General features: G+C 37.0%; 4 protein-coding genes, 1 non-coding gene and 5 pseudogenes across 16 annotated transcripts; 4 read left to right on the top strand and 6 right to left on the bottom strand.

Annotated features, from left to right (window-relative positions):
- Positions 1–3,996: 3,996 nt before the first annotated feature.
- Positions 3,997–45,413, top strand: CCNT2 (cyclin T2). Of its 5 annotated transcripts, none has more exons than XR_002137326.3 (10): positions 3,997–4,190; positions 4,974–5,055; positions 27,445–27,573; positions 29,638–29,698; positions 31,858–31,920; positions 35,093–35,455; positions 36,794–36,957; positions 41,042–41,112; positions 41,617–42,775; positions 42,877–45,413. XR_002137326.3 is itself a non-coding variant. In XM_019731146.3 (10 exons), the coding sequence occupies exons 1-10, from the start codon at positions 4,033–4,035 to the stop codon at positions 42,942–42,944; spliced, it is 2,001 nt and encodes a 666-aa protein (XP_019586705.1). In that variant the 5' UTR covers positions 3,999–4,032; the 3' UTR covers positions 42,945–45,413. The 5 variants fall into 5 exon arrangements, 4 of the variants coding, with proteins under 4 accessions (XP_019586705.1, XP_019586704.1, XP_074191658.1 ...); XM_019731146.3 differs by having other exon boundaries at positions 3,999–4,190; positions 35,093–35,138; XM_019731145.3 differs by having other exon boundaries at positions 3,999–4,190; positions 35,093–35,138; positions 41,617–45,413.
- A 6,875-nt stretch (positions 45,414–52,288) lies between these two features.
- Positions 52,289–120,139, bottom strand: MAP3K19 (mitogen-activated protein kinase kinase kinase 19). Of its 2 annotated transcripts, XM_019731164.3 has the most exons (14): positions 119,856–120,139; positions 114,600–114,795; positions 98,721–98,909; positions 96,603–96,757; positions 94,649–94,764; positions 91,980–92,092; positions 80,334–80,430; positions 75,173–75,251; positions 73,994–74,253; positions 65,143–65,186; positions 60,997–63,429; positions 58,419–58,562; positions 56,789–57,486; positions 52,289–52,707 (listed from the first exon to the last, which is right to left on the bottom strand). In XM_019731164.3, the coding sequence occupies exons 2-14, from the start codon at positions 114,771–114,773 to the stop codon at positions 52,641–52,643; spliced, it is 4,569 nt and encodes a 1,522-aa protein (XP_019586723.3). In that variant the 5' UTR covers positions 114,774–114,795; positions 119,856–120,139; the 3' UTR covers positions 52,289–52,640. The 2 variants fall into 2 exon arrangements, with proteins under 2 accessions (XP_019586723.3, XP_074191643.2); XM_074335542.2 differs by lacking the exons at positions 91,980–92,092; positions 94,649–94,764; positions 96,603–96,757; positions 98,721–98,909 and having other exon boundaries at positions 52,505–52,707; positions 119,856–119,991.
- Positions 120,140–137,370: 17,231 nt separating this feature from the next.
- RAB3GAP1 (RAB3 GTPase activating protein catalytic subunit 1) lies at positions 137,371–226,393 on the top strand. Of its 3 annotated transcripts, XM_019731150.3 has the most exons (25): positions 137,371–137,443; positions 137,546–137,601; positions 141,749–141,824; positions 163,399–163,531; positions 165,937–166,015; positions 177,363–177,482; positions 178,351–178,516; positions 184,016–184,115; positions 186,735–186,816; positions 190,783–190,851; positions 192,279–192,352; positions 194,719–194,811; positions 195,243–195,412; positions 197,256–197,342; positions 198,230–198,402; positions 199,910–199,964; positions 200,211–200,543; positions 208,847–208,984; positions 212,265–212,492; positions 219,400–219,496; positions 219,594–219,697; positions 219,835–219,950; positions 221,352–221,454; positions 223,885–223,905; positions 224,725–225,619. In XM_019731150.3, exons 1-25 carry the CDS (start codon positions 137,426–137,428, stop codon positions 224,959–224,961), a joined length of 2,928 nt encoding a protein of 975 aa, XP_019586709.3. In that variant the 5' UTR covers positions 137,371–137,425; the 3' UTR covers positions 224,962–225,619. The 3 variants fall into 3 exon arrangements, with proteins under 3 accessions (XP_019586709.3, XP_019586710.3, XP_074191683.2); XM_019731151.3 differs by lacking the exon at positions 223,885–223,905 and having other exon boundaries at positions 224,725–226,393; XM_074335582.2 differs by lacking the exons at positions 223,885–223,905; positions 224,725–225,619 and adding an exon at positions 221,671–221,809 and having other exon boundaries at positions 221,352–221,544.
- A 2,662-nt stretch (positions 226,394–229,055) lies between these two features.
- LOC109447102 (small ribosomal subunit protein eS4, X isoform-like) lies at positions 229,056–230,603 on the bottom strand (annotated as a pseudogene).
- Positions 230,604–231,140: 537 nt separating this feature from the next.
- Positions 231,141–234,852, top strand: LOC148754850 (cytochrome c oxidase subunit 6C pseudogene; annotated as a pseudogene).
- Positions 234,853–254,425: 19,573 nt separating this feature from the next.
- ZRANB3 (zinc finger RANBP2-type containing 3) lies at positions 254,426–440,637 on the bottom strand. Of its 4 annotated transcripts, none has more exons than XM_088793743.1 (21): positions 440,497–440,637; positions 423,652–423,819; positions 363,153–363,171; positions 339,789–339,967; positions 338,695–338,926; positions 337,097–337,182; positions 321,930–322,101; positions 320,677–320,793; positions 301,929–302,048; positions 299,608–299,727; positions 296,420–296,599; positions 295,434–295,586; positions 276,169–276,556; positions 273,330–273,530; positions 269,666–269,757; positions 266,958–267,098; positions 265,669–265,811; positions 261,607–261,717; positions 260,216–260,618; positions 257,349–257,480; positions 254,426–255,285 (listed from the first exon to the last, which is right to left on the bottom strand). In XM_088793743.1, exons 2-21 carry the CDS (start codon positions 423,810–423,812, stop codon positions 255,187–255,189), a joined length of 3,249 nt encoding a protein of 1,082 aa, XP_088649869.1. In that variant the 5' UTR covers positions 423,813–423,819; positions 440,497–440,637; the 3' UTR covers positions 254,426–255,186. The 4 variants fall into 4 exon arrangements, with proteins under 4 accessions (XP_088649869.1, XP_088649870.1, XP_088649868.1 ...); XM_088793744.1 differs by having other exon boundaries at positions 266,958–267,059; positions 440,368–440,504; XM_088793742.1 differs by having other exon boundaries at positions 440,368–440,504.
- Positions 276,427–294,002, bottom strand: LOC141572204 (transcription factor BTF3 pseudogene; annotated as a pseudogene). Its single transcript, XR_016019557.1, has 2 exons — positions 292,142–294,002; positions 276,427–276,556 (listed from the first exon to the last, which is right to left on the bottom strand). The product of XR_016019557.1 is annotated as a transcription factor BTF3 pseudogene (transcript).
- Positions 427,581–427,867, bottom strand: LOC109447122 (small ribosomal subunit protein uS14 pseudogene; annotated as a pseudogene).
- On the bottom strand, positions 428,034–428,176 carry LOC141568113 (small nucleolar RNA SNORA79). Its single transcript, XR_012491130.1, has one exon. It is a non-coding gene; the product is annotated as a small nucleolar RNA SNORA79 (small nucleolar RNA).
- On the top strand, positions 432,430–432,525 carry LOC141568026 (U6 spliceosomal RNA; annotated as a pseudogene).
- Positions 440,638–499,321: the final 58,684 nt, after the last annotated feature.

A 499,321-nucleotide genomic window follows, 5' to 3' on the forward strand; every position in this document is an offset into this window, starting at 1 on the left:
TTGATCAGTAGCTCCCATCCTTAAAAATTGTACTGGTACGTCTGTAAGAGCACACTTCTCATTTTGAATTACAATTGCTATTTTCCCACTAGACTGGGACTTCCTGGAGAGCAGGAACTATGCTTTCATTCACTCATTTGCATGCATTCAAAATATTTATTGAGTGCCTGCTACATATCGAGAACCATCCTGGGCCGGCCCAGTGGCTCAGGCAGTTAGAGCTCCACGCCCCTAACTCCGAAGGCTGCCGGTTCGATTCCCACATGGGCCAGTGAGCTTTCAACCACAAGGTTGCCAGTTTGATTCCTCGACTTCCACAAGGGATGGTGGCCAGCGCCCCCTGCAACTAAAATTGAACACGGCACCTTGAGCTGAGCTGCCACTGAGCTCCCGGAGGGCTCAGTTGGTTGGACCCCGTCCTCTCAACCACAAGGTTGCCGGTTTCGACTCCCGCAAGGGATGGTGGGCTACGCCCCCTGCAACTAGAAACAGCAACTGGACCTGGAGCCGAGCTGCGGCCTCCACAACTAAGACTGAAACGACAACAACTTGAAGCTGAACGGCACCCTCCACAACTAAGATTGAAGGGACAACTTGACTTGGAAAAAAGCCCTGGAATTATACACTGTTCCCCAATAAAGTCCGGTTTCCCTTCCCCAATAAAATCTTTAAAAAAAAAAAAAGAACCATCCTAACTGCTGGAGTAATGTAAGTAAAAATGAACATGATTCCTTCCCTCAGTGGTGCTTATAATCTAGTTAGGGAGACAGGTATCAAATAAGCAACCAATCAATATAAAACTACTACAATGACAAGAGCTATGAAGGAGCACACAGTGTGTAGAGAGTTTATAATAAAGGATTTGGCCTAGTCAGAGTTGGAGAGAGACTTTTTTGAAAGAAGTGTTGGTTAAGCTGGTGTTGGAAAGAGCAGACAAAAGCTAAAAGTTAAAGAGACAAAGAGGAGAGGGAAGAGTATTCAACACAGAGAAAACAGCATAAATAAAAGCCTTATGGCAGGAGAGAACACAGCAAGAAATAAGGCCACTGAAGTAAGAAAGCAAGACATTCTTGGTATAAATTGGCAAGATCACATGGGGTCATAGGTAAGCTGAGGAATTTTGTCTATCAAAAAGCAATGAGGTTTTTAAGTAGGGGATGACATAACTAGAGTTGAATTTTGAAAAGAAACTGCTAGGTAGAGTATTCTTGGTTAGCAGTTTTTTTCTTTCAGCACTTTGATGCCTTCTTTTTGATAGCTGACTAGTATTTCACTGCATAGATGTATCGTTATCATCAAATCCTCAATTCACGAACAATCATGCAATTATGAACAGCTACTGAGAATATCCTTATGACATGATGTTGAACATGTTTTCATGTGCCTATTTGCCATCTGTGTATTTATATTTTGAGTGTTCACTTCTTTAGCCCATTTTCAAAATGAGTTCTTTGTTTTCTTTGTTGAGTTTTATGAGTTCCTTGTGTATTTTGGACACAAGTCCTTTATCAGATATGTAGTTTGCAAAAATTTTCTCCTTGTATTTTCACTCTCAACAGCGTCTTTTGCAGAACAGAAGTCTATTTTTAATGAAGTCCAACTTAATTTTTTCTTTCATGGGTCATGCTTTTGCTGTTGTACCTAAAAACTCATTGCCAAACACAAGGTCGACTAGATTTTCTCCTGTGTTATCTTCTAGAAGTTTTATAGTTTTTCATTTTACATTTAGGGCTATAATCAATGTAGAGTTAATTTTTGTGAAAGGTGTTAAGGTCTGTGTCTAGATTTTTTTTTTTTTGCATATGAATGTCCACTTGTTCTAGCACCATTTTTTGAAAAGGTTATCCTTTCTCAATTGAACTGTCTTTGCTCCTTTGTCAAAGATCAGTTGACTGTATTTATGGGGGTCTATTTCTGGGCTCTCTACTCTGGTCCATTGATTGCTAGGTCTTTTCTTTTGCCAACATATGCTATTTTTATTACGGTAGCTTTGAGGTTGGGTAGTTTCAGTCCAACTTTTTCTTTGATATTGGGTTAGATATTTTGGGTCTTTTGCTTTCCCACCTAAACTTTAGAATCATTTTTTTTTTATATTTACAAAATAACTTGCTAAATTTTTTATTGGGATTGCATTGAGTCTATAACTCAAGTTCGGAAGAATTGACATCTCATGATATTGTCTTCTAATCCATGAACTCAGAATAGCGTTCCATTTCCTTAATGAGTATTTTGTAGTTTTCTACATATATATATCCTGCACATATTTTAGATTCATGCCCAAGTATTACTTTTTGTAAATGGTACTGTGTTCTTAATTTCAAATTTCAATTATGCATTGCTGGTATATAGGAAAGCAATTGACTCTTACATACTAAACTTGTATCTTATAATCTTGCTATAATCACTTATTTCAACATTTTTTACACTTTGAAGATTTTCTACATAAACAATTGTCATCTGTGAACAAAGTCAGTTTTATTTCTGCCTTCCCAATCTGTTCACCTTTTATTTCCTTTTCTTTTCTTATTGTATTAGCTAGGACTTCCAGTACAATGTTGAAAGGAGTGGAGAGGGGATATCCTTGCCTTAGCACAAAAGCTTCTAATTTCTCACCACCAAGTATGATGCAAGCTGCAGGATTTTGTAAGTGTTCTTTATGAAGTCGAGGAAGTTCTCTTCTATTCCTAATTCATTTAGAGCTTTTATCATTAATGAGTGTTGGAGGTAGACACTTTATAAACTTTCCTTTACATCAATCTATCCTGGAACTTTTAAACACCGTAAGATTTGAGACAAGCAATGTAGGTAAGAAATTAAGTTATATAGACAACTGTTCATAACTACCTACTGCAACCAAATCAATAGCTCAACACTGTAGTGTAAGGGGGACAGACTGAACCACGATACAGCAGTATAATGAATATAGGACCCCCAAAACAATGACAAAAGCCTAGAGTTTTAATCAGGAACTCATTTAAAAATATCAATTGCCTTTCAAAAAAAGTATGTCTGCCTATACTCTAGTCTTTGGCAAATAGTTAACACCTAGAAACTTTTTTCATACACAATGGGTATTAGCTCAGAGTGGAGCTCTACAGTATTTTCTTACAGGGACACAGAGGTTAGTAAACAGTTATGTGCGGTGTTACTGTATTAAATACCAAAATATAATAAAACTTTTTACTGTCCCTTCTGTATTACGTTTCTCCTAACCTTCTCTTTTAAATCGTAGCGGGGTTTAATAACACATTATTGCTACGGCCTCAAACCCTAGTCTACAAACTCAGCTCTTCCAGTTACTAACCGGATAACCTTTGGCAAGCAATTAAAAAAGAAAATAAACCCACGGCCTGCGTGGTTGTGGGATTCAAACAAGATAACGTAGGGAAAAAACACTCCAATGCGACACAAACGTGGAGCGTTGTTCCTGATGCACTTTCCCAGGTAGGTCCTTCTCACAGCCTCCGGTGGAGCGGAGAGCATTTGTCATAGACACGGGAGTCGAAAGCCTAGGACACTAAGCAGACCAACGTTACAGAGAAGTGGTGGCGGCGGCGTGGCGTCGACAGAACGAGGTGTTAACGCTCCTGGCCCAAGAACCGCCCGAATTTCGGAATCCACGCCCAAGCCCACAGCGCAGCCGCCCGCCCGCCACTCACACCGGCCGACCCCAAGCCAGCCTCTTCTCTCCTCCCCGCCCCTTGGCCCCACCACCTCTACACCCGGCATGCACCGCGCCGACCTTTTCCTTCCGCCAACCCCCACCGTCGGGCGCCTCCAAGTGACACGCGACGCGGAGCATTGTGGTCCTGTGCGTGAGAGCAAAGCCCGGGACAGGAAAAAGAAAGCAAAACACCAACGCAAACCGGTAGAGCGGTCCCCGCGCACGCGCACGGGCGGCGGCGAGGGTGAAAAGGGGCGGGTCGTGGTCTACGGCGAGCGGAGTGGGGCGGGGTCGCGCGGCCTTGGCGGGGAGTCCGCGAGCCGGGAGGGGCGGGGGTGGGTGAGGGAGCGGGCGGAGGAGGAAGTGTCATGGCGTCGGGCCGTGGAGGTTCTTCTCGCTGGTTCTTTACTCGGGAACAGCTGGAGAACACGCCGAGCCGCCGCTGCGGAGTGGAGGCGGATAAAGAGCTCTCGTACAGACAGCAGGCGGCCAACCTCATCCAGGACATGGGACAGCGTCTCAATGTGTATCCTTTCCAATTCTTGGCCCTCCGCCGCTCACGCCCTGTCCCCCTCACTATTCGCCCGGTCGCCGGGCCTGGTGTCCCGCGAACATGGCGCTCGGCCTTCGGTGGGCCTCGGCGGCGCTGTAAGGGAAGGCAGGCTCAGGCTCGTAAGGCTGCGAACGTCCCCCGGAGGAGGAGAGGAGTCCGGGATCGCGGGGTGGGAGGCTGCGTTGTGTAATCTGTGTGGGGCCGCGCGTGGTCGCGGCGGGGGATGGAAGTGCCGCCGCGGCGAGAGGGGACTCCTAGGGATTATCGCAGAGAAGAGGCGGCTGCCTGGACTTCTCGTCCGAACAGGGATTGAAAGGTAGGCGGGTTAGCTGTGCTGAAAGGCGTTAAGTGTTCGCAGCCTTTCCCCGCGTTCCTCGCCTGTTTGATGGCGGTTCTCTTGTACCTTGGGAGCGCACTGGAGGTCTTTATGTTCTTGGCGTGGTTTTGTAGGCGTGTGCGCGCGCGTTTTAACTGATTTTGAGTTTAGTCCGTTGTAGCCATTGATAAATCCTTCCTCGGCTCGCATAATAGCAATATTAGAGGGAAACAGCAGTTGTTACTATTCCTATTTGGTGTGGAGCCTTCTCCCCTCCCCCGCACGGGGTTTTATTTATTTATTTTCTTACAGGTTTGGGTTTGTTTTGTGTGAACGGGAGGCATTGGAAGAGAACTGTAGGTCGGGAATTTTCCATCAAAATTGTTTTGGAAATGGGACCATGTTTTTCTCAGATCTATTTCCTAAATGTTACGATTCAGCTCTCAGCTTACAATAAACACTGCGATTGTTTATATGCACAGGTTTTATATGTACCATTCTTTCACCAAGTTCAATAGAAATGTAAGTACTATTTTATTTTCTGTTTTTACTACAACCAAATTTGCAGTAAACCGTTATGCAGGGAAAAGTTGGTTATGGATTTTACTGTTGGATTTAGTGTTCCAAGATAACAGTGAAGATAAAGCTAGTGATGAACGTTTTGCTTCAAATGCTGGACTTCTGGTTTGTTTTTTAAATTTTTGGTGACAAGCTGCCAGGCACTGGGTTAGGCTCTGCTAGGTCTTTTGAGCTAAAAGATAAATAAGAAACATTTCTTTACTCAAAGGATTATTAGGTTGGTATTCATTTAAATCTTATACTTTTGAATAATTTCAAAAGGTAATGTATAATGTAATTTGAGCAAGCGTAGTCATCCTATTGTACATCTTAATTGTGTTAGACTGCTGTCATTTCAAATACTATGAAGTGAGCTTAATGTAATTGGAACTAAGTGTAATTAGTTTGAAATTATCTTTTGAAAGAGTTAAATGTTTAGCAGAAATTTTTCATTTGCTAACACAATTTCTGAAGGTGTCAAAAGTAGCTGTTTATCACACAGTAGCATTTGTTGTCTACTTGAACTTCTGGTGATTGAAATGTCAAATCTTGCTCAAACATACTATGTCAGAGGTGTGTGTGTGTCTGTGTGTGTGTGTATATGTGTGTTAGTTTTGAAGTAAAACTTATTCTCCAATACTAAGGCAATCATTTTGAACATAATCTGTAAATCTTGGCAAATTGAGTAATGGCGTTTCGTTGAAGTTTTTATTTTAAGTTATGAAAGATGTGAATTTGATGTCAGTTCTTTTCAGAGTAGCATCCATACTGTGTTGCATCTGTTAAAAAAGAAAATTTTGTATTGTTTAGAAATGTTTATTCCTACATTTTCACTGTATTTTTTGTCTTTTTATCACAGCTAATTTAAGAATGCTATTCTGCAAGGTGTGTGTGTAGAAAAATGGACCATCGAAGACTTTATACTATTTGTGGACTGTTATTAGGACCTTTTTGCTAAGAAAACAATGTTTGAAAAGGTCCTTAAAATATTTTTTTTGAATTGGAAGGAAAAGATAATTTAGACTAATTCCTATTTTAATCTCTTGATCATAAGTCTGACTTGGTTTACTAGAGTGGCATATAGGTTTGTCTTGAGCATTATTTTTTGTATACATTTTGGTCTCTTGCAGTCTTAGTTGCTTCTACTCTTCCTCTTTTAAATCTGCATGATTCTTGATCCATTTTCATAGTTAATGTCTTATGCAGACTTAGGTCAATGATGGTGTTATGGAAGAGAGAGGAAGCCTTTTTGGTAATGACATTTAGATTGAGAGAATTACATTTTTATTTAAATTGGCTCCAATGGCAGTAGTGAACTAATGAATACTAATATAAATGTGGCTTCTCATAAGTAGCCCTGGAAAATGCTGGTAGAAATCACAAGTCAAAATACTTCTGTAAATTCTTTATGTGGCTACAGATGTACCATTTGCTGAATCAGGCTCCTTTTCTACTTCCAGTAAGTGATCTCACCACAGGATTACACTTCTCTTTGAACCCTCCCTCTTTCATAATTTGTCTCTATGGACTGGTTGGTGTGCTTTAAAACGAATATTTTGCCTACAGCCAAAATTCACAGCTTTAACTTCAAGTTAACTGGTGAAGTCCAGGTCACTTGATTTAAACTTTCACTATTTTATTTAAATGCCGTCGTTCAATAAAAAAGCTAGAGTATTTTTATTACCTTATTTAGTGTCTTATATGTGTATGAAGGTAAACTTCAGCATTTTACATTGAGTCGTTATTAGCAGAATGAAATCTGGTTGTAATTTCTATTTTGAAAAGTAACATTGCACTCTTCATATCTAACTGTTGTCTTTTTGTTTTGTTTTTTGTCTTTGCTATTGTATCCAAAGTGGGTTTTAAGTTTCTGTGTGAGCACTTGCATCACTTGCATAGCCTCACTCCTATCTTTTCCCCCCTATTCTTTTAGGGTAAAGGGAGTGGTCTTATTGAATGTGAGTCACTTTTAAATTCAGACTCCCTGACATCATTGGGAAAAATATTTTATAGGATTATAATGGAATAACATAGTAAACTTACAAAAAGCGTGAGCCTTCACCACAAAGTAAACTGAACACCATTCCCTAAATTAAACTCTAAGAAGCTAAGATGTTAGTGACAAACTCTCATCCAGCTTTATAAGTATCATGCATTGATTATATTAAAACTTTTTTTGATGTTTATGTGGCTTCATTTTCCTACATTGACAAATTTAAAAAATAAAAAATCCTTTAAAACTCAAGTGCTATTTGTATTTAAGAATAAAATTAGTGTTATGTTGGGTGATTTGGAAACTGTTCTTTATCGAGTTCTATTGTTACTTACTCTTAGAGCGTTTGATCACTATCAACAGTAAATGACTTTTATATGTAACCAGTCAGATAAATCTACCCTTTGCTCACTGGATGTTGTGAGGTTTATGTAATTGGGATTAGTAATTAAAGAATGGCTTTGCTGGATCCAGCTCAAGATAAATCTAGTAAAATATAAAAAGCCTTAGAGTCAACAGTGCCTCCAAGGTATATACTGTGGGAGAGCATCCTCTCTCCTAGGTCAGTCTTAGAATAGATACTGACCCAGCTTCTGTTAGAAACTGTTCATTTGGTTAGACAAGTTTATGATGCATTTGGTTCTTATATTAATTCCAAATCTAATGAGTTCTCTTAAGATCAGGTTGTAAAGAGCACACACTTTTCTGAGTATTTTGTTGGTCATGGTCTATTCTTATGGCACCTCTCCAATTCACATGGTCATTTTAATATTCTCTTTACTTTCCTTAGTTCCTTTGCTACTTTTTTGACCTGCAGCAATCAGAACTGTATATAATATGCCAAATTTAAATGTGTTGTAATTCCTTTTAAGGTCTCGAGTACATGGTTAGTTAAGGACAGTATGCAGGACTTGTGATTTTAAGGAATGACTACAGTGACTTCTAAGAATGTATCATCTATCTCATATCTTGAGTTTGATTTTATGTATATAAGTTAGATTGCTACACATAAGCAGACTTGTATTTGCTTGTGCTGAATTTTATTACGTGCCACTTTTTGCTTACAGTCTATAATCTTTCTCAGTTGACTTGGCTCTTGACTAGTAGATCATTTGAAAATTTGAGGATGTTCTTTTTGCATTCCTTTCTTTCTCTGTAAAGACTTAAATCATAAAGGAAAGCCATTCTTTTATCTATCTAGAGAAGTGCCCACTCTCCCTGATCTTTGTCTGATAATATAGCATTCTGCCATTATAATTTTTAATAATAGTCCTTGGCAATATAAGTTTATCCAAGACTTTTTAAAAAGTAGATTTTATCCATTTTACACTGTGCTTGTTTATACTCAAGTTCCCTTAAAATTATCATACACGATTGCGTTTTGTGAAAGAAAACCAACATTTCCGGGGAATTGGTTAGCTAACGGGTCTTGTTTAAATGTTTACTATGAAAGCCCGAAATTTCTCTCAAAGGTAGGACTACAGATAAAGATAAATGTAAAAACATCCCACCCCCAACACACACACATATTCAAACTAGAAGGTAATGACTATCAGGGCAGGGAGCTTTTTGTTTGTTTTCTTTCTTTTTGGCTTTACTTACTGTTGTATTACCAGTACCTTTCATAGAGCAGATATTCAGCAACTATTTGTCAATAGAATGGATCAAATCTTACTGCTCACAGTTCTATTGAATGAATCCTTAAACATTTTTCTATATGTATGTCCTCCCCACATAGACACACTTGGGATGTTTTCTTTCATTATTGAAAGCTTATGTAGACATATGGTAAATGAAAACGGTAGGAAAAGGTATATGATAAATGTCCCTCCAATCCAAGGGTCTAAGCCCCCTACTCTACAGCATTTGCTATTACAGTGTTTGTGTACCCTTTCAGAAACACATTTTGCTTGTGAAGCCATATGTGTAAAGATCTTCTTCAGCACAGAAAAGCCCCGTCCCCCCCAGTTCTTGGCATACAGCAGCATATGAGAACATAAAAAAATTGGATTGGTTCTACTTAGGTTTAGTTGTGGCTACTTCAGGGGAAGTAATTTTTAAGACGGCAGCAGAAGGGATAGTATATGAGGTGTGATTTTTAAAAATATATAGTGAATGTTTAAATTAAAAAAAAAGTTGTCACAGTAAAAGACATTGCCATTAACCCCCCCCCCCCCCCAAAAATATCCCCTCTTGCTTCAAACACACTTATCCCATTGTTCTTGCCACTTTCTGAAGCAGTTCTGGAAGTCCTCTTTTCGTGTCTTTAGTTGCACTGTCATGGCTGCCTCGATGTCCTGAATTGATCAAAATGTTTACCTTTCATGGTCATTTTGACTTTGGGGAAGAGCCAAAAGTTGCACAGTGCCAGATCTGGTGAGTAAAGTGGATGAGGACACACTGTAATATTTTTGTTTGACAAATTGCCGTACCAGGCCAGCCCAGTGGCTCAGGTGGTTGGAGCGCCATGCTCCTAACACCAAGGTAGCGGGTTCAATTCCCACTTGGACCAGTGAGCTGCACCCTCTACAGCTAAGATTGTGAACAACAGCTCTCCCTGGAGCTGTGCTGCTGCAAGCAGCCGGAGGTTGGCGTGAGCTGCTGGGGGCTGCTGAGTGTTGCCGTGGGCTATCGTGTGCTGCCATGAGCAGTGGGTGGCCGGCAGCCAGCGTGAGTGGCTGGCAACTAGTGTGAGCTGCCGTGAGTGGCCGACCGACGACTGGTGACCGACTGCCTCAGCTTGGGGGAGCGTAAGGCTCATAATACCAGCATAGGAGAAATTGCTGTACCAGCAGCGATGTGTGATAGGGAGTGTTGTCATGATAGAGGATGAAACCATTTGCCCATTTCATGTTAGTGTGTTCATGATCCATGATTTACAGCACACTTTAAAACATACCTTCTCAACCGTGGCTCACACCCACTGACTTCACCGAACAAGTTGAAACTGGTCACACGCTGTTACTAAGGTTGACATGCCACTTCCCATGCCGCTTCCCCTATTGAAGATCCCTGCCTTTCCATTGGGTGGCACTTGGCAGCAGCATTCACCACATTTGTTGATGACGCCTAATCCAGTAGATCTCAACTGGGGACAGCTTTGCACACAAAGGGACGTTTGACAATACCTAGAGACATTTTTGGTTTTCATGAGTGGGGGAAAGGGTGCTGCTGGCATCTTGTGGATAGAAGCCAGGGATACTGCTAAACATCTCACATTACATAGGACAGCACAACGTAACAAAAAGTTACCTGGTCCAAAATGTCAGTAGTGGTGAGGTTGGGAAAACCCTGCGTTAATCTTGAGTTAATTGAGTGAAGGAGACTGACTAAAGCTGTTTTTCCACTAGATTACTTTGAGTGTATTTCATTTGTTCTAGTAAGAAATCACCTATTCATCTATAATCCCTCAAGGACCTTAAGAACAAAGATCACATTTATAAATGTTTTTTCTTGAAAAATTTTTTTTAGTTTCATTTGTAATCTTTTAAATTGAAGGCTTTAGGGAAACTGGTTTTGATATTCCTAAAATTTAACTTTTAAATTTAGTTTGTTAATGTTGCCTTTTGGTGAAATAATAATTGTTTCTTAGCTAAAGTCACACAGCCATAGAATGACAGAAGCAAAAATCACACCCAGTTCTAGAAGACCCCATAGTTTATGCAGTTGGCACTATGTCTACCTCAATTATCTGTTACTAGGCATCTCCTCATAGCCCTGAAATTTCTCACTGAAAGCAATGTGTATAAAGCTTTTGCAATGTGCCACTTGTGATTCACCAACTACTTGCATCAAAATTATCAGGATATTCATTATAAATATGCTTTATTGGGCTGTACTTTAGACCTGTGTAATCAGAATATCTGTGGTGGGACCGGGGATTCTTTACCTTAACAAGCTTCCCAGGTGCTACTAATGACTACTAAACTTGAAGACCATTTGTTTAAATTTTGCTTTTTCCTATGTGTGTGTCATAATAATCCATTGTTATACTCTGGTCATGTTTTATAGAAGTCAGATCAGCATGTATTTCATTCCTTTACTTCCTAAAGTGTCTTGTGAAATCTGAGTGGTTGTTTATATTATAGCTCACTTCTTATGCCTTTTAATTTAATAAAACAATTAGTCCAAGAATAATCTTATGTTCAAAATCCATTAATACTAGGAAATACTGCAGTGCTCTCCAGTAGAACTTTCTGCAATAATGGAAGTATCCTGTATCTTTGCTGTTTAAAACGATGAATACTAACCAAACATATTTCCTGAATTATAAATTTGAGATTATTAGACTAGGTGATTTCTAAATTCTTTTTCAGCTGTAAATTGCATGAATGAAAGTTATTGAAATCCCACTGTGTAACAAGGCACTTAGTCATCTCAGCTACAGTATTATCCTCCTGAGGAAACATGCAGTTACTAAGTAACTTGTCCAATATTCAAGCAGCCATTATGTGATTGGTATTGTATGCATTGTGCATCCCTACTTTTTCTCTGTATGGTGCTTTCTCGTTACTTTTCATGTGACGGTGATCTGTCAGTTTTTAAGTAAGACTCAGCTGAAATTCTAACTCTTCATAAAGCATTCCCCAGATAACTGTACTCTTCTAAATTTTTATCTCTGATCTTATCTTTGGGTCCTATTCATATCCTATTGTATTCCATCTATTTGGTGTCCTTTTGTATTGTAGCACAACTGTGCATGTGTGAGGTGAAATTTTTATTATTATAAAACAAAAACATAAAACCACCAAACAAATGTATAGCTTAATGAATTATAAGGCATACAGCCTTGTAACCCCTACTCAAGTCAAGAAACAGAACTTGGCTAACTAACCCAGAAGTACCTCCATATGCGCCATCAACCCCTTCTCTCCCTCCCAAAAGTCATCAGGATTTTTATGTTATAGTAATCACTTTTTTCAGTTCCTTTATAGTTTTACCACCCAACTCTGAATTCCTAAACACTACAATGTAGTCTCATCTATTACTAAAAATTTAATAGGCCTTTTAAATTTCAGTATACAGGTTTCCCCTCCATCACTTTCTTTTACCTAAATTTTATCTGTTGAAGAACCTAAGGCATTAGACCTAAAGAGTTTCCAACTTCTCTGGAATTTGCTGTTTGTGTACGCATGATGCAGTTTATCACGTTCCTTTGTTCTTGTGTTCCCTGCAAATTGCCAGTTGGATCCAGAAATTTGATCAGACTCATGTTAGATCCCTTTGGCAGAAGTACAGGTGGTGTTATGTTCTTTCATCAGGAGGCACGTAATGTCTGGTTTTTGTGGTGTTAGCAGCTGTTGCTATTCAATGCCTAGATCCTTTCATTGTGATACTCTTAATTCTGTCATTTCTTCTTCATTTATTAATTGGAATATTTTTATAATGGAATGCTATGATTCATATACTATTTAGACACCCAGTGGTACAGTTCATATAGGAAAAGACAGGCTAAATGCTTACTTCTTGCCCTATATTTACCACCTTTGTTGAGACAATTTATATACCATGCATTTCACCCCCTGGAAGTGTACAATTTAATAGTTTTTTTAGTGTACTCAGAGTGTGCATCAATATAAAAAATTTTCATTATCCAACGAAGAAACCCCACACCGTTTGGCCCTCTCTCCCCATTCTTCCCCCCAGCTTATTCTGAGCATTTTCTATAAGTGGAATTACACACTATGTGGTCCTTTGTGACTGGCCGCTTTCACTTAGCACATGTTTTCAAGGTTCATCTTTGTTGTACCATATATATCAGTACTTCATTTATTTTGCTTGATGAACTACCATAATACCATTTCATATATATTCATCAGTTAATGAACACTTGGGTTGTTTGCACTTTTTGGCTATTATATTGCTGCTATGAGTATTTATGTCTAAGTTTCTATGGGGACATATGTTTTGGTTTCTCTTGGGTGTATACCCAGTAGAATTGGACTATAGTAACTTTGTACCTTAATTATCTTGGATAGCTTCCTCAACTCGACTCTTACAGCACACTGTTCCAGGTTCATCTTGTATATTTTCTGCTCCACAGCTGGAATAACCATTCTTTAAGAAACTTTTCTTTTTTTTGAGTACCAAGTAATATTGTTTCTAGGCATCTTGAATGCACAGAAAGAGTAAATACATAGTATAGTAAATATATATTCACTATGCACATCAGTATATTGTTATTCTTCATTTACACATTAAATATGTAAAATAGATGTTGGCTGGCCTTTTTTTTTTTTTTTTTTTTTTTTAATTTTATTGGGGAACAGTGTGTTTCTCCAGGGCCCATCAGCTGCAAGTCATTGTCCTTCAGTCTAGTTGTGGAAGGCACAGCTCACTGGCCCATGTGGGAATCGAACCAGCAACCCTGTTGCTCAGAGTTTGCGCTCTAACCAACTGAACCATCCTTCCACCCCTGGCTGCCCTTTTTTATATGTGTTCATTTTAAATATATATTTAAAATATCTCAAAAGTTCATTATATTATATCTCTGACCTTTCACACCCAAATCTTATTTCTCAAGAGTGTGAGGATTGAGGGATGATAGAATTTAAATATCCCATAGTCACATATTAACTTAATCCCATATTACACAAATAAATTTCAGAATAACAATACTATCACCACCAATATGTTTACTGAGACCAGTTAAATGTTTGCTCTGCTCTTGCATCTTACCCCTGGTTTTTAAAAGTCATAGCACCATTATCTTAAATAACCATTACAAAACTCTCCCTTTTAATCTTTATTTAATCTTAGTTCTTCATGTAACTGTATTGTTCACTACCAGTGCTTATGTTGAAGTCTTTGCAGTCATTTTGAAGACCACGGAAACAGTATTCTCTGAATCGCATGTTTATAAGTTTGTGCCCTTAATAGTCGGTTAGTTTTGCTGGATAAAAAATTCTTGATTTACGCTTTCTTTTCTTAGGTATTTAAATATGTAACAACTTTTTTCTGGCATACAGCACAGTTTGGGTGGTGATCTAACTTTCTTAAATGTATTGTTGCCTAAATGGCCAAAGGATTTCTTTTTTCCTTAAAATTCAGTAATTTTACTACAATATATCTTAATGTTGGTTCTGAGTTGATACATTCAGGTGTGTGATGAGCTCTTTCAATATGTAATTTCATATCTTTTCTATTTATGCTTCATGTTTTGAATTATTTTCTTAATGTCTCATTAGTTTGGAGGTATGCTACTGTTTTAATTTTTTTGTTTGTTTTTCATTATGGTAAATACGTGTATATGTAACAAAATTTACAATTTTAACCATTTTTTTTAAGTGTATGGTTTAGTGGCATTAAGTACATTCACATTGTTGTGCTGTTATCACAACCATCCATATCCAGAACTTTTTTATCTTCTCAAGCTGAAGCTCTGTGTTTCATTAATCAAACTCCACATTTCCCCCGCTCCTACTCCCTCGCAACCACCATTTTACTTTCTTTGTCTATGAATTTCTTGGTACCTCATATAAGTGGAATCATACAATATTTGTCCTTTTGTGTCTGGTTTCTTTCACTTAACATAATGTCTTCGAGATTGATCCACGTTGTAGCATGTGTTAGAATTTTCTTCCTTTTGTATATATGTGTCACATTTTGCTGATCCATTTATCCGTCGGTGGACAGTTGGATTGCTTTTACTTTTTGGCTATTGTGAATAATGCTGTTATGAACATTAGTATACAAATAATTGCTCAAGTCCTTGCTTTCAGTTCTTACTGGGTTTATACCCAGAAGTGAAATTACTAGATCACTTTGTAATTCTGTTTAATTTCTTGAGGAACTGCCATATTGTTTTTCACAGCCACAGCACTATCTTAACATTCCCACTAGCAATGCACAAGAGTTCCTAATTTCTTCACATCACCAATGCTTGCTCTTTTCTGATTTTCTGATAATACCCATCCTGTGATAGGCAGTCAGTTAGCTCAGTTGGTTAGAGCATGATGCTCATAACACCAAGGTTGCCGGTTCAATACCCACATGGGCCACTGTGAGCGGCGCCCTCCACAACCAGATTGAAACAACTATTTGACTTGGAGCTGATGGGTCCTGGAAAAACTCACTTAAAATAAATAAAAGTTAAAAAAAAATAATAATAACCATCCTGGGAAGTGGTATCTTGTAGTTTTGACTTGCATTTCTCTGATGGCTAGTGATGTTGAGCATCTTCCCCCCCCCCCCGCTTCCTCCCCACACTCTGGTTCAAGCTGTTGTTTCTCAGTCTGATTGTGTAGAACTCAGCTCCTTGGCCCATGCTGGTATTATGAGCCTTCTGCTCCTCCCAGCTGAGGCAGTCGGTCGCCAGTTGTTGGTCGGCCACTTAGCAGCAGCTCACAGCAGCCGGCTGCTCACAATGACCACTGGCCACTCACGCTGGCCACCAGCCTCTCACAGTGGCCCACAGCAGCCCACAGTAGCCCATCTTCAGGGAGAGCTGTTCTTCACAATCGTAGCTGTAGAGGGCGCAGCTCACTGGCCCATGTGGAATTCGAACCAGCCACCGCGGGATTAGGAGCATGGCGCTCTAACCACCTGAGCCACCTGGCCAGCCCAAGCATCTTTTCACGTGCTTATTGGGACATTTATGTATCTTCTTTGGGAAAATGTCTGCTTAAGTCCTCTTTCCATTTTTAAATTGTTTTTGTTGTTAAAATGTAGTTCTTTATGTAATCTGGATATTCCTTATCAGATACATGATTTGCAAATATTTTCTCCCATTCTGTGGACTGTCTTTTTACTTTCTGATGCACAAAAGTTTTTAATTTTTATACAGTCCAGTTTACCTATTTTTTCTTTTGTTGCCTGTGCTTTTGGTGTCACATCCAAGAAATCATTGCCAAATCTAAAGTCATGAAGCTTTTTCCATTTTCTTCTAAGAGTTGTATAGTTTTAGTTCTTGCATTTAGGTTTGATCCATTATGAGTTAATTTTTGTATCTGGTTTAAGGTAGGGATTAGATTTCATTCTTTAGCATGTGGATATCCAGTTTTTCCATTACTGTTTGTTGGGAAAAAAAAGCAGTTCTTTCTAATGTAATTTTGTTGCTTGGGGATAACTCTTGTAATTTTTTCTTAGAGGTATCTGTGTGGCCTAAATACTCTACGTTACTCACTTTTGTCGGAGAGATTACTTTTCCTGAGCTTTAAGTAGATGTGCTTCAGAGTAGCTTTTCACTTGTGCTACCTTTTCTGTTATTTTGAGTAATGTTCAGAAATGTAGCAGCTTGTTTTCTGAGGTTTACTGCCTATGATCCCCTCCCTCATCTTTACCTTCTCTTTGCCTTGTCTCTATCCTGCCAATTTTGCTTTTGGTCCCAAACGTTTCTCTTCATGTAGTCCTGGAAGAGAGCTTTGGAAATTGAATTTCAAAATTTCGTAGAAATTAACTTCAGCCCTTTACTCCTTACTCTACGCCTCTTGCATCCACTCACTTATTGGACTTGATAAAATTCCTCCTAGGTTAAGCTGTTCTCAGATTGGCCCACCGTGATTTCCAATGAATGCTTCTTGGCTACTTTGAAGTTGTTCTGTTATCAGTCTAGCACATGCTCCATTACTTTCCTTTGCTTCTTGTTAGGTAGATGCTGATACTGTGTAGATATTGTGGTTATACAGTATTCTGTTTTGTATTGGGATTTCCTAGGAATGCCTTATCAAGTGGTTTGGTTATACATATCTATGGGGTTTTGGTTTTGCTATCTTGTTACTCTGGTTTTCTGTGGGGATTTGGGTATCAACTGCCACTGTCTTATAATTCCTCACATAAGACATTAAAATGGTCATCCTTAATCATTTTAGGAGGTGATACACTAATTTCTAATCACACTACAATAGATTGTCATTTAAATGTTCTTAATAGGTGTAAGTTCTAGGAAGATAAGGATGATTTTTTAATAATAATTAGGTAACTTGAACTTCCTTCTGTTAAACAAGGAGGAGGATCTATCTGGGAGAGTTTATTGATAGATGTTAAAAAATATATATGTGGGCCGGCCCAGTGGCTCAGGCGGTTGGAGCTCCGTGCTCCTAAAGCCGAAGGCTGCCGGTTCGATTCCCACATGGGCCAGTGGGCTCTCAACCACAAGGTTGCCTGTTCCACTCCTCAACTCCGGCAAGGCATGGTGGGCTACACGCCCCCTGCAACTAACGACAGCTGGACCTGGAGCTGAACTGCACCCTCCACAACTAACATTGAAAGGACAACAACTTGACTTGGAAAAAATCCTGGAAGTACACACTGTTCTCCGATAAAGTCCTGTTCCCCTTCCCCAGTAAAATCTTTTTAAAAAAACATAAGTATATGATGTTTTTGATTGATTTTTTTCAAGTTGATTCTGAAAAGAACTCTAGAAAGTTTTCCAAAAAGCTTTAATATTATTTTAAAACATTGTGCTCTATCTGCCTAATTTACAGCGATATTGATTATGGCGTGTATTACGTATTACACAAGTCTTTATAAGATCTTCATGAAGCAGCTTTATTTTTCAAAATTAGATGATTATAAGATATTCAAATAATTCAAAGCTTTTCTGTATGCACACACACACGCATGTGCCTGTTAGTCTTGGTAGTTCACATGCTTCTGTGGTGGCTTTAGCCCGTGTGCCCTAGAACAGACACATTTTGTACAATATGGTAATATGATTCTAAACTAAGTCTCATCTTTGAGTGTTTGCATTGGCCAAGGCACACAAAGGTCTCTGTATAACGGCTGACTTTTTTTACAGAACAAAGTGCCTAAATCATTACACACTTTAAATATGTATACACATTCTAGAGAATGGGGGAAATGATGGAAACTTTACTACCCTACAATATTTTGGGGCGTTAACTTAATGTCCTATATTTTAAAAAGTTATGGTTTGGGCCGGCTGGTTAGCTCAGTTGGTTAGAGCGCCGTGCGCATAGCACCAAGGTTGCCAGTTTGATCCCCATATGGGCCATGTGAGCTGCACCCTCCGCAACTAGATTGAAACAGCTACTTGGAGCTGATGAGTCCTGGAAAAACACACTTAAAAAAGAAAAAAGTTATAATTTAAGTTGTAAAGCTGGCATATAGAGTATTCCTGATGTGATCATGTTTAAAGAAATAAATGTAATGTGAAGTTTTCTCTAAATCACTTGAGTCTGATACAGAAAAAGAAATAAATGATGAGGACTACAATACACCTACGTGTTCATTGTTAAAATATTTTGAAGTTATGGCATTAATGGCTCATACTTAGTGACAGTGTGCTGTCTGTTTGCATGACAACAATTATTCCACAAACATTGAGTGCATATTATGTGACAAAGCAGTATGCAAAGTTGGTGTTTATTTTCTTACAAATAAGAGTGCTTTTCCCTAAGGGACTTACTTACACGTTCTAGTAGGAGAGGAAAAAGAAACTTGTCTATCTAATGTGGGAATAACTAGGAATGGAAATCAATTTGAGCTCATTTGTGATGCCTATGAATATTTAATACATTTAAATCTTTTATATAATCTTAATGAATTTTCTATTTAGAATGTCAGCAGTGGGTTGCAACTTGTGCTTATAGATACAGAGGCTGTCCAAAATATGTTTACACATTTTAACAAGGGAAAAAAATTGCAATACTCACTATATACCGATAACAAAAGATGAATACAAGTCACGTTTGACTCCTGCAATTACAAGAGATGCTCAAAGTGGTTACCATCAGCATCCAGACACTTCTGATTACAGCGAACTACTGCTTGAGCAACGTTGACCAAAGTGTCCACTTGTACATATTTCTGGCACCCCTGGTATATTTGTCTATATAAAACCACTAGCTAGATGCGGTTAATTTCCCATTTCTTTACTATGTTAACGTTGTTACTAGAAAAATCTTAATTACATATGTGGCTCACATTGCATTTGTAATTGATAATGCTGTTTTGGGTTATAAACTTTTAAAAGAAATACTAGTTAATGGAAAGTGTAGACATTTGTATCTATCAACAAATAAATTACAGTGGAATTCACACTGTAGTAATTTGTTCTATAGAGAAGTGTGCACATTCAAATTAATTTTAAATTGAGGACTCATTTAGAAGTTTAAAAAATAGGAATGCAGAATATTTTCTGCTCAAGAATCTTCGGATTATGAAAACTGACAGTTTCCATGCTGGAAAAATAAAATAGCCAAGAGAGCAGGGAAAGGAAGTTCTGAGGATTTGGAGGTAGTCTTTAAGTGATGCATTCATTGAGAGATGATACCAGATTTTTACAAGCTCCCCATATCCTTAGATGATTTAGATAGTTTGTATTGCTCTAGTTCAGTGATTGGTGTTTTGAGCACCTAATAAGAGTAGGTATTTGAATTAATGATATATGGTTCACTTTATGTAGACTTAAACATCTGTTCAGATTATTTTTGTTAACCAAGCAAACTAATGGTTTTCTGAAATAATTGCATAACTTAAATGTCAACGTGAATCATTATTTAAGAGATGGATATATACCTTCTGAAGGTGAAACCTAGTTAAATGTGCAGTAAGGTTATACATGGTTAATGTGAATTTTGTTTACCAGTATTTGTTGCGCTATGATAGAACTTTTGGTTTCCTTGATATTTCCTTTGATGGTGTGTGTACACTAAATATTTACGAGATAGCTTTATTTAAGAGATGTCTTTAACATTAGCTCCTTTTTTAAAACATCTATTAAGTTATAATTCACATACCATAAAATTCACCCACTTAGAATGTACAATTCAATGGGTGGGTGTATTTACAGAGTTGTACAACTATTAGGTTGGTGCAAAAGTAATTGCGGTTTAAAAGGCTAAAAATTGCAAAAACCTCGGTTACTTTTGCACCAACCTAATACCATCACAGTCTTAAGTTTATAATATTTTCATCAACCCAAAGAGAAACCCTGTATCTATAAGCAGTTCACAATATCTCTCCCCCTCTCAGCCATGGACAGCTGTTCTGTTTCAATAGCTTTGGGTATTCTGGACATTGCATATAAATGAGATTGTGTGGCCTTAGCATATTTCCAAGATCCATCCATGGTATATAGCATGTATCAGTACTTAGTTCCTTTTTTCTGCTGAACAACATTCCATCCATCATATGGATATACCTCTTTTATTCATTATCACTTGATGGACATTTGGATTGTTTCCACCTTTGGGCTACTGTGAACATTCTTGTACAAGTTGTGTGGACATACGTTTTCATTTTCCTTGGGTATGTGGAGTTACTGGGTTGTATGGTAACTCTAGACCTTAATAATCTTGGGTTGCTCTTTAAAAACATTTTGAGAAACTGCCAAACTGTTTTGCAAAGTAGCCCCACTATTTTACCTTCCCTCAAGCACTATATAGGGTTCTAGTTTCTCTACTTCTTTGTCAACACTTGGTATTGTCTTTTCTTATTTACAGCCATCTTACACTCCTGCTGATGTTAAGTAGTATCTCATTGTGATTTTGATTTGCATTTCCATAATGACCAATGGTATTGAGCATCTTCTCGTGTTTATTGGCAATTTGTTTATGTTTGGAGAAATGTCTACTTAGGTCCTTTTACCAGATTTTAAAGTGTGTTGTGTTTTTATTATTAAGTTGTAAGAGTTCTTTATATATTCTGGACACCAGGCCTTTATTAGATATATGATTTTCAAGTATTTCCTTCCGTTCTATGGGTTGTCTTTTTCACTTTCTTGATGGTATCATTTGTAGCACATGCATCTGATTTGCTCAGTGTTGTGTCCTGCGCAACAAAGGCTGTAGGGAGGCGAGAAGGGGCGGCTTTGGGTTAAGCTATAATAAAGAGAGAGAGACTCAATACAGTTAAATTACAGAGGAACAGAGGACCCACAGTATCAGAGACTGGGGCATCTGTCAACCAGTCCCTCAGACGGATGTTTGTGAACCCGGCAATGTCCCAAAATTACCAGTCAGTACCTCCTCCACAAAGTTATTAGTAGAACAATTAACTCCTGCCACTGAAGAAAATGCCCCAGTCTCTCATACTGCGGGTCCCCTGGTCCTCTGTAATTTAACTGTATTGAGTCTCTGTCTCTTTTTTATAGCTTAACCCAAAGCCGCCCCTTTACACCTCCCTACAGCCTTTGTTGCGCAGGACGCGACAGCTCATATTTTTCTTTTGTTACTTGTGCTTTGATGTCATATCTAAGAAAGCATTGCTTGGTCCAAGGTGATGAAGATTTATTCCTGTTTTCTTCTAATAAGTTTTATAGTTTTAGCTTTCGCATTTAGGTCTATTACCTATTTTGAGTTAGTTTTTGTGTGTGGTGTAAAGAAGGGGGACAACTTCATTTCTGTGCATGTGGACATATGGTTGTCCTAGACCAGGGGTGTCCAAACGTTTTTCAACGTTTTTCACCAAGGGCCATATGCGGTAAAATACACAAACAGCCGGGCCACTCACTGGAGGTGAAGTACGTATTGCCTCACCTGGTTTATTTAAGTAAACTAAATATATTTTTGGAATTTGCTGCGGGCCAATTAACAATGGATTGCGGGTCGCAGTTGGCTCCGGGCCGCAGTTTGGACACCCCTGTCCTAGACTATTTCTTGAAAAGCCTATTTGTTGAAAAGTCTATTATTCTTCTTCCATGAATTACCTTGACACTCTTGTTGAAAAATAAATTGACCATAAATATAAGTGCTTATTTTGGACTCTATTCTGTTCTGTGATCTATGTGTCTTTCCTTACGCCAGTTCACATAGTCTTGATTACTGTAGTTTTGTAGTAAGTTTTGAAGTCAGGCAGTATGAGTCTTCAACTTTGTTCTTTTTCAAGATTGTTTTGGCTAATCTAGGTCCCTTGCAGTTCCAAATGAACTTTAGAAATTGACTCATCATGTTCCATAAAACAGAAGCTAGGACGTTGAATCTGTTGATCAATTTGGGGAATACTGCCATCTTCACAATTTTAATTTAGGTTTTCTATAATATTAGTTCTTATTTGTTCAGCCATCTGAAGGAAAGGGAACGTTTTAAGATTTATGTGGAATATTTGAATATCTGTGCAATGTTAATGTTCTTGTTTCACAGTACTTATGACTATTTGGAGGATGGTAGTATAAGGAGGAACTGAGTATAAGGCAAAGTAGAGACTTAATGAAATGCTAAGAATACTTTGAAGTATAAGTTGTTGTTTTTTCACTTTGTAACAAATTCATAATGGTGAGGTACTCTTCAGTAAATGTTAAAATGCCAGACATTAGTAAGCATATTAAATATATTTAAATATGTAATTATGGCAACCAAACTTTATTCTCTTAGTACTGCTTTTTAGCAATACTGAATACTAGTACTCTTCAGTCTTTATTAAGCCAGCTCTCTTTTAAATATAACTAGATGTCCCAAATAAAATCCAACCTGAAGATTTTTAAATTCTCAATATAAATTATCTTGTGTTGACAGTATTATACTCACACATAATTATATGGGTAGCAAAGTAACTAAAATACCAGATTGGGTTAATGATATTTTCCGTAACAATGTAATGCCAGTCTTTTCAGTGCAACCAAATTAAGGGTTTAAATCACTTTTAACATTGTATTGGAATTTTGGTTTAATTTGTTTGAGCTCGGTGATCTTTCGCATAAACAAATGGACATTTTGACCTATTTCATTTTCTTTATTGGGGACTGTATCTCCCTTGCTTTTCCTTTTATCTAAATTTCTACTTTCCTCTTTCTATTCTAGGAGCTTCTTTCTACTACGAGTCTCTGCTAAAGTTACATTACCACTTTTCCTTAACTATAGCCTTAGGCAAGTGATTTCCAAATCTTAAGCTATGATATCTAGAACTAGCTGTTTATTTATTAATGAAGTCCCTTTCAAGGCACAGAAAATACTTGTCTTAGTCTTAGGGGAGGGGGAAGTGTTGGGACAGGTAAGGGACAGGGAGAAATGGCTTCACCAGTCTGTAGGACCTAAAGATAAAACATAAGAACGGTTTAGGAGCCTGTTAATACTATATTAGCAAGTAGAAAACAGACTTGAAAGTTTTTTTTGTTGGTTTTTTTTCAGGGCTTTTTTGGATTAGGAGATTTAAAGTTGAAGAATAATAGAACAGCTATGGGTAGTTCTTAAATACAAATGTACGTACAAAGTGTGTGCACAAAATTAATTACTGAAAGAATAAAGACCAGAATGAGTCACTTAAAACTGGTCATCTTTGGTGACTTAGAAATTACCCAGTCTTTTTGTGACTGCAAACTGACCTTGCCTCCCGTTATCAAGGTTGAAGCAAGCAGTGGAGGGTGAAAATTGTCAGCTGTGAGGGTATCATGCACAGAAAGGGAGACGACGGCCAGAAATGGGCAGGAGGAGAATAGGTGGAGAAGGAAGGGAGTCAGTCAAGAGGCAGGGATAGAAACATACAAACGAATAGAAAAAAAGAAGGGGGTGAAAACAACTGGAAGGAGAAGAGAAGAAAGGAATCTGAGTATAGCCATTGACATAATGTCAGGTGTCATTATTTTAGTGTTTGCATCGGCTTAGTTAGAACTGAGAACCTTTAAAAAATTGAGTTAACTGGAAGGAAGAAGGCTAGCAAGAACAAAGGAATTTTACAAAGCATGTTAAATCACTTAAAATTTAACATCAACACTGACAATACACAATTTTCATAATATGTGAGGCACTATTCTAAGTGCTTTACATATATTGATTCATTTAATCTCCATCACAACTTTATAAGAAGGTACTGTTTCTCCCATTTTACAGATGCAAAAACTGAGCCACAAACAGAATGAGCAATTTGCCTAGGCTAGTGAGGTAACAGCTAGGATCCACTGAGGCAGTCTTTGATCACCTCTGCCTGCCCCTCCATGATTTGTATAGTATATTTATGTAGACATTTGTCTCATTTGGAGGATGTAGTATCCTCTTGAAGTAGCTGTACATCTACTAGGTGACAAACTGTGGACTACTTCAAAATCAATTTATCTTCCCTTTAGTTACAATAACTGGAGAAAGTTTATTATTAAACTAGAGACCCAAACGCAAAGAAGGATAGTGCATGATCCCTGTCCCCAGTGAACGGAATCTGTTTGTAGTTGTTTCATCACTTGAATCAACCAAGTATGGACTCCAGTGTTGGTGTGAACTCTGTGACTTTGAACGAAGTTTACGTGTGTTTGGTAAAAGGCACCAGACCAACTAATAAATAATATTGCCATTACTTATAACTTCTGGAATTCTTTTCCTTTTAATAAGCCACACAACAGAATCAGTTTTCCGTACAAAAAGCAGTACCTAGTTTGATTACTTTCCTTAGTCATCCTTAAAATTAAAGCCTCACGTGGATGGCCACAAAATATTTATCTAAACAGGTGTTTTGTTTTGTTTGGTTTGGTTTGGTTTTGCCACCTGATAGAGTAAACTGTTTGCAGGTTGTAGAGGAGGCAGTGTGAATGGAGTTAGTGGATTTCACCAGGAACTTTGGAAGTGTTGGGTGTTAGTTGCACTGGAGGAGGATGAGGACTATTTAGAGAGAACAGAAAGGCCTCTGTGATGAGTGTGGTAAATACACCAGGAATCTACCCTGAAGGTCACTGATTGTTTAGTTCCCTGAATACTTAATTTTTAAAATAATTTGTAGAATTTTAGAATCATTCACTAGCACACATACTTTGTTTCCATCGAGACTATCTTCTAAGGAGAAAAGCTGTGTGGTTTGAAAGTACCTCTGGATATTGAGGCTTTCAAAAAGTCTGAAGAGGATGGAGCTGAGACTGGGGATACTAAAAGATTTTACCAAGCAAAACTCATTGGAAACTTTAAGAAGTGCCCTTTAGGCAAGTAAGAGAAATTTTGGATCACCTGGCAGTTAGGAAGGAAGTTTAAATATTAAGTTTAGTCTAATCTGACTTTTGAATTGATGCTCTTTTGCTTCCCTCTTTGATTAATAGTGACATTTGAAGGCTGGCTTAGCCATTCCCCTCTTAGACATTAGCAAGAAAATGAATGAGAGGTTGTAGGAAACTGAGTGTATCTTCATTTTATTGGGTGTTTCTTGCATTTCTTACATTGGTATTGGCTCCTAGATTTTTGTTGTGGTATTTGGAATACTTTGAATATAACGTTGGTGCCTTATACAGAGGGTGCCAAAAAGAAGGTGCCAAAAAATGTATACACATTTTAAGAAAGGAAAAAAACTGTATTAAAATTGTAGTACAATGAATGATGCTAGCATTCGTTTGATTAACGCCATCTTTTGAGCAAACGTCATACTACACACACATTGCTACATAATTCAATTCAACTTCGAAAAGTAATACTCGTACATAGATAACATCTCTTAAAATGTGTACATTTTTTTAGCACCCCCTGTATATAGACCATCCACATGTCATTCAGATACATTGAATAGTAGCTACACAGTGCTAGATAATGAGAACATGAATGAATAATTCAGTCTCTGTTCAAGCTGCTTCTAGACTGTCAGGACAGATGAAATTAATAACCCAAAAGTTAGAATACAGCACAAATACAATGGTGGAGGTATGCACAATTTCCTATTGAATAAAAAAGGGTACTTCATTCTGACTCAGGGCTTTTACCTTAGGAAGAGGTGCTCTTTTGAGTTCATCCTTTAAATAGAAAAGGAATTAAATAGACAAAGTAGGTAGCAGTGGTAGGAAATTTTAAGTGTGTGGAAAAAAATAACTGATGTAGGAATTATTGTTTGATCTCAGTTATCTTATACTTTCTGCACCTCAGAAAACTCCCCGCCCTGATGGCTGCTATTTAACTGGTATGTCAAGAATGTTAACTAATTTTGATGTTGCTTAATTAAATCTGTTGTAAAGAAGAGTAACAGTAGTTTATTCTAAATCCATGAAAACTCAGAATAAGTTTTTTTGAGCATTCTCAATTTTTAAAATATTTTCCTTGTAATTTTAATTTTAAAAGATGGAAAAAAGTTGAAAGTCCAAGTTGAAATTATTCAGTCCTTTTAAGGTAACATTGTTTGGAGTCAAACTCACTTAATTTTTAGGTCGGTTATAAAGATTTGTACATCAGGAAGGAACTTCCTGAAGTCATTTTTACTCCATTTATTAATCTGCAAATGGAATTGGACTAGAGAAGGTCCCTTTCAGATCCAAAATCCAGTGATTAAATTTCGTGTCTCAGCGATGATATTTGTAAATTGTTTTAAAAGCTCTCAGAGGAAAGGGTCCACCTTCCCCGTATGATAAATTTTCTCCTTATGTTACCTTCCCAAATCACATATCATGATTTATGTCCCCTCCCCTTCCTCTTTTGGCCTTGTTTCTGATTAGTGATTGATCCCCAAGATACAGTGAGACTCAAATGTTCATCTCTTGAAAAATAATGTACCTAATCTTTACATTTAGAAATTATCTTTCCACGGGATATTCCTTTTTTAAATTAAATTTATTGGGGTAACATTGGTTGATAGTTTTATAAGAAGTTTCAGGTATGCACCTTTCCAATACAACATGTATACTCCATTGTGTGCTCACTACCTAAAATCCCTGTCACCATGAGGTATTTCTTGTATGTGATCTTCTTGTATGTGATCTTGAAACTCTTGTAATTGAGTTTAAAGTATGCCTGTTTTCTGAATCAGCAGTTATTTGGTTTATTTGTAACTTTGGGGGTAAATATTTGCTCAGAAGTGATGCTTCCCTCTCTTACTCAATGTGTTTGTTAGAGCTCTGTTCTTACACTTCTATCAGAAGAACATAATTCACTAAAACTAAAAAATATTGCTAATTTTTTTATCTCCAGTTAGCACTGTTTCTACTCTGTTGGTTTATCTGACATATTTATTCCGTTTTCTACGCTGCTTTTTATATTGCAGTAGTAAAGTAATAGAGAAATTAAGAGCAGTTTTATATGCAGACTCCTCTTCTCATTTTTCCTTGTTATAGATCCTTTTTCTGTCTCTTAAGCAAGATTGTGTAGCTCTTAGCCGCACAGTGAATTATTAATTTAAAAGAACTCTAGAAAGTCGTGACTGCCCCGAAAGGGAAAATCTGAATATACTTTATAATCCGCTTTTCATCTTTTTGTTGAAGCTATTGCTTCTTCATTAGTTGTCTTGAGGGTTTTTTCCTTTACCTTCTCAATGTGCATTAACATTTAAACTTTTTCTCAGTTAGCTAAAGTGTAAGTCTTTTTCCTTTTTCCCTTTAGAATTCTACTTGCAACACAAGTAAAACAGATTGTATAGACTTGGGTAACTAGTTCTATTTAATGAATAACTTATGATGCATCAGTCTTGTCATAGCCCAACTAGTGATTCCTTCCTTGCACCCCCCTCCCCTTTAGAAAGTAGCTTTTTCCAAAATTGTTTTTGAAATAACCAAATTTTTATCTTCTCTGCAGATAATATCACCTACTGCATTATTTTTGGCTGCAAAAGTGGAAGAACAGGCTCGAAAACTTGAACATGTTATCAAAGTAGCACATACGTGTCTGCACCCCCTAGAGCCACTGCTGGATACTAAATGTGATGTATGTAAAGGCGGGGGTTTTTGCTTTTTCTCGCTAAGTTTGAAACCTTTTCATTATTTGGTACCAGTAAAAACATAATTCATTTAGCGTTGCCTTCCAAATGTTGCTTCTTTCTTTTACCACTTAGGAATCAATCCGGTAGAAACATATTAAATATGATTATGAATTATAATATCGTTCTGAATCATGTAAGGCTTTGATTCAAAGGTACTTTCAGTTTCACATTTTTGTTGTTTTTCTTCACAGTAAACCTGTGATATATATGGAGGGTAAATCCTATCACCTCATTGTTTGGGTGTATTCAAGACCAGAGATAGTCAGCAAATGAAGGAATAAGAAAGCCTTTGTATTTACCTCCAGACCAGTAATTAGTCTTTTCACAGAATTGTTTCTTTATGAATGCTTACTGCTACTTATCTCTCTGATACATAAAAACACATTTTACTATGCATTCATGAGTGGCATTTTTAAAAAGTATTTTAATTTTCCTAAAGATTAATACTAGTTTGCAAACAACTTGCTCATCATCAACATTTTAATAGTTCTTGTTTGAAAACACCATTTAAAATTTTCTGACATCTTAAAACAAGCTAGAATTCTGTACCTTTAAAATCATTTTTTTTATCACTCTTACTATAGGTGAATTACTTTATCAGGAACTTTTAACTACTTACAGTTATCAGATTATATTTATTCATTTTTTGAGTTGAGTTTAAGGTCCATATTAAGTATATCTGATTTTATAAATGACAAGTTTTATCCTAGATGTGGCTTCAAGGGAGTATAATATTAATGTAGCCATTCAATAATAAAGAATTGTAGTGTCTACTAACTTTACAAATTCAAAAATTATTTATTTCTTATGAATACTTAGGCCATTGTTCAAATAATAGAAATCTGTGTTTTAAAATCAGCTCAATGACCTTTTCAAAATGGGGCATAAATAAAATTAAAGGTGCTTTCACTTTGGGTTTAGCAATATGTCCTTACATAAATGAATATTTATATATAATACATTTTCTTATCACTGTAGTCAATTTTCATGATCTAAGAATGAGATGGCAGAAAATTTTTCATACCTTTTATTTCCAGAGTAATTACAGTAGGGGAATAATTTATTCAACTTGAAGGAAAAGGTCCTCTATTTTTGTCCCCATCTGTATATGATACATTATTTTGATATTTTATACTGTTTCCCCGAAAATAAGACCTAGCCGGATAATCAGCTCTAACGCATCTTTTGGAGCAAAAATTAATATAAGACCCAGTCTTATATTGTAATAAAATAAGACCCGGTCTTATATTAATTTTTCTCCAAAAGACACGTTAGAGCTAATGGTCTGGCAAGATCTTATTTTCAGGGAAACACGATATCTAAAATTTTCTCTTTTAATCTAGAAATTATAGAGTTTGTTTTTATTTTGTCTTTTCTGAAGAGAGGAAGTTAATTATAAAAATAGCTCACTGTGACTGTCAAGGAATTACATATGAAGTACTTTGATTAAGTTGATAAGCCTTATCTTTAAAGGCAGGTTTGAATTTGATATTCTTACCTGGGTTGATGCTTCCTGTTCTTAATGTGTCTTGAAGTCCCAATAATACCTCAATAAAGTTTTACATTACAGACTGACGATCTCTTTTGTTTAATTAACTAACCCCCTTTCATATCATCATTATATTAAGGGATTTTTTTTGTTGGGGGTGATGGTGGGGTGTTGGGTTTTTTTGTTTGTTTTTTTAGTTTTTGCTTTGTTTACATTTCCTATATTAGAAGTAATTCAATTTAGACTTGTCACAGAATACAGATTTTTTTCTAGCACCCTCAATTTATTTCCTAAGAGAGTAAATATTAATGTAGCCATTCAGTAATAGAGAATTAATAGTGTCTACAAATTCTTTACAAATTCAACTATTTCTTGTGACTGCTTAGGGTATTGTTCAAATAATAGAAGTTTATGTTTTAAAATTAGCTCAGTGACCTTTTCAAAATAAGGCACAAATAAAATAGTCTAGTGGTATGATTTTTGTCTTAAGCATTTTAACATTATTACTTTTACCTGGCAGGCTTACCTTCAACAAACTCAAGAACTGGTTTTACTTGAAACCATAATGCTACAAACCCTAGGTATGTACTTATATCATTTATTATTTTGTGTGTGTGTTCTTCGGTGCAGTACAGTAAGTACTCAATGTCATCAATAGGTTCTGCAACTTTAAGTGAAACAACAAATAGCAAAACTAGTTTTGCTATAGGCTAATTGATATAAACAAGAATTAAGTTCCTATGTTACAACAAAATGATGTTGAGCAAAATGACATTATGTGAAGACCTCTCTCTGTATTCTAAATAAAGGAAAAAGTTTCTGGAGTAATTTTATCATCGAAGAAAATTTCATTTAAAGCAAAGCTTGAGGCTAGAATATTATTGCCTGCTTATAAAGAAACCATTTTTTAAAATTTAATTTCATAATTTAATTGAATGGTAAACATAGTGTTCAATGTGATTTTTATGTTTTCAGGTAATTGAGGCACTATGCCTCATTCTGGATTTGCATTGGAGAATAAAATATTTCTTTAGGGCTATTGCATGTGATTGTAATGTGTACAAACATACATGGCAGTTCTTGTTCTCCTACAGCTTATAGTCAGTATTTAATGAATTTATCACATTTTTAATGAGACATAATAGTTACTTAAATGTTGATCATCCTTTCCTAAAACATATTGTCTGCAAAGTTTGCAATTTAAGTGATCGCTAAAGGTCATTTATTCTTTCACTTCTGATGAGGAAATTGAAACCTAACGTTTTGACTTGTATAGTCATGTTATTTCTTCTGGAAGAACATGGGCTTTATTGGGATCTGGATTTAAATCTGTAGGCCTCTGACTTGCTTTGTAAACTTGAGCAAAGTTCCTTTACCTTTCGTACCTCTATTTTGTGTAATGAGGTGAAATAATAATGCCTGCCTTAACATTGTGAATTTGAAGATGAAAGATAATGTAAGAAATTTGCCACATTGTGTGTTTATAAATAATCATTGTTTATTATGGTAGTTAATTTTATTTATTACTCCATTCCCAAATGTTTAATTGTAATTATAGCTTCCCATCATGACAGATTCTTTGTATTACAAAAGTAGGTTGTTTGAAATATTTATCACTTGTTTGAAGTTTTTGTAGTACAAAAGATAAAAAATAGAACTGAGAGTCTTCTCATTCCTTCCAAATCCAATGATTTTGCATGTTATTTATTGTCTTACAATGTAAAATTACATTAATATGAAAATTACAAATTTATATCATGAAGGTAGAAAAGGAAAATTATGTTATGTGGAAATAATATAGTTATTTAAAATCATTATATCATATTTGTATTGTTTATGACAGATTCTTAAGCACAGAGAATGAATAGCATTGTTTTGTACATTAGAATTTACAAATTACTCGTCTTTGGCTTTCATTAAAGTATGATTGTGCAGGTTTAATTACAGTAGAAATATATATAGACCATACAATAACTTTATAACTCTAGATTACCTGTTTATTGGGATGTTAATTCATTTACTGCTTCTGAAGGCACTAAATGTGACCTCCACTTTTTTTGTAAAGGTGAAACCACAGCTCTTCCTCGGGGTTGACTGAACATTGAAAGCTTTTCAACCTTGTATCTTTGGTTTTAGAAACAGTGATTCAATGAATCTTGAGGCCTATAAGATTTACTTACCTTAATTTTATTTTATTATTAATGAAATGTAGTTATAAGCTAACTGGCTGGAACATTTTAAGGCATACTAAGAAAATAAAGAACTATATCATTTAAAAGGTCATTTCTCACACAGTGACTCAAAGGTTATATTTATGAAAAATGTTATTTTCACAAAATCTTCTGAAAGAGTTGAAATACGTTTAAGAAACATATTACATAGTTGAATCCCTTGCTTCAACTACTGTGAGGAAGGCTTAATAATTTCATTTGTTATGATTTTAGTTTGTTTTTAACTTGAGGACAATCTCAAACTAATTATAATTCAAAATTCTGAGTGACTATTACTACCTGACCTATAAAAAACTTTGATATCAATTTTCATAATTGGAACATTGTTTTTGAGAGGAAATGTTTTCTCGTTGGAGGTATAAGGAGCATGTCAGTGATGAGAAAGTAACTTTCTTTGTCTTTGGATGTTTTAATGAAAAATATACATTTATGGTTGTGTGATGAATGGCATTTCTCAGGCAAGTATTGTAGTGGTAAGTGATTGGGAAAAAAAGTCCTTTTCATTTCAGGTTTTGAGATCACCATTGAGCACCCACACACAGATGTGGTGAAATGTACCCAGTTAGTAAGAGGTAAGTGATCTGTGAAACTTTTAAATTAAGTACGGTGTTAATGCTTTTTATTGTCTTTATCATTGATTTGAATGCTATTTTGTTCTTCTAGCCTTTTTGAATTTTATTAAAATAGGGGAAATGTCATTTTGAAGCATTACCTTTTCGTGTTATACATCTACCTATTCATCTACTAGTCAATTAGCTTCCTTAAACTTAGGCTAGAGTCTCAGTTCACAGAAAAATTGGAGGGCTTCCAAATATTTGTTCTCTCTCTACCTCTCCATTGTGCTATGCCAGTCCTATTTCAGTTACTGTTTAAGATGTAGGCCATTAACACATAAGTGCAGAAAATAGTATTAATTTTTTTGTTTATGTCAAACTTTTATTGACTTCTTGAAAAGATTATACAGTATAAGAATTTGGCGCTAAGCCTCAAATTTTTCATATAAAAATTGCCTGCCTTAGCAGATTTGTCACTTTTGGAAATGTTTTGCCCATGTTCATTTGAACAAAATTGATTTGATATATTTTTCACAGTTCTTTAGCATTACCAAAAATTGTTTCCTTTTTGTGTATAATGGGGAAATAATTACATAGCATGGTAGCATACAGTGTGTGATATGCCTATTAAACCTTTTATAAACAGGAGTGGGAAGTTCTTGTATTTTTTGCTTTACTGCTTTATTACGTTTTTCTGCTTTTGTTAATGAATCCTATGTATCTGTTGTCCTATCCCTAGAAATATTTTTTACACAGTTGCGTGTTGTTATACTATTTGTTACTTCAACTTCCTTGTTTCCCGCTGAAGTATTATGTACTAATAGCAACCACTTGGAACCTTTTGTGTGCTTTTTTCTGTTATTTCCTTTTTGAGAATGAAATTTTTGCAGTTCCATTCTTTTACCCCCAGACTTTTTTTAGGTTTAACAAAATGGGTAAGACTTTTGAAGGCCTTGTTTTATTTTTTAGTGTTTATCTAAATATTCTCACATTTTATTCATTCTAAATTGTATTCATTTTATAGCTAGGTAAGATTTTTATTGTTATGGCTACATTGAAAAAAAAACCAACCTCTTTAAAACCACAATGATTTTGTTAAGAACTGGACTTCTAAAAATGCCATTTATATTTTTTAGATCCTAATAGCACATGTTATCATTTGTAAACTAGAGCATACGTATAGTTCCTGTTCTTCGTGGTATGTGAATATATCTCATAGCACATTCTCATCCCCAGGATTACAGTGTAGCATAGAATTGTATGAATAACTAGTGTAAATGTTGAATTAAGAAAAAAGAAGCAGAGTAGTAGTTCTGTTTTCCTGAAAACATGAAAGGGTAAACTGTTCTGTCAGAATAACGAGAGCCATGTAATTTGTTTTAAGTTGAGCCTAATGAAGAAAGATATTGAAGGAAGATATTAATACAGGTTAAAATATGTACTTTATTTTAATAACAATGAACCTGGATTCATCTTGGTATTATTGAGAGATTTTAGCTTCTTTTAAATCTTTCGTCACAATTTAATATTTTTGTACATGTTCTAGATCTAAAGAAGTTAGAGGCATAAAGACCATTCATTTGCAAAATTGAATAGTAAATTTTAAAACAATGACAAAAACTACAAATTTGAATATCATTTAAAGCAAAGTATTTAAATACGATTTTTATTGTTGTTAATGTTTAAAGTGTGACTGATAGTTAAATTTTAGTACAAATCTTATATATATGTTTAGCCTCATTTTGTCTGACTAACATTTCAAGTAACTATAGTATCTCACTCCATTTAAAAAATATTCTTTTGTGTTTGGTGTTTTTCTCTGCTCTGTTACAACTTTAAGCTAGCAAAAGAATATTTTCCCTACATTCTTCCTCTGTTGCACGATGAATGTTAAAGTTACTGACTTTAGATGTATTCTGTGGTTAAAACTGCTATGGCAATTTAAAATTATTTTTACTTTTTCTGCATATTTTGAGTCTTTTGTGGGGGAAGGGTAAATGGTTTGGTTTTTTTAAAGTCCTCCTCCACCCCAAGAGAAAATTGATATTATGCTACTTTGCTGCTGAATTGGCTAATGTAATTTTACAGGGACCTTTCACTTCTGTGATTTCTCCTTCCCTCCCCACCAGGAAAGAATGTCATACTTAAGTCACACTGCCTCCAAGACATCTGATGCTTTGACACTCTTCCTTAGCACAGCTCTGCTAAACCCAAGTCCCTTTTTGTAAATCTTTATGTTATGATTCACATGGGGCAGCAGGGATTACAGGTGCTACGAATAAAACTAGGAGGGGGCAAGGAATTTGAGTCCACTTAGAGAGGGGTGAGTTGAGGGGAACTGATCCTAGAGCAGGAGGGAAAGGTATGTCAAGTGATTATAAATGTAATTGGAAAGGGTGGGGGGAAACTAGCAAAGGCATCCCTGTTGGGAAGGATAAGAAGCAAAAGAAGGGAGCGGGGACTGTTTTCAATGTCTTAATTTCTATTTCAATTTTTGCTTTTCTATTGCGGACCAGTGTTGAAGCACCCTGATTCCCTCTAGAGTACTTGCATCATTTCTAAAGTTGTCATTGATTAGATTCTCTAATTAAAGACAAATACAGTGGAGTTTCCTATATCTATGTCCTTATGATGTTTCTAGGTTGTTTATTCTCTGTTGATGCTTAGCATGATTAAAAAAAAAAAAAACCAAGGGAGCAATTGTGCTCTCTAGAGTTTGGGGTGGGGGTGGGGGTTTGTTTTGTTTCCTTTTGATGGAAATACTTAAACCAATTTAAATATGATGATTGAGGATTAAGTCTGGCAGGCAACTTTTTGTATTTTGTATTAGACTTCAAAATCTTTTCTTCTTCTTCTTCTTTTTTTTTAAATCCAGGAGAATACTTTATTGCAACTTTTAGCTGACTAGATGCTTAACTTAGTAACAAGTTTAGCCCTTGTAACTGGCTAGCTAAAAGCAAATCGGCTTGTTTCTCAGATCTTTGGGGGATAGCAAGAAACATTTGAGTGAATGTTGTTGAAGATTTTCAGTAGTATAGAAAATGATGGCGCTCTTGTGATATTTGTAAGTAGTAAGTAAAATTTACTTTTTGTGTACACATCTTTGAAGTTTTTGTTGTGTTGAGAACTTTTTGATGGAAGCATGTTAAAGCTGATAGTATTGTCTTCGTGTTTTTTTTTTTTCTTACAGCAAGCAAGGATTTGGCACAGACATCCTATTTCATGGCTACCAACAGGTTGTTATCCTGACCCTCTTTGTTGCACTGTTGTAGCACACTATAGCTTCCTTTAATGCAGGGCCCCCTCAATGTGTCTCTTACCCTTGTTGCAACAGGAGACTGGACCATCTACTGTGGTGGTACCTTCCTGTCTGCTTTGCGGTGTATTGTACAAGGGACTTTGGGCACAGAGGGGTTAAATGCACAATGTGAAGTGTAGTGGTGCTTTCTGATGACATATTCTCGATTTGTGAGTGCATAAGTCTAAAATTGGTAGCCTGAATAGCAGCTAAAGATTACAGAGCTAAACTTAACGTAGAAATTCGAGCAACTTGGTAAGTATAAAGCTATTTCTAGTTTACAATTATAGTTAAATGACAATTTTTAAAATTTCACATTGATCCAATCTTAACTTTAATCATAAAAGTATTTTTTAATAAATAATAAAGTTTATGTAACTTGGGGTTTTTTTTCCAGATAATACCCACTAGTAGTAAATTAGAAGTAGTCAAGTCCTGTCAGTGCCTGGATTTGCATAAGTACAATTTTTACTTTAAGGAAACTTACTTCCTTTTCATTTTATATAAATAAAAAATAGTGTGGGTTGTGGTTGATCAATAAACATTTTCATCAGTTCGGAAACTGAAGTGGAACAATAGTTTTTAAAAGCCTTTAGTATCTAATATGAAATTTTGTTCTGTATTGATTATATTAATGATTTAAGTTTGGTTTTTGAATGGGTCATTGAGAAGGGGCCCAAACCAATTTTGATCCAATTTCTTGTGACACTGTTAAGTTTTATTTAAAACTTTGGACTTGCCAATATCAATAGTGTTTCTTAGAATATGTTGGGATTTAACCTCTATCCTTAGGAATTCTGAACAACAAGAAAAAAATACACTTAAGTTTAAAACTTTGTGTAGAAAAGCCTAGTTGTGACATGTTATATGCCCAGTATAGTAGAAGGAGAAGGGTAGTATTTCTGTAGTATTTAGCAATATTGGGACTTGAAGCCATTGAGCAAAAGGTAAGTTTTCTCTATGGCTTTGCTGAAAAAGAAGAAAAATGTAAAAAAGAGTTTACATAGATAAGTGTTAAATTCCCTTTGACTTACTTGAGAATTATGTTTAAGCCACATCACGTCGTAGAATCCCTGATTATAATACAATGTTGAAATTAGTTTGTCAATTTTATAGTCTTCTGCTTTTTCTTTATTTTTTTGCCATGAGTATGACCACAAAAAAAAGGCCACAAAAAAATTAAAGGTGTTAAACATTTGTATATAGTGATTATTGGAAATATAAGTATATTAAGTATATCTTCAGTTATAAAGAAATAAAAATACTTTGAATTTAGATATAAAAGCAAAATTTAGAAATCTTAATATTAGTATTAATATATTATTAAATATATTAATATTAATAGAATACTCTGGGAAGTAAAAGTATGGGGAATGTTTATAATCTATAGCATTTTTAGTACTATAATTTTATAACTGTAGTGTTAGCTTTTAATTTAATTAAATAAGATTTTGTACTCTAGACTTACAGAAGAAAACCTTCATAATTCTGTTTTCGCTTTAATCTTACTGGTGAATGTTTGGTTTTTTTGTTTGTTTGTTTTACATATTTGAATTTATATGGCTCTTCATTTTCAAACCTGCTCCACAACAGTCTACATCTTACAACCTTCTGTCTTCAGTACAAACCAACAGTGATAGCATGTGTATGCATTCATTTGGCTTGCAAATGGTCCAATTGGGAGATTCCTGTGTCAACTGATGGAAAACATTGGTGGGAATATGTGGATCCTACAGTTACTTTAGAATTACTAGATGGTAAGTAAAGAAAATAAGTTTGTTTTTTTTACATTAAAAATACTTCTTTTTATTTTGGGAATATAGGTTTGAAAAATAATGAATCCCATATATTCATGGGATCCACTATGAACAATGATCAATTCTGGCCAATCCAACATCCTCCCTCCCCCTATAGTTATTTTGATGCTAATCCCAGATATCATTTCATTTATTACTATTTCAGTTTGTATTTCAAAAGATAAAGACTCTTCAAAAAACATAACTATAATTCCATTTTAACAATTTGGTAATAGAATTTAAAAGTAAATTACATAATCAAATGAACAGGATGAAAATAAGGATTCATTAACCTAAAGAAAAAAAGTGAACATATATTAACCACCACTGAGTATCTGAAGCCCTTTCGGGGTTTTTCGGACTTTTTAAAGTGTGCTAATTTTGTTGATTTTAAAATATGTAGACTCAAAGTCAGGTATTAAGTTATTACAGAAGATGTGAAGCAATGAGCTAAAGGTATTTTCTGGCTAACATTCCTTACTCTGTATAGTTCCACTGATAAAGTGTGTCATTGTTGCCTTACATTGTTAAATGTGAATCAACATGGTTAATTGGGGGTGCAAGTACTATCGATTATGAACCTAGAATTTGGGGGTCTCCTGGTAAGAAATTTCTCTGGCTGAAAAATAAGAGAAGCTGGCTAGAGGTAGGAGATTCTTGGAAATTGAGACATTTTAACCTGATACCCTAGGTTTCAGAAAGGAAATAGATAACACTCTTACTTAACAGATACACCTAAATTGGTATGTTAGGTTTTCAGCTAGTTCTTTTTGTGTGCTTTCCCCAAATCCCATCACAAAATTAAAGCTAATGGGAAAATAGGATTTACATCTGTTGCTACTAAGGACATGTATCACATACAGTGAGAGATCTCTGTGGCTTTGGAATGTGGTCTTCCAATAAAATCTTAGATGTTTCTTTAAAGGTCTGCACCCTTTTCTGTGAAGGTCTAAATAGTAACTATTTTAGTTTATGGGCTGTGCTGTCTACAACTACACACCTCTGCCACTGTAGCTAGAAAGCAGTCAGGCAATTTGTAAATGAATGGATGTGGCTATGTTCCACTAAAACTTTGTTTAGGAAAACGGGACGCAGGTCATATTTGGTCCACTGGCAATTTTGTCTACCTTTTTGGTAAAATATGCTTCTTTGTTAGATCTTGATTTTCTGATTTTTTTTTTCCTCTGGAAACTTTCTCCCAGACTATATATATTGTGCTATATTACTGCCACATGATTATGCTCTTTTCCTTACATTGCCAGGGGTTTTTCAAAGTTTGTGCAGAGGGGAAGGACATCTTTAGTGACCAGAAATAATACCTAAAAGCCAGTGTGTTGGCTGGGGCGGGGCGAGCAGGGGGGAGTTCCCTGTTGTGCCCATCCTTGGAACGTCTTTTGAGTATTTAAGGTTTGTAGTTGAAAAGTTTACTGTAAAAGAAATCAAAAACAAAAGTGTTGTTTTTACAGAATAAGTTTATTGGCATGTGTACTGGGAGTAAGTTTTAAAGTTATAAACAACTTAAATGTTTACATAATGTGAGGTATTAATGTAATTCATACATTAAAGCAAAATTTAACAGCAAAAAAAGATAAACCTGTAGGGGGCTTTTTTTCTTCTGTGACTTGAAGATTAGGTTATCTATGCCACCATCTAGCAGTCAGTAGATAAAGTAGGCATAATCTTAATAAAAATAGTTTATATACATGGTACTAAAGTAAAGCTCACCGAAAAAATTTGCCTTTTCTCCTGCTCTTAAGTTGTAGGTAAAGTTGGGTTGATTTTTTTTTTTTTTTTTTTTTTTGACAGAACAGGGGTTACCTAAATACCCTCTGATTCCACTCTGAGAGGGCTCAAGTACATTATTCATTTGGAAAGCCACTGAATAGGAATCTTGGACATTTAACATATTAAAAATAATCTACATATTACACTTGCAACTAATTTTTAAAATCTAAATAATATATAGCAGCATTCTCTGCTTTGATTACAAAAGAAATACAGTAACAAAATTGAAAATAGGTCTGAATTTTAACATGGTTTTTGAAGTATCGCTATATACTGAAATAAGTCATTTAATGACTGTTTCAAAACAACATTTGCTTGTACTTGTCCTACCTATAAATTTTGTTTGTTTGTGGGGTTTTTATGATTAATAACAAACCCTCATGTATGTTTTTCATATTGTGAATTTCTTCTGTATATTAGCTTTGAGGGAGAGAGGCCTCTATTTTAAGTATCATGCGTGCATGTGGTTTTTGTGCATGTAGTTACTTACATTAGTACTGATAATTTGACAGATTCTTTTTTTCCTCCACTATAAAATTTAAGAGTAGGATACTTGAGAAAGGAAAACCAAAGGTTATATTTTATTCCAGCTGAGTACCAGGTTTTGGACCAGAAACTTTATATGCATTTAATCTTTGACAACCAAGCAGTTAAAGAAATTGAGTCAAACAATTTCTTGTTGTGCCCCAAAGTATTATTTATCTGCTAGATTTATTAGTGTCCAAGTAGAAAAGGAGTCTTTTTTTCAAATTAGCAGGTGGTAGTCCGGGCATTTGGTTTTTTCCATCCTAACTGGGTCAAAAGCTTATGAAACTTTAGCAGGAGTTAGTTGTCACAGCGTGTGAACACACACGTATAGCGATGCCAAAACTAATACCAATGTTTGTCTTAAGAGTTGCCAATAACTATATTAAGAACACTATTTTGGGGTAGAAAACTGTAATTCATAATTATGCCACTTTGGAAAAGTGGGTCATCTCATTTTAATCCTAAATTTAAGGGAGAAAAATGATGTAAAAGTATAACCAGGGTGGTTCATTAATAACCGTGTTTCCTGAAAATCAGACCTAGCCGGACCCATCACCTCTAATGCGTCTTTTGGAGCAAAAATTAATATAAGATCTGGTATTATATTATATCATTATATCATATTACTATATAAGACCCAGTCTTATAGTAAAATATATTAATTTTTGCTCCAAAAGATGCATGAGAGCTGTTGGTCCGGCTAGGCCTTATTTTCAGCAAAACACGGTATGTTAATAGTGCTGATTGCTAGTAAGTTATGACATAGGTGGAGGAATGTTTTTCATTTAACATCAAAATAATTCTGAAATTAAAGAAATTGCAAAATAATACAGATATTCTGTATATGATTCACCCAGTTTCTCTAATGTCAACATTTTATATATAATATGTGATTATCAAAACCAGGAAGTTAATATTGGTATAATACTATTAACCAAACTACAGATTTTACTCAGATTTCTCCAGTTTTTCTGTTCTAGGATCACACATTCCATTTGGTTGACGTGCCCCTTAATCTCTTCCGATCTATGACAGTTTTTCAATCTTTTCTTTCATGTCCTTGACACTTTGAACAATAATACCTGTTTTATGTTAATAGAATGTTTCTCAATTGGAGTTTGATGTTTTCTCATCATTAGATTGAAGTTACACAGTTTTGGCAGGAATACCACAGAAACGGGTTGTTCCCTACTCAGTACACCCTGTTGGGGCACATCATTTTGATACGTCTTATGGCTAGTAATGATAACCATGATACTTGGTTAAGGTGGTATCTGCTGGGTTTCTCCATTGTAAAGTTACTGTTTTCTCTTTGCAATTATTAATATTTTGAAGGTATGCAGGGATTATATGGATATCCTTTTTTTCCTCAAATTTTTGCCCACTAATTTAAAAAAAATCTATTGATGGATCTTGCCTGCAACAATTATTACTATGGTGTTTGCCTAAAAGAGATTTTCTGTTTTGTGGCAATTTTGTTTAATGCTACTAAATTTCTGAGGAAGCGTGTAAAATCAGGTGTGGATGTGGGGGGTGATTTTCTTTTTTCAAAGGCTTCCTCTTTAAAAATACTTGTTCAGAGCTGTGTCTACTTCTGTATATGCGAAAGTTGAATAAGAGGGTGATAGTGAAGTAGATGAACTCTTGAGGTCCCTTTTTAAAATTGCCCACTTAAAAGACATTTAAATCCTAAAGGCACGTTCTAAGTTATACATTTACATTTTATTTTTAGAGCTAACACATGAGTTTCTACAAATATTGGAGAAAACGCCTAGTAGGTTGAAGAAGATTCGAAACTGGAGGGTAAGAGAATTGGTAGGGTTTAATAGAATATCAATTTGTCATTTATCTGATAATTATATAGCTAACCAGTTCAAATTTTTGTGGTTAAATATTCCTATTTCCAGTATTCCTAAATAATTACAGTGTATCATAAGCTACATACACTCATAGTTTATTCAACTACTATATCCAATGGATTTTGCTAAGTATTTCATAAATTTCTTGTTTAATTTTCACAATGATGGAAATAGTCTCCTCGTTTTGCAAATGGGGAAGTTAAAGCCTAGACAAGTTAAATTTCTCAAATGACTGGGCTAGAGTTTAACCTGTATCTAATTCTAAAATTAGTGCTTTCAGCTCTTTATAGCTGTCTTTTATGCCTATAAATAAAACATTTACTGGCAGTATAGTCTTGAACCCCAGTTGATTTCATTTCCATAAATTTAATACAGAATTTTTGTAAGCAAAGAAATGTGTATTAAAGTCCTGTACTATCATTGCTTCTTTTGTGTTTTGTTTCCTTAGGCTACTCAGGCAGCAGCTAGGAAACCAAAAGTAGATGGACAAGTATCAGAAACACCACTTCTTGGTTCATCTCTGGTCCAGAATTCCATTTTAGTAGATAGTGTTACTGGTGTGCCTACAAACCCAAGTTTTCAGAAACCATCCTCATCAGCATTCCCTACACCAGTATCCCTAAATTCGGGAAATATTTCTGTTCAAGACAGCCATACATCTGACAATCTGTCAATGCTAGCACCAGGAATGTCAAGTTCCTCATACAGTTTGTCATCACACCCAGAATGGCCTCAGCATCAGGACTCGGCAAGGACAGAACAGATGTATTCACAGAAACAGGAGGCGTCTTTGTCTGGTAGCCAGTACATCAACTTCCAGCAGGGTCCTTCTGTGTCGCTGCATTCAGGATTACATCACAGGCCTGACAAAATTGCTGACCATGCTTCTGTTAAGCAAGACTATGCTCATAAAGCAGGGAGCAGTAAACACCATGGACCCATTTCTGCTACTCCTGGAGTGATTCCTCAGAAAATGTCTCTAGATAAATACAGAGAAAAACGTAAGCTGGAAACCCTGGATCTGGATGTCAGGGACCATTCCATAGCCGCCCAGGGAGAACAGCAGCACAAGCACCTGCAGCCCCAGGCAGCCAGCAGCAGTTCTGTGACTTCTCCCATCAAAATGAAAATTCCCATCACAAATGCAGAAAAGCCTGAAAAATACTTGGCAGAGAAGAAGGAAAAGAGCGGATCTCTGAAATTACGGATTCCAATACCACCCACTGATAAAAGTGCCAGTAAAGAAGAACTGAAAATGAAGATCAGAGTTTCTTCCTCAGAAAGACACAGCTCTTCGGACGAAGGCAGTGGGAAGAGCAAGCACCCCAGCCCCCACGTTAGCAGAGAGCACAAGGAGAGGCACAAGGAGCACCCCTCCAACCGCCACCACCCCAGCAGCCACAAGCATCCGCACCCGCACAGTGGCAGCAGCGGGGCTGGCGGTAAGCACAGTGCTGACGGGCTGCCGCCCCCTGTGCTGAGGAGTCCTGCTGGCCTGAGCAGTGATGGCATTGCCTCTAGTTCCAGCTCCTCCAGGAAGAAGCTGCATGTCAATGATGCATCCCACAACCATCACTCCAAAATGAGCAAAAGTTCCAAAAGTTCAGGTAGTTCATCTAGTTCTTCCTCCTCTGTTAAGCAGTATCTATCCTCTCACAACTCTGTTTTTAACCATCCCTTACCCCCTCCTCCCCCTGTCACATACCAGGTGGGCTACGGACATCTCAGCACCCTCGTGAAACTGGACAAGAAGCCAGTGGAGAGCAACGGTCCTGATGTCAGTCACGAGTACAGCACAAACAGCCAGCATATGGACTACAAAGACACATTCGACATGCTGGACTCGCTGCTAAGTGCCCAAGGGATGAACATGTAACCCTGTGTTTAGGTCACGTTTTCCTTTCCTTTTTTAATTTAAACGTTGTTAGAATGGAATCCTCCTGATCTAGCAGTGGTAACACCTGCTGTTGCTGCCACTGTTTCAATATTTGTAAGTGCTGCTTTATTCTTCATTCTGAAAAGAAGAGATTATAGTAAACACGTCTTTATCTCCACATATGATAGTGTTATAAATACTGTAAAAGCATGGAAGGTGCAAAACTCAGTATTTCTACAATTGCAGCTAAGAACATTAGGATGAATGGCTGGCTGCTTCTAGGAATATAAGATGCCTCAAGCATTCGTTATTTATAATTTGAATACTGTAGCTGTTTTTTGTTGTTGCTTGGCTTTTGAATGAGTGTAATTGTTTTCTTTTGTGTATTTATACTTGTATGTATGATTTGCATGTTTCAGTGATAAAGGGATAAAACAGTATACTGAAAACTGTTTACAAGAAAGTGGAGAAAAATGTACATACATTTTTGTATGTTTAGATATTACCATAAATACTCAGGATTGGAGCTGCTTGTAAGTATAACAATATACAGAATAACTTTATTTGATCTTGTCAGAGTCCATCACTAATCTAAAGCAAAGGTGGCACTTTCTCATGTTAACCTTAAACTCTAGGCCTTACTGGACGCCTCTGAAGAGGACACTTCACTACCAGGTTGGGTATGCAGTGCCACAGAAGGTCACTTAGACGGCGAGGCACTGAACTTCTGCCTTCAGAGGTTCTCACCAGATTGGCTGCTGAAATAGCCCCTAATTTTCTGAAGGCTTGAAGAGGGAAAAACAAAGTTTACATACTCTTGATGTGAAGTGCAGTGAAATGTTGGCTTGTCGCAGTACTATAACAGAGCTGTTAATAATGGTTATGTAGATGACTGTGATTTGAAAGCTGAATTCACAAAACTTACATAGTGAAGAATTAGTAAGCTTTTTTAAGTTAACTTTAACACTACATAGTTTAACAGTAAACAGGGATCACTTTGTCCTCTAGCATTCAGAATAATACCACGTTCCTAAACATACTCCTCCCTTGAAGCGTGTTTGTGTGTGATGCCATATTTCTTTTTCAAGTAAATGCAGTCTTCCTTATAAAAATAAAATTAAACCTATTGCTCTCTCAGTTATTTTATATTCCAAGAATAAATTTAAAAAGAAAACATTACTGTGCATTGTACCTGTATTTATAGCTTCTCAGGAAGCTCTAAGCAAAAAAGGTCATCCTCCTCATGTAAACAGCAGTTGGAGGTTTTACATTGGTTCGCACATCTCAGTATATTCCTGTTGAGGTCACATTTGCACTGTCATCTGATTTAGGAATAAACGATAGACTTTGACTTGTTTAAAATTTGTCCTAACCACCAATAATATGGTTCTGGTTTATGAGCGAGTCTTGAATTTATTCTGTGGTAAATCTTTGAGCTGTTGAGTATCTTTGAAATGGGTTGAATTCAACATCTGTTGAACTGAAAGCTGTCTTAATTTTTCCTCTGTGTATATGAATTATTTTTGTTAAAAAGCCACTGATATGTGCACAATTGTAATTTTACTCAAATATGTTGCAGTTGTAAATATTAGAGAGTTTAATCTCCTGCTCTACTTTTATTTAGCAATTACCTAATTTGTCAGTAGCTTTATAATTTTTTAATTGTTTATTATTTTGTCAATGTTATTTGAATTTAGGATACTAGGAGCCTCTTTCTAGGGACATTGCTTAGTTAGCATGTCCTAACATTTGTTCTTGTCTTGCATAACTTTAGTAATCTTTGTCATTACGTGTAACTTTGTTCTGTATGGCATATTATTGTATCCACAAACATGATAATTTTGATACAGTTATACTTTGACAGTGGTACATAATCCAAGGACTAGTGTAGAATTACGCTGAGTGCAAAAATTAGGGAGGGAAGGGTTTTGTTCTTGGTAATATAGATGTGAAACCTCTAAGGAGCAATCATGTGAAACTACATAGGGTGGTTGTGCTACTGTATAATTGGGGATGATAATACCAGGAATTTTAATAAGATTTTGTAAAGAATATCCAGAAGAGTAGTGAACTTATTTTCAGTATGACATAGAAAACAATGTGAATATTTAAGGTCTGTGACTATACTTAAACTTCACAAAGAATTTTCAGAATTGTTTTGAGATGTGGGAATAAAGGTAATTTTGTTGAATCTTCATTGGTGCTAATGATGGACAGTTAAAAAGGTAGCTAGTGTATATTGTTATGAGTCAGTACTTATTAGTACTTCCAAAATTGAATTTGAAATGCTATGTATTCACTTTTCATTCTGTAAATGTAAATCTTTACAATAACTTTATTTATTAAAGGGCAGCCAGTTGTAATTTTTACAGGATTGTGTGAGCTATTCGAACTCTTTAACCTCTGAGCAGGATATAAGCTTCCAAAACCACAATGGGGATAAATATGGAAGTCCTTTTTAAGTTTCATTCCCATTAAATGAAACCCTTATAATTTATATTACCATGAATTTGCTTCAGCCATCTCATTTGCATAAAATAGTTCATCAGTCTGGTCCCAATAGGCTCAACCAAAGAAAAAGACTCCAGTGAATGGACATTATTACTGAGTCTTCTTGTAAGTAGCCATAAGTAAACCAAAATAGTATCATCAGATTTAGGTATGAAATTCCACATGTGCAAAGTACTGTTAAGGTGATACATTTTTGATGAGATTTTTAAAAATATTTGAAATATTAAAAAGCATTATCTTTTAAACAGCCTATAAAAGAGTGATTCATTTTTTTAGTTGTGCTTTCGCTAGATCACAGATCGGTTACCTTTATGCAGAAGCACATTGCATAGATAGACTTCTACCTCTTTCAATTAATTTTCCAATATTGAGCTGTGCCCCCTAAATATTTGCCTTAGCTACCTTAAAATATATTTTCAGAACCAAAGCAAAGGAGTACCTTTTCACAGAAATATTCTTGGAGGCCTACTTTACAAAAGACTGGCGGGTAGTATCCTTTATTGGGTAAAACTTTGCAAAATGTCCTAGATCTTTTTTCTTGTTTAACCTGAGGTTCATTTGTTGTTGCAGGTATTTAAATACTGAAAAGTCATTTAGTCACCCCTGGGTTTATCTTTGAATGTGTTTAGGATGCATCTTCCTCTTCCTCTGAGTATGCAGTTCATTCTGGTCAGAGATCTTAGGAGTCAAAGCTTCTACCATGATACATGGTTTCATGCAGAATTTCATGAGGCCTGCTTGCATTACTTCTACCAACAGATTACAATGATGTTAAAAAAAACCTTCAAAGCCAAAAGTTTTTCTGAAAGAAAGAGTTTACTGAGCAACATGCTAGCCCGAGTAAGAACCAGATATGGGGCATGCGGTCTACACCACCAGCAGCAGGGCTGGGTGGTGAAGACAGGCGTGGCTGCCGCCCTGGGATTGGCGGGGCTGTTTTATACAATGAGTTTGGAGAAGAAAGATGTAAGCTGTTTTGAAAGAATTTACATTGGCTGTGGTTAAATAGGGGTGGGGAAGGTGAAGCGGGGACAGTTCTGGGATAGGTACATAGGCTGAAAAAGTATTTGCGCTTTTGGATTGGTTATGGGCCACAGTCTGGAATGTTCATGTGTAAGCTGGATAAGGTGTCAACTGGTGATTGGCTGTTTCCTTAAATAATCACAGAAACAGCCGCCTGGAAGTTAATTCAGAGTTTCAACATACATTCAGGCATGTGAGCAGTCTTGTTGGGTTCGGACCAGAGCTCTGTTAACTGATTAATTTCTCCTGTCTCCCACCCACCTTCTGGCCTGCTGTTAATTTAATTTAGGACATCTCAGACTTTTTCTCCTGTCAGTAGGCTACCTTAATTTTGTCCTGTCTTACCCCTTTGAAACTACGAAAATGACTACTTGAGATCTATTTCGGTCACCAAATTCATTTTTTTTTCTGCATGCTTTTCTTTTAAAGCATTTTAAACACATTTTTTGTTATATTAAATTGCTGGGTTTTATCCTTAGCAAATCTTAAAAATAAACCACTGCTTATATATGCACGACTATTGTGTACTCTTTAGGTACACTTGGTTGGTTAGGTATTTTACGGTTTTGCATAACATAATATCTGTAACGGAAGATGGTTTTATTCCCAAGATACCTCACTATTTCCAAATGTTACCTAACAAAAAGTAATTGTTTCTCACCTACTACCTTGCTGAAATTGCTAGGCAATTTTTAAGATGTCTTTGCTGAGAAAAATTTGAGAGCTCCTGAGTTACAAAGTATTTTTGATTCAGCAGTTTCTCACTCGAGAGGCTTTCTTGGGAGGCAGTAGGAATCATGAAACTGCCTTTCCCCAGTTGAAGCATCCACAGACCCCATACTCAGGGAAACTTGTACTAACTTAGCTCACAGGATGATCTATGCTAATTTCGTGCCAATCTGTTTATGGTAGGTTGATTGAGACAGATTTTCACATTGGGAGAGCAGCACACTGTGTTCCTGGCTGCCCACGGTGCCAAGTTACTATACCAGTGTGTTAGAAAATTCATAGCTACGTTAATACCTGCAATTTGATTAAGCTGACATACGTAAGCCCAGTAATCAGGAGGTTGCTTATTTTTTAAGAGAAGTTTGCCTCTGAAACATCTTTACAGTGGGTCTGGAATGCTTGAAGTGTTTTTGGTCTGACACCAAACGTCCACTTTTTATTCCGCATTGTAGAGTTGGGCACAGCCAGCTTTCGTTCCTGGGACTCCTCTTTTTATGTTTATAATTTACCGGTATTTGTTCTGCCCGACAGGCTCTTTAGGTAGGCTGGTAAGCAAGACACGTTGAAGGTTGTGTGGCTAAGAGTAATTTTGTTCTTATACATGTAACTTAACCTGTTCACTGTGATCCCTTAATCTCAAACGTAAATTCTGAGGGCTATCTAATTTCCTTTATTTCCAAGTTCTGGGAGGAACCCTCACTTAAAACCTGTTTAGTGGTTGCTTTAATTTGATTTGCCTGTTTGTTAATGAGTACACTTTTATTTTTTAGGTGAGTTTTTCAAGCAGTTTCACTTGGTTTGAAAAACTTACCATGTACTCATTTGTTGTCAGCAATTACTGAAATTTCATTTTCTGAATGTACTCAAAACCCCCAAAAACTATTGAGTAGGATGTTTGCTGATAGAAAATCCAAAATAGGAATATGTGTAATGGCATGAATTCCATTAGTCATTGAATTTCAATTCAGTATCTAATACAAGGAATGAATAAAATTTGTATATTGACAACGTAAATCCAAGGCTCTAACATGTCTTGTTAATGTGAAGCAGAAAAAACTTTCAGTTCCTGGGAAATGTGGGAAATAAGGTCTCTAATATAAAATACTATGTCTGAGTGAGTTCATATATCATTAAGGAGTGTGGCCTCTGAGATCAGATTGTTCACATCCAAATCTTGGCCTCACCACTTAGTAGCTAGTGACCTTGGGTGAATTACTTTGTGTGTTGATTTCCTTCCCTACAAAATGTTGGTGATATTAAATTAATAGTACCTGTCCATAGGGTTGTGAGGTTTAAGGCTTGGGTGATCAAGGAAGGCTGAAAATAGACAACATGGAAGAGCAGCCTAATCGAGGTATATATTTTGGGTATTAGAGGGAATGATGAAGGCTCGTCCAGGTGCATTAAACTGGAATGAATGTATATTAAACACTACTGTTTCCAGAATTTAAATGTTCACTCTTAATTCATACTTTGGGAATTTCTTGCTTAACCTCTTGTATCACCTCCATGAAGAGTAGAGAGTAATTGCAATTATCTGGAAGGGAAATTGTCGATGAAAAAAATACTTAATCATAAACTGTTTCAATATTGCTGCTCTTCTCCAGCCCCCTTTACCCCTCCCCCACCAATTTCCCTGCACCTTCCACTTGAAAGGAAATGGAAGCCTTGCAATGACTTTGATAAAATAGAACTAGGATAGAAAAGTTACTTCCACGAAAATGCAGTTTAAGAATAAATGTAAAATATTTTGAAATCATATCAAAAGATTTGTCTTCATCATATGTTGATAATACCAATAAGGGCTTATTTTATTAGCACATAGTAACATGAGTTTTATTTAGGAGAGTTACAGAGTTGATAATTCCACATAACCAAATTTAGTAATTCCACTTAGTGATTCACCCTACTTCATTGTTTTTTCCATTTTCCCCCAGTGGTTTTCAGTATAATGAAACAAAGTGCTCCACTACATGACCTGTCTGTTCCCTCCCTGCAACACCAGCTCTCAAAGCAATGTAGGATCTCACTGATGAGGGTTTTTATCATCTTACCATGAAATTAAGAGGCTTATTTAGACCTTACAAATGCCCAGGCATATATCTGAGATCAGTTTTTAGTTTTTCAAGTTGTAATCTGTAGGAGCAACTGCTTTAGGGATGAATTCAGCCATGGTTTTTCACACAAAAAATGAAAGTTTGAGTAGGGCAGTAAGAAAGTACCGTGGCGTCTCCTCAGGAGTGTGTTCTATTTCAGCTTTTCGCAGTATCATGCCATACAGTTAACTCTTCCGTGTTAACTTTGTTGATTACCAATGAAGATGCAGACTGCCTACACCCCATCCTTTAAAGGTGACAGATCACCTGGAAAGCCCTTCTAAATGCAAGTTTTGACATTATGTAGCTGCTGAGAGCTGAATACTTGTAGGTGCAGTGAGTAAGAGGAATAAAGCCCAGAAGGTGAGGGAGGTTCTTGGTTGCTCATGGAGCAGACTGAGTTTTTATCTTGGAGCTACTCACTACGTTATGGACTGTTGTAGTTATCAGGCAGGAGGGACTGGATAAAGCAAGGAACTGGAGTACTGTACACCCCCCAACCCCACACTCAGGAGCTCACTTCTGCTGTGGCAACTCTCCTAATTCAGCCACTGGGAATGGCTCCCCGTGTGAGGGCTAAAGTAGGTTCAAGTTAAGATGCGGTGGCACTGGAACTACTTTTAGAGGTGGACTCTGGAGTTAAATTTCCTTTGGTTGAGCTTGGGTCCCAGAGCATACAGAAAGATTGAGTATGTGATGAAAGTGACTTCTGAAGGTGAAAACCTGGCATTATGTTTGGTGAAAAGGGAGGTGATTACAAAGGGGAAGGCAATACTGCTAAGTGGAAAAGGAAAAGCTGTTCCCACCATTAAAGTAACCAAAATCACTAACTCGAGTGGTGAATGTATCAGCATTTCAGTGGAGTTTTGCTTGAGTAAACATAACAATGTAACTGATCTTTTTTAAAATAAATTTTATTGGGGGCAGTGTGTTTCTCCAGAGCCCATCAGCTCCAAGTAGTTGTCCTTCAGTCTAGTTATGGAGGGCGCAGCTCACCATCCCATGGTGGGAATCGAACCGGCAACCCTGTTGCTCAGCACTCACGCTCTAACCAACTGATCCATCTGGCTGCCCACGATGTAACTGATTTTATTTATAACGCTACAAATCTGGGAGGCAGCAGGGAAAGGGCACTAAAGTCAGACAAATCTGGTTGGCAGTCCCAACTCCCACCTACCAGTTGGACAGCCTTGAGAAAGTTATTTAGCTCTGAGCCCAATTGTTCATTAATAAAAAGAAAATACTACCAACCCAAACAGCACCCAGAATTAAATGATGTGCCTTTTTTCTATTAAGAACTCCATGAAGCTAGCCCTCCTAGCCCCACTTATCTGTACTCTCTCCTTCCAGACCCTCGTCCTCCTAAAGGAAGCTATAAAGGGGGCAGACATCTGGGTGACAATAACAGCATAATTCCAGTCTGCCATCTGTAAACATAATGACCAGCAAAGCAACAGAAAGCTCTTAGGACCAAGGCTTACCTACTGAGACTAAAGTTTTGAAGGTTCTGTTTAATATTCCAAACTATTCAGAATCCTATTTATTCACACCAAAGTCGTGTGTCCATTACTGTGATTTGCATACATTACTATAAACATACCTTATTGCCCATAAGGTTTAATTGGCTTGAATGTAAATAGTTAATTGCTCCAAAGTCATACATAACCATTTAGATTTTAAAGAACACTGAAGATCCCAACTAAAATTTAAAAAATATGTAATAAGCCCTACTTTAACAAAATGGTTCAGGTTATTTATGTTGATATCCAAGTACAGGCATACCTCAGAGATACTCCAGGTTCAGTTTACAGCACCCAAATAAACCCAGTCACAATCTTTTTGTTGATGGCGGGTCTTGCCTTCAATTTATTAAAAATGCAACATCTGTGGGGCACAATAGAGCAAAGCGCAATAAAATGAGGTATGCTTATAAGTAAAATAAGAGACATACCCCTTAAATTTCTATCAAATATGAGAAAAGAACTGTACAAATTGAAGAGAAAGGCGGAAGATACCCACAAAGACCCATCTAAACATATTGGCCAAAGTAAAATGTGTTCTATCTCAGATGGACTGTTTTTCACGTTTATTTCTCAAAAGTTTGAAGCAGCAGTTCGATTTTAACAAAGCCTGCCAACTGGTGTTAGAATATACCTAAAGTTAGTTTGGAGTTGTACCATCTTGAAGTTTTTTTTTAAAAAAAATCTATATGTAGACATAGCTTAAAACAATAGGAGTCAATGAAATTTAGATGCATGGAGGTGACAGCAATGGAAATCTTACCAAAATGCTTCATCCACCCACTAAAACAAGGGCTTGTAATAATTTTGACAACTTGTCTGTGTTCATTTTTGTGAAGTTTACCAATGTGCTAGAAATGAAAGAGACATCTGGGGATGTCCTTCCTTCGGGTAAAGTGAGCAAAGTGCCCTGAAAACGTTTATATGCTGACCCACGCTCTCCTTACCTGATCTAACTTTTATCCTTCCAAAGTTATCCTAAACCAGGTAGCTTTTATCCTACCTGGCGTAGGTTTTGCTAATTCTAGATGTGGTAATGACCTAATTCACTCCGCAAATAAGTGAAGACCTCAATTCATAACTTTAAATTACAGGGAAAACAGCCTGAGGTTTGTGAAGACACCTTAAGTAACCCAGCTTTTTGTAGGTGGAGACTTCTGAGGAGTTTGGGGACCCTCTGATAACGAAATACCAGGCCCTTAGCTTTTCCTTTTAACCTTCGAGCTCCTGTAATCTGCAAGTTTAAGACTGCTGCCAAAGTAAGCAGAATCTAGCACCTCTCTACTCCTTTTAACTTCTCACCTTTCTCAAGTCCCCTTTGTAAAACCTAGATAAGCATTGTTACATACCAAGCAAGAAAACTTCTTTTGTTTTCACAATTTATTTTAAACTAATGACATTAAAATTGACGGGCCAAAAATAAAAAGAAATATTGTAAAAGCAATAGAGATTATAGTTCCTGGATAGTCAAGACTGTAAACACCGGAATAGGTTTTTTTGTTATTGTTTAAGAAAATTCTTTCACATATATAAGTAATTGTGCCTGAAGCTTGAGGAGACTAGTATGCAACAAACGTTTCAGTTAGTGACACTACAGGATCTGGTTAAATTGGGTTAGATTGGCTTTCCAGTAGGAAAACAAGGGTCCCTTCACCATCATCCCCACAATGAAGCAATATCAGTATCTATAATGCAAGTGGAAAGTCTTGATGTATGTTTAGTGACTTCTCTTCAAGAAGGAGTGTTTCAGGAGCTGAACAGCAGAAGGTCGCTCATGCTGGTCCCTAAGAAGGGAAAAACACATTAGAAGCAACGCCCAATAACGTGCCTACCGACTAGACCTACTTGACTCAAAATGCCAACTTTAAGACGAAAGTACAGCCTCTGCCAGTCAGACGGGTTGAGTCCAGTCTCCAGTTTTCAACTGTGATCATAGGCAAGTGACTCATACTCTTTCCTCATCAGTAAAATAGGGATAAAAATAACTCTGGAGAATTGAATAATGTATATACCACTTTTAAACAGTGTCTGGCACATAATAAGTGTTCAAAAAATAGTAGACATTATGATTAAAAAGTAGGCCCTCTTTTCACTGCGGTTTTGTTTAACGTGTTTGGGGACTATTTTATATACACAAGTAAAATTCACACTTAGATGTGCTGACTAACGCACTTTTAATTAACATTCAATTTACTTTTAAAATTTCAAGGCATTGCAATCCAGAATTGAAAAGCCGTTAAAAAGGAGACATTTTAATGTGCTTTGGTGATTAATTGAAATAATCCCATTTGGGGACTCTTGGAAGAACATAAAGGGAGACAGTTGCTCAATTAGTACAATTATGGTTTTGTTGCCAATGAACCAATCAATGAACTACTGAACCAGTCAATAGTTATCCGCAATGACCTACAATGTTTCCCCGAAAATAAGCCCTCACATGATTTTTCAGGATGACATCCCCTGAACATAAGCCCTAATGTGTCTTTTGGAACAAAAATTAGTATAAGACCCAGTCTTATTTTGGGGGAAACACAGTATTGCAAAAGCATTCTTTTGGTTAAATTGGCTATCTTGGGATAATTTTGGAAGCAAATGACCATCAAGAATAACCCAGGTGAAAATGGAAATAAAAATAAAATACTTTAAAAATAAAGTGATGATAAATCATTGTGAAATAAAGACCTCTCTCCTCCTTGAGGCTCTTTCTCAAAAATACGCAGTAATGTCTCCAAAAATCCTTTCCTTAGTCTAGCTACCATGTCCAGCTGCCATCCTATTTCTCCTATTCCTGCCAAATTTCCCTAACATAACCAAATACAATGACTTTTTTTCAACATTCATTATCTTAAATCCTTAGCCATTTGGCCTACTCTTCTTCATATAGAAATTGTCCTCTTGAAATTAACCATGACCTTCTCATTACGAAATTTAATGAGCTCATCCTCCTTGTATCTCTGTAGCATTTGAAGTATTCACCATCCCCTCCATCCTGAAAGGATCTCTGCCCAGACAGGAGAAACTGTTCTTTTGATTCTTCTTCTACCTTGGAGGCAACCCCCTTCCCTCCTCCTTTCTCTCCTGTCCTCCCTCCCTCCCTTGTTTTCCATTTATGTGCTAGACTTGATACTATGTATTGTTATCTTCTCCCATGAGCATTTTTAAAAACATTATCCTCAGCCCTCTAGTTTTTTCATGACTATAGCTACCAGCCTTATCATTTTCAAATACATACCTCCCATCTTAATTGCTTTCCTGAACTCCAATTTCCTGGCTTTAAATGCTTCCTTAGTGTAGGGAGCGGGCTGTAAGCTGACAAGGGCCTTGCAGCCTGCAAGGACATTCCCATGGGAAGCCTCACCTCAACATCTTCCCGGAAAGTACAAGACAACACTAATGTAGCCACAGACATACAAACTTGCCAATACACAAAACAAAATGTTCTACTGATAGCTGCTTGTTCTGCTAATACTTGTTCGTATAGCCAACTGTTGTAAGACTATATAAACCGTGTGTGAAATAAAGACTGCGCCACTGCTCCGCCATCCGTGGACAGTGGACCTCCCGATCCCAGCTTTCCTGTTTCTGCGTCTTTTCTCAATCTCCTCGCCCTTCCCCCTCAGGCCAACCCCTCCTGGGTGCAGGGGCCGAGGCACTTAGATGAAAGGGACACTCTTCACCTTCCTCTCTTGTTCCTGTTTCATGACTTTCTATTATAATTTCTTTTATTTCCAGATTCAAAACCATGAAATCCTATCATCCTCTATCACCAAGTCCTGATTCAACTTCCCCTAAAATGTTCTGGAATCCTCTTTACAGCCCCACCACCATCAAAAGTCCAAGCTCTGGATTCCTGCATGACCTAGTCTCAAGCATCCTCTATTTGAGGGCTTTCAATACACTGCCATTAGACCTGCCTTCCAAAAGACTTTGTTATTCACGGCATTCTCTACCCCAGATGTTTTCCAGGCCCCTGCTGCTCACTGCCTGTGTAACAAAGCTAAACTCCTTGGCCTGTCTTTTCAGAACTTTCAGCCTGCCCTTGGGAATACCCCTACCCTTGCTTCTTACTGCTCCTGAAATTCATTTCTGTTCTGTTCAATCCTTGTTCCTAGTCTATACCTCATTATCTCTGCTTCTGAATCTTTAAAAGTGCCTTACCCCTTCATTTCTGACTATCCACACTCCAAGGAGTATTGTCATGGACATCAGGTGAGATTCTAGAGTCCTTAGGGTCTTCGCCATAGATTTTCAGGAGGTAATTATATGCTTGTATGTGACAGAAATTAGGTATGGTGTATGTACCCCATACACCACTAAGCAATTTGCATACACCATTTCACTTAACCTTCACAACAACCCTATAAATTCATTATCTGTGGTGTGAGTTGTGTGTTGCTTAGTTTATGAAGCAATAGTTCAAAAGGAGAGCCATAAGAAAGATTCTACCCTTTCTCTTTAAATTTCATGAGTAATAACAACTTGAAAAAAAATGACAATAGCAAGTAGTTTCTATGAATCAATAATAGACAATTTTTCAATTCAGAGCAAAGCAACTACAGTAGTTTTAAGAGCTAAGACCAGTCTCCCAAACTAGTACTAGTCCACATGATATTCCTAACACCTTCACGTCCTATTTGTGGTTTTTTGGGAGAGGAAGGGGCAGCTCTGGGGCTCTGCCCACAAAATCAATACTGGAACGCCTATGGTGTCTCTGCATCGAGTGATGCTCCAAACTGCATCCCTGGAGTTTGTGGTCCTGCCCTGGCCTCTGTGATCCCCTGAAATCAATCAGGACAGGCTGATACACGTGTGCTGGGAGAGAGAGAGACAGGGGACCTGTGGGTTCTGAGATTCATTAAGAAAGAATGAACCCCCTGGACACCATGTATGCTTGCTGAAAGCTGGGGCACTGGAATTTTTCATTTAGGGATAAGAAAGCATGCTTCCTCAGAAGGCGAAAACTTGTGTTTGGGCCTCAGGCCTTCCTCATCCCGTAACGTATCTAAATGTTGAACCATTTCTCCACTTTTACGTTTTATTATTTTAATTTATTTTTTTAATTTTTTGAATTTTAAACAGAACCATCCCTCCACTTTTACATTTTATTTTTTGAATTAAGATTTCGTATGAGCAGAGAGTACCTGGCTAAGAAAAGTTTGAAAACCACACAAGTGGGTAATAGCTAAGGTCCCTTACAGTCCTAACATTTTACCCAGAGTTTTATTCCATGGATACCAACGGGGCATCAGAACAGGAGAAAATAGGCAACTTTCTGGGGCTTTTCTTCTACCTCACTTGATGCTTGATATTCTCCAGGTGGAGATTTGTTCCATTGGCTTAAAATGTTCACCCTCACTTTAAATGTAAGTACTTCTGGGGGAACCAAAGCATTAAATGTCACTCATCAATCAATCCCTCAATATGAATGAATTTCTCACATATACTTTCCTGAGAGCTGTTTTTAGAAAGAAAATGAGAACACTGGTTTCCTGAGAAGGAGGGCAGCCTAGGAAAGGGAAACCTAAGCACAATTGATGTCATTTCACCTTGGCCAATCCCTGGGATGATGTCCCATGGGTAAATAAGTAGATCTTCAGCAATTTTTGCATATCCTTGACTTGGGGCAGAATTGTTGGGACCTGATAAGACCTCTAACTGAGGCATTTTGTTTCTACTTGAAGCATTAACCCCCTTATACCCTGAACACTATGGCTAGTGGATGACTCCTGGCACAAAATCACTCCCTACTTGACTTCATAGGACAGGTGGAGAGCTTTGACTAGGTCACAAATTGCAGGGGAAATGTCAGCTACTTGGAATCTCTGGGACTTTATCCTCCTCCTCCTCCTGCTTTAAATTTCTTACCTTGTTAGACACACACGCACAAAGTCTGCTGCGTTTTCTGAGAAGTGTTCCGGAAGAGGAGGCATCAGCCCTCGGTGCGCTCCAATGTAAAACATGGCCGCCATTCTGTCCATGGACGCGAGTGGAGGCTTCCCTGTGGCCATCTCAAACACAGTGCAGCCAATGCTCCAGATGTCCGACTTCCTTCCGTAGCCAGACTCGTTGATGACTTCGGGGGCCATCCAATATGGCGTCCCATGCATGGACTTGAGCATGTCGCTGTGTGTGCCATTTAAGCCAGCCCAGGCCAAACGTTTGGCACAGCCAAAGTCGATCAGCTTTATTATTCCTGTGGGCATGAGCATAACATTGTTTCCTTTGATATCTCGATGCACCACACAGTTCTCATGGAGATAAGCAATGCCTTGCAAAATTTGTTTTGTATATTTACAGAACACCATCTCAGGCAACGGCCCAAAACGATTGATAATACTGGAGATGGAGCCACCGGGAACAAACTCCATGAAAATGCTTACAATGTTCTCTTCCAAGCATGTCCCCAGATAGGCCACAATGTTGACATGTTTCAATGCTTTGAGCAAATCCACTTCTTCTTGCAGTTTCTGATATTCTTTTTCAGTAGCTAATTTATCAGAGGTATCCAAAGCTACCTGTTTTACAGCTATTAGCTGTCCTTGGCTAGTTAGACCACAATATACCTAAAAGAAAACCAACACCTTATGATTAAATATAATCCAGTGTTTCAATGGAGCCAAAGTGGGAACGAGCAGCATGATGAATGGTTATCATAATGGCTTGGAGTCAGGTGGCCTGGATGGGTTAGAATCCTGGCTTCACCATTGGGTACGTTGTATACTCTTTTTGACTTCAGTTTTTCTCATCTCTAAAACTGAACTAACAATACTTACCTCACAGATATCTATGATGACTACATGAGATGGTGGTTTGGGAAAGCTCCTCACCTAATAAATGAGATAGGGCTATTTCAGCGCTAAAGCACTAAGGAGAGAGAGGAAGGCAGGTCTTGAGACAATTCAGCAGTCACCCTTGTCATGTGATTTCAGTGGTTTCATGTCTTCCCACCTTCTCACTCATTCCTCAAATATCCGCAACTAGCAATGAGTCTTTTCTTTACCAATCTATGTAAACAGGACTTTAGGTGATCTTTTATGTGATTCACAAAATGTAAGGAGCATCTTTGTTTTTGCCACTCAGCAATGGTTCTCCCAACTTCTGGTAACATATCCTGAGCTACTGAACAGAGAGACTTCTTTCCCAGTGGATTTGGACCTAGGAGTGTGAGAGGCTAGAAATGCAATGGCCATTGTACCACCACATGGGGCCTGAGAATGAGAGTTGGAAGGAGAAACGATGACATTGTTTGGCCCCTGAAACCAGCTGTCTGGGAGCCAGACCTACTCCAGACCCTTCAGTTACATAAAGTAGTGAGCGTCCTTTTCCTTAAGCTGGTTTGGGTTGGGTTTCCTGTCACTTGCAACTGAAAGAGTTCTAAGTAAAAGAGTATGATGGGAAGTGGGGGAGGGAGGACTCACAGGGAGGATTAAGGAAGAGGGAGGGGTCAAGGAGGAGTCGGAATTTTTGGTGTCATCTTGTTTCCTATTTAACTTACTGTGCCATAGGCTCCCTTCCCAAGGATCTCACCCTTGGTCCACAGGATAGGTTCTTCATACTTTAAACTATTTTCAGAAAATACCTTCTTTTCATTGAGAAAATTCTCCTCCTTGTCATATATCCTGAACCCATTATTATGTCTCTGGAAGAATGAGACAAAAGAAAAGTCACCATTAAACTCTGAGTCATTGGGATGGAGAGAAGAGGTGAAGAGTAGAGTCGAATCTCACTGTCTTCTAACTTTGAATCACCTACCGTGTTTCCCCGAAGATAAGAAAGACCTAGCCAATCAGCTTTAACATGTCTTTTGGAGCAAAAAATAATATAATTAATTATATAAATTATAATTAATATAATATAATACCAGGTCTTATATTAATTTTTGCTCCAAAAGATGCGCTAGAGCTGATTGTCGGGCTAGCTCTCATTTTCGGGGAAACACGGTAACTAAAGAAAGCCACATATGTACTCCTAACCAATCACATAGGATGCTCCTTCTAGTTAGCCTGTCTACAGCTTCCCCATGCCAACAGCCTCCAATCAGGTCATACCTGAAAACTTCCCTTTTTACCACTATAAGGCTTTCCCACTTCTCTGTCTGCCTTTGAGTGGCTGCCAAATGCAAGTGATGGCGGCTGACTCCTTTGCTATAGTGAGCTCTGAATAAATAGCCTGTGTCTGTTCTTCCTTTATTTCCACAACACACACACACACATATACGTAAGCCTATATGCACACACTTATATACACATATACACATTTACACATGAACATACATACACATAGGTACTCTCTCTGTCTATCATGACACCCACACTCAGCCATAAAAAGCAAGCCTAGTGGTCAAGACCAGGTGCAATGGATTTAAGATCCATGGCCCTCTAGCTCCTTGATACTCAAAGGACAATCTACAGACAGCTGTATCAACATCACCTTGGAGCCTGTTAGACATTTGACATACTGCATCAGTGTCTACATCTTAACGTGATCCCCAAGAGGTTTGCATTCGCAGTAAACTTTGAGAGGCCTTGCCCTAGGAGTCAGGAAACAAGTATCTCTTTGTAAAACTTAGATCATGTTTTCCAACTGGTTGATCAAGACAAAAAAGTTTTGTTTTGATCCCCTCTATTAGTTCTTAAAAATAAATAAATAAATGATGATGGTGATGATGCAAAGACATGGTAAAGGCCCTTTATGAACAAGACATCCTACAGGGTCACCTTCCTTGCGAATGAGCGTGCTTGCCTCCAAAGGGCCGTCTGGGTTGCTCTTCTCAATCCTTTTACATTTCTATCCAAACTGAAATTTAAGGACTGCTTGGAAAAGAAAAGGTCACCAAAGGTCAGTTTTTGAGTCCATGATTGCAGGGTGGGGACTTATGGGCCAATTATATTTACTAGCTTGTTTAAATTTTCCTTCAGTTTGAATGGCAGAGCAGTAAACCCATCTTAGACACACAGACACACACATACCCCCATTTCCCACCAGGGCCTGAAGGCCTCTCTGAATCACAATTTACCTCCCAGGAGAGACCAAGAGCACCATGAACGTAGAGCTGGCTTCTTAGGACAAGGAATATCTTCACTGTGATGAAGTGATTAAGGGTGTGAGACTGCAATCAGAATGCCTGGCCCCACCACTCTAACTGTGTGACTTTCTAAACCTCAATTTCCTCATCTGCAAAATGGGGACTTATTAGTACCTTTACTAATTTATCTCATAGAGCTGTTATGAAGCATATAAAGGAGACAATAAAGCATCTTGCTCATATGTGGTAAGTTCTTAATAAACCGAGCTTGAGTATAATTATTTACCTAGTGTATTCTTCTGATCTTCTAATTATTCCTGATCCTGATATACTGTGACATAAACTGAGTTAGCACTTAATAAGTAATATTTCAGGTAAACCTACTCTTTCTGTCTTTAAAATTTGAGTAGAACAGGAGGCTCACATGCTTCATTGAGAACTAAGACAAACAAAACCCACTTAGTGATATCCTCTGCAGCCCCCACTCCCATGACAAACAAATTTTTAAACAATTTTTTTTCAGGATTGTCGCCTATGCTTCCTTGAGAGCAATGGCTAAGTCTTGTAGCCCGTCTCTAATTTGTAGCCCGGTGCCAGAAACACAGTAGGCGTCAATATTTTTGTGTTAAAATAGTGAACTAGACAGTGAGCCACTTCAGGGCTGTGTTCATTTCTTTCTATCTCACGAAACACCTTGAACAATGTTTTATCCATAATTATCTCTCTGCTGACATTTGTTAATTGAAAACTTCATCACTGTATAAACTATTAACCTATTTTAATAAACAGTTTTACTATATTAATGTACTCAAAAGGATTCCATTGCAGTGTCCGGGTAAATTCCAGAAGTAAGGCGGCATAATGAAAACATCTTAGCCTGAGAGTCAGGGGACCTGGATTCCAAACTTGCAAGCAAACAATGAGACTTGGATGAAATTATTTAATTGTTTAGCGTTTCTGATTCCTGCTTTGAAATAAGGGGTTTGAACCACATTGTCTCTAAGGTCCTTTCCCACCCCAGGGAATCGCTGACTCTAATTATACCAACCTGTATTTTGACATTCGTTGCCTCTCTGCCCAATTCTTGCATGGTATTTCCTCTCCTACTGAAGACAAGATTTAGGTTTTCAGGATCTGTTTCATTTGCCATTATCTGGCAAGGGTTGTTATCTTTCTCATCAAGAGCTAATAGTTCTGCAGCTAGACACCCTAATAGTTCATCTGTCAACTCTTCATTCTTTATAGAGTCTAGTGTTTCTTGGGAAATTGAATTTGCATCATTTATACTTTTTCCAAACATTTGGTGTGTAATTGTCTTATTACCTAACCAATCATGATCCAAAGAATCTGCCCAAAGTTGATATGCTTGGGAAGATGCACTTTCTTGTCCCTCTTGGAAAATAAGTTTTTTAGACTTCCCTGAAACACTATCAAACTCTACATCATTAGTAAAAATTTGGTTGGCATTTATTTTACCAAGAGACGCTGTATTCTGCTTTTCTTGCACTACATGCTTGTTGGAACTCTTCTCGCTGGGCACTGCCCAGCTGTTTTCCAAAAGGTACATCTGGTGACGTACCTCTTCAAGTTCATGCAGGTCTCTGAGGCTCGTGGCAAGTATCTGATTGTTAGAAATGTCTCCTTCATCTGCAGACTCTTCCATAGAGACTTCTTCAGCAATGGACAAACCTGAGACAGGAAGGAATTCGTTCTGTTCAATTGACTGCTCATGGGTCTGAGCAAAGTTCACAGGCTGAACTTCATCTTTGGAAGATAGAAAGTCATTTCCTGAAGACTTTACCTGACACTCTAGTTCTGAAATACCACCACCATTTTCAATGTCTTGTAGGTTGCTACCTACGGCCTTACAACCCTTTTCTTTAAAAATCAAACTTGTGTGCTTTTGTTTAATTCCAAGCAAAGCCTTTGGGGGTTTAGCATGTAGTCTTTTCTGAGAAAGTCTTGCTCTGCTATTGCCGCTCCTCTCATTGTGTGAAGATCGGCATTTATTGGTGAGGCATCTGCCTGATGGAGCTGAGCATATCTCTCGGTAATATTTGTTTTCATGCCGTTCAGCCTCTCGCATGTGACAATAAACAGGGGTCCCAAACATTTCATAGATTCCAGGTCCATTAGCAGTTGAATTGATTTCTTTGAACATGTCACTATACTTAAGATCTAGGTAATTTAGTCTTGGCTCTGTTGGTTGAATAGGGAGAGGAACTGAAGACTTTTTTGTTCCTGGATTTTTACAGATGCAAGGAAATGACTGCTTTTTAGGTTTCAGAGCCCGGTAAGTTGATTGCTTCTTTTCTAGCTGTGGCATTCTCCTTTGAAACTTTGGTGATTGCCGAGGTCTGGGGTCAACAATCCCCAAAGCAGGGAAAATTTGAGTTTTAATACTTGCTTTATGCATGGTAGGCTTAATGGAACTGTCAATGGAAATCATGAAATTCTGAGGTGTCCTGTGACTGTTCTTGGTTTTTGAATCCAACTTATTTCTATGGGTTTTCATCTTATGCATGTCATTTTCTTGGAGTGCAAGTATGTTGAAGCTATTGTTGTTACGAAGGGTGCCCTTTCTTTTTTGAAGGCTCGGTTTGGCTGTTGCCGGTTCCTTGGGAGTCCCATCTCCAGGGAAAGTCATGTGGATAAGAGGCACCGTCCCATTCATTTCTGGTTTGGTTGCCTCTGGTATTGATATTTTTGTGTGTGTCTCCACAACATTATGATCTTCTGGGAGATTTTCAATGGGGCCATCAGGGACTACATTGGATAAACTTTTAAGTACAGTAAACTCTTCTAAAATATGATTTGGCTCAATTACTTCACCTTTACATACTGAAGCACTTTTTGAATCAGCTTTATCATTTCTAGTCTCTTTATCCTGTAGAGTTGTAGCTGACTGCTGGACTTCTTGGAACTTGATTTGTATGGTGCCTCCAGCTTCTGAATTTTGTTTATAGTTTCTGGCTACTGAACCCTCCTTGTTTCCTAATGAAAGATATTGAGAGTTTTCTTCTGTTTTCCTCATTTCACTACCATGGCAGTCAATATCCACTTCCCTATCTGTAGGAAAACTTCTTTCCTTAACATTCTCGAAGGACAATGAAGACTGCCCTTTTTCACAGTGAGAGATTTGAATTTTGTCACATTCTTCTGTTGCCTTAGATTTCCTATTCTCCTCCATCTCCAGGTGTTGTCTGTGATGGTTAGCCTTCCAAAAAGAGCACATGTTTCTAGACCAAATAAAGTTATCAGAAGACCTGAGGGTCTGATCCACAAACACCTTCAATGGGGCTTCCTGTTGCTTGTTTGATGGTCTAAACTCATCAGATTGACTAACAGGCTCTGAGAGTGTAGGCATGAAGGATACGATATTTGGGATGTTTCTTTCTCTCTCTTTTTGATCCTTGTGATCTGGGGGGATAGTAAGGAGACCAGGTCTCATGGGCAAAAATGACAATGGTGGCAGAGGGAGCTAAAAGGAAAGAGAGAAAAAGCTAATGACCACAGAGACATATATGCATATCATGTTAACTCATTTAAAGTAATCTGAAGAGATTCTACACTTCTCTTAGGAAGGCCTTATACTTAGGAGGTACAAAGCTACCCTGGAGATAACAATTTTAAAAGCTAAAAACTCATTCCCAAACTAAGATGACCATACCTACAAAGGTTCATGGTTATATATTTAAAAGAAAGGCCCTATAATGTAAACATTAAAAATTTATGATGAGGGGGCAGCCGGTTAGCTCAGTTGGTTAGAGCACGGTGCTCTTAACAATAAGGTTGCCAGTTCGATCCCTACGTGGGCCACTGTAGCTTCACCCTGCACAATAGATTGAAACAACTACTTGACTTGGAGCTGATGGGTCCTGGAAAAGCACACTTAAATAAATAATTAAAAAGAAAATTATGATAAGACATTTTATTTTTCTTCTCTTTTCTTTTTGTGTTCCACAGAGTTAAGATATTTAAAATTCCCACTTAGACCAGATTAAAATTGCTGTTCACATTTACTTCAACAATGATCATTAGATTACAGACTAACTCAGAATTTGTATCCAGAACACGACTACTCCTCATTGTTTTGCTGAACTGTTTTGTTGAGTGTGGCTTTTAAATGTGCCACACTATACACTTGAAAGTTAGCAACGCTGATGGTTTTAAATTCTCCTTTGCCCTCCCAAAGGAGGGCAATGTTGCCTTCCAGATGCGTAATCCATTGCTGCTAGATCTCCCAATTGCCTTCTCCCAAGAGAAGGCAGAAACCTGGAGACTTTAGTGAAATCTCCCAACTGTTTTCAAACTAAGTTAGTTTTTGTTATTATCAACCTCTAGAGGTCAGTGTAACACAATATATAATATTCAGCTTCCTGGTCATTAAGTTATAAACTTTTTCTGCTTCTTTTCAGTAAAGACTTTTCTTGGGTATACAGATGTAATACCTAATTATATCAGAATATTTATGGGGTGGATCGTAAGAAGTAATTGAGAGCTATGTGTTTCATTCTCATTCTATTGCCACCTGTGTGTAAGAAGAAAGGAAAAGGATAGGAACCTGACACTAGAAATGTATGCATTAGAATCAGGTGAGATGCAAGGTAACCCCCCCAGTTTTATTGCCTAAATGATTTTCTTCAATTTCTAAAAAATAACAGGAAATAAACTTCTCCCTAATAGCAGCCTTTTTTTTTTCTTCTTTTCTTTTTTCTTTTTTCTTTTTTTTTTTTTTTTTTTTGCCAATGAACTAATTCTTACAATACTAAGCAGTACCCATGCATTTCCTCAAAGGCGCCTGGGTACAAAAGAGCTAGATAGTTGATAGAATTGCAAGGATCTTTCTAAATGCTTTACTTATAAATTAGACAACTAGGAAATCTTTCCACCACTGGAAAAGAGAATAGCCTAATTTCTAGATATGTTATAAGAAGACAGGCTAAAATATGTTTAATAGAGCTACTCATCTCATTATGTAGAGAACAGGAAACACCCCAGTAAAGAAATGTACATGACAACGTATAATTTCCCCAGAAATTATTGGCTACGCTATAAACTATGTGTGAGTTATTGTTTTTTCAAGCTATAATTACTGAAGATTATGGTTCTGAGTTCTTTGATGGAGTTAGTCTCTACAACAAAAGTTCTTTGGTATTAATCCTTAAGTCAATAATGCTAAAACTAATCTTACCTCAGTTCTTCGGCTATTGTACTTCATATCAGAGGTAGAAAAATCTATAACAAGAAAAAATAATAAAAATTAGATATTCTTAATAGAAGAGTGAACACAGTCAGCCTTACCCCTGAGTTTGGGGATGGAATGATCTTGGTGCTGAGGCTTAAAAAAATAAAAATTAAGAGTTAATCCAGGTGTAATCCATATGGAAGTGGTTATGGTATAATTAGACAAAAGTAAAGGCTACTTCCACATAAAGGGGGTTCTTTCTTGTCATATATAATGTTGTGTCACACATACAGGTATGTTACACATATACAACATTTGTATATATGTTGATATATAGTTATATATTTACATTTATATTTATATTCATATTTATGTTTATATTCTAGCAGGAAATATGAGATCTCTGGATCAGAGAACAGAGCATTTATTATTCACAGGGCATCATAGCACCAGTTCCCCACACCTAGTTCCCACAGGACTCTCCATTGAGAGCCAGATGTTTACCTGCACATTTTGTGGGGTTGCACCACAGGAATGAACCTTGAAATTATGAGACTCAGAGCTTATATACAGAGGGTGCCAAAAAAAATGTATACACATTTTAAGAAAGGAAAAAAAAATGTATTAAAATTGTAATACTCAATATATACCAATGACAAAAGATGAATACAAGTCATGGGTATACATATTTTTGGCACCCCTGGTAGAGTGTTTGGCACTTCAACCCATCTTTCCCTCCCTAGAAAGAGAGAACATTACTATGAAATGTAAACAAATGTCTCCAGGAGAAAGGGGAAATGTGTCTCTGGGTTTTGTTACCCTAGAATGTAGGTAAACAGCTCCTGGGGAAATAAGTCTCTGAATCTCTCTGGAGCAATACACTGTCTCTAATTTCTAAGACGTGTATCCTTCAATCATCTTTTAACCTAGTTTCCTAGTGCCTTTTGCTCAGAAACACTGGAATGTGCAGAAATGTGAAAATATTCATGTATAGTTGTCTCCTAACAGCCGTTTGAACTCAAACATGGATAGATCACAAATTCTGAAGGGGAGGTGTGCGGAGGGGAAAGATAGGATTTACTAGGTAGTGTTTGTAAGCCTCGTTATTGTCTTTTTACCAGTAAGTCAGAATGATCCCTAAAACCCCACCCATTGCCACAGCTTGAAACTGAAGCCAAAAGTGCCAATGTGTCCAGAGTCAAAGAAGGTCACATAAATGGATGGAATGGGACAGGTGAGGATAGTGGTCAATTGAAATCATGTACCCCAACTAAAGGGATATCCATTGTCAAGTTCTAATTGATATTGTCCATTCCAGATGGGTAATCCATCACTGCTAGATCTCCCAATTGCCTTCTCCCAAGAGAAGGCAGAAATCTGGAGACTTTAGTGAAATCTCCCTCCCACCCCGCTTTATAAATGCTTTGAAGGCTGAACAAAATGTATCTGTGGGTTCATTTTAGCCACTGACTGCTGTTTTGAAATTTCAATTAGAAACAGACTTCTCTAAGATGTAACAGGTACAGAGGCCATTCTCATGTGAAAAATAGTCACCTAAGATGAGGCTCCTAATTTGGAGGGGTACAGACATTCCCTTAGCCACACTGGGCCAAGGCACCTCCCCCCGATTCTTTATATATTTATTCAACAAATATTGATTGAGTGCCTACTGAGTGGCCAACACTGTCCCAGATGATGGCAATATAGTTATGAACAACAAAGACAACATTCTTGCCCTCCTAGAGATCATCTTCTAGAGGTTGAGATTTCCTGTTGCAAAGATACTACAAGTTAATACCAGAAATACAACTGAATATAATTTATAATTGGGTGCATATGTATATCCTCCTGAGTTTAAAGAAAAACCTTTCAGGTATTATTATAAATATTTGGATAAATATTATCCAGTGTTCTGCCTGGCTGCCCTATTTTTATTTTACAATATTGCTTGCCAGGACTTTCTGTCGCATCAAACTGATAGGTATTTTCTGTGAACTCTATTAAAAATAAAATTAACTGCATGAAAAAAAATATATATTATCCAGTGTTAGTAAGGAATGATGTGTTCTAGAAAGGCACTCAACATTTCTGGTGAGAGTGCAGATGTAAGATCTTTCTGGTAGAAGATTTTCTGGTCAAGATGGCAGAGCAGATAAATGCTGTGCTTGCATCCTCTCATGACCACATTGAAATTACAGTTAAACTACAGAACAACCATCCCTGAGAATCGCTTGAAGTTTAGCTGAGCAGGAGTTCTAAAACTAGGGACATACAGAAGTAGCCACATCAAGACTGGAAATGGGGCTGATACATGGAATGGATTGGTCCCACACCTGTGTGTGGCAGTTAAAAATTGGGAGGGATACCTCTTCTGTGGAGGTCTCTCTTGAGGAGAGAGGGATTCCAGCTCCATACCAGGCTCCTTTGCCCAGGGTTCCAATGCCAGGAAAAGAAGTCCCCACAATTTCTGGCTGTGAAAACCAGCAGAGATTTTGGCTGAGTGAGCGGAGGGCTGCTGGAGTCCCAGGTGCTCCTCTTAAAGGGCCTTGGCACAGACCTACTCACTGATAGACTCACTCCTTCTGAGCTCCCGTGCTGGGGCAGCCACTGGAAAGGTGTCAGGGAAATACAGGGAGGAACTGAACTGTCTGGCTACAGGACAAGGGCTGAAGGGACAACCTTTTTTCCAGACAGAAGTGATAGCAAAAGCCATTATTTCTCTGTTGAGCCCTCCCAGCTCCTAGCATGAAGACTTAGGCAAGCAGCATATCTGAGTCTCCATCAACCTAGCTGACACAATTTGCCTCGCCTTAGTGATTCCCTGACACCATATCCCACCCAACTTGTGGGACCACGCAAGCCACTTCTAGTGGCTTTTCCATACAAAGGACCTGTCTTGGCTCATGCTTTGGACTTTCCTAAAATCTCTCAAAGATTCAAAAACCCCAAACAGATCTGGCCTCAGCATGTCCCGTACCTCTTGCTAAGCAGCCCAAGCCTGGCACTAGCAGCAGCTGGTCTTGGTTCACAACCTAGTCTTTCCCAGGCACTTCTAAATCTAGCACAGCTGGTGGATTGCTTCATGGCTCAATTCAGATGGCTCTGGAAAGAGCACAGACTGAGGCTAAACTTGGCCTGAAGTGGTGCTGGCACACCCAGTCGTGGGCTTCAGACACAGCTGGAGTACCACTGGCTGCCTCCATGGACAAAACACCCAAAGGACAGACTGGGTGACCACCAAAGCCCTGCTAAAGTGAATTCTGCTCTGTAGGATCAGCCCGTGCGCAACAGCTCCTCCACTGTAGTCACCGCCAGTCCTCACAAACAATCAGCCTGAGAATCAATCCTTCCCTTTGACATGCAAACAGCAACCGAGGCTCAACTATAACAGGAGGACACACACAACCCACACAAAGGACACACCTGGAACACCAGGCTCAGGTGACCAGGGAGACTGCACCACTATGTTTCACAGGACACCTACTACATAAGGCCACTCTACTAAGACCAGGAGTCATAGAAGCCCTACCTAATCCATAGAAACAAACACAGGGAGGCAGCCAAAATGGGGAGACAAAGAAACATGTCCCAAATAAAAGAACAGAACAAAGCTCCCGAAAAAGAACTAAACAAAATGGAGACAAGCAGTCTACCAAATGCAAAGTTCAAAACACTGGTCATAAGGATGCTCAATGATCTCAGGAAGAATTTCAACAAAGAGACAGAAAACATAAAAATGGAGATAGAAAACAAAAAAGAACTAGTCAGAAATGAAGAATATAATAACTAAATAAAGAACACATTAGAAGCAATCAACAGTAGATTAGATGAAGCAGAAGATCAAATCAGCTATTTAGAAGACAAGGTAGCAGAAAACACCCAATCAGAACAGAAAAAGGAAAAAAAATCCAAACAAATGAGGCTAATTTAAAGGACCTTTGGGACAACATCAAGCATACCGACATTGGCATCTAGGGTTATCAGAAGGAGAAGAGAGAGAGCAAGGAATAGAAAACCCATTTGAAGAAACAATGATGGAAAACTTCTTCAGATGATGGTGAAGGAATCCCACACAGAACCTTGTGAAGGAAATAGACACACAAGCCCAAGAACCTTGTGAAGGAAATAGACACACAAGCCCAAGAAGTGCAGAGAGTCCCAAACAAGATGAACCCAAACAAGCCCACACCAACACACATCATAATTAAAATGGCAAAGATTAAAGACAAAGGGAGAACCTTAAAAGCAGCAAGAGAAAAGCAGTTAGTTACCTACAAGGGAGATCCTATAAGACTGTCAGTTGATTTCTCAACAGAAACTTTGTTGGCCAGAAGGGATTGACACAAAATATTCAACATGATGAAAAGCAAGAGCCTACAACCAAGATTACTTTACCCAGCAAAGCTATCATTTAGAATCAAAGGACAGATAAAGAGCTTCCCAGACAAAAAAAAGCTAAACGAGTTCATTGCCACCAAACCAGTATTACAAGGAATGTTAGAGGGACTTATTTAAGAAGGAAAAAAAAGATAAAAAATACGAATAATAAAATGGCAATAACTACATGTCTGTCAACAACTACTTTTAATGTAAATGGATTAAATGCTCCAATCAAAAGATAGAGTGGCTGAATGGATAAGAAAACAAGACCCTTACATATGCTGCCTACAAGAGACTTGCTTCAGATCAAAAGACACACATAGACTGAAGAAAGTAAAGGGATGGAAAAATAATATATCATGGAAAAAATAAAACTGAGGTAGCAATACTTATACCAGACAAAATAGGCCTTAAAAGGATATAAGAAGAGACAAAGAAGGACACAGCAATCTCACTTCTAGGTATTTATCTGAAGAAACCCAAAACTACTTTGAAGGGACATGTGCGTCCATATTCTTTACAATGGCCAAAATATGGAAGCAACCTGGGTGTCCATCAACAGATGAAGGATAAAGAAAAGGTGGTACATATATACAATGGAATATTATTCATCCATAAAAAAGAATGAAATCTTGCCATTTGTGACAACACAGATGAACATAGAGGGTATTGTGCTGAGTGGAGTAAGTTAGACAGAAAGACAAATGCCATATGATTTCATTTATATGTGGAATCTAAAGAACGAGATAAATGAACAACCAAAACAGACACAAACTCATAGGTACAGAAAACATTTTGAGCGTTTCCTGATGGGAGGGGTTTGGGGACAGGGAGAAAGAGGGGAAGGGATGAAGAAGTACAAATTGGTAGTTACACAACAGTCATGGGGAAGTAAAGTATAGCATAAGGAACATAGTCAATAATATAATAACTATGTGTGGTGTCCTATGGGTACTAGATTTATAAGGGTGATCACTTTGTAAGTTATATAAATGTCTAATCACTATGTTGTGTACCTGAAACTAATATAATATTGTATGTCAACTATAATTGAAAATTTTTTAAAAATTATTTTTAAAGAAAGATCTTTCAGGTAGGTAATTTGGCAATATGTGTTGAAAGCCTTTTAAACCGTGTATAAAATTCCAGTTGAAAAATTGAATGTATTAATTTTCTCCACTCTTTTCACAAACCTCACTAAAGGAATTTACTAATAGTAACGGAATTTAAAAAGGTGTAAATAAGAACAACACCCCCCCCCCCAAAAAAAAAAAAGAACAAAACTTCAGAGGATGAAACAGCAGATGAGTAACACCAATAAAATTTTTGACAGTGAAAACTGTATGAGTGTGAGCTTTCTCTGTTCTGCTCCCTGCCTGTAGCAGGCAGAACTCAACAAGAAATAAGAACTGCAGAAAGGAGCAAGAATTGAAGACACCAGGTACCTCTGAAAGTGGGGTTGCAGGTGAGGCTGAATCAAGGGATTGCTTGTAAGTCTGTACAAGGAGTCGGTTCCAGATTCTCTGCCCTGTCTAACTAGTCAGGAGTTGCTCTTCCCTGAGAGGAGTTCCTGGCAGATTGCTGGCAGTTTACTCTCTGAAGAGCTTGAAACAAAGATACTAATGAGGTAGGTATAGCTGAGAACAGAAATGGGGTGCTGGAGTGAAAATAAGAGGATTAAGTGAAAGACTGCACACCGACTTGTGAAGCCTCAGCCTTATAATCTACAGGCAGCAGACTGGATTCTCAGTTTTCCCTCTCTCGGGAAAACTCACCAGGAGAAAAGCCTGGCTATATACACTGACACCAGGGGACTCCCTCTCCCAACCACCCGGTCTCTGTCCATTCAACAGGCCCCTTGGAGCATGTGGCACTTTTTAGTGCCACCCTCTTAAATACAAATAGATAGTAAGGATCAAGTAATATGTGAGAAAAACATCTAATGTGAAAATACAGAAAACAAAACAAACTTAAAAAAAGAAAAGCGCTCAGAGAAAACAGAGACAATAAAAACCTGTCATTAATGCACCTTTCTCAGGAAGCTACTAGAGCATGTACCCAAGAGGGAGTAAGTAAACCAAGGAAGAGGAAGCCGAGTATCCAGTACACATGGGTCCAACACAACAAGGAGGCTAAGGGAACATTCCAGATGATGGTGAAGGAATCCCACGCAGATGGCTGGTCATTGGGTCCAAAGACCAAAGCACACAGAGTGAAGCAGGAGGGCAGAGGGTTCCAGGAGCAGTCTCAAAACAACAAAAGCCACCAGTGCATCACCTGAGGTGCAGTGCCTGCATTGAGGTGCATTTTACAGGCCCGTCAGAGAGGATGAGAATGACTTAGGGACAGATATACAGACAGTAAGCAAATAATGAAATGAGGCATTTAGTAACGCTGTAATAAATGCAACATCTCAGAAGAAGGACAATGTGTTCATAGCACACTAATGAGCTCAGCTGTGAATAAAATTTTACCCATCATAAGAATGGAGCTATTGAATATTGATTTATTTTAAACACAACGATTGAGAAGATTGGGGATTGCCTGTCTGTGAGGAAAGTAATAGGAAGTGTTACATCCTAATAGATAAGGTCTAAATTGAACAATCAAGCAATATCATTATTAATATGTTATTTAGAAATGTAGAAATACGTTCTAGAAGAAATTGTCTTGGAATACTCTTTGTGCTTATTGTTTTTTATATTTGCTCATCTGTCTTTTCTGAATTCTTCTTAATTGACAGATTGTCTAATTTTAAAAAATTGTATAATATTAAAACACATTTAAAAAGAGGGACACAAATACCGGCCTGGGGAATACCAGTGGATATTTTCAGACAAGATCGTAGCCTCTGTGGAGCGGCTCCCATGATAGACTACAGACTGAACCATTCTTGTCTAGGTGTATGTACTTACTTTTGTTACATCTTCAAGATTCTCTGTGGTTTTGCTGAAGAAGACGAGGTTCCCAAGATGTCCAATTCAGTCTCTCCTTCCACACTCCCTCCAGTTTGTACTTGCACCAACTGCCCCTTCTTTTCTCTAAACCATCTCCACTCCAAGACTAAATATGTTTATCCTTTTTTTCCTTCATAACTAAAGTGGGACTCAGATGAAAGGTGTGAGCTCCGAACACAGATGGCATGATGCTTAAACACACTGGCTTCAGAGACAGGTGGTCCAAGGTTTGAAGCCAGTCTCTGTAATTCCACTAGCTATGTGACCTGGGCACACACACTTAATCTTCTTAAGCCTCAGTTTCTTCATTTCTAAAACAAATTTGCTAATATGACCTATAGCAGTGCATATGTGTGCCTTGCAATAGTGAGACACTCAATAAACGGTTATTGTTGTTATTGTTAATTCAATATACACTTTTTAACAATTATGTGCCAGACCTGCTAGGTGCTTGGAGGTGGGATGGTTTTTGCCTTTGTGATCTGGCTGCAGATAGACACATAAATAAAAAGTGACAATTAAACCTGATGAATGTTATGATGCAGATAACGTCAGGATTCTATGGGCGTCCAAAGGAATGGTGACTCATCCAGCCTTTGGGAAGTTCAGGCACTTTCCAGAGGAAGTGGCATTCAAGGACCACAATTCTGGATCAACTTCACCTTCCAGACCTGATGTTAACACCCTTACATACAGCCTATCAAAACACTGCTTCAACATTATGGGAACTGAAACAAGCCAGTCACAAAAGGACAAATATTGTATGATTGCACTTATATGAGGTATCTCGAATAGCCAAATTCATAGAGACAGAAAGCAGAATAGTGGCTTCCAGGGGTTACAGGGGAGAAGGAGAATGGGAGTTATACTTTAATGGGTATAGTGCTTCAGATTTTGCCAGATGAAAATGTTCCAGGGATGGATAGTGGTGACGGTTGGTTGCACAACAATGTAAATGTATTTAATGCCACTAAACTGTACACTTAAAAATAGTTAAAGTAGTAAATTTTAAGTTATGTACATTTTACCACAATAAGAAAACTTTTAATTAAAAAACAAGCACTGCTTCATTTAAATTTCACTTAAGCACTACCCATCCCCCAAATCCTATAATAATAATTTTATTTTCTTCCTTCGTTTGGTGAAATGCCTCCCAGTTCCCCAGCTGTGCAATCTCCCTCATTGCAATAAGTAAGCCAGTGCATGCAAGGTTTTGGACATGTTTGTACCTGGTGGTTTAGGCTGATTGGTTCAGGACAGTGGCAAGCAAATATCAAAGACAGCATTGCCATAAGCAGAAACGCTGGCCTCAGTGCTGCTACCTGGTAAGTCAGTCTTGGCGGGATAGAGAGGAAACTCAAATCCTGGAGGACAGTGTCCTCAGTGTGGGCCCCGAAATTTCCCACAGATAAACACCAACCAAATATGAGTTCACGGTAAGATTTTCAAACACTCAAGAAAAAGATATGTATTTGTTGAATGAAGAATAAAGACATGACTATGTAATTAAATGAACTCACCTTCAGATTTTCTTTGCTGGCCCTTCAGAAAGGGAGAAACATCTTCTCTGATGACAGATTTGGAAATGTTTGGTTCCAAGCAAGGTCTTGGCACCAAAAAGCTCAAGTTTTCGTCACAGAGCTCCTTGGATCTTGCCTCTTTCTTCAGAAGTGAAGGCTGCATGCCTGGCATCTTTGTCCTGACGTCCATCGTCTTCATTTCATTTGGAAGAGAAGCAGAATGTGCTCGTGCCTGTTCCTGATGCACTGAGGTTGTCTGACTAGAAGGTGGAGGAAATGGTTTGATTTAAAACTCGTTCCCATGTCTCCTGGATCTCCAGCCTGACATCCCTAGAAAGTTTGGAGAACGATTTCCAAATGGTGCTGCTGAGTAGGGTGGCTGTATTGCTGAAAGGACAAGACCGCTCCAAGCCCTCTGACTCACACCCCACCTTGTCTGCCCTCTGTACCCCACACTTTAGTGTTCCCAGTCCCTCTTTCCTTGAGCAGAGCAGAGCAGAGCAGAGCAGAGCAGAGCAGAGCAGAGAAATCAGAGATTTAAAGGGCAGGCATAGGGGATGCACCCTTTTATTTCTACAAAGGCTTTAACCAGCCCAGTGCTTCTCAAACTTCCTTTCGTGAAGAGCCAATTTTTAAATTTTCCAGACCATTGTGGACTGACACTTTTGGAAAATGTAATAAAACTGAATTACATTAAAAATGCAATGAAAAGCCAAAACGTAAAACTAAGCGTCAATTTTTCATTATCAGATCCATGAACGTAAAATTACTTTGTCAAATTACTATACAACTTTGTAACTGTTTAAATTTTTAAGTTAATACTGACTTCAGCATGGATTGGTAATGGAAGAACCACAGAGCCACATTTTAGGTAGCACTGATGCAGGGAAAACAAGTTATGGTCTCCAGTCTGTTTTTGTAGATTTACTGGATCACAGCCATACCCATTTGTTTTCAAATAGTTTATGGCTGTGTTCAAGATACAGCTGCAGAGTTTAATCATTGCAATAGAAACTACATGGCCCACAAAGCCTAAAATATTTATCTGGCAACGACACAATATTTATTATGACGCATGTTTTCAGGTAGGTTTTTTTTTTTTCCAGTTGATTTACTAAAAATGTAGGTTGCCACACAAGTATCACTTCATACTTAAATTCCAATCTAACACTTCCTTACTTGTTTTCTTTCAAATCTTCTTGGCTCGTTTCTTGGGGGTGACGGACATCTTTTGGAAAAGTAACAACAATCTCGACACCTACAGAAATGCATGACAATAGTAGGAAGAAAAAAAATGAATTCCAGTAGTGACCGAGAGAAGTATTTTATTTTTGGTTATTTGGCTAATCTATTCTTAATGATTACAGAATGGAATTATCCAGGAACTAAGGTTTAGCCATCTTTGTATCTTTCCTGTCTAGCATATGATAGGCCTCAAATAAATGCTTGCTTAAACAGCAAAATATTGTATGTCAAAACTTTCCAGATGTAAAATAAAGTTTTATGGTGAGCAGTGTTATTTCTCTGACGGGAAAAACAAGGCCACTGTCATGTGGGAGACCCTGCTCGCTGCGCCATTTGTCGTGCAGGGAGGCCTGCAGGGTCTCTGCTCCCGCTCCCCATACAAGAACGCAGGACATGGTGAGGCCAAAAAGGAACACCCACGGAGCCATAGGTAGGGGAGTCATACCACTATATTCTCTCTGGCGGCACTATACTCTCACTGGAGGCTGGATCCACAATGTCCGCAAACCGCCATCCACACTTGCCAGCCCAGCCGCCATCTTCTTGCTAGCCCCCATTCTTCTCTCTCTCTCCTTCTAGCGTAGCCACAGCAGTTATATCAGTGGCCAATGGCTCACTGGTTACAGCTGATGGCCAACTAGCCACAGCTTACGGCCATGCAATCACAGTTGGCCATTTACTACCTGAGCCAGCACCTGTCCATGTGAGGCCGAGAGCCTGGAAACTGCTTTTTGGGGTTCTGTCCCCACACCACCTTCTGTAAAGTGTAACGCATGACACCTACTTCACAGGACAACCACGAGAATTAAGTGAGATCATTTATGTATTCCCATGGGAGCTTGCTCATTGTGGGAACAGAGCCCCAGAAAGCAGTTTCCAGGCTCTCGGCCTCACATAGAAAGGTGCTGGCTCAGGTAGTAAATGGCCATCAACTGTGATTGGATGGCTGTCAGCTGTAACCAGTGAGCCATTGGCCACTAACATAACTGCTGTGGCTACGCTAGCAAGAAAATGGGGGCTAGCAAGAAGATGGTGGCTGAGCTAACAAGAGCGGATTGCAGAGAGGCAGATGCCGCCAGAGAGAATATAGTGGTATGACTCCCCTACTTATGGCTCTGTGGGTGTTCCTTTTTGGCCTCACTATATCCTGCGTTCTTATGTGGGGAGCGGGAGCTGAAACCCCGCCGGACGCCCCACACGACACTCATATTTATAAGTTTGTCCATCTCCTGTCTGATTCCATGGAATGATTCCCAGTATAACCCTTAAGACAGAACGTTCCAACTTTTGGAATTGATGCTTGCTTACGATATGCCACGTTAAACAAAAATACCTAAAAAATGACTGTGAATGCTGCCAAAATTGCCTGTGCTTTAAGGTTTGTTCATTTATTCACTTTTTCCATTCAACAAACTTTTATTAAGTGTCTATGCCAAGCCCAATGCTTTGTACTGAAGATACAGAAATAAACAAGGTGCAGCTGTGGCCCTCGCAGAGCTATAGCAAGAGTATAGTGAGATTGGCGTTGTGATAGTATAGAAGTGTGCGATGGTTATGTGGGAACACAGAGGAGTGTCCTTCCAGGAGGGCACAGTGCTTGTCCCAGTAGTCTCTCTTATCCATGAATTTGTCAGGGTCATTTATTCAGTCTACACATCCCTCTCCCACCACTTCCTGGGTGACCTCAGGAAAGTTACTTAATAGCGGTCAGTATCAGCATTGTCTCAATTAAGGTTTTTATTATTTTTAAAGGACTTTGGATATTTTGTCAAATATATAGGAACCACCACAGTGAAAACATTTTTATTGTTCAAGTTGTATGCCTGTGTTATTTATGAGACTTGTGCTTTAAGAAAAGTAAATATCCTAAAAGGAAAAGTTTTGTTTACAATCAGGCAAATGATAATAGTATTTCCGATATCCCTCATCCAATATTATGTTTTGTGGTACCATGAAAAAGGATCTAGCTTTCGTGATGTTTCTTAAGTAAGATAACTTGATTGCATGTTTTCTAATATTATATGATAGCAAAAAAATGTGCCAATAAAAATGAAGTTTCTTTGGAATGATTGATTTTTTTTTAATCTTCTCAAAGATCCTCTCACCACACTGTTTATGTAGCACAAAATGAGAGGCTCAGAATTACTGTACAGAGCTGAAAGAACTTTAGAGGTCATCTGACCAAAGCCCTTCATTTTAGGGACGAAGAAACAGATACCCATGAGGTTACTTGATGTGCTCAGGGCCACTCTTACACTTCAAAGGAAGATGGATGCCTTTCATAACGTTTTTGTAATCATCCTTGAGTGCTAAAACCTAGCCGACATATTAGAGTGAGAAAAACACACAACATACATTCCTAATAATTAAACTGTCAGTGAAAAAGATCTTCTAGTGCAAAGGCAAGATGCAGTTACTCCTTTGCTGTGAAAATTAGAAAATTATGCAGTATATTCATGTGAACATGGTCTTTTTTTTTTAATTTTATTGGGGAATATTGGGGAACAATGTGTTTCTCTCCAGGGCCCATCAGTTCCAAGTCATTGTCCTTCAATCTAGTTCTGGAGGGCGCAGCTCCCTGGCCCATGTGGGAATCAAACCCGCAGCCCTGTTGTTTGGAGCTTGTGCTCTAATCAGCTGAGCCATCCGCCACCACTGAACATATTCTTAGGGATGACTGCACTTTTACAATTATCGAATGCTAGTAAAACCAGAATATTTTAAAGCAAATTTAATGTGTTCAAAAGTCTGTTCATTGTTAATTCTTTTTCAAACCAAAGATAGAATAAGCAAGTATAAGCAATACCAGCTTTTTTAGAACTTGTTAAAAGCTAACTGGCTTATCCTAATTGTTGGCCTTAAGTGGGGGAATATATATATATATATAAAGTGTGCTACCTCTGAAATAAGCTGGGAACATACAAATGTGTTTCTGTCTTGTCTCTTGAATACTGTGAGTAGTCATAACCTACGCAGTGAGCCAGGAAAGATGTTGCATTGTTACATGTAAAAATAAAACACTTGCTTCGGTCTAAATGCATCTTTCCACATAAGAAGGTATAGATTGACCCTACCAGAAAATGTTATAGTTAAAAGAAACTAAAAAGCAACACTTAAACATAGGCAAAACATAATTTCTTCACAGAAGAGGTGAAAATGAAATTCATAAAGTCTGAAAATGTTTGCTAATTTGTAATGTTAAAGCTATTATTAAAATGAAAACTTAAAATTGACCCAGCCTAATTCGTTCAATAAAGAAAACTTATTTTTTCCAGGAAAGCCTTATGGTCCTGTGTTTCCTGCCTTGTTATTTTTAAATTGATAAGGATCAAGTTTCAAAATACGTATTTTGAAAACTTCTCCACGTTTGATAATTTCCTAAATCATAAATCTCAGCACAGAATTATCAAAAACTACATTTCCAGCCTCTTGTGCCACTAGAGTTCAGAAAGCTAACTTGAGAGGCGCATTCACGAGTTACATGAAAAAAGATCGGGTGTAGGCATCCTTTTTGCTGATGTATCAGCAGAGGGAGGAGATTTTAAAGTTGATGTGGGAGCATCCCTGGTTGTGGCAGAAGCAGCATGATTTGGGGGTCAGTAGCAACCAGTTTGAGATGTTATTACATTAACTAATATATATATTAGTTAGTGATGGTCCCTTCTTAACAGAATAATACAATGGACAAACAGACATAAACCAAATGATTAAATGTGTAGATGTATAACAGAATAAATAATCACATAGTATACGCCTAAGATCTTCATGAAGTGTGCAAGCACTTGTAACATTAACTACTGTGTGACTGAAAAGAGTAACTAGCTCAATTGAAGACTTTTGATACTATGAGAAGAAAATTTAGAAACACAATTGTTTCTTACACATTTGTAACCCGAGTTATTAAAGCTTAAAACTGCAAGAGCTTAATGGAGAGGCTGTGTGTTATGGCTTCTATATGAAAACCTAAAAGGTTACAAATGGATTTAAAAAGAATGACTAGCACCTCAAATGGCAAGTCATCTCCAAATTGAGTGGAGTAAATGAATGGTTTAACCTCTTGGAAGGTGCTTGGGACACAACTGGGTATCTGAGAACTTGGCTTTGAAGTCCTTGAATGTCAAAGGCAGACCCCAAGGACTGCTTGGAAGGGGACCGGGATTTGTTTATTTTACTTAGGTCTTTCAGGTTTCGTGGTGTTAATAATTTCAAATGTTACTAAATTATCCCCCCCCCCCCCCCCTCAGCCTGGGGAAAGATTCCGAGAGAGACTGAGAAAGGCAGGGGGCTTCCCAGGAGAGGGCAGCATCACATAAGGGGTCGGAGACAGTAGCTCGACTAGCTCTGCAGTGCTCGGGGGCTTCACAGGGATGAGAGAAAAAAAAGACATGTAAGAGGGCGGCTTCCCTGGAGTGTTAGAAATGGAAGTCAGAAAATTGCCAGAGAGAAATTGCAGCAGTTTCAATAAACATTTGATTTGAGAAGTTTATAGGCGAATAGGGGTAGACAAATGTGATCTCTGTGGTGACTATTTTTCTGAAGTGAGAATCCGCAAATTCCTTGTGGTCTGTTAAATGCAAGGACAGAACGGGTATGACAGGGTAATATGTTTGGAATGGGTGTTGTTTTGAAAAACTCCAGACTTATGCCTCATAGAATAGACGCTTTAGTGCCTTGTTCATTCAGTGCCCCGTTTCCTCTCAAGGCAGGAGCTCCAGGACAACACCGATGGACAAATGCTTGGTTCTGAAAGGGAACAGATCCCTGTTGCTGATGGAAGATTCTGAGAGGAAAGAAATGGGGGGGGGGGGGGGAGGATATTATCAGACAAAAAGGAAAATGGCAGAAAAGGGCTGGCTGAGCCAGAGTAGGGTGGAATAACGGCAAGAGACAGTACAGACATGCCCATTTTGTCAGGGCAAGTTGACAGGACTCACTGATTCAGATATGGACCAAAGGATAGGATTATGAGTGTTTTCTCATTTCCTTTGTGCTTTTCTGTTTTTTCAAAGTTCTGCACAGAGCACCTCTGAAATGAGGGGGGAAATCCAAATAACCGTTATCTTTGTAAACACTTCAGGGACAGAAGCCGAGATACCTTCGTCCCCGGGCTGCCAATCTTGTCCATCACCACGTGGATCTCCTTCTTCACAAATCAATATGGAATGACTGCAGTCATCGTCTTGGTCAAACTCCTGAAATATCATAAAATAGAAACTCAGTTATGCAATGGGCTACTTTGTTGGCAGACTGACTGTTCATTTTTCTAAGCTAAAGTTTCACACTGTGGATTCCTTTTAAATTGGATAGTCTTTAGGACTAAAATAATGGGAAAGCATTTGCCCCCAGAGCATCAGGCTCAGACAGACATGGACGTGACTAATTGCATAATCAAAAATGAAGATCAAAGCTGAAATCACATAGACACATAGGAATTCAATATTTTATACTTTATCACGTCAGCTTCTAGGCTGCTAAGCTGCCACAAATTCCATCTGGATGGGGAGCTGGAAAGAATCCTTTGGCCACAGCCACAGTGTACAACCCCAAAGGAACATGATCTCTTTCATAAGCTTCCCTGAAGCATCCTTTACAAATGGCGAGGGTAGAAATCCATGCTCCATATGGAAGTTACAGATAGAACCCTAGGCTGAAAGGAGGCATGAAAGCTGATTCAAGTCTCATTCCGCTAGCTTCCTGATCTCATCATGGTGTGCAACCTCTCAACCTTCCTTTATACCCTCTAAAAAAATAATCATTATGCTGAAAAACATGGTTGAAAACCAACTTGATTTATAAAAAGTACTTCAAACTCTCAAAAGAAGAAACGTTTTCTTATTAGAATTCGTTGTTGTTGCTAGGTTCCTTCATTAGAAGTTGTTGCTGGTGATTTGGCCCTTTTTAATGTCTGGAACAGTGATAGATGCAAGTAGTAGTTAAAATATCCCATCGTAATCCAGACACTGCAATGAGCTCTCTTGGCTTCTCCGAGATGGGTGAACACCTAGTATTTAGGAGACTGTTGGATAAAAAATCTTTGCCCTAAATGCAGACATCTGTTGTCTGGAGATTTGAACAAGCAGGCAGTCTTTATTACAGAACCTCTGACAGTTCATTCATCATTTGCCAGAGAGAGTGGGAATCTTTTCTTTTTAGCTTTGTTCATTTTAATTATTACAAAAAATAATAAAAATAAAACCCTTATTGATACTGCCACTAAAAATATTTCTGGTATTCAATCGTAATAACTTCGTTGGCATACCTTCCTTTCTTGAAGCAGCAGTTTATGGTTTTAAAAGTATTTTCTACGTCCTGGCAAAGGTTAGGTGTCCTGCTCAGACTGCCTTGGTTGTCAGTGGCAGACGAAAGACCAGACTGGTTCACCCTGATCTTAGACTGCTGTCACTTTCACTGCTCACCCTTCTCTGCATTTCAAAACTTCTACCACTACCGGGCACATTTCTTCTCCCTCCCCTCCAGTTACAAAGTAGGGGAGGGTGAGTCTTTTTAGAATACATAGAAATACAAAGTAGTCTGTCTTTTTTGTAAAAAGCAGAAGAAAAATCACCTATAATCCTACAAATAAAAAGCAAAGACTGTTAACATAGAAATCATATGTCCTTTATCTTTTTCCTAAGAATTTAAAAATATAGTTGCATTACATAATTTTATATCTTTTTTCTTATATATTTTATCTATTTATTTTTAATTTTTTAATTAAAAAATATACCTAACATATTATATTAGCTTCAGGTGTACACCATAGTCGACATTTATATACCTAAAGAAGTGATCACCATAAGCCCAGCAACCATCTGACACTGTACCACGTTATCACAATATTATTGACTGTATCCCCCATGCTGTCCATTACATCTCCATGACTTATTTGTTTTATACATGGAAATTTGAACCTCTTTTTCCCCTTCACCTTTTTCTCCCTCTTTTTAAAATTTTCACTTACTGTTAACATTCAATATTATTTTGTATTAATTTCAGGTGTACAGCATAGTGGTGAGACATTTGTATAACTTAAAAAGTGATCCCACCTGGCACGATACATAGCCGTTACCATATTATTCACTATATTCTTTATGCTTTACTTCACATCCCCATGAGTATTTTGTAACTACCAATTTGTACTTCTTAATTCCTTCACCTTTTTTACCGTGTCCCCCACATCCTCTCCTATATATCACCCTGATAAATCTGGTACCCATCTGACACCATACATAATTTATTATAATATTATTGACTGTAGTCCTTATGCTATACCCTACATCCTCATGACTACTTTGTAACGATCAATTTGTACTTCTTAATCCCATCCTGTTTTTCACCCTCCCTCAACCCCCTCCTGTCTGGCACCCATCAAAATGTTTTTTGTATGTATGAGATTTTCCTGTTTTGTTTGTTTGTTAATTTTGTTCTTAGATTCAACATATAAGTGAAATCAAATTGCATCTGTCTTTTTTTGTCTGACATACTGCACTCAGCACAGCACCCTCCAGGTCCATTCATGCTGCCACAGATGGCAAGAACCCATTCCTATCAACAGCCGAGCAATATTCCATGACATATATGTGCCACCTCTTCTTTATCCATTCTTCCATCAATGGACACGCAGGTTGATTCCACATCTTGTCCATTGTAAACAATGCTGCAATGAACATGTGGATGCACATGTCCTTTGAAGTAACATTTTGGGTTTCTTCAGATAAATACCCAGAAGTGGGATTACTGGGTCCTTCTTTGTCTCTTGTTATAGCCTTTGTTTTAAAATCTATTTTGTCTGGTATAAGTATTGCTACCACAGCTTTTTTTTGTTTTTTTCCATTTCTGTTATTATGGAATATATTTTGCCATCCCTTTACTTTCATTCTGTGTGTGTTCTTCAATCTGAAGTGAGTCTCGTGTAGGCAGCATATATAAAGGTTCTTGCTTTCTTATCCATTCTGCCACTCTGTTTTTGATTAAAACATTTAATCTATTTACATTCAAAGTAATTGCTGATAGATATGTAACTACGCCATTTTATTATTCATATTTAATCTTTTTTTTTTCCATCTTAAAGAATTCCCTCTAACGTTCCTTGTAACACTGGTTCAGTGGTGATGAACTCCTTTGGCTTTTTCTTCTCTGGGACGCTCTTTAACTGTCCTTCAATTTTAAATGCTAGCCTTGCTCGTAGAGTAATCTTGGTTGTAGGTCCCTACTTTTCATCACATTGAATATTTCCTTCAAATCACTTCTGGCTTGCAATGTTTCTGTTGAGAAATCAGCTGATAATCTTATGGGAGCTGCGTTATAAGTTACTAGGTGCCTTTCTCTTGCTGCTTTTAGGATTCTCTGTTTGTCTTTAAATTTTGGGATTTTAATTATAATGTTTCTTGGTGCGGGCCTGTTTAAGTTCATCTTGTTTAAGACTCTCTGCATTTCCTGGCCTTGTATGTCTATTTCCTTTGCCAGGTTAGGAAAGTTTTCAGTCATTATTTCTTTAAATATGTTCTCAATCCCATGCTTTCTCCCTTCTCCTTCTTGTACCCCAATGATGTGAATGTTAGTATACTTGATGTACGCTTGTCCCACAAGTCTCTTAAACTATCCTCATTATTTAAAATTCTTTTTTCCTTTTGCTGTTCCGATTCAGTGTTTTCTGCTACTTTGTCTTCCAAACCGTTGATTCGATCCTCTGCTTCATGTAGTCTGTCAGTGATTCCTTCTAGTGCACTCTTCATTTCAGTTATTGTATTTTTCACTTCTCACTGGGTCTTTTCTATGCTTTCTGTGCCCTTTTTTATGCTTGCAATCTCTTTGTTGAAGTTCTCACTAAGTTCTTTGGGCATGCTTATAACCGGTGTTTTGTCTCTGTCTCCAGTAGATTGCTTGCCTCCATTTTGTTTAGTTATTTTTCTGGAGTTTTCATTTGGGACGCATTTCTTTGTTTCCTCATTTTGGCTGCCTCTGTTTGTATGTATGTATTAGGTAGATCTGCTACATCTCTTGCCACGTTGCCTTATGTAGTAGGTGCCCTGTGGGGCCCAGTGGCACAGTCTCCCTGTCACCTGCTCCAGATGATCCAGGAGTGTTCCTTTGTGGATTGTATGTGCCCTCTGTGGATTATATTTGAGCCTTGATTGCTATTGGCACATCAGTGGGTGGGATTGATCCTCAGGCTGACTGGTTGTGGGGTTTTGTTACATCCATAGCTTATGGGCGGCTGTGCTCTGAGACTTACTACATGGAGCGAGATTTACCCCCGTGGGTTCCAGTGTCTTGGAGACTGTTTTTTGGGTGTGCCACTTTTGGGGCTAATTGGGTGGTGCTCTGCTGTGGTTTGAAGCCAAACTCCAAGAGTGTTGGTTCTGGGGCCTCTTGGGAGGGGCTCTGGTGCAGGCCCAGGTCAGCCACTGCCTGAATCTGGCCAGGGAGTACTTGGTAGAAGCTACAAGATGATCCATGGTTGTTTGCTGTCTGTGCTGGACCTGGAGGCATGTGGGAAAGGCCACGCTGTGAACTGATGACAGCTGCTACCTCTACCAGGCCTGGGTGTATTCCACAAAAAGCCAGGACATGCTGAAGCCTGCTGCTACTTGCTGCCGATTCCTGGCTTCAGTAAGTTTCAGCCACCAATAAAGCCTCCTGCAGCAGGGAGTTGGGTGTGGTGGGGTCTCAGCATGTCCGCAGGGCAGAGCTTTGGGGTTTACCAGGCCAGTAAAATTCAGGTTTGGCTGTAAGCACAGGGAGTGGGCTCAACATAGGAAAGATGGCATCCACCTGCAGGCTGCACGGTAGGATGACCCCACACAGTGAAACTGCCGACTGTCCTCCCGGCCTCCCCCCTGAGGCCACACATGTCAGTTCACCCCCGTATGTCTCTGACACCCCCTGAGTCACCATCCCTCGGCCAGAGCCCCAGATGAGTGCCTGTGAGTGAGTGTGTAAGGCAGTTTAAGAGGGCATCTGGGTTTCCTACAGCTTTCCGTCCCATCCGGACATTCGAAATCCTCACTGTTTTTCACAGCCAGATGTGGGGCTCCTCTTCCTGGCACCAGTACTCCTGGCTAGGGAGCCTGGTGTGGGGGCCTGGGGTCCCTTGCTCCTCCACGGGGAGCCTATGTGGCCAAGATATCCTTCCCGATTTTCAACTGCCATGTGAGTGTGGGACCAACCCGTTTCATGTCTCCACCCCTCCTGCCAATCTCAACTCGGGTTCTTCCTTATATTCTTAGTTATAAAACGTCTGTTCAGTTAGACTTCAGGCGGTTCTCCAGGTTGACTGCTCTATAATTTAGTTGTAATTTTGATGTGTTCTTGGGATGAGGCAAGCACTGTGTGTATCTGCTCTGCCATCTTGGATTGGTCCCCCTACAATTTTATATCTTAAGGTAAGCATAAATTACATAGCAATTTACTATGTAAATGTCATTTTGATGGAATTCAAAATTTCTTTCCCTCAAAAAATATCCATCAGAGCATTATAAGAGTGCTTAATAACCCCCACGAATTTTACAATATAAGCCCCATAATGCATACTAGGCAGTTTTTAATTCTTCATTATTTTTTTTTCCACATACACTGCTTTAAAAGTAATTTTTTTTTCCCACATACACTGCTTTAAAAGTAATGTTTACACTTATTACTAACTCTCCACCAGCGGTGCATGAGTGTATTTCTCTACATCTTTTCCCTTTTCAATTCTCATCACTTTTCATTTTTAGTAATGTAATATATGGAATTGGTCATCTTATTGCTGTCTGAATGTGTGTACTTTGATTAGTAGAAATGTTGGAGATAGTTTCAGATGCTTATTGACCGTTGAATTTTTATTTAGTATACGAGTATATATAGTTTTTGTTCAGATCCTTAGTCTAGAATTCTCTATGAGACCTCAAAATATTTCTAACATTTCATAAAATAACAGTGATTCAGTGATATTTTTATGTTAAACTTTGGAAAATAGCAGCCCTAATTTGGAAGTGTTATATACACAACTAGTTCTCACATTAGGTTTTTATGTTGATTAATGGGCTGTGGTCAGCCTCAACTGCTTAGTTCATTTATTAGTTGATTGTTTAAGAAAAGTCGGAATATGCAGAGTGTGGGCACACCTACCTCTGAAATCCATAACGGTGACTAGCATTTACACAGACACTGTTCTATGCACACTACATATATTAACTAATTTAATCCTCACAACAATTCTAAAAGGAGGAACTATTTTCTTCTTTTTATAATGAGGCCCAGAGAAGTCATGTTACTTACCCAAGTTTACTTAGCAAGCCAGTGAAAGAGCCTGGATTCACACCCAGACTCTAAAGTCTGGTTCCAGAGCTCTTAAACCACTTGCTTTCTTGCTATCATGAAAAGGTTGGAACAACTGAAACCTACGTAACTTTACTAACAATTGTCAACCCAATAAACTTTAATTACAAAAGAAAATAAAAGGTTGAAACAAAGAATCTCAACAAAAACCAGAAAGAAAAGAAAAATAACAATGAGCAAAATTAAGAGAAAGGATACTCAAACCCAATTTGTAAGTTTGCACAGGAAAAAAACTAAAATATGTGTGTTACCACGCATGCCTGACTAAATGTTCCTATATAGAACAACCTGAAAAACCGTAAGCATCACAAACAAAAAGGATGTTGGGAATGACAGCTACTTTGTAAGTTCTCATGGAAATGAAGACTCTAGAACAGAAACAGCTCAGAATTTTGTAATTTCTTTTAGAATGCAAAATATGAAAGACTTTAAGATGTGCTTGGGACCCACAAGAAAGAGAATTGACATAATGACACTCAGTTGTGATAAAGGAGAGAAGACATTAGAATAGCATGTCCCAAACATAAATGGATTTTATAAACCATTGACAACAGTGCAGGAGGTGACAATAGACTAGAAATAGAACATAGCATTCTCATCTGCAAACAACAGAGTTCTTCTAAACATACAGAAGAGAAAAAAGGCATGGAAATCACATGTAATTAAACTTGGAAAGATTTTTTTCTTAGATGAAAAGAGATTGGGAGAGTCTATAAAGAGCCTCTAGGAACAATCCCACAAGCAAGGCAGCTGCTTATATTTGTGAACTATAAAAACCTATTGGAGACAACCAAAGAGAAAAGCGAGATTTCATTCAAAGAAAAGAAGTGAAGGATGACCTTGGGTTTTGCAATTTCAACCCTAGAGAAAGCACTAGGAAAGAAAAGCAAGTTCAACAGTGAAAGAGTGTATTTCTCTCTCAAAAATGAGTTCAAAGTTATTTCAACCATAATAAGAAAAATGTAGAGTGAAAGTTCAACAAACATTTTAAAGTTGCACGAAAAAAATGTAGTAATGTGAAGGGAATTTTTTGGCCTTTTCAAAAGAAACATTGCTTAAATATACCATAAAAAATTAAAAGTATATGTGTTTTGTTTATCAATTTTTAATTCATGACGCTTACTTTAAAGATTGGTCTCTAGGTATTTTATTTTGATAACCATGTTATATTAGTAACCAAAAACAATACACCCTTCAGTGTCGTGACAAAATCTACTACACTGCAGGGATTCTCAGCCTCAGCACCTTTGACATTTGTGGATGGATAGTACTTTGCTGTGGGGGCCTGTCCTTTGTATTGTAGAATGTTTAGCAATATTCTTGGCCTCTATCCACTAGATGCCAATAGCACCTCTCCCTCAGTTGTGACGTGAAAAATGTCTCCAAATGTTGCCAAATGCCCCCGGGGGGCAAATCACTTCCTACTGAGAACTACTGTAGTAAAACAATGTTGACAAGGAGACTGACCTGTTTAGAAAAGTTATAAATGCACAGAGGTAAATTATTCAAATAGTATTAAAAAAGAAAAGTTTCCTATCCCACACCCTAGAGGAGTCCTGATTTAAACATTTGTAATTTTTGTTATCAGTGCAAACAAATCCATCTCATTCTTTTAATTTTTATCCAATTTTGTTTACGTTCTATTCTAGGAAAACTGTTGCTCTTAAAACCCTCTAAACCATCACCCCAATCTGGTCCACCACCCTCTCCTCCCCTTCCAGCTCAGCCAGAGCGAGCAGTTCATTTGGTGAGTCCTTTCATATCAATTCTTTTGCATTTACTTACATGACAAACATCTTCATTCACAACATATGGCATTGTTGTGGAGTTTTCTTTTTGATGTAAATGGTATCGCGTGCTACACACAAATTAAACCATGTCAGAGTTTTCTATAGTATGGCTATATCATGGTGGGTCTTTCCTTAATTTTAACTTTTATCAAAGTTAACATTTTTAAAAAGTCAAATAATGGTAAGAGACTTATAACAAAAAGGTCATCAGTTTTCTTCCCTACCCTTTCCTTAAAGGCAACCACTTCCAGCTTTTTAATGGTTTCTTTTGGTATTTTCTTCTATAACTCCAGAAAATATATTTATTCTGCTATCTTTTAAGGAATCAAAATGACGCTTGATCTCCTGACTTATTATTGTAGTTGACAATTCAGTATTTTATTCCTCACCCTGATCCTCCCAATAAATTCACTCTCTTTTTCTGTTAAGTCAATAGTCAAAGTTCAAATTATGATTATGTGGAAATAGTACAGTGGTTGTGTAATATAATCACACTTTCTTGTACAACTTTTTTTATCTTCACAAAACTTGTTTTTTATTTCTAATTGTTTTGTTTCACTCATTTTCTTATGTGTTTTTTGTTCATGCCTAAATCTCCCAACCTCCAAGGGTCTCTTCATTTATTAACTATATCAGATAATATGTCAGTTCCATTTTCTTCCTGGAAATTTCCATTATCCTGCCCTTCCTCCTAATTATCTGACCTGATACATGGCTGAAGCTTTGGGACTTGCCTTCTCCATTACACCAATGATTCCCTCCTCTCCCGTGTTTTGGATCCCAGATTCCTTGAATCACGGATCCAATTTCCCCCTCTATTTTTATCCATTCCCTTAATTTACTAGAGCACATAATACAATAGCCTCCTTAAAAAGTGTATGAGAAGTACATGAGAGCTAGTGTGTCTGAAAAATGTCTTTTTCAACTCTAATACTTGATTTATATATGTCTGGACATAGAAACCTAGGTTGAAAACCATATTTTTTTCTCAGATATTTGAAGGCCTACTCCTCCCCTTTCCATTATTTTAAGTGCAACATACATTCAGAAAAGTGCACATATCATAAGTTTATAGATTCATGAATTTTTATAAACTGAACACACTCGTGTCACTAGGACCCAAGTCAAGTAAAAGTGTTTTTAGGCATAACATAAAAATTAAGACCCAAAGAAGAAACAAAAAGATAAATTAGTTTTCATTAAAATAGAAAATCCTGTTCCCTAAAAGACTTGTTTAAAGAGTGAAAAAGAAAAAACAAGCCAAGTTTTTCTCATTGATTAGCAAAAAATATTTGTGAATCACATATTCAGAATATATAAAGAATTCTCTAAACTCAATAGCAAGAAAACGAACAATCCGATTAGAAAATGGACAAAAAACTTGAGTAGATGATTAAAACTGATGGCAAATAAACAGATAAAAAATGTTCAGCATTGATCATTAGGGAAATGCAAATTGAAACCACAATGAGATATCACCATACACCCATCAGACTGGTTAATATAAAAAAATATTGACAGTACCATATGCTGGCAAGGGTACAGACAAACAGGATCTCTCACTTATTGCCGGTGGAACTATAAAATGCTACAGCCACTCTGGAAAATTGTTTAGCTTTTTTTTTTTAAGTTAAGCATACATTTACCATATCACCTAGTAATTGGACTCCTGGGCATGTATCCTAGAGAAATGAAAACATTATCTTCGCACAAAATCTGTACACGAACGTTCATAGTAACTTTATTTGTAATAGCCTCAAACTGGAAACAACCCAAATGTCTTTCAGCAGGTGAATGGCTAAATAAACTGTGGAACATCCATATCACAGAATACTACTTAGTATTACAAAGAAACTATTGCCACACACGACTTGGATCTATCTCAAGAGCATTATGCTGAGTAGAAAAAGCAAATCTCAAAAGTTTGTATTATGATAATTCCATTTATATGACATTCTCGAAATGAAAAAATTACAGAGATGGAGAACAGATGCCAGGGGTTAAGGAAGGGGGGAGGGTGTGGCTATAAAGAGGGTAATATGAGGGGATTCCTTTGTGGAGACAAAACAGTTCTGTATCATGATTGTGATGATTAAGGGGATAAAATGTCATAGAACTGTACACACTGACACACACACAAACAGAAAAAAAAGAAAAAGGCATGCATGCAAAAATTAGTGAAATCCAGGTATGATCTGTAGTCTAGTTCATTGTACTGCATCAATGTCAATGTCCTACTTTTGACAATGTACTACAGTTATGACAATAGTTCCCATTGGAGGAAGCTGGTGAAGGGCGCAAAGGGTCTCTATGTACAAGTTCTTGTGAATCTGTAATTATTTCCAAATAAAACGTTAAAAAAATAAATTTACTGTTTTTTGTTTTCTTTGTTGTCTTGGGATGATTTTTGAAAGGAAAAATGGACTGAAATGTAGTTACCATATCCAAAACTCCTCATTATTGTTTATAAATATTATAGTCCATAGCTTATTAACTTTTTTTGAAGAGTATAGGCCAATTATTTTATTTTTTAAATTTAATTTAATTTTTTCATTACAGTTGACATTCAGTATTATTTTATATTAGTTTTAGATGTATAGCATAGTGTTTAGACATTTATGTAGTTTATGAAGTGATTCCCCCCAATTAGTCTAATACTCACCCAGCACTATACAAAGTTATTACAATATTATTGACTTTACATCTCCATGACTATTTTGTAACTACTGATTTGTACTACTTAATCCCTTCACCTTTTTTCACCCCACCCTCCAACCCCCCTTCCCATCTGTATCTATGAGTCTCTTTCTGGTTTTCTGTTTGTTTATTTTGTTCTTTAGTTTCCACATATAGGAGAGATCATACAGTATTTGTCTTTCTCTGTCTGACTTATTTCACTTAGCATGATACCCTCAAGGTCCATTCCATCAAAACTTTTAAAAGTAAACAATTTTGTGGCCACATTTTTCTTACCTAATAAAATATTGAGTAGTAATATTTTTAACTGTTTGTGTTATGTTCATTTACATAAAAGTTCAAAAGGTACAAATAAGCATACACTGCAAATTCATCTCTAATTTTCTCCCCCATAGACAACCACTGTTACCAATTTGTTGTATGTCTTGGGTATCATTCCACAGTTTTCTATGGATCACAGTGTTTTTTACTAATGCTGTTACTATACTACAAGGGACTTTTTGTGGAGTTACTCATCACAGGACGAGGCGAAGATCAGGGACAAGAGGAGGCATCTCGTTTGTAGTACCCTGTGATGGATGTGACACGATCAGATTACTGATCTCCTTTTCCATGTTAGCATTCATAAAGACAAGCCACATTTTATTGTTTAGTATGGATTCACCACAATATTTGGTTGTATTAGATACACACACACACACACACATACACACACACACAATGCATGAGACTGAGAGTGAACTAGCTACTGCTCTGAGATTACACTTGAAGTACACTGTCTTATTAATTGTGCTTTAAATTTCTTTATGATTGCATTAAAATATAATTGTAGTATATAATTGTTATAAAATATTCAAGCAACATAAATGAAGCAGTTGATGGAGTAAGTTATCCATTTTTATTGATTTGTTTCTTTAAAGAGAGCGTCTTACCTCACTGCTGCTGATGCTTTGCAAGAGTATATTTTGGTTTTTAGTAACTGTCATATCAGTTGGAGAAGAGTTTATATCATGACAAACGTCAAGCAATGATTCAGCATGTCTCCCTGCCAAAAGAAACATAATAATGTGTTTTGATAATACTCATCTCCAGCAATTTCACTGGAAGATTTAGCTCTAGGTTCTGAAATCAGTTCCGTTTTGTCAAAGATTTTCCTGAAATAGTGGTGTGGGATTCTGATGAAGTTTCAGGTGATAATTTTTACAGGAAGAGATGTAAGGACAAGAAGCCACAGAATGGATGGGGTTTGGTTTGTTTCTTTAAAAAGTTAGGCAAAGTTGTCATGTGAAACACCTAACAATGGGCTGGAAATTACATTTACTGCATAGTTTCCAAAGACAAAAACACTCAGCTGCTCTGAGCACACTTCCTGTTCAGCACTGAAATCACATTACATTGACAAAGTTTGTACATCAAACAGTGAACTCCCAGTTCTTTCCTGAGGGACATTGTTCTTCTATTCATCCTCTTCTTGCTAGCCTGACTTTTCCATAGAGGTATGGCCTCTTCGATGAAAATTTCTCCCTTTTCCAATGGTTCTTCCATTTACCTTATAACTGAAACAAAATTGAACATGTGATCTATACTCAGACCCTCTATTTCTTCACCACATGTTTCTTCTTTATTCTTTGCAATCTATCTTCTGCCTCTATCCTGCCATTGAAACTTCTCACTTCCTTACTACATTTGCTTTGTAACCTCTCTTCTAATTTGATGTTGTTTCCATTTATTTCTTCTTGCAACTCTCTCTTGATTCTCCTCCTTCCTCTCTCACTCCCGAGACCCCATGTGCACACCACTCTCTAACTACGGGAGCACCTCCTCGGCTCAGCCCCCCCCCCCCCCGCAATTTTCTCACCATCATCAATCCTTCAATGATCTTGCCTACTCTCAGATCCTCACAATCTCCGTTGTGCAGAGAACTCCCAGACTAACATAGGAACCCATCCTTTCCAACAAGCACTGTCCTACAGAAAACTGCTACTTGAAAGTGCTAAGGTTCCATCAATACAATGTTTTAGAAGTCATTACGTTCACTATCTTCACCAAACCAAAACGTTCTTCAATCTTGTTGATTGTATTTCCACCTCCCCACTTCCCAGGGCCAAAACTTTGGAATCATGTCTGACTCTTTCTCAACTTTTGTCTCGGTGTCTCTTCTATCATCTTTACATCACCAAGTTCTGTGAATTCTTCTTTCACAATATCCCTTAAACACACCATATCCAGCACCTCTCAGACCCCCTACCACACCAAGGATCTTTTCCTGGCCCTTATCACCACACATGGACACTTCTATACTTTTTTTTTTTTTTTTTTTTTTTTAAAAAACAACTCTATCCTGACTTTTTTTTATATATACATAAAATTTATTGGGGAATATTGGGGGACAGTGTACTTCTCCAGGGCCCATTAGCTCCAACTCGTTATCCTTCAATCTAGTTGTGGAGGACGCAGCTCAGCTCCAAGTCCAGTCGCTGTTTTCAGTCTTTAGTTGCAAGGGGCGCAGCCCACCATCCAATGGAGGGAATTGAACCAGCAACCTTGTTGTTGAGAGCTCAAGCTCTAACCAACTAATCCATCCGGCCGTCCCTCCAGAAGCTCAGTGGCAGGTTGTTGTCTTCAATCTAGTTGTGGAGGGCGCAGCTCACTGGCCCATGTGGGAATCGACCCCTGTTGCTCAGAGCTCACGCTCAAATCAACTGAGCCATCCGGCCACCCATATACTTTCTTAATAGAATTCCCTGCCATGAGTTTCTTCCTCCGAATCCATCCTACACAGTAAGAACAAGTTCATTTTCTGAAAACATGCTTTCATTATTCTCTGGCCTAAAATTCTTTAGTGATTCTATTTTATTGAAAAAAGAATTATATCCTTCAGCTTTACATTCAACGGGTCCTCAATGGACTCAATTTCTTTATATATCTGACCTTATGTGTTCCTTTCTTCTGATATGAAATTTTGGTTTTAGTCTCCCATTTGGCCCTGGGATGCCCATACTCCCTTAAAACATAGTGCCTCTGCTTCACAGAATCAAATCCCATCATTTTCAAGGACCAGACTGAGTCTCACCTCTTCCATGAAACCTTCTTAGGTACAACCTTGTTCCCAGAAGCTTCAAACAAAAAGCTAATTAAACCACAAAGTCAAGGAAGCAGCTTTCACACAGTCACATGTTGCTCAGTGGCACTTTTTTCATTACCCCTTTCTCTGTGGCTGTTTCTGAGTCTTTGCTCAGACTCTTTCTTCCTACCTGGATCAAACCTTCTCTCTTTTTTCTTTCCTACTATATCTTATCCAGCATTCAAGAACCACTATAAGTTCCACTCCCTTTACCAAGTTCACAATAAACTCTTTCTCCTCTGACTTATGGGATGTGTCCCTGACCACACTGAACACTTTCAAATGTTTGGACCATGTCTTAAGCTTTTTTGCATCTCTCAGAGCACCTGCTCGTGAGCCTTGTAAAGTCACTGCTCAATAAATAGATGTTGGCTTGATTTCGTTAAATGGATTCGTTAAATATATGTAGAAAAAGGAAGATTTCTAATCAGGGCCCTTATTGTTGGGAAAATTTAAAAGTGGATTACAACTATTTACCTTGTTTTGGCATAGAATTCATTAGAATGTTCAATAACTGCTGTTTCTTAAAACTCTCTAATTGTGACACATAATGTATTGCTGATTTTCCACCAAAATCACAGAGTTTAGGATCTCTAGGAAGAATAGAATCAACATCAAAGATTATTTAGTTAAGTCTGTTGAAAAAGAAAACCAATATGAGAGGAGAAACATTGACATGAAATAAATACAAGTAATCTTATGTAGTTTGGGGATAACAATAATGACTTCAAAACGTAAGAGACAGAGAGTGACAATTTTTCAAGATTTTTAAACAAAAGCAATATGCTGTGTATCTTATTTCCACTCCCATTCTAAAAACAGTCTAATATTTGCAGAAAATTTCCAACTTTGGACAAAAATTTTCATAATTCTTTAATGATGCATAAAATCAAGTAAAAGTAAAAACATCTTGATAAACTGTTTTCTTATCCTTCCAAATAGCTGACTTGGCTCTTTTTTCTTTCCAGTGTTCTAGTTAACTGCTTATTTTCTTGACGTTTCTTTTTTCTAATGCTACCACCAAGTTCTTTTACCATTCAAAATAGTAGAATGGCATGCATCTCTCTTTAAAATGAAGCCAGTGTGCTTATTTCACAGGCTCTTGGTAGAGCCAAGTGATCTTGTCATAAAATCCCTCTCTGCATGATCTTTCCATTCCTCTTCGCCTTGCCCCGTGGTTGGTAAACCAAACAGGCCAATCTTAGGGCTCTTTGCAACAGTGCTAATAATACCCTCTCTGTGCTGTACTGAATGCTAGGATTAGACATCAGCTCAGAGATATCCAGAGGGTAAACGATGAGAACCCTATTAGTAGATTATGGTGAGGGAAACAATGGTTAACACTTCACTAGTCCCATTCTGTGACAAGGAGTGAGTTGATCATGTCTCCAACCTCACACCTTTGGATTTGAATATCTTTATTACTATGGGCCAGGGTAATGTTTTAGGATCTGCAACAATATTCTAGTAGTATGGCCTTTTCTCCATCAAGGGTCACGATTCAAAAGAAATAGCATCAGACCAGGAATTGGGGGACTGCCACTACCTTCATATGTGGCCTTAAGTAGGTCAGTTAACTCACTGGGACCTTACTTAGTTTGCTCCTTTGCCTTGGTTAGTGTTTCTCCACATGGCGTCCTTTGATCTCCTGTGTCCTGGACCCCACGCCAGGCCTGCTGAACACCATCTCTGGGGTGGTGGCCAGTAATCTCCATTCATAGACGATCTCCTCAGCTGTTTCTTAGCTGCATTCTGAGGTAGCCTCAGACTTCCACGTTCATCCTCTTATTCTAACTGATCCTTTTACAATAGCTCATGTTCTTGACGGTACTGTTGTTTTGGAAGCTCCCTCTTCCTATTTTTATTTCCAAACCAAAATTCATACAAAATACGGAGCAAGAGCTTGGGCCATCTGTTCTTATTTTTATGACAAGCTATCTAGGTAACAGCCAGCATTAGGAAACTGCAGTTTAACATGAGAGACTGCTTATGAACCCTCTGATTTTTTCTAAAGTTAATTGTTTATTTCCCCCCTCCTAAAAGAGCATGTCAGCGTATAGTAATTTTTAGATAACTGGAAATCTCTACCATACATTGCTTTTGATATTTGACAATGCTTTCCAATATAATCAACAACAGCCTGGGGGGAGGGAGCTACATATTCAAGAATTATTTGATATCCTCAGTAACTATCAAAACAGTAGGTAGTTAACTAAATAAAACAAAAGGCCAATGTCATAAGAATAATAGTAACAGCTAACATTTGTACAACATTTTGCAACTGCAAAGCCCCTTTTATGGACATGTGTGTGCATGTAGTATATATAATTTTAAAACCCTTAATCCGTATGTCTAGATTTACAAATGACTTCTGTAAATAGTAATGGCATAGACACACTTCCCCTGGTGCTGTCTGACCGCTCCTACTCACGCGCGGTGCCTGAGGAGCTCAGACAGAACCTCCACAGGTCTGTAGACTGTTAACATATCGAGACTCTCAAACAGGTCCACGTCTCTCACAGCCAGCATCAGAGGGGTCAAGCCATGTTGGTTTGGGAAATTTATATCCAGGAACTCTTCAGATGCCTTTAAAAACATGAAACTTTATTTCCATTATGTTTCTTATTGCATGATTTATACTAATCTTTGCATTTTCATTGCTTGGCCAAATTCTCATTTTAACTTGAATACCTTCTTTCTCAATGTCTATATTGAGAGGGAGCAGATGAATTGAAAAAACACAGTCCTGAGAGACAGACAGACTTACATCTGAATTTTAGCTCCTTAAGCTGGTTATCGAAGTTCCCTGATAAGGTTATATCAAGGACACTCTGATAAAAGGTGATCAAATCACCCTGATAAAGTAAGGGACACCCAGTTAAACAATGAATAATTTTCATTTGTGACATAATTATACCAAAAAATTATTTGGTATTTATCTAAAATTCAACTTGAGCTGAGTGTCCTGTATTTTTATTTGCAAAATCTAGCAACCCTACTCTGAAGGTCAGAATCTTCATCTATAAAGTAGGAATAAGAGCGTTCTCCCTGCAGGATTGTTTTGATGGGTGGAGAGCAGAATGTCTGGCACATGTTCAATAAACATTTGTGGAACGAAGGACTCATTTACAATAATAAAGCAGCTCGGTTAACTGTATTTATATAGTCAAATGGAGGTGGATATATAGATGTTATTTGTTGTTTCAATGTTCTAAATTCATTAAATTTTAAATTTGGATAATTCAAAAACTGAAAAGCTACTGAAAGGCCACATTTTCCAAGTTATTTATCTCATAGACCAAAGTAACTCTCTCTAATTTCCATTTCTATTTCACTTTCTGTCACGTCTGTATAGTCAAGGTCTCTACCTCAGTTTCTCCAGGGACAAACGAGAGATAATGATATTACCTCAGAGAGGTGCTGTGGGAATTAATTAGTTAACATATTTTTTCTGTTTCTGAAAAGAAACCACCTCTTATATCAATGCTTATTATTAGTTAGAACCAACATGAAAGTTTTGAGCTGAGAATACCCTTACAATAGCACATTAATTCAGCATCTATTGATTAAGCTCCAGATCCAGTTATAGACACCAGTTTCTTAAAACTTTGCTGCCAATTTTTAGGGGTGAAAAATGTGGTCATGAAACAGGCATTGGATTGCATTAAAATGGATTACCATTAAAATAAAATGTATTGTCCTTCCAAAAAATTTTCTAAGACTCAATTCATGCCGTATGGCAATTTTAGACTATCATTCAGTACAACAAAAGAATTCAGAGTCCTTTGGATTTTGTTGTACATTTCTTTGAACTCTAGGTGACCAGAATATCATTCACTTTTTCTTTATCGGTTTGCATCTCTACCATAAAGGAATGGAAGAAACTGTTTCCTAGCAGCAATTGATTTTCTTTCAGTTGGAAGGTCATGTGATCTGACAGTATCTCTGAAGGTAAATGTCAAGAGTAGGCAGTTGTCCACCACCAATAATTAGCGTCCTGGGTTATACATATTATTTTGCAAATTATATTGGGAAAGAGTATCTATGGTAGAAAATGTAAACAAGAAAGAAGATCCATATCTTAAGAAGATAGCATTTTAAAAATGTATCCTATTAACTCCTTTAGTCACAACTAAATATTATGCAAAGCACAGCCTCTCTGATTCCCTTTTCAGGATGAAGATAATAACTTCAACTGGTCCAAAGGGATCTAAACAGCAATTGTACAAATGGCAATGATGTCAAGGGAATTCCTTTGAGCTAGTTGACAGTGGTTCTCTGGGGACATCCTGGGAGCACATCATTTCCCAGGTGTGTTGCCTGACTTCTAAAATCCAGCTGGGTGAAGTGGAAATAGGCTGTGTGACCTTGCTTTTCACCTCAGTGTCCGGTTTGATCCTGCCACTTTCTCGTATTTCCTGCCTGAAACTTTCTGGGACTGTGTTCGAAAAGAACTTCTTTTTCTTCAAGAGGAGTCACACTCTGTGCCTTTCTTACCACCCAACCACCCATCTACCCGAAGGCAGAAGCAAACATCAGTTGAACTGACCAACAAGTGCTGCAGTTGTTCAAGATCGCCTTGCCACGAACTTTGTAGAAGCTGCATTTGGGGATCCTGGATTCCACTGATGGCCAAGAGCTGTCTTTGGACTTTGCAGTTAGCCACATGGACTGCGGTTTGGTTGTTGTAATTGCAAAGGGTGATATCTGCTCCCTTTTCCAGAAGAAATCCAACAACCTGCAACACCACAGCATTCTTTTTTTAGCATTTTTGAGTATCAATAGTGTCTTCAGGGCTGGATAGAAAACTTACATGTGTCTCTGACTAGTGTTATAGGAAAGGAGAATAAGAGGGGCACAAAATAAATGATTGATTTGGATGCAGGTGACTGCTATTTGTCTTTTTTAAATTTGGAAAACAAAAATGTCCATGATACGGATGGTTTGGGGGGATGTTGTTTTTTTGAAAAAAAAACACACTAGAGATCTCTGAACATTTTATGTTAAACCCACATAAAACATTGAAGTCCTATTAGTATCATCTATAATTTAGAATATAAAACCCCACAATTCAGGCTTATATATTCTTGAATATTGCAAGTATTTCCACAAGTATTTCTAGGGAGAAAATAAACTCTTCAAAATGGTGAAGGCATAATTTACTCAACAAATACGGACTGAGTGACTAGTACATGTCAAGAACTGTCCTTGGTGCTGAGATTCCAATAATGAACAAGACAGATGACCAGGCTTTAAGGCATTTGCAATCTAGTGAGGAACAGTGACAGATTTAAAAAAAAAAAAAAAAAAAAGGCAATTGCGACACAGTGTGATAAATGCAATGATAGAGTAAATACAGGAAGCTGAGGGGACACAGAAGAAACTTATTAACCTGTCTTAGAGGAACTGGGAAGACTTTTTAGAGAAAGTGATGTCTAAGTTGAGAACTGCAGGATCAGACTCAGTTAAATAGGCAAAGACTGGGAAAAAGATTGTTTCAAGCAAAGGATATAGTATGAGTGTGAACAAAGTACTGTGAATGCTATGGACAGAATTATGTGCCCTAAAAATTCATATGTTGAAGCTTTAACCTGCAATGTGATTGTGTTTGAAGAGAAGGTCTCTAGAAAGTACTTAAGGTTAAATAAGGTTATAAGGATGGGGCCCTAATCTGATAGGATTAGTGTCCTTGTGAGAAGAGACTCCCTCTCTCTCTTATCAAGGATAACTCCCAGGTAGACTTCAGTCTATTTTTGTCTATATTCCCTACCCACTGCAGACCAGGCCACCATGATCTCTTGCCTGAAACAATGCAACAGCCTTCTAAGAGGTCTCTCCATTTCCAAATACCTTGCATGAAACCCATTATAATAGCTAGAATCAAAATTCAGATAACACTGTGTTGGCAAGATGTGGAGAAATTGGAATCCTTATACACTGTTGTAAATGGTGCAGCCACTTTGGGTAAACTGTCTGGCAGTTCCTCAAATGATTAAACATAGAATTCCCATAAAAGCCAGCAATTCCACTCTCAGGAATGTTAGGAATGGCGTGAAAGAGAAATGAAAACATATGACCACACCAAAACTTGTACACAAATGTTTATACCAGCATTATTCATAGTGACCAAAACATGGAAACTACCCAATTTCCATCAATGGACAAATGGATAAATAAAATTTGGTATATCCATATAATGGAATATTCTTCAGACATAAAAAGGAATGAGGTACTGATATATGCTACAACATGGATGAACCTTGAAAAACAACATGCTAAGTGAAAGAAGCCAATCACAAAGACCACATACTATGTGATTCCATTCATATGAAAGTCCAGAATAGGAAAAACTATAGAGACAGAAAGTAGATAGTGGATGTTTAGGGCTAGGGTGGGGAGAGGGAGGAGACTAGGGAGGGAGAGCTGAAGGGTATGAGGTTTCTTTTTGGGGGAGTGGGGAGCTCTTTTTGAGATGATGAAATGTTTGAAAAATGACTGTGGTGATGCTTGCACACTCATGTAATATACTAAAAAAATCATTGAATTGCATACTTTAAATGGATGAATTGTACAGTATGTGAATTATATCTGAATAAAGATGTTTTTGAACATTTCTTTGCATGCCTTTGTGGCCCTGAGTGATCTGATCTCTGCCCTTATTTCCAGCCTCAGCTTGTGCCACTCTTCCCCCTCCCTTTGCAAGCTCTAATCACTTTTCTGCACTTCAAATATGCAAATTTTTACTAACCGAGGTCCTTTCTCTCTGTTATTCCCTCTGCTCTAACTGCTTTTCAGATGTCACCCCTTATCATTATTTCAGTCTTCGCATAAATGTAACCACATCAATGAGGACTTTCCTGACCACCTTCTCCGAGGAAGTTTCACTCTGTTAGTTACTTCAAAGCACTAATAACCATTTGTAATTTAATGAAATGCTTTTTGTTTTCTTATTTATCGTGTTTTGCCTTCATTAGACTACAAGTTCACAAGGGCAAGAGACCTTATTACATGAATAAATATTTCATGAATAAGTGAATGATTTAAAGTAAATAAATGGTGATACTATTTAATAAAATGGGAAACACTGATGCTGGTGTTCCCCAGGAGGATTAATATTTGGGGGGAATGATAAATACACTTTGAACATGATGTGTTTGAGATGTCTGTGACATAAAAGTGGAAATATGGAAGCTCAGCAAACTACATATACAGCACTTCAGGAGAGAGGTGGGGGATGAGTTACAGAATTAGCAGCCATCCCCACATTATTGAGGCATACCACCATTTAATGGATGAGAAGAAAGAATCCATAAATGAGATGGGGGAGATGTTACCAGAAAAGGAGGAGGAAACCCCAGAAGGAAGCCAATGGAAGAAAGCATTTCATGAAAAATTGGTGTGCGATGCTGCTAAGAGCTGAAAGTGCCCAGTGATGTTGTAGGTCACGTTGGAAGAGCAGTCTCAGTGGAGTGGTAGGAAAAGACGACACACTGCAATCGTTTGAAGAGGTGAGGAAGTGGAGACAGGGAGGGTTGACCAGCACGACATTCTTTAGAGAGACTGTTGAAAGACAGTTCTCCAGAAACTCCAGAAATTTGGTTTCTGTAGGTCTTATGAGCAGAGGCGCTGATGAACAACCTTGGAAGACAGAGATGGTGTCTCCCTCGGGAGCATCAGGAAGATATGTTTCCTGGCCATTATTAAAGATCCAGGCTTTCTAAGCTCAAGGCTCCTTTCTTATAATTCAACTCACTGTATGTGCAGATACCACCTCTTCATGTTGCCCTATGGGAATTAGGGCTCAGGGAACTGAAGCAAATGCTGACTATTGCTATGGAGAATAATGAACTGCCATTTTTCTCTGACCCAGGAGTCTTGTGTCTTCTGCCAGACTCTGAAACGATGGCTGGCTGACTTACTAGCTTGCAAATAAGGAAAAATATCAGGTGCTTCACAGATGATAATTTTTGCAAAAGGTGAAATTATGAGAGAGACAGGAATGACAGAGGAAGAATGAGGGCTTCCTGGACTAATGAGTGGGATTTCAGGAAAGTTCATAGGAAGTGGTAGCAAATTGTATATGAAGTGTTGACCAAATTGTATGGTAAATTGGATCCTCCACTTTATTGATTATAAATAACTGTTTAAAGAGCTGGGAGGTAGTTAGGCTGAGTATCAGGAAATAATTTCAAAACAGCTATTCCCTCGTTTTTGATAATTCTTCTGTGGGTGGTATCTTCCTCACCAATTGTAACAAATACAGCTAAAATTTGTCCTGGGTGTGTGGAAGATTCTACTCCCTTTCAGACAACAGTTACAGAGATGCATACTTTCACTGAGCATGAAAGGAGGAAAATTCATGACTGAAATGGGCAGAAACCAGACAAACATTGAACTTTGGCTGGTTCATTTGGGATATGGGTGGTTAAGATGCATAATGCTTGTGAAGGAGGAGTGATAATAGTGATACCTTACAGCTCAGCCCTTCCTGCTGACAACCTTAGATCAATGTAATGATGACAGTAAAGTCTCAGAATTTTCTGTAGTGGGCTTCAGCTGCTTTAAGGAAACATTGGCTTTCTTGGGGAGATTCCCTTGCGGCAGACAAATTCCTGTGGTAAACCACAGATGAGGCATTAACTAGTGTTCAGGTTCTTACTGGCCTGGATTGGGTTACAATGCTGATGAAGCTGACTCACTGGAGAAACAGACACAAAGAAATCTAGACAAATTCTTGGGATTAGCCCTGCTGCCCTGGAAAATTCCCCTCGCCCATATATTAAAACCAGGTGAAAATTTAAGAGATGTTATCATGACAATGAGTCAGCAAGTGATTCAAATTAATGTAAAATCTATTTTTTAGAAAGTCCTGCTGTGAAAGGTAAGCATGAGTCAACCAAAGGCTTCAGCTCCAATCAGAAAGCAATGGGTCTGTCACCAATGAGTCAAGGGATCCCTGAAGTTGAAATATATGATGAAAGTAATATATCAAAAGCCCCCTCATATAGGGCTTTGGATGGATTGAAAACATTGGGAGTTCATTTGGTTGAGCAACGGGAAGCCTCCATGCTTCTGGAAACCAAAAGTAAATGTGCCTTGCTCATTTGCCTATAGCCCCTCTCTTTCTCCATGATCCTAGCCCCTTCTTCCTCCTGTACGACAACCTCAGCTGCTTTAGGGTAAAACATCATTAGAAGTGGGACCTGTCTACAAAGGGGACTGAAGGTCATGGCAACACATGAGAGTATTTTGCTGAACTTTGGGGAGGGGAGAGACTAAAACGTTTATGGCTCTCTTGAAGTCACCATCCTGCCCAGACCCTTGGGAAAAGTGGGTGTTTGGATTCAGCTAATGGGGTTTGGGCAAGGTTTGCAGTGGGGAAGGAAAGCTAATGTGTTTCTATGGGTGAGGCCCTTTGGGTCAGTTCAGTATATTATGGCCATGGGTTCTTATACCTGAATGTGTAATAGGAATCAATGTATTATAAGTGTATACTTCCCAATCCTATTAGTGTCAGGAAGGATTCTTCTGATCATGATGAACTAGTAGGTAGAAAAGTGCTAGTATCCTTTTAGAGGAGTCCCTGACCCTCTTGAGTCTCTATGACTGATCGTTTTGCAAATTGGGGAGCCTCTGAAAAGGGAGGCAGTCTCCACCCAGAGGTGTCCCTTGGGACTTAGACTTTTTGCCTCCCTGACATATCTAATAGGCACATCACTTGTTGTTTTTTTTTACGTGACTTTTGAAAAGTGGATATTAGCTTGTTGGTGACTCTTGTCAAGACTGAACACCTTATCCATGGAGACCTTAGAGACGTCATCAAAATGGCGATGTGAGGTGAGCCTCTGTAAATCTCCCCTGGAATTTACAACTAATCGAAGAACTATAACTCCACAAAGGACTCCCTGCATAGCAGACAGGCAAGACGAAGAGGCCCACTACTGAATTCACCTAAAGGTGGGCGATTCGCGTGAGCAGGGGTCAGGGGTGGGGGGGAGGAGGGAAGGGAGAAGCGCAGAGACGGAGCCACGCGGGCGCAGGACGCAGACCTACCTCAGTGCACCGAGCTCACTGCATCCCGGAACTACCGCAGCTGTGGGAGAGGGAAGAACTCGGACTGCTAGGGCTCCGCTTATGGCCCACAGGGCTGAGGGGACAGCATATAACACGGCTGAACCCAACACTCACGGCAGAGACCTTGGAGAAAAGACTGAGGGAAGAAGGCTGAAAACGGTGGTTTAAGCCTTCACTGCCGAGCAGAGAATGGAACCCTTAGGCACTGAGACTAGCCACCCCCTCCCTACCCTCCTAGAGCTCGCCCCACCCCCACCTGCCTGGTGCTAGAAGTAGAACAGTAGCAGTGTCAGATCAACAGAACAGAATATTTGCTGTTCTGGGAACTGTGGACCACAGACACAGATTCTCAGCCCAACTATTTCTGGCAAAGGGGAGGGAGCTGTGGAAGCAGGACCTGCTGTGGTGGTGGTCGCCGCCATTGCTCTGGGCCACCTCTCACAACTCACCCCACCCCTGGCCCGACCTATCTGGGCGGATCCCTGCAGGAGTAAACAGAACTGCTGAAACATACGGGCCCTGAATCTGGTGCAGGAAGAGCTTTGGAGCTTCAAAAGCTCTCCACAAACCCATACAACACCATGCCCTGTGACACAGGTGAACTATTAACAGAGGAGAGGCCCGTCAACAAGGGAATTCCCCCCCCCATTGTGTGAGAAGCTGGAATAGTGCAAAGAAAACATAGCACTACCGTGTGTGAGAGAAAAAAAGGCTGCAGTCGGAGAGAAAATAAAACATTCTACCAACAAGTACTGGAAAACAAAAGAAAGACCTCTTCCTATCAACCTGTTGCAGAAGCCACTCCTGTAGATGTCTAGGAAGAGAAATAATAAATCAGTAATTGCCATGAATAACCAAGGCAACAAGACAGCTCAGAAAGAAAGTGAAAAGTCTCCAGAAAAGGAACTTAAAGATATGGAAATATGTGACTTAAATGACAGAGAATTCAAGATTGCAGTTCTGGAAAAACTCAACGAGATGCAAGAAAACACAGAAAGGCAGTTTAATGAACTCAGAAACACAATCAAAGAACAACATGAGCATTTTACGAAAGAGTTTGAAATTTTAAAAAAAGAAACAAATAGAATTTCTGGAGATTAAGAACTCAATAGAAGAAATTAAGAATGAAATAGGCAGTTTAGGTAGTAGAGTTGACCAGATGGAGGAAAGAATCAGTGACATCGAAGATGGAAACCTGGAAATGACACGGATGGAAGAAGAAAGAGACTTGAGACTTAAAAGAAATGAAAGAACTCTACAAGAACTTTCTTATTCCATCAGAAAGAGCAATACAAGAATAATGGGCATACCAGAAGGAGAAGAAAGAGAGAAGGGAACAGAGAATATATTCAAACAAATTGTCGATGAGAACTTCCCAAACTTGTGGACAGAACTGGATCCTCGAATCCAAGAAGCAAATAGAACACCTAATTACCTCAATCCCAACAGGCCTTCTCCAAGGCATATTGTATTGAAGCTGTCTAAAATCAACGACAAAGAAAGAATTCTCAAGGCAGCCAGGGAAAAGAAGACGGTAACCTACAAAGGAAAGCCCATTAGATTATCATCAGATTTTTCAGCAGAAACTCTACAAGCCAGGAGGGAGTGGAACCAAATATTCAAGCTATTGAAAGAGAGAAATTATGAGCCAAGAATAACATATCCAGCAAAGATAACCTTTAGATATGAAGGAGGAAAAAAGACCTTTCCAGACATACAGAAGCTGAGGGAATTTTCTAATACATGACCTGCACTACAAAAAATACTAAAGGAGGCTATTCAACCACCAAAACAGGGACATTTGTGGCAACCAAAACATAAAAAGGGGGAGAGTAAAGGCCTGAACCAGAATATGGGAATGAAGAAAGTAAGCGTGCTGAAGAAAATGGAACACTCTAAATATCAAACGTTCTTTTACATAAACTTAAGAGTAACGACTCAAATAAAAATCCAGAACTGAAATATATCCTGTAATAAAAGAAGAAACAGAGGGAAACATCATAGAATACCACCACACAGAAATAATAGACAACAACAAAAAGGCAAAGAAACAATGGAGACACAGCCTTACCAGAAAACTAAAGATAGAATGACAGGAAATCCTCACATATCAATAATCACCCTACATGTAAATGGACTGAACTCACCAATAAAAAGGCACAGAGTAGCAGATTGGATCAAAAAACTAAACCCAACCATATGCTGTCTCCAAGAGACACATCTCAGCTACAAGGACAAGCAGAGACTCAAAGTGAAAGGGTGGAAATTGACACTCCAAGCAAACAGTACCCAGAGAAAATCAGGTGTAGCCATAATGATATCAGATGAAACAGACTTCAGGGTGAAAAAGATAACAAGAGACAAAGATGGACATTTCATAATGGTAAAGGGGACTATACAACAGGAAGACATAACAGTCATCATTATTTATGCCCCCAATCAGGGAGTACCAAAATATACCAAGCAACTGCTAACAGAACTAAAGGGAGAAATTGACCAAAGCGCAGTTATACTAGGGGACTTAAATATATCATTGATCATCCAAACAGAAAATAAATAATGAAATAGCAGCCCTAAATGACACATTACATGAAATGGACATAATTGACATATATAAAGCCCTTCATCCTAAAACATCAGACTATACATTTTTTTCTAGTGTATATGGAACATTCTCAAGGATAGACCATATATTGGGATATAAAATCAGCCTCAGCAAATTTAAGAAAATTGAGATCATACCAAGCATATTCTCTGATCACAAGGCTTTGAAATTGGTATCAACTGCAAAAAGAAAGCAGGAAAAAACACAAATACATGGCGATTAAACAATATACTTTTAAAGAACGACTGGGTCAAAGAAGAAATTAGAGGAGAGATTAAAAGATACATAGAAACAAATGACAATGAAAATACATCCTACCAAAATTTTTGGGATGCAGCGAAAGTAGTTTTAAGAGGGAAATTTATATCATTACAGGCCTATCTCAAGAAACAAGAAAAATCCCAAATAAGTAACCCCATGTTACACCTTAAAGAACTAGAAAAAGAAGAACAAATGAAAGCCAAGGTCAGCAGAAGAAAGGAAATAACAAAAATCAGAGCAGAACTAAATGAACTAGAGAACAAAAAGACAATAGAAAAAATTAACGTGACAAAGAGCTGGCTCTTTGTAAAGATTAACAAAATTGACAAACCCTTGGCTAGACTCACTAAGATAAAAAGAGAGAAGGCATTAATAAACAAAATCAGAAATGAAAACGGGGAAGTTATCATGGACACCACAGAAATACAAAGGATCATCCAAGAATACTAGGAAGGACTATATGCCACCAAATTCAATAACCTAGAAGAAATGGACAAGTTCTTAGAAACATATAGGCTTCCTAGGCTGAAACATGAAGAACTGGAAAATCTAAACAGACCGATCACCAGTAATGAAATTGAATCAGTCATCCAAAACCTTCTCAAAAGCAAAAGTCCTGGACCAGATGGCTTCACTAGTGAATTCTACCAAACCTTCTAAGAGGATCTAATACCAATCCTGCTCAAACTCTTCCAAAAAATTGAAGAAGAGACAGTACTCCCTAACTCATTTTATGAGGCCATTATCCTGATACCAAAACCTGGTAAGGACAACACAAAAAAAGAAAACTATAGACCAATATCTCTGATGAATACAGATGCAAAAATCCTAAACAAAATTCTAGCAAATCGAATACAACAATGCATTAAAAAGATTATTCATCACGACCAAGTGGGGTTCATCCCAGGGGCACAAGGATGGTTCAACATATGCAAATCCATCAATGTGATACATCACATAAACAAAATAAAGGACAAAAATCATATGATTATATCAATTGATGCAGAAAAAGCATTTGACAAGATACAACATCCATTTATGATTAAAACACTTAATAAAATAGGTATAGAAGGAAAATACCTTAACATAATAAAGGCTATATATGACAAACCCTCAGCTAATCTCATAATTAATGTTGAAAAACTGAAGCCCTTTGCTCTACGTTCAGGAACATGACAGGGCTGTCCCCTATCACCTCTGCTTTTCAACATAGTGTTGGAAGTCCTTGCCAGAGCAGTCAGGCAAGAGAAAGAAATAAAAAGCATCCAAATTGGGAATGAAGAAATTAAATTATCCCTCTTTGCAGATGACATGATGCTATATATAGAAAACCCTAAAGACTCCACCAAAAAGCTATTAGAAACAATCAAAGAATACAGTAAAGTTGCCGGCTACAAAATCAACGTACAAAAGTCCATTGCCTTCCTATATACTAACAATGAAATCTCAGAAAAAGAAATACAAAAAACAATTCCTTTTGCAATTGCAGCAAAAAGAATAAAATACCTAGGAATAAACTTAACCAAGGATGTGAAAGACCTATATGCTGAAAACTATAAGAAATTTTTGAAAGAAATTGAAGAAGACACAAAGAAATGGAAAGACATTCCATGCCCATGGATTGGAAGAATCAACATAGTTAAAATGGCCATATTACCCAAAGCAATATACAGATTCAGTGCAATCCCCATCAAAATCCCAATGGCATTTTTTAAAGAAATAGAACAAAAAAATCATCAGATTTGTTTGGAACCACAAAAGACCCTGAATAGCCAAAACAATCTTAGGAAAAAAGAACAATACTGGAAGTATCACACTCCCTGACTTTAACTTGTACTACAGGGCTACAATAATCAAAACAGCATGGTATTGGCAGAAAAACAGACACGTAGACCAATGGAATAGATTTGAGAACCCAGAAATAAAACCACATAAATATGGACAGATAATTTTTGACAAAGAAGCAAAAAACATGCAATGGAGAAAAGACAGCCTCTTCAATAAATGGTGCTGGGAGAATTGGATAGCCACATGCAAAAGAATGAAATTGGACTGCTATCTGTCACCATGTACCAAAATTAATTCAAAATGGATCAAAGACTTAAGCGTAAGACCTGACACAATAAACTGCATAGAAGAAAACATAGGTACTAAAGTTATTGACCTTGGGTTCAAAGAGCATTTTATGAATTTGACTCCAAAGGCAAGGGAAGTAAAAGCTAAAATAAACGAATGGGACTATATGAAACTTAAAAGCTTCTGCACAGCAAAAGAAACCATCGGCAAAATAAAGAGGCAACCAACTGAATGAGAGAAGATTTTTGCAAACAGTGCCTCCGATAACGGGCTAGTATCCAGAATATACAAGGAACTCATGCAACTCAACAACAAAAAAGCAAACAACCCAATTGAAAAATGGGCAGAGGACTTGAAGAGACATTTCTCCAAAGAGGACATACAAATGGCAAATAGACATATGAAAAAATGCTCAACATTACTAATCATCAGAGAAATGCAAATAAAAACCACATGTCACCGCACCCCAGTCAGAATGGCTATCATCAGCAAGACAAATAGTAACAAGTGTTGGAGAGGCTGTGGAGAAAAAGGAACCCTCATACACTGTTGGTGGGAATGCAGACTGGTGCAGCCACTATGGAAGGCAGTTTGGAGGTTCCTCAAAATTTTACGAATAGAATTACCATATGACCCAGCAATCCCTTTCCTGGGTATCTACCCAAAAAATCTGAAAACATTTATACATAAAGACACGTGTGCTCCAATGTTCATTGCAGCTTTATTTACGGTAGCCAAGACATGGAAACAACCAAAATGTCCTTCGATAGATGAATGGATAAAGAAGTTGTGGTATATATACATAATGGAATACTATTCGGCGGTAAGAAAAGATGATATAGGAACATTTGTGACAACATGGATGGATCTTGAGAGTATGACACTAAGTGAAATAAGTCAGACAGAAAAAGCAGAGAACCATATGATTTCACTGATATGTGGTATATAAACCAAAAACAACAAAAGAACAAGAGAAACAAATGACAAACAAAAACTCATAGACACAGACAATAGTTCAGTGGTTACCAGAGGGTAAGGGGGTGGGGCGTGGGAGATGAGGGTAAGGGGGATCAAATATATGGTGATGGAAGGAGAACTGACTCTGGGTGGTGAACACACAATGGGATTTATAGATGATGTAATACAGAATTGTACACCTGAAATCTATGTAATTTTACTGACAATTGTCACCCCAATAAATTAAAACAAACAAACAAACAAACAAAAAAGAAAAAAGAGAGAGACCTTGTGGCCCTCAGACCCAGTATCCCCACTTTGGGGTACTCAAAGTCAATGACAAACATAATGGGAAAGGCCCCACCAGCCTTGCTCATCACATGGAAATGTCATAGTTAAGGAAGCAGCTGGCCTGGCTACATTGGCATCCTTGCTTTACATGAAAAAGCGGTATCTTTCCTTTTGTGGGAAGTTTCATCCCCCACTACACCACCTGAAGCAAAGCCACTGGTTCAGGAGGATTTCACATTATAGGGGTTCCCCTAAGTGCCTGGGCCTGGAGCACTGATGGGTAAGCCAAGCTTAATCGTGATGGCATGTGCTAAGCTGTTGTAGCTGGTCAGCCTCTGTATCAGCAATGCGAAACTAACAACAGATGTGATTGTTCCATGCAATGGGTAGGATTCAAGGCTGTTCCCATAGCTCTAGCCACCACTTCCCTTGATGAACCCTGCTACATTTGTACTGATTCTTGGTCTTCTGCCAATGGCCTAGCTTTTGGCTCTGCCACTTGGAAAATTATAGACTGGCAGATTCAAAACACCTTGTTAAGGCCATGAACTGTGGAAACGAACTGTCTGGGTCAACTCCTGTAGAAACCCATGGCGAGGGTCTGTTCTCTCATGGGATAGACTGGGATGAAACTATTGATTGATCCTGCACAACCCAGATTGCCTCCACTGCTGCCTGGACCCACCGTTATCAGACATGGCAACACAGCCACCAAGATAGACTGGGCACAAAGTGAAAAATTCTGTGTCTGATACAGGGGTGAAGTTGTCACTACTGAAGTAGGAAAAATAGACTTTGTGGTGGTGGAAGAAGAGAAACAACCCCAGCACCTAAAGAGAGAACATCCTAGAGCCTGTGAGGTACAGGGGAGGGAGAGTCATTAATAATCTTTGTCCTTCAGAACCACCCTGGGAGGTTTCCTCATGAAAGAAAATGTCCTGGTGTGGCTCTCCAAAACTGTGGCAAACACCTTAAATTTAACTGACTGTTGGGTTGGCTAGATATCCCAATCATGATTTGATTGCCAATTCCCTTAGCCTTACCAAGAAGTCTATTAACAACAGTGCTCGACAGCCCCCGCTCTTGTACCATCCATGTAAGATTCTTGTCAACACCTCCCGATTTCTTCTCACTCCCATTCCTGTAGCCATCACTCACTCATTCTGTGGGCGAATGAATGCTACGAGGCTATTGGCATAGACAAACAGGACTGATAATCCTCCCAAATCAGGGCCAGACTCAATTATTCAGACTGAATGGGGAATCCTCAGGCCTGCCAGTCAGCTGAGAGGCCAGGTGAAGGCTCTGTCAACCTGTGCCCCCTTACTAATGTAGGTCCCACTTGGGGGGGGGACAGGGGGACAACAACTGTAAACACCATTCTCTGCCCCACCCACACTCCCATCCCCAAGGGAAACACTTATGTGGGAACCTGGCATTAACTTGCATCCCTCCTGAAAACACGGTCTTATGCCTTAGGGGTGGTCATAAGAGACCTTCTAATCTTTAAGGAAATGCTGTCAGTAAATGATGTAGCCTCAGTTGACTTCTGAGCTCTCACCAAAATGAAGCTACCATTGGTTATTTGGGGGACCTTCCAGAGGGATAGCTGACTTATCATTTATGTGCCCTCTGTGGATAATTATGCTTAAGACAGGAGTCGTCCAACTAAAAAAAAAAAAGAACAAAATTTGTCCCTGACTTTAGTTGAAGTTATCAATGACACCACTTCATCCCTGAAAGACATTAGGATTAGCAGTCCAATCATTGGCCAGGGTTGTTGTGGATGATAGAATTGCCCTAGACTTCTTCCTCGCAGGCCAAGGGGCATTCTGGGCAATGGCTAATACATGCTACTGTACCTGGATTGATACTCCAGACCCAATGGGAAGACCAAGAGAGAAGCTTCAGGAGAAACCACCTGATTTTCGAGGGCAGACCCTGATGGTTTATGGGATTTGTTCACCTGAGGGGTCCAGGACCCTGGGTGGCGTGGTTAATGCTGGCCTACGGTATGGCTTCATTCTGTTGGTCAGAGTCCTGTTCATAGAAGCTTTAATCAAATGTTGTATGAGACATATTAACGGATTTGGCCCCAGCCTTTGTTGGTCAGATTAATCAGAGTGACCAACAGAGGGCTGCACTCCTGGGGAAATTCAGCAGAAACCAAGACAATGTAGAAATGAAGGGTAGATATTTTTAGGAGACAAGTCTCCCTGGGTCTCATATTTCTACAAGTCTCATGAACAGAAGCACTAACTGCCTTTGCCCTAGACACTATTTTCAAGTTTGTTTGTATAATGAATAGCCTTGGATAGCGATAGTCTCCTCTTCTGGAGCAAAGGGTAAGTTTGCTTACTGACCATTTTAAAAACTTCAGTTCCCTAAGTTTAGCGTTCCTGTCCTGCACTCCAGTCCGCTGTATGAGCAGGTCATGCGGCCCCCTTCCTATCATCCTATGGGAACGAGAGCTTAGGGAACTGACACAAAACTGTTCATACTCTGGCTAATGCTATTGTTATGAGTAAGAAAGTGCCCTTTGTTTCTGACCCATTTGTGTTTCTCATGCCAAGAATCCAAGAAATTGTGGCAGGCTAACTTGTTAGTTTGCAATTAGGATAAAATCTCAGATCTTTCATAGTTCAGCAGTCTGCAGGTGAAGAGGCCTGAAAGAGGAACAAAAGTGGTTGGAGGAGGATGTGGGGTCAGTGAAGGTGTTTGTTTGTTGATGTGTCATCAAAAGGGAGGTACCTAAGTATATTAAAAGCATCATTGTTTGCAATAACATAAATATGAAACCACCCACCTGTCCATCAAAGTAGGATAGACAGATAAGATGTGGCGTAAATGGAATACCAGATAGCAGTAAAAATGAAAAACCACAGCTACATGTGTCGAAATGGATGCATCTCCAAAACATAGTAATGAACAGAAGAAGCAAGTTACAGAGAAACACATGCAGTGTGAGTTTGTTTTTATAAACTTCAAAAACAGGAAAAGTTAACAATGTATTATTTAGGAATACATGCAGAAGTTGGAAATGATTAACCCAAAATTCAAGGCAATGATTATGACGTGGGAGGATGCGATTCAAGAGGAGCTTATAGATGGTATTTGAGGCACTGTGGTGTTCTAATTTTTGGCTTAGATGGTTGATATATGGGTGCTAGTCTCATTTTTCTTTTAGTTGTACATACATGTTTCTTTTTAAAAGCACATATGCTAATATTTTACAGTTTGTTTAAAAAGGTGTTAATAGAAAAGAATCAAAAGAGAAAAAGAGCTAAGAATGAGCTGAGAGAGGCTAATTGAGGTTGCCAGGAAGGGTTAAGGGTCCATTTGCCTTTAGACTCCCAAGAACTTGTAGTAGAGGCACCGACCTGTGCAGCTGAGTGAAATGCATCTTTTTCAGCATCGTTTCCTCATTCCAAGCCCTTTTCTATAACCATTGTAGCCACTTCCTTGCTGCCCCTCCTCAATTCCAAGTGCTTATGTTGTTACCACTTTCACCTACGTTCTTAAAAAGGGTCTTGTAAGTTTCACACGCTGTGGTATAAATGATCAATAAGGTTGAAATGGATTATTCACTCATTGGTTTATTCATTTAATAAATATTTATGAAGCACCTAGGTATGTCAGGCACTCTAGCTGTGTATATAGCAAGAACAAAGAGGACAATCTTCTGCCCTTTTATATCTAACTGTTATTTATGTACTCCTCTTTCCCTACTATCAGGATTACATGCATTTGTTAGAACAGGGAACACATTTCCAGGACTGATGGGCCTGAGGGTGGGAAGTTAAAATGAGGAAAAACTCAGGCTCCATTATGTGGTCTCACTGGACCATTAGCTCCTCAAGGGTGACATCTGATTCAACTTTGTATCTAACATGAAGTCTAGTATATTGCCTTGGGTATAGCAGGAATACTTGTTGACTGAGTGAGGGAATAGCTAAAGATGGCAACTGTCTAGATTATTTAGGGTCCCCCAGTTCTCCCTCCAGTAGCCCCTCACACCTTACCTCCACTGCCAACCCCCCGCCCCCGCTTCATGCCTTCAGATATTCTTTCATGGAGGTGGGTGATAATGCTATCCCCAAACATCCCATCTTGGAATCCTTATCTTAGAAGACTATCCATGGACCCCTGGACACCACACGTTACCTCTGTTAGATTCTCTTCTGCTGCAGTAATGAGTGGTGTATTCCCAGTCTTTGGATGCTGAAAGTCAAGGTTTCCAAGGATGGAATGGACTTTAGAAATATGGTCACAGATGAGTTCCACATCACCTCTTGAAATTACTTCCAGGAAATCATGAATCAGTTTATTTTTATTCATCTTTCTTGTTCCATAAAATGGCCTTTAAGAGAAAATAAATGATTTAATTAAATGACAGCTCACAAAAGAGTGGGTGATTCAAATGTAACATATTCTATTTTTAGTGTCACCTGTTTCATTCTCTTATATGTAAAATATTGTAAGAGTTTTAAAGACAATTTTGAATAAGGGGGAAACCCATAATCCCACCAATTTTGGTTCTTTGCACACGTGCAAATTAGGAACAATAATAATTTTACTATCACTTTGCAAGATATGCTATGGTGAGGAAAGGATGGATCAACACCAGAATAGAAAGTGTACAAGCTTTGGAGACTTGTAGAATCCGAGGTCAAATCCCTCATCCACAGATTATCAACTGTGTATTCTTGAGCACGTCACTCAACTTCTCTGAACTTCATATACTCATCTCTAACATGGAAATGATAATGCCCTCTTCAAATGGTTAGTGAGGATTGGAAATACTATATACAAAGTGTTGGCTCATTCTGTTGGAGAAAATTCTTGTAGGATTTTATTTTCTTTAGTGTTCTGTTATTAAAACTCCTATAAGTATTTTCTTTGTGGAAGTGTGATCTTCCCAACAATACTGTAAACTCTTCAATAGCAGGGACCTTCCATGTCTTCTGTTTTTGTATCCTCCATAATTCTAGCACAGTGTGAGTCATTGAAGAACCTGGTGGCCACCATTAGAGATTTTCCAGGGAAGTCTTAATTTTAAATATCCCCTCAGTTTTCCAAATCATTGAGGTAGCTCTTAAACTGCAGTTTTTGAAGTCACCAAACTGTTTCCCCCCCGTGGAGCCTCTTGCTGTTGGAAACAACACAAAATCCTCCGTTAGACTCTGTATTTCATTTTCAGCTTCGGACACCATAGTCATATGCTAATTCATTGAGTAAGCAATTTACTTACAATGAACTGGCATTTGTTTGGAAGCAAAAGAACAAAAGGCCCGTTTCATAGTACAACTTTGTGGAGAAAAGCTAAGAAAAATACACCAGGAAAAAGTCTAGAATTGGTCTTCACCGTTCTAAACACACAGATGCCTTCAGAATACATGGGGCAAACTACATGGAGTGGTTTTTCTCAAAGAGAACATGTACTTCACCCCAGAAATAGTACTGTTTGATAAATTCATCCATTCATTTAAGAGAATACTATTGTCTTCAGGATCTTTCGTTGACTTGTCACTATAGAATGTACTATAAAATAGTTAAGACAAAATACAAGGAAGAAAATACATAATGAAGCGTCAAAGCAAATGATAGATATTGAATCTTATAGATGCCAGAGAAATGAGATGGTCATGTGGGCTGGAGCATTCATGGAAAGAAAGGCATCAATAATATTTGGAGACCCTGAGTGAAGGAGGAAGGGCAGGTTTGAGTGGGGGAAGGGCACGAACAAAGGCCTATACCCAGGGTCAGTGAGGAGAGAGTGGACCCAGTGGGAATTTACACTCTACTGCTGAACAGGCCTGGAAGGCCAAGGACAGTTCTGAATAGTGCCTTTTAGAAACGCTGGCACTTTAGGAAGATTATTAGGATAGTGAATAGAAAGGCACAAAGAAAAAAAAAAAAAAGAAAGTAAAGCTTACCAGGACTTGTGATAGATTGGCCACAGAAAATGAAAGATGGGTCCAAGAGGGTGGGGTTGGGCAGCTGGGAAAGGCCTGATGCGGAGGAAGCACGCGTTTACATTTATGGAATGATAATAGATGCGGTCAGCAGCAGAGCCAGCGTGGAAGGAAGGCGTTTTGTATCTTCGGCTTTTGAAGAAGCGTGGCCTTTGCTTAGTGCAGTTTCCTACACTTCCTTAAGCATAAGTGTTATGTGATACCTTTGTTATAAATATTGATTTCCAGATTCCTTTTGATTTAGTAGCTCTGGCATGAGACTGGGAACTCTCCTCCCTTTTTGTTTTAATTTTAAAAAATTAATAGACTGTATTTTTTAGAGCAGTTTTAGGTTCACAACAAAATTGAGTGGAAAGCACAGAGAATTCCCATATACTCCCTGATGCCCCCCTCTCCGCCCAAACACACTATCAGCATCCAACCCCAGAGGTATATATTTGTTACAAGTGATGAACATACATTTTGACACATCATTATCATCCAAAGTCTAGAATTCACTTTAGGGTTCACTCTCAAGGTTGCATATTCTAAGGGTTTGGATAAATGTCTAATGACATGTATCCACCATTACTGTATCAGTAGTTTCACTGCCCTGAAAATCTTTCATGCTCTACCTGTTCCATTCCCCCTCCTCTCTAATCCCTGGCAACTGCTGATTGTCTCCAGGATGTACTTTTTTCTTTTTTTTTTTTCTCAAGCATTCAGATGATTGTTATCATTAGACAACTTCTGGAAACACCGACCTAGTGATTAGAATCCAAACCACAACCTTTCTTGTAATTCACTTTATTTTCTAATCGACATTTATCATTTCCACTATTCCTCTTGATTTAAGTTTCCTAGGATAAATAATAGTGTTTCCCAAAATTTCTAGTAGAGAATAAATTGAAATAAAGAATCAATTCCTAAAGTCTTTTTCTACCTTTCCTCAAAATGACATTACATAAGAAAACCAATACTATAATACATGTATTAAATGCTTACTACATGCCACACACATTCTAAATGCTTTACATATATTTTGTCTGTTTAATACCAAACAACACTGTCAGAACAGTAGTATTACTATCCATATTTTACAGGTGAGGAAGGCAAAGCGCAAGCATTGACAAAATGGGATCTCACACTGGAGAGATGTGTCAGTGCCCCGAAAGACTTAATGGAACTAGTATTTAAAGGAACATTTGTAAAATAAGCCTATCTTCATTTCCTCATTTGCAACTTAGGTAGAAGGGGTTGGGTTAATCATGCTCCTCCATGGCAGTATTGGGCCTTGTCCGGTTTTCCTCTTGTTCATTTGTCCCCCCTTCAGCTCGGATCCCCTGTCGCCCTTCCCTCTGCCTCACAGGAACCCAACCTAAAGTGCCTGGAGGTATCCTCGTATGTGTATGTCTTTATAAGGCATATGGCACTGTTATGTGTGTGTGCCTGTTTTAAATTTGCATAAATGATGTTGTATCATAGATCTTGCTACTTATTTTTTTAACTTAACACTTTGTTTTCAAGCTTTAGCCTTATACTTCTGCGTACCTCTGGTTGTTTGCTTCCAATGGCTGTATCGTATGCATCCACCAGATTTTATTATCCCTTCCCTTGATGACTGACATCTAAGTTGCTCCAACTTCCCACTTCATAAACAACACTGTGATAAATATCCTTGTTCAGGCCTTGTTACACACTATGCAAAAGTCTCTCTGGGGTGAATGGGCCGAGTGTATTTAATTTCACCAAATACTTCCGGATTGTTCTCTAGAATGGCTGTATAAACTTACACCCCACCAGTAGTGCCTGTTTACTTTAAGCTTTCTAAAGGAAGCCGACATTTGGTTGATTGCTGTCACTTAATCATCATTATCCTAATCATTAGCATTAGATAAGCGGTGTACTTTGAACTTTACTAAGGGCTGGCTGAGGGAACACATGATACACTCGGCCACAGAAATCAGAAATCAGGCCACAGAAAATTTGAAAACCAGTATACATATCTGCCATAGCAAATTGCTTTACAACTTGTATTTATATAGTTATTTTTGAAAATGCAACACTATTTGCAATATCAAGTAAAAGAAATGCTTTTGAAAACAAAGGATAATTAAAACCTGTCCTTCAATAAAGCTGAAAATCAGATATTCAAATAACGAGGAGGCAAGAAATATATATTTGTATCACCAGCTTATTCATAAAGTGGAAGTAAGACCCCCAAAGGTATTTTTTCCCATAGTTATTACTCCTGGTAATGAAATGACAATGTATGTTATGGAGTTGTGGTTTAAATTAACTGAGAACATTTCACAAATACTATCTACTCTCTAAATAAAAAATAAAAATTAAGATTTAAACCAAACTGCAACCTGAAAATTATCAAATCGAATCACTAATATACTGGGCAATGTTGTCATTACATGGTCATCCATTGTCTCACATGCTCACTAGTGACTAGAGGAAGACAGTGATGATTGACAGTAGCAGTATTCCTATATACAGAGGGTGCCAAAAAAATGTATACACATTTTAAGAAAGGAAAACTGTATTAAAATCTTAATACTCAACATATACCGATAAAAAAAGATGAATACAAGTCATGTTTGACTTCTGCAATTACAAGAGGTGCTCAAAGTGGTTACCATCAGCGTCCAGACACTTCTGGTTATGGTGAACTACTGCTTGAGCAACGTTGGCCAAAGTGTCCACTTTATACATTGTGTCGGCACCCCTGGTACAGTTCTCTCTTTCAATTAACATGGACAGACCCACATTGCTTTTGACTAGTAAGCTCCCTACATTTCAGGCTGTACATTTCCATTTTAAGTTTTTTTCATAAGAAAATTTTTCTCAGTTTTCCCTCTAGGATTAGTTTGATCAATGATTTATAAGCAATAATATTTCATTCCACAGGGATTTCTGATGTAGTATCTATTGAAGCCCAGTTTCTTTTATCTTCAATTGTGTGCATGGTTAATTCTAAAACAAAATCTTTTTATTACACTGTACATTTGATGTGGAATCTTATGTAATTAAAACAAAACAATCAGAATCCTCTTTCATGTTGAGAAAATATGACCAAGGATACATATATACAATAATAGGTGATTACAAGAAAGTTTATACCATGTAAAGTCAACACATGTTGAGGTGATTAAAATAAAAGATTGTCCCTGGGCATAATTCAATGGAAGCAAGTATTTTATATGCTGTTCTTGTTTTTACCAGTTTAGCCTATAGTCTAAAGGCATTTGCATAAAATATTAGAAGAGATTGTCTCAATATTGGAAAAGTCAAAAATAGCTTATGACAACAACTCTAACGATATAATTATTTGAGGTTAGGACGCACTTTTCTCTATCAGTTTATCCAATGTTCCTCCTCTGGGATACCCTTTGGGGTGAAAAAAGTCATAACATATGCTATTATCTTAAATGTGATGAAAAGTGGAGATTTGGCTTACCTATGGTGTGTTTTGCCGAGAGTTGGTACACAGTTGAAGAAACACCAAGCCAAACAGCAGTCCACGTCATCCTAATTCATTGTGGCATTGATTTCAGGGACAGCTTGTCAACTCGCACTTCAACAAGGGGTACATTTAAAAGCAGCATAGATTTAGATTTTTTTCGTTGATTATTTTCCACTGTTACACAGCTCAAAATACTTTTGAAAAAATAATTAAAGCTGGTTCTGCGTGCACAAACCCTTCAGTTAGCTGCAAAACGACTGCTTAGTTTACGGGCTGTCACCCAGGCAACCATCCACTGTGCACTTAGCTTGGAGAATTGAAAGCAGGACAATCTCATCCAGGAAGGAAAACAAGTATTGTACACTCCTCAAAGTTGCTGTTTAAGTGCTTAAAAGAGTTGTATCCTTGTGTATTTCCCTAGTTGGCACAATTGCTATTATCACCGACCCACTGAGATTTTCTCCAGGAAAGCCATACCTTTGTAATCACTGTAATATGCCAGAAGGGCTCCTTTCCAAATATGACTGAATCTTACAGAGTGAGAACCCAATAAATTAGGCCCAAAGTGGTTGTATTATAGAGTCATGCTTGAGAAACCACTGGTGAATGGAAATTCTTACATTAGAACATATTTCTTGTCTCTACTTGTGATATTTCCAAGCAAATGCTTCAGTAAATGGACTACATATTTTTCATCACCCAACTCAAACTGAAGCAATCTGACATTAATCCAAGCACATACAGGCTGTTACTCTGTTTTACTTCCTACAACCTACCTTGTTTTCTCCTCCCAGTAAGAATAGTACACTCTCTGAGCTTTTATGTCAAGAGAAAGTGAGAAGTACTGTGGATTTCTGATGTTTAAGATCTCTGCAGGACTACCCTTGGGTTCAGGCTGGTCTGCAACCCATCAGTATTTCAATCAGTTCCCCCAAGAGTAATCCTCTTCTTGTCTCTCATTTTGATAAATAGTCATTCATTCATTCAAATCATGTTTTTCCAGAAATTCAGATTTTCAGAAACAGTGGTGAGTCAGGCTTGCAACACAAAAACAATATTAAACGATAAGGCCACCAAGGAGCGGTGTAAAAGGCTCTAAGGAAGCATGGAAGGGGAGTGTCTAACTTTCTGGGTTGGAAGGAGTAGGGTATATTAGTTTTCCAGGGCTTCCATAGCAAAATACCACAGACAGGGTGGCTTACACAACAGAAATTTATTTTGCTACCGTTCTGAGGCTGGAAGTCCAAGATCAAGGTTGGCAGGTTTGGTACCTCCTGAGGCCTTTCTTGTCGGCTTTCAGATAGCTGCTTCTCACAACGTCCTCACGTGCTCTCTTCTCTGTGTACTTGCATACCTGGTGTCTCTCCATGTGTCCTAATCTCCTTTTCTAATAAAGATTCCAGTCAGATTGGACTAGGGCCTTCTCTAATCTCCTTTTTAAAGGCCTCATCTCCAAATACAGTCACACTCTAGGTACTAGGGCTTAGGGCTTCAACATATGAATTTTGGGGGAACACAGTTCAGCCCATCACAGAATTACATAGGGAGCCTTCAGCAAAGCGATAATGATCTGAGCTAAAATTTAAAGGACAAATAGTTCACCACGTAAACCACAGACAGAAAGACCTTGCAAGTAGACTAAACAACAGCATGTCTATAGAAAAGATAAAAGCACAAAATATTGAAAACATTTGGGGAGAGACATGATCAAATCTGTGTTTTAGAAAGTTCCTCCTGACCGCAGGATTGAAAATTAATTGAAGGAGAGGGACAGATAGAAAAGTTAGAAGATTATTGTAATGTGTGTGTCAGGAAAAAAATAATGCTGACCTAAATCAATAACAGTAAAGATAAATGGAAGGAGCTGAGTCAAGAAATTTTAAAAAAGGAAAAAAGCATGTTTCAGGTTTTTCAGGAATATAGTATAGTAGGCTGTGTTATTTAGACCAATCCTTCTACTGGTAACAAATAAAATGCTGAGTAAAATATTTTAGAATTTGCTTAACAGAGAAGAAAAGCTAACAAGGTAATAAAAAATTACCAGGCTAAAATGTAGGTGAAAATAAGAACCCATATTGTTTAAGGATGACTGCTATCACCACTTTTTTTCAACATTGAAGGGGAGAATTTAGTCAGCATATTAAGGCCAAAGAAAAACAGAAGGGAAAAAGAAAACAATAAAAGTTAAAGATTGGAAAGGAAGAAACAAAATTGACATTATTCATGGTTACTATGAATGTGTATGTGGAAATACAAAAGAATTACAAGAATTAATAAAAATTGCTGATTCGATCCTCTGCTTCATCTAATCTGCTGTTGATTCTTTCTAGAGTACTCTTCCTTTCAATTATTGTATTCTTTATTTCTGATGGCTTCTTTTAAATGGTTTCTATGTCCTTCTTTATGCTCATTATCTCTTTGTTGAACTTCTCACTAACTTCCTTAAGCATCCTTATAATCAGTGTTTTAAACTCTGTCTCTGGTAGGTTGGTTGCCTCCATGCCATTTAGTTCTATTTCTGGTGGTTTCTCCTGTTCTTTTATTTGGGACGTGTTTCTTTGTTTCCTCATTTGGCTGCCTCTCTGTGTTTGCTTCTATGTATTAGGTAGATCTTCTATGTCTCTAAGTCTTTGCCAGGTGGCCTTATGTAGTATGTGTCCCATGTGGTCCAGGGCACAGTCTCCCTGATCACCTGTGTGTGTTCCAGGAGCATCCCTTGTGTGTGTGTTCTCCTGTTGTAGTTGAGCCTTGATTGCTTTTCATTTATCAGTGGGTGGGATTGACTCCCAGGCTGACTGACTGTGAGGACTGATTACACCCATAGTGCATGAGCTGCTGTGTGGGGGCTGACCGTCAGAGGGAGATTCACCCCCATGGGCTCTTGTGCCTGTTAAGACCACCCCTTGGGTGTGCCGCCTGTGGGGCTAACCAAGTAGTGCCCTGGTGTGGTCTGAAGCTGGCCTCTGTGGTGTGTTATTTCTGGTGTCTCTTGGGAGGGTCTTTTGTGCAGGCCAATTTCAGCCTTGCCTGTGACTGGCCCAGAGCTACCTGGTAGGAGCCACAAAGCTGTATGTGGTTGTTTGCTGCTGTGCTAGAGCTGGAGATGTGTGTGAATGGCCTTGCTGTGAACCAAGGCCAGTGGCAGTATTGGGTCTGGGGCAGCTTAGCAAAAGGCTCAGGGACTCCTAGGCTCTATAGGCCCCACTTCATTAATAGCCTCCTGACTCTATTTTAAGTGGCTGTCTTAGTAAATCTTAGTAAAAGGTGACGTGGGGTTCAGAGATACCTTTTTAGATACAGCATTAAAAGCATAATCCATGAAAAGAAAAATTAATATGTTGGAGTTAATTACAATTAAAAATTTCTGCTCTGCAAAAGACACTGTTAAGAGAATAAGATAAATCACAGACTGGAAGAAAATTTTAGCAAAACATATCTGATTGAGAATCAGTATCCAAAATATATAAAGAACCCTTAAAACCCAACAATAAGAAATGAACAACCCAATTTAAAAATGGGGAAAAACTCTGAACACAAACCTTACTGAACAAGATATACAGATGCTCCACATCATATGTCATTAGAGAATTGAAAATTAAAACAACAATGAGATACCACTATACACTTTTTAGAATGGCTAAAATCCAAAACATTGACAACACAAATGCTGACAAGGATGTGGAGCAACAGGAACTCTCATTCATTGTTGCTGGGAATCCAACATGCTGCTGCCACTTTGGAGAGAGTGTGACAGTTTATGTTTAGTTCTTTCAAAACTGAACATACTCCTTAAATACAAAGAGAGAATCTTAAAAGCATCAAGAGAAAAGCAGTTAGTTACCTACAAGGGAGCCCCCATAAGACCATCAGCTGATTTCTCAACAGAAACTTTGCAGTCAAGAAGGGAGTGGCAGGAAATATTCCAAGTGATGAAAAGCAATGACATACAACCAAGAGTTCTCTACCCAGCAAGGCTGTCATTTAGAATTGAAGGACAAATAAGGAACTTCCCAGACAAGAAAAAGCTAAAGGCGTTCATCACCACCAAACCCTTATTACAAGAAATATTAGAGGGACTTCTTTAAGATGGGAGGGAGTTTAAGGATGGATGAAAGGGGAAGGGATTAAGTACAAATTGGTTGTTATACAGTAGTCATGGGGATGTAGGTTATAGCATAAGCAATATAGTCAATAATATTGTAATAATTAGGTGTGGTGCCAGATAGGTACTAGATTTATAGGGGTGATAGATGGGAATGGGGTTGGGGGCAAGGTGAAAAAAGTGAAGGTATTAAGAAATATGAATTGGTAGTTAATACAGTATGGGGAACATAATCAACAATGTTGTAAAGATCATGTAAGGTGCCAGATGGCACTGGAATTATCTGGGGGATCACGTCATAGACTGTGTAGATGCCTGACCAATGTGCCATACACCTGAAGAGCTGAAGTAGAATAATACTGAATGTCAACTATAACTAAATGTATAGGTATATATAGTCACGGGATGTGGAGTACAACATAGGGAAGATAGTCGATGGTATTGTAACAGCTATAGAAGATGTCAGAGGGGTAGTAGCTTGGGGGGTGGGTTATCACTTTATGAAGGGTTTAAATGTCTAACTATTACATTGCTTTGTACACCTGAAACTAATTTAAAACAAACACACCCACTAAACATACCCTTAAAGTATGATTTAGCAATTGTGCTCCTTGGTATTTACCCAAATGAATTGAAAACTTATGTCCATACCAAAACCTACACACCAATGTTTATAGCAGCCTTTTTATAATTGCCAATACTTGGAAGCAACCAAGATGTCTTTCAATAGTTGAATAGATAAATAAACTGTGGTATACCCAGATGATAAAATATTGTTCAGGAATAAAAAGAAATCAGTTCTCAGACTACAAAAACACATGGAAAAATCTTAATTGCATATTGTTATATGAAAGAAGTCAATCTGAACAGATGTCATTCAGTATGATCCCAAGTCTATGACGTTCTGGAAAAGGTAAAAATATGGAGACAGTAAAAAGATCAGCAGTGTTCAGTGATTCAGGGGGTAGGAAGGAGGAATGAATAGATGGAGCACAGTGGATTTTTAGGGCAATGGAACTATTTTGTATGATACAATAATGGTGGATACATGTCATTATACATTTGTCAAAACTCATGGAATATACATCACAAAGAGTGAATCCTGATATAAATTATGAACTTTAGTTAATAATAACATATCAATATTGGTTCACCAATTGTAACAAATGCACTGCACCAATACAAGTATGAACAATAGGGGAAGCTGTGTGTATTAAGGGGTGGGGTATGTGATTGTACTTTCCAATCAATTTTTCCTTAAACTTAAAACTGCTAAAAATAAAATGAAAGTTCATTAAGAATTTTTTAAACTGAAGGACATTGACTGGAAGATATTTTTACATAAATAAAACACAAAGGATTTGTCACCAACAGACTGGCCCTACAAAATGTGCTAAAGGAAGATCTGTAGTGTGAAGTGAAATGATACCAGATAGAAACTTGGAGCTGTAGGAAGGCGTGAAGAGCACTAGAAACACTAAATATGTGGGTAAATATGAAAAGGAAAGTGACAATATATCAATGACACCTCAATTAAAAACAAAAAAGAAAACTGGGGAAGTAAATGAACTTACATGGTTGAAAGGCTCTTATATTTTATGAGAAGTTATACTATATATTAACCATAAATAAATTGTGAAAAGTTAAGGATGAATATTTTCATTCCTAGAGTCACCACTAAAAAAGTTCTAATCAGTAAACCTCTAATAATGCAGAGATATAGCTAAAAAGCCAAGAGATTATTTTAATTTATTAATTCAAAAGACAAAGAGGTAAAAAGGAACAAAGACTGGATGGAGCAAATAGAAAACAAATAACAAGAAGGTAGACATAAATTCAATCATGTAAGTGATTCCATTAACCATAGCTAAAAGGTAGATGTTATTAAAATGGATTAAAAAAGAAGACCCAACCAACCGCTGTATGTAAGAGACATGTTTTAAATATAAAGACACAGATAGGTCGAACATTAACAGATGGCAAAAGATACACCATACAGAAACCAATAAAAACAGCCAAAGTGGCTATTAATATCAAATAGACTTTAAGACAAAGAGTATTACCAGAGATAAAGAGAAATGTTTTATAATGATAAAAGAGTCAATCATCACAAAGTCATAACAATTATGAATTTGAGGCAAAAATTGACAAAAATGAAGGAGGAGAAAGAAAATTCTCCTGGAGATACAATAGTCACTGGGTGATTTAGTCAAGGATTTGTAAGCTCGCTGGGTTGCTGGAACAGTCAGTGGCGCCATCTTTAGAACATGTGAATCAGTGTAATATTACCATGACTGTACACTTGTTTTGGAACACACATTTCTAAATTAAGCTTAGACTGTTTTGCACATCATGGTTTGGTACAGTTTATCTGTTTTATGAGTCAGGGAACACTTCGCGTTTGCAAGTACTTGTGTCTGTTCCAATTCTAAACTGGACAATTTGAAACGTATTTTAGAAATAGAATTAAGAGGATACACTGAGAAGATTGAAATTAGGAGGTGAGGGATAGGAAAGGGTCAAGAAGACTTAAATTTGGGACTTAAGCAAATGTAAAAATGAACGTGTCATTTATTAAGATGCAGATAGTGGGAAGGGAACATTTGGGGCAAAAAAGTCAGGAGTTATGTTTTGGATCTACTTAAGTTTGAGACTCTTGTTAGTCTTAAAAATTGATATCACGTAAGGCAGCTGGATAGAGAAGTTTGCAACACAGGGGGTGCTATTCGGATGGGAGATTAAAACTTGAGGGTCATCTACATATGGATAACATAAGATCACCTTTGAACATCAATGATTTTAGCATTTTATTCTTTTCTAATATACGGCTATGCATTTCCCTCCAGGCACTGTTTTGCTGTATTAACACAAATATTGATATGTTGCATTTTTATTATAATTTACTTAAAAATATTTTCAAATTTCTCTGATGATTTCTTCTTTGATCCCTGGGTTTCTAATAAGTGTGTTGTATGATTTTCAAATATATGAGAGTCATCTACATACAGATGTAAGGTTAGATTACCAGAAAGTGTACCTGAAGGAAAAAATGGGGGCGCACCCATTCACTCATTTAACATCATATCTTAAATGTCTTTTTTGTGCAAAGTATTATTCTAAGCACTGGAAAAATATCAGACAAACAAGATAGATACGATAAATATATAATCAAGGTAATATCAAATGGATATAAATGCTATGGAGAAAATAAAAGTGATGGAGACTGACAGTTGTGGGTAAGAGGGAACTGTATTGATTGCACATTCATGTAAGATATTCCTTGCAGGTAACATTTGATCTGTTGCTAGAATGAAAAGAAGCAGCCAGCCTGTTAAAGAATTGGAGGCAGAGAGTTCTAGGCAGTGGGGATAGCTGGTGCAAAGGTCCTCAGGTATATATGAACGTAACATGTTCAAGTTACAGAAAGAAGGAACTGGGAAGGTGTTAGAATTGAGGCTGGAATAGTATGCAGGGGTCAGATCTTGAAGGTCCTCATAGACAGTGTAAGAAGTTTGATTTTATATGAAACCATCAGAGCATTTTACTCAAGGGAGTAACAGGGTCGGTTTATTTTTTTTAAGACATATCAATAATTCTGTAGAGAAACGATCGTAGGGTGCAACAGTGGAACTCAGAGGTGAATGTAAAAGCAATTGGTATGTGGTTTGCCATAAGTGGACGCTTTGAAGGCATAAAAATACATAAATGACTGTAAGAGTGCTTTTAATTGAAGGACATTTCTATGAGTATGTTTGTTTTGTTTTGTGTGTGTGTGTGTGTGTGTGTGTGTGTGTGTGTGTAAACCAAGTGAGAGTGAAATAAAAGGCCTTGGGAAATGACTGCTTGTCTGAGGTCTCTATTACTTGTTTGGCCCAAAGAAATTCATTTGTGATAACATTTTTATAGGTTATGATTAAAGATACTTTAGAACCAAAATTCTAACATATCCGTCTCCCTCTCACTATGATCATAGTTACATATGAAAAACAACAGGCTTGTTTTTTCCCCCGTTTCCTATGATGTAGTATCTGGTAGTGTTATAGAAGATGTAAACATATGGGGTCTATTTACATTTTATTGAATACACAAATAATGGTGAAGGAATTAAGGCAGCCCACCTGTGATCCATTTCTTTCTCATTACTGAGGGTGAAGAGGTCAAGATATTCTCAGGCAAAGAAAGCAGGTAGGTGACCCAGTATTGTAAATATGTTGATAACTGGACCTCTTGGAAAATATACTACATTCTTTGCTAGGAGGAGTGTCTTTATCTATGGAATGCTCTTTGCAGGACATCCCTCCTTTAAGATTGTTTGTGGTGATTCTATGGATTTAAAGAGAATGGCTTCCTGAAAAATGTCACATAAACTACTCAGCTTATGACTCTAAAATGAAAATGTTTCATTATAGAGAACATACATCTTATAAGGGAAGGAAGGAGCTGGGAGCTGCCCTCGGTGTCTCAGACCACTTCCTGCTTTGCTTGCTCCTGTTGATTAATTATATTCCTGAAATTATTTGTAAAGTTTGATGCTGGATAAGATATTCGATTTGTGTGAATCTGATTTGACAATATAGTCCTGTGTTACCAACATAAACGTACATGTTCAGCTACTGAATGCAATTATCTTTGAAACATGCCTTTGAGAACCTTGATATCAGACTGATATTTCAAGAGACAGAGAGCAAAGAAGTTAAAAAAAATAAACAAAGCAATTGTTTTTTGAGGGAAGGAACCCTAGAATAGGAGTTAAGATTATTGAGTTCTCATCCTCACTGTTAGCTAGCTAGATGACTAGGGCTTAGTTTTCCCATTAATAATGGAAGGGTTATATAATATGATTTCACAAATGCCCTCTGGTTCTAAAAACCTCAGCTCTCAAAACAGTAAGAAAAACAATTTTGTTACACAAGAAAAACTAAGGAATGTGAACTAACATAGTGGTGAAGTCATCCCTCTGGTTGTCACCATATTCAAAAGCTGGCCCTCATTCTGCCATACCCCTGAGGGCTTCAGTACCTCCAAAGCTCTACTAGCCTCTCTGAGCGGATACACTCCTCTCCAATCCGCTCTAGTCCCATATCATTTCATACTTCTGTTATGACACTGAACAGAGTCAGCCTCATTGTAGAGTTCTTTTATTTCTCCATTAGAATCTAGTTTCTAGAGCACAAGGAATGTGTTTTAATTATCTTTGTTTTCCATATTGTGTTTATGTATTTTACACATAGAAGGTTCTCAGTGAATGTTTCTAGGACTGGATATGTGCTCAGGAAAGCTCAAAGACAGTGGAGAATTTTACTCAGTGGCATTTTACTTACTATGGGAAAAGCTCAAGTTCTCAGTAGAGCTGTTTTCATTACATGCTGGCTTAGGTAGAGAGGAGAAGAAATAATTTCAGGAAATAATAGTAGCAAGTGAGATCCTGCACAGGAGCTTGAGAGGGACGACAATTAAAGTTTTGAATCCAATGTTAGCTGTCAGAAGCCACTGTGAATAATTTTGGAATGCCTGGGCAACGCCAATGTATTGAATAGGATAGGATCAAAAGAGTTAAAAGTTCTAAAAAGAGCTTTTCTGCTGAGGCAGCGGTGGTTTGAACGTGAGCTATATCTCCTGCATGTTAAGTTCAACCTGTTTGTCCCTGCAGCACAATTGTGGGAAAAGGTGGAAGCATTTTCCAGGAAGATCATGAAAGGCTCGGTTGTTTTTAAGGAACACAATCTTCCTAGGTACGCTTTGCCCCAAACCTGTTTTATTTTCCACTTAGAAGGTGGTGGAGGGAGTGGGGGAATAGAGGAAAGGACGGAAGATAAATTGGGCCTCTTAGTAAACTGAGAAGAGAGACAAAGGAGATCACTGAGCTCCGAAGGCCATGGCAGCCTAGAGAAATTTGGTAGAGACGGATTTTCTGTGACTCTGAATGAGGTGGGGGCTACTGGTTTCATTAACGAAGGTGTTTTGCAACTCAGAAAGAGAGGGTGAGCAGGGAAATCTACAATCTACAATGTATGAGATGGAGCCAAAAATGACATTCGTTAAAGCTTTGGCAACCAAATAGGGTTGACGTCAGCTTCATCTGAGAGATTTGGTAAAAACACAGATTCTTGCAATCCCACAGTGAAAGATTTGAAATCACTCTTCATAGGAGAGAAATAAGAATTATAAACAAACACATGTAAAATTGTTTAGCCTTACCAAGGATCAGGGAAATGCAAATCAAACCATTTTTGTTCAGCCCACTGGCAAAAATTTAAAAGATTGATAATATTAAATGTGTAGGAAAATGGCTACTCTTGTACAATATTAGTTGTACTATTAGTTGGTATGTAAATTAGTAATGCTCATTTTGGGCTCTGCAGTCTGTTGCTAACTGTCACAGTACCTTTTAAAATGCACAAACTATACAACCCAGCATTTCCATTTCTCAGTATCCACCCTAGAGTAATTCTCACACATGATCACAAAAATGCTGGTTTAATAAATTTTTACCCTAGAATTTTTTTGTTTTTTAGAAAACTTTCATCATGGAAAATTTCAAACATACAAAGTAAACAGTAAAATATAAGGAACCGCTATATACCTGTCACCCATCTAAAAATATTATTAATAGCTTACATAGTAAAGCATCTACATGTCAAGCCATGGGAGACAATTAAATATAATGTAGTACACTATACTTTGAATTCTGGAATGTGTGCAGCAGTATAAAAAAAGCAGGAAAGACCTTTATATCATGTCCTAAATGGGCTCCAAGTGATACAGTTCAGTAAAAAAAGCAAGTTGCTGAATAGGCACATGTAGTAGTATGATACTGGTATGAGGAGGAGGTTCAGAGCATGAACTCAGGAGCCTGCCCTCCCACTTTCTACCGTGTTTCCCCGAAAATGAGACCTAGCCAGACCATCAGCTCTAATGTGTCTTTTGGAGCAAAAAGTAATATAAGACCCAGGGCTTATATTAAAATAAGCCCCCGGGTATTATATCATATTATAATTATATTATATTAAAAATCCAGTCATATTAAAATAAGACAGGCTCTTATATTAATTTTTGCTCCAAAAGACACACTAGAGCTGATGGTCTGGCTAGGTCTTATTTTCGGGGAAACACAGTAGGTGTACGACTTGGGCAAGTTACCTATGCTCTTTCTGCCTTAGTTTTCTCATATGCAATGTAAGAATGTATGATAATAATAGAATCTACCTCATAGGGTAATTGTAAGAATTAAATGAGTTAATATGAATAAAGCACTTGGAATGCTTGGTACATATTATGTGTTAGACATTCTTATTTGTGAAAAATTGATTTAAAAAAGGGTAAAACTATATATTTTATATGTACAAACATATATGTAAAAACATAGGAAAGGGTCTGAAAGGGTTCACACTTTAACTGGTATTAGCAACTTTATCTAGGGTGTAGGGGAATTGAAGACAGTCAAGGAGGCCATTTATTTTATGCATGTGATTTGAACCTTTTATGATGAGAAGAAATTCCTATTACTTATATAGTACTTGAACAGTTTAAAATACGATTACCTTTGGTAATAAATAGCGATTTACGTATTTCCTACCAGGCAGTATATTGCAGCATATAAACGGACAAATGCAAAAAAGAGAGATTAACGGAAAATAGAAGATTAACTGCAGCAAAATAGCAGAGCAGTGGACATGGAAATCAGTTAATCTAGTCTAGTTAGAAATTAGACTGAAGTTAATGTTAGAAGGGATCTGAGAAGTACATGTTTGTGCAAAAGTTATTGTGGTTTTTGCAATTATTTTTAACCTTTTAAACCGCAATTACTTTTGCACCAACCTAGTCAAGCACTTAGAAATATTATTAATATAAAAGTAGGTGGTGGAGCTTACATAGTACAATATACAAGAAGTCAGGATTAGGTTTAAGATTTTGCATTTATTAATCATCTGTGGCTGAAATAGTTCATTTTCCTTAACAAGGAAATATTGGTGATTAATAAGAATATGCTTGTGTAAAATATAGTAATTAGTTGTACATACACACATATGCTTAGAACATGCTTATTCTGTAAACTTGTACACAATTCTAATGACTCTTCTATTAATTCTTTTGTTTCCTACATTCTGAGTTCAAGACCCATTAAAATATTTAAAAAAATAGAACCTGTAAACATGGACAAAATAAATCAAGCTGCCAGCAACTACTGTCCTTTCTGAATCTCTCAGACAAGTTAAGTTACAAACATAAGAATTGGAACTAGTTGCTCTTGACTTATTATTATCATCTGGAATATCTTCAATTACTTTATACTTGAAACTTTGTTTTTATATTTTTATTTCCTAGTTTCTAGAACAGGCACATACCAGCTGCTTTTAACAAATGTTTATTGAATGAAAAAAATGACTGGGTATATGAAGACTGTATCACTTTTCTTGAAATTTTCTGGAGATTCCTTGCTTTGTTGACTATACCTTTTTCTAGTTTAAAAAATAGTGGACAAATTAATTAGAATATAAGATATTGTGTGTGTGTGTGTGTGTGTGTGTGTGTGTGTGTGTGTGTTCTGAAAGGTCACTTGAATATTTTCCTACCAACTGATTTTACAAAGAGTTTTAAGAAGTTGGATAACCATCATGAATCCCTTTCTAAACCATATCATAGTTCTTTATGTCTTAGCTCAGACTGTGAGCATTTTGAGGGCAAGGATTATTTTTTGAATCCCTCCATAGGATTGACCACAGTGCCATGACAGTAAATACTTAATAAGTATTACTGAATGAATGAATAAATGCCGTTCGATAATTTTTCTTTAGAGAATGCCTCTCTAAAGAGTTTCTTGTTCTCACAGCATGTCTTCCTCTTCCAGCTCTACCTTCTATTGCAATTGTTCTCAGGGCAGCGACATAGAAAACTCCTGATTCTCTCTGCACAGAGACCATCGAGGTAGATGAGGATGGTGTAGTCCCACTGTTGTTGCTCCTCTCACAAACAATGTTTGCTCTCTTACGAAGACCTAATTAAACTGTTAGGTTCCCACATTCCTCTGAGGACTAAGCCACGGGTGATTTTTCCAGGCTTCTGATTTCTTAAATTGCCTATGCGTCAAAATTCTCCCCATCGCCATTATTGGTAACACCTTGACATAACTGAAAATTATGCCAAAGAGAAAATGCCCTTGCATGGAAAAACCCTTGCCATTGCATGTGTAGCAAAATAGCTCTTAATGCAGAAGAAACAAAATCTTTTCTGCTTTGTGAACTAGTGAAAATCTAATAAAAGTGTGTCTCCCCTGGGTACTTTACATCATTAGCATGCTGGCTTCATGCTTCACTTTAACAAATAACTTACTTTAAAAGTTTCTCCCAGGAGAAGACAAGGAGCCAAAAATATCTTGGAAGAAAACTTTACCTAGCAACCTGATAAGGCTGTTCCATACAGTTTCTAAAATTTAACTTCATGCAGCAAAGGCTTTGTGATTTTTTCATTTCTGATTTTGGTATGTCCAGAAACTTCATGGCTAAGCAAAGAGGAAAAAAAAAGTAATGCCTTACATGTGAGTAGCATTTATGGTTGTTGTTTTTTTTAATTAAATTTATTGGCATGACATTGGTTAACAAGATAATATAAATTTCAAGTGTATACTACTATAATACATCATCTGTATATTGCATTGTGTGCTCACCACTCAAAGTTTAGTCTCCTTCCATCACCATATATTTGACCCTCTTTACTCTCTTCAATCTTCCCCCAGACCCCTTCTCCTTTGGTAATATGGTTTTCATAGCACATTTATTATAAATGCTACTACCATAATTGATTACCTACTACATTCCAGGATATGTGCTAACCATTTTACATACGTACATATGTCACTTGATCTTTGCCACAAGCCCATGGAGTAAGAAGTATCACAGGTCCCATTTTATTAATGAAGAAACTGAGGTTTAGAGCAGTTAAGTAATTTGCTCAGTCATATAATTAGTAAATGGCTAAACCTGGATTTGCCTGACCTTAAAACCTACAGACTTATTTCATTTGGTGAGACTTAAAAAGTTAAGTGAACAAGCAACTCTTTTCCTTTTATATGCACAAATCTTCCGATGTTTATGTTTGTATCCATCTTTTTCATCCCTTGTTTCCCTTCTCAAAGAAAGCCAACTTCCCACATATCACTTCATTTCCTCCGGCTACATCTGCTCTGAATTCCTGGTACCACCTTGCTGCACAGCTCCAGGTGATCTCTGTGGGTGGCACCTCGTGAAGCAAGACTTCAGAATGCAGTGTAAATGGTGGCACCTCTGGATTTCCCCCTCTCACGTTATCAAGAACTCCAGCTCTTCCCTCTCCCCTTCATCATCAGTCTCTCTCGCCTAGATTATTATTATGAGCATACAAATACACTGACCCTTGAACACTCAGTGGGGGTGGGGTGGGGTGGGTGGGGAAGGGGGGTACCCCAATCCCAGCACAGTTGAAAATCCGAAAATCTGAGTATAACTTTTGACTCTACAGTCAGCTTTTTTACATCCTCAGATTCTACCAACCAGGGATGGAAAACAGTATTTTCGATCCACAGTTGGGAATCTGTGGTTGGGAAAGCGAAAATGCTCTTTTCCATCCATAGTTAGTTTAATGCAAATGTGAAATCCGCGGATACAAAGGCCTGACAGTGTTGAAAAAATCTGCGTGTAAGTGGATCCGGGCAGTTCAAACCCATGTTATTTGAGGGTTAACTGTACTATCTTCTGCCTTAAAGACAAACAAAAAACCCAAGTGTGGGGGCAGAGCCCCAGAAAGTAGTTTCCAGGCTCTCGGCCTCATGTGGAGGGGCGCTGGCTCAGGTAGTAGATGGCCATCAGCTGGGGCTGGTTGGCCGTCAGCTGTAGCCATTGAGCCATTAGCCACTAACATAACTGCTGCGGCTACGAAGGAGAGCCGAGGAGAGTGGAGGAGAGTGAAAGAGAGTCGTCGGTGGGTTGCAGACAAAACGGACAGCAGGTCGCACGTCCAGTGAACCCAGCCTCCAGTGAGACCGTAGTGGTGTGACTCCCCTACCTATGGCTCCGTGGGTGTTCCTTTTTGGCCTCACCATATCCTGCGTTCTTGTATGGGGAGCGGGAGCAGAGACCCCGCAGGCCTCCCTGCACGACACCAAGAAACAAAAACAATCAATCACCCTCCACCCTTTATTCCTCTCTCACTTGATTTTTCAGCAGCAATCAATATTTACCATCTTGAAACATTCTCCTTTCATGGTTTTTGTGCCATCACTTTCCTTATTTTCCTAATTCTCTAGCCACTCCTTTCCTGCCTCTTTCACCAGATACTTTTTCTTTATCCATCTCTAAGTACGAAATTTCTTCAGGCCTTTATATGAGGCTTCTTTAATTCTCTTTCTATAGTCTCTTTTTAAATCATACCATCTATTCTTGTTATTTAAAATACTCCCAAATTCATATCTTCACAGAGTTCTATTCTTATACCCAACCTTCTCCTTGACAACTTTCCTGGAACATCTTACAAGCCTGTCAGACTTAACACTTGTCAAAACAAACATGAGTTTCCCTGCTCCTTCCCATCTTTCTCATCTCAGGACACAGCACCATCCTCATACAGTTGCTTAGGCTAGAAACCAGAAATTTATGTTTGATTCCTTCCTTTCTCTTATCCCTGCATGTGATTCATCATCGAGTCCGGTCTATCTATTGTTATCTCCAAAATACATATCACATAAGTTCATCTGGTCTGCTGACCACCCTAATCAAAGTCTCTACACCATCTTCACTGGATGCTTTAATAGTCACCAGCTGTTCCTACTTCTTTTGTCCTACCCACTCCCCAAGCTATTCATATAGCATCCAGGCTATTACAAGATATAAACGGGATCACATCACTCTCTTAAAATATTTTAGTGGTTTCCATTGTGCTTCAAATAAAGTCCAACCCTGGCCTGGAAGGTTGTATATGATCTGGTCACACCTACCTCTCTAACTTCATCCCCAACACTACGCCCTAGGTGCTCTTCTTTGGTTCTTTAGACAGATCAGACTTTCCTGCCTTGGCGCCTCTGGACATGCTATTCCCTCTGCTTAGAAGCCTTCCCTACCCTCAACCTGGCTGCCAGCTTCTTATCCTCCAAGATTCTTCTTGTCAAGATTACCATTAATTAACCTCCACATTGCTAATAGTGACGCTGACACATGTAGCACCTCTTCTTTCTCTTTGTGCAGCAAATTTCTGTTTCCCTACTAGAAACTGAGTTCCCATATTCAAGCAAATCCTCGGCATGGTATCATTTTATTTGTAAGTACTTCAGTATGTATGAGATATAATTATTAAATGGTAGCTAAAACCCCTTCTGTTCCTCAATGGCTTAAAAAAGTTTAAGTGTTTATTGAACAGCATGTTGCTCTTCTCAGAAACCAGGTAACTAGCATGGTGATTTTTATTTCCTGGATTAACCAAACTGTGTAAATTCTTAAAGGGGATGCGGATGGGGGAGGGTGGTTGTTACAGCACCTAGCTTAGTGCCCTGCAATCAATAAAAAGAGGATGAATGAAAACAAACTCACTGTGCTTTAGTTCTTTTTTATTTATTTATTTATTTATTCTAAATATAGTTGGTATACAATCTTATATTGGTTATATTAGTTTCAGGTATACAATATAGTGATTTGACATTTTTATACCTTACATGTGATCATCTCAAAAACTCTAGTAATCATCTGTCATTGTGTAAACTTAACACAATACTGTCGACTATATTCCTCTCCCCTTTTCACCCATTCCCCTCCACCTCCCGTCTGGTAACCAACCATCCCCTTGGTCTCTGTTTCTATGAGTCTGTTTGTTTTTGTTTTTATTTTTATTGGGGAATATTAGGGAACAAGTGTGTTTCCCCAGGGCCCATCAGCTCCAAGTAGTTGTCCTTCAATCTAGTTATGGAGGGTGCAGCACTCTGTCCCATGTGGGATTAAACCCTCACGCCTGCTGTTCAGTGCTTGTGCTCTAACCAACTGGGCCATCCGGCCACACTTCCATGATTCTGTTTTTGTTTGTTCGGTTTGCTTTTAGATTCCACATATAAGTGGAATCATGATTATCTTCCTCTGCCTGACTTACTTCACTCAGCATAATACCCTCTAGATCCATCCGTGTAGTCACAAATGGCAAGATTTCATTCTTTTGCCTTAGGCTTTTTAGTACAATCTCATCCATGGATAGCTATAGCCTTGTTTTATCTTTCTTCTGTTCCCTTCCTGAATTCATTCCTTTACAGGAAAATTTCAAGTTCAAAGCATTTTACAAAAATCTAATTATTTCAGCCTGAGAAGACTTTTCTAAAGACTCACTAACAGGGCCACGCTTCAGAGGGCGGGGCTGCAGAAAGCCCCGCCTTCTCTCCGCCCTTCTTTTCCTCCTCCCCCTGCCCTCTCGCTCTTCTTCCCAACATCCCTAGCGCTCGCCGGCGTTCTTCAAGATGGCGGCTGACAGTGAGGTGAGGTGTTTACTTTCTATCTATCCCTATTTCTAAGTTCGCTCCTCTGCGTCAGCGCCCCGGCCCTCAATCTCTTTTTTTCTTTCCTTCCCCCTCCCGTAGCCCGAGTCCGAGGTATTTGAGATCACGGACTTTACCACTGCCTCCGAATGGGAAAGGTGAGTCGTATCATTAGTTAGCAGCACTGTGGGGCCTGGCGTCCCTCCGCGGCTTCTCCACCTCAGACAAACCACAGGTGACGCCACGTCTTTGGCAATAGTAAGACTTCAGGGCCCTCGGGTCTCCGTCTTCTTTCTCGGGTCCGCGGAGAGGCGCTTCCGCGTCTCGCGTCTGGCCAATCCCGCCCCGCCCCCGTCAGCTGAGCCCTTAAGATCCGACTGTCAGAAAAAGTTTTGTTTTCTCTCAGGCCGCTTTCCTTAGACATTGGTTGTTGCCCACACGCAGAAACAATTTCTGTGGGTAACACTGACGTCCTGTTTTCATTTGTTATCGTTTACTCATTTTATGTTACCGTAAGCAATGAATTTCGCAGCTGCTCTGTTTCCCTCTTATGTAACATTGATGTACCCTTTTTAGGAGGAGGCCTTCAGCGAACTTCTGGTGGTCGTCCGTCTGCCACACTCCCACTGTCTCCATTCTGTCTTTCAGGATAACCTTTTAAAATAGTCTGCCTATGGCTTTGGAACGCCTTAATTCAAGTGGTTACGTTTCAGTGGGTAATGTGCCCAGGCTTCCGTGTGCCTGTCATGGTCCATTGAACAACTGAGTGAAATGTATCTCTGAAATTAATTGAAAGTCAAGTTTATGGAGGAGTGATAACTTAGAAGTGTCCTGTTTGGTGTCACAGAGACCCTTCGGTTTTCTGGGTTTTGAGATCCGTGGTTAGCTTGTTGCAGCATTTTATAATCTTTCTGTTTGCGAGAGGAAATTTGTGGATGTCATGTCGTTAGATGACTCAGGAAAATGTAAAAGATCCCTGCTGGAATAATAGTTTGACCTGTGGTACCATCCAAAAAAGAAAAGTCAGTAAGGAGGCGTAACCACCCTGACAGGGCTTTGTTGAACAGGTACTGTGTCCAGAATTACAGTAAAGGACAAGAACAGAAAATCCTTGATCCAGTGTTTTTAAAACACAAAACAAAACAGCAAGTAGTTACATGGTAACCCAGCTGGTACTAACTATAAAAATAGTAGTTTCAATAAGCATGATATTATTGTGAATTACAGTTGTTGGAAATATTTTCATAGAAAAGATAGAAAGTGAACTGGGCCTTGGAAGTGGGTAGACAGAGCAGGTACTGACATGAGTAGAGACAGGTGAAAATGAACCTTTGGGACTTGATGAAGAAATGCTTTATTGGAGTGAAGGTTTTTATCTACTCAAGGGAAGTAAAATTAATGAAGATAGGACCAGGCTATAGACAACCTCCAACGCTAACTGAGTAAAGGAATCTCTAGATTCGGTGCTTTAAGACCAGTGATTCTCAGTCTTTAGTGTGCATCAGAATCGTTGTTTCTGATTATGTCTGAGAGCCCAGATTTTGCATTTTTAACAAGTTCTCACCAAGGGGATGCTGATGTTGCTTTCAGGAGACCACAGTTTAGAAAGAACCATTAAGAACAATAGTGAGTGAGACACCCAGGATTTTAGTGGCAAAGTGATATGATGAGACTTGTTTCAGGGGATAAAATTCAGAGGTACAATTAAGGCAAGTGACTTATTTGATCCATAGTTAGGGTGGTGATTTGGAGACTGGAGAGAAAGAATAGAAAGGAGGGAGGATTGTGAGACATTTCAAAGAATTTAGACAGTTACACTTGATGAAATGTAAAAGGAGAAGGAATCAAACATGGAACTGCAGTTTCTTTCCTGAAAGAATGAAAATGAAGTGGCAAAGTGAGAAGAATGCAATTTTAGACGTGTTGAATGTGAAATAATAACTTGATGTCTTTAAGGTAGAAAAATGTAACCTGAATCTTGGAGGTTGGGAGTGGGGTGAGGAACATCAGAGTACTGAATGGAAAAATGATCACTTCCCCCAGTTAAAAATTTAAAATATCCTAAAGTGGAATATTAAATCCTTTAGCTCCTTATACAGAAATACTTGTGAACACAGTTATGAATACTACCACAAAGTAGGAAATTTGGTTTTTGACTTTTATGCTCTTTGTTTCTAGAATGAAACTAGTGTTTTTACAGTTCATGGGATGGTGTTAAAACTTTGGAGTCTCTTAAACTTTGAGTTTAATGTTTGAATGAAAGTTCTTGTCAGTATGTTATGAGCCATACAATTTATGTAGAGGACTGAATAGAAGCCCTTAACTGTTTATCATTTGTCCATTGAAAAATATTGAGTGCCCATGTTGCAAGCACAATTCAGGGTGTTAGGATGTGGTGATCAGTAAAAACAGATGATTCCTGGCTTTTACTGAATATACGTCTAGTGGAAGAGACAGCTATGAATTAAATGGTAATGGAAATGAATCTATAATTGCAATTGAAATAAGAGCTGAGAAGGGGAATAAGCCTGGTCTTACAAGAGCATATAACCAAGGAACTTACTATAGAATGAGGAGTCAAAGGAAATGACCCTTCAGCTGAAATCTGGAGCTTTCAGGGATAAAGTTATAAAATTTTTCTATACTTTCTCAATACTTTCGGGATACAGTCCAATTTTTCTGTTTTAGCTAGTACTGATAGAATTCTTACAATAAATATTTTAAGGTATTCCTTCTTTTGCTGTGAAAGTTATATTATTTTAAATTATTTTTATTGTAATACCTCATAGTAGAATTAGAAAAATCACCTGGAAGCCTACCACCAAGAGATAGCTACTGTTAATATTTTTTAGAAAATTCCTTCTAATCTATGCGTGTTACAAACTTGTTGTATCAAACCATATTAATACTTATTTCTATAGCTTTCATTTTTTCATTTAATATGAGCATTTTCTTATTTCCTCAGATGGCCTTTAAAACATGATTTCTAAAAAAAAAAAACAATTAAAAAAAAAACATGATTTCTAATGAGTGCCTATTATTGCATTGAATGGATATACTATTTACAACTGTTTGCTGCAGTTGGACATTGATAGCTCCCGTTTTGTTTTGTTTTTTTAGCCTTTATAAATGCAATGTGCACTTCACATACAAATTTTCCCTCACATATGGATGCACTTTAAATTTTTCTTCCATTTTTTGTAAATGTGTTAATTTCTAGAGCACTCTTTTGCAAAACTGGTAATTGCTTTTTGACTGAAACCCCCAAAAGTGAATTAGTATATTAATTAATTAATAACACTTAATTTTAAAGAGGAATCAATTAGGTGTTTCAGTTGAATCATAAAAAGTGATTTATTGTGCTCGCTTTGGCAGCACATATACTAAAAAGTGATTTATCATTACTATCTAACAACAGAAATGTAAATATTAATGTATAATGTCATTGAAGAAAAAACCTGATGGCTTTTAATATATTTTGATTAGAATTAACTCTTAATACTCTAGCAATACTATATAGGTGTTTTAGGAGAGCAATGATGCTATTAGATTGCATCATACTTATATAAGAAGTCTGCTTCTTAGAGTAATAACAAGTCTTCTGAAAGTGTCTTTTAATATGTATTTAACACTGCCACTGAGATTTGACAGTTTTCATTTGCTGATATTGAGCATGTTGCTAGTCAGAATTCATTCTTGTTTTAGTAGATCTGCTTGATCATTAGCTTTAAAGATTAGATAGTGAATAGTTTTAAAATCTGTCAGTTATTCCTTAAAGCTGACAAATATAGTTGCAATTTCTTGCCAGCTAGCTGTCTGTTAAAACTTGTTTTATTTTAATGAGCAAAGTTCCCAAATGTTTTCCTTTGGGGGGAAAATCAGGGAATTCCTAAATATCTTTAAAGGAGAAGTTAAATAGATCAATTATGTTGAGGGTAGGGAAAATATTATGGGTTTCATAGTTATCTTTAATATTATATTAGTCTGTCAGTTTTTATTTATCTCCCAAATTTATTACATTCATTTTACTATAGAAAGATTTATTCTTTAATTTATACTTTATAGAAGGCAGAATGCCTTTATTGGGGAAGCAGTAGACTTAAACATCAAAAACTAAGACTTCTTGGGCAAAAGAAAATTATTTCGACTTTTATTCCACATAGATAAATTAACCTAACAATACTAACTTATGGAGACTTCTCTGATAAAAATGTTAAAATGTAAAAAATACTTGAAGAATTGTACAACAATAGTAAAAACTGTGCAGCTACATTTTTAGAATGTTTTTTTTTTGCTCCTTCCTAGGTTTATTTCCAAAGTTGAGGAAGTGTTGAATGATTGGAAACTGATTGGAAACACTTTGGGAAAGCCACTTGAAAAGGTCAGATCTATTTGCTGGTGTCTCTAAATGAGTATTTACTTTGAAACTTCTATTTTTAAGCCCTTTGCTGCATTTGGTACATTTGAATTAAATGTTTTCCTTAAGTTATGTATAATCTGTGAATATAAAATGACATCTGGAAGAACTTGAATTTGAATTTGTGGCAAATGATATATGTAAGGTAATTGTGAACTGTTTTTTAAATAAAATTTTGTATGTACAATGTCATTCTTTGTGAGTGATTTTATTTCTCTTTCTCCTGATGTTTACTTCTCTCTTGCCTTCTCTCTTAGAATGTTAGAAAATCTTTTTTCAGAGTATTTTAGTAGGTCAGAGAAACATTGCAATTACCAACTTCTTGAGTATTTTCCTTAACTAATGAGGAAAAATCTTGGTCTGACAACTGACTTGTCATTAGCAGCTGTTTTACTCAATTTTTTAGTTTTTAATTTTATAATGCCACTAATGATATTTATTCTCCCTTACCACCACCACCCCCTTTTTTTTTTTAACCTCATAGATGTTTTGAGGATATTTAAGAATGAAAATTTTATTCAAAACCTAAGGTACTGGGGGTTTCACTCATAAACCACACCCAAATGTTTACTGAAGAATATACTCTGAGAATAAACTTAGATTTTCTGTATTTTGCTGAAGGGAACTAACAATTTGATTTTAGGCTTATGTAGATGCTTTGTTAGATAAATTCTTTTGAAGTAAAATTGATCATTTGATTATAAATCTATTATTAACTGCAATTTACCCCTCTGTAAAGAACTCTTAATATTTGCTAGGGTTTTTCAGCAATGGTGATGTTCACACCATTAATGGTGTTAACAGAATTTGAGACTTCAAAGCATTAGGATTTCCTTCTTTAGCTATATGAATAAGAGCAGAAAAAGTAACACTGCATATCGAAATCACACATCATTTAAAGTATGCTGAAATATATAAATTAGCTTATTAAAACTTTATGATTACATTTTTGAATAAAGAAAAAATGTGAAATTCTCAAACACAGAGCATTCTGTTCCATTTGAAACAAATACATTGCAATTGATATAAATATCAGTAAGATTAAAGGCAAAACAAGCTGGGTATAACTGGAATGGGAAATGATTTGCACTGCCCAAAAGAGCTAAACTGGGTATTTGTGAGTTCTTATATTAATTTCTTAATTTTATGATTTACACATTTACTGAATATCTCCTGTGTGCCAGATCTGAAGAAATAATGAACAAGATGCATGTTGCCATTGAACAGAAGTTTTCATGAGAGAGAAGTAATAAGTAAACAAACAAGATTAAATTTTTAGATGGTAAATTCAATTTGGGGACATAAATTGGGTAATGGATTCAAAGTAGGTAGCTTACTGATAGGCATGGGGAGCTAAACGAGTGTTAGCTCTTCGACTCTTACCTCCCCTAAAGGTGGTAGTAAATAAATGAGATACTGAAAACATGAAGAGATTTCAAGGTGAGCTGTAACTCTGATGAATAATATTAAAGAAAGTATAAAGGACAGGGATTATTAGCATAGAAAAGAAACTTTAAAGAATGCCTCAAGAGATTTTATTTTATGTTAAATACAGTGATTACCAATTCTCTTCCTCTATTGAGGGGGAATTAAGAAAAAAAAATTTAAAAACCTTTATGAAAAAATTTCAGACAAAATAGTATAATGAGCCCCCATGTGCCCATCATCCAGTTGCAGCAATTAATGTTCTGCCATTTCTTGTTTCAGCAGGACTTCTACCACCTCCCCACCCCTACTAGATTTTTTTTCTTTCTGAAAAGGTTTTATTACATACACGGGCTGGGGCTCAGTCTTGCTTGGCTGCTGCCTTTCTGTGGCTGCAAGGCCACTGTTCAGCTCCTCTCGGCACAGAGGTGTGTCCCCACCGTTTTCTTGTTGGACTTCAGGGCCAGCTTGTCCGTAGAGACCCTGAGCAGCTGCCCATAGGGGGCAGAGCCGCGCAGGAGCCCCTCGGGTCACGTCTTGCATGTACTTGGTGCTCGGTGAGGCTGTGCCCCGGCTCGGTCGTGTTCTTGGTCACCTGCGGCCCTTGCGGAGGCCACGGCCGTGGGTAGCACAGAGCCAAGGCCACTGCTTCTCAGTGGCTGCTGCCGCTGAAGGGGAGGGTTTTTTCAATAGTTGTTTTTTGGGGATAAAATTTACATACTTTGTAATGCACAGAATTGCTTAATTTTGACAAATGTTTACATCACTGTAACACCGAAGATACAGGATACTTCTGTCACCCCAAAAAGGTGTAAGTGACCCTTTCTAGTTAATCCCCATGTTCCTCACCCATACCTCCCAAGCATCAGCTGTTCTTTTTTTCTTTTAAACTAGATTACTTTTGCCTGCTCTAGAATTTCATATATATGGTATCATACATCATATACTCTTTGTGTCTGTTTTTTTTTAACAATATTTTTGATACTGTTCTAGGTTGTTGCATGTAACTATTTTTATTACTGAGTAGTACTTTGTTGTATGAATAAGTGTTTCACTTGTTGACAGACATGGGCTATTAATGAATAAAGCTGAACATTCTTGTATGAGGCCTTTTATAGACATTATATATTTATTTTTCTTGGGTAAATACCTAGCAATGGACTTACAGGGTTGTAAGATAGTGCATATTAACTCGATAAGAAACTGCTGAAACTTGTACCATTTTACTCAACCACCAGCAATGTGTGAGAGTTTGGGTGGCTCCACATTTTCTGTTGTTTTTAGTCTTACAATTTGAGTCATCCTGGTGGGTATGTAGTTTGAGGAATTAATTTGTGCTTTTCATTCTGGTTTTAATTTCTATTTCTGTGATGACTACTGGTATTGACCACTTTTTTTTCACGTGCATGTTAGCCGTTTGTATCCAAGTCTTTGTGAAATGTCTGTTCAAGTTTTTGTCCATCTTTTAAATTAGGTTGAATTTTTATTTAGAGTTGTAGGAGTCTTTTGGTTCTTTTATAGATTCTGCTTTTAAGTCTTTTCTCAGATGGTAGTTTTGCTAAGTTGTGAAGATATTTTTATGCTTTCTTCTAGAAGGTTTATTATTTTACTTTTTAATTAGGTCTGTGATCCATCTTGAACTAATACTTGTATATGATGTGAGATGTGGGAATCAAGGTTCAATTTTTTTTACTTATGGATGTCCTGTGTATTCTAGAAGCTGTAGGAAACACTTCTTTCTCCATTGAATTGCTTTGTTGCCTTTTAATGACAGTGGACCTCGGGCGTTACTTTCTGAATCTGTATTCTGTTCCATTATCTATTATCTATTTGACTATTATCTATTTGACTATCCTGATGTTACCACATTGTCTTGACTACTGTACTTGAGGGTTTCCCAACATTGGCACTATTGAAATTTGGGGCCAGATGGTTGTGGGGGCTGTGTCATGTAGTATACAATATTTAGTAGTATCCCTGGTCTCCACCTATTAGATTACAGTAGCACCCTCCCAGTGGTGACAACCAAATGTCTCCTGAGGGACAAAATTGCCCTCAGTTGAGAACCACTGAAAAGCTTTAGAGTAAATCTTGAAGTTGTTAATGTAAATTCTTTAGCTTCTGTTGTTTTTCCCAAGATTGTTTTGTCTATTCTGAGTTCTTTATGTTTCCGTTATGAATTTTAGAATATGCTTGTCAGTTAAAAAGGATGATTATGCTGGAACTATGATTGGGATTGTATTGAATTTATAGATTACTTTGGGGAGAAGTGACATTTTAACAATCTTGAAGCTACCAATCAGGAACATGACACACCTCTCCATTCATTTAAATCATCTTTAATTTTTCTCAGCAATGTTTTATAATTTTTGGTGGAAGTCTTGCGTATCTTTTGTTAAATTGATTGCTAGAAAGTCTTTTATGTTGTATGATGCACTTGTAACTGGCATTGTTAATTTCATTTTCTAGTTTGTTGCTAGTGCATACACATACAATAAAATTTTATATATTGACTTTGTGTCTTGAGACCTGGCTAAATGTAAAGATTCATAATCTTTTTGTTTATTCTTTTGCATTTTCTACATTGAAACAATGTACTCATTAAATGACACGTTTCTCTCCCTTTCTCCAAGCCCCTGGAATAGGTAACCATTATTCTATTCTGTTTCTATGAATTTGACTACTTTAGGAGCCTCTTATTAAGTGGGATCGTACAGTATTTGTCCATTTGTGTCTGGCTTGTTTCATTTAACTTGTCTTTAGGATTCATCCATGTTATAGAATGTATGAGATTTTCATTTCAAGACTGAATAGTAATATTCCATTGTATGTATATGTGGCATTTTGTTTATCTGTTGACGGACATTTGGGTTGTTTCCACTTTTTGTCTATTATGAGTAATGCTACTCTGAACATGGTTGTACAAATATCTTTTAGAGTCGCTTTCAGTTATTTTGTATGGATACCCAGAAGTGGAATTGCTGGGTCATATCATAATTTTGTTTTTAATTTTTTGAAAACTTGCCATACTTTTTGGCTGGCTACACATTCTGTTTTTATCTGAATCTTTTTTTTTTTTTTAACTTTGTTTTTGAAAGACAGTTTTGCTGAAGAGAAAGGGCTTGACATTTATTGCAAGATGTAGTGCCATTTTCTTCTGCTCTCCATAGTTTCTGATGAGAAATTAGGTATCAGTCATACTTTTTGTTCTATTTTGGTGTCTATTTTTCTGTTTGGCTTCTTTCAAGATTTTTTTTCTTTATTTTTCTATTTAATCTAACTATGATGTGTGTAGTTGTGTTTTCTTGTATTTTTCTTGCTTAGGTCTATTAATACTGAGTATGTAAATTTTTTGTTTTTCACCAAATTAGGGAATTTTGACCATTATTTTTCAAATATTTGTCTGCTCCATCCTCTGTGATTTAAATTATATTTATATTTGACTCCTTAATACTGTCCCATTGGTCTCTAAGGCTCTGCTGTCTGCAGTTCTTTTTTTATTTTTCTCCTCAGATAATTTCCCTTGATTTATCTTTGAGTTCGTTTACTCCTGCTTCTGCTGTCTCTAATTTGCTGTTAGCTCACCTGGTGTATTTTCCAGTTCAGTTATGGTACTTTTTTAGGTCTAGAATTTCTGTTTGGTTCATTTCATAATTTCCAATTCTCTGAGGTTTCTCATCTCTAAATTGGTTTTGAAATATTTTCCTTTCGTCCTTGAGCATGTTTATTGTAGCTAGTATTAAGCCAGTTGCAGCACCTAGGCCGTATTGGGATTGGTTTCTGTTGACTGTATTCTCTTGAGTATAGGTCACATTTTCCTGGTTGTTTATTTATTTATTTTTTTTTGGGGGGGGGTGTTGTGTGAGTGTGTCGTTAATTAATTTTATGGTTGTATTTTGAGTGAAATGTAGAGATGGGATTTTTGTAGTGGTCTTCTGAACTTTTTTTTTCTTTTAGTAAGCAGTTCACTTGACTGGATTAAAACTCCATTCGCTTCTTAGAGGTGACAGTAGCTGAAATCTTTTCTTGCATCTGCTTTGTCACTGTTTCCTAGAGTCTATGCTGCATATACATGGTTTAGCAGATAGCCAAGATTTGAGGCAGAGTTTATATGCAAATTTTTTGGGCTTATCCGCCTGTTGGCTTCTTCCTTTCCAGAATTTACATCTCAACTTTAGAACTTCCCTGCTATGTTTGAACCTTGCCCTCCGTTGCCTCCATCCCAGTAAAGCTCCATCATTCTACAGCCCTGAGTTGTGCTTGAGTCGACTGTCCTGAGATCAGCAATTGTCAGTGTTCTGAGAGTCCCCTACTGCTGCCTGAGAGCCTTTCAGGGGTTGACAAGGCCCTGCCTTTTCCAACTGTACAGTCTGTCTGAGGCCTGTTTTCTTATACTGCAGTCAGAACAATGGATTGCGAAGACCGAGTGAAGATGCAGAAAGGAGAACCCAATTGTATAAAACTACATTATGGAGGTGTATAAAATGTAAAACAATGCCACCCTCATTAATATTTTTGTTCTGCAAAGTATTGTTAGAACTTTATTTAACATGTAAGTTCATTATTTTAAGTGAATTAAATATATATATATATATATATATATATATATATATATATATTTTCCTTTTTAATTTCTAATGTGGGATCCTCAGTAATTTTTAAGAGTGTAAAGGAGTCCTGAGGCAAACAAGTTTGAGAACTGCTGTCTTAGGAAGGTACAGACATGCAAATCTCATCAGATGTAATTCCATTTTTCTATGGATAAAGTCTCCAGTTTCTGCGTCCGTTTGGTCACTTTTCAGAGCCTTGAAAAGCTGTGTTGTTTTTGTCCAGATTTTAGAATTTTTATCTGAAGGATGGTTAATCTGACCAAACTTCTTTACCACACAAGACCTGGCTGGGAAATGCCTAAGGGAGGAGGAAATGGCAGTCATTGAGCATCAGCTTTGGTAGCGTGCAGTATAATTGGGACTGGCCTGTTCGTTTACTTAATCCTTAGACAAATTGCAATGATGAGGTATTACCCCATTTTTTGCATGAGAATGAGGCTTTGGGTGCTTGTAGTAATTTGCCCAAGGTCATTCTGTCAGTAGTTGGTTTAAGCAGCATTATACCTAGGACATGCTTGCCTTTAAAACCCATGTTGTTTCTATTTTACTCTGCCCTTTTTGGTTTCAGAGATATAAGTAAATGTAAAATTACGTAGTGGAAGTATTAGAATACGTTTCTAAGGCAGATTTTGGAACTTTAGTGGGCTTAATAAAATAGGTAAATTTTGGTGGTATGATCCTGCTTGAAGGCAGAGAAATTAAATAATTGACACTTTAAATTCTTGTTTAGCATTGTAATTTTATGGTTCTATGTAGCCAGCAAAAAATTATAAGTACTTTTTATGAGCTGTTAAGTTTAGGTATGGCATGATCTGGTAATAGACCTGTTTAGTGACTGACTCTTATCTCACTGAAAAATTTATGAAAGAAGAATCATTAACTTTAGAATAATAATAGAAGAATAAACACTATAATAGTATGAAATGAGTTCAGATTTTTAATACCCACTAAGTGGATTGGAATGACATTTACAGTTGACCCTTGAACAACATGTACGTTGAAAATTTGCATATAACTTTGACTTCCCCAAAACTTCTAATAGCCTTACAGATAAACAGTCTATTAACACATATTTTGTATATGTATTATATACTGTGTCCTTACAATAAAGTAAGTTAAAATGTTATTAAGAAAATCATAAGAGAAAATACATTTACAGTATTTATTGGGAAAAAAAAATCCTTGTATTAGTGGACCCATTGAAGTTCAAATGTGTGTTGTTCAAGGGTCAAATATACTTCAGTAGTTAAAGTTCATATGGCAAATATACAATACACTTGAATTACAGATTTTCTTGTATGAGAAACTTCCCAAACTAAATTATAACAATAGGTCAAACTTGGGATTGATATAAACATTATAATCAATTTATATTCCTTTATTTGTATTCTCTCAGAAAATTTAAGTGTTTTATGGAGAATTAGAATGGGAGGAGGTGGACATTTATTTTAAAGCTAAAGTTTTTAGAAACTAGACAGTTGAGAATTAGTGATGAGCGTACAGTGTTTCTGAAATGAAGTAAATCTAAAAAGAGCAACATTGAGCTGCCTATTGTGTTTTTAGGAATAGAATTATTTAAGATAAGGTTTACAGTCTGTTTTTCCCCTCATTTTTATTTTTCCTTTAAATAGTAACCATAGTGTCTGTAACTTTTCCGGATGTTGTACGGAAGGGAAAAAAATCAGTAGTTTATCATAGCTTCTGTTCTTTCAAATTGGAAGTTTTTGGAGTTCTTTGTTGTTGCTGTGTTAAGGTTTTTATTGTGATAGAAAATTGCAGGAGATATCTTTAAGGGATAGCATAGCATAGTGATAAGGAGTATGGGCCCTAAAATTACATCGCTTGTGTTGGAATTCTAGTTCTATGGCTTACTCCTTTTGTGGCATTGTGCTGTCTCAGGTAGCGTTAGCTGCTGCCGCCTTTCTCGTAAAAGTGTTCGCCAGAGGCTTTAAAATATTTGCTTAAGTAGACTGGAATATAAACGAATAGCATTACTTAATACTTTTTGCTATAAAAAAGATTCATTGTTTCCTTTGAGCTCCTGGAAATTAAAAACTTAGCATCTACCTGGGGAAAAATAAAGTTTTATGTAATGTATTTTGGTGAAAAAGTCAGGATTAATCTGAGATATCCAGATGAGAGGTCTCTTTAGACATTTTTAGTTCTCTTATTTTCTGAGTTCTTATATTTTTTTACATCTATTTAGAGATATTTTGATTGCCGTTTAGTTGTAGCACAGTAGTCTTTCACAGTATCATAAATAAAATTTTCAATATACATCATGAATTTTACTTTGAACATTAACTTGTACAGGACATATGCCACTAAAACAAATGTAACTACACAAAAATATTTCTAAACAAGTAAATAAAAAGGACCTAGCCAAAACCATTTACTCAATTATGTTAGACTATTTATTGTAATACAAACTCTCTACAACATAACTCTAAAGACATAAAACTGCTATGTGAGCTATCCATAAATCCATACTCAATTTCATTAAATGATGCCGTTGCTTAAATTTTACTAGTTGGTTTGGTTTAGATCACATTTTGTTACATCAAATGTGACAAAAAATATTTTTAGCAAAAAATGAACTTATGAAGCCATAATCGTTTATGGGAGAATTCCCAATTACATCTCTATTGCTGTAACTTTTTTTTTTTTAATATTTTTTTATTGGGGAAGGGGAACAGGACTTTATTGGGGAACAGTGTGTACTTCCAGGACTTTTTCTTCCAAGTCAAGTTGTTGTCCTTCAACCTTAGTTGTGGAGGGTGCCGTACAGCTTCAAGTTGTTATCCTTTCAGTCTTAGTTGTGGAGGGCGCAGCTTAGCTCCAGGTCCAGTTGCCGTTGCTAGTTGCAGGGGGCACAGCCCACCATCCCTTGCGGGAGTCGAACTGGCAACCTTGTGGTTGAGAACCCACTGGCCCATGTGGGAATCCAACTGGCAGTCTTCGGAGTTAGGAGCATGGAGCTCTAACCACCTGATCCACCAGGCTGGCCCCTGCTGTAACTCTTAACTTTTTTTTTCTTCTGCAGCATACAGGCAAGAGGGTGTAACCCAATACCATTAGTAATGATAGTTAATTTGCTAATTAATTTATATATACATAGCACATTGCCTGTTAAGTGCTCAATAAATGTTTGCTGATTGAATCCCAAAATACCTGATTAAAACCCCCTGAACTTGTGTTCCCCTTGCATAAGATATACAGTGTACACAAGTCACATTTAGTTACTGGGGGGGGGTTTCTTAAAATATAATGATGGTGGCATTTAAAAAAGTATTTTACTAAAGGTATCAAGTCTTTTTTCTGGATGGTCAGGTACATTTTAAATAAATACTTTAATTTCTCTGCGTTTAGTTTTGTAAGTAACCCTTTTCTTTACTGTTTTTATTTTTTGTGTTTTCTCCCTTGACTTACTCATTTGTTTTTTCTCCTTTGATTTTGATTTAATAATTTGATTTTTTCCACTTAATGAATTTTTTATATATTGCAACTGCAGTCTAATGGATGAGTCATTTTCTAAAAATTTGTTTGTAAAGTGGCTGGTGAGAATTTTGATTGGATTTTTCCGTAGGGAGTAATACGTAAAATACATTTTCAGGGTAGCACGCAAATATTAATTTTTTTATCCCGATTTCTGGTGCTATGTTATAAAAGTCTCTACTTCCTTTTGTTCATTTATTTATCTTTTATTCATACATTTATAGAGTTCCTACTGTGGATCAGGAATTGTTCCCTTACTTTCTGTTTATCAGAACAACCTTTCCTTGTCCTTCCTTCACCTCCGTATTGTTAAATCCTTTGCCTCTTTACTCCATAGTCATTTTATCTATTTCTCAGTATTCTTTGTACTCCTTTGTCCATAAAATGTGCACCCAACGACTTGGAACTGTTCAGGCAGTTAATCCCACATTAGATCTCTGAACTCAGTTGTTTAAGAAAATTACAATGAAAGTTAGGTTTTATCATGTTGGTAGAATTAAACCATTTTAAAGGATAAATAACTCTTTGTGAACAGAGGGACCTCACCACCATATTTAATGGGCGTTTTTAACCCAGAGTCTTAGGTCTCTTTAAATTGTATACATGCTTAATTTTTAATGTGAATATGCATAATTTTCTTGGGTGATGATCCAGAGCTTTCATCAGATCCTTTAAAGAGCCTGTGACTCGAAAAATGTTAAATAAAAGCTACTATTAAAATTTTTATTTTGTATGCATTTATTTATTATTTTAAAAAGTAATGCTTTTTTTTTTTGGTAGAATTCATATCCGAAGGTTTACTTGAACACAAATTTTTGCGACAATTTGTATGATGGAGACAATCAATAGATCTGTGTGGAAAGCATAGCTTACACTCACATATAGCACTAATAATTTTTAAGTCAGTGAAATTTGTCCTTAATATCCTTCTACCTCTTTAGCCTTTTACCAGTTCCTGGTATCCTGGCCCTTGAGATTCAGAGCCTTAAGTTTTGCCAGCCACCCTACCCTTCAATGTTGAGTGCTCCAAAGTACCTACTTCTTTCCTCTGTTTTCCTCTTTCTACCCCCATCTCCAAAATAAAAGGCCATTCTGACATGGTTTAGTAGAAAGCAGTTTTATTAATTTATTTTAAAAGGTTTGAATGGATCATAATCACTTGCCTTAGTATTTTGGTTTCATATTCTAGTAAAATGTTAAAGGAGAAATAAAACTGAAATCCAAATTGTTCCCCTTCCCAGCAGGGTTCCTTATCCTAACAGTGAATAAAGTTAGTCACAGAAACTGCTTTTGGGCTCCTGGCCTGAACTCCTTTCCACTACTTAGCCTCAATTTTTAAATGTTTTTAAGAGAATGTGGAATTTCAGAAAAATGTAAGGAAATTAAGTAAACATTTAAAAATTATATGGAGAAGTATTTTGGGCAAGATACTTGTCATATGGCCTAGAAGGTTGTCCTGTGGAGTCAGGTCCCCAAAATTAATTGTTCCCTGTTCTTTCCACGGTCTACTTTTGAGCCCCAGATTCTTTATTTTAAAAAAAAAAAAAACACCCTTTAAAAAAATAATGTAACCAAATCAAATGTATGTATTAAAAAGTAATAGTTCTTTTCTCATCACTTTTGATATTCTATTCCATTTATATACACTGCACCATTAAAAAAAAAGATACGTCTTTATAGTACTGGTGTAGTAAGCATTGTTGTACATACGTTTGCATTCTTGTATGATTATTTCTCAAACAGATTTCTAAAAGTAGAATTATTAGGCTAAAGGAGATACGATTTTTTATTTTTGATAAATAGAGCCTTATTTTCCACCAAGATGATTGAATGTATTTTTCTCTCCCCACATGTGGTGTATGAAAGCACCCATTGCCTCACTCCAACACTATTTTCATCGATATAAAGGACTAAAACTATCTAATGTTTATTTATAGTTTCTTGAGCACTGGTAAGATTGAGTCCTCATTTATTACACACTACAATTACCCTTTTGATCACTTGTTTTACACTCACCAATTTTCTGCTGAATTTTAGAGGGCTTTTATGTTTTTATGAGTGTTAACTCTGTTTTGCAAATAATTTCCCCAGTGTGTGTCATTTTTCTTTTGATTTGAATGGGCCTTTTGCCTTACAAAAGTTTATATATTTTTTCATTTTACTAAAATACATAATAAAAGTTGTGTATAAAAATTTAGCATTTTAACCATTGTTAAGTGTACTGAACTGTACACTTAAGTACGTGACATTAAGTACATTCGTGTTGTGCGGATGACCACAATCCATATCCAGAACTTCATCATCCCACACTGAAACTCGGTACCCATTAGACAATAACAACCTCATATAAGAAATCATACGTTTGTCATTTTGTGTCTGGCTTCTTTCACTTAGCATAATGCCTTGAAGGTTCATCCATGTTGTAGCATGTATCAAAATTTCATTCCTTTTTACAGCTGAAAAATACTTTATTGTATGTATATACTATATGTTATTAATCCATTTATTCACTGATCGATGGACACTTGGGTTGCTCCTGCCTTTTGGCAATTGCAATTAATGCTGCTGTGAACATGGGTGTGCAGATACCTGTGTGAGTCCCTGCTGTCGGAAGTGGAATTGCTAGATCATACGGTCATTTTTAAGTTTTTGAGGAATCTCCATATTGTTTTCCACAGCAGCTGCACTATACGTTTTCACCAGCAGTGTACAAGGGTTCCAGCTTCTCCACAACCACACTGACATTTCTTGTTTTCTGGGTTTTTATTTTTTTTTATAAAAGCTATCCTATTGGGTGTGAAATGGTATCTCATTGTAGTTTTGATTTGCATTTCTTAATGATTAATGTTGAACATCTTTTCTTGTTCTTATTGGCAATTTGTATATCTGCTTTGGAGATCTTTTTGCTCATTTTTTAAATCAGATTATTATTAGTTGTATGAGTTATTTATGTATTCTGGATGTTAATCTCTTAACAGAGATGATTTGCAAATATTTTCTCCCATCCTGTGGATTGCCTTTTCACTCTGTAGATAGTATCCTTTGATGCACAAAAGTTTTTTATTTTCGTGAAGTCCAGTTTATCTATTTTTTTTGTTGTTGCCTGTGCTTTTGGTGTCATGTCCAAGAAATCATTACCAAGTCCAATGTCATGAAGCTCTTACCCTGTATTTTCTTCTGAGAGATTTATACATTTAGGTTTTTGATACATTTTGAATTCATTTTGGTATATGGAGAAAGGTAAGAAAGGTTTATATTTTTAAGTAGTCTCTTTCTTTATGACTTCTAGATTTAATGTACAAAGGGCCTCATGACCCTAAGATTATAAATTTATGCTTCTAAACGAACAAACAAAACAGAAACAGATTCATAGGTACAGAGAACAAACTGATGGTTGCTAGATGGGAGGGAGTTTGGGAGGCTAGGCTGGGTGAAAGAGGTGGCAGGATTAAGAAATACAAAGTAGCAGTTACGAAATAGTCATGAGCATAGGGAATATCGTCAGTAATATTGTAATAATTATGTACAGTGCCGGGTGGGTACTAGACTTATTGAGGGGATCACTTCCTAAATTACATAAATCTAACCACTGTGCTGTACACCTGAAACTAATGTTGACTGTCAACTGTAACTGAAAAAAAATAAATTTATGCTTTTCAATATTTTTTAATGCTTATTCGTTCTTCTAAAGCTTTTTTCTTTTAACATTTAGATACATAGAGTTAATGTTTGTGAATGAAATGAGGTGTTAATCTTTTTTTTTTTCCTATCGGATAGCCGTTTTTTTCTGAACTATCTATCGAATATGCTGCCTTTACCATATACCAAGTTCCATATATACTGGTCTCTTTCTGGACTCTGAATAGTGTGTCTTCCTGTAAATATATCATTTTTAAAAACTACTGTAAATTTATTGTGCATTCTGGTAAGGCAAACATCCTTTCATTTTTCTTTTCCAAATTTTTCTCAGCTATTCTTACATTTTTAAACCTGCATATTAATTTCTTTCTTAGCATGAAGATGACTTTATGATCTATACTCAAAAAGAAGCCTACATTTATATATATATTCATTCAACAAAGTATTTCAAGCACTCTGAGATATAAATATAGTGAATTAATAAATGTTTCTAGTTCTAGTAAGTAATGTTGTATTTTGTATATTAAATGGCCTTAAATAATGACCATGATTAGACCTTTTTTAAAAAATTGATGTATAATTGATATACAGTTGACCTTTGAACAACACTGGGGTTAAGGGTGCTGACCCCCCATGTAGTCAGAAATTTGTGTACAACTTTTGACTCCCCCAAAACTTGACTCACATCCTATTGTTAACTGAAAGACTTACCATTGACATAAACAGTCCATTAACACATATTTTGTGTATTATATGTGTTATGTAGTGTATTGTTACAATAAAGTCAGCTAGAGAAAAAATTAATAAAATAATAAGGAGAAAATAAATTTACTGTATTGAAAAAAATCTCTATATAAAAAAAGTGGACCCACACAGTTGAAACCTCTGTTGTTCAAGGGTCAAATGTATTGCATTAGTTTCAGGTGTGCAACGTAATGATTTTAGGTTTGTATATATTGCTGAATGATCACCATAACCATAATAAGTCTAGTTAACATCCGTCACCATACGGTTTACTAGTTTTTTCCTTGTGGTGAGAACTTTTAAAATCTCTCTTAGCAACTTTCAAATATATAATACAGTATTATAAACTGCAGTCAACAAGCTGTACAGTACATCCCCATGATTTACTTATTTTGTAACTAGGAGTTTGTACCTTTTGACTTTCTTCAACCATTTTGCCCACCCCCCTAACCCTTCCTCCCACCTCTGGCAACCACCAGTCTGTTGTTTTTTTTGTTGGATTCCTCATTTGAGATCATGTGGTAGTTGTCTTTCTCTGTCTTATTCCACTTAGCATAATGCCCTTAAAGTTCATCCATATTATAGAAAATGGCAAGATTTCACTCTTGTATGGCTGAATAATAAATATTGCACTAGATATATGTGTGTGTAGATATATATATATATATATATATCACTATATATACATATATGTCACTATATATGTTGCACTATATATGTATATATAAATAAAGGAAATGTGATATATATATATATAGATCTCCTTTGTAACAAAATGGTTAGAGAGAGCAATGTCAACCTCCTAGATTAAATATGTTCTTTCATATTTTTGCTGTCTTTTGGAGTTACTGTTTGCAGTTGTCGGGAGACCAAATAAATACGTGTTGGAATTGAATTCTACTAGGTTTTTATTTACATACTACTTCGCTAGCATACATGGATATTTTTTTATTTTAGGAAAACTACCTGAAAACAATTCAGTTTTAGAATCACTTGTGCCTGGAGAAACATTTGGTTTGTTTTATTCCCAAAATAGATGAAATGTCCAGTGAGTATTTCATCTTCTTGATTTTCAAAAAGGATTCCTGTGCATTCAGATTTGAAACTGCTTGGGATATCTTTTCAGACAGAGTAGATACATGCAAAATATTGTGATTAAAATGGAATCTTCTTGGTCTAAATTTTTTGTTGAGATATAATTGATATACCATACAATTCACCAATTTAAGGTGTATAATTCAGTAGTACAGTATGTTGACAGAGTTGTACAACCATTACCACAGTCAATTTTAGAACATTTTTATCGCCCCCAAAAGAACCCTTATACCTGTTAGCAGTCACTTCTTACTTCCCATCCCTAGTCAACAACTAACGTACCTGCCTTCTACCTTTATAGATTTGTCTATTCTGGACATTTTGTGTAAATGGAATCATATAATGTATAGCCTTTTATAATTGGCTTTTTTAACTTAATGTTTTCAAGGGTGGTCCATGTTGTAACATTTGTTAGCACCTCATTTATTTTCATTGCTGTATAACATTGCATTGTAGGGACATACCATATTTTCTCTATACGTTCATTGGTTGCTTGACATTTGCATTGTTACTACTTTTTGGCTATTATGAATAATGCAGCTCTGAACATTCATGTACAAGTATTTGTGTAGATGTATGTTTTCATTTCTTTTGGGTGTATACTTAGGAGTGTAATTGCTGGGTCGTGTGATAACTAATCTTTTGAGGACTGCTGGACTGCTTCCCAAAGTGACTGTACCATTTTACATTTCTTTCAGTAATGGATAAGTGTCTTCATCTCTCCACATCCTCACCAACATTTGTTAATTATCTTTTTGATTATGGTCATCTCGGTGGATATAAAGTGATACCTCATTGTAGTTTTGATTTGTATTTTCCTGATGGCTGTTGATATTGAACATCCTTTCATGTTCTCATTGGCCATTTGTATATCTTCTTTAGAGAAATGTCTATTCAGATCATTAGCCCATTTTTAAATTGGATTATTATTCTTTTTTTGTTCTTCATATGTAAGAGTTCTTTATATATTCTGTATATAAGTCCCTTATGAGATACATAATTTGTATATATTTTCTCCCATTCCCATGTTGTAGCATGTATCATTGTGGGTTGTCTTTTCACTTTCTTGATGGTATTTATAAGTTTTGTTCTTACATATAGGTCCACAATCCATTTTGAGTTAATTTTCATGTCTAGTGTAAGGAAAGGGTCCAACTTCATTCTTTTGCATATGAATAGCCAGTTGTCCTGTCATAGATAGCTTTTTAATATTTGTACTTCAGTACTGCAAATGGGCAAATGAAGTTCTTCCACCAGTGGATGAAAACTTTAATTTTTAATTCTATACTAACTGGTTGTGTACCTTGTCTGTACATTAGAATCAGTGGGGAGCTTTTGAAAACTAATGTTTAGGCCAACTTCAGAGATTCATATTTAATCGACCTATTGTGGAGCCCAGTTCTCAGTACATTTTTTAAGCCTCTTAGGTGATTACAAAGTCTAATTAGGTTGAAAATCACAGCTCTATGTTCCTCAAAAAAAGAAATGGAAAAAAAAATCGTTTTTTATACTTTCCTTATTTTTCTCCTTATCATGTGTTGCTTTTTTCAATAGAAGCAAAAAAAAATGTTAATTTGTTAAACAATAATTTAAATTGTTATTTATATGTAGGCTGTTTAAGATGTGAAATTAGTTTCTGGAAACCAGTAAATCCTAAAGATGACTTGTGTTTAGGCATTATAGAAAATCTCTTTATCCAGGAAGGTGGTAAGTTTACCCATCTATGTTTAACCTGTTCAGTAAGGAAATAAATTTCACCAAGGACTCAACATGAGGACTGATATTCATATGTCAGTTCAGGTAGAGAGAATACCTTTTGGACTGGGTCGTGTGCTATTTCTGGATTGTTAGACTAGACCACGGTGTGTGTAGTATCCAAGTATACGCAGTGGTATTTGGATAATATACCGGCATTTCTCAGCTCCTTTGAGACACATAGGGGTTACTGTAAATATTGAAAAAACGTAATTCCTGGGATACTTAGTAAGCATATAAGCACTGTTAAGTTCTAGGCTGCACAAAAAGAGTAGAACAGTCTTTGCTCTTCATAATCTAGAGGAAAAATAGACATATAAATAAGTGATTAGAATAGGTGTCATTGTAGTGATTTGAACAAGATACAGAGAAAGAATCACTAACTTGCCTGGAGATAATCAAAGCAAATTTTCTACCGGAATTAACATTTAAGTTCAGTTTTGAAGAATAAATAAAAATATGCTAAGAAAAATAAAGTAGTGAAGAGCAGCATGACTGGCCTATGCATAGGTGTGAAAGAGAAAGCACACCTCTGGGGAAGTACAAGTCGATAGGCATACTTTTAGCACAGGGCAGATGGAAGGTAGCTGTGGGAGATAAAACTGGAAGGGGTGGGGCCAGACCTGTGGGCTTTGCCTTTCTATTGGTGTAGGTTCCTGCCACTGTTAGAGATGCTTGTCATCAGCCTTTTGTGTGTCACGACTTCTAATTATGTTACATTTTTATATCCACTTCAATGTCAATTTTTGTTTTTTGTGTAATATATCGATACAGTAATGCTTAATTTGTAAATAAAAATCGACATACATGTAGATGAATGCTCAAATTTTTTTTACTGATAGAATACATGATTAAAAATCTCTGAAGATCACATATAGGTTATGGAAAGCCACTAAAGTATTTTATAAAGGGAGAAGAAATAATGTCAGATCTGTATTTTAGGAACATAACCATGTGGAAGAAGGATTATAGGATAGAGATAAGGAGACCAGTGGAAAGCTATTAAAATAGTCTGGTCCAGGTATTGTCAAGGGCTCAACTAAGAAAGTGATTTCATCCTGCTGAGGTCTTGGGCCCTCCAGCGTTCTGGCTCAGAATATATTTTAGTTCCCTAAAGCTTATTGAGGAAGTTGAAAGATAGGTGGGAAGGATTGTTGGGTTCAATTTTGGAAGATATTTAGTACATGGTGTTCTTGTATAATTGCCATTATCTTTTCTTTTGGAAAAAGAGCATCTTCCTCTTCCTTATCATTTTCCTCAGAAGTTAGAATTTCCCCCCATTTCCTTTCTTTTTGAGATCCTATTGAGTTTTTTTCTTTGTTGGGTTATATTTTACACACTGTAAAATGTACAGAATTCAGTATAGTTTCAAGAAATGTAGCTACCCATGTTACCACCATGTAAATAAAAATACAGAACGTCTTCATCATCCCAGAAAGAGTCCTTGTTTTTCAATCCAGTCAACTCCATAGGTAACCACAGTTCTTATTTCTTTCACTATATATTAGTTTTACCTGTTCCTGAGCTTCATATAAGTGGAGTCATACACTATGCATACACTCTTTGTATCTGACTTTTTTGCTCAACATAGTGTTTTTTAAATTCACGTTGCACATATTCTTTGTATTGTATGACTACACACCACAGTATGTTTATCCTTTCTCCTGTTGATATTTAAATTGTCTCCATTTTTTTTTTTTACTTTTATTAATAAAGCTGCTGTGAACAATTTTGTGAACATATGCTTTGATTTTTCATGAGTATATCCCTAGGAGTGGAATTACTAGGTCTTATGTTCAATTCTTTTTAGAAACTGCTGCACTAATTTCTAAAGTGGTTGTGCCATTTTTATACCCTTAGCAATGTATGAGATTTCAGGTTGCTCTATATTCTCTGACACTTGGCATTGTCAGATTTTTATTTTTAGTCATCCTGTTGGGTGAGATGTTCTGTCATACTGGCTTTAATTTGCATTTCACCAATGACTACTGATACCGGGTAGTATCTACAGTTAACTGTTATTCATCACAGTTAACTGTTTATTGATCATTCATAGCTTCTTCTGCTAAGTGTCTGTTCAAGTCTTTTGCTCATTTAAAAACAATTAGTTTGTTTAGTTTTTAAAATTATCCTCATGTGTTCTGGTTGTGAGTCCTTTGTTAAATATGTGTATTTTGAGTGTTTACTCCAGTGGCTTCCCTAATCATTTTCTTAACCATTGTCTTTTGATAAGCATAAGTTTATTTTAATGAAATTCATTTTCTCAATTAAAATTTTTTATTGTTAGTGCCTTTTGTGTCCTATCAAATGGATCTTGGCCTATCTCAAGGTTGTGAAGATAGTCTCCTATGCTTTATTCCAGGTGATTATCTTACTATTCTAGGACCATTTGTTGAAAAGACCATCCTTTCCCTACGGAATTGCAGTGGCTCCTCTATTGTAAAATGAAGTCTATGTGTGAATGTATTTCTGGACTATTAGGTTTCATTGATCTATTTGTCTTTATCCCAATACTAGACTGCCTTAATTACTGTAGCAAAGTAAATCTTAAAATCAGGTAGTGTATTTTTTTGGTCAAAATTATTTTAGCTATTCTTGGTCCTTTGGATTTTCATATTAGACTTAGAATCAGCTTGTCAGTTTTTACAAAATGTCTGCTGGGACTTTGATTAGGATTGTGTTTAATTTATGGATCAATTTGGGGAGAATTGACTTCTTCATGGTATTGTTGTCTTCCAGTGCATGTACGTGATATATCTCTTAGGTCTTTAATACCTTTCGGCAACGTTTTGAAGTATTTTTAGGTAAAGTTCTTGTTCTCCTGAAGTTTATTCATAGATATTTATTTTTGATGTTGCAAGTGGTATTTTTTTTAAATTTTATTTTCCAAGTGTTTGTTGCTAGTATATAAAAGCACAGATGGTTTTGTATATTGACCTTGAATTTCACAACTTCATAAACTCAACAGTTTTAGTAGTTTGTATATTTCTTTGGATATTCTACGTATATAATTAGGTCATCTGTGAGTGCAGATAGTTTTCTTTCTTTCCAATCTATATGCTTATTTTTTTTATTTTGTCTGAGTGGGGCCCTCAGTGGTTATTTTTGATGAATTACTGGATTAATTTTGAACTGGAATTGTTATTAGGTTAGTGCAAAAGTAATTGCGGTTTGCGATTATTTTTAACCTTTTAAACTTCAGTTACTTTTGCATCAACTTAATATTTCTGGTTCTAATCGTAAATTGACTTGAAGGAAGGAGGTTAGAATATTGTTTTTCAGTTGAACTAAATTATCTTAAAAATTCTATTTTGGAGAAAGAACCTGGATACCTTTTCTTTATTGGATACAACCAAATACTCCTGAGATAGCTGTTGGTAAGGTTGACAGCAGTACCCAGAATCCAGGATTAGGGTCAGATAGTGTGTTTTTTAATATCATTTAAAAAGACTATTTCAGCTTTTCTGCAAGTTTGAAAAAGGGACTTACCTCTCGTTTTCTGGACTTCTTCTCTTTCTTAGTTTTACCCTTAACTTCTTTGTAATAGGCATTTCTCCTAGTAAACCAACCTCTTACCTACCTTAATTATTTCAGTTTGAGGCTTGTGGAATGGGCCATATAAGTCTTAATTTAACACAGGTTGACCTCACTTTAAAGAAACCCAACATGTAAAAATCATAGTTTTTTTTGGATGCATGTCATAATGATGATTATTCTTCTAATGAAAAGATTGCTATTTGATGTGTTTACTTAATGAGATAACTCTAGGACATTTAAAATATGATTTAATTCCATTGAGAATTGTAAACACCTTGCCAGCAACACATAAACCATTTGGTGTTATACATTAGTTTTAGTCATGAAAACACTTTTTAGAAGCTCAGTAACACACAGAATCATTGTTTACATATTTTCTATCTAGTTTGGGACTATCTGTGCATGGCAAGTTGCTGGGTTTAATTTCCTGCCTCGTAGTGGTGCTATGCTACAATGAGTATATAAACTCCACTGGAAAGAATAGGTATGGGAGATTAGAGGCCCCTCGGGAAAAATTCTTTTTTATGATTATGTTGTATAAGTTAGGGTGCTCTTTGGAACTGTTAATTAAAATGTTTTCCAGTCAAGTTACCTTTTAAAGGAAAATACTTGAATGCCAAAGCTTGATAAAGAAATTTGCAAAATCCTGTTAAGCACATAAGTACTATAGATGTTATGTCACTTAAATTGATTCTACAGACTGCTTTTTTATGAAGCAATTTCTGAGTTTCAGTAATGCTGTGCGCTACATACTGATGTTATTTGATTTGAGATTTTATAAAAGTGTATTTTATTGCCATGCATTTTTCTAATTTTTAAACTTTATAAAATGTCATCATTTTCAGTTAAAAGTAACTCAGAGATTTTGCTATTGGTAGAGAGGGGTTTTCTTTTTGCATATGAAAAGGCATGGGGGTTTACTGTATATTCATGATTTTATATAGAGACTCATCTTACAAAAATTATTTGAAAATTATAATTTTGTATGTCACTTGATAATTAATAGTCTAGGGGAATTTTCTTTTTAAAGGAATACTGATAAATCATTTATAAAAATTACTTCCTCTTTGTTTTATTCACTTAATATAGTATTTTTCCTTTTTCTTTAATTATATGGAGGATAGTTATAGGATGAAACTTTTAGATTAGTGGGGAGCAAAAGGAAAAAATTCCTGTGGTTAATAAACATAATGGTAGCTATTAAATAGTTTTTCCCCCCATTTTATTGTTAAATACAGGGTGTATTCACATCTGGCACATGGGAAGAGAAATCAGATGAAATTTCCTTTGCTGATTTCAAGTTCTCAGTAACTCATCATTATCTTGTACAAGAACCCACTGATAAAGAAGGAAAGGAGGAAGTATTAGAAGGTAGGTGTTTATATGTATTTTAAACTGTTGACTTTTAAGAATGATTATAATTTTGAATTATGAATTTAGTTCTCTTAATTATGTGATATCTTCTGGAGATGTTTTATGTGTATGTATGTAAAGTTGTTGTACCACATGTGAAGTAGAGTATGATCTTTTCAGAGGAAAAATCACAGTATCATTCATTTTAATTAAATCAGCAAATATTTATTGAGTGCTAGGTACTCTGCTAAGCCCAACTGAACCCAAATTTAAATTTACATTCCAGTAGGGGAGATAAGGTCTATAAGTAAGTAACCGTAATGGGAGGTAGAAAGTGATAAGTTCTCTCCCAAAGCACAGATAAAGTTCTGAAGTTCAGAGAAGAAAAGATCCCTTTTAATTGGGACCAATTAGAGAAAGTGTCATGGAGAATGAAGCAACTAAGCTGGGCTTTGAAGGACTAAAGAAAAGGTTATTGATTAGCCAGTATAGTGTTTTGGATATATCCCAGAATTTAGAGTCAGATCAAGGAGATTAAATTCTGATTTTTCTGCTTAGTAGTTACTTGACCTTTCTAAACTTGAATTATCTTAAGATGAAGTAATACTATGTGGAGGGTTAGTGGGAAGATTTAATGAGATACTGTACGTAAGTACCTATCTTAGTACCTGCCCCATGCTAGATACTTAGTAAATCTGCTTATAGTTGTTATTTGTCCACATTATCACAAATCTCTGTAAATGGTGCCTGTAGTTGTTTATAGGTCAAATCATCCAAAATCTCTGTTCTTAGATAGTATATAACAGTAAGTGAGCAAGTTATTGAAAAAACATGAATTTTAGAGCTGTCAGTCAAATACCCTTCTTTATTCATTTAGAAAATAAGTATGCAGAATGTGTGTTAAAGTTTTTCTGATCAGTTGAGGACATTTTGCTAAGTGAAGTAAGTCAAACAGAGAAAGACAAATGCTATATGGTCTCTTTTATATGTGGAATCCAAAACAAAAACAACCACAACCAAGCTTATAGATAGAGAGAACAGATTGGTTGTTGCCAGAGGCAGGTCATGGAGGGTGGGTGAAATGGGTGAAGAGGGTCAAGGAACAGTCTCAGTTATAAAATAAATAAGTCATGGAGATGTGAGGTATAGCTTGGTGACCATAGTTGATAATATTTGAGAGGTAAATGGATTAGTTAAGGCATTGTTGCATGTGTGTAGGTATGGTGCAGTTTTAATGGGGTTGTGATTGAAGCTGTAAGTAATGGCAGAAGTTAGAAGGTACAAGTAAAACATCAGCTTAGTTAATTTGGAAGTACACATTTAATACTATTAGGTTGGTGCAAAAGTAATTGTGGTTTTAAAGGTTAATAATTGTAAAAACTGCAATTACTTTTGCACCAACCTAATACATCATCAGAGGTTAGAAGATTTGATCACTGATCTTTTATTTTGTTGGAGTTGCCTATTGCTATAGTTAAGTAGAGTATTAAGTCATTAGTGTTCTCCATTTTATTCTTTTTTCAAATTAAATATACGTTTGCTAAGCAATTACAGCTGTACAACAAAAGGAAATATTTTTATGAACAAGTATTAATTCTTTATGCTTTGAATGTATTATGCATTTATGAATAAATAATGACCATTGATGTTAGTATCTTATGGATAGCAATGCAATTGTTTAAAGATATGTGGTTATAATTGGGAAGCTGGTTAGTGGTTTTACAAGAACATTTAAGATGTCCAGGGTCCAGCAAAGCTTGCCGTAGGAGGTGATATACCGGGGTGCCAAAAGTATGTCTACAAGTGGACACTTTGGTCATTACTCAAGCAGTAGTTCGCTGTAATCAGAAGAGTTTGGATGCTGATGGTAACCACTTTGAGCATCTCTTGTAATTGCAGAAGTCAAACGTAACTTGTAGTCATCTTTTGTTATTGGTATATATTGAGTATTACAATTTTAATACAGTTTTCCTTTGTTGAAATGTGTATACATTTTTTTGGCACCCTCTGTAGAATTGACAGATCTCTAAGTAGAATTTTGAAGAAAAGTAGAGACAAAGGCAGACCAAGAAGAACAAATAAAATAGGCTTTCTAGTAGGGAAATTGTTTGAGTCATGATTTAGAAGAAAGTAAAATAATATAAACATATGAATATATATGTAAACATATAATGAATATATAGTGTGTGTGTGTGTGTGTGTATTTTTATTTTTAATAGTCTGGCTCTTTTGAAGAGAAAGAAAGATATCCATCGCTCTTCCCCAAAATCTTAGTGCTATCCCTAGATACAAATTTTTAAGCCATTGTAAAACCACATAGACTAGCAAGACATGTTACATAATATTATTTGTTTAAATCATGTTATAAAATTTTGCCTTAGAATAAACATATTAATTTTATAATTGTCTAATGTTTTTTGTAGATGTTATCCCACAATCTATGCAAGATTTGCTGTGTATGAATAATGACTTTCCTCCAAGAGCACATTGCCTGGTAAGATGGTAGGTATACATTTTACTCAGATAACTTTTGGAGTGTGTGTTGGAGGGGGCTGCACGACCTCCCTCAGGTTTGGTGGTATGCTAGGAGGACCCACAGGCCTTAGCGTCTAATCACACACTTACTGCTATGATTTATTACAGTGACAGCATGCAAAGCAAAATCAGCAAAGGGAAAGGTGCCTGAGGCAGAGTTTGGAGGAAGTGCGTGTTTAAGAGTCCTTTCCTCATGGAGTCACACAGGACATACTTAATTCCCTTAGCAACAAGGTGTAACGACATATGAAATGTTATCTGCCAGGGAAGCTTATTAGAGGCTCTGCTCTAAGGGATTTTAATTGGGGGCTGGCACCCTCTGACTAGTACAAAATTTCACAGTTCTCGAAGGAAAGCAGATGATCAGCATAAACCACATTGTACAAACAGTTTAGGGTCAGTAACTCTTACCATTTCGGGCAGTAGTAAGAACCCTCCCCTAATCTAAGTTCCCAGGTGCCAGCAAAAGGTCAGCCTTGCAGGCAGATTATTCTAAGGATAGCAGTCACAGGTCTACTGTTAACTCTTTTTCTGCACAGTATGTGTCATAACCTAGGGTAGTGTCTAACCTAATTCTGGTGATTAGCATAGAACACTTAAGTATCATAGAAAACTTAGTATGTGTGGTTGGAAATTGAATTGAAATTAATGTTGATCTCAGTTACATGATCACATAAAAGCTGTAAATTATAAATGTGATACGATAGTATAAGAGATACATCACTTTTAAAAGGTCTTTATATTTTTCAATTATTCAAAGTATGTCTCAACTTTATTTATTTTGGAGGGGGTGGCTTTAAACACACCATAACTCAAATGGCCCGAGTAGTATATGGTCAAGAAAGGAGACCTAGTTAAAGAGTATTTCTATACTGGTTTCAATTATTGTGTTAGTGTGAGTTAGTCTTTCGATTTTTTTATTAAAGAATTTCTAAGAAAGGGGAGAAAATAACATATATGTTTCTTTTCCACTGTGATTACTACAGCAAGAAGACTAAGCACACTAAAAAAAGAGAAAAATTATTTGCAAGTGCAAATAAGATGGATATTGCTTGATATATTCCTGTAAAAACTGAACTTAAACAATTTAAACAACTATAAATAAAAGGAATTTAATAAATTATCCATTTAATTTAATCCAGATTTCTGATCTTTCAAAATGTGAATGTATACATTTGACATTAGAAAATATATCAAAAAGCAGCGTGTTATCAAAGAGCATGACTTGCATGCATGCATTCATTCATTTAACATTAATTGAACATCATTTGTTCAATTTGTTCAAATTGACAGTTTGCCCACACACAGAATGAGACATGCTTGTGTTTAATTTTTGTTCAAGTACATTATCTCAGCAACTTTGGGCAAGTTACTTAATTTCTCTGAATTGGTGTCTTCATTGGTAAAGTCACTATAATAAGTAGCATGCATCTTTAAGTGTAATTGTGAAGATTTACTAAAATAATGACATATAGTATGTTTATCGAAATCAGAATGCTGTTATATAATTTCTATTCAACTTTTTAATGTATGTTTCCAAAAACTGTATTTGGCACATAGTCCATAGTTTAAAATTATTCTTTGAATAAATAAATGAAACCTTTCTATGTATTAATGAATCTCTCGTTAGTGATTTATTTTTCAGTGTATTAATGAAAAGCACTTGTTAGTAGCTTTTGTTAACCTTTCCATTTATTTAAAAAAATTAATGTACAATATAATTGACCTTTTTTTGGATGAACAGTTCACTGAACTTTAATACATATATAGGTTTTTGGGTTTTTTTAAACTACCACAGTCAGGATATAAAACAGTTTTATAACCTGCCAGAAAACTCCTCGTTTGTTACTATGTTCTTAGTCACTATTGTTTTGTCATTTCAAGAATGTTGTAGAGATGGAATCATATATTTGAGACTGGCTTCTTTCACTCACCTTAATGTTTTTAAGATCCTTCGAAGTAATTCTGTATGAATAGTTTGTTCCTTTTTATTGCTGAGTAGTTTTGTATTATTGTAAGGCTATACTACAGTTTGTTTTCTCAATCAAATGTTAAAGGATAGGATTGTTTCTAGATCTGGGCATTTATAAATAGAGCTGTTATAAATATGTGTACAGATTTTTGTGTGCAAATGCATTTTCAGTTCATTTGTGTGAATATCTGGGGTGGGACTGCTAAGTCATATGGTAAGTGTATATTTTATAAGAAATGGCCAAACTAATTTCCAGACTAATTTTGCATTCCCACCAATAGTGTATGACTGTTCCAGTTGCTCTATATCCATACCAGCAGTTGGTGTCAGTATTTTTTGTTTTAGCTATTCTAATTGGTATGTTGTAGTAGCTCACCCTAGTTTTAATTTGAATTTTGAACATCTTTCACGTGTTTGTTTGCTGTCATATATACTCTGTGGTGAAATGTCTGTTCAAATCTTTTGCCCACTTTTTAATTGGGTTGTTTTCTTACTATTGAGTTTTGAGAGTTCTTTATATATTCTGAATACATATATTTTCTTCCAGACAGTAGCTTATCATGTTATTCTTTCAGCATTACCTTTTCCAGAATAAGTTTTTAAATTTGATGAAGTTCTGTTTATCAGTGTTTTACTTTATGGATCCTGATTTTGGTGCCATGTCTAAGAACTTGCACCAAGTCACAGAGCTTTCTCCTATTTAAAAGAAAATAGACTTAAAAAATTTTTGGTTTATTTTAGATTTACAGAAAAGTTACAGAGATAATACAGACTACAGACTTTTGGTGTACCCTTCACCCAGTTTTCCCTACTGTTAACAGCTTATATTACCTTGGTACATGTGTCAAAACTGGGAAACCAACATTGGCACATTATTATTAGCTAAATTTTATTTAACTAGTTTTCCTACTTAACGTCCGTTTTCTGTTCCAGGATGCAAGTCAGAATACAACATTGCATTTAGTCATCAGGTCACCTTAAAAATTTTAGTCTCTGTTTTGTAAGAGTTTCTCAATCTTTCCTTATTTTTTATCACCTTGACAGTTTTGAGGAGTACTTGCCATGTATTTTGTAGACTCTCCTTCAGTTTGGGTTTGTCTCTTTTTCTTATGATATACTTGGGTTATACTTGGGTTATGGGCTTTTTCTTATGATATACTTGGGTTATACTTGGGTTATGGGCTTTTGGAAAGAATACCATAAAGGTGAAGTGCCTTTTTCATCATGTGTCAGAAGGTCATGTTATCAACATGACTTAATCACTAGAGATGTTGACTTTGTTCACATGATCAAGTCTCTGTTTTATTCCAGAAGTTTTACATTTCATATATAGATCTAGTATCTATTTCAAGTTATTTTTTGCATAAGGTATGAGTTTTAGGTTAAGGATTTTTTTGTTTTTTTTGCATGTCGATGTTCAGTTGTTCCCACACCGTTTGTGGAAAACAGTTTTCTTCCTCCATTATCTTACTTGTGCATCTTTGTTGAAAATCATTTGGCTATATTTGTGTAGGTTTATGTCTGGATGCTTTTGGTTTCTGTAGTTTTATAATAAGTCTTTAAAGTAGGTACTGTGATTCCTCCAATTTTATTTTTCCTTTTCAACATTGTTTTGGCTATTCTAGCTCCTTTTCTTTTCCATTTACATTTTAGAATTGGTTTGTCTATATCTACAAAAAGTCCTGCTGGAATTTTGGTTGGAATTGCTTTAAATTTATTGATCAATTTGGGAAGAATTGATATCTTGACTATGCGGAGTCTTCCTTTTTTGAACATGGTTGGTTTCTAAAGTTTTAGGTTTTCTTTGGTTTCTTGCATCAGTGTCTTATAGTTTTCAACATACATTGCTTTCTTTTTTTAAGGAGCTATTATAATGGTATTATTTTTTAAAATTTCATTTCCAGCTGTTTGTTGCTAGTATATAGGAATGTGACTGATTTTTATGCATTGGCCTTATATCCTATGACATTACTTGATTCAGTTATTAGTTCTAGGAAGAGTTTTGTATTGTCTTGAGGGTTTTCCATGTAAACAGTCATGTCTGTGAATAGAGTTAGTTTTATTTCTTCCTTAACAGTCTGTATGTCTTCTTTTTCCTTGCCTTTTAAAACTGGCTAGGGCTTCCAGTAAAATATTGAATAGGCGTGGTGAGAATGGATATTTTTGCCTTGTTCTAATGTCAGAGAGAAGCATGTAGTCTTTTACGATTAAGTATGATGTTAGCTGTAGGTTTTTCATGGATGCTCTTTATCGGGTTGAGAAAATTCCCTTCTATACTTAGTTTACTGAGAGTTTTCATCATGAGTGGATGTTGAATTTTGTCAAATGCTTTTTCTGCTTAAATTGATATGCTAATTTGTTTCTTCTTTAGATTTTTAATATGGTGATTACATTGATTGATTTTTGGATATCTAACTAGCTTTGCATTCCCAAGATAAACTGAACCATTTGTGGTGTAATTTGTAATTGCATATAATATATATATATATATATATATATATATATATATATATATATATACACACACACACACACACACACACACACACACACACACACACACACATATTTTGCTGGATTTGCTATGCTAATATTTTTGTTGAGGACTGTGTCTGTGCTTATGCGGAATATTGGTGTCTGGTTTTCTTATACTTTGGTTTTGTTCTCAGAGAATTGCTGGCCTCATAACGTGAGTTGGGCAATATTTTGTTCTAATTTCTGGAAGAGATTGTGGAAAATTGATGTTACCTTTAAATGTTTGGTTGAATTTGCCATTGAAACCATCTGGCCCTGGAGTTCTCCTTTTATTGAGGTGGCAGTCCCTTCTAGGGTCCACGCTTTGAGCAAAAGACTCAAAATTCCTTGTCTCATGTGCACCCATATCCCTGAGAGGCCATTCAGAATGTTAACCTTTGTACTGATTTGGCTTTATGGGAAGCCCATGCACAGACACTGCTTTAACAAATCTAAAGGATACAGAAGGAAGCTGGCATGTTTAGGTTACTTTGTAGAGAGATTGGTGACATCGTTGAAAATATATTCAGCTCACTACTCAGTGCTCATAAGCAACTGCATAGTTGTGGATGATAATATCTGAATGATATTATGCTTCTGGAAGCATAGTTTCCAGACCTCGCCTTACTTATATTTATTATGAGGCTGGAGTATTCTTGGCTATACCGTAGTCTGGATACATGCCACAGACCACGTCCCTGGGCTGGGTATACCTTCTCAATCTCAGAGTTATATAATTCACATTAGCCCATTCACTGCTGGGCTAAAATACATGGTATTCCCAGACATAAGCAGCCTTTCCTTCTATCATTTTCTGGCTCTCTAGTCTACCAAAGCATGATCAGTTTTGCAGAAATCTCTGTGAGTCAGACTGATAGGATTTTAGCAGCTAAAAGGCTTATCCTGTAACATCCCAATCCCCAGTTCTTAGCTGTTAGGGCCTATATCCAGAGGTGATAATCCCCTGGGTTTCTTCACAGTCACCTTGCATGCTTGCTTCCGTCTTTCAGTTCCGTCGTTGTTTCTGTCCCCCATTACTCTCCTTTTTATTCCTTCAACTTTAGCTATGTATTTTTAAAACATTGTCATATTTTATCAGGTATTTTGGTGTGTTTCAGTCTGTGTCATATCAGTCTGCCATATTGCTTCCCTTTTTTCATTTGATCGTTCTTCAAAGATTAGATGGCCAACACCCAAACTTTTGAGAATTATTTGAAAATTAGGCATACTAAAAGTATATGTTGGAAGGAGAACTGACTCTGGGTGGTGAACACGTAATGAATATAGATGGTGTATTACAGAATTGTACACCTGAAATTTATGTGACTTTACTTACAGTTGTCACCCCAGTAAACGTTAATTAAAAAAAAAAGTGCAATATCACACACACACAAGTTTATATGTGTTTTCTTTTGTTAGGCAAACATTGTTTTGAAACATCTACTGTTAGCCAGATACTGGGACGCCATGGATAACATGTGATCCCCGTCTCAGTAAGCTTTGGGATTAGTAGGGTAGAGGTAAGGAAACCAGTGGCAGCACTCTTGATAGATGCTCTCGTAGAGGGCAGCACAAGGCTTGATGCAAACTCACAGGAGGTGCCCATTTTCAGACAGATTAAGTCAGAAAAGTGTTGCCAGAAGAGGCAATACCTCATCTGAATCCTGAAAGACAAGTGAGAACAAGTTGGGTAGAGTTAGTTAAAAAGATATTCAAGGAAGAAGAAGAGCGTTAGTGGAGCTGATGATGCTTAAATTAAGAATTTGAAACCTGCAAGTAGTTGGGTAAAGCCTGGAGCACAGCAGCAGAGGGTTGAGAATGGCAACAGATGAGAAAGGATCTATCTGTGTATTTTGGGCCTAATGTGAACCTGGCTTCTTAAGATTTCATAACGTTCTCATACATACTTCCACTTTTTATAGAATTTTAAAATTATAGTTGTTAAAAATTAAAATTCTTAAAATTTGCAAGATTATAAATTACCATGCTTCATAGCAACTGAAGAATAACATTCACAGAAATTTTTACCTATAAATATGTCCTTTTAAAAAATTGAACTAAACTTAATTCTAAAGCAGTGACATTGAAGATTTGAAAACTTATGTAAAATATTTATTTATACCATTCATATTCAATTAGTATAGGTTGACCCTGTCAGAAAGAGATAAAATTCCTACATGATTATCTTATATTTTCAAATTCAACTTTAGAAAATAGTATTTTGACATTTATGTCAAATGCTTAATTTTGATAGTTCAGTCTACATCTATTTTGATATCTTGTAGTTTCAGTTTCTGTAGCAAGCCCCTGTCAAGTTAGCTCCCAAGCCTGTTTAACTATTTTAAGTGTATTTTATAAAACTGGTCTTTAAAAGATATGTGGACATGATCAATTTTTATGGTGTAGGCAAAGTAATTGATCTTAATCATGTGATTTGTTGCATGCTTCACTCTATTTAAAGGATATACCTATCCTTGAAATACCTTCTAATGACCAATTTCTGAAACCATCATTAGGGATTTAGTCCCTTGATTGTTATTCCTTATAGTGTAATAAAATAAATACCCTGCAAAAGAGACAGAATAGCTTTAGCAGACATTTATGCCCAAATATAAATTCATGAGCTCTTTACTGAGCAGTAGTTTTAATAAGAAGGCAGGATAATGAACCCTCTTTACCTCCTAAGGTTGTCCACACTCAAAAACTGAATATAAGTTACATGGCAAGAAGGAATCAAGGGAGCAGATAGAATTAGGGTTGCTAATCAGCAGACTTTAAGATTTATCCCGGATTATTTATCCTGGATTACAGGGGTGGGCCCGCTGTAATCACAAGAAAAAATTCTTAAAAGTGGAAGAAAGAGGCAGAACGAGTCAGTGTGAGAGATGCGATGTGGGAAGAACTTGGCCTGCTCTTGCTGCATTTGAAGATGAAAGAAGAAGGCCACGAGCCAAGGAATGAAGATAGCCTTTAGAAACTGGAAAAGGGAAGGAATGGATTATCCCTTTGCAGCCTTGCTGACAATTTGATTTTAGCCCAGTGAGACTTGTGTCAGACTTCTAACCTATAGAACTATAAGATAATAAATTTGGGTTGTTTTAAGCCACCAAGTTTGTGATATTTTGTTACAGCAGCAATATGAAAATAATACGAAAAGTGGTAGTATAAATATATATCTGGAGAGGCTCCCCTGAGATTGGAAAAATACACTGAAAGTACAGCTAGGTTTAACTGAGGACAGATTTTGTCTCTGTGGTTTTGCCTTTCTCTGTGGTTCAATCCAAGGAACAGAAAGAAGATTAAAGAAAAATGAACAGAACTTCAGAGATCTTTGGGTCATTGTCAGGTATTCCAAAGCATATAAATGGGAGTCCCAGCTGAAGAGAAGGAAAGGGACTGGAAAATAATATTTAAAGAAATAATGACTGAAAGTGTCCCATATTTGATGAAAAAATGTTTACTTATGGACTCAGAAATCTCAACGAAGCCCAAGTATGATAAACACAAAGAGAGCCACACCTAGACACATTATAGTCAGCTTGCTAAAACCCAAAGACAAAGAGAATCTTAAAAGCAGCAAGAGAAAACTGACACATCGTGTACAAGAGGACAGTACTACTTGCTGATTTTTCAGAAACAGTGGAGGCTAGAGGGCAGTACAATGGCATTCAGAGTGCTGAAAGGTAAAACTGTCAACAGGAATTCTATATCTAGCAAAACTATCTTTTAAAAAAAAGTGAGGGCCGGCCCGGTGGCTCAGGCGGTTAGAGCTCCATGATCCTAACTCCGAAGGTTGCCAGTTCAACTCCTCGAGTCCTGCAAGGGATGGTGGGCTCCGCCCCCTGCAACTGAAATTGAACACGGCACCTTGAGCTGAGCTGCCGCTGAGCTCCCGGATGGCTCAGTTGGTTGGAATGCGTCCTCTTAACCACAAGGTTGCTGGTTTGACTCCCGCAAGGGATGGTGGGCTTTGCCCCCTGCAACTAGAAAATGGCAACTGGACCTGGAGCTGAGCTGCGCCCTCCACAACTAAGATTGAAAGGACAACAACTTGACTTGGAAAAAAGGCCTGGAAGTACACACTGTCCCCAATAAAGTCCTGTTCCCCTTCCCCAATAAAAATCCTTAAAAATAAGTAAATATTTTTTTAAAAAGTGAAATAACATTGTCATATAAACAAAGACAGAATTCATTGCAGTCATACCTGCCTTATAGGCACTATTAAAAGAAACAGATGGTACCTTGGATACACAGAAAGGTATGAAAATCATTGGAAATACTCTAGTAAATATAAAGGATATATCCTCTTAATTAAAAAAAATAATAAGATTGCTTAAACAATAACTATAGTACTGTATTGTTTGGTTTATAACATGTAACATGTAATATATATGACAGTATTGCACACAAAAGAGGAGGGGGAAATAGAACTATACTGTATAAAATTTGCTAGATTTTACCAGAATTAATCTGAGTAGATTACAAGTGAAGATATAGATTGCAATATTCAAAGATAGCTGGAGGATAAAAATCGAGTAAAGCAATTGTTATTAAACGTCTCCATTTTATTAGGTACTTTTTAGATGTGAGGTATTTAAATATGTCCAAGAAAGGTTTTTTTCATTGTTTTCATTTTTTCACTATTTTTGGTGATGCTGTATTTTATGCATCTATTCTTTATATTATTTGAAGAGACTCTGAATATATTTTTTTCTAAAGTAATACATGCAGGAGTTGTAAAATGGTAGCATTCAGAGTGTATGGTATGGTTTTATGATTTTCCTGTGCAAGATTAATGACAGATATATCAAATATTGGTGAATTATTTGTTGCTGCTTTTAGTCTTTATTGGAGCAAGAAAGAAAAATGGATCTTAAAGTAGACAAAAATGAATGATTGTCCTGTTGGAGGATGTGATGCTAAGGCACATTTATATTTAAATTTAGTATTTAGTATACACATGTAATGATAAAACAGTTCTATTATTAAAAATTACCATAGTGGGATTTTTATTTGTGTTCATACATTTAAGCTCTTAATAAATGACCAGAGTAGAAATTGTAGGAAATACAAAGACTTATTAATGAAACACATTATCTTACATTACATTCCCCCTTCACTTTTCCCATTCTCTCTTCCCCATCCTGTGCATTTCCACACACATGGGAAATATGGGATGTATCCATCGAGATACTTTTTTATGAGAATGTGAGTTATATGTAGGTGTATTTTTGTGGTTTTGACTTGGAATTTTTTTTCCTAAATGGGATTTCACTGTACATATTATTCTGATATTCTTTTTTTCTCAGCATTTCATGATAGCCTTTATGTTAGTAAATTCCGATTGTTTTTAATGACTATTAAGTATGTCACAGTATGGGGGTATATCGTTATTATTTATCTATTTCTCTGTTAAAGGATATTTATGTTATGTCTAGTTTTTCAGAATATTATAATGAACATCATTGTAAATATATCTGTGCATATGTATGAATGTTTTTGTAGCATAGATATAAAGAGATAATTAGTTCAAAGTTTGTGAATTTTAAATATTGATATATCCTGCCTTTCTGTCCTCCAAAAATGTTTTGAAGGTTTATACCACCACTTGTGGCATATCCCAAACTCTTGCCAACACTGGATCTTATCAGTATTTTATATATATTTTTTGCCAAACTAATAGGTTAATAGTGATATCTTATTTTAATTTTTATTTTGCTAATCTCTAGTAAGGTTGAACTTATTTTAATAGAATTATTATCCGTTTGTATTTCTTATTCTTTAAAATATATAGTAGTTTTGCTCCTTTATTCAATTGTTTTGTACTGTGGTGAAACATACATAACAAAATGTACTGTTTTAACCATTTTAAGTGTACAATTCAGTGGAATTAAGTACATACACATTTTTATGCAACCACCACTGCTCTTCATTTCCAGAACATTTTAATTATTCCATATTGAAACTCTGTACCCATTAAACAATAATTCCTAATTCCCTCCTCCCCCAAGCCCTATCACCACATTCTGATTTCTTTCTCTATGAATTTGACTTCTGTGTATTTCATATAAGTGGAATTATACAATATTTATCCTTTTGTGACCGGCTTACTTAGCGTAATATCTTCAAGGTTCATCTACGTTGTATCATGTATCAGAATTTTTTTCTTTTTTAAGGCTGAATAATATTTCCTTATATGTATATGTTACACCACATTTTGTTCATTCATCTATTAATACAGACAGTTGGGTTTCCACCTTTTGGCTCTTGTGGATAATGCATAAACATGGGTGTATAGATATCTCTTTGAGTCCCTGCTTTTAATTGTTTGGGGTATATACCCAGATGTGGAAATGTTGGTCATTCTATGTTTAAAAATTTTAAGAACCATTGTACTGTTTCCCATAGCAGCTATTTTCTGATAATTTTGTGATTTCTACCTAATGTGTGCTGCTAAATAAAAGAATACAAGAATTCCTTAATTATGATGCTTAAGCAAGATTTCAGTGCTGGCTTTCATCGTTTATCTCTGAAACTAAACTTTTAAAGCTAAACTGTTATTTGATGTTCTTTACTTTGTGATTTCAGCAAATTGTTTCTAATTTGTAAAGAATAGAGGGAAAATAGTAGTTGAATGATGAAAGTGTTTCACTAAATAAGGAAATTCAGGTTATTGTAGGTTCAGTTGCCATGAAAGAAAAGAAACACCTGCACTTCAAACCTTTTGTTAAATTTCCTTCAAGGAAATTTTTTTCATGTTTTTCAAATAATTTTTTTTTGTATTCTGAAGTTTTCCCTTGTTTAATGGCAGTGATTCTTTCTTTAAAGGTATGGATTGCGGGAGTTCGTGGTGATTGCCCCAGCAGCCAACAGCGATGCTGTTCTCAGTGAATCGAAGTGCAATCTTCTTCTGAGTTCTGTGTCTATCGCTTTGGGAAACACTGGCTGGTAGGTGGACATTTCGGAAAACTTAGACAATGAGTTAAAAACTATTTTTAATTATATTTTATGAAGGAAAATGGTTACCAAATGATAGGTTGTTTAATTGTAATTAGGATTAGTACATGTACATTATTGTATTGGAGTGTATTATACAAGGACAAACTCAGCAAAACCTTTAGGGAGAACATTTGTGAAGGGAAAGTTAATGAAATACTCAATAAATATTTGAAATGAAGAATAAATTGTACTATTTTCGTGCTTCCAATTATTTAAATCTTGTTACAAAATCTAATTTTAAAACTTGAAGACATCATTACCTTATTCACCTCTGCTGGGAACATAACTTGTCAGGTGACTCAAATTTTTTGATGCTCTGCACATGTCTGCAAATGATTGTGAAAGTGCTGCAAGTACTGATTTTGGAGTTACAAATACATTTTGGCGAGTATGCTAATTGGCATATACGGACATCTGTGAATAATGAGGATCGACTGTATCTTCAAATGATAAAGTAAAAAATATTTCACGATGAATGTTGGTTTAATTTGTAGTATATACCTGTGAATCAGATTTTATTATGACTTTGGGAAGGCTGATATCGCTTTTATTGAAAACTGCTTTTTTTCTGACTTTCAGCCATTTTAAAACAATCTTCTGATTACAAAGTGCCACTAAATGATAGTTTCTACAGTTTACTGGTGTTGGGAGAAAAGGAATTAAGAGTGTCTTTATTATAAGTCTGTGGAGTGTTCCTTGTTTAGTGCTTTTAAATATTTGCGATTAGTAAAATGTGACTGTGGAAAATTTTGAGATTTAGGAGATTTTCATTGTCCAGTAAACTTACATTCTCTTCCTATTTAATTATGTCCTACAGCCAGGTGCCACTCTTCGTGCAAATTCATCATAAATGGCGGAGAACGTATGTGGGAGAATGTCAGGGTCCCGGTGTCCGAACTGATTTTGAAATGGTTCATCTTCGAAAAGTGCCAAATCAGTACACTCATTTGTCAGGTCTACTGGATATCTTCAAATCAAAGATTGTGAGTTGGCATTGATATTGTCAGTCTTATCTGGGATACAGATAAAAGTAGCAGTTAGGTAATTTGATACATAGAAGTATTTGTCTGTAATATTGATAATGTAATTACTTAGAAGAAAGATGTAATTGACTACATACATTACTATCTGTTTAAATAAACAGTATCCAATTAGATTTTTAGTGTACCGATCCCAAAGGATAATTAAACTGATTTTGTTTGTTCAGTTTGTTGATATTTCTCTACTGTTATCTCTTTCTACTCCTGCAATAGTAATACAGCAGGTCCTCAAATAATGTCATTTTGTTCAACATTGTTTCGTTGTTTCCTTATAATGTTGATGAGGAAAAAAAATCAGTTCTCGGCTGGGGCCATGTCTGTGTGGGTTTTCTCTGGGGACTCCAGTTTCTTCCCACATCCCACATGTGTGCACTGTGAGGTGACTTGGTGTGTCTGTGTTGTCCTAGTCTGAATGCGTGCGCATGTGTGTACCACTGATGGAAGGGCATCCTGTCCAATGTTCGAAAATAATTCCCTTGTTTGTATTAGTCTTTCTTAAATATGCGTGTAGCTCACAGTTATTTCAGTGTTGAATAATAGAAGTATTTTGGTTCTTCGTTTAGAAGTTTGGTGATGTTTTTGTGACCAGAAATATGCCTTAGGAACTTAACTCTTGTTGGTGTCAGTTAGCCTATGGTAGAATTGGTTTCCTTCCATGTTGTTTCATTTAAAGTTGCGGGTTCTGAGAACCTATCGATGACATTAAGTTTAAATCCTCTGTATTGCCCACCTCCCCATGTAAGTGGGCTTTAGATAGCTACCTGCTTGGGGCTTTGACTGTGAGCTTCTTGAGGTCTGTACTCTTTGGGTGCTGAATTGCCTTTCTTTTTTTTCAAATCTTCATTTGATTTGCTTTTTAAGATAAATCTGTCCTGTATTCTGTGACTGAGAGCAGTAAGGCTAAATGGGATGTGCTCGGTATGTCCTTGGTGTTCTGTAAAACCGCTGTCACAGAGGCTGGCCTGTGCTACTCTGGGGGAAAATTAGGGTTTAAGTTGAGGAGGTACTGGAAAAGAGCAGAGCCACATGAGCAAGTGGTGGAGCAGACCAATTACTTAAAGAAATAGTCCCCTTAAAGTGACACCCATCTCACTGCAATGACCAAATTTGATTAATGAACTGATATCAGGTATCTCCTGGTATGAGACATTGAATAGGATATACGATCACCTGTGTTGCATTCCTGCCAGAAATGTTTAGCGTAAATCAAAACATAAGGAAACAACTGCGTATTTCCAAAACAAGCCATATGTTGCAAAGTAACTGGCCTAGACTCTTCAAAAATGTCAGTATCCTGATAAGCAAAACAAAGATTGGGAGCTGTTTAGATTAAAGGAGACTAAAAGTGACATAACAGCTAAATGGAATATATTATCCTTGATCAAAACAAAATAGCCATAAAGGACACGATCGGGAGAATTGGGATCGGGACAATTGGGGCAATTTTAATATGGACTGTATATTAGAAAATAGTATCAATGTTAAACTTCTTAAGTATGACAGTTTTATGGCTGCATAGGTTAATGTCTTTGTAGGAATTACATGCTGAAGTATTTAGGGTTGAATTGTCATGATGCCTACCTACAACTTACATTTAAATGGTTCAGCCCAAAATTTATTCATATATATATGTATATGTATGTATATGTACTGGGAGTGCCAAAAAATGTACACAATTGGTCACTTTGGTCAACGTTGCCCGAGAAGTAGTTCACCGTAATCAGAAGTGTCTGGAGCTGATGGTAACCACTATAATTGCAGAAGTCAAACGTGACTTGTAATCATCTTTTGTTATCGGTATATATTGCATATTACAATTTTAATACAGTTTTCCTTTCTTGAAATGTGTATACATTTTTTGGCACCCTCTGGTGGTAATAACATTTTAATACACACACATGCACACATACATAATATATATGTGTGACATAAACAGCTGAACGGAATATATGTGTGTGTGTATGTGTGTGTATCAAAATGTTAATAATTGGTGAACTTGGTGAAAGTCATGGGTGTTCATTATACTCATTTTGTAATCTTTCTGAAGGTTTTCAAATTTTTAAAAGGAAAAAATTATGAGAAAAAAATTCTGAAATTTTTTAACATATATGGTTTGTGAGAAATATATTTAGGATTAGAACTTAGTTTTACCCTAAATAAGATAGTGGTAGGATTTTCACCACCCAAATGAATCCCTCTGAAATTTGAAAAAAGTAATGTATGTACCAGGTTAAGAAATTTAAGTAAAGGAGAGGCGCCGGATGGCTCAGTTGATTGGAGCGCGATCTCTGAACAACAGGGTTGTCAGTTCGATTCCCACGTGGGCCAGTGAGCTGCACCCTCCACAACTAGTTGAAGACACTGAGCTGCCACTGAGTTTCTGGAGGGGCGGTTGGATGGCTCAGTTGGTTAGAGCATGAGCTCTTGGCAGTGGCAGCAAGGTTGCCAGTTCAATTCCCTCCATGGGATGGTGGGCTGTGCCCCCTGCAACTTGACTTGGAGCTGAGCTGCGCCCTCCACAACTAGATTGAAGGACAATGACTTGGAGCTGGTGGACCCTGGAGAAACACACTGTCCCTCAATATTCCCCAATAAAAATTAAAAAAACAAAACGAAAACATTTAAGTAAAGGAAAAGCTTCTTTTTACTCTTCAGTCCCTCTCCTCAAAATAACTTACCAGTTTCTTGTGATCATCTCCATTAAAAAAAAAACACCACAGAAGCATATATTTTAGAGTTCCGTGTATATATGTAATTGTTTTTCAAAAACTTGCTGGGCTTTGAAATGCCTTGAGTACTGTTTAATTCTACATGCGGTGTTTTTGAGAAATTTTTGAAAAATGCAAGTATGTGTTAATTTCTACCCCGTTAGTTTTCCTTTGCTTTCAGCAGAAGTCTTCAATTATATTTAATTTTTTTTAGGTTGAATTTCTGGTCAGATGGAAATACAGAGGGTGCCAAAAAATGTATACATATTTTAAGAAAGGAAAAAACTGTATTAAAATTGTAATACATATACCGATAACAAAAGATGAATACAAGTCATGTGTATTCATTTTTTTGGCATCCCTAGTATTACCTCAATTCCTTGTTTCTAAAAATAATTAGTGTACATTACTTCATGGATCTTTTGTGTCACTCCTCTGTGGAGCTCAGCTTCTCTTTACTGAACAGGGACTACCTGATTTGATTGGCATCTGACTTAGATTATGATTATATGCTAGTTGTACTTTAAAAAGTGTCTAATCAGTTGATCACATCACCTGTCAGAACTTTCACAAAACTCACTCATCTAGATACGAAATACCTCTCCACATTGATAAGAGTTGAACTTAAAATAATTAAGACTTGGTTTGGGTACTTCAGAAGTTTTACATAGTTAAAGCTACCCACTAACGTGACTCTCCTGTAATATCTTTATAAAGCTATATTTATAAAAATTACTCTTTAACATTTACTTGAAGTGTTCCAGGGTGCTCACCCTTCTCTGACAGTTTATTTCATTTTCACATAGATCTAATTATTAGCAAAGACTTCCTTTGGGGAGGGGGAGCAGTTTTGCCCTTTAGAGTCACATAAAATTTAAGTTTAAATCCTCTATAAATATTCGAAAACTCTCACACACAATAGTCTTTTTCTGTTAAGACATTCTTCGTTTTTTCAGATGTTCTTTGTATTTTATGGTTTTATATTCTGGTTGTTGATTTGGATATTTGTCTCTTTTAGAACTACATTTCTTCATGTTTTGGAGAATTTTTGTTTGCAGGCTCATTTGGAATATTTGACATTTAAAATTTTCTCTCCCATCCTTTATGGTGATTTTGTAGTTTTGTGGTTACTCCCTACCTGCAGAATATTTTAGAACCACGTCTTAAAGTGGGGTTGGGAGCCTCTTGTTCTGTGGTGGTATTTGGGATATTGTATATCTAGTCTTGGAACTATTGGATTGCTTGCTCAGGTGATGAGACTGGGTTCCTCCCCTGCCCCTCCCCCAGACACACAAACACACACACACACACACACACACAGTAACTCTTCCCAGTCCCATAACTTTCAACAAAACCACCGTACCAAGCAGGAGTGCCCTGCCCCACTACCCGCCTTAAGCAGAGTCTTGCAATGTCCTCGCTCTGGGCAGAGTACTTTTGGTTCAATTTAGTGCAGTTTGCGGTCCTAGGCTGGCAGCTGCCTTCTTTACCTGAAACTCAGCCTTGAACCAGATTTACCACTTTGGGTTTTCTGTACCTTTTCGTAGGGCCCATGACAATACTTATTTTGTGTTTGTTCCTAGCTATTTCTTTTGGTTTTGTCTGTCTGTATTTATCTGCTTTGCTCTCGTGTTTCCCCGAAAATAAGACCTAGCCAGACCATCAGCTCTAATGCATCTTTTGGAGCAAAAATTAATATAAGACCGGGTTTATATCATAGAAAAATATGACCAGGTCTTATATTAATTTTTGCTCCAAAAGACGCATTAGAGCTGATGGTTCGGCTAGGTCTTATTTTCGGGGAAACACGGTATGTGACTGGGGTTGAAGTTATGTGTGAGAGCAACCTTGTTATGGTTTCCGGACCGTTTGTACCTTAGTAATGGGTGAACGCTCATTTGATATCTGGACCTGACTGTCGATTATTCCTGACCAGACAGGATCTTACCTTGCTTGTAAGGTAATACAAGCAAGCCCAAAACGGAATGATCTTTTTTTTTTTTTGGCAACCACCTTATATTGTAACTTTAGATTGAGATTGTATTGAGTTAAAGCTTCTAGTGACATTTATAGGTGCAGCTGCTGCGCTAAATGTCTCTTATTCTTCCTGACCTGCAGTATCTGCAACACCTGGACACTGGTTAGATATGCAGAACACTATTGAACCTACATTTTCACAAGCTCCCTAGGTGATTCCTATGCACATTTAAGTCCTATTCCACATTAATGTAGGTTAGCCATTATTAAGGTAAGCTGAGATCATAGGATATTTGGATGATATTAATTTTTAAGATTTTTAATGAATATAAAGATAAATCTAAATTTTTCTGTTTACTGATTCATTAATATAAACTGTTTTGCATGAGTGTCCATTTGTCATAGTCTAAATTTTTGTTCAGTATTCAAGACCGGCTTTAATTTGATTTGATTTTAATTTAAAAGAAAGAAAAAGACATCATCTCCTAGTCTTTCACTTTATAATAGTTTTACCTTATTTAAAAAAATGAATCACATTTTTTTCAGATTCAGTATGGCTAAAGAGACTAGTAAGACATATTTGTATAATTAAAATTATATTAGATATTTTGAAAGAATGTTTTGCATAATAGAATTTAATATCTTATCTCCAGGTAGTAGTTTAAACAGCTTTATTCTAATGTAATTTGCTCTCTGTCATTGTTTTTAAAAACACTGTTTTTAAAGCTACACAATATTGTCTGCATTTATTTCCTAGGGATGTCCCTTAACTCCGTTGCCTCCAGTTAGTATTACTATTCGATTTACCTATGTACTTCAGGATTGGCAGCAGTATTTTTGGCCCCAGCAACCTCCAGGTGAGATAGTTTAAAACTGTATTTAACTTACTGAACATAAATAGAAAATAAAATATATTCAGATTATTTAACAGTGTGTTTCAATTTTGAAATATTTGTAATTCATTCTAAATGTAATATTGCTAATTTCATTGCCTTTGTCGTTTTTTTCCTCTTAAAAAAGCTCTGTGGGTTGTTCTAGAGACAGTATCGCTCTATATTTGACAATCTGTCTTTGAAAGCTAATATTATTTATAAAGCCTCCCCCTGCTGTGGAGTGCTGTGTGCTTCAAATTAGTATGTAGTGAATAATTAAAGTGGTTGTTTTTAGAATAGAATAAGGGAAGCCACCCTCATAAGCTGAGGATAGACATGCAGAGCACCTTGAAGAGTCTGCAGAAGAGTGCTAAATAAGGAAAGCTGAAAGAAAAAAGTTTCTATACACATACATTTATGACGGGAAGAGCTATGGAATATTTTACTTTAACTTACATTTGATAAAAGTGTAAATAAAATCAATTTACCTGCTTAGCTATGATACACTGATTCATTCAACAGTCATTAATTATTAGCCTATAATAGGCCAGACTGCCAGGGACACAAAATTGAAGAAGGTACTACATAAGTTCTAGAAAAGCTCAGTTTGATTGACATACTCGTATAGCCTAATTAAGTGGAATCGCTTGATTAAGTGAGGTATTTAGTTCTTGGGTGTTTCTCTCACATATGTGTAATTCAAGTACATCTAGTAAGAAATTTAATACAAACTTATAAATAATTATAAGTATTTTACTAGCTTGGAAATATTTTTCAGCCTACCTCCCTCAAAGAGAAATAAATAAGAATAAAATAATATTATTCACTGTTTATTTTTATTCCAATCAGTTGGTTATTATAGGATTGAAAATATTAAATTGATGGTCTTGTGATTATATTAAAATTAATGTAGTACATTCTTAGCTTTTGGTGGTTATGTATACTACTACTATTTTATGTACCACTGAATAATTTGAAACTCTAATGTACACTAAAAGAACTGCATCTAAACTACAGCAAAGGGAAATAAAAGCTAAGCTGCCATTTATATTAGAGGAAAGACTCAAATATTTGTTTTGGTAATTTTAGTTCCCGGACAACAATACCCACTAGACGATTTGTAGTTGGTTTCTGTAATAGAAGTTTAAATTCCTACTCTCCTTTTTTCCTTTTTTCAAAGGCTGCTCTATTACTAGTTTTAAAGATTTCCCAAGATGGTATGGTCTGTTGATGATTAAGAAGAAGCCCAAGAGCCAGAATCTTAGCATTTATAATTCTGATCGCCAGTAAGGCCTCTGTTAATGTTCTGTTGCCAAATTTTTTTTTATTGGGGATTAAAATATTAACCTTCCTCAGTGGATTGAAGACCATATACATTTTTAATATTTTTCTCTTATAGAAGGAAGGAAGGCATTGAACATGTAATACGGGCCAGACACTGTGCTTGGCATTTTATATATTATCTCATGTAATTCTCATTTAGCTATGAGACAGGTATTATTGTCTTTCTTAGAGAACATAGGTAATTGGCCTGAGGTCACATGCTCACCAAGTGATAAAGTTCATATTCAGACACTGGTCAAACTCTAAATCCCATGATCCTTTCATTTCACAATGTTGCTTCTCTTCTCCACTTTTAATTTAATTAAAACTTTTATCAGTTATAGTCTAGTAATAATTTTTAATTTACAAAATGCACTTATGATAAATTTTGAAGCTCTTAAAAATTGACATCTTGTAATAAAGCTAGTCAGTGTGATCTTTATTATTGTAAGCATTCTCTAGTTGGAAAAAAGGCATGAATCGGCTTGAGAAAATTTACTGACTCAAGTAATTGAGCCATAGATAATGACTAATTTTAATAATTTAGTTAGGATGTAGATAGTTGTCAAACATGATTTTAGCAAACTGTGGAGTGTTCATAACTCAACAATAGACTTTAATTATAGGAATTCCCAGTGTAGTATGAATAAGTAAAAACAACCATCTGTATTATTTCAAAAGCAATGAATCTTTTTGATATCTTTTAGTAGGGTTTATTATTTCTTCAAGAGGAATGGAACTAAGGGGAGTGATTTACCTGCTAAATTATCTTCTAATCTCAGATACCATTCATAATGGGAAGGAAATTCTTTGGTGAACTTTAAATATTTCCATGTACTGTCAACTGAAATATAATTTTATTAATGATGACTAATTTGCTATTCAGAAATTATTGACAGCAAAACTGATGAATATAGGTTGGTGATTCAATTTTTAATACTTGGATAATCTTTCTTTTAGATGATATTAATCACATTCTTAGAAAAATGCAAAAAAATTTTATAGGAATAACGTTCTCTCAAGTAATATTTAAGGAATATTTAAGATGTTAAAGTTAGAATGCATGGCTTGAATAAAATATTGAATAAATAGGAATTAAGCGTGTCCTTTCACTCTAACTTTCTGAGGGGATGTCTTTAACACCTTATTGTTTGCTCTCTAACTTGCTATAGGTGCTCTTGATGTAGGTAGGCACTTTTAAATCTATAATCTCCCAAAGGACTAATCTAATTCTTATTTCTGTTTTTTGCTAAATAATAAAAAAATATTTCTTTCATTTAGATATAGATGCCCTGGTGGGAGGAGAAGTTGGAGGCCTAGAGTTTGGCAAGTTACCATTTGGTGCCTGTGAAGATCCTATTAGGTGAGAATTTTAATCTATCATTTGAATTATGGGACTTTTAAAATTATATCGATACTGATTTTACTGTGCTTTATAATACTGTAGATTCCTGGAATGAATATAGTACCAGAAACAGACCAGTAACTAACAATCTGTCTGTTTTTTTTCTCTCTAACTTAAGAAATAAAAGAGGATTTAAAATAATACGTACGATGTATATAATTCTATTGATTATTCCATATGGAAGTGATTCTTGATCAACTTCTTGGGAAACATTTTAAATATTGAAAACAGAGAATGTTATATATGACAAACTTTCATGTATCCATACTCAGAAGTAACAATTGTTTACATTTTTCCTGCCCACTTTTTCAAAATGTACAAATTAAGACTTAAGTAAGAGACACAAGTGACCTCTTATGTTACTTACTTGCTTTTCTAAAAGCACTACTGAACTTTAAGAAAAAGTTGTTTCACAAGAAAATGTAGGACTTGGAAAATGTAATCACTAATAGCAAAAATTTGGAAAATATAAATAGTACTGACTTAGAAACTATCTTATTTGTTGCGTTAAACTATTTGGTTAAAAAAATATATACACATGCATGCATATATTCTTAATACTCATAAAAGTAGAAACAATAATACTTTTAACTTAACATTTCTCAGGTGAGTATCTTTTGTAATTGATATTTATTTATTTTATGTGATAGGCACTGTGCTAAATGAGAAAGATACAGAAGTAAATAAAACCGTTTCTGCCGTCTTGACATTTACAATCTAATTGAAGGAAATAGACTTTAGAAATAATCACCTAAATAAATATACAAGTTGTGGGATAATTTGCGGAAAAGTATAGCGTGTCATGACAGTACAATGAGGAACTAGTTTAGATTGGAGCACCATCAGGAAAGTGTTCTCAAAGGAAGTGATACTTATCTCAATTAGGGGAGGACTTATCCAGGCAGAGTTAGAGAATGACCATTCCAGGTGGAAGGAAGAGCCTGTGCAATGGGTCTTGATGCAGGAAAGAGTTTGGCTAGTTTATTGGAGGAAGTAGAAGGCAGCCAGCATGGCGAGAACGTAGTGAGCAAGGGGAAAATGGCATAGGGTGACTTACAGATAGATTTGTGGCCTTCCAGCTCGTTCATTCATTTAAATTTTGCCTAGAGAAAATTTTAGGGGAGAGAATAAAATTGACCTGGTAGTAGAAATTTGAAGGAATTAGTTATTAAATATTTCTTCTTAATTTTAAATATGGTGAGGAGTAAGCAGAGAAACAAATGATTGAAGAAGAATGAAAAACGGGGGGTAAGATGGTGCATATGGTCAACCATTTAAATCAAATGGTGATGAGCAAGTGTTGTGGGCATGATGCTTTTGGAAGGAATCTGGCCGTGGAAGAGTAAATGAAGAGGCTTTTGTTTAGTGTCCGTTCTACTTGTCAAAGAAATTGTTCTGTAGTTAGAGGAAGAGGAGAGGACAGTTATAAAAGCTTAGAAACTGAATCTGAGGTGAATACCTCAAAAACTTACATAGTTTTAAACTTCTAATCATCAATATCTTCTAATATCACATACTAATTATGGCCATTTTTTTTACTTTAAAAATTAGTTTTGTTTTGTTTTGTTTTTTAAGATTTTATTGGGGGAAGGGGAACATTGTGTGTTTATTTCCAGGACTTTATTGGGGAACAATGTGTTTTTCCCAGAACCCATCAGCTCTAAGTCAAGTTGTCCTCTTCAATCTTAGTTGCGGAGGGCGCAGCTCAGCTCCAAGTCCAGTCGCCATCTTCAGTCTAGTTGCGGGGGGCGCCCGGCAACCTTGTTGTTAAGAACTCTCGTGCTCCAACCAACTGAGCCATCTGGCCCCCCTCTGGCAGCTCAGCGGCAGTTCATTGTCTTCAATCTAGTTGTGGAGGGCACAGCTCACTGGCCCATGTGGGAATCGAACCAGCAACCTTGTAGCTCAGAGCTCATGCTCAAACCAACTGAACCATCTGGCCACCCCAAAAAGTAGTTTTATTATGAAAGTAATAATTCATGGTCAGCAGAGAAAATTTAGAGTACATTTAAAAAGAAGCAAAATTCATGTTTACTAGTCAGGTTTTTTTGGTTACAAACTGTGGTAGTCAACTAATTCACACATAAGTTAATTTATTGGAAAGGTATTTAGTGACTCAAATGTTTAATCAGGACCGTTATAGGACCTGGCTTGGAAAATAGACTTGAGCCACTGGCGGCTGGTTGTCTAGTTCATAACCAAGGTTACCTGCATTGTTGTGGAGTCCTGGCCCTGCCATCACAGTGAATTCTATGCTGTACTTGTGGATTCAGTCTCAGACTAGAGTTGCCAATTAGTGGAGCACCATCAAAGATCAGAGAAGTAAAGTACTTGGCACTTTTGGCTGATGTACACTCCAAACGTAAATGGATTTAGAATCTAAACAAGAAAAAATTCACTAAATTCATAATCCCACTACTCACAGGTGGTTACTGATTACAGCTTGATATATGTGTTTCCAGACATGTTTGTCCTATGCATGAACTTGGTGTACGTGCACCTGTCTATTGTATGTATGTAGAACAAGGGTCTAGAAGACCACCCTCAGGTTCTGTGATTTGCTGCGACTCACAGAACTCAGCAGTTGTACTTGTGGCTGTGATTTATCACTTAATTCTCCCAGCAATGAATTGTGACGTGTGAAAGGCAGTCTACCAGGGAAACTCATTAGAGGCTCAGTGCTTGGGGTTTTTGTCAGGGTCTGGTCACGTAGGCACGCTCTGCCTAGCGCATATCAAGCAGAAAACAGGTATTCAGCATAAACCATATCATTTGCACAAGTAGGTTAGGCACAGTGAGCCATTCGTATCAGGGATGGTATGAGCCCTTCTGAAACCCACGTTCCCAGATGCCAAACCAAGGGCCAGCCTTGAAGGTACTCCTTTCTGAATACCAGGCCTGCAATGTTAACTCTTTGCACAATATGTGTGTATATTTTATAAATGTATACTGTCATCCTCTACATTTTTGGGGGCTTGCTTTCTTTATAATTTTACGTGAAAACTTGTTGAAACTTAGTATTTATTTTCTGTAGCCAATGAACTAAGAATGATTTTTACACTGTTAAGGGTTTTAAAAGAATATTACAGAGACTACATGGCCCACAAAACCTAAAATATTTACTCTTTGGTCCTTTGTAGAAAAAGTTTGCCAACCCTCGCTTATAACATTTTTACAAAATTGACATGTAATTCAAGTACTGTAAAAATTGATTTAATTGAAACAACTACTTGGAGCTGATGGGTCCTGAAAAACTTAAAATAAATAAAAAGTTTTTAAAAACCCAATTAATTTAAAAGTATCCAATTCAGTGGTTTTTAGTATTTACAGAGTTGTGCAACCATCATCACTATCTAATTCCAGAAAACTTTCATCACCCCAAAAAGAAATGCCTCACCTCTTAGATATCATTACCCTGAGTCTTTCCAGGTTCTCCAGCTCTAGGCAAATACTACTCTACTTTCTGTCTCTATGGACTTGCCTATTTTGGGACATTTCATATAAACTGCATTATACAATATGTCGCCTTTTGTGTCTGGCTTCTTTCACTTAGCATAATGTTTTGGAGATTTATCCACATTGTGGCATGAATCAGTACTTCATTCCTTTTTATGGCTGTATAATATACCATTGTATGAATACCACATTTTGTTTATCCATTTATCAGCTGATAGACATTTGGGTTATTTTCACTTTTTGGCTATTATATATAGCATGGTTTTTTAATGTCTGCAAGACATTTAATTTGTATGAATGTGCTCTCATTTGCTAAACCAGTTGTTCATTTTTATTGTAACGCCGCTTTTAACAGACTTGTATGTATATTTCTGGTTATTGGATACATTTCTAGAAGTAGAATGGCTGAGTCAGAGGATGCATATACAGAGTATTAAAGCTTTTGGATAATTTTATTTTTTATTTTAGTGAACTCCATTTAGCAACTACATGGCCTCACCTGACTGAAGGTATCATTGTGGATAATGATGTTTATTCGTAAGTATGTTAAGAGTAGTACATTGATATTCAAATATTTCAGTAGAATAAATTAACTGCTGAGTGGTTGGTGATTTTCCCTTTTCTTTATATCATTTGCTGATCAGGTTGCTTGATATTTTTCTATTTTTGAAGATCACTTTTTAGACTGATAAATATTTATTAGAGATGTGTTTTAAGCTGCTATCTTTGGGGATGTGATCCTTAGTTCAGGGATAGTGAACAATCTGACTCTTACTTGGTTTCAGCAAAGATGCCTCAACGCAGTTTGGGACTCAGTGCATAGTTCTTTGACCTTTTCTTAGCTGGCGAGAAGCATTTCATATAGTACTTTGAAGAGATGATCGTCATCAGAATGTGTGGGAATAATATTTGATCATTAAATGTCATAACTAACAGAACAGCCATGTCATGTACTCCTGTGCAATGGAAACAACTTGAAAATTCCAGCATTATCTAGGAAAAATGTGGAGAAAGAGGAATGCAGTTTTAGTACCTTCTCATGCTTAATGCAGAATAGTGAGAAATAGGACACTTGTTTCTAAAATAAATGTGTAGTACTTGATGATGGTAAAAGTAAAATGAACTTTTAAAATCATAATTTAGATGGGTATAACGAAGAAAGTAAAGACTACCTACAATCCCATTACTTAAAAAATAGCTAGTTAGCGTTTTGCAGTATATCTTTCTTTTTTTAATTGAGTTACAATTGACATATAACATTGTAGTAGTTTCAGGTGTATAATAGAATGATTCGATGTTTATATGGAAGTATATCTTTTTAAAATTTAAATTTATATATTAATTTGCTTTATTCATTTAATCCATTAATTTACATCTTGTTTGTCAGTAAATGCTAGATCTATGTTATCATTTTTTAAAATGCTGCATAGTATTCCATTAAGTGGATGCATGATAATCTATTTAATTGAGAAAATAGGCACTTTTGATGTTGTACAAATTTTTGTAGGTTTTTTTTAATCAGCAGTGCTATAAAAAGATTATTTAAGATGATTATGCATACTTGCTTATTTCTTATTTTTTATTCTGAAATTCATTTCTCTCATTAGATATCAGTGTACATTGTCTGTTTGTAATCATTTTTACATTTGATTGTTTGTTTATTTCCCTTTTGTGCTTTTTTTGTCCAAGAACTTTGATTTCTTAAGATTTTGTTTATTTTTAAACTTATCCAAACTTTTCCCTTTTGTGCTTTTTTTGTCCAAGAACTTTGATTTCTTAAGATTTTGTTTGTTTTTAAACTTATCCAAATGGCCGTATGCATCTTAATAACAGTAAGTTTAAGGGAGGTAAAATGCATTGCTTGTCCTTCTATATAATGTTTTCAGTCGACTGTGTTTTGATAAATTCATGAGTCTTGCAGATTATCATAGTTAGGATCTTATGTTTATTGTTTTGCATTTTAGTGATTTGGATCCTATGCAGGCTCCCCATTGGTCTGTTAGAGTTCGAAAAGCTGATAATCCTCAGTGTTTGCTAGGTAAGCTATATTTTCCTTTCCCTGAATCCACCAGTCTGCCTGCCTTCCACATCAGGAACACTGAATGCATTCTTCATACTTTATTTTACCTAATAAGAAAGCACTTTTTATTTTAATGGTTTTGCATTCGTAACCTACGTACTTAACAGCATTAGAAAACCATCTTTGCCAACAGCAGTGAATACTTCTAGTTACTTTTGAATAGCACTAGCAGGACTTCTTTCCTGTTTTCAGTTTTAACCAGTCTACACCTCAGAATTCTCTGATATTTTCTCATGATCTAAGTTTTATTCTTGAAATGCTTTTATGTCACTCCCTTTTTTTCCTCCTGTGTCATAATCTGTAACTTTCATTCTAGTTATTGGAGCCATTTTGCCTTCCGCTATCTATCCCTCTGGGCCTGTGGTATATCATGGGAAGAATACTGGTTTTTACAATCTGTTAGAGCCCTTCTGTAGAGTTGTACCACACACGTAAACCTATTTTCTGTTAGAGGAAAAGAGGTGTAAATAATCTTGTACACCTCGTAGGGTTATTTGAAGAATCAAGTGAAATAACATAAACAGAAATACTTTGAAAAATATCAGTTGCTATTCGGATAGTATTATTGTATCACATGTCTGGAATTATCTTTCCATTCTCATTTTTGTAGGTATATCTCTTTCATGAAGTCTTCTGAACCTATCTCTTCAATGTGCCTTTCCATTTTTTCCCTCTCATATTTAGTATACATGAAAATATTTTCTCTATTTTTGTGTTCATCCATGCCACCTTCATTCCATGTAAACTGATATATTACCATTCATCTAATGGGGTTATTAAATATTTATTGATGACAGTAATGATGCATTTCTCTAAAGCATTATTTTTCGTGGGCTCTGTCATTCATCATTTGCTATTCATCAAATGGTAATTGGCACTTGCTATTTGTGCTAACTATAATACCGTGTTTCCCCGAAAATAAGACCTAGCTGGACCATCAGCTCTAATGCGTCTTTTGGAGCAAAAGTTAATATAAGACCCGGTCTTATTTTAAAATAATACAAGACTGGGTCTTATATAATATAATATAAAATAAGACCGGGTCTTATATTTGCTCCAAAAGATGCTGATGGTCTGGCTAGGTTTTATTTTCAGGGAAACATGTAGTGAATACAAAGATGTATAACGTAAAATTCCTGCCATTGGTGAATGTCTCGGGGTGTTGAGAGATAGTAGACTATTGATATCAAGAATTTTGGAGTTAGATAGACCTTGTTTCAAATCCTAGATCTACCAGTTTGAGCAAGCTTTGTAATTTCTTTCAAGTCTTCGTAAAATAGAGATAGAAAGAGTACATACTCCATAGGGTTATTGGGAGGATCAAATAAGATTATGTGTGTGTGTATCACATTTAACACAGTGCCTGTCTTATAGTAAATGCTCCAATAGTTTCTCTAGTTTAATCACTGAGTTACTAAATTTACTTACTAAATTGTTTTCTAGTTCCTTATTAGTCCTCTTTCACTGACTTCTATAATTGCAGAGGACCTTAGAATTAAAAGTATTCTCATAATTGTTCCATGATCTCACCTATCCTCTTTGACTTTATATGTTTATATAACTAGATTATAGGATTACTTAGTCATGTATAATAAACTATAGTCATATAGTTTATGTGACTGTATAAGGAGGATTTTCCTACTTTTCTGAAGAAGCCCAGAAAATGTTCTAGGTTTATTGAGAACTAGTTAATGAATTCTAAAACTTGGATGTACTCAGTATGTTGTCTAATAATTTTGGATTGATGGTTCTTGTTAAGCTTTAATTTCCTTATGCAAACATCTCATTGCAGCCCTTTAGAAGGTGAAGGTATCAAAATCTTTCCCCTTGTCTTATAATGACACAAAGTGTACCTTTAAAATGCAGCTGAAGCTGAAATAGCTTTATCCTATGTGATTTCTTAATCCTCCAGAAGCATATTTTGGGATTTCTTTTTAATTTTTATTTTTTAATGGATTCTGATTTCTATTGGGGTGGCAGTTAGGGAAAAAAGACCACTATATACATAGAGTAGTATTCTTGTTACTTACACCACTTAATGAGAATAGATACTATTTGTCTTATTGAGGCACATAGTAAGTGCTTAATATTATTAGATATAGTTATTTTTTCATTTAGTTCTAGAAGGAAGTCTAAGAATTTTTTTTTTTTTTTAATATACTGGGACATGGAGAGAAAGCAAAAGAAAGGCTACTTTGAAATAGGATTAATTTTTTTCTTGGGTAGAAAAACTGAATGTTTTTTTTCCCAACATGTACTTTAATTTATAGGATTGATTTCTTTCAGTTAAGTGTTAAAAATGAGTACCATTTTTTTCTCTGTAGGTGATTTTATTACGGAATTTTTTAAAATTTGCCGTCGTAAGGAGTCAACTGATGAGATTCTTGGACGATCCGCATTTGAGGAAGAAGGGAGAGGTGACCTATTTTTTTTTTAGGTTATTTTCTGATGTGTTACCCTTTCTCTTTGGCACGTTTTCCAGCAACTATTCATCTTACGTTTTAATTTCAATTAAGTTGAAGAAACAAGTGTTGATGGACTAGAGAGCTCCCATTTCTCTCCAGGCTATATACCTTCCCCCCAAAATGTAAGATATTTTGAAAAGCAGGGTTTTAGAGGTTTATTTTTGAAGTCCCCTGGGGAGAAATAATTTGTGTTACATCTTTGTCAATCATGCATGCATATAAAACTGACCATGTGTATTAAAATTTTATAAATCTGAAACCATGTAACACTAGTGAAAGGAAGCGACTAAAATATTCTAATACAGTCATTAGTTTACTCATCACTTTATTTAACCTGCTATGGTTGGTGGTATAATTTGTATTCATTTTTATTCTTTTTATAGAAATTGCTGATATAAGTCATGCTTTGTCAAAATTAACAGAGCCAGCACCAGTTCCAATTCATAAGTTATCAGTTTCAAACATGGTACATACTGCAAAGAAGAAAATACAGAAACACAGAGGTGCAGAAGAGTCGCCACTGAATAATGATGTCCTCAATACTATTCTATTGGTAACTAAATATAGTGTCTTTGTATGTCTATATGCATACTCATTGATTCATTATATAGTCAACCCCTTCTGTGTGGCAGGCACTGGGTTGGGAATATAAAATGAGCAAAACAAAGTATCCACATTCAGAGAATTCTCACTAGTGTATGGGAAGAGTGAAAGTAAACTATAGTTACCATACAATACCATATTGCATACGAGAAGTCTGGCAGAGGGGCTGTGAGAATACAGCAGAGGGTGCATCTGTCTCTGTCTGGGCAGTGGGAATTAGGGAAGGCTTCATAAAGAGGGAAGCTTGAACTACATCTTGAAGAGAAGAAGGCTTTGAAAGCATCGGAATAGCAGAGGCCTGCGAGAGCATGTTGAAGAGTTTGCTGTCTTGTACGATGCTGCCTAGGGAGTGGTCAGGGATGAGGCTGGCAAGGCAGGTCACCCGCCGTGCGGAAACACTGCACTTTGTCATGCAGTTTAATACCATTTTACACAGAAGGTCATCATGGTCAGAACTGTATTTTTGAAAACTTCTTTCATGACAGCCCAGAGAAAGCTTTATGTATTATATTATAGTGAGTACTAAAAGGGGCTAGGGTGTCTTCTAGAGAGAGTGTGGTGGAACGGCCCCGCCTGGGAGCCATACATACCAGGGCTTAATCCTGACTTACTATGTTACTTCAAACAAGCCATTAACTTCAGTTTTCCTCATTTATAAATGAGGCTGTTAAAAACCTAATGAGATTGTTGTGAGGATTAAAGAACCTTCTAGTACACTGCCTGGCATATACTAGGCCTTGGATAAATGATAGACAGCTATTCTTACTATAATTGTAGTTATAATTATACTTCTGGCAATTTGTGTGTTAAGACAGTCTTGGGAAGAACCTTCAAGAGCAGTGCACTGAAAAGAAGACTGAACTTGGAATCTTGATGTTAATCTTATCCCTGCCATTACTCTGAATAACTCCGGTTAATTTTCAGCTCATGTATCTGTAAGACATGGGCAGTGATCCTTAGTTCACACAGTGTTATGAGAATAGGATAAGTTTGTAAATGGGCCTAGTAATGGGGGTTGGCACATGGTAGTTCCTCTGTTTCTACACATCTGTTGAGCATGTTCTATAACGTGGCAACGTATGCACTTGGGAGAAACAGTGATAGAAGAACTGAAAATAAATTTCTATATAGAAGGCTCCTATTTAATGTATCCCGAGAGCTTTTATTCGAGTTATATAGCTCCGCTGTCATATACACTGAATTTCTTTTACCACTCTTGCATACACACACACACACACACACACACACACCCCAAGTGGAAAAGAAGCACTTGTCATTATAGGTTAAGACCTCTTCCCACTTTCTTGGGGTATCTCTTAAAATAAAGTTATGTGTCTTAAATATCATACTTTTAGTTTTTCACATATGAAAACCTGTGAATAATATAACTCTGCTGAGCCCCGTGAATATATGGGTCTTTTAAAATTTCCTTTTATATAAGCTTTGCCTTTTTAATAATATTAAGACTTTTTAAAAACTTCAGTGATTTTGGATGAGCCTGAAATCATAGTGAAGAAATTTTGGTTGTATTCTGTTTAGTTCACAGAACCAGGTGGTTACAATTAAGAAATGCCTCTGGTTTCTGAAACTGGCTAGTCACTAAAACTGTATTTTCAAAGAAAAACAGAAAATGTTTAAGATAACGTAGGACCACCTAGCCAGTACAATAAGAAAATTTCTATTGTTTTAAAAGCAAAACCATTAAAAAGTCAAATAGCAACTATGTGAGTTTTAAAAAAATCAACAAAATAGAAAATTTTGTCGAAAATGTTATTTCCTTTCTTCTCCCTAAGTTCTTATTCCCTGATGCTGCTTCTGAGAAACCATTAGATGGAACTTCTTCAACAGACAACAATCCTCCATCAGAGAGTGAAGAATATGTAAGTTGATTTAGTTGACTTGGAGTTCAGTATTCAAAATGTGTTGAATTTCTAGGTGTTTGCTGTATTTCTAGTTTACTAGTAGCATAAGGATCTTTTACTTTAAAATCACCTTAGGAAAACTCAAGTGGAGATCATGGCCGCCATTCAAGTAATGACCTGCATAGAACATTAGCATGGATACATTATTTTGGGTAGCAAGAACTTTTCTGGTAACAGTGAAAAAAGAAAAAAAGAAAAAAACAAATACACTGTGCATGGCTGTAGTCTTCGTGAAATCATAAAATTTATGTTTTGCAACAGATTTTCCCTGTATTTCAAACTCGAGAGTGAGTGGAAAACTTTAATGAAGTAAAATATATAAAATGAAGTAAAAATTTCATGTTTTTCTTATCCAGGTCTTTGATAAATGAGAAATGAGAGTTTAAATGACAGGTATAGAAACATGTCAAATGATTATAGTCGTTATTGTTAGGAAGTAGATTTCATGAAGTGAGGAGGAAAAGCAAAGGCTTTACATTTTCAGTTTTTATAGTTCTGAGTTTATTTTATGTGTTTGGTTTTGATAACAGATATGTACTATTCATAGTTAAAAGATTTTTAAAACAACACATGAAATTGGGAATGCGTCTTAAAGATTCCATAGAAGAAGTTGAAAGCTGTAACTTTAGCCTCACCAATCTATAGCCTCACTTTTTTGATCCTTATAGAAATCTTGAAAACATGGAACTGCCTAAGAACAATTTAGGTGGTAATGTATTAGACATTTGATAAAAACTAGTTTGGGTAGGATAGATTAATTTTAATATTAAAATCTCCCACAATTTTTGATTATACATGTAAATATGGTAACAAGTTTTGCTCTGTTTCTATTTGGTTAAATTTAGAATCTCTACAATCAGTTCAAATCTGCACCATCTGACAGTTTAACGTACAAACTGGCCTTGTGTCTTTGTATGATCAATTTCTACCATGGAGGATTGAAAGGAGTGGCACACCTCTGGCAGGAGTTTGTTCTTGAAATGCGTTTCAGATGGGAAAACAACATTCTGATTCCGGGGTAATAATTTCAATTTCCGGTTGTATAGATAGGATTTTTGTTGACAGAATTTGACTTTTGACTCATTAATTCTCCTCTTCTAGGAAACCTGCTCTAAGAAAATGGTAAGAAACTTTGGACATGATTTATGTTCATAAGTGTTCACTGCAGAAAATTTATAATAGGAATAAAAAAGGTGAAACTAAGTATAAAACAAAAGAATGGTTAAATAAATCATGACGTATCTCTATATTGGAAAGTTATGGATCCTTTACGAGCTTTTCCCCCCAAAAAATCTCTAATAACATTGAAAATGATCATAATATTTGTAGTAAAGTAGAATATAGTATTGCATATAGTGAGTGCTTTCAATTATGCTGATGTATGAGTATATGTATAGAAAAATAATTGGAAAGAAATACAGCCAAATGTTAGTAGTTTTCCCAGGTGTGAAATTATATTTTTATTTTGTTCTTTATATGTTTGTGTATTTTCTAAATTTTCTGTAGTGAATATATATTTTTATAGTTGGAAGGAAAACATCTTTAGAGTTCCTAAGTTCAGTTAGTAAGCATTACCGGTAATTTTTTTATATAGTTTATATTGGCATTTTACTTAATCTAATAGGAGAGTTTAGTTAGCGAAAATGTCGATATTAAAAAAAAAAAAAAAAAAAAAAAATGTCGACATTGCATAGGTTACTGTTCATCTACCCTTGTTAAGGGAGGAGACTCATGAGTAATATAAAATGGTGACTGACCCAAAGATGTTTACTCTTAGGTTATTTGCCAGTCTCTGCTTAGCTTGAATCTCTCTTTGATAATTACTGGGAACTTAGTGATTTAGAATCAGAGGCAGTCTAGTCTCCCTCTTGGCAAAAGAGGTGGAGAGTGATGGTTTTTATATTACGAGTCCCTGTAATAATTGAGAACTGAATACATAGTCTAATCTATGTTTTATGGTGTGTAAGATACTGTATTCTGGCTATTTACTGGGGTAGACTTAGAGACTTTTTTTCATTTTAAATTTCTGTTAGCTTGAGACCTATCACTAGTTTACTGTTATGCTTTGAAATGTCTATTATACAGAGGGTGCCAAAAAAATGTATACACATTTTAAGAAAGGAAACCAGTTTTAAAATTGTAATACTCAATATATACCGATAACAAAAGATGAATACAAGTCACGTTTGACTTCTGCAATTACAAGAGGTGCTCAAAGTGGTTGCCATCAGCATCCAGACACTTCTGATTATGGCGAACTACTGCTTGAGCAACGTTGACCAAAGTGTCCACTTGTATACATTTTTTTGGCACCCCTGGTATTTGCTGTTGGTGATTTTTTGAAGTAGGATAAAATTAATTTTGATCTTTTAATCTTATTTGTTCTATCTAGTTACCTTGCATATATAAATCTAGTTTTGATTTCTTATCAATATGGCAAAAATGTATAGTAGTATAAAGAATATGCATATCTGAAGCAATTTAACCAAAACTTACCGTTCTTTTCCAACTACTTCATTTGATAGATTAGCAAGTGGACCCCCAGATCTAAGATGTTGTTTACTACATCAGAAACTACAGGTAAAGATTTCCCAATGATGGTATGTAAATGGGGGCTTGATTCAGTTGGAGCTTATTCTGATACTAAATTTAAGTATGGATTATAGTCTATTCTCATTGTGCAGCTGTAGGTTACTTATAATCACTGTCATTCACAATAAGGTCTAGGGAAGGGTTGGAGAATGAACATGAAATGCTCAAGCAGTGGATAGATTTTTATTTTACAGTAACTAGTTCAAATATAAATGTTATTTCTGTTTTCTTAAGATGTTAAACTGTTGTATTGAAAGAAAAAAGGCACGTGATGAGGGCAGAAAGACAAGTACTTCAGATAATGTGACTAATACATATCCTGGGGATGCTGGAAAAGCTGGAGAGCAGCCAGATGTGGGAAAATCTTGGGATTCTTGGAGTGATAGCGAAGAAGAATTTTTTGAATGCCTAAGTGATACTGAAGAACTTAAGACAAATGGACAAGAGAGTGGCAAGAAAGGAGGACTTAAGGAGATGGCAAATTTAAAGCCAGAAGGAAGACTCTATCAGCATGGGAAACTTACACTGCTACAAAATGGAGAACCTCTCTACATTCCAGTAACACAGGTAGGACATGGACTGGCACTTTAAGTTGTGATGTGAAAAAATGTTATTTATATAACTTCATCCTAGTAGGAGATGATTGCTTTGGGTAGGGACAATTCTTTAAACAGTCTATGTTCAAAGATTTAAGATTAGAAATCTAAATACATGATTGGGGCTTCTACGTCTACCATTTCTAAAATTGAGAAATGTGTTGAAATTTGTGTAGATACTAGCTCATTATGTGTAAGGTGATCTATTATTTTGTAAACTGAGTGGTGAGTACTCAGGTGTTTAAAAAACAAAACCCAAAAATATGGAAGGGAAAGAACAAAAGTAAAAATGCTTTAATTATATGATTAGATTTTATCAGTTCAAAAATGTAGTTTGAGGCCATTTTATGCCGTTAGTAACAAGAATAGCAACAACTCAACACCTAAGGAAGAGCAATAGTTTTTATTGGTTTGTTTATGTAATAATATGTTAATACATTTTATTGTGAAAAATTCAACGTAGAAAAAGTGAAAGCCACCACCAATTCAACTCTCATTTCTAGAAGTAACCATTATTGTTGGTTTGGGTTGTAATTGCTTATACCTATTTCTATCATTGATGTACAAACATGTTTCTGTCATATGATACATAGTTTTGTGGGAGTATTTGTTTTTTAATGTGTGCATTGGTATGCAACGTTTTGTTTAACCTAATATGTATTGAAGAGGTTTCCATGTCATTACATGTAGATCTACATCATTAATTGCTGTATAATATTCCATGGCATGGAAGAGCCATAGTTTATTTAACCATTCCCCTCTTAATGCACAATATATGATATTTGCAAGTTTTGCTATTACAATGCTACATTTCAGATTCTCATTTTTTGTATGTTGTGTGTTCACATATAAGTGTTTCCCTAAGGTAATGGAATTGCTAGATAAACAGATGTACAAGTTATAAAATTCTTCTTCAAAATGGCTCCATCTATTTTATACTTCTGTCAGTGGTGAATATAGGAATAAGGGAATGCCATTTCCTTCCCAACTTTCCTTTCTCACTTCCTTCCTTCCACAGAATTGTACTGAGTGCCTAATGTATGCCAACCACTGTTCTAGACCTTAGGAATTTAGTAGCAAACTAGACAGTAAGGTTTTTGTACTTATACTTACATTCATATTTTATTTAATTTTTTATAAATAAGTGACATTTCCAGTCATATGAAGTTTTGCCAATATGATGGACAAAAGTAGTATCTCAGTGTTTTAGATCGTCTTTTCCTGATCTTTGGACCTAAACATTTTTTAATGTGTTAATTGGACATCCTTTCCTGTGACTTGCCTACCATTTTTCTTTTAAGTTGCTGTCCAGTTCTTATTAATTTATGAGTCCTTCATAGTTTAGATGTAACTCCTCTGATTTTATATATATATATATATGTATATATACATATATATATGTGTGTGTGTGTGCGTATATATATATATATATATATATATAGTATATGTTTTCTCCTAGTCATTTTAAAAAATGTGTATTTATTATTTATTTAGTTATAAGTTAATATATAGAGTGTATAGATCTTAAGCGTACAGCTTGGTAACTTTTTTCATATTTAAAAACCGTTGTAACTACCACCCAGATCAAGATAAGAACATTTCCGTCATGCTAGAGCAGTACTACAGATGAATAGAACTTTCTGTGAAGATGAAATTGTACATTTTCTACCCCTGCTGTCCAGTGCCGTAGCCGTTATCCATATGTGGCTATTAAGTGCTTGTAACGTGGCCAATGCACCTAACACTCTGAATTTTTTACTTATTTAAATTTTAGTAGCCAAATGTTCCCCTCCAGGGAACTCTTTTCCTAACTTTTATCACTATAGGTTAATTTTCTTAGTTTTTGAACCTCATAAATGGAATCATGCTTTGCTTAGCACACTTTTGCATATAAAAGGAATCATACATTGTGTACTCCTGTGTTGAGCTTTTTTATTTAGCTACCATCTGTGAGATTCATCCATTTTGTTGCATATGTCAGTATGTGTATGTGTTTTATTACTTTGTAGTATTATATAAATATGCCATAATTTGCTTATCCATTCATCTGTTGGTGGAATTTGAGTGGTTTATAGTTTGAGCTATTATAAATAAGTGAGCATTCTTATAAGTGGTATTTTGGTAAACATAAGCACTTATTTTCTTTTGAATATATTCCTAAGAGTAGAATTGTTGGGTTATAGAGTAGAAATATGTTTTAGCTTTAGTAGACACTGTTAAATAGTCTCTCAAAGTGTTTGAACTAATTTACATTCCCTCCAACAATGTAAAATAATTTTAGTTTATTCCACATAATCCCTGACATTTGGTGTGTCAGGGATCCCCAGTACTACTGCTGGGTTTGATGATTTGCTGGGAATACTCACAGGACCCAGCATGTAGTCATGCTTACAGCCATACCTGATTACAGCAAAAGGAAAGGGCACATCGGACAAAGTTTGGGGGATATTAAGCACAAGCTTCCAAGAGTCCCCTCCCAGTGTTGTCACACAGGAAGCACTTAATTCCTCCAACAACAAATTGTGACAACGTGTAAAATGTTGTCTACGAGGGAAACTTGTTAGCGGCTCAGTGCTCAGGGTTTTTACTGGGGGCTGGTCAAATAGACACCCTCTGCCTAGCATGTACCAAAATTCCAGACTCCCAGAAGCAAAGCAGGTTTTCAGCATAAACCATGTCGTTTGCACAAGTAGTTTAGGCACAGTGAGCCATTTCAGTCAGTTCTGAGTATGGTGAGGACCCTGTCAAAATCCGAGTTCCCAGATGCCAGCCATGGGCCAACTTTGCAAACAGGCCTTTCTAAGGACAGCAGTCTGAGACCTGCTGTGTTAACTCTTCTCTGCACTCTTGATTAAGTTCAGTCATTTAAATTTTTGCCTTTCTATTGGTCTCATGTCTTTATATTTCCCTGATGAATAATGATACTGAACAGCTTTATTGCCCATTTGGATATCTTCTTGGTGAAGTGCCTATTCACGGCCTTTGCTTTTTAAAAAAAATTGTCTTTTTTTCTTATTGCTTGGTAGGAATTCTTCATATATTCTGGATATAAGTGCTTAGTCATATATATGTATTGCAAATAATTTCTCCTAGTTTGCAGTTTGCTTGTTCATGTTCTTAATGATGCTTTAGTTAAATAGGAATTCTTATTTTTATAAAGTCCTATTTAACAATGTTTTTCTCCTGTGGTTAGCGCTTTTTCTCCCATTTAAGGAATCTTTAACTACCCCAATGTTCTAGTGATATTCTTTTAAGTATTTTTCTGGAAGCTTTATTGTTTTACTTGTCTCATTTATATTTATGATGCACCTCACATAGGCTTGTTTCATATGAGAATGAGGTTAAGATTCTCATTTTCTGTCAGGATACACAGTTGTGGTCTAGCACCATTATTCAAAAGACCTGCCTTTTCTCAGAAGAGAGTGACAGTGATGTCTTTGTTGTAAGTCTGGTGACTGTATGTGTGTTTATTCTGTTCTGTTAGTCTCTCTGTCCTTGTGCCAATAATGCACTGTCTTTATTATAAGTATAGCTTTGTAATAAGTCTCTACTAAGTGTAAATCTTTTAACATTGTTCTTCAGAATTATCTTGGCTGTCCTTTGCATTTTTATGCAAATTTGAGAATCAGCTTGTCAGTTTCCACATACAAAGTAATCCTGCTGGGATTTTAATTCATATTGCATTGAATTTATAAATCAGTTTAGAGAGAATCTAAATCTTAACAATACTGAGTTCCATGACAATGAAATATCTTTCATTTTATTTAAGGTTTTCTTTTACTTTCCCTTATTGTTTTATAGTTTATAGTGTAGAGGTTTTGCATATCTTTCATTAGGTATTTTAAAGTCTTTGTAATTAAATATTACAAATAGTATTTTTAAATTTTCCCCCTGATATGTTGAAATAGTTGATTTTTGTATATTGACCTTTGATCTTGCAATCTTACTATATTCACTTATTATTTCTAGTAGTTTGTAGATTATTTGGGTTTTTCTGTGTGCACATCATGTTATCTATTAACATAGACAATTTGAATTTTGATATTCAAACCTTTATACTTTTTAATTCTTTTTCATGCCTTATTGCACTGGCTGGGACCTCCAGTAGTGGACATCCTTCTTCTCATGTTCTGAATGTCAGAAGGAAGGCATATGATAATCATTGAGGGTATCTGATGTAGATATCAGTTATCATGTTAAGAAGTTCTATTTCTAGTTTCTGAGAGTTGATATCATGAACATGTGTTGTATTTTATCAAATGCTTTTCCTGTATATTGAGGTAATCATAATTGTGAGTTTTAAATGAAATCATACATTACAAATGAATAATACAATGTCTAGTCCAAAATAAACACTCAATTTTTATTATCTGTTATTCTTCTGAGGACTTTTTCTTATATAAGACGTAAGTGTCTGGTATTGCTTCTCAAGATGCAAGGATTTACTTAAAAGTTTTTGTAACTAGTTTTCATATTCTGAAATGGGTTGACGAATTATAATAATTGTACAGTAGGATGCTGGGATGTTTGCTTGGTAATTTTTAACATGAATTCTGTTAACTTTATTATCCATGCTGATATTGTTTCTTTGCCAGCTGGTTATCATTTGTGAGATTAGTTTTCCTGTTTGGCAGGCCTTATGCTTTTTGCTTCATTCTTTAAAAAGTAAATTATATTTTAGGTATTTCATTGGTAAATTTTAGTACTAGTACAGAATATTGTAATGCTAAAAGCCAAGTGAATGTTTTTTCTTATTTTGATATGAAGCATGTAGTTGGTATTGAGTTCTTGTGGTATACACCTGGGTTTTGGGATATGTAGAACTAGATTCATATTGTGGCACCACCACTTACTAATGTATTGCTGTTTTTCTCTCTAAAAAGAAATAGGTTGTTTGCATTTTCTAGAATTTTATGTAAATTTTATGTAACGATAGAATGGCTTTTTTTGGTGTGGTAATTCTTTCAGCATAATTATTTTGAGATTAACACATTGTTGTGTGTAAATTTTAAATAATAATAGTTCATTCATTTTTACTGCTTAGTAGTGTTTTATTGCCTAGATATATCACAGGTCATTTAATCATTTCACTTTTTGATGGATGTTCCAAAAATAGGCATAAGAAAACTTTTGGGGGTTGTGGATGTATTCATTACCTTGATTGTGGTGATTGTTCCATGGGTGTACACGTAGCAGATGTACTCTTTACCTTGTTGTATGTTGATTATTGTTCCAAAAAGCTGGTAAAAAAGTTAAATTGTCATGATGAGTGATTGTCAAGAAAAACAAAGTATTTATCTTGTTCTAACGCATCTTCACTTTTCAAACCTTACCTATTTATTTGTTAAGTAAACCATTATTAAATACTTTAAAAGCCAGTAATGGTTTGTATTACTCTGGGTTGTTCAGGATTAAATCACATATCATATTATTAACAGTACTTTCTGTTTTTAATGATCTAGTTGCAGATTGTCTTGATTTGATTGTGTTAATAAAGAGTCCAAGAAAGTTGTCCTGGAAGCTCAAGCTTTATTTTTCTTCAGAAGAATACGCCCCCCTTATTTATTTCAAGTGCTTAAGTTTCCACATTTGAATTTATAATCTAAATCTGAAATAATTTCAACTTACTTTTCTCTCAATACATATCCTATTATGAAATTTATGTCTTACCTTTAGGTAAACCAGGGCACATTTTTAGTCCATTTTACTTTCTTACTTTAAAGTTAATCTTATTTGAATTATAACCATTATAAATATACTTACATAAAATGGTTGGTATTCAAAATAATCTGTTACAGCCAATATAATTTCAAACTTTAGAAGTTAGCTAAAAATGTGTGATCAGTTGCCCACTTCATAAAAAAAAAAAAAACCCAAAAAACAAACAAACAAAAAAGTAAGACTTGATATAGGTCCTTGCTTCATAAGGATTCAAACATACTCCCAGGTTCCTTTCATATAGACCAAGTCAACCTAAAATTTATGTCTAGGAAAAGCTTACAGATTTTACCCAGCATTCTAGGGCTGGGGCTAGGAGAGATACCTGTGAAGAATCGGTTAGAGCAGGAGTCCAGAGTTAGTGGAGTGGAACCAAACTAGCAGTTCTCAAAGTCAGCATCAGACATGGCCTGGATTCCCGCTTAAGTTTGCCGCTTGGTAGTTTTGCCACTTGATGATCTTGGGCAAAACACTTTATCTCTGCATCTCAGTTTCATCGCTTGTAAAATGCCCTGTCCATCTCTCAGTGATCTTGTGAGGTCACGTGTATGAGAAAGCTGTGGGCATATTCAGACGTGGTGTGTATGAAAATGCATGGTCCTCATGCTGCTGGCTTATATTCCCCTTGATTATGTTTTTCACTTAGAATTGGCCTGAAATTTCCAGGTGGAGAGGGTGGTCAGATCCTTTCAACATCTTCCTTCCTTCCCATCCTGTGATTTCAGGGCTAGAGGACAGTGAACACTCCTTAATAGCAAGAATGAAGACCTCTGCTCTTGAGTGTACTGCTTTATCAGAGATTCATACAATTTTTGAATTTGAGGCATTTTGATATTATAGAGAAAGTAGAGTATGAAGCTTATAACAAGCTGAGTATTTTATCTCTTAAGTGGTAGCATTTATTGAGTATGTGCCAGTATTTATTCTTTACAACAGTGAGTCGCAGAATGTTTGAGTGATTGTCCAAGGTCATAGAGCTGGGATTCAGGCACAGACTTGCTGATTCTCGAGCCCAGGCTCTTACCCACACTGTCATACTGTCTTACCAGTTATTATTCAACCCTGACTGTCTATATGAGACCTTAAGTGATGCACCGTCCTTGTAGAGAAAATAAAATAAAAACTCAAAATTCCATAGTCCAGAAATAATCACTGTTAGAGCAGTTCCCTCCCATTTGTCCTATTTCAAACCATTTCCCTGTTGCTGTGTTATTCATATTCTTCCCACTTTTCACACTGTTGTAAATAATGCTGCAGTGATATTTCTAGAAGTGAAATTTTTGGGTCAGAGGTCATGATCCGAAATGCTTGCTGTGTATTGATTGCCCGATTGTTGTCTATGACGGTTACACATTATATTCTCTTCAGCAGTGTTTGAAAGTACTCCATTTAAATTCATTTGTTTAAAAAATAGGATGATACAAGAAAAACGTTTTATTTTGTGTATTGTGAAAATTATTTATCTTTAAGGCAGTGGTTCTCAACTGGGGAATGATTTTGCCCCCCAGGGATATTTGGCAATGTTTGGAAACATTTTGATTGTCGTGAGGTGGAGTTATACTACTGGCATCTAGTAGGTAGACAGGCTGCAGAGGCTGCTAAACACCCTACAATGACATAAAGAATTATCCAGTCTAAACTGTCAGTGGTACTGAGGCTAAGAAGTCCTCCCTTATAGTAAGCTCCTTAAATCTAGAAGGAATCTGTTTACTGACAAGGTGCTCTTGTCACTTACTTCTTCTAGGTCTTATCCTATTATCTAGGAATAGAAAAGTTCATAACAAATCAGGCAAGCCTTTTTTGGTTAGTCTGTGGATTATTGAGTTCTTCATATTTCAGATATAAAATCTAATGGGATCAACTCTCAGAGAACTTTCCTAAACCCCTTTGAAAGTTTTGAAATGTTTTCTGTCACTCTCTTAATGATTCTGTAGTTGTATCATCCTTTAGATTTGCCTGAGCTGCTTTTTTATTTGGGGTTACCACTAAAATATATAATGTCTGATTCCCCAAATAAAAAACCAGTAACTTCTTATGGGAGTTAGTAATTAGAATGTCTTTTGAACCTAAGCTCAAAGCAATTTCTCCAACATAAAACTTAGTTATTTGGGGGCTTTTAGTTGGGGTTCAGTTCATTTGCCTTTAATTTTTTTCGTATATATCGATTTTCTTCTCTTCTTAGTTATAATAAAGATTTTGTTGCAACTATTGATAACATACATAAAATATCATTACGACTTCATTTCTGTATCATTAATAAGCAGGAAAATGTTCAGTGCACCCAAATGCCTGTCTTTTAGCTATCAGTCCTCGTCAAGGGAAACATAATCCTATCTGTTGTAGGGGGGATGCTGAAAGTCTTATTTATTCTTACTAATTTGTTACTTTTTAATGTAGGTTCCAAAAACCTCCATTGTGAATTTCTCTGAATTCTTTTAAGTACATATCTTGTGACTGCGAGAGCTGAAATCATTGTTGTCTTTATTCTATTTTTGTAATTCTGCTTTGTCTAAAAAAGAAGGCTATTCATGAGCCTTGTCCTTTTGTGCTTCCCAGGAACCAGCACCTATGACAGAAGATCTGCTAGAAGAGCAGTCGGAGGTTCTGGCTAAATTAGGTACATCAGCAGAAGGGGCTCACCTCAGAGCACGCATGCAGAGCGCCTGTCTGCTCTCAGACATGGAGTCTTTTAAGGTAGGTCACAGTATCGGCGCTCGGGATTCTGTTTTGAGCTATTCTGGGATGACGCTGAGAAAGCCACTCAATAAAATGATATGAAGACCACGTCTTTTTTATTAAATGGTTTTATTACATTCGTAGTTATAACACCCCACTTCCATCCCCTGAAGGTTGTAGGCAAAGTTGCTTCTTAAGTTTAAAAAAAGAACAATCTTTGAATACAGTTGATAGTTGAACATTGAATAATTTTTATATGCATTGGCGTTGGGATGTTTTCTTCTATTGTGTATGTTTAGCCAGTTTAACCCAAGACTTTTAGAAAACTCTTAGGATTTATCGTAGGTTCCTTCATTTAACAGACCTTTGATTTCCTACTTTGTGACTTGCACTCTGATTAGATAAGTAAGATTCTCAGTTGATTCTCAGTTACAGCCTATTGAGGTTGTGGGAGGAGATGTGTAAATAATTACTGTGTGATGAGTTCTCTTTTGAAGGTAAGGTCGAAAAGGTGACTGCTCTGCTGAGTGGGTCATGGAAGGTTTCTCAGACGAGTCACCATTTAGGATGAGTAGGCATTTGCGACCTGGAGAACACTGCTTTAGGCTTAGATACAGGCCCGAATCTAGAACATAGAGGCTTCAGAGAATGGTGACATTTGGCTTATTAGCTTAAAAACCCAGGCATGAAGAAAGATCTTTTTTTTTTTATTACTTATTCTTAAAAGAAGAGGCAAGTCTATGTATATTTCTTTAGAACACCAAGTGGGTAGCCCAGTGGCCACAGGGCTTCCCTGTCCTAGTGCTGACACTCTGACCTTCTCCCTGGCCCAGGCTTCGCTCCTTAACCTCCTGTGATGGCCTCACCTCCCGTTCCATAGCCCCTGTGTAGTCCTGCTTTTGTGTCATGTAGGTCAGCCTGAGGTTTTTTTTTGTGTTTTTTTTTTCAACATAAACACCCCATGGAAATCTATGCCAGTTTCATCTCCCCTCCTAGCAGATTTGTGACAATACATGGGAGCCTCTTTTTTCCTGCTTATTCCCCCCATCTTGACCAGAAGAAAAAATCTTAATAAACCTCTGAGGAACTGCATGTTGTCCTTAAAGACTAACATGATACAGAAAATCTGTGAGTTGTATTCTGCTATGAAACAAGAAAGAGGGATGTGTTGTTTTAAAACAAAATTGGTGCAGTGCATAATGAAGCCAATTGGCTCTCAGGGCATGTGTTAAATGACCAAAGGAGAGGCAGGAATTGGCTTAGGGTGTGTGTCCGTAGTAGGAAGTCCCAGCCTCTGTAGTGGCTGCTCTTACATGACCTCTAGCTGCCTTCATACTCATCTGGGCCTGTCCCACTGCAGTGACCCGACAGAGGCGTGCACAGAAAGAAATTCCAAATTGGAATGGTAAAGCTTTTCCCCATAGAAACATATTGGTCCCTGGTGGTAAAGTTCTAATTCCTTTAACATTGCGCTTCAGCAAAACTGTGGTTCATCAGACCCTTTTGGATTAACCTAGGCACCTACAAATCTCTGATAACATTGTTTTAATCAGAAAATAGACTGTATTTCAAATAGCCATCTAATACACATGCCCCCTATGTAAGAATCAGATAATGTATTTAAGGAAAGACGTGGTCACTTTAAAATAGATGTGATTGCCTTTCCCTTTTTGTATAGAGATGACTTGGTTTCGGGGTCCTTGGTAGAGTCCCCAGAGCTTGGATGGATGCTGGTAGGTACCTGAGCACCTGCACCTTACCCTGCCCGGGCAGGGGCTGTTCTCGAGCGTGCCGTGGAGTACACGCCTGTAACAGGAGCACAGAGATAAGCCGTCGCTGGCGTGAGCCTCGACCCTCTCCCGGTGGCTGTGTGCTTAGCTGGTAGTCAGGACAAGCAGAGGGAGGAATGCTGGTGTGAAACGTCTTGCTTAACACATTCTGCAGTGCAGGAGTTCCATATTATTTCCTTTTTAAAAGTTCACTCTCTTCACTCCAGGCCTCTCTCTCCTTTCCTAAGAGGTTCTCCTGTTGTGTGGTGCTGTCTGGTGAATGTCCAGACCTTTGTGCACGAATCCTGAGTCATGCAGGAATGGTGATGCTTTGCAGTTCCCAGCAGCTCTTTGTCGCTGTGAGGCCGTAGCCCTTTGAAGTTTCTGTTGCTGACTGTCAGGAGCTGCCTCTGACTCCTCATCCCCTCAGGGAGATTTCCTAAATTGGTGGGGATGGGCAGCTGGTAGCCAGTGAGTTCCCTGAGGAGGAAAGGGCAGTTTTACTCTTCACATTGAAGACTCACTCATGTCTGTTTCCTAAGAAAGAAAAGGACCTTCTGCTTAGCACTTCCTTGCTAATGCTTACACCACTTATCATTCCAAGCAATGAAATACCATGCTCATAGCAGGAAGGGTGTGCTGTGGTAGAGACTGGAACTCAGAAGGTGTGTGTTGAATGTGTGTACACATATTTTTCGAGTACTAGGGGATGAGATATAGGACCATCCTTGGTACTCTTATCGATTCATACTGGACATGTGCACAAAAAGACTCTGTGCCTCACCATTAACACTGGGAAGCCTCTACTTTTTTACAGGCTTGAATGTAGAATTACTTAAAGGATTTGGCATGCACCATTGTTAATTCTATAGAATTACCCACTAAATAAAACTTTAATTACTTAGGTTTCAGAAGCCTGAAAAACAATAGTTTGAATTCCAATTCCTTAACAACACAAAAACAGTTTATGTGATGGTAAATTGTTACAGAAAGCACAAGAACTTGATGGCTGAATAGAACATTTTTGAGATTAGTTGATATATATTGCAGTACCAGTATTGATTTATTGAGGGGAAAAAGAGCAGAACTTCTCCATTATTGTGTTATTATCCTCATCATGTTGTGTATTATTTAATTTATTTGACTTTTTTGTATTTGGTACTTTTCTAAGTATTGAGTAGTTATACTGTAATTTTAAACTAAGTTTATGTAACTTAAAAATCTGATTAAGAGAATTATTTTCACTTTACGTCACATTTTTATTTCCAAATTCATCAAATGAAAATGTTTTCTTTCTCTATAAAATGGAGATAGCAAAAAATAAAATGCTTTTGGGACTTTAACATCTGATTTGTTTCAATGGTAACATCCAAACTCATGTCACATACTGGATTTTATAAAGATTAGATACGATTTTTGTGAAAGGGAAAGTATGATTTTGCAAACAGATTTATCAGTAACTATTGATTTTTATTTGATTCTGCTGTTTTTTGTTTGTTTTTTTTGTTTTGTTTTCTGCCTTGTTTTAGGCAGCTAATCCAGGCTGTTTTCTGGAAGACTTTGTGAGGTGGTACTCCCCCCGGGATTATATTGAAGAGGAAGTGGTTGATGAAAAGGGCAACATGGTTCTGAAAGGAGAGCTCAGTGCCCGAATGAAGATTCCCAGCAACATGTGGGTGGAAGCCTGGGAGACAGCTAAGCCAGTTCCTGCTAGAAGGCAGAGGAGACTCTTCGATGATACGCGGGAGGCAGAAAAGGTACCTGAGGTTGGGTGTCTAATGCTGAAATGCTACTTACTGTGGTAGCACTTGAGAAACTCACTGTCATAGACGTGAGAGCTTTGGACACACATGAGAAGCAAAGCACTGAAATTTAATGAGCCCTTTATAGATCTACTGTTCACATTTAAAAATTAGAACTGGTTGCAAATAGGCTGAAAAATAAGATGTGCATATTTTATATAACGTGCTTACCATTGGACTGTCTCACAGCATGTCAAAAGCCTTAAAAATGGTTATTCCTTTGACCTAGCAGTCCTACCAAGAAATGTATTAAGGAAGGAATGAGAAATGCGTAAAGATCAGTGTACAAGAATGATGTTCAGTCATCAGATTTGTATGGAATCACAAAAGACCCCAAACAGCCAAAGCAATCCTAAGAAAAAAGAACAAGGCCCGAGGTATCACACTCCCTGACTTCAGTTTATACTGCAAAGCGGCAATAATCAAAACAACATGATATTGGCAGAAAAACAGACACACAGACCAATAGAATAGAATTGAGAGGCCAGAAATAAACCCACATATACATGGACAGATAATTTTCGACAAGGAGCCAAAAACATACAATGGAGAAAAGACAGCCTCTTCAATAAATGGAACTGGGAAAATTGGAAAGCCATGTGCAAAAGAATGAAACTGGAATGCTATCTGTCACCGTGTACCCAGACTAACTCAAAATAAATCAAAGACCTAAGCATAAGACCTGAAACAACAAATTGCATAGAAGAAAGGTTGGTACTCTACTTATGGAACTTGGGTTCGGAGAGGATTTTTATGAATTTGACCTCAGAGGCAAGGGAAATAAAGCAAAAATGACTGAATGGGACTATATCAAACTAAAAAGCTTCTGTACCAAGAAGCTTCTGTACTTTCTTTTGTACCAAGCAAAAGAAACCATCAACAAGACAAAGAGACAACCAACCAAATGGGAGAATATATTTGCAAACAACACCTCTGATAAGGGACTAATATCAAAAATATATAAAGAACTCATACAACTCAACAACAAAAAAACAAACAGTCTAATTAAAAAATAGGAGAGGACCTGAACAGACATAATCCCAAGAAGATATATAGACGGCCAACAGGTATATGAAAAAATGCTCAACTTCACTAGCTATTAGGGAAATGCAAATCAAAATCACAATGTGACATGACCTCATACCTGTTAGAATGGCTATCATCAACAAGACAAGTAATAACAAGTGTTTGAGAGGATATGAGGAAAAAGCACCCCATACGCTGCTGGTGGGAACGTAAAGTGGTACAGCTGCTGTGGAAAACAGTATGGAGAGTTCTCACAAAATTAAGAATAGAATTACCATACGAGCCAGCAATCCCTCTCCTGGGTCTCTGCCCCAAAAATATGAAAACATTTATCTGTGAAGATATATGTACCCCTCTGTTCACTGCAGCATTATTCACGGTGGCCAAGACATAGAAACAACCAAAGTGTCCTTCGATAGATGATTGGATAAAGAAGATGTGATGCATATATAAAATGGAATATTTCTCAGTCATACACAGATGAAGTACTGCCATTTGCAACAACATGGATGGATCTTGAGATGATCATGCTAAGTGAAATAAATCAGACAGAAAAAGTTGAGAACTTCACTCATATGTGGTATATAACACTGACAGCAACGAACAAGACAAACGAAGAAACAAAAACTCGTAGACATAGACAACAATTTAGTGGTTACCAAGTGGGAAGAGGGAAAACGGGGCCAGTTATATGGTGATGGAAGGAGAACTGACTGTGGGTAGTGAGCACAATGCAATAGATAGATGATGCATTATAGAAATGTACACTTGAAACCTATATCATTTTAGTAACCAGTGTCACCCCAATAAATTTAATTAAGAAAAGAATGATGTTCAGCAACATTTTTTAGTGAAAAAGTAGATACAACCAAAGTTACCAAAAATAAGGCTTGGTTCAATAAATTATGGCATGATCATTTAGAGGACTGCTTTGCAATTATTGAAAAATATTTGGTGTTCCGGAGAAGAGTGGCAGCTGCCTGATATCAGATTCCCCTAACATATGCCCTCCCCCAGCTCCCCCAAAACCCCATGAAATTAATAAGTAAATAAATCCATGCCTTTAACATTACTAGGAGATAGAGATTGCAGTGACCTTCAATTAACTGTAAGTAGAGAAATAAACCAAATTCCAATGAGTTTCTACTGCCATAAGCCTGTGGGTGTAGAGAGTTGGGACAGGGAGTTTGAAGAAGAGCTGGGAGATGCACAAGACTTAGATGGAGCACAGAATCACCGCAGAAAGAGCCTAACACTACATGCCAAAATACTTAACACCAGGAGGGCTTGGTGGTTCACAGCAGTGGCGACAGGAAAGGGGCCTAATGGCCACTTAGCAAGACGCTGCTCGGGAAGAACCAGATAGACAAAGAAGGACTGATACTTACCCTTAGAGATAAAACAATGATCGGAGAGAAGGGAAAATTAAGGATCCTACAGGAATGGAAGAGAAACAAGACGTATCAACTTCCTTCATCCCTTGCCATTCATTCAAGAAATTGTGCAGAAGAGAGCAGTTTCAAACTGGCATAACCAGGAGTACTAAAGAGCAGATCACACCAATACAAAACTACTGTAAAAAACAAAAAATGCAATTGGATCATTTCCGCTAATAAAAACATTTCATAGAAAATTGACCATGAAGCAGAAGAAAAGTAACATAACATTCCATACTGAATCAGATATCCTCAAACAAGCATGGGGGGATATGAAGAATTATGTTTAATCACAAATACTAAAACCAATAGCAAAAATGGATCAAAAAACCCTGCAACGAAAATGAAACCACAGCTGGTTTAACTCAGGTAGAAGTAAAAGAAAAAGACAACCATATCAGAAATAAAGACTAAATTACAAGAGGCCAAGGGAGAATAGATTCATATTTAAATTTAATAAAAGGCATCAAGGAAAAGCAGTAAAACAGCTGAGAGAATGAAAATGAAATTAAGGAGTTAAAAGGGGTTGGAGAGAAAGTGGTAGAAATGAAAAATATGAAAAGTAGGAGTAATATTTTATCAGAGTCCTTGAAGAAGAAAAATCAAAATACTAGAACAGAGCTAATACTTAAAACTGTTATCCAAGAAAATTCTGGAAATAAAAGAAAACCCGAATTTACATACTGAAAGGGCTCTTTGAGTACAGGGGAAAATTGAACAGAAGTAATGAACTTCAAAGTATATGACTGTAGAACTACTAGACCTTAAATATTTAAAAAAAATCCTTAGGACCTCCATGCCAAAATAGAAAAATAATTTACCAGGGGAAGACAATGAGACAGGTGTCACATTTCTCAGAAGCAAAGCATGGTGGAGCAGCATTTTCAAGAAATGTAAGCAGAAAGTATAAACCAAAGGTGTTACAGTCCCCCAAGATGTCCAAGTAATCAAGCCTCTGAAAAACAGTTTTCTCTGAGTATAACTGTACAGATGTGCCCTTCCTGACGAGTCCACTAGTGCTGCCCTGTCTGCTAGAACTTTCTGCATTGTTAGAAATGTTCTTTAGCTATGTTGTCCATAATGGTAGCCGCTGGCCACGTGTGGCTTCAGAGTGGCCAGTGCAACACAGGAACTGGAGTTTTAAATGGCTGCATGTAGCTCGTGGCTGCCTTGTTGAACAACATAGTGTAGAAAGCTGAACGTCATCCAGCCAAGAGATGACTGGGGAGACTTTGGCAAAGGGCCAGTGATGATTAAATCATTTATTTAATTTTAAAACTAAAACTATGTGAGGACATGGGTAGAAGAAGAATATGTAAAGATTGAGTGTTCGGATAAAGTAGAAAGGAGGAGGAAAGTAGAATGAGATCATTGACTGTTACTTAGGTAATAGACGTTAATCAGAGGGTACCATTTAAAAATTATCAGACCAGATCATAAACAGTTAAAGATATAAGGGAATTAAGGGAACACAAGTGGTGTTAATGCAAGGATAGCTACTAGAATAAAAATATAAACCTTCCTAAGTACCAACAGGAAATTTTTCAAAAAGCAGAGAACACATAGTAAATATCACACACAGAATAGTTACAATATAAGATTGTCATATAGAACCCAACTCTCTGCTATAAACAAGGGATTTGGTGATTAAAAAAGGCTGCAAAGTAGACAATGGATAAAGATTATCAGGTAAATGAAAACAGTAAGAAATCAGGGATTATGATCCTGATACCAAACAAAGAATGAAAGCAGAAAAGCAATAAATGAGACAAATAAGTGGAAATACCTCTAGGGTTTCTCCCATTAAGATGCCAGGTTTAGGGTTGAGGTTTAGGTTTTTAGGACCAGATAGTCCCATGAATTATTTCAATGCATAGTAATCAGAGGAAATTCTCCCAGATGTTTTTATGAAATAGCTATAACATTGGTACCTAAACCTGATCAAGATAGCATATAAAAAAAGGTTGCAGACAAGTAATACTTAAGAAATTGAATTCCTGTGTAAGTTGAAAGTGGTATTTCACATTGAGGATGTAACAGGTTAATGTTTATACACTAGATAACACAGTAACCATTGATATAAAACAGAAACCACAGAAGATAAAAGGTGAAACAGATCGAAACGGTAATAATAGGAAATTTAACACGTTGCTCTCAATACAAGACAGTCAAGTAGACAAAGCTAAGGAAAGGTCTAAATAAGATAATCAATGAGGTTGATTTTTTCACTGCCTTGATAATAGAGTCTGTACTTTCTTTTCAAACGCACATGGAACTTTCACAAAAACCAATATATTAGGACACAAAACATCAGTAGGTTTCATAATGGAAATAATAACCAATACCCTGATCTCTGCAATAAAACTAGAAATTAAAAACGAAACAAGGAAAAAACCTTCCACCTGGAAATTTAAAAACCTTACATTAAACAATACTTGAGTGAAAAGGGAACTACAAAGAGAAATTACAGAATTTCTGAAAAATAATGATAATGGAAACACTATATATATCAGAACCTATAAGCATTTCATAAGGAGCTAACGTGGGACTCTTATTGGCAAAATCTGAACAATTTGCATGCCAAATAATTTAAAAAGGTAATGAAATATAACCCATTGGGAAAAATATTGGAACCCATGGGTCCACATTAATAATATGTATTATAGATGAATAAAGAAATGGGAGAGAATGGAGGGCATTTCAGCACAAAAATGAGAGATAAATATGGAGGCTATGTTGGAGTTGGAAACTTCATTTTATAATCGTATTCATAATTAAGATTTGTTCAGGTAAGAATTATAAATAGATAGGAAGTCTAGGTGGAAATTTGGGTGAAGAGTGTCATATTTGCATGGTTTAAAGTGTCTCTACAGATTATTTCTGAATTGCAAGGAAATAACTATACAGTGGAGATACACTTTGTAAAATAATTTGGAATATGACTTCAATATTAAAAAAAGTTTTAGCATTATCTTGTACATATCCTAATTCTATTTTTAGGTATATACCTTCGAGAAATCCTTCTACATAGCACCAGGAAACATACACAATGTATTAATAATAGGAGCACTATTTGTAATAGCCAAAAAAATGGGAGTCGACCAGTGAAGGCACATTTTAACAGCAGTAAAAATGAATCAATTACAGCATGTATCAACATATATGCATCTCAAAAGCAGTGCTGAGTGAAAAACAAGTCACTGAGGGGTGTAACCAGAGATATTCCATTCATATAAAGATTAAAACCAGACCAAACTAAGCAACACATTGCTTAGGGCTACATACATATGTGTGAGAAAATTGTGAAGAAAAGCAAAACAGTGATTCTAGTTACTTGGGGAGGGCAGGGTGTGCAGGGAACTTGGAAAGCACTGGTGATACTCTGTTTCTTAAGCTGTTTAGTATGTAAACAAGTATTCCTGTTTTCTTTAAACTATTTACTAATACTCGGGTATGTGTGTCTCTTAATTTTAAAAAAAGTTTCAAATCACACAAAAACCAAGCCAAAAATTAAAAATCATGTCAGTCAATGAACAAAGCAAGTTAAGACAGTATGTATATTATACATTTTTGTTAAGAAATAGCATATGCCTCTATAACTTTGTGTTTAAATGGGCATAGAAATAAGTCAGAAGATGAACACAAAAAATGTGTTGTTCTCCTGGAAGTAGGATTTCTGGAGAACTTTTGCATTACATGTCTCTGAATTAATTAATTAATGTTTGAAATCTGTGAGCATTATCAGCCAGGCTCCTATTATGAGATTATAGTTCTTTTATCTTTACTGCTATTGAATAAGGAGCTTAAAGGTAGGGTCCGTGTGTTACAGATACTTCTCTGTATTTTTGTAAGTAGCAAAATAAAACAATTATCATTTTGGAAAAAGCAATAAGCCAAAACAACTAAACAAATGAAAAAAAATTAGTGGGAGGTCACTAGGAATGTTTAGAAATGTTGAGTGAGGAAAGTAGGTTACAAAACAGTATTTTACATATACTTCATATTAGTTCACTTAATATATTTGATGTCTTAAAAAATCCTGGAATGAATGTGCTCCACTGTTAACAATTTCTAAGTGGTATAATTTATAGATGGTTTTTATTTTCTTTGTATTTTCCTAGCTTGCATGTATTACATATGGAAGCAGGGAAAAAACATTATGAGAATATTCAGCATTATTAAAGAGTGAAGTACTTAGTTGTTTTCAGCAACATTATTCTTATCTTGGGGAGTCGTAACTACTTACCTGGGTGAGTAGGGGCAGGTGCTAAGGGACCAGAACTCCTCTCTACTCGTTACAGATGTGAGCTCAGTGGTCTAGAGGGTTTTGCTTTCATGCATGGCTGCCTTATTCTTTGACAGCTGCGTGAATCGTGTTTCTGACTTTGTGTCTCCTTTAGGTGCTGCACTACCTGGCTGTACAGAAACCTGCAGACCTTGCTCGTCACCTGTTACCTTGTGTAATTCATGCCGCTGTACTCAAGGTAAAGGAAGAAGGTAAATGTCTTGTTTGATTAGTCATTAGTTCATTTCCAAAGTGAAAGCGTATTTTGCCTAACTCATTTAATGATGGCTTTGATCTTTTTAAAAATAGAAAGTCTGGAAATCATTTCTTCCGTTAAGAAGATTATAAAGCAGATAATATCCCATTCCAGTAAAGTCTTGCACTTCCCCAATCCAGAAGACAAGAAACTGGAAGTAAGTTTGATGTAGTGTCAGAATCTACCCAAGCGTTCTCCACCAGTTGGCAACAGTTACTTTAAAGATACAGTTTTTAAAAGGCTGTGCTTTTTTTGCTATCTTCCAATATATGTCTTTCCCTTTTCCACTGTTAGGAAATCATCCATCAGATTATTAATGTGGAAGCTACAATTGCTAGAGCCCGCTCACTGAAAGCCAAGTTTGGAACTGAGAAATGTGAACAAGAGGAGGAAAAGGAAGACCTTGAAAGGTAATTGCTATTTGACTGACACATTTTTGTCTGTAGTAGGAAAAGCCACCACTCTCCTTAGAACATTTTAATAGAATATTGAGAATCTTGTGATTCTCCTATGTATGTAACATGCATTGGCAGGAGACAGAGAAATGCCTAATTATCATAGGAGTTGAACTCTACTGTATTTCTGAATATTTGCTAGGTGTTTCCATTCTTCCACTTTTAGAAACCAGTCTGCCAGGCCTCTTTTGTGTCCTTGTTTGCTTTGGAGATGTGGCTGCAGTTTCTCGTGGAGGAGCTGTTTACACTTTGTTACTTACGTGCCTCAAAGCTTTGCTTTCAGCTCTGCTGTTCCCTAACTGCAATCTGAGGTATTCTGCAACTGTATTTCTGCTCAATACTCATTTAATTTTAGAAAAGGTTTATGATAGCAAAGTGCATATAGTATGCACCTTGCGAATATGTTTTGCAAGTGACCCGATGGCCTCTCCAGAAGGAGGCAAATGACTGGCTCAGTCTTTTCCTCCTTCTGAGATTTGGCACCATTACCAAGCCGGGTCTGTCAGTGCGCCCCCGTCCATTTTTGCTGGTGGTACTTGAAAGGACAGTGTTGTTTTAATATGTGATAAAGCGTTTCCAAATTAGCTACTTCAGCAGCTTGAATTTGTTATAACGTTAACATTTTCATTAGCCTTCCTAGGAGGAATGGCATTATTATACAACAAGGCACTTGCTATAGCTTTTAACAAGTTCTCGTTTGAATTTTTGTTGAGTGAAATTTTCTCCCAGCCTTCTTAGCTCTTGAAAATTCCTTCCTTTTAATTGAGAAGAATAAGCTCTAATCACGGGATTCGTTTCTAAAATAGCCGTATGAATTAGTGAGCAGGTGGTGCAGGAGGGGGACTTGATTTTAACTCTGTGAGCTCCACCAGGCGTTATCTGGGATATATTTGGAAGGACAGTGTTTCCAGTGCAAAGTGGCACAGTTTACAATTGAGACTGCTGAAGAACACATATGTTTTAAGTGCATGTATGCACACACACACACACATACACACACACTCATATACCTTAAAAGAACAAAAATGAGAAATATGGATTATTGCTTTGCTGTACAAATGAAACTTGGTTTTGTTGTCCAAAAAATTTTTTTGATCTTTTACTGTTTCTTGTTACACTTTGACAGAGATGGGCTTGTAACAAATTTTATGAAAACAGTTGAAAAGGCAGTAAGATTGTCATTTGAATTGATTTTAATTCCAAGTGGCAATTTATCCTGTTATAAAATTTCCACTCCAGGCTTGGTAGGTTTAGCCAGTATTAATTTGAGGGTTTGCCCGCAGAATTAATCTGGGAGGATTGACGTAATGTGAACTAAGCCGCTCCCTCTCTGTCCTTTCATTACCTCTCTCCTAGGTTTGTGAGTGGCCTTTTAGAGCAGCCTGAAGTGTTAGTCGTCGGTGCAGGAAGAGGACATGCTGGCAGAATTATTCACAAGCTGTTTGTGAGTGCACAGAGGGTATGTGAGATTCCTTACCGACTGTATCTTGTGATCTCTCCAGACCTCTTCTCGGTAGGGTGCTGTTTTGGTTCCCACACATGGCTGAGCGTAAGTCTGGGCATTGGGTTCAGACATTGAAGAAACAATGACTCTCAACAGTGACTTCTGAGTTTTTTGAAATCCATTTGCTTGCTTACATGTTGAAGTATTAATAAAATGCTAAATGTATTTCAGGACTTAAGTTTCAGAAGTTAGAAGAGTCTGAAATCCATTGTTCCAGAACCTGGTAGGGACTCAGCTGTGCTGTAAAAAAGACATTTACTATCAAATTAGAACAGGGTTCAGTTTTACCAATGTTAAACTTAAGGTACTGCAAGCGGTTTCATAACTTAGCTTGTGAATTCAGTAAACCTAACTATTTTTGTAATGGTGAGAAGATCTGACTTCAGAGGTTTCCTAAGCAGAAAGAGCAAGACCTCAGATTTTGGGGACTATGGAAACTTAGGCGTCAGCACAGAAAGAAAGCCCAATTTGAAAAATTATTTTTGTGATTAACTCTGCTAATGAAAGTAAAGGTTTAAAAATTATGTAGTACCTTCTAAAATTTGGATTTTGTGAAGGTGACACTAGTTGTACTTTGCACTGATACTCTCTGTGTTGATCTTGTGTGCTGGTGAAGAGGGCTGGCATCCCACAGATGGTCTCATGTTGAGGCTCGTTAATATTAAGATTCAGATAAAAATACTATGAAGTGCACTGAAGACAGGGTGTGCCTTACCTGACACTGTGATGACACTAGAATGATCCAGTTTTGAAGGTGTCATTCTCAGAGTCAAATTAAGGAAAATAATTTGCATGGATTTGCACATGGAGTAAAACTTCATAACCTCCTTTGAGTCAGTCTGGAGTACATCTAGTTAATATATTCAAAAGCATAGCCAAATACACTGATCTGAATTTTTAGGAAGAACTAAAACCTGAGGTTTTTTGCGTGTTCCTAAAGTTTAAAATTTCAAGTTAAAAACTTGTAAGTATTTTACTTCCTTATAGAGTTCTAGAAAGCAATAGATAATTACTTTGATTTATTTTGTTTTTGTCTCTGGCATGAAACCAAGAACTGAGTTTGTTTTCACATTCTATATTATCTTCATCAGCTTACTCGCCAGAAGCTTATACACTCATTTCCTTGTTATCACCACTATGAATTTTCCTCATACTGCAATTTTTAAAACTTCTATGTTAAGAGGATTTAAACTATAAAGTATGTATATTTTTAATGCTGAGAATGTTACTTGTTTTGAATAGTTAAGCAAAATTATTTTCCCCAAAATGGAACTAGCCTTCCCCTGCCCCCCAGACTGTAAGTAAAGGTTCACTGTAAAAATTTGGACAATACAGAAAATTATAAAAAAAAGAATTAATCACATTAAAAATTAATCACATTAATCTCACTACCCATTGTCAATATTTGATATCTGTTGTATACAGATATATGTATATTTTATAAAAATAGTATTAAATTATATAATTTACTTTGTTATTCTTGTTTTCCACTTAATACAGTTTTTTTTCTACATCAGTAAAATATAGGAGTGTATCATCTTTTCAGTGGCCTCATTGTATAGCTAACTTGAAGTTATACATTCATCCCACATTATGTAATTTTAAAAGATTTTAAGCTTTCAAACCTTGTGGTGACTGTTTTAAGGGAATTGGCAGATTGTAATCCATATAACAAGCACCTGGTTGGTACATTTTTAAACTCAGTCCTTAAATGCCTGGCTAATGTAAAACATTCAGGTTTATTCTGTAACTTGTCACAATTAATGGACACTTGGTACATCAATTTTAGTAATAAATGAAGATAGTAACATTTTTTTTTAAAGTTATGAAACTTCACTGAGAATTTTTTATAGCATACAGTAATTTTACATATTTAGAACTTTTTCTTAAAATTATACATTTTAATGAACTTCATGATTACATGTTTCAGTGATAATATATACACATGTGTAATATTTAAGTGGAATTCAGCATAAATAAATCACTGATTGGATTTTGCTTCGGTCTTGCTAAATTGAATAACTCTGAGACATCTATTCTTAAATTTGTTGGATTATCTATTTTTCAAGCCATGAGCACTTTTTTTTAGCATCTTAATTCTTCAGTAAAAGAGCTACATTTTTGTTAGATTATTTCACCATTAAATGACACTGTACGTCACCTGTTGAGCCATCAGATGCATGACTAGTGGGTGTGCCTGCTCACTGTGACAGCCAGGGGTGTTGTATGGGGGATGTATTGGTCTTGATGTTCTATGACAGGGTCATGTTCCCTATGTAGTGCATGCTGTCTGAAATAATGTTGAAATCTCTTGTCTAGTTCTTTTTAAAAACCATCTTGCTTGTTTCTCTTTCATCACTGTTTCTTTTCTCACCCTTTCTCAAGCTGACTGAATCTTCTGATGAGGTAACAAAATAGCCTTTGTCCCTGGCAGTTTCTTGTTCCTTCCCATTCCTCTAACTTCATGAGGTCATTAAGACTAACCACCTCTTTAGCAGTCTGGATTTGGCATACCTTTCTTGCTGATGTTTAGCATAACATACTTTTGTATTTCCATTATTGATGATATTCTGAAAGAGATATAGTGATCAGAGTTACAATGAACTCTTTGAATATGTATTTTATGCAATTTTAATGGGAAAAAAATAGATGCCTGTAATAAATATTGAGAACTTCTCTTTTATGGCCGTTGCTATAGTACATGGGCCTCTTGCTAGCACTGGTGCATCATGTTAGCTGTCCAAACAAAACCAGTGTCCCCAGTTTTAATTTGGCGAAGTTAACCTTAAAAATAATTGAAAATTGGGATAAAAGCATTTTTCTAAACTCTGGAGAGGAGCAGCTGCTTCCCGGACTGAGGACCTCAGACTTGGTCTGGGGTCGTTGCTAGAAGAAACGTACAGAGACCAGTTTCCCTCTTCATCCGATGTCTCAACATAGCCCTCACTTTGCAAAGTAGATTGCCTGGCAGTCATTATCCCTTCTGTCTCAAAAATTTGTCATCTCTGGTTGCTCGTGCAGTGTTTCAAGCTTCTTGCATTTTCTGTTGTGTGTGTTTTTTTGTGGGTTTTTTTTGGGGGGTTTTTTTTGAGTAATCAACATAGTTGACTACATTACTGAATAATGTACAACACTTTTATATATTTTTCATGTTTCTTCATCTTCAAAATAATCTAAGATTAGCATTCAACTTGATCTTGAATTTAGCATTTGATTCTATTCAAGGCTGCAGCCATGGCCCCACCGGAGGAGGAGCTGAAGAGAATGGGCCCCCCAGAAGAGAGAAGGCAGAACTCGGTGTCAGACTTCCCGCCCCCTGCTGGCCGGGAGGTCCTTCTGCGCACCACCGTGCCCCGCCCCGCCCCCTACTCCCGAGCTCTGCCCCAGCGCATGTACAGTGTTCTCACCAAAGAAGATTTCAGACTGGCAGGTGCCTTTTCATCAGATACCTCCTTCTTCTAATTCTTCTCGAGTTACCTCATTTGTGGCTTCAGAAACAGTGCTGACCCCTTCCGTGGGAAAGACTTGGGGGGCGCCAATCAGAACCTGGAGGCCGTGGAGAGGGCCTGTCAGCTGAATGATCAGACGTCATACCAGCATCTGACAGACGCCCGCGCCGAGCTCGGGCTGTGCTGTCTGGTGGGGCTGCGGGAACGGGCTTGAGCTATTGAAAGGTCTCTTCCCCAAAGAGATGGTCCTTATTTGGGGTCGGGTTGGGGACCAAAAAACAGCAGGAGCTCTCTACTCACTCTGTTGAGATTGTGTTCATTTACTGTAACTCTTTTCTGTGACTATCCCTTAGGCTATTGCCTTCATAGTCTGTGTAAACACTTCTTAGTATCAAGTATGCAAAATAGAGTATCTGTTCACTCAGATTTCTGGATATTTTGGTGGTAGCTTCTGTTCCCAGAATCTGTGTTTTTAAAATACTAAATGACATCCTGTTTTATTCACTAGTCTGGTGGACATCTTCATTGTACTAACGTTTGAAGAGCATTTTGAATATTCTAGGAGAAAGCCCAGAATTTCACATAGTTTATGTGTTTTTCCATGTAACTATGACCTAAATGTATTCCTTCTGATAAAACTATATATTAAATGTTGCTGCAAATTAGTTTGATATCTATCTTGTAAGGTTTGTTTCTCTTTCTTGTTTTGGGTGCCATATAAGTTAGATATCAACCTGCAGATTGTTCCCTTCTTCTCTTGGCGTACAGCATGCGGTCCTCTTTTTGTGGTTGCTGTCTAAGTACTATATTTAATGAAGTAGAGATGAACACATGCTAAAAATATAGCCTTGGTACATCGCGATTATCATGCAGTTAGTGTAATTTGGTAAATGTGCTAATGTAATGAATAGGAGATTATCTCGCTGAACAATTTTGTATTTTAGTTAAAATGAAAATAATCAATGGGGATGTGTAAGTAGCACCGAGCATAAGGGTAACAGTTATCTGATGATCAAGAGTTATTAAGTCTGTATTGCTTATATGTCCTCTGTTCAATAATCTTAAATCTATTTTTAGGCCTAAAATTCCTACTTTATTCCAAAGTGAAAATGGTTATACTGAAGCATAGATCTTGCTGTGAAACTTTAAAGAATAGAGCTGTGTAAACCTGATACATTATTTTTGTAAAAAAAGTATATGTGTGTGTGCGTATGCAGTGCGGGAGGCCTGGTGGATGAGCTCCCGGCCGCACAGTGCTTTTGTCTGAGAGCTGCTGGGCCGCCACACAGACCAGGCCCGAGGTCCCAGCGCTGTACTGAGTAGAAAACATATTTCAGGGACAGTTTGCTTTCTAATGAGGAAGGTAATAACAAAGAAACCTTTTACAGAGAGAGGTTGGACTTTAAAAAGGGGTTGTGAATCTAATAAAAAGGAAAGTGTTGCTTTCTCTGGCTAATTCTCTCTTCTTTTCTCCCCTCTGGTGAGCATTTTGTTTTTATTTCAGTTACTTTTATGCTCAGATCTTCCTAAGTATTTGCAGCCTGCTGGGCCTTGCAGGGGTCTCAAGAACACTCTTTTGCCTTTTTTAAATGGAAATTGCCCCATTTTACTTTTATTATAGTTATGTGTTTATTTCACAGATATTTTTAAGGACCCACTTCAAATCAGCTACTGCACTAGGGAATGAAGATAAAACAGAAACCAAAACACACTCCCCTCTTTTCAGTGACTTTCCCATGAGGTAGGGAAGGCAGATATTACATTGCCATAAAATAGAGAGTATCGTCAACTCAACTGTATGAATTGGAGGTCCAACATTTATATAAATTCATTCGTTCGTTCATTCATTCATTCATTCATTCATTCATTCATTCATTCTTTGGCAATAGAAAGTAATACATGCAATAATAGTGAGTATAAGGTGTCATAGGAGAGGTGTTTCACTCAGGGAGGGCTTAGGAAAATCTTTCCAGAGGAGGTGATTTCTAGATTGAGACCGGAAGGTGAATAGGAGCTGACACAAACGTGGGAAGTATGGAAAATTGCTTGCGAAGAAGAGCTGTGGTAATTCCCTCCATCCCTGTAGGTTTGCCCCTAATTTGTTGTGATTATACTGCTGCTCCCATGAAGTGGAAATTATGTTTCCACCCCTTCAATCTGGACTTAGCCACGTCTTTCTTTGCTCGGTGGAGTATTAGCAAGCGTGACACACGCAGAGACTTGAAGCACTTGTACATCGGGACTCCTCTTCCTGCTGGAAGCCTGAGACGTGCACAGAACCCGCCGCAGGAAGAAAGGTGGGGAGGTTTGTTGTGCAGCAGAAGTTAACTGATACAGGAGGGGATAGGAAGAGTGTGACAGGTAGAGAAAACAGAATAGGCAAAACCTCAGAAACAAAAGAAAATGTGTCCCTTGAGAAGAGCCAGCATTTCAGTTTGGCCGCAGTGTAGTACCCAGAGTAGAAAGAGGCAAGAACTGAAAATCGTGAGGTCAGGGAGTTCGGCGGAAGCCACAGGAAGCCGTTTGGGCCTTGTCTGCAGAGCAGTGGTAAAGGGAAGAGCTGTAAACAAGGGGGTGACGTGGTGGGTGTCAGATCACACTACACAGCACAAGTGGATTTGAGAGGCTGGGGAAGGGTCTGCATGACCTACACTTGTACTAAATCAGAACATAGCAATTATACCGTCCATACTTTTTTCTCCTCTGTGCTTTGTAAGGTGCTGCAAAGAGCCTGACAGATGCTTATGGAACCAACATGAAATGTCCTCATTCTGAGGCCCTCCCACACCTATATATTCCCATACCACCACAATCATTCTGATTTTTTTTTAGGCTGGAATTTTTTAAACTCTAGTAAGCATTTATAGTCTATTCATTAGTCCAGCAAATGTTTATTAGCGTGCGAGCTGTGTGCCAGGGACTGTCCTGGGCAGTGAGGTGATACACAGCAGTGAACAGGACAGGTAAAAGGCCCTCGTGGAGAGTCCATGAAGGGACACCAAGTCTAAATAAATGACCTAAGGGGAGGGAGAGTGCTTTTTAAATAGGTGGTGACATTTGAGCAGAGACCTGAATGGAGGGAGAGACGCAGTTGTGGGAGTGTCCGGGAGATGATTCTAGACGGGCTAGCAAATGTAAACCCTGAGGGGAGTCGGCTTGTTTGTTGGAGGGACAGAAAAATGGCAGTGTGGTTAGAGTAAGTGAAGGGGAGAGAGGGATAGAAAGAAAGCTGGGCAGATGGGCCGGGGCAGATTACGCAAGGCTTTAGGGCTTCTGATTGAAGGGGAAACCACTGGAGAATACTGAACAGGTGAGTGTCGTGATCAGACAGTAAAAACTGCACGGCAGGGACGGGTGGAAGTGAAACTAGCTGGGAGAGGTGATGGTTTGGATGGGAGTGGTCGTGCTTTGGGGGTAAAAGCTGATCAGGGTTGGGATGTATTTCGGAAGCAGAATACACGGAATTTGCTGGTGGAATCAATGAACGTATGAGAGAGTGAGGATGATGGAAGGTTTGGGGCCTGAGTGACTGATGCTGTCATTGCTGACATTGGGACGACCGAGGGGAGAGCAAGTGCTGGGGGGTGGCGAGCACGGAGTTGGAATGAGGGTATGTCAGTTTTGAGACATCGCTAAGGTCCTTGTGGCCAGCCTCTAAGATGGCTCCCAGTGGTCCCCACCCTGGTGTTGACACTCTATGCCTCCACCACGGCCATCGCCCTAGGGCTGGTCTCTGGCAGGAAGTGTTGGTGTGTCACTGCCCGGATTAGGTTCTCAAAGACATTGCAACTTCTGTGTTGGCTGCTCTCTCTCTCCATCTGTCTGTCTGTCTCATCACTCGGGGAAGTCAGCTGCCATGTCACAGACATCCCTAGGGAGAGGTTCATGTGGTCAGGAATTCAGGGCTCCTGAGCTTGGAAGTGGATGCCCCGCCCTCCTGACCCCCCTGATCCTCCAGGCTCCAGAGACCGCAGCCTTCTGAGGGCCCTTGAGCCAGAATTACTCAGTGAAGCTGCTCCTGGATTGCCGACCCTCAAAACTGTGAGATAATGTTTTATGTTCTTTTAATGCTGTGTTATCTTCAACTGGGGACGAAGACTCTTCCAGTCACATCACCTGGAGACCACTGCACCCACTGCTCTGTGTGGCTGCGTCTCTTGTCTCGTCAGCAGTGGTGAGGCGGACACCCTTTCCACAGGGAAGAGATATCCATGGTTTGTCGCCTTTGCCAATAACAGAAATGTTCGAGAGCCGGTGGCAAAGCTGTTTCCATTGGCATCTTTCATGTGAACTACATCGAAAGAACCAGTGTGTCTCTGTTGGTGATCACACCAGTTCTCAGGGTGGCACCTCGGGTCCCCAGGCACAGGTTACCGGTGTCCGACTTGATGAAATCAGTAATTCTGCCGGTCTCTAAACCCATCTGAATGGTGCCGTTCACCTTGATGAGGGGACCAGGGTAGCGGATGTGCGAGCATCATGGGTCACGAGACGGGGATTCCTTTTGTGCCCACGAAGGTTGTCTCACCTTGCACGACTCGTACTTGGCCTCTACAGGTGTAATGCGATGAACAGCAAAGTGACCCTTGGTGTCACAGATCAGATGGAAGTTCTCTCCGGTCCTGTCGATCTGATGACATCTGTCACAGTAGCAGGGTGGGTGACACCAGTTCAGACCTTGCTGTCAATCTCAACAAAGGCTGCATCCGCCCTTCGCTACTTCATTCCCCGTAAGGGCATATTCCGCCTGCTCCTTAGGGAAATGAGGGGAGGGAGACGTTCCCTCAGCTTGCGGTGGATGGACGAGGAGCACACAGCCCCGTCAGTTTATCCACATCCAGTGCTCTGCTGCCGCTACGTGCTTCACATGCTTCTCGGGGCCACGCGCCATGGCTGCGCTGGGCATGGAAACAGCTAATGTTCGTTATTTTAAGCTGCTAGATTTGGAGGCAATTAGTTACACAGTAATGGATAACTAGTGCAATGCCCAAGTGATTCTGTAAGCTTGGAGTTGAAGGGAAAGGTTAGGGCTTGTGCTATAAACGGGGAAATTTGGATGTAGATAAGTACTTAAGCCACAGGACAGCTTGAGGTCCCTCAGGGGCGATTACACTGTGAAGGTCTGGGAACTGATGCCAAGTTCAAGAGGAGGACAACTGCTAGCGGAGCCGCTGACGGAGAAGCAAAGCCAGAAATGTGGTGGTTTAGGAGCCAAGAAAAAAAATAGTTGAAGAAGGTGGGAGTTGATGAGCTGTGTCAGATGCTATGAGATGTCAAGTAAGGTGAGGAGTAAGAATTCACTGTCGCTTGCATGCGGAGTCACAGATGCATTCAGAAGTCATCAAATCTGTGCTGGAAAAGAACAGAAGTGACTGCCTGGAGGGACCATGAGTGACCCCGGCACCGGGGGCTGCACTTAGCACTTCTGCTCCCAGCCAAATGGGGTGTCGTTGCTGGCACTGTTCCTTGTCAGGAACTGGAGGGCAGGGGCAGTAGGGTAGGACATGGAAGAAGGTAAGAGCGTGAAGCCCCTGTCCAGGCAGTTTCAAGCCAACTGTACCCCTAGTCCCTGCCCACTGTTGCTGCCAGCTCCTTTCTCCTGGGCACACAGGGTAATGGACAGGGCTGGGCACTCAACAGATGCTGAATGAATGAATGAATGAATAAATGGATGGATGGATGGATGGATGCCTCTTATGGCAAAAGAGGCCTCACTGTTGTGTTTGAACCTCCTGGACACTTATTTTTGACCATTGAGCACCACGAAACCAGAACATTTCAGAATATTAGCAGCCGAAAGCCAGAGGACAGCTGGTAGCCTTTCTGCAGCTCTGACAAGTGGGGCTTGGCATCAGCCTGTGAAAGTGGGCTTGGCCAATTCTTGAAATACAAAATAGAGCTAGTTCATAGTAGCATGACTTTTTTGCTAGCTTTTCCCCCGACAGTTTGTGATGCCTGACACCTGTCATGGATAAATCCGCCCCCCCCCCCCCGCCCCCATCCCCACACACACCGCCATGAACAGTGTCACCTACTGCAGGGAGCATTCCTGGGTGAGCTTATCCGCCAAGGAGGGCAGCTGAACAAACGACCCCTACATGGCCCCTGCCCAGAGAAGACGGCAACATGGTCCAGTTTCTGATGGGTCTCTGGGAACGTGCTTCTCTCGTACTCTCCACGATGCCAGTCTCGGCACCCTGGGGCCTCGCCAGCTGTTGGCAGCTTGGTGCCAGCTCAGAGGCACAGTTCCCTGCTGCTTCCAGCTGAAGGAGCCCCTCTAAGGAAGTTCCATTTCTTCCCTGTCAGGTTGAAAACAAAAGCTGTGTTTTGTTTTCATGCAAAACGATGACCGAATATTTGTTTTCTATTTTAAATTGGCAATGTTTGTCTTCACCTCTGCCCCAGGATATGGTGGGCAATGGCTTGTGAGGGAGACGTGTAGGCTGGGCTGACTCATGCTGGAGGAGCTGAGAGTTGGGTCCAAAGCTGGGGAGTTGACTGCCTGCAGTACTTAGGCCTGTGAGAAAAAATATTTCCCAGGAGAGAATAAAAGAATTAGCTACAGTATTAGTTTCCTAAGTCTGCTGTAACAAAGTATCAGAAACGGGGTGGCTTAACGGCAGCAATGTGTGGCCTCACCATTCTGGATGCTGTGAGTCCACGTCCAGGTGTCACTAGGGCCTGCCCAGTCTGAACCCCATAGTGGAAGATCCTGCCTTGCCTTTTTCTAGCTGGGGCTGGTGGCCGGCCACCCATGGTCCTAGGATTGCAGCTGCAGGACTCCAGCCTCTGCCTCATCACATGGCCGTCTGCCCTGTGGCCTGTGTCTCTTTGCTTCTGATGCCACCAGCCACCTGGTATGACCACATCTGAACTGATTACATCTGCAATGACCTTTTTCCCAAACAAGGGCACATTCTGAGGGACTGGGGGGTTAGGACTTCAAGTATCTTTCCTTTTGGGAAAGGGGTGGGTCGTAATTCCTCCCATAAAAGCGTCATTCACAAGCCACCCCATCTAGTTGGTGGGCCATGGGACCTGATGTGTAGAAGCAGAGGCCTGGCTCCAGAGAGTTTCAAGTCCCAGCCTCGCTTACAGCCCGGAGACACTGGGCCGGTACCTAACCTCCGCCTCTGCCAAGCCGGGCACAACAATAAGCATCCAACGGGTTGTTACAGATGCTGAGCAATACCTGAGAACTGCCTGGCATGGAACCGCGGGCACAGGGGACTTAGCCTTTAATGAGACGAGTTGTTTCCGCTCACTGTACTGAGTGGCACAGTTGGACGAAGGCATGATTAGCTGTTGGAGACAAGCTCCATTGTAACAGGAGCACAGGTGCGGCCACTGCCGTGTCACAGAAAGTGTGACTTCAAAATCTGTTATGTCATCACCAGAACTGCTGTCTTTTGATCCCTTTCGCCCTCCTTGGGCCACAGGCTCCATGGGGAAAGCTATGCATGAAGGCCGAGTAGATTGGGACGCGAAGGACTGGGGCGGAAAGCCGGGCAGAGTCACCCGCTCCAGGCCGATGGCTTGTCGCGGAGACTGATGGCGTCGGTGGGGTGAAGCCAGTTCAAGGGTCTCACCTGCCTGTGGACCTGGTTGAGGGAAAAGCCTTCAGTAGGGAACAGAGGAGCAAGACTACACGCAGACCCATCAGGAACCACAGCGATCCCCGCTGTAGACGGCAGTGGCCGTGACCTGCGGTGGTGGTGATGGGGCGAGAGATTCAGCAAGTGACATGGATGGGACTTGGCGAAGCCTGGGCGGTGGGCAGTGAGGGCGCGTGAGCCGTGGGCCCTCGAGGGGCGGGCTGCTCTGTCGTGAGAGGGAAGCGCCTGCCCCGGGGATCTGTGGCTTGTCATCAGCCCCAGCCCAGCCACCTGCCACCACAGCAGCCCCCCAGCACGAGCGCCGCTCTGTCTGCGCTCCGGCGCGACGCGCGTCCTGCCTGTGACACGACGCGGCGGGATGGGGTTTCAGGAGGAAATGCCCATTACTTAGGGCATCCACCGGTCCTGTTTCCTGTTTGCTAAGGACGCGGAGGGCGTGAGCTCGGCTGCTCTCTACCTCCCTTTCCTCCAGCAGCGTCTACACACACCTGCTTGTGTTAAACACGCGTCAGGAAAGGGACCTCGGCTCCCTCCCGGGGCCAGGAAGCGCTAATAGCGATGGGATGTGGATCAAAACTTCTCTGAAGTTCTTCAGCCGTTTGACACTTTGAGTAAATAATGACTTGCCAGGGCTATTTATTCACATTCCTCTTTCTCAGCCCTATTTTTGGCCCAGAACACGCTTTATTTTGGGCCGTGTTACATAAGGAGGGAACCGCATTCTTAGTAACCCACTGCCGCTCCTGTTATCTTGCCCACATGAAAAAAGGAAATATTTTTAGAGTGTGAATTTCCCAAACCTCCTCAGCTATTCTGGGACTGAAGCCGGTGGCGGAGGGAGGACAGTGGGAGAGGCCGTGCCTCCTGCGTGGCCGAGGCTGCCCCTGCCCCGGCAGCTGGACCGGAGCCCGCCCTCCCTGCCCTGCGCTGGCCAAGGGGCAGGAGGCTCCTCTCTGCGCACAGGGTTTTCATTTTCAGCAGCTGATCCAGGAGCCCAGGAACACTTCATGGCTATTCTTCGTTCCCGTAGTGTCGGGATATTCCAAAGAATGGGGGGACAGGACTGCAAGCGAGGGGCCTCTCTCCCCACCCCTCTCAGGTGACAGGCTGAAGGCCCAGTACCGAGAGCAAAAGTACTTTGGAGACGATGCAACGCCCCTTCGCCGGCCACCCAGAGGCTTGTGTGGCTTCCTTGGAGATGGTGTCAGAAGGCAACGTCCCGGCAATGTGTGGGTGTGGGCTCTGCGCGGTCCCAACAGGACGCGTCTCAGCGGAGCCGCTCGTCTCTAAAAATAAATCTGCCCAAGGGGCCCAGGAGTTTCGGGTCTCGCCTTCTGGCTGGACAGCCAGACGCTTTTCTTTTGTGTGTTTGTGGGATTCCCCAAGAGCGTCCTAGCTGAAAACTTCTGGAAGCTGGTGTACAACCAACCTGTGGGAAAAGCGGACCCACCTCCAGGCACCGGAGGAGTCCAGGGAGGACCCACCCAGTCCAAACGGCAGCAATTCAACCCCCCAAGTCCTGTGCGAGAGTCAGGATATATTTAGGTGACCCTTGCCACTGAAGATTTCAGCTGAAAACTTTGCAAATAGCTAAATTATGTATGGTCTTAGAGCAGATAATTTTCCCACAGATAAATACGCTAATCCAGAGTTTCTCGAACATGAATAATGTATGATGCCTCTTAGAGGAACAGCTTCTTGCAGACCCTGCCATCTGTCTTTGGATCGGTTACAGCACTGGGAGAGTAATCTCAGCTGTAAAGGTGGGCACCCCAGTCTTTAGATGAGCCAGAAGAGCTGAGCGTCATTGCTTACATTATCACTGACATAAAAAACACTTTGAAAAGGATCAGAGGGCGTCCATTTCTCCATCCGGAAGGACGTTGGTATTAAAGGAGAAAATAGCTACCATGTCTTCCAGTGCTTTTGCGAAACCTCAGATGCATGGCCTTCTGGCCAAGCGTCTGCGATTTCATATTGTTGGAGCAGTCCTTGTTTCTCTGGGGGTTGCAGCTTTCTGTAAGTTTGCTGTGGCTGAACCAAGGAAGAAGGCATATGCAGATTTCTACAGAAATTGATTCCATGAAAGACTTTGAGGAGATGAGGAAGGCTGGTATCTTTCAGAATGCAAAGTGATTTCGGAGTGTAAAGAATTTCTTTGAGTTGACTTCCAGGGAAGTTTGTCGCCGACCTGTGTTCCTGAGCTATGAAACATGGATATTTGGGCTAAGGGATAGTTTCTCTTGATAAATAAATAAATGTTGTAGACAGTGAAAAAAAAAAAAAAAGGATCCGAAAACTCGAAGACCCTGAAGACTACATCCGCAGCCCCTGGGGTGAGAGGCAGGCCTGTGGAACCTGCCAGATGTGGAAACACTGCACAGTAGCTTGTCGAATACAACCCTGTGAAAAATGAACAACACACAACTGAAACTACACATCCACTGCAAGGGTTTGCTGCACACAGAAGCACCTGCCTGTGACTAAATGTGCTTGGTTCCAGGGGTGCAGGTGTTCTAGCCCCTTCCCACCTGGGCAAGAACAACTCTAAGTTTGCCTGTGACCATAGGCGGATGTGCTCTCAGGGTTAGTGACGGCAGAGCCGAGCAAACGCAGGCTGCCAGAGCGGCAAAGGGAAGGCCTGGCCAGGTGCATGGGGTGGTCAGCACTTTTGGTCACCTGTGTGTCTGGGATGCAGCATGTGGCAGCCATGATGTGTGGTCACTTGTCATTTGGCTGACACACAGGTTTGAATCCTGTCTGGAGGTAAGGTTAGTGAGTGGCTCTTGCTGACTGCCCCCCCCCAATCCCCCCACTATTGCCTCTCTCTGTTTACATAGGTTCTGTAAAATTGGCCCTGTAAAGAAAGCTAGGGGGAAAGAAGAGATGTAATAAAAGAATGTTTGCATCCCCCCTCACTCATATGTGATGGTGTTAGGTAGAGCCTGTGGGAGGTGATTAGGTCGTGAGGGTCGAGCCCTCATGAATGGATGAGCGGTCTTATAAAAGACACCCCACGGGCATTCCACCTTCCACAATATGAGGGAGGACACAAGTGGAAGTCAGCGGTCTGCAACCCAGAAAGGGACATTCACTAGCATCCAACCGAGCCGGCACCAGGATCTCCAGCCTCCAGAATCATGAGAAGCAGATTTCTGTTGTTGAGAAGCCACCCAATTTATGGTGTTTGTTACAGCAGCCTGAGTGGACTAAGACAGGATGATTTTAAATTAGAGAGTGGTTTTCAAACGTTTGGTTGCTTAGTGATGTAGTTTTATACAATGGGTATAATATAGCATTTAGGGGTAGAACTTTATAAATGACTTTGGACTTGTATTTACAAAATCATAAAAAAGCCACATTTTTCCACCTTATAGGGTAAATTATTGGCGGGAGGATTTAGTTGGGTTCTTTTGATTGTAAGGAATAAAGACTCGCAAGTAAGGATGCTGGGGACGCTGAGCCATCACAGGGCCTGACCTAATAGAATCTGGAGGGTTTTGGACTTGGGTCAGCTCTAGAGAACCTCCGCTGCACAATTCATGACTTCTCACTCTCGCCTATGACCATGAATGGGACTTGGCTGCAAGCGACTGTCTTTCTGTCCCGGCAGCACCTTGCTTCCTCTCCTTGTTCGTAGTTTGATTCCGCTGGACTTGCAGCTTGCTCCGGGGCCAGGGCAGCTTCTCGTCCCTTCTCCATCACCCCCTTTCAGTACCAACCTCTGCTGCTAAGTAGTTCAGTCCTTCACTTTTCCACTTCCATAGAGAAGCACATAATCAGCCCAATTTATCTTTTCATTCAACCTGTTGGGTATAATTTGCAGGCCACAGACCAGCCAACCGATTAGCGTCCCTGGGTTGTCCCTGCAGCTGTGGCTGAGTGATGATGGATGTGACATGCTCATTGCCCTCTTGGGAGGGTCATGAACAGGAAAGAATCCTTTGGAAGAAGGTATGGCAGTAACTCTAGTATGGTCGTTTATGATTTTGGTATTTCTGACGACTTCTATTTCACTTTCTATTTGGAAGTTATTTCACACTTAGAAAGTTGCAAAAATCATACAAAAAGTCCTGTGAATCCTTTATACAGATTCTCCACTGTCCATATTTTACAATTTTAGTTTTCTAGGCCTAGTTTTTAATAAGTCTGTGTTAAATAGAAATTATGAATGCCTCTATCTCCCCTCTACCCACTTAACTTTTCCTTCCCCTCTGTTCTGATGGAGAGATGACAAAAGCTGTGCTAGGGTGGTTCTCAGGAAAACTGTCAGGAGCAGTCATGGAGCTGTGTTAGGAGACATTTTCAAATTTGAACCCTCTCTATCAGACGTAGTAGAGATCTATTGGTATTCTTATTGCACATGACAAAATCAATGCAATTAAAGTAAAATTTAAGGGTAGATAAAGAAAGTGGCTTCCTAGATGCTCCGCAAAACCATATGCATAACAAATGAAATACTAGATAAATAGTAAATGTCTTAAAATGTATGCTATGCATATTTTAATTTAAAAAAGATATCTTACAATAGCCAAAATTTTTAGCAGTACATTTGGCAAAAGATACACAAACTTTTTAAAAGAGAAAATTCATACAACTTTATTGAAAGGAATTAAAAGGCATAAATTGAGATACTGTATAAAAAGAGCTGGTATCACAAAGATGCCCATTCTCCCGTGATGACCTATACAATTCCAAATAAAATCCCAATTTTTTTATTATTATTATTATTATTATTATTATTATTATTATTTTTGGTGTAACTAGAATAGTTAAGTCTGAAGTGTGTTTCCTCTTCTCCCACACAGTCTGAGGGCTGTGGCTGAAAGCCATGTGACGATAAGTCTTACATACACCTTTTTATATATATTGTGCAATAAAGGATGTTATGGTTGTGAACAGTAATTTTTTAGGTTCATTTTTGTTCATTTACATGAGACGTTTAGAAAGGTCATCTATCTTTATCGGAAAACACTTAACAAATCTTTTCCTAAAATAATGAGGTGGTCATTCAGCCACGTGACAGAGGAGAATTAACCTCTTAGCAGTAAGACCCACATATAGGAATGTCTTCCAGAAGGACCCTGAAAATGTAATCCTGCCACCTCTTTCGTGACTGTGGAGTCTCCCTCAGTAAATATCTTGGAATAGATCATGAAGCCGAGACAAGTTGCTACCTGTAACTACATGTGTTTGGGTCCTTAGAACAGGAGGGCTCCAGGCAGCAAAGGGAACGACCTGGGTCAGGAGCCAGCTCTGTCCTGTCGGCCCCGAACTGAACTGACAACCAACGGAAGAGTCTTCCTTTGAGCCTACGGGCCGGCGGTGCAGCCAGGTAGGCAGAAAGGGTTTTCACATGGAGACAAGCATGGATGTAACAAGGAGCGAGGTGCACGTCTGCATGCATTTTTAACAACTTAAAGTGTTCCCTGTTTGGAGCCCCTTTTGGGCTATTCCCTCAGATTCTCTGGGACGACTCTGTCCATTTTCCTCTGTCATCAGAGGCACTGTGCTTGGGTAGGAAAGTTTGCAAAACACTCCATAAGCAAGTCGGGGAGTCAGAGCCCAGCGAAATGTCCCCTGGCTATTAGGGCGGGTGCGCCAAAGGCTTGTGAGTAAATGTGAGGTGGTGGTGAGGGCCCCAGAACCCCTCTGTCCCTTTTTCTACATGACAACCAGAGAGGGTCATATTCCAGTCAGTGTAAGTACAAGTGGAGGAAGGTTGTCTGACCCACTTGCTTTCTGCAAATGAGGGGTAAACCTTATATTGTTCAATTATTCAGAAATTTTTTTTTCTGATGATATTCTATTCTGGTGGCAGATAGCATTGAGAATCCTCAGACGATTAATAATGGAGAACAAGGGGAGTGATCACATGGTGATTTATAACGTCCACTCAGGTAGCCACGTGGAGGTGGGTTACAGGAGGGCAGGTGGAGCAGCTGTCACCGTCCAGGTCCACAACGCTACCTGTCTCCGAAATGAAAGGTAAGCAAGTGCTGCAAAAACGTTATTGTTTTCTTGACCTGTCTATCCTGGAGAATATCAGATTGCTTGCGGTGTAGGTGAAAGCTGTTCCAGGGGTGTCCAAACTTTTTTCAACATTTTTTACCAAGGGCCATATGCGGTAAAATACACAAACAGCTGGGCCACTCACTCGAGGTGAAGTACACATTGCCTCACCTGGTGTATTTAAGTAAACTAAATATATTTTTGGAATTTGCTGCAGGCCAATTAACAATGCATTGCGGACCGCAGTTGGCCCGTGGGCCGCAGTTTTGACACCCCTGTGTTACACGCTGGGCATTGCGGAGCTCAGGGAGGGTGCCCCACTTTCAGGGTATGTCCCTCCTCCAGGGACACCATCCTAGGGAAGCACTTACATGAGGATTGGGGTGGACCGAGAGTTCTTGAGTAGGATTCCGAGCCCTCTCGGCAGAGACCTTCCCTGGCTGCCGTTTACAATGTCACGGGGTCAGTCAGAGATCCTGTCACTGGGCTCTTAGGTCTTAGTGTCTGAGAAACAGGTCGGGCCTGTCGCCAGCCGGGGGCTTCTCCTGGGGAAAGAGTGGGCTTGTCAGGTTAACACAGGAGGGCACGTGCGACAGCAGGAAGGTGGTATGTACGTTTTGTGAGCACAGACCTGGGGGCAGGATGAGAAGGGCACCCAGCAGAGAGAAAGGGACCACATGCTGCAGCCTGTGTCCTCCTCGGCAGCAGCTCCCACCTCCTACCAGGTGGGAGCATTCTGGGCAAGGGACGATGACTTGTTTGTTCAACTCATCCTAAAATTGAGCATTGAAGGTTTTTACTGAATTTGGAGAGAGGATGGATGACCCTGGACATTGCTGTCCTCGAGGCGGAGGGCACCCTGTGCCTCATGATTTCTCCGCCTGGGCTGGCTGCTGACAAAATGCTCAGTTCCAAGCAGGAACTAGCGGCTGGCTCAGTCTCAGAGGTACAGACAGGTCAGGATGCTCAGCACATTTCAGAAGGATGATTACTCTTTGTTACCACCCCCCTAAAAGAATGGAAAATGTCATTGGGTTTCCATGGAGAAAGACCATTCTCTGTTGGAAGAGTATCCAAGAAATGACACCCAAACAAATCTCCTTTTGGCAGGACACCATTCGATCAGCTGAAAGATATTTGTACCTCTGCTTCTAGTTCTTGTGGCTTATCCGGGAGAGGGAGCAAGGGGGCTTGGAATCAAATGCTTCCTCATTTCTCAGAGGTACAATAGGAAGACTCTTTGGGAAAACATCCCGAGTCGTTCAGCTGATATTTACCACTCATCTTAAGTTTACGAGAAATAATAGGCTCCTTTCTAATTAAAACATTTGTAAGAATGACAAGGGAAGACAGAGATCATGTCAACTAACTGTGATGATTCATTTGGTTGCTGTTAGTTCAGATGGATGGCAGCGTTCGTGTAGCAGATGTCTGAGTTGAAATTTTATAAATTGCATTTGCTGGGCCCTGGAATTGGTATTTTGTTCTTCCGTTACCCTAATAGAGAGCTTCCCTGTAAGCTCCATGCGCTCCTGAGCCTCTGTAGCAATATACCTGATGCAATGTATCTGTTAGGTGCAGGGGCCTGACCCAAGGCTGCTCAGAATCAGTGATGGTTTGCGGAGGTAGGAAGAAGGATGCTGGGTGAAAAAGTTACCGATAAAACAACGGGCTCGGCTCCAGAATGATGTCCCCTGCAAGCTGGGAAGCTGGCATTTCCCAGGGATTAGCCTGCCCTGCTCTTTAAATACTGGGCCACATGACGAGAACACAGTGAAATTCAGAGTCACGATGCTCCTTTGGTGTCCTTGTGTACCAAGTACTTCTGAACAGGAGAAGCAGGAAATGGCTCAGTTCTTCCAGGGACAAAACAAGAGATGGTGTCTGCCTCTTATGTGCTGCAGAATTCCTAAGATCCAGGGCTGATTTCAGCAATGGGTGAAGCATTCATTTGCTACTTAGGAACCCCACCCGCCTCTCTAAATGAGTCATCCAATTTCCCAACGGGTCAGGCCCACTCCTTATACACCCCCTCTCGCCAGCCAGCCCCGAGGACATCTACCCAGTCCTTCACAGCCTTTGTGCTAGCTACCCTAAGGAGTTAGAACTTCAGGCCAGGTGTGACCGTCACGATACATTATGCAGCACATACGTAAGCTCTGTGAACCAGCTGGATCACACAGCCTTGAAGGGCAGGCGCCATCACTTCCTTCTTTAATCATTAAACCCTTGAACTATATGTGACTGTTAAGTGGACAAGTAGAAGAGTTGATAACAAAAGTACATTGATTTCTTTTACCTAAGCTATTTTCCATTTTTATTATAAAATATTTCAGATTTCAAAATGTGTATATGTTAGAAGGTTCAAAGAATGCAAATGATTACCTGTGACCTGAAACCTGGTTTAGAGAGAGGACATTTCTAAACTTTGAAAGTCCCCTGAGGCCCCTCCTTGATCATATGGCGCTGCCTCCACCACCCAAAAATGTAACCACTCTGAGTTTTCTGCCTGCTTTTCTTTATACTTTTACCACATAGGAATACGTTCCTAAATAATACAAGTTTTGGATGTCTTTGACCTTCATATAAATGAAATCATAGTATATGCAGTCTTCCTGACTTGCTTGGATTGTACTTTGTGATATCATTCATGCTGCTGTTCAAAATCTAAGTTTATTATTTTCATGGCTGTGTAGTTTTTCGTATCGGGGACTATATCTAGGTCATCCATTCTTCTGCTAAGAACATTTGGGCTGTCCACATGTTACACTATTGCAAACAGCGCTCTGAACATCTCAGGGGTGACTCCTCGTCCACACACAGTTTCTCCAGCGTACGCACTTGGTGAGGGATCTGCGCCTTCAACTTTATGGGATAATGGTAAATTGTTTTCCAAAGTGGTTGACCACATTTACTCCCACTAGTCCTGGTTGGGAGTTCCTTCTACTCCACATCCATGCCAGCTCTTGGTATTGACCAAGATACGGCTGGGGAACCACGAGACCTCGCTGGGACCTGCAGGAGCTTTCCAGGATGAGAGGTGCCAGTGAGTCCCCCTCCACCTGGACAGGACAGGCAGGCGCTGTACCCAGTGCACTGGCCAACCAGCAGGCACCGTAGTGGGCACCGGACCTCCTCTTTCAGAGCCTGCCCTGGCCCAGGACCCTGGGGTTGGCAGGTGCTTCTGTGTTTGCATGTGCCCTGGGCTGTCCCTGGAACCCACGTCATCCTCAGACAGAGCGATCAACAGGGTGCCACTGTCTGCCTCTATCCACCCGGCTGCCCTGCCCAAAGCCTGCTCCAGCCTGCCCGGCTGACGCCCAAATGCCACACACACCTGCCCTGGCTCAAACTAGACTACTACCGTGTTTTCCCGAAAATAAGACCTAGCCGGTCCATCAGGTCTAATGCGTCTTTTGGAGCAAAAATTAATATAAGACCTGGTATTATATTATATTATATTACATTATATTATATTATATTATATTATATATATGTGTGTGTATATATATACATATACATATGTATATATGTATATGTATATATATATTACATTATATATGATATATTATATTTATTATATTATATTTATTATATTTTATTATAGTAAAATAAGACCAGGTCTTATATTAATTTTTGCTCAAAAAGACGCATTAGAGCTGATGGTCTGGCTAGGTCTTATTTTCGGAGAAACAAGGTAACTTCACCTGGCACACACAGTCTATGCAGAGATCGCTTGTACACAAGGCCACTTTTTCAAGATTGGGAGAGAGGGCTGTTTAACGGACATTCAGGTCCAGGAAACAGAGAGAGTTTCAGACAATATGAATCCAAAGAGAACCAAAGCAAACATATTGTAATTAAAATGGCAAAAGTCTAATTCATATAAAGAAACACAGAAAGTCAAACAAAATGAGAAGACAGAGGAATATGTTCTAAATGAAGGAACAAGAACAAACCCCCCCCCCCCAACCCTAATCAAACAGAGATAAGTAATTTACTTGATAAATAATTCAAAGGAACAGTCACAATGATCCTCACCAAACTTGAGAGTGAAATAGAGGAACTCAGGCAAAAGTCTGACAAGGAGTTCAGAAAGTATACTAAAGAACAAATCAGAGCTGAAGAATATAATAACTGAAATGAAAAATACACTAGAAGGAAACAACAGCAGATTAGATAATACAGAAGAATGGATTAGTGACCTGGAATACAGAATAGTGGAAACTACCCCATCAGAACAGCAAAAAGAAAAAACAATTTAAAAAATGGGATAGTCTGTGGGGCCTCTGGGACAACATAAAGTGTACCAGAGTGTACATTTGCATTGCAGGAATCCCAGAAGGAGAAGAGAGAAAGGGGCAGAAAGTTTATTTGAAGAAATATGGTTGAAAACTTTCCTAACCTGCGGAAGGAAACAGACATCCAGGTCCAGGAAGCACAGTTTCAAACAACATGAACCCACAGGGAACCAAAGCAACACATACTGTCATTAAAATGGCAAAAGTTAAAGACAATCTTGAAAGTAGCAAGAGGAAAACGAATCTCATACAAAGGAAACCCGTAAGACTATCAGCTAATTTCTCAGCAGAAATGTTGACAGACCAGAGGGAAGTGGCAGGGTATATTTAAACTGCTTTTTTTTTTTTTTTTTTGTAATGTCTTTGTCTTGTTTTGATATCAGTGTAATGCTGGCTTCATAGAATGAGTTTGGAAGCATTCCTTCTTCAATTTTATGGAATAGTTTGAGGATCGGTACTGATTGTTCTTTAAATGTTTGGTGAAATTTACTTGTGAAGCCATCTGGTCCTTGATTTTTGTTTGTTGGGAGTTTTTTGATTACTGCTTTAATTTCATTGCCAGTAATCAGCCTCTTCAGATTTTTCTGTTTCTTCTTGGTTCAGTCTTGGAAGGTTGTATGTTTCTAGAAAATTATCCTTTTCTTCCAGGTTGTCCAATTTGTTGGCATATAATTTGTTGTAGTATTCTTAAATCATTTTTATTTCTGTGCTGTCAGTTGTAACTTATCTTTCATTTCTTATTTTATTTATTTGGGCTCATTTTTTCAGGATGAGTTTGGCTAATGGCTTGTTAATTTTTTTTATCTTTTCAAAGAATTATCTCTTAGTTTCATTGGACTTTTCTATTTTTTTTAAGTCTCCAGTTCGTTTATTTCTACTTTGATGTTTATTATTTCCTTTCTTCTGCTTACTTTTGATTTTGTTTTTCTTTTTCTAGTTCCTTTACGTGTAAATATTGTTTATTTGGGATTTTTCTTGTTTCTTGAGGTAGGCCTGTACAGCTATGAACTTCCCTCTTAGAACTCCTTTTGCTGCATCCCATAGATTTTGGAAATTTGTGTTTCTATTTTCACTTGTCTCGAAGTCGTTTTTTTATTTCTTCTTTGATTTATTGATTGTGTAGTAGCATGCCATTTAGTCTCCATATGTTTATGTTTTTTTCTAGTTTTATTCTTGTAGTTAGTTTCTACTTTCATACTCTTGTGATCAGGAAAGTTGCTTGATGTGACTTCAGTCTTTTTTAATTTATTGAGGCTTATTTTGTGGCCTAATATGTGATTAATCCTTCAGAATGTTCTATGTGCACTTGGAAAAGTTTGTATTCTGCAGTTTTTGGAAAAAATGTTTTGTAAATATCTTAAGTATATCTGATCTAATATGACATTTCAGGTCATTGTTTCCTTATTAATTTTGTTTAGATAATCTATTCATTAATGTAAATAGGGTATTAAAGTCCCCCACTGTTATTGTAATAATGTTAATTTCGCCCTTTATTTTTGTTAATATTTGCTTTATATATTTAGGTGCTCCTACATTGGTTGCATAATTATATTTGTTGTATCCTTTTCTTGGATTGACGCCTTTAGTATTATGTAATTCCCTTCACTGTCTCCTTTTACAGTCTTTGCTTTAAAGTCTACTTTGTCTGATGTGCGTATTGCTGCCCCATGTTTGTTTAATAACTATGTATATAGTGCCAGGTGGATACTAGACTTTTCATGGTGATCACTTCATAAAGCATATAAACATCTAATCAGTATGTTGAACATCTGAAACTAATATAATATTGTATGTCAAGTAGAATTGAAAACTAAAATTCTAAAAATAGTTTTAAAAAGGAAGAAATTTATCCAATCATCAACCTGACTTCACACCTTAAGGAACTAGGAAAGAAAGAACAAACTAAACCCAAAGCTAGCAGATAAAGGAATCATAATAATTAGTAATTATATTCCCCAAACCTCCTAATAGCAGCTTTCAAAACAAAAATAGAGCAGCAGCATAGCCATGTTTCATGTATGCCTTGTTTTAAATCAAGGGGTGTCCAAACTTTTTTCAACGTTTTTCACCAAGGGCCATATGTGGTAAAATACACAAACAGCCGGGCCACTCACTCGAGGTGAAGTACGTATTGCCTCAGCTGGTTTATTTAAGTAAACTAAATATATTTTTGGAATTTGCTGCGGGCCAATTAAAAATGGATTGCAGGCTGCAGTTGGCCCGCGGGCCGCAGTTGGGACACCCCTGTTTTAAATACTCTTTTAATGAAAGCTGGGGCATGAGCAAAGGCTCAGTACTGAAAAGGAATATTGTGTGGAAAGTGGGTAAAACATTGTGCAGGATTGTACGGGTGTGTGTAGTGTAAAATCCTGAAGTGTAGCAGTTGGTATTACAACCAAGACTGGGCTGTGTGTGTGTGGCCACATAAACTAGGTCTGTAACCTCTATGTGCTGAGAACTCGCTAGGGTCAGGTTCTATGATTGTGTTACTTAAGCTCATTGTATAGGTTAAGTGACACACTGATATGGATATTGGGGGTTTCTATAAGGTAATGATGAACTCTGTAGGGAAGGCAGATGTATAAGAGCAGAGAAACTGTGAAATAGGAATACTTTCAGAAGTGCAGAATAATTAACAATATTTTTAAGGTGTTCCATATGCCAGTTTCTAAAAATAAAAAGCTAGTATTTACTAATGAGAGCTAGTCAATAATTTCAGAAAGCTTGGAGAGAAGCTGTTGTCACAACCCAGAATGCATTTCAATACTGGTGACATTTCTCAGTAGTAAATATAAACACAACGAGGGTGGCAAAACACCTTTACCAATATAAAGCAACTGACAAACTTGAGAGGAGATGGGACTTTTTCTGGGGGTTAGATATTCAAATAGATCTGTGCACTGAACAGGAGCTCACAATTTTCCAGTTTAAAAGAACAAAAGGTGGAATGAGAGACAGGTTAATAATATGCAATAGAAAATGAGATATTATTTCCATGACCTATTTTTGACGTTTAATATCCATGGTTCTGTCTCCCTTAAGTAAACACAATTTTTCCATTTTACTCTGAAGAGCTCAAGAATGTTGACTTCTTAAGATACATAATTTAAAATGATTCATGCTTTTATTTTCAAAGAAACTATATTTTAAATGTTTCACTCAAGGATCTGTAGATTTATTAGTGAGACTGGTGGGCAGAAACTGCTTTCCCCATCAACACTTCAGAAAATGTAAAAAGGTATTGATTTGTCACAGGAAAATCGCGCCGAGAAATGTACCCTAGCCTGTGGTTAATGCCGAGAGTGAGTTTCTTTAGAAATTCCAAATGAGATCTTCTCCAGAGCTCTGGGGCTGCTGAAAGCAACTGTATCCGCCGTCAGGGTCTGGAGATGAGTGTGTCACTCAGTGGTGGGAAACAGGGAGGACAGCTGACACTGTACATGTGCTCAGGAATCTCTGCTGGGGACTCCCTCAGGCCCGCTGCAAGCAGCAGCCTCAGACCCGCTGAACTCCCCAAGTGGGGGTGAGGGCACAGCCTCACGGACCCGCCCGACCACACTGCTCAGCGCAGGCACGTTCTCACACTCCCACTGGTTCATTTCCCAGCCATCAGTTTCCAGTTCTGTTCCCCGGATCCAGAGCTGTTTCCTTCCTAAGCCCACACGGAGTCTTCTAACTTCTCTGTCTCTTCAGAGCCAGGCTGTCCTCCTTTATACCCGCCCCATGGTTTTTCAGTTTATCTCCATCTCCAGTGTGGTAGCAGCTGTTTTCTTCCCTGGAGGGCACGCTTCGCGCACTTTCTGCACCAGGCCCACTGCTTGCCCTGACATTTTCCCAGCTCTCCGCTGGAACTTGCCATTTGCAGTCCACAGAGGGCAGCTTCTCTTTCAGACTGTGAGGACGAAAGAGCAGCCTCCCTCAAATGTCTCTGCCGTATTTTCCTTGTGAGGTCTTTGCTGTTAGATGCATCTCTCCCTTTATTGTCAGTCTCAGGATGCTTCGTCTCACAAGTAAAGTAGATCAAGCCAGGGGAAGTCAGGAGACACAGCTCTGCAACAAGGCGTGAAGGGGTGGGGACGGGTCACTCAGGGTCCTGTGTGCCCAACCCTCATTGTTCTTACAGTGTCTTTTACCCCCAGTTCTACTGAGCATAACTGACGAAATGTAAGGTATTTAAAGAGTGCAATGTGATGACGTGATACACTGTGAAAGAATGACCACCATCTAGTCAACGAACACAGCCATCACCTCACAGATTTACCTGCTTGGGGAGGGGGCGGTGAGAACATGTGCATTCTCCTCTCTCAGCAGGTTGCAATCACACAACACAGTGTTGTCAGCCGTAGCCTCCATGTCACACATTAGCTCCTCAGAGCTTACTCATCGTACAGCTGAACGTCTGTACCCTTCTTATTAAACTCTCCCTGTTCCCCACCTCCCAGTCCCCGGTACCCACATTTCTACTCTGTCTCTATGAGTTCGACGTTTAAAACATTCCATATGTAAGCGACACCATGCAGTATTTATCTTTGTTTTGTCTGGTTTATTTCACTTAGCATAATGCCCTCAGGTTCATGTTGTCACAAATTGCAAGACTGCCTTCTTTTATAAAGCTGAATAATATGCCATTGTATACATCTGCTACGTGTTCTTTATCCATTCATCCCTTGGACGCTTAGGTTGTTTCCATACTTTGGCTATTGTGAATAATGCTGCAGTGAACACAGGAGGACAGAAACCTCTTTGAAATAATGGTTTTGTTTTCCTTTGGGCACTTACTCAGAGGTGTGATTGCTGGATCGTCATTGCTGGATGGTAGTTCTATTTCTAATTTCTTTTCCTTTTTAGAAAATGTACAAAATTTTTACTCATTATTTGATAGCAACTTATAATTATACATTACTTGTTAGTATGATTGTTTCTGATAAATTTGGTTGGTTGGAAGTCTATGTATGTCTAGCCATTCCACAGGGGACCTGAATGTCTCAGTCTATTTCACACAGAATGTCCCACCATGTGTTATCTGTGAAGAATAAATTAGAGACATCATGACATTACTCCCTAAATACCGCAAAGTGCATTTCTAAAAGAATAACACCACTTTCCTTACATAACAGAAAGTAACACTATCACAGCTAAAATAATCATCCTTTAATATCACCTAATGGCCTGTATATGTTTAAATTCCCCAAATATTCCTGAAAATGTCCTTTATAGCTTATTTGTCCAAACGAGGACCAATCACAGACCATGCATTGCATCTGGTTGGTAATGTCCCGTCAGTGTCTTTTAATCCAGCCTCTAGTCTTTTCTCCGCGGAATCTTCTTATTGCAGCCACTGGGCCTGTAGGGGGCCCTCTTACTTGCCTGTGGTGTCATTTCACCTGATGCTCTCTCCCCTGTATTTCCTGGCAGTTATATCTACAGGGTGATTAGACCTCCGGTAAATACCTTTGGCTACTGCATCCCAGGTGATGCTGTGGCACCAGGAGACATAAATATCTGATTGTCCCACCGTCTATGATTAGATTAGGGTGAGGACAGTCTGATCCACCTGATGGACAATTATGTTTTTCTCCTGATGACCAGAGCCACATTGTTGTGGTGTTATTTTGGTTCTAATGTGAATATCCAGGTCCCATCAACCATTCACCTAATGTCTGTTTTTCTTAGAGCGTGTTTTTTCCCCGTCTTTGTTTTTTAAGATGTTTATTAAAAACATAGCTGATATACAATACTATATTAGTTTCAGGTGTAAAAATAGTTAGTCAGCATTTATATGCCTAAATAAGTGATCACCATAAGTCTGGCAACCATGTGACTCTGTACCACGCTGTCTCAATAGTACTGACTGTATTCCCCATGCTGTAATTACATCCCCGTGACTTGTTTTATACCTGGAAATTTAAACCCTTTATTCCCCTTCCCTCTTTCCCCACTTTTTAAATTTATCAATTACAGTTGACATGCAATATGATTTTATATTAATTTCAGGTGTACAGCATAATGGCTAGGTATTTATATAATTTAAGAAATAATCCCCTGACTAGTCTAGTCCCACCTAGCACTATACAGAATTATTACCATATCACTGGCTATATTCCCTATGCTTTACTTTACATCCCATGACTATTTTGTAACTAGCAATTTGTACTTTTTAACCCCTTCACCTTTTCACCCTGCCCCCAACCCCCTCCCATCTATCACCCAACAAATCTAGTACCCATCTGACACCATACATAGTTATTACAATATTATTGACTATATTCCTTATACTATACCCTACATCCCCATGACGACTTTGTAACAACCAATTTGTACTTAATCCCTTCCCATCTTTTACCCACACCCGCAAGACCCCTCCCATCTGGCAACTATCAAAATGTTTTCTATATCTATGAGTTTGTTTCTGTTTTGTTTGTTAATTGTGTTCTTAGATTCCATATATAAGTGAAATCACATTGCATCTGTCTTTCTTTGTCTGACATACTCCACTCAGCACAATACCCTCCAGGTCCATCCATGCTGCCGCAGATGGCAAGAACCCATTCTTTTCCCTGGCTGAGCAATATTCTATTGCATATATGTACCACCTCCTCTTTATCCACTTACCCACGACAGACACCCAGGCTGCCTCCTCATCTTGGCCACTGTAAACAATGCTGCAATGAATATATGGATACACATTCGCCTCAAAGTAGCATTTTGGGTTTCTTTAGATAAATACCCAGAAGTGGGATTACTGGGTCCTTCTTTGTCTTTGTTATAGCCTTTGTTTTAAAGTCTTTTTGGTCTGGTATGTGTATTGCTACCCCAGCATTTTTTTTTCTATTTTCATGAAATATCTTTTTCCATCCCTTTACTTTTTCTGTCTGTGTGTATCTTTCAATCTGAAGTGAGTCTCTTGTAGGCAGCACAGGTAAGGGGTTTGTTTTCTTATCCATTCAGCCCTCCTATGTCTTTTGAGTGGAGCATTTAATCCATTTACATTGAAAGTAATTGTTGATAGATATGTAGCTATTGGCATTTATCATTCATAAGTTTGATTCCCCCTGTTCCCCCCCCCCCCCCGGGTTTTAAAGGAGTCCCTCTACCATTCCTTGTAATACTGGTTTTGTGGTGAGGAACTCCTTTAGCTTTTTCTTGCCTGGGAAGCTCTTTATCTGTCCTTTGATTTTAAATGATAGCCTTGCTGAGTAGTCTTGGTTGTAGGTCCTTGCTTTTCATCATGTTGAATATTTCCTGCCAATACCTTGTGACCTGCAAAGTTTCTGCTGAGAAATCATCTGACAGTCTGTCAGGAACTCCCTTATAAGTTACTAGTTGTCTTTCTCTTGCTGCTTTTAGGATTCTCTCTCTGTCTTTAACCTTTGCCATTTTAATTATGTGTCTAGGTATGGGCCTCTTTGGGTTCATCTTGTTTGGGACTCTCTGTACTTCCTGAACTTGTATGTCTCTTTGCTTTGCCAGGTTAGGAAGTTTTCCATCATTATTTCTTCAAATATGTTCTCAATCTCTTGCTTTCTCCCTTCTCCTTCTGGTACCCCTATGATGCAAATGTTGTTATGCTTGATGTTGTCCCAGAGGTCTCTTAAACTATCCTCACTTTTTTGGGTTCTTTTTTTCTTTTTGCTCTACTGAGTGGGTGTTTTATGCTACCTTGTCTTTCAAATTGCTGATTCAATCCTCTGCTTCATTTAGTCTGCTGGTGATTCCTTACAGTGCTTTCTTCATTTCAGTTATTGTATTCTTCACTTCGGTTTGGTTCTTTTTTATGGTTTCTATGTCCTTTTTTATGCTTGCTATCTCTTTGCTGAAGTTCTCACTAGTTCCTTGAGCATTCTTATAACCATTGTTTTGAACTCTGTCTCTGTTAGTTGCTTGCCTCCATTTCGTTTAGTTATTTTTCTGGAGTTTCCTCCTTTTCTTTTATTTGGGACACATTTCTCTGTTTCCTCATTTTGGCTGCCTCTCTGTGTTTGTTTCTATATATTAGGTAGGGCTGCTATGTCTCCCAGTCTTGGCCAGGTGGCCTTATGTAGTAGGTGCCTTGGCACAGTCTCTCTGGTCACCTTCTCTGGGTGCCTTTGTGGGGTTGTGCCCTCCTGTTATAGTTGAGCCTTGATTGCTATTGGCATGTCAGTGGATGGGATTGACCCTCAGGTTGACTGACTGTGGAGTTTGGCCACATCCACAGCTTACAGTCTGCTGTCGAGGGAGCTTATCCCACTGAGTGGAATTCGCCCTAGTGGGCTCTGGTGACTGTTGAAACCACCCTTTGTGTGTGCCAGTTGTAGGACTAATTGGGCGGTGCTGTGCTGTGGTCTGAAGACAACCTCCAAGTATGTTCGTTCTGAGGCCTCTTGGGAGGGGCTCTAGTGCAGGCCCAGGTCATCCACTGCTTGTGAGTGGCCAGTGACTACCTGGTAGGAGCAATAAGTGATCTGCAGTTGTTTGCTGCCCGTGCTAACCTGGAGGTGCGTGGGAGAGGTCACACTGCGAACCGAGGACAGCTGCCACCAGTACCAAGGCTAGGGTAGCTCTGCAAAAAGCCAGGACACCCCAAGGCCTACTGCCACTTGCAGCTCCCTTAAGGTTCAGCCACTGATAAAGCCTCATGCAGTATGCGAATTGGGTGAGGCAGGGTCTCAGGGAGTCACTAGAGTGGGAAGAGTCGTGGTCACCAGGTTAATGTAGACTCTGGTTTAGTGCCAGTGCTGAGCCTGGAGCTACTCAGCAAAAGTTCCAGAGCACACCAAGGCCAGCTGCTACCTGCTTGGGGCTCATGGACTCTGATAGTTTTCCAAGAAAGAGTGCAATGTGAGCGGGGCTGGCTGCTCACAGAGAAAGTGCCTCTGGTGGTGTGCAAGTTGGGTGGGGTGGGGTCCTAGGTGAGTCAGCAGGGCAGAGCAGCAGAGCTCACCAGGCCAATTGGATTCAGATTTGGCCAGTAGGCTCAACATAGGAAAGATGGCACCTGACTGCTGGCTGCACAGGAGGTGGATCCTTCTCCAGGAAAATGCTGACTGTCCTCCAGTCCTTCCCCCGCAGCCACACACCTCTGTCTGCCCCTGTATGTCTCCAAGGCCCCCTGAGTCATCCCACCGCTGGAGCCCAAGGTGAGTGCCTGTGAGCGAGTGAGTCTGTGCGTGGGCCATTTAAGAGGACATCTGGGTTTCTCGCAGCCTTTTGTACCACCTGGATGGTCAGAATCCCCACTGTTTTTCACAGCCAGATGTCTGGGGGCTCTTCGTCCCAGCACCAGTGCTCTGGGCTGCAGAGTCTGGTGTGGGGGCCTGGAGTCCCTGGCTCCTCTGGGGAACTTCCATGGCCAAGATATGCCTCTTTGTTCTCAACCACCACAAGGAAATTTGGGGTTCCTTCCATGTCTCCGCCCCTCCTACCAGTCTCGAAGTGACTTCTTTATATCCTTAGTTGTAAAACTTCTGTTTGGCTAGACTTCAGATGGCTCTCCAGGTTAATTGCTCTGTAATTTAGTTGTAATTTTAATGTGTTCATGGAAGGATGCAGGCACAGTGTTTATCTACTCCACCATCTTGGGTCTCTCCTATTTTTAATTTCTTGAGGAACCACCATACTATTTTTCATAACAGCTGCACCAATTTACATTTCCACCAACAGTGCACAAGGATTCCCTTTTCTCCACATCCTCACCAGCATTGTTATCTCGTCTTTTTGATAATAGTCACTGTAACAGGTGTGAGGTGATAATTTCATCGTGGTTTTGATTTGCATTTCCCTGATGATTAGTGGCCATTTGTATGTCTTCTTTGGAAAACGTCTATTCAGGTCCTTTGTCCATTTTTTCATTCAGCTGTTTTTTTGCTGTTGAGTTGTATGAGTTCCTTATCTACGTTGGATATTAACCTCTTACTGGATATATGGTTTGCAAATACTTTCTCCTATTGCGTAGATTGCCTTTTCATTTTGTTGACAATTTCCTTTGTTGTGCAGAAGCTTTTCAGTTTGATGTAGTCCCTTTCATTTTTGCTTTTGTTGCCTTGGCTTTTGGTGTCAGATTCAAAAAAATCATAGCAAGACAGATGTCAAGGAGCTTACCCCCTATGTTTTCTTCTAGTAGTTTTGTGCTTTCAGGTCTTATGTTCAAGTCTTTAATCCATTTTGATTTGATTGGTGTGTATGGTGTAAAATAGGGATCCAGTTTCATTCTTTTGCATGTGGTTATCTAGTTTTGCCAACACCATTAATTAAAGAGAATATCCTTTCCCCACTGTATATTCTTGGCTCCTTCATTGAAAATTAGTTGAATATATATGCATGGGTTTATTTCTGGGTTCTCTATTCTGTGTCATGATCTATCTGTCAGTTTTTATGCCAATAACATACTGTTTTGATTACTATAGCTCTGTAATATAGTTTGAAATCGGGGAGCATGATGCCTCCAGGTTTGTTCTTACTGAAGATTGTTTTGGCTCTTTGGGGGTCCTTTGTGGTTCCATACAAATTTTAGGGTTTTTTTTTTTTTTCTATTTCGATGAGAAATGCCATTAGAATTTTGATAAGGATTGCATTAAATCTGTAGTTTTCTGTGGGTAGTATGGATACTTTGACAAGGTTAATTCTTCAGATCCATGAACATGAAACATCTTTCTATTCATTTATATCTTCAATTTCTTTTATTAAAGTCTTGTTGTTTCAGTGTACAGGTCTTTCACCTCCTTGGTTAAATTTATTAAGTATTTTATTCTTCTTGATGCTCTGATAGTGTTTGTAATTGACAGGAATTTTGAAATATGGCAGAGGTGACCTTCATGGGTCATTTCACCTCAAACCATCACACATTTCCTACATCTGAAAACATTCTCACCAGAATTACCACATTAGTTTGATCTAAAGAGCAAGCTCCACTCAAACCTGACCTACTTAGACCAAAGTCTTACTTGCAAACACCCCATGCTGGAGGAAAAGCAGTGTGCAAGCTTTTTAGATCTCAACTGTGAGGAATCCTAGGTTACCCTGGCAATGAGGCAGAAAACTGCAAAGAGCCTGACCAGAAAGGAGATAAAAGGCCAAAGAAAGCCCAACCTAATTTGTAAAATAAACACTATTTGATCTCATACAATGAAATAGTTATAAACTTAATAAAAACTCTGGAAGGAAAATGCATGAGTGTATCATCTTTCCAAAAACAAGTCTTCTAGGTTGTAAAACATCAGCTACTAATTAAAATTGGAAAGTGCTCAAACTAAAGAGGTTTACATCCATACAGTATTTACAAACAGGTCTTTTGTGTATGTAATTCTCCGTTTCCTATATTTTATGTAGTTCTGATTCTTCACTTCCATGACTCTGACATATTACAGGATTGTGCTCTGGTTTTGTTTCATCATTATCCTTTTATATTTTTGTATCAATTACATTTTAATTTTAAACATGTATCTCCATCTGATCATGCTTTAATATAAAGTGTTTTATCGTCACCACTCTTTTAGAAAGAGTTACCAGGAATACCCTTTTAATAAGATAGGATTTTGAAAACAAAAAATGATAACCAGGAGACAAAGGGTGCTTTGACAGTAAGCCTAGTTTTATGCATGAAAACAAACTAAAAACTGAAGTTTAAGTGGCATTTTTACATTTTATGTTTTCAGTTTTTAAATATTTTTAACAATTACTTTATCCAGAACCCCTGAATTGTCTACAAACACCACAGGTCCAATTAGTTTATTTCAAAAGCATCATTTCAATAGAGAAAACTGGCTAAGAAAGAAAACAAAACAGAAAACACTCAAAATATGTACCCCAAGCCCATTTTGGAGGCATTTAGTGAACAAGAGTCTCTCTTGCATACTAAGCAGGTTGGTCACACTTGGCCCAGTATTTCTGAATAATGATGATTTGCTTCTGAAATTTCCCTTGGTTTTGCAAGTTTCCATTTATTCACACAGCAGTCCAGAACCAATCCTAATCCAGCAGCATTTTTTAAGTAATTGAGAATATTTTTTCAAATACAATCTATGCATAATACCATGATTAAGGTAGAATAGGGGGAAATGAAAGCTTAAGAAAACCTTACTGAAACATAATTGAGAGTCTGCATGAAATCAACAAGATCATAGAAATATTTAGTATTGTATTTCAGTTTCTGTTAAGTACTTTGAAAAGGTATTGAACACTAAAAGCATTTATTATGAAAAGGGAATTTGAGTTCTTGATTTTTTGTTCTGAAAATTTTCAGTCTTAAAATATTAGACAAACATGAAAAAAAAACGTGTTCAATTCTTCCACATGTAAACCATTTGTCATCCATTCAAAATTTCTTATGCTTTACTTCTTTACCAAGAATTGTCTGATGTCAGATCCATGCTTTGATGCTAGAGACTGTCTTCTTACCTGGCTTCTTTCCTTGGCTTGTCTGGCAGTTCTCTAAAAGTTAAAAAAATATGCATGTGTACACATTAGGGAAAAAGTACTGGCTACAGAGAGTCAAAAACTCTTGCTAAAATTCTGTTAGTTTGGAAAATCTACATGATTGCCACACCCATTACTAGTGCTTTGCCATTAGGGGGTGGTTTCCAAACCACAGGCGGAGGACCCAAGTAGCTCTGCTAAGTGCCCTGAGGTCCTATGTTCACTTAGGACCAGATACTGAGGACAAAACACACAGCTTTGGGGATGTCTTGCTACCTAGTGAGATCCCTCGTGGGGGAGCGGCAGGGAAGGGAGATCACGATTCTCCTCATCCAAGTGGGAGCTTGTAAGACATTTTGGGATTTCCCAGAGTGCAGTGCATGCTAGGCCCACCTGCTTCCTATTTCTGGGCTCACAAGCCATTCCCAACCCAACAGCCAAACCAATGCAGAAAAGCAAAATAAGACAGAACAGAACTGGATTCTTCTGCCATTCCCACTAATAAAATTTGTCATGAGAATCTGAAAAAGTTATTACAGAAGAGGCAGCATTTTCTTTTGCTGTATCTTAATCCTCTTGTACTTCTGGAATGTACTCATATTTTGCACAGCTGAGAAATCAGATGACTTTTTTCCTAATTGGAGTCCATGTATATTTGAAGTGATCCAGGTGGAGGGGTGGGGAAAGCAAAGAGGGTTAAAACTAAAAACATACAAACAAAAAACCCTCCCTGTATGACATAATCCCATTTATGTAAAAATTATGTTTGTGAAGAAATTGAGGAATATAAAATATTAAAAGGCTAGGAAAATGCTCACACAATATGAACACTGGCAAAGGACCTGAACAGATCTCAAAAGTATAAGTACAACTGATTAGCATTTTAGAAAACATCAGGGTCATTAGTAAACAAAATAATGGCAGGCCATTCTCCTACCACATCTGCAGTAATTAGTATAGTAACGCGCACTCTCTCATTCATTGACTTGGTGGGAGGAGCATAACTTTGGAAAGCAGCTTGGAGATAAATATTTACAGCTACATAAGGTGTCAGAGGGTAGTAGCTTGGGAGAGAGGGGGTTATCACTTTGTGCGGGCTGTAAATGTCTAACTAGTATGTTGCTTTGTACACCTGAAACTAATAAAAATAAAATTGCAAAAAAACCCAAAAAATACAGCCTCAAAAATATCCAAACACTTGACTCAGTGATATTTCACATCTGAGAATCTATCTTAAGGAACGACCTCAAAACATAAAAAAAATTTTGTATATAAAAAGAAAAAAAAAAAGTGCTTGGCAACATTATGTATAAGAACAAGAAAAAAATGTAAACAACTTCAATATTTATCAAGATGGGAATGGCTAAATAACTACGGTAGAGATCTACTCAAAGAATAAGGTGCAGCCATTTTAGACGATAAACATTGTTAATGCTTATCATGGGAATGTTGGAAAAATGCTTAAAGTTTGCCATAAGTGAAAAAAATAGTTGAATACAAAGTTGCATACTGAATATACACTTTTCAAGATTTTCTCAATAGGTAGGTCCTATTACCTTTGTCTGTAAAAAATTCATCCTAGTTGATTTTAAGCCACAGGTAATTGCTCAAAGATGTGCCTAGGTTAATAGGTTTCATACTTTGGCCAGGAGTGCAATGTTTGCATGTTGAACTGAGTGGTCCTAGAGATAATTTATTAATGGTCTTATATATTTCAGGACATCCTTAGCTGCAAATGCAAACATATGTCACTGCCCCAATTCACCAAACTTCTAGTTTGATGGTCTGGGTCTCTTCAAGACTGCAAATTGTAAGTTGTATTCATTTTCTTCTTGGTGATGGTGAAAATTTCCTGGTCCTGCAACGAATTAGAAGGGAAGCAGCCTTCGCCTCCATCTGTGACTGAGAACTCACATAAGTCTCAAGAGGAAACTCAAGTGTTAGGTGATGAAAGGAATAAAACGTATTTTGGATCCCAGACCAGGGATATAAATTCACCCGCAGAATCTTCCACACCTGTATGCATAATTTGCGATTTGATGGCAAGGACAGTCACACGTGTCTGAGAGCTCACTGACCTCTTTGTGACAGACTGTGCAGAGAGTCTGCAGGTTGTCCAGGGAGCACTGCCCTCCTCCACTGAACACTGGCTTGATGTGGTCCACCTGCCAGAAATGGCCTTCGCCTGGGTTTCTTATCATTTCATTGAGCTGCAGTGAAAACACAAGATCAGCACTTTTTAACATACGCTGTGGGAACAGTTGGTTTTGCATTGTGCAATGATGTTTATACAGCAAAATCACAGGGAAAAAATACATTAGGATGGCTTTTTATAGCTTTTTTTTTTTTTTGGTGAATAGGAAAAAAGCCTCTAGGTTAGCAATTTGAAAGCAATAAAATGTGTTTCTGAAAAAGTTATTTTCCCCTTACCTAACCCATTTTGAAAAAAATTACAAGCAATATAAAAATACCAGGACTCCCGACAGATTGGGAAAAATCAGTTGCTTCTGCACTTTTGAGTTAGTTGATACAGCCACTAAAACAAAACTGAGAAAAGAATAAGAACAGATTAAAAATTTTAAACTTCTGAATATTACTGACTTTAACAATCTTTAACTGTTGACCTTTAGGCATTCGTTACTATCCCAATGACAGTTTAATATTAATAGCTATTACCTGGAACTTTTATGCTATTTACCTGGGAACCTCCCAAGTTACACGAACTGGTATGAAATTTCTAGAACGAACCTCTGTAACTTACATATTTTGAATAAACAAAGATGTCCATTTAAAGTAGGCACGATGTAGGACAGCACACACACACACACACACACACACACACACACACACAATATTCAACCACTGATGACCCACATTGAAATGGGATTATTTGAACCTTTTACCTAAGGTAATAAAACCAGCTCACAGCATAGCAGTGCCGTTGTTTAAATAGCACCAAGATGAATGTGAAGGTTGTTTGCATTTCCTTGGTCTCGGACAAGGAAGAAATGCTAACCAGGCTCCAGGCTGCCAGCCATGGGAGCCTGTGTCGTAGTTCGAAACCACTTTTACGGAAGCTTGTCAGACCTGTGAAGGCACAGCGACCTGATCAGCAGTACCCAGCTTGAGAGGAGCCCTAGGTGGCAGCAAGCTGGAGCAGGAAGCTTTCTGGCTGTGGCTGGCACTGCTCGGAGCAACTCCAAAGAACAGTTTTGTGCATCAAGCAAATGGCACCTTCTTAGGGAAAAAAATCCATTTTGGTTCCGCCTTTTGCAACCAATTCTTTTGCTTGGAACAGTCTCTACTCTGACAGACTCTATGGTCCAGAAGGTATTGCTTGATTCTTCTTAGTAATTCTCTGGCGAATCACTTGGGGCAAGGCTTCAACATCCTAAATTCACCTCTTGAAAGGGTAGCTCCCTCTCTGACTGGTCCTCCCAAACATGAGCTCTGTGGTGCTCTTTACCCTCTGACACTTTCGGTTACTATATTACTACGTTACTAGGTGTTACTACGTTATTTCTGCATTCCTGCTTTCAAGATGGCCTTGAGTCCTTTCACTGTGTGTCTTCTGGAAGCCTCCACACTGAGGCAGGGGATGATAACCGGAGTCTGGCTGACACCACTGGGATGGGTGCAATATGTCCCTCACCAATTAGAACAAAGGATATTTCAGGAACTCTGGATATCACCAGGGAAATAGTGTAGTTCCCTGGTCCTTAAAGTCATGCTAATTCATCTTTATAGAAATGCTTATTAATTCTGTCATCATTCTGCAAAACCAGGTAAATTAAAATATGTGATTTGACTAACTGGGAGGAATTCATCTAATATTTTAGTGGGCAGAGAGTAGCTCAGGAGTGATTTTTAAAAATGCAGCACACTATAAAATTACACGTTTTGCTCTAGTTTGAAATTTAGAACTGATTAGATCACAACATTAGAAATCCAATTGCATTTTAGAAATCAAAGTGAATATTGATGACAGTGTCCTAAGAATAATATTTTGTCATAAATTGCTCTGCTAAAATTAAATTTTACAACAGTATGAATATATATGTTTCCTTCTCATTGTAATGAACTATATTTTGAGGGTTGTTTGCCTCGTCATTCAATATTAACATCATGAAAAGTGGAACCAGACCATAGTGCTTCCTGATGCAGTGTATCATCTGTTAAGATCTCTTCCCCAAATAATTTAATCAGAATCTGATTAAGCTTCTATATCTTATAACCATTATTCTGGAAATCAGGGGGATAGAGAAACAGTATCAGATAATAGCATGAGGATACAAGAAAACAAATCCAGAACGTGGGAAATCCTACAGGCAAATTATCTAGTTTCTTCAACAATCAATGGTGTTAAAAAAAAAAAAAATACATATTAAAGGCAGCGTAAGAGTCACAATGACTAAATGCAATGTGTGGGTCATATTTTGATCCTAATTTGAACAAAGCAACTGCAAAAAGACATTTTCGAGGCAATCTGGGAAGTCAAACATGGACTTATTACAATTAAGGAATTATAATTGTGTTAGGTGTGATAATGGTAGTGGGGTACGGGATTATATTTCAAAGGCAGGCAGGAAGAAAGAGGAAGAGAGGGAGGGAGAAAGGAAAGAGGGAAGGGAGGGAGGGAGTCTTTATCAGTGAGAGACACATAATGAAAGTATTTAAGGTTGAAATGAAATGTCTGAAATTTGCTTTAAAAATAATTCCAAGGAAAAAAAATGAATTGAGGTAAGGGACAGATGAAAATGAAGGCAAAATGTTGATAACTGTTAAAGTTGGGTGATGGGCATAGAGATTCATTATTCGCTCTGCTTTTGTTCTTATATATATTCAAATATTCCTATATTAAAAAAATGAAAGAAAAAGGAAAGTGAGTCAGTATTCATCACTCAGTACAATGCTGCCTTTTATGTGTCATACGATTACAATTTACCTGTTCTAAAGGGAGCTTTGAGGTCCAGGTAATATCCAGAAGATTCTTCCGCTGACTTTTAGGAGCATCTCTCAGCCGTAGAAAGAGTTCTTGTGCATTCAGATTACATAGCTGACATACACCATGTTCAGTTTCAAATACTTTGGCTCGCAGGTAACTGTTACTAGAACGAATCCAAAATTCCTCCTGACATTTCAGAGAACAAAACCGTGAATCCCAAGCGTTCGCTTTACACTCTTGCTTAGTTTGGCAAGTGGGCTGCTGACAGTGAAGGCAGAGTGGATTTCCTTCATTATCCACAGCTTGCAAATAGCCTTTGGGGAGAGAAGGCTTCACAGTGACGTCCGCTTGGGCTACACAGGGATCTAGAAATGGAACACAGGCTCCATCTTCAAGAAACTGTCTGGAATTGAACAAAACATTGAATAGATTACTAATGAACACTTACACTAGTCTAAATAGTCATTACTTCATATAAAGGTCTTCAAAGTTCCTTACTGATAAACAGTAAACATAGGACCCACAGATTCTGTGTGGAAATGAAATAGCTATAGTCAGCACTCTATACTCCGTGCCAAAAACAGGAAAGGATGGTGTGTTAAAAAAATTAACCTGCATTTAGATCTCTTGAAGTTAAACAATCAGAGTTTGAAACATCTGGAGAAGTTAGAGAAGTGCTTCTTCACACTGGGAAAGGATAGGCTACTGTGAAACCCCAATTAAAGTTAGTGGCTACTGGGCTCTCTAAATGTGTCGGGTGACACACCTTGTTAGGACAGAGAGGCCATTACCAGTGCTTTCATGAACACTCTCTTTCGGGCTCTGCTGGGCTCCAAGAAACAGAGTCACACAGTGACAGAGCCAAGCAGCTACCAGTGTTGATAGGAATTAGAACAGGAGACTTGCTAAATAAGTGCCTCCTACAAGTAAACCCAGAGTTTGGTTGCATTCAAATTAGAAATGAAACATGACAGGCCATGGGCTAAACTTGTTAGAATAACAGGAAAAGGTACATTACTCAAGTACGCTGAAAAGTCCTGCATGTGAATTACAACTGCTTCGTCTATTTTCTGTGGCTGCTTGTTAGAAGTGTTAAAAGAAAACCTTATGCTAGAAGGAGGCAGAGCTTATACGTGACTTCAGGTCTCCTAGCAGCTTAGCGTGGGACAGGCCACTTGGTCCACCTGGTCTCAGGGGCCTCCTTCGTCTCTAATTTCTAAGGTGGAGACATCATGTGCCACCCAGGGTTGCTAGGAGACTAAAGAGCTCCTCTATCATGAAAGCTCCTAATACCCTGTAAAGTGGCCACACAAAGGTGAGGTATTATTACAAAAGCAAATATGTAACTTTAAAGGAATAGTCTTTAGTGTTACTAGCAACTGAAACCTTACTTTGCAGAAGCATCCCGTGGCCGGGCCTCCTTTGTGAGCAGGCGGACATGGCCCCCATCATTCTTCACCTTCTCCATTGAGGCCAGAGCCACGTCTTCTTTGGTTATGTATCTAAAACAATGACATGTTTAAGTAGATTTCCTCTCTCTCTCGTACGAGTTTCTCTAGTTCACGTTCACATTGCTCCTTGCAAAAGCAATAGGAGAAAAAGCAAGATACAGATCTACTCACTGTGCCCATACTAAAGTTAGGGAATGAAATTGTCTCTCTTTACATTGGTCTCCGCGTGCGGGAAACACATCTCTTTCTTCCATATCAGTTTTCTCAAGATTTATTTTTCTAACAAATTGAAGTCATTCAGTATCCTTTGGACCAATTTTCACGTAGGGACAAAAAGGAGTGGGTGTAGGAATAGAGATGATGAAATACGTGCACAACTGACAGCCTGAAGTAAACAGCCTGCCAAGCTGTGCAGAAAATCTCTAACTGCATTTTCACCTCCCGCTAGGCCTTCTCCTCAAGGTTCCTCAAATCACCTTCATCAGTTCTAACAGTGTATCAGCATTTTGGGTGAAGTGATTCTCTTTTTAGTTAAATAAGATCAACTACCTCTTCTATAATCTCAAGGTTGTTTCCATTATTATCAGCCCATACGGGGTTTTCGGAATCTTCCACTGAGGTAAAGCCACTCTTGATGTGGGATTCAGAACCTTATTACACAACACTCTCAATACCACACAATGGTTTAGGGATGGGGAAGAAAGAGGAAAGTTATTCCAGTTAAAGGTGACAGGGGAATTTAAGGAGGTGAAATGCAATTACCCAATTAATTCCTTCTAATTAGCGTGGCCCAGTTTCTCTGGTAGTTTATACCTATTGTAGTCTTTTTTTTTTTTTAATTTAAACATGAATTTCTTCACATTTTTGAGTACTTCTTCATCTGGTAGCTTGACAATAAAATTAAAGTTACATCACATGGAATTGTGCAATTGTAGGTAAAATTTTAGAAATGTTCTTTTTTGTTGTTAACGTAGATTTAATAATTAACATATTTTCTTGTTATAAACTATTTTATTAATTTTTTGATTAGGTGATACATGCACATATTTCAAAATTCAAAAGGCATGCACTAATGTATATGGTGAAAAATAAGGCTCCTTCCATTCCCATCCTTCTTCTTACCTCCCCCAAAGCTATCTTTGTTGATAGTTTTTAACACATCCTTTTAGAAATAATTTTTTCTATATGTGGTATGTTTTATTTATCTCTCTGTTTTTACTGACACACAACTCATACCATTACATTTAACACTTTAAAATTTATAATTCAGTGCATTTTAGTATATTCACAAGGTTGTACAATCATCACCCCCACCTAATTCCAGCGCACTCTCATCGCTACAAGGGGAAATCCGTGCTCATTAGCAGCCACTCCCCATTGTACTTCTTACTTTTTAAAACAAGTGGTAGCACTAATCTTCACCTTGCTCTTTTTATCTAAATATACGCCTCAGAGATCTTTCCATATTAGTACACATAGAGTTGCCCTATTCTTAATGGTTGCAAGTTACTCCATTATTCTAGATGTATTAGGCATAATATATCTAACCAGCCTCTGACAAATGGGCATTTTGGTTGTTCCAGTCTCTGCTATCACAATGTTATCATAAATATCATAATGATGTCATAAATGTTATCATAAAGATATGTAAAATAAATTCCCAGAAGTAGAATTGCCAGGCAAAAGTCTTGGCTGCTTTAAATATGGATAGATTTTGACATATTGCTTTGGGTTTGTACCAATATATAGGTCCACCAGCAATGAGTGAGTACCTGTTTATCCTCGTCCTTTCACTAGCACGAGGTATGTCAGTTAAAAATTTCTCTGCTAATGGTGATAGGTATCTCACTATAGCTTTACATTTGCATTTCTCCTCTTAAGAATAAGGGTGATTATTTTTTTCATATATTTGCATTTCTACTGTGTGTCTTTCTTAAAGTAATAAAGAATCACAGTGAATTTTTAAAAAATTCTCTGATTTGTCCTTTTAGTTCTTAAACGTCCCCATCCCCCATTTCTTGAACCATTTTATTCCCTTGACAAAAGCACTTCACTGAAATATTTCAGTGGAACTCAAAAGCTTCCTAGTTTTGAGGGGCAAGGGGATATTAAGCCTTGCCTTAGGTATTCTTCAATGTTTAAAGGCTTAGAAACCTAATTCAGTAAAAGATGCTGAGAAATCTATTCACAGATTTAAGAACTAAAAATAACCTTTCCTACAAGAGGTTTAAGTACAGATTTTTGGAAACCATTAGAAACAGATCAATTGGCTCCAAATCGAGGGGTTGACAACTTTTCAAACACAGTTGTGAGTTACCAGTATTTAAGTTTCCATTGAGATTTGCTAGGAAGTTCATGTAAGTATACCAACTCTCAAAAGGCTTGTGGTAAATCCAAATTTTGACAAATTAGGAAGGGAGAAGGGTATCTACTAAGTAATTGCTGGATGGGGATGGCAAGTTTTGCAAGAAGAGAGGAGCGTGTATTGGAAAGTGGACCACACCAATGAAAACACTGCTGGACTCTAGGTTGCCGACCTGCTTTGGAGATCATCTGTGGCTAGAGGATAAGTACTTGGCATCCTAAACCCAACAGGGCTCCAGGGGAATCAGACTTTCCTCTGACAAATGGGAGCTCACTTAGGAACTGAAACAATGGCTGGTGATCTTGCCTTCCATTCGTATTGTAACAGTGAGCTCCTCAAAAGCTGACTGCAAGCTCTGAGCTTGGACAGGGCGTGAAACTGGTGGATGTCACTGGAAGATAATCTGGTTGGAGATTTAGCCATTGCTTTTTGCGGAATTCCTAAAAATCATTATCTAAGTGTCTTTATTCTGAGGCCATTCCAGTCTTTCAGAGACGAATTGCCAAACAGCCCCTATGGCAAAGAGTGTGGAGGTTCCTCAAGAAATTAATAGAATTACCATACAACCCAGCAATCCCTCTCCTGGGTATCTCAAAAAATCTGAAAACATTTACCCGTAAAGATGTATGTACCCCTATGTTCACTGCAGCATTATTCACGGTGGTCAAGACATGGAAACAACTGAAGTGCCCTTTGATAGGTGATTGGATAAAGAAGATGAGGTATATATACACAATGTAATACTATTCGGCTGTAAGATGACAACATGGATGGATCTTCAGATTATCGTGCTAAGCAAAATAAGTCAGACAGAAAAATTCGAGAACCATATGACTTTATTCATATGTGGGATATAAAACTGAAAGCAACAAACAAGACAAAAAAGCAGCAAACACTCATAGACACAGACAACAGTTTAGTGGTTACCAGAGAGTAAGGGGGGAGGCGGATGGTAGAAGAGGGAAAAGGGGGTCAAATAAATGGTGATGGGAAGAGAACTGACTCGGGTGGTGAGCACACAATACACAGACGATGTATTACAGAATTATATACTTGGAACCTATATAATTTTACTAGCCATTGTCACCCCAGTAATAAATGTAATAAAGATTAAAAAAAAGATAGCGACCTATAATTATAAAGGTAAAAGAGTTGCAAACTTGGGACACTTATCCTTTCCTTTTATTTTGTTTCCAACCATGGACATGATAACACTGAGCTCCCACCACTTGTGTCAAATAGAAGCAGTTGCCCTGCATGGCACGCCCCAGGCACACAGGGCTGACAGGGCCACAGATATGTCCTGCTGTCCTAACAGGGAAATGTCATGCTGGTGTTAATAAGTGTCCCATGCTTGACAGGGCACAGGTCATACCAGCTTGGGACAATGGCCTCTCTCCAGGTGAGTGAGACTCATGGCGAGCAAGATCCAGACCACCTAATCTCTTCCAGCAGATCTGATCACCTTCACAAAGTATCTAATTATGCTGCTATCAAATAAACAGTCATTTTATGTATAATTTTCTCTTAACAACCCATCAGGATTTCATTATTAGTTACGTAAAATGCCTCAGACCCCAGAAACAACCATGACAAGTAATAAAATACAAAATAAAAAAAGAAAAGACAACTCGTACCTTTTTGTACTGTTTGGTTTGGCTTGTAGCTTTGTGACCTCTTCTAAAGCAAGAATCGGGCTGCAGAACAGCTGCCCACTTTTCCTGATTATCCTCTGTTTCATGGCACTTAGACTGTTCCATTCTCGAACAAACCTCAAAATCTGGCAGAAAATGAGACAACGAAAAGAGTGTTCACAGCTCACCAGTCATCTTCCTTTGAAAGTGAGGCTACTTGTAACATCAGAAAACTGGTATTTTATTATACCCCCGAAATAGGCTTTTGAGTTTCACAGTTTAAGGCTTTCTTCAGTTTGATGCAACTTTCCTATCTTTATTGTGAACTGTCTGTGGCTTGTTCTTCCGAGGCCTCGTTCACTCCTGACTCTCCAAAGGCACATTTCAGGACACCCAGCGACATGTCCTTAAGGCATATACGGACCAACAGCCATGATGTGTTTGTTCACTGAGATCAAATGGGGCCTGGTGTTGGAAGCAGTGGCCGAGGCAAAACTGCTCTTGGAAACAGCAAGCCCTGCCGTGGTGACAGTGCAACATCCGAGAGTCGCCTTGTACCCCACTACTTCAGTTATCAGAGCAAAATAGCCATCCATAAACCGGGGACATTTTTATTAGAGTACCATTCATCTTACTTATTAGTCAATTATACATAACTGGCTATTTTCTGGGCATCTGAGAATCAGGATTGTATGATACCACAGCTACCTTTTCCTTTCCCACAGGTGCTGCCAACCCACGGGCAATGTCTGAGGTCCACTCAAACATAGAAAGAACGTAATCCCCATTTTCTTGTAGAAAGTGGTACACTGCACGCTGGCTCAGCCCCTGCACATGCTGACCCTCCGTTACTGTGAAGGTAAATTGGCAACAGGTCAGAACTGAGGCCTCCCTGCGTGCTGGTGCATCTGACAGCGAACGCAGAGTCATCCCTGCGCTCAGACTTTGTCATTGTTAGAACGTAACCTTCACAGATAAAATGGGATTCTGTCAGATACAAGTGTCACAGTTGCTAATCCTGTGAATGAGAGATTAAATGATGTGAGGCTGATTCTCTCCACAGAAACAGCAAGCCTAGGTGTGACATTCGCCAAGAAAACAGATTTTACATATATTCTTAGCACCGGGGTAATTCATACACAGGCACCCCCTGGACCAATTAAAATGCAACCAGTGATTTGATTCTGCAACAGGCCACAAAATACTCTGCTTTTATTAAACTCAAAATGGTCATTAAAACTACTCAACAAATTTTAATTTAAAACAAAACAAACTCACAGGACTCTTCTTACCAGGGAGCGATTTTGTTTCAGCTGAAAGCTTGCTGGTAAATCTTCCCAAAGGTCTAATTTTATATCCAAAGGAATGAAATTACAGTTCAGCTGGTTTCCATCCTGATTATAGATTAGGAAGGCATTATTAATCCATTTTGTCTGTAGGCACAGTAATTATTTAAAGTAAAGACTTAGATTATGGCATAATATCCCCAGTCTCCTAAAAGATAAACTAAGGTGGCACATTTTAGACAAGATTCCACCCACAACAGCTCCCTTGAAAGGATGCTGAGTGGACGAGGGGGGCCCAGCGGCTCCCCCATCCTCTGAATGCCTCCAATGCATTCACTGCTAAGGGTAAAAATAGCATGCAGAGGGGTATAGTCAGTTAAACACGAGGTTTAAACATGAAGTATTTCTCTTATGAAAGGGAAGAAGAATCTCTGCGTATGAAAATCTATTGTAGCAATAGCTGAACCCATATTCTAATTCTCTCAGCCAAAAAGAAATACTTCAGCTCCCACAGTCACTTTGGAAAAAACACACAAAAATTATACGTAGATTAAAAGTTTAGAGAAAAGCATATAATTGTTATTGTAAACTCTGAATTAGACTTGGATGCTAGCTGAAATGACAGTTCTTTAGAGTTATACAGTTAATACAACATAGAATGTTCAATATCTGTTACTGCTCTTCCTATTAAGGGGTGGTCTTTTTGGCAGTGAACTGGGCTTTGACCCAAATGTCTACTTCAAAATTTTACTTCACTTCTTCTAAGGTAAAAATGAAAGATTTCATTTCAACTGTTACAGTAGCTGTGAAAAGACCTGCTAACACTTCATCTGCTTAGTGTCTCGTGTTTAGAAAGTTAATTGAATAATATTTTGTGGGAAAGGGACATGTGAGCATTTTAGACTAGTGATGAAAATGCACTCGAAACTATTAGGAGAGATGCGACAATGTGAGGTGGCCCATGCGGCACAGGCTGGGTGGCAGAGCCAGGACAGGGGTCAGCGAGCCTGTCACTATATACGTCCTGGCAGTCGGCACACTCTACCCTCTACTAGGCGTTTGCGGTTTTTCTCCTGTCTCTACCCAATGGGAGAAACACGAATGAGATGACTCAGGATACAGAGCTTTCACTGCACAGATTAAAAAGTTTAGAGTTTAAGGGCTGCCGAATTCCCATGCTGTGCCCCGCCTGGTGCCCGACCTCGGGCTTCCCGACTGTCAGGCCCACCTGGAGACCAGTTCGTTCAGTTCCTCTCATGTGATGGTCTGAGAAGCACAGCCTGGCGCCCTCTCCCCGTGGCGCTGAGGGGTTGTGGCACTTTGATCTGCCACTCGATAAGCAGAGTGCTCGTCCCACGTCTAGAAAGTCCACACATGTGGGGGTGGTAGTGGGGGTGGGGAGTGGGGGTCCAAGCCATAACAGCAGCACTGGTAACTGCCTGGCTCCTGGGTGTGCCCCCCCTGGCTGTGGTCCCGTGACAGAGGCTGGTTGGGGACTCTGTATTCATGACCCTAGCCGTCTCTTAATCTTCTAGCAATCTCTTCCAATCTTCGGTTAGAACTGAAAATTATTACACGGCACACCATCTATTTATATCTATATTTGGTGGAGTAGAAAACATGTAACTGAGTTTGGGCAGCTCCAACACATTATTTTTAAAAGGTATTCTTTCAATAGGATGGCCCAAGTGTCTAAAAAGTTACAAATATTGTTTTATTATAAAGACTAGAATTCTGAAACTAGAGACCAAACAAAAGTATTCATAATCTCAGCAAATTTTTCCTCTAATAGTCAAACTAGTTTACCTAGGCCAAAGATTTTCAAATGGTCCCTGAGATTCTTTCAGGGGATCCACAAAGTGTTTCTGTAATGACAGCAAGACATTATTTGCCTTTTTCACTGTCATTCTGTCACGACTGTACAGTGAAGTTTTCCATGCACAGGTAGATCTGAGAATCCCACTGTCTTTTATTAAGACTTTAGAGAAAACTGCTAAAAATGTAAATATTTACTAAATATTATTTATATGTTTTGGAAAACATAATTATTTTTCATAAAAATATGCAATTGCAATAAATATGTAGATTTATATTAGTGCTACTCTTAAATTAATAAATGAATAGCTTTAAGTGTTTCCATTCTAATTTCAAATACAGTAAATGTCAGTAGACCCACATATACAAAAGCTCGTTGGGGTCCTCACCAAGTTCTAGGAGTACAAAGAGTCCCGACACTAAAACATTTGAGCACTGCTAACCTGGGCTCTGGCAGGGATCTGAGCAATTTCATCATTAAATCTTCATAAGTTTAACACATGTGATGGACAGGAGGCTACTACAAGTGTCAGTGCAGAGGCTCAGATTTAGTCAGCAGTCATCAAGTACTGTGCTAAATGCTTTCCAGGAATTAGCTCATTTTAACCGGGCAACAACTCCTCTCCCCATTTTACAGCTGAGGAAACTGAGGCACTGAGCAGTTAGGTATGGTGTCCAAGATTCCACAGTTCGTGACAGATCTGAGCCGAGCCACTCTGGCCCTGGAGTCTATGCCGGTTTGCCTCTCTTTGGTTTAACGTAGGAATGTGAGAATTAGCTTTAGGGAGAAAAGGAACTGGATGCTGAAATCCTTGGTAACAAAATTACACATCTCTGCTGAGACATGGATAAAGGCAGCCTGTGCATGTGTCAAGCTACGGAATCCGTGTGATGCTTACCTGAGTGTAGAGGTGAATCCGGTCAGTATTCTTACTCGCACGAAACATTAAGGTATCATACACTGGCAGCGTGTCCGAATTCTCCAACTGTTCTAATAAAGAAGATAAAAGAGAACCTGAAGGCTGCTCTGTCCAGAATAGCTTATTTTAATTCTGTGGGCTGGAATGATGAAACAGCTCTACCAAATACCAAAAATGTATACACATTTTACAAAAGGAAAACACTGTATTAAAATGGTAATACTCAATACATACCGATAACAAAGGATGAATACAAGTCATGTGTATACATTTTTTTGGCACCCGTGGTATATCAACGTACTTGACAAAGAACATGTGTCTGGGCTTGAAATAAAATTATCATGGGAGGCCATCTAGGAGCACATTGGTTTAAACGGGTGCCAGCTGCTTTGCACTTTTGCTAACCCCCTAGCCCCCCCCAAAAGAAACAAATTTAGAATTAGCTGAAAAGATACAAGTTAGGTATAAAAGACAATATCCTGCCACCAAGAGTTAAGGAGCCTAGACTCTTGACTTTGGCAAGAGCAGATTTAAGGTGTGACTGACTGAGCACCGTTCTGATCAGCAGCAAAAATACCTATGTGGGGGCCATTACCTGCCCGAGTCCCTATTGCTTGCTGCCTCCCATTCACAAAAGGAAACGAGTGGACGAGCTTTTTTCTGATAATCTATTTACTCCTTTCTCAGTTCCACTGACCAATATATTCTGCAGGAAAGATAGGATTATCATCGCAGCTCAAAGTAATAATTATAGTTACCAAGTACTTACCAAGTACTTCCACTGTGCCAGACACTGGTCTAAGTACATATATTAACACCTCTCAAAATTAAGTAGTGCATTATACAGAGGAGGAAACTGAGGCATATTAACTCGCCCAAGGCCACACCGTTAATAAGAGGACTTATGCCCAGTAATCTGGCTCCAGAGTCTGGGTTCCTCACCCCTGCCCCAGTGGCTCAGTCAGTGCCCTTTTAAAGTATTCCCCCAAATCTAGACATCTATGATTTGTTTGCCATTCTACTTGGCAACGTCATCGTATTTTTATTTTTCTAATCAAGACACTGGTTATTTTACAAACTTGGTTTGTGGGTTATTTCCATATTTTACAAATTCAAAAAAAACATACACTATCCCCACACTTTAACATCTCTGAAATTGGCATGTCTTATAGTTAATAACTGTGGCATTTTAAAATCGTTTTTGGCCAGGTGGCAGTTGTGAAGTAGTTGTCGTTGCCAGACCGTGCATGAGCTTAGTCATACTCGAGTTCTGTTGTTACTGCAACAGTACACTTGAGGTTTGTGTATTGTTGTTACTGCATGTGTTGAGTTCAATTATCTCTAACATGTCTTCAAAATGTTTCACTATGATTTGGTATTGAAATGCAAAGTTATCATGTATACCAAAAAAATAAATAAAAATAAACACACTTGGATACAGAGCTGGAGAGCACAAATTTGATATTAAAGAAACAAATATGTATCATTGGGGGAATAACAACATTGTTTAGATTCTTGCAAAGGAATAACCAAGTGCTTCGTGGGACCTAAGAAAAGGAGACCCCTGCACATAAAGGGAGCTGTCTTACATTTGGATACTGAGATATGCAAAAGGGTTGCCTGTTACATGCCAAGCAAAGCCACTGAAGGCAGGAGAAAATGCCAAACCCCTCAGAACACATGAAAGAATGGCAGAGCACCAGAGGGTGGTATGACCTGTTCTGGGCTATCATTATATATTGTGTCCTATTTTAATTGGCAGAATTTTCCTCTTTCTTAATGTACATAAAATAAGTGCATCTCATAATCACTGTGTCTTCAGGTTTGAAGAATGATGGCTAATGCACTAATGCATAAAGATCAGCAGTTATTCTTTGATAAAAAGCATCACAGGGACAATTCCAAACCAGGTGATATTCTTGGTAGGTAGTAGCTATACGGGGGAACACATTTCTCTCCTCGTTGTTTCCATGAAGTATAATTTAATGGTTCGAGAGTACAAATGACATCTTTTAAAGATACAGCCATCCTTCCAGAATTCCAAAACTACAGTTCCAGCATAGTACACACCACTTTAATTCTAAAAGAGCACAGGCTGGTAGAATAAATATTTTAACATAGTGTGCCTCCTCTGTCTTCATTCTGTTGTTTTCCATGGAAATCTACGTTAGTGGGAGATGTGAAGCTTGTGTGCAGTTCTCAGCCCAGTGATCTGAGCAGTCGAAAAAAGGAAGAACGAATACACAGGTACACAGGCAATGCCGGCATTGTCTGGAGTGGATGAGGCCTACGCAGATTTCACTGGTGGAATAGAATTTCTAAAAGTGCAATGATTTTTGAAAAGTATATGTAAGTAAAGCTAATGTATGTCTTGATCAAGGGACTAATTTACAACTAACCAGCCAGTATTTTTGCCATAGATAAAGAGACTCGTCACCCAGTTGATGACAATTGCCAGCTGTTGGTTCCAAGGCAGACTTAGTGTACTGAGCTGTCTGCTCTCCTACAAGAGCTTCATCAGCACTTGAGGGACTGTCACAGCAGGAACAAGGAAACTACAGACGTACGTACTCCCCACCTGAGTCTGAACTGTCTACTTAAAGGCCATTAAAACGAACAGACCTAAACAGGATCCGTTCCAAGACATTCGTTGGGAAGACCTTGAGGAATCAGAGGGAAGGAAGGCTGCGGGAAGAAAAAGGAAGCCCTCAGCTCAGACAGTCTTCAAGGAACACTGTATTTTAAAGCTATGGCTCCGACTCCAAATTCTATCTGTGTTTAAAACCAACCAATTTAGAAGAAAAACTTCAGCAGTCCATCCCTACGATGTCTGGGATGTTATCACGAGAGCATCACTCTGTGGGTTACTATGGTCACCAACTGAGTAAGGAAGAAAACAGCCCCAAAGTCCTTGCAACCTCTTACCAGCTGGCCCATGAAGATAGTGATGTAGGACATACAGGCTGGTGTTTGCCAACCATCACAGCTATAATTAAGGAACGGAATCAACCAAAAAGTAAATAAATCCGAAACACTGCATGGTTGGCTCCAAGTGCAGTCATGATTCATATAGCCTTTTTAAAAATTAAAGTATAATTAACATACAATATTATATTAATCTTAGGTGTGCAACATATTTTTTCAACATTTATATACGTAACAAAAAATTTGATTCATATAGTCTTATGTTCCTTAAAACATTTTCTTAAAAAAAACAACCCAAAACCTTAAATTTAAACCATACCAATTAATTGTAGACATTGAAAAGAAATTCATGTGTAAAGGATTAATGGTCTGCTAATTGGCTGTTAATAATCTGTCGGTCTTACTATTTCCTCCAAAAGAACGTCCCAAATATCCAAACCACCACCCTCACACTGTGTGAATGGGCCAGGCCTGGATGGGGCTGGGCCGCAGGCGTGGGCAGCAGTACTGGTTCTGTTCTGTCAGACGTCTGAACGCCAACAGCTCCGCTCTTCCAGACACCTGTTGTTTAAGTAGGTGGTTAGGAATGGCCGCTATTTTTCATCTAAATGGGCCTATAAGGAAGCCAGACCAGGTACTCGTCACAGATCTACTTACACTATTATGTGTCTAAGCGCAAGCTAATTATCTGAACACTGGGAATGGGAGCAAGACTTACCATCATCTGGCTGGGCTGTGGGTGCGTCTTCCCCCTCAATTTTGGCTATTTCATTCTTGCTCTCAGCCAATGGTTCAGGTTCTGATGGTGCAAGGACTTGTTTTTCAGAACTAGTAGTCCACACTTTTTGGGAAGTGTCTTTCTGAGAATCACCTTTCTCACTTTTGTTTTTATCCTGGGTATGGTTGAGGCTATCTAGTTCTAGAATTATAAAAATCAAACAAGTAATTTACACATAAATTTAGATAAAGTCATTATTTACTCTCAGCCCAGTTTAAAAAGGAAAGTAAAAAAAAAAGGTACAGCTAGGTCTTCTAAAAATAAAAAGTCAACAGTGTTTGTTCATTCTTGGGAAACATTTATTGGGAGTCACCAAACACCAGGTATTACTCTAAGTGCTGGAGGGGAAGCAAAGAAAAAGACAGGTAAGTCCCTGCTTTCTGGAGATTCTATTCTAAGTGGCAGAGATAGATAAGAAACAGGTAAACAAACAAACAAACAAACAAACAAATAAATAAGGTCTTTTCAGATCAAGAGAATAAGCCAGGGTTTTGTGAGAGAGGGCATGGGGCAGGGGGAGCAAAAGTCAGCAGGGCAAAGCTCTTGGAGGAATCCTAGTTGAGCCGAGATGTTCATGAATCTAGGAATCCTGGCCTCAGGGTCTAGATTCTTGATTAGATTCTAAATGTAACCGGAAGCCACTAGAGGGTTTTAGGCAAAAGAATATGTTGATCTAAGTTTTTAATGACGCACTCTGGCTGCTGTACAGAGATGAGCCACAAGGGGGAATAGCAGGGAGGCTACTGAGGTCTGAGAAAGAGAAAATGGCGGCTTCCAGTGGGATGGTAGGAATAAAGTGTCTAGAATCAACATATATTTTGGAGGTTACACCAGCAGAACTTGATGGATCAAACGTGAGAGGAGAGAAAGGAATCAAGGAGGCTGCCTACGTTTTTAGTACGATGTAGGGAAGATAGGAGAAGAGAAGATGTGGGTGTTGGTGGTGAATCGAGAATTCCATTTTGGACAGGTTAGGCATCCAGGTGGAAATGTTCCATACACCACTGACTATATCCTGTTTGAATACAAGTGAGAGCTACAAGCCTAGGAATATGAGCTATAAGATGTCAAGTATAAACTATAGATGTTAAGAACAAAGCACAAGAGAAGTGTTACATATCGACAAATATCAGTGTTCACGGTATACTATACTAAATTTTACCTAATGTATTACAGCCTGCATTAGCAACTTCTATAGGACTGTAATATCCTAATATTGCTCTTTTCATTTTTGATTCTACCATTTCCTCAAAGTGCTACATGGAAGGCACTGACTTAAAAATTAAGATGGATTAGAATTAATTCTGCTTTCTAATACATTTGGAATGCATCCAAATAAAGGTTGGAAATCACTATTTCAAACAGCAGTAATATTAATCTAATAATCATAACTTTTATATACAGTAATAGCACTCTTACTTAGAATGTATATTCCTCTTTAATCAGACTGTTTCATACCACGAAAGGTGTTTTGTTTTTCTTTAGGTTGCTTGAAAGTTTGCTTATTAAATCATGGTTCTAGAAACTTTCATTGTTGCTCTTGGTATAACAGGAAATACCAAACTATAAAACCCTATTAAACTATAATTTTTGTTGCTAAATCGCTCAACTTATATAGTTAATGTGAACTGACATCATTTTGTAGTCACGAGATACTTGATTTTTATTGCCTGGAGCAGTTGGAAATTGAATGAGATAATGCAAATTGTGAGAGAGTATATGGAATAAACTTGTGGTTCCAATTTAGTTCATAGACAACAGGTGTCCACGTTACAAATATAACCACCCAGATGGCAGACTTGTCAGTTTTGGTAGGAACACTCAGAATTGAAAGAGGAAAGACTCTGCTACTGATTACATTTTCTTTCAAATCAAAACTAAAAGAGAAGCAAGGCAGGCAGGCACTGCAGTATCAGAGCTTGTATCTTAGCTGAGTCTTGTTAATGTCAATACTGTGAAGAATTCACATGTGATAGGAAAGTAGATGTGTATAATTACTACAATTGATAAAATCAGATGACTTCTTCCAGTTTCCCAAACTGTCACCTTGGTATTTTGAGTGACTGTGAAAAACGGTCTCTAAAGTTGGAGCATTGGAAACAAAAGGAATACTAATGATCTCTTTTCTTAAGACAATAATCATTTCAAAAAGAAAACATCAGAAAATGGCATCTTCTGCTATAAAAACATACTCTGAAGTATAGTATGTTTATGAATTTTACTTTTTAAAATGAAATGTTTTGGAAAAGAATAAAACTTATAAAACATATCAAATTGACTCTTAAAAGAAGGTCTATAGAGGAATTTTTATGATTCGTCATGCAAGAAACATGGCGCAGTGTATATTTTAGTAGGCAAAGAAGCTATACTGGATTACATTGTTACTTGAACAAAAATAATCTATTAATTTCTTTAAAAACAAGCATTATCTACAGAGTAAAGAAAACAGCAGGTCTATGACTATAAGGCATATTTGCTGCCATAGCAACAGAGCTTCTATTCCTGCCTACTGAATTCACATCCTGCTGGCATTAATCAGAAATGTCCATTTGTGCCAAATTAATGCCATGTCACAGACGCTGAAGGATATACATTCTTGACAGAGCTGGGAGCATTTCACATTCCATAAGGGGATAAATTCACTTCACTATGTGAAGTTCTGACTCTCGCTTAAAAGCTAAAGTCAGTGACGAATCACACTAAACCCTGATCACAGCAGTTGTCTCTAAAAGCATAGGTTATGTGATGGCACAACCGCCAACCCCCTCTGTGTACTCACCAGCACTGCCTTGAGGATTCTCACACATTTCACAGTAGGGTAACGCAGGGTTATTGACATAGGTGCAGAAACCACACTGCCAGCCCTTCTCAGGAAGGGGTGGGCTGGATGCCTGGGCTAGAGCTGTGGTCGGCCTGGGCCAGGCTGGTTTCTCCTGCGGGGGACTGCAGCGTTCATCGGTGGTGATGGACTTCAATCTTTTAGCTTCAGGTTCAGAATTGTTTTCGTAATCAATGGTATCTCTTGTAGATCTTTTTCCAGGGTCCACAGGCACTACAGTATTTTTCTCTTGGAATATCTTTGATTCATCACAGGAGGTCACCAACTGACTTTTCTTAGGTTTTTGTAAAAAGAATGATCGAATATCATGCTGTTTTTCTTTTTCAAACTAGGAAAAACAAACAGTTATCAAGTTAAGAAGCAATCTAACATGTTCTTCCTAAATGAAACAAATAACGAACGGTTTCCATTAACCATATCTTTTATCTTTTGAATACCTTGTTGGGAAATGAATTCAATTTCGCTATGATTCTCCAAATATACACCGATGCAGAACTCCACCAACATATGCATATACCTCCTCTGTCTGACACTGTGCACTTACAATGTGCCAAGCATTTTACATACGTATATTAACTCATTTAATCCTCATGGCAGCTCTGTGAGGCAGGTACTATTATTCTTCCCATATTTCAGATGAGGACATGAAAGCTTTAGCAAAGTTAGGTAACTTGGCTATAGAAGTTATATAATTATCCTTCAATACATGGTTGGCTAAAGAAGATGTGGTATAGATACACAATGGAATACTATTTTGCCATAAGAAAAGATGAAATAGTGCCATTTGTGACAACATGGATGGATCTGGAGATTATTATGCTAAGCGGAATAAGTCAGAAAAAGTCGAGAACCATATGATCTCACTGATATGTGGGATATAAAAATGAAAGCAACAAAGGAACAAGACAAACAAAGAAACAAAAACTCATAGTTTAGTGGTTACCAGAGGGTAAAGGGGGCACAGGGGGTAGTAATGAGGGTAAATGTGATCAAATATATGGTGATGGAGGGAGAACTGACTCTGGGTGGTGAACACACAATGTGATATAGAGATGATGTAATACAGAATTGTACACCTGAAGCCTATGTAACGTTACTAACCACTGTCTGCCCAATAAACTTTAATTAAAAATAGAAAAAGAAGTTATGTAATTAAAATATTCATAAACTATCTGCCCTAGAGGTATGTCAGGGAGGTGACTGCGTATCTTCATATTTCAGGGCAATCAAGAATATAGAGAAATATTTTCATGCCAAACTATAAACACGATGTTCATAAACAATGTTTTTCATATTTAAATGTTTTTCTTGATCAGGGAGCATTTTCAACATTAATTAGAACAGCTTCTTTAACAGATACATTTTAATCATTAGCTTGTTTTCAAGAAATATGTTTCTCTTTTCTAAGAACAGCTACATCATTATCTCCTGGTGTTTGTTTTTTTTTTTTAAATCTTCTTTTCAATGTAAATCTCAATCTCCTAATTAGAGAAAGTAGGATACCTATCTCCACAACTGATTAGCTAGCAGTGAAGGTTAGACAAGGAGTTAATTTTAGACAAGTCCTGCTAGGGCCTGAATACCATGGTGAACACACATTGTAACAGACTACATTTCCAAAGATGGCCACTCCGATGTTGATCCCATTTCACATGCTCGTCTGACAATGTGACATTGACACACTTACATTTAGAGGTGGGGTCTATGTTCTTCTCACTTGAACCTGGGTGGACCTTTGTAACTGTCTCAATCAACAGAATGCTCTGACTTCTGAGTCTAGGTCCTTGAAGGTACCAGGGCTTCCATTTGACTGTTGGCATTCTATCCCTCTCTCTTTCTCTCTATGCCTTGGGATGCTTGCCTTAGAGCCTAGCCACCATGTTGTGGGGAAGCCCAGGCCACATGAAGAAACCAAGTGTGGATGTTCAAGTTGACAACCGCAGTAGGACCCCAGGTGCCAGCCAGTATAAAGTGCCCGACGTGAGAGTGAATGAGCCTTCAGATGTTTCCAGATCCCCACCTTGGGGTCGTCTAGCCAAGGCCCCAGTCATGGTGGAGCAAAAACACGTAGTCTCCATTATTACCCTGGTTGAATTCCTCACCCACAGAAACCGTAAGAAAGAACACATGACTAATGTTGTTTGAAGACATTAAGTTTTGGGGTAATTTGTTATGCAGCAATTGATAACAAGGACAGATACTACAGAAAATGATAGCAAAATACCATATATTGTAAAGAGATATTTTACTTAATAAATCTAATCTCCCCCTCATAGTACTGCATAATAAAGAAAGATTTAAGGAGGGAGGGGGCTCTAGAAGAGGGTAAATGGGGTTTAATATATGGTGATGGAAAGAGAACTGACTCTGGGTGGCGAACACACAGTGTGAGATATAGATAATGTATTACAGAACAGTACATCTGAAACCTATGTAACTTTACTAACAACTGTCACCTCAATAAATTAAAAAAAGAAAAAAGAAAAAAAAATTGTAACTATGTTGGTGATGTTTGTTAAAAGAAAAGAAAAGAAAAGAAAGATTTAGCAAATTCATAGAGACAGAAAGGATTAGTGATTACCAGGGACTGTGGGAAAGGGAAATGGGAAGTTACTACTACATGGTACAGAGTCTGTTTGAGGTAATGAAAATTTTTGAAAACAGTAGTGATGGTTGCACAACCTTGTTAATGTAATATTAAGTGACTTTACTACTGAATTCTATACTTAAAAATGGCTAAAATGGCAAGTTTTATGATTATACACATATATATCTATATATATATTCATAAATTTTTAATCCTCCCACCCCCCCCAAAATAAATAGGATGGAAGGAAGTGAGGGAGGGAGGGTAGGAGGGAGGGAGGGAAGAAGATTTAGTCTGTTCCCATATTGGTAAAGTTAAAACATATATTTATAGAAAGAATGGCCCCCCTCAATAATGTATGACTTTTATATGGCTGTTATTTATACATTCTCATATACTATAAAAAAGTTATCTGATTAGTTATGGAAGTTACAGAATTTAGATAAAAATATAAAGAATGAAATCATTAACCACAAGACAAGACTTTTTTTAAAACAATGCACAAGGGAAATTCTAAGCAAAAGGTGGAGAAAAACAGAGAGATTAGCACACAATAGAGTTTAGTGTTAAAAAAAAGTAACAAAGAAAGACAGTTAAACATTTAAAGAAAATGTTCTATTACATATACTGGGACTGCAAAGAGGGCTTGTGAGATTTTGAAAATATTAGCAAATGTTCAGGAAACATGAACAAATTCTAATAGCTATTTCTAGTTAAAGGATGATGATTTCATAATTTCCAAGTCCTTGCATGTCTGGAATGAACCGATTTTACCCTAACCTTTAGTAGGTTCACTGGGTAAAATCTTTAAAGATATTGCCCTATTTTTTCAACATCTGATGATGTTGACAATGTTCCTTCACAGGCGGCAAACTTTTCTTTGTTTTAGAGGCTTTCAGGACCTGAAAAAAGTTTTTATACCTGGTGTGCTAAAATTTCACAATGGTTTATACTTACATATCTATATCACCTATATCTATATGCCTTCTGCTCAGCACCCAGGATACCTCGATTTTGAGTAGTATTGCTTTTTCTTTAGCTCGTGGACAGTTCTATTATTCTTTGATAGTTTCCTCTTCTTTCTCTTCCTTTTCTCTTTTCTCTCTTTCTGGAATTCCTGTTGGCAGAATGTAGGACCTAGACATTTATGTCTTTTATTCTCATATTTTCCTTCTTTTGGTCTTTTTACCCTCTAAACGCTTGGAGTTTTCCTCTATTTTATCTTTTAACCCTTCTATAGAATTATTTTATTTTGGCAATCATATTTTTTAATGTCTAAAAGTTCCTTCTTGTTCCTTGTTCCTTTTTCATGATATTCTGATTTCATTTATATTTGCAATGTCATCTCAAATCCAAGGCTACTAATTCAAGTTTTTAGAAAGTTATCCTTAGGATCAATTTTCATATTAGTTTGCTTTTGGTCACCTTCTTTTTATGCTACAGATTTCCTCCTCAAATGTCCAATGACCTTTGTTGTCCCTTCATATATAAGAATGAAGGAAGAGGAGGGCAACCTGGGAACTCAGGATTCTTGGGGCTTATCACCAAGCAGATTTGCTAGGACACCTGATTAAACGTGATGGATGAGGAAGACGGAAGGGGCCAAAGTGATCCTCAGATTCCTAAATTTATAACTTGTAACATTGGAGGGATATTTTCAGTTACTGTAACAGGGAATACAGGAAAATATTAAATAAATGGGCTTATTAGAAGGCAAAAAGAGAAGAGATAAGGAAGTAAGTTCACATTTAGGCATGTGTGAAAGCTGGTGGGTACCAGGAAAGAGGGTTAGTTACAGAAAGCAGGTTAGGAATTCAAGAGAAAGAGACAACTGGATTTGCTCATCTGGGAACCACTGACATATAGAGGGAGTTAAATTATAGGACTGGATTTCATGACACATGGAGAGAGGCGGAAGTAAGGTGAAAGTCAAGTACAGAAAGCAGAGGAACAACATTAAGGGTGGAATGAGGAAGAGATACCCAGGAAGGAAACACAAAAGGAACAGTAAGAAGGGTAGAAAATTCGGGACAGCAGTTGCTTTAGTGTGTGTGTATTTTGGTTTTCTATTCATTATACTCTGTACTCAGTCGGCACTTTCCATCAGAAAAACTTACATCCTTCAGTTCTGGGAAATTTTCTTATATTATTTTTTCTTCCTCTGTTTTCTCTGTTTTCCTAATTTTTGGAACTCCTATTATGCAAAAATCTTCTGAACCAATTAGTTGATTTCCTTAACTTTTCTCACATTTTCCCATCTCTATTTGTTCTACTTTCTGTGTGATTTCTTCCTTTCCATCGTGTTGAATTATTATTTTCTGACATACAGGTTCAATTTCAAGAGGGCTTTTCCTTGTGCTCTGATTTTTCCTTCCTTGTTCTTGGTTCATGGGTGCAATATTTTATTTACTTCTCTGTAGATATTAATGATAGTGGTTTTTTTTTTTTAATTTGTTTTTTTTTAAGTTTTCTTTAGCTCATTACATTGTCTCTGCTTCTTTTGTATCCCATTCTTGGCTTACATGTTCGTTTTGGTCTCTGCTTTTCATGTGATAGACTTTCCTCCTTGCCCAGTGGCCTTTGCTGTCCATTCATATTTAAGAATTAAAATGCCATTGGACATTCCATGTGGGGATGGATCTTCACTGAAGGTCATCAGTTTGTCAGGGGGTCCCTTACAGTCTCCATTATCTTTTCTTGGTCCAGTCAGTTTCTCCACAAACGGGTCCTCCAGTCTGCTACTTGGAGGATACAATGCTGGCTACCCGTGACCTGGGAGGTGATCAGAAGAAGTGTGCTAACGATTTCACTATTAATTAAGGAGACTTCACTTAATATGCTTGTTTACAATTTACTGCCTTACCCCCTTCCCTCAATGGGTTCTCTTCCTAGATACTTTCTAAAAATTAAATTTATTGGGGTAACATTGATGAACATTATTTAAGTTTCAAGTGCACAATTCTATAATACATCATCTGTATACTGCATTATGTGCTCATCACACAAAGTCTAGTCTCCTTCAGTCACCATATATTTGACCCCCTTTACCCTTTTCATCCTCCCCCCCATCACACTTTCCCTCTGGTAACGACCTAAGTGTCCTTCAAAGGATGACTAAAGAAGATGTACATATATATAATGGAATACTACTCAACCATAAAAAAGATGAAATATTGCCATTTGCAACAACATGGATGGATCTTTGGATTATCATGCTAAGTGAAATAAGTCAGATGGAAAAGGACAAGAACCTTATGATTTCACTCATATGTGGGATATAAAACTGAAAGCAACAAAATAACAAACAAACTCATGGACATAGACAACAATACGGTGGTTACCTAGATATACTTTTAAGACATTTTTAAAGAGGAGCAAATAAAACAGCTAAATAAATATAAAAAATATAAAATACGAAAAATAAAATGATTAAAATATACAGTAACAGGCCATTGTCGCTTACACTGAATAATGTTTTGATAATATCAGAATCTTTTGTCCCACTCTACATTTTAAAGAATTTGTTTCTTTAAAAACATTTTACTCTCTCCATCTCTCCCTTAGAAAATAAAACAAAATTGTTTCAGATTTACTTAGAAAAAAAGCAACCCTCCCAATAATACAAAACAAAAACCTAAGCAATCTTCCCCCAAAATTCTGAGGGCCTTACAATATCAGCTTTTACAGCTGACCTCTTTAATTAAGCTATTTTTTAAAGGAACTACTTTTACTATTTAAACAATGACTAATTTTAAAAACTAGCATTGAAGAAATTCTCATTAAGTCTAGAAGCAGGCTGGGCGTAAAGGTCACAGTGACTGCCAGTAATCAGAAATTGACGTATACCTCTGCCACTTCACAGTTTACATATAGTGCCTGGAAGTAATCAGTATAGGTACTATTTTGAAATCACAGCTGCTTGGGTAACAATAAATTGAGACTTGATCATGTAAAATTGAGAGAAGGAGTGGGTAGATGGAAAGGGAATCATTTTATATCATTTCAGGAACCAAAGGATACACTTAGAGTATAATTTTAGCAAAAGCAGAGGGCAAGAATAATCAGTAGCAATGACTTTAGCTAATGTTACGAGGGCTAAATTGGACAATGATGAATGTCATTAGTGCCCTGGCCATGGGGCTGCCAGAAACTGTGAGACATAATGGGAACAAAGATTTCCTCACAGATAATCAATTAGAAACCTAATCCATATTATTAGTTATGTTTTCTGATTGCAGTCTCTGAGCAATCAGGCAGGAAGTTGGTTGATGAGGTTTCTTTGACACTTAGCAATTATGACTGATAGAGAAAGAGGTGAGCAAATCTCTTTGACATACTAACGATGATACGTGCTGGATGGGATCAGAGAAGAGTAACAGGTTATGGGAATACTGGTTCTTAATTTGGGATTCATGGGCCTCTCACAAGACTTTGGACGGCCTTCTGTGAGCCTGAAAAACCCCTAAAATTGCCTACAAAATGTTGTCTGTATTGTATGTGCATTTTTGGAGAGCAGGTCTTTACTCTCTCCATAGACTCAAAGGGATTCAGGACCCAACAGACATTAAGAGCCACTGGATTAGAATAAATTATGCGAAGATGCACATGGGGTTTGAGTAGCTCTATTTCTTTCCTTAATTTTTTAGAGGTAAAGAGAAATTGAGGGCTCATATGTGAATGTACACACGGGTGGGTGAACTAACTCTTTTTAAGGGGAAACAATACATAAATTCTCTTAAATACTTAATGAGGATCCCTTTAGCTTCTCTCCAATCATTTAAAAAAACCGGAAAATACCAAGAAAGAGTAACTTCTGTGTGAGCATGAAGCATGTTCGCTTAGCTCCTTTGTCTATTACTAACTGGGCTCTGAACAGCTTCTCATAAGATAGCACGTGACAGGGGAGTACTCACACAGCCCAAGAGGGAAACTACTGATGAGGTGAGTAGAGGAAAGAGCATGGATTGTAATAGCTAGGGAACTCTAGGAATATTACCGCGCCAGCAGGACTCAAAGGTGTCATGTCACGTAGCTCAGCCTAACACAATACACACTATCCTTGATGTTTTGAGACACAGACATGTCACTAGCTCCTCATGGAGATTTCTGCAGGTGTTTGGGACATGTCTGCTTAACAAAAGAAGGAAGTGACCTTTAACAAGATTTATAGACACTGATACTAAACCTGAATGCAAAGTTCCTGTATCTGTAAGATGTTTCAAATTGCTTTTCTTTTGGTCTTTTTAAAATTAATTGTTTAAAGTGAGTGTGGATCCACTAATTATAGTATCTGAGAAACAAAAGGTATAAGAAATAATTGTAAATAAAATGCTCCCTCAATAAACACATTTTTGAAAAATATTAGATTTATCACTGACATGACTTCCTGCAGGAACAAGCTTTATCAGTCTCCCCCAAAGAGACCAGTATCCCCAACTTATAACAGCCATATTGATAGTTAAATGTTTAGCACCCACACTGTTCTGGCAGGTCTCCATTTGAAAAATTACCGACTTATTTAATGTTACTGCATTTCTCAGTGTTGAAGATAAGCAGGACAAAATGTTTCTATGGCCCAGTTTCCTTTGTTACTTAATAGCAAGATTAAGCTAAAAGTCTTTTGTTTTTTGTAACTATATTCTTGCCTTTAGAAGAGACATAATAACAAATTATTGACAAATGTCCTAACTCATCATGACTGTCCTTATAAAGGAATAACTATATTAGATGACCCATTTAAGGTGTGGTAGCAAAGAGATTTAAATGTAAATAAGAAAAGTGATCTAAGCTTACAGTAATTTTAATCAGAAGGCTTTAGGGAAAACACAGTTAAGTCAACACGCCCATGTCATAAGCTATACGGAAAATGGAAGAACAGAGTCCTCTCTTTAGTTACAATGCTGACATTGTTATTGTGCTCCTGTCTTCTGTTCAATATTGATTTTGAAAAACAAAAGAAGAAAATAGTGCTCTTGGTGAGAAGTACTGGGAATAAAAACTGCAAAATGCTTAACGTGGCAAAATGTGTGTTTTTATCTGAAAGGCTCAGGGACCCAATATACACGTATTCGCTCTGCTTTGCAGCATGGTAAAACTACTGCTCTTTGGAGACAAATCCCCTGGCCATGATGATAGGCTTAAAAGTCAGTTATCAGAACTGAAGGAGAGGAAACGGAAAGCTAGTAAAACTCAAAAAAAACCCAAAAAACAAACCACCAATAAAGCAGTTAAAAGCCTGGTGCTACTCCAGCGCAGAACATACCACAAACAAACACACTGATGTTGGGTTTAATAGACTTTGATAAAAGGGCAGCTCTGCTGAAAACCATTGTTGCCTCCTGTCATTCATCTCCTGTTCCTAAAAGAATTAACAAAATTGCTGTGTTATCGATGGGTGATTGGGACATTTTGCTGGTCTCCTGAATGGCTGATGGACGACTGATGATTGGGACAGGAACTAAAACACCTTTAATACCATATGTAAACAAGTCAAAGGACATAGAGTGACAAACGTGGGGTTTTAATCATTTCACTAAATAAAAAAAAGAATTTAAATTCTCTTAAAAAAGAAATGACTAAATTTTTCAGATTTTTCAAAATGTTCATTGCTATATAGTTAAAATTTTGACAGTGATCCACCCTTACTAGGTACAAGTTTTTCTATGTGGGCACTGAGAAAACGAAACAAGCAAAACACTCTGATTAAAAAAAACCAAACTGTAAAAATGTTATTACTTATTTTTAAAGATTAACATCATAAGCATTGTAGGCAAATGTTTTTGGGAATGGCTATCTCTTCTTACAAAGACAATTAGAATTTACAGCAAAATATTATATAATGCCCAGACTGCTAGAATGTGACACAGAGGGGTAAGGTAATCGGTGCCTAAGTGTCATAATCTGTCTCTTTAGCTCTAAACCTAACCTCCCTATGCCTCTTAGACCCCAGCTGAGTGGGTCAGAGGCTCCTCAAACTCAAGAGGTCCCAAATGGACTCTTCCCTCTACCCGTAAGCCAGCTCCTCTCCCGCCATCACAACCTCTCAACGCCTTACTGCTTACCAAACTACCTGTGAAGTCCTCTGCGTTGTGCCCTCCAGCTGTAGACTAAACGAGGTCACTTCCTGTCACTTCAGTTTGCCCTCCCCTTACCTATTTGCATGCCTCTGATTACGGCTTCTCCCTTCCATGCCTGCTTCCATCCTCTCTACCCTTCCTGAACATTCTGCTACTAGACAGCGTCCCCCCACACCTCGCTAGGTTGATTCTACCTCTGAAATACCTGGCATATCACCCCCCCCCCCCATTACCACTACCACGGGTAGGAGTTCAGGGTATTTTGTGCCCAAAATCCTGTCTGGGAATCCCTGACAAAGGAGACTCCTATACAGGGATCACTTTACTAATAAGAAGAAACTGGCTTTATTAATAGACCTGCAAGTACCTGATAGCACCAAAGTACACAGTTCTGGTGTATTAAAGAAACCAGTTGAAGGTCACAGTGAGAATTCCCAATGTTCATGCCAAATCTCACGGGAGAGAAGATTACTGGGCCTGACAGGGCAGGCGCTTTTCCTGTTTATGGTGGAGACGCGAGTGCCTCTTTGGAGCACAGTAACCCGCTGGCCTTGAACTGGGACCCAAGCAAGTTCTCCGACTCTGAAACATCATATGAAGAATTCCTCCTCCAGGGGCAGGGGGAGAAAGCCCTGAGAGGGAGTGGAGAGACAGGAAATCCCTTCACCACCGGCTGAAATTGGGTGGGAAGGAAGGAAGAAAAAGAATCCATTCCCCCAAGACCACTGCCTGCAAGAACCTGTCCCTTCTTCTCCTTCCCATTCATTTCCCACACAGCTACTAGGATTATCCTTTGAAAACAGAAGTCTGATCATGACACTCAGTGCTTAAAAGCCTCTGATGACACTACATGGCTTGCAGGATAAAGTCCAATTTCTTGGCACGGCATGTGCGGGCTCCTCCCCATCTGACCGGTGCAAAGCTTCAGGCTCCTCTCCTCTGACTCACTTCTCCTGGACCCTATGCTCACATCCACATGCAATTCCAATTCCCAGAACAACTCATACCTGTCCTCATCACTGTGCTTTGGGGCGTGCTTTCGGCGTCCCCTCTGCCTGAACTAGAACCCACTCTCTTTGAACTCACCCTTTAGAATCCCTTTCCTAAGGAAAATTTCCTACACGCCCCAGATCATTCCTTATTCTGTCCTGTGTTCCCAGAGCCTGGTTTACATATCCCTATTTTCACATTTATCATACTGCTTTAAAATGACTCGCTTACAATCTTCTCTCCCAATTAGAGGAAGCTCCAAAGGAAAATGAGCTGTTTTCCTGATCTTTGCACCTAGCATACTTTTACAAATAACAGCTTTACTGAGATACAGTCTATATATAAAATTCACTCTTTTAAACTGTCCAACTCAGTGATTTTTCTTATATTCAGAATTATGCAACTAGCACCACTGTTTAATAGGGAAACATTTTCATCGCCCTCAAAACGAAACTCCTTACTAATTAAGCAGTCACTCCTCTTCTCTCCTTCCCCCAAGCCCCTGGGCAGCACTAATCTACTTTATGTCTCTATGAATTTGCCTACCTGACCAATTCATATAAATAGAACCAGACAATCTGTAGACTTTTGTGACTGGCTTCTTTCACTTAGCACAATGTTTTCAGGATTCACCTATGTTGTAGCGTGTATCAGTACTTCGTTCCTTTTTGTGGCCGAATAGTATTCTACCATATGGATATACCACATTTTATTTACCCATTCGTCAATCGATGGACATCTGAACTGTTCTAACATTTTGGCTATTATGAATTATGCTGCTATGGCATTCAAGTACGAGTTTTTGTGTGGACATATGTTTTTAATTCCCTTGGAAGTGCGATGGCTGGGTTTAATATTTTAAGGAACTGACAGACTGTTTTTCAAAATGGCTACGCCATGTTACATTCCCACCAACAACGTATGAGTGTTCCAATTTCTCTACATCTTTGTCAATACTTGCTGTCTGTCTTCTTAATTTTATTCATCCTACTGGATGTGAAGTGGTATCTCCTTGTGGCTTTGATTTGCATTTCATATCATTTTAATAAATATTTATATATATATATATATATAAAACAGATCATTTTTGAATGCCTCGTACATAGTACATATCCCATAACCACTGGCTAAGCCAAATTGAAGTGTTTCAATGTTCTATTCATTCCACAAATAATCGAGGGCCCAAAATGAGCTAACTTTAATGCATCTAGTATAGTTTGGCAAGGCTATGAAGCTAGACTTTAGAGAAGAAACGCCTGGGTTCAAATCCCAACTCTGCCACTTCCTGGCTGTGGGCAGATTATTTAACCTTCATGAGCTTTAGTGGGACATGGAAAGTGTCACAGTGTAGCTGTGAAGGGAAAACATCATGACTGTTAAAGGCTCACCACAGTGGCTGCATGGAACAACCACTCAGTACCTGTTCATTATTACTACTGAGTGAATGAAGTCATAAAGGTAAATAAGACAAATGCCTAACAATAGCACAAAGTGATGTGAGCAGTGGCAGACATTTGTATGTCTCCATCCATGACAGCAAGACTATCCTCTCATCCTTCTCATTAGCTATTGGCAGACTAGTTACATAATGTTTACAGAGTGGTTTAAATTCTAAAAGCTATATTAAGTAAATATCTAATTTAAGGTGTGTCAGCTTCACGAAACCAGTGCTTTAGCATATTCAGGGACAAGAGGTTTTGGATAAGAAAAAAATTGGACTTCATAAATGCCACAGCTCCTACAGTCAACTTTCTTTTTGCTGTTACTATTTTTTCAACTAGACAATATGTGGGAAAGAAGGTTATTCTCTCTCTCTCTCTCTCTCTCTCTATATATATATATATATATATATATATATACATATATATATATAAAATGTCATATATATGTGTGTGTGTGTGTATATATATATATATATATATATATATATATATATATATACACAAAATGTCATATATATATGATAATTTCTTATTTGCACTTTTTACCCCATAACAAAACAAATGTTTCATACAATGTTGGCATTTAATAAAAATGCAAAGTTTGTTTTAGAATTTTGAGGGCCTATTTTAAAATTTCATAGTTGTGCTGAAGAGCTCTCCTTCCCAACTACACACTTTTTTTTTGTACCATGCCAGCAACCAACCTATACAGAGGGTGCCAAAAAAAAATGTGTACACATTTTAAGAAAGGAAAACTGTATTAAAATTGTGATGCACAATATATATCGATCACAAAAGATGAATACAAGTCATGTTTGACCTCTGCAAACAAGAGGTGCTCAAAGTGGTTACCATCAGCGTCCAGATACTCTGGATTATGGGGAGCTACTGCTTGAACAATGTTGACCAAAATGTCCACTTGTATACATTTTTTTTGGCACCCATGGTATATTTTTAATACCAATGTGGGTATTTAAAATGTAAGTTTGCTTTGGGTGAAGGATGTTCTAGAAGGCCCTGAGGATGGCAGGCCAGGGACTTGGCTATGGTTACAATAGAGCAAAGGCAGCAGTGTGAGCCAGGTCAAAGCCATGGGTACTGAGGGATGGTAAGGCAGGTTGGACAACCAGGGAGAGGCTAACGAGGAGAAAGGAAAACTGAGAGATACTGAACTCAGAGCCCACAGCATGAAAACAACTAGTAAGGGAAAGCGGCGACTACAGTGCAGCTGAATTTGGGAACTATCTGGAGATCTGTTCCAAAATGGAAAGAGAACTACTGTCTGAAGTAACAAAATGGAAGCCGCTCTGGCTTATTGTGACCTGAAGAAGAGAAATCAAGCAGGAAGACTTGTCCTCAGCAGGAGCTGGACTTGTTACTCATGCTGAATTAGAGTCTTCTTTTGCTCACCTATGAATCACTTATGCACCAAGTTTCTCTTTGGATACTCTAATCTATATCTATCTGTCTGTCTGTCTGTCTATCTATCTATATTATCTATCTATATATATATATATATTTTCTATCTATATTATCTATATTATCTATCTATCTATCTATCTATCTATCTATCTATCTATCTATCTATCTTTCTATCTATCTATCTATCAATCATCTACCTATCTATGAAAGAGACCTCAGAAGCCATCTAGTGATCTAGAGACTCAATGGCTGGATAAATGATGCTGCTGATTATCAACTCAGAGCCAAAGAGCACGGGTAAAGGCCCAAAGAGGTTAAGGAAAGGGCCCAAGTCTCCCATTGCTATAGCGAAAGCAAGGGATGCCCCTCACATATAGCAGCAAAAATGAAAATCCGAGAGAGAGGGAGGCTTTCTATTTGAATACTCCACTCAGTCTATCTTATTCAGAAACAGCCTTTAGTTACTTGGAAATGCCGATATAGACTAACACAGTTCAGACCTTTCTCTCCTTCCATCTGGAGACAACCTACTTTATCATTCAATCGAAGCCAACGTAGGAAAGTCAAAACACCTCAAACCTGAAAGAGTACTTAGAAGTCATGCATATTCAGACATAGAAGAAATGAAGAAGCTTGAGAAACGGGATTGCCTCTGAGGCAGTGGCCCTGGCGACAGACTCCCCAGCAGGACGTACTGAAGAGACAGCCACCTGGGCTGTGCAAAGGTTCCTTTCCTCGTGATGGTGGGATGTTTGTTCTTCATTTGAATTGGACTTCAATTTGAGTTTCATTTGGGTTAATAAATAATTTCTTTAAAAACATGTAAATATATCTAGTATGGGTAAACAACCGTGACTCATACATGTGTGTGGATTAATCCATGCAGGTGATTGTTTAAATATTTAACAACAACTGTAGCAGTATTGGGTTGAAGCAGAGTCCTGGGGGCCCCGGGCTGTGCTGGATCATGGGGAAGTCCCCCAAGACTCCCCACTAGTGGTGGGGTGACAGAGTACAACGAGGGGATTGAAGAAGTGGCTGTTTACAAACCATTACCAAAATAGTCAATATGTTAACAACCAGTACACTTACATTGGTGTATCCTGGTACAACGAATACCAGCCTTGGTTCCACGTATTACTTTTACCCTAACAGTTAGCTAAATTGTGTGACAGAAAGAGAAATCTGATTAAGAGAGCAGGAGGATAAAAGTAATACCATTCCGAAGGGCAGTGAACACCCGAAGAGAAGGAAGACAGGAAGTACCAAAACGGAGAAAAATATCAACAACGGAAATTGTCTCTCATATTCCTCTTCCTCTTCTTCTTAACCACCACAGGTCTCCCTACCCGTAAGACCATAGTCATTCTAATATTAGGCTCTAGTCAATCCACCGAAGACCAATTTGCCAAAAGCCCGTATATAAAAGTCAATTCACCTGAAATCCAACTGACTAAAGATCAATTTATCAAACTGACCTCATTTATTGGTTTTCTGAAAGCATTTATAGAGTTCGCAGTATTTTGAGAGGGATGGGTTGGCAGGGTTAAGAAGACTATGGGGAGCTAGAAACCCAGGGTACTGGGGCTTCCGACTCTTCCTGTCCTCAGTTTATCCTCTTTGCCCATCAGGCTCACTTGGTCTCCTCCGCTTTCAGCTTCTTCTCAGTCTCCTTTTGCTAGGGCTGACGGCCTGAGCTGAGTCATTCTCTGACTAACATACAAAATCTGTTCTTCTGGCAGTGAAAGGTCCCTCTTCTTTGCCCCAGCTCTAACCTCCAGCTGCAGCAGCGGGGCGCTGGGACAGAGATAAAATGAACATGCCTTAAAATGCTGATACTACAGAAATATTCACAAGCTGTTAAAAGCCACCCAATTAGAACTGTTATAAACTTTTTCGTTAAACAAGTTTTTGATGACAGTGGGCACATTTGGTTAATTTGGCAAAGTTTAATTGACGAAATAAGAAATAGCTTCAAAATGCTAAATGTAGGGGAAAAAATTAAAAGGATTTTTAAACGGATCAGAAAGTAATCAGTATAAATAGAAAAATTCCTATAGGAAATGCTGATTTTGGCACCATTAAGAACAAAAATATGTTTGTTTGTTGGTAGACTAAATTTCCTTAGGACCTTTCAACAAACTGAATATTTCTTGTTCTTCTTCTTTTTTTTTTTACTAGGCAAAGAACATTATTAGCCTTTGTTTCAAACTTTCTTCCAGGCCTTCTGCACCTTAACTAGCAGCAAAGAATGATTTGTGTCTAAGCAAAAACTAAAAATAGCTGCAGTGTCCAAGATTGATCAGGATTTTATCAAATCCATGAACAAAAATGTAAAAAACAGTCATAATATAAAACAGCATAAAATCAGCCCCCAGTGATGTCTTCAGTTTTACCTTCTTCAGAAGCTGACTGTGTTCAGTTTGCTTCACCCTTGGAGGCCTCATCACAATTCTCCACAAGATCTGGAACTTGATCAACGTCACCATCCTCTGGTGCAAGAGCTGCTTTTCCATCCACAGGTGGTTTGTGCTGAGCTTCAGCCAGGCTCCTGGAGCTGGTCGCGCTGTGTGCACCGAGCTGGTTTAAGACGCTGCGGAGCGTTTCTGTCAGCTCTTCCTCTCAGTGGCCCGTGATGGGGCCAGTGTCCGCGGCCAGAGGGGCCTGTACATTAGGGTTCGTTACAGCTGGTCACGGTTCCTTGTTTGTGAACATAGTCAGCCCTTCAGCACCAGAGGTACTGTTTGCCCCGAACTTCTTTAAGGAGAACGGGTTTTTTAATCATCTACCGTAGCTGTTCTGTGAACCACCTTCTTTCTGTGAGCAGACCGTTTCCCACCAAAGTGCAGTGGGGCCTGCAGTTTGGTGACTTTCTGCTGGTTCATGGTAGTTTCTTCCATCTCGTTGGAGAGGAAATGGGGCCACGCAGGGGACCAGGGTTGGCGCCCTGGGGCTCGTGGGCAGAGAACAAGTACACACACGTGGGGAAACAAAATGGCAGAGAGGGCAACAGATTGAGCTTTTTTTTTTTCTTTTTAATGGCTTAGGTGCATTTTATTTATTGTCCTTCAGAAGAGCATTTCTTAAAATGCATGAAGCTGGAGGATGTAAAGAGGGAGTGGTGTGTGGTATTCCCACCGAAAGTCATTCAAGGCATATTTCACAGGCTGGCCAAACAACAACCAAGCAAATAAATAAACACAAAGAGAAACAAAAGTCTCTACATTATAAGATTCCAATTTACAGTAGTCCCTCCTTCCCCACAGGGCATACGTTCTAAAACCCCCAGTGGATGCCTGAAACTGCGGATAGTACCAAACCCTATATACACTACGTTTTTTTCCTGTACATACGTAGATTTTCACTTAAAGGAAGCACTTTATGGCTTCTCTTTGGCATATCAGAATGGCCAGCATCACTACTCTTGCACTTTGGGGCCACTATTAAGTAAAATAAGGGTGACTTGAACACAAGCACTGCACTATTGGGACAATTGATCTGATAACCCAGACAGCTACTAAGTGACGAATGGGAGGGGAGCACATACAGAGTGGAGACGATAGGCAAAGAGATGTTTCATGTCGTGTCAGGTCAGATAGGGATGGCAGGAGATTTCATCATGCTACTCAGAATGGTGTGCAATTTAAAACTTATGAATTGTTTATTTTTGGAATTTTCCATTTAATAATTTCAGACTGCTGTTGTCCATGGGTAACCGAAACAGCAGAAAGAGAAACAGTGGATAAGCAGGGACTACTGCATATAAAACCCTATGTGTAAATATCCATGCACTAGAAAACCAGTAAAAGGTAACAGTAAACTATTAAAGATAAGTGGGAAAGTAAGACAAGTAATTCAGGAAAGTAAGATTTTGTCAGGGTGACTGGGTGTTTTCTTTTCGGTTTTTTCTTTTAACTTTGTACACATGTATATTTTTCTTCAGATACACCTGAAAACAATAATCATATTATATATATGGGAAGATGTGTTTTAAATTCTTAATACTTAGAAATGAACTTTTAAACATAATTCAATAGGGAATTTTAGAGAACAGCTACAAATAATAGTTATATGGTTTTAGTTATATGTTTTTTAAATACTTACGATATCTATTTTTAATAGATGAAAATATAAGTAGTACTAAAAGGAGTTTTTTTTAATTAAAAAAATTCTTAGAACTAATCCTTCTATTTCTTTAGCAATATTTGACAGAATGGCATTCTAGTATACTAGGAAAAAAAGTAAAAGCCCTGCAAATAAGATATATAAAAAAATTAGTAAGATTCCACATAAATAAAATAATGTTATTATGGAAATAAACTTTATATTAAATTTAAAATTTTGCATTTTGAAAGAACATGTACAGACTTTAATTTTACTCCTAGAATTTCTGACCAATTCCTTCAAAAATTAAGATTAAACTTTCCATAACTCTCACACCATTTTTCCCCAAGAGGGCTAGGAAAAAGCAGACAGTTTGTATATTTGTATAGCCATATGGAGGAGGTGAAGAACTTGGTGGTACTAGATTTGAACTGAAGATATTTATATAAACTATATGTATACACAGGCATATGTATCAGATATACATGTACATACATGTTAACATATCCATGCAAAACTGCATGTATGTGTGTGTAAATAGCTCTGTACATTGAAAATAGTGCAGAAGCAATGACATCTCAGAGCAGCAAAAAAAATCCTGATTTCTAAATATCATTTGCCAGTAAAGGGAATCAGGGCTCCTTAAAGAAATGTCTAGTTCCAGATCTGGGCCAAAGAAAATACAAGGTGAACCTGGAACATATTGTGTGTCAGAAAGCAAACAGCGCTCAGAAAATTACAGAAACTTATTTTAAAAAATTAAAAGGAAAGAAACTTTCTCTAGTCAGATTTTATTTTTTACTGGGAAGGATTATAACACATTAACTAACAGTAATAGAATTCCCAATTTCAGTGATTTTTAAAAAATGAGAAATAAGGTTCCTCTTTACAGAAAAATGCCAGCTACTAAGTATAGAAGGAAGCAATGATAGAACTAGAAAAACCACTATTTTAAAACTGATTCAGGCAAAGGTCATCAATGAATGCTCAAATTACTGGGTGAAAGGTTTTGGGAACAGGACAGTCACATGCTCTCAGTGTCACACCACAGATTACTTACTAATGTAATGTAAAAAGAAAATGGTAGTTTTACAATTTGCCCTATTTTGGTGAGGCAGAGCTTCTTTTCACGTTTATTGGCTATCTGGGTCTTTTCTAATGCTCACAGTCTGTGCTTATTTTTCTGTTGGCTTCTTTGTGTTTTGACTAATTGAATTGTATAAACTCTTTACATACTTTAGACATTGTAATACAAGTATATTTACTGGGTCTATGACTTGTTTATGTTACATTTTGTGGCAAATTTAATACCGCTTTTCCTACCCTCAGGGTCATAAAGATAGCTTCTTATAGCTTCTTCTGAAATTTGGATTCTATTTAGCTTATTTTTCTAAGGAGCTGAACAGTGACCACTGACGTGTAACTGTTGGAATATAAAAGCCATCATTGCAGGCTCCTTTCATCAAGGTGGAGGCTCCTTTCAATAGTATGAATAATTGAAGGCTGTTATTTAAAACAATATACAACAAAGTTATAGTTTCAGGATCTTAAAAAAATAGAAAATGATAAGTCATATAATCTTACATGAGTGAACAAAACTTCATTCCTGAGCTCTTCAGAACTTTCTTTTGGAGTCCAAGCTTCAGCAAACTGCAGGAAATCCCATTTTTCCTTATCACCTTCCTCAGCCTGAAGTTGTTCCTTCCTGCCATTCAATGTATGCCCGGTAACCCGAGCCTGTAAGATGGAAAAGCATATGAATTTTATAACAGTTCACCTCACAGCTGACATTTGCTAAGCAGTAACTTGATTTTACACTTAAATCACCAGCAATCTGTTGAAGAAAATCAGATTGTTTCGACATATCATGCATGGGCTTTAGTAATATCATTATTCAAAATTACAACCAAATTACCAAGTCAATGATTCTTATTCTTTTGAGGAAAAGGTCTAACTAGAGAAATTATACTATTTGCTCTTCTCATCAAAACTTATATTCTAATGTATATACAATTTGAAATTGAACCTACATATGATTGACCATTTTGAATATCTATACTCAGTGATGGAAAACTGTTCTCTAATCCTTAGTCAAATCCTTTCTATAAACATCCCTCAAGGTTGGGAGAAGAGATCGCTCAGTGGACAGAGCAAGCACTGTCTCTCCTACTTTTTGTAGAGTCAAGGTACAGTCTGTCCTCTGGCCAAAATTACCTTGGAATGCAAGAATCCTTTTGAGAAAGGGTTTACTCTTTGCTTAGGAAAAAGACTTGGTGCTTGAAAGCATTATGGTTCCTTGCTAGCTAACCCTCTCCTCTAGCTTCTAAAATGGTAGCAGGGCTTGGAAGACAACAGGAATACATGCAAATTCATGCCACTCTCTTATTACAGAAGATAGCAGGTGTGGTCCTACCAACTGAAGCCTTTTCTGAACTTGGTCTCTATTAACATCAATATCTTAGAGTACTTAAGTATCTTTTGTCTGAAAACACTAAAACTCGGCCTCCTAACTCGTGTAGGCTGTGATAATAATGAGTAAGTTGGTAACCTGGTTTAAATTCAAGCTTTACCTTGCGATTCAACATTCCCCACATAACGGTGTCTAGAGTCCCATTTGCAATTAGGTAGTGAATATTCACAGAACTGCACTGTCCAATTCGGTGAACACGGTCTTCTGCTTGTTTTAGGTGTCCAGGGTCCCAGTACAACTCAGCAAATACAACATGAGTCGCAGCAGTAAATGTTAAACCCTAAGCAAAATAAAGTAAAGAAACTGAGATGCAAATAAACTTAGAACATAGCATAGAGCCATATGTAATAAAGTTTTTCTGAACATGTTAAATGGACAAGAGGATGCTGAAGGACTTAAAAATAAATCAGTAGTTCATTTTAAGCCAAATTAAGAAAATTTAATTCATGAAAGGCAAAGAAGACTGCTTATTGCGAAATAGCCAGGTGAACTACAACACATACATTTAAAACATATTTCAATATTTCAAAAGTCAGTTTGGATATATATATAAGTATATATTTACACATTTATTACACACACACGCAGAGTATATTTACTTCATTCCCTGATGAAAACTGGATTCACATCACCACTGTGAATCCAGTGGTGATGATACATTAATACATTATAAAATACATTATAAATGAGAATATAATTTCTAACACATGGTATCCATAGCAACTAGGCAGAGAGCAATGACATCCTCTATTCATTTAATTCATACTGCTGTTCTATAAAGCGAGAATATCATATCTCCCATCACACTGTTCTCTTCCTGTGAAATTTTTTGTTACATTCCAAAGGCCCTGAAGATTACTGGCTTATGTCTCAATATATAACATAATGGCATTTTTTGTGCAATTCTGTATGACATTAAAAGTATTAACTAAGTCTTGTTTTATAATCAATATAGAAAATAATGCAAAAATCCTCAAACTAAAAATGAGTCCAAAAATGCATGATTTTAAAGTTGGTAGGCTGAGTGTAATGTGAACCGTGCTTATGCTATTGCCACACATAGTACATGACCTTAGGTGGCCAACAGAAACACCTGCCACCCTTTGGGAGTATCACCTATCCATGCTGTGCACATGCCCTGGAACTTCTGTGAGTGAGTGACTTTTGTGACTGCTGTGCTGTTACTTTGATGTCATTTTAACTTTAAATATTTTTATATCACATAAAAAGGTCATACCATGTTTCCCCAAAAATAAGACCTAGCCAGACAATCAGCTCTAATGCGTCTTTTGGAGCAAAAATTAATATAAGACCCGGTCTTATTTTAATATAAGACCCGGTGTGATGTGATGTGATGTGATGTGATGTGATGTGATGTGATGTGATGTGATGTGATGTGATGTGATGTGATGTGATGTGATGTGATGTGATGTGATGTGATGTGATGTGATGTGATGTGATGTGATGTGATGTGATGTGATGTGATGTGATGTGATGTGATAGTACCAGGTCTTATATCAATTTTTGCTCCAAAATACACATTCGAGCCGATTGTCTGGTTAGGTCTTATTTTCAGGGAAACACGGTACTAGCATTCTCTAAATGGTGTTACTAGTTCTCAAGCTGAAAATTCACTGATGATCAATCACTTTGGAACAGAATTTAGAAGTAATAAAAACATGGAGGGAGTCAAACAGGCATCATGCTAAACCGTGCTGCTATTTAGGACAGGAAAAGCCACAACATGTTAGAGATAATGCTGAGAAATAAGAAGCATTTAAAGAGGGGTGTAAAAAGCATGTGAGCTTACAAGAAAAAAGGGAAAAAAATGCTGGCAAGATCAACATCACTCTAAGAGACTACTAAACTACCATGGAGGAAGACTCAATGCCCCAAGAATAAAGCCTTTTCTACTTTCCTTTATATTCCTAGAAGATACTAGTGTGAGTTTTGAATTTACAAGGTCTTCAGGAATACAGCATGAATAAAATGTGAGTCCCTGTGCAATCTTAATTTCAAAGTCTTTTATCAGGCCACTCCTAAACTCTCCTACCTGGCTTCCTCCTTCCTTACTTGTCCCATGCTATGAGTACTCCATTTCGAATTTTAAGTTTTTTGATGCTATTGTCTATGTCTGGAATATTCTAACAGATATAAAACTCAGATTAGTGGAAGTTGAATCCGACACGAGGGAAGTGTTGAAACAGCCCTCCCTTCGATTAGAATTCCTAGTGAGTTCCAGAATGTCTTCATCCTTGTGGAATTGCTCTCTACATACAATTTTATATACATATATTCATTACCTGGGTAACAGCAGATCTTTGGCCCTGGTTCACAGAAGATGCCAGATATGGCATATACCAGGTTGGACGCAAGGTGATATATATGCTCAAATTCTTTTCCCTGTGTTAAATATCCTGGCTTAGACGTTTATATAAAATATTTTAGAATGTTAGTAGAAAAACGTTTCAGAAGGTTCCCCTTTCACACAGTGTGACAGAGACTGTTATTGCCTTCCATAATATCCAGTCTTTTCTTATGCTTCTGTAACGTGATACCTGATTTTTAGCATGACTACCTAGAATAAAGGGTGCTTTTCCCAGCTACCCTTGAAGTTAGTTGTGGTCATGGGACTAACTGCCAATGAGATGTAGCATGCCTCGCTCCAGTCAGCTGACTGGATCGCAGACCTGATGGAGGAGCGCTAGCCAGCCTCTGAGGTAAGATACCTGCTCGGAGTGAGGAAGCAGAAAGCCCGAGAGTGGCTAGTACTAAGGACTTAGTAGAACTGCCAAGCTAACCTTGGATTGTCTGCGTGAGAGAATAAATCTTTATGTATTTAAGTCATTCTTAATTGGGGTTTTCATTTACATGCAGCCAAACGTAATTCTGGAGGACAAACCGGGGGCACTCCATAAAAAGTTCTCAGACAGAAGAGTTCTTATCCCTCAGGCCACCTTGTCTCACAGACTGATGAAAACCACCAAGTAAATTTCTGTAAGAAGGGATGGGAAAATTCGATGCAAATTCAAAGGAAGGAGAAATGGGCATGAAAAAGTATTACAATCAAATGAATGATACTCTTCCAGGAAATTCTTTCCTTGAAAACTAAGGAAGATTTGTGTCAGAGGTGTTACGATCTCCTTCTATTACACTTTCTAACACGCTCCAACATAGAATGAATGTTTATTACACTAGATATCAGATGTAAAGTTATAATTATGGTTAATGGCTTGTTTATTATCTCAAAGACATTTCATTATCAAATTGAGACCTGAAATTTCTTACCTGACCAGCAGCCTGAATGCTTAGGATAGCCACACGAGTCTCAGGATCCTTTTGAAACTGATTAACCAGATGTATTCTTTCGGAAGATGGAACACTTCCATCTATCCTAACATAACGAGTCTAGCATTAACAAAGGAAATGGAAAAATTAGGACAAGCCTCTATGCATCCATCTCATTTTATATATCTTATAGCTTATTTTTACATTCGTATAATAAAATAGAAACTGGTTAAGATGACAGGTTGGTAAATGTTATACAGTAATAATCTTAATCAAATTTCTTATTAATAGCTTTTGATAACAATTTTCTGTTTTTTAATCTTTGAAGTTCCTTGAGGGTATGAACTATGTCTAATTCATCTTCATACCATCATTGTTAAGCATAATGCCTTGTATATAGCAGGAGTTTCCTAAGTCATTACTAAATTAAGCTAATGTCTTCAGTAAAATTCTATGTAAATTGACATGCAAATTTAATCATGGATCAGAATAACTTTCAAGTTATAGGATCACTAGTTCTAAAGTAAAAGTAAAGTCAGACATGTGAGAAAGGAAAAAGAGGATTCTGCCCACGTATTAGGAATTCATGAAGAGTAGTATGTCTGTTTCTGAAATAGCCAAATATTAACTGGGAAAATACCTTTTTAAATGTACCATTTGAGTTCTCTTTTTTTCACATTATTAAATTTAAAAGAAAAGTGTGTTATGGTCCTCTCCATCGAGGTGGAGACCAAGACACCCATCCACAAAAAGTAGGAAAACATCAAACATTAAACAATGTCTTTTAAGAATGATTTAAGTTGAGAAAAGGGAGCAATTAGTGTGTGTTAGAATAGTTAAAAAGAACTTATTATTCGACTTTGTAAAACAAGTATAAGGCCTCAATTTCAAATAATCTCATTTATATATGCATTTTCATGGAAAACATAGTCTTAAATAGTTGAGACACTTATAAGAAAATAGTCAAGTTGATCATTAAATAGAATGTCCCGTAACTTTCTATGTCCTCACAAAACAGATATAAATTGACCAGTGATCCATTTAATATCTATTAAGGGAGATTATAAAATCTTCTGAGGGTCTTTCTGAAGAAAACACATTGTCAGGCTAGGGAAAATTTGAGAGAAATTCACTTCCAACACCATGACTACCTATATTTTTAACTCTTAGTGACGCTAAATACATCAGTAAAGCAGACGTGGGAAAAAGAGACAGACCGCTGTACTTGGGATAGATTCCAGTAGTTTTTAGGTATAATGGAATCAGAATAAGAAAATAATATGCATCTACTATTATTGGCCACTCATTTACAAATTATTTCTAAGGTTAATTAACTCTCCTTCAGAAAGTGTTTTACAGACACTACAAGATAATCAATGAGATAGTACCTTTTAATGTACAGTAGTACTTTATATTATGAAACTCTTTCAATGAAGGAGATACTAGAATTACTTCTTTGGTAATGCTAATGAACCTATTAGCTAGTGCTTGAAAAATCTATACTGTACAAAATGTTAAAAAAATAAGGTTTTATTCCTCCATTAAAAAAAAGAAAGAAATCTACCTACACAGGCAAGTGGTTCTGCTGCTACACGGATGTTAAGCTCACACAATTTGTCAGGAAATTTCTGGCTGCTTCTGAGCATCTCTAGAGGCACTTGCACATAAAGGGAGATGACAGGTTTAAACTTTGAAAGAAAAAATGGAAGATGCTGTCGCTATAAGGCTGCTGGGGAGCAAGGTAGACTCAACGAAATGCAGTAAGGCCAGCAGGTGTGGTGCAGCTTACCTGACAGACTGCCTGGGCCATTTGTTATAAATTCACCTACACTAAATCTTAATAACTATGTTCTATAGAGTATGCTACCTGGAATTTAAAAGGTATGACAATAGCTGGACACAAAAATTGGCTGAATTCATTCTTCCTTTCCCCTCAGCATCACCCACATTCTAAGGTTGGCTTGCAGGTAAACAAAAATTTTAATTTTTAACTTCCTATACCGGTCTCAAAGGATATACGCAGTGATAAAAATGGAATTCACATTATAGCCTATCAAGGCAGCATATTTTGATCAATCCAGATCATCTAATCCCTTAAAAATTGTACATATGTAAAAATGTTTACTGAAAAATCATTTCATCAAAAATTTAATAGTGTATCATCAACACATTAGTAACAATATAATCCGCAAGAAAAATATCTAGTAATAATTTATATATATCATGTAAAGCAGGCAAAAGACTTAATTATAAGACAACTGATGTTTAGTTTATTAAAAATCTACATCCTAAAAGTACTATATAAAAAAATGGTAACATACCTTGTTTTCTATGACTGCTTCTGTGCAAGCTTGGAGCATGCTTAAATGGTGAGCGAAAACCAGAAATTTAAGTGTATCGTTCTGAAGCATCATCTTAATGTAATCCTTTACAGCACCTGCCTAAATATTAAAAGTTGAACTTTATTAATGTCATATAAATGTTTACTGAAAAATCATTTCATCAAATATATGGTGATGGAAGGAGAACTGACTCTGGGTGGTGAACACACAATGTGATATATAGATGATGTATTACAGAATTGTACACTTGAAACTTATGTAACTTTACTAACCATTGTCACTCCAATAAATTTTAATGAAAAATCACTTCACTTTTAAATCAATAAAAAGCTTCTCAAAAATTAATATGTTTCTAACTGCTTTATTTTCTTAGCAGCCTAAGAAAGCAGAAGCTCACATATAAGGGTATGTGAAAGAGGGAGAAATGAGGAAAAAAACTGAGAAGTAAAACAAAAACAAGACAAGAATTAGAAGGGAAAAACAAACAAACAAACAAGAAAAGAGCTTCAATGGAAAGTCAGTAGTCAATCAGACTACGGCCAAGAAGAGGTTGGTGGTTTAGTCATTTTCAAAAAACCTTGTATAGAAGTGAAATATCGTTAAGGAGAAAATGGAAGGTAAAAAAATCAGATGAATAGCTTTTTTTTAAAAAAAAAAAAAAAGGGAAGACTAAAAAGAATAAAAGCTGGAACTGAAGCTTAAGGGTAGAGAAAAACTCGTTTATTCATTTTTTAAACTAAAAAATTTAAATAGGTTTACAAACAGGCCATTTTAAGAAGCAAATAGGCTAAGAGAAGTGGAAACTGAGGGGATTTGGTTTGTTTCCAGGATGGAGAAGGTCACAGAAGAGGCTGAAGTGATGAGATTAAGGGCACAGAAGAGAGTCTGAGAGAACAGGTGGAGGTACAACGAAACTGTAGGGCAGAAAAGAGAAAACCACGCAAGTGCAGATTGAATAGGTGTTTTTGAGTTAACCTGAGGCCAAGTTACCTTAAGAGTGAGAAATCAATATAAGATTAATAGAACTTAAATTTAAAGTAGATAGCATCAATTAAATCTAAAACATGAATATAGATTATTAACTGTTAAAAACGAGTTAGAATTTTGGGAAAAGACAGCAGGCGGAACATATTTAACCTCTACTCCCTCTCATGCTATATTTAAATGATAGTAAAGTGTTTAGGGAGAAAGAGAATTAGAGAGGAATCAATAGCAACAGAACTTTAGAAGCTGAAAATTAGATAGATGCCTGGGAACTGATTAGCCAACCTAACAATTCCGAAGCTGGCAGTACAAAAAACTGAGAAGCACCTGTTTTACAGTGTAGTAATCTAAAAAAGCTCAGCAAATGGCATGTCTGGAAGTGAGGGTGGGGGTGTGGCTAACATAGGAAGATTGGTTGAAAGCATGTTTAAGTAGTTGATCCCCGATGCAACACTGATCCATACCTCCCCTCTGCCCATTCCACAAAATAGGTGACTTCCTAACCCATCCTGGCAAAAAACTAGAGATTTTCTAGAGAGAGTGAAACAGAAGGTATCCAGATGGAGGAATCTCACATTCATGGTAGGCTACTTACAAAAATCATGGGGATTAAACGAAAGTTACATAATAAATGCTGAAATCTGCCCTTTTCTCTCAACTTTCTTACTCCTACAGGCCCAAAACAGACAAAAAGGCTTTTATCTTCTAAGCAGGAGAGCAGGATCATATAAAATGATTCTTTTCGAGGGGTAATCTGACCACCCAAAGAGGAAAGATTAAAGATACTGATATTGGGGGCTCCTCAGCAAGACATCCTAGTCACATGACCCTTTATTGAAGGCCACAGTTTACAAGCCACATCCATGAAGAGTTTCCAGTCAGTGTTTAGTATCTTGTAAATATAAGCAAACAATCAGTGATCACCAAGCATTTGTAGAAAGCAACCTATATGAACAGATAAACGATACAGAGAGAAGAAAACTAGAAGAGATTACATTTATATAACAAGAATAATGTTACAAAAAGGGAATAATTGGGGAGAAAGGTAAGGACTCTTGGAAATTAAAAATATCATAGCAGAAATGAAAAGTTCATTGGTTATTAAGCTGAGGAAATCTTCCAGAAAGTAGATGGAAAATTATTAAAAATGTATAAAATATAAGAAAATTAGAGTACCAGGTCATGATGGCCATATATGGATAATAAAAGTTCTAGAAAATAATACAGAGAAAACAGAGGAAAAAAATAATTAAAGAACTAAAGAATGTTTTATAGAACGACATAAGTTTCCAAAATGGGATATAGAAAAGGCCCACTGAATATCCTTCATGATTGATGAAAATGGACCCAGAGCAAGTTCCGTCATCATGACATTTTAGAACACAGGGGACAAAGAAACAATTTTGTGAGCTTCCAGGGGGTGGGGGGGGAGGAAAAGATTTCATAGAATCAAAATAGAATAAAAATGTTGAATTGCATTGGATACCTCAACATCAATACTAAAAATTCTGAGAGAAAATGATTTCCAACTAAGAATTTATATCTAGCCAAATTAAAAATCAGATATAAAAGTAGAATAAAGGCATTTTCAAATATGTAGGGATTCAAATAATTTACCTCCAATGTACCCTTTTTATAGGAGGCTACTGAAGAAAGTGGCCCAGCAAAACAAGAAAGTAAACAAATACAGAAAATATATCAACTAAAGAAGTAATTCAGCATAAAGAAAAAATAAAGAAAATCCCCAGGACGTGAGCGCTGCAGCAGACTGGATGAGCAAAAAGTCAAGACTAGAGCTGATCAAATTGCTACAGAAGAAATTTCTTTAAGAAGTTAATGAAATGTTAATGTTTAAAGATATTGAGAAGAGATTAAACAGCTAGGGGTAAGTTTGAAGATGAATTACTGAAAATGAGTTATAGAAGCATGGAAGTATTCATAGTATATTGCACAGTTCACCTGTAAATATAAACACGGTTCTAATAACATACATGATGAATATTGATCAAGCCAAAATTAGTATAAATTGTTATAAAATGAGTAAAGTCTATCTATTTATCTATCTATCTGTCTGTCTGTCTGTCTGTCTCTCTATCCATCCATTCATGCGTCTACCTACATACCTACCTACGTACCTGCCTACCTATCTACCTACCTACCTGCCTGCCACTTTGTTGGGAGAATGGGACTACGGGAAAAATCTGGGTGTGAGGGTGGCCGGAGGAGTGAAAGAACTCAACTTTTATCTTTCATATTGGGAAGCCAATTGATGACAGTTAAAATACAAAGCAAGCAGTAATACAAACAAAAAAAGCAAGACAAACACAATGCTGAGAGGTTTGAAGTAAATACTAAAAAAATCAGCTGAAAGAATGGAAAGTGGTTACTTCTGGGGAGTTAAGTTTAGGGAACTGTTACGTTTTGAAACGGCTATTTCTCCTCATTAAACTGTGACCATATAGAGCTTTTGTAACAATAATAATAAAAAAATTTAAACAGGGGTGTTTCAAAATTTAAAAATACCTATTTAAAATTCATACATATGACTATAAAGTCACAAGACTGATTCTGCAAGCTACATTTTGTGTGTCTAAATTTTCTAAACAACAGCAATTCATCATACAATGAGACTAGAGGCTGTTAAGAACTTTAGCCTTGGATTTCAGTGCCTCAGAAAGTGGAAACGAAGCCCTCTCAAAATAAGGAGCTATAAATTCCGGATACGTTGCCATAGTAACTGAACCACTTTAATAAACTGCATGTTTGCCTAAAGAGCTGTATTTACTGTGATAAGTCTTTCAAAAATTACATGTCAAGTTGGAGTATTTTTAAGGTACATTCATTTCCCATCCATTGCAGACTGTGTAATCACTGTACCGGCAGCCTTAGATGCATTCCCCACCTCTCTAACCTAACCATGTCTTCTAGAATCCCCTCTACTGATATCACCCGCTCCTTGTTACAGCCAGAAACTGCTGATGCCAAAGCTCATGGCCCCTACTCCCGACTCCTTGCAATCACTGGCTCAGAAAGGCTTATGGTTACTATTATAATTTTAAAGTTCAATTGAATAATGAACTAAAAAGTCTCTTGGGACTAACCTAGTAAACTTAACTATCATTGTGATATTGCTCCCCAAGAGAAAAATGTATTTGGAGAACCAAAATAACTATGTAACAAATGACACTTCCGATTCTCTTAGGTTCTTAGGTTGGGGATTGCATAGGCTTGCATTCTAAAATGTACTACACATGCACTTTAACTATTCTGATTTTATTCTAATTAAAATTGTCACTGCACTGTCATATTTTAAGTTATCTGAGCAGAAATTTGCTTTCAAACTATCTTAAATGCATATTATGTGGAATGGCAGGTCCTATTCATGACCAGGTTATACTGGTTCAGGTTTTGTAGAAGTTGCAGAAATTCCATTTATTCACAATTCTAGTTTTACTGAAGTTGGACTGTTAGTAATGTGTCCGTTAGTCAAAGGTCTAATTTAAACAATTAATGAAGACTGCCTGCTACATCTCATTTAAAGAAATGCAGAAATGAAGAGAATATGTTGTAAAATTTGTTTCTTAGGTTTTTTCCAGTGATGTGGTGCACATCATTTCTTTATCAGTTGATAAAGAAAAACCTACATTTAATGAAAGGCTGGTTGAAAGTTACTTGATTTTAAATTGTCAGCTTTCAGTCAAATAAGAGGGAAAAAGAAAAAATGAAAAAAGATTAAACCTGAGCTATGAAAAGACTCGCTCCTTGATCAAACTTTAGTGAAGCTTCTCTGAGCTCCCTGCTAGAGCAGGCCTTAAGCTGGGCCTTCTGAGTTTGTCCTGTTCTTGCCAGGCGTGCATTGTCCAGTCTCAGCAAGACTCTTGCTAAGTCAGTTACCGAGAATGCCCCCACCCTTGAGACCTGATGAACCCTTGATATCCGATCAACTTCCTCATGCCCCACCTGTGACGTCTAAGTCGTGGACCTGTCTTTAGCAAAAATCCTGTTAGGTCAGTTTAGTAAGACTCCCCCTACCCTCGGTGTTTCCTCTTAGTAATTTTCAATCCACCAGCCCCCTCATCCGGCTGGTTTGCTCTAAATCCTTACCTGTCCTTGTATTCAGACTCGAGCGATCTCTCTCCTCAATTGCAATAGAATTGATTCCTATTGCAATAATCTTGAATCAAGTCGTCCTTACCATTTTAACAAGGGTCAGAATAATTTTTTCTTTAACAGCTATAAATTCTAGATTTTATAGGGAGTGTGAGCCCTAAAGAAGCTTCTCTGAGTTCTGAAGTCCTCAGACACCAGACAAAATGGAAGTTTTGTTCAGATATCTGATGGCCACATGCTCTTCAAGCCCTTCTCAATCAACAAGAGGTGAACTGTGAGTGGTCTAAGCAAGCCCAGCACTTCCATTCCCCTGCACGGGACTAATAAGAAATGTGAGAAGGCTGCTGGGGGCTGACAAAGGGACTATTAGGAAAGCTTTGCCTTGCTGTGGACATTATAGCCTGTACTTGATACAGGAATTACAGCAGCCATCTTGGGGCTATTATGGAAGCAGCTGAGGACAAGTGATGAACTAGGTCAGCCAAAGCAAAAAGACAGAAGAACCTGGGTTCTTAAAAACAACAACAACAACAAAAACCCAACAGCTTTATTGAGATATAATTCAGACCACAAAATCCACCCATTTAAAATGCACAATTCAATTTAGCCTTTAGTATATTCACCAAGTTGTATATCCATCACCACAAGCAATTTTAGAATATTTTTATTATCCTAAAAAGTAACCCTTTATCTCTTAGGTGTCACCTCCCCACCCCAGGTCCCTGCATCACCTCTCGCTCTAGGCAAATACTAATCTATTTTATCTCTGAGGATTGGACTATTTTGGACATTTCATATAAATGGAATCATAAAATGGTCTTTTGTTACTGGCTTCTTTATTAGCATGATGTTTTCAATTCATGTTGTAGCATGTATCAGTATTTAATTTCTTTTCTATTGCCAAATAACATCCCATAGATATACCACATGTTATTTGCCCATTAATCAGTTGATATCCTCCCTGCCCTTCTGGTTTTTATTCATTTATCTAATTCACCTTATACTGTTTCTTATTAATTTATTTATTTGTGATAGTGGATTCTTTATCCTTTATCTTTTATCTATTCTTTATCTTTATCCTTTAACATTATTGTAATGAGGAAAGGAAAGTACCAAGGTCATCCCCTGGCCTGCCCTCGCCCTCAGACCAACACAAGAGAAAGGGTAGGAATTTGTTTTCTACCATCCTTTCCCTTCTGTCCATGGTTCTTTAAAATTTAGAAACCATTTCATCAACCTGAAAAAATACTTTCTACCCCGGTAGTTTAGGGAAAGATTGGGTAGTTCCATTCTATAATGTCAGTATTTTGGGCATTTTCACGAGCCCCATGCCAAAATTTTCCCACAGAAAACAACAGTTTTACTTCCACAGATGGTTTGGGAGAACTACTGGAAGTGTTATTTTCTTATCTTTAGGCATGTTTATGAATATATCTGTAAATAGAAATTTTTTATTACATCTAATGTTTTGACATTGACCAAGTTCCACAAGCAGCCATTTTACCCTGAGAAGCAGAAGGTTTACAATACAGTGCAAAGAGAGGAATTCCAGTTTAATGCCTTAACCAAGACAATTTTACAAAAGAAACTGGGATCCTAAATCTTCCCAGAAAATTTTTTGGAACAAGACATAATAAAGTAATTATTCTGCCTAATCTAATATAATTTGTATCTATCTATCTATCTATCTATCTGTCTGTCTGTCTGTCTGTCTGTCTATCTATCTATCTATCTAGAGTGGATGAGAGAGAACATTCCCACGAATGACATACTCCATTGGGTTTACTCAAATTTAGAGAAAGTTACAAAGTGAAGCCAATAGTTTTATGGACTTTAAAAAAATTGTTTCCATGAAACTTGATTTAATGGAAGTCTGGTCATAAAAGTCATTGATCAAAACAGCTAATTTAATTCTTTTAAAATGAAATTCAATTTTTAAAAACATTCTCAATTTCTTTCCAAACTCCATCCACTGGTTATGTCAATAAGGTAATTAACTTCGTGTTACTAAAGATAAGCAGGAATAAACCTTACTTGAGTGTTAAAAATTATAACACATAGAACATTCAGACTGTAAAATTTGGAATCTTCTCCATGCCTGTGCAGGGATGCTGAAAAATCATGAATAGGGAAATAGGCACACATTTAAATCCATAGTCACTAACAACTATTCAATTTATCCAGCTATCCTATGGGAATGATAGCTAAGGGCATGTACTCGGAGCCAGACTGTCTGGGTTCAAATCTTGCCTCTATCATTTACAATCTGAGAGTCTTTGAACAAGTCACTTAGACTGTTTTATTAGGTTAGTGCAAAAGTAATTACAGTTTAAAAGGTTAAAAATAATTGCAAAAACCACAATTACTTTTGCACCAAACTAATAGTTTACTATTTATAAAAAGGGGATACAAAGTACCTATACCCCATAAGTGGTGAATATTAAATGAGTTAGTGCATAAAACATGCTAGTAATAGTGCTTGGCACATGGTAAACACCGTAAAAGGTGCAGTTCTTATTATTACACTATTTCCCTCAGTAAACTGCAAAAACAACTTCAACCTGGACCACTTTTTTTGAAATCAGAACCTATGACTTTTGGCTCTCAAACTTCCCACTGCCCAGAGAAAACAGACTTCATGATCTGAGAGTTCCATTACTTTTCCTTACTTTTACTCATTGTCACTTCCTTTCCTTTTATAACAGAGATATTTCTTCTCTTCTCTAAGGCAAATCCCTCCTGCTGTGATTCCAAGCTTAAACATTTCTGCCACTGCCAAATCCTCACTGGGCTCTTCCTTTTCAAGTGGGTATTTCTATATCTTTAACAGAGCCTTCCTCCATGAAAACATGGCCACAAAGCTAACATACCATGTCTCTCCTCCTCTAAAATGACAACGTTAGTGTTTTATTTGCACTGTGTTATTACTGACCATCTCCTTACTAATGAACAGGAGACAGACCTTGCCTGGTTCAGAGCCAGAGACCCTTTCCTCCACCAAAGAACTGGCATAGGAAGATGCACGCTTCAGTCTCACAATATCCCAGGCCCTGCTATACAGCGACTATTGCAGTGGCCTCATTATACCTCAATGCATATTGTATGTGGGATTCTACCTGTCTGTGTTAAGTCGCTGAGGCAAAACAGCAAAGAGAAAATGCACTTGGTGCATAATGGAACTATGTTTGAAGCAATCTGCCTTCTGCAAAATTTTTAAGGGACTAAGGAATGCTGCCATTCCCCAAATGACAGGAAAATTTAAGTTATGGGTTGGTTTCATCATTTTTATAGAAAAATCACTGGCATTTCTCTAAAAATGGTTTTCTCTAAAAATGAGATGTTGTTGTAATGTACCAGAAAGTGGCTGGAAGTTGGCTAAAAAATGTATACCACTTATATGATTTTTTTTTCCCTAGGAGAGTATCACACTGAGCCTAAATCTAAAGAATCTGTTCATTTGCATCCAGTATATTGTCAACAAATATTAAAAGCAATAAGAATAATGACATAGAAGAAAAATAATTCTAATGATCTGAGATCCTTCACTAATTGACGTTTTTACCAGTAATATTATTTTATGTGCATTTCCTTTGTTTAGTGTTTATCATAATTACTTACTGCTTATTATCATTATTAAACTTCTTATCACTACAAAACACCTGAGAAAGAGATCTCAGTAATGTAGTAACAAAACTAAGGAGATAATAACAAACATACTTAAAACTTATGTAGCCTCTATCCTCCCAAGAAGTACTTACTCTCAAAAGTTAGACCAGCATAAATATTTATACAGCACATGGATGACATATGTCAGTACCATAACTGGATAGTACTGTAGCACTGTTTATCTTAAAAACTGTCATATCAATATCACGTATTTTGCTGACATGACCTAATTTGGAGAACTAGCATAGGATTCTTGTCTGCCTAGAAGACACTGTAGGATATGAGAAAATGAAGAGAGATTAGAGCAGAAAAGAAATCTGTCCTGCAGCTCTAGAAAACTAGGAAAGATGGAGACACATTTGTCTGGAAGGCTTTAAACATAACTCTGCCTAGAGCCAAGGAAGAGGACAGATGACCCCCAGAGGTCCTTTCTAGCCCATTGTTCTTTAACCACAATTAATGGATTGTGTTAAAATAGTTATATACTGTGTTTCCCCCAAAATAAGACCTAACTGGAGAACAGGCCCTAGCATGATTTTTCAGGGTGACAGCCCCTGAACATAAGTCCTGATGAGTCTTTTGGAGCAAAAATTAATACAAGACCTGGTCTTATTTTCGGGAAAACATGGTAAATGGATGAGGAAAGTATTTGCTTCCTCAGAAGAGCTGACGAGAAAAAGATTTCACACTTTACACATTAATTATGTAGTTACAAATCTTTAAAAATTAACGTCCACAAATAATAAAGGCATTTGCCCCAAAAAGAGGATATCCTATAGGTAACTATATATTCTACACAAATGTATTCACATATTTACTATATACTCACACATTTACTTGAAAACTCATTATTTTTTTTAAAAATCTTCTTACTCTTATCCAGATTTTCAAATTGAGATAAACTATCATGGGTTATACTTATCTTTCAGTTCCACAACATAATCGTTCAAATGATTCAATAAAGAGAAAAGTATTTCTAACATGATGCTGCAGAGTACAAAGCAACCTTGCATCACCTACCAGCTGGGCCTCGCTGAGCGGCACCGATCCTCACTGTGCACGTACTGCAGCTCCTGTTCTTCTCAGTCTCAATGAATGGCGCAGGCATCACCCCAGTTGACCAAGCAAGAAATCTGGATTCTACTTTTTCCCTCCCCTCCATACTCAGTCAGGTACTAGTATCCAATGATTTACTCTTCATAACTCTTGAATTATTCCTTTCTTTCCAGTTAAGATGTGGTGCAGCGATGTGGATTACCAGTGCGCCATCCCAACTGGATTCCCTGCCTACGGGCTTGTTTCTTCCAGTGTATTCGCTACAGAGCTACACTGTAGTTCTCTTCCTAAAGCACACATCTGGTCATTTTACTCTACTCTACCTGATTACTCAGACCCCCGAGGATAAATTACGAACTACGAACTGTGACCTTCATGATATGGTTACTGCTCACTGTTATCTCCCGCCTAATCGCTCTCAGAATTCCTCCCTGAAACGCTATGCTTTAGCCATGATGACCTACTTTGGGTTTCCAAAATATGCCATTTCTTTGAGAGTTTGCAAAAACTATTCATCTGTATGAAATATACTCCATCAGCCCCATCCCCTTCCTATCTCATTCCCCTCCCTTTTGGTTGGCTGCATCTTCTGTCCCATTCCTTGGGATGTCTTTCCGGACCGCCCCCTCCCCCCCCAGAATAGCCCAGGTGTCTTCTCTAGTGTGCTTCCACTGTTTGAAGCACTAAATATACTCTACCCTCGCTAAACATTTATTGTGCTGTCTTTGCCAACAGATTCAAACTGTATCTTGTTTACCATGTCTCCCTAGCACCAAGCATGATCCTTGCCACATAGTAGCATTTGAATTAGTATCTGTTGAATTAGTCAGGGAAACACTTAGCCAAGAAAGGAAGCTTCAATGCTAGTTTGCGTACAACATAGTAGCCAATTTGTAATCTGTGGTATTTCAGAAGTTCCTTTACAAACTGCTTCAGGAGAACTCTAAAACAGTTTCTCACAAAAACAATATTAAACGTGGTCAATAATTAGCTACCTTCCCCAAAGTCTATTTCATCCATAATGTAGCTAAACTATATGAAATGTAGCTAAACTATATTATTTAGTTACCATAGACCCTAACTACTGGATGTCAATAATGTTTCTGGGGAAAACGTGTGAAGAATCCAACTCAGTAATGCCATGAACTAATTATTTCTGGCTGCAGCCAAGGAATAGAAAATATACATAGTTCCAATTTATGTAGGTGGTTGAGGATAGAGGTTCTAACACCTAATAGGGAGGAAATGAAAAATGACTCAAAACTAGGGAATAGGGTTGGCAAGGACTGGTCTGCTGCTGCCACTAGTCTTTGGGAAAATGTTCCAATCTGGGGACAACTGACTTTTTATCTTTTTCTATTCCTTCAAGGATGCTAGGAATTACATACCTACTATCCTGATTTCCAACAAGGGTTTCTTACCACACACAGGAAACTACTATCTAAAAGGTTCTCATATGCGTTCTTTTTCCTTAAGCAAGCATTCTGTACTCAGTACTAAGTAAAAAGAAAACCTAGCAAGCAATCAAACAAACAAAAAACAAGATAGCTATTAACTCTAGGAAAAACAATAGTTGTCAAAGAAATGTAATTAGAGCTCAACTGTGAAATGTTTAACACAGTCATTATACTGTAAACAATGAACACTAATCAAACCAAAAATTATGATAAAAAATTATGATATGGGAAAACAGAGCAGGGTGAATGTATTGCAAATATTTTCTTCTAATCTGTATTTTGCATTTGCATTTTCGTAACAGTATCTTTCATACATCATACTTTATTGAAACACTGTTAAGTTTTAGTTTTCAGTCCCATTTTTTCCCTTTAAAGGATGTGCTTTTTCTGATGTCAAATTATATGGTACACATGAAATTTATATAATGTTATTAACCCATGTTATTTCAATAAGTTTAATAATAATATAAAAAGTATATGCTCTTTGTAGCCTATCTAAAAAAAAGTTCCTACCAAAGGTTGGGAATATATTTATGTATGCATGCTAAAAAAAGTTTTATAAGTTAGCTATATTTATGTCTTTGACCCACTTCAAGTTAATTTTTATGTATGATGTGAGATAATGGTTAAGGCTTTTTTGTGTTATCCTTAGATATCCGACTGTCCTAATACTATTTGTTGGAAAAACTATCATTTCCCATTGATAATTATCCCCTTTCCTAATATCTACTGACAATCTATGTAAAGGTCTATTTCTGGCCTCTCTTTTCTGGTTCATTAATATAAATGTCTCCCCTCATGCCAATACCACAAAGTCTTGATTACTGTAACTGTATAGTATTTACATCACATGTGTGAGTCTTCCAACTTTGTTCAGAATTGTTTTGGCTGTACTAAGTCCTTTGTGTTGCCTCATAAATTTTATATTCAGCTTGCCAATTTCTACAAAAAGGACTACAGGGATTTGATTATCATTGCACTGACTATATACATTAATTTACAGCGAACTGGCACCTTAATAATATTCAATCTTTTGATTCATGAACATGACCTATCTTGTCATGTATTTAAATTTGCTTTACAATCTCTAAACAATGTTTTGTTCCTTTTTCTACCCTCTTCCGGATTCAGAATTTTTGAATTTTTTCTGTCATTGGATTGCTTTATTGTATCCACTGTATATACATTTTAAAACTTTTTATTTTGAAATAATTTTAGACACACCAGAGGTTGCAAAAATAATATAGAGTCCCTATGTATCCTTAACCTAGCCTCCCGCAATGATAATTTCTTATATAATCATATTACAATATCAACACCAGGAAAATGACATTGGTATAATAATATTTTCTATCACTATAATTTTATTGTTTTGAAAATGTTATAAAAATGGCATCATGATGTGCGTAACTTTTGAGACTGGCTTCTTTCATTCAGTATAATGCTTTTGAGATTCATCCAATTCATTGTGTTTATCAATAGTTCGTTCCTTTTCATTGAGTATTCCATAGTACTGATGCACTACAAGTATAAAGCTAAGTTTTCATTTCTCTAGGATAAATATCCAGGAGCTTGACATTTTTTTATGACTACATTTTATCTCTACTTACTGGCTTATAAGCTGGTTGAAATAATTTTTTTTCTCAGATACTGTTTTTTATTTCTGGCGTTTCTATTTTACTGTCTTTATAGTTTCCATATTTCTTCTGAAATTCCCCATCTTTTCATGTATGTTGTGCATCTTTTCTACTACATCCTTTAACATATTATTCATAGCTTTTTTAAAGTCCTTGTGTAATACTTCTACAATCTGGATCATTTCTCCATCTTGCATTATTGATTTCTTTGTCTTAATGATGGATTAATTTTTTTTAATTTATTTTTTTCATAATTTCTATTTAATGCTAGAAATTATATCTAGAAGAACAGAACTGAGTGAGATAAATAATACTTACACCCAGATTCGGGCGTGCTTCTTTTTCTTTCAGGTGATAGTATGGGACGGACTAAGGCAACCTAGTCGGTATTGAGTTGTATTTAGGTTCTCTTGTTACCTTTACCTTCAGTGCACCATAAACTTCGAATTCCCCCAATAATGGGATGCTCCTACCTTGTGACAGTGTGTACCAAGGGTTTTTCTAAGTGTCCTAGCTTTATTCTTAGCTTTCAGCAGTCTGCACTATAAAGGGGTGCCTCTCTTCCCACTAGTAGATTGAACTTGATGATTTTTCAGTGTTAAAGTTCATGGTGGGGGGCAGGGAACCTCTTGAGTCTCCTGGTACCAACTCAGCATGAGGCATTTCCATTTTGCTCTCCCTTGACTCTACATGAGTCTTGGGGGTGAAACTCTCCTACTGTTCCTGTCCCTCTCCCCTGTGGCAACCAAACTATGTCTTGTAACAGTGAGTGGTTGTGGGCAGAAGAGATGATCCTGCCCCTCCCCCAGCAGTTAACACATTTTTTTGCGGGGAAACGAGTAAACTCGTCATATCGCCTCTAGTTGGAACCGGCAAAAATTTTGCAAAGTAAATAAATAGAGACCTCTTTTTAAACTAAAACACTGAAAGTTTCATAGAAAAATATCAAATAGATCGAAAGATATGAATATTTTACGGAAAGTCTAATTTTGGCGAGAAAATGTCAAAAAAGCCCCGCGTTATGACGCGATTTGGCGGGAAAATGCCCGCTTACAAAGTTAACAGATCTCTGTCTTATATCAGTGCAAGGTCTTGATTTCAATAGGGTTTCCTGCCCAACCCCCGGGGGTAGACCTTTTGTTTCTACCCAGCTCCCAGAAGAAGTGGATCCTGGACTGGGCTTTGGAGGCTGACAGTGTTTTTGCTTAGTATGAGAAAAGGGTCCTGGAAACAGGCAGAGTATTATGCTTGTCCTCCACTAACGGGCGTGCTCTCTGATCTCCTAGTCAGCACCAGGTAGAGGACAATGTAAATAACACTTGTGTGTCAGGGTGAACTTCTTGTGTTGGGAGCCCCTGATATTTTGAATTGTCATGACGGCCCAAACTCAGCCTTCATAATGTTAAATTTTAGCTGTCTTCTTCTTACCCACTTTTTATGTTAGCCACTTTTTTCCCAACCCAGGTCTGCCAAAGGAAAAAATTTTATATGTCTCATCTCTCCTCTCAACAAACTAAGCAAAGAAGGAAATTTTCTGACCTGAGAAAAGGCATGTATGAAAAACAAAGATAACATCATGATTAGTGCTTTTTACCTAAGATTGGCAGCAAGCAAGGACGTTTGATCTTATCATTTCTAATAAAAAAAGTGTACTTGTGTTCGTTCAATGTGAGAGGCAAGACAAATAAAAGGCATACAGATTACAGAGAAGAAATAAGAGTATCTTTATGTGCACACAGAATGATGCTCTAGGTAGAAAATCCAAAAGAATTTACCAAAAAGCATAAGAACTAATAAGTGAGTTCAGCAAGGTCACAGGATAATAATGCTATATTTAACAATGAAAAAGTAGAAATTTAAATTTAGAAATACTATTTACAAGAGCATAAAAGGACATGAAATACTTAGAAATAAATCTAACAAAATGTATTCAAGAAAACTAGAAAACATTGCTGGGAGAAATTAAAAAAGATCTACATTAAAGGAGAGAGATACACTTTTCTTGGATCAGGAGATTCAATACTATTAGGAAGTCAATTCTTAACACCTGTTAGACTGGCTAGTCTCAAAAAGATAAGACATAACAAGTGTTGGTGAGGATGTACAGGAAGGAAACCCTTGTACACTATTGGTGGGAATGAAAATTGTTGCATTCACTATGGAAACAGTATGGAGGTGCTTCAAAAAAATTAGAGATAGAACTACCATATGATCCAGCAATTCAACTTCTAGGTATTTGTCTGAAGAAAATGAAAACACTAACTCAAAAAGATACATGCACTCTACGTTCACTGCCCCATTATTTATGGCAGTCAAGACACGAAAACAACCTAAGTGTCCATTGATGGATGGATAAAGAAAATGTGGTGCATATATATGTAATGGAATGTTATTCATAGTAACCATATGATTTCACTCATATGTGGGATATAAAACTGAAGGCAACAAAGGAACAAGACAAACAAAGAAACAAATACTCATAGACACAGACAACAGTTTAATGGTTACCAGAGGGTAAGGGGGGAAGAGGGATGGTAGAAGAGGGTAAAAGAAGTCAAATATATGGTGACGGAAGGAGACTTGACTTTTGGTGAACACACAATGCAACATATAGACGATGGACTTGTTCACTTGAAACCTATGTAATTTTATTAACCAATTTCACCCCAAAACATTTTTAAAAATAGGGGGAAATAAAGGAAATCTTGCCATTTGTGACAACCTGCGTGGATCTTGAGGGCATTGTGCTAAGTGAAATAAGTCAAACAGAGAAAGACAAAAATACTGTATAATCTCACTTATATGTGCAATCTTAAAAAAAAAACAAAAAACAAACCTGAACTTACAGATTGGTGGTTGCCAGAGGCTGGGGGTAGGGGTGTGTAGGAGAAATGGGTTCAAAAGGTACAAACTTCCAGTTATAAAGTAAATGGGTCATGAGAATGTAATATATAGCATGGTGACTGTAATTAACAATACTGTACTGCATGTTTGAAAATTGCTGAGAGAGTGGATCTTAAGGGTTCATATTATAAGAAAAAATTCATTAAGTATGTATAGTGATGGACGTTAACTGGACTTATTGTGGTGATCATTTTGCAATATATACAAATATCGAATCATTATGTTGCACACCTGAAACTAATACAATGGTGTTTGTGAATTATACCTCCATTTAAAAAAGTCAATTCTTCCAAATTAATCTATAGATTCAAAACAATACCAATCAAAATTGTACAGACTTAACCAGCTAATTCTTAAACACATAAGGGAAAGCAAAGACCTACAATAGAAAAAACACAAAAAGAATAAAGTAGGGGTGAACACTATGTGATTTCAAGACTTATACAAGTAATCAAGCCATTGTAGTATTCTGTAAAGCTAGATGTATAGATCAATGGAACAGAATAGAGTTCAAAAACAGACCCACACATATATAACCAACTGATATTTTATGAAGGCGCCAAGATAATTCAATGAGGGAAAAATTTCCAACAAAGAATGTTGGAACAACTGAAAATCCAAACCAAACAAAAAACAATCTCCACCGTTACTCTGTACCACATAAAAAAATTAAGTCAAAATAGTGTATAGATCTACATATATTACCTAAAGGTATAATACTTTCAGACAAAAACATAGGAGAAAATCTTTGTAAACATGAATTAAGCAAAAATTAATTAGGACTCAAAAAGCACAAAATGTAAAAGAAAAAACTGATAAACTGGACTGCTTCAAAATTTAAAATTTCTGTTCTTAGAAAAAGCAATATTAAGAAATAAAAATGGAATCCACAGACTTGGAAGAAATACTTGGAAAAGGACATATATGTTAGAGGCCTTGTTTCCAAAACATATAAAGAGTTCTTATAACCCAATATAAATATAGACTTGACATGAATAGATATTTCTGAAAAGAAAATGAATGCCTAAAAGTATATGAAAATATGTTCAATATCACTAGTGATTAAAAAAAGGCAAATTAAATAACAATGAGATACCACCACATACCAAGAACAACAGCTAAAATTAAAAAGATTGATAATACCAACTGCTGACACAGATGTACAACAACTGGAACTCTCAGACGTTGCCAGTAGGAATGTAAAATGGCATAGCACTTTGAAAAACAATTTGGCAGCTTTTTATAAAGATAAACCTACATTTTCCATATGACCCAGCAGTCCCATTTCCAGTTATTTACTCAAGGGAAATAAAAATATGCCCACACACGGGGGCCGGCCCGGTGGCTCACGTGGTTAGAGCTCCATGCTCCTAACTCCGAAGGCTGCCAGTTCAATTCCCACATGGGCCAGTGGGCTCTCAACCACAAGGTTGCCAGTTCAATTCTTTGAGTCCCGCAAGGGATGGTGGGCAGAGCCCCCTGCAACTAAGATTGAACATGGCACCTTGAGCTGAGGTACCGCTGAGCTCCCGGAAGGCTCAGCTGGTTGGAGTCTGTCCTCTCAACCACAAGGTTGCCAGTACGACTCCTGCAAGGGAGAAACGGCAACTGGACCTGGAGCTGAGCTGCGCCCTCCACAACTAAGACTGAAAGGATAACAACTTGAAGCTGAACGGCACCCTCCACAACTAAGATTGAAAGGACAACAACTTGAAGCTGTACGGCACCCTCCACAACTAAGATTGAAAGGACAACAACTTGACTTGGAAAAAAGGCCTGGAAGTACACACTGTTCCCCAATAAAGTCCTGTTCCCCTTCCCCAATAAAATCTTTAAAAAAAAAACCAAAAACTCCCTTTAAAAAAAAAAAAAAATATGTCCACACAAAGACCTATACAAGAATGATTATAACAGGCTTATTCAAAATAACCCAAACTGAGAATACTCCAAAAGCTGTTCACTAGTAAAGGAATTAAAAAAAAAATGTTATATCCATACTTTGGCACATTATTCAGTAATAAAAGTGAAAAATCTAATGACACATGCATAGATGTGGATCAATATTCAAAAGCTTTATGCTAAATGAAAGTCAGATACAAAGCTATAGATTATTGCATTTCTGTGACATTCTGGACAATGCAAAACTATAGTGATAGAAGCAGATCTGTGACTGCCACAGTCTAGAGGGGTGGGTGTGAATGAAGTGACTGCAAAGGTATAAGAGGGAAACTTCTAGGGTACTGGATATTTTGATACTATATGTATTTGTCAAGTGTCATCAAACTACACATTTTAGAAAGACAAATTTTATATGTAAGTTATACCTCAATAAACCTCACTAAAAAATTGCATTATAAAATATCTCAGAACTGGAGAGGGATGACACTCATTAGCATGTATAAGTTCCGCCACACTGGGAAGGACAACAAGAAACACTGTGTGATGAGTCTACTTGATAGTCACACTGAGATTTAAAGACTCTAACACCCTCCAATTTGCATCTTTAGACAAACAGAACATGAGCACATCTATCTCTGTAGGGAACTAAAATCATAGCGCCAATTAAAAAATGATTGACAAAAAAAAGATTATTTGTAGCAATTATATAGTAAAATCATGGAAAGAGCTGAATATATGTATGAATTCACAAAGATGAATATATGTATGTCCTTTAAAGTGTAAAACACCATCAAAGAGAACCCACATATTGGAAAGGATCAATATATGGATAGGTAGAATGGTGCTCAATGTACTACTGTTTACTTTGAATATGTCTACATTTTTAAATAATAGGTAAAAAATTAAACTGCAAAGACATGTTACAATATGCAAATAAGCTTCTTAAATAAAAACATTAAAATACATTAAGTAATTTGTACCAAGACAAACACATGATGACCCAGCAATGAGTACCTTGGCAATAGCAGTTTGTTTAAAAATGCGAGTAATCAACCCCATAACCGTCTCAGTGGCACCTGAATTTGGAGCTCTCATTAATTTTTCCCACTCTTCAAAGCTGGTACTCAGTTCCTACGTGGGAGACAATAACATTGTTTAGAAACACAGCATACAGAACAGAACAATTAATGCAATCGTGAAGCATGTCCTACTTTTTTCTTTTTTATATAAGAAGATATAAAAAGAAAAGTCCCAAAGATGTCAAATGTGTTCATTTAAAAACATCAACAAGGAGGTACGTCGGTTGCCTGTTAACACCAATGGACACCAATGACAAAATGGGTGAAAACCATGGTCTTTGCTAACAACATAAATCAAATAGCTGCAGTTTCCTCTTAAAGGGAAACACTCTGTAAATTAAAAATAAAAATGTAAATACCTAAGAAAGCAGGGTAGTGAAAATGTCTATGGTAGCAAAGAATTTTTATAAAAAGATATTTAAGTAAGCATAAAGACTTGGGGGATATTAGTTAAATAAAAACATGATACCATATGTTAACTTTTATTTTTCTTTCTAATGCTAAAATAGTAGGTAAAGAAAATTGAATCATTTTTATTTTTTCCAATAACACATTGCTCAATGCTTACAAAATGCTTACTCTAAGCTTTTAAGATAGCAATAAATAGTCTTTTAAGATGCAATAAATAGTCTTTGTCAACAAAGTTATGTCCAGATCTGAAGAAATTTCAGAGAATGTATAAGCACTGCACTCCCCAAAAGTAAACGTAGGTGAGGATTAAAACATAGTTTGACTTTCTGATATGTTGAACTTCACATCTTACATTATCACAGAGTTTTAAGATTTTATGAAAAAGGCTACAACTAAGTTGTTCTAGAAAAAAGCTCCTCATACTTTAAAAATTCCTAGAGGACAAAACACAACTTCACTTGCTTCACATCCTACAGATACTCAGAAATCTTCACACTAAATCTTTGTTGTAATTGAAATACTTTTTTTCTCTGTTCTGCAGAAGTGTATTTTTTAATAACTAGGACACTGAATCTTTTCACACTATTTGATGACTAAAGTTAAATTCTTCCCGCTCACTTCTTGAAATAATACAAAGCCAACTCATACACTCTATTAATTAAACCTATTTTAAGAAGGTGGACTTTTCCTTCTGTGCAATAGGAAATATGCGCAATCTTTCATAATATAATTCAAAATGATTTAAAATAAGCCTTTTAATCAAGTAAGGGTTCTCACCTTGGCTGCGGCTGACGGAAGATCAAATGGAATACGCTGTCTGATTTTAGGGGGCAGCTGGGTTAAAACTTCAGTCTTTAATCTTCTAATCATTATGTCACTTAATAGCTGATGAAGTTCATTAAGATTTGACGCCCCTCTACAATTCCACTGAGGCCTTTTACCAAAATATCTGTGAATATGAAGAAAAAAATGTAGCACAGCTGAATGCTAGAGTAAGAAAACAAGTTATCCAGTGTGTTCTTCCTTTTAATGATAAGGAGCCATGACACTGCTTTTACTGTTATTTCTGAATGTAAATTAGTTTCAAAAAGCTCAGCTTGAGAAATAGTAATGAATAAGATTATACATTCCTCTCAACTATTGAAACTAGTTGCCTAAACATACTGCTTATGCTGAGTTCATGCAAGCCTGGGACTGTCTAGCAGACCTAGCCCTAACGAGGCACTAACTGCCAGTACACTAGCCAAACCACCTAAAACATTTCCCACGCCCTCTGGGAGAAGATATTATCTCGCACTGACAGCAAAGGAAATTAAAAAAAACGAAACCAAAAGCCACAAACCCACTATGAAAGAGAGAATGGGAGAGGTAATATCAGAGGATAAGGAATTTCAACAAATGTTTAGAAGTCCATGCAGACAAATGGTCGCTGACTTGGCAAAAGAAAGGAAGCTACAAGTTAAAATGCTGGCAAAAGGTAACTTATCCTCCAGACCTCGGAGAAGACCAGCAGTTGGAAGCACCAAGCACTGTGGACCAGTGTTAAGACATGGTTGAAATCTAAATCTTTAGATTTAGTGGATCTATTGAACTTAGGCATCAGCACAGCTGGCCTAACAATATTCGCCTGTCATTGTGACAACCCAAACCTTTCCCCACAAAATTCCCAAACGTGTCCTAAGGGCCCACACTATTGAAAATGAGCTGTTACAGAATAACTCACAAAGCAAAAGTTCCCATTAGACTGTATTATTATTCTTACTAATATCAGTAATTAAATAACTATCATTTTAATGGGTTTTCCGTGGTATTTTAGCACAAATAGGGGTCAATTTGAGAAAGGTGAAAATTGCTAACATGAATTATCTTTTAGTTTAAGGTATTTTGATAGCAAACATACAGGAATAGTACAGATAACATTCAATACATGTACTTGCATATAGAATTGATTAGAAAAACATAGTGAATGAGTGGAACTATGGTATGATAAAATGATAGATGCCATTCAGTTGTAAGAAATTTACTTGCTCAAAAAAAATCCCTAAATGTTGGCATTATAAAAAGATCAATAGGCTTAGTTATAATTGTTATAAATTAAACTACTAAAACTTGTTCATTGAAATATGTGGACTTTCTTTAATGTTTTATGTCCCCATGTTTGTATTAAAAACTCACACACTAACGAAAATGGGAAAATATTTGCCAATATCCAATTCTGTCATCTAGTTTAACATTCACAATCACATACTTAGGTACATTTTGACCTCATGACAAAAAAAAAATAAAAAAATATCAATGTTCAGAACTACCAATTACGGGAAAAGACTGGGTTTTGGGGGGATTTTTTGATAACGAAATGTTTGCCATTAAAATGGATTCTTAAGCACACTCTCTGTCTAGGTGACACATTCTGCAGGTATACAACATGCTTGGTGAAGGTCTATGGCACAATTGTCCCAATTGGCACAGACAGCACATACGTGTCTTCAAATAGGGCAGCCCCTGAGCGTCTCTCGCCTCCTGCAGAGCACCAACAGCTGTGCTCCAGAAGCACAGGCTTGTTCTGAAGTCAGAGCAATATAACATCACAGGCCACAGTTCCACTACCAGGCCTGTCCCCAGGATGTTTCTTCACCCCTCCAGCAGAGGGTGCACTTCTGGCAGACGCTATTGTACCCAGTTGCCTCCTGGGGGCTTTACCACTGGTTGACTGCAAGCTCTGTGCTAGGTGTGAGCTATGCTTTAGAGAAATCCTTTCCCCTGCCCCCACCCCTTTCTCGTTCAGCTTGAGTCAGACGACTAAAGGTGGCAAGGATTGGAGTGTTGGCAGCACCTCATGCTGCTGGGCCTCCACCCTCAGGTTTGGAGAGCAGAGGGGAAATGAGAGAGGCGGGAGGGCTGAAAGAGGGGCTGGAAGTGAACGCTTAGTCTCTCGCCGTTCAATGGGATGGTTAGTACATATACTTTTTAGAATATCCTAATCTCTTTTACTTAACAGTTTTATTAAGGTATAATTCATAATGCCATATAATTCACCCATTTAAAGTGTACAATTCAATGGGTTCTAATATATTCACAGATAGCGCAACCATCACCACGGTAAATTATAGAACATTTTCATCATTTCAAGAAGGAGACCCCGCCCCCACCGTATCCTTTAGCTGTCACTCTCTTAACTGCTGTCCTGCCTTCCCAGCCCTAAGCAACCACTAATCTATTTTCTGTCTCTAAAGGTTTCCCTACTCTGAACTTTCCTATACATGGAATCATATAGTATCTAGTCTTTTGTGACTGGCTTCTTTCACTTAGCCTAATGTTTTCAAGGTTCATCTATGTTGTAGCATGTATCAGTACTTCATTCCTTTCTAAGGCTGAAAAATATTCCATTGTGTGGATATACCACATTTTATTTATTCATTTATCTTGTTGATAACCATTTTGGTTGTTTCCAACTTTTGGCTCCTCTGAATGATGCTGCTATGAACATTCATACACAAGTTTTTGTGTGGACATATGTTTTCATTTTTCTTAGGTGTACACCTAAGAGTTGAATGGCTAGGTCATATGGTAATTCAGGTCAAATGTTTAATCACCTGAGGAAGTGCCAGACTGTTTTCCAAAGCAGCTGGACCAGTTTACATTCACACCAGTTCAAGGGTTCCAATTTCTCTATGTCTCTGTCAACACTTGTTGTTATTCAACTTTTTGATTCTAGCCATCCCAGGAGGTGTGAAGTGGTATCTCACTGAGGCTTTGATTTGCATTTCCCTGATGACTATTGATGACAAGCATTTTTTTCATTTGCTTGTTCACATTTGTATATCTTTGTTGGAGAAATGTTCAGTAAGGAGCTTAGAAGTTGCCACTCCAATTCTAACAACAAGTGAAAATCTAAAACTGAAAAACCAACAACTCTTAGATTTTTCAGAGAAGTGAGGTCACAGGGCAAACCACTGCGCCCCAAAGTGGACACAGTAGCAGAAATATGGTTTAAGGTGGAATTAATCACAAAAGAAACTTAATTTCTAACAACCTAAAATTAACAACAGAATTTCCAATGTCTCTAAAGAGTTATGAAACATGAACCTTGAAAACTTCTTTTGAGATTAATGTAGACTTTCTCATTTAGATTTCAAAGTAAGTAAAAATTCATTTCTCCTTTTCTAAACAAGAATAAATGCAACTTCTTTTATGTTCTTTTTTATAATATATAAAAAAGAGGCAATTCTTAGTAGGCACTTAATATTAGTTTATGAAGATAAAACAGGAAGTTTATGGCCAAGAATATGCATGTTTATCTGTGTTCATGAACACACACACACACACACACACACACACACACACACACACACACACAACTTTGGACTTTGGAGATTACCCTGTAATTTTTTTTTTTTTAAGTTCCCTTGTGTCTTTTTGTAGCAATCCCTTTCTCCTACCCCCAGCTCCTGGGAAACACTGATCTGTTTTCTGACCCTGTGTTTTTTGTTGGATAGAGCAAATAAATATTTTATTTTATTTCCCCATCTCTTTTTTCTTTTATTACTTTCAGGTGTACAAAACCATGCAATAGTTAGACATTTACACCCCTCACAAAGTAATAACTGCCCCCCGCCCAAGCTACTACCCCTCTGACATCTGATATAACTGTTACAATACCATTGACTATCTTTCTTATGCGATGCTCCACCTCCCGTGACTATATATATGTATTTAATTATAGTTGACATACAATATTATTCTACCTCAGCTTCAGGTGGTCAGCGCATTGGTCAGGCATCTACACAGTCTATGAAGTGATCCCCCTGATAAGTCCAGTGCCCAGCTGGCACCTTCCTGGGTATCTACGCAAAGAAATCCAAAACACTAATTTGAAAAAAATATATGCACCCTTATGTTTTTTGCAGCGTTATTCACAACAGCCGAGATATGGAAACAAGCGAAATGCCCATCGATAGACAATTGGATAAAGAAACTGTGGTACATATATACAATGGAGTATTACTCCTCCATAAAAAAGAATGAAATCTTACCATTTGCAACAACATGGATGAACCTTGAGAATATTATGCTAAGTGAAATAAGTCAGACTGCCCCGATGGTTTTACACATTCCAGAATAGTATATAAATAGAATCAATCACACAGTATATAGCCTTTTAAATCTAATTTCTTTCATTTAGCATAGTTCGTCTGAAATTCATCTATGTTGTTGGGTATATTAGCAGGTCATTCCTTTTTATTGCTGAATAATATATCCCATTGTGTGGATAGGATATATCACGACTGTGCATCCATCAGGTGAAGGTCATCTGGATTGCTTCAAGTTAAAGGTAACTATAAGTACAGCTGCTATAAACATTTCTAACAGATTTTTGAGTGAACATATGTTTTCATTTCTCTTGACTGAATATCCAAAATGAGACTGCTGGGCACATGGTAAGTGTAGGTTTAACTGTATACGAAATTAGCATTGTTTTCCAATGTTCCTGTACCATGCTGCATTCCCACCAGCAATGTATGTGAGTTCCAGTTGTTCAGCATTGTCACCATCATTTGGCATTGTCAGTCTGTAAAAATCCCACCTTTTCTAATGCATATGTGCTGGTATCTCCGTTTGGTTATAACTAATGATATTGAGCATCTTTTCAAGTGCTTATTTGACCTCCATGTATCTTCTTAGGTGATGATGTCTCTAACTTTACCATTAAAATATTTTTGTTTTATTAAGTTTTGAGAGATTTCATATATATTTTTTATAAATTCCTTTTGTATATTTTAAAATTTATATACTTATACATATATATGAATTTATATATATACACATATATACATATTTCCTTTATCAAATATGTGCTTTCTCAAATTATCTACTAGCCCATGGCTTGTCCATTCATTCTCTTCATAGTGCCTTTGAAAGAGACCTTTTTAATTTTGATGAAGTAAAATTCATCACTTTGTCTTTTATGGTTTATGTTTTTTTTGTGTCCTATATTGAAAATGTTTGCCTAACCCAAGGTCACAAAGATTTTCTCCTTTATTTCCTTTAAGAATTTTTATAGTTTTAGGTTTTATATTTAAATTTTTTTGACAACCCATTTCAATTTATTTTTACAATTTTTTAATTGTGACAAATACACATAAAATTTACCATCTTAATTTTTAAGTGTACAGTTCAGTATTAAATATATTTATAATGCTATATAACCATCACCAACATTCATCTCCATAACTCTTTTCATCTTTTAAACTGAAACCCTATACTCATTAAACAATAACTCCTCATTCCACCCTACCCCTACACCTGGCAGCTACCACTCTACGTTCTGTCACTATGATTTTGACTTCTCTAACTACCTCATATAAATGGAATCAGAGAGTACTTTTATTTTGGAGACTGACTTATTGCACTTAGCATAATGCCCTCGAGGTTCATCCATGTTGTAGCATGTGTCAGACTTTCCTTCCATTCTAAGGCTGAATAATACTCCATTGTATGTATAAACCATAATTTGCTTATCTATTCATCGATTGATAGACACTTAGGTAGCTATTGTGAATAACACTGCTATGAACATTAGTGGACGTACATCTCTTCAATTCTTTGGAAGAGATGTTTTCATCTCTGCTTTCAATTCTTTTAGGTATTTACCCAGAAGTGAAATTACTGAATCACATCGCTGCTCACATTATCAGCCCACTGCCTTCTGCCTGCCAGTTTTTGATGAGATCTGATGATAATCCTTTTGAGTATCCCTGTATGTGACAAGTTATTTCTCTTTTGCTGCTTTCAAGATTCTCTTTGTCTTTTGGAAGTTTAATCATAATGTGTTTCAGTGTTTGAGTTCATCTTAGCGTTCACTGAGCTTCTTGGATGTTATAATCATGTCTTTCATTAAATCTGAGAACCCTTCAGTCTTTATTTCTTCAAATATTCTCTCAGCCCCTTTCTTTCTCTCTTCTCCTTTGACACCCACAATGCATGTGTTGGTCTGTTTGATGGTTCACACGGGTCCCTTACATTCTGGCCACCTCTCTTCATTCCTTTTTCTTTCTGCTCCTCAGACTTGGTAATTTCCATTGTCCTATCTTCAAGTACACTGATTCTTACTTCTGTCAGCTCAAATCTATCTACCTTTGATTTCTTCTAGTGAATTTTTCATTTTAGTTATTGTACTTTTCAGCTCTAAAATTTCATTTTGGTTTGTTTTTAGGTTTTCTATCTCTTTATTAATATTTCCATTTTGTTCATACTTTTTTTTTTTTTTTTTAAACTTTCTCCACTTCTTTAGTTCTTTGAGCACCTTTAAGACAGTTGTTTTAGTCTTTGTCTAGATCCGTCATTAGGTCTTTTTCAAGGACAGTTTCTGCTGAATTATTTTTTTTCTTTGACTGGACCCACTTTCCTTTTTCTTTGTATGCCTTATAATTTCTTTGTTGAAAACTGGACATTTGAATCTAATAATGTGGTAATTATATAAATCAGATTCTCCCCATTCCCCATTCTACTGTTTTTATTTTTCATATTTGTGTTTTTATTTTGTAGGCTGTCTCTATGCCAAGAATCAGCCTGAGGTATACACTTAAGGTCTTCTTAGTTCTTTTTTGAGCCTGTGCCTTTCCCTGGGCCTGTGTAGTCACTTTCGAATTTAACCTATATAGGTATCTGTTTTTGAATATCTTAATCTTTAATGTCTGGCTCCCAAAAGGGGAAAAAATAGAAAACTAAAGGGGAAGAAAAAAGCGCTGGCCCATTAAATCCCCGAAAAGTTACTTTAGTGGGTGGGGGAGGGGATTACACCAATGGCAGATGGTGCAACAACAATGGATGCTCCCACTTCATCTGCCGTGAAGAAGCAGTGATCAATAATCAGAGTACAGATCTTTGATATTTGGAGTATAGGGTCCTTTGTGCCCTCTCTGACTTCCACAAGTTGTGTGAAGTTTGCTCTGGGAACATCTATATAGCTGCCTGCCACGGGGCTGGAGGTGGGAGATGGGTAGCTGTTACTGTGGTTAGGAGCTGGAATTGACTGAGATTAACCACAATTTACTGTCCAAGCCTTCCCCTGGAAGTTGCAAATCTTCAATATACTCTATAGCTCCAAAATAGTGACATTAAGTGATTCTACCAATGCAGTTGTTGTCTAGGTAAGGAGACAAATTCCTGATGCTTCCAACTCCAAAGGCTTCCCATAATCCTCTCCAATCCATTTTTAGTTAAATTTTACATATGGTGTGAGATATAAATTGAGCTCCTCCTCCAAAAATAACTGGAAATTTGAACATTTACTAGACTTTTAATGATATTAAAAGATAACTGTTAATTTTAATGCACAATAATGGTATTAAATTCTTTTTCTTTCTTTTCTTTTCTTTCTTCTTTTTTTTTATTTTTATTTTATTTTATAAAAGAGTCCTTATTCTTTAGAGATAAATGCTAAAATACCTTATGGACAAAATGTGATGTTTAGGCTTTGCTTCAAAAATAATACGGGGTGGTGAAGGTAGATGGGAGTATAGATAAACTACGATTAGTCACGTGTTGATAAATGCTGACATTGATGAAGAAGAGTACATCGGGTTTCATTATACTGTTCTGTCTACTTTTGTATACATTGAATTTTTCCATAATAAAATATTATAAAGATGCCCCAAAAATAAACTAAGAAACAAAAGTCATGGAATCTAGGAATTTGGGAATCTAAGAGAACAGAACGGCAAAAGAAAGTTCCGGATGACAGCTTTGCACCACGCCTAAAGAAAAACCAGTCCAGATTGGAGCAGAACAGAAGGCTGTGGGAAGGAGGCCTCCAGGAAAACGAAAAAAAAGAAAGAAAGAAGAAAGATTATTTTATGTGCTTGTAAGACCTTTTGGATGTTGAAAGATGTGTTGGAATCTTTATGTTAAAAAGATCGCTATGTAGAAAACCAAAAGATGGGGGGGGGGGGAATAATTAATTAAAAGATTACAAGTTGACCAAGAAAGAAACAGTCAACTACTTGATCTATTAGAGAATAATATTAATTTATTTCATCCCCTTATTCTATTTATTCAATCATATAAACATGGACACCGAATTACCAAATAATTCAAACATTAGAAAGAGAATGGAAGAAAAGTGGTGGCAGAGGGTGTTTAAAATACTGCTCTTTTACTTTTTAGTTTCATGATTTGGACAAGTTACTTAACCTTTTCAAATTTCAGTTTACTCATCTATAAAATCTAAAAAATATCCTCAACTTTGTAGGATTTTTGAAAGAATTAAAGATACATCTAAAATGCATGGCATAGTATCTTATGTAAAAAATATAATATGTAGCCAAGGAAAATGATGTATTTTAGTTATTGAAATAGAAATATATCCTAAAAATAGTGATATGTAAAAAAGCATGTTACAGAAGAGTATGTATAATATGGACTTATTTATGTAAAATTGCTTATCTAATCTATCTATCTATCCATCCATCCATCCATCCATCCATCCATCCATCCATCCATCCATCCTTCCTTAAGTACCTAAGCAGAGAAGCTATGTAGCGGGAAAGTTACCAAAACACATTAGTATTGGTTATCTCTGGACAGTGTGATTTCAGTTGATATTGACTTCTTTAAAAAAATTTTTCTCTTTGATATGTTAAAATAAGTATAAATCATTTTCCTAAAAGCAATAAACTATAAATTACTAAAAATAAAGGAAATAACAACTTTAAAAAGACAATGTTAACGCATGGGTCAAGGTCATGCTAAGGGAAATTAGCAGATATAGCATTACATGTAGGTTATGTTATAACTGTAAAAGTTATAAGCTACATGGACAAGTAGAAATAAAGAAAAAAAATGAACACAAGTTACCTGTTAGTATAGTTGGATTATGGTATTTTTCCTTTCTACTTTTATTGTTATAGTGTTATGTATTTTTATTGTTTTATTGTCATATATACATACATAAGTATGTATATTTTACAAGTTCTTACTCATATTAAGGCAAAATCTACTTCCCTATTAAGTTTCACTACTTGATATAGTTTTGTCCTCTAAGGCCATAAAGACAAAAGTCTAATTCCTTTAAAAAAGACTGATCTTTAAATATTTAAAGACTTGTTCTGTCTAGGTCTTCTCTTTTTCAAATTCCTATAGGCTTCATAAGATCAGGCAGTACGTCTTATTCATCTTTGTATTGCCGGCAGCTCTAAAATAGTGTCTTAAATATAGCAGGCAATCAATAATATTAGGCATTTGTAGAGCTGAATATGAAATCCCCTCATTGTTCTGGTTGCCCTTTCCCAGATATGTTTTCATTTGTTAACATGCTTCTTTTTCTTCTTCTTCTTATGAATAGTTTCAATGAGTTTTTAAATTTATTTTAACTTTTTATGAAAAATTCCTTTGAAGGATAAAAAGGAGAAATTTAGGGTCCCAAAATGGTTAGAACCTTTTTCTTTCTAATTATTTTTCAATATTTATTTACATTTTTCAACCATTTCAACATTGCCATGTTGGGGCATGGATGGCAACAACACAAGGCAAATGAATTTTAGGGGAAGTATCTGATAGAGCCTAAAGGTCAAGAAAAAGGGATCAGTTAGTACACAGACCAAGCAAGTATTTAACATCTAGACTGGGGTCATTGGTTATACAGGGTAAACATATTTACATATAGACATGTTGTAGTGAATAGGTTGGACTCCTGACCCTCGGGCAAAGTTGGTTTATTATTCCATGAAATGCATCACAGAGGTCACGACTATTGCTAGGAGACAGACACTGAGGATGCTGGGAGCAGTGGGCATTATGCTTTCTGCAACACCCTCAGAGCTAGTGCCTTTGTTACTACTTGTGAACGTATATTTAATGTAGTAATGTTTCCTTACAGACACATGGCAAAGCAAGAATGAAATCATGTTTTCTGCCAAAACTGCCGAAACTATTTTGCAAAATATACTCCAAAGTGTCTCTATAATCCAAATAAATGGAAGTATGAAATAATCAGAATTTCCTTGATTAGAAGTCAATCCGGAGATCCAAGCTTAAACAGCTTTTAAGTAACTCACATGATGTAATAGAGGGAAGAAAATTCAAAGATAAGAGGAAACAAAAATAAGTTTCATTGGAAGAAAATAAAGCAAGTCTCCGGAGAGGGATAAAGGAGAAAGTGCAAGAGAATGTGATGTCTTCAGGAAAAGTAGAAAGGACAGTAGAGAAATGCTACGTGTACTACTAATCTATTAATCATACTACAAGCTATCTTAGCACATTGTTCCAAAAGTGCCAAAGTACCAAATGAAAAGGGAAGCTGTTAACATGCTTCTTAAAATTGACTCTCAGTTCTCTCTCAATTCCTCGTATTCCTTACCTCCAATGACCTTCTAAATTCTACTCCAGCCATTCATTCCACTCCCATGGCTATAACCAGTCCTGAAAAACAGTTCTACCTGGTAAATTCAGACATTCCACTCTCACTATCCTGACCATTCTAGCCCATTTGTTCATTTATACCCACCATCTCTTTACTGTATCATCAGGACGTTTCAGTCAACTGACTGCTCCACTTTCTCTCTATCCACAATATCCTTCCTTGTCTTCACATCCATCCTCACCTTGTTTGGATTTCCAAGTCCATACAGCAGCTTTGCTATTATCAATATAACACAATTTCCCTGTCCACAGTCCATGTATCACAAGCTGGTAAAAAGAAGAATCTTCCATGGCTCCAACTATAAGCCTTTTCCAAGCCTGTACCTAGGCTGCTGGGTGTTGTTGGGGAAATCATAATTACCTGGTTAATGTTTGATCTGAAAACTCAGTGCAGGCTGGGGCCACATGAGTCTTGTTCCCTAACACGTACTTGATGCCTAGCATGTGGCATGGCATATAACTGAGACCCTATAAATAATGTTTTGAATGAATGAATGAATTCAAAATTAAACCATACTCCAGATGTACTCTAATCAATGACTACAACAGAACCATCCTTCACTCTGGATGTTACTTTGATTAATGTGTCCTCATATTACTTTATTTTTACCAGTTATGACAGACATTGACTTCCATTTAGTGCAGGGTTATTCAAAACCAGAAATCTTTTTGAGCTGAACTACTGATAACAGATGAGGATTTCTCAAATCCCTTCCACACAAAGCCGACTTTCCAAGCATAAGTGCAGAATTTACCATATTAATTTTGATCTAATTATTTTTCAAACTTATCTCTGCCATATAGTATATTAACTATTTCTCTGAGATATGAGCCATTTGCAAATGTAATAGACCTGACCTCTATTTAGCCGCGGACCAGAACATTAAATGTGACAGTGCCGAGGACAAAGTACCGTGCAATTTCATAAGAGACATTTCTTCAAGCTGACAGTGATCTATCTATTAATTAACACTTTTTTGGGGAAAGCTATAAATACCTTTACTATGTATTATCACCCAGAATTTTCCCTCATAAAAATTTAGACAACTATTTCTCCTAGGAGGTGGAACTGGCACACAATGTCATCAATAAAGAAAGTTTAGAAAATCTGATAAATTACTCTGAAGATATTCTTAACCTTTCAACATGCCATGGGGGGACAAATATGCCTCCCTAGAGCATCCTGATAACAGGGTGCTTGGTTAGATTATCTACACGACCTCTTTTTCTATGTAAATAAACATTTAGTAAAGTTGCCATTCCCTAAGTCTTTCTTCCTGCCAGGAAAAGTGGGGGGGAAATGTAAAAGGAAGCCAGACACAGGGCAAGCCATTTAACCTCACCAGGTCCCTATAAAATGACAGAGGGGGAGTGCGTGATCTGTAGTCCCTTCTAGCTCTCATGTGCTGATGGGTGACAACTGAATGTGCTGCCTTCTCCAAATCATACCTGTATTTATACCTTTCTCTCTAAATAAACTATAACCCAGTACAGTGAATGATATAAGGGATTTTGGATATGGGATGTTGTGGTTGAATAATACTTTTTCTGTGCCTCTCAAATCAAACCAGGTAGGTGATTACTTCTCATCTCCAAACCATATTCACATTACTGTACTTCTGCTTGGGATCACTTATTTAATAAACTTTATGAGGCAAAGTTATATTTTTGCTTGAGCTTCACTTAACTTTATTTTGAATATAGTCATGACATTTCAAATATAAAATATGAGTCTAGAAGTGAATAACCAACCATATTCACTTTGTGCAAAATTATAGCATATAAATGACATTTTCATATAATCAAAACATTATGGAAAAAAATTTAGCATTCCACAGACTAACTTAAAATGCCAAGAAGTGCCTTGATCTGAATCAGAGACTATAGAACCACATTGCTTTTAAGTTAAAGAAGTAAAGGAATAACATGAAAGTTTTGAAATGGAATCTGGAAGAGAATGCCACTTGAGAAGAGTGATAATAATATTGAAATGGCTTTGTCTAGTAAACAAGAAATAGAACACAATCTCCCCAGTCATAAAGTACTTCATAAAGATAAACTTTTCTTTGAAACAGCATTTGTGTTAATAAGCAAGAAAGGGACAGGTATATACTTCTGTCGTCATATGACGAGTCCTAATCAGAAAACAAAGAAGTACTTTTGGACCACTTAGGTTTTCCTAGTCCCCAAAAGGCAAATCCAGTTAATACGTTTTGTTGTTGTTTCACGTAGGCAAACTTTTGTCAGTTATAGTCTGCAGGAATTGTGACTAAGGGCTTCCCAATAATATCTAGCATCATGCCTCTTTGGCATTAGAGCTTCAAACTATTTATTATCATTTATGTAGAGAAAGACTGACTTTTTAATAGCAAGTTTGTGCTAGGAATCCTTAATGAATTCTTTTTTGTTTGAACATTTTCAGCTGATCCTCTCGGGTCTTCCCAAGGAATAATACCAGCTGCAAATAATGGTATTTTAATCTTTTCTTTCTAATAGTTACCTCTTATTTTTCTCTTGAATAATTGAACTGATTAATGCCTCCAGAATAAAGGTAAACTGTGGTGACAGTGAACAACCTTGCCTTGTTTTTAGCGTTTCATGTGATGGTGGCTTTGGACTTAAAACATACACACACATACATAAACATATATATTGTATAAGTGTATCTATAGATATGAATAAATGCACTCACACATATAAATAGCTTAAATTTATTAAAAACTCTAATCAAGGATGGATGCTGAATTCTATCACATTACTTCTCAGCATATATGGAGATGAAGTTTTTCCTTTTCATTATTAACATGGCTAATTATATTAGTACATCTCCTAATATTAAACTATGCTTACGTTCCTGATAGGAATTCCATGAGCTTATGGTTAGTATATTAGGCCTTTTAATGAGTTTCTGGTTTACACTACTATTGAACATTCCTGCTTTTATAGTCTTAAGTAGAAAAAGTCCTTGTTACCTTTTCTTTTGGGTGCTATCTTGTCTGATTTTGGTATCAATGTTAAATTGCCTTCATAAAAACAATTTGGAAATACTCTATTGCTGTACTCTAAAGCCTTTTAAAAAACATCAGAACACCATGACCATGTGGGGTTATTTAAGGGAATTGCAGAAAGGAAAAAAAAGCAACCACATGCACACACTAAGAAAAACACACAAGGAATTCATATCACAAAGAGCTGATTTCCATAATATATAAAGATTTCTAGTATATCCATGAGAAAGAAGCCAATAAATTAGTAGAATGAAGGGCAAAAAAAAACCAAAACAATTGACAGGAAAAAAGTAGAAATGACTCAAAAAATGCTTGACTGAATTCAATAACGTAAGACAAATGTGCATTAAAACTACTAGCAGATCACATTGGTGAGAATAAAATAATTTACATTTGAACATGGCAAAGTGTGGGGAAAGAGACAATCTTACTGCTGGTGGGAATATCAATTGGTATAACTTCTGTGGAGCACAATTTGTAACTATACATAAAATATAAAAATGCACATGCAATTCCACTTCTATAAATTTATCTTACAGATTTATTCTCACATGTGTGACATGAAATATCAACATAGTTAATAATTACTGCATGCTCAATATGTGCCAGGCACTGTTCAAGCGCTTTATAAATATTAGCTAATATAAGTCTCATAATAACTCTCTGAGGCAGAAATAATTATTCTCTGTTTTTCAGAGCTGAAGAAACTAAGGTAGGGGGAGGTGAAGTTACTTTCCTAAAATGAAACATCTGATAAGTACTGGATGTGACAATAAAACACAGGTAGTCTACCTCTGGTCTCTTATGCTCTTTGTCACTATAATACACTACCTCTCAACAGGTGCAGGGATATCCATTGCTGCGTTGTATGCAACAGCTATAAACCACAAACAAACGACCACTAATAGTAAAGCACATAAATAAATTATAGTGCATCCAAACAGTAGAATACATGCAGCATTTAAAAAGAATGCCAGTGTTCTTTCAGTAACTGGTATAGAAGGATTTCCAATACACATGAGGTGAAAACAGCAGACCACAGAATAGTGTGTACATTATACTACCCTATGTGTAGAAATAAAATGAAACACTATTATACACATATAATCACATGTGCTATTTCATGCATAGAGTATCTCCGGCATGATACACAAGAAACTAACTGCCAACATCGGGTACCTGGGAAGGGAAGTGGCTGGTCTGGGAGACACAGGTGGAATGGACACTTACCTGTCACTTTTCTACAACGTGCATGTTTATCTAGTCAATACAAATAAATCATTTCAAAAATAGAATAAGTGGAAGGTGAAAAATAAAACTAAAGAAGAACTGACATTATCTACTCCTTTTATGTATTTAATATACTCGTATAGGTCATCCACACAAGATTTTTCTTGTGGAAATTATCCTAGAGCTACAACAAGTCTGAAAAACACTAGAACAAAGAATGACTAATAAAGCTTAACGTCCACAGTAAATATGTGAGGCTTAAAGCGGATAGCAAATAGTTTGTCATACCTGACATGAGCATTACAGTATCTTTTGGCATAGTCAGTCCACGTTCCAAATTTTTGTGGAAAGAGAGCTTCGATCTGCATGAAGAGCTGTAATAACACAAGTATTCTCAATATGTTTTGATATTTTCAAGCAGATTATTATTACTAAGGTACATCCAGCTAATAAAATAATAAAAAGGGAAATCTAACTATCCTTCCTTAAGGCTCCTCCTTCCCCTCCATCCATCCGTTCCTGCCATCCTACTCTTCAGGGATAACTGCCACCCATCCTTTTCTTAAACATACATTTATATATTTTCTATGCCTGTATAAGCAGATGTATATAGTATTCTCTTTTATTCACATCAATAGGATCATTCCATAAATACACAACTAGAATTTTGTCCCAAAATTCATGTCTTAGACATCATTAAAGTACACATATATCTACTTTTACTTAGTTTTAAAAATTATATAGGCAATATATTACAATAACAAAGTATTGCTTAAAGGCTACATAGTCACCCATTTTGTAGATGCACCATAAAGTATTTACACAGTCTCCTATGAATGGGTATACAGCCTATTTTTAGCTTGTATGCAATTACAAAACTTAATAACTTCATGTAAGCCTGTGTGCACATGTGTGCATATATATAAATATATGTAGGTGTAGTTATATGTACTACAGCTACATCCCTGAGTCATCTAACTATCCATCCTTCCCTCTGCATTTCTATTAGATGGGTTTGTAGGTTATAGCATCAGAAATGGAACAGGTAGGTTTAAGGTAAATGCTTTTAAAAGTTTGATAAATGTTACCATGTTGCACTGTAAAAAGATAGTCCCAGTTTACATTCCTATCAATAGTATCATAAACTCTTTTCATTATAACTTTTCTACTATTTCCTTTAATTCTCATAACAGCCTTACAAGGCAACAAGCCCATGGTTTTCTTCTCTGACTTAGTTTTCATTACTAGACAGGGCTTTCTTTGGTTTCACTGACCCTTACAGACTCCTAAGAGTTTCATCCATTATGTCTTCTTCCCAACCCTTTAATCACTCCATACCCTACCTTCCACTTAGGGTAGTAAAAGCTAAACGGGGCATCAAACACATGCCTGATTCCTCCATTGTAAGTAGATACCCTATTTGGTCGCACATAAGGTCCCACCCTCACAAACATGGATCTTAAAGTGAAAGAGGAACAGAAAGAGGTAATGTAATACAGTATAAAAGATACAGCTTTATAAAAGATATAAAGTCGATTCAATTCCAATCCTAAACAGGTTATAATGTAAAATAGACTGGATAAAATGAACATTAAGGCCACAGAACACAAATGTGAATGAAGAATGAAACAAATTTGTACTAAACACGAAAACCTTATAATAAAAGTAAAACTGTTTTTTTATAGTATATACCTATAAGCATGGCTAACATTCACATGTATAATGGATAAAAAGTCATAGGAAAAGGTATATTTAATCATTAAGAGCTGTCTAGAAATTCCTCAAGTACTCTTCTGGTATTTGAGGTATCTAATTTAAAATTTCAAAACTGGTGATTGGTTCGATTTCCTATTTTTTTTAAGCCCAAAGCATAAGGATTTTAATACCTCTTCAGGCCTTCCCAAAGCTGGAGTTCCTGTAAGAAGTATGGCCCTTTTGGCTTTCTGTACCACTGGCAGTAAAATCTTGCTGCGGGTTGCATTTCTGGACTTCATGTAGTGTGATTCATCCACTATCACCATGTTGAAGTTCTGCTTATTCAGTGCATCTATCAAAGTCTCTGCATCTGTCGTTAAAAGACCATAACCCAGAATCGTCACTTTGCTGGTCGATATTCCCCTAGAAAAGAAAATCCATGTACTTGAAACATATTTCAAGAATAATTTATCATAAGCAATATAACTCTGTGGGAAGAAATGCAGAGAAGAAGAAGAAAAAAGGAAAAATAAGAGGAGATGGTACCACCGCTGGAACCCAATTTCTCTTAAAATTTTATAGTCTTCAAACATAATAAATCAGAATCCAAAATGTAAAATTTGGTTAATCAAATTCAAATTTTTGGTTAAATGGTCTCTGGAAGATTTTGGTACCCATCAAGCCATATTTTAGTAGGCTAAGAACGTGACTTTCTGATAATATTTGCTTCCATTCACCGAGAATCATGCATAAAGAAGATACACAAATATTAGTTGACTATTCAATGAAGACTTCCCCATAAACAGGATAGCAGTGCTTTTTAAGCCAGGTGCTACTGGGATTTTGAGCAGAACAACACTTAGTATTGCAGGGCTGTCCAGTACCCTGCAGGGCATTTCACACTCCAGGACCCTCCCATTAAAGGCCAGCATTGGTGAGGGCAGGGAATGTATCTTATTCATTGTTGTATGTACAGTGCTATGCTCTCAATGAGTTTGTACAATTAAATAATTAGACAAATAGATGCATTAACAATAAAACATGTCACTTTGCATTTTCTGTATCACCAGTGAAAATACCGGACAGAGCCAGTCTTCTGCAATTCTCTACCCCCCAACAGAAAAGGCAGAGCTCCTAAACAGGTAGTACTAACATGACAATTACATTGTTTTCCTTAATGACAACTGCGTTTTAAGCCCTGGATAAATCTACTTAATACAGAGACTTATTTAGTATATAGGAACAATTGGATTTTTTTCCTTAAGGATTAAAAAGTTATTCTTACCCAACATCAGTTTTATTCTGAATAACATTGATTTCTTCTGGACCTAGCTCTGGGATCCATTTCTCTATTTCTTCTGTCCAAGGGTATCTCAGAGATGAAGGGACCACTATTAAAAGAGGCCATTCCTCCTTATAGAAGTAAGCAATGGCGATTGCCTGGATTGTCTTTCCTAGGCCCATCTAAATTAAAAATAAATAAATGGATAAGTAGATAAACAAAAAGCCTAAAATATATTGAAAGAAAATATTTACCTAATATTTCATTTAAGAGTACCATTGCTGACATAATTTTCCAACGTAGAATCAATTGGATTACACAGTTAATAAAAATCTCAAGATCATGGTGACCTTTAAAATTCATTAGGCAAATTATTATTTTCAAACCATTTGTGATTGGACTGAAGAGATCAAATGACCACTAATTTTAAATATTAGTGATACTGGTTTCATATAACTTAATTGCATAAAGATGTATGTGACCATTTATAATTTCTCCTTTTAGAGAGCACAAGAGTAAATGCCTTATCGTTATACTACAAAATCATGTTATTTCAAAGCTAGAGTAAACCCTAAGTCAGGCATATTTTACAAAAGAAGTAAACAGAATGGTGAAATCACTTGTTCAACTTATACTTCAATGGATGCACAATGAGTATGAGGCTCCAGGTTGCTGGGCCTTCCCACTTGACTGTCTTCACACTTACTCATGTATCATACTGCCCCATCCCTAAGCTGTACCTATTTAAAAATTAGTTACTAAATGAATGTTTATAGAGGTTTTGTTCACAATAGCCAGAAACTGGAGATGACCCAAATGTACTTCAACTGGTACATGGATATAAACTGTAACATATCCATACAATAGAATACTATTCAGCAATAAAATTCGGAACAGACTATTACTATACACAATAATGTGAATGAATCTCAAATGCATTTTGCTATGTGAAAGAAGTCAGACTCAAAAGCTGCATATTATATGACTCCATTTTATGTCGTTCTGGAAAAGGCAAAACGATATGGACGGAAAGCAGATCAGGCGCAGGATGAGGGGAGGGCAGCAGCATGAGGGAATTTACGGGGGGGTGGGTGACAGAGCTGTTCTATTATCTTGATTGTGGTGGCAGTTACATGACTATATGCATTTGTCAGACCGCATAGAATTATACACTAAAAAATGGTGAATTTCTAAAAGGCTGAACTATACCTCAATAATCCTGATTTTTAAAGGAAAAGTAGTTAACAATTGTGAACCATGTGAAAGAGAAAGACTGAAAGACACAGGCCCTGCTTACCAGACTATTCAAAGAGAAAAAAGATATAGAAACCTAAAACAATTAATTTAAAATTAGTTTTATATGCTGAGTGAAATGAGAAAAAGGAAATTCTAGACTTTTAGCAAAGTCTCTATTAAGAAAACCTTGTTTGGTGTATATATTTTTCTTTTTACTACTGCTGTTAACAACAAAAGTAATCTTAGAATAATTCAAGCAAAGTTACACATATAAAACTCAAACTCAAAGAGAAAAGAGAAAACTAGTGTGAATTGCTTAGAAAAGATTCTTTTGTTTGGAATAAAGACTGACAAAGGGAAACAAGATACATAGTATGTAGGCAGTGATTTTTTTCTCATGAAGTAACTATTCAGATATTGTTTGAATGAATGGAAGAATGACTACATAAAGAGCAAGTGGTTTAAATTTTCTGGGACAGGCAAGAGCCAGGCACAGAAAAAGTGTCTGAAGTTTTAAAAAGGGGGAGGGAGTAACTGAAAAGCTTTTCATCCAAGAGCAGTAATATTAGTTACCATTCCAATGCTTTGTGTGTTTTTTTTTTCTTTTTCTTTATTCTAAGTGTTTGTTTCCAGGACCCATCAGCTCCAAGTCAAGTAGTTGCTTCAATCTGGTTGTGGAGGGTGCAGCTCACTGGCCCATGTGGGAATTGAACCGGCAACCCTGGTGTTACAAGCATCGCGCTCTAACCAACTGAGCTAACCTGCCACCCCACCATTCCCGTATTTTGAGGCAGTACAGAGACAAAGCTAAGTCTAAAAGCTTTCATTTTCAAACAAAACCCAGTTGAAGACAAGACTTGTTTTCTACCTAGTATTTAAGAATGAAATTGAAGTTCAGTTAAGCAGGGCTTGGTGACAGGTTAAGGTAACTTAGGAATGAGCACACACAGAGCTTACATTACATACTTTATTATAAAATTAAATCGTTTAACACCTTAATATTCTATATGTCTTTCCAAGGAGTAGCAGATAACTCAACCTTTAGGTCCACATAGCCAGATTTAAGACTTCCTTGATGGTAGTAGACATAGCCTGAAGAGAAAATAACATTTAAAAATAATTTGTGAAACCAAACCAAAGTGCAATTATGTACCAACATATGGTACAAAGACTGGTATGTTTCCCCGTTTTCAAAGCCTTCCAATCCTAATAGCTGAGATCACTGAAACTTATTAGATTCTGGGACTGACTGAGTTCCAAGTCAGCAGACATTTAACAATCACAGATCTTTACTTGGCGGGGGTCATTGGTGTTGCTGCTTCTCCCCCAACAACTCTAACCCCAAGGACAGTTGCAGGAACTGAGCCATGGCCTTATTTTGTGTGTGTGGAGCACACCAACTCTGTGCCAGAGTTGTGGGTCCGTGGTTGATTCCTGTCATGTTTTAATAACCCATTTTCTTAATTTCAATATTTTCTGGAAATAGGCATCTATATTGCTTCCCTAATTTTTCCGGGACGTAGGATTCTTTCTCTGGGACTCAGATTCTATCACTGGGTCCTTACCTTCTGCTTGTTGCCAAATTTACTTGGTGCCAATCAGCTGCCTTTCACATAGTGTGCATTTCACATAGTGTGACTAACAGTGTTCTACGTTGGCCGGCCTGGCACCTACTGATGAACCACTTATCAAAAGTCCTAATACTGTCTGTGACGGAGATTAGGGATGTAGGTTTTCAATAGTGATATATAGAAATGGGATTTGAAACAACAGGTGGAAAAAAGCCAGCTGAAAAAAGAGAAGCTTTGGATTGAGGATGGGGGAGAGGGAACTAGCCTATGTCCAGGTAAGAATAAGAATAAACCTGGTGTTCTGGGAAGCTAATCTGATTAGAAGTTTGGATATTTTTATCCTCCAGTTCCCTAATTCTGTCTTGTTGTATCTAATTTGCTATTATTTTAAACTCATTGAATGAGTTATTAATTCCAGATGTTATTTTTCAGTTCTATAATGTTCATTAGCATCCGTTTTAAACTAGTTTTAGATTCTTTTTAATAGATTAAATTCTCTATTGAAATTTTTCATCTCTTTTGTTCACCTTTTCCTTGATTTTTTTGAATAAAATAATAGATGTGTTAAAGTCCCTCTCTGATCAAACATCAATATCACCTATGGGCTCTTTCTATGATCTACTTTTTCTTCTGTATTCAGTCTTTTGTTCAGGATGTTTTGTCAGCATCCCTTATATTTTCTGATTGGATTCCAGACATCATGGATAAAAAAATTATAGACTCTTTGGATGATGTTATCTTCCTCCCGGTGGGAATTAGGTTAAGTGTCTTTTGGCAGGCAGATTGAGTACCAGCAAATACCTCATTCCTTTTAAGACTTGGTTTTAGGCTTTTTTAGAGTTTATTTCAGTTTTGCCCTTATTCCTAGGGTATGGTTTTTAATATTAGGGGGTGGCCCTTCTGGGGTCACCATAAGCCCAGGCAGGAAGATTTACCAAGACTTTTCTACCTAAACAAGGCTCAACTCCATCTCTGTCTCCTGAGCACCGGAATACTGCCGACATCTCTGCCTAAACTGCACATGTTCCAAGAAGCCCAGCAGAAACTTGGAGTTGGGAGGATAAAATATATACTTAGATTGCAGGATTTTGCCAAGAATTTTAAATAGCATTACATTCAATTATAAAAGTAATAACACACTTCAAGTAATTTAGGTATACAGAAATAACTACACTTAAGAGGTGGTTCAAAGCTTGTGGCTCTAACTACAACAGAATTTGTTCAAGTGGAGTCATCAGTATTTTATCACAATTAAGGCGAAATCACCTATTGAGAACCAAAGTCTTGACTCCATAATAGTACAACTGTCAGGGTACTACATTAGAAGAACTAAATAGAATAAATTAATGTCAAGGGTAGGTTTTTATCAATGTTTTCAAAATAATAAACCACTGTTTTATTTGGGAGAATAATTTTACGTTTTCTTAATATCTTATTCCACAAAATTATGAAGAGCAAGTCAATAACAATGATCCCAATTGACACATAGAATTTCAGTTTCAATTTTTTATATCATAACTGCTTTTATACAGCAACTGCATACAGAAGATGTCTGCTGATTGAGACTATTTTGAAACTAGAAAATTTTTCCAGTTTTAAAGTGATTAGCAGCTTGTACCTTTTAAGGGCAGAGATGTGGGTTTGTCTTTAGAATAAGTGGCTCACTTGTTCCAGAAGAGACTCCTTTGACGGACTCTTTTGGCTAGGCAGATTTAAAATCTTAATGAAGAACAAAGGTAAGTAAAGAAACCTACATGGGGAAATGTCAGACTGAAATCCTATGTTCTACTATTTATTCTATTTATTATTGTTAAGGAGGTATATGTGTTAGCAGAACTATTTCCTTGTTCTTATAGATTAATTTATAATTTTCTTTCCTATATGGAAGTTGAGATAGTATGTCTGAAAATTATTGTTTGTTCTTAGACGTGTGCGTGCGTGTGTGTGTGTGTGTTTATTCACATGTTCTTGTCTCCTAGGAGACAAAGAGCAGGGGACAGAGCATAGGGATGAGGACATCCCACGCGGAACTTCTCCTTACTTAAGACCAAAGAGGGTACTGGGTGCTGTCACACTTCCCGGATTGCTGGCTCTTCTTCATAGGTGAGAGCAAGCTTTTCCCGGGAGGAAAAACAGTGGGATCAGGCAAGGCTAGAAAGGAGGACGGCCTCAGAGGGCAGCAAGATGGCATGAAAATTTCTCTTTCTAAAGACAAGATCTGAGTTTAGGATGGTAGAAGAATGCAAGCAGACTCGTGCGCCAAGCACAGCTTGCTGCTGGCCAGGTGCAGGAGAGCAAAAAGTAAGGCCGTGGGGAGGTCTGCAGTGACAGAGGTTGGGTCTGAGCATGTGACTTGAAGAACAGACATTTCTAGTGTTAGCAGTTACATGTTACATTTTTAATACTGTAGCTTTATTCTTCCCAAGTCTTTAGGAAAGTTTGGTTAAAAAAATCACATCTTTACAAAGGGGATAAAATGTTATCAACAGAAAATTGGAGTAAAGGTTATATGGATGTCCTTGGTACTGTTCATATTCTTGCAGCTCTTTTATAAGGATGAAATAACTTCCAGATAAAAGGCTGGAAAGACAAAGTTACAGGTCTACAACCTTGAGTCAGTTGTGCTGGGAGGAAAGACAAGTGAGCTGTCCTATTTTGGAAGGAGTGGCCCAGAGGACACCATTCCAGACAGTGCTGAAAAAATAACAACTTACAAATTTTTTAAAAATTACTTTAAAAAGTCAGTGTAACACTGATAGTAAAACACGAAAGGCATCAAAAAGATAATCAAAGCTCAATCTCACATTTGAGCATGGGTATAAACATTTTAAGTAGACTACCAGAATACAGAACTCAGTAGACCATTAAAAGAATAATATGATCAAGAGGCATTCAAGTCCAGGAATAACAAGACTGTTCAATCTAAGAAAGTCTGTTACTACAATTCACAGGGTTAATAGATCAAAGGGGAAAACTGTCATATGATAATCTTTAGATGCCAAGAAGGCAACTAAAAATATGCAGTTTTTATTCTTAATAAAAGCCCTTTATTATTAACTATTACTAAAAGGATAATCTGTTCACATGAAAAAAGTATGTATCTCAGCCAAAAAAGGCTATATCATGCTTAATGGAGAAAAATACATTGCCATTGATATTAGAAACTGGAGAAAGAAATGATAGATATAAATATTAGAACAGACAGGCAACAAGTGTATTACTTGCAGATAATGTGAAACCAAAAGAATCAATAGAAAAATGATTACCATTATTAGTAGCAGTTCCTAAGCGTTAACTAAAGAATTTAGGTAAGTAACTAGTTCCCAATTAAGATGAAAAAAGTTTGATACTTTGGAAGAAATAATCAAAATAGAGCAATGAAACAGAACAGAGTACAGAAACATGCCAAATACATATGGGAATCGAGTATATGATAAAGGTGGCATTTTAAGCCAATGAAAACATGGTTCATTCAACTAATGCTGTTAGGAAAACTGGCTAGTGAAGGAAACCAGAATATGTTACCCCAAAATATGCCTCTTTGCCATAAAAATTATTTTGAGCTAAAGGCAATTAAGAAGCCATAAATGCAGAAAAACCTCCCTCTTTTCTGCCTAAAGGCAGGAAATAAATTCTCCTTTTACTGGAGACAGACTCTTATCAGTCCAGGGAGGCACCAGAGGAATCTGCAAATAAACCTTGTTAAACTAATGCTTATCTTCCTAGTTACTTCTTCCACCATTTACTACTCTTATTAATTTCTGGGGAATTTTGTTTCTTAGTTGATCTTCAATTACAATTCCAAGGAAGTATAATCACAGTGCTTCCTACTTTGCTATATGGTACATAGAATAACTTTCACAAAAACAGAATTTGGCTTTAACCTCACAATCTAGTTAGATGAGCTAATAATTTAATAGAAAAAACTAATTTCAAAAGTTCAATAAAACCTCTTAAAGGGAATCTTATTTGTACATTGTTTTGATTACCTGTTATTTCAGGTAATCAATTAAAGTGCTATATTTATGCTGCTATGATCAAAACATAACTGTTTAACAAATGGAAGAATAAATAAATTACATCACTAAAATTTCTAGTAATGAACACAGAGAAATCAAATATAATGTATTTTTAAAGGAAAGAAAAACACAAAATTATCCATGTTATATGAAAATACGAAATTATCCATGTTATATAACACTGTAAATATGCTGATCACAAATGCAAACAAAGGAGTCTTTCAGAAGTATACGGAAACAAGGACTAACACACAAAGAACAGACAATGAACATTTGCACTTGGAAAACTAATTACTGCCATTAATGATTATAGATCAATTCAGCTAGAGATTTTATAAAGGATAAGATGAGCAAATCTCTTGCTTAGCATTGTAAATAATTACAGTGTGGTGCTTTATATCCTTTTTTTGTGTAGCAACACTATAACTTGAAGACAATGTCAGAAATTAAGAATAAAGAATCTCACGTCAAAATCCAGATCAGTATAATAAAATATTTTCTTCAGTTAAATAATGACACATAAAAAATTATGGTGAAAGTGAAGTAAATAAATAAGGCTACCACTTACTTGTGATAAGAAGAAAATTACTTCTGCTTCCAAAATAAGGGATCAAATACAAATTAATCAAAAGCAAATCAATCAATAGGTTCATAGACAAAATGTTTGCAAGGTATTAGAATGCTTTCAGTTGAACAAGTATTTGTATTAATCTGTCAATTCATGTGTTGATACATAGCAATCGCTTAAGAACCAACCATTAGAAAGAACCTGAAATCTCAATCCAGTAATTTTTGAAAATGTTAATTAAGAAATGTCAGAGATTCACTACTCAGATTCAGAACTGAGACCCTTTTAAGATGGTTCCAATGTATATGAAAAAGAAAGTAAAAAGGAACCCTCATAAGTCTTTAAAAAGAAAAATAAGAATTAACTTCCTTAAATGGTTACATAAAATGAAAAGGAAACAAGCAAGAAGAAACAAAATGCTGATCACATCTTCTACCAGTTGCCAAAATGCCACTGTTGACTAAAAATGGAGCCCTAATAAGTTGGGTAGATAGCTTCCAAAAGGGAAAAAGGGAAGGATGGCTACCAAACCTACGATTAGGCTAGAGTATTATTGCTGAAACTGAAGCAAGAATATGAATCAAATAAGGCTGTAAACTCAATTTGTCATTCTAAAAAAAAGATATGGAATGCTAACCCAAAATTAAAATTGCTGTTAAAATTCGCTTATGTTAAAGAAAACCACAGGCCCGAAATGGCATCACGCGTGCTAAAAGCCCTTGATGCTAAACCTAGATTTAATACCTGATGTGACTGCAGTTTTAACCTCTCTCAGAAACATAATCTTAATCAACCAAGCTGGAACTTTCTGGCCAAACACAAGTAATCTGTCACAATGGATCCTCTCCATCCCCCATGGAAAGAAGAGGCGATCTACAAGATAAAAACCCTTTCTGGTCTTTTCCCCCAAAGAAAAGAGGTCCAGGCCTAAAACTGATCCTTTCTTTGCTCTTGTTAATATATCCCTTACCCTACGCTTCTTCCTATAAAAACCTTCCATTTTTACAACCCTTGGAACATCTTTCTAGTTGCTAAATGGGATGCTGCCATATTCATGAATTGCTTAATAAAGCCAATTAGATCCTCATATTTACTTGGTTGGAATTTGTTTTTTAACAGGTATAAAGAAAAAACCAGGACTACTAAAGAATAAGGAGAAAACCATCGATATTTTAGAAGTACTTATTACTAACAAATTAATTCTTAGTATGTTTAGAGAACATTTAAAGAGATGACTTATTTTGTCTAAAAAACAACCACCCTAAATCAAGGTAGATTTTTCTGGCCCCAAACTATATAGTTTTCTTCTCTAGAATGGAAGTTGTATAGGCTGTTTCTACATTAGACATAGTTATAGATAATTTCTCCTACAATACAATGAACCCCAGGGAAGCATTATAGCAAGGTGAAATGTATTTGGTTTCTGACATTTTTATTGAATAGGGATGCACCTTGCTTTCCCTATAGAACTAAATATGTTAGTGGATAATTTCTTTGTTATTTCTCTTCCTTTGTCTTCTATTAGAACTAGTAATGGCTCCAAATTTCTTAAATGAATCTATGTACAAAAAAAGCTCAGAAATGCATAGCCCATCAATTATTACTTAAGGAATTCAATTTTAATCCATAAAAAGAAATGAGATATGTCAAAATTATGACAATAGCATCATATGCTAGTCACATTCCTCATTTATTAAATATTACCCATGTCAAATTAAAAAATGACTCTGGTTTTGTGGAACTAGTTGACTAGAGAAAATGTAATATATCTCAACTTCAGAAAATTTGATGAAAATGTTATCTAATCAAATCTTCCTAAGAAATAAATTCAAATTGGGTTTAGAATCAAAACAAATGTTACATGAAAAGTATTAATGATTATAACAATAAAATATAAGTAAAAGTTAATTTATATGAGAAAGATGCATATGTTAAGATCAAACCTGGTCTTGATTTCATTTTACTGAAATATTAGTGACATTAAAAGTAGAGAAAATAGTTCGTTAAATTCATAGTTTACACTATGTAGTAAACCAGCAAGTTAAAAAACAACAAAAATATTATGAAAATGTTAGAATAAAAAAGTAATAAATGTTAGAAATTAATGTTAGAATTTAAAAAGATGACCAACTCTATTGATGAATTAATCATATATTATGAAATAACCTAAAGATGGATTTTAAATAAAAATGTGAAAAGTGACAAGAATATTCAGCTAATAGTATTTGTTTATCCTCTTTATTATTATTTATCATTAATGGTCTCAGTACTAATATTAATAAAAACAGATAAAGAGTCATTTCATTTTATGTAGAAACTCACTTAGGACAGGGAAGAAAAAACTAAGTATAAGAAGCATACACATAATTTTAAAATGCCAGGGAGATTTAAGGAAAGGGTCTAACTTGTCTCAATAGTTGATGATCTTAAGTAACTGAAAAGAGGTTAAATTACGTGTAGTGTACAATGTTTAAATCAGCAGGAATATACAGAGACCACTTGAAAGAAAATCTTCCCTTCAAAATTGTTATGGTAAAAAAATTTGGATGCTTGGCTCTCCTAAAAACTTTAACCCCCTAGAAATATCTCATTTCCTATAGACTAAATATTTCCTATAGACATAAAATTTCAAATAGGGAAATATCATCATTGTTAAAAAAATAATTTCTAAATTAACTTTAGAGCTTGAGAGGAGAATAAATAGATTAGAACCTGCAGAAAACACCAAAGATTGAATCATTCTACTGACAATTTTTAAATCACTTATGAGTAAAGTTAAATAAAGATTAAGAAAGATACACACTTCACATCACTGTAATACACAAAAAGAGGACACTAACAATCTAGAAAAGCAGTTCTTAAACTTTTAAAAAGCAGTGTAAGCCTTTTTCAAAGAAAACATTACAAAGAAATTCAACATTTGCAAAACCAAAAAAGTCAGACAGCTATGGCTGAAGTAAATTAAGGACCTCACAGCCCCATGCCCTCAGTTCTGTGAAATACAGCTCACAAACCATGGAAAGTTACCCAGTCAATAAACTCAATTCCCTTTTTTTCAGTGCTGGTTTTCTTCTTACTTCTGAAGGCCCATCTCAAATTTACCTCCTCCACAGTGTCTTCTGACTTAAGCTGGGATTAATGTTCCTTCTACAAAAGTACCACAGAATTTATATTGTAAACTTCATTTCTCGTATCCTACCTTTTACACAGACCACACAGAGACATACACTCCCCCCCACCCATCCTTCATTTCCTGATTGAAAGCTTCTCAGAGGCTTTTTAAATCTATTACCTAAGAACTTAGCAAATAGAAGACCCTCAATGATATTGTTTCTTAATCTATATTCCTAAGAATTTAGCAAATAGAAGACCCTCAATAATATTAATTTGTTGAATATAGGAATGAAAGATAGGTTAATCAATGGCTAAAGAAAAAAATGGCTTTAAAACATTCTAATGTAAAGAAATAAGACCTGAACTAGTAAAAATCCCTAGCCACTCTCTATGAAAACTCTGGAGCCTTTATGTATATGCAGAATTGTTGTCCAATTCCCAGCGCAGCTGTGGCCTCTTTGGGATTTTTTTTAAAGTTCTGTGGAAATTTAAGGCCATAACTGAAAAAGGAAAAGCAGATTATGGGGTGATACTTAATTTTAACCACCCCTCCCAATTTTAAATAATTTCTATTCATTAAGAACAATCCGTTTAATAAAAACTGGTGAGGCAGGAATGTTTGCAGCATTCTCCTTACAATGTACTTGGAACTGTTAACGTATAATAACAGTGATTTAGGGTAAGATAATGGCATTGGGGCTTTGTGCCTTTCAAACGCTTATGTGAATAGTAAACGTTATATTCCAGGAAGATGCTTTGTGTCTGACTCTATCTGGGCAGGGTTTAAATCACCATTGCTGTCACCTCTGTTTTTCATTTTGAATTTTGTCCAAGACTATTGAGAGAACATTGTAATAGCCCAGCTGCGCAAAACAGCAGGAGCCCTAAATAAAATTACATCAGCCTCCAAAGAAATCAGGGTAAACTTCTTTAAAATTGAAAATGTAATCAGTTGCATTTGTCCGTTGCTACTGTTCAAGATAAAAAAAAAATTCAGACTGAAGAATGACTTGCAGGACAGCAAGAATACTCTATGCTACACATTTTAATAATGCTGTTTTTTTGTTTTTTTAAAGACCTCCAAGCCCCAAAACTCACTTAACAGAAACTCTTCTTCATTACCTTCTTGCCTAGGATAACTGGAGGTGGGTTATACTGGGTTTGGATCTGATTTAAAGTACTCATCTCTAGTACACAAGATTTCCTTCTTGTTCAGATGAAGAGACCTGTCTTGATGAGCTCAAATGTTCTCAAGTAGTCAACAACAACAAAATTAATAAGACAACATAAGTTCTCTTTCCCTTTCTTATTCATTCATTTGGAAGGCATCAACTGGAAATTTACTATTCCCCAGACACTGCTAGATAGACATGGCTTCAGTCCTAGGAGTTCCGTTTTACGGGAGAGAACCAGATGAGTAGAACATAATTCAAATGATAGTAGAATTTGGAGCACAGAGGAACCAAGAAGCACCAAGGATGGTGACACAAGGAAGTGATATTTGAAGAGGATTTTGAATGATGATTTTGTTAGATGGACATGGGGAAAGTACTGAAGACAGAAGGAAAGGAATGAATCAGAAAAAGAACACCCTATTTAGAGATATAGAAGCACACAACCTACGGTGTTTGGGAATAGGAGAAAAGGAAAGGAAAAGCTGAGATGTATTTATCCTCTTCCTTACATAAGCAATCTCATGACAAAAGTATTATTACTCCCTACTTTACACAAGGAAATTGAGACTCAGAAAGATTAAGTAACCTGCCCAATATGACTCTGATAATAAGTAGTAGATATTACAATAAGTAGAGAAATGGAAATGTCACTAAAATTTACACAGGAGAAGAACAGAAAAAAAAGAATGAAAGAAAGAGGTAGTGGCTAGTTTGTGAAGTGTTTTACAGGCAACAGGAAGCAATGGAGAATTTTAGGAATATAACTCTAGTGGCAGTAAACAGTGACTGTTTTCATTTGATTCAGCTTTGGCCTTCAGAAAACAAAGGGAACACACCCTAACTCATTTTATGAGGCCAGCATTACCCTTACACCAAAAACAGACGAAGATATTATGAGAAAGGAGAAGTACGAACCAATACTTCTCAGGAACACAGATGCAAAAATCCTCAAATATTAGCAAATCAAATCCAACAACGTATAAGACGAATTACAAGTATACACCATGACCAAGTAGAATTTATCCTAAGTATGCAAGACTGGTTCAACACTTGAATATAAAAAAATATAATCCACAACATCAAAAGACTAAAGAAGAAAAAAAATCATATCATATTACTTGATTCAGAAAAAGCAACTGATAAACTCCAACACCTATTCATGACAAAAGCTCTCAGAAAATTAGTAACACTGGGGAATTTCATCAATTTGGTAAAGAGCATCTAAAAAAATTCCTACAGTTAACTTACTACATAATGGTGAGAAAGTGGACTCTTTCCCCATGAAATAGGGAACAGGGCAAGGGTGTCTTGTCTCACTATTCCTATTCAAATTGTACTAGTCGACCAATAAAGAGAAGAAAAGGAAATAAACAGTGTATAGATTGTAGACATGCTATTATATATAGAAAGTCCAAAAGACTCTACCAAAAAAACTGTTAGAACTGATAAATGAATTCAGGAACATTGCAGGAATCGAAATCAATATACAAAAATCTATTGTTTCTATACACTAACAACAAACTATCAGAAAGAGAAATTAAGATCCTATTTACCCTATACACTGAAAATTATAAAACATGAATGAAAGAAATTGAAGAAGAGTCAAATGAATGGAAAGATATTCTGTACTCATGAATTGCAAGAATTAATATTGATAAAATGTCCATACTACCCAAAGAAATCTACAGATTCAATACAATCCATAACAAAATTTCAATGGCATTTCTCATAGGAATAGATAATTCCTAAAATTTGTATGGAACCACAAAAGACCCTGAAAAGCCAAAGAAATCTGGAGAAAGAAGAACACAGCTGGAGGCATAATGATCCCTGATTTCAAATGATATTATAAAGCTATAGTAATCAAAACTGTATGGTATTAGCATAAAAACAGACACACTGGGAAACCCACACATATATGGTCAATTAATTTATGATAAAGGAACCAAGAATATAAAATGGGGAAAGGACAGTCTCTTCAATAAATGGTGCTGGGAAAACTAGACAGCCACATACAAAAGAATGAAACTGGACCACTATCTCACACCATAGACACAAATAAAATCAAAATGGATTAAAGACTTGAACCTAAGACCTCAAACCATAAAACTAGAAGAAAACATAGGCAAAAAACTCCTTGATCTCCATCTTGACAATGATTTTTTTAGATGTGACACCAAAAGCAAAGGCAACAAAAGAAAAACTAAACAAGTGGGACTGCATCAAACTAAAAAGCTTCTGAGCAGCAAAGGAAACCATCAACAAAATGAAAAGACAACCTACTGAATGGGAGAAAATATTTACAAATCATATATCTGTTAGGGGGTTGATATCCAAAATATATAAACAACTCATACAACTAAATAACAACAGCAACAACAACAAAAACTAAACAATCAGATTTAAAAATGGGCCATGAATCTGAATAGCTATTTTCCAAAAAATATATAGATAGATGTCCAACAGGTACATGAAAAGATGCTCAACATCACTAATCATCAAGGAAATGGAAATCAAAATCACAATGATATATCAGCTACACCTGTTAGAATGGCTATCATCAAAAAGATAAGAAATAACAAATGTTGATAAACAGAAAAAAGAAAAAAAATCAAAGACATTCTAAATAAATGGAGAGATATTTTGTCTTCATGGATCAAAGACACATTGTTAAGGTTTCTTCCCAATTTGCTCTATAGATTTTTCCTACTTTGATCTATAAATTCAAAGCAACCCCAATTAAAATCTCAGCAAGCTATTTTGCACAGATTGATAAACTGATTTGAAAATTTATATGGAAAGGCGAAGAAGTTGGAATAGCCAACTGAAGAAGACAAAGTTGGATGACTCACACTACCCAATTTCAAGAATTACTGTCAGGCTACAGTAATCAAGACAGCATGGTATTGGCGAAAAAACAGACACAGATCAATGGAACAGAAGAGAAACCCAGAAATAGACCCCTACAAATAGTCAAACAATCTTTAACAAAGAAAGAAAGGTAATTCAGTGGAGAAAGAATAGTCTTTTCAACAAATGGTGCTGGAATGATGGGACACCCATATGTCAAAAAAAGAATCTAGACACAAATGTTATACCTTTTACAAATATTAACCCAAAAGAGATCATAGACCTAAGTGTAATGCAAAACTATACAACCCCTAGAAGATAGCATAGAAAAAAATCTGGGTGACCTCGGATTTGGCAATGAGATACAAGACCAACAGGACAATCAATGACAGAAAAATATCAGTAAGTAGGCCTTCATTAAAGTTAAAAACTTCTGCTCTGTAAAAGATACTTTTAAGAGATGAAAAGACAAGCCACAAACTGGGAGAAAATATTAGCAAAACACATAGCTGATAAAGGACTTGCACCTAAAATATAAAGAAATCTTAAAACTGAACAACAACAAAAAGAAAAAAACCCAATTAAAAAATGGGCAAAAGAATGGATCAGAGACCTCCCCAGAGAAGATACATAGATGGCCAATACGCATATGAAAGGAGGCTCGACGTCATATACTTGCATGTCACTAGAGAACTGCAAATTTGAAAAATAATGAGATACCAGTGGAATGGCTAAAATTTTGTATTATTTTTTTTTAAGTGACAATACCAACGGCGGTGAGGTTACAGGACAAGAGGAACGCTCATTCATATCTAATGAAAATGCAAAATGGCGCAGGCACCTTGGAAGACACTGTCGGTTTCTGAGAAAAGTGAACACAGTCTTAATGTATATTAGGGCTTGAACTGTATTCCCTTGCCCAGAAGATGCACTGACGTCCCATCCCCTCAGTACTTCAGGATGTGACCTTATTTGGATAGAGGCTCACTGTAGATGTAATTAGTTAAGATGATGTCGTATAGGAGTAGTGTGAGACCGTAATCCAGCCTGACTGATGTCTTCATGAGAGAAGAGACATAGACACACAGGGAGAATGACCCGTGGAGATGGAGGCAGGAACTGAAGTGAGGCAGGGATTGAAGGGATACAGCTACGAGTCCAGAAACGCCAAGGCCTGTTGGCCATCACCCGAGAACTAGAAGACAGGCATCGAACAGATTCTCCCTCAGAGTCCTCGGAAGGAACCAAACCTCCTTATGCCTTGATTTCAGACTTCTAGCCTCCAGAACTGGGAGAGAATAACTATCTGTTGTTTTAAGCCAATGAGTTAAATGGTACTTTCTTATGGCAGCTCTGGGAAAGGAATATACCATACAGTCCAGCAATTGCACTCCTAGATAACTACTCAACTGGTCATATCCACACAAAAACCTACACGTGAATGTTTACAGCAGCTTTATTCATAATCGTGAAAAACAGGAAGAAACTAGGCTGTTCCTTCCTTTTGGTGAATGGAAAGCCAACTATGGTACAAGCATAAAATGCAATATTATTCAGTGATTAAAAAGAAGCTATCAAGCCACAAAAAGACATGGATGAACTTAAATGGCTAAGTGGAAAAAGCCAGTCTGAAAAAGGTGCGCTTCCAATTATATGACATTCTGGAAAAGGCAAAATCATAGATTCATTACACTTATCTGTGGTTGTCAGGGGTTGTGGCCTGGCGGGGGGGGGGGGGGGGGTGAGGGGGAGGGGGGGTAAATGAGTGAAGCACAGGGGACTGTTTAGGGCAGTAAAACTATTCTGTGTGATACTGTAATGGTGAACTGAGACATGAATCACTTGTGAATATCCATAGAACTTTACACTACAAAGAGTAAACTTTAATGTATACAGGTATTTAAGAAATAATTAAGGAGGTAGAGGGACCTCATGATAGAATGTACAGTGGGAGGAAAGAACTTAAATGTATTATAAATGTATGAAAAGCTCACTGAATGGAGGAGAGAAATAAGGCACTGACCCCCACCATTTTGAAACTGAGTGGGGTTTGTAAGAATAAAGCAAAAGGATAAGCACTGCATTGTAGTTGACAATTTTCCTTCCCACGGGGGTACAGGCTAGTAATACCGAAACCACCAGACATGCATACTGAAACTGAACAATTGAGTAAATGGATGGCAGATGATGGGCGCCAGGATTCTCACTGTTGGAGTGGGAGGTTACAGATAAGTGAGGAGGAAGAGGGGCTAGAATGATCCATGTGGTAATTGATTAGAGTTGCAGACATCAGTTTGAACTCATGTCTAGCTTAATTACAGATACAGATGATTTTATATATATATATATAAAATATATGTATACACACATGTTAGTATACACACATTTATCTCCTTGCTCTGTCAGCTGAGAGGAGCTAAAGAAAATGACAGTCCAGTAAAAATGAGTACACCTAGCACTTAGATCCTGGTTCTAATATCATTCTTCAATAAAAGGCACAGGTTTTCTTAGAGGAATGACCGATTCTAGGACTGGCGTGGAAAACATGTAAGATGAGCCCAAAGCACCCTGTAGTGCCAAAAAGTAAGAAAATGCTGAGAAAAAAACCCCTGAAAACCAAACAAATAAACAAAAACCCCAAAACTCAAAACCCCAAACAAAATACCCCACAATGAAGGAGGCATGTCAAAGGGACACAGGAGTGAATTTAAAGTTCCCAATGGTCAAAACTGGAACAATTTGAGCAAAAAACAAAGTAGTATTGGATAATAACCTAAAATATAAAATGAATGAGTCCATACTGATATAAATATATAATAAAGTAAATGAATGAATGAATTCTAAATAATTTATGTATTTATTCCGCCTTTAAAGAAGTGGAGTGTAAATCCCCAATTCCTTCAGCCTGGGCCGCATATAGTTACTTTTTTTAAAAAAAATACAGTATGGAAAGGGAGGAGGCAAAAACAGCAACTTTACAGTGGAGAAACCTGACAAACACTACGTCAAGCCAGGTGATAAAGGTCAACATCAACAGTGATAAGTCTAGTGACAGTATGTCCCCTCGATGTGAAATGATGACAACACCACTTTACACGATGACCAAACACATTTACATGATGACAAAAACATCACACAAATTCCAATTAAGGAACATTCTATAAAATACTGAACCATTAATTCTCAAAACTGTAAAGATCTTCATAACAAGGAAAGTCTGAGAAACTGTCACAACCAAGAGAAGCCTAAATAGATAGGACTACTAACTGTAATGTGTATTCTGGATGGGATCCTGGAACAGAAAAAGGACATTAGAAAAAAAGTGAGGAAATCTAAATTAGGTATGGTCTTTAGTTAATAATACACAGATATTGGTTCTTTGAGATACATATACCATCTTAATCTTAATAATAGGGGACTGGACATGAGGTATACGAGAACTCTCTGTACCATTTTCACACAACAATTCTATAAATTCAAAACAATTTTAAAATTAAAAATTTATTTTCAAAAAAGGAACATCCCCAAATAATACAGATGGCCTTAGAAATAAGGAAAGGAAGAAAGCAGGCAAATTCTACTGATTTAAAGGAGCACAGATAATCTCACTAGCACAAAATTGTAATGCCATCACCTTCATTCTAACATTCAGCTTCATTCATTTGAGCAAGAAGAATGTCTTGCAGATTCTTCTGTCCTCAAGAAATCCTGTTTCAAAATATAGAAAGTCTGGTACCTGGAAACTTTGTATAGGATAGTAACTGATAGACAGGAGCTGGATTGCTTCTGGCCAAACATCAGCTCCTAGCATGTTCTAGCTGTACGTTCTTGGGCAATTTACTTAACCTCTCTGTGCCTCATCTTTCTCATCTGCAAAATGAGAATAATAATAATAATAATAATAATAATAATAATACCCCTATAAAACTGTTGTGAGGATGACACAAATTAATACATGTGAAACACAAGAATGGAACCTGACACATATGTACGTACGTGTATTGTTAACTATTTAATCAGTTCCTTTATTCAACAAAAATGTGCCAATAACAAAGAAGGGTTATGACTTCGAAACAGTAAGAGCTCCAAGGAGGATGTGTTAAATTCAAGTTGGTCCTGGTAAAGGAAAGCTAGGATATATAGAAGAAAACGGAATAAAGATTTCCATTTCAGCTTACTTTGTCAAACCAGGGTCAGGCTTATATAAAAAGAAAAGTAAAATTCTTCACATCTAGTTAATTTCTTATTCTTCAAACGTATAAATTAATGTTGGCAAAGTCTGTATGACAGTATCAAATTTAAGGTCTTCTGGGCAGAAATCACCTTCCAAAGGGGTATCTCAGTGTTTACAGACACGTACACATTTCTGCCTGCAGAGAAACTGACAATGTTTCTCAAACTTGACATCAGCTTGCAGAAATACTTCTCCCAGCATTGAACAGGTCCCACTGCCTCTCCCTTCCAAACTCTTCCTCCAGAGAAGCACCTTAACCAAAAGAAAAGCATCCATAATGATGACTGTAGGACGTTTGTTCCAAATATTTATCTATTAATATGTCACAAAGGTAGCCAAGCCAAGCAGCGTGGTCTTGACAAAAGTTTCCTTTTCTTTTGAAAGAGGAAGGAAAGCAATACTTTATTTGGTATACTATTCTCCCCACACCCTAAATGTTTACTAAAGTAACAGGAAAGAAATTTAAGAAAAATCTGTGTGTGTGTGTGTGTGTGTGTGCGCGCGCGTGTGTGTGTTGTGTGGTGAGGGGGGCTAAAGTACTAACAAAAAATATTACATAAAAGGAAAGTAGGAATTTTCTGAGTTTGATAATAAATACTATAGACAAGAGAAGACAGAATCTGTGAACTGACAAAATTTTGTCCATTATGACACAATATCAGGCTATCCATGTAGATCCAAGATGTTAAACCAATTTCCTTAAAGTAAAAACTAACATTACAAAATTTTATAAAAACTAAGTTTTTACAAAGAACAATAGCCTTTAAATACTTGACAAATAAGGTAGGAAGTATGTAGGTTTGTTTTTCTCCATGTATATCCTGGTTTGTGTTAATGTGAAATTATTTTTCACGTTTAAAATCTTTTTATGAATTAACATTTTCAATGATTTTCAACTGAAGAACAACAGAAGAAAGACACAGTGGTTCAAAAGGAATAATTAAAAAGCAATTAAGATAATAGTGCACCAGCTTGACCACAAACTATGGTCTGAATTCCATTATTTATGGAATACAAATTCACAGCAGTTTCTGGATATTCACTATACACTTCTTGAAACAACACTTAATTGCATAAAACCAAGAGGGGGGAAAAAGAAGTAATTAAAACAGTTTAAGCTAGGTTTGCAAAGTTAATTTTACTAAAAGTTGCAGCTTTGTTGGTTACCTGACGTATAGTTTTATAATTGAAATAAATAATGGTCACACAATTAAACAGAATTTAAATCACCATTCCAATTTAAAGTTAATGATTACTTTATAACAGAGGGTGCCAAAAACGTATACATATTTTAAGAAAGGGAAAAAAAACTATTAAAATTATCATACTCAATATACACCAATAACAAAAGATGAATACAAGTCATATTTGACTTCTGCAACTACAAGAGGTGCTCAAAGCGGTTACCATCATCGTCCAGACACTTTTGATGATGGCGAACTACTGCTTGAGCAATGTTGAGCCAAGTGTCCACTTGTATACATTTATTTTGGGACCCCTGGTGTATAGTAGAGAGATATATAATTCCACAAAGATTGAATATATTAGAAACAGATAATAGTGGAAAAATACTAGAAGAAGGGGGAGAAATAGCAGTAAATGTTTTGTGTAACATTTTTTGTCAGTATTCTACTTTAGTCCCCATCACCAAATACACACACACACACACACACACACACACACACAAAACCAAGTAAGTCATTTGTTTTAAAGCTAGGGAAGAAAGATCACATCAGACAGCTAAATTATATAATACTCCAAGTGGGTTCAAGCAGCTAAAAAAAAGGTTCAGTGGTGGCAGGGTGGCTCAGTTGGTTGGAGTGCAAGCGCTGAACAACAGGGTTGCCAGTTCGGTTCCCACATGGGCCAGTGAGCTGCGCCTTCCATAACTAAATTGAAGACGAGCTACCATTGAGCTTCTGGAGGGGCAGCCGGATGGCTCAGTTGGTTAGAGCACGTGAGTTCTTAACAACGAGGTTGCTGGTTCAATTCCCGCATGGGATGGTGGGCTGCACTCCCTGAAACTAAAGATTGAGAACGGTGACTGGACTTGGAGCTGAACTGCACCCTCCACAATTAGACTGAAGGACAATGACTTGGAGCTGATGGGCCCTGGAGAAACACACTGCTCCCTAATATTCCCCAATAAAATTTATAAAAATAATAAATATATTAAAATAAAATAAGGAGGTTCAGTAAGAGATGTAAAATTGCTCTCTTAAGTCTTAGCTATTTGATGAGTCAAATATTCATCATAAAAACCATATTTTTTAATTTAAAAATCAAAAGGTAGTTGACCTCCAAATTATAAACTATATGTCCTTCTCTGATTTCAGTACCATTTTGTGATAAGGAGGATAGTATTAGAAAACAGAATGAAGGTCAAACCAGAGTTCACATAATTTACATATATACAAGTTCTTTCCATTTCAGCACTTTTAATTTACTAACTAACTTTCATCCACACTAGCTTGGTAAAGATTTCATAAAAATGACATTTCAACTCTACCACTACCAGAGGTCATTAGTGGTTGTGAGCTGAGATCTTAGACTTATACATCATACTGTTTACTGCTGTAGCCTGTTTTTCTGTACTCATTTGTAAAGTTGAGGGTTTTTTCTTAATTAACATTATTAACAGGATTTGCTATAATAAGCCCTGCAAAGTTGAATAGCTATAAAAGAATGAGAGTCCTTAAAATGATGGTGAAAAGAGAGAAGTAATTATGACGGACACAAAAATGGACAATTTTTTTTAAGTATTGAGGAAATATTAAATGGTTCTTTTACATTTATTAAATTTAAAAATAAGAATGGCTTTGAAAGATCACAAATCACTCAAACCGTGACAAGTGCTATGTGATTGTAAGTAACAGGAGCTGAGGAAAAGTGACGATACAGTGAAAAACTCTTGCTAGCTAAGGGTTCATCATGAACTTTCACAATCCTTAGTGTAATGTTCACTGAGGGGAAGACAGGAGTTTTTTGGAGAATAGGAGAATTAAGGTGTTGACCAAGCATTGATTTCAATCCATGAATGATTCCATAGATTTAAGGCCTATCCAAACCACTAAGACATCAAAATGAAGAACAAGGTAGCAATGATATGCCATAGCTGCTAATATGACTTTCTCCATGAATTGCATGTGGAGATTATTAAGATAGTGTTACCTTTTACAATGTATTTTCTGTGAACATAAAACTGGTCTGTTAAAAAAATATGAATACACATACATCCATACATACTGAGGTGCTAAAAAAAATATAGACACATTTCAAGAAAGGAAAAAACTGTATTAAAATTGTCATACACAATATATCCTGATAACAAAAGATGAATACCAGTCATGTGTATACATTTTTTTGGCACCCCTGGTATGTCACATACAAGTGTATATATTTTATAGATACATAAAACGGTTATGCTTAGTTTTGAGATTTTGGGTGATGAATTTACTTTCCTATTTGGCATAAACATATTCAGGGAGTAAAACACAAGCCTCTTTCAGTCATTTTGGACTCTCAAAATTATTAATTTATTAACAGCCTTTTGGAATTCATCCTGTTCCAAAATGCAAATTTCTGTTGTTTCCCAAATATCTGTGTCCTTTCTCTTCAATTACATGTTGAAGTCCTTCGCAGGCAATTACTGTTTCTAACTATAACATCTAATCTAAACAGTGCCTGTGGAATGAAGAGTTCAATTCCTTAGGTAATTATAAATCAGTATGAACCAACAAAGTCTATATCAACCTTTTGCACAGCATTCATATTCATGCTATATTCTTATTCATTTTTTTCCTAAAGAAGAGACCATAGAGATAAATCATTGGTGAGTTTATCATGTAACTAAAACTAAAAGACAGTTAACTGGCAGAATCTTGTACGGTTCTACTTCTTTTTTTAAAATTCGGTATCCATATTCTTCGTTTCTAATATATTTTTAAGTGTATATGTTTTGCTGTCATATGCTTTAAAGGCATCATGAAAACAGCAGCACATTTCCGAACCTGATATTCAAATTAGAAGTTTACTGATTTACATTACTCTAAGAATGTATGTAAAGAGTATCACAGTTTATATAACAAGAACTTCCATTTCAGTGAGAAAACATGAATCCAATATATACAAGTACATACCAGTTAAATGTATCAAATTGTTTATTAATAATAAAATACCATTTTAACATATTTTGTACTCATACAAAACAACTAACAACCTTTAGAAAAAAAATCTGAAAAGTTTAGCTTTTTAAGCAAGCAGTATATTACGACAAGTAGAAAAGTTCAGTTCATTTGGAGCTGAATTTCAAAGCACATTCATTCTTCCTAGGCCAACAATACAGAATTTTGGATCACTAATGTTAATAATATACGGTCCAAGTACACGTCTTATATGCACACGCACGTGCACACACACATACACATCCATTCTACTGTTATTCTCTCCACACCCCTCCCTGCCTTACTCTGTCTCCCTCTTTCCTTCTTTCCATATGTAGAAATATAGTCCTATCGGCAGACAGACAGTACACGGTAAATTAGTAGGCACTAAAAATTGGTGGAAATTAATAAGACAAAAAAATCATGAAAACACTTACTTCATCAGCCACCATGCACCTGAAAAAAAATTAAAATAAAACCCAATTAATGTCTTAATTATTAAAGTCAACCATTTTAAAAGTTCAGATTAAGGAGCTTGCCACAAAACAGTTTACAAATATGTTAAAGTACTAAGCCCGAGAGAGGTGTGTATAAGTGTGCATGAGAACATGGGCCAGTGCTGATTTTGTAAGACTCTCCAGCTGCCAACTGCATTTGGCTATGTGGGAGCGTCAGAGCTTCAGATGTGCTGTTCCCACTGCCTACCCATGGAGATGGCTACAATGACCCTTCAAAAATATAGCAAAATAGCAGTGATTGTGCCGACTTCCCTCCTTATCATGAAACCTTAGAACTGGTTTTCCCTAGATATTAAAAGAATGCTGGGTTAAAGTGCAAGAAATAAATGTCAACCACATATCAATATGTTCAACATATAATTATATATGCGATACTAGATATGTTAAACCTATTTTCAAGCTGAATTTTGGTTTCTGCTATTACTTTGCTAAATTTTCTCTATTTTTTTTTGTATTAGCCAGTAGAAGTCAATTCTAGCCACTGAAAATTGAGGTTGGGGGCATAAACTACGATCCTAAAAAGAAGAAAAAGCAAAGCACAAAAAGAAAAAAATAACAGGGATGGTCAGGTTAGAGATAGTGAGTATACATCACACAGGGAAAAACTAATTTCTTAATTGAAGGGATTTCCAGGCAATCTGAAAAAAATACTGAAATACAAAAAGTTGGAATCAAGTCGCTATTTCTAGTTTCCTTCCTTCTATTTTTTTTTTTTTTTACCAGTGGTCTTGACATTATATAATTTTATAAGATTTCTTTTAACATAAAACACAAATTAAGAATTTAGTAATAAATATATTATCAAGGAAAGAGTTACAAGTAAAATGGAATTTCGTTCTTAAAAAGAAAAAATATGTCAACTTACCTAGTAAGTATTTTTACGGAAAAATAAAATAGAAATATTTTAACTGAAATTTAAAACATGGAAGAGTAAAAGATTTACTACATTTTTTTTGCAAACAAGCCTTAAAAGTAAAAATAAAAAAGCAATTACTTTGAAAAACATCATTTATTTCCAGGAAAATTCATGTATATGCCTACTTTTTCATTTTAAAATCCAACTCAAATTTGGTAAAAATGTCCCTTGAAGTGTATGTTATTTATTGAGTGTCTACTATGTAGCTAGCACTGTTTTAAGTGCTGCGGGTATATCAGTGAGTTAAAAAGTCCCTCATAGAGGCTGACCGGCAGAAGACAATAAATAGACAAGCACATGATTTCAATGGTGCTCAGTGCTATTAAAAAAACAAAACAAAAACTAAAACAGGGTAAGGTGGAGTAGGGAATGCAGGGGAGGGTCTATTTTACAGAGTGGTCAGAAACAGTCTTTATGATAAGGCAATGTGAACAGATTTCAGCAAGACATACATTTAATGAGGAAGGGAAGTATGAGAAAATCAGGAGGAAGAGTAGTTTCAACAAGGTGATCAGCAAGTGCAAGACCCTGAGATAAGATAGTTATGAGTAGTTTTAAAAGGGCAAGGAAGCTAATGTGACTAAAGTGCAGTGAGTCATGGAAAAGAGTAAAAAAAACAAAGAAAGAAAAAGTTGGAAAGCACCTGGGGTCCTGACCATGGAAAGCCTTATGAGCAATGGCATGGAGTCTGGATTTTCTTAGAATCCTTGGGAGGGAAGCAACATTTTAACTTTTAAAAAGTTGACTCTGGCTCATAGAGAATAAACTGTAGGGGGCAAGAGCAGAAGCATGGAGAGTAGTCAGGAGGCACGTGCGGCAGACCAGGAGGGAAACCACGCCCCATGGGTGAGTGGAAGGGGTGCAGACAGAGAGAAGTGATCAGTTCAGGTACTTTTGGAAAATACAGCAAATAGGGTTTGCCGGTCCCCTGGGATGTGGGTGTAAAAATGAGAGAAACCAAGAATAAGTCTTAAGATATTGGCTTAAGTAATTAACTGTGAAAAATGGTTGTAATGCCATTCGCTGAGATAGGAAAGGCTGGGAGAGGAGTAGGTCTGGGGATGGCAATCAAAATTTCAGTGTGAACAGGTAAACTTCGGGGTAGCTGCTAGATATCTGTGGGGACAGAGTCCCAGAGAGCAGTTTCCAAGCTCTCGGCCTCCTGTGGGGAGGTGCTGGCTCGGGTGGTGAATGACCATCAACTGTGATTGGTTGGACATCAGCTGTGACGGGTTGGCCAACTGGTTACTGATGTAACTTCGGGGCTGCGTTGATTGGTTGGTGGGTTGGCAGGCAGAGAAGTGAATGGCTGACTGCGGATCGTGTGGCTACTACTGCTGTGTCTCCCCCGGCTGCCAGAGAGAACATAGTGGGGAGTGGGACCAGAGGCCCCGCAGGATGCCTCGCACAACAAATGATGCAGCAAGCAGGGTTTCCTGCACGACAATATTCAAGTTGAACTATTAAGTAGGCCACTGGATATAGAGTCGGGAACAGTACAGACTGGAGAAAAAATAAATTTGAGAGTCATCAGAATGTAAATGGCATTCGAACGAGTGAGGATACAAGGTATTCTGAAACATGACAACTTGACTGTGGCTTGTTCTCTTCTATGTCCAACTCTAAGTTCCCTAACTTTTTAGAATTAAGCAGGTGCTGAGACCTACAGGCTATTGGATAGTGCTTACAATTCTACTAGGATAACATCAGAGCCAACTAGTCTGCAGATAAATTGCCTTGTGGGTGGCTAACCAACTGAAAAGCAGCATCAGAGCCCTGGGCAAAAACAGGGGTATGGGTCACTGGAACAGAATGGCTTTCAGGTATCTGAAGACTTTACCTTCAATCCCTCTGAAATGCTGGAGTTTCCTAATTGAGACAGGTGGGTCTTCCAACTTTGGAAACTAGGAGAGTTCAAGTAGTTTAGAGAGCATTAGGCTTCCTGCAGGTATCTCTAGTGGGCAGGTTGTCCTTAAGCTTTAAGTACTATGCCCATTCAAACCTCTAGGATTCCTGCTATTAAGGGTAGTTCAGCAATCAGCAAACTGATTTCCAAGGAGCCACCATAGAAAAAAAGCTGACCATGTGAGAGGCCCGACATTTGAGAGCAGAATAAGAGTGAATAATCAGAACACAAATCTCATGAAAGACAAGTGCCAGAAAAGAAAGATAAACACCTGCACAAAAATTGTTTGAGCACTTAAAATTCTAATGCACCTCTCTCTCTCTCTCTCTCTCTCTCTCTCTCCCTCTCCCTCTCCCTCTCCCTTTCCCTCTCTCTCTTCCAAAAGCTCAAAGCCATGATTGTCAAACTAAAAGAAGTAGATGAATTAAAAAAAAAAAAAGGAGTCTCATTATTGACACCTAATAAGTAGACTGGAAGATTAAGTGCAAGGATTATCTCAAAGCACAGTGCAGAAAGTTAAACAGAAATATTGAAGGAAAAGAAAAAATACTTGAAGGATAGATCTTTAAAACTAGTATGTCAAAAATATGTGTTCAAAAGGAGAAGAGACATCACATAAAGGAGAGGTAACAATTAAATAAAAGAAAATATCTCTGAGCTGAAGAAACACCTCTAATAGGTAATTGGAAAGGGTAACCAAGTTTCAGATCGGATTGAAGAGAAAAGACAAATATGCAATGATATCCTTATGAAATTCATTAATCTTAACAATAAAGAGAAAACCTTGTAAGGGTTCAGATAGAAAGAACAATACCCATGAAGGGGAAAAAAAGAACTGGCTTTGGATTTATCATCAACACTAGAAGCTAAAAAACAATGGAAGAGGACCTACGGGGTGTGATCAAACAATACACTGAATGTTCAAATAAAAATAAATTATTACAGTAAAAGACACATTGCCATTAATCCCCCTCAAAATACTCCCGCACTTCCAACACATTTATCCCCTCATTCTTGCCACTTTCTGAAGCAGTTCTGGAAGTCCTCTTTCGTGAGTATCTTTAGTTGCACAGTCGTGGTTGCCTCGATGTCCTGAATTGATTCAAAACCTTTACTTTTCATGGTCATTTTGATTTTGGGGAAGAGCCAGAAATTGCACAGTGCCAGATCCAGTGAATAAGGTGGATGAGAACACACTGTGATGTTTTTGACAGAAATGGTCATACTAGAAGCAAATGTGTGACACAGAGCGCATTGTCATGATGGAGGATGAAGTAAAGACACTCACGAGAAAGGACTTCCAGAACTGCTTCAGAAAGTAGTAAGAATGATGGGATAGGTGTGTTCGAAGTGAGGGGGAGTGTTTTGAGGGGGATTAATGGCAATGTGTCTTTCTCTGTAATAATTTTTTTTATTTAAACATTCACCGTATTGTTTGATCACATCTAGTAGAACACTTGAAAGGAAATCCGAACTCATGAATCTTACATCCAGCTGAGAAAGGGATGGCAAAAAGATATTTCAGGCTAACCAAGATCTCCAAGATTACATGACTCAATCAAACCATCTGACGACAAATACTTAAGAAAATAACCAAACAATAAACACTCTTTAATACAAGTATAGATCAAGATAGAACAAGATAAAAAGGAAATCTGCTAAGCACTTGATATGCATGTGTTTAATTGAAGATATGTATTACAAATGAGAACTCTCGAAACAGAAGGGGCATATTCTGAAACTCTGAATGTGCAAAACTGAAGGGTGGTAACAAAGAAGAGGGTGCTAAAAGTACAGTTGTGTCCCCTTATCTGCGGCGAATATGTTCCAAGAACCCCGCGGATGCCTCAAACCTCGGATAGTACCGAATCCAATGTGTTGTTTCCTATACACAACATACCTGTGATAAAGTCTAAGTCATAATTAGGCGGAGTAAGAGGTGAACAACAATAACCAATAAAATAGAACAATTATAACAATATACTGTAATAAAAGTTATGTGAATGTGGTCCCCCCTCCCTCTTTCTCTCTGTCTCCACAATTTTTAGATTTTTCACTCCAAATATATTCCTGAAACCCGTGTAACCATCCCTTACTTGCAGGGAGTGGTTTGATGTCCTTTGTTTCAGGGGATCCCTTGCTGAAGTCTTCATATAGGCTCAATGTTTTCTGGCATAACACGTTGCCATCAGTTGGAACACGTTTTCTGTTCCTGTTTTCCGCCCACTAATTTCATGCCTTTTCCATCTTAACACAACACTTCTCACGCACTGTGGCTGTAACTTTGGCAGTTTAAGATGCGACAGCAACACTTTTTCCTTCACAATGTCATGGACAGAAGATTCGTTCTTACCTTAGATCTTAGCAACCTCAGCGTAGGATTTTTTTTCCCTTCCTTATTAAGTCGAGATCTTTCACCTTTTAATTTAAATGATGCACTTTACAAAGGCTTCTCTTTGGTGTATCTAAATTGCCAGCATCACAACTCTTGTGCTTTGGGGCCATTATCACCTGGTCTTATATTATATTATATTATATAAGACCCGGTCTTCCAGTAAAATAAGATGGGCTCTTGTATTAATTTTTGCTCCAAAAGACGCATTAGAGTCGATTGTCCAGGTAGGTCTTATTTTCGGGAAAACACGGTAAGTAAAATAAGGGTTACTTGAATATAAGCACTGCAATACCTCGACAGTCGACCTGAAAACTGCGAGGGTTACTAAGTGACTGCATGACGGGCAGCGTCCACACCTTGGAAATGCTGTACAAAGGGATGACTCACATCCTGGGTGGGATGGAGTAGAGTACTGTGAGATTTTATCACGCTACTCAGAACAGTGTGCAAATTAAAATTTCTGGAATTTCCCATTTAATATTTTTAGACTGAAGTGGACTGTGAGCTGACTGAAACTGTGGAAAGCAAAACCTCGGATAAGGCACGGGGACTATGTTATTTAGAAAAGTAATTGATAGGTCCGATTTGGCCCATGAAGAATAATTTGCACACTGTTGTTTTCAGGGAGTCAGAATTCTCTTTGCAAATGCTGAGTTTTCCTATAGATTACAATAGAAAAAAAATAGTACTGTAAGAATATTCTGGATTATCTGAATCACTATTTTAAAATCAGCTGTGTGCATATTTGGTGCTTTCTTTTGTGTTTAGGATTGTATGAGGCATATCTTCTCCCACACACACACCTACACCAAATACTTCTTATTTTGGAATGATGAATGAATAAAGATTTTTTACAATAGTTAGAAGAGAGAAAAATGGAGTAATTGACATATCACCTGGCACATAGGGGTGCATGCATGCAGAATGTCATACTCATGAAGGAACTGACTTTTTTTAGCTTCCAAACTATAAACTTTCATTATCTGTAACTACGATAGTCAACATGAAATGAATTTATCTCTTCTTGATCACAGCCATACTGATACATCTATTTGATACAGATTCCAGTAACGCCTCAGACCTGCCTTGATCTTTATGTGACAGAGGTGGCTACAGTGTTTCCAAATCAGTCTTCCTTAAAACTGGTCTTGGCATTTGTGGCAGAGCCTGACTGTTGCTTTCCCCAAATCCTTTCTTCCCTTCTCCCTCACTAACACAACCCTAGGGGTAGTTATGTGGCACAGTGTGTGACCCATGAGACATTAGTAGAAGTCACTGGGTGGTGATTCTGGGAAAACTTGTTAAAATAGGATCAACTCTGTTGGCAAGTGCTCCTTTATCATCTTCCTTTCTTCCTTCATCAAACAATGATACTAAACCTGGAACTGTAACAGCTATCTTTTGATCTACCAGGAAGGAAAGGACACAAAGATTGCAGAGGTGTGGCTCTGACACCTTGGCTTGGGCCACCTTGGGGAAGGGGGAAATAGTCCTATCTATTTTAGCAGTTACTATTTGGCTTTTTAGTCTATGCAACTGGATTCAATTCCCTATCATTAAAAAAGTAAATAGAGGATATGGATACAGTGTAAACATTAAATAGACATGAGGCTATTTCTTTTCACCATAAAACCCAACAGCGTTAACTTAATTTCTGCAAAATAACATCATTCATCTTATTAAATTAATATTGTTAAATTGAATTGTCTTTAGTTTGTGACTTATTCTTAATTTTGTAAATGTGTTCTCATTTAAAAAATATTTTCTAAAATGTATAGTATAAGGAATTTGGACCTCGTTTGAGGTTTGTATTTATTTAACATAAAACACCTTTAATAAACAATACGGCTTTTGGGCTTTTGGAGAATTTTTTCCTTTGAAATGAGTTTGATGATTATTCAGGTAAGAGGACCTAGTTGAGGGTGAGGTAGAGGCCTTCATTCTGAATCCAGCCACTATTTTAATGTCCCACCATGTCCTCCTCCATGTAACCTTTACTGCACATCTCTCGTCTTCTGCCTTTCAGTCTTCACCCGGAAAGCACTTCTACCATAACATAAGTAATGTAAGTAACATTTACTACACCTACTTGCTTATACGTTTGTCTCTTGCTCAGACTAAGAGCCTAGCACTGTGCCTGGTACTCAAAGGTATATGTGGTGACTAACTAAACGGTATATGTGATGAATGACTAAATGACTAATGTGTTCTTGGTGGTTATTGAAGTTAAAAAACAATTTTGATAGATACTTGCCCTCATTCACCTCCACATTTCCACAAGATGGAGTAGAGACTATAATAGAAGTGCTGGGTTTTATTAACATAGAATTCAATAAATCCAAAACCCAGGCCAAAATGGAATTCATAACCAAAAGGACAGTGTCCTGCTGTATTTAAGAGAGGCTTTCAGTTTGTAATAAAACTATTTGACTTATTTCTCCACTTACTCATTAACATTTAAGTATCAATGATGTACATATCTTTATTAACAAAGCAATTTTAATACTATGGATCATTTTTACTATTTGTAAAATCACTTTAGACTAGATCAGGCAGACCTGACTTACTTCTTAGTTGCTTTTTCTATAAACTTTATTTTTCTTTGTAATTCCAAAATATTCTAATGAATGCTATTGTCTCATTAAGCCCTAAAATTTCTCTACTAAATTGCTGCAGGAATAATCAACCTTTCTGACCGGCAGCTTTATAAACAAGAATAAATAATTGTATAAAAGCTAATATGTGATATAATGGCCCAGTGGGAATTATTATGCATCCCCAAAACAATAATAATTATCTCAAAACAGCCGAGATACCTTTTTTTAACCATCTAGAAAGGATGCAGAGATTATTTCCTGTTTTGCTCTTTATTAGTAAAAGATATAGGGCAATTTTGGGCTAATGAAGTTAGACTAATGAAGCATAATATTTTCAAGATATAATCAAGCATTAAGGACTAGTTTAAAATTTTTTTTTAAAGCTAATGAACAGAATAAGCAATTCTTTTTAAAACTTCATCTGGTTTTAAGTATACACAAAGGATTTGTTTATATTATCCCACATCTCTTATATACCTTGAAATTATCACAGGCTTTTTATGCCCTTCCTGTATGTAACCAGTGTTTCATAATGGGCAAAACAACTGAAAACAAAACACTCAATGTTATTTTAACTTGTCTTTCAAAGTCATAACATGCAGCAGATGTAGGTTGCTTCACCTAAAGTCTTTTCCCTCTTCCTCCCCTGTTAACAGATCTAGAATTCTTTGGGTTGACCTTCCATGTGCTTCTGAACATTGGTGGGTCAGACTATGTTCTCTGGCAGTGCTTAGGGAGCAGAGTAGACAGATGACATGAGTAGGCTGCTGAATTAACCACCTTGGAACCATCCCACTCCTGGATTTCTTGTTATATATTAATTCTCTTTAGCAGTTAGGCCATTTTCAGTTGAGTTTCTATTCTTGCACTGCATCCTACTGGAAACTGTATTTATAAAACCAGTTTAAAGTTAATCACATTTTCTAATACTTATAACAGCTAAATTTGAAGCTACTATCCTCTGTAACTCCCCTACATCCATTGCCAATATTTACTTACTGGCAATGAACACAGTTATTTGGTTTTTACTGAACAGAACTTATCATCACCATCATAACGAGATAGTTTTTATGGTATCATTCCATTTACAAAGTACTACCTTACCTCATTTTATCACACCTCAGCTTACCTGGCTTAGTCATTTCATAAGATGGATGCGACTGAGAAGCTCGATATACAGGTCTAAGATAGTGTAAATTTTATGCTTGCAAATAAGAGCTGTGCTTTAAGCTTTTCCAGAAATGCCGCAAACTGAGTTGATCACAACCAAAATATACAGTGCTGTTTTGCAGTTTCTCAACAGAAATTTCTAACCCAAGGGTAAGAACCACAGACTCAAATCGATTGTTTAAATAATCCGTTTAGAGAGTCAGAGGAAGTTGTGCAGGTATACCTTGTCACCTGCTAAACATTAGCCACTGCCCGGAAGGATAAGGAGCCCCTTGGCTTTATTATCTCTGACCTGTATTTTTTTTCTCAAGGCTAAACTCAGTGAAGGCTTTGGCAGTCCTTCAAGGCATTATTCATGGAGGTCTGGCCACACTCCAAGTTTGTTTGTGACTTTTTTACCTCTGCTCCTGTTCTGAGTGTTAGAAAAAACTCCCTGTGCAGTGGTCGCGGCTCAGGGGTATTAGGTCAGAGGAGGAGTGAGTCACTGGGGATGCAGAGCTCCCTTCCTGGAGAACATGCTGCTGAGACGCCTCCGGCAGGGTCCCCTCTCAGGGGCGCTCCCCCATCACCTGAGGCCCTGCTCTAGTAACTCTTCGGGGCTCTTTCTGGGCACCAGCAGGCCGCCTTTCCTTGGCTTCCTTAAGACAACACTCTCCTGATTTCCCGCTTCCCTTTCTAACCTCAGTCTCCCCTGCTCCAGCCTCTTTCTTCTGCCCAGGATTACAGTTGTAATCCTTTTGCAACACCCAAAACGATGTTTTTTATGGAGCTTAATTAACTCAGAACATTATTTTTGCCATGTGAGAACTGTAGATTATTCACAATGAAAGGTGGAATTGGAAAGGGAAGAAAGCCTCCCAGGTCCCAGTAGGTTCAGCTGTGCGGGGTGGGCCTTCCCAATTCCAGCAGCACACATGCCAGGCTCTTACTGATCCACTTAACGTGGGTCGCAGCCTACTTCTAATTGTATTTTAAAATATGGTGTTATATTAAACATAAACATGTAGTTCAGAACAATAATAGTCATTTGTAAATAAAATTAGAGAGACTAACTGGACATGCGGAGAACTACCTGGATATGTGCAAACAGTGCGCTCTTATCTCCCCCACGTCTCGTCTGTTCATCTTACTATTGATACACAGGGGCCAGATCTGGCTGATCTACTGTCTGTATGTGTGTTAGCTGTTTTTAATAATTTAAAATGGATTTTGTTTACCTTCCATGGGCCACTTAGCTAGTCTGATTAACTTTTTATAGTGAGTGTGGGGGTGGGACATGGGAGCAGAGGTGGGGGTGGGATGGGCAGTGACTGGAGCTACACAGTCTGTTTCCAAATTTTGACCAGTTCTTTAAAAAAATGTTATTTTTTCATCAGGATGAGAGAAAATAGTATAAATAATTTAGGGAATCCTATTGGAATGCTTTAAAAACAATTAGAGCTCTTCCTTGTATTGAATGTATTTTTTAATCACTAAAAACTATACTTTTTCTTATGATGACAGCTATCTGTATTCATTTATTTAATTTGGAAAATGCAAACAAGGAAATGGAAGATATAACACCTTTAATTCCATCAACTAGACACAATCTTTGTTATCCTTCCATTCGTTTTCTACCATATGGCATCATATTATAGATCCCATTTGTAACTTGTTTCTTTCACACAGTACTATGGTTAGTATCCTTTGATATCAATGAATACTTATCTAAAACATAAAAAAGGAATCCTCAAAACTCCAGCCTTCACTTCCATGAAACAACCGTTAAGGCCAGCCACACACCCGGGGACAGGCTACGAAAGTCCTATGTGTCTCTAAAATTGGCAGAAATAAGCTGTTTGAAATTCTTTTTCTTAAAGAGCCCTCCCAAATTTTATAAGCTTTAGGTCGCACAAAATCTGGATTTATCCCTGGTGTTGAGTCCTTTCCTTTCCTGTTTCCATTCATCCAGCAAATATTTTTGAGTGTTTATTACAGGCCACATGCTGCTCTGGGCTCCGGGGATCTGCCCGTGAACAGAACTCAGAGAGAATCTGCTTTCCTGCAGCTACCGCTGTGACAAGGAGAGGTGAACAGGAAACATACGAAGCAAGGAAATTATATGGCATGTGAGAAGGTGACAAGTGCTGAGGAAAATGGTAGGGAAGAGAATAAAGGAGATGGAGAATTGGGCAAAGGGCGAAGGTCAGGGAGGATTAAAAGGGCGGGTCCAGTGAGTCCTCAGCCAGAAAAGGACACTGTGTCAAGACAGAGCCCTTTTTCTTTCCCAGGTCACGTATATTCTACATCCTTTTAGTTACGTCTGCTTCACAAGCAACTTGTGAGTTCTTCAAAATGAAACACTGCTTTTCAAATTACATAACTTTATAGGCTCCCTACACTGCTGTAGATAAAAGGTCTGTGTTTTACACCTGGTTGATGTGATGAATAAAACGGCATTATGAAGCTTCATCTCTAACCAGGATTAAATACAGAAAGGCCCCAAATAGTTTTAAATTTTGTTTTAAATGCAGTTTTGCTGCTAACAACTTAATGGTCCCGCTAATATGAGGTTAACAGATTTTAAATGGAAATTAGGGAAACAGTTGTCCTGATTCCTTGACCCTTTTACAATGATCTACAAGAAATTCTATAACCTTGATTTTAAAAACCCACAATTTAGGACTTGTCCAGCAGGCACAACCACAGGCGATACACACAGGTGATAGGATCTGATACTCGTTAGGACTCCGGAAGCACACGTTTGAATGACACAGGCTCCCATCTTCAAAAGGAAACAAACCCATCAACATAATACAATTTCTCCCAACATAAAAACTGGAGACACTTTGGAATAAGCCTGTTTTAAAAGGTGTATGTTTATGCATAGGTTTGTACATGAAAACCCTGGAACAATACACAGCAGGGTGTTAACAGCACTCACTTTGGTGCTTATCTGTGCCTTTTAACTTTTCAACTAAGCACACATACTGCTTGAATACAGATACAATGTGCTTTCTATGCTTCCATATTTAACCTTCTCTTCTGCCTGTGCAATCTCAGGTATAATCCTCAGTCCTAAACTTTACTGAAAAGTGTCACACAAAAAAATCCCTTTAGAGACTTTTTTGTGGGGGAGTATCTAGGTCTTAACTAGCTTTAGTTTCAAATATCGGCATGCACTGTATGTCGTAATAACTTCAGGATTGCCACACAAAAAAGTCCGAAACGAGGTTTTAAATGTGGTCTGGAGCATACACTGAAAGCCTTAGGTGCAGATTTAGGACTTGTATATGTGTGGTACTTAAAACTATGAGAATAAATGACAGCTTTAGGAATTTAGGTGGAGCACGAAGAGAAAGGAACTAAAGACCGAACACTGAAGAGGGTGAGCAAGAGGATGACCAGGGAAAGGGGCAGAATGCGAGCTAGGAGGAGAATCAGGAGTAGCTGGGCGGCCAGGGAGCTTTACGGGAAGTAGCTGTTCTATACTAAAATCCTAAACGCTATGCAAAGTCCAAGCTAGATGAGAGCTGAAGCTGAAGGCTTCCCGACTACATGTACTTGTCATTTGCCAAAGCGATGACAAACAAGGAATTTTTTTCCTAATTTTCAATCTCCATTTTTTTCCTTTTCTTTTTCATGTTACATGTCAGTATTATGTTATAATATTACATTGTACACTTTGGGGATTATACACAAGATCACAAAATGTATAAATGTCCTATGTTATTTGTTTCATATATTATACATGTATTGTATATATTTCTAGAAGGCTCCACAAGAAATGGGTAACTTTGTTGGCCTCCAGAGCAGCCAATATCTGGGACACCCTGGAGGTACATGGATTGAAGAGAGACTTGCCACTTTCGCACCTCTTGAATCACGCACCTATGAATGCATCTCCAATTCCAAAATTAATTGCTAAACAAATAAAAGAAAGGCCATTTAATCATGTTGAAGTTTTATAGTTATGGGGAAAAGTATTTTACGACATTGCTGTGGCTGAAAAAAAATGTTATGACTTGGTCCTCTGACTCCATGGTCCCTTGTGGCTTGGTTTGTAGGGGAGACTGGGTGTTTATTAAGGTAATATTAAGTTTGCTCTGGTCAAATATACCATACTAAAAAGGGGTACGGTATATAGGATAGTATGTCATCAACTAATTATGTGCTAAATGGTTGATTAGTGCTAATGGACAGATTACATATGAATATCCCAAAGGTCAGGACTCTCCCTGTGATAATTAGCCCACATCGGAGGAAGCATGCATGGGAATAGATTAAGCAGATTCTGTTTTCAGGTACCAAGTCCTGAATCCTGTACTTATGATTCAGAACACATTTAGAGTGGTCATATAATATATGTTGTCCTCATTAAATTCTCAGTGTAATCATAATATTCTCTTGGAGAGTTTTGCTGTTTTCTTTTTATAGACATCATTTATTCAAAAGAGATATGGGTGTTAATTACAGAAAGGGTGGCTTTATTAATATCTGAAAATTGGAGAAGAGCTTCAGGTTAAACACAAATTGTTCAGTTCTATGAGTCTTGGATTAAAAATTTAGCTTGTATGTAAAACGATTCTCAGAAATGTATAATGTTTAGTTTCCTCTTTTCTAACTGTATGGGAATTTGGGTTAAAAAATATCAAATACTGAGCATGTGCATCCAAAGATATGGCTGCTGCAAATAATGGAGTATGTATGTCTTGATATTGTACGTAGGTCATTAACATAAGGAGTCTCATGGTTTTGGAAACAACTTAGTGAATGAAAAGTTGCTTTTTAATATCTGCAGCGAAACTGAATAAATTATAATGCAAGCAATTAACAATGAATTGGAACAAAGTATATTATTTATTTTTTGTAACAATGGAAAACTAAACTGCTTGTTTTCTGTAAATTCAGATAGAGTTGTCTAACTGTTGGCATACCAGACCAGGTTTGGCAAATGAAATGGATATTCATTAATGAAGGAAGTTTCCTTTTTCGCAATAGGATAATATCCCTACAACTTGGATTGTTCTTGCCATTTCTCATGGGAGAAAAAGCTATTTTTATTTCCATGGACAACGGTGATTACGGGCAGTCCTTTGCTTACGAAGTAGACTGAAGTTTCATCCAGATGTGGTATAAAATTTCTATGGACTGAGAAATTGTATGAGCCATCTTTTCCCTTTTTAAGTTACGGTAGCACATTAACGTCTCCGTTAGTCATCTTTCTTGTTTTTTTCTCCATTAGTCATCTTTCTTGTTTTTTTCTCACTGTTGACTCCTTGCCCATTATTCAGGTTTCCAACATGTTCTACAGCTACTGCCCTATTTTCAATGTTTTTCCTCCCCAAATTCCTTTCTAATTACTCTGTATCTGTTGCCTCCATTTTTTACTACCCACAATCCCCTTCACCACTTTTGCTTAACGCTTGCAGGTGAGCAGTCAGGTGGTCTTTCAGCCCTCTGCCTTTGCAACATCTTCGTGACACCTGACACTGTTCACCCATTTACTGTTGTGCATGTGTTTCCCAGCTTCACAGACCCTGACCCTTCTCTTCCTTGTTGAACACTTCCAGTCCCTTCCCTTTGCTTTCTGAATAGGAATGTTTCCCAAGATCCTGCCCACTAAAAACCTCCCCCTTCTTTTACAATTCACACATGAGAACCCCATTCATTTCTACTTCTATTTATCATATTCATGCATAACTACTTTCTCATATTTATTTATTGTCTTGATTTGATTCCCAAATTCCTGATCCACTTATATTTGCCTGCCAGGTGTTTCAGTCACAGAGTCAATAAGGCATTTAATGGGTTATTTATGCTATTCTAGCCTCTGAAAAACCTTCTCTGGACCCTAGTTTTCCTGCCAGCTACTACCATGTTTCTTCGCTCCTCTCTGTAATTCCTTGAGACAGTCACCTCTACTTATTCTCTCTCCTTCCTCTTTCCCCATTCTCTCTTGAACCCACTCAAGGGAGGCTTTTGCCCCCTACCATCCTATCAAAGTTACTCTTGTCAGAGCTATGAATGATCTCTTGCCAAATCAAATGGTCAATTCTCAGACCTCATTTTACGAGACTTCTCAGCAGCATTTGCTCTAGTTGTTCATTCCCTTTCTCAAAATAATTTCTTTACTTGGCTTCTAGGGCACCACATTCTTGTATCTTTTGACGTTACTGGACATTCCTCGGCCTGCTTTGTTGCATTCTTCTCTTTGGGACCTCTCCCTGAGGCTCCAGGCCGCAGCCCATAACTCTCTTCTCTTCTCCCTATACTCCTCTGCCCTGGGTGAGCTCACTTAGTCTCCTGACTTTAAATACCATCTGTTTGGTACTCTGCTTTAGAACACAGTACTCCCCCTTTATCTGGGGTTTTGCTTTCAGAGGTTTCAGTTACCTACAGCCCAAAAATATTTAGTGGAAAATTCCAGAAATAAACAATTCATAAGTTTCAAATTGAGCACTGCTCCGAGTAGCATGATGAAAGCTTGCGCCATCCCACTCCCCCCACCCTGGACGTGACTCATCCCTCTGTCCAATATATGGGTGAGGTATAGGCGCCCCGCCCATTAGCAACTTAGCCATCTCATGTTGGTATATGGACGAGTAGTGGTATTACTATTCTTTTACTTAATAATGGCCCCAAAGCACACGAGTAGTGATGCTGGTAATTTGGATATGTCAGAGAGAAGCCTTTGTAAAGTGCTTCCTTTAGTGAAAAAATGAAAGTGCTCGACTTAATAAGGAAAGCAAAAGTCACATGCTGAGGTTGCTAAGATCTACAGTAAGAACAAATCTTATACTTATGAAATTGTACAGAAGGAAAAAGAAATTCATGTTAGTATTGCTGTTGCATCTTACAATGAAAAAGTTACAGTCACAATGTATGATAAGTTTAGTTAAGATGGAAAAAACATTAAATTTGTGGATGAAAGGCATAAACAGGAAACATGCTCTGATTGACGGCAACGTGTTGCGCCAGAAAACATTGAGCCTATATGAAGACTTCAGTATGGGATCCCCTGAAACAAGTGACACCAAGCCATTCACTGCAAGTAAGGCATGGTTACAATAAGATATTTTGAGAGAGAGAGAGAGGTCACATTCATATAACTTTTATTACAGTATATTGTTAAATTATTCTATCTTATTATTTGTTGTTAATCTTAAACTGTGCCTAATTTAGAAAATAAGCGTTATTGTACGTATGTACATATAGGAAAAAATATAGTATATATATAGGATTTGGTACTACCCACGGTTTCAGGCATCCATTGGGGTTCTGGGATCATACCCCCCACAGTGAAGTGTGGTGACTACTGTAATATTTTATTGGAACACAGTCCTGCTCATTCATTTACATTTTGCTAATGGCTGTTTTTGTGCAACAAGAACAGAGTTAAGTAGTAGTGACAAAAATCGTACGGCATGCAAAGTCGAAAATATTTACTATCTGGCCCTTTATAGAAAAAGTTGAAAAGAACAAGACAAACAAATGAGAAACAGAAACTCATAAACACAGACAATAGTTTAGTGGTTACCAGAGGGTAAGGGGGGTGGGGGGTGGGAGATGAGGGTAAGGGGGATCAAATATATGGTGATGGAAGGAGAATTGACTCTGGGTGGTGAACACACAATGGGATTTATAGATGATGTAATACAGAATTGTACACCTGAAATCTATGTAACTTTACTAACAATTGTCACCCCAATAAATTTAATTAAAAAAAAAGAAAAGAAAAAGTTTGCCAATCCCTGTCTTACAATATATCCATGAACCACCTTTTAAGAATTAATAACCTGAAGGAAGTTTCAGATATAGTGCCAAAGGGTTATGAGTTTAGTCTTATAAGTAAAACCTTTCTATTATGACTGGATGAAAAAACAAAATGTGGCTCTATCAGAAGAGTGAACAAACAGAGCCCATAGCAACAGATGTAAATTTATAGGAATAAGTTCAAAGTACTATGCTTGAAAATAAAACAGAATTGTTATAAACTCAGAATTGAGGAAATACAAAAAAATAGTTGCAAAAGAAATCAGTTCCCATACATAGAAAGAGCTACACTGTCACAGAGCCAATAAGAGAAAAAAGTAGTCTCACGTTGATTAAATCTTACGTTTCAGTCCTGCTGGTCTAGTACTGAGATCCTTCTCCTTCCAAAGCATATTATCAGCATTCTTTATAAATAGCACTCAAACTACAACTCAATTATAAGTGAACAACACAGAATATTAAGCAATGTAATATTTTTATAACATTTGACATCATCTTGTGATTTATAATAATTTGCCTAAAAAATCTGCTGTCTAATCTTGTATGCTTTTCTTTTAAGAACATTAATTCAATGTCTATAAAAAGCCAACCTAGGAACAATTTATATGTCCTCATCCTCCTTCCTTCCTGGGTGCAGCTTAGTGAATGAGTGCTGCTCTAAAGCTTAAGTTGTGGTCTTTTTTCCCACAACATGGTACATATTTTTAAAATATGTGAATTGTAGTTGATGGCATATTTGATGTCACCTATTTAATGTACCCTTAAAAACTAAATGCTATCTGAGGCTGTAGTATAAAAACACTGTTTCTTTTTTTCCAGCTTTATTAAGGTATGATTGACAATAACAATTATATATATTTCAGACATATAATGTGATGTTTTGACATATATATATATATATATATATATATATAAATGATTACCACAATCAAGTTAATATCCATCTCCAGTAGTTATCATTTTGTGTATGTATGTGGTGAGAACACTTGAGATCTACTCTCTTGGCAAATTTCAAGTATATAATATAGAATTATGAACTACAGTCACCATGCTGTACATCAGGTCTTCAGAACTTGTTTATCTTATAACTAAATGTCTATACCCTTTGACCAACATCTCCCCTTTCCTCCCTCACCCCTCCTCTGATAACCACCATTCTACTTCCTGTTACTATGAGTTTGACTTTTTATTTTTAGCTTCCACATATAAGTGACATCATGAGATCATGTAGTATTTGTCTTTTTGTGTCTGCCTTATTTTGCTCAGCATAATGTCCTCCAGGTTTATCTATGTTGCCACAAATTCCATGACCTATTTCTTTTTAAAGGCTGAATAGCATTCCATTGTGTTTGTGTGTGTATATGTATATGGTGGTATGTATACCACCATTGTCATCATCCACTCACCCATCACGATCTTATCTTGGCTTTGGTGAACAATGCTGCAATGAAGATGGGGGTGCAAATATCTCTTCCAGATAGTGATTCCATTTCCTTTGGACATATACCTATACCACGTACAACCAGAACTTGGATTGCTGGATCATATGGTGGCTCTATTTTTAATTTTTTGAGGACACTCCATAACGTTTTTTCTTCGTAATGGCTATACCAATTTACATTGCCACCAACAGGGCATAAAAGTTCCCTTTTCTCCACATCCTTATCAACACGTTATCTTTTGACTTGTTTATAATAGCTGTCCTAAGAGGTGTCAGGTGGTATCTCATTGTAATTTTGATTTGTATTTCCTGAAAATTAGTAATGTTGAGCACCTTTCCATATACCTGTTGGCTATTTGTAAGTCTTCTTTGGAAAAATGTCTACTAAAGTCCTTTCTTTGCCTATTTTTTGATCACTATTTTTGCTATTGAGTTATATGTGTTCCTTATGTATTTTGGATATTTAACCCCTTACTAGATATATATTTGTTTCCTCTGCTGTACAGAAGCTTTTTACTTTGCCATAGTCCCATTTATTTATTTTTGTTTTTGTTGCCAAATCCAAAAAATCATTGCCATGACCAATGTCCAGGCGCTTACCCTCTATGTTTTCAAAAAAGAGCTCTTAGAAATTTAAAATATAACAGCAAAGATTAAAGGCTCAGCAGAAGTACTGGAAGACAGAGTTGAGGAAAATTCTCACAAAGGAGGCCAAAAAGACAATAGGTTGAAAAACAGGGAGAAAGAGATTAAAAACATTAGACGACCAATTCAAGACATCGATATCTAAATAATGTGGAAAGAAAGAAAAAACAGGGAAGATATATAAATAAGATTAATGTTAATCATTCTATTAAAATTCCCCAACTAAAGGGAATGAGTCTCCATACTGAATTGGCCCAACCACTACCTAGCACAAAGTCTAACAGATAGTGTCTAAAACTGGGGTAAACAAAGTTATAACATAAGCACATTATTTAGAGATATGGTGTAAAGAGCCAAAGATTTAAAGAGTTGAAAATGATAGCTCTGGGGAATTGGAAACTATATAGAGGAAGGTGGGGAGATTCCAAGAGATGACTGTTTTTAATGAGGAGCTTTAAGAGCCACTGACTTTTTAAACTATGTACACATAAAATTTTGATAAAAGTAAAATTAGAAATAAAATCAAGACTTTTCCAGTGGGTAAAAACAAACCAGCTACGTTGCAATTGTCCAGAAGTATTCATTTCTTGATTAATAGAACACTGGTTTCTTAATGAAATGAATATCACAAGAACTATGTTTTTTTTGCTACGTTCAATTCAAGTAGCGTGCTTTAAAGGACTAATGAACAATTATTCCAGAGAGTTCAAATCAACTCAGTTTAACAAATATTTTCTGAACTCCTAATATGTGATAATCTATGAAGATAAAAACACAAACACGTCCTAACATGAAGAAATCTAGAGCTTATGGATGCTTAATCCAAGTTAAAATCTGTGAACATTTATTAAATAGATGAAGGACTATCACGTAAAATATGAGGTAATCTTATTCTAGAGGGCATACATTAGACCAATGGGAAGAATCAATAGAAGATATAGACAGGAAAACTCCAGCTCAATATTAGTTTTCCCATAAGAAGAATAAACCAAATTTCAAGACTTGCTTTAGAGCTACAATAATCAAAACAATATGGTATTTGCATTAGGATAGATATATGGAGCAACAGAACAGAGTTGAGAAATATATCACATGTAGACAGTCAATTGATTTTAGATAAAGGTACCAAGGTAATTCGATGGGGAAAGGACAGTCTTTAACAAATGCTGTTACAATAACTGAACATGCATAAACAAAAACAAAATAATCCCACAACCTATATCTCACATCATACACAAAAATTAATTTAACAGAAAGATCCAGTCAACATGGTGGAGTTGGTAAACACTGTGCTTGTCTCCTCCCATAACCACATCAAAATTAAAACTAAATTACAGAACAACCATCACTGAGAATCACCTAAAGTCTAGCTGAACCAAAGCCTTACAACTAAGTACATATAGAAGAAGCCTCCTTGAGACTGGTAGGGGGCGCAGAGACATGGAACAGGCTGGTGCCACATCTTCATACGACCATTAAAAATTAGGAGGGCGGAAGCCGGATGGCTCAGTTGGTTAGCGCACAAGCTCTGAACAACAGGGTTGCTGGTTCGATTCCCACATGGACCAGTGAGCTGTGCCCTCCACAACTAGATTGAAGACGAGCTGTCACTGAGCTTCTGGAGCGGTGGCCGGATGACTCAGTTTGTTAGATTGTGAACTCTCAACAAGGTAGACGGTTCAATTCCTGCATGGGATGGTGGGCTGCGCCCCCTGCAACTGAAGATTGAAAATGGCAACTGGACTTGGAGCTGAGCTGCACCCTCCACAACTAGATTGAAAGACGACTTGGAACTGATGGGCCCTGGAGAAACACACTACTCCCCAATATTCCCCAATTAAAAAAAAACAAAAAACGGGGGGTATCTCAGCTGTAGAGGTCCCCACCTGCAGGGAAAGGAGTCCAAGCTCCACACCAGGCTACCCAGGCCGGGGTTTCAGTAATAAGGAGAAAAGTCCCCATAACTTCTGGCTGTGAAAACCAGTGGAGATTGTGACTGGGTGAGACTAGGGTGTTTGCAGTTCCAGATGCTCCTCTAAAGGGAATTTCCATGGACTTACTCAGCAATTTAGAAGGGAAGGTAGAAGAAAACACACACAGAGAACAGCAAAAAGAAACAAGAGTCCAAAAAAAAAAAAAAGAATTGAGGATAATTTAAGTGGCCTCTGGGACAACATCAAGCATACCAACATTCGCATCATAGGGGTACCAGAGGAGAAGAGAGGGAGCAAGGAATTGAAAACTTCAGGAAGACAGAGAATCCCAAACAAGATGAACCCAGATAGGCCCACACCAAGACACATGATAATTAAAATGCTAAAGGATAAAGACAAAGAAAGAATCTTAAAAGTAGCAAAATAAAAGCAGTTAGTTACCTACTAGGGAGCTCCCGTAAGACCATCAGCTGATTTCTCAACAGAAACTTTGCTGGCCAGAAAGGATTGGCAGGAAATATTCAATGTGATGAAAAGTAAGTTGCTACAACTAAGATTATTCTGCCCAGCAAAGCTATGGTTTGGAATTGAAGGACAGATAAAAAGCTTCCCAGACAAGAAAAAGCTAAAGGGGTTCACCAACACCAAACCAGAATTACACGGGAATGTTAGTGGTACTTCTTTAAGAAAAAAAAAAAAGGGGTGGGGGATAAAAAACATATGAATAATAAAATGGCAATATCTACAACAATTGCTTTCAATGTAAATGGGATTAAATACTCCAGTGAAGAGATAGGGTGGCTAAAGGAATAAGAAAACAAGACCCATACATATGCTGCATACAAGAGACACACTTCAGATGGAAAGGCACACACAGACTGAAAATAAAGGGATTGGAAAAAGATATTTCATGAAAATGGAAATAAAAAAATTTAAAAAGCGAAGGTAGCAATACTTATACGAAACAAAACAGACTTTGAAACACACACTATAACAAGAGACAAGGAGGGACCCAGTAATCCCACTTCTGGGTATTTATCTGAAGATAAATACTACAAAATGCTACTTCTAAGGGATATGTGCACCCATATGTTCATTGCAGCACTGTTTACAATGGCCAAGATGTGGAGACAGCCTGGGTGTCCGTTGATGGATGAATGGATAATGAGGAGGTGGTACATATATACAATGGAATATTGCTCATCCAGGAAAGGAAATGGATTCTTGCCATCTGTGGCAGCATGGATAGACCTGGAGGGTGTAGTGCTGAGTGGAGTATGTCAGACAGAGAAAGACAGATGCAATGTGATTTCGCTTATATGTGGAATCTAAAGAACAAAATAAACAAACAAACAAAACAGAAACAAACTCATAGATACAGAAAACATTTTGATGGTTGTCAGACAGGAGGGGGGTTGGGGATGAGTGAAAAAGGGGAAGGGATTAAGAAGGACAAATTGGTTGTTACACAGTAGTCATGGGGATGTAGGGTATAGCATAAGGAGTATAGTCAATAATATTATAATAAATATGTTTGGTTTCAGATGGGCACTAGATTTATCGGGGTGATAGATGGGAGAAGGACTGGGGGTAGGGGGGAAAAGGTGAAGGGATTAAGATGTACAAATTGGTAATTACAAAATAGTCATTGGGATGTAAAGTGAAGCATAAGAATACAGTCAATAATATTGTGATAGCGTGGTACGGTGTCAGATGGTTGATGGACTTAAGGTGATCACTTCTTTAGGTATATAAATGTTGAATAACTATGGTGTACACCTGAAACTAATATAATATGGTCTGTTAGCTATATTTTAATAAAAATATTAAAAAATTAAAAAATAAATGGCTCAGAGAAAGAAAAAAATGTTAATTTAAAATGGATTACAGAACTATCTGTAAGAGATAAACATATTAAATTTGTGCATGGAAAGATAAAAAAAGATCTTTGTAACTTTGGATTAGGCTTTTTCTTAGATGAGATACAAAAAGCACAAGGTAGTGAAAAATTGATAAATTGGACTTCATCAAAATTTATATCCATTCTTCAAAAACCACTGCTAAGGCATCCCATAGGCTAGGAGAATATATAAAAGCTGATTTTAAAAAAAAACAAAAAAACAGAAAACTTTTTTCCAGAATATATAAGTAAATTTTACAATTCAGTAAGTTAATCCAATTTTTTTAAATGGGCAAATGATTTGAAGACACTTCAACATAAATGCACAGATGACCAGTAAGCACACAAAAATGTGCTCAACATCATTACTCATCTGAGAATAGCAAATTAAAACTACAATACGACATTGTTACATACTTACTAGAATGGAAAAAAAAAAAAATTATAACGCCAAATGTTGGCAAGGATGGAACCCTCATATACTTGATGGTGGGAATGAAAAATACATATCCACTTTTAAAAAGCACAGTAGTCTCATAAAGCTAAACATGCATTTACCATATGTCTCACAATCCCACTCCTAAGTATTTATATGAGAAATGAAAACATGTTCTCAGAAAGACCTGCATGTGAATGTTTATAGCAGCTTTAATCATAATCATGAAAAACTATATGTAAACAATCCCAAATGTCCATCAACAGGTGAAGGGCTAGACAAATTTTGGTACAACAAATCAATGGAATATTACTCATCAATAGAAAAAATACATTCAACAAAGAGATCAATCTCAAAAGCATTATGTTAGAGAAAGAAGCCAGTCACAACAGTCTACATATTGTATGAGTCCATTTATATGGCAGTCTAGAAACAACAAAATTATAGAGACAGAAATCATGGCAGTTGTTGCCAAGAGTTAGAGGGTCAGGGAGGGGATCCATTACAAAGCGGCACAGGGAACTTCCTGGAGGGATGGAAATCTTCTCCATCTTGATTATGATGGTGGTTATACAATTGCATAAATTTGTGCAAACACATCAAACTGCACACTTTAAATGGGTGAATGTGACTATATGTAAATTACACTTCAGTAAATCGGTCTTTAAAAAGCATTTTACTAAATAACCATTATTGTACTAGGGAGAAAGATGTCAGCAAGATTCAAATTATTGAGATCATTTATAAAGCTAATAAAAATCAGCATGTTACATGTACTCAAGTGATTTTTAAGATGAGATAGTCTTCTGGCCTGAGATTTAAAAAGTAACAGGAGGATATTAGAATGAAGAAATAAGAAGCTATCAGGAAGTCAAGGATACAAAAATAACACATATGAGCATCTTTCAATTACACAATCGGGATTTTTTTAACTGTCAAAATAATCCCAAGTAGACCATAATGAAAAAAATAAGAGTACAAGTATTTCTGGAGAAATTTTTTTAAATAAACATTCACTCAAATATATACAACATTTATGTGAAAATGGGGATTTTGTAGTGCTCTCAACAACTTAAAAATGATATTGCTTTTTTTGCTTTAAAATTTTAAGTCAAGATAAGCACTCAACATAAAATCTAAATCTAAAAATGAGAGTAAAAGGAGATTGTATAAGAGTGCTTTTCTGACAAAACTAAGGAAGCATGGATCGAAAGCTTGGTGAACTTTGTAGTTTTTAGAGGTAAAAATAACTGACAACCTAGACTGATAACATTTATGGATGTTAAGAATTTTCATAGGTGGGCACTGAGGTAGATCTTAACCTTTAAACCATCTATTCTTCCAACCTTTCCCCCCTGCAGGCTTCAGTTAGCCCAAAGAGGAACATCTGAAAAGTAGGAAAGTTATGTGAAACGACTTAACCGAGCCCAGAAGGAGCAAATGAAAAAATGAGAAGCTGGGGTGGAAGGGCTATGCCTTCATTTGGAGGGTAATTTCCTATTCTGGAGGCTGGCAAGAATGTTCTAAGTCATTGTTTCAAGGGCACCAGGGGGAAATGCTCCCTGACTGCAAATAACCATAGCTACTTGGTATTAGGAGTTTGTGCCTCTGGAAAGACCAGGCTAGAATGAAGTGCCTATTTCTCCCATGATGCAAGGAGAAATCCTTGAGTGAAACAGTACACCTTGCATAATTTACTGCTGGGGAGACCGTGTCAAGTGCCAGAGTTGGTGGTCTAACCTGTGTATCCTGCACTGGGATTCTGGCAGGTGTAGGTATATTGAGGCAGATTACAGGGTGTTCTGTGTGGATAAGGAGAAATGAATCTCCTGCAGTAGAATATCTTGACAAAATCAGAGTTAAAAGAGCAGTTGCTCGAAGATGGGACACAGACTTTCTCCTTTCCGGGAGCACCCTAGGTAGACTGACCCTGTGTGGGAAGTTTAAAATTCTCTGGCTCAAATTAAAAACACGAGATGAATTTGGCAAGCAAAGACAATTTTTGGTGGAAAACTGATCAAGGGCAACCTCGATCAGTGTTGACCATCAGGAAACACGTTGATGCCCAAACACTGACAAGTACACGTGAGTCCCTTGCCTGCTTATTAACCTATGGAGATATTTTAGCAAGGGGGACAAAGTCAATTCGCTGTGCAAAAAATGAAATAGGAAGGTTATGAGGAAACAAACAGAAGATTGGATGGTGCCCACGCTGAAGGGTAAACTAGAATAGAACTAGGATTAGACAGCAAAGCCAGAAATAGACAGCATGTCCTGAAATATTGGCTTGTGGGCAAGTGGAGGGGCAGTTTAGGAGCAAAGTACAGGAACATGGTGTAATAGCACACCTGAGGCGTAGGGCTCGCCGGAAAGATTTAAAGGGACAGAGCTGTTCACTTATGATGAGGGCACTTTCTGTACATGTGATATACTTTAGTAGAAAGTTTCCTTTAAAAGAATCAGTAAGAAACTTCCTAAAAAGATCTTTTTTTTAAGTTTAGAATTATTTTTTAATACAAAATGACATCCTAATTTATTGATTTTATAAATTTTGATTGTCATAAAAAACATTTTGTTATTTCAAAGGATAAGGGAACAATACTTTTTCATCCACTAATTTTTTAATCAATGTAGTTCATGAGCATAATTTTTATTTTTAAAAAGTACATAGTACAGTAGAGCTTATGTCCCCACCTTCATCCCTCCTCACCTCCAGTCCCAATACTACTCCTGAAAGGCAATCGTGATAATCTTACGTACATAATATGCTTATTTTGCAAATTCATCAACTCCAGATATTATCTATTGACTTCTGCAGAAACAACCATAAACTCCTATTCCTTAATTCTAGCCTGACTAGAATAGTATCTCTGAGGTCTGAGCACGAGGCTCCCGATAACAGTTGTTAATGAAGACGTTTTAAAAACAGAATACAGATTTTTGAAAACTTTCCAGGGAATTCTAATGCATAGCCAAGGTTGATAAAGGCTGAGGCAATTAGAGAAGGAAAAGGTGTAATACATTTATGTTCCCATTACTATAAAATTTAAAACAAAACCATAATTATTTTGTACCTTGCATTCAAAAAGTTCAGTTTCTGCCTGATAGTTGTTAAGAAAAACAAGTGACTTTACTGAAATACTGAAAGTTTTGTTTTGACAGTACCAAGGAGTATTAACACTTAACCTTGTGTCTAAAATGTTTGCCAGAGGAAACTACATTTGTTCAAATGTTTTTTATAGAAAACTGTGCCTATTCATGAAAAAATGTAAACCATGTTTGCCACAGGAAATTGATTTTAAAATCCAGATAATTTATTCAAAATGACCTCATTGATCTAGCTCTAATTAATTCAATCTATATAAAAAGGCAGTACAGATTCTCACAAACTTAGGAACACGACTCACACGGCATTTCCTCCTTGCAAGCAAAATACAATGACTAACAGACTAACTGAAACAAAATGCTGAATTTGATTTGTCACCACATCCCTCTATGAAAGAAAATTTGGCTTCCCATTAAGGAAAATTTGGATCACTACCAGCACCCTCCTACCTTGCTTCCCCCTTCTTTTTCCCAATGAGACAGTTATAAGAATGATTGTGCTACTTATTACATTTGTAACTTTAGGAGAATATATTTCAGCTTCCAGTTCTAGTTACAAAACTTTGGACCACTGGTTACTAAATTTGACTACACACTGGAATCACCTGGCAAACTTAAAACAAACAAACTAACAAACAGATACCTAGGTCCCACCCTCAAGGATTTTCATTTCATTGGTATGATGCAGTTTGGGCACCAAGATTTTGATGGCTTCCCAGGTGATTTTAATGTGCAACAAAGTTTGAGAATCACTATACAGCATGAAGATTTTAGTAGCAGCAGTCACACCTGTCCTTCCCAACGTCTGTCACATCTACTTTTTCAGTTTTCACTTTTTTTTTTTTAACTTTTATTTATTTTAGGTGGGTTTTTACAGGACCCATCAGCTCCAAGTCAAATAGTTGTTTCAATCTAGTTGTGGAGGGCGCAGCTCACAGTGGCCCATGCGGGAATCGAACCAGCACCCTTGTTAAGAGAACTGCGCTTTAACCAACTGAGCGGACCGGCCACCATAATCAGTTGTCACACTTTTGTAGGTTGAGAAAATATAGGTTATATTCTATAATCATAATTAAGACTTCCATATTTTAGATAGAAAGTTAATTCCTTTTTAAAAAATGAAAATCAATACAAAGAGTGTACCATGTTAGAGTTTATATGAATACTGTTCACAGCAGAACTAAGTGTGATCAGGTTACATTCCCTTCTGCACTATGCTACCTCAAGGTCATAAGATGTCTCTTTTCTCATACTCCATTAATTTCTCAAACTCATAGTACTTTAAGTCTGCCTAATACCTGGAAATTAACTTTCTTACCTAGTTATTTTGTTTTTCCTGAACTTTCTGACCATCTTTCTCATTTTTATTGAGATAAGAAAGATAGCTATTTAACCACAGTCCCAATATTATCCTGTTATTAATTCTAATTTATCAATGTTTATTCCAGTCTTCTTGCACACAACTGAATTCCTACTTTAATATGGTCTGATTGCTTCTCTTGCCTGAAGCACAACTGTCATCTGGAGCTTGTACTCAATGAACTTTTGGGTCAGTTTCATTGGTTGTTGTAGCCTCTCTTGGTTTTCCAAGAAAATTATCAACTATCTCAGAGATAAATGTCATTTATCTCTTCACCTATCTTCACATATTTTTATGTGTGAAAATGACTTTAATTTGATCTCACATTTTCTATAGTTTGCTTAGGTACAGAATTTTAGATTAAAATGCATTTTTCTTCAAAACTTGTTGAAATTGCCCCACCGTCTTGTAGTATCCATGCTCCATGACCTTACAGCATCCATATTTGCTAATTTGCAGACTTTTGCTTCTTTTCTCTAGAAGCTTTTTGGGATCTTGTGTATAATCTTGATATTCTGAAATTTCATGAGAATGTGTTTCCTTCATTCTACTTGGTACTCAGGGAGACCTTTTAATCTGGAAATTCATGCCTTTCTTCACCTTTTATTATAAACACCCCAAATTGCAGGCTTCAGTGCTAGGAATTGTTTTAGGTTCTAAGACGGTAGTAATGTACAAAAAGAACAAAAATTCTGTCCTCATGGGGCTAAAATTTTAGTGAAGGAAATAAACAAAGTAAGTAAATGTATAGTATGTTGGTGATTATTGCTAAGGTTAAAAAAGCAAGAAAGTGGAATATAAAATAATGCAGAAGAAGGCATGGAAATTTGGATAGGGTGGCCAAGGAAGGCCTCATACAGAAAGTGAATTTTGGATAAAGATCTGAAGCAAGGAAGGAAACTAAGGCATGAGAATAAGTATGGTGGGGGGAGGCCATTCCAGGCAAAGGGAAAACAAATACAAAGGTCCTGAGACAGATGCACGTCTGGACGTCTGGATGAGCAAAGTGAGCTGAGAGAAGGACAGTAGGAAGTTATGAAGTTAGAAAGGTCACGGGGCACGAGATTCCATAGGATCTAGTAAGTCTTGGTAAAGACTCTGGCTTTCACTCTGAGTGTGACACGATACCATCCATGGGAGGATGTGAGCACAGGTGTGACAGGATCCCACTGACGTTAAACAAGATCATTCTGACAGCTCTATTGAAACCCATAGAGCAAGAAAAGATGGCTGGAAGAAAGCAGTTGGAAGTCTACTTAATAATCTCAGATAGAGATGAGGGTGGCTTACAAGCAGTGGCAGTGGTAAGGACAGTGGGAAGAGTATCGAATTCTATGTATATTTTGAAGGCACAACTGACAGGATATTCTGATGTGGTGGGCATACAGCATGGAAGAAAGGAGTCAAGAATCAACCCAAAGTGATTGGCCCCAGGAAATGGAAGAATGAAGACATCAATAATGGAAATGAGGTAGATGGAGAGAGAAGCCTGTTTCTGGCAGCACGTATCAGGAGTTTTGAGTTCAGCTTTATTAAGCTTGAGATATCTACTAGACATCTAAGTAGGATGCCAAATAGGCAGGTTGATATCCAGATCCGAAGAGCAGGGAAGAAGTCTGGCCTGGAGTTACGTATTTGGGATCCAGCAGCATAGATGATATTTTAAATGTTGAGACTTGATGACATGTCCTAGGGAAGGCATAGAAAGAAAAGACGAAAGTTCCAAGGGCTATGCTGTAGGACACGCTACCATTTAGAAGAAGGAAGCATGAGTAACAATCTACAGAAGTCACTAAGAAGAAGGAACCAAGAACATTACACCCAGTTATGGGGGAGTAAAGAAGTCAGAGATTCCTCTTCACAAAAAACAATTATTAAATTGTACAGAATTTTAAAAACAATCATTTCAGGGCTAGATTGATGCAAAAGACAAACGGAGAACATTTATTCTTGAAATCATACTAAAGCTTCAGGTAAGACCAGCAGAAGACCGGCCTTTATGCCTGAGTCTGGTCCCATCTGCACTACCGCCCACATCCCCCAGTTCTGTTGGCAAGAACAGTAGTTTCTTTGTTTTCAACTTTTTAATTGTGGTAAAATACGCATAACATAAAATTTACCAATTTATGTGTACCAGTTTAAGTATACAGTTCAGTAGTGTTAAATATATTCTCATTGCTGTGCCACCAATCTCTAAAACTCCTCCACTTCAAAACTGAAAGTCTATACCCATTAAACAACCACTCTCCATTTCCCCTCTGTCCCAGCCTCAGGCACCGCCGTTCTATTTTCTATCTCTATGAATTTGACTGCTCTAAGAACAGTAGTTTTACCACCATGGGGCTGGTAGTGAAAACCAGGCACTTTGCTGCCAGAGTTGTTGGACTCAATTAAAGGAGGAGGACAAAAAATTCAAGGCTTTGCCCGTTAAACATGGTGGACTTACATAGCTTGTAAAGTTTGTCCAGCAACCAAGGAAGAGATAAAATGCATACCAGAATTACATTTTTAAAGTTTTCATTGTATAACGAATACATTGCAATTAGCATTGGATGTCAGCCTTGGTAATACTTCTCTAAGAACATGTTGCTATTCTGTCTTGAAAGGGTATTTACCCTATTAATAAAAAATACAACTGAAGGAAAAAGTGGTGGACTTAAATAAAAACGAACAGAGAAAATCTGAAGCTCTACTACGTCCAAAATTGTGACCCCAGAGGGGATAAGCAGCAGACAAACCAGAAATGTAATGAGGTATCCTGGGGATAGGAGTCAGAAAAGGGTTGAGAGAAGTTCTCCACACAGCCCCTGGCTGACCAGGAAACGACAGACACATCACGGGGCAGACTGGAGAGAGCCTGGTGAAACGTGAACACTAAGAAAGGCTTCAGAAATGACTTCCATTTTGAATGAGAACCTCAACTCACATAGAAATTGTGAGGCAGAAGGTGAAAGCCTTAAGGGCTCACGTTGTTAAAGTATAATCTGTACCCAAACCATTGGCTGACGCCTACACTACACAGACAGAGGGACAACACCCAGGAATCTAGGCTAAAAAGAATAAGAACATTGAGCAGAGATATCATTGGCTGCACACCTTGGGGAGCAAAGAATACAGAGACAATCCAGATCTGCTATAATATCTTATCTGAAATATAGAGTTTTCAACCAAAAATTACTAGACATACAAATAAACAGGGGTAAAAAATCAGTTAATAAAAGCTAAGTGGGACCAGTTGTTGAATTTAGCAGATATTAATAAAGAAGTCAGTGTAGCTATTACAGATATGTTCAAAGAATTAAAGGAAAATATAATGATTATTATTCAATTTGGATATCTTATAATAAAAATATGGAAATTATAAAAGAATAAATGGAAAATATGGAAATTGTACAAAATAAATGATAATAAATGGAAATTCTAGCATTGCAAAGTACAGTAACTAAAAAATTCCTCGAGAGACTTGTTGCAGGCAGAATTCTAATATGGTCCCCCAAGACCTCCCCTCCACTCTCACGTACACACCATGTCTAAACATGGAGGAGTGATCAAACGATTCACAAATGATAGCAATGAGAAGGAATGAATGGCATTAGCCTCAAAAGATGGAGTCTGTAATCTAATGAAGGGCTAATGATTTTTAGGTCTCAACTGGAAGCTAGAAGACTGCCAACACCACCTGCTTGCCACAGGCCTTAGATAGGGGTGAAAGAGCTTCCAAAAAGTACACGGAAAACTATGAAGTGTGTATGTTGCAGGGGAGGGGGGCGTGGCGCAAAACTTTTTGTAAAATGTTTGCATATATGTAAACATGCACATGAATAATAGCTAACTGTGAAAGATTATGTATTATCAAAAAGTGACTGCATCAGTATCTCCCCATTACACACATTCTTCTTACGAGGTGATGTTGACTTTTCTCTTAAAATGAGGTGGGTCTATGACTACCACCAGCGTAACCCTAGGTGACTTCCAAGGCTGTCATAAAAGGTGATACAGCTTCTGCCTAATCCTTTTGGGTTGCTTGTTCTTGGCATTCAGTCACCATGCTGTGAACAAGTGAGAGATCCCAGCCAGGACCCGGAATCCACTGCCAGACATGTGACTAAGAAAGCCTTCAAGATGACCTCACCCTGCCACTGTCTGACTGCAACTGTGTGAGACCGACTGAGAACTGCTTAGCTGAGCCCAGCCAAACCTCCGAAACATTAGAGGTAATAAAACAATAACTGTTTTAAGCCAGTAAGCTTCGTGGCGATTTATCACGTAGCAACAGATAATCGAAGTTAACAACCACTGAGCACCTAATCAGTGCCAGGCACTGTGCCAAGTGCTTTACAATTATCATTTCATTTCATCCACACAACTATTTAACGAGGTGTTATTATTATCCATTTTTTATAATGAGCAAAATGAGATTATTAATAGAGGCTAAATAAGGCCATGATAAGTGGTAGAGCTGATACTGAAATAAAGTTCTTCCTCACTCCAAAGTTGAGATTTTTTTGCATTAGAAATTTGGTGTGATAATAATAATAATAATACTAGTAAAAATTATAATTCATTTATTGAAAGCTTATATGCCTGTCACTTTTTGGAGAATTTCACATGTCCTAACTCTTTTAATCTTCACAAAAACCCTACGATGAAGGTAATATTATTACTTTCCTTTTATTGATTAAGAAGATGAGACACACATCACTAATCAGAGAAATGCAAATGAAAACCACAGTGAGATATCACCTCATACCTGTCGGAATGGCCATTATCAATAAATCAACAAACAACAAGTATTGGTGAGAATGCGGGGGAAAAGGAACCTTCATACACTTGTTGGGATTGTAGATTGGTGCAGCCACTACAGAATACAGTTGGGAGGTCCTTCAAAAAATTAAAAGTAGACCTACCATATGACCCAGCAATGCCACTATTGGATAGAAATCCAAACACGAATTCCAAAAAACATATGAACCCTTATGTTCATTGCGGCATTATTTGCAATAGCCAAGATATGGAAGCAACCTAAGTGCCCACTGATAGACAAATGGATACAGAAGATGTGGTACTTATAAACAATGGAATATTAGCCATAAAAAGAGTGAAATCTTACCATTTGCAACAACATGGATGGACCTGGAGGGTATTATGCTGAGTGAAATAAGTCAGACAGAGAAAGACAAATACCATATGATCTCACTTATATGTGAAGTCTAGAAAAAAAAACAAAAAACGAACAAACAAAACAAAAATAAACTCATACATACAAAGAACATTTTGATGGTTGCCAGATGGACGGGGAGTTGGGAAATGGGTGAAAAGGGGGAAGGGATTAAGATGTACAAATTGCCAGTTATAAAAATAGTCACAAGGATGTAAAATAAAGCATAGGGAATATAGTCAATAATGTCATAACTGTGTAATAACTATGTTGTAATAATTGTGGTGTCAGTGTGTACTTATCAGGGTGATCACACATTAAGTTACATAAATGTCTCATCACTATGTTGTACACCTGAAACTCATACTGTATGCCAACTGTAATTGAAAAAATAAATACATACATACATACTTAAAAAACAGAAGTTAAGGCAGATCACAGATCACAGGCTTTTAGTGAGAGCTTAAGTAACTTGCTTCAATTCAAATAGCCAGTAAGTGGAAGAGCCACCATTTAAACTGAGGCAATAAAGCTTCTGCACCATCTCATTTTGCTTTTATATTATTCTTAAAATTAAGGAGTTCCAGCCAAGATGGATTAACAGACACTAGCTTTTCCTCCTACCTAAAATAACCCCAACAAGGTCAAAATAAATTAAACAATGGTTGTTAAGACACTGCACATGAGGAAACCAAGGGCAATGATCCCTGAAAAATGGAAATCAAAGGACGTGAGTTCTAAAAGTGTCAAAGCTGCTGCCCTGGCGAGAGCTTCCAAGAGGAACTCAGGTAGAGCCTGGTAATCGCCACAGTCCCCGAGGTGAGGAGATGGTGACAGGCGTCTGAGGAGACCAAGAAGATCACACTTCACATGGCAGAGTCACCAAAGAGGAAACAGCTGCCCAGAAAGAGCTCCAGAGATCTACAGAGGCCAAGTACTGATCAGGGCCTGCCTGTGAGCAAACTACCTGAGTCTACAGAATCATGTGAAAGATTGAAGAAAACAGTTTCCAGACCAAGAAGAGTTCCTGCTCCCAACTAAATAAGTGGTAAACAGAATGCCTGTAAATTAGGTTTGGTGACAAGTTCATAACGCATTTTTTTGCTACAGATAAACCTAATTAATATTAATATTATAGTAGATTAGGATATTATAGTTCAGTCTGTTATATATTACAAATATGGGTCGAAAACTATGCGCTTATAAATTGAAAATACTGTATGCACACTGACCAGACACCTCTGCAGAGGCTCTTTGGCACTGAGTGAGGTACAATGAAAGACATTAGTTCTGAAGTTCAACTACTCAAACAAAGGTTCTGCCATTTTCTGACTAAGAAATGTTAAATTCGTTGACCCCAGTTTATTCATTAGCAAAACCTAAACAATAGTATAGGTCTCAAAAGATTGTTATTTTTAAAAAAAGATTGTTACAAGTATCAAATAATTTAAAACATGTAAATCATTTAGCAGAGTCTCTAGGTAAAGTCAGAATTCAACAAACATTTCTAGCCTGGAGAAGACTGAATTGGATGTAAATTTAAGTGGAATTTAAAGTAGAATAAAAACATTAATTACCTTATTTATTCAATCTTCAGACACACACACTTGAACATAGTATATATATGAATAAATTGCTGGGCCACTAATAGGCACTTTAAGGACTGGGGAAAAAAATATAAAGGCACTTTCCCCGACAAATCTACTAGCACAGAAGTCTTCTTTACTTTGGTTGATCATGGTACTACAAAACTCCAACGTCTCTGTAAATAAGACCTCGAGGATCACTTTAACAACTTCTTCCCAAAGACTGCATCCAGTTATAGAAATCATCCATGGCTACGATGCCATATAACTAAGGTACAAGAACATACAGTATTTAAAAGCCTGTGATTTGCTTTAAAAAACAATCTACTTGGGTTGGTAACTATCAAAGCTGATGGTTATATGGAAGTTCACTATTTTATTCCTCTTCTGTTTTATAAAATATATATATATTTTAATATATATATTATGTTTTATAAAATATATATATATATAAATGTGTGTATATATATAACATTTAAAACAATGTTATGGGAAGATAACATAAGTAACTAGATATTTTTATTGGCTCACTTGTAATATTCTTGTCTTTCCAGAAAACGCATTAGATCTTGTTTACAACTGCCAATCATCCCTGCATTTCTTTCCATTTTCCCACAAAAATGTATCAGAAAGTTTCTTTTGACTGATAGAAGCAATAGACACAGAAATCGACTTTAGCTTGGGAACTAAATTTAATTCAGAGAAAATCAAGTACTTTGATGTTGGAAGAAAAAGTTCCAAATCCATTCATCTGTAAAACCATGAGCTTCTACATGTTTAAGTTTGCTGCGTCATGGCACAACTCTCATAATTTTAGGAAGCATAAGGACAAGAAAATACGACTGAGTTATAAAATCTCAGAGATATGCTATAATCAATTTCAACAGATAGGTAAGGTCAATTCTTGAAAGCAAATGGAGTTGTTATCATTTTGACATAAACATACCCCACAAAAAATGTTTCTTAGAGAAAAAAAATACACTTTTATTTGTTTAACGCTTTTTCCCTTCAAAAAGTATAAAGTTGAGGTAAAGCAATAGCCAAATACATTCCCAACTCTTTTTGTTCTTCCTCCTCAAATGTCTTCAGAGCCAGGGTAAAAATGAAGTGGTGGCAAGTGGGGTACGGTGGACATCCCAGCTCTCCTCAGAGAAGAGGTTGCAAACTGGCAGTCTGCTTTACAGGAGGATTTGCTTTGGCCCAAGAGTGTATTTTGGAAATTCACAGTAGTTGCTAACATTTAACAGGAGAGCCGAAGGAGAATAGAATGGAAGAAGGGTAGAATTGGAATGGCATCCCCCAGTTCCCGGTGGGGAGTAAGTCTGTTTTAACGATTCCTGCATGCACACATGGATAAGCCCCTTCATTCTACTGATGAAGAAAAATGAATCCTAAGCAGACTTATCAAAGGACACCCATGCAAACTATCTTAGATTCAGAAATGCTTTGTTCTTCTGTTTTCAAGTTCATGTAAACAATTCTCCCTTAACTGGCAGTTACCTAACTGTCATCATCCTACCATCTGTTCCAATGAGAACTTAATGAAATCTATACCCAGGAGTACAAGTCTGAGTTATTAAACATTTATTTTCAACTTCATGTATACGTGTGTGTGTGTGTGTATACAGTTTCATGTTCTGCAAATTGATTCAATCCACTGAAAGAAAAACCAGAAATTCAGAAAAATATGAAATGTCATTGATGCATTTGTTCACCAAATTCCTTCTGGAATAGCCAGTCTGATTACATCCTGAGAATGTTGATAAGCTGTCACTTGACCTGAATTTTTAGACTTTAGAAGGTTTTCATGAAAAAAATTCCTAAATAAGGAAAAAATTACAGTTAAAATTGAAATTTAAAAAGGATGCCCTGATAGAACCTTAAAATAAGGTAATTGAAATGTAAGTTAGTAAGGAAATAGCATATTCATTCTGAGACTATTTATCCCACCATATCACAAATATTTACTGAGTAGCAAAATAAAGTTGATGGTTTCCTCTAACAGATATTTTGTAGACCAAGTAGCTGACAACCTAAATTAGATGCTTGAAGAAAAATATCAACTAAATACTTCTCAGAAGAGAATCACTAAGAACGTGAAGAATCTAAATAACACAACATATGAAGAATAGATGAATAACATTTGGAGAGGAAAAACATTTGGAGAGGCGAGGGTCAGTCATGATGGCAATCCATCCTCAATACATATAAGGGCCTTGCAAAAACAGTTTTAATATGGTGTTGAAATAGGAGGCAGCATAGTGTGGTGGAAAAAAACTGTGAGTTAAGAACCTGATGTTCAAGTTTGGACCTTGTCACTAAAAGCTGTGTTTCAGATCTTGGCTGAATCACTTAAACTCTATGGGTCTCACTTTTCTCTTCTATTAAATGGACAGTAATAGTATACAAAGATATTCCAGCTTTAGAACTCTACGATTCAGTGATCTGAAAAGTTATTCCTCTAAAAGCTCTTAGAAAAAGTTTATATTCTTTAAGCGTGGTGCTATCACTTTACTGTAGGTAGCAGGTTTTCATTTCCTTTAAGGCAGTTGAGTTGTAGGAGGTATGATTCTCTCGGTCCAATTCCTCTTCCTTCGTCTGTGTTTCTTGCTACACCTTCTCCTGGAGCCAGGCTTGAGACTGTGCTAAATGTCCTGCATTCTGTTTCCATTTAAACAACTGAGCAGAGTGTTACCTCATTTTCCCTCTGGTACTATGCAGTCACAGCCTTCTCCCCGAAGCCTCCCACGTCCCACACGCTTCAGCTGTTAGATTACCGGAGGAATTCCACGAGCCCTTCTACACTGTACATGGTTGTTCTTTCAGGCATATCACAGAGATCAGTAAGGGGAATGGCACAGTGAGGCAACCCAATAGGCTGACACACACGACGTAAGCACCACCTCTGACTTGCCAACACCCACTCACCTTCATCTGCACCACGCTCACCTCCTTCCCTCTTGGAAGGTGTCGCACCATGTCTTACATTGTCTGAACCTTCAGTGTTGACTATTCCATCCGTCACCTGGATCTTCGAATTTTCTGTCTTTGCTGAATCATTTTTATTAATATTTACACATGCTAAGCGTGACCCATCTCAAAACCAAACAAGAATGGCCCTTACTTTGCCTCTCTGGCTTCACTCTCTCTCACCTTTTCACAGCGAAGCTTCCAGGCTCATTCTGTGCCCCTCTCGCTCACCCCCACCACCTCAGACCCACTGACCTTTTTAGTTTAAGTACTGACTCTGGAAACAAGATGTATGCTGGTTCCTCCATTTACACTAGTAAGTGTAGGAAAATTACTTCACCTCTGTACCTTCGTTTTCTGGCTTATAAAGTATGTATAACCATTTTTAAAGTGAGGATATCAGATATATATATATATATATATATATATATATATATATTCACATATATATACACTGAATAAATAAACCCTGCACAGAATTTATACTTTAAACATATAGTTCAATTTTTCAGTTAACCATAATCAAGTTATATATAAAAAGATGGCAGATAATCCAGGCATCCATCTTATCCTTCCATTTTCCTCTTATACCTGCTGTTTAGTTATTTTATCATTCATTAGTGCCACCATTAATGCTTAGCAATAATGAGAGATGGCTGGAAACTTAGATCAGTGCAAGAACTACTTGATAAATGCTCTAATTACTATAACGTTTGACTTAAAAAGCAAGAAGAAACATGTTTAAAATAATCTTCTGGAATAATACGTGGATTCCTCTTCTATATGGTTGTTCCTTAAACACTGTGCTCACCTTGCCTGAAACAATCCCATGAAAATTCCCTGCTTATATTCTGCCCTGTTAGTACATGGATATTTGTCCTTCAAATCCCAGCTCAGACATCAGTTCCCTGAGAAGCACTCTCAGACCACCTTTGTTCCATGCTTCCATCTCCAATCAGTACGCCCTCTGTACCTTGAACGTCTTCCTACTGTGACATCTGTCACACTGTAATAAAATTTCTTTATGCATGTTCTGCTACTAGGCATGTCCTCGACACTGTATTTCTTGAAGACAAGACAAAGTCTTTATTCGTTCTGCATTCCAAGGGCCTCTCTCTAGGCCCAACACATAGCCATTCAGAGGATATTTCTTTGAAATAACCTCAGAAAACAAACAAGGTCTTTGGAACCTTATTTGAGAAACACCAATTTAAGAAACAAAGTCCAATTCTATGAAAATATCATTTCAGTTGGGAATTATTACTGGAAATTAGTTTTTATCTATAGGAATTTACTTTTCACTATTAAGATAAAAGATTTAAAAAAATTCTCCTGGACATAATTGCAAACAATGATTTGGTGGAAAGAATTAAGCATCAGTTGTCATCACTAGCTTGAAGAATTCAACTTCTATCTGATACTAGGCAACACTGAGAAAATCATCAAGAGTTACCCACCTCAACATATCTTTCTCCATACAATAGAGTAACATCTAAGATGAGATCATAGAAATTAAAGTGCAGATAAAAACCTAACATGCTACTGAATCTAAGCAATGAATACCACAGATACAAGTATGATTGATTATAATTTAAAATTAAACCTCTACGGTTCCTGGTGATCAAATTAACTTTTCATTGACTAAGAAAAGCTCAGGAAGAATGGCAAATCAATAGTTTCTACATGTGGAACAGCCTAATTAAAATTTAATCTGATATACACACAAAGATAAACATATATACATACATGATATATATACACACACACACACATACCTATCTCACAAAAATCAAGATTTACTTAAAATGCTCTCGTGCTTTTTCTTTAGTAAAGCAAATAAGCAGCTCACAAAAATAATACTGGTTACAGGAGAAATTGAGATCTTGTTCCCCAGCTTATGTCGTCAGTTTTGGCCCAAATGAACTCTTATAAGAAATTCTCAAAAAAAAAGAAGTAATAATAATAATCTTAGTTACTTGATAACAGCTTCAGTTACACAATAAGATATAAAAATTCTAAGATAACTATCTGGTTATAGAGTTATTTTAATGATTAAGAGATTAAGAACATGATTAATAATTTTCAATTTATTTTTTTAAAATACAATCATAATAATCATAATAAATATCAGTTTGAATAGAATCTCATGTTGAGAAGACAAAAGGGACAAATAGTTGTTGTTTTTTTAACGGAGTCCAAGACAAGCATACAATGCAATAGAAATCACATAGATGTTACTACCTGTAACAGCAACAAAACACCCTTAAAAGATTTATGTACAAATGTAGATATATTATGGTTATAGAACGCAAAAAATTGAAGAACAGAGGTTTTGTCTGGCTTCAAATCCCAACTCTGCCATTAGGTGGCCAAGTTACTTTACCTCTCAAAGTTACAGCATTCTCTTCAAAAAAGTTACACCACTTTTTTGGTAGTGGGATTACATCACTACCCTCGGACAGATCTTATAATAATAACATAAATGAAAAAAATTTTTAGAGGGCCTCTTTCAAAGCAAGTGCTGCCCTTTGGCCATTTTCAAGTGAAGTTTACATTCTCCCCAGCGAAATAGGAACTTTTAAAAAAGTACTGGTTGAGATTCTCAGTTTGGACAAAGAATGTTAGTTAAAAGAGGAATGAGAATTCTAATAAAACAAATAAGGTTAACATGTGGCGAAAGAGCCTAGAAGTATCAAACCAAAACAATCTGCATACAAACAAAATCTCATTTGTGAAATCCAACCAAAACAACATTTTGGATAATATAACAAATATATTTAATAATATATAATGTTACTATGAAAAAGAATACCTTGATTGAAATTTAATAGCAAATGGACTGAATCTACATGAGTATATTCCTATACAATACACTGTTTTTACATGAACTATTTATTAAAACCTGGAATACTACTTGTTAAAAGATTATTTAATTGTATTTGTATAGGATTTAACAAATATTCTAAAATACTCCAAAAGGAGGTGTGTTTTAGTCTCTTGATTTTTAACTAATTTAAAAAATTGAAGCACAGGGAAGTGAATTACTTCATATTCTGAATGAAACCTTTTGTCCTCTGAACAATGATTTTTTTTTTAACAATAAAAAATTTTTTTAAACAGGAAGATATTCACCAAGGCAATGAAAGAAATTATAAAGATTTCTTTAATGAATACAACTCCATTAAGCAACCTGCTGGAACGGAGTATAAAGAGAATTGACACATCCTGGCTTTTTCAAGTGTGGGTGTCCTGGTATTCTTGGGATTTTTCACCCACATATATGAGTCAGTTTTACATAACACTGTAACTTATAATTTCCCTCCTACTCACAAGCCAACACTTCAGAGATAACATCTCACCATTAGTTATTTATGGAATATGGTAACTCAGAACATTTTACTATTTTATAAAATTTGCAAACAACCAAATTATTACCATGTCAGTAACAAGCTCCCTGGCTTCCAAAGAAGCATTCCAGTGTGTTTCAGTATTGTAATAGTTTTAGGGAACATGTTAAGAAAACATATAAATTGTTTCACTGTACTCAAATATCATAACTGTATTTAAAAATTTAGATGTTACACCAAGTATTACTCATTTTTGTACATACAGAAAATCAAGTGATTAAGCAGTGATTTAGCAATTACATTGTTACTGAGGAATTATTTCCATGGCTACTAAAGATAGTTAAGTACCTGGGTTCAAGAAAAGTAGGATTGATTTTTGTTTTCTCTATAGTACACCAAATATTCCATTTCTGAAGGGTAATTGAAAGGGTATATGTGTAAAATCAACTAACCACAAATGTAAAGGGAACGTCCAGATCTTTTTGTTGTTTATGCTAAAATTCTTTCGCTTACAGCATTACTAGAGAACAGTGGTTCCATGAGTAGCTTGAAAATCATTATTATACTGAGACATTTTCTATTAAATTATTTATCATGATGAGATAACTTTAGTTTTCTTTCATTTGAAGGAATTGTCTCCAAAGGAAGCAAGAAAAGCAGATAGGCATGAAGGATGCAATTGAAAATAGCAAATAGATACAAGAATGAATCTCTTCCCTTAGAGAGTCATGGTATTAGGAAGAAGTACCAACTTTATATCTGATGGGAAACTAATTTAAAATAAAAAACACTGACTCATTTGCCAGCTCAATGTCTTAAATACAAAACAGCTGAAGTATTCCACTAAGTATATGACATAAATTTTTACTTAAGTAAAAGAATGTTAACACCAAATTTTTAATTTAAAAAATATATTAATAAAATAAACAAATGAAAATAAAAAAATAAAAAATACTGTAGTAGATGATGTCAAGGTACATGAGTCATTTCCACCTTATACAGTCTACTCGAATTAGATATGACATGTTTAAGCCCACAGATGTTACACAGAAACCGGGGTTTTCTTAGGGTGCTCACATAGCTGCTATATGACTTTTTTCCCCCAGACCTGAACCATGACATGTCAGAATCTACAGTGTAAGAGAATGCCATGTCAGCACTTCATTGTCACGTGAAGCTACAACATTCGCATGGAAGACAGGGTACAAGAGAAAGGTCACTCTGCTAGAGTCAAACAGAAATAGGCCCAAATCTCAGCTATGTCTTTTATTAGCTTATAGGGCTTATACGTCAGACAAATTATCCTGAGAGTTAAGCAGTAGTTGACTGTTGCTAAATTATAAGCGAACCTCTTTGAGCTTTAGTTTAGTAAAAAAAGCTAGTAAGAAGTATATACCTCATAGGGTTGTAACCGTATACATGTAAAACTTCGAACACACAAAATGTGCTTTTTCAAATTAAATTCAGATACCTACTCCTTCCCTAACAAAGTGTACCATTCAATACTACTAGTATAGTAATACATTTTTATTGTGGTAAAAATATATTACATAAAATATACCATTTTAATCACTTTTAAGTATACAATTTCAGTGGCACTAAGTACCTTCATATTGTTGTGTAACGATCACCACTATCTATCTTCTGAATTTTCTAATCATTCCAAACTGAAACTCTACATTACCTCTTTCCTCCCTCCCCTCCCCAGCCCCTGGTAATTATGATTCTACTTTCTTGTCTTTATGAATTTGACTATTCTGGGTACTTCATTAAGTGTAATCATACAATTTTTGTTTTCCAGTTATACATTTTAAAGTGTCAAATAGTGTAATAGCATTATACTGAATAACAGAAAATCATCTTTAACAAAAAACTAAAATAAATAAATGCATGCCTATCAACAGTATAAAAATATTTATACATGTTCAAAATATTTGGGCTAGGCAAAGGACATTCATTTGCTAATCGATTTTATGGTACAACTGGGAAACCAGTACCTACATAATAATCTACTTTTAAGTACTAACTAGCAGTATACATATGAAAGGACCCAGGGAATGTACAATACCTGTATCTCATGATAGTTGGTAACATAAAACATAGGAGGAAAGTGAAAGACAGCAAAAGAAGGAATATGGAAGTATCACACTAAATTTTTAAATATGTTTTTATAATATTGCATCAGGCCACATCACTAGGTAACCCAACAGGATTATTTTGGTACCTTCAAACAGATAATGGTTGTCTTGGTATTTGTCTTAATAGAATCAAGGTCAATGGCAATGATTTCTGGCACTGGCTTTGACCACAGTGTCACAGTCTGTCTCCCCCAGGTGGCAGTGTGGTCCAGAATAGCAGACACCACTTTCTCAGCTCTAAAGCTCCCAAAACAAAAACATCCCCTTTTATAAAGGAACCCTACCTTGCCTGATAGACAAATGTACTTACAGAAATCAATCGGTGTCACTAAAATCAAGATTAATTTCTTAAGTTAAAAAAAGAACAATTCGTTTCAGTCCAGTTTGAGTAAAGAATATGTATTCATTGAATTCGGCTACCTGTGTGATTCCACCCAACTCGAGCCCTGAATTTCCTCTTACAAAAAAACAGTTACTGAATACTTTCAACATTCCCCATGGTTTGATTTTTACAGTTCAGTTACCATGAGAAGCTTAATGTTAAACATTTTAGTATCAAAAGTTATTTGTTCTAAGATAGAAATCTTAAAAAAAAAAGGGGGGGGTGGGAGGTGGGGGGAGATGGTATATATCCCAGTGAGGTATCATACACCCAGAATTGAGACGCGATTCAAAAGGGTGTGACCCCAGTGCCACCACACACCACTCACTCGCTCCATTCGTACCCCGGGAATTACAGCAGACCACTGGCCATCTGCCTCTCCTTTCATGAGCAGATAGAAACAGCGACATTTTGTTTTGTGAATAAACTATTTGTTTAATTGTGGCAACAGTGATGTTAATAAAGATATTCAACCTAACTTTAAAGAATCAGAAATGAACAGAGATCAATTCTCACTGATCAGATTAGCAATAACAAAATATATTGGTGATTTAGTCCAAGGAGAAAGAGGAATTATCATACATCACTGGGATGTATTAGGAAATACCATAAATTGGTGTAAAAACTGTGGCATTTTTCTTCTGCAGACCAAAGGGCTGTTTTACTTTGTGCTCCATTTGTTGGTTTCCTCTCTTTCTAATGATGGAATCCACCATTCACTCTTCCAGTGACCAGTTTTAACTGATAAGATAAAGATAACCACTAACCAATGTTAACATTCTTCTGATTTTTGTCACTATTCTCAAAAGTCTAGTTTCTCAGTTAAAAGAAGGCTTGTTACTGATAAACATCTGCTCTTCCTCCATATGATAGTCTAATCTGGTCTAACCTTTGAGTCTCTACTTACACATGAAGTGTTCATTTAACTTTCGCGTCTCAGTTACTTTGTCTTCGCTGCTCAAGAGTATGTTCTCCTGCCCTCGATCTAACTCTCTGTCTGCAATCATTCTGAAAGCCTGAGGTTTCCAGAGATAATTCATCTCCTCATAAATATTTAAATAACTAATTCACAATAATTAAATCTAGTACTTTTTGAGTATCTCTTTTGAACTAGGCATAATGCCATCACCCCCAATTTCAGAGCTTTAAGAATATGCCAATGATCATAATGGTAGAATAGGTAGAAGAGACAGACCATAAGGCCAGCTACGGCCAAAGCACACGCTCCTTTGGCTCCACACCAGGGTCATTAAGTGCATAGCACACCACAGCCTCTACACAGATACGTTCTGGAAAAGCTAGGCATTAAAGAATTAAAGTATTACTTTATCATATGAGGTTATTTTAAGGATTCATGAAAAGATACAAAGTGCCGGTGGATAGTTAAATTCATCATAGAATGTTCCCTTACATTAAAAATAAACTGCAGCTCAATCGAGAAAAACATTTTTTAAAAAGTTTATAAGGTAAATTTGCAAATAAAAATATAATATTCCTATAAATTTGGTGATCTATAAATTAAAGAGCCAACCAAGTGTAATGTATGGACCTTGTCTGGACCTGATTTGAAAAAACTAGCAGTAAAAAGACACTTTGAGATCAGCAGTGGGGAATTTTTAATATGGGCCAAGTAATAGATATAATAAAGAATTAATTACTTTTAATTTATTAGTTGTGATAATAATACTGTGATTATTTTTTAAAGTCCTTATTTGTTAGAGATTAAAATTGAGGTGTTTATGGGTAAAATATAATTTCCTGAATTTACTTTAAAACACCTCAGGGAAACAAAAGTATGTTTGTAGGTAGGGGGCACAGAACAGAACCAATAACGAGCAAAATGTTAATAATTATTAAAGCTAGGTGATAACTACGTGGAGGCCTTACAATATTCTATTTTTTTAGTACATTTAAAAATTTCCATAATAAAAATGTCTGGATAAAATAAAAGGCAGTACTGCACTTTGTAAACTTTCTTTCTAGTGGAATTTTGGATAAGCATGTTGCAAAACTTAGTTGAAAGATAAACTGTAAATCCAACAACAATTTACTTCTCGATATTTCTAATGACTTAAACTTCTTTTAATGTTTTAAACTCTTACCATAATATTTGTTTATAAATCATCATTGTTTTTAATTAGTGGTGATTTTAAATTGAGTGTTTTTATTTTGCTTGCTGTGAAGCATGGGTGTGTATACATATATACATACACGTGTGTGTGTATATGTGTATATATATATATATATATATATATATATATATATATATACATATATATATATAGAGAGAGAGAGAGAGAGAGACAGAGAGGGATATGGATGGATAGAGAGATAGATGTGTATATATAATATGAAAATTACACAAAATGGAACTTCAGAGGCAAAAAGTGATTAGAGTCAAAACATCATATTCTATATGAATTCTCCAGAAGTTTTCCAAAGTAGTTGCAGTTACTAGTCTCCATTTGCTCCCTCCGGCAGATTACTCCCTTGTCAGGAAGCTTCAAATAAGAGTTTGATCAATGGAGGTCTCAGCCTGAGGTGATGAAGTGGAAGCAGATAATGGAGAGAGAGAAGGAAGGTCGGCTGGAGGCTGCGTCCCTCCAGAACCACAGGTACTGCCTGTGGCCCCGCCTCCTTAGCTCCAGTGCTTCCTGGGCTCCTGTAACGCTATTCTCTCCTCTTGTCCTCTCAGAAGCGGGAGTGGTCACGACTGGCTACTATTTATTGCTGGTTTCTTGGTGGCTCAAACTATTTCTTGGCTCTCTTAACCTTACCCACACCTCCTAATAGTCCCTCATTAAAATGTCTTAAATTGAACTGAGTAAAATTCTATTTCGTGCCAGAATTGACTGATGAAATAGTATAAGAAAACAGTGTTAACAAGCTCAGGTTACACATATACATATACATATACGTATACGTATATGTATATGTATATGTATATGTATATATGTATGTATATATACACACATATACATATATATTACAGATATACATATATTTTATTAAGAAGAGTCATTAACAAATATTATTAAGAATCCACTTAAATTTAAGGTTATAAAGAGGTTGAAAGTAAAAGAATGGGAATAGGTATAGCTGGAAACTACTAACAGAAAGAATGCTGATGTAGTTAAACTAATATTAAACAAAATAGACTTTATATCAGAAAACATTATTAAGGATCATAAGGAAAAGAGGAAAAATTCTCTACAAAGATATAGCAATAATAATCTTGTTTACAATTAATAACACAATCTTAAAATATGTAAAAAAATCAACAGAATTACAAGAAAAATTTAACAAATTGACAAACACAGAAGGGCAATTTAACAAATGTATCTCTATAATTGGTGGATTAAGAGAACAAAAATCCAACAGGATACAGAATAACAAAATTAACAAATTTAATATAATGGAAATTAATGAATTATATGTCCAACAGTTAGAGGATACATATTTCTTAAAACACTCATGGAACACTTACAAAAATGTACTAGACCACAAAGCAACAGCATCTGCTTTTGTCTCTAGAGATTAATTTGCATTTCCTAGAATTTTATGTAAATGGAAACATACTCTTTTGGCTGGGGCCTCTGTCACTCAGTATAATTGTTTTGGATGCATATCAATAATTCATTCTCTTTTATTGAAGAGTAGTATGCCAATGTCCACTCAACAGTTAATGGACATTGGATTTTTCCAGTTTTTGCCTATCAATCAAGCTGCTTTGGACGTTCATATACAGAAAAAAAAGAATTTGCATTATTTTTGAAGAAGTAATAAAACACAGCTACTTTAGAAGTGATCAATGCTTAAAAATATATAGAGGTCAACAATTAAATTCGCGAACTTTGTTGTAACGATGTTGCTAACCTTTTTTGATATCAGAGGGATTATTCATTATGACTTTGTACCAACTGGGCAAACAGTTAATCAGGTTTACTATTTGGAAGTGCTGACAAGGCTGCGTGAAAAAGTTAGATGAAAACCACCTGAACTTTTCGCCAACAATTCATGGCTCTTGCATCACGACAATGCACCAGCTCACACGGCACTGTCTGTGAGGGAGTTTTTAGCCAGTAAACAAATAACTGTATTGGAACACTCTCCCTACTCACCTGATCTGGCCCCCAGTGACTTCTTTCTTTACCTGGAGATAAAGGAAATATTGAAAGGAAGACATTTTGATGACATTCAGGACATCAAGGGTAATACGACGACAGCTCTGATGGCCATTCCAGAAAAAGAGTTCCAAAATTACTTTGAAGGGTGGAGTAGGCACTGGCATTGGTGCATAGCTTCCCAAGGGGTGTACTTCGAAGGTGACTGTAGTGATATCCAGCAATGAGGTATGTAGCATTTTTCCTAGGATGAGTTCGCGAACTTAATTGTTAGACCTCGAATTTGACATACAAAGTTGTATAAGTTTAAAGTATACAGTGTGCTGATTAGATATATGTGTATATTTTGAAATGATTACCACAATAAGGTTAGTTAACACATCCATCACCATACATAGTTACCACGTGTGGTGAGAGCATTTAAAATCTACTCTCTTAGCAACTTTCAAGCAAACAAGATAGTCTTGTTAACAATAGTCACCACGTGTACATTAGATACCAGAATGCATTCATTTCATAACTACAAGCTTGTACCTTCTGACCAACATCTCCCTATTTCTCTCAACCCCTAGCTACTACTAATCAGTGGTTTTAGATTCCACATGTAAGTGAGATCATACAGTATTTGTCTTTCCTTGTCGGACTTATGTCATTTAGCATAATGCCATCAAGATTCATCCATGTTACCACAAATGGTAGCATTTCCTTCTTTTTTATGGCTGATTAACATTGCATTTTACACACACACACACCCCACATCATATTTCTTTGTCTATTCATCCATCAATGGACATTTAGGTAGTTTCCATGCCTTGGCTACCATGAATAACAATGAAATGAACATGGAGGTGCAGACATCTCTTCAAGATGGTGATATCATTTCCTTCAGATATATACCCAGAATTGCGATTGCTGTATCACATGGTAGTTCTATTTATTTTATTTTCTGAGGAAATGCCATACTGTTTTCTATAATGGCTGCACCAATATATCCTCCCACCAACAATGGGCTCCCTTTTCTCCACATCCTTGTCAGCATTTGTTGTCTCTGGTCTTTTCGATAATAGCCTTTCTAACAGGTGTGAAGTGATAGCGCATTGTGATTTTGAATTTTAATCTCCCTGATGATGGGTGATATTGACCACCTTTTCATGTACCTGTTGACTTTTGTATGTCTTCTTTGGACAAATGACTATTCAGGTCCTTTGCTCATTGTTTAATTGGATTATTTGTTTTTTTCCTATTGAGTTGTATGAATTCCTTATATATTTTAGATATTAACCCCTTAATGGATATATGGCTTACGAATATTTTCTCCCATTCACTAGATCACTTTTTCATTTTGTTGATGGTTTCCTTTGCTGTGCAGAAGCTTTTCATTTTGTTGTAGTCCCACTTGTTTGTTTTTGCTTTTGTTTTGTGTGTGCAAAATGTATAGCTATTGATTACACATCAATAACACTTCTGACACAGCCAAGTCTCTCTCTAGACTCATAAGGTCCTCACTGCTTGGGAAGAGGGAAAACAATGACATTATCCTACAACACAAATTGACACTATTTAAAATGTCAAGAATTAATTTCACGTTAGATGACTCAGGCTGTATATAATTAATATGTAAATTTTTGTAACATTTCTTCTAGGTTTTTTTATACCCATACTTCAAGGTTCACTCATACTTTTACCTAATTATCCTATTTTATTAACTTGAGATAATAAGAATGGTGTTTTATACTCTAATATTAAAATAATTTAACAAAGAATTTTCTTGAAGCAAAACCTCCAGGTGTTTCAATATTTTTGTTCACTGATGTAAAAATTCAATCTATATTCAGCCAAACAAGCAAATATTACAACACTATAAAAGCAGTATATCTAAATGGGCAATATAACAAAAATCCTTCAATTTTAGGAGAGAAAATAAAAGAATCACCAAGTGATACTTTTAAAGAATAACATTACTTCAAAATGATCTCTTATACTTTTTAAAAAAGGTTTAAATACCACAAAGTCTTCTCTTCCTCCATGCAAACAGACAATTGAAACACATTGTTCCACCAGGATTTCCAGAATGAAATACAGTTTATTTCAGAACACCATTTATACAAAAAGTATTAACTAAAGATGAAAGTAACAATGACAGCGTGCAATGGTAAGCCTGATAATTCATTCAGTGACAGGCATCTTACATCTCATCAGATGTGAATGAATACATGGCAGATAGCAAACCTTGTCATTCATTCGTATACTAAAAATTTCATATATTAATAAGTTTGTAAATATTTTAAACCATGTATATCCACAGGTACATATATCAAGACAAATACATATGAGGTGTGACAATTAAGTTCGCAAACTCATCCTAGAAAAAGTGCTCCATACCTCATTGTTGAATATCACTACAGTCACATTCGAAGTACTCCCCTTGGGAAGCTATGCACTGACACCAGCGCCTAATCGACGCTTCAAAGCAATTTTCGAACTCTTTTTCTGGAATGGCCATCAGAGCTGTTGTCACATTACCCTTGATGTCCTGAATGTCATCAAAATGTCTTTCTTTCAATATTTCCTTTAGCTTCAGGTAAAGAAAGAAGTCATTGGGGGCCAGACCAAGTGAGTAGGGAGGGTGTTCCAATACAGCTATTTGTTTACTGGTTAAAAACTCCCTCACAGACAGTGCCGTGTGAGCTGGTGCATTGTCCTGATGCAAGAGCCATGAATTGGTGGTGAAAGGTTCAGGTCGTCTAACTTTTTCACGCAGCCTTGTCAGCACTTCCAAATAGTAAACTTGGTTAACTGTTTGTCCAATTGGTACAAATTCATAATGAAAAATCCCTCTGATATCAAAAAAGGTTAGCAACCTCAGTGTAACAAGTTCGCAAACTTAATTGTCTTACCTCTTGCATATGTGTGTGTGTGTGTGTGTGTGTGTGTGTGTGTGTGCGCGCGCGCACGAGCAATAATTTAATAAATACCTAAGTAACGTATCTAACTCTGAGCTTGGTAGAGCACAGTTTCAAAAATTTCACACATGGTTATTTATCATCTTTGAAAACTAGACAAGAGGATGATTTAGCAAAAATGTTAACTATTAAAAAGAACAACTGAAGGACTATAACCACAAAGAACAATTTGGCTACATATCTCAGGGAAGCAAAACAAAACACAGGACACAGTTCCAAAGCGAGGTGACACTTGTGCTGCAAAATTGAAACCCCCTTCTTTGCATTAACAAGAGGATAGGTAGACTGGCAGCCAGACTAGCACAGGGGCCAGACAGGCTGTAAGGAGTAGCGAGGAGGCAAGGCTCACAGACAAACCCGAAACGGGCGAAGGGGAGAGAGGCCAGCGCAGGAGTGAAAGACCGTGTACCGTTAGCTACCCTGCTATGCTATTTCTTTTGACTCAGGAAATATAACCAAAGGAAAGAAATTACACATAAAATGGTGTCATAAAGAGGACAGATGTTAGTCTAGTACATTACTCTTTGCAAATAGCAGCTCAGGAAAAAATGTTCCTCATTGAATAATGAGTAGTGATTTTAAAAAAATCAATGCTACAAATATAGGAGGCTATGGCAAGAAACATGAAGAAATTAAATGTGAACTGACAAGTCAGAGAAGTAAAGGAAAAATAAACATCGCTGAAATGAAGACCCAATGAAAGCTGAAGAGAGAACAGGCACTGCTAAAAATATACGCATAGGAGAGGATTAAATGGAAATTTTCAAAGGGAATGAAGAAAAGCCAAAGGAATTTTAGAGAAAAAATAAATTAAGAAAGAAAAAGACAGAAAATACACATAATGTAGATGACAGACGAAGATGAATCAACAAACATAAGCATACTTGATGTAAAAAATAAAGGAACTGAAAAATTGTTCTGAATGTAATTCAAGAAAAGTTTCCAGAAATAAAAGAAAAATGTAAACTATAGGTTAAAATAATATAGAATATCCAGGAAAGAGACATATAAGCATCAACACCAAGACATATTCTAGTACTGGACTGCCAAAATGGATAAGGAGACAAAATTAATCACCTCTAACAAGATAAAAAAATCAGGCGGCCCTCAGCCTCGTCCATAGCAAACAGTGGAGCAATGCCTATAACGTGAGCCAGAAAAGAAGGTGGGATTTCTTACCCAACCAATTTGTCATTTGGCGTAAACTCAGTGAAAAGATATTAAAAATGCAAGAAATCGGGGAACTGACTTCCCATTAAATGCCTGTCTAAAAAACGTTGAGAAGACAACTTCAACCAAAGAACACTGTGCAGAAACAAAATGGACTGGAAGGAAATGATTTAGTTGTTTCAATAATCTGGGTACAGTAAAGAATAACAGTTACAGAAAATGGCAACACAGAAATGACATACCTTGTAAGACTAAGGAGGCAAAATAAGGCAAAAATCGTTTAAATTAATAAAGAAAATAATATAAATATTTTATGAAAACAAATTATAAATATTTTTAAAGATACATCAAGAAAAGACTATCAAGAAAAATAGTTTAACCAATTAATACAATATGCTGAAAAAGGACAGAAAGGGAGAAAAAGGCAATGTACCAAACATCACCACATATAATTGGGAGTTATTAAACACTGCCTATTAAATAGAGAATGCACTATACTATATAAAGCTACAAATTATAAAGATTATCAATGGATTCAAACTCCAAACTTTTCAAATTACTAAAAGTGCATACTAAACATGAAGAACACTTGGATTGCATAGTGATATATTTAGTGAATCACCTATTGATCATAGAGTAACATAGTTTTACGGACAGAAACCAAAATACATTCTATGATGACAGAATTAAGACCAAATGTAGCTCAAATGTTAATGAATGAAAGTGAGATTAACACTAATTAAGAGAAAAGAGAAACTGAATCACAAAGTGAAATCCAACTTTGTAACTTAAAAACTCACTGAACGGAAGTGTCTCAAAAATGTTGAAAATAGAAAAATGGTTAAAGGTATGCTAGGAGAATATAGTCAGAAAGAAATAGTTGTTGGGATAGTAATCACACAAGATTAGATTCAGAGTACAAAAGACAAGAATTCAATAATTTTATAAGAGTGTTTTATAATATAATGATAAAGACTATAATCCCAAATGAATGAAAATTTCACAGGAAGATTTCTGCTCCCAGGGGTATCTTGGTTTGGGTATTCTGAAAACCCTTCCCTTTGCGAACACCTAGATATGCTAAAGGAGACAAAATACTATCTTTTGAAATGTAGAGCTTCTCTGAAGAAAATTAAGAAAGATGTACAATGGCCAGAAACAAAAGAGAAAGTCAAACCCAGAGTGATAGGTGAGTAATAAAGCCACAGGACACAACTGAAGGTGTCTGAAAACATCACTGAAAGAGAACCTTAAGACTCAACAGCCAAGCAGAGCAATGGAATAGGTCTTAGATCTACACAAAGTGGACAGTGGAAATAAGACACCTAAACGAAACTTGAGTCTACAAAAGCCACAAACTAAATGAAGATGGAAAAGGGGTGTCAATAGAAAAAGAGATATATGGCAAAAGGAAACCACTGGGAAATAGATTTATACATATATGGCCAATTGCTTTTGCACAAGAGCACCAAGGTAATTTATGGAAAAGGACAGACTTTTGTACATATGGTGGTGGAATAAATGGATATCAGTATGAAAGAAAACTGAACTCAGAACTCGTATCTCACCCCATACACAAAAATTGTTTTGATATGAATCTTGTATCAAAAAATAAAAGCTAAAACTATAAGGCTTTAAGTACAAAATGTAGGAGACTATATTGGGGTAGAAAAACTTCTTGGTGACAACATAGGAGGCATTAGCCATGTAGGAAAAACTTGATAAATTAGGCTTTATCAAAAGTAAAAATTTCTGTTCATCAAAGAATACCATAAAGAAAATTAAAAAGCAAGCTACAGACTGGGAAAAAATATTCATAATACATATATCTGGCAAAGGTCTTATACACAGAATATGGAAAGAACTCCTTCAAATTAATAATAAAAAGACAAACAACAATTAAAATGAGCAAAACATTAATATACACTATATACAATATGTACAAATATATAACACTATATATGTATATATGTATATACATATATATACACACACATATATATGTATATATATCCAAAAAGCACAAGGAAAGATGTCAACATCATTAGACATTAGGGAAATATTATACAAATTAAAATACAGCTGCCCCTTGAAGCTCCATTCATTCTAAATGTCTAAAATGACGAAAGCTGACAATATCAAATGGTGCAAAGATGTGGAGCATCTAGAACTCTCATACTGCATACTGTTGTTCAGTTTTCATACAAAGTTAAACAGACACTTACCCTAAAACCTAGGAAGCAAATTGAAAACATGTCCACAAAGACTTGTCCAAGAATGTTAATGCTCTTTGTTCATGAGAGCCCTAAACTAGAACCACCCCAAATGTCCATCAGTGAATGAATGAAAAAATAACTGTTCTATATTCAGAGATCAAAACAACATATGTGAATCTCAAAAACATCTTGAGTAAGTGAAGTCAGACACATACAAACCGCATGGTTCTGTTTGTAACAAGTTCCAAAATAGACAAAAGTAAGATATGCTACAGTACAGAATTATAATCCACTGAAAATAATAGGAATCCATGAGTCCATCCTGAGGATGGATGATGGATGGATGGATGGATGGATGGATGGATGGATGGATGGATGGATACAGACGGGAGGGGAGAAGAGTCTGATTGTTGGGGAAGAAGGGAAGGCTCTTCCTTACAGTAGAATGCCAACTAATAAATCGTTTTACAACTGTCAACTCTTTTGAACAAGAATTATCTATGGATGTTAAATCCAAGAGGGAAAATTGGATAAGGAGAAGCATATTTGCATGGTCTCAACCTCTTATGTTAGTTCCTTGTTAAATAGGAAACAATTGTGAAGGGAAAAATATAACTGTGTGGTACAGAAACCACAAGACTTTGACTAGCAATCACAGTTAGTATTACCAGTAAGTGGCTGATAGATACAGCACGCTTTTAAAAGCAATATCCTAAGAAGGACAGAACCTAGATCTCACTTACGTACTAATCCAGAAAGGAATGCATAATCTAAATCCTGTCACGACAAAACATTAAAAAAAATTAAGACACATTCTATAAAATAAAAATAAGTACCTGTGTCATGAAAGGCTAAGTATCTCTCCTACATTAAAGGAAAGAAAGAAATATCACTAAATGCAATAAGTGATCCTGGACTGGTTCTTGTGCTAAAAAAACAAAATTTGCTTAAAAGTATATTATTGGTACAATTGACAACATATATGTAGACTAAAGTATTGTATAGAAGTTAAATTTTCTGAATTTGATAATTGTATTGTGGCTATGATATAGAATATCTTTGTTCTTAAAAAATACATACTATCCTGAAATATTGTAGGTTAAGGGAGCATGACATAATGCAACCTACTCTCAAATGGTTTCAAAAAAATAAATATTAATGAGTGTGTGTGCATGTTTGTGTGTGTGCGTGTGGAGAGAGAGAGAGGGAAAGAGAATAATAAAATAATAAAGGAAAAGTGACAAAATGTTAAAAAGTGATATAGGTAAAAGGTATATGCAAGTTATTTCTACACTTTTAAAAATAATGTTTCTATAAGTTGGAAATATTTCAAAATAAACAGTTAAAAAATAAAGAGAACATCAAGTAACTATAAAAAAATACATTCTGGTGATAGAAGTCAGATCAGAGGTTGCCTAACTCAGGGGAACAGAGTTGATCATAAAGAGGCCTATTCCGGGTGATGAAAGTGTACTGTCTCTTGCCTGAGGTGTGTAAAAAACACAAGCATATACATATGTCAGAATTCATTGAACTGCACCTAAAACCTGTGCATTTTATTAAATTTAATCATACCTAAAATTTTTAAAAAGTCAATAAGTAAACTTAAAGTTTAGCGTGAGTGAAAATATATAATAAAAATTCATAATCATAAGCCTACCTGAAAATGAATTTGAGGTTTTAAATATCAACTGCGTGTGTGGCCTGGAAAACCCTAAACTAAGAACTTAATTTTGCAAACTCCCCCAAAACAATTTACCCACTTTTTAAGTTTCTTCAAGATGCTCAGAGATTAAGATTACCTTTTTTTTTTTTTAATTTATTTTTAAAATTTATTGGGGTGACAATTGTTAGTAAAATTACATAGATTTTAAGTGTACAATTCTGTATTACATCATCTATAAATCCCATTGTGTGTTCACCACCCAGAGTCAGTTCTCCTTCCATCACCATATATTTGATCCCCCTTACTCTTGTCTCCCACCCCCCACCCCTCTTACCCTCTGAGATTACCTATTTTTTTAAATAAAATTTTTAAAAATCAGAAAATACACTGGGAAATGAACCATTACATCAACAACAACAACAAAAAGCAAAATTAGCTTCCCAAGTACTTCAGATATGTAAAATAAGTATGTTGTAAATATTTACAGAAATAAGAGATGGATTTAAAACATGGCAAGAAACAAGATACTATCAACATAACCAGGCAGACAGGAACTGGATATTCTAGGACTTAAAAATATACTATCTGACATCAGAAACAGAAAATAAAATGTTCCTATGCTCCAATTACAAGAAAGGAAAGGACTGACTGTTCTGTGACATTAGTCAGCTAATTCCTAAACTATACTCTGAAATTCACCAAATCCTTAAACACTCCAGCGTTTTAAAGTCTCCAGACTTCCCCAAAGCCGGAAACAATACCAACTTTTTGCTTTGTTTAAAGAGCCTGTGTCTAACAAGCACAGTTCTCCCTTGCTTGGCAAGTAATAAATTCAGCTTTTTTGTTTCAGTCATATTAGAAGGGTTTTCGTTTCAGGTATTTTGAATAGTGGTCTGTTCCTTAAGAGAATTCAATAGTTTAATTTAACATCAAAAGATAGGATTAGTAAATAACAATATTGGTAAGCAAAAAATATCCAACTGAAGCACAGAAATTTTAAAAATTAAGAAAATATGGAAAACAAGAGATACTGGGACAAGTAAAGGTCTAAAATAGTTATAACTGGAGACCAAAAAGAAGAATGGGGCAAAACAATATTTGAAGACACAGCAGCTAGTAATTTTCCAGAACTGATGAATGACATCAACCTACAGGTTAAGAACCATGAATTCAAAGAAAACCACACGTAGACCCATCGTAATAAAACTGTTGAAGAGCCAAACTAAGATAAAACCTTAAAAACAGCCAGAGAGGGGAAAAGACAAGTATTAATAGCATTAAAAATATTAAATACTTAGGAATAAATACAATGATATATGTGAAATAACTATACACTGAAAACCATAAAATCTTATTGAAAAAATAAACAAATAAGAGTAAGAATAACTCAGATGAAAATAAACGGAGAGCAATTAAATAATTCACATTCATGGATTAAAATAGTCTATATTATAAAGATATCAATTCTTCCCAAACTGATCTATAAATGCAAAACAATCCCATTCACAATCCCACCAATTGTTTCGTGAAAATCGATGAGTTCTACAATTTACGGGCAATGCAAAGAGCCATCAATAGCCAAGAAAGAACAAAACTGGAAGATTATGCTACCTTATACCAAAATATCTATTATAAAGTTATGATAATTAAGAAATATGGTACTAACACAAAGATTTGCATTCAGAAAAACAGAACAAATAATCTGTATATACCTGCACTGTCTCATATGGTAGCCACTAGACATGTGACTATTTAAATTTAATTAAAATTAGTTAAAATTAAAAACTCAGTCCTTAGTTACACTGTCCACATTTCAAGAACTCAGTAGCCACATGTAACTAATAACTACTAAATTAAACAGTCCATATACAAACATTTCCCACATGGCAGAAAGTTCCATTAGAGAGCATTTATCTAGAAAGACACACATAAGATTACTTGATTTATAACAAAGGCGACACACTCTAATGCAGGGGGGAAAGTTGGTCTTTTCAATAAACTGAGATGGATCAATCAAACACGTATATACAAAATTAAATAATCAATAAACCCTGACCCCTACCTCATACCATATAAAAAAATCAATTCCAAGTGGATTGCAGATTTAAATGGAAAAAAAAAAAAAGTTTTTAAACGAAAATAGAAAATTATCTTCACAACCTATAGTAAACAAACATTTTTAATATAGAAAGCAAAAAATGCCAGCTATAAACAACAATACTGGTAAAGAGTATTTAAGATGACATTAAAATTGAGAACTTTTGCTTATCAAAAGACATCATTAAAAGAGAGAAAAGGCTATATAGCCTGAGCAAAATTATTTGCAACACATCTCCTTATCAAAATATAAATCTGACAAAAGACTCCTACAAAACAATAAGAAAAAGGCAGACAACCCAGTAGAAAAATAGGTAAGACGTTAAGCAGTCACTTAACAAAAGAGGATCTCCAAATGACTAATAAGCATATGAAAAGATGTTAAACTTCATTTGTCATCTGAAAAATTAAATGAAAACCTCAATGAATATCACTATATACCTACCAGAATATCTAAAATGAAATTAAGTATAGACAATATGAAGTGCTGTAAGGGTGTGGTATAACTGGAACTCATACACTGTTGGTACAAGTATAAATTGGTACAACCACTTTTTAAAATATTTTGCCGAGTTAGGGGTTGAACTGTGTCCCCTCCAAAATTCATATGTTGAAGTACTAATAGTCAGGACCTCAAAAAATGACCTAATTTGGAAATAGGGTCATTGCAGATGTAATTACTAGTTAAAATTAGGTTATTAGGGTGGGCCCTAATCCAATATAACTGATGTCCTTTTAAAAAGGGAAAATTTTGACAGGAATAGAGGAAAAATGAGGTGAAAAATCACTGGAAGAAGACAGCCATCTACAAGCCAAGGAGAGACATTTGGGACAGATCCTTTCCTCACAGTCCTGTAAAGAAATCAACCCTGCCAACACCTTGATTTTGGATTTCTAGCTCTAGAACTGTGAGACAAGAAATTTCCGGTGTTTAAGCCATCTAGTTGTTGTGGTACTTCGTTAAGACAGTCCTGACAAACTAATGAAGGCAGTAGCTACTTTGTGGAATATGTGCATATTTTACGACCCAACAATTTCTCTTCTTGGTATGTGCCCAACAGGAATGTGTATGCATATTCACCGAAAGATTTGTATGTTCATAGCATTGTTTTTCTAAGAGCCCCAAACTAGAAATAACCCAAATGCTCATCAACGATAGTGTCAATGAATAAATTATGGTATATTTACACAGTGAAATTTTATATGCCAATGAGAATGAACCAACTACAGCCACATGCAACAATATAGAAGGTTCTCACAACGATGTTGAGTGAAAGAAGTCAAACACACAAGAGTATATATGGATGATTATAATCATACAGTTGAATATGTAAAGGTAATCTATTGTGTTAGAAGGCAGGACAGCAGTCATCTTTGGAGAGGAGGGAGGGAGTGGTGATTGGGAGCTGGCAAGAGGAAGCTTTCTGGGATACTGGTAGTGTCATTCTATTTCTTGATCTTGGTGATGGCTATACTGTGAAAATTCTTCAAGTTGTACACTTAAGATCTACACACTTTTTTTAGGTATGTTACACATCATTTAAAAATGTTGTTTAAAAACTGAATAGGTGAGTTAACCAGCAGATTAGAACTGAATCATGAACGATAAGGGAGATCTTTAAAAACAGCTATAATGTAGCACAGACACAGAAAATATGAGACATTAATGGGAGCATAGGATAGAGTGAAGAGGTCAAGTATAAGTCTAACTGGAATTGCAGAAGAAGATAATAAAGAGAATGGCTAAGAATCAGTATTTGAAGATGTAATAGCTGGGAATTTTCCAGAATCAATATGACATAAATCCCAGATTTAAAATACACAATAATCCCAAACAGGAAAAATTTTAAAACAATAAAAATAATACTGAATAAATTGTAGTGAAATTGCAGAACTCCAAAGACAAAGAGAAAAATTTTAATATCAGATACAGATAAAAGAAATTATCTAAAAAGGAATGAAAATTAGACTGATTCTTTTCTGGGGTGTTTTTGGATTTGGGGGAGAAAATTTTCAAACTCATATAAAAGCCAAAAGAATGATACAATGAACACTCACTTACACCACTCACCAGATTCACACCACTAACATTTTGGCGGACCCACTCAAAGTTTCTCTAGAGATACACGTCCTACCCTTTTGTGAAAAGGTAGCAAGAAAGTAGGCAGCAGATAGCAGAGTTCTTCATTCCAAAATTCTTTATCATGCATTTCCCAAGAACAAGAACATTCTTTTAAACTACAACACCATTACCTCATCTAACATAATCAAAAGTAATTCAATAACATCACTCTAATAGAGTCCGGATGAAATTTCCCCAGTTATCCCAAAAATGTCCTCTAACATTTATCTTTGTACTTATCCAGGACCTAATCAAAGTTTATGCATGACTTTCAGATGTTCTAGCTTTCATTTGAAGTTCTCTTTCAATTTAAAATATTCTTCCCACTTCCCTTGGTTTTTCATTACCCTGAATCATTCGAAGAGTTCAGGTCAATTGTCCTGAAAAAATGTCCGACATTTTGATCTGGTTTGACTGTTTCCTCACGAGTATTCGGTCAAGTGTTTCCAGGAAGAACACCACTAAGGAATGGTGTACTATGCACCACACTGCGTATAGCTGCCCCACGACTGGCATTACCAACATTAACCATTTTGTCATTTTTCTCTTTGTTATTAGTAAGTCATCCGGAGGGTAATATTCTCAGACTTGAGGGCACACTTTTTAATGGCAACTGCGGAGGCCATAAGACAACAGACTACAACTTTCAAAGTGCTAAGGAAAAAATGGTTACTAAAGGAGAACTGTATTGCCAACTAAAATATCACTCACAAATAAAGGCAAAATAACATCTATCCCAAAATTATTTCAGAATCCGATAAAAAGAAAATTAATGGGAAGACTATAAACACACACACACACACACACACACACACACACACACACACACACTCATACAAATGGTTTGCACAGAGCTTTGCTTTTTATACACTCACCAGGGATTTAACATTTCTGGCATGTTTTGAAAAAAGTACCTTACCTGCCATCTCTTTGGAGGGCAAAAGTGATGCCATCTTTCTGGAAAGGAAGCAGCTTTGCTCTTAGTTTGTCAGGCAAATAATCCAGCTGTCTATAAGATTCACTTGTCAAAGAAGAAATCTGAGGTGTAAGAGACTTTTTTAAGTTATGAACTCTAGACATGATGATCCTAAAAACAAAATCACAAAAGAGGAGGGGTAGGGGAAACACATATTACTAAATATATTAGAGAACTAAACATAAATAATATTAAAGTACTTATCAGGAGCCTTGATAAACTATCCACATAGAGATGAACTGGTTAAAGCATGTTCCCAGAATAAGCTATTAAGAAAATTCAGAGCACTGAGTCCAAAAGCAATTACTTAATGCACTCTCTAAAACCTCACCATCCTCTATTTCATTTGTATTTCTAACTGGGCCATACTATAGCCTTCCCCTTATTTTAATCAATAAATATATTACTGAAAAGTTATAAATCCACTACATTTTAACAAACTGAATAATTTTGATAGTAAGGGATGATTCTGCTATAGAAAGATGAATCCTTTTATAATTAATCCTTTTATACTTACATATTTTTATATCACACCAGATTTTCTAAGAATGGAGTAAAACTGCATTTTAAAACGACAAGATACAAAGACATCAACTCCAAATTTATAACAATATACTCAACATTATTAAATGAGATTGATTTTTAAATATTAAAATGAATTTTTGAATCCGTTGAACCCACAGTATAAACGCTGCTTGATTAGCGCCTTCCTCACCACTGGGTTTCCACAGATGTAATTTTAATTTTCAACCACATAAAAATTTCACATATCTGTAAATTCTTAGAACTCTACAAGAAAAAGTCCTATTAAATCACTAAACTATAAAGCTTCTCTAATCATAATACTTTGTATTTAGATTGCAGCTTTCATCTATTTATACATAGCTTCATTCCATCTTTAAAACAAATTTGCTTTTTGCTCAAAGGCTACTCTCAGAGTTATAAAACTTTAGCTCCCCCTTGACCCTCAAAAAGTCATCAACTTCTGTGTCCAATGTCTAAGAACCTTAAATATTCAACAAGTATTTATTAATAACAAATAGATAGTACATGCCACAATCTAGAGCAGCAAGGACCACACCTTCACAGAGCTTACACTGTTGAGAAGGAGACTAATAATAAACAAACAAATGAACAAGGTGATTAATTACAGTAGAGACAAATATTATGAACTTCTGAGGGCAAGGGCCACGTTAGGTAGGGCGACAGTCTGACGTATGTGAAAGAGCCAACCAGGCTCAACATTGAGAAGGGCGTTCCCGGGAGACAGGAGGAGCAAAGGCCCTGAATTGAGAAAGAGCTCGTGTTTTCTAGCAACAGAAAGGAGGCCAACGTAGCTGAGTCAAGAGAAAGAATGGTATGAGATGAAGCTATTGAGATAAGCAAGAGTCAAGTCATACAAGGCCTTGATAAGGACTTGGATTCTATTTTAAGAATGAAGGGAAGCCAATGGAGCTGTGCTATCCAACATACTACCCTGTTTCCCCAAATATAAGACCTAGCTGAACAATCAGCTCTACTGCATCTTTTGGAGCAAACATTAATTTAAGACCTGGTGTTATATTACTATAATATATAACATAAGACCCAGTCTGATTTTACTATAAGACCAGGTCTTATATTAATTTTTGCTCCAAAGGATGCATTAGAGCTGACTGTCTGGCTAGGTCTTATTTTCGGGGAAACACAGAATGAGCTAGATGTGGCAATTTCAATTTAATTAAAATTTAAAATTCAGCTCCTCAGTTGCATCCACCACGTTTCAAGTGCTCAAAGTCCACATATGGCTAGTGGCTATCATACTGAACCGTGCAGATAGAAAACACTTCCATCTACACTGAAAGTGTCTTGGACAGCTCTTACTGGAGAGTTTCAAGCGGGGGAGTGACACAGTCTGACTTACATTTCAAAAACTGCCGGTGGAGGACAAAGGCTATAAATAGAAAGGCAAAGAATACAACTCCTATGGGACACGGCCAGTCCACAAAACCTCCACTGCTTCAGTAGGCAACTGGATTTAGAAATGATTTACGACTCAGCCCCGTCTGATAAGGTCCTCACCAATGAGTGGGTATTCCTAGTAATAACAACACTGAGGAAAGAATAGAGAATGGTTCAAAACAGAGAAAGCAAGAAAACAAGAAACCTTATCAGGCTGCAATAGACAAGGCAAGAATCATCTTTGGCAATGGACCTGGAGTGACTGGGGAAATGTATCAGAGGTAAAGCCAAAAGGACTTGTGGACGGCGTCCATGTGGAGAATGAGGGAAATGTGAAAGCAAGATGTACATTTAGAGGGATTGAGCTGATGCAATTTACTGAGATGTTAAAGACTAAGGAAGAAATGGATTTGGGACAAAAAAATCAATAGGTCTTCTAGAAATATGTATATAAAGTTAGAGTTGGCTATAAAATATGAAATGGAAATGCCAAATAGGCTCAGAAATACGTATGTCTGGAACTCTAGGGAGAGAATGATGCTAGATACATGTCATTTGGGAGTCAACATAGGATGATGAATCTATATTATACCATTCTTTGAGGCCACCTAACATCTGGGACCTCTGCCATGCTTAGGAATTCCCTCACAGTACAAATGTGAGTGGGAATCAGACATCACCTCCCAATAAAAAACCTGGAAATTGCAGTTTCCTGTGTTGCCAGCCTGCCTTGTTGGGTTTGCTAATCAGATATACTCATTTTGGACTTCAATCTAGAAATTCAAAACTCAAAGGAGCAGGGATTGAGTGAAACCCGTTCTGGCATGAGTAGCAACAGCATAAAGAACCAGGTACACTTTCCAGAAGTGTAGGGGTTCAGAGGCACTTTTTAAGGTCAATGGTACAAGGGATACCAGGTTTCAGCATAGAGCACTGGCAAGAAGCTAAGAAAAATATACAAAAGCCATTTTACTGTCTGCTACCTTTGCTTTTTTCACAACATAAAAAAATTTAACAAACACTCCAAGAAAAAAATATCTGCTACAGTGAAGTCACATTACAATTTATGATTTATTTTATGAGGACAGAATCAGGCACTATATTTGTAAAAATAATGAAATTAAAGCCATCTTAATAAAAAGTTTGTTTCAATAGTCACAAATAAAAGAAAACAATTATTTAAATATGAGATTAAAGAAATCTAAAATAACATGAAAACGTTTAGGAAAAAATCTATTGAACTAAAATTATGCTGTGGCTGGCTCACTGATGATTCAGATAGATACTGAATAAATAAGAAACTGAAAACTATGTGGTACAATCTGATTATTAGAGCATGAATGTTTTAGTTAAGACTCAAAATAAAATAATTTTTAAAAGCCCTTTCCCATTTTAACTATCTTTCTAAAGTTTAAAAATTATAATATTATAATAAAAAAGTATTTTGTAATTAAGCCATATAGGTTCATCTGTTGCAACAGGTCAGTTGTAAGCAATGTTACATTAATAACAAAAGATTCAGGCTTAACTTTCTTTTTAAATTATCAAAAACTAACAGTTACAATACGTGAGCATGTCTCTCTCACCATGAAAACTGTAAAGGACTTAATTCAGAGATTTAGCAAAAAAGGTTATTCAGTGTATACATACTAGTTTACTTTTAGCAAGGTTGAGGGGGCAATTAAGATGGAACCAGCCATATATACTTTTAATACCATGTTATCAAAATTATCAACACCTCAATTATTGGCTAGAAAAATTTAGTAAAAGCAGAATCTAGCAGAACTCATTTTCTATGCAATTCTCTTGATAAGCAACACTTGAGGAAAAAATAAAGAAAATTTTTAATTTTCAATCTTTAAGATCAAAATGACATTTTTGTAACTAATTGGAACGAGGCAAATTCAATTGGAATTTTTTTTTTCAAAACACTCATAATCGAAGCCTTTTTATGTTATGTACAAAGAGCTGACATTGTTTCTGCTGTAAGGTAGTTAGCTTGCATGATTCATTCATGGAAGTTCACTTAGTCCAACTTAATGAAGTCTATATCCTACACGTACTGACGGAAACACTGGCGACACATATTGAGGCCGTATTTCCGGATTAGACCGTGCCAGTTTGAGCAGACGCAGCAAGAACGAGAACCCTGACCGAATTTTCTTGGATGGTTCCAGGAGAGCTGCTGGTGACCCATCTTGCTCCCTCAGGCGCAACGAGGTAAAAGGCAATTGGAATTTACTACTGTATTTTTAAGTAAGTAGAACTGTGTTGATAAGAATCAGATATTGTTAAAATATACTACCAAGAGATTTACTTGGGGAATAATAAGCAAATGGCTGGTCAAGGAAATTATGTACTTTGAGGAGATGATTTTTCTTTTTAATTGTTTGACTCAGCAAAAATCAGAAGGCACTAATGGACAGCCAACCCATCCCCATGGTGCTCTGAGTGAAGACAAGTCAGCTTAGATATATGATGGACTAACATCCCACTACCTAAGCCTCCAAGCAGTGAGAGGGATTGAGGAGATAATTTTATTTTTATTTTTTAATTAAGAACTTATGGCATGGGATTTACAGGAGAATAGATATAGACAAAAAGAGCATTAGTGAACTAGAAGAGATACTAAACATAAATGGACTACAATGCCAACTAAGAGAAAAAGATTATCATATGGGACTTAAAAATTAATGTCTATGTTGTGCTTTAAAAAGACACATGTAAAATAAGATTCATAAACACTGAATGTAAAAGAATGGAAATAGGCATTATACATACCAAAATATAGCTGGTTTAGCTTTATTAATATCATACAACAAATGTTGAAGGCTAAAAAAAATTATTAGAAATAAAGAAGGGTATTTTATGATGATAAAAAGTTTAATTTACTAGAAAGATAAGCATGGCCTCAAAATATATAAAAATATAAGGCAAAACAAAAAGAAATAAGAGGAAAATTTGACAGAAAAAAAAGAATAGCCAAATCTATTAATATAACCATAGTGGGAGATTTTAATACCTTTCTCTCAGTAATTGATTATACAAGCAGATTAAAAATCTATAATGATATGCAAGATTTGAAGAACAAAAGAAACAAATGAGTCACTTGGTGCAAAGACAGAAATATTCTTCTCAAGCTCATTCTATGAAGTCAGTGTAAACTTGATCTGACAAGCACAATACAAGAAAAAAATATATATATATACAGGCCATTTTCTCGTATTCATAACTAAGCAAACTATTAGCAAACCAAATACAGCAATAAATTAAAAGACTAAGATATCAAGACTAAAATGGGCTTATTTTAGGAATGATAGGCTGGTTCAACTTCCAAAGCTCAATCAATGACAAGTTGATCCTAAAATTCATGTGGAAATGCAAGGGACCCAAAATAGCCAAAACAATTTTGAAATAGAACAAAGTTGGAGAATTTATACTTCCTGGTTGCTTCCAGGAAAACTTCCAATGACACTACATAATCAAGACAGTGTAGTACTAGCAGAAAGAAAGCAAGAAAAGAAAGAAAGGAAGGAAGGGAGGGAGGGAGGAAGGAAGGAAGGAAGGAAGGAAGGAAGGAAGGAAGGAAGGAAGGAAGAGAGAAAGAGAGAAAGAGAGAAAGAAATAGAATTAAGACTTAAGAAATAAACCTTTACATTTATGGTCAGTTAACAAGAGTGCCAAAACACTTTAATAGGAAAATGACAGTCTTCTCAAGAAATAGTGCTGAAACAACTAGACATCAACATATAAAAGAACAAAGTTGTACCCCCTAACTTACACCATATAAAAAAATTAACACAAAATGGATCAAAGACTAAAATGTAAGTGCTAAAACTATAAAACACTTAAAAGAAAGCATAAGAGTAAATCTTCGTGACCTTGGGTTATACAATCATTTCTTCAAATACCATGGCAAAAATAAAAACAATAAAAGAAAAAACAGATAAATTGGACACAAGTAAAATTACAAACTTTAGTCCTGTAAATAAAACCATCAAGAAAGTGAAGACAGGGGCCGGCCCGGTGGCTCAGGCAGTTAGAGCTCCATGCTCCTAACTCGAAACGCTGCCAGTTCGATTCCCACATGGGCCAGTGGGCTCTCAACCACAAGGTTGCCAGTTCAATTACTCGAGTCCCGCAAGGGATGGTGGGCAGCGCCCCCTGCAACTAAGATTGAACACTGAGCTGAGCTGCCTCCCGGATGGTTCAGTTGGTTGGAGCGTGGGCTCTCAACCACAAGGTTGCCAGTTTGATTCCTCGAGTCCCACAAGGGATGGTGGGCAGCGCCCCCTGCAACTAAGATTGAACACGGCACCTTGAGCTGAGCTGCCACTGAGCTCCCGAATGGCTCAGTTGGTTGGAGCATGTCCTCTCAACCACAATGTTGCCGGTTCGACTCCCACAAGGGATGGTGGATGGCACCCCCTGCAACTAGCAATGGCAACTGGACCTGGAGCTGAGCTGCGCCCTCCACAACTAAGACTGAAAGGACAACAACTTGAAGCTGAACGGCACCCTCCACAACTAAGATTGAAAGGACAACAACTTGACTTAGAAAAAAAAGAAGTCCTGGAAGTACACACTGTTCCCCAATAAAGTCCTGTTCCCCTTCCCCAATTAAAAAAAAAGGAAAAGAAAGAAAGTGAAGACAACCTATAGAAGGGGAGAAAATATTTGCAAATTATATATGAAAAGGGACTGGCATCCAGCATATATGAAGAACGATTACAACTCAATAAAAAGACAACCCAATTTAAAAATGGGCAAAAGATCTGAATAGACATTTCTCCAAAGAAGATATATAAATAGCTAATAAGCACATGAAAAGATGTTCATTATCCATATTCATTAAGGAAATGCAAATGAAAACCACACTGAGATACCACTTCATATACATTAGAGTGGCTAAAATAAAAAAGACAGATAATAACAAGTGTTAACAAAAGTGTGGAGAAATTAGAACCCTCAAACACTGCTTGTATAAAGGTATAAAAGTGTTGTCACTGTGGAAAACAGTCTGGTAGTTCATCAAAATGTTAAATATAATTACCATAAAATTGGAAATTCTACTCCTAGGCACAAACCCAAGAGAAATGAAGACATACATCCACACAAAACTTGCATGCGAATTTTCAGAGCAGCACGATTCATAATAGTTAAAAAGTGGAAACAATCCAAATGTCCACCAACTGATGACTCAAGAAAGAAAATGTAGTATATCTATATAACAGTTATTATTTGACAATAAAAGGAATGAAATACTGATACATGCTACAACATGGATGAATCTTAAAAACATGCTAAGTGACAGAAACCAGTCACAAAGGACCACATATTATTATATATGTCCATTTATATGAAAGGTTCAGAATAGGTGAATCCATCGAAACAAAGTAAATGAGTGGTTGCCTAGGACTGGAGTTGGGATGGGGGATGGAGGAGAGTAGGGAACAGAGACAAGAGAGCAACAGCTAATGAGTTTCTTTTTAGAGTGATGAAAATGTTCTAAAATTAGATCATGATGATGGTTCCACAATTCTGTGAATATGTCAAAACCCACAGAATTGTAAAATGGGGGAATTTTATGGTATGTGAATTATATCTCAATTAAGCTGTTAAGAAATATATTGTGAAAAAAATTCAATCAATGTAATTCTCAATAACAACCAAGTAAAATTTAAAATTTGTATGGTCATTGTAATAGTGGAGGCGGGGGGGAGCATTTGATAAAATTCAAAATCCATTCAGAGCAAAAGCTCCCTGACATAAAAAAGAAAAATAAGAGAACTTCCTTCACGTGATGAAAGATTCTTACCAAAACCTTCAGCAATCATCATAGTTAAGGTAAAATGTTGAAAGCTTTCCTTCCCTGCCAGATCAGAAAAGGCACAAATAGGCCTATTACCTCCTATTTTATTGAACAGTGGAATCACATTAGTTGAATAAGGCAAAAGGGAAAGGAGAAAGAAAAGGACTCAGTTCTTAGTATCCTTTGCTCTATCCTTTAGAGATCTCATTAGTCTCATGGCTTTAAATATTACCTCTATGGCAATGACTCCAACATTTACACATGGAGAAAGACCTCTCCTGAACTTCAGATTCGTGTATCTAACCAAACATCTCTACTTAACAGTCTAATGGGCATCTCAAACTTAACTTGACCAAAACTGAACTCTAGGTCTTTCTCTCAAAACTATTCCTTCCCTGGCCTTCCCCAACTCACCCTTCCAGTTGCTTATACCAACTCCTTGACTCCTCTCTTTGTCTCATACAGCACAACCAATCCATCAGCAGCTCCTGTTGGATCTACATTCAAAATATACCCAGAATCCCACATTTCCTACCACCTCCAAATCTATTCACCTGATCTGAGCTACTGTCGTATCTGTCTGAATTCCTGGGAAGAATCTGATGTCCCAGGGTCCACCTCAGTCCCTCCATTCTCTCAGTACAGCAATCAGTGAGATAAAGGAAGTCTGAGCAATATCACTTCTCAGAACTCCTCAGTGGCTCCCAATTTTACTCCAAAAAAACACTACTAATGGTTTACAAGTGCTGCTACAATCTGTCCCACCACTCCTATTACCTCTCCACCTCAGGAAAACTGTCACAATGACATTCTTATATGTTCCTGCTTTGGATTCTAAACTAACTGGTCCATGTGCCTATACAACTCTTCCCTTAGATATTTGCATGGCTACCTCCCTTGCTTCTTTTAAGAGTCTTTTCTGAAAAGTCAACTTCTCAGTGAAAACTTTACTTGCCCAACTTGCATGATTGCTTCAGCAGCACATATACTAAAATTGGAATGATACAGAGGCAGGGCCCCTGCACAAGGATGACATGCAAATTCATAAAGCATTACACATTTTTGAGAGAATTCTAAAGTAAATGTAGCAAAACATTAACAATAGGTGATTCTGAGTCAATGACATATGGGAGTTCTTTGCACTATTCTTGTGACTTTCTGTAACTCTTAAATTATTTTGAATAAAGTTTAAAACTTTAAAAAATGAAACACAAAAAAATTTTCAACTCCCTATTATCTTTTCTCTGCCCTTTTTCTTTCCTAAAGCACATATTACCTTGTAAAACACTACATAACTTACTTACTACATTCTTTGTTTATTGTCTGTCTCTCCCTACTACGTAGGATGTAAGCTGCATAAAGGCAGAGATTTTTATTTCCTGGTGTAGTCCATGTATCGAGAGCAGTGTGTGTGGCACTAAGCATTTAATATTATTTGTTTTTAAAGGTACAAAGTACAGGTGGACCGTGATTAGAGAGTTTAAAGGTAGAATACTTCCTAGGGATGAGAAAGTATGAGGTGGACCCTAAGAGTGCATAGCGAAACTAGTGTGGAAACACAGTTCACAGGAGACAAGGCAGGCCAGGAACTAAGAAACTAGCACGTTGTGTTCAGCTGGGCTGCACATTCAAATGTAGAAGCCACCCAATTCAAGGTACAGCTGGGAAATTGCACAGTTTGCACAGTGATTAAGGTTAGAGGGAGATAGTGTACTATATACAAGATTAGGGCTTCATATTAGGGTATTAGAATACTCTAGAAAGTTCTAAGATAGAAAGGAGGGCTACCATGGAAAATTCTTCCTAATACATAGTACCAAGGAAATCTGCTCAATTTAAAAACAAATTCAGTTAATCTAGGTAACTAAATTTTATAAACTCATCCTAGTCAAACTAAAATTATCAGTGGAAATGGTTCTAATTACTATGGTAATCTGGCTACATAGACACAATCAGTAAATGTTGTGAAAATGAAATATCTTAAAGACATCTTGGGTGACCTAGGATAAAAGATTTGATTATTCACTCCTTCTCCCATTCCACTGATAATAAGACACAACTGGACAGGGGTGAGGGAAGAAAACTAGACGCTTGCAACTTTAGGAAATACTCTTTCCCAGTTTAGTAAGCACAGATGTAACCATGAGTTACATCTGGAATGTAAGTAATTCCAAGTTCCTTATTGGGAATGCAAATTTGGCTTGAATAAATTGCCAGTTTCTACAAATAATGAATATGGAGGTCTGTTGGACAGCTCTACATGGATTCCAGAAACCACAGACTCACAAAAAAAACCCAGGTTGTGATTATAAGTTTGAAAAGGTAGTCAATGAAGATGTCCTCTTATCTACTCAAATATTTTCAAAGTGATTCTACAGTCATATGCTCATCACAGAAACTCTTCAGATTTGATCAGGACTTGGGAATGTATCTATTTTATATTTTAACATACTCCATGCTTTAATTACAGTGTACGTTCTATTTACATGTTTATATCTGATATAGCTACATTTAAAGATTGTTAGTAAGCTACAACCTACATTTAATGAATTAAAATCATGCTTTTGTGAGTAAAATTAAATATTCTAAAATGATGAAAGATCAATTTCAGTAAATTATAGAATTATATATTTCTAAAGTCACTTATGGAGCTTTAAAAATTGCCTACTAATATCTAACTACTTTAAACTACTTTAAACTAATATCTAACTACTTTAAAAGCAAGGATGCTAAAATCTTTCATTTTATAAGCAATTATTTTCAGAATAATGATTAAAACATTCCACTTATTGAGTGATCTCTTTCTGAGAGGCACTGCACTAGGAAATATTATAAAATCTCCTGTAATTCTCAAAATAACTCACATAGATAAGTAGTATTATCCTCACATTAAGGACAAGAAAACGGAGGTTCACAGATATAAACTTATCACCAGTTAGTACCTGGTGATGCTAAATCTGGAACTCAGTAAAAATTCAGTAAAATTCTGAATTTTTGCCATTATACAACACTGCCTCTTAAAATCACTCATTCAACAAATACTTATTGAGTGCCTACTATGTACCAGGCATTGAAGAAGCTACCAAGGGTACAAAGATGAATTTGTGTCATTGTAGCCTCACCTTCCAGCCCAATCTAGGACAAAAACATAGGAGTTACAACAAATAATTGCAACACAATGCAACAAGTGCTATAAAAGAAGTATATATAAGAATACCATACCTCCCTGGGAGTGTTGACTCGGTAACATAGCAAGCCATCAAAGAAGGCTTCACTTAGGAGAAAAAATGCTTGGTACATAGTAGACCTTGTTTAAATATTTGATGTTACCCTTAAATTGAAACTTGAAGGAGAAGTGGAGTTTGCAGATGGAGAATCAAGATAAAGATATACTAGGGAGAAAGAAGCCATATTTGCAAAGCACAGATTCAGAAAATTCTAAACAGTTTACTATAGCTAAAAAATAAGATGCTTGTGAAAAGTGGCAAAGAAGTGAAAAACAGGCCATGTCAGGGAGGTTCTTATATGCCATGTTAAAAGAGTTGGGACTTTATTTTGTAAGAAACTGGGAACTTTTCCTAGAATTTAATCAGGTCACTGTTTTACAAAGATTACGTTGTCAAATTTGGAATAATGGATGCAGGGGCAGGGGCAACCTTTTAGGAGGCTGTCCAGGTAATATCACGAATAGTCCAGATAATACAATTTACAATCTCTTAGCTTCAGATTCCTACATCTAATTACCTACCTGACATTTTGCATATCTCATAGACGTTTCTAGTCTAAATGTCCAAAACCAATGCGTTGATTTTTCTTCCAAATTTGTATACTCCCTACTCTCTCAGAAATAGTACAATCATGCAAGTTACTCAAACCATTCTTTTTTTCTCTTTCTCCCTTAACCACCAAACTAAATCCCCTTATTATTAATCATTAATTATTCCTAAAATATATCTCAAAAGTCCATTTCTTTCCAATTTCATTGCCATCACCTATCCCAAGCTCTCACTGCTCAACTAGAATACTGCAATAGCTCCCAGCTGGACTCCCCCACATGTTCCTTAATATTAGTTGGTTTCCCTAAAGCACTTACAGTAATTGGCAATTATTTTTATCTGCTTACTTGAATTTATCTCTCCCTCATTAGAATGCCTTTATAAGCTCAAAGACCAAAAACTGTCTTGTTCATCACTGTTTTCCTTCAGCACTCTAGCACCAGCCAGGTCAATAGAAACAATATTAACAAAAACCAACACATACTACGTGCCAGAAACTACTCTATGTGTTTTACATATATGAAGCCATTCAATGCTCCTGTGACACAGGTATTTCATTATCTCTATTTTATAGATAAGGAAACTAAGGCACAGATGGCTAACTAATCTACCCAAGGTCATCCGAGGAGTACGTGGCAGAACTGAGAATCAAACCTCAGGAGCCTGGAGCCTATTCTCTTAGCCATTACCTCTCTTAGTAGAAGCTCGGTAAGTATTTCCTTACCAAATAAACAAATGAGACAGAATAAGTAAAAGAGGAACAGATTTTGGGGACATATTGAATTTGAAATACTGGGAAAAGGCTATGAGGTATAGTGGGATAAAAAGTTTACCAACTAGAGATAAGCATTCAGAAGTTATCAGGTGCTACAGAAAGCCACCTATAAAATGGAAGTCTTGTACAGAAATGATTATATAATTTAAAAAATCAGATGTGCTATTAAACTGTAACCATTTAGATCCAGTTCTGTAATAAAAACGTTTTACAGAACACAGAATGCCCCATTGAGCCTTGACTATACCTACATGAAAAATTTTGTATTGTTAATATAAATTGAAATACTTTCCTTTCTTTTGGTATTCAGTATCTATATAAATGTCAAACTTGTATTTTGTTAAAATATAAAAGTACAGAGATTTATTTTAAATTTGACAAAATGACACCAAAAACCATTTAATAATACAAAAGAATGTATGAATGACAAGAAAATGTCTAAAAAAGAGTGGAAGCACACTTTACCTACTAAATATCAAAACATAAAGTTACAGAAACTAAGATAATGGGTATGTATACGTTAAAGAAAAGACAGAATGATAAAAGATAACAGAGTCCAAACAAAACCAAGTATATATAAATTGTAAATTAAATGTAAAAACACATAAAAATTTATATATACATGTTATTTTTATTATCTAATTTCTAAGCATCACAAATAAACTAGAAACTATAAAAAGATTTCACCACTAAAATAATTTAAGCTATGTCATGGAAAAACATCATTGAAAAGCAAAACGACAAATCTCAAAATGGGAGTAAAGAATTTCAAACTACATGACAAAGAGTTAAAAACCTAAGAAGTAATTCCTTTAAAAGTATTAGACTATGAGAGGTAGCAACAGGCTACTCAAAAGAAATTAAACAATAGATGACATGGATATGGCTTAACATCAACAGAATTTAACTACAAATTAAGTTAATGAGGGATCACTTTCTATCAGATTGGATAGAATAAAAGATGGGAAATGGGTGCTCTCAAACACTGTAAGTAGGAAAGAAAATGGGAACAACCTTTCTAAAGAGCAATTTAGGAATCACAGAGTATTTGTGGCTAAATAATCCTATTTCTAAAAAGTTAGATTTAAGGGATAATCAGACAAGCATACAAATATGGAGCTCATAGCACTCTTGCTCTTAAAAGTTAATAATTGATCCAGCAACCCAATTGTGGGTATATATCCAAAAGAACTGAAAACAGGATTTGAATAGATGTTTACACACCCAGCTCACTGCAGCATTATTCACAACAGCCAAAAGGAGGAAGTAATCTAAACGTCCATTGACAGATAAATGGATAAATAAAATGGAACACTTATACATATACATACAATGGAATACTATTCGGAATTAAAAAAAGAAGGAAATTCTGTCATATGCTCCAACATGGATGAACCTTCAGGACATGCTGCTAACTGAAATAAGCCACTCACAAAAGGACAAATACTGCATGATTCTACTTACATGAGGCACCTAAAATAGTCAAACTCATAGAAATAGAAAGTGGAATGGTGGTTGCCAGGAGCTGCGGGAGGGTAAAAGGGGAGTTGTTGTTCAATGAGTACAGTTTCAGTTTTGCAAGATGAAAAAGTTCCAGAAATCTGTTGCACGACAAAGTGCATATACTTAACACAACTGTAGTACCAGGGGTGACAATTAAGTTTGCGAACTTGTTGAAACAATGTTGCTAACCTTTTTTGATATCAGAGGGGTTATTTATTATGAATTTGTACCAACTGGACAAACATTTAACTAAGTTTGCTGTTTGGAAGTGCTGAAAAGGCTGCGTGAAAAAGTTAGACGACCTGAACTTTTCACCACCAACTCATGGCTCTTGCATCACGACAACGCACCAGCTCACACGGCACTGTCTGTGAGGGAGTTTTTAGCCAGTAAACAAATAACTATCGGAACATCCTCCCTACTCACCTGATCTGGCCCCCAATGACTTCTTTCTTTACCTGAAGATAAAGGAAATATTGAAAGGAAGACATTTTGATGACATTCGGGACATCAAAGGTAATAGGACGACAGCTCTGATGGCCATTCCAGAAAGAGTTCCAAAATTGCTTTGAAGGGTGGACTAGGTGCTAGCGTCTGTGCATAGCTTCCCAAGGGGAGTACTTCGAAGGTGACCGTAGTGATATTCAGCAATAAGGGACGTAGCACTTTTCTAGGATTAGTTCACGAACTTAATTATCCTACCTCATAGTCACTTAAAAAAATGGTTAAGACAGCAAATTTAGGAACTGATTGTTAGAGACATACAATGAAATACCAGATAGCCATCAAAAATGATAACAGATATTTACTCAGTCATATCCACAGCCTATTGTTGAGTTTAAAAGGTTTACAAAAGAGCAAAGTAAAATTCATACATGTCTGTACCTTTAAGAGAGAGACACTGTAAGGATAGTCACTAAAATTTAATACCGTGTTTCCTCGAAAATATGACCTAGCCGGACAATCAGCTCTAATGCGTCTTTTGGAGCAAAAATTAATGAGACCCGGTCTTATTTTACTATAAGACCCGGAATAATATAATATAATACCGGGTCTTTTATTAATTTTTGCTCCAAAAGACGCATTAGAGCTGATTGTTCGGCTAGGTCTTAGTTTCGGGGAAATACGGTAGTGGTATCTCTGGGTAATAGGATGACAGATGACATTTATTTTCATTTTTTATATTTTCCTGTTTTTAAATACAAAGGATAGGTATTATATCCATGGCAAAGGATAGCTCAAAAAAAGAAGTGACTGCCACCTTTGGTTCCAGAATACTGGGATGAAATTTTACATTTCTCTTTCACTATATGTCTGGCGTATCTTGGGAGATTAATAAGTATTTGAAAGGCAGGAATGGAATGAGACAGATCTGGATATGAATCTCAGCTCCAAAATTTACTGATCGAGGCCTTAAAGTCTTACTGAACTTCATTGAGCCCCACTTTCTTTAACCATAAAATATCAAGTAACAATACTTCCAGAATATTACCGAAAATATGTACTTAAAGCACTAAAACATCATTTCTGGCTCAGACGAAACACTCAATAAAATGATGGCCATCACTATTTATTGATTTACACTAGAAGAAGCTCACAACAACAACAAAAAACTAAGTATCTACAGAAGACTATACCACTAAATTATACAGAAAATTTCAATTGAATTAAAGAACAAGAGACAACTGTTTGGTGGACACACAACACTGTTGGCTGAAAGGTATGGTTACTTTCCCATATGTAGGGTTAGAATATAAAATGTATCATCTAGTTGGTGCAAAAACACCACTCATGAGTATTTGACAGACTTATTAGTGCTTAAGGAAAAAAAAAATTAATAAAAAGAGAAAATACACTTATTCTAATTCACAGGTAGAATGGAAAGAGGTGATGGAATCAACACACAAAACATGACTAATGAAGACTTAATTTAGAGACAGATTAAAAGAACGAGTAATGTTGAGTAATGTTGCCATTAATTTTTGTTTGGCCTCTGTCTTCCGCATTGATATTAGACAAGGAGCCAGTCTTTTTAGCGCTGCTGTATCCCCAAAGTCTGGTATAGCGCCGAATGTAGTGTAAATGCTCAATAAACATTTACAAGATGATTTATAAAAGTAAGTCTCAGTGAAACCATAGGAAAAACTGAAATAGAATTTATCTGAAAAAGTCTCAGTCAAATGATGGGGAAAAGAGTTTAAGAATGAAAGCCAGTAGGCTTGAGGGGGAAAGACCTTTTCTGATACCTCCTCCTGCGTCTCCTTTATTCAATGAGTTTCCCAAGGCACCTCAAAGGGAACTCCAACAGCAAAGATACACTCGACTTTGCATCCGACGGGGGCATGAACCGGGGCCTACTGAGCTAAACGTATTAGACTATGGGCTCCTAAGTATTTCAATGATACCTTTATTCATCGGTGTATTATAGTTGGCACCGTCGTCGACTGGGAAAGGCACCATTCTTGATTATTAAACCTAGCCCTTCTGTAGCTTTTCTCTTAGGAACCAGCTTTGTAAGTCTGTAAAAGTGGGAGGAATTAGCTCAGAACTTGAGAGTTGTGTACAGTCAGTGACGACATGAAGCCATGCTTCACGCACCGACAGGGGTAAAGGTATTAGAGGCACCCTCTACAAACACGTGGGTGCAATCTAATAGTGAGCAAGTCAAAAACCAAGAAAAAAAATTAGACTCTGGGATTGAAGACTTGGGGTGGAGAACAGCATTATGGACTTGGGAACCAACCCATCCCATTTCACTCTTTCCTAAAATGCAATTACATTCCGTTCAACTACCTATCTCTCACGCAAGAAAATACAGACTTGCCCCCCACGCCACTCCCAGACGGCCACACCTGGTGTATTCGCTGAAGAATCTCCAACTCCCGCCACAGGTTTGGCTGGTGTCCGCCCCAAAGCGGAAGTGACTTAAGAGAAACACACCGAAAGTAAGAGTTCAAATACCAGGATTACAAAACCCTTACGTTATGAGAAAACTCTTCTCTGATCACCTTCCTCTTCTATCCTTCTCTCTTCTGTTACGGTGGCAAAAAGAATTCACCACAGCCTCGTAACAACTAGTTCTCCACCCTAAACTCCAAATCATTCAAAAGTTTGTCCCTTTTCATTGGCCAGCGGGGCAGCATGGGTACCTTCTGAGGAACTACAATTACCGTCAGGAACCGGGGGAAGTAAACGGAGGAAAGGTTATGGGCAGGGGCAAAGCACGCTGGGCAATGTAGTCCGCCCCTGTCCAAAGAGGGCAATCACTCCGCCTTCCACCCCACTGAGGCTGGAGAAACCAGGTGTTGGGCTTAGAACCCGTTACCGCTAAGGGGAGGAGCCACGCTTTTAAACAGCATTCCTGACTTCCCAGTACATGAAGGATGAAAATTTTATTTTATTCCTACAAAGCATTACAAATGTTCCTTGAAGAAATATGGTTGTCTTTCTAATATCTCCAATTCAGTAAAAACTCCCAGAACTCCCCCACCTCAGGCTCCAACTCGTGGGAAAAGGTGGCTCTTTTACAAGTGGGCAAAATGGCTGTCCTCTTAGTTTTCCCATTGGTTGTCCTTTGCGTCCTTCAAGGGCGGTTACTAACCACCGATTGGTTCTTTTTCCCTTGAGGGTGGAGGAAGACTTGGCATGGCTCTCCCGCGGCCGGAGAGGAGATAAAGGGGTGGAGAGAAGGCAGTATGTCCAGGTGTGATTGGATAATGCTCATGTCACTCCGAAAACGTACAGCCTATGATTTGTCGACTGCCCCTCAAAGAGAACGAAAAGGTGGGGCTAGTGCGTGGTGGGAAGGGGCGGGATTCTGCCAGCCCCGGCCGCCGCTGGAGCCGGTGTCCGGGCTGGTGATGGGGTTAATTCCCTTTCGTAAGACTCGTACTTGCACCCACCCAGCCCCGCCGTCGCCCCGCTGCGCCGCACTCCAGCCGCCTCCTCCTCCTCAGTAACGCGGGTAAGAGATGCCCTCCCCTCCCCCTCTCCAGCTCCCCGGGAATAACGCGCCTCGCTCCCCTCCCCCGCCCGCCAACCGGTAGCGCTAACGGAGAAGGAGGCAGGCAGGGGAGAGATGTGGTGTGTGAGAAGGTGGCCTTCTTCTCCTCAGAGCCGTCGGCGCTCCAGCCAGGGCCCCGCCGAGGTTCTCCTGCTACTGCCAGTCCGCGGGGAGGTCGGGTTCCGAGGGAGTCCGGCTCTCCTGGCCCGTCGCTGCGGCTGCAGCTGCATCCCCTACCTTGTGCCCACCGCCCCCACACGGGGGCCATGTGAAAAGCAAACCCCTGGAGGCCTAGCGGAGGAGGCAGGGGAAAGGTTCCCGAGTCCCTGCCATGGCTGCTGCTGCCCTTGCAGCCCCAGGGACTCGGGAACCAGCCACAGCAGGCCTGCCAGGGACGGGTGCGGTGCGTGGTTGTGCTCTCTCGGGTGGCTGGCGCCGCTGCCTCGAACTCGCCGGCCACCCCACGACCGTGGCCCCCTGCCTTGCACCGGGAGAATTTTTAGAAAGGAAATAAGGCATTCCGTCGGTTGGTGAAACGTAGGTACATCTTGCCTGTGTACCAGGAAAACACAATGGGAAATTTTAAAAGAAAGTTGAATGACTGTCAGTGCCACGGACTCCGGGAATCAGATTTACACACTTCATGGTTGAGTCTTAGGCTGTCCTCCAAAACCCTTGTGTATTTGAAGTTTCTTGTCGTTGTTCTCTTTTTTGTTGTTGCGAGGTGCAGAGGAGAGTGCATCTGTTCTTTGAGCTGGCTTTTTTATGTAGAAACTTAAATTTTTGAGGGTAGCATGCCCCGCGTATAATTGTCCTGGGACAGCAAGTCAACTAAGTAAAAGGTGAAATGCTTTCTAAAATAGTAAGGCTTAGTAAATAGCAGATGATTTTTCTAATAAGATTTTCCAGGGGAAAAAAACAACAACGTGTATATGCATCTCCCAGATTACAGTTTGCCTAATTGTAATTCTGAAGAAAGCCTTTTTTTTTAGCTTAAATGTCATTGATTACAAGAACTTTCAAGTAATGAAAAGATGATAAAAGTCAACTGAAAGCCCACCTTTTTATATTTGAAACAGTAAGGTCTATGTAATATTTAACATGGTAGGATACCAATATGACTAGAATAACTGGACACACTTTAACAAAATTTGGCATATTTGGCCATATTTAAGAGCAAATGCTTCTTCCTCACATACTGAGCCCTCATCTTTTCACTCCTTGCTTTTTTGGCTAGGTGACTATGTCCTTAAATAATAGATCCTGTAATTTATAGTAGACATGCCTGTAATCAGATAAAATTCTAGGCCCACTTCTGAGGCTTGTTACCAGAATCAGAACTTGGGTTCTGAAGAAGTCATTGGGTTTTGCCTAATGTTAGACCCTTTCTTCAGGGTCTGATGAGACTATACTGGCTTAATGATCTTCCATATTCCATAAATAACACACCTAGATACAGAATTGGCATAGATCCATCGATTCAGGACCTGGAAGAAACTTGGTGTGTTATAAATCTTAAAATGGAATGCATAACCCTGAAAGGTAAGTCCCCTCAGCTCCCCACAGAGTATCCATAGCATATATCACTCAGCATAGCATTTTCTAAAACTTGTTGGTTAATTGATAAATTATATAATTGATGCTTTCAGATCTCATGTGCTTTATATACAGAAAGGGCTGCTAGAAATATAGGAGGTTCCTACGTTCTCTTGTTAGCTGTAGAACCCCACTATGAGTTTCAGTTCAGTTTTCTCATCTGTAAAATGGGGGTGACAGTGCTTAACTCATTTAGTTGTGAAGCTTAGAGATGAAGTATGTAAAGCCCCTAGCATTGTGCCTAACACAGTATGTATGATTAAATATTAACTATGCATGTTAAGATTATATATATTATGATTAAATATTTCATGTGTATTAAGAGAATAAGTTTTTTATTCACATGCACAGGTGTTGGAGCCTCAGCACATGTTCCATTAGTGAGGAGTACTGTGGGGGTTTTCATTTACTTGTATGTAGTGACAAAGTAAGTGCAGTTTGCAGCTAGCCATTTTTAGAGTGAAAGTTATGTGGGAAATTGGTAACTGGGTATAGACAAGTTGCTTATTTTATAGCAGATTTTTTTTGTTTTGGCATTAAAATGCAAGTGTTTGTGGAATATATTTCAAATGGATTACTTGGAATAAAAGTGGCAAATTATTCTAGTGATAAGTTATTGTAATATCTTTTAAATTTAATAAGTTTCAAGATCTAGTTTATATAATTACTACCCATATTCATTGTGCTACCAGGCTACCAGCAAGCAACAGCTGAATTCTTTTAATACAGCGTTAAGATTAAGAAAGTAATTTGAATTTGTTATGGCCATAGGCTGACTACAGTTTTGTTGGTTCTTAATTTTCTTAATTTTCGTTATTTATCAATACTTGTGTATTTCTTTTCTGTGAGTCAACATGCCAGACACATTGTTCTTTTCTCCTCCCAGGCACTTTTGAAAGTGTACTGTGTCTTCACACGTAATAGTGTCCTTGGAGTGTGTGCAGTTAGACCAATTTAAAGTTAGCATGAAAACAGTTCTATTACGAAGTCTTCTGACGGTAATGCCTGGCCAGGGTTCAAGACAGCTGCACCTTATGCTAAATAGTGAGCTGAGGTACATAATGTTATGGCAGACTTCCCAACTTATTAAACCCAGTATAATTGGATGCTCCTTCAAGGAGCCTTACATGGCAGCAGCAGTAGAAAATGTTATAAAATTGAAATAAGCTTTTTCAAATACTATGCAGAACATATGCATTGCCATCCCTTCTTGCCAAGTAATAAAAGCGATTTTCTTGTCGTGGTACTTTAAAATATCTAATTATACCCATTTGAGTTCATGTGAAATTTTAATTCCTCAAGATGAGGGTTGATAACACCTATTTTTTCCATTCTTGAAAATGTTACAGTAATAAACACTTTTTAAAAATATTTTTTATTTTTCAATTAACAGTTAACATTCAGTATTATATTACTTTCAGGTGTACAGCATAGTGGTTAGACATTTATATAATTTACAAAGTGATCCCCCTGGTACAACTAGTCCCACCTGCCACCATACGTAGTTATTACAATGTTATTGGCTATATTCTCTGTGCTGTCCCTGTGACTATTTTATAACTATCACTTTGTACTTCTTAACCCCTTCACCTTCTTCACCCAGCCCCCCCCCCAACATCCCGCCCATCTGGCAGTGATCAGTTTGTTCTCTGTATCTATGACTCTGTTTCTGTTTTGTTCATTTATTTTGTTCTTTAGTGAACATGTAAGTGAAATCATATGGTATTTCTCTTTCTCTTCTGACTTATTTCACTTAGCATAATATCCCCTAGGTCTGTCCATGTTGTCACAAATGGTAAGATTTCATTCTTTTTTATAGTTGAGTAATATTCCATTGTATATAGGTACCACATATTCTTTATCCAGTCATCTATTGATGGGCACTTAGGTTGCCAATATCTTGGCTCTTGTAAATAATACTGCGAAGAACATAGGGATGCATATATCTTTTTGATTTAGTCTTTTGAATTTCTTCTGATAAATACTCAGAAGTGGAATTGCTGGTTCATAAGGTAGTTCTATTTTTAATTTTTTGAGGAACTTCCATACTGTTTTCCATGGTGGCTGCACCAGTTTGTAATCCCACCAACAGTGCATGAGGCCTCCCCTTTTCTTTGCATCCTCACCAACACTTGTTTGTTGATTTATTGATAATAGCCACAATAATAAACACTTAAGACTTGATGGGTTTGTAATATATTGTTGCTATTTTTATTAGAAAATTTCACTGTTAACACTTTCATGATCTATTGTAAATAATATTGGGCATCTGTGTGTTAAAAGAGGTTACAAATGGCAGTGAACTTTTCAAATAGTTCTTGTTGCTCCAAACCACAGAATCAAAACTTTATAGTGACACCTGCATACAGTGATGATAATTTATTATTGATAACTTAATTAAGGTTGTTATTGTAAAGAAAAGGGAGTATGTCTGTTTTTTTCTCAGTGTAATAGTAATCTTTTTCTAAAACAGTAAAACATCTACTTAATCCCTATGAATTCTGATGTTTAGTAATAACACAGACATATGCAAAAAATCAAATCATATAATCAAAATTTTATTAAGTTAACTTTGCTTCCCCAATAAGGATACATTATGTAACTAAACAAATTTGCTTGTACCTGATAAGACGTGAGCATGTGTATCTTTTCCAGAATTTAATTCAATTAGTCATTAACTAATGGTTGAAATAGAGATGAGTTAGTTAATCCTGGCTCAAAGCTGGCTCTCTACCTATTTTCCAGCCATTTGTTTTTTCCTTAATTCCCAGATTTTATCTTTTAACATTTTGTGTCTTCTTACCTTCTTAGTCTCCACACGTGCCTGTTAATTTAATTTTTTTTCCTGCAAGTTTAAAAAGCCTACAGTTTATGATCTGTGTTGTTCTCTTTGCCTTCTGAATTGTAGATTTATAACTTATTTCTTAATTTCTACCTGTAAACTCACTTCTCTAGGCAAATTGTGAGATTTTTTTAGTCTATTTCATGAATATTAGACCACATAGCATGTTTAAATGATTGTTCTTACAACCTACTTGACTAATGTTTTCATCTACAATTCCCTAAGACTACTTCCTCTCCAAAAAAATTAAGTATGGAAAATAAACTATGCTTGTTTTTACTCTTGACCTTTCTTCTTGAAAGACAATAATTTAATATTGTCAAAGTTTAAAGTACTGTAATTTGATTTCGCCCAACTTTAGTTTGATCAATGATGAATATAAATTACTTTTGTGGGCTGGTTGTGCAATTAACTTCACTAACCTAATACATGAAAGAAGTTCCATAACTGGTATAAAATATCACCTTACAGTATGAGTTAGAAGTTTAACTAACTGCAGATTTACCTTGCTGCCTTGACTCTCACTGGGAAGGGAAGCTGTGGTATTTAATACTGTTTTTTAAAAAAGTTTTACTATAAGAGGGGGGGAAAAATCTCTATGTATGCAAAGCTATGACTTACATGAACATAAGGCCCTTATTTTAAATATTCTCTTGGGAAAGAAGCTTGCTTATTACAGAATTGCTGTGTTTAAAAATAACCTTTTTACTGGAAACGACCCAAATGCCCTTCAATGAGTGAATGGTTAAATTGTGCTGTATTAATACGATAGAATACTATGCAGCAATAAAAATGAACCATTGATACACGCAGCAACTTGAGTGGCTCTCAAACAACCTTGTAGTTCCATTTATATAACATTCTCAAATGGCCAAATTATAGAGATGGGAAAAGATAAGTGGTTGCCAGGCATTGGAATGAGGGGGGAGAGCAGAGTGGATGTGACTAAAGCAGCAGCATGAGCCACCTTTGTGGTAACGGAACAGCTCTGTGTGTTGATTGTGGCGGTGGTTGCGTGAATACACGTGATAAAATTGCACAGAAACACAAATAAGTGCATGTAAAATTGGTACAATCTGAATAAGGTTATGGATTATATCAGTGTCAATCGGTTTTGATATTGAACTATATTTGTATCATGTTATTGGGGGAAATTGGGCAAAGAGTACATAGGAGCTTGCTGTACTATATTTTTTGCAACTTCTTGTGAATCTATAATTATTTAAAAATTAGAAAGTGAAGTACAAAAAAATACCCATATTTATGTGTGTGTGTGTTCCTGTATAGTATTGAAAAAGAAACGTCTTTAAACAAATATTCTCTGCAAAATAACACTCATGTATTTCATATTGTTCATTTGCCTTATTTTTACTCAGTCATGTTCACATGCTTCTGAGCACAACATAAATACCCCAACATCAGACATATCCAAGATGCAGTTTCCATTTTCATTTTATATGCCTTCTTTTCCCTAAATGCCAATTCTCATTCTCCTTTTATTGGAGCCTTCTGGCCTTTCACTTTGCAACCTTTCTTCATATAAACTAGAAAGAATCTGATATCAATCACCTATATTCATTTTTCAGTTGCTGTAAGGCTTGTGCCTTTTGAGCAAGCTATTTTGGGGAAAGAAATCAGATAATAATTTAGCCTTTGCTTGAACTATTCTAGTGACGGGTGCATTCCTAAGGGACTTGGTATCTCTACATTACGTTTCCTTATTTCAGGGTTTTAAGATTAACGGTTACATATGTGTGTTTTTTTTTATGTGGAGAGGGCCCACGTAGTCAGAGGGAGAGGAGGTCCAGCTGGTCCCAGGTATGATTCAGATGTTATCATAAAGGTGCATCAGTGCAAGTATCACCTGTCCCCTCTGCCTCATCTCCTGCTCCCAGAGAGTAGAAACAAATACGGGCAGGGATGGGAGACTTGACTTGCCCTGCCTGCGACTCTCCTGCTTGGACCAGTTGTCCTGAAAAGGAGGAAAGGGTGAGAAGTAACCTATAGGTGTCCTCAGTAGGTATATTCCCCTGGCTGTGTAACCCCCTTCCTAGGCTTGGCAGGTTGTATTCCATATTGTTGCTGGCTGAGAAAGTAGATCTAGTCTCAGCATATCAGATCTTGTCACAGAATCAAATAACTGGATCATGAGGGTATCTGTGATTTTAGGTTTTGTCTTACTCACGGTGGTACGACCACAGTAAAGAAATGTCTTGGAGGACATTTTAAAAACCTATTTTTAGATCATTTTGATAAGTTGATTTGAAAAAAATGATGCTCAGATTTATGTGTTTTGCTTGATAATTTTGCCAACTCTGTATCTTATGAAGTTAAAAAACAAACATTGCATGTTTGTTTATTCAGTGTGCTCAAAAGATTGTAAACTTTTTAATAGTGGGTTAGAAAACTATAGAACTTATTACGTTTCTAAAGTAACTTTTTGGGAAGTGTATTTTTAAAGCTTTTTAAAAATCAAAAATCAGTGCATACACTTAAAAGTAAAATAGTAGAGTGGATCTGTAATTGATTATCATTCCCTTATCTACTGTTATACTGTCAGGACTCATGAGTCTTGAAGAGAGTGAGAATGTTCTTAGCACCAGAAGTCAAATGGATTCTTTTTTATGCTTTCATCCATTTATCAAAATCATGTTACATTGTTTCATTACACATTAGAAGCATGGATTTCCTGTAATTTTTTTACTTGTTCTGGAGATTCTAATGGTCTTTCTTTTTTTGGTTGACAAACAATGTACCGTCAACATATCCTCAAAGTTATTCAGTCTCTTTCATGGAGGCCTCTTTCCCTCAAGGATTTCCTCTTGACTTCTTGTGTCTTCTCACCCTCAGGCTTCCTTTTACTGCCCTCCTAGTTTGAAAAAACTGTTTGCTGGATTCTGTAGGTCCTTCCTCTTTTTTGGTTTTCACACTTGCTAGAGAATAGCCTGCAGTATTTTCCCAAGAGGTTGCTTAGGAAGTAAACCTTTTGAAACCTTATATGCCTGAAGTCTGTATTCTGACATCTCATACCTGATTGATAGTATAAAACACTAAGTTCAGAATCATTTTCCTATTGTACTGGGACATCTTGCTAATGTCTTCTGGCATCTGGGTTGCTTTTGTGAGATCTGCTGTTGAAATTTTCCAAGCATACACAAAATATGATAGGTTACTCAATTCTACAATTACTAACATTTTGCTCTGTTTGGTTTATCCTGTACCTATTTTATTTCTTTGATGTATTTCAAAATAAATTGCAAAGGTCAGTATTCTTTGCTCCTGAACACTTTGGCATGCATGTGATTAACTAGAGTTCAATATTTAATAACGGTTTTACAGGTAGATATGCATACAGAAAAAAAGCACAAATCACAGTGACTTTTTGACAAATTGTGTACATCCTTATAATAAACCCTATGTCTATCAAAATATAGACCATTACCCCAAGAAACAATAGCCAAAAGTTCTGATTCTTTTCTACCATAGGTTACATTTTCCTGAGCTAAGATTTGTATAGTGGAATTATATAATAAGTCCTCCTTTGTGTAAGGCTTGTTTCACTCATCTTGTATTTCAAATTTATCCATGTTCCATGTATGAATAGTTCGTTTTTATTACAGAGTAATATTTTATTGTATAAATATACAGTTTGTTTTTCTGTTCTGTTGATGGCCACCTGTGTGTGCTCCATTTCTAGTTTTCAGTTATTATTAATAAAGCTGTTTGACACACAAGAGTATTTGAGATTAAGTTTTAATTATCTCCTAACATTAAATACACGGCACAAAACTCCGTTTGTTCATTTCTTCTTTATTCCATTCTTTTCCCAGTTCTAGAATTTTTGTTACTACAAAATTAAGTCATAACTTAGCTGAGAATACTGTCACTTTCTATGATTTCTTATTCTCAGTAATATAAACAGCAAGTATAAAGATTATTTAAAATCATCCCCATTTTTTAAAGTTTTGAACATTCTTGTTGAAACTTTGAGGTAGACCTGTTTGTTCTAGTCCGTTTAGGACTTTAGGTAATTAGATTTTTATATTAATTGGGTGTAATTAAGAGTTTGTTTTTCCTAGAAGTTAGCATTTCAGCATAGAAAGTCATTGAATTTTAGAGGTAGAAACTTTTAAAGGACATGTTAGTCTGACATTAATTTTATGTATGAATCACACTTGATCCAGAGAGGCATGCCTTTTTCAGTTTATTGAGGCATTTTGCTTGTTTTTATAGTAAAGGTGATCACTTCTACATGTGATAGTTTATCCATGTTCCATGTATGAATAGTTCGTTTTTATTACAGAGTAATATTTTATTGTAAATAAATATACAGTTTGTTTTTCTGTTCTGTTGATGGAGTGGCAGTTTAAAGACCCAAGTTTAGAATCTTACATTTATGATCCAGAGGGTCTTTGCCAGCTCTAACGTTTTGTTAAACCTATATGATAAATTAAGGATGAAATTTTCTGGTTGCCGTGCTACATTACACAAAAGATTTTATCCTCGTATAATGTTCCGTGTACACATTCCACAGCTTTTTGTGAGTGTTGATTTTATTTTTAATGAATGTCGATTTGAAATTTAAAGCAAAAAAAAAGCGTAAAGTTATTTAGTGTTCAAGCTCTGTTTGTGGCACATAGAAATTACTTTATGGCTTTTCTTAAAACTGCATACAGCTGCTGCACAAGGTTTTAGTTGCATTTACCTTACGACTAAAACGGAAAACCCAGTGATGAAATAGGTGACAGATGAAGAGAATTGATTTAAATGTTAAATACAGCTTATAGGGACTTGTACTTTATTGACATCTAGTGTCTCTAATTTTAGAAAGGAATTATTAGTCTTTTTTCATGTCGTTTTTTTCTTGGTTTATGTGGTGTTTGTAGAGAAGCTTACAGAACTGTTGACACAAAGATAGGGATAATTGATGTTGTCGTTTGTGAAAGTTACACTAAGCTCATAGAAAAAGCTACTAATTAAATTGCTTCTGTCCTTAAAGACGTAAGTCTATCGTGACAGTAGTGGGGATCCATTTGAGTCAAAATGTCCATATTGTAAATGGCTGCAGCTTCTAGTTCCTTTTCTTTTTTTCCCCTCCTCCTACTTGTCTTCCTCTTCTTTCCCTGACTGTCGACACCTTTGCTTAAAGATAGGACAGGATGAATGGAGCTGTGAAAAAGGAGTAGTAAGACTCTCAATGGGTGGTCTTTTTATTTAACTATACGAGGTTCCAGGGATTACATTACATGGTCTTTGCATCTTCCTTCTAAACATACAGTAAGAACCAAGTAAATGTTGGTGCAGGTAACCATTAGTTGAATTGCTTTTACATATTCTGTCATAAAATTTGGATACAGGTATTTTCTGTCCTGCCCTCATTTTCTCTCTCAACTCTTCATCTGGCATCCTGTGCTTCGAAGAGACTAAATTATTTACCCAGTTAACATAACCATTTAATGCCTGGGCCAGGACTTGATCATGGGTCTCCAGACTCCAAGTCCAGCTTTATACAATACGAAGATAACGGAAATAATCAGGTCAATTAATGTGCTTTTTTTCCCCCCTCCAGAATTTAATGGAGGCAAGTTTGTTGGGGAATGTTTCCAAATAGTTTGTCAAATTTATTACAGACTCCATACCTTGTCCTTTAAGACTTTCTTACTTCTACAATTGCTAGTTGTTTAAAACTAATTACTGTGTATTTAGAAGACCTTTCCTCTGGACTCAAGTGCTAGTGTTTATGACTATACTGAGCTCCTCTGAGTGTGCTAGTTACAAAATGGAAAAGTTAGCATAAGTTGTCCATGATATAACTGAAAAGATTATTTCAGTTTGATTAGTAAAGAGTTTGTTTTATGTCTATTTTGCTTTCAGCATTGTGAGATTTAATGGTAAGGAAATATACACTATAATAAGTATGAAAGCATGCCTGCATTTCTTTTAACTTGACTTGATGTAATTCAAAACTTACATTCTTCACACCGAAGACAAAGTCGACCCGTCGTAGCTGCAGAATTCTATATTATGAGTTGCTTGAAAATGACAATTTAGTTACTGGTCTAGCTACTTTTCTAATGGCTAAGGTACTGTGCTTATTTAGGTTATATATTAATTAAGAGTGACTTTTAGGGCAGTTGATACAGATTTTTTTTAAATATTTATTTTTTCACTCAGGATATATTTTTGAAATGAAGTAAGTTTTGTGAAGTCGATTTTTTAAATAGCTAGTTTGTTTTTAACACTGTTTGACAGTCACTATATGAATAGTTTTCTCGGTTATCTAGATTATTTTTCTTTATATCTGAAATAGTCTTTCTGAACTAAAGTTTAGCCAAAGTGAAGGAAATGCAGTATATTTCATACTGAAATGAAGTACAGTGCTTAGTTCCATGAAGATGAGATATGTCCTTTTCAGGATCACAATAAATATGTTATGGCAAAAGCCAGAGAGCAGTGATTTGCATAAATTCAACAAAATTAGCAAAGCAATGTTTACAAATCGTGACCATGAAAGGAGGAGTAGGCAGGAATTGAGATGTGCAGCGCGATCCCCATTTAATGAGGAGCCAGACTTGGCTTTCACGAGCAGGCATTTGAATACAGGTCGGTCAGACGCTCTTGATCAAGCACTGTTACACGTTTCTACAAGAAGATTTCAAAATGTGGTGCAGGTTTTGTACGAGAATTTGTGTACAACCTAACATGTAAATCATGCTAAAATTTATTGGCCAATGTTGAATATTCTATTTTAAACAGCTTTATTATTTCACAAAACATAAAATTCACCCCCTTAAAGTTTACAGTTCATTCAGTTTTAGTATATTCATAAAGTTATGCAACTGTCACTATAATCTAATTTTAGAGTATTTTCATCACTTGAAAAAAAAAACCCATACCTATTAACAGTCGTTCTCCATGTTCTTTTCACCTTCCCCAGTCCTGGGCAACCACTAATCTGTCAGTCTCTGTAGGTTTGCCTCTTCTGCACATTTCATGTACATGAAATCATACAATGGGTCATTTTTTGTGTGTGTGACTGCCTTTCACTTAAGCATAAATTTTTAAGGTTCATTCTTGTTGTAGCATAAATCAGTACTTCATTCATTTTTGTGGCTGAATAATGTGCCCCCGTATGGATATGCCACATTTATTTTATCAATTCATCAGTTGAGGGACACTTAAGTTATATCTACTTCTTGGTGATTATGACTAGCGCTACTATAAACATTCTCATACAAATTTTTGTGTGGATGTATGTTTTCGTTTCTCCTGGTTGTATAGCTAGGAATGGAGTCACTGGGTCGTAAGATAACTCTGTGTTGAACCATTTGAGAAACTGATACTGTTTTCCAAAGTAGCTGCGTTGCATTCCCAGAAGCAAACGAGAGTTTCGATCTCTCCGTATACTCACCAGTGCTTGTTATTGTCTTTTTTATTACAGACATTCTAGGGGGTGGATAGTAATATCTCATTCTGGTTCGCTCTACATTTCTCTAATGATTAAAAAGATTGACATCTTTTCATGTGCTTATTATTGACCAGTGTTGATTTTACGTATGTAGACTTTAAAATCTAGATGTTGTTTGTGTAGCTCTTGTGCACTCTACAGTTATTCAATATTTAAGCTTTATATTCCATAAAAATAACAGCACATGCGTACCTTGGTGATATTGCAAGTTCAGTTCTCGACCACTGCAGTGACGCGACCATCGCAGTAAAGCGAGTTACACAAATTTGTTGCTTTCCCAGTGCATATGAAAGTTATGTTTACGCTATACTGTGGTCTGTTAAGTGTTCAGTAGCATTGTGTCTTAAAAATAGTGTGCATGCCTTAATTTAAATATTTATTGCTACAAAGTGCTAACCATCATCTGAGCCATCAGTGAGATAATCCTTTTTCTGGTGGATGCCTCGCCTGTGATGGCTGCTGACTGACTGAGCAGGGTGGTGGTTGCTGAAGGTTGGGGTGCCTGTGGCAGTTTCTTAAAATAAGGCAACAATCAAGTTTGCCACATCAATTGAGCCTTTCTTTCACAAGCGATTTCTTTATAGCATGTGATGGTGTTTGACAGCATTTTACCCGCAGTAAACTTTCTTTGAAAATTTTAGTCAATCCTCTGAAACCATGCCAATCTGTATCAACTATGTTTTTGCAGTATTCTCAATCTTTTGTTGTCATTTCAACAGTCTTCACAGCATCTTCATCAGGAGTAGATTCCATGTCAGGAACCACTTTCTTTGTTCATCCATAAGAAGCAACTTCTCATCCATTGAAGTTGTGTCATGAAGTTGCAGCAATTCAGTCACAACTTCAGGCTCCACTTTTAATTCTAGTTCTCTTGCTATTTCCACCACATCTGCAGTTACTTCCTCCACTGAAATCTTGACTGCCTCAAAGTCATCCCTGAGGGTTGGAATCAACTTTTTCCAAACTACTGTTAATGTTGATTTTTTTTTTAATTAAAGTTTATTGGGGTGACAATGGTTAGTAAAGTTACATAGATTTCAGGTGTACAATTCTGTATTACATCATCTATGTATCACATATGTGTTCACCACCCAGAGTCGGTTCTCCTTCTATCACCATATGTTTGCTCCCTTTTACCCTCGTCTGCCACCCCCTTAATGTTGATATTTTGACCTCTTCCCATGAATCACAAATTTCCTTAATGGCATCTAGAATGGTGAATCCTTTCCAGATTTGCAATTTACTTTACCCAGCTCCATCAGAGAAATCACTCTCTATGGTAGCTATAACCTTACAAGTGTATTTCTTAAATAATAAGATTTCAAAATCGAAATTACTCTTTGATCTATAGGCGAGAATGGATGTTTTGTTAGCAGGCATGAAAACATTACTTTCATACATCTCCATCAGAGTTCTTGGGTGACCAGGTGCCTTGTCAATGAGCTGTAATATTTTGAAAGGAATCTTTTTTTTCTTGAGCGGTAGGTCTCAGCAGTGGGCTTAGCATATATAGTAAACCATGTTGTAAACAAATGTGCCATCATCCACGCTTTGCTCCATTCATAGAGCATAGGCAGAGTATATGTGGCATAGTTTTTAAGGCCCTTAAGAAATTCGGAATGGTGAATAACGATTGGCTTCAACTGAAAGTCACCAGGTGCATTAGCCTCTAACAGGAGAATCAGCCTGTCCTTTGAAGCTTTGAAGCCAGGTATTTGCATCTTCATCTAATACAAGGCTACACGTATTTCATGTACATTGAAATCCTGTTGTTTAGTATATTATTATCTTAGGTAGATCTTCTGGATAACTTGCTGCTTCACCTTGCATTTTTATTTTATGGAGAAGTCTAAGCCGTCTTTCCTTAAACCTGTGAACCAACCTCTGCTACCGTAGCTTCCAACTTTTCTTCTGTAGCTTCCTGTCCTCTCTCAACCTTCATAGAACTGAAAGGAGTTAGGGCCTTACTCTGAGTTAGGCTTTGGCTTCATTAAGGGATTGTTGTGGCTGGTTGGTCTTCTACCCAGACCACCAAAACTTTTTCGTACCAGCAATAAGGCTGTTTTGCTTTATTATCATTTGTGTGTTCACTGGAGTAGCACTTTTAATTTCCTTCAAGAACTTTTCCTTTGCATTCACAACTTGGCTAACTGTTAGGCACAAGACGCCTAACTTTCAGCCTGTCTCAGCTTTCAACCTGCCTTCCTCACTAAGCTTAATCTTTTCTAGCTTTTGACTTAAGTGAGAGACATGCAACTCTTTCACTTGAACACTGAGAGGCCATTGTAGGTTTATTAATTGACCCAATCTTAGCATTGTTGTGTCCTAAGGAATAGGAAGGCCCACGGAGAGGGACAGAGATGGGAATGGCTGGCCGGTCGGTGGAGCCGTCAGAACACACACAACGTGCATCAGCTAAGCCTGCTGTCTTACACGGTACAGCTTGTAGTGCCCCAAAACAATTGCAATAGTGCCATCAAACATCACTGGTCACCGATCACCATAACAAATATAAAGAAAATTTTTTAAATATTGCAAGACTTACCAAAATATGACAGAGACATAAAGTGAGCAAATGCTGTTGGAAAAATGGTGCCAATGGACCTGCTCGATGCAGGGTTGCCACAATTTGTAAAAAACAAACAAGAAAAAAAACGCAGTATTTACAAAGTTCAGTAAAGTGAAGCACGGTAAAACAAGATATGCCTGTATGTATACGAGGTCTGACAATTAAGTTCGCAAACTCATCCTAGAAAAAGTGCTACATACCTCATTGCTGAATATCACTACAGTCACCTTCGAAGTACTCCCCTTGGGAAGCTATGCACCCACACCAGTGCCTAGTCCATACGTCAAAGCAATTGTGGAACTCTTTTTCTGGAACAGCCATCAAAGCTGTCATCGTATTATCCTTGATGTCCCGAATGTCATCAAAATGTCTTCCTTTTAATATTTCCTTTATCTTCAGGTAAAGAAAGAAGTCATTGGGGTCCAGGTCAGGTGAGTAGGGAGGGTGTTCCCATCCAGTTATTTGTTTACTGGCTAAAAACTCCCTCACAGACAGTGCTGTGTGAGCTGGTGCATTGTCGTGATGCAGGAGCCATGAATTGTTGGCGAAAAGTTCAGGTCGTCTAACTTTTTCACGCAGCCTTTTCAGCACTTCCAAATAGTAAATTTGGTTAATTCTTTGTCCATTTGGTACAAATTCATGAATAATCCCTCTGATACCAGAAAAGGTTAGCAATATTATTGCAACACGTTCACAAACTTAATTGTCAGACTTTGTATGAACATATTCAAGGCTTAGCTCTAAGTCATATTGGAGAATTGGAGAGATGCTGATTCATCAGTGTTTTCCAAATTTACCTGATAAATAAGGGTGTCACCAACTTGCCCTGGACAGTCCCAGTTAACGTATGTTATCCTGGCATAATTATTATATAAAAGTGCTCTTGTGCATTCTGAAGTATGCCCTGATTTGGACAATAAATTATATGGCCGTCTACTGACAGTTTACCTAGAGTACTTATTTAGATACTCATTTGCTATCTACTAAATCAGAATCTCCAAGAAAAAGGCCTGGAGCTGTGTTTTAAGCAATGTCAAGGTCAAGCACATTTATAATATATTATTCTAGCAGAATGCTATTGTTGCTGTATGCCCTAAAACCCATTATTATTGTTTTAGTGGGACAGTGAGTTCCAAGTTATATTTGGAGAGAAATAATTTCACCTGATAGCATAGGGTCATCTATTTCCTTAAAGTGATGATAGAAGAACAACATTTTTTAACATTCATGTTGGACAGGCTCATAGGGGCAGGAGAGTATGGAAAAGGAAAGTAAAATGATTTTTTGGAAGCAGGGTAGTAGACAGTGAGCCAAGTTGAGTTCAGTAATATTTCCCTTGGTGCGAATAGGGCAGAGATTCATGAAGATGTTCTTCATACCTGAGAAGTGGAACAAGAATTAATGGGGAAGAGGGAGGTGGAAGAAGTACTTTCAGATTTCAGAGGCCATGTTAAAAGGAAGATAGAATGATATTGTTGGTTCATATTTGGGGATCAGTAGGATTTGATAATATTTGTACATACAAACATTTGTAAGTCAGGCACTTGTATGATATTTATATTTTTATAGAGCTGTTGGAGATGCCCGTTTGGATTTTAAGGATTTTTTTTCGCTAATTGTATAACTTTGTCTTTAGTATGAGAGTGAACAAATTTGACTCTATAAAGTAATACGCGCTAATCATTTATGAAGGATCTTATACTGAGCCGTTCACTCTTACTTATTTGATTGATTACCTCTTAGCAGCAATGGCACTTAAAAAAAGAAGAAATGGCTGGAAAGGTCCTAATTTATCTGTATCCCAGCATAGCTGTTGGCTCATGTCTCCATTAGTATGAACCTCGAGCCAGTTCTTCTATGGGCTCCAATACCAAGCAACACTGTCTTAAATTTAATTACCGACACCATAATCTTTCATTTCAAAACTCTTTGGATCGGGAGAGGAACTTTTTAAAAGGTTTATTGAAGTGTAATTGACATTCAATAAACTGCATGTTTTCAACTTTGACGAGATGCTGATTGTTTTAGATTGAGACTATGGCAAGTCCACCATTTTAATTTGTCTTGTAAGCATATAGGAAGAGAAATGAAATGGCCTATTAATTTTACTTGAGGAAACTGTCATGAATTAGCCACAGAAAGATGATTTACATTGGATTATTATTAAGACTTACCCATATGTGTGGAGTAGGTACTCCTCTCCAAAATTCAAGAGCTAGTGACTTCATTTGCGCATATGTAACTGAGAGAATGAGCAAATAATTACATGCCAGATGAAAGACATGGAATAATAAATGGTTAAGAAGTTCAAAAGAATAAGGAGTTGGCTGGACTGGAGAGGTTAGGGAAAGTTGTGAGGAAGAAAGTGGACTGTGAAACAGGTGGAGACGACAGGTAGAAGAAACAGTGAATTGGAGTTTGAGCTAGAGTTTAGAGAATAGATGTGCAGGCAGAAATGTGTGGAAGAACATTTTAAATAAAGAGAGGAGTGCTAGTGAGTACAAATGACGAAAGGTAAGTGGTCTAACTGGGCTGCAGTCTAGGATGGATGAGGGGCAATAACCACAGAAAGTTTAAGTTTGGGCAAAGTTGAAGAGGATGTTAAATGCCAAATTGTGTCCTTTGAGTCAAAGGGAACTCCTGAAGGTTTTTTTGAGCAAGGTCGTGCTGATAACAGATTTCATTGCCTTATTGTTACTTGCGCTGTGTTTTTCTTGAAGCATTTATAACGTCACCTCTGCCTCTTTATGTTGTTAACCTTTTTCCTTTCATACTTCAGTTGTACTTACCAGGAAATTGATTTTAAAATTGTCTTTTAGAGTCAACGTGTCACTTTATTTTTTTAGTATTATCAAATCTCTTTACTTACAATAAAGTAATAATAACCACATCTGGAAGAGAGAGGGAGAGAAAGATTGTCATTACTTTTGTAGAATTACAGTATGGCTTAATTTAGAAAATATGAGTCTTCAATTAATATGAATTTTAGGCAACATGTAGACTCCTGAAAGATTCCTACATATTGAACCCTCTTAGTATATGATAATGCAAGATTATATGGCCTCGTTACCTTCTTGACCTTTATTTTAAAATATATGTTTAGAGAAGCAGAGCGAATTCATCTTAAGAAAATTAATAAAAGATCCCTAGAGGTTATAAATGTCAAGTTAAGGGGAAAATGAGAAAGTCCCAAGAGTATTTTTCTGTTCTTATCTCATTGTTTATTTTCTTAACTCTGGTATACAAATAAAAATTGTATTTAAAATGTGAAGAAATATGCATAAGCAGTTACCTATTTACCTTAAAGTCAAATTTATAACCCTAAGTGGTGGAAATACTCTTAAAGGCTTATGAAAATTTGATAATATAGTTTCCTTCACGGGAGTAAGTCACATCAGCCCATGTTGGATTATGTGTACTTTTAACATTTTTAGGCTTTTAGATTAATTTTATATTATTATCTTACTACTGTTTTATTTCCTAGAAATTGGTTGTCCATTAAATGTGACACTGCATAAATTATTTTCATTTAATTTCCTGTGGAAGAAAATAATGAGCATTTAGGGCCCTCGAATCTGGTTCTACTATACTGTTCATTCGTATCCATTCCTTGAGGAAAACATTTAGTGAATATCTGCAACATGCTGTGCCCTGGCTTTGGACTCATGCAAGAATCAATGATTTGGACTTTCGCCCTGCTGGAGCTCAGTCTAATAAGAGAAGCACTCTAATAAGTTATTACAGATTCACTCAATAAGTTTGGTTAACCAAAAACGTATATACAGGGTGCGCTGGGATCAGTATCTGCCTTAATTCTCACCTCAACATTTCTTAACCCATAGGATTAAACCGATTAAAATGAAACAACTGAGCACTCCCTTAAATCCTCATGAAGTTCCTCACTTCCAAGTCTTTGCTCATAATATCTCTTCTAACTGAAATAACCACTTAGCCATTTCTTCCCTCCTCACTACATAGGTCACATTTCCATAACCTGTGCTTAGATGCTGATTTCTTTTGGAAACATACCCCAGAGGTGCTCTGTCCTGTATATTCCCCTGCAGCACTATATTTACATGTCGTTTTCCTACCTTTTATTACCTTGTATTATGCGCAGTTCCTCGTGTGTATAACCCTACCTCCCCTACTACCTGCCTTCCCCCTACACCCAGTCAAAGAGACACTACACTGTTCCATTGGAAAATTACCCAAGGTCAAGAACTTGGTCAGCTTGATAATAATACCTTGTACACTATTGTACTTAATAAATGTTTGTAGATTAGGCTGTAATTAGGTATGTTGTATTAATTTGAGAAAATAGTAGAGATCCAACTTACACCTCTAAAATACTCTATTTAGTAACAGATGTAGAAAAAGAAACTTCCTTTTCATAAATTCAGACATTCAACTTCAAGCCAAAATTCTGTCAAAATGTTGACTTGAATAAAATTCCTCTCCTTTGGGTTAAGTCTGACTCCAACAAGAAATGATTGCAGTCTGTTAACTGATAGACAGCTTTTCTAAAGGAGCTGATGCCTCCCGTCCTGCTCCCCTCGTGCCCGTATCCGAGTGAATACCGGACCCAGTCTCAGCGCTAATACTACGTTGATTTGGCCGGGAATGCTGAATGGTCCTTGTCCTTCCTGATATCCTCGTTTTCCGCCTTCGGGACAAGGCATGTCTTCAGGGCTGTCTGAGGAACTTGTGTTTCTACCTAGTTAGGAGAATTAATTTTCAAAATTACACTCATGTCCTGTTTTGAATTCTGCCATAGAAGGAACTGAGGATAAAGAATAATACCTGAAAAAAAATGTTTTATTGTATACTTTTGTTCTGTCAAGCTGTATTAAATTACCTCCCTAAGAAGTTTTTCAGGGAGATAGTCATTTACTCCCCCATTTTGTTTCACAGCAAACCCTCTCGTTGCTGTCTTACTGTGAAATGAAATGGGACACAGAGGCCAGGTCCTGAACTTCATTTCTAGGTCTTCTTTCTATACTTTTTCTGTCATGTAGGTGGTATTTAAAAAAGATAACAGAACTACATTTATTGTGGTAAAATACACAAAATGTAAAATTAACAATTTTTAAGTGTACAGTTTGGTAATACTAATAAGTGCATTCACACTGTTATGCAACCAATCTGCAGAATTCTTTTCATCTTGTAAAACTTAAACTCTATATCCATTAAACAATTTCCCATAGCCCTCTTTCCCTGTTCTTGGAAGCCAGCATTTTACTTTCTCTATGAATTTGACTTCTGTAGGTATTTTAAATGGAATTATAAGTCTTTCTATTTTTTTGTGATCGGGTAATTTCACTTAGCATAATGTCCTCAAGGTTTATCCTGTTTAAGCATATGTCACAATTTCCTTTTTTAAGGTTGAATAATATTCTGTTGTCCATATATACCACATTTTGTTTATATACTCATCTGTTGATGTATATATATCTAGGTGGTTTCAACTTTTGGCTGTTGTGAATAATGCTGCTATGAACAGGGGTGTACAAAGATCTCTTTGAGACCCCGCTTTCAGTTCTTTTGGGTACATACCCAGAAGTGGAATTGCTGGGTCATATGCCATTCTATTTTTAAGTTTCTGAGGAATCATCACACTGTTTTCTATTTACTTATTTTCTTTTAATTAAAATTTATTGGGGTGACAATGGTCAACAAAAACTACATAGATTTCAAGTATACAATTCTATAATACATCATCTATATATTGTTATCATGTGTTCACCACCCAGAGTCGATTCTCTTTCCATCACCATATATTTGACCCCCTTTACCCTCTTCTACCATTTCCCCTCCCTCCTTACCCTCTGGTAACCACTAAACTGTTGTCTGTTTATGAGGTTTTGTTTTTTTATTTGTTTTGTTCCTCTGTTTCTTTCAGTTTTATATTCCACATATGAGTGAAGTCGTATGGTTCTCAACTTATTCTCTCTGACTTATTTCTCTTAGAAATCTCAAGATTCATCCATGTTGTTGCAAATGGCAGTGTCTCATCTTTTCTTATGGTAGAGTAGTATTCCATTGTGTATATATACCACATCTTTATTAAATCATCTGTTGAAGGATACTTGAGTGGTTTCCACTGTCAATAATGCTGCAGTGAACATCGGAGCACATATATCTTTACGGATAAATGTTTTCAGATTTTGGGGGTAGGTACCCAGGAGAGGGATTGCTGGGTCCTATGGCTGTTCTATTTTAATTTTTTGAGAAACCTCCATACTGTTTTCCATGGCACCTGGGCCATTTTACAATACCACCACTAATGCAAAGGAATTCAGATTTCTCCATATTTTTGCCAACACTTGTTATTTTTTGCTCTTATTTTTTTTTTTTTAAAGATTTTTTTGGGGAAGGGGCACAGGACTTTTATTGGGGAACAGTGTGTACTTCCAGGCCTTTTTTCCAAGTCACGTTGTTGTCCTTTCAGTCTTAGTTGTGAAAGGTGCCATTCAGCTTCAAGTTGTTGTCCTTTCAGTCATAGTTGTGGAGGGCGCAGCTCAGCTCCAGGTCCAGTTGCCGTTGCTAGTTGCCGGGGGCGCAGCCCACCATCCCTTGCGGGACTGGAGGAATTGAACTGGCAACCTTGTGGTTGAGAGCCCACTGGCCCATGTGGGAAACGAACCCGAACCGACAGCCTTTGGAGTTAGGAGCACGGAGCTCCAACCGCCTGAGCCACCGGGCCGGCCCTAGTTTTTGCTCTTATAATAGTAGGTATCCTGATAGATGTGAAGTGGTATCTCTTTGTGGTTTTTATTTGCATGTTTCTAGTTATTTGTGATGTTGAACATCTTTTCATGTGCTTGTTTGCCCATTTGTATATGTTCTTTGGAGAAATTCCTGTTCAGATTCTTTGCCTATTTTTTAATGGGATGGTTTGGTTTTTTTCGTGGCATTGTAGATGCTTTTTGTTTTTATCGTAGCTTTGTTGGGCTTCAATTTTAAGCAATGCTTTTTAAAAAATCAGATTCCATTATTATTTAATGACACATAAAATTGTGTTAAAATGTGCTGTATGTGTGAATAGAAGCCTAAATATTGACTACTTCATAAAGTAGTTATACAATCAGGAGTATTGGTATCATTTTCCTTAGTAACAATTGAAGCTATTTTTCACAGATATAATTAAATACTATACAGCTCCAAGTTGTTTTCAGAGGACTAAGTTAAACATGCAAAAATACTCATTGTGTATGGTTTCCATATTAACTTTAGTTTTCAGTCAATTTTTAATAACCCAACCCAAGATTTTTAGTTTAAATTAGAATTCTGTCTTATTAGGTGAAATTATTTTTATGAAGAATTATAAACTTCTAATAATTTTAATTTCTCAGGTTTACAACTCAGTCATATCAGTGTTAAAAGTATAAAGCATCTAAAGAACACTGATACCAAAATTCTGATGCTTGTGTCAGTTGGCTATTTTACAAATAGTTGAGTCTGCACATCTGAGATAAATTCAGTATTTTTTTTAAAAACCTTTCCATTTTCATTTCTAGTCTTCAAAACTTTATCACAATGTTACATAAAAGGCTTTTGTATTTGGAAAAAACAACGTTCATCAAGTTACAATGAAAAGTAAGGGACTAAATGAAAAAGTTGAAACCTGATTAACTGCAAGAGAACCTCCACTTCCGTTAGCTTCCTTTGATTGCACAGACAGAAACAGTTTATGAGCCAGGCAGCTATGATCAGAAAGATCTCAGGCTTCTGTTATCGCAGGAAAATATTCATAGCGATATGAGTAAGCATCATAGTCCATAGAACAGGCATTTTGACAGAGCAAGATCTAGTTTTGAAAGGGACTCTAAGAACTAGGTTCTTTCTTTCAACATTGCCTTTTTTAAGCCATAACATTTTAAATTGTATGTGTGAATTGCCCTTCCCCAAATTCTTATGTTAAAATCCAACCCCCAGTACTTCAGATGTGACCTCATTCGGAAATAAGGTCATGGCAGGTATAAGTTAGTTAAGATGAAGTCATAGTGGGTTAGGGTGAGCTCCTAATCCAGTATAACTGGTGTCTTTATGAAAAGGGGAAATTTGGAGACAGGTAGTTATATAGGGAAATTGCCACATAAACATGAATACTGCCATTTACAAGCCAAGAAGAGAGGCCTGGAACAGATATCTCATTAGAAACCAACCTTACCAGCACCTTGATTTAACATCCTCCTTTGTGCTGATGACATAATTCTGGTATCACATTCAGGAATCAACTTTGAAAGTTAATAGACATCGTCAGCCATCAAGGAAATGCAAATCAAAACTACAGTGAGATACCACTTCAAACCCACTGTGATGTCTATAATCAAAAAGTCAGATACTAATAACTGTTGTTGAGGATGTAGAGAAATTAGAACCCTCAGATACCATGTAAAATGGAACAGCCACGTTGAATAAACTCTGGCAGTTCCTCATGGTTAAACATTTAAACAATTAAGCCATAGGACCCAGGAATTGAACTCTTGCATATAACCAAAAGAAAATAAGTATAAATCCACACGAAACATGTACATGAATATTCATAGCATTATACAGTGAAAAGGTAGAAACAACTGAAACGTCCAATCAATTGATGAATGTGTGAATGAAGGGTGGTATATACATACAGTGGAATATTGTATGGCAACAGAAAGGAAGTATGATGGGCAGTATAGCATGGATGAATCTTAAACACATGCTGAGTAAAGGAAGACACAAAAAACACATTGTGTGGTCTATGAATATGAAATGTCCAGAATAGGCAAGTCTGTGGAGACACAAAGTATATTAGTTGCCGTGGGCGGCATTGGGGGTAGGGGGTGGGCATGATTAAAGGCATGATGCTCTTTGCAGTAATGAAAATGTTCTGAAATTGATTGTAATGATGGTTGTACTCTTCTGAATATGCTTAAAAGCCCTTGAAGTAGGCACTTTAAATGGATGACTTGAAGGGTATGGGAATTATATCTCAATAAAGCAGTTTTTAAAAAAACACAACACATGGTAAAGTCACAGTAATTGATTGTCCGAAGGAGCAGTTGATGGATCATTTATCACACATGCTATATTTCAGGTTGTTTGCTAAATACTAGGTTTGAAAAAATGATTAAAAGACTTAGGTTCATTCTTAGTTGGAAAGACAGAATCATTAATAAAACATAAATCAAAATTGTCATTTTGGAGCAACACTCATTAGAATTCACTAATGGGGGAAACACTTAAAATTCGTCTACTTAGGTTTTCTATATCTTACAATTTTATCAGTTACTTTTATACCTAGATCATATTGCTGTTGCCTCATAGATATGTATTTTCTAGGAAAGGTGCCACTGTTTATAGATTGAGGAGCATAAGACAGACTAAAACCTAAGATCATACAGCTTTTTTTTCTTTCTTAGTCCATAACTTTTAAACCCCTACTTGGCTCTAGTGCAGAGACCCGGAACTGGGAGCCTAGGACAAGTACCCTTTTTGTCCCACCTGTTCTACAATGGTAATTAGCAATGTAGTTATCTTAAAGTAGTGTATTTTTGTTGTTGGTTTACTTCTGGTTTTCTTGTTTTTGTTTTTTTGCTTTCACGTTACTATTTTAAAGTTATATACTCTATAATATTTCTTTTAGTGATTACCCTTTTTTACCATAAGTATGTTATTAGTATCTTATTCTCCTTCCTGAGCAATACCAAGGGTCTTTGAACTCTATCTCTGATTACTCTTCTCCTGCTCTTTTAGTTGTAAACGATAGGAATCCAAAGCATACTAATTCAACAAAAGGGCAATTTATTGACTCATGTAAATGCTAGATCCAGAAGTTAAGGAACAATTAGGTCCAGGTCTTAAATGCTGTAATCGAACTCTTCTTTCCTCTCTGTAGGCGTTCTGTAGACAGCTTCACCTATGTTGCCGGGAAGAATTGGTTTTCTATAAATTCTGGCTTACGTGGTCCTTAAGGCTCTTGATCCCAATAGGAATGAGCTAGTGGCAAGGAAGATGGCACATTCTTATGAATGACTCAGCTTAAGTTCAACATGGTCACATGTTCAACCCTGAGCTGTGACCAGGGATTAAGAGTACAGTACAAGCCTAGGTCATGTTCTCACTCCGGTCATGTTCCCTGGGTTTGGAAGTGAAAGTTGAGTCAAGTGCTGGGCAAGGCCACTGAGGAGTGATACGGCTACCAGAAGATGTAGAGGAAAAAGGCATTCAGTTAAATTCTGTGAGAGATCACAGAAGCCAGTACTCCTAGTCAGTATTCATTAAACAAAATACATAGGCCAATGTGCAGAGTCTGACTGTAAGTCCAAAATAAATTTTGACATCAGACTTAGAATACATTTGACTTACATTCTTTACATTGAGGCATGGAGTCCACAGTGCTAGAGAAGTACATATCTTAAGAAATCCAGTATGATAGGTATAATTAAATAATATAATTAAAAGAGTTAGGGGTAAAATAATAAAACACTGGAAATACTGAATTAGAGATGAATTGGTTCATGAGTGATGCCAGCTGTATCAGCACACATCCGTTTTCCCAGACCAGTACGGTAGTCTTATGTGGTGGCTGAGAGAGTAGGCAGGTCAGGACTGTCCAGTAGAACTTTGGACCGTGATGGGAATGTTCCACAGCTGAGCTGTGCAACACGGTAGCCATTAGCCACATGGGGCTACTGAGCACTTGAAATGTGGCTAGTGTGACTAAAGAACTGAATTTCTAATTTTATTTAATATTAATTAAATTTAAATAGCTATGTGGGATGAGTAGCTACCTTATTAGACAACACAGCTCTCTAAACTTGGAATACATTGAATAATGAATGTCCTGCTTCCTCTATTTGGTCGTTTTAAGGCAATTTACAAAACCTTCCTTGCCTTTGTTTCCCCATCTCTAAAATGGGGGTACATATATTGCTATCTCAATGGGTTATTTTGAGCATCAAATGACTTAATTCATGTAAAGTTTTTGGCGCTCATTGTCTTTTCAGTTTGGACTGCTGTAACAAAATACCATGAACTGGGTGGATTGTGAACAGCACAAATGTATTGCTCACACTTCCAGAGGCTAGAAGTCCAAGATCAGGGAGCCAGTGTGCTTGGCTTCTGGTGAAGGTGCTCTTTTGGGCTGTAGACTGCCCACTTCTGATAGTGTCTCCCCATGGTTTAAAGGGACCGAGGAGCTCTGTGGGGGTTCTTTTATAAGCGCACTAATCCCATTCAGAAGGGTGCCATGAATTACAACATTGGGACCTAAGCACCTCCCAAAGCCCTGCCTCTTAACACATCACAGTCGGCATTAGGATTTCAACATATAAATTTGGGGATGGGAGGGGCAAATAATTCAGACCAAATTATAGCACCTGGAGTATATGGCACGCACGTGTTAGCCATTTGTCATCTTTGTTGTCATCGTCATTTCACCATTTTGGAATGGAAGCTACAGGAATGAGTAGTCCAGCAAGCAAAATTTTTTATTGAAGGTCTTTGGAGCTGTAGCACTTGGGCCTTTTACTGATAATGTGTCCATTATTACTGAGTGAGTACAGAAAAGGAGGTTGAAATGTAGCTTGGGGAGATTTAGGGGAAGACCATTTCAACTCTTGTTGTATTGTCGACTCTTGGAACTAGTTGCTAAGGGAGATGGGGAAATTTTTGTTTTTATCAAATAAGGTCTCTGAACATATAATACTTTATGGTGATTTGGTAATGATTTTTCCATTTTTAAGGTGGCTAAGTATATTTTTAAACCTTTAAAATGATAAATCATGTTATTAAAAATACTTTTGAATATTTTTAAGTTATTTGCCAATAATATCTATTGCCTTACTAATTGACCTCTTTAGCAAAACATTGAGGATTTTTTTTCTCTGAAAGTCAAAACATAATTACTACTTTTTAACCTACTTTCATTTTAAAATTGTTTGTTTAATGAAACCTTAACACTGAAATCCCACTGATTTCACCGAATATGTTGTTTGTCGTCCTTCTTTTCATTGTTTAATATTAGATTGATTCTTTGTCTTTTGAGATGTTAGAAAAATAACTTGGTTCATCTTCCATTTCTTCTAATTTGATTTTTTCATATTTTTTCCCATCAATCCTTGACTAAAAATAAATTTAGTATCTTAATTGCTACATTGTCAATTGTTAGATACTTAAGTAGTGCCAAGTCCCTCAGACCCTTGCATTTCCCTACCTCCCAAACTACAATCCACCTGTCTACTATCTGCATATTAATATTTTAGACAATTGTTAGTTGGTTGTCTCTTATCACTAGTTGCTTAAAAGATCTATCCCCATGAATGTTTGAAGTATGATCTGGCAGAGCCTTTTATCGTTTGGAAATGTGGAACTAACTATGGCCTTTTCGTGGTAATAATGGTGTGCTTTGTTTAGAAGTTTAGTTACCATATATTTTAGTTCATCTTCATTTAAGGTCTCATACCATCTGCCTCATTTTGATATTGTTAATTAATTATTAGTATCATCTTATGAAAAGGCAATCCCAGCTTTTGTAGTTTGCTTGTTAGATGTAGACTATTTAATTGATTTTCAGTTTTAATCTAATAACATATTCTGAAACAGTTTCTTTTTATTCCCTTGTTTAATCTTTGTTGAGTTTTTAAGTATTTTTCATCATATTTGTATAGTTTCCTATTGTGCCTGATATATAGGTATACAGTAGGTATGTTGATGTGTTTTTTATAATAACCTATTTTTTAAAGCATCATGTGTTTGTGTAAATGAAGTCTTTTTAGCAAGTAATGAAACATTCACTGATTAAATTAAAGGAAAAAGAGACACTCTAATTTATGTCTTTTAGTATGCCCAGTAGATATGGCTGAACAAGCTACAAAGTATTTCACTATCATCATGTATAATTCAGCTTGCAGCTCCTCCATAACTTACTAAATCAATTCAGTGAGAAGTGCTAAGATTTTGAAATGACCAAATTACCAAGTTTTCTCTGCAGTGATAGCGTAGAACATATTTTGTCTTTATTTATGGAGTCAGTACATGTACATATTTTTCTGCAAGACCTATCAGTTCTTCTGTTACAAATCATTTAATGTTTAAAATTTCAAGCTTTTATGATTCATTAGTAACATTGTAGACATACCAGAAATTGAAGGCTATATAAACTTAAGAATTTACTCTAGACATGCTGCAGATGATATTTCGGTTCCTTTGTCTTAGTTCTAAGTCAGATGTAAAGCATTTTTACTTTACCACCAGCTGTGATATTTTGATACATTTCTTTCCAAATCAATTTTAAAACCACTTTATTAAGATTTGTACTAAAAAATGAAAATTATAGTTGAAATATTTAGAATCATGGAATCTTTGAATTTGAATAAAATTTACAAGCTGTGGTAGAGACTTGCCGTGCTTTGCCATCCCAGTACTCTTCTTGGGCATCTGGAACAATACACTTCCCAGTTAGGTGGTGCCACATGACTCGTTGTGGAGTGTGAGCAGAAGAGGCTGTCATGGGGGATAGGCGTTGATTTGGCGGAACCACTTAGAGAAAGAAGCAAGGAGCCACAAGATGGAAGTATCCCAAGTTTCTGAGTTACTACACAGGAGGCAGATAGTAAATATTTTAAGCTTTGCAGGCAACATACCATTTCTGTCACATACTCTTCTTTTGTTACTCTTTCGTATTGTTTTCACAAATCTTTAAAACTGAAAAAGCCATTCATAGCTCAAAGGACAGACCAAAACAAGCCATGGGCCCTAGTTTACTACCATCTGTACTAGGGAGTCACCTGACTGGTTATCAAATATGTGTTACAAATGAGACACAAATCTCTGTATTAGCCTGATGAAATGTAGGTGTTAACTGTTATAACAAAACTAATGCACAGGTGATCTCATCTGACTCCCTCACCCCACAAGATTCCTGAAGAATGTTTCTCATGTCAGGTATCGCATACCGTACACTCTCTGAAATGGCCTGTTCCATTGTTGGAGAACTCCATCTGTAAGAAACTTCTTGTTTTGGTTATCCAGACCTTTTTTAAAAAATATTTTTATTACATTGTAGGTAACATATATTATTTTAGTTTCAGGTGTACACCATGGTTACTCAGTATTTACATACCTAAAGAAGTAATCACATGATGAGTCCAGCAACCATCTGACATTGTACCACGCTGTCACAATATTATTGACTATATTCCCCTATGCTGTACGTTACATCCCCATGACGTACTTGTTTTATACTTGGAAATTTGCACCTCTTATTCCCGTTTACCTTTTTCTCCCATTTTTAATTTTTCAATTACCATTGACATTCAATATTATATTAATTTGAGGCGTACAGCATAGTGGTTAGACATTTATATAATTTAAGAAGTGATCCCTTTAGCTTCTGGGTGGTCAGCTTGTGAAGATGGGAAAGTGGCATGTTCAGAGAGAATTTGGAACTTTCCCGCCCTCCCCTACATACCTTGCTCTGTGTATCACTTCCATCTGGCTGTTCCTGACTTATATCATTTTATAATAAACTAGTTAAAAAAGAAAAGAAGTGATCCAGGACCCACCTGGCACTATCCATATTTATTACCATACTATTGACTATATTTCCTGTGCTCTATTATACATCCCCATGACTATTTTGTAATTATCAATTTGTATTTCTTAATGTCTTTACCTTTTGCACCCTGTCTCCCAACACCCCTCCCATCCATCACCCTGATGAATCTAGTACGCATCTGACTCCATACATAGTTATTACAATATTATAGACTGTATTCCTTATGCTATACCCTACATCTCCCATGACAACCAATTTGTACTTCTTAATCCCTTCCCCCTTTTCACCCACTCCCAACCTCTCCCATCTGGCACCCTTCAAAATGTTCTCTGTATCTATGAGTTTGTTTCTATTTGTTTATTTTGTTCTTTAGATTTTGCATATAAGCAAAATGACATTCCAGTTGCATTAGTCTTTCTCTGTCTGACATATTCCACTCAGCACAATACTCTCCAGGTCCATCCATGCCCCCACAGATGGCAAGAATCCTTCCCATCCATGTCCGAGCAATATTCCATTTTATTTGTGTGTGTGTGTGTGTGTGTGTGTGTGTATACGTATGTGTATGCATATATACACACATACATATATCATTTCCTCTTTATCCATTCATCCATTAACAGGCACCCAGGTTGCCTCCATATCTTGGCCATAGTAAACAATGCTTCAATGAACATATGGATGCATATGTCCCCTCAAAGTAGCATTTTGGGTTTCTTTGGATAAATAACTGGAATTGAGATTACTGGGTCCTTCTCGGTCTCTTGATATAGCTTTTGTTATAAAGTTTATTATTTCTGGTGTGAGTATTGCTACCCCAGCTTTCTGTTTGTTTGTTTCTGTTTTTCATGAAATATTTTTTCCCATCCGTTTCCTTTCAGTCTGTGTGTGTCTTTTGATCTGAAGTGAGTCTCTTGTAGGCAGCATGTGTAAGGGTCTTGTTGTCTTACCATTTAGCCATTATCTTTCGATCGGAGCATTTAATACATTTGCATTGAAGTAATTGCTGGTAGACATGTAGGTATTGCCATTTTATTCATAATTTTTAATTAGTTTGTTTGTTTGTTTGTTTTAAGTCCCTCTGACAATTTTGTAATTCTGGTTTTGTTTTGATGAACTCCTTTAGCTTTTTCGTGTCTGGGAAGCTCTTTATCCTTAGATTCTAAATGATAGCTTTGTTGGGTGGAGTAATCTTACAGCTGATAGTCTTATGGGATCTCCCTTGAAGATAACTAACTGCTTTTTTCTTGCTGCTTTTAAGGTCCTTTCTTTGTCTTAAACCTTTGGCATTTTAATTAACCTCTGACATTTTAATCATGATGTTTCTTGGTGTGGGCCTTTTTGGGTTCATCTTGTTTGGGACTCTCTGCTTCCTGGGCTTGTATATCTATATTTTCACCAGGTTAGGGAAGTTTTCCATTATTCTTCAAATAGAATTTCAGTTCCTTTCTCTTTTTTTTCTGGTACCCCTATGATGTGAAAATTGTTACATTTAATGTTGTCCCTGAGGCCCATTAAACTCTCCTCATTTGGGGGGATTCTTTTTTCTTTTTGCTGTTCTCTTTGGGTGTTTTATGCTACTTATTTTCCAAACCACTGATTTGATGCTCTGCTTCATCTAATCTGTTGATTCCCTCTAATGTATTCTTCACTTCAGTTATTGTAGTCTTTATTTTTGACTGACTTTTGGTTTTTATGTTTTCTATCTCCGTTTTTGTTTTCTTTTTACTGAAGTTCTCACTGAGATCATTGAGCATCTTTATAATCAGTGTTTGAACTCTGTGTCTGGTAGATTGCTTGTCTCTATTTTGTGTAGTTCTTTTTGTGAAGAACTGGGACATGTTTCTTTGTCTTCCCATTTTGGCTGCCTCCCTGTGTCTGTTTCTATGTATTAGGTAGAGCTGTTATGCCTCCCAACTTACTAGAGTGGCCTTATGAAGCAGGTGTGTCCTGTGGGGCTCAGTGACTCAGTTTTCCTAGTCACCTGACCCGGGTACTCCAGGTGTGTCCCTTGTGTGGATTGTGTATGCACTCCTATTGCTGTTCGCATGTCAATCAGAGGGATTGATCCTTGGGTCAGTTGATTGTGATGGTTGGCCGTGACTGCAGTGGAGATTTGTCCAGCGGCTGACCCTACAGAATATGATTCACTTTAGCAGGTCTTTGGTGCCTGCCCAGTCTGCCCTTTGTGTGTGTCATTCTTAGAGGTGGTCAGGTGATGCTTTGGCTGGATCCAAAGCTGGCCACAAGGCATGCTAGCCTCGAGATCCCCTAGGAGGGTCCTCACCACAGGCCAAGTTGTTCTGCAGCTTGTGTCCTGGCCGGAGCCACCTGGTATGAGCCACAAAGCAATCCGCAGGTGGCTGCCAACCCTGTTGGGCTTGGAGGTTCCTCGAGAGGCCAAGCTGCAAACTGAGGCCAGCTGTTGCTACCGTGTTTCCCTGAAAATAAGACCTAGCCAGGCCATCAGCTCTAATGCATCTTTTGGAGCAAAAATGTATCTGAGACCTGGTATGTTATGTTATGTTACCCAGTCTTATATTAAAATGAGACCGGTCTTATATTAATTTTTGCTCCAAAAGATGCATTAGAGCTGATGGTCCAGCTAGGTCTTATTTTAGGGGAAACACGGTAGTGCCGGGCTTGGGACTGTTTACCAAGGGGTATGGGACATTCCAAAGCCAGGTGCTGCTTTTTTGGTTTTGTGGACCTTTGAGGGATTTTAGGGAAATCTGCAGCATAAGCCAAGACAGGCTGTTTGTACAGAAACACCACTGGAAGCAGCTTGGGTGTGCCCAGGTCTCCCGGAATCACTAGTGTGGGGTGAACTAATGGTGTTAGCCAGGTTGATAGAGACTAAGGTATGACAGCCACCTACCTCTGCACACTGGCAGGGGTGAAGTCTCAGCAAAGAAACACTGGCATCCGTTAACTCCACCGTCTAGGAGAAAGCTGCCCCTCCAGCCCTTGCACTGAAGCCAGACAATTCAGTTCCTCCTCATTTGTCTCTGGCACATTTCAAGCTGTGTCCCAGTGCTAGAGCTCCTAGAGCTCAGAGTGAGTGAGACTGTCAGTGAGTAAGTCTGTCCTTTAAGAGGAGAGCCTGGGACTGCAGCCACCCTAGTCTCACTCAGCCATAATCTCTGCTGGTTTTCAAAGCCAAAAGTTGTAGGGACTTCTCTCCCTGGCACTGGAACCCTGTGCTGAAGAGCCTGCTGTGGGGCTGGGACCCCTCATTCCTCTGGGGGTTACCTCTGTATCCGAGATATCCCTCCCAATTTTTAATGGTCACACGTGGGTGTTGGACCAGCCCATTCCTTGTCTCTGCTCCTCGTACAGTTCTCCATGTGGCTTCTTCTGTATGTCCTTAATTATAGGGCCTTGGTTCAGCTAGACTTCTGGTGATTCTCAGTGATGGTTGTTTTCTGGTTTAGTTGTAATTTTGATGTGGTGGCGAGAGAAGGTGAGCACAGTGTTTACCTACTCTGCCTTCTTGACTGGATCTGGTGAGCCAGGTCTTGATTCCATTTTATCTGTTGGTCCTGCTTTTGCCTCTGGGTAAAGTTTATACTTTATGGCAGCTTGTTATTGTCCTAAGATAGTTTTTAGGTCTCCCCTGGTCTGTGAATTTAGGAGAAAACAGAACAAAATATTAAATGATGTTTAAAAATTAGACTCAAAATAAAACATATAAAGTACAATATGATAAACTGCATTTAAGTTTAGAAAGATGAGTTGCACAAGTGGTAAGATAATTTGACTTAGTTCATGAGAAAAATACTGTCAACAGTATAAAATACTAAATGACAGGTAAAAATTTAATTCAATTGTAGACATCTTTTTGTTTAGTGCAGGTTTCTTTCTATTGTACTTTGAACCAATCCAACTACATCTATTAAAAGCAACCAAGTTTTAAAGGGTAAAGTTAGTCTAGAGGAATGGTCACTGGGATGTCTGGACATATCACAGAGGGAATGGTTAAGGTAATTAGAGATAATTTACTTTTAAGGAGAAACAGATCATCAAACATATGGTGATACTCAAGGGGTTATAATGAAATCCATCTTTTATCGGTTTTCTTTCTGTATCTTCACAGAGAATGACTAATGGCTGTTTGTAGGAATAAGGCCTATGGGCATCCAGGCATTGGGAGAGACTGAGATATCAGATTTTCAAGGTTTGTGAGCCTTAAGCAGTTGTTCCAAAAAGTGAATGTTATCTTTACATTTGATCTAGCCAGCATTTTCCAGTGTGTGTTTCAGCATTATCCCCAAAGCTTCCTAGGCCATTTGGTCAATAACTGTTTTAAAATCATGTAGAATATGTTCTGTAGTACATTAACAATACAGTAACCCTACCAAAAAATATGTAGTTTAGTATTATATGATTTACTCTGTCCATTCTAGTTCTTAGTAATTAGCAATCATGTATTTTTTTTTTTTTTAGTTGCTTTTCTTCTAATAGTGCAGTCTGTAATTTTGCTGGGGTTTGACCTTCAAATTTATCAGTCTTTGAATTTGTTGCAAGTTGAAGATCAGTTACCAATATCTATCTAGATTTTTGAAAAATTTTATCTTCTTAGTTTTATAAAACTGTCCATTTCAGATTTATTTACATCTTCAGGTTCACGAAGACCATAAGCTGGCTGGCACTTTCCTCTTTTTATCCCTACCTTAGTCCTGTACTTTAGAGGGTGTCTTTTTAAAGCCAAGTATGTTTAATAAACTAACCTTGTCTGGCTGGGACAAATTCAGCTTTAGGAAAAGTGAACTGCCTATTTCAACTTCAGTAAATAATGTGTTCAGTGTTTCATTTCATTCTGGTAGAAATACATGAGCGATTTCTTCCTTTTACTACCTGTCCTTACCATTCCTTGCTAGATTGATAACTAGGTGAACACATGTATCAGTTTACACCTATTGCCCAGCAAAAATAATATGCCCCTTTTCACTCTGCCTATTTTGGACAAAAAATGGCCAAATTCTCTATCATTCACTTTTAGCAATGACATAAATGTCTTATATTCAACTGCTTTGTTTTGTTCTGCTGATAGTAACCTAATTCCTTCATTTATCCCTTACAGCAGCAAGTAGTCTATGGGATGATAGTTGGGAACCTCAAACCTTTAGCACAGGGAATAATTCATGAGTTTGTGTGTCATCCTTGTTTAGGGGCTATATGTTCTAATTTTTGTTCATGCACTGCTAACACAAATATAAGCATTACCCTTTAACTTAAGGAAAGAAAAATTCTCTCTGTTCGGAAGGATTTGGTACACTTTCTCCTTTCTGGGATTGAGAACTACGTGCCTGTCATGCGCGCTTTGCCCTTGCTGCTGTGATGCTCAGACCCAAATGTGATCTTCAGTCAAGTATCTCTATTAGCTGTTTTGGTGGTTAGCATGTGTCTTCCCTTTAGGTGAGAATGATTTTATTGTATATTCTTTGGCTCTTTGTTAGCCATCTTAAATTTTTGGCAACATATTTGATATAAAATTATAACAGGTACTTTTTGGGTACGTAATAAATATCAGCGATTTTTGAAATAAACTGGAGCTAAGTGGGGGAAGTACCCGAAGCCTAGTGGAATACCTTTATAACCGTGGTATAGAGAGAAAAGACCAGTCACTAAAAATAAGCTAGCTATACAGTACTAACCTTAAAGTAATTTTTGATGCTTACAGTTTGGCTTTTATTATGTGTTATTCTGTATGTTTTGTATCTGTGTTTAGGCAGTAAATTATGAGCTGTTACTATGTGCAAAGTATATTGTACTCAGAAATAAGAGAGTAAAGTAGGTCTGAAACAGAGTCCCATTTCCCATAAGTATAGATCCTAGCCCATAGATGTTTGTTGATATTTTTATAAATAAACACATATGTTCATAAAGACAAATAAGAAAATATAGATAAACAAAAATATATAAACCAGCCACTGGTAAATTACTCTTACCTAGAGAAAACCAATGTTAACATTTGGTGTATGTCCTTGCAGATTATTAAAGATGTATTTTTCACATTCCCTGGCAAATAGCTATCACTAAATTTTTATTTTAACAAAAAAATCTAATCCTATCATATATACTGTTTTGTAGTCTGATTTGGGGGGGGCGGGGAGGAGTTGTTTGTTTTTACCTAAAATGTCATCATCATCTTGACTGCCAGTAAATGAATATCTGCATCTTATTGATTGTATTTCCATTTACTCAGCCAGTCTTACAGTGTTTACAGCTTTTTGGTCTGTTAAGCAATGCTATCCATGATACATGTTGTAGTTTTCTCTTTAGGATAAAATTACTCTATATAGTCTTCCTGGATTAAAGGACATGGTCAGTATAAAACTTTTGATACGTACTACTAATGTGACCTCCAAAGATTTTGGACCATTTTTCTCTCCCAACAATATATGAGAATGCACATTTTTCTGGGCCTTCCCTGCACTTGGCAGAGTTCTCTTCTGTCCTTGCCGGTGAACAATGCTATTTTTTAAAATTGCTTTTCTTTAATTTCTATGAAATACTTATTTTTTTGGCTATTTTTCACAGTTATGTGCATCCTTTCTCTTTATTTGCAAAATAAAAACTACCCTTAATGGTAATTATAAAATTTTTCTTACTAGAAAGTCCTACATAGAGGCAGTGAAGAGTCTTCACAGTTTCAACTATAAGAATAAATTAAATTACTTCCATGTGCAATGAAAGATATGTTTGAAACTTAAATGCAGATATATGTGTAATAAAATTGAAGATGTTCTTAAGTAATTTATGATTCAGATATTACTCTTCGTCTTATTTTATCTGAAAGGCTCTCCTAAATAACTGTTCTCCCTGAGCTAGACACGTTATTTAAGTTACTGTAACACTAGATTTCTTTCTTTCCTTGCTCCTTCCTTCCTTAATTTGCAAGTTACTTTAGAATACTGACCTAGGATATGTGTAAAACTGTTGATATTATTTTACATGTTCTCTCTATTAGAAATGGGATGAGTTATTAGGGTAAGAATGGTGCTGCCAAGAGACTTCACAAGGAAACGTTTATGTTGATGGATTTACACAACTCTAGTGTTTGGGTCCTCAGCTTTGAAAACTCAGAAGTTTTGTTTTTAAGACCCACATAATGTAAAGCAGGTACTCGGGTTATATATGTTAATGAAGTTTACAGACTGAAAAAATCTGGATGTCAAATTATTAATTTACTGTGAGACTTGAGTTCTGCTCCTGTGAGCATTACCGTTTGCATTCTTTTCAGGTTAATCTCTATGGCTTAGCCAAATTATAATTAGAAGGCTGTTTGGTGAGCGTGGGTTCAGATTAAAGTAAGTCTGTTGGTTGGGGGGTCCCTAGGACACCTGTATTCCTACAGTCAAATCTATAGGACCGGGCAAGATGGTTTCTCCTTTGTTGGGACTGGTACTAGCTCTAGTACTTGTCTTCAAGGTCAGGTTCTCAACTTTTTCACGTGTGAAATATATTTTTAATTTCAAAACATCCATTTTTGCGCTTTGGATATAGGTGGATCTATGAATCTCTTTCTGTAACTCAGCGGCATCCTAGTAATCTGTAGCCCCTAGTCTGGTAATCCCTGCTATGGCCTAACCATCCTGCTTCTCTTTATAGACTTGGTCCAGTTAGGGTCCAGTGTAATTCGTTTGTACTCACTCCTTGAGATTATACACCCAGGTACTTCGTGTACTATTAAACTCTGGAGTCGTATTTACAGACAGTAACTTGATTTATTCCCAAAGATGGATAATTACATTGTGTGTGTGCATGCACGTAACACATAAGCTTTACTTTTCACCCCCAAAGTGTGATCTTTTACCACTGCAGAGGAGAGGGCGAGGGGTTCACTGCTTGCCTACATACTACCAAGAAGGATAAAGCTGATATTCTTACTTTCAAAGTGTAGTGTCCCAGAGTGGATCAAGATGCAGTTATTATATGTTCCCTTTATAAAAGTAAAGTTTCACTCTTTTTATTTTTAATTGAATGTCTACACTGGCATGGTATTCATAACAATTCCTTCTCCTGAAGGGTTAAACTATGCCTAAGAGCCTACTTACTGGTCTCATTTAAGGGTTTTTTCCTGTCTATTTCTGTTTTCTCTTTGAAATGGAGTTGAATGTTGATGTAAGGTTAACAACACTTTTTAAATTTTTTCATTAAAAGAAACCTGTTCAAAGGGACTATTGATGAGCTGTTAGAAGAAGGAGATACGGAGTTATCACTTGCTGCTAAGTAAGGGAACAGTTTTCCTATAGGAAACCAGCTCAAGTAGGTAAGAGGTCCAACCATTCAGTCCTGGGATTTCTCTGCCCTGAAAGCCAACGAACGTGCAAGGGGACCAGAAGGGCAGACTTCCTGCTCCCCTGCCCCCACCCCAGAGAACCCTGATCTTAACAAACCTTACCTCTATGCACCCACTTGCTCAAGAAAGGAACTTGAGCATCATATTTATTTTCTCAGTCTTCCCCCGTCCAGTCACTCACCACGTCCTGCAGATTTTACCATGGATGCTGGGGTGGGTTGTTTGTTTCCACTGGCTTAATATTCTGGAGTGCGTGGACCACACTTGAAAAATTTTATCTTAGTTTTATAAAACTGTCCATTTCAGATTTATTTACACCTTCAGGTTCGTGAAGACTTGTACTGTAGGAAGGAACAAATAATATATGGTAATGTTTGTCAAACCAAGTAAGAATATAGAAGATGTTTAAAAATTAGACAATCACAGAGAAATAGGTGATAGGTCAAAGAGATTACACACATGGACTCTAGAGCTTTGAAATCCTTGCCTCACCACTCACTAGTTGTGTGACCTTAGACAAGTTATTTAACCTGTGTCTCAGTTTTCTCAACTCTAAAATAAGGATACTTATACTACTTGCCTCATGTGCAATGCTTAGAATATACCTGTCACAAAATAGTAAACCTTTTGTAAGCGTTAGCTCGTGGTCCTTTCATTGTTTTTGTTCCAGAATTAGAAGAATTTTTCCCTCTGCTGATAAATTTGTATCTATTGCTTATAAACAGCTCTTTTGTTTAGTAGGGTATTTAAGATGAATATTATAGTCTTAAGATTTAAGCCACATAATTATCCTTATTCTCTGCCACTTAAGCTTATGTTCCAACAATTGATTATGGATTAATTCTCTGACTTTGTTATTTGCTATACAAGTTAAGTGATCCAGGTGTTGAATATCATGTATGATTGTAAAGCATTTTCTAAACTGTTGTTTTGCATGTGTGATGATGTCTCTATAATTGAGAAATGCATAATCAAATACTGCCTTGGTCCATAGACTTGGCAAAATAATTACCTTTTATTTGTTTGTGGTTAGCGATTGGATGCCTGCATCATAATGGGTTACTTTCAGCCTCTCAGAAATCTGTTTTGTATAACTTAAGGAGATGATGATGGACACCAGGAAAACTTGTTCATATGTGCAAATGGACAGAAAACTATTTTGCCAAAAAACAAAAAAAAGTGTTGATTACATTATGTGACCCACAAGAGTGCAAGAAGAAAAATCAGTTTCCCTTTACAGTATATTTGGTTCTTCCAAAGTTGTTAGAAATAAGCAAAGAAGGAAGCAGTTACTTCTCAGACATTTTATAGGGATGTGTATAATAGGCTGTTCGCCAGTGTGGCCACAGGCCTTGTTGCTCTCGCGTGCCGTCAGATGTACGCTTTTCTTACTGTAGGTGCTTTGGTCTTTGATTCATCTTCGTTGTCACATTTCCAAAACTATTTTTGATATGTATATGTCCTTTGTGGCCAGATTTCCTCAGGATGATTATTTAGGAGCGATTTTATCAAAAATTGCCTTTCTACACCTCAGAAAAGTCAATATACACCTTATTAGCATTCTTGGACTACCTCCTCTTAAGCCCCAAAATGACATGTTCACACTATCAGAATTCCTAGAGTTAGTATGGTTTGTTGTTGTCGTCGTTGTTACTGAGGAGTATGAAGTTGTTTCTCAAATGTCAGATATAGATTAAATTGAACTTTGTCAAATTAAAAAGTTTTGTATGTCAACTGACACCATTAATAAAGTGGAAAGACAATCCATAGAAAGGGAGATGATATTTGCAAATAAAAGGGACTTGTATATAGAAAATTAGAGAATGCTTTCAACTCTTTATAATAAAGATGTATAACTTAGTTATAAAATGGGCAAATGATCTCAATAGGCATTTCTCCAAAGAAGATATACATATGGCAATAAACACATGGAGATAGACTTGGCATCAGTAGCCATCGAAGGAAATGCAAATCAAAACCACAGTGAGATACCACTTCGTATCCACTAGGATGGCTATAATAAAAAAGAAAATAAATGTTGGCAAGGATATAGAGAAATTGGAACCCTCCTACACTACTGGTGGGACTATAAAATTGTACAGCCACTTGGGAAAATACAGAGTTGCCATTTGACCCAACAATACAACTCCTATATACAGAGGGTGCCAAAAAAATGTATACACATTTTAAGAAAGGAAAAAACTGTATTCCTATATACTGATAACAAAAGATGAATACAAGTCCCATTTGACTCCTGCAATTACAAGAGGAGCTCAAAGTGGTTACCATCAGTGTCCAGACAGTTCTGATTACGGCGATCTACTGCTTGAGCAACATTGACCAAAGTGTTAACATCTGTTAAAATGTGTGTACATTTTTTTGGCACCCCCGGTATATAGCCAATAGAAATGAAACGAAAACACATCCACACAGAAACTCAAACATGAAATGTTCACAGCAGCATCTTCATGATAGCCAAAAGATGGAAACAACCAAAATGCCCATCAATTAACAAATGAAAAACAATTTATATTAAATGTTCAGAATAGGGAAATCTATAGGTAATAGGTGAATGATTGTCTAGGGCTGGGTGGGGGATGTAGGGATTAAGAGATAATAGCTAAACAATACAGGGTTTCTTTATGTGATGATGAAATGTTCTAAAATTGATTTTGGTGGTAGTTACACAACTGTGAATATACTAAAAATTATTGAATTATACACTTTAAATGGGCAGATTATATGGTATGTGAATTAATGTCTCAAAGCTGTTACCAAAAATAAATGTCAAGGAGGACTTACAAACAATTGAAGACAGTGGTGGCCATCTAGCTACTGCCTCCTGATTTTCCTTCAAAAAATATAGAATAAGAAAAAAATAAATCTATACAAAATTCGAAGACAGCATAATTTAAGACTTCAAATAACTTTAAGTACAAGACAAAACTCACTAAATCCAGTGTGGGATCTCATTCCATTCCTACCTGCCACAAAACTTCGTGGCAAACAAAGGCCAAAAAACAGGAGTGGGCAAAACAAAGGGAAGCTAACTAAGCTTGATCTAAACACCAGAAAGACTAAGTCCACTGTGAAAATTCTAAAAGAAGGCAAAAAGATCCAAATCTGAGTAAGGACTATAGGGAAGGGACTTGAAAATACACAAAGTAATTTGAAGAGGCACCTTCAAAACATGTAGCTTCTAAAGGAGATATAAAGGTACATAAGGAAGGGAGAAGCACCCTTTGTCATTTGGGTGGTAAAGGGAGAATAAAGCAAAGGGAAGAAGTTCAGAATCCAGCAAAACAAAGAGAACTGCAAAACTGCAGGATTAATAACCAACTTCTCCCAAAACAAAACAATTGGCTGAAATAACTGAACTTTGCAATATTGACAGAAGAGGGCACCATTAAAATAGGAATTTGTAAAACATACTAATAAAATAGTGTTGAGATGAAAAGTTATAGCAGTAAACACATTTATCTGTAAAAATGAAAATAAAGCAATTAAATTTCCAGTTCAAAACAAAATCTGGAAAAACAACAGAGTAAACCTAAAGAGAACACAAGGAAGGAAATAATAAAGATAAGGGTAGAAATTAATGAGGTAGATAATAGAAAAACAGTAGACCTAATTAATCTATATTATGAATTTTTAAACTATCAAAGTAGACTAATTACTAGCTAACTCAATCATGTAAAGGAATAAAGCACAAATATGCCAGATAACGAGGGTGAAAATAACCATTGAAAACAAATTTTTTTTAATTTTAAAAACCACAAGAGACTATATAACAGATCTCTCAGCAATTAATTTGAAAACCTAGAGGAATAATTTCCTAGGGAAATGCAGATTACAAAAATTGAGTTAGAAAATTTAAATAGACCAATTTCCATAGAAGACATAAAGAATGTTATTAAGAAATTACTCTACTAAAAAACATCAGCTAAAAAGCCAGATGGTTTCACAGAGGAATTCTACCAAACCTTCAAAGACCAGATAGTTCCACTGCTCTATAAATTATTCCAGAGCATTGAAAATAAAAGATTCCTAATTCCTTATATGAAGCAAATATAGTATCAGTACTTAAGCCTGATAAGAAGAGCACAAAATGAAAAAACTACAAACCAATATTCTTTGTAAATATTGATACAAAAGTACTAAATAAAATAACATTATTGTTATTATTAAATAATATGCCATGACCTTGTGAGATTTATTCCAGGAATGTGAGATGGTTCAGTATTAGGATATCCATTTAATATCATATTCCGTATTCATAGATTTGGGAACAAAAATCTTTGATCTCCATAAAGAGCCCATAATAAAAATTCACCCATTCACGATAAAAATAAAACACATACATTATACACTCAAGAAAATAGAAATTGCAGAATTTTTCTTTTTTACTTCTTTTTTATTAGTTTCAGGTGTACAATACAACATAATGATTAGATATTTACACCCCTCACAAAGTGATAATCCCAACAAGTCTACTACCCGTCTGACACCATACGTAGCTATTATAATACCATTGACTATATTCCGTATGCTGTACTTTACATTCTGTGTGTGTGTGTGTGTGTGTGTGTGTGTGTGTGTGTGTATTTAATTATAGTTGACATTCAGTATTATTTCAAATTAGTTTCAGATGTACAGCACAGTGGTGAGGCACTTACATAATTTATGAAGTGATTCCCCCCAGTAAGTCTAGTACACCAGAATACTTTTGAAAAATAATTTTTAAAATCTGTACCTTAGTCCTAGAGCCAGAAAGCTTCCAGTGTTTCCACAATATACAAAAACAAGGCAAGTCCCACTATCTCCACTAATATTTAACATTGTAATAGAGATGTTAACCAATACAGTTAGATAAGAAATCAATTACAGTCATGAGAGTAAGTAAAGAAGTAAAACTATCTGTATTTGCAGATTATATGGTAGCATAGCTAGAAAACCCTTGAGGATCACTAATAAAATTAATGCAAACAATAAAAAGAATTCAGTAAGTTAGCAGGATATAAAATCAACTTAGAAAAATTAGCCTCGTATACACCAACAGTTAGCAGTTATAATGGTAGTGAAAACCCCACTTACAATAGCAACAAAGAACATTAAATACTTAGGAATAAACTTTAAAAAAGATGTGCAAAAGCTATATATGGGTAACTTTTGGGGGCGGGGGCTTGGGACTCACAAAGGTAGACTTGAATAGGATGACTCAACATTATAAAGATGTCAGTTCTCCTAAATGTCTAAATTTATTGCAATCCCAGTGAATATACCAAGAAACTTTTTAATGAAGTTAGACACACTGATACTAAGTTAAATGGAAAAACAAATATACAGGTATAGTCAGGAAGAAACTACAAGAAGAAAAACTGCCAGATGGGTCTACCACTAGGAGACATTAGAACATGTACAGTGATCCCCATTATCTGCAGGATTTACATTCCAAGACCCCCAGTCAGTGCCTGAAACCACCAATATAATACAAAACCCTATAAACACTATGTTTTTTTCCTATATATATCTATCGTAAAGTTTAATCTATAAATTAGGTACAGTAAGAGATTTACACCAATTACTAATAAAATGGAAGAATTATGACAATTAAGAAAATATACTGAATGTTAAGTGAATGTGGTCTCTCTCAAAATACCTTACTGTACTGTACATGCAGAGTGGATGTGCTAGATGATTCATACCTCCTGGGCAGGACAGAGCAGGACAGTGGGCAATTTCATCATGCTACTCAGAATGATGCGTGATTTAAAACTTACGAATTGTTTATTTTTTAAATTTTTCATTAAACATTTTCAGGCCACAGTTTATCACGGGTAACAGAAATCGAGGAAAGTGAAACTGTGAATAAGGGGAAATACTGTACTATAAAACTTACACAATTAAAATAGTGTCTTACTGACTCCTGAATAAACAAATAGAACAAAGGAATTGAAAGCCCAGAAAACAAACAAAGGTACAGGTGGAAACAATAAAGGTGGCATTCCAAATCACTGGGGCAGAGATGGACTTTTTAATAAGTGGTGCCAGGATACTTATGTAGCCATTTGGAAAAAGATAAAATTAGATCCACATCTTGAACATGAATAAATTCAACATAAAAATGTGTACACACATATTCAAAGCATTAATCCTAATAATAGCCAAAATGTAGAAACCAACCAAATGTCTATCAGCTAATAAATGTGGTATATCCATACAATGGAATATTATCGGGCAATAACAAATGCTGATCCATACTGCAACATGGCAGAAACTTGAAAACATTACACTGAGTGAACAAAGGCAGTCACAGAAGGCCACATATTGTCTGTTTACATGAAGTGTCCATAACAGGCAAATTATAGCAACAGATAGATTAGTAGATGCCAGGGGCTGAGGGAGTTTGGGGTAGAGGAGAGTGACTGCCCCATTTCTTTTTGGGGGTGATGAAATGTTCTAAAGTTGGTTGTGGTGGTCGTACAACTCTATAAATAAACTAAAAACTATTGACTTAGATTCTTGAAATGGTTGAAATGTGTGGTATATGGATTATATATCAGTAAAGCTGTTACCCCCAAAAAAGATTAATAAACTCCAAATATATTAAGACTCTAAATGTTAGAGAAAGAGACACCATACAAGTACTAGAAGAAAACATAGGGTTTTGTTTTTCAACCTTGGCGTATGGAAAGACTTTCTCACTGTGACTCAAAATCCAGAACCAGTATAAGGCTGGTAAATTTAACTACATAAAAATAAAATTTTGCATAGCAAAAAACACTGTGAAAAAGTCAAAAGACAGCTGACAAAGTAGGAGAAAATATTTTCACATATACAGGTAACAGGCTGATATCCCTAATATATAAAGAACTCTTAATAATTAAAAGAACCAAGAAAGAAAAGACAAAGGACCAAAGACGTGATAGACAAATGGGGGGAAACTAGTGGACAACTGACAAATGTAAGTATGACTCTTAAAAAACAAAAGCATAAAAAAAACCCTCAAAATTAGAGATACACAAATTAAGACGACATTGAGATAACATTTCTTATCTGTCAGGTCGGCAAAATTTAAAAAAGAATGACAGCACGTTGGGAGACTTGGGAAGTAAGTAGCCACCCTTATACACTGCTGGTGGAAATGCAAACTGGCATAGCCCTTCTTCTGGAGGGCAGTTCCTAATAAATCTACATATGCACGTTTGACCAAGCAATCCCGCTTCTAAGAATCTTCTTTAAAGGCTCCCCTCTGTATCACAAATTTATTCATTTTAGGAGTGTTTGTGATTGCAAAATATTGAAATGCACATACAGGAGAATGAAGGAATATGGTACAGCCACACAACAGAGTATTATGCAGCTGTAAGAAAGAACGAGGAAGATCTCTGAACTATTATGGTGTGATTAACTGAAGAGAGTAAAAAATACAGGAATGAAAAAACAAACTAAATTGGTTTCCTACAGGGAATGGGTAGGAAGGTGGTAGAAAGATTGGAGATGGGGGAAGAAGGAGGTAGATGAGGGTAAACGGGATCAAATATATGGTGATGGAAGGAAAACTGACTGGGTGGTGAACACACAATGTGATACATAGATGGTGTATTACAGAATTGTATACTTGAAACCTATGTAACTTTACTAACAGTTGTCACTCCAATAAACTTTAATTGGAAAAAAAAAAAAAAGAAAAGAAAAAGATTGGGGACGGTGGTAGTAAGGATGAGAGGGGAGCAACACTTCTCCCACTATAATTTTTTGTATAACTCTGACTCTTAGAACTCTGGTAATTTATCTTATACCCTCCAAAAATACATAAAAATCAATCTGAATGTGTGTGTTTGGGGCAAGGGGGATTTCAAAATGGAATACAGACAATAACAAGTGAACCTAACTGTGTTACAAATGAGTAATAGAATCACACCGACTCGAATGGGGAAGAAAAGGAACTATGGAAAATAGTATTTTGAGTTTGTATTCCAAAGACTAAAGACGAACAGATATTGGACTCTGTAGTAAATGTGTTTTTCCCAAAGGTATTTCTTAAAGAATGCTGAAACTGTCTTTTGTGTATACTGAGATTGAACAAATACGTGAGTATATTATACATAATAAAAGCGTGATTCCTTGCTGTTGGGTAAGCAGTTACAGATAAAAGAATATGCTAGAATGAACCTCGTTTTCTTTGGAGTTGGAGGTATCCCTATTTTTAACATATGTGCAGACATATAGAAAGAAATATAGATGCGTGAATGTGTATGTCCTAGCTCTGTCCTTAAAGGGACAAAGAGCAGTGAGACCCTCGTCACAGTGAGCACGTGAGAACCCAGATCTTCTCTAAGATTCTCCAGAAAAAGGAACCACGGATCCTTGAAGAAATGGTTGAGTCTGAGGCTGGGGCAGGGAAAATACAATATGAACCTGGAACATCATGTAGTACCAGAAAGTAATTTTGAAAACGAAAATATTGGATTGTAACACATAATAAAATATATATCCAGGCATTCATACATATAAATAAATACCTAAATAGGGAGAAGAGACAGTGCTTTCCTACAATGGAACTCTAGTTAGTATAGGAAAAAAGAGGGAAATGAAAATCACAATTAGGCAACACTGTAATAATTATTGCACGCGAGAACTATCAGTGGTTGCTAAAATTAGTGAGCAAAATTATGAGAAAAGATATTTTCATAGTCACAAAATACCTTCCCACAAGATACTTATTAATTACAAAGGGGAAAATAGTAGTATTCTGACTGAAAAATAAAAATAGACCACAGGAAATGAATTCTTTTATGTTTTTTGCAATTTCCTGTTCAGTAAAACTAGCAGAATTTTATGGGAATGAGGAAATTTCCAGGGTTCAAGTGTCTTGGTCCCTGGTCTGTTGCCTTGTGTCGCTAACACAGAATACCATTTGGGGTGACTAGCTTACTCAAACCAAGGAGTGAATTGGTGGCGGCGGCGGTGGTGGTGGTGCAGGTAGTGCAGAAACTCACATTTTTAAGCAGGGAATTGGTGTAAGAACCCTCCCTTAGCTAGGTAATGTCCTCTGCATCCTGTTTTTTATACTTCAAAGTGAGATGATTTTACTTCAAATCACCGAGTTTTCAAAAGGAGAATATAGTATGTTTGCTAATAAGTATTGCTATATAATAGTCTCCCTGCCCCCTCTTTCATAGCATTGTTTAAAAGAAAAAAGAAATAATCTGAATAAAAGTATAGTTTAAATGTTAAATTCCTAGTAAATAAAAAATGCTACAGTAAATATAAAAACGACCTCTCTCTCTCTCTCTCTAGTGTGTTTTTATTACACCCTCCAAAATTTAACATTCATAAAATAGTGTGTAATCTAATATAGTAACCATAAGTTCCCCCACTTGCTCTAAATATCTTTAACAGTTAAGCTTTTCGAAAAACCAGAATCTGGTCAGATATTCATACTTTGTATTTGTTGTCATGTCTCTCTAGTCTTTTATAATTCTGCCTATTTTTTCTTTCATAATATTTGAAGAGTTCAAGCTAGCTGTCCTATAGAATGGTGCACAGTCCAAATTTGTTGTGTTGTTTCCTTATGATTAGATTGAGATTAAATATTTTCAGAGGAGTATTACATAGGTGATATTTTTAGTCCATTACTGCGCCATATCAGGAAGCATATAATGTTAGCCTGTCATATTGATGATGTTGCATTTGGTCCCTCGGTTAAGGTAGAGTCTTCTGGTTATAAACATAACCTTTTTCTTTTTGAAATTAAAGTTATCAGTAATCAAAGAACATCTTGTTCAGTAACAGTCTTTCATCCAGTAGGTTCTTGTCATCTATTCATGATCCTTGCCAGAATCTGTTACTACATTAGTGGTTGCAAAATACTGATGTTCTACTTCTAAGAAAATGTCAAATTTCTAAAAAATTTAGTTCCTATAAGATGACCCTTGGTAATGGTAGTCGTTTACTCTTTCTTATTTAGAATGTCTTAGGTCAGGGGTGTCCCAACTGCGGCCCATTTTTTATTGGCCCCCATTTTTTGTTGGCCCGCAGCAAATTCCAAAAATATATTTAGTTTACTTAAATAAACCAGGTGAGGCAATACGTACTTCACCTCGAGTGAGTGGCCCAGCTGTTTGTGTATTTTACCGAATATGGCCCTTGGTGAAAAACATTGGAAAAAGTTTGGACACTCCTGTCTTAGTAGTATGTAAGAGAGTTAGGTTCAAATGTTATTTTCACCTTTAGAGGTTGAGCACTCAAAAAGTCACCGCAGAGCTAAGGCCCCCAAAAACTTAAAAAGTTCATCAGCAGTGTCAGTAATGAGACTTAGACAATCAAATTTGTGTTATTAGTCCCAGAGTTGCCCCAATTCCTGTAATTCAGTTGGGAATTACCTCTTACCCTTGTAACTACAGTTCAATACTGTGTTAAAAGAGTCAGTGTGCTTCTGTTTTTGCCGATGAAGTTGCTGAGCATTTTAAGAAATACAGTACACAATTGAAGATGCAAGCACAAAACTAAATCTGTTTAATTTATATTTCTCTTTTTGAGAGTTTATTCGTTCCAAGTTTTTTCTATTACCTGACTTCGGTAGCATGTTTTAAGCACAGTACCAAGACATCATAAGAAATCTTTTGAAATCTATTTTACTATTTGAATTGAACACTTATAGGATACAGACATAAAGCTAATTTATGTGATTAATGGTGTAGTATCCAAAAATAATATTGAATGTTCTTTGTCTTATTAGCTAGTTGTAAATTGTTCCTAAATTAACGGTTCATTAAGGGTTCATAGTAGAATTCACTATTAACTGCTAAGTTCTTTCCCTTCAGAATTAGAGGGATGATTCTACCTTACAGTAGTAAAACTACATTTTAAAATATTTTCATTATGATTTTTCACTAATTCAGAATTCACTTGAACTTAAGTAAAACTCAAAGAGAAATAGAATCATTTGAAATATTATCATCCATGTGTACAAATGGATTTATCCTCACCTTTTTGGCTTGTAGAAATACTCATTTTAATATTTGTTGTGATGAAAGTGCCTTCCTTCATTATTCTGCATTTCAGTTTGTCCATCATAATAAGAACTCTGATTACAGTTTTCAAAGAAAGCTGCCTTGAGTACATGTTTATCATAAATAACATTTTATCTGAGAAAAAAATCATTTAATAGAAGTACCAACCATTTCTGGAAACGTCAGGGTCTTAGATACTTGTTTTTGGGTGGTCAGGCTGGTATTTGATTTTTCACCTCTTATAAGTATCTGGGTATCAAAAAGTACAGGGCATGGTGAAGGACTGGACACTAGAACAATAGGCATCTTGGGAAACTTGAATGTGAAAGGTCTCAGACAAGAGTCACTGATAGTTGCTGTCTTACCACCCTGTTTGAATAGTCAGGGAAGGTTTTGCAGATTTATATCTATTATTAACTTAAATCTATTTATAGGGCTGAAATAGGACCTGTTTTTGAAAAAGTAGTAACATATTTTCAAATTATAAAGTCAGTGTCTTGCTTTGCTGTTTGCTAAGCTGATAATACAGAGCACTGCTGATCTTTTTAGGGTGTAGGGTTATATAAACTGTAAGACTTAACCTTTTAGTGGCCAACAAAAGTAGTCATTCTGGTTAGTGGTGTACACTGATTCTTCAGATAGTCCAGGTAATGTGTGGCCCTTGTCGGATAGGATCGGTGCAGCATTCCTGTGTGCTTATGGGAAGCATAATCTTTGTTTCACAGATTGGGAAAAGGGCACGTGCTTTACGCAGCTATCACAGAAATTAATGGGTAGATTTTTTAAAAAACACACTTGTCTACTTATTCAGTGTTTTACCCAATAGGCACAATTTGTTTTCTGTTTTATTTTGTCTATATTCTCATAGTTACTGAAAGTTGAGTTTTTTTAATTTGGGTTTCGGTTGATTCCTTTCCTTGTAAGTTCACCACTTGAGCAGATACAGACAACAAGCATCTGATCTGACACGAGGCAGAATTGTCCTCTGATCCCAGTTCTGTTGCTGTCCCCATCTGTTGGTACGAAGAAGTAATGCTTTTGCCAGAATAAGCAAGCTCATTTTCATTTTAGCAAAACCAAATTAAGAAATAAGGAATTATGTTCTTAATTCATTTTCTTTCTTTGTGGCAATTAAGTTTGAAGATGCAAAACTATCATGGGATGTCAGCTTTTGTAGACAGATGGTATTTGGTTTTTGGTTTTTTTTAGGGCTTTTTGTTAGTGATATTAAAGTGTCAGAGAGTTATTAAAAATCTGATACATTAACCAAGCCTAGATTCCATACATCACATTCTTTGGGGAATTTGAGGAAAATATCATCTGAACTTTTTCATCAATGTCAGGTGAGGCATCAATCAATATGCAACAAAATTTTAATAGCAAGAAGTCTCAAAAATCCTGACAGTCTTTGCACATTCAGTTTCATGGGTTTTTGCATCATTGCTTCTGAATTGCTAATGAAGAGCTCAACACAGCTTCTGATGCATTTCAGAGATTCTGGGTGGTGACTGGCTAGAGCGTTACTGACATCACAACATACAGCTGTTGACTTTCTATTGTCTGTGAGTCCTCGGCAAGTGCTTTGACTTACACTGCCCTCACAGCGCCGCGCTCCCCCAATGTCTGACTGAGCAGCTGGCTGTGCGTGCAGCGAGCTCTGAAGGAGCCATGCCGAGCATCAGCTTACAGATGCTATGGAAAGTGCGTCTTCTTTCACTCTGTATGATGAAGCAAATACCAATCCAATGAAGGTATGTGACTCTTAATTCATTTGCTAACTGTGTGCAAAAGGTAGCCAAATATATGAACAGTTATTTATGTTCACTTAGTACCTAATTTTTACCAGGGGCATGTGTGGTAAAATTCTTACCTTCTCCAAGGATTTTGCTTATTTTTGCAAAGATATTTGTTTAGGTTGATAAGAATAGGAGTAGGAGTCATTTACTTCTCAGCTATATAGTACAAGTTTCTTTTCCCCTATCCCCAAAATTTGGGATACTCTTTGTACCTTATTGATAGAACGGTTTACGTGTATGCTCATTGGTATTTGTGTATAGCAGAACAAACTGTCAGTTGGAAAAATGACTTCTGTTTCAGGTTCATCTTAAAATAGACATGCTGTATGGCTTGTCTGATGTTAAAAATTTCATTGCGGAACAAATACAGTGTGCAAGTCTTTTTTTGGAAATTAAGAAACTAAGAACTCAACTTTCAAAAATTGATGTTAGTTTTTTGTACCTTTTTTAGGGGCAAGAGGTAGAATAATTTTTTAAGAGCTTATAACAGAGCAAAACCTAAATCTGTCATTGCTGATTAAATGCCATACTGCAAAAGAGAGCAAATGCTAATCAGCTGTAATTTTTTAGAACTATCTGATTTCTAATTTTTAATACCTGACATTTACTTTGACATTTTATGATTTTTCAAAACTGAAATCTCACTATAGATGTAATAATACTGAGTAATTGAAATATATCCATTAGTGTGTAACTGACTTCTTTGAAAGATTTTTTTTTTTAAAGTTTTGCTTGCTTTTTACCTGGAATTAGCCAAAATTTTAATATATATGGAATTGCTGTGATACTTTCAATTCTCTCTTCCCTATATGAAACCACTGTTTTGATTTTGAGAAATAACTCATCTCTTTTTTGGAGGGCATAGGAGGAAAAATCACTAAATGACCTTTTATCATTGCTGAATATCGTTACTCCTCTTTTGTTTCTTTCTGATTCGCAACTGTGTAATTAGGATCATGAAAATATTAATAGCTAGTATTAAAATTAGGGTCTTTTATCAGATACATTATTTCAACTTAATGCCAGGAGAATTTCATCATCATTTCTTTTTGAAGCTCCAGGTTTTCTTTCAAGTTTTATGGTTGATAACTGCAAAAGAAAAAAAAATTAAAAAGAGCACATACTCTCAATTCTTGCTTGCAACTGGTTTTGTCTATCCTGTGTCCCATTTCACTTTTCTCTTTTTTATAGTCTTTCCTTTTACATTTCTTTGGGTTTCTATTTGTGGCTCTCTCTGCCAGTGTGTGTGTGTGTGTGTGTGTGTGTGTGTGTGTGTGTGTGTGTGTGTGTGTGTTTCTGAGTGTTCTCCCTCTGTCTTCTTTCCCTCCCCCTCCCCCGGCGCATTGGTCTTTCCTACTTTGGTCTCAGTCTCTCTGCCTTTCTATCCATCTCTACCTAGTGTGTCAGAGTCTCTTCCTCTCTGACTGAATCAGTCTCTCCCTAAATGTGTGTCTGCCTGTCTTCCTTTTCTGCTCGTCTGACTCTGTCCCTCTCCCTGGTATCTCCCTCAGAGACAGAGGTAGCTGTCTCTGCCTCTGTCTCTCCCCTTTCTCCCTCTCTCTGTCTCTCTCTGTCTCTTCCTCTCCCTTTGTCTCTGGTTCTTGATGTCCCCTCCTCCTCCTTTCTTTCGTTCCTCCCTACCTCCTCCTCCTTCCTCTCACTCTTTTTTTTTACTCTGCTGTGCCTCTCTTTCTTCCTACCTCTCTGTTCCTATTTGTGTCTCTCCCAGTCACGCTCACTGCTGTTCTTTCTATCACACAGTCTTTCTGCCTCCATCCCTTCCTCCTGGCATTTTGCTCCCTTTTCTACCCCAGCCCCAGGTCGTTGCCTTTCCTGTCTAAGCTTTATTCACACACATTCACACACATCCAAATTTTCATTGTCGTATGGATTTTCAGTTTTCATTGGAACTAGATCTACACTTGACTTTAATTGGGGGGGGGGTAATTAATAGCAGTTACAGATTGCATTTTGATTTATGTTAAACTCTGCACTTTATAAAAGAAACTATTGGGTAAATGATTACATTTTAAATAGAATTTACCATTTGCTCGATTTCTTTAGTTTTTAGAAACATTTTTCAAGCCTTACAAGTGGATTGAAATGATCACATTGAAATCATCATTTAAAGTGATCTTCCAAACATACACATTTTAGATTGTTAAAGGGAATTCTGTTTCTCTTAAATGATTTTTCTATCTTAAGGGTTTTTTAGCAGTTGTAAAATTTTAACTTATTAAGGTATTTAGGACAATATGCCACTTCTTAATTGTGTTCCAGGTTATGGGTAAACGTTTAATATTTTTATAGCTAGAATGGCTTTTTTTTAATATACTATTCTGTATTTTCCAAATGTGTTACAGTGGCTATATGTTGGGATTTTTTTTCTTTCATTTTTAACTTTTTATTTTGAAATAATTATAAATTCAGAGGAAGTAGTAAAAATAGTACAGAGGAGGTCCCATATGTGTTTTTTAAAGATTTTCAACATTTTAAAAATGTTTTCCTCAAGATTTTGTGTCTCATATCTTAGTATTTAAAATAGTCTGAAGAACGAAAACTTACTCAGCATTTACCTGTTTACATATTCAGAAACCTAGCAACCACCATCATATTGTTTTTATTTTGTTTTGTAAAGCAGATTAAGACAGCAATTTGGTGAAGGCATAGTACATCTTAATGACACTGTGTTTTTGTGATAACTAGCATAGAACTGTTAGGGAAGAAAATTAAATTTACAGTTACGTTATATATGTTTAAGAAGCAAAGACAGATGTGTAAGATGATAATTTTTTTCAGAGCTGAGTTAAATATCATTTTCATGGGTAACTCTTTCTCCTCTGAAATTACACAGCATTTCTCATTTCTGCATTTCTTTTGGTGCCTCCACTGCTTGTGTAGTTCTCTTTTCCACTATAATCAGACTCCTGGTTGTATGGGGTATGTGGAGGGGGTGAAATAGATAGACCAAAAAAAAATCATTGTCTCTGTAAATCTTTTTTGTCACACCTCCATAGCTGACCAACTCCCATTGTGATTTATATATGATATCCTTAATAAAGTTAATACAATGATTTTTATTTTTCCAAACTAAGTTCTTCCGAGTCTTAGAGTTCCATGGATGTACTTTAGTAACTAGAGAAAAGCCTGAAGCGCAGTTAATATCTCTCAATCCACCTTCACCTTCTCACTTGACCCAGAGTAAGTTAGTGTAAAAAAAAATCTGTAAACACACACACACACACACACACACACACACACACACCAAGTCATCCCTCAGTATCTGCAGATTAGTTCCAGAACCCCTCAGAGACCAAAATCCAAGGGTGCTCAAGTCCCTCTAATAGAACGGCGTAATTCTCCCGTATACTTTAAGTCATCCCTAGGTTACTTCTAATACCTAATGTAAATGCTATGTGAATACTTACTAACTGTATTGTTAGGGGATAATGACAAGAAAAATGTCTACATGTTCAGTACAGATGACCATCGTAGGCCTAAATGCAGAGTACATGTCAGCAACAACATAACTGTTAGTATTTTCCATTTGTGATTTGTTGAATCCACAGAGGCAGAACCCATGGATATGGGTTCATATATGTGATAATACTATATATTATCATACTACATATATGTTGTGTACACATTTACATACATATATAGGGTTCTTGGTTCTCAGAGCCCTCACATTACTCCTAGTTAATAACTCTCATTTTATATTTTATATATAACAGGCATATAAAGGTTATATATAACATGCATGTATAAAACATAAAACAATTGTTGCTAACTAGAATTCATGTACAGGCATCTGGAGAACTAAGAAATCCCCAGAATCACATGCAAAATTGTCTGTGAGCATATACATGTATGAGTGCTGCGTTTACTCAATCTACTGTGTTGATTTGACATCTTTTCTCTTTTCCTTTATTTCCAATGCTTAGAAGTGTATATGATTTCCTCCTGCAACAGCAGGCACTTCCACAAAATTACATGCAGCTTTTTCCGAGTAGTGTGAATATACGCAGTGACTGATTACCAAGCACATCTGATGCCACACTGTAGATCACCAGAGACAGACAGCAGTACTCAGTCCTTTCAAAGTACTAACTAAACCACAACTTCTTTTAACAGGTAGAGAATGAATGACAACAAAAGTTGAAGACTAATTTCCCCACTAAGCTCCAATGAGACAATTGTACAGAAAACCAAAGAAATATATTAATAACCACTGAAACAGTTTGATGTGGTGGACATAGCTAGGAAATAAAGAAAGCCATTAAAAAATCAAATCTGAAATAGACTAGACTCTGAATTGATTCATTTTGTGCAAAGCCATAGGAAGTTGAACCAGTTAAATTGGACAGAGCCTTGGGTAGTTGAAAGAGAAGTTACATCTGCTCCCTCTACAAGTACAGTGTATAGTGTGAATTTCTAGAGACCATGAGGTTCTCAGTGGTGGTCACTCATTCCTAGCAGGAGCTTCTTCGAGCTATAAAAGTGTTTGCACACATCCTTTTATAGAGCATGAAGGTAGATGATGGCAACTGAAAGACAGCACCTGTTCTACCTCAAGCTGTTTTTAAGCTATTTTTACTGACCATGAAATGCTCTCTAACTGAAAGAAGAAATAAAACATTTTTTGAGCCTTTTCCCTGAACATAATCCCCAGGTGTTTTCTTAAAAGAGAGTTGTGATCCTTTTAGAAAGAATGTAGTGGGCAATTCAAGAAGCGACGGATGGCACGTTAGTTCTAAAACAGAATGTCCATTGTAACCTAAATTAAAATCCTACAAAGGAAGCAGACTTTTGTCATAGAAGGAAGTGGGTCATGTTAGATTCAAATGCTAGAGAATATGAAGTTTTACATGCTGATGAAACACATTAAGCCATCAAAGAACCTTTGGGTGGATTTGATAAATGTGCCAGGAGCCCAGCATGAGTTCTGCTAAGATTCTTTGATGACAGAGCTTACTACTTGTAAGGCCCTCAAAGAATTTTCATTGTGATCCTATGATAAGAATAAAATGCTAGTCATGGGTAAAAAGTACACAAAGATCAATTCATTTAGTTACATTACTAGTACAGATAAAAAACAAAATCAAGTGAAGTAGAATTTTGAAGGAGTAAAGAGAACACCGCATCAGAGTCTAGGTGAAATACCAATAAAGACAAGGTTTCCTGAAGGATGGCCGAGCGCTTGCCACAGTCTGTGTAAAGCATATGCCGCCTTATTGTTGACATTAGGATTGACTGAATAAAGAAACTGGGATTATGCTCATGACGTTCACTTTCATTCACGAACTATAAACTACATACATTATCACGCTTATCATGATACAGACCAAGCGCCAAATGCATTAGTAAAGAATGTCATGTATGAGACTAGACCGCAAAGGATGGGTGATGGCAGTGACCTCTGACACCACGTGACCCAGAGCTAGGGCAGACCTCAGCTTCAGGGCACAGGCCTCCACAAGCCTGCCCTCATTTCAGACCAGCTGGCTACAAAGTGGAAGATTCCCATTTCCCCCTCAGGTTTCATCATTCACTAAAACAACTTTACACAGCTCAGGAAGGTCCTGTCCTTACGTTTCCAGTTTTATTATGAAGGATACAAATCAGACCAGCCCAAAAGAGAGGCACCACAGGGCAAGGTCTGGGCAGGTTCCAAATGCAGAGCTTCCCTTGTCCTCCCTGTGGAGCGAGGGTGTGTTAGGCCCCCGGTACAGTGCTACGTGACAACGTGCAGGATAGTGCTGCCCGGGGATGCTCACCCAGGCTTCAGCATTCAGACTTGTTACTGGGGTTTGCTCCATAGGCGTGATTGATTACATCAGTGGCCGTGCAGTTGCATTCACTCCTGCCTGCCTTCCCTTCCCAGAGGGCGTGCTGGTATCACGTGGCTCAAAGCCCCAGCTTTCTAATCACGGGTTAGCCTTCGTGCTGTGGCCAGTCCCCGTCTGGACTTCCCTCAGTAGCCTCAACTGTCAGGCCCAGCACCAATATCAAAGACACTCCATCACTCCAGGAATTCCAAGGAGTTAGAAGCTTCCTCCCAGGAAGCAGGGACAAAGGCCAGCCGAACTCTCTATTACACAGTATTTATTCTCTAACTATTGATAGTGTCTTTGGTGTTCTGTATTAGGGAAATAATTTACTTTTCTGGTTCTCGTTCTTTATAAGGGATAACTCTGCGGTCACCTAAATAAATAGGTGTTTCTCCCTCTAACCAGTTCCCCCATAGCCCGTTTCATAGCATCTCCAAGTAGATGATATACTATACAAAGAATGACTTATCATCAATTCAAACTCAATATGGAACAAAAGTCTATATTTTCTCTTCTTACATGCCTTTTATCTGAAGTTCTCTCATATGCTCCTTATCTTTGCTGCATTTCCAGCAATCTAAACCTTTGAATGTTCTTTGTTTATTCCCAAAGCATGATCAGATGGTAAAACCATCCTTTTTACCTCCGTGTTGTCTTTAAGAGAGATCTTACTACAGCCCGGTTTATTTCAGTCCTACATTTAACACATAAATATGAAGCTCCCAGGATAATACTTGACTATGATAGGTTTAGAGTTAAGGCAAAATTCTTTTTTCCCTCCCTAGCACTGTCTTAGGAGGTACTTAATAAACCCTTCAGGTATAGAGGCGTATGAATGGCCCTGACTTCGTTGTGTTGTCTCGTGCCTCCATCTGCCGGTATCTGATGCCTTCAGCGTCTCACCAGGTTATCCCAGGCTTCTCCAAGGTCTCGCCCACAGGCTCACGCACAGCACTTTCGTGCTCTTGCAGTTTCGTCCTTCTCCAGCCCACTGCCACTCTTGCTAGTGCTTGCCATAAACTTGCTCACGTCGCTGCCGAAGGCTCTATCTCCTACAGCTCCCAACATCGCGGATCTTCAGGGGACCACATCCCTAGAATCGCACACGCTGAGCTTCATCATCTAGACCCCATGAGCGATGTGTCCCCCACTTCTCTCCCCAGCTTTGATTCTCTAACGAGAACCTTTAGCTTCTGCCTTGGCTCAAATTAGGACCCCTGCTACATAAAGATATCTGTAGAGTTCTTTTAGTTTCTAGCATTCCTAATGTCCACATTTTTACATCTTGCCTTGGCGTTATTAGGCTTTTAAGGCCCTGTACCACATGCTGATGTATAGTCAGCTCTGGAAATGGCTATGAAAGGACATGTCGCCTGTTCTATAGGCAAGTAGCACCTGAGCTGCGTCATTTCAGACACTGCCCCTGCGCTGATCTCAGTTAAAGGAGCGCAGAAACCTTCAGCCTTGTGACCGAAGGACGGGGCTGCACAGCCCTGGGTGTTGGTGGCCTCAGTGACCCTCCCCTGAGAGACTTACCCACGTGTTTGTCCTCCCCCACGGAGCTCGCCAAAGCCCATAGCCATCCGGCTTCCTCACTTTGGCGGATAATGTTCTGGGTAAAATAAAATATAAAAAGTTGATTCAATAAGAATTGCCTGTTTCTTGCCATAGTCCCTTCCGTTTCTGAGGACAATAAACATTTTACAGGCCTATCGCTCCATTTATCTTCTGACCCCATTTTCTCATTTACTTGCACGTCAGACGTGCCTGCTCATGCACATCCTTTTTTCATCTTAAACCTGCAGCCTCTCTTCGTCCTTTCTCTACTGACTTCTCTTT

The sequence above is a fragment of the Rhinolophus sinicus genome, chromosome 17, assembly GCF_057876585.1.
Source record: "Rhinolophus sinicus isolate RSI-liver-muscle chromosome 17, RSI-T2T, whole genome shotgun sequence".
Classification (NCBI taxonomy): domain Eukaryota; kingdom Metazoa; phylum Chordata; class Mammalia; order Chiroptera; family Rhinolophidae; genus Rhinolophus; species Rhinolophus sinicus.

Bases quoted from the DNA above. Each gene is read 5' to 3' on its own strand.
- CCNT2 (XM_019731145.3), top strand. From the start codon at position 4,033: ATGGCGTCGGGCCGTGGAGGTTCTTCTCGCTGGTTCTTTACTCGGGAA. The intron at 36,958-41,041 runs GTAAGTAAAGAA...TTTTATTTTTAG, and splicing joins TACTTTAGAATTACTAGATG to AGCTAACACATGAGTTTCTA. The intron at 41,113-41,616 runs GTAAGAGAATTG...TTGTTTCCTTAG, and splicing joins AGAAGATTCGAAACTGGAGG to GCTACTCAGGCAGCAGCTAG.
- MAP3K19 (XM_019731164.3), bottom strand. From the start codon at position 114,773: ATGAATAAAAATAAACTGATTCATGATTTCCTGGAAGTAATTTCAAGA. The intron at 96,758-98,720 runs GTCAGTTCAACT...ATGTTTTTAAAG, and splicing joins AACAACTGCAGCACTTGTTG to GCATCTGAAGAGTTCCTGGA. The intron at 52,708-56,788 runs GTAAGAAATTTA...TTCCCTTCTTAG, and splicing joins GTGCGTGTGTGTCTAACAAG to GGACCAGCATGAGCGACCTT.
- RAB3GAP1 (XM_019731150.3), top strand. The intron at 141,825-163,398 runs GTCAGATCTATT...TGTTAAATACAG, and splicing joins TGGGAAAGCCACTTGAAAAG to GGTGTATTCACATCTGGCAC. The intron at 198,403-199,909 runs GTAATAATTTCA...TTCATTTGATAG, and splicing joins AACAACATTCTGATTCCGGG to ATTAGCAAGTGGACCCCCAG.
- ZRANB3 (XM_088793743.1), bottom strand. From the start codon at position 423,812: ATGTCTAGAGTTCATAACTTAAAAAAGTCTCTTACACCTCAGATTTCT. The intron at 338,927-339,788 runs GTAAGAATAACT...TTTCTTTTCTAG, and splicing joins CAGAATAAAACTGATGTTGG to GGGAATATCGACCAGCAAAG. The intron at 337,183-338,694 runs GTATTAAAATCC...GTGTTATTACAG, and splicing joins CTTTGGGAAGGCCTGAAGAG to CTCTTCATGCAGATCGAAGC.